Genomic DNA, 446,644 nt, shown 5'->3' on the forward strand with positions numbered 1-446,644 from the left:
CTCCTGCCACCAAAGCCAAATCGAGAGACAAAAATAGTTGCAGTAGGTTGTCAACAAACGGGCTGCAGGCATCCAGAGTGTGGGCAGCTAGATGCTGCTCAGGACACTCAGGGGAGGCTCTGTTGAGACAGGTGACCTCCGAGGTGGCTCTTAAGGGATGGGTTGGAGTTCCTTGGAGGAAAGAACAGGAGAAGGACACGCCGGGCAAACACAGCACACAAAGATGTAGATGAAGCAAGAATCTAACATATGTAAGGAGAATGGAAAGGTTTGGTGTTACAATGTCAGGGCTCTGGGGAGTGGGAGAGGGTGGTGGAGATAGGCTAACTCAAGGCCAGGAGGGGAAGGGTCTGAAGCTTCTAAAATTTGCCTACATGGGTGCTGGAGTCCATGTCAGAATCACTGATGGACTTGTTGAGACCTATCCTGATGACTTGGGCCCCATCCCTGAGTTTCTGATTCATTAGGTCTGGGGTGGGGTTGGTGGATTTGCATTTCTAGAATGTTCCGAGGGGCTGTCACTGCACGGAGGAAGATCACTGAGTCATTAGGCAGTGGGGAGTGCACAAGAGGTTCTTCAGCCTGCCTTTCAGAAGACGGCCTCGGTGTCAGCCTCGTTAACAGAGAAGCAGGAGACAGCATCCTGGAGGCAGAACTGGGTGATAGGCAGCAAATGACACAGAGGAGGCCTGCAGGGAGAAGAAGGCAGTAGGGAGAGAGAGCAAATCAGATTAGAGAAACAGTTTACAGACAGGTGCAGTCAGCATGATTTGTGACAAGCTAGGTGTACAAGGTGAAACTCAGAGGCATTGCAAAGAACATGCCCCTTCCAGATCTGGTTCTGAATCCACTCTGAGAACAACATGAAGGAACCATGAGCAATGAGTCCAAGGTGCCCATGGAACTTCAAGGTAAGGATTCCTCCAGTGCAAAAGTTGATTATTGACCTGCTTGAAACAAAAGAAAACAACAATAAAAACAAACAAAAAATAATAAATTTAAAAAACACAAACCTTGGAAAGAGCCCAGCACCTCTGAACATCTCCATGTACTAATGAGCCCAGTCTAAGTTCAGCAAAAGCCAAGGCCATCAGCTCATCAGCAAACCAGACAGTGGGGGTCACCTCTCTCAAGGGAGCCATGGCTGAGACCTCTTTTTCACAATGTCCAGCTCATCTGCTATGTAGTTTCGGAAGCTGCAAAGGCTGCTGGGAGATTGCTGAGAAGAGGGAATGAGTGAGGGAAGTCCAGGATAACTGCACTCTCAGGTAAATGTCATGACGTGGGGATAGGCCTTAGACGGCAGTTTTGCATACTGCTGTGAAAGACATTTCTGTTTCTCTCTCTCTCTCTCTCTCTCTCTCTCTCTCTCTCTCTCTCTCTCTCTCTCTCTCTCTCTCTCTCTCTCTCTGTGTGTGTGTGTGTGTGTGTGTGTGTATGTATGGGTGTTGTGGTACTCCAGATTAAATCTGGGTTTTCACAAATGCTAAGCTGCCAGGCAGATATTTCTCTACATAGGGACTCACACTCTGTATGTAGCCCAGGCTGACCTCAGACTCATGATTCTCCTAGCTCATCCTCTTGAGGGCTGAGTGCTGGGATTGCAGGCCAACCTTCAAGAAAGAGGTAACAAACCTGATCCCTCCAATGCATATGTTAATGGTATTTGAAAGTGAGTCCCTTAGAAGGTAATTAAGATGAGATAGCTGAGGTCATGAGGGCAGGTCCTCTCTGAGAGCTTTAGAAATAAAGGAAGCAGATCTGAGCTAGCATGCTTGAAGCATCCCATCATCTGATGCTCTTTGCCATGTCCTGATGCTGGCACCACATTCCTGGGATCCTTAGCCTCTAACCAGCCTCAGGAATCTTGGTAGAGCAGCAGGAAGCTGACCAAGCCAAAAGCTGACACCTACAAATCTGATCATTCCCTGGGTGAGCACTTTCCCTAACTGTGGCTGCAGGAAAGCTGCTTGGTCAACAAGGAAAAGCTTGCAGGAAGCAAATACCTTTGTGCTGCGGCACTCTCAGGCATGCCTTCCCAACCTCAGATGCTCTTCCCTTGTCCTAGGCACCACCCTTCATCTTATTCAACCATGCTCTACCTTCAGGTCTTGGGTTTTTGTTTGTTTGCTTGTGTGTGTGTGTGTGTGTGTGTGTGTATGTCTGTGCGCAAGCGCACACGCACGCGAAAGCATGCATGTGTACACGCATAGGTGTATTTATGTGTCCAAGTATACGTGGCAGCATGCAGGGAGTCATGGTGCTGGAGAGGTAGCTGAGAGTTCTACATCTGAATCTGCAGACAGCAGGAAGAGAGAGTGAGCCACTGGGCCTGGCTTGAGCTTCTGAAATCTCAAAGCCCACTCCCATTTTGACACTTCTTCCAACAAGGCCACACCAATCTAACAAAGCCACTCATCCTAATCTTTTCAAATAATACCACTTCCTATGAGCCTATGGAGGCCATTTTCATTCAAACCACCATGTCCACCTTGTTTTCGGAGACAGAGTTTCTCACTAAGAAGGACCCAAGGCTTGCCTGTTAGGTTAGACCAGAAATCTAGGGAGCCCCAGGGATCTACCTGTCTCCACCTCTCCAGCAGTGGGATTATTAGTGTGTGACACATGTGTTTATATGGGTGCTAAGAATCAAACTCGGGTCCTCGTATATGCATGGCAAGCACTTTCAGACTGAACTACCTCCCCAGCCCCCAGGGCTTAGTTAGAAAGAGAGAGAGAGAGAGAGAGAGAGAGAGAGAGAGAGAGAGAGAGAGAGAAAGCAAGCCTCCTTTTCCTTAAGGAGCCTCTAAGGGGCCTCTCTTGTCATGTCCTGGAGTTATTTATAGGCAAGCCTTTCTTCTCCCATTTTATATTCTCATAAGAACGAATTATATTTCAACTCACATAGCACAACTGAAATTATATATGTAAAACTATTTGTATAATTACTTATCCACCAAGTTGTCCCATTTGGCTCTGTGCCACTGTTTGTCATCCTGTTTGAGGCAGAACTTTATCCCAAAAGTTGTGTCTAGGCCACCAGTAAGCACTAAGTCAATGTTTGTGCAAAACAATGAATGAGTCCCTTTCATACCTGCAGTTAAGATAGGGAGGGGTCCAACCATGTCACTACTTAGACATCTATGATGAGTTAGCATTGATGATATAGAATAACAATGTTCCTTTCTAGACAAAGATATTTTTAGGTTTTCATTGTTACTTTAAAAAATATTGTACAAAATGTGGGTTTACTATATTTTGCTTGTATTTATTTGTTCTCTACTACCCAAATCCTGTCCCCTCTCCTCCCTCTCTGTCTAAAGATTTGAGGCTCCTTTCTTTCCATCTGAGTGAAATGTTGGAAATGAGACTCAAATTGGAAGAAAACAAATTTTAAGCATGGCTAAAGGAAGCATTATCCAAGGTTTGCGAATCCAAGACAAAGAACATCTAATGCCGAGCTGGTGGACATTAATCCACCCTCTGTGCACCCATTCTATGAGGTCGTATAGAAGCTCCAATGTACCTGGTCATCTTTTGGGATGCAGTTAGAAGAAAAGTGACAGACATGGGCAAATCAGAGTCCTACCTTCCTGAAGTTTACTTTAGAGTCTGTGGCAGGGGCAAGGGTTTCACTTGGGAAAGCTGGAACAGAGCTAGAACACGGGAAAGGATAGAGGATGAATGGAGAGTTTGCTGGGGTGGCACACAAGGTCAAGATGCCTCTGAGAAGTAGTTCATGCCAAGGAGTAATTCATGGTCCCAATTAAGGCATGGGATCTCTAACCAATCCAAGGCCAAACTTGGACAATAAAAGTGTAAATAGGTCCAGATTTCTGAATCACTTTTCCTTTCTTCAATTCTGTGTGAAAAGTTCTGTGTTTTATTGGGAACTTTAGACATTGATTTTTGCAAACAGAGAGCTCAACACTGCTTGCTCCACACCCACCCTGGGACTTCTACCCATCAAACCTGTTCCTCTGCAGAAGAGCATGCTGCAAATAAACCATTTTCCTGCCATAGGGCAGGTCTCCTGGTCCCCTTCCAATGTTGAAAGGCCCCAGGAGCAGGCAATAGGCAGGGTCACACCCTCTGAATTCCTATGCCTAGGGCTCCTGCTGGCAGGTCTTCATCCATAGTAGGTAGGGACCTTGGCCCCACCCAGAGCTAGGTTTCTACCTCTGACACCCTAAGATTTCCTCTAAAGCAAACACCGAGAAGGCTTTTCTTGGGGATTTTCTCGGAGCTGTCATTGAGTCATTTGTACTCGACAACTTCCAGTTTTCTTTCCTGAAAAAAAAAAAAGGGAGTATAAAAACATTTCTGATTCAGTTACGAAGGGACCTGGGAGCTAATTCAGATGGCTAGGAGAGTGCTGGAATTTCACCAAAGGTAATTTGAGCTGAGTGGGTTCTAGGACACACGGGAAAGGCCAGACTATAGCAGATCCAAAACTATTAAGTTGCCTAGACTTAGGAGAAGTTAGAAAACACAATCAGAAATCAAACAGCCCATGCGGCATGAGAACCAAGCCTTCCATCTTTTTTCCATATTGCCTGTGATAAAATATTCTGACCAAAACAACCTGAGAAGGGCTTTAGTGTAGCTCACAGTTCAAGGTCGTGGTGGGGAAGCCAAGATGGCTGAAGGTTGAAACAGCAGGTCCCATCACAGCCATAATCAGGAAACGAGGGCAGTAAAAGCATGCTCACGTCTTTGCTTTCTCAACTTTATGTAGTCTAGGACTCCTGAGGGGACAATGGTCCTGCCCGCAGTCCAGAGAGGTCTTCTCATGACAGCTAAGGCAATCAAATCATCTCACACACACTCCAGAAACCCATCTTCCTCTGAGGTGTTTCTAGATTCTGTGGATGACACTAATCATCACACTGCTGTAGGGCTGGCAGAAGAGCATCAGGAAGGGCCCAGCAGATCTATCTCACTGGGCTGCTGCTCTACCCGGGATGGGCTTTTCACTCTCGGTTCCCTTTTTGGGACCTAGATTTTTCTACATGCAGTCTTCAATCCATGGCTAGCAGATCCTAGAGACGCCAATTGTGTGGTCGGTACTGTGGAGCAGGGACCAGAGTCACGCAGGTACACATGGCACTTCTGGCACTTACCCTCATGTGACTTACTTAAAGCAACTTCTCTAATAGCCTGTCCTGTAGAATGCTGCTGCTCCTGCTCACCTCTGATGAACAACAAAAACTGTATTTTAAACAGGAGCCTAGGGCTTCTTATGGCATTGAATCCTAGGGAATTCCTGAGAACCTGGGTGGGAGTAGGGGGAGGCTCCAAGGTGGACAAGCCAGTGGGAGAGAAGAGAAGCTCTGACAACAGTAGTCACTGAGAGAGCAATGGTTTGGTATTTTAACAACTGGTCCCACTCAAATGCCATGTTTCCTTCTCTGATGTTGTCAGCATGAGACACAAACATATAAGGAAGTCTCTTCCCATGAAAGAGGGCTGAGTACAGAGGGTTTGTTGTGAAACTTGCACAATGAAGCTAGTTGGAAAAAACCAGTACCACAGAGATGGTAGCCCCAAGCCTCAGCGGCACGGCAGAACATCCTGTGGGACCATTCGCTGCCAGAGCATGAGGAAACCAGGCTGTCTGCAAGCCCCAGAGAGGAAATCCAGCTGCTGGACCCACAGCACAGTATCCTACTGGTTGCTACCTTCCCTCTTAGGAAAATGTCTTGTTCTGTTTTGTTTTCTAGTATAGCCAAAGTCAGTTGAATGCTTTGGATTTCTAAATCCAGACTAAATGCAAAATAAGTTTTCTTAGAATTGCAGCCTCTGTGATGCAAGAAGCAGAGGATCCCTGATGCCAGCAGCTTCCTGTGCAGGTGCCTCCCATCTTCTGCATTCTGTGGCCCACAGTGCTTCCAAAGAACACCAGCCCTGCTGCTTGGGGCTGCGAGTGGGGGCAAGGGCAGTAGTACAACCTCTGTATTGGTTGTAGTTTTATGTACCTGTGTGTTGCCCAGCCCTGATAAAGACTGACTGAGTTGGCTGTCACTGGACCCTTGACCTCTTCTGGCCGTCATCAGACCCCATGTTCCACCACAAGGTAACTGAGATAGGAAAGACACACTACGGAGGAGAGAGCGTGGCATCGGAGGAATCAAATCTCTCTGAGCATCCATGTCTCCCCTGCCACAACACCAGCTCTGGACATGACACTTCTGCCTTCCTCTTTGATATAGATATTGTAGCCCAACCTCCTCAGGGGGTCAGGGAGGGGTGGGGACGAACACAAGGTGATAGCCTTTTCAGTAGCTTTGTGACTTGCTTTTAGGAATAAGGACCTCTTTATTACGTTGAATTGGGTTAGGTGAAGGGAGACTTTCCTCCATAAGCAAGGAAATGGGAGAGTGTTCAGATACTGCAAAATGTGGGAGCAGACAGCGTAGAGCTCTGGGCATGCAAAGGCCTGCTGGATCTCTTTAGAGAGAATGCACATAGTCTTGAGGAAGAAGGAGGTCCTGTGCCCTATGGAAATAAGCCAAGAGACAGGCTTTTTGTTTGTTTGGTTTTGGTTTTGGTTTTTTTTTCCGAGACACCATTTCTCTGTGGCTTTGGAACCTGTCCTGGAACTAGCTCTTGTAGACTAAGTTGGCCTTGAACTCGCAGAGATCTGCCTGCCTCTTCCTCCTAAGAACTGGGATTAAAGTGCATGAGCCACCACCACCCAGCAAGTGGCTTTTCATAGATGGGACACCATGGGCCAAAGGGTCTTATCTATCTAGAAGGGTTCTCTTCAGACTGACATAGTGAACTAGCTATGTGGTAGCTCCAGTGTAGATCCCAGGATGCCCCTACACCATCTCTAGAAAATAGACAGGTTCAAGGTCACATAGAAGAACAAGACCTGAACAAGCATCAAATTCTGATGTAGGAGGGTCTTCTGTCTATATGTTACTTTCATTGGTCAAATAAAGAAACTGCCTTGGCCTTTTGATAGGCCATCCCTTAGGTGGGTGGAGTAGACAGAATAGAATGCTGGGAGAAAGAAGCAGAGTCAGGCTGACACCATGGCTCTCCTCTCCAAGACAGACATAGGTTAGACTCATCCCTGTAAGCCACAGTCACACGGTGATATACAGATCATTAGAAATGGGTTAATTAAGATGTGAGAGTTAGCCAAGAAGAGACTAGATATAATGGGTCAGGCAGCAATTTAATTAATACAGATCTCCATGTGATTATTTCGGTTGGGACAGATCAAGGGGCCCCATGATCCTCTTTAAAACAAAATCCCAGCTTCAGAGGCTGATGGAAGACTCAGGAAGTCACAGTTGTTTCTTCGCTCACCCTCTCTCAGGTCAGTACCTTTCTGACTGTCCGCTAGTCCCCTCATCCTGATGAGAGCTGACTCTGGCCCCTGCTGCTCTGGTCTCTTGCAGCTGGAAATCCAGGTGCTGGGTCCCAGTCCCAGGGTAACCATGCTGTCCACATGGTTTCCTCTTAGCCTGTCATGTTTCTGTATGAACTTTTGACATAAACCCTGCTTCATATCAACATGACTGTCAGTGACGTCATTATCCTCAGTGTGTCTTGTAGGCTCTCTCAATCCCGTGACCCACAGGCCTGATCCAAGGCAGCAATTCATCTTCTCTTCCTCACCCCATGAGCAAACAAGGATGTTACAATTCCTCAGGATGTGGGGAGACAAAAAGCTCAGGTCTTGGTCTTCAGGATCACAAGGTTTCTAGTTGCCAGCTACCTTGCGCAAGATGTTGAGGAGTGAGGCAAGGGCTTATTCTAACCAGTGCAGGCAGAACAGCTTTTGACAGGAATTAAATGAGAATATTCTAGAGAAGAATTTTCATCATGTCATCCACAGAGGTTTGCAGGGATTCCCTACCACTGTCTACAGTCAAAAATTACAAATTAGGTACCTGGGACCACAGCCTCTCTTCTAGAAATTTTCCTGTCTTTTACTGAAATCAGCACCACCAATTTTCTCCCACCTCCCCTGCCCCCATCAAGCTTCACTGGAGTCCAGTCCCACCCAGTACCTACATGGCCTTTCACAATTTACTAATCACGCCTTCATTACTCTGCAATCTTTCTTCCCTGTAGGCTCAAAAGTGATGCCAAAGTGGCTGGGGCAATGGCTCCATGGATAAAGCACTCACTGCACAAGTGTGAGGACCCGAGTTCAGATCCTCAAGACCCATGTAAAACCAGATGTGGAAGCTCACATCTGTAATCCCAGAAGCCTAAAGCGGGGTGGGAAGAGACGAGAGAATCTGCAGAACTTCACAGGGTAGTTAGCCTGGCAAATGCAATGGTGAACAACAAACTCTTCCTTGAAGAAGGTGGGGGGCCACAGCTGAGGCCAATGTTGTCCTCTGACCTTGCCCCCCCCATGCTCACATACATACCACATAATAATATTTTAAGGTGATGCCAGGATAAAAAAATAACAAATACACAGAGTTCTGGCTCTCTTTTCTTTTTCTTTTTTCTTATACAATACATCCTGACCATAGGCTCTCCTCCCTTCACTCCTCCCAGCCACTCTCCCCCACCTTCCCTCTCCCCTAGAACACTGCTCCTCCATTTCCCTTCAGAAAAAAGCAGGCATCCTGGGGATAACAACAGCATAATAAGTTACAATAAGATTAGGCATAAACCCTCATATCAAGGCTGGATGAGGCAACCTAATAGGAGGAAAAGGGTCCCAAGAGCAGGCAAAAGAGTCAGAGACAGCCCCACTCCTGCTGTTAGAAGTTCCACAAAAGCCCCAAGTTAAATAACACAACATGCATGCAGAGGACCTACTACAGACCCATGCAGGCTTGGTGGTTGTCTCTTCAGTCTCTGTGAGTCCCTATGAGCCTTGTTAAGTTTTGTGGGCTGTGTTCTCCTGATGATCCCTCTGGCTCCTGCAATCCTTCCTCCCTTCTTCCGAGGGGTTCTCTGAGCTCTGCCTAATGTTTGGGTGTGGGTCTCTGCATCGGCTCCCATCAGATGCCAGAGGAAACCTCTCTGATGACAATTAGAGCCCTGTCTGACTCTTGAACCGGGAACTTCTCCATTTGACCCATTAGAGCACAAATCTCAGGGGAAGCTATGACTTCCCCATAGTCACAAATAGTATGGTCAAGGAAACAGCCAGCCTCTTCAGAACTCAAGCCTCAGGGATCACCAGGAGGCTTTCTCCAGAAGACTGCTGAGGGGAAATTCTAGTTCCCACCAAGTCAGGGCTCCCTGGCTCCTGTCAAAGGTCTTCACACATGATGCTCTCTTTTCTGGAGCTCTGGTCCTCTCTCTTTTTTCTTGTTCCTTTACTTCTTGTGAATGTTTCTGACAATCATGTGTGTAGATGTGTATGTAAATTCATCACGTGTGTGTGTGCATTCGTATGGAAGTCAGACATTTATGTCTTCTCTGATCACTAGCTCTTATGTACGGAGCAGGGTTTCTCACATGAACCCAAAGTTCGTCAATGATACATCTAGTCTAGCTAGCTAGCTTATTCCAGGAAACCCCTATATTCAGCCTCCCAGATGATGTAATGATGGGTGACCACTGTGTCTGCTCGGCATTTATGCGGCTTCTGGAGATTCAGTCCTCACAATGTGCAATGAGCTCTTTACCTGCTGAGCCTTCTCCCCAGCCACACCCTCTGCTTTTTTTCTTGAAGGGAAATGTACAGCTTACTAGCTGACAATTATCCTACAAATCCTCTATGGAACTGCAGAAACTTACGACAATTTGCAAATATGGTGGCCATTGTTCATAAAGAATTAAAAGTTTCAAAATGATGAGAACAGAACCCTTGTCCAGGGTCTATCTAAACACAGTGCTTGGGTAATTGCCCAGGCCCCTGCCTATGACATCACCCCCACCCATGCCTGCTCTGGTGTTCAGCACACCTGACCCAAAGGCCAATGTCAGCAGTACCTAGCACACGGGAGACCCTCACACAGGAGCAGCCTAAGGAAGGGTGGAAAGTAGAGACAGGAGAATCTCCAGAAACTCGCAGGGCATCTGGCCTGGTGAACTCAATGGTAAACAATAACAAACCCTGCATGGAGAAGACGCGAAGTGACTGTTGCTACCCTACAGTGTCTTCTGACTGTCCCCCGGCTCTGGAACGGTGTCTTCTATGTCCATTGGCTCTACCTGGTCAAACTTTCTCTGATTTTGGATGTCAGGGGTGCTCATTTGTCTTTCAGCAACTTCATCTTCAACCATTTTGTTTTGGTTTCTATCCCACATAGAACCTCAGTGCACAGCGTTCACTTCAGACCCTGAATGTCCCACATAGCGAGAGCTGTTCGGGGTAGGCAGCCCTGATAGGATCTGTGTCCATGTGACTCTCTGACCAAGATAAGAGTTGGTCAACAAGATGCGACTGTGGGTGTGAATGTGGGCCCTGGAGCCCGACAGGAACCAGAACACTTTTTTCATCTGGCAGGATCCATGTAACCTGGCCTACATTAGTTCCTTTGTTACTTCCCTTCTTCCTAGTAGAGAAAAAACACTCAATGACATAGGACTGGTGCACTAAGTCGGGGTTTGCAGGTAATGTGCTGAGCAGAGCCAAGCCCTGCACAGTGGCACACTGCAGGATCCTTAAGGCATTTGTTAAGGGTTTCATCCAGGGAATCAGAGAGAATTAGTGGTGGGTGGGAAGGGCCCTGTCCCTGTCTCTGAGTCGCCTGCCATCCCCTTCCTTTGGGCTGGTTGGGAGCTTCCCCTCTGCATTGTGTGTCTTGTCACCAGTGCCCCATCACAGGGGCCTTCCTTCCAGGGAGACTTGGGGCTGCAGCTCTTTCCTGACTGAGCACAAAAATCAGCTCAAAGGCCAACTAGTGAGGATTTGCATTGTAGCCTCAACTATGTTCTCAGGCCAACACTGACCCATAAAGACCCGGGGCAAAGCTAGACCCACAGTTGCCAAAGATCAACGTCACACGGCCACATCCGAGAAACCTCCCCTGATTTTAGTCTCCTGCCTTGGATCCTATCATTCCCAGTATCTCTCCTAACTCAAGGCACAATTTGTTTGAAGCTGTGTCCCACATTTCTGGTATGTTTTTGGAATTGTGTGCCAAAGTCAGCTTTTCAAAAGACCCACATGGCGTAGAGATGAATTTCCCCAGGAATCTAAAAGAAATGGTGAAATCATAATCACCCCTATGTCTGTGCGCAATGTATCCAGTGCCTCCCCCACATTTTGAGCCCAGTTATTTACTCATTTTTTGCTACAGTTCAACATTCATTCATTCACTCACTCATTCACTCAACAGATTTCAAGTACCTCCTAGACACAAGCCATCATCTGGGGGTTCAGCACACTTCTTGCACACAGCATCCAGTCTAACAATGTCTCCTTTGCTAGATGGGCAATGAAATGTTCAGGCAGGAGTGCTATATCTGATAAGTGCTAAGGGGAGGGAGAGAGACAGAGACAGAGACAGAGACAGAGAGAGATAGAGACAGAGACAGAGAGAAGAGAGCAAAACCAGAGACAGCACAGAAGACCCAGTGCGTGGCTGCGGTGAAACGCAGGCTCTCGTTTCAAAGGAGAGAAGGAAGGGTTGGGACTAGTCTTGCTGGTAGACTGATATGTGAGCAGTGGTTTGAAAAGAAGTTGAGAAGTGAGTTGGGTGGAAATCCCAGCGAAGAACATTCTGAGCTGATTGCTCCAAGGCAAGGACATGTCTGGCATGGGTTGGAAAGTCAGTCGGATTAATTCTAATGAGCCTCTGCCTGTGACTTTGGCCTTCTGTGGGCAGACCTAATAATGCCGCTCTTGTTCCCATTTGTATTGTGTTTTTGAGAGCTGGGCTTTCTGGCCTCAGCTTTCCATTTGTTTATGCGAGGTAATAAAGACAAAATAAAATGAAACGAACAAAATAATTACCTAGATTGTTGCAGGCCAAGGGTGACCACTGAGGTCCCAAGCGTGGGCTGTGGAGGCTTTGTAAAGTCTGCACCCCTAGGCATGGAACTTTACACCCATGGCTCTTAGAAAGAAGTCCCTCTGGGCATCCGCACTCAGAACCCAAACACAAGGGCTGTGCACTGGAATGCTTATAAGGTTAGGGACAAGGGGGTGGGTGGGGTAGGTGCAGTGCTGGTGAGAATGGGAGGTGCTTGCTTCCCCCTCCCCCACAGCTAGGAAGGGATTCCCTATCTTTGAACCACACTACTGAAAGCTTGCCCTAGGCAACTGTGTGCACAGTGCAGGGCCTTAGGGATTACAGGAGGGCAGGCTGTTCTGGAAGGTGTTGGCTGCATGGCCTGTGACGCCAATAAACACTGACACCTTATTGACCAAAGTCCTCCAGGACCCTGCGTGTGCCTACCCCACCTCCCCTAACTCCCTCACCTGCCCCATCACTGCCACTTTCTAAGGCAACCGGGCTGCAGTTTCTAGAGGCCTAAGGATTGGCTGTGGGCATGTGGGTGTCGGGGCTGGCAAGCCTGGGAATTGGGGAGGGGGTGTCGGGCAAGCAAGCCAGCCCACCCTAGTCATAAATGCCGTACTCCTAAGGGCGTGCAGGAGCATTTTATTGTTTCATTGAAAGCTGAGCCCCCAATGCAGCTGTTCTGCCCATGAGTTCCAGGGGTAGGACCAGGGCCAGTGGGAAGGAGGAAAAGTCTCAGGGAAGTGGGGAGAGGGTCTGCTTGCCAAGTCCGTGAGATCTTGTTACTGGGGTTTGGGGGAAATTGGATGCGGTTCCATGGTTCAAATCTCTCTTGCCCCCACACACCAGGGCGCTGGCTCCACTCAGGGCCATGGAGACTCAGGGGTCTTTGTGTTTATTCCCACAACAGCTTGACAACCAATTTCTCAGCTAACACTGACAAAGTCTGTCTCCCACGGGAGAAAGAAAACTGTTTGAGAAACTGTTTGCGCTGGTGACAGGTGGCAGGTTGCAGCCTTCTGCAGCCAGACCCGTCCACTCCTGGCTTCTGTGGGAGACTTAGCCACCAGAAGTTCTGGAATGAGCGGCCTCAACTCTTCAAGGACCATCTTGGGGCTAGAGAGATGGCTCGGTGGCTGAGAGCACTTGCTGTGTTTGCAGAGGACCCGGACTTAATTCCCATCTCCATGTAGTTGCTCACAACCAGTTCCAGGGCATGGGAACTCCTCTCTGGCCTCTGCAGGCAACAGGCATGTATACACACATAAAACAAAATAAAATTGATAAACACATAAAGGGATCTCTTTCCTAGCCACTTGTGTAGAGTTGCTGTGCCAGTGCTCCGTCACTTGTCTTCCCTGCATCCCTCCTGTGGGACGTATTTTGTGCTCATTCATTGACGGCCTCTGATCCTGAGATCTGAGTGCCCTGAGAGGAGGGCTGCTAGCTCTGAGCACCCAGGAAAGCACCAAGCATTTAGCAAGTCTATCTTACCTTGTCTGAAGGAATAGATGGTATTGATTGATTGACCTGGATTCTGCAGTTTGTCTCTGAAGTGATGGAGAAAGCTTAGCCTGGTGAAGCAGTGGAGGTTGTGGGGGTCAGGGAGAGAAAGCACAACCTGGTGAAACAGCAGAGGTTGGGGGGCTAAGGAAAGGCAACCTCATCAATGAAGAAAAATGGTGCCGATAGTTTCCTCTAAGGCTGGCTAGTTAAGTAAGAATCCTTGATGCCAAATCCTAACAGGGTTCCCATCTGGCAGCTTGGAAACACTGGGGGTCTCCCAACACCTGCGTTTTGTGTTCCTTTGTGAACTGTATCTCTATTCTATTTAGTCCTAGAATCCTCTTTGCTGTCCTAGACTGTTGTCCCATAACTGAGTACATTAATTTTTCTCCTTGTCATCTTTGGAAAGGTGTTAGACAATTTTCTTATCTCCCAGACACCTCTGGATTCCCTTAGAACCATCTGAGATTGTGTTCCTTTCCCTCTCTGGGCTTCAGCTCTCTGTAAAGGACAGAGGTAGTCTTCCATGACAGCACTAGAGAGCCGCAAGCTGCCTGGAGAAGACGGACTGTAAACCTGGCCTTCCTTTCTTCCCCTCCAAATCCAAGTTCTTTGTACTTGTGTGTCCCTAGCACTCTCATCACAGGGTGGAGCTCCAACTCCACGCCTTCCATTAGAACTGCCTTCCTATCTGCGTTGGCCCAAAGAAAATGCTACAAGTACCAATCTGTAAGCTTTCAGCCCAGTATAAGGCCTTGCACATCCCTTCTCTTCTTCGGCACCTCTCTTTCTTCCAGAAAGGTTGACTTTGCCCGTGTATGGGTGAGAGATATGGAACCTTGCTGGCTGGCCTGTGGTCCAGCCAAGGTCATCCTAGATCACCTAAGCCAAATGAGCATCAGGTATGTGAGCAAGCCCCATTCTAGGACAGAAGAGCCACCCAGACAAGGTCAGGCTAGAACCAAGCCAAAATCAGCCTAGACCAAGAGTGCCCGGTTCTAATTAGTAGACCATGCAGCTTTCCTACAGACTTCTATATTTATCTGTGATGATTAATTACATGGTTATTTTAGGGTAGTTTGATACACAGCAGAAATGGTTAAGTGATACACCCTGGGTCTGCCACCACTGTCTTCCAACTATCCCTATTGTTTCTCCCTCTTCAGTATCCTTGCTCTTACAGTTCCTGAAGATCTACCCTTCCTGCCCCTGAACTGCCTAAGTTAATTTTTAAAAATTGTCTAACTTTCTTCTTTTGAATGGAGAGGTAGTACACTTAATGTCTGCTTGCCCCAGATTCTCTCCCTGCATATAAAGGCATACAAGCAACTTTCTACATGGCGTGATCTTGCTCTTTCAGGATATCATAAAAACTGGGTGGCAAAAAATATCAGCCTACTGGAGCCAGGCATATGTCTGAATTTGTGTTTCAAATTACAATATATATTCTGCAGATCATATAGATGAACTCACATCCCACCTCTTGGCCCTGTGGCACGAGCCACCTATGACAACACTCATGCTTGCAAGATTTTACTGAATCTGTATAGACAGCAGAAGCAGGAACCCTAAGGTGTACCAACCCTCCTCTTTGTCATCCAGGGATTGATCCTGCTTTCCTGGGAGAGAATTCCATTTCCTTCCAATAATTTAATATTTTTAAAAGCTTGTTACAAGTTAGGTAGATACTATTTCACACAATAATGACAAGATAATAAAGCATTCCCTCCTCCAAAGGACTTTCTGGCTCATAATCCCAAAAAGGCAGAAAACCACCAGAAAAAGAAGCCAGAAAAACCCTTGGATTTAGATGGTATTATTGACTAAAAGTCTGAAACTAAAGATACCTTAAGAGTTTATCGTTTTTTAAGGTTTTCTTTTAGATTTATTCTTTATGGATGCAAGTGTTTGCCTGTACCTATGCATGTGCACCGTGTGTCTCTATGTCCATGGAGGTCAGGTCCCCTGGAGTGGAGTTACGAATGGTGTGACCCAACATGAAAAGGCTGGGGACCAATCTCGGGTCTCTGCGAGAGCAGCAAGTCCCCTTAGCTACTGATCCCTGTCTCCAGCCCCAAAGTCATTCTTCAACTTGTCCTCAAATCGCTTTTCACGTGCCATTCTTACTCAACGCCAAGTTCTTGGGTTCCAGGCCTCTTAGCAACCTCATCCCCCACTGCTTTACCAACCTCGAGAAACGCTGCACCCTCTCTGCCTTGGATCTGAAATGTATCCCAGAGAGTCATGCTCAGGGCTTGATTATCAGCTTATGGCACAATTAAGAGGTGTGAGAACTCTAGGGAGTCGGCCTGAGTGTGAGAAACTGACCTCACTGGGCCATGCCCTTCAACGGGATATTGGAACCCCAGCAATTTCCTGTTCCTTTGTGTCCTTCCTGGCTGGCATGAGATGGTTAGGCCCCCTGCCCAGGGTGCCACAACTGTGCTGCCATAGCCACAAAGCAATAGGGTCAAATGGTCTGGAATTTCTGAATCAGAGACCCATAAGCCAAAGTTTTCCTCTTTACATATCATTATCTCGGGCATTTTGTTGTGTGGTAACAGAAAACCGACCGGCACACCTCCGCTCACCTAGACACTGTAATTTACACTCTAAATTGAAATCCTGTAGCTCAGCTCTTAGTGCACACAGAACCTAATTTTCCTTCATTCAAAATCCCCTCCCAGGGTAAGACCGGCACACTTCTCACCTGCCAGTTTGCAAAACAAAATCTCAACTAGCCTTTCTTCTTTTATTGGTTAAAGCTTGTTGCTGTGACCAAAATGCCCAAGCAACCAGCCTACAGGTAAAAAGTTTCTCTTTTGTTAGGTAGCTAGTCAGACGGCAGCAGGCTTGGAGGTCCCTGGAGATGGAGCCCTCTCTCCCACTTCAGCATCCTATGAATCCAGGCCTGAAACTGCAGAACTTTGGTCACCGGTCCAAAGGATGGAACGCGCATCAGATCTCTGGCCTGGGATGGAAGCGTTGCATTGGAGATTGTTCAAAAGATTGCAACTGTCTAGCCTGTGGTTTTCTGGTAAAGAGAAAAGATACACCACTGTCGTCTCCTCCCTTAAGAGTTAGCTCAAGTGAGCCTGTCATGAGAATGCCACACGGAAACTAAGAAATCGTGTGACTGCTGCTTAGAAACGAAGGTTGCCGCCGTGGTCTCTCTGGTTATCGTCCTCTTTCGCTCCAGGAGAGTATTTTCCTTTGCAATGTCCTTTTGACTGTTTTCCGCTTTCAACCACGGATGGTACCCAACCTTATTTACAATACTATCTGAATCTTTTATGGCTTCAGGGACCCAGAGGTCCCGAAGCTGCTTACATTTCTCAGCCTGCTTCACTGCATTCACAGTATGATTTTGCCTTAAATACTTTAGCTATTTCTACCATGGGGACGCTGGGATTGCTCTGCCCTGAGTAATTTATTTCTTAAAATACAACTTCTTTCCTTCAAAGTCAGCTCTGATGGAAAGATGTAACCTTCACAGACATAAGGCTGGCCTCTGCATCTGCCTCCACATCCAGATCTCCTAGCTGATCACCGTTGAGGCCTTTACCACCTTCTCTCGTGTTCTACCTTTCTTGCCCTCTGGAGCCAAAGCAGTCACCATCACCAATATGACTACTCCCTGTCCCAGAAATAAGATGGTTCCCTCTCTCTTGGCTCTGTCCATTCCTTCATACTGCTTACCGCTGCCTTAGATGATGGCATTGGTGCATGTCTTTCCCAGAGAGATGTGAACAAACGTCTATTCACCCCAGATTTCACACTGACAAATCAAAGAAGCCACTCTACCAGTGTTCAGTTTGGTCGATGAACCAGCAAGCTTCTTGGTGTTACTTACTATGGGAGCATGAATGGTTCAAAAGTTGTATTATAGTCAAGTCCCTCTTCTGCACAGGTAGAAACTTCCTGAAAGCTTCATTGATGACACTCAATCCGGCTGACCTTCCTCCTTTCAAATGGTCTAGCACTCCTCAAGACCTTGTAGAGCTAAGGGGTTGGCTGTGGGTACTGGCTAGCATCCCAGGTGAAAGTCTGGTGACTTTTACTCCTTCTTCCAGGGCATGTTAACAGCTACTATAGACATAACTATCACTGAATTGGCTGCTTCACTCTTTCCCAAGAATATAGGCCAAGGGTAATTTGTGGGTTATCAAGGCAGTCTTTGCTCCTGAATAGCAATGGTTGTGTTATACCTAGACAAACTCTCATACAAGTATATGCTTATTAACTTACTTATTGCCATTGATGTGCTGAGCGCAGAGGTCTGGGCTATCTGATATGTTACTATATCTCAGATATAACAATGCCTTGCTGGGAAGATCTGCGTAATCAAGGTTTGTGGGCCGTCTCAGTGTTCACATTAATTCTCTTATATTTAATTTTCTTGTTCTGTAAATTAACCATGAAGTATAGGTATCATCGCTTTAGGATTAAAAATACTTCAATTAAATTCCACTGCAACATTATTGACAACAAGAAAATTTGGCACTGGACAATTCCCAAATAGCTGTCACTTTCTGTGAGGATTAATATTGATTGTCCAACTGAACAAAAAAATTGAAACTATGTTGAAGACAAACCTCTGATTCCATCTGTGAAGGAATATCAACACTGGGTTAATTTTATTTTATGTGTCTGTATGAGGAAAGGGTGTTGGATCTTCTGGAACTAGAGTTACAGACAGTTGTGAACTGCCATGTGGGTGGTGGGAAATTGAACCCAGGACCTCTGGAAGAGCAGCCGGTGCTCTAACTGCTGATCCATCTCTCCAACTCCAGACTGGGTTGATGTCGGATGATCCACCCTAAAGGTAGGCCGTATCAGGCCTTAGGCTCAGGTCCTGGACTGAATAAAGAGGAGGAAGTGAGTGGAGCAAAGCTACCCACAAGGCTCTGCTTCTTGACTTCAGGTGCAGTCAGCCACCCACTCGAGCTCCTGCGGCCTTCCATGCTTCCCATGCTGTGATGGGCTGTGCCCTCAGATGGTAAACCAAAATAAACCCTTAACTGCTTTATTCAAATATTTTCATCACAGCCCTTGAAGCTGGATCTTATAGTTCCTTCCATTTTGGCTAGTGAGGAAACTGAAGCCCAGATCACATGTTGAATATTTCACCAAGAGGACTGCCTTCTCACTGGTAAATTTGTCCTAGAAATTGTGGCTAAAAAGAGACATTCTACTGTTGGTCACATGGTACCCTTGCTAACCCCGGTGCTCATGAGGTTTGGGCAGAAGGATCACAGTTTGAGGTCAACCTAGGCTTCATAGTAAGATTCTGTCTCAAAACAACAACAAGCAAAACCGCTTTGCTGGCAGATTTTCTATTACTTTCCCATGTTAGTGCTGTTCATGTGTGTATGCATGTTTTACACATATGTTGGGGGGAGAACGTGCCCTTTGTTACTGGTCCATGTGTAGCGTGAAGGCCTGAGATTGATGTCTGATACCATGCTTCATTACTGATCTACATTATTCTTTGAGACAGGGTAGACAGTCACATGGAGAGCTTTCAGACAGGGCTGGTTTGGCTAGCCAGCTCTCCCTGGTGACCCTGTCCCTGTGCCCTGTGACTGAACTTCAGGCTGGAACTCGCACCCACCCAGCACTCATGCGGGTTCCGTGGATCCCAACTCCAGTCCTCATGCTTGCAAGAAAAGCACTTTAATTAACCACTGAGCCCTCTCTCCAGCCTTACTTGATGTCTCAGCTGCTGGGACATGGGAGAACTTACCTTCTCTAGGCTCACAGCAGGGCATGGTAGAACTTGTCTCTGCCTCTGAACCTAGGCTGTGCATTTGAGTCTCTGATTTCCTAGGAGCATTTCCAGCCTGTGGAAGCCCCAATGCTGCATCTCCAGTACCTTATTGTCAAGTGCAGATAAGCAGTTGTTAATGTCTTCTTGGGCTTGTGTGCTTGAGGTCATCCAAGGGAGGTTCTATGTAGACACAGGATGACAGCTGCTTGGGAAGGAAGGGAAGGGAAGGGAAGGAAAGGGAATAAAGAAAGAGGAAGAGAGAAAGAAAAATGAAAAGGAAGGAGGGAGGGAGGGAGGGAGGGAGGGAAAGAAGGAAAGAAGGAAAGAAAGAAAGAAAGAAAGAAAGAAAGAAAGAAAGAAAGAAAGAAAGAAAGAAAGAAAGAGATTAAAGATTGATTCAGCATCAAAGCCCTGCTACAGCCCACCTGCCCAGGGTCTGGAAACTCCCAAAGGCCTTCCATTCTGTTTGCAGGGAGAGAACCAATATCAGCCTCCATCGAGGGTCAGCTGGTAGGATCCTGCAGGGGCTTTGGCTCCGCTTCTGTACAAAATAGAAAGCACAGGTGTCTGGGGCTGATGGACCCCTACACAGACTCCTTTCCTGCAGGATAGGATTCTCACCAGGGAGGTCTCACAGAAGCTAGACCTTGACACCCCACGGAAGAGGGCGTGAGCACAGGCATCCTCGTCTGCTACCTGCGTGTTCTTGGGCAGGCTCCTTCGCCTTTCTGTATTAGGACTCAGCAGGAAGCAGGGGCACAATTGAGCCAGGTTTTTAGCACCAGTGTTACTTGACTCCTGTTGAGTGGACCTTAAGTCCGATTAGACAACTGTTGGTTACCAGCGACATGGAAGTGGCACTTACGCATGTCTTGCCATGCTGGCCATCGGCATGCTTCATACGTGCAACAGCTGGGTAGGGCTGTGTTGCTGTTTCCTTCCCTCGGCAGCTTGCACAGCATTTCCTAGGGCCACAGGAAGAGGCTTTCAGGTCGGACCCAGCTCGACTCAGCCAAGGTCTGTGTCCTAAGTGTGTGATATCTTCAGCAGTAAGCACCCACCTCCAAGCCCAGAGAGACACCCAACGGCTGCCTTGATAGTTAAATCAGAGGTTTTCAACCTGTGGGTTATGACCCCTTTGGAGGTTGCCTAAAACCATCAGAAAAGAGAGACAACTACATTAGGGTTGTTAGCAGTTGCAAAATGACAGTAATGTAAAGTAGGAATGAAAATAATTTTATGCTTGGGAATCACCACAGCATGGAATTGCCTTAAAGGTCACAGCATGAGGAAGGTTGAGAACCAATGGTTCATATTATTTTAGGGATCACTTGTAACCATTCAAAATGAGATTTCTTAAACCTGGTACTGGTTTCTTTGTTGTTGCTGTTAGTCTATGGTTCATGTGTGTGTGTGTGTGTGTGAGTGTTTATATAAACATACATTAAAGATTATAGCATATTATATTACAATATATATTATAATATAGTATATAATATATGCTAATTAATTACTCAAAATCTTATGTAATTATATGCTTAAATATGTAATTTTAGATAAATATAATATGATTCCTTAAGGTTTTATCAAATGACCTTGATGTTATTTGTTCCTCATCCTTCCTTCCCTGGAGCAATGGGAAGGTCAACAAACATATTAATGTAGAAGTGGAAATTTTGACAGGGTCCAACCCTTAGACCAAAAACTACAGGCAGCTAATAAATGTTGGGAGAAGGAAAAGTAGCCCCCACCAGGGATGAGGCCCCTCATTGGTTGCTCAGTGCAGAATGGCCAGCTCTGTAACCATATACAAGCAAACAATATATATGTATATAACAATAATAATAAAATAAAAGAGACTAGTAGAAGAGAGTGGAAAGATACGGGAGGGGCTGGGGGGAGGAAAAGGAAGAAGGGGTGGTATAATTCTATTTCAATTAAAAAGTATTACAAAATAAAATTCAATGAATGAGAGAACATTGATTCCAAAAAAGTATTCTTAAATCTTTTACTGAAATTTAACCTTTACCAAGTGTTTTCAAGTTATTTTCTCCCATTGATTATAATTCAAGATTTTTACTTGAAAGAAACCAAGAAAAATTAAATTTTGAAAGCACTGTTGACTAATTGCATGCCCATTGAAATGAGGACAATAAAATCATATGCATTCAGTTTGGGCTAAAATGAAATCCTTCCACTTAAAACAGTTCTGTGAGTTTTGTTGCGCCCCCTTTCCAGACTCATGACACCTTTTCAAGAAACTTTTCTGGAAAGAAAAGCAGCCCCACAAAGACACATGCTGCCAGGCATGGGCTCTTCCGGCTTGTTCTCTAGTCTCTCCAGCTGGGGCGCTGTCCTTGCCCACCTTGGCTTGCAGAGGTGGACGGAGGAACTCAGAGGAATGTTCAGACTTAGAGGAGGTGTACAAAGGCTGACTGACAGAGCTGCCAACAGCAGCCGATGCATGCGGAAACCTCTCTCCATCACTTCCTGGCATCTACCGCTGCTCTTCGCACTCCCTAGAGCAGGTGGAGGGCATGGAGGACAGACCTGGGCGATCATGTGATCTCTAGAGGGCACTGTCACCATCGGTGCATTTACACAAACACAGATGACAGCAGCCACCGTGCAGAGTCATCACACGTGGAAATGGGTTGATGGCTGGTACAAACATGTGCATTGCGTGAACTGGTTTGACATCTCCCAGACAGCTGAAGTGGGAGGAACCTACCCCAATAGAGGCAGCAGGAGAACAAAACACTTCTGATTGGGGCTGGGGGTGAGGCCACATGGCATCACCTGGACAGGGCTGACCCTGAGAAGAAATTCTAGTCTTAGAAGGCAATTAAATCCTTGGTCTTCCCTTCTGCAGAGAGCCTGGTATAACAATGCCCATCTTGCTTGCAGAGTTTCGAGGGCTAAGAGCGATAATGCATGTGAAAATATTTCGTAAACTATGAAACATGTTAATTTTGTATTGGGGTGGGAGGGCTGGGGCTTGTTTCATCCTCCAAACAGAAAGCCACATGAAAGCTATGGGACATATTGTCTTCTTTACTATGAAATCAGATGCAGAAAATATTTTCCTTACGTTAGGGTGCCATGTGGACTGTGCTTGTTTGACAGAATATTAACCACACAGAAGTAGAGAATTAAGAGAGTCTAATACCAGCTCTGCTTCTGTTCCTTTGAGATGCTTCCCTTTCTCTCCCACTTCTCTGGGCTCAGAATACGACTGATGGTACTCAATGGGGTACTTTCAGCCTTGGGGAAGATGAAAGGAGCCAGGGCAGGCAATTCAAGAATTTTTTGTCAGTCTGAACAATCTCTGCCCCAAGAGGAACACATTCAATGGCAGAGTTCAGAAACACAAAAGAATGCAGAAGGAATGGCACATGGAATTATTTTCCAGGGCCCGTCCTCCTGGAGGCAAAATGAGCTGAAAAGATCCCATACTTGGAACCTATTGGCAAGAGCCTGGCACCAGACCCCCTGGACTGACACAGAGGAAACTAGAAATTGCATGGCCACCCACAGCTTGCCAATGAAAGATGGGGCTCCGAGTTACAATGTGACCTCAGAGCCCTTCCCTGGGACCTACAAGCACACCTGGACACAGGAATGGGTTGGCACTCTACAGAGTGACAGAGATGTAATCACAGGCAACAAGGGAAGAAGGGGTGCTCTCTCTGGGTAACTCCCATGCCCACCGAGCTTAGATCAGACAGTCCCTTTTCTCCATGGCCTCCATAAGTAATCTGGAAGGGGGCTGGACAAGAAAGTCTAACCTGGATTAAGTTTCAAAAGCATGGTCTGAGGGTGTCTGAGAAGCACGCCTTTCCGCTCCTGTTACCCTGGGCACTCAGAGGACCAGGAACACAATGCAGGATTCTGCATTTTTCCAAGCTCTTTGATGCAGCTGAAGAGCAGCCATGCCTGGACCCAAAGCCAAGGTGCTCTCTAAGGATACCTTGGAGTAAGGAGCGATTTCACAAACTGCACACCATCATGATTTTTCTGTGGTTGGAGTCTTAGGAAAGCCTAACTAAAGAAAACAAAATTACAACATTTGATTTCCTTAAGAGATGATGGATTATGATTTGGTATCCACAGAGAATTATTTTCTTTTTCTTTTTCTTTCTCTTTTGTTTGTTTGTTTTTTTATCAAGACAGGGTTTCTCTGTGTAGCCCTTGCTGTCCTGGAATTAGCTCTGTAGACCAGGTTAACCTCAAACTCACAGATTCCCAAGTACTGTGATTAAAAGCATGCGCCACAATGCCCAGTTGGAGATGTATTTTCTAAATGAAGATTTCACGGAGATATTTTCTTTCAGGGTAAATACTCGGGGTGTGTGCTATGTGGATAGTAATATCTGTGTGTGCGCGCATGCTCTCAAGGAGGCTATCAAATGCCCTTGAGCTAGAGTTACAGACATTTGTGAGAGGCCTGACACAGTTGCTGGGAACTGAGCTTGGGTCCTTTGTAAGAGTAGTGCATGCTCTTAACCACAGAGCCATCTCTCCAGTCCTGGAAATTAATTTTTAAATTTTGTCTTTTCAGCCTCTCCACCGAGTCTTGGAAAGTCTTATTATTGACATTCTGTATGACTAACATGCTGTCTTGACACTTCCCATGTTTCAGATCTCATCCACCCCACTTCACCTGAGGAAGCCTAAGCTACCTAGGGGGCAGACAGTCTGGACACTCAAAATATTATCTCCATTTTCTGGATCACCCAAGTCTTTTAATATAAGGTGTTTGAGCCCAACTCCAGGTCCATCATCCAACAAGGTGTTCCTCTGGGGTTCTGTCTTCACATAAGTCCATTGGTCAAAGAGAGACTGTATGCCTCGGATGGAAGAGAGGGTGACAAAAAGATGAGGCCCATGACAGCAGTGTGCAGACCTGGGTGGGGATTCTGGCATCTGGCAAGACCCAATGGGACATGGCAGGATGGGTTGATTCCGCAGAAGCGAGCCCTAAAGAGACTCTGGATGTCTTAAGCATGAGGCACACATTAGTTGGGCATTGTGTTGGCAACAGGGTGGGGACAGAGGCTCTAGGAATCTGGTAATGTTCCATACCAATGCCCCAGGCAATAGCTAAACATCAAGATCCAGCTGGAGTATAATGACTAGCTTACCCCATGTGAAGAGTTGAGTAGACTGAGGAGGAAGCCACTCTGAGGAGCTAGCTGCTCTGGATAGTCCTATCTTATGACAACTGCTGGCCCATGTTCATTTTTTTTTTTTTTATAGAAACACCTTCAAGTGACATGGAAGGGAAATAGCCTGAAGAGGCCCAAGGTCATGGTAGAATGATAAACCTGTTTTTTTTTTTTTCTTAATCAAGCCTATGTGATTACAAAGTCTATACTCTTTGCTAGGAAGCAATCGAAAGCTAAGAGAGGGTAGTGGTCAGAAGCCAATCCCTTCTGTGAACCCCAAGAATGGAGCTGACGGTGAGAAGAGAGGACTGCCTGGGTGTTCAGGAACTTCCACCCCTTCTGTGAGTCCAGACACAGTGGTACCTGTAGCATGAGGGGCCTGCTTGTGGGGGTTTCTGTCCCGCCCGGTCTCCCACAGCCGGCAAGCTCCAAAGAAAATCACACAGAGGACTCAATAAGATTATAAACTGATTGGCCCATTAGCTCAGGCTTCTTATTAGCTCTTATCACTTATATTAACCCATTATTCTGATCTATGTTAGCCATGTGCCTCAGTACCTTTTTCATGCTGTTTCCTTGGTGGTCTGGGGAAGAGTGTGAGGAATGGGCTGCCTCCTTCCCAGCATTCTCCTGTTCTACTTCCTGTCTGGTTTACCAGTCCATACTTCCTGCCTGGCCAATCAGTGTTTTATTAAAATACATGATAGACAGAATACAGATAATTATCCCACACCAGTACCAGACACATGGGCGACTGGTGTATTGGGGTAAAGAGTGGGTGCCAAGGCTCACTCACTCCTCTCTAGCAGGATATTCTAAACTTACAAGACTTGGTGGCTCCACTTAGGAGGGGCTTCAGAGGTAAGAAAAGTGGTGGAAAGATCTGTCTAACAAATGTCTACTGGTGAGTATGGGATAAAACCGGACTCACTGAACATAGCGGACAATGAGGACTGCTGAGAAATCAAGAACAATGTCACTGGGTTTTGATCCTCCTGCACATACTGGCTTTGTGGGAGCCTAGGCTGTTGGATGCTCACCTTACTAGACCTGGAAGGAGGTGGGAGGTCCTTGGACTTCCCACAAGACAGGGAACCCTGACTGCTCTTCGGGCTGCTGAGGGAGGGGGAGTTGACTAGGGGAGGGGGAGGAAAATGGGTGGCGATGGCGGGGAGGAGGCAGAAATCTATAATAAATAAATAAATAAAATGTCTACTGGTAAGAAAACTGAGGCCTTAAACCTTCCTCAGGCTCCACTCAACATCGGTCGACGTTAGCTGCCTTTCCTGCAAGGAAATTTCACAGTCCAGACAAGTGTGATCTGGCACAGAGCAAGGACCAGGGAGCTGCTGGAAGACAGTATTTGTGCCACCAGAATAATGATGCCAATGAGAGCAAAGGAGGAGAAGGACGTTCTTGGCAAAGAGAAGGGTGGAGGGATGGAGACAGATACTTCATGTTGAGGCAAGTAAGGTGTGTGAAGGGGATGGAGACAAGCATGAAATCTGTGGTGGAGTTAGGCTAGCTCCAGTCAGACCCCAGGCCGTCACTTGACAGGCTGGGTGACTGTGACCCCATCCATGATTTATGTATGTCTCTGTAAAAGTGAACGGAGTCATGCCAACTCCCTTTGCCACTGTTTTGAAGAGTCAGCTAGACCATATGCACGCGGCTTCTAGTGTTTGCCATGCACTATGACTCCAGAAGCAGCTGAGGTGGGGTTGGTGCTGGTGGTGCCAAGATTCCTGGAAGAGAAGGGGGAATTCTTCTTAAGGAGGCCACCTTCAACCCCAAGGGACCATAAACAATGTCACACACGAGAGGACTGTCACGCATAAAGACAGAGGTGAGTCTACAAGCACAGGAGGAAAGGCCTGACCTTGTCTGGGGCTGCCGTTCCTCCATGCTGAGTGGCCGTGATACCACTGCCTAGGCTCCTTGGACAGGCTCCAGAATGCCAGGCAGCCAGACATGAGGTCATGTATTTACCACAGGAAGCTGTGCAGCTCGGGTGGGAGAAAGGGAATCATGTAGGACCTTGGCCCCCACCAAAGTCCTCCACAGGGACTTAATCAGAGTCCCTCAGGGTGAATGTCCCGGGGCCCTGTCTCTTTGCCTTCTCCTCTATGGTCATTCTCTCCTCTTCACTGCCCTGGGTTGGGGGCCTCTCCCTAATGATACTCCTGAACTGGGTAGATGCTGGTACAGATGTGACCAACGGGTCCGACAGGAACCATGTGAGAACACAAGGCTGCTAGGCCAACCTTTCAGTGCCGCCTCCTGACACCTCAGGCAATTGCGGCTGCCTGGGAAACAGCAGGAGGTGGGATGGAGAACCTGTTCGCACCCAGACTGGCCCTCCCAGGTTGCAAACAGCAGCAGGGCCAGGGCATCGGGTGACAAAACAAAGCAAACAGAGTCCTAGCGCTGGAAGGCTTTCCAAGGCTGTGTCCAATCCAACCAAGCCTGCCCGTGTGTCCCAGTGGGAAGCTGAAGGCCAGAGACAATAGCGTGAGTAGCCAATGGATGAGGAATGCTCTTCTCTGTGTCCCCCGTGGGGACGCTGAAGGCAAGAGAGGACAGCATGAGCAGCCAGTGGGTGAGGAGTGCTCCTCCGAATGACATAAGGCTCTGGTAACACGGCCTACTAACGGGGCATGGTCTTCACAGGTGTGAACACATGGAGAGTCTAGAGACACGGCCGCTGTTGAGCAGGGCTGTAAGTGCAATCCTACCTGTCCTTATACAGAGGCAGTCGGGTGGCAGATGGAGCAGGGGCATCAAGACAGCTTCAGCTACTTAGGATGCTAGAGGTCATCCCAAGACACAAGAGATTGTCTTGGGGGTGCAGTGGGAGGAGATTTGAAGACAGAAAAGACAGCGTGGAAATGAGTAGAGAGAGAGACAAGGTTGTGGTCTTCAAAACTGGAGTTGATAAGCTGGAAATGAGTGGACCTTGAAAATGTACCAAGGAGAAGACCCTGAAAATGTACCATGGAGCGGACCGTCTCTTCCAGAGCCACCAGAAGAAGGTACCCCTCCCAGAACCTTGATTCTGACTGGCATCATGGATCTTAGGGCTGACTTCTGGACCCAGGAACTATGGGAGAATCAGTTTAAATTGTTTCTAACTAGCACAGCCATAATCTGTGGCAGCAGTCACAGGGAGTTCATGAAGGAGCATACAAGGACCAGACAGGGTCCTAGCCAGGAGCTCTTTCCACCCAGGCTGGTAAGGGAAGGGATGCTGGTGGCCAGGAAGGCAGGAACCCCGTTTCCTTTCAACACTATCTCCAGCAGCCTTTCTCATGGGAGGTGGTGAGAGCTGATACTGGGGAGCCCAGAAAAAGAGTGGAAAACTTTGTTCCTGTGACTAGCAGGGCCTCGGTCATTCATAACATCCTGCTGTTAGCCAGATCCTTAATGCAGCCTAAACGCAATTTTAGTTATTCACATTAGCGTTCTCTATTGGGTACATAGAACACTGGATATGTTCTACTCAGTATCTCCTCAAGGCCAAATGAAGTAAGTATTCAGGGACTGATTTAAGGGAAAAAGGAGGAGGAGGACGAGGAGGAGGAGGAGGAGGAGGAGGAGGAGGAGGAGGAGGAGGAGGAGGAGAAAGAAAAAACAAACAAACAGGTTTAGTTTCTCTTTCTGGCTGAGGTAGTCTCGGTTATCAGCTTTAGGAAAGAACCCCCAGGTAGATCCAGAAGATGGGAGACCCAGTCTGCTTCTGTGACCACTAGCTGGGATGCCTTATGAGGTTCTCAGCCTTGGCTGTTGTGACAGTTAATGAGAAGCTTGGGAAAGGGCTCATAACGCCACACCCAATCCACTGAGTGGGTTTTCCTAGCCAGGCACACTTGCCTCTGGACCATTTCACCAAAGGCAAAACAGCAGGGCAAATATTTACCTTGGTCCCCACTTGCGCACACACACACACACACACACAGAGAGAGAGAGAGAGAGAGAGAGAGAGAGAGAGAGAGAGAGAGAGAGAGAGAGAGACTCAAGGCATTGGGAGCTGGACAGCCTGTTCCCTTGAGACCTATCAATCTAGCCAGGGAATGAACTTACTAGAAAGCAACACATTGAAAAGTGCCAAGTGACACAGCCCAGGCTGAACGTGAAATGCGTAAGGCTCTCACAGCTAGAGCATGGAGCAGGCACCCACCAAGCTACAACATGCGCAGAGTTGGCTCTCTTGACTTCGAGGCCTTGGAGGATGGGAGTACGAGCAGTGTCTGGAGCAGTTATCCTTTGTACTCCTGAGGGAAAAGAAACAAAGGAATCTCTGAGTGGCAAGAGAAAATGGGACATGCAGGTCAGTGACACTGTGGTCCCTGTATGTTCCTGGGTCAGGCTAGCAGCAATTGGAACAGTCACACAGGTGAGAAGCCCTTAATGATCTTGGCACTAGACAGGCTGGGCGGAAGAAGGAAGGGACATGTCAAGAGAACCCGGGCTTCTGTGGAGTGCCACCCTGAAGAGCAGGCATGCTGCAGATGCACGAGCCACTGTGGAGACAGCAGCCCAGCCTCAAGCACCAAGTCTGGGCCACGAGGGAGATTCTATATTTTAGGGGCTGCAAACTATAGTCTCACAGGACACACTGGGTTCTGGCCACAAGAGCCAGGCAGGTGCCATAGGACAGGCCCTTGATTAGCAGGAAATTCTCTGGAGACTTGCCTGTTGCTCCCCAGTGACAGAAAGCCGAGTGTCCCGTGTAGAAGCCGTAACTCACAGTCCTCAGATGGTGGCCCAGTGTGCCCATACTGAAGCCCTCAGTGACTTTATTCGTCTGTCATCTAGTCTGTCCTCAATGCCCAGTCTTTTTTGCATACCTCTCACATGTGTGGTTTAAAACGCTTTAAACAGGGTTACACTCTCCAACGTACTTTAAATGCACTGGGAGTGTGCACGCGGTGACTGTGTATGCATTCGATACGTGGCATTGTGCTGTGAACTTCTACTTCTCCGTTTCTGATGGTATCTGGATGTTTTTAAAACCTGCCCACAACACAGTGTGTCTGTAAGTCTTGGTTTTAACTGGTACTGCCTGGTGCGGTGTGACCACTCTCGGGGTGCACACCTAGCCTGCATCCAACCCCTTCTTCACCTTTCCTGGTGACCAGGGATCTAGTCACAGCTACAGCGCAAGCTTTGTTGTGCTGGCCATTCCCAGATTTAGCTCCGGAATGTCCGCTCCTGTCTATTCCCACATGAAGGTTTCTATTTCTCCACCCTTCCAACATCTTCGACAATTTGGTAGAGGTGAGGTCTGGGTTGCTTTTGTAGTGGCTGACAGTGAAGGTTCAAGCCTTCCCCGTTCGCTAGTTGTGATGCTCAGTCTGGACAGGATTTAGACTCCCCACGTGTCTTAATTTCCTTTACTATTCCTATGATAAAAAAAATCCCGGCAAAAGCAACTCTAAGGGAGAAAGTGCTTATTTCCCTCAAAATTCCAGGTCCATCATTGCAGGGAAGGGAAGGCAGGAACCGGAATCAGCCAGTCACTTCAATCAAGAGCAGAAGGAGAAGGAGTACGTACGTGTGGGCCTACTGCTCAGCTTGCTTTTTACACCTTTATAGGGTGCAGGGCCCAACCCCAAGGAACGGTGCAGCTCAACTTTAATTGGGTCTCCTCACATTGATCAGTATAATCAAAACACCTGTTACCTGAGGCATGCCCACAGATCAACCTGATCTAGAGGGTCCCTCGCTGAGACTCTCAAGTGATTCTACATCCTGTCACGTTGACAATTAAAAGTAGCCATTATGTTCGATGTGGGTGGTACACCTTTAATTCCAGCACTCCTGCTAGTTCTAGACCAGCCTGACCTACATAGACCACCCAGAGTTACACTGTGAGAGCCTGTCTTTAAAGAAAACCTAACCATAATACCATGGAAACAAGTTTTCTAGATCAGGCTAAATCAGGTGGAAAGACTGCTCCCACCCTTATGATGTGAGCATCATCATCCTGCGGTTCCCACCCCATATGTGAGCATCATCATCCTGCGATTCCCACCCCATATGTAAATAACATCATTCTGCAGCTCCCACCCCATATGTGATCTGCATCATTCTGAAGCTTCCACCCTATCTGTGAGCAGCATCATTCAAAGTCCTGCACCTCAGAAAAAATGAAAAGGAGGAAAGGAAAGCACCAGTGTCGTTTCCCAAGTGTGGATGCAGTATGACCAGCTGCCTCAAGCTCCTTCCATCATGACTTCCCTACCGACATAAAGAGCTGTATCCCCAGGGGAACTGTGAGCCAAAGCAACCTTTTCTTCCTTAGGTTGCTTTTTCCAAGGGGTGAGAAAAGTAGCTACTACCAAAGCAAGCAGATAACTACATCCTCTGGCTCAGTTTTTGACTCCCTAAAATGGGGGTGTTGATTACCTGATGGGCTTGTTGTGAGGACTAAGTCAGCCAGTGGAAAGTGTGTGTGGTGTATAGTTAAGTGTTTCGTCATCGCTGGCAGTGGCAGGACCCATGGCTGCAGTCACTCCTGCTGTTGCTGTCCTGGAACGTTTACAGACTTTTCCCAGGCTTCAGGGCCATCTGTCTTTTCTCTACCATGGAGTCTATTCTTCACCATCATTCTGTTGGGTTCTCGGGTGTTGGAGCTGATTTGCAAGTGTACGCTAAACAATCTAGATGCTAATTTCTAGCACTTCTTTATTGCTGTAAGTAACTTTTCTTAACCACCTCATGACCTGTTAATGTTGACACTGGAGTCTTCGACTGAGCAAAAATTCTGATATCCAGGTGAATTATTTTATCACTCTGTGGTCAGTGCTTTTAAAATGTTAGTTAGTCAATGTTTTTTACTCCAAAATTATAAATACATTATCTATTTCTTTTGTTAGTATTTTTAAAAATTTTTCTAACATTTTTCTTTATAATTTAGTAGTTATCTGTACATACATATTTAGAAACTTAATATATAAAATAAACATAATTAGAATTTTAGCACCTGAATTGATCTCTTTGCTACCACCTGGCTTTTATTGCTACTGGGTATGTTATGGATTTGGTTGAAATGTGTCTTGCACAAAGGTCTGGGTCTTGGTGACTTCGTCCCAGACCGAGGGTGTGGAAGATGCTGTAAAATCTTTAAGTGGGAGGCTGGAGGCTTAAGAGATGGCTCAGCTCCATTTGCTGCTCTCGGAGCGAACCCTAGATCAGTTCTCAGAGTTCACATCGTGGCTCCCAGCCGTTAATAACTCCAGTTTTAGGACATTATGCACCCTCTTCGGGCCTCCAGGGATACCAGGCACGCGTGCAATGCACTTATTGGCATGCAGACAAAACATGCACATGAAAAAGAAAAAGAAAAGAGGTGGGGATACAAGAAGTACCAAGATCAGTGCCTTTGTTTTTTTTGTTTGTTTGTTTGTTTTTTGTTTTTTTTTTGTTTTTTTTTTTTATTTTCGAGACTGGGTTTCTCCGTAGTTTTTGGTTCCTGTCCTGGAACTAGCTCTTGTAGACCAGGCTGGCCTCGAACTCACAGAGATCAGTGCCTTTGGAAGGGAATACTGGTCTCTGCAGCAAGTGGCACCTTCACCCCTCTGATCCCCCCACCATGATGTCTTGTTAAGAACTGAGCTGGTGCTGGCCATAAGCCCTTGAATCACCAGAACTTAGTAGAACAAACCTTTTTTCTTCATAAGCAACTCACCCAGGTATTTTGTTATAATGACACAGACCTGGCTAATAGACTCCTTCAGTGTGAACTTTTAGAATTTTCATATCTTCTTATTGAGTAACATAACCTGTCCTAACTTTTCAAGAATATAAGAATGTGTGACTTTATTCTTTGAAGAGCATTTTGGGATGAATTTATTTTGTCCCCACCAAAAATAAAATTCTTATAGAAATATAACTTGTAACAAAGAATTTATAGATGGCGTTGGGAGCAATCAACACCTTTGAAAGAACTTTCCATTAGTGAGAAAGACACATTTCTTCATTTTAATCTTTCTTTTACATTTGATATTTAAAAAACAAATCCTAGTTTTATTGTTATTTTAATAGTGTCATATATATATACATATATATATATGGATTTTACAGAAATAATATAGTGCTGATTTATATAAAATGGTATTTTATGTTGTCCTGGCTAGATTTTTATCAACCTGACAGAGCTAGAATTACCTGGGAAGAGAAACCTCATTTAAGAAGATGTCTCCCTCAGATTTGACTTAGGTAAGTCTAGATGAATTTTTGATGTGGGAGAGTTCAGGCTATAGGAGGAGGAGGGCAGTACCTGGACAGGTGATTCTGCATGGGATAAGAAAGCAGCCTGAGCCAGCCATGGGGAGCAAGCAAGTAATATGCCTTCATCCGTGACTTCTGTTTCAGTTCCTACCTCCAAGTTCCTGCCTTCTCTTCATACCAGGCTGTAAGCTATAAGATCAATGGTCCTCAACCTTCCTATTGTGGTGACCCTTTAATACAATTCCTCGTGTTGTGGTGACCAACAATAAAATTATTTTGTTCCTACATCCTAATAGTAATTTTGCTACAATAAGAACTGTAATGTGAATGTCTGATAAGCTACCCCAGAACCTCTATGTAAGACAGAGCAGACCCTTCCTTTGATCATTGCTTTTGGTTGTGGTGCTTATCACAGCAACAGCGACCAAACTAAGACACATGTGTAAAGTTCTTTTTTTTTTTTTTTTTTGGATTTTCGAGACAGGGTTTCTTTGTAGCTTTGGAGCCTGTCCTGGAACTCCCTTTGTAGACCAGGCTGGCCTCGAACTCACAGAGATCCGCCTGCCTCTGCCTCCCGAGTGCTGGGATTAAAGGCGTGCGCCACCACCGCCCGGCTGTTCCAGTAGTTCTTACTAGTGACTACTGGCTTCTCTTCATAGATGAGTCTTCTGTCTGCCAATAATACTGTTTTTTATCGAATTTTACATAGCTATTTTACATATCTATTTTTCTTATTGCAATCATCAGTAAGTTTTACATAAATGGAGTACCCTAATCCCAAAACATGAAATTTGAAATTACCTAAAATTCGAGGTTAATTGAGTGCTAATACGACTCCATGGTTTGATGGTCCAGGGTATATCAACTATTATTTGATTACTTTCAGGCTGTGCATACAGGCTATATAAAATGTAAATTAATATTACATTTAGATCCCAAATCTGAAAGGTTCTGAAATCTTAACACTTTTAGTTCCAAGCATTTCTGATAATGGACACTCAACTCATATCGTGTTAAAAGTAGCAATGATGATGAATGTGTTTTGTGCTGAGATGCAAACAAAATATAACGAACGTCTCTCTCCTTCTTGAAAACAGTGTTTGTTGTGGTGTCTTGGTATATATTTTAGTCAAGGGTTTGTATCTCTAGTTGTCATAGTTAGCTGCAGCTGTAGACCTGGCACAAAACAGACTCCAAGTCCTAGAGTCACCTGGAAAGAAGGGAAACTCAGTTGAGGAGTTGCCTCAATTGGGCTGACAAGTGGGTATGCCTGTGCGGCCTTTTCTTAATTGCTAATTTGATGTCTGAGGACCCAGCCCACTGTGGGTGGTGCCATCCCAGGCCGGTGACCCTGGGCTGTAGAAAAAGCAAGCCCCAAGCCAGCATTCCCCATGGCTTCTGCTTCAGTGCCTTCTTCCAGCTTTGAGCTTCTGTCCCGACTTGCCATCATGTCAGCTGAAGGAAATCTTTTTCTCCAGAGTTGGTTTTGGTCATGGAGTTTATTAAAGCAACAGAAAGCAAACCAAGGCCCTGCTTTCCTGGGAAGTGTTACTACTTTAATTCCTAGCCACAAAATCTGCTGAGAGTTGTTTAACGCTTTTTTTATGTAATTCAGTGCCTCTTTGCAGCTCTCAAGAAAATCTACTCACTCTGCGATTTAAGTATTGATTTAATAATTTACCCTAGCGATTGCTAAGAACTGATTCCACTCCTGATATATTCGCGAGTAACAGCATACTTTAAAAACAGACGATCGTAGTTTTATTAACAAATAGTTTGGAGAGGTATTTCTACAAATGTCCTCAGAAGTGAAAGGACTCTCTCAGCTGTCACTGATGACTATGATCACAGTGGCCTCATTAAATAGACGATCAGTTTTTCCTTAATTTTTGACCAAGAAAAATTTAATATATGAGAAATATTTTCTGTATTGTTTCAAGTTTAATATACTTCTACTTTAATTTCTTTTAAAACTTTAGGCTCTGAGGAATATATATAAATTTGGGGAAAGATTTTTCTATTATAATTTTAAATAACCACTTATTCAGCTTTTCTTCTATCCATTTTGCTTGTACCGAATTTTTGTTAATTGTACCTGTTTTCAAATATGTATCTATAGTAGGCTATCCTATAACCATAGATCTATTGCATATCTTTAATTTTTACCATTTATCATTTCTCCTTTTGGTATTATTCTCTGCCCGAGTTTGAATGTCTTGTTGCAGACTTCTCCAGAATATAAAACAAACCCTTTAGAACACATAATCCAATAAAAAAAAAAATAGAGTACAGACCTAAACAGAAAACTCTCAACAGAGGAATCTAAAGTGGCTGAAAGACACTTAAGAAAATGTTCAACATCCTTAGTCATCAGAGAAATGCAAATCAAAACAACTCTGAGATTCCATCTTACACCGGTAAGAATGGTCAAGACCAAAAACACTGATGACAACTTATGCTGCAGAGGTTGTGGGATAAAGGGAACACTCCTGCATTGCTGGTGGGAATGCAAGATGGTACAGCCCCTTTGGATGTCAGTGTGGTGATTTCTCAGAAAATTAGAAAACAACCTTCCTCAAGACTCAGTAATACCACTTTTGGGTATATATCTAAAGGATGTTCAATTGTGCCACAAGGACATGTACTTAACTATGTTCATAGCAGCTTTGTTTGTCATAGCCAGAACCTGGAAACAATCTAAATGTCCCTCGACCAAAGAATGGATAAGGAAAATGTGGTACATTTACATAATGGAGTACTACACAGCAGAAAAAAATAAAGACATCTTGAACTTTTCAGGAAAATGGATGGAACTAGAAAACATTATTTTGAGTGAGGTAACCCAAACACAGAAAGACAATTATCACATGTACTCAGTCGTAGGTGGTTTTTAAACATAAAGCAAAGAAAGCCAGCCCACAAATCACAATCCCAGGGAACGTAGACAACAATGAGGACACTAAAAAAGACTTACATAGATATAATCTACATGGGAAGTAGAAAGTAGAAAAAGACAAGATCTCCTGAGTAAATTGGGAGCATGGGGACCTTGGGGGAGGATTGAAGAGGGAAGGGAGAGTCAGGAAGGGGAGCAGAGAAAAATGTAGAGCTCAATAAAAATCAGTTAAAAAGGGGGAAAAAAAACCTTTCACAAACCATAGTGCTTTGAATGTGTGATGTCCTCCACAGACTCAGGGATTTGAACCCTTGGTCCCCAGACAGTGGTGCTGTTGTAAGAAGCTGTATGGCTTTTAGCTGGGAGCAAAGTAGGGGCATGCCTTTAGGCTTGTAGCCAGCCCTGTGTCCTATCTTTTCTCTGCTGCCTGGTTCACTGAGGTGTGAGCAAGTAGCAGCTGCCTCACATTCCCCCTGTCATGAAATAACACACCACCATCATGGACCTACACACCATCACCTTGGAACCACACACTACCATCATGGACCCACACACCACCATCATGGACCCACACACCACCATCATGGAATCACACACCACCATCATGGACCCACACACCACCACCTTGAAACCACACACCACCATCATGGAATCACACACCACCACCATGGACCCACACACCACCATTATGGAATCACACACCACCATCATGGACCCACACACCACCACCTTGGAACCACACACCACCATCATGGACCCACACACCACCATCATGGAATCACACACCACCATCATGGACCCACACTCCACCACCATGGACCCACACATCACCACCATGGAACCGCACAACACCATCATGGAACCGCACACCACCATCATGGAACTGCACACCACCATCATGAACCCACACTCCACCACCATGGACCCACACATCACCACCATGGAACCGCACACCACCATCATGGAACCGCACACCACCATCATGGAACCGCACACCACCATCATGGAACTGCACACCACCATCATGGAACCACACCCCACCATGCCTGTTCGCCATGATGCACTGTCCCTCAGGGCAAAGGCGTCAAAGTACACCCCTCCCCACCTAAGCCTCATTGTGTCAGGGATTGTTCGCAGCAAGGACAAACACAACCAGTATGCCAGCTTTAATGTCACCAATTTTTGTACTTTCTAGTTCTCTTCTTTTACTTTTCTTTTTCCTTCTTAGTTCTTTGGATTTCATTAAGTGCAATTGCTCTTTTTCTCACTCTGTAAGTTGAAAGCTTAGCTCATTTGTTTTTGTTCTTTCTTGCTTTTTGATAGATGTATTTAAAGCAGTAAATCTCTGTAAAAGAAATGCTTTAGTTATATTTCACAAATGCTGGCCTGCAAGGCTTTCATTTTGTTCATATCTAAGTATTTCATACTTTCCCTTTAATTTCTCCTTTTACAGAGGGATTACTTCCTGGTTTTTTATTTTAGTCTCTGGCACATGGCATTTTTTTTTTTTAAATTAAATTCTCTCTTTGTTATTGACTCCTGATTTTGGAGCTTTGTGGCTAAAGAACATGTACTGTGTGGTGACGTTGATTTTTTGGAATTTAGTGAAGTTTTCCCTGTCACCCAAGTTCAGTGCTGAGTTTTGTGACTGTCTCATATGCCCCTTAAAAGAATATGCAGCCTGTATTTATTAGGTGTGAAATATGTATGCTCAGAGTTATTAATTATGTAATTCAAATATACTGTTTCAACCCTTTCCTTTCTTTCTAGTTTATTGATTGGTTTCAAAGAAGGGTGAATTAAAATTGCCAGCTACAAAAATTGATTTATCTACTTATTTCCATAATTGAGTCTTGGCTCTTTTTTGTTTTCCACATTTGTTAGATTTACTATTAGATGTGTGTGTGTGTGTGTCTGTGTGTGTGTGTGATTGATCCTCGTATTGGCTTTGTCTAATGTATAGTGTATCTCTTCCTTTTGATGAAATTTATCCTAAAATAAGTTTTATCTGATAAGTTGGCACCTTTGAAATATTCTTGTTACCTAGTTGTTTAATATTTAATTTTTAAACTTTAAACTTATATACTCAGCCTATACCAGGATATTCCTAACATAATGGAAAGGATATAAAATCAATAAAATATTTTCCCCAAACCACTAGACAGCCCAGAGGAAAAAATGTTATCTCCTTGTGTGCTCCCTCCTCCCCCATCTCAACATTACCCTCAGCCCTAGAGGGACCAGATTTTGCTGTATTATTTATTCACATTTTCTTATGTTATTCTCCTATTTGAATATTCCTAACTAACTTTTCATGCTTCCTAGATTGTATGTATCTTCATGTGACCTGAGAACTAAAGGTGTCACTAATACTATATTCTCTTCTACTGTTTTCTTTTTGTGACTAATGTGTCACCTTTCCCTCCAGAATTGGATAAGAGACATCACTTTATTTATCACCGCATCCCCAGGGCCAAGGATAGTACGTGCTCGTGATAAATCTGTTTTTGTTGCTTGGTCCCTGCCTCTTTGGTTAAGCCACTCAATATATAGGAGCTCTCCATCCTTTAGGAGTGATATAATAGAGTTACTCTTTGATTTTGAATGGTGCAGGCCACCATCTTTGTCTCTTATCTCACTGACCTGATCCGTATGCTTAAAATGAAGAAATAGCAGCTGTGGCTTCACAAGTGTTTTTAGGCCAAGTGATCAACCAGTGTGGCAGGAGAAGTAACCCAGGAGAGTATCAGCCAGGGCAGTGATGGGTCAGGGCAGGCATCAGCCAGGGCAGTGATGGGCCAGGGCAGTGATGGGCCAGGGCAGTGATGGCATCAGCCAGGGCAGTGATGGGCCAGGGCAGACATCAGCCAGGTTTGGGAGGTTAACTGTATAGCAGGCTTTCTTTTGGGACACCAACCAGGTAATCATGACATGGAGACTTATTATGAGTTATGACTACTTGGTCTTAGCATATGCTTATCCCACTAGCTCTTATATAACCTAACCTGTTTTCCTGTTTTTCTTCATCTACATTTTGTCTTAGAGCTTTTTACCTTTCTTTCATTCTGTGTGTCCTACTCCATGTCTTGCTGACTGGTGGCTGCCCAGCTGGCCGCCTGGCTGGCCCTAGCCTTCTCCCTCTCTTTTCCCTCATTCTCTTCTCCCTTCTCCTCTCCTGAGCTTAGATTCCTCCCGCTACTGATTCTCTCTGCCCACCAGCTCAGGCTCTCCTTCTTTTGCCTTGCTATTGGCCATTCAGATTTTGATTAGACCAATCAGGTGCCTGAGACAGGTAAGGTGAAGCAGCAACACACCTTCACATAATTAAACAAAGGCAGCATAAACAAATGCAACACACCTTTACATAGTTAAAGTAATATTCCTCAACACTTCTGAAGGCCTTGTCTCTCTACACAGAGGCCTATTGAATTACCAATTTCGAGCTGTGGGTACCATGCTTTGTTTGATCAAATATAGCCATGGTTTTGGAAATAAAACGGTCAATGTTTTAATTGACAGGAGATGGGAAAGATAAGGATGCACAGGAGACATACTACACTCTAGTTAGAAGTCAGAGAAGAGATGCCTCTTGTCCTGACTGCATTCTTGGGGATAATGGTTAATCTTGATTATCAGTGTGATGGGATCTGGGATTACCAGGAGACACACCACTGTGCATTTCTGTGAAAGTGTTTCCAGAAAACTTTAGCTGGGAGGGCAGACATTTGTGCAGAGTGGGCCACACCTTCCAGTTGTGTCCTCAATAGAAAGATGCCCTGGGAAACAGCACCTGCCACCTGCCTTTGCTTCTTGCTGAGTGCGTGTCTATTCCCGCCGCCACTGTCGTCCACGTCCTCTGCTGCCACCAGGCCTTTGGCTTACACAATGAATCCCAGGAACTCAAGGTGTCTTCAAGTCTTCGGCACCAGACTGGGACTGCTGAGACATCCAGTTTTGGGTGTTAACTGACTACCTCACTGTCAGCGGATTACCAACCCCTTTCTCCCGTAAACCAATTCAATAAACCATGTCTCCTGGTTCTGCTCCTCTGGAGAACTCTACTGAATTTATTGAGCTACCTGAATTCTACTTAAGATCGAAAGGAAATCATACGTTCTGGATTATAGTTCAAGGTTTAGATGTTCAAGGTGACGAATCAGTTGGAAAAGCACTTACTGAGCAAATGTGAGGACCCAAGTTCAGATCCCCAACACCAATGTAAAGAGGCAAGTTTGGCGGCAGTCACCTGTCACCTCAGCACTGGAGGATAGACACAGGCAGGACCCCAAAGTTTGCTGACCAGGCACCGATTGGTGAGTTCCACTTTATTTATGAGACACCATCTCAAAAGCTGAGACACACACACATGCACATACACATGCGTAAGAACATATGCACACGTACATATATAAAAATTCCAGATTTAGAAATAATCCATGTGCACTCAAAAAAAAAAAAAGAAAAGGATGCACCATCTTCACAGGCTTCTGTCATGCACTATCAGTTCAAACCAAGAGGCCACGTTACTCAGAGCTTGGTGTCTTGGCTAGGGTTTATATTGCTGTGAAGAGACATGATGACCACAGCAACTCTTATAAAGAGCTCATTTACAGTTTCAGAGGTTCAGTCCATTATCATCATAGTGGGGAGCATGGCAGCATGCAGGCAGACACAGTGCTGGCTACATCTTGTCTTGCAGGGAATAGGAAATTGACTGACAATCACACCGAGGAACTCTTGAGGAAAAGAGACCTTAAAGCCTGCCCCCACAGTGACACACTTCCTCCAGCAAGGTCACACCTCCTAGTACTGCCACTCCTTTTGGGAGTCATTTTCTTTCAAACCAACACACTTGGTACGGGAGATCAACTGTTACCCACGCTGTTGCTCTGGCCTGTTGTACCAGGAACCAGACCGGGCTTTGATTATGCATGATCTAGGCCAAGGCTCATTACTTCCTCTAGAACATCCCCGATGGCCTAGTAGAACAGATAAGGCCTGTTCAGTGCCTTCCGATCCCACAGGCCTCAGAGTACGCTCGCAGGAACAATGGCATCATTCCCTGTCCTCTCCCTCTCTAGTCCCTGTCCGAGCCTATAGATCCCACCTTCTCTTGAGTCCTTGAAGCCGTGTCCATGTGAGAACCACTCTGGTGGTTTGAATAGGTATGGTCCCCATATGCTCTTATGTTTGAATGCTTGGTCATAAAGAATGGCACTATTGGGGGATGTGGCCTTGATAGAGTAGATATGGTCTTGTTGAAGGAAGTGTGTCACTGTGGGGGGTGGGCTTTAAGATCGCCTGTGCTCAAGCTGTGCCCAGTGTAGCTGACAGTTTGCTTCCTGTTGCCTGCGGATCAAGATATAGAATTCTCAGTATCTTCTCCAGTATCACACCTGCCTGCATGCTGCCATGCTTCTCACCATGGTGATAATGGACTAGATCTCTGAAACTATAGTGAGCCCTAGTTAAGTACTTTCCTTTATAAGAGTTGTCACGTCATGTCTCTTCACAGCAATAAAAACTCTAAGATACTAAACAATATAACAATTATACAGTGCTTACACCATGGTAGCGTTATAGATGTCCCAGAAGCGACTTAATGCATCTGGTAGCCAATCAGATAGGAGGTAGTCAGCTTCTAGATATTTTGGACGTAGTACTGATGGTGCTTGCTGATCTGCAAATATGAGGCATAAAAAGAGAGAAGAAGGAAGAATAATGCTAAGGGTTTGGGTCTGTGCAACGGAAGAACAGAATTTCCATCACTAAAGATGAGGAGATGGTGGGCAGCCTTTCGATATAGGCCTGGCAGTGGCTGGAAGACAGGCCTTTCGGATGGAGCAGACACTAGGAGATAGATAGTAAAAGGTGTTCGAGCCCTTCCAGATGGAGCAGGCACTAGGAGATAGATAGTCAAAGGTGTTCAACCTCACTCGCAGGAAAGCAGAGTTTCTGCCTGCTATGATGGAAGCCCTGCAGCGGGAATCTGGTTTGTGATGAAATTGAAATCAAATTGGATATGCATAGGGTGCTCTATAACACTTTGGTATTCAAACCTGGAGCTTATGCTTACAAACCTTGAAGCTAGATGAGAAAGGATCAAGTTAAAAACCCAGAAGCAGAATTAAGAAAAAGCAGAGGTAAAAAAGTTAGAATTGGGAGAGTCAAGGGGCTGGAGAGATGGCTCAGTGATTAAGAGCAGAGGGCCAAGGGCCGAGGGTCAATTCCCAACACCCTGAAACTCCAGCTCCAGATAAATACGGTTTTTGTAGACACCTGTACTCAAGCATGTGCACACCACAGAGAGAGAGAGGAGAGATGGTGAAGATGAACATGGAAAAGCAAGAGAGTTACACCGGAAGCCGGATCGAGAAGCGTACCGAGTGCTGCTGACTTCTAGTGAGGATGGAGATCGGAGGACCGACTACTGGAAGGACCAACATGCTGCTCTTGATAATTGTGGTAAGATCTCTTCAGATGAATTAACGAGGACAAAGCCTAGTGCTTGAGAATCTGGGAGAACCCTAAAGAACGTTTGTCCCCAGTGCAGACAATAAAGATTTACAATTCCTCTGTGGGATTGTGCTCTGGAGAGAAACAAATAGATTATGTGATCTTTGAAAGGAATTGTTTTCTGTTTTGTTTGTAAATGTGTATGTGACTGAGAGAAAGCTTGTCTATATGCAGGAAGGAACGATTTAAGAGAGAAGAAAGTGGTGGTACAGAAATGGTGACTGCCACCCAGAAATGTGGAGTAGGACCTGAGGTCGGGAGTGGCTCAAGGGAGGTCTCCCAGGCTCAGAGAGACACTGGTGGACGATGTGTCCTCTGTGGTTCCCACCTCTCAGTGCAAGAAGTGACAAGTTAGGAAGAAGCCTTGAGGAAGAAATGATGGGGGACAGAGGAGTGAAGGAAACAGGGGCAGATGGCAGGAAAGAGGAGTGGTGAAATAGTTCCCCTATCAGTTAGAATTAGTTACTGTCTTAGTGCTGTGATGAAACACAGTGACCAAATCCACTGGAGAAGGAAAGGGTTTGTCTTACTCTCACTTCCCCATAGCAGTTCATCACGGAAGGCAGTCTAAGCAGGAGCTCAGACCTGGAGGCAGGAGCTTATGCAGAGGGATTCAGAAGCCATGGAGGGGTGCTGCTTACTGGCTTGCTCTTCCTGCTTCTAATAGAACCCAGGTAGGTCAGTCACTGCCTGCAATGGGCTGGAGCCCTCCCATATCAGTTACTAATGCTCAGAAATGCTCTACAGGCTTGCCCGCAGCCTGGTCTTTTGGAGGTATTTTCTCAATTAAGGTTCCCTCATCTCGTTTGACTCTAGCTTGTGTGAAGCTGACATAAACACTATTCAGCCCAGTTACCTAGGACATCAGGGTGTGAATGAGGGGGGATCACCCTGGGAAACACTGCAAATGGCACCACTACTGGATAGGATAGAATGGGCCAGGGCAGCCACACCTCTGGGGAGAAGTTCCAATTATTTCCTTGGGAATCTATTTCCATGGAGAAGGATGATTGATGGGTTAGGAGAACTCCCTGCATGCGTGTGAGCTACAACGCCACACCCTTTCTCCTGTCTTTAGACACAAAGCTACTCCTGGTTGCCTGGCCCTCTGAACTCCTGGAGTATACACCATTGACTCCCCTTGGCCCTTCGTGTTTGGTGACTCGTTGGGCCTCCCGCTTTCAGACAGAAGGCTGTGGTGCTTCCTCAGCTTCCAGAACTGGGTGAGGCAATTGCTTCTATAAACCTCAGTCTGCATGTCGGAAGTATCTTCTGGTCCTCCAGTTCCCTGGAGAACCATAACTCGTACAGAACTCACACGACCCCTTGGCTCAGGCTTCCCTCAGGGGAGGAACTGGGTCTTCCTGCCCCTCCTCAACAGCTCCCTCGGGGGTTCCAGTGCTGCTCCTGGGGGCCTCTGGGATTTGACTGGGTGAAAGGAAAGACTGTTTCATCCCACATGTCTTAGCTCTGTGAACTGCTCTAACAGGAAGAGCAGAAGGCCTGCTCTAAGGAACATGAAACAGGAAGAGGGCAGTGGGGAGAGGAAAGAAAGGAATGGGTAAAAAGGGGGGGATCTAGGAGTTAGTCTTGTCCATCATATAGGGGACCAGAGGCTGCTTCCTCATGGGTGGTAGTGTGATTGTAGCCATTGACAAGACAGTAGAGACAACCTTGATTTCTCCGTCAACAAAATGGAGAGCAGAAAACTTATCTTTTGGTGTTGTTTCCATATCACATAGAATCATGCATGAAAAAGCCCTTAACCCAAGAGCTCATGGCGGAAGAAACCATCTAGAGTCAAAAGAGACCAGGCGGGGGCATCTGGGTCACTCTCAGTGAGACACGCGAGGCTGGGTGTGGTGGGCTCTCCTGAACACACACCTCCTACTAGCCTTCTCCCATCTTCAGCTTTCCAAGGTTGCCCCCTCTTCCTCTTGGTTAAAGGCCTCAGATGAAGACTTGTGTGTATAGTAGAGTGTGAACAGAACCATGGCTCAGGAAAGCAGGGAAGGGGTGGGGGGGTAGTGGAAGCAATGATCCTGTGGCGGGGGAGCTACTTTTCTGGACTTGATTTTAGGCAGAGGTATCCATTAGGAATTTCCCAGTCATGCGTGTTATGACTTAGATCAGAACCCCAAGATTCATGTGTTGTAGATTTGAGCCCACTGCAGTCATGTTCAGAGGGGGGACTTTGAGGCCATCATAAGATCATGAACTCTAATACATTGTCAATGGATTAATCTTTCCGTCATAATTTTATGGGTTATTAGAAGGAGATAAGAACTTAGTGGGTAACTGAAGGGAATATGTCTTTGGAGTTGTTCTCTTGGGAGCATATCTTGGCCTTACAGCACCCCCACTTCCTGATGCCATGAGCTAAGCAGCTTTGCTCCTCCATACTGTCCCCATCACAACTCTAAAAAGAATTAGGACATGAGCTGAAGCCCCAAACTAGGATTGATATTTTCCCTCTTTAAATTGCTTATCTTAGCAGTAGAAAGCTAAGTCACAGAACATTTAAGGTAATTCAGCTTTGGCTGGTAGAACCCTGTGCTTTAGTCTTGTTTGGTATTTTTTTTCAGTATGTGTGTGTGCGCGCACACACACACAAGCACATGCACGCACAGCGTGCATGTGGAATGTAGGTGGATATGGCTGTGAATTCATGTGAGTATAGAAGCTGGAGGTCAATGTCTGTCTTCCTTGGTTGTTTTCCGCTATCATTTTAATTTTTTACTTTCATTTGTTTTATTATTGGAGATGACACAGAAAGATTCGAGTAGGTTGAGGTCAAGAAGATAACTTCCGAGAGCTGGATTCTCTTACCTCTACATGGGTTGTTGAATTTGAGCAGTCAACTTTCAACTACTAATCCATCTTGCGGTGCCCAGGGTCCTCAATGATTCAGCGAGGCTGGCTGGCCAGCAAGTCCCAGGGATTCACCTGTCTCTGCCTCCCAGGCACTAAGTTCACAGCTTCTTACTTGTATGATAACTCTGCTGAGAGAGATCGTGTCTCCCAAGGCCCAGTCTCCATTTTCACCCCCACCTTCCTCTTTCTTCCCCATGAAGGAGAATGATGCCTATCTCACACTGAGACCTTCTGTACCTGTAGAATGACTTTGGTGAGAGAATGCCTCTATGCTTAACCTTGTTCCTGCAATGGACCATGAGTTTGCCCCAAGTGCCTTCCAGCCACTCCCTTTCTACTCATCCAGACCACTTGGCATATTCCCAGGACCCCACCATTTTCGCTCTAAATCCCCAAGCTCATTTTCAGGACTGTGTAATCTTCCTTCCTGTCTTTCCTGACAGGATGGGCCTTCATGCATGTACCTCTGAGTCTCAGTGTGTGCCTGCAGTCAGAGAGACTGGTGTCTTCAGGGAGCTGCAGTGTTCTGCAGTCTTGGGTCCAGAACCCACCCATCTTGTTCCTACTCAACAATGCCATACCACCAGACCTACTTCATATTTTACAAAGAATTATGGTTCCAAAATTTGATTTTTAATTAGATACATTCTGAACTTAAATTATCTACATTTTCTTCCCTCAAATAGTCTTGATATCATTTTCACCACGTCTAAGGGTACCTGGCCGCTTTGACCAGGGCAGGATACAGTCAGGTTGTGTTAATGACAGCAGCATTTCTCTTACCTGGAACATGAGTTTCTTCTATCTCAGACTAATTCAATCCAATCCTTGGGCTCAGTAATCCATTTGCAATCTGGTTGCCAGTCTGGGACAAGGTTGACAAAGGTCCTGGTCTGGAGGTAAGGGTATTGATAAGGTGACCTCCAGAAGAATCCAGGAGCCAAAATTTTTGTCATGTGTCTGAGTCGTGTCTCTACTAGACAGAAGAGAATCTGTCACCTGTTGGTGTCTTGAGATCTCTCAGCAAGAGGGGTGGGGAGTGAGAACACATTTGTTCCTAGTGACTGAGGTCTGAGATAGATATTTCCAGGTTCTTGGCCTCTACTCAAGAAAAAGAAATAAAAGCCCACGCAGATTATAAAGCTTGTATTGAAAAGAAAAGCGATACTGTGAATCATAAAGGACACACTGCAAGTGAGCCTGAGCCACCCAAGCGAGAGTAAAAAAGTACTCAAGGGCCCCAATTACTAATTCGAGCCTTTTACTGGGTTCAGGAGAAGGAGGGGTTTGGTTGTTTGTAGGTATAGTTTTGGAGGTTCTCTGTTTTGATTGACAGGCAACCATTCTTTTACTACACATGTCCCTTCCTGTAATGTATCTAATTTTAACCATATTCATGCTCAATTGTGCTTACCCGTGAGACAGCAAATGGGGGTTCTCCCAGTTCAGATGGAATTGGTCCACTACCTTTCATACTGAATGTATTGGAAATATATTTGTAAAGAAACTGTAAGGGTTAGGCTTTTTCATTTTAAAATGATTATTTATTTTTGGTTTATGTGTATGAGCATTTTTACTGCATGAATTAATGCATGCCATGGGCAGAAGGACTAATGGAGGCAAAGGGAGGGCATCAGATGATCTAAATCTGGAATTACAAATGGTTGTGAGCTACCGTGTGCATCCTAGGAATTGAACCTGAATCTCTGGAAGACCAACCAGTGCTCTTAACCCCTGACACAGCTCCGCAGCCCAGAAACCACAAGTCTGATGACATCTCAAGGAGAGATGCAGCTTACCCTACTGCTCAGAAGGGGACTGCATTCGGCGGATGCAGGTGGCAGTCCTGTGTTCTTCACAGGCGTGAGGTACATTGTTTGCAATGGACGGTTTGTGCACAGTACTTACAATGAAGAATCTCAGGCTCCCAGGAGCATTGCTATTAGAGGAGGCGCACACCCTAAACCAAGCTGAGTTCCCAGTTTCCAAGCCATTCCTTACATTTGCCTGCTTCACGCTGGGAAGGCACAGAGAAATAAAACAAGCTCTGCCCCCGTGTTCCTGGAGGAGGCTCATTTTATAAATGTAGCAAGTATTGATGAAAATTGATTTATTGGCATTTAATATATGATGTAGTATTGCTGATTTGGAAGAAAATGGCCCCCAAATGGAGTGGCGTTACTAGGAGGTGTGGCTTTGTTGGAGTGGGTATGGCCTTGTTGGAGAAAGTGTGTCACTGTGGGGGCAGGCTTTGAGGTTTTCTATGATCAGGATACTGCCCAGTGTCTCAATCAACTTCCTGTTGCTTGGATATCGAGATGTAACCAGCAGCATGTCTGCCTGCATGCCACTATTTTCCCCACCATGATGATAATGAACTGAACCTCTGAAACTGTAGATAGACACCCTCAATCGAATGTTTTCCTTATAAGAGTTGTTGTGGTCATTGTGATGGTTTGAAAAAAATGCCCCCCAAAGGAAGTGGCACTATTAGGACATGTGGCTTTGTTGGAGGAAGTATATCACGGTGGGGGTGGACTTTGAGGTCTCTCTTGCTCGAGCTTCCTTCAGCATGACAGTCGGTCGACTTCCTGTTGCCTGTAAAATGTAGGATTCTCAACTATTCCTCCAGCACCATATCTGCCTGCATGCTGTCATGCTCCCAACAATGACGATAATGGACTGACCCTCTGAAACTATAAGCAAGCCACCCCAATTAAATGTTTTACTTCATAAGGGTTGCCGTGGTCACCTGTGGTGGTGGCACATACCTTTAATCCCAGCCCTTGGGATGCAGAGGCAGGCAGGTCTCTATGAGTTCGAGGCTAACCTGATCTACAAGATCTAGTTCCAGGACGGCTAGAGTTGTTACACAGAGTGATAGAGGAAGGTCATTGGTTAATTAATAAAGAAACTGCTTGGTCCTGATAGGTTAGAACATAGGTGGGTGGAGTAAACAGAACAGAATGCTAGGAGGAAGAGGAAGTGAGGTAAGACGCCTCAGACAAACACCATAGCTCTGCTCTCTGAGGCAGATGCGATGAAGCTCTGACCCAGGATGGATAGGCTAGAATCTTCCTGGTAAGCACACCTCGTGGTGCTACACACATTAATAGAAATGGGCCAAGAAGTGTTTAAATGAATACAGTTTGTGTGTTGTTACTTTGGGGCATAAGCTAGCCAGGTGGCTGGGAGCCATGTGGCAGGAACGCAGCCCGCAGCTCCTTCAACAGAATGGTGCCCAACGTGGACAACTCCTTCCACATAAAGCCTGAGACAGCTTGGGATGTAATTCTAGAACAAAATGACAGTGTTGTGCATGGTTTCTTGGTAGCAGTACTCTCTCGGGTCTACTCTGCTTGCTAGAGGCAAGCAAGCACTCTCATTTAAGAGAGGCTTCCTGACTCAGCTTTAGCTGCAAAGCTTGCAGCTCTCTTAAGAGGTCCTGCCACAAAACACTTAATCAGTGTTGATGAAAAGCTGAACACATGCTTTTCGGTTTTCAGCCAAAGCAGAAAAAAAGCTGAGCCATTTAAAATGCCGGTTCTGTGGACCATCCTGCCAGGGCAAACTCTGACTCTTTGAGGCAGGAGGTCAGCTACAGAGAGAGCATTTGAGCATTGTAGCTTGTTTGCTGGCAAGGACCTTGAAATGCCATAGAGTTGTGGCAATAAAAATGGCTACAGCTGGTACCTCCGCCATGAGGCTGAAAAGCTAAGGAATGGGCTTAATCTAGCTGGCAAAGCCACGGCTTTAATCCTACCCATATTGCTCAGTAATTTAAAGGCTCATGTGGTCAGAAAAAGAGAGAGATACAGTAAAGAGAGATTCAAAGACAAAGAAAACATCTAAATGGTTTACAGTGTGTTAAAAAAATATATGCAGGTTAAAGGTTAAAGTTCTTAAAAGTAAAAAAGAAAGAAAGAGAGTAGTTTGGGTGTGGTGGTACACACCTTTAATCCAAACACTTGGGAAGCAGAAGGAGATTGACCTCTGAGACTTCGAGGTGTGGCAGGACACACCTTTAATCCCAAAGCGTGGGAGGCAGAGACGGGTGGATTTCTGAGAGTTCAAGGACAGCCTGGTCTACAGAGTTATTCCAGGACAAAAATATACAGAGAACCTGTCTCAAAAAAAATAAAAGTAAAAATAAACAAAATAGAGTTAAAATAGAACCACACAAAGATGGAAAATAAACAGAGAATATTGATACTGTATGTTTTTCATGACAATGAGACATGTCTGCTCCTGGCAGCACCAATCTACTTTGAGAGGAAGATAGGCATCGAAGAGGCTCCTTATGGAGTTTGATAGCCATTTGGGCAAGAAACTGCTCTTGCCTGGACTGTTGCATAAACTGGACATAGAGAACCCACAGAGAGAGGACTGCTGAACTTGCCTAAAGGTGAGATGATCTTTCGGGGTTCCTGATTCATGAAAGAGTCTGCGAGACATTCTGCAGGACATAGCAGATAGTGACTGAACTGTCTTAAAAATTTCCTGCTTCATGGAAATGCCTCTGGATACTATGGGCCTGTAGGCCAAAGATGGATGCCCCAACCGTACAGAGGAACTTTGGGTGATTGTCCAGGCAGTAAGACGTCTCTGTCAAACTTAGAGTTTGGAAGTTGCTTATTTCTTGTTTGCTTAGGTAATATTATATCCTTCTGGAGTCTTTGATGGAGTTGAAGAGTAGATAGATAGTTATAGTTATGGTTTTCCATTGTTATGATAAAAGATAAAATAGATGTAAATATTGTAACTGCAATTCTTGCTTGATAACTGTTTTGTTATATGTAATTTTGCTATGTTAAAGTTAAAGCCTTCTTTTTTTTGTTTAAACAGAAAAAAGGGGAAATGATGGAGGAAGGTCATTGGTTAATTAATAAAGAAACTGCTTGGTCCTGATAGGTTAGAACATAGGTGGGTGGAGTAAACAGAATGCTGGGAGGAAGAGAAAGTGAGGTAAGATGCCTCAGACAAACACCATAGCTCTGCTCTCTGAGGCAGATGCGATGAAGCTCTGACCAGGATGGACATAGGCTAGAATCTTCCTGGTAAGCACACCTCGTGGTGCTACACACATTAATAGAAATGGGCCAAGCAGTGTTTAAATGAATATAGTTTGTGTGTTGTTATTTTGGGGCATAAGCTAGCCAGGTGGCCAGAAGCCGTGTGGCAGGAACACAGCCCGCAGCTCCTTCAACAACAAAGAAACTCTGTCTTGGGGGTGGGGGTTGCCATGGTCATGGTGTCTCTTCACAGCAATAAAAACTCTAAGACAGTAATCCTTGGTTTCCTTGAGTACAAAAGCAGCTTAGCCTTAATTACTCATGGAAAACATTCTGCTCTGCTCAGTCCAAATTCACTAGAAACCTAATTAAAAGCAGAGGATCTATCGTTGGAGAAGATGTGGGGACAGCTGTGATCAATGCATTCCACAGGATCCTATCAGAAGCAGTAATCAGCCCTTTCTTTAGGACAAGATAAAATTGGGAGAGGCAAAGGCGGGAAGAAAGGGAATCTGACAAGCCTTTGTCTTTTATCTTATAAAGAAACCTGTAGGGCTAGAAATCCTTTGATAAGATTGCCACTGAAAGGCCAACTTGATATTCACTCAAGATGCCTACATCTTGGCTCTTAGCTAGGTTCTACAACCAGGGCAAAGTTAGATAGCAACTCTACTTGTTTCCTTTGGACTGCACTTAGGCAGATTCCTTAGAATTTGTTTATGTTGGCTGCCTACAGTGACTTAGGAGCCCAGAGGAGAGGGCCAACCATCCAATTATTCTAAGCTACTGAAGGCAAAGAATAACTGAATTTCTGGGCAGGGCAGGAAGGTGGGAATTGCTGGCACCACCAAGATTCAGATTCAGCAGTCAGGAATTGATGATTATTTTTTTATGCCAGAGTATTTTAAAATTCGGCTCCTGGTTCCACCTGATACCTCCCAATTAATTACGGTGCTCCGAAGCCACCTGTGGCCTATCCACACCCCTCCCAATCCAACCACATGCCTTCTTTCTCTCTCTCCTTAGAAAACAAACATGAAAAATCCCCACAGAAACAAAACCCATAGAATCAGAAACCATAATATACAAACAAAAGACCAGTCAGAGAAAAAATGCCCAAACCAATCAACACTGAGACAAAAAAAAAATTTCACAAACTACCATTGGATTTACTTTGTGTTGGCATGGGACCTATCCTTAAATTAGGCTCCTTAACCAATGAAACTCCATTGGAGAAAACTAGTTTTTCTTTTGCAACAGTTTGTTGGTTGGAGAGGATGTCTTGGCTAGGGATGGGGGTTTGTTCCCAGTTCTCCTGTCAGCATTAGTTCTATCTAGCTTGAACTTGTGCAGGCCCTGCACATTTCGACACAGTCTCTGTGGGATTATATTTGGGTCAGTCCTACTGTATCTAGAAGACAGTAGCTCCTTGATGTCACCCATTCTTTCTGGATCTTACAATCATTCTGCCCCCTCTTCCACATAAACACCCTAAGTCCTGAGGGGAGGGCTTTGATGAGAACATCCTCTTTGTACTGAGCCTTCGAAAGTCTCTCACCACTCTCTGCACATTGTGCAGTTATGAGTCTCCATATTACTTCCCATATACTGCAAGCAGAAGTTCCTTTCATGATGACTGAGTGAAAACTTATCTATGGGTATAGCAGACTGCCATCAGGAATCATTTTAGTGCTATGTTCCTTTAACAGAACAATAGTCTTTAGCTTTCCCCTAGGTTGTTGGCCTATCTAGTTTTCATGTCTCAGTCACTTAAGCAGTGTCAGGCAAGAGTTCTATCCTGTGGAGTGGGCCTTAGATATAATCAGATTGGACTGGTTACTCCCACAATGTCTGTGCCACTATTACACCTGCATATCACGCAGGCAGGTCATCATTGCTGATCACAGGGCTTGTAGCTACGTAGATGTTTGCCTTTCTCCTCTGGTAGTGTGTGGAGTGCCTTCCCATACCATGAACACTAGTCAGTGGGGGAAGGTTCTAGTTAGGTACCAGCTTGACTTCCCTGTGTCTAATAAACTATGTAAGGATTTTACCATCAGTTTGTGGAGAGCATCCAATAGCTTTGTCAATAGCCTGAGTTGTTTGGGGGTGTTCATAGGGCCCCTTTGGCCAACAACACAATTAGATGTAACCCATTCCTGGCACGGACACTGGTAGTTCTACTTGTGGCATATGTATATGTGTGTGTGTGTGTGTGTGTGTGTTTAGGTATATAATGTTTGTATGTGTATGTACATATATATGCATTTTTATATGTGTGTGTTTCTACAGTTGTAGGCTTCCATATTACCCCTTAAATGGTCCTTTGTGTTAGTTGTCCCCCCATATTCTTCCCTTACCCTCTTTTTCCTCTCCCTCCCCATTTAATCCTTCCATTCCAGTCCCCTCCCTCCAGTTTCTCCCTAACTATATATTCTATTTCCTCTTATTTGACAGATCTCCATGAGTACTTTATTCCATACCTAACCTCTAGGGTTATAGAGATTATAGCATGCCTATCAAAGGCTTAAAAGCTAACTAATATCCACATATAAGAGACAGAAACTTCAGCTTTTAAATTATATGCTTTTATTTGACTTCGCTTTCCAAACTACTCTGCCCCATAAACCTTCCACCAACAAAAGCTAAAGAAATGTCTACATCATTTATTTCCAAATACAAGTTGTCTTTGGAATGAGCATTCTTCATCATGTTCTGACCCTTTGATCCTGACCTTCTTGGTAACAGAACTGAACCTCAAGATCTTCACTTGGAGATGGAAGACACTTTGTGAGAAAGTCAGGACACTTTATCTGTGTTGACAACGGTCTAAAGTTCCACTAGTATTTTCTGACTTGGTAACTTGGACAGTAATTGCTTCCATGTGGCATCCCCAGCAAGCAGTATGGTGGATTCTAGCTCTGTCACACGGCGATGCAGAAATCATTCAGAGATCAAGAGAAAACCCAGCTCTCCTCTGCAGGGATTTTCATCTTGATGATGAATCATTTCAGACCATGAGTCTATCCTCATCACAAATAAACGCTTTCCTTTGGTGGCTATTCATAAGGAGCCGTGCAAGGAGACCACAAAAACCATGAAAAACTAGTTCAGATTAATGTTCTTTCTGAAACTCATGGTCTAGTTTCTGCAACATATATATGGCCATCATTTGATATGATTTTAATAGAGGCAGGGTGATATATTTGAGAAACCATGACGTACTTCCGTACTTCCTGGACATCAAGGCAAGACATTTGTTTCAAAAGACAAAGATTGTGAACAGCCATGGGGAGCCAGGGAAGATGCTAACTCATTTGTAATCCCTGAACACTGCACTGCATTTGAGATGTTTCTCTAGCACTTACTTATCTGGAAGCCCAGGTTCAAACTAGACCTGAGCAAATGCAGTGATGTCAAGAGAATGAACCAGACAGCCTGCCCTCTGCAGAGGTCATTCCAGCCTGCAGAGACTCTTTCCTAGCAGACTCCCCATGTTCTTGGGAGGGTGCCACATACACTTGAGGATTATCAGCAACCATGGCCATCTCTATTCAGGGTGCTTACACGAGACCTACATTTTTAGTCGTTGATGATAACGCTCCTACACTGAGCTTTGTGGATGCTGTTGACAGTACCAGTCCAGCACTCTGTGGCTTATCAAGAAGAGACCCGTGCAAGAGGCAAGGGAGGCAGCCATCCTCCAGATAGAGAAGGACCGCTCATAGAAGTGGTGGACCGTGTTTCAATGGAGCAAGAGGGTCTAGGGTCCAGTTCAGCCTGACTCCAGCATGGGATGGGTTTTCATGGTTAAATGCACTGCTAGCTTCTCTCTGCCCCAATCAGGCCACAGCCCCTGCAGTCTCCCTCTCTTAAAGCTGCCTACAGAGTGCTGCTGTAGACTCAAAACCCTGCCAAAGAGCTGAATTCTCTCCCTCCACCTTGCAAGCTGTGAGACAACCTTGAATTATAACTTCATTTCACCAATGCTTTCTGCCTTCTAGTATGTACACCAAGACACTCAAACCTTCCTCCAATGCCTCTGAAACCTTCAAGAGCCAGAAACCCCTTTTGTCTGATGGTACTGATTTGTCTGTTACCCTTCAGGATCTCTCTGCGCTGTCTACAGTGCAAAGGCTTAAGTCATTTTTACTATTCCAGAACTGAAGATTCTCTCTCTTCAGGACCCCTATCCTGCTACACACAGCACCAGCCCCTGTTAATATCCTCCAGCTTCAGAGCCTCGTGATGAGATTTTAACACTCCTACTAAAGCTCACCAGAGGGGAAATTTTGTCTCAGGGTCCTTGTTGTGAACCTGTAGCGGCTTTCATTGTGTGCAGCATGCATCACCAGATCCACAAGTTTCTCCATGAAGACTTTAGAGATGTATGTGTGTGCACTTCTCTCTCTCTCTCTCTCTCTCTCTCTCTCTCTCTCTCTCTCTCTCTCCTTTCTCTGTCTGTCTGTCTCCCCAGTGAGTAGTGAAATGCTCAGACTCCAGGCTGGGGTCAGCTAAAGTATGATGTTTAGTGTACTCTTCTCTCTCTCTCTCTCTCTCCAGTGAGTAGTGAGGTACAGCAACTCCAGGCTGGGGTCAGCTAAAGTATGATGTTTAGTTCTGTAGTTTACTCAGTACAGAGAAGCTTGTTTTTTTGTTTTGTTTTGTTTTCTTTTGTTTTCCCTGCCCATGCCAGTGTTGGAATTTTCTGCTGTCACAACTTCTGCCCTTCTTCTTTGCAAGTTATTTATCTTCTTTTCTTCATACTATGATTACACTCCTGGGAACCCCTGGGAAAATCCCTGACACTAACCTGCACTAGTATGACCGTCTAGCCTGAGTGTAGGCCATGGCCTTGTGATCAGCAATCTGTTGACCATTGCTGTAGAATGGTCAACTGCTTTCTGTCGTTTTTTTTTTCACCAAGAGGGACAAAGGACTCTTTGGTAACCCTTTGTGTATGCCAATGGCTTAGAGAAGTCTTCAGAAACCTCCCTTACATAGAGTAAGACAGATGTAACACATGAGGCCTGGGGAGGGAGCTATGAATGGCCTCTTGATCAATCTCTTTTGAACTATGTGAGTGAGAAAGAGATTAATAGGAAAAGGGGCTCAACATCCAAGTTCATGTCGTGAACCATCCTGGAAAACAAATGAGGCAGGGTAAAACCCTTCACGGGAACCTGCGAAGATCAAACAAGGTGACAGCTGTTTAGTTCTTATCCCAGAAGGAAAGGCCTGTGGAGCGCTCTGTGGGTGGTGATTATCCTGTGTGCTGTTCCCTGTCACTGGAGTTCCTCAGTGGCCTCCAGCAGAGCAGACAAGGCCCAAGTATCAGTCTAAGGCAGGTAGCTTCAACCCTATAAAGGAGACTGCAATCTGAGCCCAAGGGGAAGTCCTTGTAGCTGGGGGGGAAGTAATTGGCTGGGTCTCTCCAGTCTTCTATGCAGTGATTATTGAAGCGAGGTTAGTGTCAACTGTTGTTAACTGTTGGATGTGGGTTCACATGATGTGGGAGTGATCTCTTTCTAATCTGTTGCTTTCATTGGTTAATTAATGAAGAAACTGCCTAGGCCCATTTGATAGGCCAACCCTTAGGTGGGTGGAGTAAACAGAATAGAATTCTGGGAGAAAGAAGCCGAGACAGGGAGTCGCCATGATTCTCCCACCTGACACAGATGCAAGTTAAGATCTCCCTGGTAAGCCACCTCGTGGGGCTACACAGATATTAGAAATGGGTTAGAACAATATGTAAGAGCTAGCCAATAAGAGGCTGGAACTAATGGGCCAGGCAGTGATTAAAAGAATACAGTTTCCGTGTAATTATTTCGGGGCATAAGCTAGCCATGCGGGCGGCCGGGTGCCGGGGACGCAGCCCCGCCGCTTGTATTACAACATTCACAAGTAAAATTACACTGACACCCATGCGGGTCAGCCTCAGGGACTCCCCAGGGTCTCCCAGGACTGTAAGTGCAAAGGAAAGGGCAGAGGAGCACTTTGTAAAGAGGAGAGAAAGTCTTTCAAATCTTAGGAACAAGGTGGAATGGTAGAAGTGTCCCCAGATTTGATGACACTCTCAAGACTCCTATGAAATGATTGAGCTGAAAGAAATCTTTCTATGAGCATTTCAATGAGAAATATGAAGCAAACGTTTCTGAGGTTTGCATTACCTCTGTCCTCCTCATGACGCCATTGCTCTGAGAAGGCAAAGGGCACACAGCCAAAGACATGAAGGAGAACATTTTCAAGTCTTATAAAGATGTATGAGAAGGGGTTGGATACAGTCTGTGAGGTTTGTAACATTAGCCTAAATTCTGTATTTTGTTGTGATCTCTATTGTCATGCTACATGGAAATTCACTTTTGTACCTAGTTGTATTTTATATTTTGGCTACTTTTTCTTAGGTGCCTAAAACTGTAAACTCTCCAGTTCCCATGGTACCGAGACCTGTACATCAGTGACTTCCTTTTGATACAATGTGTATAGAAAGGAGCTGTATGTACACAGCCTATGTTATGTTCCCTTTGTGTTGTGGGAGGATCTCTCTCAATTCCTAGCTTCAGAGGGCTCAGCCTACTGGCAGCTGTCCTCATGGCCTTGGGCAGTTGGGAGTATGTGGCAGAAGACAGCTATTCACATGAAGGTAGACAGGAAGCAGTGAAGACAACAGGAAGGAGTCATGGATAACAGACGCAAGTGACCCGCTTCTCTAAACAGACAGATCCCACTTCTGGAAGTTTCCAAAGCCTTCCAAAATAGTGCCACCAGTTAGGGAGCAACCACTCAGTGCACAGATATCTTCAGAAGATGCTTCATACTGGAAGCCCAGCGCTGCCTATGGACATGGAAAGACATGCAGATGGAGATGCAAGGAGAAACCAGGGGCTACCAGGGAGACAGATGAAAGGGAGAAGCCCTGCCTTGTTAAAGACAGCAGGCAATAAATTGAGGCAAGGACAGGAGAATCTGCGGAGACGGGTGGGTCTAGTGAAGCCAGGTGTCGGCAGTCAAGGAAACCAAGCATGTCAATGCGTGGCAGGAAGTGAAGAGGGTAAGCATGTAGCAGGAGTGAGGCCCTGGGGAAGGAACCGAGAGACCTATTTGAGGGGCCTTATCTGTTTCTCCACCAGCAGCCTCCCTCAGACCAAGCAAATGTGGTTCCTGATAGAAGCTGACACATACTCTCTGCAGAGCTGATGCGGGCCAAGCAGAGTCCGTCATGCTGGCAGCAATCTAGGAGCGGGTTCTGGTGGGGAATCCATGAAAAGAATGTCTCTCTCCCTTAGGGCCCAGGGCTTCACCCCTCCCTCTAATTGAGAAGACAATGTGGCTCAGAAGCCTCTGTCCTCTGTGCCTCTCCATCAAACTAACAGGAAGTGAGAGGAAGCCAGGGCCATGAAGCGGAAAGTTCCTGAACTGACAAGACCTGTCTCTTTGAATTTCCACCTGGATGTTGCCCTTGTGCTTTCTGGAGATAGCAAGGGCACAAATCATGAATAAGTCAGTTCCACCGAGTCTTCCAGCCTGCTCCTGCAAGGATTCGTCCCTGGTGGCACTGCCATTCACTGCCTTGCTGGACAAGAAGAGGTAAGAAGAGGAGGAGGTGGAAGGCCAGCCAGATGTTGTAAATAGAACTGCCTGCTGAGGCTACATCTGCTGTCCTTCCCAACCTGGCCTCCTGATGAAGGGCGGGGTCTGCTCTCTGGCGCCCTCTGCTGTAGCTGACAGATTTAGGTATTAGCGTGGGTGGGTGCGAGAGAGGAAATTGCACGCAAGGGCCATGTGGGTCATAGATGGCCAGGGTGCATGCTGAAAAGATGAGTCAAATGGGAAGATGGAAGGTAAGACTGAGTCATCAGCAATGAGCCACACCTTTCGTGTGTCCCGTGCGATAGGGAACCCAGAATCGTGCGTGTCAGAACAGAAGCAGGTGTCAGGGCTTACCCAGTCCCACCCCTTGGCTTGTTAGATGAGCAACACGTTTGGAAAACACACCGTTGGTAAAGTTGAAGAATCACTGGCAGGCAATGCAGGGCAGCAAGGAAGGGAGCCACATTCTCCTGCTTCATACAATCAAGTGTTTAGATGGGACTTAAGGGTAAGGATGGCCTGAGCCGGGGAAGAGAAAGGAGCTTCATGCTGTTCTAAGAAGGACATAGGACTGGAGTGTAGGGGTCGAGACTAGAGCCCTCAAATGTTGAAAAAGCAGATGTGCTGGGCATGAAGATTACATGCTAGAGAATCAACTTAGAACATCAGTGGTTCCCTGAAGTTTTCAAAACAGGTGAAAGGCGGCCGGGCAGTGGTGGCTCATGCCTTTAATCCCAGCACTTGGGAGGCAGAGGCAGGCGGATCTCTGTGAGTTCGAGACCAGCCTGGTCTACAAGAGCTAGTTCCAGGACAGGCTCCAGGTGAAAGGCATATTATTGGAACTTGCTGTCAACCTGGAAGAACACCCTATATATAGAGATGAAAAAAAAGAATAAGAATAAGCAGGTCTTCGTATTCCAGGCAGGTTTAATGGAAGAAACACATAGAGACACATCCCAGTGAATGTGAGAATTAATTTTAAAATCTCACATGTACCGAAGCAGTAGAAAGAAAGGACTCAAAAAGGAATATCCATCGAGCCAGCTCCAGAGGCCGTTCTTCCAAAACCCTGGAAGAAAGTGGATTAATTGCCATAGCCACGATGTTTTGAAAGAGAAGATGATGACCTGAGAAGGGCAAATGCAGCCAAGCCATCATCCCAGCATGAACGCAGTCCAGGAATGCATCCACTGAGGGAATACACCACTTACATACCTTGTGTCTTAGGTCAGGTTCCCTGGAGAGCAGCCTGATATGAAGGGCTGGGAGCCTAACAGAGAACAGACTCCAGAATGGTGGGGGAGGGGAAATGGAGGCCAACAGAACTGAGTAGAAGAAAACCCTGAGCTACAGTAAGTATCGGGGGGAACCTCAACCACCACCACCCCAGTTTAGGGAACTCTGGAGCTAGGGGAACCCTAGAGGGTGACAGTGGACAGAGACAGGATGAACCCTAGGTCTGCTGTGCCTATCTCTGAGTGTAGGTTAACCCGAAACAAGGACACAGTCTTGGCCCAGTAAACTCCCTTATACTTCCTGCAATTCTGTGAGGGCCTGAATTGTGACCATCATGAGATGGGACCTTAAGCACCAGAACTAAAGTGTTGTGGTGGTATCTTTAACTGTCCTTATGTAAATTTAACCTATAGATATACCCTGGCCTACAAGTGAATGCAGAATGAATATATACCAATATAAAAATGCTATAGTTTTCGTTCTTCAAAAAGATTGATTTACTCTTTTATGAAAGGAGTGTTTTGCCTGCCTGTATGTGTACTGTGTACATGCAGTACCCAAGGAGGTCAAAAGAAGACATCATACACCCTCAAACTAAAGTTACAAATGGCTGTGCTGGGAGCCAAACCAGGATCCTTTTCAGAAGCAACAAGTGCTCTTAATATCTGAAACATCCCTCCAGCCCCTCTTTCTTAACTCCAAAATTTGCTTGTTTATAGGTTTCAAAGACACTATAGATCAAATGTGACCCTTTGGTTTCTCCATCTGACTCTTACTTTTAGAAATGTCTTCCATAGGCCAATGGCATCTCCCACTGCAATTTAAGACCAGACCCAACCCCCCCCCACTTTGTAAACAATGACTATTACATTTATAAGGTTAGAAGGTTGTATTGGCCGGATTTACAACTGAAAGACTTCTATTTATCTCACAGAAATGCAAATTTGAATATGACAAAAATTATGGCCACTATTTTGAGACAGGAATTTAGCAAAGAGTTTCTGGATCCTTGAGAGCCTTGTTGAGAACACAAGTCCATTTCCAGAAATGGAAAAATCAGTCTGCAAGGGCTGTAAGGAGGGACAACATGGAGGCTTTGTTACTATTTATTACACTTCTTATTTTTTCCACCCTTAGGAGGTAGAGATTGGTGGATCTCTGAGAGGTCAAACCCAACCCGGTCTACATGATGAATTCCAGGCTATCTGGGGCTACTTGGTAAAACCCTGTCTAAACACACACATATATACAAAAGAAAAAAAGAGAAAGAAACAAATGTGCCTATTAAAATGATTCATCCCAATCAACCACCAGGTTGCATTTATTTCTGTTCTCCATAAGGAAAGATTTGGTGATGATTAAGTAGTAGGTACTGTTTACCACCAAGCCCTTCCTCATTATGGTCTGTACCTAGGTATGTGGCTTCTTCTTTAGTTAGTGTATGCTGAATCAAAGCTGAGTGAGAAAAGAAAGGAAAAAGAAAGCTGGTTGCAAATGATCTCTTGGAGGTAAATGCTGAGGTGGCTTAAACTGTTTTATTTCTTTGGCATTTTCTAAATCTTCTTACATGACTGGAGAGATGGCTCAGGGGTTATTAACATAGGTTTCTTTTGCAAAGTGCATTAAATTTGGTTCCCAGCACCAAATGGGATGTCTCACAATGCTTGCTGTTCCAGCTACAGGGGCTCCAGCTCCCTCTACTGGACTTCACTGGCGCTGCACTCACACATGCACATGCACATTCTCAGACACACACATACACACACAAATAAAAATAAATTGTTTAATCTTCCTTAATGAACACACACAATTTTAAAAATTAAACATTATTTCAAATCAATTCATGTGATGTCTCTAGTATAGGAACACAAATAAACTTACATAATGATATTGCTGTATCTGATAAAGGGGGTAGGATGAGTAGCATTAGCTTTTTTTTTCCCCAACATCATTTTAGAGTCTTATCCACCACGTTTTCCTCATGCAATCATGGAGGTGGAAAATGTTTCTTAAAAGCTCAGAGAAAAAATTTAATGTTTCCTCTGTTTTTAAGACCTCTGCCATCCTCTCTCCACCCAGGAGAGATCTAAAAGGTTATCTTTCTTTGGTACCCCAACAACTCCCCATTGCTATTGGTATAAAGCACAGGCATTAGGCAGTCTATCTGGTAACAATCTTGCTCCTGAGATCATTTGAGCCCAGGATGTGGGTGAATCATTAAATCTCTCATGCCCTGGTGGTGAAGCAGAGGGCAACATTCAGTCTTCCCACAGGGGGATTCTGCATAGGTTCAGATTAGCTTGCTCCTTTTGCTGCATAGACCTCCCCTGTGACTCTTTCAGATCTGATACTGAGGATGTGTGCCTGGGTCACTCCAGGCTTCTATACCCCATTGGGCAGCAGAATGCTATAAGGCTGAAGATGAAAACAAATGCCCACCTGTGGAATGAGAAAACATGGAGCCCCTCCCCACCTCTAACACTTTGCCTTACTTAACTTTCCCATCTTGCCATGGCAAATGAAAGGCCACCCTTCTGTTTGCTTATTGTGTCTTTGCTCTACTGTGACCAGAAGCTCAATGGGAGGGATTCTTTCTTTTACTGGATGGCATTTCCCAAGCGCCTTTACATTCTAAGCAGGTGCTCAGCCACAGAATGGGTGAATCAGTAGTTGCTGAGATAAAAGAGTTATGAGAATTGATGAGTTTTTCCTGCAGGGATGAAGATCTCCTTACCAGAACACACCTCTCGCAAAACATCTACTTCATCCCTCTCCAGAAGAGAAGAGGTAGCAACAAAATGTTGCTTGTAACAGAGTCCCAGTTCTTACTTCACGGGTGTCCAATACCCAGAATGCTATTTAAAAAATCACCATGGGCTGGATGGTGGTGGTGCACACCTTTAATCCCAGTGCTTGGGAGGCAGAGGCAGGTGGATCTCTGTGAGTTCGAGGCCAGCCTGGTCTACAAAGTAAGTTCCAGGACAGCCAGAGCTGTTACATAGAGAAACCCTGTCTCAAAAACACAAAAACAAAAGCAAACAAAAATAATCACCATGGTCTTCAGCCATCTGCAAAGGGTAGCCTTGTATATTGTCTACACCAGCCATCCTCTCCTGGCTTTCAGGCAGCTGCTCCTTAGGGCAGACACAGAAGGAAAAGCACCCTAAACCAAGTTAAGTGAAAAACCACCCAATAAAGATATTTTGGATTAAAAAATTATTTGATGAACTCCATGAAATGAAAACATATAATGAAACAATACATTGAGCAAAATCGTCACTACAGAAAGATAGATATGAGTGGAAGGAGAGTCTGGAAACCATTGTGATCATCAGTGTGATTATACTTTTAGAAACTGCCAACAAGTTTCTTGTCCTCATTGTCATTTTTGGACTGTCTGACTCTCAATGTGTAAAATTTACCTTTGTGCACATATAGAAAAATGTTTCCTGTAATTTAAGGCAGGGAGAATTGGACCTGAACAGGGTAGGCAGCTCATGGATAGAGTGTGCTTCAGTGTTAAGTGGGCATCTCGGTGATGGAGAAAAGACTTGACCGTTGATTTTCACGGATTCTGGAAATAGGAATACCACCACCATCAGATCCCTGGAGACCTTCTCTTGTTTCAAGCCTGGAATCTCCGTGCTATTAATCCTTCTTGAAGTGACATTTTCCTCTCATTGCCCACCCTCTCTGCAAAAGAGCTACGTCTGTTGTCAGCTGTTGTCGTGTTCCTGAGTTACTCTGCTTAGCACCCAGGCTCCAGGAGTAGTTGTGGATATTATGGAATGATGTAATTATGGTTGGCTAAAGGATTATTTATACAGGAGTGATCTGGGACATGGTTATTTAGGCTTCTAAGAGGCATTTGTGTACCCTAACCACAAAAGAAGGGGCTACATTCTGGGGCAAGAGTCAATGAGCGACATAATCCTGCATGTGTCCAGGAGGGATCTAGAAACCCAGCGAGGCCCAATTCTAGAACTGTCCATCCTTCTTCAGGGTTTGCTGAAACACCAGAGCCCTACCTCTGCTCTCCTCTGGAGCAAGGCCTTCCTTACATCTGCTAATCAGGCATTAACTAGTCAGACTGGCCTACATGGAACTGGAGACATGGATAGATGCTGTGGTATTTCAGCTAGTCTTTGGACTGTAGGAGGGGCTAAGAAACATGATTGGCAGCGATGAATGACACTTGGCCTTTCCATGCAACTCTTCATGAAAATCTCCCCAGACAGCCCTGGAGAGCTGCTACCAAGTGACTGTGTTAGCATATCAATATGTACCTCACGATAACGGATATAAAATCAAGCTCCTACTCTGCTCTTTTAACATCCCTTACCTGGTCCCGCTGCTCCTTTTTGCTGCTTAACAAAGGAAAAGCAAGGTTATCACCACCTGCTTCTTTCCATTGTTTATAGTCCTTCTGACCAGCCCCACGAATAGGCTCTGAGTGCACCCACACTTCCTGTGCCCCCACGCTTCCTGTTTTCTTTGCTCCACCTAGTATTTCTCCATTGCATTTATCTGTTATACTGCGCAACTGTTGGTTCATCCTCTGTCCCCAGACTGCAAGTTCTGTCAAACAGGAATTTTCTCTCTTTTGTGTCTGCTTTACGAGAACAAAGCTTGGCCTACAGGAGGAGGAGAAAAGGAGGGGGGGTAGCAGAAGAGAAAGGATAGAAGAGGGAGAGAGGGGAGAAGAAAAGAAACCAGGCATCCAAGACAAGAGATGAGTTTTTAAAAGACTCTTTCCAATTATTTTATTTTAAATCTGAACTTGCATAAAAGGTGGCTAGTTGCATTGTATCCCAGCATCCTTGTCACTTGGACTTCAGATGAGCCCAGAAAGGACCTGTGTTCCTTACTATCAGGTCCAGTGGCAACAGAATTCAGTCCTGTAACTTAATTTGCATTTTTTCAGCCTTGTAGTGGCCCCAGTCACAAGTATCTCCAAGAGGTTATTTTAAGATGACAATAGGAAGCGGGTGGTGATCAATTATAGGGTGCTAGGATGGATGGGGTCCTGACTATACTTCCTTCACCTAAAATGGTGGTGAAGTACAAGATGGGACCCCAGGGAATTCTGGGGTGGAGAAACCCCAGTGGGGTACCAACTACCCCAAAGGACACAGCTCAAAAGAGGACCTAAAAGAAACTTAAGCGTCCGGTTTCTGAGAAGCAGTCCCCGGTACCATTCCCTTTCCTCCTGCGCGCTTTCGTTTTCCTTTCTGTAACTCCCTCTTGGAGACACGCACAAGCCAGTTCCCAGCAGAAGAGGAGCCATTGCGCTAGCTGAACACATGGTGTGCGCATGCGTTTTGCCTTGCCTGCCTCTTCTACGGCCAGCTGCGGGCTCACACGTTGGTGTGCTGGGACCCCGAGGATGCTATGCTGCCTGGCTGACTTCGGCCGGAGGGTGTAGAGCTGGCTGCACGGCTCCTCCTGCTCCGATCGCCACCACCCTGGCTCTTCTGGGTGGGCTCATCGGCCAGCTTGACCTTCTCATGCTCCTCCTTCAGGAAGAAGTCCACCAGCAAGCTCTTTTCTTTCTTGATCTGGTCACTGATGTCCGTGGGGATATCCGGAATCATCCAGTCCACGAGGACACTCAGGAACATCACTAGGTTCTGCCAAAACAAGGAAAAGATGTGAATGGCAAGGCTTGGCTTGGTTTTATTATACATGAGGTCACAAGAGGACATGAGCTCACCGCTGTCCACCCTGGCCCCTTCAGAGCGACCACCCTGATACTGAAGACTTGGTGAGAAAGAAAGGACCCAAACAGAATACTAGGCAACTCACTGGCTGAGTGATCTTTACCAGAGAGCCTGAGTGTCCTTTGGCGTCCTAACTGATAATGGTGTCACATTAGTAAAACTATAACTTCAACCTCCCCTGGAGCGGCGGTCAGTAGTGATGAGTTAACATGTGTCAAATAATGACAATGGCAAGACATAGTAAGTGGCAGCTAGCTGGTGGGCCTTTCTTCCGGGAGACCCTGTAGCACACTGCTGCACCATCCACAGAGAGCTCTCACATTTCCTTCAAATTAACACTTCCAGGCTTGCTCTAGACTGGGGCTTCCAAGGAAGTGACCACAAAGCTCTAGACTGGAACCTCCGGGGAAGTGACCACAGAGCACAGTGGCCTCTGTAGGGCTGCTACTGTGACAGCTGCCCCCTTCATCTCCCCAGCTGTCTCTCTGTCCCCAATTACCAGGGACCTTGGGTGTTTTCACGGATATGGCTTTTACCCAACCCACCCACTGCTCATAGTCTCCTCATTCTGCTGCTACCAGGGGCTCTGCTTCCAGTCCTCTTTGGCTGACACCAGGCTTTTGCATACACTTGCATGAAGTCCCCTGCTGAGTCGCATCCCTACCATGTACAGGTCGCCTAGGAAAGCCTTTCCTGGGAGCATTGTCTCTCTGAGTGAATGACTATCAGGCTACGGTGCCTGGTATGGACCAATACAAGTCAGCATGTTCTAATTCTTGCTCATTTCTCAAGTTTGTCCTTCCCACACACTCGCCTAACACTTTCCTCAACCTGCGGTCATTTTCTGTTGTCTGCGAGCTACACACTTGTGTGTCTTCTCTTTGCCTTCCGGGAGACCAAAGCAGTAATACCCTTCACAGTCCTGGGAGCTCAAGGGAAGACTTTGAGAACAACTGCTTCCAGAGGCTCCCAGTTATTTAGAGTCCTCCTCTGCTCACTGCCAACGAGGTAAGACATGTGACATATGGGCAAGGGAGGAGATGGAGCAGGCAGAGGGGAGGGCAGCAGGGGGGTGTCTAGGCAAGTTTTCAAACATATCACCCCATCTCGACAGAGGAAGAATAGCGTCTTCTTTAGGTGAAAGACAAGCTGGTGGGCTTCTCTACATCCTGGGCTAGAGTCTGAGGGGCAGGACACCCTAGAGCCCCCCAGAGACTTGCCTTCAGGGACTACAAAAGCCAAGGGAGCCATAGAGAAAAGGATTTGGTTTTGTGCTCTGGCCTCTGCTCAAAGATCGGCAGGACCCTGAGTGGGAATTGGGGGCCCTGGAGCTCAGAGAATCTCAGCGACGCAATTGGAGCTGTGGCTATTGTCGAAGATAGGAATCACTGGCTCAAGTTTGCTATTCATTCCAGGGGTGGCTAGATGACTCTGCTGGCCCCTCCAACCAGATGTCTCCACGGTAAACAATGCTAACAAAGGAGAGACCCAAGAGCTCAGGAAGAAAGTTTCTGAACTTGAGCTCGTTCTCAGGCTGACAGAAGGGATGTGCTGTTTGTCTGTCCTGGGGCTGAGACTCTGGTTTCAATAGTTCTGCATTTTCTTTTCTTCTTCTCTGGTTTAAATGGGCAAGTGTCTCCACTCGGTAGCTTACTCTACATCTGTCCGATAACTTTACCCTGGGTTTTATTGATCTTTGGGCCAAGTCCACCCATTCAGAGCAGCTCTCCCTGGGGAATCCTCCTGTTTTCCATTCCGTGCTGCCTGCCACATGTTAAGTTCCCTGGGCCATGGAGGACAAGTGGGCCTCTGTCTCCATCACCCTCTGTGCTTAGATTCAACCGACCGTGGATCGAAAACAACAGACACCAAAATCGCACCGACCGGGACATGCACGGACTGATGCGCTCATCAGTAGTTCCTAGACAAGACAGTCTGACACCTGCTCATGTTGAGTTTGCATTGCATAAGTTATTACATCATCTAGCAATGATCTAAAGTCTATGAGAGGATAGTGGTGGGTTACATGCACATGTGATGTCATTTGTTACAAAGGACTTCAGCACCCTTAGATTTTGGTGTCCCAGAGATACCAAGAGATGACTGTATCGTAAGCCTCTGGCACTATCACAGTCTTCACCTGGGCACCCTGCAGCCTAACCATCTTGTTGTCACCTGAACAACTCACCTGGAAGATGATCACAAAGGCCAGACGTGCAGAGAGAACAGACCAGTACTGCTTGGAAAACTCATATGGGTTCGGTGCCCACGGTGGCTCTCGGTAATCCTTGAACCTGCCCAAGAAAGATAGGAGTGTTCAAAATGGGTGGAGACTGTGAGGTTGGAGAGATGGCTCAGTTGGTGAAGTCCTTGCTGCCCAGGCACGGGGGCCTGAGTTTGGTCCAACAAAGGTGGGGGTGGTGGCATGTGATTGTCATCCCAGCATTGAGGAGGCAGAGACAGGCAGATTTTTCCTGGGACTTGTCAATCAACCTAGCGTAATTGGTGAGCCCCAGGTCCCAGTAAAAAACTCTATCTCTAAAAACCAAGAGGGACGGCTCCTGAGGACCAATCTGAGGTTGACCTCTGGCATCCATATCATGTCCATAATGTGCATTCACATACCCACATGTACCTGCACACACATGCACACATACACACACACATTCACACGTGTGCCTGCACACACACACACATACACACACATTCATACATGTGCCTGCACACACACGCATACATACACACACACATACCCACATGTACCTGTACACGCACGCACACATACACACACATTCACACATGTACCTGCACGCACCCACACAACTGCATACCACATAAACATGAATGCACTAAACAGTTCAAATGAAAATATAAATTAACAGTATAGACTGAAGTCAAGGAAATACGTCTATGGGTAAACTTGCAAGATTTGAACAACAGATGAGCTCTTGGCTGTTAAGAGTTGGGAAATAGGAGATGGAGGGAAAATTCATAGCTCAACCAACAAATGTCTGTGGAATAAACGAATCCAAGTCCACGAAAGTCAACCTGGGGATGGATTTTTCCTGTTCTCTCTCCCAAGCACCTCCTAAAGCTTCCTCTGATGTCAGGATATAGTTCCCAGAGGATCCTGCAGATAATGAGAGCAGCCTAGGTCCGTGTGGCCATCATGGCTTCCCATCATTCTGATAGGGGCTCCCAGATGCCTCATTCTGTTCTATGATCAGTCTCTGGATCCCATGGAGATATAGGCACCAGTAGGTCACCCCAGGGTCCCCCTTAGCCAGCAGCTTTGAAGGTATCCTTGCTTCCAAGCTGTACCACTGAAGCCAAAGGAAAGGTGAGCCAGCCCAAGACAAAGGTTGGGTGAATTGGGGAAGGGTTATAAATAACCGCATTTAGTCAACAGTCTTTCTCATCAGTTGCCTTCTACATGTGTGATTTATCAAACACCAATACCTAACGTGAGCTTCTCCCTCCTCGGCCCACAGAGAAACTTTATGTTTTGCTTCCTGTCTCTGTCTTTTCACCCCAATTTTGCAATAAAATGTGCTACGGATATCTCATTTTCTAACCCTGGAAAAGTGACAAGGTCTGATATCAGCACTGTGACATCCACAGACCCATTTTCTTCATGGAATTCAACAAGGCTTTTCCATGAAAGTGTGAGAGCCCCTAGAGGAAGAGTTGGAATGGCATGAGGCCACCGAGCAGTGTGTGTGTGGCTGCCAAGGGAGGCAGAGTAGAGACCCTGCCCAGGGAGAGACATCATACATAAGACACACAGCATGAATGAGCACAAGAAAATACTTTTCTGCATGGTTCTCTTGTCATCCTCTCAGTATATTCATGCAGGTATCCTACATAGCATGGCAGGAACCTGATGGACTCAGAATTCAAGTCTGTGGTCAGGGATTCACCGCCAGGAAGAGATAGAGGTAAAGTGAGGATGTAAGTCTGGCTGGATCCAGGCTAGTCCCTATGATCACAGAGCACCTCAGCAGCAGGTGAAGTTGGAGGTGAAGTTCATAAAGGAAAGTTTTCTGGTTCCTTCCCTCAGCAGGAAGGAACAACGTCCGTAAGAGGTCTACAGTTTAGTACGATGGTTCCGGCTTCCAAGGAGAGGCTAGAACATTTGGGGTCGAGGGAAAGCAATGTGTAACACAAAGACAAGGCCAGAGCAATGGAGTCGGTAACAGAATGAGCCAAGCTGCACGGCAGACACAGATCTTTCCACTAGGTCTTGGCCAGGGACCAGGAGCTTCCACCTCGCTGCCCTGCTGACTCTCCCACTACCAACAGCTGATCACAGCTGTTGCGAGCTTCAGTTGACATCTGGCTGAGAAGCAACACTAACTGCAGCCCAGCAGAGCAAGGTATTCAGATCATCCCTGGCTGAGGACAGGAACAGGGAAACATTACACAGAATGTTTGCTAGTCGGGAAAGGGAGAGAGAAGGCAGAAGGGGGGAAGGGAGGAAGGGAGAGAGAGAGAGAGAGAGAGAGAGAGAGAGAGGAAGAAGGAAAGAGACAGAAAGTGTGGGGAGGGAGAATGTGAGCCAAGTGAATAAGATGTCTTGGGAATGGAGAAAAATCTTTCTAGACTTGCCTATTCTCCTGCTGTATGTAGAACAGTCTGCCCCCTTCCAGTCTTCTAGAGGAGGGTACCATCCCTGCCAGGGCTTGCCATGAGGACATCCCTCCGGCTGCACTGAAAGTCCATTTCTTTCCCTTCTTAGCTCTGGCTGGGAGGGAACAGCTGCTCCCTGAGCTTGGTATGAGAGCCACTGCATACTCCTCCCCTTCCAGTCTGAAAAGAATCCATAAATAATCGAATTCGGCTTCCAACTCTGCTACTAACTTACCACAGCTTTTGGGACCGTCACTTTGCCCCCCCACCCCCACCCCGTGCCCAAAACATGTTTTGAATCTAACAGGCACATTCATCGGATGGAGGATGTGGAGTGGTGGGGATGGCGGGGCCTGCACAGAGGTCTGTCCAGAAAGAGTGCCCTGACAACCACTCTACGCAGATAAGGAAAGGGTGGCTCTGTCATTTGGTACTGAAGCCACAGCACAGAAAACAGTGGCGGGGAACCTAACAGGCTTAACATCTGCCCACGATCCTCTTTCTAAAGTAGCTTTCTGACCTACAGTCAGGAAATGAGTGGACATAGATATTATCTAAATGAATATGACACAAAACCTAAACTTTACTGTACGCAATGAATCGATAGCTTGCTCTAGCTTACCCTAACTTACCCTCCTCCATTCCTCCATCCTTCCCATTCTGTTCTGTGCCATTCTTCCAAAGGCTGTTTGTGACCCACTGAAGTGATTTCACAATCTGCTAATGAACTGTGATTCATCATTTGAAGAGCACAGATTCCAGTAAGCTTGGGCCACTGGATACATAATTAGTTGTTTACATGCCAATGTAAGTTAGCGTTACATAATTTTTTTTTTTTTGAAATTTGATCCTAAGAAGCCAGGCTTATCAAATGTTTTCTCTAAGTAACTAGAAGACACTCGCTAAACAAAGAGACAATTAGCTTTAAGAATAGAAGTATCTTCAAAAGGCAGGTGGCTGATGGGCCTCATTGTTAGCACTGTTGAGGTAGGATCTGTGCTGTTTGTTTTGTTTCTAAAATCTAGTGCTCAGCTCCGAGGGAAGTGTGTGTTTTGGAGACACCAAGTGAAGGTTTGAATACCACTTCCAGTCCCAAAATCCTCCTTGACTGTTCCGTAAGGGCCCAGCTCTTAAAGGCTTGGTCCCCTATGCTGCTCTATTGGAAGGTGGTGGAACATTAAAGTCGCGGGGATCAACTGGAAATCTTTTGGTTAAGCGGGATATGAAAGAGATTGTAAGGCCCTTGTTCCTTCTCTTCTTCTCTCTTGCTGCCTCCACCATCAGCACCTTCCCTTTCATGGTGTTTCCTTGACACAGGCCCAAAGCAAAACTTCTGAAAAAAGTCAAGCGCCCAAACAAACTTTCTATCTTTATAAATTGCTCATCTCAGGTATTTTTTTTTATAGTGACAGAAAGATGACTAACACAGTCTTCATACAAGTTACTCCGTGTCCTGACACCCACTGTCCTCATCCACATTAGCCTAAGCCTTCTTTCCCCACGTTGCTAAGTATCAACTTAAAGAATTCTGCAACTGCCTGGTCCATCAGAGGAAACCACCCAGTGCAGGCTGAGTGTCCCTTATTTGAAACACTGGGTACTAGAGGGATTGCAGATTGCAGACTGCAGAATTTCTTCTTCCTATTTTGGAATGCTTGCTTACATTTAAAAGGCATCTTGGGGATGGGACTGGAAGCAAAACCATGCAGCTCACTGATGATTCACGCACATAGACTGAAGATAGTTTTAGGTCCTGCCCTTGAATCATGGCACTCATGTAGCAAAGTTTGTAGGGTCCACTTGCCATGTAATATTAATACAAATCATTCCACACTTCTGTGAGTTTCATATTTTGGATTTGTAGACTGGGGATACTGACCTGCAATAGCCATTATTTCTCATTTTGCTGAAGATGACTTATAACTTAAGAAACCACATACAACTTTCTCCAGTTGTCCTGGCTTCCGGAAAAGGTTTCTGAAACTCCAGCCCCAGAACCAATGACCATTAGAGGAGCTGGACACTGGCAGACACAGGTAAGGGACACACATAGGAGAGACTCTGGCTAATGGAGGAGGCCCTGAGACCCGGGAAGCATAGCTTTTTTCCTATCATCTCACATAACCTCCAACACCTGACAATCTCCCCTGGGCAGCATGGGTTTCCCAATATTCCCATGAGCAGCCACGACGCCCAGGGAACTCGCTTATCTGCTTAGCTTCCTGTATTTGTTGGCATGTCCCCCACCAAGAAAAGCAAAAATTTAACTTCAGACATATCAGCTAGAGACACTCACCCCTCCTCCATTTCTCCTTTATTCTCCTGAGGATTTAATGTTATTTTTGAGAGTTGCTTTCTAGTCTTCCAAGAAAGACAGACTTTCACTCTTGAGACGACTGGGTCATCCGAACAAGACACGTGGGATTGGAGTGTCTCTGCCACCACATGAGTCAGGTGTGTTGTGTCTCTGAACCCCAGGGTTCTATTCAGAGAAAGGAACCGAGACAATGTGTGGCAGAGGGCTGAGGACACAGAGGGGACACCTGCTCTCCCAGGCCAAGCATGGAAAACATGTGTACCAGTGTGCATGTATACTCGATATTAAAGGAGGACACAGGGAGAATTTAATAAAACAGCAGAGTAAATATGATTTCTAGATGCTTGCACAAAAAACAATGGACACAGAGGAGTCTCCTGGGAAATAAAGTTTAGGGTGGGGCTGTGAAGAGTGGCTTTTTCCTTTCATACACAGATATGTGCACACAGAATTATTTTCATAAGAAAGAAATTCATAAAATTTTCTGCAGGGCTGGAGATGGTATTCAAGGCCCCAGTGCATTCCAGGCAAGTGCTCTATTGCTGAATTATATCATATCCACAGAGGTGCATATGTTTAAAACAGTATAATCACTGGCAATACTCAGTTGACTCCAATGTGTTTTATACTGAGATTTCAAGAGCAAAATTAGAGTGTTAACTTTAACTGACTTAATGGACAGGCCTCCACATAACAAGTGAAACTGATGTTTTTTAAAAGCCAACCTTTCATTTCAGTTCTAAAATTACATTAATCCTATTCTGTGAAAAATTACATGGATGGAGTTAAAGTTGAACATTACCTGAAGAAATAAGGTTCCCATTAGCTCAAATATGTTTCATTGTTATAAAACAAGCCCATGAAATCACAATGTCGAGGTTCTGCAGTCTCAGCTATGTTGGAGAAATAGAAAAACGGGGGAGGTTGGAAGATGCCCGGGCTTGCACAGAGGTTGAGGTGGAGGCGGGACAGAACTGGAGTGGTGATGTGCAATGTTTCCAGTGTTTGTAGGGCTGTATGCATATATCACATGAACAGTTAGATTTGTTTTTGAAAAGCCCTTATTTTCACAGGCGTAGAAACTGAGGCCCTGTTGCTTTGTTTTCTCACCACCAGGACAGAAGCCACTTCAGAAAGGAAGGACCCACAGTGGCTCACAGTCCAGCGTGGTGGGAGGATGGCTGTAGGGACTTGTTCATGTCTAACCCTGTGAGTACATAGAAACCGGACAGGAAATAGGGCAGGACTATCAGCCTCACAGCTCAGTGACCTCCTTCTCCCAGAGATGCCCCACCTCTCTGGAGTTTCACAGCCTTCCAGAACAACACCAGTGGCCAGGTACCAAGCATCCAAACGCATCTGCGGGGGCACATCTCACATCTGAACTAAATAAAATGCATAGACAGAGAGGAAAGAGAGCACCCTGGCTCAGGAGTCTCCATTCTCTTTCCATCCTCACCTAGAGGGTAGTCAGGGACTGTGAGATCTGCCACAACTGTGGGTACACAGAGCTGCTGAAGAGGAGCGGGGAGCCGAAGCCACACTGAGGGAGGGGGCTGCTTACCCGCCCTCAGGAGAAACTTTTCCTGAGATGAAGTGTTAGCTCCATAATGAATCAGTTAGCGGATGCCTTTCTTGACTCCAAAGAGTGGTGTGAAAAATTTTTTTTAAAATAGCCCCACTAGAATTAAATTTCATATTAATGCTGAAACAATTATGCACGATACTTTCAGACCATCTGAGCTGCTTTAAAAATGCCTTCTGAAAGCGACTTGTGGCAGAGGAAAACAAGAAGAGGCAATTAGGAGCTGATGAGAACCGTGTCAATCCAACAGTTGGGAAAGATCAGGGAGCTGACACCTGGGAGAGCCGACCACCTCTGGTGTCACCGTCCGGCAGATGCAAGGCAGCCACAGGCTGAAGGGAACACACCTCTTCAAAGGCTTTGCGCGGGACCTTGGGAATATGGAAGTGCTTACGCCCAGCAGAGAAGCCTGGCAGGAGCCAATTGAGGGTGCCTACTTCTGCATGGTCAACACCTCCAAACAGTCCAGCTGGGGTGATGGTGCCCATGTGTGTTTTTGCCCTGGTGAACTCCCTACTTCCTCCCTGCTGAGCCAGGAACTGAGACACTATTCAGGCTCCAGGGCATGGTGACTGCTTGACCTTGTCAAATGCTCATGAAGCAAGTGGCACTCCTGACATCTTGAGATTGATTAGGGGGCAGCCCTGCTGGAGCAGGTCAATAGCTAACGTGAGAATGTCTCCAGAAATACTGGGGTGGCCTCTCAAAATTGCAAGTGGGTAGCCAAAGACGTGTCTTCATGTTTACCACAACTTTTAAGACAGCTATCCCTGATAAGCTTGGGTTGGAGACCAAGACCTCAGTTTTATGTGACCGTATTTCAGAGATTGCTGATGGTTGATAATAAGAAGGGCCATCAAGTTCCCAGGGCGATTTGCCAGAAAATCAATGTAAACTTCATTTCCTGATGCAGAAGCAATCACAAAGCCGGGCTCCAGGGCGAGAGATATGCATCTGACTTTCAACAGTGTTAATCTCACTCCAGCTACCATATTCATATTTTCCCTCCCCCCCTTCCTCCACCCCCCCCCATTTGCTCACCCGCTCTCACTCTCTCTAGCTCTCACCCATATTAGGTAGATATTTCCATCAATAATTCTTTTTTTTTTAGTTTTTATTTATTTATTTATTTTTTTTCGAGACAGGGTTTCTCTGTGGTTTTGGAGCCTGTCCTGGAACTAGCTCTTGTAGACCAGGATGGTCTCGAACTCACAGAGATCCGCCTGCCTCTGCCTCCCAAGTGCTGGGATTAAAGGCGTGCGCCACCACCGCCCGGCTCCATCAATAATTCTTAAATCTTTTTGACATACTATACTTATATCATATGCCAACCCTGTTCCCGAGACATCACTTACATCTGAATAAGGTACCTCATCTTCAATGTTCTCCAATCACCTTAACTGTACACACAGACAACACTCTGATGACTCCACACACATCACTGTGACCAAAAGACTCACTCTGGATCTGACGTCTACTTTCTCTTCACTTTCTAGCCTCTCCTCTTGGACACAGTGACCTTCGTGTTCCTCCCTCGCCACCCAGCACTCCCTTTGGCACTGCATTCTCCACCGTTGTCACCTCATCCTGTTCACTAACCAGACTGGCTCTGCCGTATGAATGTGGCATTCCCACAAAACCATTCGTAAGCCAGACAGAACATCCCACACCTGTAATCCAAGCTTTAAATTTTTTTCTCAATATGGGATAACAGTTATTACAAAAGGCTTGCCGATAAATAGCATCAGGCATCCAAACTAACCAGACACAAAATCTATGCATCTCAATGACCTTCTACACAGTACAGCTATTCTGAAGCTGTGGAGCTTCATATTTGATTTCACACTTTCACTATTAAATATATGTGTATGCACCTATCAGATACCCAAAAATGCAAGATTGTGTCTAAGTTAAAACTCAGTAAATAATTAGCTTTATATCCTATTCTATGACACAAATGTCCATGCTCTTTTGAGGGAGGGGGAGGCAAAGAGGTGATGAGTTCAAAGCCAGCCTAAGATACATAATGATTTAGCCAGCCAGAGTTACACAAGACCCAATCTTAAGCAAACAAACAGACAAATCAAAGCATAAAATAGATGATTCCTGTGGCCACTGCATCCCTCTTCTTTGTGTTTCATCTCCTTTGAATGCTTCACCCAAACACTTAACTCTGAGTGAGATGCAGGGCTGCCCCTGCAGTGACATCACTGGTAGTCACTAGTGTGGTATATTGATCACCTGTTCCCAGCTCACCTGCTTCATCTGTACTTCCTGATACCACTGTGTGGTGTTCTATACTGCAGAACCTGTATCAAGGTTTCAAACTCATTCACACAAAGATCCCACCGTCCTCACTGGCACTGAACCTGGCTGCTCCAAAGGTCATTCCGGACTGACCTTAGGGTGATCTGTTTCTCTTGGCAGAGGCATAGAGATAAAGTGCACCTCTTATATATGTTCCTACTGGTGATTCTGTCACTCACTGGCAACATGCTTCTTTTAAGTCTTTCTCTCCAACTCTCTCTCTCTCTCTCTCTCTCTCTCTCTCTCTCTCTCTCTCTCTCTCTCGTGTGTGTATATGTGAGTGTTCACAGGAGTACAGAAAGCAGTCTGTGCTGACAGTCCTTGCTTTCCCTCCATCTTCTTTGAGATAGGGTCTTTCGTTCAGCACTGTGTATACCCAGCTGGCTGGCTGACTGGTCCGTGGGGATCCCTCTGTCTGTACCTACCATCTTCCTGTAGGAGCATTGGGATTACAGGTGCACACTACTATGCTGGGTCTTGTGTGGGTTTTGGAGATCTTAATTCAGATCCTCCCACTTGCATGGCAACACCTTTACCCTCTGAGCCATCTTCTCAATCTCAGAATAATTATAAAAAAGTAATATAACACCAGGGTTTCACCTACTTGTACAGAAACTCTGAAGAGATTATTAGAGCTTCATGCATAACCACCTGGGAAAACCAGAGACTTTAAGGCAAATGCAGGAAGCTTAGCCCTGCATCTGCTGACTTGTGTCCTAACAATTCTTTGGGGTCCTGAGCCTTTGCAGGATGGATTGAATGGAAGGATGTTGACTTGATTCATCATGGCAACTGATACCAATTATGTGGAGCTTGAAAACACAGTAGCATTGACTAGAATGGAGTTGGGAGACAGAGAAAGATTAGATTTAGATTTGTTTGATGGAATTTCCTTGTTCAGAATGACACCTACCCTCAGCTTCCAGTGTGGAGACATTAAAGTCACTGGTGTTTAGAAAACATAACTGCTACCAGGCAATCGCCAGTCAGGGGGAAGAAAGACCCATAGTGCTCTATGGCAGACAGGTGCTTTTAGATCTGGAAGACACAGATGGCATTAGCCTTGGCTCTAACCACATAATAACAGCAATCTGCACTCTTGGAGAAATGTGAGCTGAGCTTTAGGTCTATAGTATTAGAAGAATTCCTAGACTTCCAAGGTCTTACCAGTTTCTTTTGATTCTTTTCTTTCCTATTTTCTTGTGTGTGTGTGTGTGTGTGTCTGTGTGTGTGTTTGTGGTAGACTGAACAATAAAACAAGATTGTTTCCACAACTACTTCCAGTTATTAAAATTATTTTGTGATCCGTACTATAGAAGGAGCGGCGGGCTGCATTCCCACCCAGCTCCCGCACGGCTAGCTTTACCCAAAATAATTACACAGAAACTGTATTCTTTCAAACACTGCTTGGTCCATTAGCTCTAGCCTCTCACTGGCCAACTCTCACATCTAGATTAACCCACCTCCAACAATCTGTGTAGCACCACGAGGTGGTGGCCCACCAGGAAGTATCCTAATCTGTGTCCATCTTGGTGAGGAGAGCTATAGTGTCTGCTTGGAGAGGAGAGGCATGGTGTCTACCTCACTCAGCTTTCCTTCTCCCAGAATTCTGTTCTGTCTACTCCACCTATCTAAGCTGCTGTCCTATCAAAGGCCAAGCAGCTTCTTTATTAATTAACCAATGAAAGCAACAGATAGACAGATGACCCACCTACATCACTGTACTTTTCAGGGCCTGTTTGTTTGGTGCAAATCTGAATCTATTGACTAACTGACTTCGTGGGCAACACTAAAGCAGACCCAGATTCTACTAGAAACATCTTGCAGCTCTGGTACAGACTCTCCACTCTAGAGAACTTGACCTTTTGAGCCACACACCCAAATCCAGCACCATGGACAGACAGTCTGGCAAAGCAGTCAGATACAACGGCCTGGGCAGTGCCTGGTGTAGGAGTCAATCCACATGAACAGGACCTCTGAGGGCTGGGCACTTTGTAGACCCAGATATAAAAACCCTGGAAACATCTATGTTTGCATAAATGAATGGATATGCCCACTCGTCTACTGGGGGCCTGGTTGCTGCTATTTTATCTTTTCTTGCTTGGCTACAGTTAGGGTTCTGAGTTGAGAATGGCCATCTGTTTAAATCAGAGGTCAGCAAGCTGTCTGGTCTGGGATAACCAAATCATCTCATCACACAATCTCAGACTGTGGATCTGAGCTTAAGCATCTCTCTTAGGAAAGTCTGGCTTTGAGTCCCAAGGGGAAGGCATGAGTCTCTGCCCACTGTTTTGACTACACTGAGATTCCAATCTTACCATACTCAGAAACAAGCAAACAGTGTTGATGGGAGGAAGAATGTAAGTTAGTGTAGTCTCTATGGAAATCAGTACAGGCTACCTCAAAAAAAAAAAAAAAAAAGAAAAGAAAGAAAGAAAGAAAAGAAAACTACCAAGCAGTCTAGTTTTGCTGCCCTTGTGTACATCTCCAAAGCAACCCAAGTGAGTACACCATAGAGATAGATGCATAGCCATACGTTTTTGAGATAGGATCTCACTATGTAGACCAGGCTGACTTTGAGAAATCCACTTGCCTCTGCTGGGATTAAAGGCAATGCTACCATGCCAGGCCTTGGATATCCATGTTTATCATTGCTCTATTCCTAATGACTAAAAAGTGGAATCTGCTTAGATGCCCATCAACTGATGAATCACTCTCTCTCTCTCTCTCTCCCTCCCTCCCTCCCCCCCTCACACACACACACACATACATACACATAAACACAGATATTCACATAAATACACACACATACACACACACATACATACACACACACATGGGCATTTGCATTCCACCATAAAGAAGACTGAAGCTGTGCCATTTATAGAAAAATGAATGGTTAGAAACAGAGATCATCAGGCCAAAGGAAGCAAATCAGTCTCAATAAGCTAAGTACCAGAGGTTTCTTCTCACACAAACAGATTCTATAATTGTTTTAAATGACATGAAACTAGAAAGGGGACTATTTGGAAGAAGGAGACCAGTGGGAGAGGAAGAAGAGACAGCTAGGGAAATAAGAGGATAAAATGGCCAAAGTACATATATATAATATTTATTTATATTAAATATCATATTAGTATATAATATTAAATATTTTATATTTAAATATAATAGTAAATATATAATATATTACATATAATATACACATTATAGAATGAAACACTGTTTTACCTAATTCATGTATGCTTTTAAGACAAAGAAAAGGAGGCCTCTGCTTTGACAGGGGCACTGGTAGCTAAAAACTTTTAAAAATAAGACACAGCTAGAGGGTGGCCTGAGCAAGCCCCTGGCAGCCCCACAGCATCTCCCCCTGGCCTCTTATTCTGGGTGTTATTCCGCATTTTCAGTAGATGAGGTGTGGTCTTTAACCAAGGCTTGACTGGGACTGCCTTGTGACCAGACAAAAGAAGGATCAAGCAAGACATCCTTCTCTGCTCCTCTGCCCTCAGCATTCCTAGAGAAATCACCAAGAGCTTTCCATATCTTAACTTCAGAGATTCCTGAAGTGGTGTCTTTCAACTACCTCTTCTCAATGCCAGCTTAGGAAATAGCCAGGAGGTAGGTGAAAACCACTGCTCGGGCTTCCGAACATCGTTGGCAATGCAATGTGACTGACATCAAACTCAGCACATACGGGGGCTGAGTGACAGAAAGGTATGGAGCTAGACAGTGGGGGTTTTAACTGAGCACATTTGGGAAGATGGTAATGGCAGCTAAAAGATGTTTCGGAGCCCCTGGAGTTGTATGGGCCAAAATGCTGGATTTGGATAACGTGAAGAATACATGAAAAGCTGGGATATCTGGCACCATCTTCAATGTGATAAGATCATGTCATATTGATCCTTTTACTGTTCTGACTGCACTGAGATTCTAATCTCACCATAGTCAGAATCCCACCATAGATCTTAGAAGATCAGCTTCTAGAACCTTCCCTGACATATCAAGAGAACCCCAGTTTCCCAGCCATGCCCAGACTCAGCCTCCCTCCTCTGTCTATCACCACTAACTCTGCAGCATACCGTGTGAAAAAAAAATCTCATCTCGCTTTTTATTAATTCTTCTGTGACTCTAGTCCACGACCAGCACGGGTCACATCTCAGTGATGCGCATCCTAGCTGCCTCCCTGTGCTCTGCAAACGCTAGTCTATCTTCCTCTCTGAAACCACGTCAGTTCCCTAAACACATGCTTTGTGTGAGTGATTCTCTGACAACTAAGAGAATGCCTTTCTATCATAGCACATTGAAGATGCTGGAGGATTTCACAGCTTCCGGCGTGTTCTTCATGCTATCCAACTTCAGCATCTTGGCTTACATGACCCTGGGAGTTCTGACATACCTCATACATTTTCCCAGTACTCTCTTCTCAAATGCCCTCCTTAGCTGAAACCCCACCATCAGGCTCCAGGCTAGAGCATCTCGCCTTTCTGACACTCAACTCCTTACAGCCCATTCAGAAAGCTATCCTTTCTACTCTAGACCTTTCTCATGTCCATGTCATCTTTGAATACCCACTGTGTACATGGGCCTACATGTAATTCCTTGTGATGATTGGCTTCGTTATTTCCTGTCTTTGACAAGTTCAAAGTTAGGTAGCACTTGATCTGCTCTGTAGCACTTATCAAAGGCACTTAATAATAATTACTGATTCAATTAAGTAAGTTCATAACAACTGGGGAATAATAGGAGATAGAGGGGAAAAAAGAATGAGCACACCCCCCCAGGTCCTCTAAGAAACTCTTTGGACCACTGCCCCGGGCCCTCCTCCCCCATGCTATTTTACCTGCAAAACTGAACCTCCTGGTCGAACTGTGAGTTTTCTGGCTGCGTTCCCTCCTTCAGCTGGCTGACGTTGAAGAAGGAGAGGGTGTGGTTCACAAAGCCGTGTAGGGTCCCATTGTGACTATAGGAGTACTGGTACACAAGGCGGGGGATAAAGTCGGAGGTAACAGCGATGACAAAAGCCTAGGGGACAGAATCACAAGCACTGAGGGCTGGTGTGAATGGCTGATGCCTGGAACACACAGGGGTCATGTGACTGAGGGACTGTCCACTTCGGAGCACACCATGAGAAGGAGCTACAAGGGCTGACATGGAGGCATCTATGGTATACCCAAGCACCTGTCCCTAAGTTCATATGACCACAGTTCTGGACACAAGAAATGACATCATCATCAGTCTGCCTCTAACTGGCTGAGCCAAAACAGAGTTAAAGGTATTCTGAGAAAATCCCTTGTAATGATGAAAGTGGCCCTGGCAGATTGGGCAAGGGAGCTGGAGGCTGTATACATCTGCCCTGAAGGACACTAAAGGACCAGGAACATGGTTCCACAGTTGCCGTCTCAATCAAATTGCCATCTCTAGACATTTTGCGGTGTCTGGTGCAATAGAAGCTGTTCCTTTATTCTTCTTTCAAAAGGGGAGAGATGGAAGGGCACAGGTCCTGCTAGATGGGTCATACACAGCCCACACAGTATCTGGGAAGTCTGAGTGCTCTACAAATGGCCAAGGGTAAGCTGAATGCAGGTGAGCGATTGCATGTTTGGATGTGGAGTTACTTTCCGCAAAGAGAACCTTAAATCTTCTTGGCAGCTGTTTATACTAAATTCTGCACCAACAATTAAAGCCCCTTCAAATCTGCTTTCGGTATTTTTTTTTTCTGAGCATGTATATGTAAGTGGGGCATACCCATATTTGAAAATTAATAACTCACTTGTGATTGTCATAACTGGGGTTTACTGAGCATTTGTCTGTCCTTCCATTATCCCGCCTCCTTTCTAGAATGAGCCTACGTGGTTGATGTGATTCCTATGCCTTGTTGTTTTGATGCGTAAGCAAGACTTAAGAGAGGCCAGGGAAGCAAAATGCCCTGTCGCTCTGATGCACAGATAGAAAGTATCGAACACGTGGCTCAGAGTAATTGCTGACCCCTTTCCGATTGCGCATGGTTTCTAGGCATGGAAACGGGTGCTTTCTACATTGAGATATTCAACCTGCAGTGGACTGAGTCTGCCTCTCGCCACGACTCTTGATAATTTATGGGCAGGTATCAAGAATCCAGGTGAGAAATGAACTATGTCTCTAGATATACACCTAGCTGGCTGTGCCTTCTTAGGGGAAACAGCAAGGGGAGGCCCTGTCTGGCTACCGCCCATCCAGGGAAAGAAAGCAAAGGAATTTCTCTGCATGTGTACAAGTCTATCAAGGCAGCTAAGAGGGTTCCAACAGGTAGGACCTCCTTTCTTCCTCATCCTAGATTAACCTACAGGCTGCCCAAGCCCACAAAGGTGATCAAGACTTTGCACTGAGGATATGGAGGAAGCATGATTAGGAATCGCAATCCAGGCAACATTCCAGGCTCTGTTTAACAAAAGGGTAGAGACAGAATGGAAATAGGCAGATATTGCAACTTCTTTCTTCATTATTCTTGGCTCCAAGGGAAGATCTGCTTTTGGCTTTTAAGGCCAAGGCATACGGTCAGATGGATAATTGCCTTTCTCTTAATGAAATGAAAAGTGAAATCTCACTGCCAGGCAACAGGCTACAAGGTCCCAGTGCGCCAGGAAGCAGGAGTCTGTCTAAAACAAAGCTCCTAATGGGAAAAGCTGGGAGGTAAGGGGATTGGTTCCTGCTTCGAATGCTGGCCTCTCTAGAAGGAACTCCCATCCAGCTAAGGCATCCTGAATGCAAGCACTTACATTGATGATGACAGAGAACTTGCCAATTCCAGAGAGAATGTCAAACCAAATTCCTGTAAGACAGAAGTGCAGGCATGGCTGGTTAGTTCTGCCCTCGGCTCAGAGACAGCAAAGCCACGGAATGGGGAGACATTCTGTAGGCAGGTTACCTGGGGAACCTTTCTGTCCTCCTCCCAGAACTGGGCTTGCACAGAAAAGCTTAGGGTGACCCTGTCTGAAAGCTTAAGGAACAACTGGGGGTAGTTAATATAACATCCCTAGACCTCCCCAGGTCCAGGGTTGGGAATAAGGCGTTAAGAAAAAAGGTCTGTGCCAGCCTTCTAAACTCTGCAGGGCAGGTGGTGGGCAGAGTCACACCAGGGGGTGGGGCACGCCAGGCCTCTAAGGGGGTGCGTACCAATATCTTTGGTCCTCACGGCATCTGGGCGTCTCAACTCTGTAACAAACTTCTTTGCATCCAGCCGCACTTCGATGACGTTGTTGAGGAGGGCAAACACTGGCGCCAGTGGGAAGGAGGCCACAAAGAGGGTGACAAAACCAAACTGGATGACTAGGAGAGATCATGCAGGAGCGCATCAGCAGGAAAGTGTGGGTGTGAAAGTCATCTCTACTCTGTGGTCCCTAGTCTGCTCTATCAGGTTCCTGCCTGCCTGCACTCTGGACTTCCTTCTCACCGCTGCAGCCAGGGTCAAAGCTCGAGATTAGGCACAGCAGGCAGAATAAAGAGATGCATGACAGGGACTCCCCCCTTCCACCACTGCAAGTTAGGGGTTGGTAAACTCTGTAAATGGCTAAAGAGGAAATATATTGAGATCCATGGTCTGGCTTGTCACAGCAACTCACTTCTGCCATTGTTCCTAGGCATGGCTGAGCTCCCAATAAAGCTTTATTTACAAAAGCAGTCTACAAAATAGGCTGAAATTGGACCTTGACCGTGAGTTGCCAGCCCTTAACATAACTTCAAAAAATACTCCCCAAAGTTGGATCCCCCCTTTTTTTGAGTCAAGAATCTTGCTATATAGACCAGGCTGTCCTTGAACTCTTGAACCTCCTGCCTCAGCAAACCTACCCCATTCCAAATACTGAGATTATTAATGTGTACCAGACCCTGCTCTAGGGTCTCCTTTTCCATAGATAGAGCCACTGCTTTTATTTGGAAAGAATTCTTTCATCACACATTTATTGAGAACTGGAAAAAAAACATCAGGCATTGTGCCAAGTATTGAGGGAGGCAAAGGCCTGGTCATGTTATAGAGGAGCCGGGTTTAGAGGGGAGGAGAGATGAGTGTATGCAGACTTGTTCAACAGGGTTTTTGCAAGTGTGTTCCAAGACAGGAGAAAAGGATATACTAGAGTCAGAGAACTGAAAGAAACAAGACCTAAAGTCCATCCACTCAGGGTGGGGACTAAAGGAAAGTCTCTGTGTGGATAACCTTAGCACCATCTAGGAAGAGGCTATGTGGCGACTAAGAGGCAGAGAGCACTCTGAGCTGTAGGAACAGTGAGCCAAGGCACTCGGCAGCCATTCTGCAGCTGCAAGGTGTCTCGCTCCACCTGGACCCTTGCCACAGCCTCCCCACTACCTTCCTCGGCTCCAGTCTCCCAGGCTTGCAGCACACAGACATTGTCATCTGACCCTGTCACCTTCCTTCTCATAAAAATTCCTGTGTGACCCCCTTTAGTTACTGAATAGAATCCAGAGTCCTTATTTTGGCACACTGGTAATGCAGTCTTTTCTAATCCGCCTCACTAACCTCAGCTCCAAAATGCCCCCATGTAACAGCCCTGCTCCTGCCTCAAGAACACACTTGTCATCCTTAGGGTTTCCATGGAGCAGACCCCTCTCCTTCCCCTGAGCACACAACCATTCTCCAGCTGGTCAATTTCTGTGGGTACTCAAGATCAGACCACTCCAGTGCCTCCTGCCCTGAACACCTGCTCCTGTGCTCGGGCCTCTGAAGCAGCCAGTGCTGGGTACTGCTGGGACTGTATACTCAGGTGGTTTTCTCTAATGTAAGGCATAGACTTTGTCTACCCTGGGAGCTTGTTACAAATTTGCTCCTGGAAGCAGCCTCGTCGTCGAATTCCCTACACTAACAGAGGCAGGTACCAATTGTTTGGCGCCTCAGTTATAACAAGTAAAATTAAGAATCATAAAACACTGGGTGGTGGTGGCGCACACCTTTAATCCCAGCACTCAGGAGGCAGAGGGAGGTGGATCTCTGTGAGTTCGAGGCCTGCCTGGTCTACAATAGCTAGTTCCAGGACAGGCCCCAAAGCTACAGAGAAACCCTGTCTCAAAAAAACAAAAACAAAACAAAACAAAAAAAATCATAAAACAATACTTACTTGATTGGCATCTCAGAAGGCACACAGAAGTACTTAGAACACATATAATGTCTGATACCTAATAATTGTTCAACAAATGTTTCAAACCAAAAAAAAAAAAAGTGCCAGGCGGTGGTGGCGCACGCCTTTAATCCCAGCACTTGGGAGGCAGAGGCAGGCGGATCTCTGTGAGTTCGAGACCAGCCTGGTCTACAAGAGCTAGTTCCAGGACAGGCTCCAAAACCACAGAGAAACCCTGTCTCAAAAAAAAAAACCAAAACCAAAACAACAACAAAAAAACAAAAAACAAAAAACAAATGTTTCATGTTGGAGCTGAGGAGAAGCTCAGTGGGTAAAGGGCTTGCTTCCCCAGGGTCCCCTCCCCAGCACCTACGTGAAATTCAGGTATATTAGTGCATGTCTATAATCCCAGGGTTGGTTAAGGGAGACAGGTGGACCTCTGGGATTTGCTGGCTACCCAGTCCGGTCTAAATGTCAACCTCCAGGTTCAAGGACAAACTGTATCTCAATAAATAAAGAGCAATAGAAGGAGATACCAAAAGCCCACCTATGCCTTTCCCACACATGCATACGCCTATGCCAAGACCTAAATGGTAAGTTATTTCTGTAAGTAAGAAGTTAGTTATGTATTATATATACTGTTATTCTTAGTGAAATACATATCAGCATGCAGAAATGATTACAATGTATACTGTATAGCTACATGTTAAACAGACACAAGCTTACAGTTTAGAGACTCTGTGAGTCTGAGGATATCCAGATCTACATGTGTTCCTAACCTGACTCAGTCCTTTGTCTATACTTCCGTCTACACGGACAGCTCAAGGGAACCGCTTTAAATTCCCTAAGGTTCTCTAAGGCTGTGATTGTGGGGCCCTTAGACAAGCTTCACCATCCCAGGATAGTCACACGAAAAATGAAAAGACAGGATCCAAACTCGTAGCTATGTGTCTGTCCATACACAGAACATAAGCCAACCCTGGGAAAGCTCCCAAAGAAAACACACAGAACTCTTCCCAGCCAAAAATGCTTCTAATTTGACAGGTTTGCAGGCTCACAGGTGTGACCACTGCCTTTGCTCACACAACCCCATCTTCTGCCTTATCCTAGATGCCCAGTGGCTTCTAGGAGACCAGCAGGTGTCATTAATGGCAAGATGTCTCTTGCATGAAGGTTGAACTCCTGGAAAGCTAGATGGTAGTGGGGGTGGGGAGGGGCACACAGATCTTCAGAAACTCACTCAGATCAGCAATGGCCACTGCAGCATCTCGGGCCTTCCTAGATGGCCTTGCAAGCCAAAGCACTTGCCACTCAGGCCTGAGGACCCCAGCGCGACCTCCAGAACCCACATAAAAAACGGGTGCGGAGGAATGTGCCTGTAGCGCCAGCATCACAGCAGCAAGCTGGGAAGCCGAGATGTGAAGGAGCTCATGGAGCAGGTGCTCCCAGGTGGCCAGTGCAGAAACAAGAGGGACTCTGCCTCTGATACAAGGTGGAAGGAGAGAGCTGACGCCCAGTCTGTTTTCTGATCCCTGCATGCAGGGGCGTGCGCGCGCACACACACACACACATGGACACGGACACGGACACATACGCACACCCCTCCACACCATCTCACACACACACGGACACACAAACATACATCATAAAAGCTTGGAAAGCATCAGTACCTGGCACATCTTTCAAAAGATGCTTCACAGAAAATTTAATTTGGGAGTCATGGAGTAGGGCTGGGATAAATGGAACAAAGGGGAGTGGACCCTGACCCTAACTCTAACCAAGGAAAGCTAAACAGGTTGGTCTTGTTTTCTAAAACCTGTAACACCCATGTCTACATTTAAATACATACATGGACTCCTTCTTATGAACCTCAGGGACAGTTAGTCAACTGTTGTCCCGAAGGGTAGCCCCGAGTGTTTGCTCTCTCACCTTGACAGACTGCCCAGACATAAGTTCTTCTCTTAACATCACTGTTTTCTGGTGCAAGTGTGGTGTGTTCAGTAGTTGCCACTCATTATTCCAATCCCATAAAATCTCTGGTCTCCCACCCTGAGTGTAAATCGGTGTGCTCAGCAGGGGGCAACCTCAGAAGAGAGGCACAGGGTAGCCTGGCCATTCTCTACATATCTTCTGATGTCTCAGGTGCTTCCAGCTTGGACCGGGCACCCTTGAACATTTCCAAGAAGTTATCTAAAGAGGTGGGAATAAACAGCGAGTCTTTATTTAATCTTGGGAAGAGAAAAAAATAAAATAAAACCATAACCCTCTAGCGTGCAGATGCCAAATCCAAGACTTGCTCCTTTCAAGGGAAAGTCTGGAGGGCTGAGTCAAATGGGATCCCTGCTGGGTTCACTTCAGATGCAAGGATGCTGGCCTTCACCAACACCAAGATTTGTTTCTAAAAACAGCCAGCCTCCCTTAGGACAAGAGCAACACCGGAAATCCTCAGTGTGGCTCCATAATAGAAGCCAGCTTGCCTGGGCCAGTGGCAGATTAACCCTGGCCAAGCCAATTAGGGAAGAATCCATAAGTTGATTTTCAAGTAAATCTTTACAAAGCCCTGCCGTATCGTGCTCCAGAAATGCCGGTTGGAAGCAGGAAGCCTGGAAACCCGTCTGGGCACAAACCCCGTGGGTTTCCTCTGCTTGCATTCCAGCAGCCAAGAACCTTCCTAAATAACCACCAGCCTTACACTGCCTGATGCTGTAGACAATTAAAATCATGAGTGATTACCTGGGCTTGGGCTAAAATAACAAGGAGGAGTGAAAGACACTAAAGGAGACAGTAGCCAGCAAGGACATTTCAGGACAGTCTACTTGGTGAAAAGAATGAACGGTGTAGCAGAGAAAGCAGAACACCCTGGGCACAGTAGATCGAGAGATAACAGTGGAACACAACTCTGATTGTCACTCATGTATTTAAGAGTCATCAATGGAAATACCCACCCTTCCACATAAAGTCCAGAGCCTTCCATTGTGTGTGTGCACACACAAGTATACATAGAAAGTCCAGAGCCTTTTATTGTGTGTGCACACACAAGCATACATAGAAAGTCCAGAGCCTTCCATTGTGTGTGCACACACAAGCATACATAGAAAGTCCAGAGCCTTCCATTGTGTGTGAACATACACACGCGTACACAGAAAATCCAGACCCTTGGCCTGGCATTCAAAGCCCATTGCAATCTGACCCAGACGTACTCATTTCTTCCTGTCTAGTCCATATGTTTTGTCCGTAGGGCTAGTTTTAGTTGGAATGCTTGAGGTCAGTTCTACCTGCTTTCCAACCATCCCAAACCATCTGCGCATTTTGGAGCCTCGCTGCATACCACCACTGTTATTCCCTCCATGTTCTGCAGAGGGAACTGTTACTCATGGTTCAGACTCAACTCAGACTCCCCCACCTCCTTCCTCACTTCCCCGCCTCCCCAGCTCACTGAACTGCTGAAGGCATCTCTAGACCCTCCCATGGAGTCCTAGACACGCCACTCCCTGGGGGTGGGCAGGCCTTGAGAACAGGTACTATACAGGTACTATATTTCTGTATTCCACCCTTTACTGCATCTGTGTGGCCCTCCATGGTGCTTGTCACTTAAACAGATATTTATATGTTATCTGTTTTACAAATGAAGTTCTCTCTCTCTCTCTCTCTCTCTCTCTCTCTCACACACACACACACACACACACACACACACACAGCAAAAAGCAAAACTATTTGAACTGAAATCACTATCCTGCATCCAAGTGAGGAGATTTACTGGGGGGGGGGGGAAGGTCTGGAACGCCACACAGCAATTCTCATTGCTTGCTGTGACAGGCACAGGACACTTCGCAGAAGGTCAGAAGAATGCCCCAACTCTAATGAATGTTATAATAATCCTTTTACGCCACTCCCCCTTCAGTTTAGTAAAAGCAGAGTCTCCCATTGAGGAGGACTGAGAGCTGGAGCCTTCAAAAAGACCCCATTGCTAGAGACACCACAAGACCGTGGCTGCAAGAGACAGGGATCAAGCTGGAACAGAGCTGGGAACCCCCATCCCCTGCAGGAAGCTTTTAGTGTGCCGGAGGATGCTTCAGGTTGACAAAGGCATCAGCGATCTTACCCAGTTCTGAACCTAACAAACTATGACACCATCCTGCCAGGTACAATGAGCCCACTTGAACAACGGTGACCAAGGGCTCTCCGAATGGATTTGATCTTGGCTCAACAAGCAGGAACCCACATCTGGTACCATAAACCCAGCTGAATTCCCACCCCTGAGGAACCCATAGGCCCCAGCAGATAACTTATGCCTGGAGTTTTGCTAAATGATGATAAGTTGCCTAAATATCAGTGTTTGTACCCACAGGCAAATGTCACTGCAGGGCACGGTCAGTGAACAGTAGTGAACACAGAGACTCATAGCTGCCCAAGATACTGAGAATGAGTGGTAGACAAGGGTTCAGTCTTAGACAAGATGTTTATACCGCCCCTTCAAGGCTCAGGGAACAGAGCAGGAGATGTCATAAAAGGAGTAAGAGCAGAACATAGTGAGAAATGCCACCTGCTAGACACGGCACAGCCCTTGGAATCATGAAGTCATAGCAGCTATGGGCACTGGGCCTGAGCTGAACTGGGGCTACCAACAGTCAGTCATGTATGAGGGAGGGACTTAGGGGAACTTTCCCCTTACTTCTGAGTGACCGCTCTTGAGCCTACTGTGCCCCAGGATATAGCTTGCCACCCTGGTCACACAGGTCCCCCTGATTAAACTCAGTGGGTCCCAAAGCAAAACGAAGGCTACACATGGGGAATATGGATGTGTGAAAGGGAGAGAAATAAAAGAGGGGGGGGGAGAACATCAGAATGCATTAGACACATAGGTGAAATTATCAATGAGCCAATTTAATTAATAAAAATTAAAACCCATTAACATTGAGGCTAAAAATAAGATTATATAAGAAAACAGACAAATGATCTATCATGGCAGATAAGTTTCCCAAGAAACGTCCAACTTCATTATGAATTAATACAGATAAGAACCACTGAAAAGATGGAAATGGTGAACAGTGAGAACCCTTGGATGACAATTGGGTGACGCCAAGCAAAGGTTCTCGGTACGGTACCAACACAGGGACTACCGGGAACTGCGCTTTCCGGTGTGAACCAAGCAAAGGCTCTCAGTTCAGGACCAACACAGGGACAACTGGGAACTGCATTTTCCAGTGTGAAAGAGGCCCTGAGGCTCCTGTACCACCAATGTCCCACTGAGGCACAGAAGTGCTCCTCTAGGGGGCTTGACTGGAAAAGGAGTGGTTCCGTTGGATCAAAGGTTCTCAACCTTCTTAATGTTGTACCTTTAATATACTTTCTCATGTTGTGACCCCATCCATAAAATTATTTTCATTGCTACTTCATAGCCATAACTTTGCTATTGTTTTTTAATATTTATTTATTAAGTATACAATATTCTGTCTGCATATATGCCTGCAGGCCAGAAGAGGGCACCAGATCTCATTACAGATGGTTATGAGCCACCATGTGGTTGCTGGGAATTATTGAACTCAGGACCTTCCGAAGAGCAGGCAATGCTCTTAACTGCTGAGCCATCTCGTCAGCCCCTAACTTTGCTATTGTTATGAATCATAATTTAACTATCTGATATGCCGTGTCCCAAGGGTTGAGGACTCCTGAGTTAGATTATAATAACTCGGAAAATCATACATGTTGTGTTTCATGCTGTTAGATGTCACAAGAGAACCCTGAAACACAGTTTCAAACACTGCGCATAAAGAATTAGTTTTCGTTGCCTCTTGCTCCGTTTCTCTAGCTTTACTCTCTACTGGAGAATTTGTCTCTCCATTTTCATCTTAAGAAAACAGAAATAAAAACTGATACCTTATGGGTCTTCCTTTTTGTGACCCAGTGGCGGGTGAGGCAGGGGAGCAAGGATACATGGTGTGTTTGTCTTCTTGCGGAGGAGACAATTTCTCCTGCTGAACAGTTTTGGAAAAGCTCACAGCACTAACTCAGTACTGTTTCATAAACCCACATTTTAGAGCTATGCCTCACCATCGCTGTGGTGGTTTGAAAGAAAATGGCCCTCAAAGGGAGTGGTGCTATTAGGGAGGTGTGGCTCTGCTGGAGTAAGTATGGCCTTGTTGGAGGATGTATGTCACCGTGGAGGAAGGCTTTGAGATCTTATATATGCTCAAGATACACCTAGTGTATCAGTTCACTTCCTGTTGCCTGCAAGATGTAGAACTCTCAGCTCCTCCTCCAGCACATGTCTACCTGCATGCCATCATGTCCCACCATGACAATAATGGACTAAACCTCTGAAACTGTGAGCCACCCCAATTAAATGTCTTTCCTCTATAAGAATTGCCATGGTCATGATGTCTCTTCACGGCAATAGAAACCCTAAGGAAAGCAATCCTCTTCTCCTAAGAGTGTCTAACAACAAACAAAAAAGAATTGGGAGCATTGCTGGACTCAGACTTGAAGGGGGCAGTGAGAAGAAGGGAGTGCAAGCTACATCCTCAGACTGGGCCTCTGATGCGGGGGGGGGGGGGAGGCATTAGCACGGGTGACAAAAATATGACTTCTCAACAGCTACCATTCACTCCCTCATTTGATCTGTCATTCATTCAACAAACATTTACAGAGCAGTCCGCTCCCTGGACTTCATGCTCACTGCTAGAAATTTAGCTGTGCTATGGTTTGAATGTGCTCCCTTCCCTGCCCAGTTCATGTGCAATTATAATAGGATCTTTGAGAAGCAATTTGACCACAAGGTCTCTGCCATTATGGATGTGTTAATATCATTCTAGAATGAGGTTCATTGTTAGGAGTGTGGTTTTATTTAAAAAGTACATTTGCCCCCTCTTGTTCTATATTCTCCTGTGCGTTCTTGACCTTCTGCCTCTCACAGTGGGCTGACACAGCAAGGAGGGTCTCATGAGTGGCTTGGACTTCCGAGACTCCATAACCATGAGTCAAATACATTTTATTGTTTATAAATTACCCAGTCTGTGACATTCTATTATAGCCACACATTTTATTATAGGATAAACAGATGGCTATCTACTTTTTAAGAGCTCCGAGGAAGCATGGAGGAAGAGGGACACATAAATACCCGTGACAGTGTCACAGAGTTGATCTGACACTGGTGGCCGCATTAATGTGCTGCTGTGGAACACTGGGCTCTGTCTTAGGGAGGGTTTCTATTGCTGCTGTGAAACTCCATGACCTAAAAGCAAGGTGGGGGGAAAAGGGTTTATTTGGCTTACACTTCCAGATCATAGTCCATCATTGAAGAAAGTCAGAACAGGAATTCAAGCAGCTGGAACCTGGAGGCTGGAGCTGTTGCAGAGGCCATGCATGAGTGCTGCTTACTGGCTTGCTACCCCTGACTTGCTCAGTCTGCTTTATTATAGAATCCAGGACCAGCAGCCCAGGGGATGGCACCACCCACCCATTGATCACTAATTGAGAAAATGCCATACAGCTGAACCTCATGGAGGCATTTCCTCAACCGAGGCTCCTTCCTCATTGATGGCTCTAACTTGTGTCAAATTAACACACAAAATCAGCCCGTACAGGCAGGATTAGCTCGCTTCCCCAGCAGGGCCCCCGGAAAGTACCACACAATTGGTAATCACTGTGTTTGGCTTGAAGACCATGCAGAAGAGATGCGGATGGTCTGCCGGATGATGCTGGGACTTAAACTCTTTTCTGCCTGAATGACTGAAATTCACAAGCTGACTCAAAAACAAAGGCAGCAAATTAAACTCAACTCCATTCTGTATGGGGTTTACACAATGGACCAGGCTCCATTCGGAAACTTCAGGAAGCCCAGACCAGAAGGGACAGGCTTATTATAGTATCAATTTAAATATTAAGAGTTTGCCACATGAAATATCAGTGCAACACCCGGATAGACCTCTAAGGTCCACTTGACTCTGAATGTCTTTATTTCTTTGTCCCTGAAGGAGATTCAGTTACCACTCCTCTCCTCGCTCCCCAGCCCTGCAACCAAACGAGAGAGAAATGAGCTGTTGAGATCAACTGATTTACTTCTGAGACCCACCTGGTGATTTCCAGTGGTTTCTGGTGAATACACACATGGAGTGATCCGTTCACTCTTATTCACTCACACGCATGTGCGCACACACACACACACGACTAGCGAGTGTGAAGGATTGATTACCCCTCTTTCCCTCTACCGCATCTATCACTATGGCAAAGCAACTGAGAGACAAAGGCCAGGAAATCAGGAGAGACCTGAACAGCGCTTCCAAAACATTACAACGAGGACCCTTGTGTGTTTTATTCCTTTTTCTCCAGAAGGCTGCGGAAAAGTCAACATAATGAAAATAAAATTAGATTTGAAAATACAATAAAGTTTATGGAAATTTTATTGAAAAGGAAATAACTGGGAAAACACAGATATGCCTACTCCGGGGACCTATAACACGGCTACGACAGGTTGACAAAGCTCCCTTCTGAGTCCCTTGGTTGGACAAGGAGAACTAGAAAAGCAGACTAGTTCCCAATGTGTCTTAAACAAAGAGGATCTTGCACCTGCTCAGTCCCTCATCACCCATTCCTCTCTCCAGTCACTCATTCCTTTCCCCAGCACTGGCCAGGCACCGTCTGTGTGGCAGACGCAGCAACAGAGGTGGTAAGGAATATAGCATCTAGGTAAGGCGCCTGTTTCTAAGTCCCAATGGGAGGAGAGAGGGCTACAGGGTGTAGACAATGTCAAGTAACGTCTGCCTCGGAAGTAAGAGGAGACAAATGGCCTGGGACTCACCCTCTTTCCCAGAAGCCCTGGAACGGGCCCTCTGAGCTGCCTGGACTGTGGTTAAGTGCCATTTAGAGAAGGGGGCAGGTACCCCAATTATCCAGTGGGATGACTCAGTTCCTATAAACAGGATGACTCCGGGGAAAGGAATTTCCCGGGGCTTTCAGCCACTGTCTTGGAGCACACACTCTGAGTTTTGTTCCACAGGCTTTGTGCCTTGTTGGGGGGGGGCAGGAAGCGAGAGGAAGAAGACCCACCCTGAATGGAATTGCATCTTCCCACCAATGTAAGCGGCTCCATCCCCACTTCCAGCACCAACTTTCCACATTTGTTCCATTTGCATGGCTCGTGGTGTCAGGAGCGTGTGGCAGAGGTTACTCATGTCACATCACAGCCGACCCAGAAGCAGAGAATGAAGTTGGAACCAGAGTTCTGGATGTAACCTTCAGCAACTCCCTCTGGTGCCTTACTTCTAAGAGCTAAGCCCGTGCTCCAAAATGTACCACAGCCTCCCAAAATAGCACCGCTAGATAGGGGCTTGATGTTCAAAACACGAGGTTGGGGGGTTACGGTCCAGATTCAAACCACAACTGCCAGGGCATCTGGTCTCAGGATGACACATCCCGATCACAGCACATCATCGTAAGGAGATTCTGCACCTCTGGGTGGGACAGGCCATCCCAACTGAGTCTGCATAGCAAGGGGACTCCATGGAAGGTGATCTCTGTGGGGCCTGAGTACCATTTGCTTTCATTCACCGTCTTTTTCCTTCAGCAGCAAACATTCATGGAGTGTCTACCATGCCTATTCTATCCCCAAGAAGCGTCTCCCACCCATGAGAGGATATTTTGGCCTTGTCTTCGGGTGAGAAAGGCTCACAGTGCTATCACTGATTTATCAAGATAAAATAACAATGAAATTTTATCAAGAATTTCATCTGGACCTTGTCACTAAGTATCATTACAGGATTAAATTTGGGGCTACAGCCCCCCCCCCCCCCCCCCCCCCCGCGCTGCCACCTTCTGCTCTATAGGTTAAGTCTAACAGCGACAAGTGTTCGGAGAACTTGGCCTGTAGCTCTTATAACAGCAGAGGAATTTCTCCTCCTTGGGTCCTTAGGGAAAGTCCATAGTTGGGCTGTGAGAGGCCTGTGGCAAAAGAGCTTTGAAGCCTCCTTCTGGGGTTGGGGACCTTGATGATTAACACTGTGGCCTGCTCCTGGGTCAGCTTTCTCCCCCTCCACTTCCCACCCAGCGTTGGGGAGGGGGAGTTACCCTTGAAGTCTTTCTTAGTAAGCTCTTCAGGAAGAGGGTTTGATATTGGAGATTCCCTTGAAAGCGTGCTGCTCCCCTCCCTCACAGGTTTTTCCAGTAATCCCTCAACTCTCAGATTTCCCTTTGTCTGGAACCAGCCCATCCCCACATCCACCGCTGCCCCCAGGAAACTCCCTCCTCCTCAGAAGAACGTCCAGCCTTCCCACTCCAGCTTCCCCTTCACCTCAGGCCCCTCCCCCAGATCTGTGTCTGCCACCCCCCCCCCCAAGGCTTCCAGCTCAATTTAGAAAAATGTAAATATAATACATCTCTCCCTGCTGCCGCCCCCCACTGATGACCTGCCCTGCCATTACAACAGACAGGCTGCGGTGGGCTCAGCACACTTCCTGTCTGCATGGGTGGTCCTGGGGAGCTCGGGAAGGAAGCTGACAGCTGAGAGCAAGGCCCAGGATCACCGTGTCAGGCACACCAGTGGGAGCGGGCAGCTTTGGCTTCAGGGCTCTCACTTTTGTTCAAAGTCCAAGACAAGTGGCCTTCTGGAATTGGGGAGGTCTAGCCAGTGGAGAAGGAAGGAAGAAAGCTCACTCCCCTCTGTCCTTCTGCTTCTCCTCCAGGCCTCATCAAAACCTCTTGTAGAGTGGTAGGAGAGAGGACTCTAGGCTCGGTTCCACCAGTGAATCGTTGGGGCGACCTTCAGTTTCTTGGGTTTGAGGTGCACCATTTAGCAGTTATACATGAAGGAAGATACCAGCAGCAGAAAGGAACCTTGTTTCAGTTTGAAACTCTTTATAGGACTTCAGACACTCCCTCACATAAGAACGAGAAGCAGCACTGGTTTCCGCTGGTGAATCCAGAAACTTCTTTTACTGTCTCTCTGCCACACATGAAGATCTTAGAAAGCAAGAGCACACTGACTTGGTTTTATCTTCTTCCCAAAATGTTAGTTATGCGCCAGTCTCTTCTGACACATGGCACCACCAGCTTTGACCAGAGATGACAGGTGGGTTGTGTTGCATCTGGGGACATGCATCCTCTGGTTTAACTCCTCTTATTGTGAAGGAAGAAAGGCCCAGAGAGATGGCAGGCCCCAGGCTCAAGGCAGAGCAAGATCCTCACCCCAGACACATAACACTTCAGGAATGCACGAAGGAAGGAGGTGGCTCGCTGGACCTTACATTGATCAGGGAAAGATGCAAGCGGCGAGTCTTTGCTTCAGGGATAAGGGTGAGGAGAAACTAGAGGGAAAAGAATGGCGGCAACTCTGTCACCAGGTAAGTGAGCCATCCGGAGGAATGGCAGGACTGATTACTCCCTAGGAAGTTGAGTTGTCTGCTCACTTTGACCTTCTAGTTGTTTCCCAGAGCTGCCATGTAGGAGTGCATGCATGGGCTCATGTTACACCTTCTCTTGTTTCCCTGCCTTACTCGGGGAAGGAGGGAATAATAGCCTGGAGTGGGGGAGGGGAGCAGGCAGAAGTGAAGGGCAGAGGGGGGCATGAAAGGAGAAAGAGAAGGAGCAGAAAAGGAGAAACAAGGATGATACATTCTTGATAATCCACTCACTGGATTATCAGCTCATAAATGCTTGAGGACTGACCTGCAGAGAGGTGCCTGCAGCCTAGAGGAGGAGACACAAACAAATACCCTCATTTACGCAGAGATTCCTTTATGGGGTTGTCTAGAAATTATCAGTACTCAGGCTGTGAGAGGCACTGGGCAATGCTCTGTTAAACAGGGAAGGCTTGTTCTTATGAAGGTTTGTGAATGTCTTACTATCGGGATCCTCTAGTTTAGGAAGCAATGTCTCTGAAATCCGGCAGGGTAAGAATTTAAACTATGAAGGGAGCGGACCCTTCATGGAGCCAGAAACATAAAACTGGCTATGCATGTATGAGTGAAAAGACTTGGAGAAATCCAGAGCAAAAGAAACATGCAAAGTTGGCCAGGGAAAGGAATAAGAGGCCAGATGGACTCTTGAACAACAGAGTAACAGGATCAAAGAACAAAAACAACTGGCAATGGCAAGCCAAGAGCGTGGAGGCTGTAGGATAAAATGCCCCAACCATAGGAGGCCAAGGCGATGCACAGTAGTGGTGGCCTCCAAAGATACTGCAGGGGGAAAGGCAACACAGACACCATAAATACAGCAGGTCAGAGATGGCAAGCATGCACAAAAGTGAGCTTTCTCAGCTGGAGGCCCAGAGGCCACAGACACTAAAGAAGGGTGAGGTAGAGAACTGAAGTCCCCAGGGAACTAGCTTAGAAACGCTTCTTCTGGCATTCCCTTGCGACTCTGCCCTGCCTCACAGGAAATCCCCAAACATGGGTGGGGTGGTAATGGGAGACAAGCCACCTGAGATGGGTCAAGCAGGTGGTTCCTATATGAGGAGGATGCTTGATGAATGGATTGAGAGAAAGGCAAGAGGAGAGAGGACAATCACCTGGCAAAGGGTTTTCCAAGCGGTACCCTGCAGAGACTACGTTTTTACAAACAACTTTTGATCCAATCTGAGCACTCCAGTGGACACATGGATGGCCCCATCTGGGCAGCACCATACATGAAGCACAGACTAATGAAGACATACTACCGGGAGTAGAACCAGGACCACATTACACATGTATTGGTGTGTGGTAAGACCATAAGAGAACATGGGTATTTTAAGTCCTATCTGAGAAAACCTATGGGATACACAGACCCAAGAAAGGTCTATAATTTTCTCACCTGGACCCCAGAGAAAAGCACACGCCTAGCATTGTGATGTCAGCAGCCCCACTGATCTATCACCTTCGAGAACTACCTCTCCCACGAGCCTTAGCTGGGTTAGGTCCCTGATAGTGATGTGGTCCACTCAACTGCCACCTACCCATTATCCCATTCTTCCATCTGAACCTGGTCCTGCCTCTGCAGCTGGATTCTACTCCATAGACTCTTAGTTGCCTGACTCATAGCCACCGAGACTTCTCCAACTTCTCCGGCTTCTTCCCTGAAGCTGGGGTTGGTTTACTATCTAGTAAATAGACTCGACATATTTCTGTCAACTATCCTACTCAGATGCAGCTATAGGCTCGGAAGCCCTGGTGTGTGAGATCAGAGAACCCTGTATTCCCCTAAGCTGGGTGACTCCTGCAGGCTCTGGTGGGCATTTCCAGAAAGCAAGAAAAACTGGTTGCTGGTGACCCTTCAAAATATCTTCTGAATTTCACTCCAAGAAAAAAAAAAAAAAAAAAAAAAAAAAAAGAGCCTGGTGGTGGTGGCGCACGCCTTTAATCCCAGCACTCGAAGGGCAGAGGCAGGTGGATCTCTGTGAGTTGGAGGCCAGCCCGTTCTACAAGAGCTAGTTCTAGGATAGCTAGGGATATTACACAGAGAAACCGTGTCTTGAAACAAACAATAAAAGTAACCTTACAACTCCTAAGGCCTCTCTCCTTTTTTAGGGCTTAACAGGCTTTAAACTTGGGACTGAGAAAAGTGAGATTTCTTTAGCCTTGTGAGCAGCGATGGTCTCAGGACTTCAACATTTGAGCTGTAGTTGGAGAAGATGGGGCGATGTCGGGGGACAGGTCATTGTACCCCTGGTTAGAAGAGAACGGTTGTCACGTGACTAGAGGAACAGGAACTGTAGGTTGTTGAAACACAACAAGAAGAGCCATGGGAGAGTCCAGGCTTAGCAAGCAGAAGCCTGGCCAGGAGGCAGCACCTACAGTGTTTAGTCAGACCTCCGAGTGAAACTCTCAGATCTGCCTTTATGCCTTTCCTGCCTAATTCACGGCTCCCTATAGCTTTTGGTAGGAAACCTCCACTAGAGAGAAATTGGACTCTTGACATTAACAACCATGGCGAATGTTGAGGGCCTACGTCAGTAAGCACCGCAGTCTAACTACTCTGTATTTCTCCTCACCTAGTTCCTAGCACAATCCCAGTGAGGCAGAGAACGGGGGGGGGGGGGGGGGGGGGGGCGGAAAATACGAGGCTGCAAAATTAACACTCAAGGAAAACTTGCAGGCAAAGAGGAGAGCTGGAAAACTCCCTCAGCTGAGACCCGCTGGAACTATCAGCCACTGGCTAAGAGGCAAAGGCACTTTAGAGTACCTGAAAGTGACCTGTGATCATTTTAACTCTAGAGTAAATTCAGCCTGGTGAAGATTTAAGATGCTAATGAGACATGTAATGCATGAAATTGCGACATGTAGAGAAGCATTTGTCACGTCGCAGAACATCACACCAAAAGAAAAGCACCCACTATGCAAATGAGCGCCAAAGCTTTTACCATGCAAATGACCCCGCCTCATCTTCCATGCTGCTGCTACCAATCCAGTGACTCACCTTTCTCTGCTCTGGCCTGCTGCCCCCCCCCCCCCCTTGGGAGCTTATCATTTTAAAAATAAATTACCTGGGCTGGAGAGATAGCTCAGAGATTGAGAGCACTGGCTGCTCTCCTGAGTTCATTCAGTTCCCAGCAACCACAAGGTGGTTCCTAACCATCTATAATGAGATCTGGTGCCCTCTTCTTGCCTGCAGGCCAGAACATGCAGGCACAACACTGTATACACACTAAGTATTAAAAAAATAATAAAAATAAAAAAATAAAAATCTCTATTTCTGCTCAATCTGTGCTCACCTCTTTGTTCCAAGACATAAGAACTCTGACACCTAAATCACCAGGAAGCAGAAGATATCACCAAACCCACCTTTTGGATGGGAAAGTTAGGCCTGGCTGGTGTTAAGCATTAAGCCCAGAGCCACATATAGAGCTAGCATGCTGCTCAGTTAAGATTAGAAGCCCCACAGCTTGACTCCAGGTCATTCCCTATGTTGCAGGCTAAGGTTTGGTGGAGTTCATTCTGCAGCCCCGTTCTTGACTGTGTATAGAATAAACCTCCTTTAAGAGTGAAGAGGATAAACGGTAATAAAAAAGGACACAACCCAGACACCATTGCTCCTGTAATTACACATTATAATGCCTCTGACAACCTTCTCAGCAAAGTGGAAGACAGAGGCTTGGCATACTTCCCAAGCAAGACATTTTAGTATCATTAAGTTGTTGATACAATCAATATCAACGCCAATCTGAAAAGACGAAGAAGCTGTCCTGGTTTCTGGCCTGATTCCTCCTGCTAGGTGTTCAATAAAAGTTGAGTGCTCCACAAAATAATTAAATGTGTTCACTTGCATTTTCCCACCCCTTCTCTAGCCTCATGACCCTTGTGGTCCATTTCTTCAAGAGAAGAGTTCAGTCACTTTAATGACCAAGCTTTTACAATCCTTCTTCTCCATCCTTATGTGAGGTGGGAACATGCCTGTCTTCAGGATTCTCCACTAACCCCAGGTCTGTCACAGAAATCACCCCATCCCCAAACTACTAACACCATTTGCTTCCCGTTGTCAACAACAGATGCTTGTGACTGTGAGGATGTTTGCATCTGCCAACCCTCTTCCTGGAGTGCGTTCTTCGCTGTTATTGCCGATAAAACCAGAGGAGAACTTACCGGTCTATCAGTCAACCATATCTAAGAATGGAAACTGTAGCGGAGACCCCTCATGCAGCTTCCACCAAGTCCACCTTTAAAAGTGAACTTCCCCTTGCCCCTTACAGTTATTACAATGAACTTAACTATGTTAACAAAAATTCCTCGATAATTAGCAAATACGCTCATTTGGTCATTCATCCATGCACTCATCTGTTTATGATATACACTGAGTGCCTGCTAAGCCAGGAAATACGGCTGGTCTCTGGGGGATGTAGAGATGAATGAGCCGTGGCCCGCCCCTCCTCACTGATCTTTGGAACCCAATAGGCTAGGTCTGCTGAAGCAGATCTGTGAATAATGACTCAGTAAGATCCCATTAGTGTGGGTACCAAACATAATGCTAAGGGAGAGAAGCACGTAGGCAACCATGCGACCCACGAGGATGGGGAACTGTCCTGGATGGCATTGCTGAGGAAGCATTGTCTAAAGCAAAGCTAGGACTCAACCTGGAACATGGGGCTCCAGAGGTTGAAAAGGAAAGTGCACAAGAGGACTGGGAATCTCAAGCTTACAGTGCTTTGATAATTCTATATCACATGACTTCAGGGTACTTCAGGAGTTTGTACATACCTCCTGTAGCTTGGTAGCTGTGTTAAAATGAACCAATGATCCGATAATGAACTATTTTTGACCAACTATCATCCTTGAGCAAATGTATCTTGATGAAGCAAGACTTCATGAGGGCACAGACAACTGTACACTGTGTTAATGTAGTGTACAGTGTGGCTTTAGGATAGGGGCCGCACTGGAAGACGAGATTCTATGACCTTCTTCTCTTGGCTCACGGTCTGTGGTACCCGACACTATTAATTTGTTACTTCCAAGTGATAGAAAGAGGCTACCAAATATCCATGCCAGTAGAAAATCAGAGTTACTCCGGCAAGGTGAGTTGAGGGCAGCTGATGTGAGTTAGAAAACACTTAACGGGAAACTCCTGCCTTCTAAGCCATACGTGCCGTGATTAGCTTTAATCTGCCTGCACTGACCCATGCTTCTGCCCCCTTAATTAAGGAAAGCAACCAGATGCTTCGCTGTTAGGCTCTTCCTCTCACCCCTTAACCTTTGCAGGAAAGCTAGCACTACCCCCCCCTTCCCCGTCAGTGTGGGGCTTTCCCTGTGTTCTTCTCTTTAAAGAAGCTTGTAGATTCCCAGCCTACATGTATGGAAACTGTTCTTAAAGTGAAGATGTCCCTCTTTCCCTTTTAGCTTGGAAGGACAAGCATTTTACTTACAGAAGAGCATAGGAGCACCAAGAGAAAAGGTCACCAACACAGGACCCTGAAACCCTGAAGGGGCAGTGAGTACGTGAGGCCGTCCTATCATTCCCTAACTCCGCCCCACAGTCCCTCCTCTGAACCTGTCACCCAGAGAAGGAAGGGGGGGGGCTCTTACTCATTTCCATGTACTCAGGGGTCAGCCCAGTGTATGGCTCCAGGCTGTAGTCCAGGTCCCACTGCTCTGGACGTTTTGAGTGGTCGAGTCCACTTTCTCCGGGTTCATTCTCATCCTTCAGCTTCCGAAAGAGCTTCTTTAGCTTCCTACAAAACAAACGCAGTTGTCACGAAATCCTAGAAGCCAGAATTATTTCAGCTGGAGAAAAGGAGGAAGAGATGAAGCAGGGGCGCTAAAGGCATCCCTGAACCAAGCACCGAGGTCTTGTATTAAGATAATAAAGAAACCACCCTCAGCACGCTGCCAGAGAAGGTTATCATGGACGTCACCCAGCTACGAAGGCTGCAGCTGACAAGAGCTCCCTGCCTGCAAGACATACTGCCGTGACAGTGGGTGTCTGCAGTAAAGATTTCGTGCAGGTAACCCACGCTGCTCTGAGGTCAGGAGTGCGGTGCCATGTCACAGAAGTCAGAATCCTGGGTGTTAGTGGGAACAGGAGTTCCACAGGCTGGGGGCAGTGATGGTCACAGCTAAAGGAACAGCGACTGCTAAAGACTGCACCCAGGAGGGGCCCGGGGAGCCCACTGACCGCCTTCTAATACCAGCACAAGAGGATAAGCTGGAGAGACGCCATATCTAAAAGAACTCCAGTGCGGCTGGGTGTGGTGAGGGCCCTGTGAGACCGTTGTGTAGACAGCTGTATTGTGCCTGGAGTCCAAAGCTTCTCTGTGCTCTAGGCAGAGTGAGGCCCGAGACTATCATGGAAAGAGTAAGAGATGGCCTGGTGGTGGCCATGACTGTGAGCAGGCACAGGGTCAGCAGAAAGGCCCAGGAGCTTCAGAACTTAAGGTCTGGGGTTGGGGTGGGGGACAAAGACCCTAAAAGCACAAGGAAAGAGCAGAAGGCAAAGACCGATCATAAGACTGTAGTGCAGGGGGCAAGGCAAGGACAGGGAGGGGCTCCAAAGTCTTATAAATGTGGATTGGTTCAGGAAAGGGGGTGGAGTGTTTGGTAAACCTACACATAGCTCCCAAGGGCAGGTCATTCCCATAAGGTTCCTCTGGATATCAGTGACCAGTAACAAAATGTATAAAGAAAGGGTCTCCAGACCCGGATTTAGAAGGAATCCTGCAAGTTGTATAGCAAACAGATGGGGCTTTGGGAACCATCGAACTGTGATTCTGATCCTACAATTCATTCTCTTGCTAAAATAATTCCTTTGATGTTACCCCCACACTATCCTTTGCATCTGATCATCTGCTGGGTCGTTTCGTTAATTTTTTTTTCATGTCTTCTTTTAATGACAAGTCTCAGGAAGGCTCTGGAAGCTTCTGGAAGCCTCTGAGTTTTTCCACAGCATGGACTTGCACCTAAACCATGTGATCTGTGGAGCCTTCTGCTTCAGGGACCTGGGCTGCAGGCAGTTCCATGGATGACTCGGGTGTTGGCCTCACTGAGGAAAAAGTCAGAACCTAGCTCTACATGGGTCAAAGGTGATGATGACACCACCACGGTGTGGCTATTTCTTTTCTGACTCCTGACTAAGTTCAAGTTTGTTCCTCAGACTTAGATTCCTAGTAAGACTTCACTGTGTTTGAGGAAGTAGCCCTCCTGGGATATCTCTGAAGAGAACTAGTGTTGTGTTATGTTTATCAGTCTGTACAGAAAAGGAGAGCTTATAGGTTCTTATAAGCTATGCCCAAGAGTATATGACAGTTCCTTGGGGACAGGATCTGGCACATTAGTCAGAATTACAATGGAGATAATGCTGCTGTGGAGGGGTTCATCTATCTATCTATCTATCTATCTATCTATCTATCTATCTATCTATCATCTATCTATCTGTCTTTCCTTTCCATCTCAAAGTATGTCCAGGAAAGGCTCCAATGTGTGAGAGATTTGGCGCTTTCTAGCGACATACCTGTGACCCCAACACCTAGAGACCAAGACAAGAGTATTATAAGTTCCAGGTCAGCCTAGGATGTTCCAATGAAACTCTGTCTCCAAGAAAAGAAGGGAGGGAGAGAGAAAGAGAGGGGACAGAGATAAAGGTGAAGAAAGGGAAAGAAAGGTAAAAGAACAAGAAAAAAAAAGAAAGAGGGGTAGAGAACCTATGTGACACATGCAGGGCCTGGGGTTCAATTCCAAAACAGCAGAGAAACTGGAATTTCTCTTTCCACACAAAAAGGAAAGAAAACACACACACACACACATTCCATCTACTTGGCTGGTTAAAGGCCCATTTGTAGTTTTGCTTTAGTGTACACTGAAGCTAAATTGATGGAGGTGGGTCATCTTTCTGTTGTTTCATTGGTTAAGTAATAAAGAAACTGCTTGGCCTCTGATAGGACAGAAAATTAGGTAGGCGGAGTAGACAGAACAGAATTCTGGGAGAAAGAAGCCGAGCCGGGCAGTGGCCATGATTCTCCCACTCCAGACAGACGCAGGTTAAGATCTTTCCTGGTAAGCCAGCTCGTGGTGCAACACAGAATATTAGAAATGGGTTAGATCAATATGTAAGAGCTAGCTAATAAGAGGCTGGAACTAATGGGCCAGGCAGTGTTCAAAAGAATACAGTTTCCGTGTAATTATTTCAGGTATAAAGTTAGCCGTGTGGGCGGCCGGGTGCCAGGAACGTAGCTCACCGCAGCTAACACAACACTACATTCAAAATGAAATTGTGCCAGGGTTGTGAGGGGCATGCTATTTCAGGGGCACAGCCCAGTAAGATCCAAAATCTGTTTTGCATAGGCACCTATTGGAAAGGAGAAACAATCTCAGGTGAGGGAAACCCAACTATTGGACACCGCAAATGAACAGCTATGTCATGCCATGTCCTGTCATGACACTCACCAAGCATGCAGCTTTCTGGGAAAGATCTGTCTGTGAGCATCACTCTAGGTAGCAATGTACGAAACCACCTGGCTTCTCCCTCACAAGTGTCTGTCCCAATCACATTTTTCGGTTTTTCTAAGATACATCTTGCCTGCCAAATTCTTATTTAACTCATATGGGGAAAGCTGGGCATAGACTGTGGAGGTGAGAACTGGTAAGTTCTGACCCAAAAGCCCTCAGGCTGAGGACAGAGGAGAAAGGTAGCATTTCTGAGCTGGGACCTGCCAGTTACATTTGTGAACTTTCTCAAAAGACACGGAAGTCCTTGACACACAGTGATAATTCAGCTATCCAGAACCCCCTAAAATGGTTCTTCCTTCTTCCGGTGTCCACATTTTCTAGACACCCAAGCATTTAATCCATGCTATTTTTATTACACAGCATATTGAAGGCAAATCTTTGTACAATATCTTTCTGAAGGTCACGCACTGAGCATGAGACACAGTCCTGATACAAACCCAGATTTGTCAGCCGTTATATTTCTGCTCCACGAAAGGAACTGAACACCACTGGGCATAATGTTTAGCTCACATGATTCCTCCCTCACTGTCAGACTCCACTATATTCTTCTTTTGACTAGCAAAGATTCCTCTTAACACCTGCTTACCTCATGTCCCCCACCTACACCCTATATAAGGACACTGCCAGGAGTTTGGATTCTGATTTGGATCTTACCAAGTATGATCTTGAGTGGTAAGTCAAAGATGTATTGATCATCAACATAGAGATTTCATCTGACCAAGTTCAAAACGTGGCCTGTAAGATGATCAAGAACGCTGGGCATGGTGGCAGAATCTCTGACCCACATTCTTGAAGTTGCCCATGTAATCATGACAGATGACCATGTGTATCTTTTAGCAGACCGGGAACTAAAATGAGAGGGCTGCAATGTAGCTCAGCAGGGTGCTGTGGGACAATTTATCCTGTCACTTGTATTATTTTTTTTTTCACTTGTATTATTTTTAATAAAATGCTGATTGGCCAGTAGCCAGGCAGGAAGTATAGGCAGGGCAACAAGAATGCTGGGAAGAGGGAAGCACAGACTCCAGTTGTGACCCAGATGCAGAGGAAGCAAGATGTGACTGCCTCACCAAATAAGGTACTGAGCCATGTGGCTAACACAGACAAGAATTTTGGGCTGATATAAGTTATAAGAATTAGTTAATAAGAAGCCTGAGCTACTGGGCCAATTAGTTTATGATTAATGTAGGCCTCTGTGTGCTTCTTTGAGACTTAATGGCTGCAGGACTAGGTGGGACAGAAACCCAGTCAACAGCGAGGTGTTGGCCTGACATACATGGAACCCTGAGTTCAGTCCTCAGTACCTCTAGCTGAAACGATGAAGCATGCTTTGAATACGTGTGGCTTACATGTGGAATATGCAGAGACCAGCTTCACTCGGCAGGAGAGAGGTTCGTGCGGCCCCAGGCTTGCGAGGCACCTACCTCACAGATGACTATAGTGACACTACATCCATCAAGAGACATAGACAGCAAGGCTGAGGGAAGGGACTGGCATGGAGCTTTGTGACTTAGTATGCAGTTGCGATTGATTAAACTGTGGCATACTTTTAAACACATATGCAAAAAGCATAAACAAGAAAGCTAAAATTTCAGCACAAGCCAGAATGTGTTTTTTTCATCTGTCAGGAAGCTGATGGACAGAGAACATGCCAGCACACTGTCACACATATGCCTGGTCTGTTGTCGCTCTTAAATTATTGAAGGCTTCTGAATCCAGAAATAATGCGCTAAGTGGTAGATAAGATGTCCAGGGATGGAAAGAAAGGCATCTCCTGCCTATAAGCTGTCTATAGTTCTATCCACAAGAGAAAAGTAAGGCCCTTGAAAGACAGGTGTCTTCTCCAGATGTTTGATTGACATGAAGACTTTGCTTGGCAGCTGTGCTGGAGAACTTGGTTGCATAGCTTCAAAGGGACCAGATGTGCCTTTAGCATCATCTGTATGTACTCTGGATGTTGGTCCACAACAAACGCTGTCTCTAAAACACTGTGTGCCTACAGAACAAAATACATCTGGTTCATTAGCTTTAATAGACTATCACTGAATAACTGTTAGAAAATAGAGAATACAGCTTCAAGACCCAAATGTATCAAGCTTGCTAGTCTTACTGATAACTGGAAGCTTGCTTAAGAGAGGTGGAGTGCAACACTCAGACATTGGTGTTTCCCCCACTTTCTCCTCTAGGAAAAGAACTTAAAAGTGCCACACAAGGTTGTCCCAGCATGTCAGCAGTAAAATGCTTGAGTGTACCTGATGAAGTATAATGGTTGTCTTAGTTAGGGCCTCTATCACTGTGATAAAATGTCAGGAGCCATGTCCCCCCAAAATTTACAGGAAGCGCCACCGTGGGGAGTTTTGCAGAGAGCTCTACTTCTCAATTGTATTGAGAATAGTCTTATTGACAAAGCCTATCCCACACCCAAATTAACTGTTAATAGAGAGCTATCTGTTAGCGGAACCGGCCTCACATTCCAAACTATCTAGAGAACTAGGTGTGTCAACTTGTGACTTCCTGACCAAGGAATCGTGACCTGACCGATTGTAACCTCTTGGCCTACGTGACGGTCATGGACCACGTGGCAAGATCCCATGCCCCAGCCCCCCAAGCTCCTCATCCAGGGGCTATATAAGCTGTAACCATGACTCTAATAAACGGAGGCTTCGACAAATATGCTTAGCCTCATTCCTCTCATCAGCCCATGTCTTTCAGGTGGTACCTCTCCATGACCCTGGAATAACTGACCAGCCAGGCGGGTTACAGACCCTAGACAGAGTAACCCATCAAGGTGGTTTACAATAAAACATCATGACCAAAAAGCAAGTCAGAGAGGAAAGGGTTTATTTGAGTCACACTTCCATAGCACTGTTCATCATCAAAGGAAGTCAGGACAGGAACTCAAATTTCACAGGAACCTTGACACAGGAGCTGATATAGAGACCATGGAGGGGTGCTACTTACTGACTTGCTCATCATGGCTTGTGCAGCCTGCTTTCTTATAGAAACCAGGACCACCATGCCAGTGATGCCATCACGTACAAGGAACTGGACTCTTTCCCATCAATCACTAATTAAGAATATGCCCTACAGGGTGGCACACAGCCCGACCTTATGGAGGCATTTTCTCAATTGAGGTTTCCTCTTCTCAGATGACTATAGTTTGTGCAATTGGCATCTACCTTCAAGTCTCAAAGGCCTTGACTGGGGAGATGTCATCTTGGAGACTTAGCTCCACCATCACTAGCACCTCTGGGTCATGAGGTGCTTGGGGTAAGAGCAGAGTGAAGGCGGTGGTGGTGCACGCCTTTAATCCCAGCACCTGGGAGGCAGAGGCAGGCGGATCTCTGTGAGTTCAAGGTCAGCCTGGTCTACAGAGCCAGTTCCAGACCTACACAGGTCTACACAAAGAAACCCTGTCTCAAGAAGAAAGAAGAAGAAGAAGAAGAGGAGGAGGAGGAGGAGGAGGAGGAGGAGGAGGAGGAGGAGGAGGAGGAGGAGGAGGAGGAAAAAGGAAGAAGAATCAACATCATAACATCATCTTGGGCGGTAAATATACAAATTCAGTTGCATAGAAAGATGAAGCAGCCCTTCTTTCTTGGAAGTTTCCTTGGAAGCAGAAAGTACATGATAAAAATCCAGCAGGGAGACAGACTCATAGGATCTTCGATTACCCTGTGAGGACTGTCTGACCACTGCAGGAACACGGTATCGTGCAAGAGAATGGTCTGTCTTGTAAGTGTTCAAGACACCTAGCCCAGCCCATTAGAGTTAGCCCTGCTTACCTCTGGCACTCCCCAGCAATGTGACGCTGGGCTCGCTAAAAATAGCCCTGAAACTGATTCCTCTTTAAAATCACAGAGGACGAGAAAGGAGGGTTGGGCTCATCTGCTAAAATGTGAGGACCAGAGTTCAATCCCCAGATTTGGCATGAAAAGGCAAGTGTGGTAGCTTCTACCAACAGCACTGGGAAAGAAGAGATAGGCAGATTCCTACCACCTGCCAGCAAGTCACCCCCTCCTATCAGGGAAGTCTGGGCCAGTTAGAGACCCTGTCTCAAAAAACAAGGTGGAGAACCTCTGAGAAACAGGTTTCCCCTGACCTCCATATACACTCATACACACGTACACTTGCACATACAAACACACACACAACATATACATACATACATACATACACACACACACACATATATACACACAAAACAAGGAAAGGAAAATCCAAGGGTCTAGAAGGGAAAGACAGAGAATATACATTTTTGGACAAGGATTTTTGCTTGTTTACTTGTTTTGTTTGGTTCCCATTTTAGTAGCTGTCTGTAAGGTTTCATGCCCATTTAAATCTTTAAAATATACGTAAAACCTCAGGGGTATTCATGCCTCCCCTCTTAAGGTCTTGAATCCCATCTTTTGTTGTCAGAGTTTCTTAAATGACTTCGTCAGACTTTCCTATTCATCCTCCCCCGAGAACTGCCCTACTTACTCAACGGGAGGACAAATACATCAAAAACTTTATACACTCTGGGGCCTGGATTATCTCAGCTCTGCCCTTCACTTCTATGTATATTTGAGTAAGTGGCCACTCACTCTGAGCTCAGACATCTGAACTTGGACTGGGAAACAAAGTGCGTTAGAAGACAGCTACTGGCTCACAGGAAGGGGAGTGAATGACCAAGCTGTATGCAAAGGGGAAAGGCTGTGCGAACTGTGCTGAAAGCCTGGCGCTTCTCCAGAAGGGACAGCGGAATGGTCATTACGTACGGGACGCCAATCTCAAAGATATTGTTCTGGATCAGCTGCTTCCCCAGCATGATGATGCTGAGCTGGATGCACAGCTCCATGAGACAGCCTCCCGGAGCACACTGCAGGAGGGAGAGCAGAGAGACAGGAGCCGTCAGACCACACGGGCGCTAGAGCAATGAGTGACACCGTGATGGGATAAGAACGGGGCTAAGCATGGGGCAACCCGCAAACTGCTGGCCAGGCATGAATGGCAGCGACTGTACTTGCCTCTTCCATGCGATAGCCGTCGAACACATAGACGTAGCTTCCAGGTCTGCCCACAAACCTGAAAGAAAAATGTGTAAGTAACATCAGAGGAAGCAAGGCCACTGGAACATTTGCCCTCTGCAGAAAATAGCTGTTTCTTAATGTCCTCTTTGAATGAACTGGCTTGGGGGTGTGTCCCAAATCACACAAGGTCAGGAGTTTACACCACTGTCTGTTATCAAATATCTGTAAGACATGGTCCTGTTCTCAGTGCAGCCAGGTTTCTGGGCATAGCAGGAGAGCAGGGCAAGGGATGAGGCTGAATGCGGTGAGGGGGTGGGATAGTGTGTGTGTGTGTGTGTGTGAGAGAGAGAGAGAGAGAGAGAGAGAGAGACAGAGAGACAGAGAGACAGAGAGAGAGAGACAGAGAGAGAGAGGAGAGAGAGAAAGAGAGAAAGAGAGAGAGGAGAGAGAGAGAGAGAGAGAGAGAGAGAGAGAGAGAGAGAGAGGAGAGAGAGTTCTTTATGCCTTTTCCGCTCTGCTGGTGTCAAGTCAAAGACTGAATTTGGATTGCAGTTCTTGGGTAAGGGCTTATGATCTGTCAGGAAACTGGGGGTGCCCCTGACCAAAGGTGTAGGTAGTTTTCCTTCAGAAAAGAAGGCATCTTGCCTTTTTACTGAAAATTTTCAAAGGAAGGGAAGCAGCCTGCCTCATTCCTCTTCTGAAGAGAATGTATTTTATTGAGGGAGGAGGAGTCTGGGAAGGTGATGGAAGTAGTGAGGCAGAAGCCAACCACAGAGCCAGGCAGGCAATCAGGAGTCTGCTTCCTTCAAATGTGAGCCGCTTGGAATTCTACTCACCCATTCAATACAGCTGAGATTGTTTTTTGTGAAGTCTTCTTGCTGTTTCTGCTAACTTAGCCCTTTTTTCCCCTTCCCTTCCCTTTCCTTCACTCCCTTCTTTCTTTTCCATGCTGGAGACTGAACCTAAGATTAGCATGTGCTAGGCAGGTACTGTACAGTTGGACTTCATGCCCAGCCCCCTAATATTTTCCCTATATCTCTTATTGTGTCATTTATCACAGACTACAGTAGTACTGTTGCCAAAACTAATTCTTCCAGTGTACCACAAATCTAAGAGTTGGGACCATTCTGTCTGCAATACCATGAGTATGCAATTTGCCTTGGCAATGAAATCTAGATAGAAATATCAGTAAAGTCTTATAGAGTTATCCAACATGTAGAAGAATGAAAATAGATCCATATCTATCACCATGCACAAAACTCAAGTCCAAATGGATCAAAGACCTCAACATAAAACCAGACACACTGAACCTCGTAGAAGTGGGAAGTACACTTGAATGCATTGGCACAGGAGACCACTTTCTAAATATAACCCTAATAACACAGACACTGAGCAACAATTAATAAGTGGGACCACCTGAAACTGAAAAGTTTCTGTAAAGCAAAGGACAGAGTCAACAGACAAAACAGAGAGGATAAAGATCTTCACTAACCCCACATTGGACAGATCTCCAAAATATACAAAGAGCTCAAGAAATTGGTCATCAAAAGAACGAATAATCCAGTAAAAAAAGGGCACAGATCTAAACAGAAAACTCTCAACAGATGAATCTAAAATAGCCAAAAGACAATAAAGAAGATGCTCAACATCCTTGGTCATCAGAGAAATGCAAATCAAAACAACTCTGAGATTTCATCTTACACCTATAAGAATGACCAAGATCAAAAACACTGATGACAGCTTATACTGGAGAAGATGTGGGGTACAGGGAACGCTCCTCCATTGCTGGTGGGAGTGCAAGCTGGTATAGCTCCTTTGGATGTCAGTATGGTAATTTCTTAGAAAATTAGGAAACAACCTTCCTCAAGACCCAGTAATACCACTTTTGGGTATATATCCAAAGGATGCTCAATTGTACCACTAGGAAATGTGCTCAACTATGTTCATAGCAACATTGTTTGTTATAGCCAGAACCTGGAAAGAACCTAAATGCCCCTTGACCAAAGAATGGGTAAAGGAGATGTGGTACAGTTACACAATGGAGTACTACACAGCAGAAAAAATAATGACATCTTGAAATTTGTGGGCAAATGAGTGGATCTAGAAAACATCACATTGAGTGAGGGTAACGTAGGCCCAGAAATCTCATCCCAGTGGCTTTTAGACATAAAACAAAGAAAAAACAACCTACAATTCACAATCCCAAAGAACCTAAACAACAAAGAAGACCCTAAGAGACACATACGTGAATCTAATCTACATGGGAAGTAGAAAAAGACAAGATCTCCTTAGTAAATTGAGAGAGTAGGGATCATGAGAGAGGGTTGAAGGGGGGGGAGGGAAGGAGGGGAGTGGGGAAAACTATATAGCTCAATAAAAATAATAAAAGTGTGAATTTTCTTTAAAAAGTATATATTTATCAATTTGGGTAGTATCTTTGCTACTATAATTTCTTTCAAGCTAAATGTCTTTGATGTCTACAAAAGAGCATTTACACATGGATAATGAACATTCTTTGTGGTACTGTATAAGCTGTGGGCTCCAAGGAAACCAACCTGACGTAGTTGCTGCAAGTCTGATAGGAAATTTCCTTGCAAGTAACCAAGCCTGACCTGCCACACACACACATACACATAAGTGTTTATTAGAAGCAAATTTACAAATCTATTGCATAATAAAGAGTTCAAACTGGTGGTGTAATAGGCGCACTTGTGACCCTAGCTCTAGGGAGTCTGAGGCCAGCAGACCACCCAGTGAAGTCAAGCCTGAGCTACGTAATGAGTTTGAGGTTAGCCTAGGCTTCACAGTAAGAGTCTGTCTCCGAAAAAGAAATCAACATCAAACAGAAAGAAGCCTTGCCCCTTGTCCTTAGTTCTTGGGGAAAAGCCCCTAAATTCTTGGAATTTCCATGGTCATGGGACATATTTATTATTCATTATGGTCTCTTGAGACTATTGTCTAAATTTAAGCTAGTGTGGAGGGGAGTGTGGAGGGGTGTGTGACTCACGCCTTTAATCTCAACAGTCAGAGGCAGAGGCAGGTGAATCACTGAGTTTGAGGCTATCTTGGTCTACAAAGCAAGTTCCAGGACAGGACAGCCAGAGCTGCTGTTACACAGAGAAACCCTGTCTTTAAAAACATTAATATATACGTGTGTGTGTGTGTGTGTGCATGTGTGTGTGTGTGTGTGTGTGTTAGTGGGATTATTCAGGATGAGGTGATTTCAGGGACCAACCATATATCTGGGACTTTGAGCCATTGGACAGCAATCTGCCCTTGGTGTGGGAAGAAGACAAGAGTCTGAGTTCAATCAAATGGCATAATCCCATGACTGAATAAAGTATGCCTAAATCAAGAGATCTTGAGTGAGCTTGGTGGCAGCACATGGATGGTGCAGGAGGGTAGTGTGTCCCCAGGACATGACTGCTCCAGGATTAGGACCCTCTGCGACATCAGCCTGTGAGTTGTTACTGTTAGCTGTTTTGGGTTACTCCTGTTTTGCTATAATAAGACTGCACATTCTTGGATTTTGTGAATTATTCTAGTGAATTATAGAATTCAAGGAGGCGGTGGGAACCCTGGAATTCTTCACCAGAGGGTCAGAACTGCAAATGTCCTGAGTGCCCAGAGCTTGTGGCTGGCATATGCAGTGAGGCAGTCAGTAAAGGAGAGTGCCCTTCACCTGTGATGCCTGTATCCATTCCAGCCAGGCAGCACCAAGCTTCACTGTGCAGCCGTGAAGCCTCTGGCTAAACATGCAGTCCTCTCTGTCTTGGTCTCCAAGGCAATGTCTCCTAGGAGTCTCCCTTCAGGGTCTTGGCTCAAATTCTTGTGAAGCTGCCATAGATATTTGAGTCTGAGGATGCTAATTCACTTCTTCGTCAACAGACAGTTGGGCAATAGTTCATCCCAGCGAAGAGGGAAGCAAGGTGAAGATGGAAGCTGACAACAGGGGACAGATCGACTCTACCTGTCCTGATCATGGAGGACCCAGTCAGTAGTAAATTGGGCAAATTGCTTTTGGTGCTCCTGTGATACTCACCTCCCCTTGAAAAAGGCCACATAGAAGATGGGGGAATAAGCATTGACAAACTTCAGCAAGAAGGCTTTGAGGATCAAGCGCTCTTCAAAAGTCTGCTCAGTTTTCGGAACCTCTGCAAGGGAAGGAGAAAGGGGATGAGACTGAGATGAGAGGGCTTTTCTTGTTCTTTAATCGTGTGTGTGTGTGTGTGTGTGTGTGTGTGTGTGTGTGTGTGTGTGTAGTACAGGTACCCTCAGAGGGCAGAAGAGGACACCGTATCCCTTGGAGTAACAGGAGGTTGTAAACCACATGCTATGGGTGCAGTTCTTTGCAAGAGCAATATGGGCTCTTAACTGAGGAGCCATTTCTGAAGCCCAAAGGTGAGAGTTTTGACCTTGAGAGGAGTCACTGTCTCCCAAGTCACAACTTTGGAGCACAATGCAGGTGATCCGCCTCTCTGGCACATGAGAGCTGGACAATCATCTGGGGGACATCTGCTGGATAGCCTGAGGTTACATGGGGTAAAAGGTGCATAAGACCTTTGTCTCACAATTTCTGCTGTCCTCCTCCTGACTTTCTAAGCAGTGAAGTCATTCTGAACCCCACAAAGAAGAATTTGAGCAGAAAGAAGTTGAGGTCCCCACCCTAAGTTGGTCCAGTGGAAATCAGCCAGCCTTTATGTATATAATCTCCATAAAATTTTACTCAAAGAAAAGCTTTGGGCCAAAAAGGGCTTAGAGTTAATTTGGATTCTGAATTGGTTTCTTTATCTCCTCCTTAATTTTTGCCAGAAAGGCATTTATCTGTTAGATCTAGGACACCTCCTCATTGTCTACTCAAGAAAGGTCACTGAAGAGGGCAAGGAGAAAAACATGGCTGAGTTTATGTCTCAAACCCATATGTCACAGCCCCAGGACATGTATCCTGTCATGTCTCAGCAAAGAAGTTGGTCAACATCTTTAGTAGAGCCCTGAGGAGATTCAGCAAAAACTCCTCTGGTGCCTTCAGAGACTGAAGACGCTGGCAGACTCTTTTGAGAAGCATGTGGCAAGTTTTGGTGGCGACTCCACAGACTGACAAATGGGTAACTTGCGAAAGAGGGCATGAAGTTGGTAATCCATGTGTGTTGTTGAATAAAATATCATGAACTAGTTAGAGTACAGAACAACCAGAAACTATTTCTTTTTTTTCTTTTTTCTTTCTTTTTTTCAGAGACAGAGTTTCTCTGTAGCTTTTGGTTCCTGTCCTGGAACTAGCTCTGTAGACAAGGCTGGTCTCGAACTCACAGAGATCCGCCTGCCTCTGCCTCCCGAGTGCTGGGATTAAAGGCGTGTGCCACCACCACCTGGCCAGAAACTATTTCTTACCATTCTGGAGGCTTGAAAGGCAAAATCAAGCTAGGCTTGGTTCCTTTTCCCGACCTCCTACTCATCTACAAGTCCTTGCATGCTTCAGTTCTCCATCTTAATCTCCTCCACAGAGTGCACCTCACTGCTGGGAGAGTTAGTCATTTCCTGGGGCCTCTTTTAATAAGTTCATTTATAAAGGCATTGCTTTATGACCTAAATCATCTCTTCTCAAATGTCCCATATCCTAAAACTGTCACCTTGGTGATTATAATTTGTACTGGATGGTCTTTTGTCAACTTGACACAAGTTAAAGTCATCTGAGAGGAAGGAACTTCAATCAGGAAAATTTCTCCATAAGATCAGGAAGAAGGCAGGATTTTCTTAATTAGTGATTGATGTGGAGGGCCCAGCACATTGTGTGTGGTGCCATCCCTGGGATGGTAATCCAGGAATCTACAAGAAAGCAGGCTGAAAAGGCCATGATAAGCAAGCCCAGTAAGCAGCACCTCCCTATGGCCTCTGCATCAGCTCCCGCCTCCAGCTTCCTGTACTCCTTGAGTTCCTGTTCTGACTTCCTTTGGTGATAATCTGTGTTGTGGAAGTCTAATAAACCCTTTCCTCCCCAACTTGCTTTTTGGTCATGGTTGTTTCATTGATGCAACAGAAACCCTAATCAAGACAGAATTTCAGTAGATGAAGTTGGAGTGTGTGTGGATTGGCCCAAATATTAGAATCATAACACATGGCCATACTCTTCAGGGTCAAGACTAGCCTTGCATCATGTAGAATTGTAAGTATAAAAGTATTCTGAGCTTAAAGCACAGTGCCAGGACCACACACAGGATGCATACAATCTGAGTATGTATGCAGGCTGCATTGGAAGAGTTGAACTGAGACCCTGCTCTCTCCTCTGGTGTGCCCTTCTCTGACCTTCTCCTCAAGCACAAGCCCTTGCATTCTTCAACACTCAGGCTAAATCTCCTCCCAGAAGTTTTTCCAGATGTCTTGAGTTGGTGCCACTTCTCCCCATGTTTTCTTATATGGACTTGAAACCTTCCCTTACTAATTATCTATATCTTTGCCCTTTAAAATTTAGCAATAATATGCCTGTCACTAATTGTCCATGATCTCCAAATGTGAAAAGATGGGAGCAGGTAGTTGGTAAGGACACATGGTAAGATGGGGTGGTGGGAAAGAAAAAGAGGGAAAATATATGAATAATTTGTCCCTACCAGGTTGATGTCTGTGGTTTGAATGAGAATAGCCCCTATAGGCTCCAGTTGGAATGTGTGGCCCCCCAGTCAGTGAAACTGTGAACGGATTAGGAGATGTGACCTAGTTGGAGGTGATACATCCCTGGGAGGGAGCTTTGAGGTCTCAAAGGCCCACATTAGGCCCAGTCTCTCTTTCTCCTGACTGCTAGCTGTGGATCAGGTTGTAAAACATCCAGTTATCACCAGGTGGTGGTGGCGCACGCCTTTAGTCCCAGCCCTCAGGAGGCAGAGGCAGGTGGGTCTCTGTGAGTTTGGAGCCAGCCTGGTCTACGAGTGAGTTCCAGGACAGCCAAGGCTAAACAGAGAAACCCTGTCTTGGAAAAAGAAACAAAAAATAAAACAAACCAACTTCCAGCTACTGCTCCAGTGCCATGCCTGTCTGCTTCCTGCCATGATTGATCATGGAATAACACTCTAAAACTGTAAGCAAGTTTCCAACTAATGCTTTGCTTTATAAATTGCTTTGGCCATGGCGTCTCCTCCAGCAATAGGATAGCAACGAAGACAATATATAGGCCATGCAGACCCTGATACCGTCTGTAGAACGGTACACAAGCAGAGGATATCTAGGGACAGAGCTATCGCAAGCCATTGGTATGAATAAGAACTACATGAAGGTTAACTGGAAGGTGGCTCGAATAGATATACATGACTCACAAGAATGTCTCTTCCATTTTACCAAGGTCTCTGTCGGGGGGATTGGGCTGCTAGGAAAACTCAGTGGGATAGAGAATAGTATTGGTCTTTTGTTGTTGTTGTTTTGTTTGCCTTTATACACCTTTTGTTGCTTAAGGCTTTGTTTAAGACATAACTGCATTTGGTATTTTATTGTTTGCTTTTTGGGACAGGATCTCACTCTTTTAGCTCAGGATGGCCTGGAACTCAAGATATAGTCTAGAATGGCTTCAAACTCATGATCCCCCACTTCAGCCACCTACATACTGAACTTTCAGGTCTGTACCACCCACCATGCCCATCTCTTTCCTTCTCTTTCAAATATTGTGGCAGCAATACTTGGACCAGTTCATACTGGATGGGCTATTATGGGGTGGGCCTAGTTGTAGGTGGTCACTGGAGGGATGCATCCCACTAGGCCCTTTCTTGTCTGTTTCTGTCATTACTAAGTTTGGAACCTCAGTACCCATGTCAAAAAGCTGAGTTTGGTGCTGTGATTCAAGAACCCTAGTACAGAGAGGTGAATCCTAGGTATTCATTGGCCAACCAGTCTAGCAAATCAGTGAGCTCCAGGATTAGTAAGAAACCTTATCTCAAAATGTAAGGTTTAATTTTATTATCTCCAAATATAAGAATAATTGGGAAGTATACGACACTCCCCCTCCATGCTGTCCCTATACCTACTTTCACAAGCACACGCACAGACTGGGAGGAGGGGAAAACCATGGATCTGCCTTCAGAGCTGGTGTGCTAAATAACAGAATCCAGGCATAGTTGATGTGGGATTCCCCTCTGTGTGCTGTCAATACCATTGGTTAATACAGAAACTGGCTTGGCCTGATAGTAGAGCTGGGTGGAGAAAACTAAACTGAATGCTGGGAGAAAGGAGGCAGAGTCAGTGAGAAGCCATGTAGCCCCGCCAGAGACAGATGCTGGATGGAACCTTGCCGGTAGGCCACAAACCTCGTGGTAAAATATAAAACAATAGAAATGGGTTAATTTAATATGTATAAGCTTGCTAGGAATTTGCTAGAGTCATTGGCCAAGCGGTGGTTTAAATAATGTAGCTTCTGTGTGATTATTTGGGGCTGAGCAGCCAGGAACAAACAAGTGGCCCCCTACTACACACAGTGGCATATATAGAAGCTGTGCATAGTGTCTGTAGTGTCTGTTTATGGCCAGTGTTCAAATAAAAAGAGACTAAGGCGAGGCACAGATATTGGAGAGGAGAGGGGAGGAGAAAAAGGAAGGAGAAGGAAAGAGAGGGGGGAAGCGGAAAGAAAGGGGGACAGAAGGGAGGGAAAAGACAAGGGGGTGGAGAAAAGGAAGAAAAACCTCCTTCACACAACAGATTTTTCTCTTAAAAAAAAAAAAAAAAAGGAAGGAACTTGAGCCCCTGGCCAGCGTGCCTGCAGCATTCAATTCAAAGGTAACTAACCCTCAATCCCTCTCTTTCAAATAGTTTTGGGGAGAAAATTAAAACAAATGTCACCTAAAAATAAGTAATAAATGAGACCCGAGGGTCTAAAATTTTGGAATGCTTATCTCGCGACTGTGTGTGGAGGAGGATTAGGATGAGGTAAGGAGGGACACGTGTCTTTAATTTCCTTTTATAATCCCCTTTGAACTGACTATGCTCAGATCTCTTGGTCCCTACAGGAATTTCCTCTATGTTCTCTGGGAAAAAAAAATAAAAAAGGAATCTGGTGTTCTCAGAGCTCTTCACTCCAGCTAGGAATTAGCAGCCCTCTTTCTCTCCACTGGCAAATCAGGGCTTGGCGATTATTTATTAGTTTGGTTTCTTTAAAGCATCCTGCACTAGGCTTTTAGGGCTGTGCACCATCATAAATAACAGGCATTTTCAATAAACAGTTCAAATCTATTTGATAGGCCACTAAATCACTTGGGTTCCCCACCTTGGGAAGCCCTGTGGCCACAGCGAGCATTTGAGTGAGCCTTCTAGCGAGGGAGGGCCTCAGGGAAGCTTCATCTAAGGGACACAATGGGGCCTGGGAAGAGCTAGGGGACAATGACAGGCACTGTGGTTGGGCGTTTGAATCTTTCAGGAGCCAGCATCGGGAGCTTCACCTGCCTGTCACAGAGATGACTGTGTGCCAGAAAATATGAAACGTGGATTCTCAGAGTTCACACAGGTAGGAACTGTGTAAGGGTCAACCACAGCTATCTCTGTGTCAGGCCACTGGGCAGAATCCACTCAACAGACTCTGGTGTGGGCTGCGTCTGGACCTTATGAGAAAACAGTCCAAATGGAAACAGTCCACAGCTATGGGGATTTAAAGGAGCATCCAGTGTTGACAGGGCCAGGAGGAAGGCTAGCCATCATCCCACCTCCTTGAGAGGGCCACTGAAGGTGGATTAGAAGCCATCTGAGGGGGCCATCTGTTCTCGATCCATGGGAGCAGAATCCCTACAGGACTTCACCTAGAACCGGAAGGGGACATTCTGACAGCATTCAAACACAACGTCCTTAACTAACCCCTCCCCCCTTATGTAAGTGTCAACCTCTGCTGCCTTGTGTCACTAAAACACTTGAGTGCTTCTGACCCAGCTGTAAACTGCCTTGGAAGATAATTAGTGAGAAAGCCCAAGTTAGTCCCAAGGGGCCAACTTAGGACTCCAGAGTCCCCAGAGCTCCCTCCTAATCATATGGAAACATCACAGTCAGCAAGAAGAGGCCTGGCGCACAATCTTGGGAAAGCTACTCCTTGTAGCGGATCTCCCCAGCAGCCCAGCCCACAGAGACATTAAGATGGCAATAAAACAAAACCAGAAAGATGCCCCTGTATGTTTTCACTGGGCCAGCCCTGGCACTGTGGGTTCAGAAGCACGGAAGGTCTTCTAAGCCTGTGTGGCTGGACCTAGAAGCTGCTCTCTGCCTCTCCCCCAGTGTGGCTGAGCTTTCCTGATAGTCTAACTAGTCTGTCTGCCCTCAGTATGTGTAGGTAGTGGGCAGGTGGAGGGACTGGCTGAATTTCCGTGCCCAACAGTGTTGCCTTGCCATGGGAAGAGAGTCACCTCCAGGGGAGTCACCATCTGGGTAATTAGGCAACCAGCAGACTGTCTAAGCAAGCTGAGAATGCCTCAACTGGTGTTCCCAGCTACACAGGGTTCAGGGAACCCTGACAACCTCTCTCCTGAGGTTCAGTGGAGGAGAAGGAAGGGCTCCTTCCAAGAGCGTAGCTCCTCACCAGTCCCACAGCATGGCGGGGCTTTTCTGTTATGTTCCTAACATGCATCTTGGAGAGGAAAGGCCACTGTCAAACCACACTGTGTGATAGAGCAGTGAGTCTCGGAGCAAGGGCTCATAGATGCTGTGTTGACACTCTCTCCTCCTCAGCCAGAATCAGGACGAAGGGCATGATTCTAAGGAAGATGCTTCTGGCAATGAAGAGGTGTGGAGGGAACACGGTGTCACTCTGCCTCCCGAGGGCTCCGATTAAAGTGTGTGCCACCACTGCTACACTGCTTCCTTTTACTTTTCATTTTGAGATACGGTGTCATTAATCTGCCCAACTTGCCCTTGAACTCATGATCTTTCCCTCTGAGCCTCCCAAGTAGCTAGGATTACTGGCTTGTGCTGCCTGGCCCGAGGGTGGGGGTGGGGCATTACTGGCTAATGGGGGAGACTTGGGCTTCAGTGGTTGAGTAGGAAAATGAAAAAGGCTGTGTTGATCAACTAGCTCAGGTTGGGAAGGCCTTCCACTTACAAAAAGTAAGCTGCAGAGTTATACATCAGGGGGGTCACAGAAGAAAAAAATGAATATAGGGAAGAGATTTGTAGGGTTAGGATTGATAGGGGGAAGGGGGTGAAAAAATCAGAGAGTGTTTCATACATATACACACATGTATGAAATCAGCAAATAACAAATTTAATTAATAATTATTCAAAAAAGAACAAAGGCACAAATGAGTCTGTCATTCTGGCTGCCATTTGTGTCTCTGCACGCACACCTAATCAAGCCAAGACCCCCAAAGTACGTGGCCCAGCTTCTGCTCTCACAAGACAAAGGCAATGACAGGAGCCCAGAAAGGCTCCCCAGACTGCGTGTCAAGTGCCTTCTTGAGCAGGAGCTGGTCACACCAAGAAGGTGAATCACAGAACAGAAAGACATTTCAAAAGAACCCAGGGGTGACGGCATCCTAAGTGCCATCTGGGTGGGGACACCCCAGCAAGGAGCTGTGACCCTAGAGCTCTCACACTTCCTCCTGCAAATGTCAGCGAGGCTGTGTGCACCAAGACAATGAAGCTGCAGAGAGCTCGCTCCAGTAGCCTCAATCATCTCAGTGCACACAGTGTGCAGTACCAGCAGCAGCTCAGCCCACATCTAATCTGCTCTTCTAGAGAGGCCAGTGAGGAAGGTTAGACCTTGGGAAGAATTTAAATGAGATTTCTAAGGATGATGCAAAATGAACTGAACCAACTTCTTAAGAAAAATAAGTTTAGTTATTCAGTGTGTGTGTGTGTGTGTGTGTGTGTGTGTGTGTGTGTGTGTGTGTGTTGTGCTGTGGGATAATGCTCTTGTACATTGTAAAGATTTGTCATTCATACTGGTTTAATAAAATGCTGATTGGCCAGTAGCCAGGCAGGGTGTATAGATGGGGTGACCAGACTAGTAGGATTCTGGGAAGAGGAAAGGCAGAGATGCATTCACTAGTCAGTCACAGAGGAAGCAAGACGAGAATGCCTCACTGAGAAAAAGTACAAAGTCATGTAGCTAAACATAGACAAGAATTATGGGTTAATTTAAGTTGTAAGAGCTAGTTAATAATAAGTCTGAGCTAATAGGCCAAACAGTTGTAATTAATATGAGCTTCTGTGTGTTTCTTTGGAACTGAGCAGCTGTGGGGACTGAGTGGGACAGAAGCCTCTGTCTACAGTGTTGTATGTGTGTGTCTGTGTCTGCAGGTGTGTGTACAGATTCCCACAGATATCGAAAGATAACATGGAAAGCCCTGGAGCTGGAGTTACAGAGGTAACGTCTGACACCTGACATGAGAGTCCAGAACCAAACTTAGGTCCACTGAAGGAAGAGCAAACAGTTTTAACTGCAGAGCCATCCCCTCCAGGCCCCTCTTTTAATTTTTAAAACTTGTGTATGTCTGTCCATGCCTGTGTATGTGTATGTCACATGTAGGTATGTGGCTACATGCACCCATGTGCATGCATGTGGAAGCCAGAGGAGGATGTCAGATGTCTTCCTCTATTGCTTTTCCCCCCATATCCCTTAAAAATTCTGCTTGAGGATTTTTATGCTTTAAGTTTGAAATGTCCCTCACAAGCCACTCTGGCTGAACACTTGGCCCTCAGCTGCTAGTGGTCTTTTGAAAGGCTGTAGAACTTTGGAATGGAAAGTATGGCTGGTGGAGGCAAGTAGGTGGGGGAGGGGATGGCCTTTGAGAATGATAGCCCCACCCCACTTCTGGTTCAGCTTGCATCTTGATTCATCAAGATATGAGAAACCTCATCATGCACACCTATCCATACCATATACCATGCCCTCCCCACCAGGATGGATAGAAGCCAGAAGTCAGAATAACAGAATAAGCCTCTTCTCCTCTAAACTGACCATCAGATATTTTTGTGACTTCAAGACGTTATGTGACTATCATAAAGTTTAGCTCTCAATATGACTAATCCTAGCCCCTTAGACACTCAAGTTGTCTCCATTTTTGTTTATACACAATTTATTCTTTGAAAGTAACTGAGCTGAGGAATAAAGTTTCAAATAAAGGTCAACAAGGTTCTTGGTCTAGTAAAAGTAATATAAATAAATAAAATGGGAAAAATTAAGGTTCCCTACACCGTTGGGGCTGTTTGGAGGTTAAATGTACATATGTTCCCTATTTGTGATGGTCCATCTGGTGACATTTAATCTTCACAATTGTTAAAAGTCATACTTAGAAGCAATTGTACTTTGGATTTCAAACTTTTCCTGGGCTAAGGATTTATAGTCAATGAGGCTATGGGCCCCTGAGAAGGGAGAAAGGAGAGAAGGGCCACCCTCCTTTTTCTTGGAGTAAGTTTCCATTTTCCCCAAAGTAGGTCATTTGCCCTCACCTGCAGGAGGCTTCTCTTTCCCCATTTCCCCAATAAGAAAATGGGGTTTGGGATCAATCTACCTCAACCAGCATTTGTTTCTGAATCTGTGCCCTGAGAGTGAGAACCCCACTGCAGCTGCTTCTGTACCCCTGCAAGAAGACAGGGGATCCCATTGGCAGCTGTTTCCATATTTGTATGCCTAATCCCAGGACCAGAAAGTGGTCACTGATGCCTTGGGACTAACAGGAAGGATGTCACTGGTAGGAACATAGAAAAACCCAGACCCTGTTAGTGCCAACAGACTCCTGGCTCCAAGGCTCCATCTCCATCCAAGGAATCCAAAGCTTGCCGATAAACTTCTCTTTCACTTTCTCTTAGTTATTTTCCAATTTTTTAATTCTTTAATTGGAGGGACAAAAGAACCATCAGGCAGCTACAATCTGAAGCTGCTGGGCAGTGGCCATGACCCGTAGCTTCCAGTCAGCCCCATAATCATGAGGAGAGCAACGGGCACAACAGGGCATGCCATGTTTGATGTCCTTAGGCTGGGTACATTAAATTCCTTTTTGACTCATGGTATTTTCAACATAGGATGAGTTTATTGAGCTACAGGCCCATCATGAATCGAGAACATCTGTTCTGCTATAATGAAATGCTTACAGCTGCAGTACAGGGTTAGCTCTGTGGCGGGTGGGTGTGCACATGTGCACCTAGACATGCCTACACATTAACTGCTTTGCCAACTCCATAAGGAAAGCCAAAGAGCCAATTGGAAAGTTTGAATGCAATGTGGGAAGCTGTTGGGTAACAACTTCCTTGAATTCAATCATTCCTTCTCAGGGAGCTCCTGAAACTTACAAGATCCACAAAGCCCTTTGTCAAGGTTATGCACACACACACACACACACACATACATCGGTGGGAAGAGAACAGAAAAGACTATCAGTGTGCTGTGCATGGAGCTCTAGGAACATAGCTCTCATGAGTCATCACTCATACTAGGATGATCTTTATGGTCCTGTAGCTGCCTTTGGGTCACTCATGCTCTTGGAAGGAATCCCTTACAAATACCTTGTAAATAGCGCCAACAAGTTTACTGGTTTATGAAACCAGACTTGGATGGAATGTTTCCTTTCGTCTGTGTGCATGCCGTATATGGTATAAGTGAATGTTTATTCGTGCTTCCTCAAGAAGTATAGGACAGAAGACAGCCATGGTGATGTATGCCTGTATACTGGGGAGGCTGAAGCAGGAGGATTGTGAGTTGGAAGCCAGCATATACTGAACAGTGAGTTCATATCCAGCCCAGGCTACATAGTGAGACCCTGTCTTAAAGAACCAAAACAAACCACAAAAGTACAGCCAGCCACCAGCACTACTAACACAAGGCTATGTGGGCCAAAATGTCCACAACGCTTACTAGTGCCTGGGATGGGGCATGGAAGGCAGCACTCAATGAGACTTGGGTCTTTTCCCCTTTTCTTTTGTCCCATCTGAGTCCCATCTAGGATCACTGGGGCAGTGACACTCAGGTGTGAGCCACAGCAACATTTGTTCCAATTTATAAGCATAATCCCTTTCTTAAGACTTGGAGGCATGGATTTGACTGGGTTATGGTGTTTCCTATGTCCATAATAAGGCTAGCCTTGCAACTTGGAGAGGTACAACGGAGACAGGTGGGGGCTTACAAAGCTCTGCACACCAGCAGTTTGCACAGGGCTTTGAAAAGAAGTAGAGGAGGAACAAAGCTGAAGTTAGAGATATCGTATAAAACCAGCGGAGGCCATCATGATCAGTGTAGAACCTGTAACCAGACCATCTCTCTGCCTTGCCTCTGATCAGCAGATTTTCCAAGCTAAGGACAGGCCACCTTCTAAGCCAAGCCAGACCTGTGACGATGCATATGTCAAGCACACGAGACATCTTTACTATGAAATGCATGGGCTCAGCAGTGCCTTTGCCTCAAAGACTCTGGGTCTTACCCCAGAGAGAAGCAAGTCTGGAGCTGGCCAGCTGGCCTTCCCTTGTCACCAAGCCCCTTGCCATGCCTAAGCCATGTGCTGTTTACATTGTGAACAAGAGACCTGATGTGCTAGCTTCATCCCCTAGGATCCAGACCCTCTTCCCATAACTGTCACCTATTGTCCCTCTAAGAGAGAATACATCGCTGAAGATTAAGACAGACCTCATTCTCCTTCTCACTGGAACCCCGCCGAGTTTGCCAAACTTGCATATGCGTGTGGTTCAATGAGCCTTGAATGGCCAAGTGAACTCTCGGACAAGGTTCCCAAGCTCCAGCCCTTTCTCAACATACTCCTAGGTTCAGCTCAGTCCTTGCTCCACCAGGGATGTGGTAGCTCCAGAGTGCACCTTTTTTTTCCACACACAAGCCGTTACCATTATTAGTACGGCAGCTGGAGAGGCCTCTACAGCTTTTATCAACCACCTCTGAGTTGATCACTTTCAAGGCATTTAACAAAATTTGTCTTCTGTCACAAATATTATGGTAAGCGTGGTCGTCAGATAGGCCCAACTGGTCTTCCATCACACGGCCTGTAGGAAATTCTCAGGAACTTGTTAGGGTTGTTTGGACCAGCTGTTTGCACCTGGCAAGCAAAGCACATAGTCACAACCTCCCCAGCTATCAGGAGATCTGGGGCAGGAAGCCAGATGGGCCACTAAAGCCAGCATAATAATGACTGGGCAAGCCCCTAAGCTTGGCACACTTGCCATTCCATTAAAGTGGCATTATCGACAGCTCTGTGTCCCCACAGGGACTAGGGGAAGCCCTGAAACCACACCTCTGCCTGTGGGTATATCTACACTGTGTGAGCATCTCAGTGTGTGTTCTTTGCCATCAAGGAAACCTGAAGTCTTTACTTCCTTATTGCGTCTGCCCATCTATATCCTTTGGTTGACTTTGTTTTCCGTATCTGTCTCAGTACTCACTGAAAGCCATTTTAGGTAAAGAGAGCTGAGACCATGGGTCCATACAAGCACACAACAGCCTCTGTTGTGGCTGGCAGTATGCTGAACCTGTAGGCGAGCCATGGAAATCTTATTTGTGAGTGATGGATGCAGGAGGGAATGCATTTCACTGACAGTGGCATCTGCAGATGGGTGCTAAGATCACCATGAGCAGGCACTGGGTGCCTCAAGACTCAAGAGTCACTGCCCTCAAGGGCCTTGCAGCCTAGACCTGTCCTCACTGAAGGGTTTTGTGTACTAATCAATAGTAGTGGTGGGGTGGGGGTTGGGTAGGGATGAGGCTGTCACTGTGATGTAACACCTGGCAGAGAAATTTGAAATGAGAGGAGGGTTTATTTTGGCTTATAGTTTCAGAGCTTTCATTGGGATCTCAGAACAGCGTCTCGCATCACGGCAGCCAGGCAGCAAAAAGAACACCCATGTTAGCTGCCTTTCCGCTTTCCCTTTTCATTCTGCCCGTGCCCCTGTCTGTAGCATAGTGTTGCTCACGCCAAGGGTGGTTCTTCCTCCCTATTGAGTTCTCTCTGGAAACGCTCTCACAGACATACCTAGCAGACTGCTTTATTATCCGTCCAGGCACTTCTTAACCCAATCAAGTGACAGACAAGATCGGCAGTTACTCAATTGAACATGCATTTTAATTGTTCCGTCGTTGAACTTATTTGAGCTAGTGAGCGGAAGTGCTGATGACCCTGCTGTTAGGGGACCCCCAACCCTCATTTTCTCCTGACAAAGTGTCCTCCATGGCCTCTATCAATCTGGGCCCTTGAGTCTTGAAGCAGAGTCCCCTCTAACTACATTAACTATGCAATGTGAACAAGAACACATAAACGTTGAACAGCTAGAATGGAAAGATGAACGTGTTGCCTCAGCATAGCTCAGTCTAATCTAACCTCATTCAGATAGAAGCAACGAGGTATGTGATCAACATATAAGGGACTTTCCCTCTGCACTTATTCCCAGTTGTAACCATGGTTTCCATGTTGCATCTCTCCATCATTCCTCCCTCGGTCCTTCCTGGCAACTGTTCCCTTCTCATTCATGCCACAGTTACAGCACAATCAGCAGGATAGGAATGGTCCTGGCCACCTGGGTCCAATGTGCACAGCCTTCAAGCCCCTCTGTATCACAATGTTTGTTTTTTATATGCCATGCAGTGTTCTTCCTTAATGTCTACTTCCCATTTGTTTCATGGCAAACACAGCGACATTAGGAATGCACAGGAGACTTATCCACCACCACATTGTCAGAATCGTGACTGGTACAAAGCACCACAGACAGATGATGGATGAACAGGTGAGGGAAAGATCAAGAGAGGGGGAAATCGCTGAGGGCTGAGTGTCCAAGCAAGGGTTTGGAAGGAAGCAAACTTTTGAGGCCAGGTATGAGTGTAGGAACTCACGGGGTGGCCTGGGGTGACCATGAGTCGAGTGGATTGTCTGCAGTAGAAGAATACAAATTGAGAAGAGGGTGGTTGAGAAGTTCAAACATTGTTCCATATGTGACCTAAGGGCAAAGGGCAGCTCCCCGAGAAGAATGAGCAGGAGCAATGCTTCCAACTCAGGCCCTGAGACAGGACAGCTAGGAAGGCACTGCCGAGCTGCAGACTAATAGAGGTGAAAGGAAAGACAAGGCCAGAGCCATGAGACGGTGAAAACAGTTCAGTACAGCCGGGCAATGACAGAGAGATCAAAGGGGCACAATGGATTGATACAACTTTGTCCCTGCTGTTCAATGGTCTAGGATAGGAGGGAGAGGAAGCCAAGTCCAGAACTCAAATCCTTTGTCTGCCTGAGATCCCAGGTCAGGGTTCTCCACTGCACAACCACCCTCTCTGAGCCTCCTGGGGACATCCAGTCTAAGATAGTCGAGAGCAACAACCAGACCAATATCCACATGATCTCCTTCTTGAGTGGAGACTCAGCACACCGTTGCATGGCAGATGGTGACGAACTTAGACCAAAACAACACAGCCAGTAGAATCTGAGTTTGAACCTTAGTAAAGTGAAAATCCACTTCCCTGTTGACCATACAGCGCTCATGAACCATTTATGGGCTAAAAGGAAGGGGTGTGTGTGTGTGTGTGTGTGTGTTTAAGAATAAGTTAAGGGTACTGCTGACTTCCATGGAACACTGGGCAGTGGCTTAACAAACAGGAAGTGACTGAGATTCCTGGGTAAGGAAGAGAGTTAGAAACAACAGGCATAGGTTCACAATATGGGAAATGTGGGTATGTATTACAATCTTATGTGTGTGTGTGTGTGTGTGTTGCTAATGATGGAATCTAGGATCTTCTGTATACTAGGCAAGTGATCTTCCACTGAGCCATACCCCCACCCCATGACCTTAAATAACAGTTTATGCCCAGCTTTGCACATGGGAAGTGCTCACTAGATACACATTAATAAGGCTTTATAAATTATTATTATGATGATATCTCTTTTGTCTTGTATAAGAAAAATAAGATATCTATAGGATCAGGAAGAAATTTCTACACCAACATTGACTTCCTATTTCTGTCATCTCTGCTTCCTGCACACACACTAATCTTTACAGGAGCAACTGCCTCCTGCCTCTATTCCATGGCATCCTAGCATCCCGCGATCCTTTCTGGGGAGGTTTGCAAAGGTAAACCTCCATCATTCTGCTTTTCAAAAACTCCACTATGGTCCTGGGTTGGGGCCAGCAGGGGACAGGTGCATTCCTTTCCACTTCTGCTGTTTCTTCCGCATGGAGGGCAGTGGTCCACTGTAAGGCCCGACCTTGGCCCCGCAATTCTCCTTCAGTTAAGAGGAGTCATTCATTTTGTGGGGCAGTCTGGTGGGAGCAAAGTGTCTGCAGTGAGGGTATTCTGTGCACCCCAAGTCCCATCCATCACAGAATTCTTCCCTGCACCGTAACTTGCCATCAAGAGAGCCAATCTGCAAGCAGTTTGCTAGTAGGGAACTTCCATGGCTCCCTTACTGAGTTACCTCCTCCGGCAGGGGAGCAGGTTTCAGTTTTAAAGCTCACATGCTGATAGTTGCCCATCTCTGCTTCGATCTTACTTCTCATCCAGCTCAGCAGTCAGGACTGAAGAGCCATGCTGTTCACCGAAGCCCATATGAAAGCAACACATTCCATTGTCTATAAAAGTAGCCGGAGTCCTCAGCCTGACATAGAAGGTCCTCTACCAAAAGATAAAGGTGGATGCCAGTCAACTCCCTAGATTCAGTTTCCCATTCCACTGTGCCCTGGGACTGCCATGGGCCTTAGTACCACCACCAAACTCGAGTTGTCTGGTCTCCTATAAATGTGTCATGCCTTTTCTCCCCTGTATATCCAGCTTGGGTCTTTCTACTCTGCTGGTATTTACACCCACCAAAATTCTTACGAGCAGTCCACATGGCCCACAAGGCTCTTCTCACTGTGCTTTTCTGATCACCCTTCCTTGGCATTTCCTCATTTTGTTTCTTTGTTGTGAGCTTCCCCTCTGTCATTCTTCCCTTGACAAATGCCTGCTGGACACCAGCTACTCTCCTATGATGTGCCCACCTCCGAGCCTCGCTGAGTGTCCTGGAGAGTGGGGTGTTTCCGCTAACGGTTCCACAGAACATGGTACAGCACATTACCAAAGACACTGAGTTAAAAACACCCTCTGATTTTTCTCAAGAAGCCCGTGGAGGAACACAAGCGATAGCACATGGTCAGATGCTCCGAGGAAACGGAGCTGTCGCTCTCATTTAGAGGGCAGGCTCCTAGGTGAGCAGGGACAACAAAGGTGGGTGCCACTGTGTGAACCTTATGGTAGAGGCTGTGAGGCAGGGAGGCACCTACAGAGGAGCCTCCAGGATCTCATGACCTCACGGGATACTGTCTGAACTGACTGTCACCCTAACCAGGCAGTGAATGGTACAGCATGCCATTAACTCAATGTCCCTGGGAGGTTAGTGAGAGGCTGGGTTGCCCAGCCCCTAGAATAAAGACGGAAACCCCCAATTCAAAGAGAAGGGGGTGAATGCGGGCCACCCAGGTTAAGCAACACGAGGAAGGGTCTCTGTGATGGCCCTCCCCCTCCTAATGAGCAGGAATGCCAGTATGTGTCTCAGGCAACAGCAGGTCCCAGCTCAAATGACACGTCTGAATGTGGAGGCCATGACATTATCCTCACTGGCTTGACGCTTGGGAAGTCTGCTAGGCCTCTTTGAAGTCTGCTTAGAGCCTGGGGAATGTGTGGGTTTGAGAGGCCAGATAAGACCCTCTCGGGTTCAAGTATCAAGATACTTTCTTCACTTTATACACGCTCCTGGGAAAGTGAGGAGGGCCAGAGTTCTATAACTTCTAACAGGAAATGTTGAATCTGCCTTGTTTCTAATATTGGGGTTAAAAATAGACCTCATAGATTCAACAAAAGGGAGAGTGATTCTGTGCCGCACAAGGCCGTCAGTACAGGCCCTTGACTTCTGACATGCACAGTACAGGAGGGATTCCTGCTAAAGGGAAGCCCTTTGGCCAGTCACCATCCTTCCTCATTCTTAGAAGTCAAATGCACAAAATCCTCTTCCACCCCCTCTATCGTTGCGGGTCCTTCCTAGCAAGCACTTGCACACACTGAGCCGAGCACATTCAAGATGACCAAAGGCAAATAGGATTTGTGACACAGTACCGATTTTGGTGAGCCACTTGGCCACAGCACCGTAGATCTCATCCAAGATGAGGATAACCACAAGGTTGATGATGACGGCTGTCGCGGTCACCGTCGCCCGGACATTGGAGCGTGTGGTCTTGCTGAGGGACAGAGCAGCCGCAGTTGTGATCCGGTACACAATGACCCCAAAGACGATGGAGAACGTCAGGGCAATCTGTGCAGAGGAGACAGGAGAAGGGGACAATTACTGAGCAGGAAAACACATCAGCAGGCAACTGTTGAACACCTACTCTTTGTTCACGCCAGCTGCTAGGAAGCCCTATTACTGGGTGGGCAACAAAGGACCTGCAGGACCTTTGCAAAGCCACTGAATTCCAATGTAGCTTTCTGAGTGGTAATGTAGCTTCAAGGCAGAGCATCTTTACTTTATCAGATCCCAACAGTCTCAAACACACACAACACAAACAGAGACGAGAATCCTGAATGCTATGGAGTGCAGAACACTTCCTCATCTCCTTCATTCTAGAACTTTCTACCCTACTGTGGAGATAAGATGAAAGTCCTATGCCACAGTAGCAGGTGCGAGATTATTGTGCGCTAAATGAAGACCGCTGCGGAGGGAACACAGCGAGGAGATCGGCTTGGACCGGGACTAGCTGCGGAGGAAGTAAACTTCAAGTAGGACCAGCCATTAAAGGAAATAGGGAGCCACTGGCAATGCTGGAGCTGAGAAGGGGTGAGTTACAGCTTGAAAGATGGAAGGAAAACGTTGAGAGCACAGAAGACGAGAAAGGGGTCATCCGAGTTGTCCTGGCACAGAATGAGGTGAATAAAGGGACCAAGTTCTCTTCCAGGCACCTGGGAATGGAAGTCACGGATTCTAATATGGTGTACAAATCTCTTGTTCCTTTGTCCCAAGGAGGTCTTTTGGATCCTGGTTCTCCAAGGTCCACATTACTTCCTCTAGAACAGAAGAACAAGGGATTCCTCTAGACCTACAGCGCCCTGATGGAGGTGGGTCTTGTATCTATCTGTTGCTTTCATTGGTTAACTAATAAAGAAACTGCCTAGGCCCATTTGATAGGCCAACCCTTAGGTGGGTGGAGTAAACAGAACAGAATGCTGGGAGAAAGAAGCCGAGTCAGTGACTCGCCATGATTCTCCCACTCCAGACTGACGCAGGTTAAGATCTTTCCTGGTAAGCCAGCTCGTGGTGCTACACAGAATATTAGAAATGGGTTAGATCAATATTTAAGAGCTAGCCAATAAGAGGCTGGAGCTAATGGGCCAAGCAGTGTTTAAAAGAATACAGTTTCCGTGTAATTATTTCGGGGCATAAGCTAGCCATGCGGGCGGCTGGGTGCCGGGGACGCAGCCCTGCCGCCCATATTACAACAGCGCCCACCCTCCCATGTCTTCTGCCCTCTGCTATCCCAGCCAAGGCAGGGCAGTGCCATGGAAATACTAGGAAGCCAGAAGCAAAAGTTCCCAATCAATGGTCGGCAAGGAGCACATAGATGGAGGCCTCTGCCAGAAACAGGCTCCCACTGGACTCGGCTTCAGTCAAGAGGAGTCATGTTTCACCCTTGCCGCCAATCAGACTTTCCAGGTACCTGTTGGTCTCTAGAACGGAAAGGATGGGGGTACTGGCTGTTTAAAATGCAGGGTGAGAAGAGAACAGGTGGAAGTTTCCCTGGGAATACAAAAGAATGCTGGAGGAGGCATTCTGGAGGGGAGGGGAGGGGAAGAGATGTGGGGAGCAGAGAGAAGAGCAAAGGGCTCAGAAGAGGTCTGAACAGTGCGTTGCAGGCGATAGGAATGACACTGTGGTGAGCTTGGAATGAGTTACAGGTGTGCCAGCATATAGACCCATGCAGACTTCTGGGGTGCCAGCATGCTGAAGTCGAGGGTGCTAGTGAGAGACTGAGCTGCCTAACCTGGTATGCTTTATCAATGTTAGCATTTGTCCTGTGCGTCATGGTGTAAGAAAGGCAGCGGGGAGGTCTTTTATGGTCAAGGAATAGTGTTGCAACGTGTGCAAGTGTGTGTGTGTGTGTGTGTGTGTGTTTGCAAGGATAACAAGGGAAATCACTCCACGGGAGGCCTCTCTTTGGATGGGGATGCAGCAGCCATAGCAGCCTGCAGGACAAGGGAGGGACAACTCTTTTAGGCAGGAAACTTAAACATGACATCACACTGCTCCAACAATGTAGACGATTCACTGACTGGACTGACTAGGATTTAAAGCCTAGGAAATGTGGTGCGAGATTCTTTTCCTTCCCCCACCTCAAGTCACTTCTACAGTGATGACCAGCGTTGGGAGTACTGATGAGGTGGCAAAAGCTGGGCATAGAGGAGCAATCTAGTGTGTGTGTGTGTGTGTGTGTGTGTGTGTGTGTGTGTGTGTGTGTGTGTGCATACGTGCGTGAATGCGTGCATGCATTTGGTTTGGTGTTGGGAGAAGCCCAGGGGAAATGCCCAGAATATCCACTGCTTTTGGGTCATTGGGGAGGGAGATGGGAAGAGATCCTCTCCTGGGCGTCTCTGAGTGTGAACGAAGGGAGTGTGATATAGTCCATGGCCCTGGAGGCTCCATCAACTGGGAGCTTGATTGACAAGCAGAACCTCAGCACAACTCCAGACCCTGACTTACGATCCATAGCCAGCGACACCGTTCTTCTCAGTTGCTCTCCCCTCCCCCAACCACAGCATCACCTCCAATGCCATCTCTAGCTTCCACCTACTCTTTGCAAACTTTTATTTCTCTGGTCTTGATTTTTCTACTCCATGGTAGAAACCAGGAACCTTCCCTCTGGGCTTTCGCAGAACATCTCTAGATTCACAGAGCTGTCAGGCTTAGGGAACATCAACCTCACCCCATGGCTGAATGTTTTCTAGACAAAGAAACAGGTGTGGAAAAAAATAAGTCCTTTTCTCTTGGTCACTGGGTTTGCATTATCCCCCATGACTCCTGGATCACAGTGGGGATGAAAGAATTGTAGCATTTGTGGCCTATCTATTTACGTGTTTACCTTCGGCTTTATGCGTAAAGAAACTTAGGTCCAAGCAGCAATAATCTGAATGTTCCCAGGACTAGAGGGTACAAGGCAGAGTTGAGGTGTTAATAGATAATGGTGACATCATCAACATCACATCCCCACTCTATATTCTCCATGTCACTGTTCAATGTGCCTCTTCACTTGGGATAATCCTTGTACCCGTCACGCCTTCTGTAAATGAGATTTCATGATGATCCATGACTGGACCCTGCCATGTGGAACCCAGTCCGCATTCCCTTCCTGACCTTTGATCCCACGTCTCTTGCCGTGAACTCCAGTGCCATCCCTACCATTCGTGGCTGCATTATTGATTTTAAAGGCATCTAATAATATTTCTGATACATAATCCTCGAAACCATTGCACTAGGACACATCATGTTTTGGGTCTGACTCCCACAGCTAGGATAAAGGAGCTTGGTCACGTGCCACATTCTACTATTCCTTAGTAGGGCCCCATACCTGCAACCTGCTTGCTAAAGATTGCTGGTTTTCAGCCATAAATGACATATCTACACTACACAGGGACACATTATGCAAGCCCTTAGTGGTTTTGCATTTTGATCCTAAAATTTTACCTTTAGGTTATAGAAAAATATGGCAAAGTGTTGTGCTGTGAATATGAAGTGTCCCTACAGGCTTGGTGTTGGAATACTTGGAAGACTGTGAAACACTTAGGAAGGAGACTTGCGGGAGAAATAAATCGCTGGAGGTGAGCTTTGAAGAGTGCTAGTCCCTCCCTACTTCCAGTGCTCCGTCTGTTTCCTGGCTGTAGATACAACGTGGCCATCATGCCTTCCCTGCTATCAGAGACTGCATCCCTTCTTAAACTGAGGGGAAACACCAGGCAAAAGCAAACAGAATTATTACCTTTGTCCTCGGTAGGTTTAATTGTCAACTTAATACAGCCTAGAGTTGTCTGAGAAGAAAGCCTTGTCTAAGGATTACCCCGACCTGTGGGTATGTCTTTGAGGGATGGTTCTGATTACTAATGAATGTAGGATGACCAAGTCCACTATGGGCGGTACCATCCCTAGGCAGGTGGTTCTGGAAAGGTATACAAAAGCTGGCTTAGCCTATGTTGAAGTGAGCAAAACAGTACCATTTCATTTCTTCACAGTTTCCTTCAAGTTCCTGTTCATGGTTTGGCCCTGACTATCATCAGCGATGAGCTGTGACCTGGAAATGTAAGCTAAATAAATCTTTTCCTGCCCCGAGTTGCTTCTGTTCGGTGATTTACCACAGCAACAGAGAGGAGTCTGAAGTAATCTTGCCCTTTAAGCTACTTTCCTATCAGACATTTGGTCAGAGACATGAGGAAAACATTTAATAGACAATGTAAGCCTGAACATAGAGTTTGAGATTATGAAAGAGCTAGGAAGGAGAGACTGCCTGGTCCCCACATTCTGGGACTCGCGTCCTGAACTGGTGTTGCGAAAATCATCATTCACATGTAACAAGGATGAACTGGGAAGCAGCTGGGCTAAGCTTCAGGTTTCAGGTCATGAGCATCTTACGGAGAGAAGCAGGGAGAGCAAGAAAACTCTGCTGATGTTTGGAGGGTTCGCTAGCAGCGAAGCTTGGAAACAGACTATGGAGGAGGAAGAACTTTCTAGAAAGCACAGAGAACTGCTCAAGGCAGCGGCAGCCTCTGCTAACCCAGTCGGACGGGGCTCGGGCTGGGGCACAGAATGTGACAGTGGCTCCAGTAAACAGACAGCTCTGTCACTGTGTCACAGCCGCCTCTGACATCCATCTGTGGTTTGTTTGCTGCTCAGTCTGAACAGCTGTCTAAAGGCTAGGTGTCAGGGAGATGGTGGCGAGAAAAATACAAACAAAGCAACTAACAGAAAGTGACTTCCCTTGGGGAGCTGATTTTGTAGTAAAGCAACAGACAGGTAAAACATTTCTCAAACTGTCAATCCTCCAACCTCAGCCCGTGGAGGAGTAGGACATACAAGCACGCACCACGTGCTCGGTAACTTTTCTCAGTTCTGCATGGCATGATTGAACCCTTTCTGGTCCACTCTTAGACACTTTTTGAATGACCACAGCAGCTTCCTACTTGACACCCCCCCACCCCCACACACACACCTGCCTTCTTTACCAGAATTTTCCCATAGCACCCAGAACTGCAGGTCAGATTGTGTGACTCCTCCTCGAACCCTTCTCTAGGGAGTTTCCCAGTAGGGTGAGCCCATTCCTAGCTCTACCCCTAGCTCCCTATGGCCTCCCTGCTGTATCTCAGCCACAACCACATCCCCTTGTTCTTGTTCACTGCCCTTCTTCTCACTGGGCATCCTATCAGGCGCCATATCCTGGAGTCCGTTTCCTCACTCTTCCTTCTGACTCCAAAATACCACCGTGGCTGGTTCTCTCTCCTATTACAGATCCTTGCTAAAATCTTAATGAGACTTCCTCCTTTGACTTATTTAATAGATACATTTGTGATTTTAAATTTTGTTTTATTGGGTACATACAGAACATTCCATTACACACACACACACACACAGAGATGTAAAAACAAACTCCAATGTATCCTGCCTGCCTCACTTCAAACACAAGATCTCTTATCCAGGTTCTTCCTTCCGTCTTAATAGGCTGCTCAGTTGGGTGGCAGTCACTTCTTTCTTTATTTTTACTATACGCTTACTTAGGAATGCATCCTTAAACCTGCCATCTTGGCCCGCCTCCTTCTGAACATTGCCTGATAACAATCAAACCATGTATATTCTTTGTCCCTTTTTTTTCCCCGCCCATGCCGCTCTGTAGCATGATTCGCTTGCTCGTTTTCATGGCTATGTGGTCCTTAACTGTGTAAATAGATCTCGGTTTATTTATCCATTCCCGAGGGGATAGGCGTATGGGCTGTTGGCAGTTTGGGGCTGTTATAAACAGTACCTCACAGACTTTTTCCCTGTGTGTACTTTGCTGCGTGTGCACACGAGGGTTTCTAGGGCACGCACCTAGGCGTGGAATTTCAGGGCTCTAGGCTTTAAGTCTCGCTTTTACTAAGTGATGCCAGAATGTTTCTAGAGGCATCTTTAAATAATTTCTCAAATGAACTCCCACCAGCATTGTACAAGTTTCTTTTGATCTAGATCTTTCCCAACACTTGCTATTGACAGACTTCTTAATGACAAGATGTCTGTTGAGTGCATATGGTGTTTCATCATGGTTTAAATTAGAATTTCCATGAATACTAATGTAGGCTGATTGGCCACTGGAGCTCCTCTTCTGTGTAGTGCCTATGGAGGTAGTTTTTTGAGTTTTTATTGAGTTATCTATGTCCCTGAGTTTGTGATTCTTTATGTACTTTGAGACCAGCTTTTGGTGAACTGCAGTTTTAAAAAAATGTAATGAACTTTGATCTGGACATAGTCCTTATTTTCACACATCTTGCTTCTCATAGAACCACCCCAGCCAAGGCCTTGCCTAGATGGGAAAATGTCCTTGAAGTGAGAGCAGCCTTAATGCAAAGATGTCTGCTCTGTTGTTTCAACACCTCCTCCAGATCTCAGCCCAGTGCTCTTACTATCCTGGCAGCCTTTGAGGGCTTTAACAAGACTACAAAATATACTTATCCAGTATCTTCCACTAAATTCCAGTTGTGTGACAAGATCCTCACCCACCACTGCTAATGGTGGATGTTGGCTTTATTATTTATCAACTTATCACCCGCACAATGTTTAAAATATCTCTATTTTCAGTCCAGACTAGCCATGAGCTCCAAATCCCCCCGTCTCAGCCTCTCATGCACCAGGGTTACAGGTGTGAACCACCACTCTGACCTTGCTTATAAACCCCTTTTTATTGTTATTTTCTTTCATTCTCTGCTTTGTCTGGGCCCCGAGAAACAGCACTAAAGTTTGCAACTGCATTCATTAAATACTTCTTCAGTGGTGAATGAACTTCCTAACAGTGATGGGCGCCCTGCGGGAGGCTCCGGAGCACTAAAGTGATTCAACTTCCTGTCACCATATCTAACATGCTGCAGCCCACTGCACTCTTAAATAACCTCTCATTCCTCGGGCTTCTTTGGCAGTGAGAGAAAAACCAAGTTAGACTGCAAAGCTTTGACCACTCCGTCCTTTGTCTGCAGAAGAAGGTCTTGAGTTTGATGTCTAAGCTAAAAACATTTATGTTTTGGACAGGGTCTCACTGTGTAGCCCAGGCTAGCCTCACATTTGAAATCCCCTTGTCTCCACCTCTGGAATGTTGGGATTATAGGAATGTGGCACCACGCCTGGCACATTTTAAATTTATGAGACTACATGTGTCCTGTCCCCATTAGTTATGATGCGAATATTAATAAAAAAAATGAGCTCAATCCGGGTCAGAATTAATTCTTGCCTGTGGTGTTTCTGCAGATTTTGAAACCCAAGTAGTTATCTTCTCTTCCACACTGCATACATAGTCCAGTCCACACATAACCGTGGGCTGCTATGCCCACAGTCTTCATTATGAAGCCAAGCATCTTGGCTGGTGCAAAAGAAACTCCCAAAAATCTACAAGGATGATGTCAGCTAAGCCTCCTAGCAATTGCGGATATGTACTCTGAACTGGCTGGCTATCTTCTGTGACCATACAAGACTTCCAGTGGAGGGAGTGGGACACCAACCCAGATATATATATAGTCTGTCCTGTCTATGGGATGTGCTGGGCTAAGGGTGGCACAGAGATTGTGGGAATGACCCAAAGGCTGGGTGGCCCAGAGACCTAAGATGGAAACAAACACGACTGGAGGAAAACATGTCAATGTAATGATGCCTAATGATAGTCTGCTATACTCGTAGATTGGTGTCCAGCCCATAGAGAGTGTTTTCATCCAGCAATTGTTGAACACAGATGCAGAGACCCACAGTCAGACATTAGACTGAGCTCAGAGAATCCTGCTGAAGAGGGAGAAAAAGGATTGTAGGAGCCAGAGGGGTCAAAGACATCATGACCTAGGCCCTCTGTATAAAAGTAGCAGTTGTGTAGCTTAGTCTTGTGGGTCTCCTAACAGTGGGAGCAGGAGCTATCTTTGACTCTTTTATAGGCTTTTGGGGCCCTATTCCTCGTACTTAGTTGTCTTGCCCAGTTTCAATACATGGGGAGGTGCTTAGTCTTACTGCAACTTGATATGCCATGTTCTGTTGATATCCACGGGAGGCCTGCCCTTTCCTGAACAGAAACAGAGGAGGAGTGGATGGGGTGGGGACAGAGTGAAGGTTGGGGGAAGGACTGAGAGGAGAGGAGTGAGGGGAAGCTGTGGTCAGAATGTAAAACTAATTAATTAGTTAAACAAGAAAGAAAGCTACACAGGGCCTCCCACTGAAGACGGTCAGACATTAGTAACCCAACAAGGTCCTTCGATGGTCTTTTCTCAGGTCATCTAGCATAAATCGCTAACCTGACTCCACCATGAATCAATCTTAGACTCTTCCCTCTGCTTTTCTCAACACTGTCAACATCATTAAGTCTCAAAACAAACAAACAAACAAAAAGCTCTCACAGTCACAGAAAAGAAAAGAAAAATAAATGCAGCCTCCACAGAGACACTGAAGACTTTGAGCCCAGCTGGCTCTCTGCTGTGGCTTCCAGACACTGCTAGCATCAGAAGAGAGTTATTCTTGACCCAAAAGGGCCATCACAATTATGCAGCCAGCTCCTTTGTATTATTCCTTCAAGTTCTTGTCCTGGCCAAGAACACATCCCACTCCAAGGACATTGCAACTTTAGTCATATATAGTCAGTAACCTCAGTATTGGAAAGCTCTTGTTCCACCATTCAGTACTGCGGTCTCACCTTGGTCAGCCCCCTCTTATTCCAAATCATAAAAAGAAAAAAAAAACAAAAAACAAAAACCATACCACATACACTCAGAACAGGATCAAAGTGCATGTAGTCCCAGCCAGGTGGTCCATCAAAGAAATTACCATGAACAAGATGGAGGCGAAGTTCATCAAGTATCCTGGGAAGCGGTCTTTCCAGGTCAGTTTATCTTCATCATCCTGAGATGAAACAGGAAAGCAGAGACAATCAGAAGGCACAAAGAACAGACATTGATTCTTTCCTATTTTACATAAATTTGCATCTCAACCATTTGTTGCTTTATGGATATTTCTGTAGTAGCTAATATCTTCTTGCTCTCAAGATCAACAGTAGCCCTCTTAATTTTGATTGATAGCACACACCTGAAGTTCCAGGCAAGAGGATCATGACTTTGATGCCAGCCTGGGATACACGGAGGGGCCCTGTCTCATAGTCCTGAAAACGTTAAGAATTGAGACAACAGTTCTGACAGCCACGAAAGGTTGCGAAGAGAGTCTGAAGTCATGCGTATGAAGTGAAGAGAAAATGGCAAAGTACATTGTGTTACCCAGCAGGGAGCTACTCATCACTGCAAGCAAGGAGTGAGAATCAAACTCAGCAAGGCAGGGCCCCAGGCTCCCTTTCCTCTCCATTTCAGGCTGGCCTCCCAGACAGACCTGATTTGGCTCTGGCAACAGTGCCATCTAGCCTCGGAAAGCTTGTACTGTAAGCTGAGCACCTTCAGGGCCTAAAGCATCTTTCCAGCATCCTTTGTGTGTTCATGGCAGTGCCAGGCACAATGAAGAGACCAAAGAAAGTCCCTCAGTCACTGTCCTGGGGGTTTCACAGCCTGGAGAAAAAGACAGCCCTCCCACTCCCAAAGGGTGAAGGATAATCCATCAGCTTGGGACTGAGGGCTTACTAGGGAGTGAGCCATGGGGACTGTAGAGAAAGAAGGGTTTGCCTTGTGTGCCTGGAACAGGTGTAAGGTTGAGCTGAGTCGATGGATGATGCTAGAAGTCAGTTCTTAGCACGTTCTCTCACAGATGATGTCAATATGATGTAAATATGCGTCATACTCAGGTTTTCATAACAGCCAGAGAATTGGTCTCAGACTCTGAGACTACATAGCTTTTCATCACACCATAAGAAGACACTAAACGCTTGGTGGTGAGCATTCTGAGGGGATAGAAGAACAAAAGCCTGCTTTCAATCAGACTGGACTAAGATTCATTCCCATTCACCCACGAGAAGTCAAACAGAAAGAGAGAGTGCGAGCCTTGTTTCCTTCCACAGCACGGGGTCCACGAGCACACTACTGTTCCTGAGCCTGAAAATATTCTTCCTTGGTAAGGAAAATGGAAGGTGGGCTAAGCACACAGCTTCAAAGAGAAAAATGAATTCATGGAGAGGTTTTGCCTGTGGCCTTCTGGGCTGTACAGCTAAGATCTTGATGGGCCCAATCCAATCATCAGACCCAGCCTAAGCATCACTGATGAAGCAGGCTCAGGGTGACGCTGAGGATACAGAGAAGAGAAAGCTCAGAGGGCCCAGAACTAGTGTAGAGACCTTCAGGACCATGGAGACAAGGAAGCCCAGATAAGTTGGACCAGAAAGATGGTTTCCACGATTTTGCACGAAAGGAGACAACTAAGGAGCATCAAGTTCGATGCTGTCAGGAGAAAAGCATTCTCTTGAGACATAAATAGTCTTGTGTTTGTTGGAAGATCACCCCTTTCATGTTTACAGTGATGGGGTTTTGTTCAGAAGGCACACATCATAGCATATACACAGTTCTCGTGTCTTCAGACACTATCCAAACACAGGAAGCTGACAGAAAAATCAAGATTACACACTGTCCTCCAAACTAGCATACTAGTAAAAAGAACAGTGAAAAAAGTCGTTTATTTGTTTTGTGTTTCAGTTTTAGAGACGGGATGTCCTTATGCAACTCAGGTTAGCCTTGAATTCATAATCCTCCTGCCTCGGTCTCCTGACTGCAGAGATCTCAGACATGCACTGCTTACCTGACATGAAGCAGGGTTATTTTGTTGTTTCTTTTTTTATCAATTATTTTTATTGTTTTTATAGTACTTTTTTTAGCGTTTTCTCTGCTCCCCTACCTTCCTCCCTATCTCCTTCTACCCTCTCTTATGACCTTCATGATCCCAAATTACTCAGGAGATCTTATCTTTTTCTCTTTTCTATTTAGAGTCATGTATGTCTCTCTTATGGTCCTCTTTCTTGTCAAGGCTCTCTGGGGTTGTGAATTATAGTCTGGTTTTTCTTTATGTCTAAAGTCCACTTATGAGTAGTACATATTATATTCATCTTTCTGGGTCTGGGTTACCTCACTCAGTATGTTTTTTTCTAGATCCATCCATTTGCCTGAAAATTTCAAGATGTCATTATTTTTACTGCTGAGTAATACTCCATTGTATAAATGTACCACATTTTCCTTATCCATTCTTTGGTCGAGAGGCATCTAGGTTGTTTCCAGGTCCCGGCTATTACGAACAACGCTGTTATGAACATAATTGAGCACATGTCCTTATGGCATGATTGAGAAACCTTTGGGCATATACCCAAAAGTGGTGTTGCTGGTCTCTGAATTAGATTGTTTCCTAATTTTCTGAGAAATTGCCATGCTGATTTCCAAAGTACAAGTTGGACATGAAGCAATTTTTAGCGGTAGGAGTTTGGCATTAACAAAGGAAGCCAACTAAATTCTTCCATTTGCTGGTCCATGCAAGATGTGAAGATTTGTTGTAAAAGGCTATTAACTTAAGTACCGTGTTCCCAAAGGACATGTCACCAGTGTGGAGCAGCAGAGAGGGGAGCAGAACTCAGACCTGAACATGTCAATTCTGAATTTGGGACTCTAAAATACTTATTATGTCAGTGATCTTAATAAATTTCCTGTAGAGTGTGTGTGTGTGTGCGCGCGCACGCCCGCGTGGGGGTGAGAGTGTTTGTGGAGACCAGGATACAGCTCCTAGTGCTGTCCATCTTTTCATTGAGATAGGGTCTCATGTAAGTTAAACTGCTCAGCCAGCAAGCCCCAGAAATCTGCCCATCTCCCTGACCCCCATCATTGGTTGTTATTGTTTTAAATATGGGTTCTGGGGTCAAACTCAGGCCCCCATACTCACAGAGCAAGCTCTTTACAGACCGAGCCATCTCAGACAACCCCACAGCAGTTTCTCCACTGTAAAATACTCAGATCCCTTACCTGTAAAACAATTCTAAACATCATGCTAAATTAGCATGCCTTTTAAATAAAGTCCATCTAGGGCGAGGGCCAACAGGACTGCAGGCATACAGGGGGAGCTCTTAGACGCCCGGCCTTTAACGATGATGCCATAGCCAGTCTACCCGCAGTGGCAGATGTGACAAAGCTTTAGAAACTGTATGGTACACACAAAGGTGAGTGCTAATCAGCTTTGATGGCACCAAAAGCAGATGATAGTGGGGCACTTAGTTAATGTCACCATTGTTCAGACGCCAGCCTAGCTGTCGTCGGCTCTTATTTTTTTGTCCCTGCTGTCTATGTTTGTGTCCCCGGACTACTGCTCCCATTTACAGATCTCAGCAAAACAAACAGGTCAATAACATTTACAGAAGCCCTTCCACGCCCTTCTGGCAAGCTGGCTACTTAGAAATGAAACTACTCTTATTTTCATTTAGTTCTTAAAGTAACAGGTGAGAATATTGTTTCAATAAACCCCTGAGAGGAAAGGGATTTTTGACAAAGTGGCAGTTGTCTCTGAGAGGATTTTTTTTATATGAAGACAGTATAATTCATCATCATTAGTACGCAATTCTGCATATTTTGATGACTCTTCAGCCATGCATCTACAATCACAACACAGATCAAAACAGAAATGATTTTTTATCACTTTCCAATGCTTCTTTCCTTTGTCTTTGATCTCTGTCCCCAACCCCCAGAACTAGCAAAGTCTGTTCAATGTTTAGTGTCCCCTCTAGTTTGGGGTCTTTCAAGATGTCACTAAGTATACTGCAGTGTGCGGTTCCTTTTGAGAGAGGGGTCTTTCAAAATGTCACTAAGTATACTGCAGTGTGCGGTTCCTTTTGAGTTTGGCGTCTTTGGCTCAGCATAGTTCATCTGAGATTTCTCCAGGCTGTGGCATAGCTCAGTAGTCTCCCCCTTTCCTGAAGCATGGTCTATAGTTCATCATATCGATGGATTTCAGTCCATTTGCCCATTCACTGCCCTGGGGGCTGTTTGGATTGTTTCTAGCTCATAATAATTAACAATGAACCCCTTCCAAAATTTATATACCCATTTGGATACAAATATAAATTTTCATGTCCCTTGGGCAAGTATCAAATTATGAACTTGCTTGGTCATATTGTGGGTCTATGTTTGTCATTATAAGAAGTCACCAAACTGATTTCTAAAGTGCCCAGTGCACCTCTACCAATAACATGTGACAGTTCCTTCCTTTCTTTAAATAAATTTCCTTTAGGATGGTTTCTTTTATTTATAAAATCTTCAAAGACAATATAGAGAAATCCTATATACCTTGTACTTAGTTTTTCATGTAAGTTCAGTACTTTTCTCTCAACTCATGAACCGATATCACATAATATTATGAACTAAAAGTTAACACTCTATTTATATTGTCTCAGTTCAAAGCCTGCCTCCTGGCCCAGAGTCACAGCCAAGGTACAGCATTCTATTTGGTCTTTCTCCCCTCTTGAACACTTTTAGACGATAAAAGCCTCTCAGACCTGGTTTGCTGCTGGTGGCTTTGTCAGATTGGAAATGTCCTGGTCAAACGCTTTGTAGAAGGACCCACAACTCTTGATTTAAGGTTTGTCTGAGGTTATGTGTTTGAGGGATAAAGACAGGAGGTCAAAGACCATTTTGTCATATCCTCTCAAGGGTATAGAGGTACCCTGTCACTGATGAGAACCTGGATTTCCTGGGGTATGTTGAATTTCTCTATGAGAAAGTTTCCTCCTGCCTCCCCCATTCTGTACTTTGTTCTTTAAAAGGAGGAACCCACCTCCATATTTGAAGGTATGGAACTGTATTTCCATCTTCAAGGGAGAAATACCTACAGGGACATATATGTTTTTAATATATATTTTTACTGTATTGGATGTCCATAAAGAATGCTTATAGGAAGATATGCTCAATATTTCTCCAAACTCTAAAAAAAATAATAAAATACAAAAGCATTAAGATGATAAATGCCAAGCCATCAGTAAGGATCATGCTCAGCTTAGAGTTGGCCTTGGGCTTCAAAGAAAGCAGGATGCTGGCCTGTAGGGATAAGTCCCACCCCTTACGGGGCGTGTTCGCCTCGGGCTAATGTTTACCTATAAATCTGGCCCAGCGCTTGCTTCTGCTTTCCTGATCAACCCATCTCTAATAATCTGTGTAGCACCAGTCTTACCGGGAAAGATTCAGCATGTCTGACCTGGCTGCTTGCTTCATCGCCTCTGCCCTGGAGAGCAGCGGCATGACATCTGAGCTCACTTCCTCTTCCTCCCAGCATTCTGTTCTGTTTACTCCACCAACCTATGTTCTAACCTATGAGGGCCAAGCAGTTTCTTTATTTTTTTAACCAATGACCTTCCTCCATCACTGGTCTCTTCCCTTTTCTTCCTTCCAGGATGCCTACAAAGGACAGAGGCCAGGCAGCAGCAACATCTGGACCCGTCTGCCTCCTCACCTGCAGGCTACGAACAAGAGCAGCTGGAATGGGAATAGAATGACTTGTTAGAATAATCATATGCTGGGCCTGTGTTCCTGCAAGTAGTGGGGACAGTATCCAAAAGAGGGGGAAGAACCTGGGAGATTGAGAAGTCCAACACCTGGATCTCATCCCTGTATCCACCTCTGGATTAGCCATGCAACTTTGGGTGCTGTTATCCTTCAATTTCTCTGAACAATATTACAGCTCCCTTTAGAATGAGGTAAGTGGGCAATTTGTCCTACTGAGCACTCAAGGAGAATACGATGGGCAGGGGCAGACCTTGGGGAATAGCAAGTTCTGTGCAGACAGACTTGTGAGTTGTATCGCTTCTTCTGTTCAGGGCAATGACTGTGCACCAGACTGCACCAAGTACCACAGTAGTGCAAGACACTAGGGATACAAAGAACTCACAGATTTTGTCCCCAAGAAACCTTGACTGTGGGGGAAACAAACGAGAAAGATGGACACAAATTACAGCATGGCATAATATATGCAGAATGCCATAGAAACAGAAAAACAGAGAACTGGGTGGTTTCTTAGTTGTTATTAAAGGGCAATGTTTTCTCAGACAAAAATGATGGAGATATTCCAGAGAAAGCATTAAACCATGTGTTCTAGTTTGTCGTCAGTTGCTACAATAAAACTCCATGACCAAAACCAACCTGGGGAGTAAAGGGTCTATTTCAGCTTACAGCCTATCGCCCAGCATAAAGGGAAGTCAGGGCAGGAACTGAAGCAGAGGCCATGGAGGAATACTGCCTTGGTTTTCTCTCTATGGCTTGCTAAGCTTGCTTTCTTATACAACCCTGGAGCACCTGTCCAAGGGTAGCACCACTCATAGTGGGCTGGGCCCTCTCACATCAATCATTAGTCAAGAAAATATCCTCACACACTTGCCTATCCACCAATGTGCTAGAGGTATTCTCTCAGTTCAGGTTCTGTGTTCTGAGAGGGCCCCGGCTTTGTGCCAGGTGGAGAAAAAAATAGCCAGCACCCCATGTTCAGAAGCCGTGACATAGTATAGCATTCACAACCACCAGCCAGGTCGAAATGATAAGAGGCAGGGTGTGTAGACAATAAGAGGAAGAGGAATGTCAACTCAAGTGCTGAAGCACAATGCATCTCTCAGGACCACATAGAGACCCAGAAGTCAGAAGAGAATGCTACTTGCCAGCAGTGGCTAGTCTGTGCCCAAAGGCTGATCTGGCAAAGACTTTACAGAGACATTAGTCTCTTGATTTCCCAGAGCAATCTGTGGCTCAATGAAAGAAGTGCTGTCCCCATGGACAGGCAGCTCTCTGGTCCTATGGTCTAGTGTAGAAGGAGCTGCGATCTTTCTGCTCATCTGTTCAGAAGGCTGTTGCTGGCTGCCTCTTCCATAATGAAGGGTTGCTTCTAAATTTTTAACTGTAAATAATGTTGAGAGGCCTTTAAAATGTAATTCTGTTCTAACACCACATGAAATTTGTTCTGGTGGTGGTCAGTATTAAAGGCAGCTCTCTGTGTGCTTGTACGTGTTGTTAGAAGAGGAGTGGAGGAGCTCTCTATTACCTTCAATCCGTTTCTCCTCTGTCTATAAAATCCTCTCATTCAAAGCACCTACCGTTCATCCATATAACCCTAACTGTGGTTAGCAGCTGGACTGCCATCTTCCCTTCCCGCCTCAATCCTGCCATATCACGAGCAACTCAGACTAAGAAACATTAAAAAAAAAAAAAGTGGTATTGCCTATAAAAGCCCTGTCACCTTTAATGTTTTTATTGTCAACCCTATTTTCTGCTGGCTGGCTTTTTGGACCAGCATTTGTATAGCCAAAACTGCTGTCCAGAACTCCACAGTTCCACTAGGCATCATGGCACACACCTTTAGTAATCTCAGCACTGGGAAGAGGAGGGAGGAGGATCAGGATACCAGGGGTCATATTCTTTGGCTGCATAGTGAGTTCAAAGCCAGTCCGAACAAGGGGGACCCTGTCTTCAAAACCACACACACACAAAATAAATAAATAAATAAATAAATAAATAAATAAATAAATAAACAAACAAATAAATAAATATAAAGATAAAAATACAACTTCAGTTCCTACTCATCTTCCATTCTGATGCTTTTATTGCCAGTCCTTGATCCACTCCTCTCTCCAAGTAATCACTTCTTTTCTTGTTTCCTGATTTATTGAATGGATCGTCGGCCGTCTCTTCAGCTACACACACAGCAGAAGTAGATAAAGGATAATGAACACCACTGGAATGGGCTGACAGCTTTGACTGTGTCCTATTGCTTCCTAGCCACACTTCTCAGTTTCCTTCTATACCATAGAGGTTATTTTCAAGCCCACTCCACCACTAGCCCGTCCCTTACACACACTGAAATCAAGGTTGCCATTTAAGAACCCACCTCCTCCCTTTGTAGCCTAAAAATCCAGCTGTCCTTCCCCTTGGCTACTGCTGTTCCTCTCCTATCTAGGAGACTCATTTTCTTTTTATGTTTCAGTGTGTGTGTGTGTGTGTGTTGCACGCAGGTGCATATATGAGTATATGTGGTGCTCACCTGTGTGTGCATGACATTGACATGGGAGGTTGATGCCAGGTATTTGTTTTTTCTCTATTGTTTTCTATCTTGTTGTTGTTGTTGTTGTTGTTGTTGTTGTTGTTCTTCTTCTTCTTCTTCTTCTTCTTCTTCTTCTTCTTCTTCTTCTTCTTCTTCTTCTTCTTCTGAGACAGACTCTCACAGAACCTTGAACTTACTGTTTACTGGCCAGCAAACCCCTGAGATGTGCTTGTCGCTTCTGCCCCATCACTGGGGTTGTAGACATTTACTTACCATGTACCCAGCTTTTACATGGTTTCTGGGGATAGGAATTCAGGTCCTCATGTCTGTACAGTGGTCACTTTACCTCCCTAGCCCTGAAGCTCACCCTCCCCATCTCCAGTGGCTTTGATCCCTATATGTTGATCTTCTGTTCTCAGACTTTCAGCACACACTTTCTGAATTATTGGCATGCCATTTCCCCACACAGTCTAACTCAGCAGGTCTAGACTAGAGTCTGAGAATCCCCCATTTCCAGTAAGTTCTTATGTAAGGCTAGTGTTGGTGATGATGCTTCTCATGTGAGTGCTGATGCTGGTACTGATGCTGCTGGCCAGGGGACCACACTTTGACGACCACTCTCTTAAACCAGCTCCTTTCTACTGGGTATCATTGTTCAATCTATGAACACCAGACATAAGAGTCCCCACTTAAATCGTTTATGATGTGATTGACCACCATCCATGTGCCTCGGACACACCCCACTTAACTGTGCCTCATACCTTAAAGCTACCATTATGACCCCCATGTTCTAGGGAAAACTGAAGAGTCTAGAAAATTACGGAATTAGTTCACAAACAAAGTCACAGCTCTGGAATACAGTGTGTCCAGGGTCTCCCCACCCAGTGCTGTCCCAGTTGTCTCCAGAGTACATCGCCACAGGAAATAAGAAGAGACCGATGCTCTCAAACCCCCGGGAAGGAGATTTAAGAGGGGACCCAGGTTGTCTTGACAGATTAAATAAGTTAAGGATTGTAAATCATTCACGAGAGTTTGCCAACAAGGACCTGACAAATGCATATATACAAAATGTAAGTTTTCAGCCCCAGGAAGAGAGAAGTTCTTCACACTTGCAGCATGAGTAAACAGAGAAGGCACTGTGTTACATCAAATATTCCTGGCACAGAAATATAAATGCCATAGGATCTCTTATATGAAACTTAAAAAAAAAATCTTATAGCACACAGAAGCAGGAGAGATGGCTCCGTGGTTAAAAGTATTTGCTGCAATTCCAGAGGACGTGGGTTCAATTCTCAGCACTCACATTAGACGACTCACAAGTACCTGTAACTGCAGCTTTAGAGGACTCAAAGCCTTTCTTCAGCCTTTACACACACACACACACACACACCCCACAAATAAATGAATAAACAAACAAATGTCTTTTAAAAAGAAACAAAGGGTACAATAGTGGCTCCCAGAGACAGAGAAGAGTGAAAGGAACTAGTCACTGGCTACCATGTTCCGGGTAGACAGGAGGAATAAATTTGGTCTTCTGTTGCACAGAGAGGTGACAAGAGATGGCAACAATGCAGAAAACACTTTTTGAAAGCTAGAAGAAAGGTTTTTAATGTTCTTACAACGAATACATAATAGGTGTTTAGGTTGTAGATATGTTGATCACCCTGATTTGATATTATACAGTGGATACATACATTAAGTTTGTACAATCATGGATCAAGCAAAAATAGTTTTAAATTGCCATTAAAGTCTTCTGCAATCTGGGTGACAAAAGCTTCCAGGACATGATGGGATTAAGAAAAAGTCTATGGAGGTAGGTGGGATATGCAGGGAGAAAGCCCCTACAGTTCATTTTCTTATGAAGCTGGAAGAAACACAGGGTTGAAACCGAGTTCAACACTAGCACTTCGCTTTTACTATTAGATAAAATTACCTCTTAGATGAAATCATGACTTTATGGATACCGGCCAATTGAGAATGCTCAGATCCTTACATCTAGGCCATCTCTCTGTTAAACTCACAAATAATTTGTCCAACTGCCTAATAGACATCATTAGCAGAATGTTCTAAGCTCTAACGCTTCTGACTTAATGACTCATCTTCCCCATGAATCTTCTTTCCTATCCTGGCTAAGCGAACTGAAACCAAGTGTCTCTAAACATAGGATGAGCCACAAAATAAAAGCACAATAAATGTCCAACTAATATGTCCGCAATCACATTAAAGGACCTCACCTTGACTCTGAAGGCAAACCTGGGTCCCTTCTGGGGAGGCGGCCAACAGGACCAAGGCCCAGACACTACTAGAATTTTCTGAGGTCTTTACTGGATGTGGATAAGATCAATAGTCCTTGTCCTTTCTTCAAGGGCATCTTGTTTGTCCTGGTTCCCTGTCTAGAGCTTCTTGTCATTTTAGAGGTGCAGTCTTCTGTCTGGAAGCAGCTCACTAAATTTCTCTAGTCAGAGATGACACCACGTGGAAGCAGAGACAGGGAGGGTTGGTACTTGGGTGGGTTTTCTGAGCAAAATGACTTGGTAATGACTTTGGTAAACCATATTAGATAAATTTTGTGACCAGTGGGAGCTGGTACCAGACAAGAAGCCCCATGGGAGAGCAGGATTGTGAGATGGATTTAAAGAGGGGGTCGGGTGGGTGACAAGGCACAAGTATCGTAGTCCAAGAAAGAGTTATGTATCAGAGGTTTGTTTCGATGTTCTCAGCAGCACTTTGAAAGTTGACCAGGTCTCTCACTTTGGGTCTTGTGCCAGAGGCTCACCTACACCACATGGCATTCTTTCATAGTTGGTTGAAGGAGAACTGAATTCCGGAGAAACATGGAGGAGACTGCATTGAAACAAGATGAACCACTGGGAAGACAGAGGCAATGTAGAGAAACCAAGGTGCTTTCCATGTGAGGGGCCTTGAGACACCATCACAGACAGGAATCTAGAAAAATACATCAGGCCCTAGGCTACGGAATGAGGCAGAATATGGGTAACAGTCTAATATTAAGTGGTCAAAGGCCTCGGGATTAAGGAGTTTTATATTGCATTCATCAATATAAATACCCTGCATGCATGGGGCACCTTGGTGTAATCTCAGGTAGAAATGAATAATTCAGACTGCCACTGATGGGGGAGAGTCTTCTGTTTTGTGTTAATTTCATTGGTTAAATAAAGAGACTGCCTTGACCCTCTGATAGGACAGAAAATTAGGTAGGCAGAGTAGACAGAACAGAATGCTGGGAAGAAGGCAGTGAAGTCAGTCGCCATGATTTTGCCACCTAACACAGATGCAGGTTAAGAATCTCCCTGGTAAGCCACCAGCTTGTGGTGCTACACAGATTATTAGAAATGGGCTAATCAAGATGTGAGAATTAGCCAATAAGAGGCTGGAATAATGGGCCAGGCAGTGTTTAAAAGAATACAGTTTCCGTGTAATTATTTCGGGGCATAAGCTAGCCAGGCGGCCGGGAGCTGGGGTGGCAGGGAAGCGGCCCGCAGCTCACACTACATGCCACCACTGTCACTTTTCCCACTCACAGGCTTCCATTTCAGATGACAGAGAAGGGATTCCAGTTGCTCTCACTGAGACAAAGAAAGTCACATACTAACGAGTTATTCTGTGAAGCCCATGGGTTCATTTCACCTCAGTTCTCCACACAGAGAGAAGCAAAGAGGAAAGCGGTAGTGAGGCTCAGAGCTGGGCCAATAAGGCCAAAAGGGGCCATAAGAAATATTTCAGAAAAAAAAATTGTTGTTGGTTGGTTTTTACTTCTTCAAGACAGGGTTCTCTGTATAGTCCTGGCTGTTCTAGAACTCACTTTGTAGACCAGGCTGGCCTCAAACTCAAAGACCCGCCTGCCTCTGCCTCCTGAGAGCTGGGATTAAAAGGCATGTGCCACCACTGTTCAGCTGATATTTGTCATCTTTATCCCCCTCTTTTCATCCTCTATTTCTCTTTCTTTGATAGAGCTGGAAATCTCATCAGCCTGGTTGGAGATACCATGGCATCCTGGGCAAACTGCAATGCAGTCCAGTCTACCGTCTTCCCTCTGGGTTTAATTCCTTGCTCATATACTCATTGACTGCAAGACTTTAGGTATATGAAAAACTTCTCTACAATTCCATTTTCTCCTTAATAAAAAGAAGTCGAAAATAGTTGTTGATAATACAGGATGCCATGAGGCTAAAATGAGAAAATGAGCTAATATGTGGGATAGGCATCTATGTGTGTCTGGACCATAGACTTCAAATCTTGTCATCTCATAACCTCCTTTTCCAATCTCCTCCCTCCTTTCATCTTCTTTACTTCCCATCTTCCTTCTCCTCTCTTCCTACCCCTTTTCCCTCTCCTGCTCTCTCTCTCCTTCTCCCTCTTCCCCCTCTTAACCTCCTTACCCCTAGGGACACGGATCTTAATAGATGATGATTTCTTGCTACTATAACAAGAAAACTCAAGTTCACTGTGGTCCTTGCTTCTTACAGCACAGATTCAGGGGTTGTCCCTCAAGTTCCAAAGCCACACAACTGTCCTATGTAATATCATTTCATCACCTGGGCTTGGTCCCCACAGTCTAAACCCAGAATGTACCTTTTAGGGGCCAGTACCGGTCTTGTCCCTTATCTTTATAGGTTACCCCCAAATTGAACCCAAGAACCTTCTAGAGGCAGAAGCTTTTATGATCCGGGTCTTGGTTTCTTTGGGGACTCTTTGGCAAAGGAACTAGAGGCAGTCACATGGCACAGCACCTAAGTCCACAGGCATGCCTAAAGCCCAGGACAAAGCACAGTGTAATTTGTGGCTAAAGTGGAAAACATTATCTGAGCTCTCACTGTTCATCTTTCCCAGAAGACACAGAAAACCACTCCCTGAGGGCGTGCTCATTTCCTCTGGCTCTCTGGAGAACTTGCTGTTCCAGTGTCTGTCTCTGAAGCCAACTGCCTGTTCCCTCTGGGGTCCAGCACTAGGCTGGGCTGATCTCTTTCCATTCCCCTAATGCCAGCAGCTCTGTCAGGTACCCTGCTTAGATTCCACTCGGGACCAACTTCTCCCCATCCACTCTCTTAAGGAGAGATATTTTTCATCAGTGGCCACGTGAGTCTCATAAGGGTCCTAATAATGTGAGGGCAAGGGACGGGAAAGTTTTCGTTCTTCTCCAGGCCTTGTCTATAAAAGAAAGTTGTCTGAAGCCATTAGTAACTGCCGCACGATACATATGAGACTTTGCTCTACAACCTTATGTAGAACAGCACACAAACACCATGGAGTTAAGACACACCTGAGGTCTGTACTGGGAGCAGCAAGGTTCAATATGGTCTCAGCTCAGGCTGCTCTCTGATCTAATCTCCTCCTGTGCAGTCCCTTTCCTTACTCTGTCCCTGTCACACTGGCCTCCTTCCTGCTCTTTGATCCGACCAGACTGATTTCCACATTGACCTTTACTGAGCCTTTTTGCCTGCTGTTCACCCTGCTAGACCCTCCAAACATCCCTCAGGGGAAGAGTTTCCCCAATCCTCTAGTCTACCCCTTGCCTTTAGTATTCTGCATCACTATCTCCATTACATCCTTATCTACAAGGCATTCCCTGTGGCTCACACCTTTGAGGTTGAATGATCCTATCATAAGGTGTCACCTAAGACCATCAGAAAACACAGATATTTATATTATGATTTATAACAGTAGCAAAATTATAATTATGAAGTAGTAACAAAATTAATTTTATGTCTGGGAGTCACAACAGCATGAGGAACTGTATTAAAGGGTTGCAGCATTAGGAAGGTTGAGAACCACTGGTCAACTATTATCTTGTTTTATCTCCTGTTTTTCTCCTAAGCCCCTGGGAAATAAGAAGTCTGCAAATACAGTGCCCTGCTGGACACAAGGGCCTGGATTATGCTGATCTGTGGAATTCCTTTACACAGATGGATAAACGAGTAACTGTCTTACTCTCTGGAAACAACCACCTTGCTCACGTCTGTACCGCTGAATGTTCATAAGTTTACAATTGAGGATTAAGCCACTGGCTGGATGGGATCTAATTTCACAACAAAACAAAAATAGCCCACAAAATCTATTTGCCACTTCTTAGACTGCACAGCAGTGCCAGTCTTGTGTAGATGTCAGAGAAGGAAAAGAAAGACATATAAGATACTCATAGTAACCATTCTTAAGAAAAATGGCCAACTAGATGTTCCCTAGACAGGTGTAAAGGGAATGGCTGTTCCTAAATAATACAGTGAAGAGGTTTATCTTGCAACGTTGCCTGGCAATGTTCTGGTGCGCCCTTGCTTTTATGCAGGTGGGAAGGAGATAGCCATCCTGCATTGCGAAGACCTTTGCAATATTGACTCTGAAGTATCTCTTGCTCTCTTGGGTCATGCCATTTGTTTCTTAGTCTAATCTCCAGCTTTGTGTGCCCTCCTTCCCCCCCTTACATCCTAGCCACAAGATGGAGAACTGATCTGCAAAACATTTGTTCATAGATTCGAAGTTCTCATGACATCTCCCTGTGATGGCTTGAATATCAAACATCTCCTCATTGGCCCATGGGATTGAACATTTGGTCCCCAGCTGGTAGCATTGATTTGGGACACTGTGGAAGTGGGGCCTAACTAGGGAAGCGGGACACTGGAAAGAGAAGAGGGTGGGCCTCACTCCTGAGCTTCCCTGATGTGAGCAAGCTACTGCTATCACAGCTATAACTGCTATTGCTGCCAGCCATGCCCTCTCTGCCATGATGGGCTATATACATTCAAACCACAAGCCAGAATGGATGTTCCCCCTCAAATTGTCTTTTTAAGACACTTTTATCTCAGCAATATAAAAATACCTAATACAGAAAATTAGTACCAAGAAATGCAGCCATTTCTGTGATAAATCTAACCACTCAGCTTATGGGATGTTGGAACTGGCTTGCAAGAGGAATATAGGAGAGTTCACAGCTGTGGACTAAAGACCCCCCCCCCCAGGATGATAGAAGCAGAGAGGAAAGAGCTATTTGGGTGAGAGTAAAAGATCGGAATGGTTACAGTAAAGGAAGACTTGATAAGGTACCAAAAAAGAACACAGACTCTATCAGCAACTTAGATAGAGACTATTTACATTAAATTCTGGCAAAGAACCTAGTTGTGTCCTGCTGATGTCCAGAAAATCTGAGTGACAGTGAATTCAAAACATTGGGATAGCCTGCAGACATTGGTGTGGCTGCTGCTTGCCTTGTTTACTGAGGTTTGTAGTAAGAATTCAAAACCAGACTAGAAGAACAGAAAGACGTAGAAATAGAGACTTTGGAAAGCAAAGGAGTACAGACATAGTTAAAGACAGATAAGGTGGGCAGGACAGACAAGGTGGGTTTAGGTAAAGTGAGTATAATTCCAGGAGAGATTAGTGCTGCAAAAGAGACTTTCTATGCTCATCCCTGGGGCAGAAGGATTGACGGTGCCTCATGGGAAAGACTCCTTCTACATCAAAGACTCCACATTGTGAAAATGGAAACTCAGCAGAAAAGGGAGTGCCTGGAGAGTATCTGAGGAGACAGAGCCTCTAGTTTCCCTGCTACGGTGGGTCTACTTAGCAAAGCTCCTATCCCAGGTTCATCTGTGAGGAGTGGAGAGGCTCCTGCTGCCACTGTCCAGAAGGACCATGCTATACCTTGATCGGAAAGCAAACTTTATAACACTCAGGTGACCCTGGATTTGCAGAGATGCAGGACACAAGAGTAAGGGAGTGGGGCTTCCAGAAAGGCTCCAGAAAAGCCACCGTGTTGGGCAATGTGCAGCAGGTTCTGTTTCCCATACGTGACTTCTAAGCAGGCTGTACATGAAGCTGTGAACGTGAAGCCTAAGTCATGAGAGACTCCAGGATATTGGAGACCAGAAGCGCGAGATCTTTCTGGAGGGAAACTGCTGGTGTTGACAGAAAAGGAGCCATAGTGGACACAGGCAACAGACCTGGCAGGGCAGAGCTACCCTAGCCTCTTAAGTCTAGAAGATGCCAGCATGAGCCCCAGATATGGGACATGGAGCTTAGTTGAGTCTTAGTTTTGCTTTGGTTCAATCCTTTCTTGTTGTCTTCCTGTTCCTTCCTTTGGAATAAGAACATTTTTACTCTACAACACTATATATTAGAAGCATTTGACTTTTATTGTTTTGCTTAATAGGGGCTCCTTATCTAAGAATTGACTGGAGTCTTCTAGAAAACTTCAGACTTCTCAACACTGTTGTAACTGTAAGACTATGAGGTTCTGTCTTATAAGATGGTCATGAATGTACAGGGTCGGAAGCACAATGCGAGGGTGTGAATATCTTCAGTAGGTGGGGCCTGGAGGAACTGGGACATTGTGAGGAAGCCTTAAGGTTCTTCTTCCAGGCCCCTCTATTTCCTGCAGCTCAGATGTGAGCAAGCTCCTTCCCCCATAGTTGGAATCCACTCCTGCTTCCATGCCCTTTTTGTTATGATGAACTTCAACTCTTCAAACTGGGAGGCAAAAATAAGTCCTTTTTCCCTTTTTTAGGTTTGGCACCACAGCAATGAGAGAGATGCCAATATATTTCCTCACTCTTGTCTTCCACTGGCTCTGGGTTTCTGTCTGAATTCATCCCCTCTAGTCCTTTCATGTCTCATGATGAGTCTCTTAAAAGGTTGCCTACACCTAACTATGCCCAGGTATGAGGCATGGTAAATGGGAAGAAAAACAACAGAGTTGATAGCCCTCAGTTGCTCAGACCTCAGAGAAGCTAGGCGACCTTTGCATAAGACTGAGGTCAGAATGGAATCCAAGGATGATATAACTGGATCCTACACAAATTAATCATCAGAATCACTTGATGTGGGTAAAAGCACAAAGATCCTGGTGGCTGCCGCAGATCTATTAACTTAAATTCTTGGGGGTGAACACGTCTAAATTTGAAAATGTTTCGCAAGCAACAGTGATGTTGGCCCACTTTGGAAAAAGTTACTTTTCAAGATTCATTCCCCCCTCCTGATACTTTTGCTCCAGGGTCTATATTCCTGTGGCCTGTCCCCATGGGAACAAATTCTCCAACAGAATCTCCCAGCATAAAAACACTTGGAGACAATCCCCTTCAGCACAAGACGTCAACACAGACTCTAGCATGTCAGCAGCAATGTTGGCCTAGTCAACTTGCCAGCTGGCTTCCGTCCCTGCCCCTTCCTTCCCTCTCCCTCTGCCCTCCAACTGATTGTAGGACTGGCACACATACTGGCTATTCTGGAGTCAAGAAGAGCATACTCACTGCACTGCCATGGTGTTGTGTAGGGTAAGGATGGGGACTGAAGGGGAGGGTGGCGCATGGCCATCAACAGCATTAGGAGGCCCTCATTGAAGCATAGTTCCCTTTAGAACAGTTGGAGAAGACATAGCGCCTAATTATAATACTTAACGTATTTAGCTGACTTGTATCCATGAATATAGGGAGTTTCTAAATTCCCCCACTATACACAAAGCACCTTAATAGGTGCCTTTAGACTTCTACCATGAGTAACACTCAGTGCCTTTGATTCAATAGCCAAGATGCTAGGTTTTGCAGAATGGAAAAAAAAAAACAGACATTTTCAACTATTGCGAATATTTATATAAAGGTTGTGCCCTTTGAAATCAGTCTCATGTGTAAATGAATAAATCATGAGCCTTGCCATCACCCATGTGTTCTTGTCAGAAGCCTAAATGAGCATTGTTCACTGTTGTGTTCACAGTGTCAGTCAGTTCCAGCCTCAACCCACAAATAGAGCCATCACTGTTATTCCAGGATGCAGTCCACAGCCATCTCAAACAGTGCTTGCTTTTAACTAGGACAGCAGAAGGAACTATTTTCAGCCACACGCAGCAATAGTTAACCACACAAGAGGCCCCGCAATTAGACTTCATCACGGTATCTGATAGCATGAACTGCCCTGCAGCACTTCTTTCAGATCCTGCTAAGCACACTTCTCCCACATTAAAAGCTAGATGTCTGAGCAAATGGAACAGGACTCCAATGTAGAAATTAGGTACAACATGGGGAAGCATATCCAAGATCTTCACCAAATCTAGGAGCACCAGCCAAGGGAGGAACCTCCTGCACAGTGCACAGTGAAATAATCCTACAGGCTAGCTCCGGTACTGCCTAGAAACACAGAGAGAGCTACTGTAACCTAAGCTGATCAGCAGCCAGCCTTGATGTTAACCCAGGTAGTAATGGATAAATGTCTCCCTCCCTCCAACATGGTCTATAGGCAAAATGTGCTTTGACAATGGTTTTTGAAGTACTTGCTGTGGACTGTGGACTTGTGGGGCTGTGGGTGGCCTTTGTACCCAAAGTTCTCTATTATGAAAGAGACAGGCTTCTCACTAGACAGTTCCAGTGCGATGGGATAGTTGCTGTGGCATTCTAGAACTAAGAAGAACTCCTAATTTTTATGTCTTCAGGAAAGATTTAGGATCATACATTGAGTGTTCTCAAGCATGTGCTGTACACTAACCCATGCTGATAGAGCCAAGTGTACCCATGACAATGACTTTGTCCTGAGAAACCAGAGGACCATGCTGGACCATGACCATTGCAATATCATCCATCCATTCATCTATCCATCCATCTGTCTATCCATCCATCCATCTATCTCTCCATCCATCAGTCTATCTGTCCATCCATCCATCCATCCATCCATCCATCCATCCATCCATCTATTCATCCATCAGTCTATCTGTCCATCCATCCATCCATCCATCCATCCATCCATCCATCCATCCATCCATCCATCTATCCATCCATGCATCCATGCCTCTATGCATTGTACTTCCTAACAGAGTAATTGCTCAGGATTCTTAACCCTGATTCCTAGTGGTAACTTTCTGCCATAGGAGCTATCAATTTCACTTTATACAGAAGGAAATTAAAACCCACAAAGATTAATTGCTTGGCTAGCAATACACTGGAAATAGCTAACAATCCCAATCTGAACAATCTCAATTAAAAAAATCTAATTCTCATTTTCCACACTGTGTCCTTCAATAAATTGGACTCTCCAAATACCAACAGACATTTCGCACACACAGTCCCTCTCTCGGATGGTTTAGAATGCTAATTCAGATTAAAGCCCCTAGGGCCCAGTGCTCTTCTCACTGCAACCCAATATTCCCAGACCTTTTTAAGGATGATATTTCTTTGCTAGAAAATTATCCATTTTCATGGCAGCTGGAGGAAAGTTTCTCTGTCACCTTTCTGGCCTAGAACAATCCAAGGTTTCTGTGCCTCAGAGAAGGATTTTTTTTAATGTGTTTTTTATTTCATAAGCCAACCAGTGACCCGTCCCTCATCCTTTAGTGAGATCCTCTGCCTCTCTCTACCTTCTCTGAATCACAGTGTGTCCCTACAATGCACACCAGACATGGGGGTCACTAGACCCCTAAGAAGCGAAGATTTGGTGTGCAAGTGTTCTTTAAGACAGAGTGTCGCTTCCTCCCTCAGGGCCCACTTCTCCTCAGGCTGTTTCCTGTTGGGGGCCTTCCATTGCTATTTGATTGAGGGGCAGGGTGTCTCCAGAGTTATTTCAGGAATGCCATCCATTTGCACCATTCTTCTGAACCATGAGATCAGTGGTCTTGATTTCCAAGCCATCTTTCACCTGCCACCTCAGAGAGGGCACCGTGCTGTCCCTGTTCCTCTGTTCTCCTTCTCTCCCACAGGGCTCTTCCTAAAGAGGCACACTTACAGAACACACACACATAGATGGGTGCCCTGTGCACAGAAGGTCTTTGCTGGTTGCACCTGGAAAATGAAACCGGTTCCTGTCTACCCACACCTTGAACCAGGGGCCACCTTCACCTGAGAGACTTTCTGCCCACAGTCTGCTCCCCATCCCGATCCTGCTACCCAGGGACCCAGCACACACACACCATCTCCTCACTCTGCAGCCATGACTCACTACATTGTTGGAGAGTGACAGCCAGGGAATCTGCCACCTCAGCTGCTCCAGGCAGGCCTCTGATCTATACTACAGGCTACAGAGCAATCTCTTCAAGTTGCCAGCTGGAGGATTTTTTTCCCAGTGATCTCAAATCATCTCAAGTATTTAATATCCCAAAAGCAGCTATTGTTGGGCCCTAAAACATGCACAGATCAGTTCTTTACTTAAGGGAAATTGTGTAGCTGAGCTGAGTTAAGCTTCTTCTTGACTTCCTCTTCTCCATCTTTAGGTCCTGTGCCGAGAGGGCAGCCAGGGGTCTCTGGGATGCCACATGAGGTTGGTCAGAATTTATGGGGGATAATGGTTTCATTTCTATTATCTTTTGATACAGAATCAGAACAGGGAAGCCTGGGACTGGGAAGAGGAAGGGGAAAATACCCCAACCAAATGAGCAGACAACCTGGAAGAATGCTACCCAAACAAGAAATACTCAAAAAATAGGACAGTCTTTCCTCCCCTCCTTCCAGACAATAAGTAGGGATGACTGGGAAGGAGAGAGGCAGAAAGGAGGAGAAATAAGACTCACATTCTGCCTTCTCCAATGGACCCCACATTACTGTTCTCTCATTCTACCCTGTCTTGAGTCTGGGAATGAAAAGAAGAGGCAGTTTCCTCCGGATGCCTTCGGAACAAGTCTCATCTCCCGTGGCCTGTGCTAAGGATGCATCGTGGATAAAGGGGTTCACTTTAGCCCTGAACTGACTTGCTTTTATGACTGGTATATGGTTTAAGGGTACCCCCAGGAGTCCCTGTGTTTAAATTTAATACTAAATATAAAGTATTTAGAATGGAGTGGGAGGAAGGATTTTACCAAGTCAGGGGCATCAGGGGCAACAGGGGCATCACAAAAGAACTCACAGAAGCCACTATTCTGCTCATGGCAGCTCACAGACTATGGACCAGTGGTTAGGGAACCTGCATGGCACCGCCCTAGGCCCTCTGCATATGTATGACAGTTGTGTCACTTGGTCTACTTGTGGGACTCCCGGCAGTAGGGGTAGGGCCTGCCTGTAACCCTTTGACTGGCTTTTGGGACCCTGTTTCTAATGCCAGGTTGCCTTGCCCAGTCTTAATACAAGGAGAGGAATTTAGTTCTACCTCAATTTGATATGCCATGCTTTCTTGGCACCCTTGAGAGGCCTGCCCCTTTCTGAACAGAGGCAGAGGAGGGGAAGATTGGGGAGGAGGGCAAACGGGAGGTAGAGGAAGGGAATTGGAGGTGGGGAAGAGGAAGCTGTGGTTGGGATGTAAAATAAATTAAAAGATTTAATTAATAAAAATTAAAATTAAAAAATTAGCATTTAGAAGATGGAAAGTCAATCCAACTGTGGTGTTTAGAAGTATAGCCTTTTGAAGGTGATAGTACTAGTTAGGTTCTGCTGCTGCGATGAAACATGAACCAAAAACAGCTTGGGGAAGAAAGAGGTTGCTGTGCCTTACAGCTTACAGCCCATCTGGAAGGGAAGTCCATCAGTGCAGGAACTCAAGGCAGGAACCTGGAGGCAGGAACTGAAACAAAGGCCATGGAAGAATGGTGCTTACTGGCTTGCTTCTCACAGCTCATTCGGCCTGCTTCTATAGAACCATGGACCACCTTCCCAGGGGTGGCACTGCCCACAATTTGCTGTACCCTCCCACATCAATCATTATTTAGAACACACTTCAAAGACTTCTCTGCAGGCCATTCTGATGTAGATATCTTCCCAGCTAAAGCTTCATCTTTATTGACGACTCTAGGATTCTTCTAACAGAATATTAAGACTCTAGAACTTCTCCTTGGCCTCGGAAGTGAGAGTTGTTCTGCATGGGCTTGGCCCCTAACTTTGAAGTTTCCTAACTCTTTGTCATTCATGGTTGGCCTAAACTTCAACAGTGTTTAATTCTGAGAAATGGATCCATAGATAATATCTATTTCACAGGCATGGCTATTTTCCTTTTTTTAAAAAAGATTTTCTTATTTTATGTATATTAATATTTTGCTTGCATATATGTACATGTACCATATGTATATCTTGTGCCCACAGAGATAAGAAGAGAGTGTCTAAACTCTTGGAATCAGGGTTATGAGTGGCTTTGAAGCACCCTGAAGGTGCTTGGAAGTATTGGAGGCAGAAGCTTGCATATATACTCAGCATTTGGTTCAGCCTGTCCATATACCTGCCTTTTTTCATTCTGATACTCCTGTGCTTCAATGCAGAAGAGACTATGAGCTCCCTGAGAGCAGCAAGCAAGCCGTCTCCACCTCCCACGTTCTGACAATCAGTGCATAAGGAGGCATAAGAGGTGTTTGAGAGAATTTGCTGCTCCTTCATAGAAGTTGTGTCCCCTGAATATATGGTTATTATAACTCTATAAAGAGCCAGTAAGCCCACATAAAACTTTACAAGTCTCCTGCGCCTCCCTCTGGAGATACTCAAAAGTAAGCTTCCATAAGGGACAACAGAAAATAGAACTAAGAACAAGTATGTGGGAGTTGAGAGACAAGGTCTGAGGGATTGCCTTCATTGCTTAGTGGCTGCATGACCTTAGATACAGTGCATCAGATAGGTCTTCTCATCTCTAAGAAATGGAGGAATACTGTCCTCTTTGCCACACATGTGCCAGAAGGTAATCGTCATAGCATTCAAAGGTGTAGATAGTAACAACACTGACTGAGTATCTCCCATGTGACAGAGGCTTTGGGGATCACTTCATTGCCACTACTTCATTCCAGGAAGTCTTCACATTTTGCTGGGAAGTCCAGTGATGAGCAAGGGGAGACGGGAGATGTAGATGAGCCAAGGCTGGCCATGAGGTGGTGGTTATTGAGGTTACACTCCAACAAGACTCTTTTTTGTGTTGTCATGTGTGTTTGACATGCTCCCAGGGAAACTTATTTACAACAATCCTCTCACCGGTGAAGAGAGGTGGAACTTCCCTGTCTTCTTTTACCCACAAAAACTTGAGACTTAGGCTATAGAAACCTACAGGGTCCACTGGAGGTTAGAGTAGCTGGTCTAGTGATGGAGGAGGGTCATCTATCTATGTGTTACTTTCATTGGTTAATAAAGAAACTGCCTTGGCCCTTTGATAGAACAGCAGCTTAGATAGGCGGAGTAGACAGGACAGAATGCTTGGAGAAAGAAGCAGATTCAGGCAGTTGCCATGATTCTTCGACCCAAGATGGATGTAGGCTAGAATTTTTCCCGGTAAGCCACCACCTCGTGGTGCTACATAGATTATTAGAAATGGGTTAATCAAGATGTGAGAATTAGCCAATAAGAGGCTAGAACTAATAGGCCAGGCAGTGTTTAAAAGAATACAGTTTCCGTGTAATTATTTTGGGTAAAGCTAGCCGGTGGCTGGGAGCCAGGCTGCAGGAAGTAGTCCACAGCTCCTTATACAGTCTAGAAGGCAACTTCCTAGTGCCATGCAGTTTCTTTGAACCTAGTTCCAGGAAGAAGACTTGTACTTGCCCACTCAGAATCTCTGTAAAGGGTCCTTCCAACATCTATACTTGTTCCAGAGGTGGTGGATCACTGAAAGAAAGTGAAGGGAAAACAGATCTCTGCCCCTTTTCTCTGTCATGGATACCATTCTCTCCATCATTCTTGAAACTTCAAGGGCCAGGGTAGCTTCCCAATTCACTGTTATCATCTATAAACTTCTGCTAATGTCCCAAAGGTCACTGGATGAACATTGCTGGAGGCATAAAAGTATCTTCAAAATGCAGAGCTGCTAAAATGATTTTTAACCTCACTAAGAAGTGGTACAAAGAGAGAAAAAGATCATCACAGTAGTCTTTGCCCTCTAAGCATGAGATGAAACCGGACTCTCTGAACATGGCAGACAATGAAGGCTGGTGAGAAGCCAAGGACAATGACACTAGGTTTCGATCCTAATACATGAACTGGCTTTGTGGGAGCCTAGCCTGTTTGGATGCTCACCTTCCTGGACCTAGATAGAAGTGGGAGGATCTTGGTCTTCCCGCAGGGCAGGGAATTTGGACTGCTCTTCAGTACCTAGAGGGAGGGGGAATGGAGTGGGGGGAGGGGGAGAGGGGGAAGGGGGCGATGTGTGGGAGGAGGAGGAGGAAAATGGGAAACGGGGAGGAGGTGGAAATTTTAACTTAAAAAGAATAAAATAAAGAAAAAAAGAGAGAGAGTCTCAACAGTGGGGAAAGGGGAGGGAAAGGAAGGGAGAGTGAGAGTTGGAGTGAGTTTGTCATTCTCCTTTGCAAGGGAAAGAACTTTGTGTGTGTACACACTTACACATGCATGTACACCGTGCATGCTATGGGAGAGCCAGAAGATGGAGCTGGTAAAGGATAGGTCTACGTTTCTCTGAGGTACACTTAAGATGAGCCCATCCACAGTGCAAAAGCCGAATGAAGACAGCGCTTTTGCAAGTTCAACTCCAAGGTGTGTATTTCGTTCACATGACCCCTTAAAGGGAAAGAGAGTTCAAGTCATACTAGCAATACGTGAGAGCCTGGAGACATTTGCCATTTTCTTTTATGATTATTTTGCTGAAACAGGTGTCTTGGAATCCCTCCACTTCCATTGATGAAAAATCACAAATGGTCTGATTTCTTCTGTGTGCTGATTTCTTCTTAAAGGCTTGAAGAGATGTGCTAATTAGTCAAAATATGCCGGCCACCTGATAAACACTGACCAGGTTCCCCACCAATCAAAGAACCTGTCACTGTTGCCTGTACCATGACATGACACATCCATGCACAACTCCATGTTAGGTGCTCCAAGTATCTCACTCTAGCTACATCCAGAAGGGACAACTCTTAAGTTTTTACCCCAGTTGCCTCCTTAAGATACTTCTTGGTTTCTAGGTCATTTAACTTTTCCAGCTGTTCCCCATAGCATCTCCAGGTCTACTACTGAGCCAAACAGACAGCCAGCAAAGCAAGAGCTGCACTCCAAACTATGCCCCTGCTACGAATCCAAGGGTATGTAAAAACATACCCTACATCCATCCTCAGGTGCTAGAAAGAGTTCAGCCTGACTGGGTGCTGTAATTGTCATCCATCCCCAAGGAATGCTGAGATGCAAGAACATTCTCAGTGAGCTTGTTGGATTCTCCTGCAGGCAGGGAATGTGTTGATGCCAATACCCCAGCTGTGAAATGTCCAGCAGTCTGTGACTTTCTGAATACACTCGATGAATAAAACAGAAGCCTTGAGTTGAAGAACTAAATTCATGAATGCTTTCTTAGGCTTGTTTTCTTTTGGGTCAAGTTTTTGTGTGTATGAGAGGAAACTTGAGATTTGTTATCTGCTTCACGAGTTGGCTCCATTTAACGTACAACATGTATGTGGAACCTGTGTGTGCATGCAGTACATACAAACCAACATCTTTGGGAGTAAGAATGTAGAGGAGAAAGATAGATACCAAATGCGTTCAAAATCTCTTCTCAGATACACCACCCACTGTGGCAAGAGCCTGGAAATGGGTAGTCTAAGAAAGTTTAGCGACTCTGTGACATCAGAAACACAATGAAAAAAGCCAACACTGATGTGTTGGAGCAGGTGAATGCCACAAGAACGTCCCTTTTCCTTGGTACAATTACGTCCGATTTTCAGAAAAATCTTTCCTACAAACTTAATTTTAAGTAGGTAACTATGGTTCAAAATATAATACACTCATTGTGAAAAGCCTTTCCTACTCTCTGTGCTCCACCTTCTCAATCCTCTCTCACACCTCTTCCTTCCACTAGGTAGACAGTTACTAGTTTCTTGGATAGGCTAAGAGAATATCTCATGAATATTCAAATGGAGTACATGTATCGGTTTTTCCCTTCCTCCTGTACACAGAAAGAGAAACACTACACATCTTGCTGAGTGAGGTAGCTGTTTTTCTTCTCATCTTTTTCCTTCACCTCCCTCTTTTTCCTCCTCCTCCTCCTCTTCCGTTTCTTCTTGTTTTTGGTGCTGGGCATTAAACCCATAGCCTCACACTCGTCAGATATTCTATCACAGAGTGGTATCCCTAACCCTTTTCTATGCTTCTTATTTTGTTACAGAGTCATTCTAAGTCCTTGAACTTACGCTAGGCAGACCCTAGACGAGTGGCTGGGATGAATGGTTGCGCCACCAGGCTCAGCTTCAGTAAGGTTTATGCTATCTCTACCCACAAGATAAAGAAATGGGGATCAGCCATCCTTGCAATGACAGGAACACAGTAAGCTCATAGCAAAGTAGAAGTGGAGTGTAGTAATATCAGCATTGTGTTTGGTTTGTTCCTGCTGCGTGGCCTCGTCTCCTGGCCACACAAGGATGCTGTGGAAAGCACAGGCAGACTTCTGGGGAAGGGCCTGTCATCTTAAGTAGTTTCCAGTCTCCCCTGGCAATCTTGCACGCTGGCTGCATGTATTTGCTTAGTAAACCTGTTCCCTCATAGATCCTGCAAAGATAAACTTGAGCCCCTTGCTCTTCAGATGACTAATGCTCCATCCTCTGCAGAAGCCTTTGCCCAGGGCTCTGCTCAAAGTAGCCACTTCATAAGATAAACATCAGCTGAGCCTGAACGATCACTAAATTTCAGTTTAATAGTACCTGGATTAAAGGACTTTCCTTCCAGAGTGACAGAAAGCTGGCACACTGCGGAGAGAGCCCAGTGGCCGCTTACTTTGGTAGCCCAAGCATTTCTTAAGCCAGTGACCACCTCTTGCTCTCCTGTCAGAGAATTAGCAGTCAGGGCCTTCTGGTGTTGGAACATCTTCCTGGAGATCTGTGGGTTCTGTTGATGGAGTCTGGCAAAGTCCATTGAGAGGGCTAAACAGGAAGACGGGGTCACATGGGGGTCAAGCGGCAGCCAAATTTGGGAAAGGAATGAGAAAGTCATCTTTTGAAGTTCACTTCTGATTCTCCCGGAACAATCCCCTCCTGCTTTCACCCTGGAGGAGTCCTTACCAATCACTCTGATTGGTACTTAGACAGAGACTCGTAAGGTACACTTATTCAAGGCATGCCTGGGTCACATGCAAATAGTGAAAACAAAGCAGACAGATAAGAAAACAAAAGCAAGGTCCCCAGATAAAGGAACTTGCTAGGAATCTGTTTGATTTTATTTATTTACATGTTTTGGAGGCAGGGTTTTACTGTGCAGCCTAGGACAACCTGGAACTCACTACGGACCCCAGGCTGACTTGCAGCTCAGGGCGATCAGCCTGCCTCAGCCTCCAGTGCTGATATTACAGGTACGAGCCGCTGCTCCTGCCCTTCTCACTTGAGATAGCAGCTGTTTCTACGCCTGCCCCACTTTGCAGCCCCTGCTCAGCTTGTGGTAGTGGCTAGGCAAGGGAAAGAAGAACTAAACAAATCTACATAGAATAGTCACTTTCTAAACAGACTGGCAAGGCCCACATCCTTTCCCGCCCTCCCCGAGGATCCCAGTTCAAGCCCCAAACAGTGAACTGGGCTTTATTCCTAATCTCTTCTGTAGGGAGCCAACACAGTCATTACCTCCACATAAACATGTCAGCTCTACCCACATGGATCCTGGGAAATCTCTCCTAGCCAGCCAGCGTTGAAGCAACTTAACAGCTTTTGGCAAGCAGCTCTGTCTCAAACCCAGAATGGTTGGCATGAGATCCCCTCCCAGGTCACACGGCCTTCTGTTGGCAGCGGGGGTCATATCTTCTGAGAAGACACAGTCCCTGAGAATGGCACAAGGGTCTGGTTTGTCAGGGAGTCTCATTTCCATTATTGGTAAACCCCTGCCCCCTAGGGAAGTTGTAAGGAACCAGTGAGATTAGCCTTACAGACAGTTTCTCAGGCTGATGGGTTGTTAGTGTTGGGTAAGTGTTTCATAGCTTGGCATCATTGTTATGGCTCTTGGAAGTTCACAGCCTGGGATGTGGGAACAGTATTTGAAAGTGGTGGGAGGGATGCTTGAGTTGTCAAAGTCTGATTTGTAGCCTTACCAGAGTGTAGGCTTAGGTTGCCCGATGTTTCTGTTGTATTTCAAATCTACGCTAGTTCCTGGCTCTCAATAAACATTGGTTCTCCCCATTTCTGCGGCCATTAATTCCTAGTAGCTCGTCATCTAAGGGTTAGGGTCTTGTGAAATTTCCCACACTCATATTCACATGCCGGCTGCTGCTGTCATTTTTAGGTCTCGTTTAGGCCTCCATGGTATAATTCCATGGGTGCGGTTCCTTGACATATATAGAAGACCCATCTCCGCGGACTCCCCGGTCCTCTAGCCAATCTTCTCTTCCACTTTCTGCCGTGCTCCCTGAGTGTTAGCTGTAGGGACTGTGTTGTAAACGTATCAATTGGGACTGGACACTCCGCAGTCAAATACATTCCTGAATTTTGACCAGTTGTGGATATCTGTAACGGATGCTCTCTACTGCAAAAAGAAACTTCTTTGAAGAGGAACAAGAGCTACACTTACCTGTCTGCATAAAGATAAGAATAATGCGTTCAGAAATACTGCTTTAGGGAAGTGGCAGTAGCAGATTCTTCTCTAGGGTCCATGGCCTCCCCAGCCATAGGCACTAAGGTAGGGTTCCAGCTCCGGGCATAGATTCTCTCCTACTAAGCAGGCTTTGAGTCCAACTAGATGGCTATTGGTTACCCCTAGGATATATGTGCCATGGTTGTACCTTTTAGGATATCTTGACATCCTGGCAATTGGTGTGGTTCATAAACATTACTGTGTGTGTTTGACAACAATAATTAAAGAATTTGAAAGGGTGCATAAGGGACATGGGAGGGTTTGGAGGGGTGGAGATGGAAAGGAAAATGATAATGTAAATATAGAACCCACATGTGAAATTCTCAATCAAACTTATATTTAAAAAAAAAAAAACCTTAGCATTCTAGCTCTCTACTTAGCCATCTATATGTGTATCTAAGAGAACTGGAAAAAAGTACACTAAAAATTAATAAAAAATGAATATTATTTGAATGCAATGTAACCAAAAAGATAGTATTCGAGACTCCATAAAGGGAACTCCAAGTCAGAGGTCATATTTTCATATATAGAGTTGGCCTTCCCAGTCTGTGGGTTCTCCAGTACAGATTAAACTAACCAAGGATCATATGTATGAATGTGCACATGTATGTGTGTATACATGGATGTATGTGGACATGTGTACCAAGGTGTGCTGTGGGACAATGGTCTTGTACCCTGTAAAGATTTGTCACTTGTATTGTTTTTAATAAAATGGTGATTGGCTAGTAGCCAGGCAGGAAGTATAGGCGGGGCAACCAGAATAGGAGAATTCTGGGAAGAGGAAAGGCTCAATCTGTAGTCATCACCCAGACACAGAGAAAGCAAGATGAGAATGCCTCACTGATAAAGGTACCAAGCCACATGGCTAACACAGACAAGAATTATGGGTTAATGTAAGATGTAAGAGTTAATAAGAAAGCCTGAGTTAATAGGCCAACCAGTTTATAATTAATGTAGGCCTCTGTGTATTTTTTTGGGACTGAACATATGTGGGAATGGGCGGGACAGAAACTTCTGTCAACAACAGTGTGGAAGTCAGAGGATAGCCTGCAAGAATCAGTTCTCTTCTTTGACCATAGGGCTCTCAGGCACAGAACTGAGGTCATCAGGCATGGTGGCAAACATATTAACCTACTGACCTGTCCAACTGGCCAAACTCTATTTTTAAAAATGCTACTATATTGAATATACTCAGCTTCTTTTCCTGTCATCATCCCCTGCATAATTTGGTATAGAAGCTATTGACTCAGCACTCCCATTATCATAAGTATTATATGCAATTTAAAGTATACAAGGAGATGTGGGTGGGTTCTATGAAGATACCATGCTAATTTACACAAGGGATATCTGCAGATTTGATATTTTTAGGAATCCTGGGTCCAGCCAGAGCTCATCAGACCCATCTCTTTCCATCATGATCCCATGGCTTGCAAAGCCTCTGATACTCAATATAGCAACTCATTAGATCTTAAACCACTGGAATTCTTAGAGTCAGCCTCAAAGCTGGCACTTTAGAGAAACGTTCTGGCTGACTGGCTTTTCTGGGGTCAGATGAATACTGGTCATCACGTTCTCCAAGTCCTGTATTTCCAAACCTTCAAGTTTGTGATATGAAAGAGAATGTAAAGTAAATGGCACTTTTTATTTGTGTGTGTGTTTGTGTGTGTGTGTGTGCACACGCACATGCATGTGTCTGTGTGTGTTGTGTACATATGCTCATGAGGCCAGTAGTATAGGCTCAGATATCATTCCTCAGATGCAATCCACCTTGTTCTTTGCTGTTGTTTCGTTATTTAGTTTTGTTTGGTTTTTGTGTTGTTTCGGGAGGGTGTTGTCTGCTTGTTTTTGTTTTGTTTATTTATTTATTTATTTTTCTTTGTTTACAGACAGAGACTCTCACTGGCCTGGAGTTCACCAAGTAAGTAAGGCTAGCCAGTCAGCCCAAGGGATATCTCCCTAGCACAAGGCCCACAAGTCTACTTCCACGCCTTTCATTTCTAACAGGTCTTGGGAATCCTTGTACAGCAAGCACTTTCCCAGCTGTGCTAGCTCCCCAAGCACCTTGATGTTTTTATTGCCACTTCTTACAGATACCCTGTTTGTGCTACAACAATAATTCTGTTCTTGCGATCAAGAGATGAGGCCCCAAGACTACACCTGTCATTACAGTACTTGCTCGAAGAACAAGCTAGTTCTGGGAATCCGTTTCCCATCATGATGACCTCCACATCCACCTAGACTGCCCACACAGCTCATTTGCAGGTCCCAATGTAAGGGCATGAGAATAAGATTATTTTTTTAATAATTTTTAATAGATTTTTTCCATACAATATATTCTGATTAAAGTCTCCTCTGCCCCTACTCCTCTCAGTTCCTCTCCACCTCCACCTCCCATCCAGATCCATACCCATCCTGCCGCTTTGTTAGAAAACATTTCTATTTGCAGTTAAATGACTCTTTGAGGTTTGGGAGATTTGTACATCTATCTTCTTAGGTCTCCTTTTCCTTTCGCTAGCACACTCATTTCTCTGCATCCTTTCCTGGACACAGGGCGCTTGAGTCAAGAGCCACATTCTCTTAGGATGATGGTACCTCTTTGTGATGCTTTACCCCCTTCACATCTGGGGCTTCTCTCTCACCAAGGGAGAAAGAGGTTGGTCCTCTCGGCTACAGGATCCAGGGAGGACAGAAGGGAAGTGGGGCTCTTAGCAAGGGTCACTAATGACCTCTGGAAGGGAAGTGACCTCTGAACTTCTAGAAACCATTGCAGGCAACATGCTTTAGAAAGGAAGAAAGACGATCCTGTGGACATATGGAGAGACAAGGAAAGCCCCGCAGGCACGGCTCTGCTAAGAGGTAAACATGCAGGGCAGTGCCTGTGCACTGGTGGGATAAACACATAAGGGCAACACTCTTGCTTTAGAAGCGCTGTGCCAAACAGTGAGGCTAAGTATGGCTCACTGTTCACAGTAATTATTGGGTGAAAAACTCAGACCACAAAATGCACAGCACATCCCACTTCATCTGCACACACAGACACACGGACACACAGACACACACAGACACACACAGACACACGGACACACGGACACACACAGACACACGGACACACACACACACAGACACACCGACACACAGACACACACAGACACACAGACACACACAGACACACACACAGACACACAGACACACACAAACAAACATAGACACAGACACACACAGAGAAGACGGACTTCTACCAGATTGTTAGCAGTGATCAAATTAGGAATGGTTGTTGGCTTTGCTCTTTTTACCCCCTAAAAGCAAAAATCTTCTTTAGCTTCTTTTTTTCTTTTTTACTCTTGTACAGGATTTTTGGGGGGGTGGGTGATGGAGGAAGGTCATTGGCTAATAAAGAAACTGTCTTGGCCCATCTGATAGGGCAGAATTTAGATAGGTGGAGTAAACAGAATAGAATGCTGGGAGGAAGAGGAAGTGAGCTCAGACTCGACAGCTCTGCTCTCTGGAGCAGACGCCATGCTCTCCTCTCCAGAGCAGACATGATGAAGCTCTGACCCAGGATGGACGTAGGCTAGAATCTTCCCGGTAAGCGCACCTTGGGGTGCTACATACATGAACAGAAATGGGCCAAGCAGTATTTAAAAGAATAGAGTTTGTGTGTCGTTATTTTGGGGCATAAGCTAGCCAGGCAACCATGAGCCGGGCTGTGGGAAGAGGCCCGCAGCCCTTACTACAGATGGCGCCCAGACATGGGGCACTGAATCTACAGAAAGCCTGAGAAAGCTTGGGAAAGAATAGAGTAAAGCGTTTTTTCTTGTTAGCAGCAATTTCTTGGGTCTGCTCTGCTTGCTAGATGCAAGCAAGTACTCTCATCTAAGAGAGGCTTCCTGACTCAGCTTCAGCTGTGAAACCTTGCAGCTCATTTAAGAGGTCCTGCCATGAAACACTTAAAACGGTGTTGGTGAAAAGCTGAAGGCATGCTTTTCGGTTTTCAGCCATAGCAGGAAAAAAATTGTGCTGTTTTAAAATGCCGGCTTTCTGGGCCATCCTGCCAGGGCAAACTCTGACTGTTTGAGGCAGGAGGGCTGACTACAGAGAGAGGACTTGAATGTTGTCTGTGGATATAGTATTGCAGCTTGTTTGCTGGCAAGGACCTTGAAACGCCACAGAGTTGTGGTGATAAACATGGCTACAGCCGGTACCTCAGCCATGAGGCTGGAAAGCTAAGGAATGCTGGATCCAGTCGTCGAAGCCACAGCTTTCATCCTACTGATATTGCTTGGTAAATTAAAGACTCATGTGGTCAGAAAAAGAGAGAGATACAGTAAAGAGAGATTCAAAGACAAAGAAAACTTTAAATGATTTACAGTGTGTTTAAAAATATATGCAGGCTGAAAGATAAAGTTCTTAAAAGTAAAATAAGGAAGAAAGAGAGTAGTTGGGTGTGGTAGTACACACCTTTAATCCCAACACTTAGGAGACAGAGGGAGATTGACCTCTGTGACTTCAAGGTGTGGTAGCACATGCCTTTAATCCCAATGCCTGGGAGGCAGAGACAGACAGATCTTTGAGAGTTCAAGGACAGCCTGGTCTAAAGAGTTATTCCAGGACAAAGATATACAGAAAATATAAAACAAAAGTAAAAATAAACAAAATAGAGTTAAAATAAAGCCGCACAAAGATGGAAAGTACACAGAAAATCTTGATACTGTATGCTATTATGCTCTCTTTGAATTGTTTGAATGCTGAGGAAAGAGCAACATCTGCTAAAAGATATTTGTTTATAAATGCTGCTGAACTAATCCAAGATAGATATTTTCAAAATACCTTGACTTCAGAATTTGGATCTAAGGATATGATACTTTGGAAAAGAGTTTCTTCTTTTGTTTTCACAGAAGATGAGACACTGTGGATTGCTTCTTTGATCACGATATGGTATGATAGACCACGTCCTCCTGAAGGGTTGCTGTGAACACCTTCAAAAAATTACTTTGCTCAACTGCCGACTGAGAGGAACCTAGCACACAGGTTATACCATGAAAGACTTGATTAACAGCGCCCCCATTCAGCAGGAAGCAGTTTGGAGAGAAATAACTGCGCCCATATTCCCAAATATTGTTTATAAATGTTCTTTTACATTTCAAGAGGGAGATGATATAGATGTGAATAATTTGCATTGATATGAATCTTGGCTTACTGATATTAATTTAAGGTCAATTTTATTATATGTATATGTATTTCTGATATTGATTAAGGTATTGTGATTGTGTAGTTCACTTAAAAATGTAATGTCTAAGGTTGTTAATGGATAATTATCAATAATAGTCAAGTTTGTAGTCATGTTAGTTAGATTTTCTAGATGTGCATGCATATATTTCAGATAGGCATTCATCATATCTTTCAAAGGCTAGAGAATATGGTATTTTAAATGTTTTAATAACTTAGGGTTTTTCATGACAATGAGACACTCTGCTCCTGGCAGCACCAATCTACTTCAAGAAGAAGATGGGCATCGAAGAGGATCCTTATGGAGTTTGATAGCCATTTGGGCAAGAAACTGCTCTTGCCTGGACTATTGTATAAACTGGACATAGAGAACCCGCAGAAAGAGTACTACTGAACTTGCGTAAAGGTGAGATGATCTTTCGGGGTTCCTGATTCATGAAGGAGTCTGCGAGACATTCTGCAGGACATAGCAGATAGTGACTGAACTGACTTTGAAATTTCCTGCTTCATGGAAATATGTGCTGGAAACCATGGGCCTTTAGGCCGAAGATGGATGCCCCAACGGTACAGAGAAACTTTGGGTGACTGTCAAGGCAGCGAGATGTCTCTGTCATTTCTAGAGTTTAGAAGTTGCTTATTTCTTGTTTGCTTAGGTAATATTATATCCTTCTGGAGTCTTTGATAGAGTTGAAGAATAGATAGATAGTTATAGTTTTCTTTAGTTATGATAAAGATAAAATAGATGTAAATATTGTAACTGTAATTCTTACTTGATAACTGTTTTGCTATATGTAATTTTGCTATGTTAGAGCCTTTCCTTTTCGTTTAAACAGAAAAAGGGGAAATGATGGAGGAAGGTCATTGGCTAATAAAGAAACTGTCTTGGCCCATCTGATAGGGCAGAATTTAGATAGGTGGAGTAAACAGAATAGAATGCTGGGAGGAAGAGGAAGTGAGCTCAGACTCGACAGCTCTGCTCTCTGGAGCAGACGCCATGCTCTCCTCTCCAGAGCAGACATGATGAAGCTCTGACCCAGGATGGACGTAGGCTAGAATCTTCCCGGTAAGCGCACCTTGGGGTGCTACATACATGAACAGAAATGGGCCAAGCAGTATTTAAAAGAATAGAGTTTGTGTGTCGTTATTTTGGGGCATAAGCTAGCCAGGCAACCATGAGCCGGGCTGTGGGAAGAGGCCCGCAGCCCCTACTACAGGTGGGAGAGAAAAACTCTGTTATTGTTAAATGTCTCTCACAAGATTTTGCAAAAGGAAACTCTAAAAGTAAAAACGGGCTTCCCTTTTAAAATATTCTGCCAAGGTAACACCTTGTCATCTACTTTTCCTAACCACTGTGACAAACTGTGTAACTATGGGACAGAAACTGGTGAAGCTGGAGGGTTATCTTGGAGCACAGTTTCAGAGGTACTGCCTGTCATGGCAGTGGCAAGGTGAGGGCCTGGCAAAGTGAGTCAGGGACCAAGGAGCCTGCTGTGGAGTCTCTCATGTGGCAGCCAGACCTGGATGCAAGGATCTCAGATGGAACTATAAACAATTATAACCGTTAAGGCCTGACCTCAGTGACTCACTTCTGCTAGTTAGGATATATGTCCCAAAGATTCCACAACCTTCCAAAACAGCGCGACCAGCTGGGGCCTAGTGTTCAAACACAGGAGCTTGTGGGGTCATTTTACATCCAAACCACAGCAGATATCAACTCAAGGAGGAAACATGAGATTCAGGCGCAAGAAAAGAGGCAGAGGCGATGGTCTCAGGGCTGAGGGAGGCTGTGGAGATACTTTGTGCTTTAATAAATAAAACTTGCCTAAAGATCAGAGTGCAGAGCTAGCCACACTAGTTAGCCATAGCGGCTAGGCAATGGTGGCACACACCTTTAATCCCAGCACTTAGGCGACAGAGGCAAAAGGATCTCCATGAGTCAAAAGCCACCCTGACTTACATGAGATTGAATCAGTCTAAAACAGAGCCAAGCAGTGGTGGCTCACACCTTTAATCCCAGCACTAGAGGGGTGGAGACAGGAAGGGATACGGCTGGGCAGAGAGAGGAATGTAAGGCCAGAGGAGACAGGAGCTCAGGATTCAGTCTGAGGTTTCATAGAGACGGCATTGAGTCTGAGGACTTGTAGAGACAGGATACCCCATTCGGTCTGAGGATTTTGTAGAGGTAAGAACTAGTGGCTGGCTGCTCTGCTTCTCTGATCCTTCAGTTTTCACCCCCGATATCTGACTCTGGGTTCTTATTATTAAGACCAATTAGAAACAGTGCTAGAGGGTGGTGCACTAAGGGGCTCCCTGGGACATTCAGAAGACCTTGGGGTGTGCTAGACAGGCCCTTGGTGTTTGCTAGCAAGGAGAAAGCAATGAAGAGGACCAACTTGAGACAAATGGAAGAGAGAAACTAAGATGCCACGAAAGATGCAAAACCAAGCCTTTGCCGCTTCAGAACGCAATGAAAACAGGACCCGGTCCCTAGAGTCTGGAGGTGGGAAAAGGTGACCCATGTGATGCTCAGAGGAAGGAAGGTCACAGCATCATTCTCCTCTTCCAGCATCTCCTTCTCCCCCTTAAATGAGACACAGCTCTGTAGAAATCAGCAGTAGTCATCTCAATTCCAAGTCCCTGGATTCAAGTGCCTGTGGGGAACTTGGCACCCTTTTCCGTGTAGTTTCTTCCTCGGAAGGACAAGGTTACCAAACTACTCGTCCTACTAATGTCCCTTTGTGGCATAGGAGCAGGAGAGGGTTCAGATACCCAACCCCAAAGTGGTGGCTATCACTTTGATTCACTCCTGATTAAAATGCCTCCGTCCCGGCTTCTCTTCAGTGGAAGTAGGGGGTCTAGGCAGATTGGTACCACCCAGTTGGTACCCTGACCAGCTCTAGCACGATCAGGCTTGGAGCCAGCTTCTGGGAATCATTCCAGCACTCTAGTTGGACAGCCCTTCCCTCCCAGCCCCTCCTCCTTTCCTTCAGTGGAAGCAGTGTTCTAGTCTCCCGTGTTCCATATGGTAGCAAAGTAGCCTTCTCCAAGGTGACCCTACCTCTCTCATATTGATGAAAGCACCTCATGAAAGGGTATAGACAGGGGGTTCTTAGCTTGTGAGAGGCCCTGGGTTCTATCTCTAGCAGAAAAAGAGAGAGGAGGCTTGAGAGAAAGAGCAGCATTTCCGAATGAGCGAAAGACTTTGAAAACAAGTTGGGCCCGACAAACAAGAGAGAAAATGGAGGTAAAGGGAAGGAATCCCACCTGAGAAGGAGTGAGAATGTAAACTGTCTGCTTCTCTCCCAGGCCATTACCCTCCACCTGACAGGCCGCTTCCTTTCTGAAGAGACCCACTCCACAGTGCTAGTTCTGAGGCCGTGGCCCCCGGATAATTGAAGCTGGCAGGTTTGACATGTCGTTTCCTGTGGTGGCCTTTAAGATGTCCTGATGATAATTGATAACGACTCCGTTTGGAATACTATCTGCATAGCTTGATCACGACAAATCCATCCTCCACCAGATGTGACAGGATCGTTTATGTATGGAATTCTGAAGGGCTGTCCAGCCAGAGTGCTGGAATGATGCCCAGAAGCTGGCTCCAAGCCTGACCATGCTAGAACTGGTCAGGGTACCAAGTGGTGGCACCAATCAGGCACTGTGTTAGGAATCCCAAAAGAAAGACTGGCACCAGAGAGAGCATGGTTTCCTGTGTAGAAGGATGTGTGAAGGTAGATACTTGGAACTGGGGTTAAGTTTTTCAAGACATTTTCAAGAACATGATACCTAGGAGGACTGAACACATTTTCCTACGTGGGGATCTTCACACTATGCAGAACGAGATGGATTTGTAATGGGTTCAGTCAATACCCTACGGAGTGCTGCTTTCCTAAATAAGAAGAGAAGGTTATCAGTAGCTCACCGCTTTCCTTGTCTTTTCTCATCAATATTTTCCTATCAATAACTTAGATCAAGAGAGAACCAGTAGCAAACTCAGATTATCCCAACTTAGAATGAGTAGGTGCAGCGATGGTTAGCAACCAGAGCATCCTGAAGATTTTTGTAGTAGCAAGACTGACTGAGGTTAGCATGAGGGTTTGAAACAGACACTGGTGAGGACATATGATCCTTTAGAAATCATGTGACCACAAAAGGACAGCCCATGCCCACAATAGTTCATGGGAACAAGTCTTAGGAGCTTACAGGACTGGAGTTCAGCAGAATCCAAGCATAGGATGGAGCCTCCCGAGTAGAGATAGCTGTAGTCATGGGCCAAACCACAAACCCAGGAGTGAATAAGGACCCCTCTTCCTCCGCATCCTCTCTAACAGTTGCTTAGTCAAAGGAAACATTTAAAAGTAAAATGATGACAGAAATAAGCAGATCAGACATGAGAGGGGGCTGTGGAGTCACCCCTGGCCTTACAGCACACACTGGAAATTTTTGAACAATTTCAGTTCTAGCATTGTTATATCACATGTCCTAATTTCTAAAATCATCATAGTCTTATGTAAGGGACTATTATGTGTATAATTACTTAAGGGGATGTGGGTGGGGTTTTGGAAGGACAGGAGAGGATGGAGAGAACAGGGCCGTGATGAGTGTGGAGGACGAAGGTGGCAAAGACGCCAGCCTGGATTTTTTCAAAGCTCAGCCTCCAAAGAACCTTTCCCCATTCTTCCAATCATCTCTCTCTAGTCCACTTCAAGTGGGTCCTTCATTTGCTAATACATGGAAGTGCCCCAGCATCCATAATTCACTATGGCAGATGTCTGCAAGAACGGGAAGGGGTGGTTGAGAAACAATAAACACCCCCCCCACACCAACACCCCACTTATACTCAAAACACAAGGGAGCCCCAAAATATGCCCTGGGCACTCTATGCCAGCTGTCCCTCCCACACCTCTACCAAGCCCTGGGGCTCTTTGACTTACAATGTGGCACCAAGTTCTGGCAGCAAGCAGCTTTGCCAGAGATGCCAGCTGCGCTTCGGTCTTTAGTAGCCTGGGCTTCCGCCAAAGGCAGGACCTCTGTTCCCCACTTGTTGAGTTGGTGGCGTGGGGTAGACAGTGTCAAGCTAGTGGCAGACCAGGGCAGGTCTTTGTCGCTGATAGTGCATCACAGTGGGGAACAGCAAATGAGTAACCAGAAGTCACTGTACTGAGCCTGAAGGCTGTGCGAAGACTGTCTCTTGGGCCCAGAAGATGCTGGTGGCCCTGGCTGAAAGAAAGCTACTCCCCATCTGCGAGCAACGCTCCATTACAGAGCAAAGCAACTCTGCCCTTGAGTCAGTCTACAAGTCCTACAACACTTGCTCAAAAACATTTCCAGGACAGCAACTCTGGCCAGGCGCTGTCCATTCTGAGCCGGTGTCCCTCTGTGACTGTGAACCATGGCATGGTACTTCCATCTGCAGGCACTTTTTGGTGCCTCCTCTGTATATGATGCACTAACTCCCATTCTGACCACGGCTTGCTAGAGAATAAGCGCATGCCGTTTACTAGCGGGCACTTTCCCCTGCGGATTCCCGGGAGCCTGATGCTGAAACAGTGTTTTCAAACACAGGTACAGAGCCAGGGCCCCTGGGTACAAATGCTGATTTACTACTTTTTAGTAAAGAGACTTGAACATATTACCTAATGATAATGTAGTGGGTTAAAGAAGATACTATAAAATAAAAAAGGTACACAGAATTAATATATTTTTAAAGGGGTTCTTTTATGCCAGAGATTCATGCCACTGGCTACTGCATGTGCCCGCCTTCCTTATCTGAGAGGAACTCTTGTCTGTGCCTGAATGGACCAGCAGGAGGAGAAGCAAAAGAAGCTCTCGATATATCTGCTAAGTTGCCCTAGAGACAAGCCTAGACCCCAGTGTAGTCAGACGTGGGCAGCTGAGCTTGTCCTCTGAACCTAGGTGAGTGGGTCAGTTCTACCAAGGGTGGGTCCTGGAGCATGGTAGAGCCCTGCCTGCCCTCTCTCCCAGAGCTCTTCACAACCATCCCCAGGGAATTCTCAAGAAGCACAAGACATGCTTCTGGTCTCATTGGCCATCAGGCAGATCTTTTGACCCTTACAACCCCACTCCCAACATCATCTTCCTTAAACCCTCTCCCTTTGGGATGCTTCCCAGGTGCTCTGAATGGAAATTTCCAGAGTTTATGGCTTTTATATGGCCACTAGATACAAAACGACTGTTTCCCTCTTTTTCAGGTATTTGTAAACACACACCACGTGCTAGATAAACAGACTAACTGGACATGGTACCTTCTTTTGAGAAGGAGAAACAGACCCATTCCCTTAAGCAGCACCATGAACTACAGTCTACCGTTCACAGGAATAAAACAAACGTACATTCAAGCAGCATGAAAGCACAGAGAAGGATATCATACTGAAGACCCAGAGACACCTTAAATGCTGTATATCCATGGTAATTGACCATGGTCAACTTGCCCCAACTTAAAATCACCTAGCAGATTGAGGAGCACCTTTGGGTAGATCTGTCTCTTTTAGAGATGATTGACTGAGAGGAATATAGCCATTCTGAATATCCCATCCCATGACCTGACGACTTGGATGGAAAGAAGCATCAAGAAGGAGCAAGAGAGCAGATCCCCAGAACCCATCTCTCTTCCTGCTTCCTGTGCTGTGAATGTCTACGCAATAACCTCCCTCTCGCTGCCACAGCTTCAAGATACTCTCACTACCCCACGGTGACAGATTGTGTTCCCTAAAGCTATGATCCAAGAAGGACTCTTCCTCCGTTAAGCTGCTCCTTGCCAGGCATTTGGTAAGGGGTCATGGCCCTTACACAAAAGCTCATCTTTCCCTCCTTTGAGCCCTCTAGGACGTTGACCTGTGGTGGCACCAAAACTGGACAGTAAGCAGCTCTCCAACTGCGTGAGGCTGGTTGTCTGACTTTCTGGCATACACAGTTTCCCTGGGGATTTAGAACACTGAAACTATAAAGAACTGTTGGCCCCTTCCTTGGGCAAGCAATGGAAATGGTTAGCATTGTTGCCTCGGCTCCAGTTGTGTCTGCTGGGTCCCACCCATATGTCTGAAATCCAGAATACTCTCGACAGTTACGGGGAAAGACACGGACTGTAGAAGAGGAAGGTCCAGGAATACAGTGTGCACGTGCCCAGCACAGATGCAGGAGGGGGTGATGAGCGCACCTCTGCTGGCAGGAGAAAGAGAAACAAAAGGAAGAACCTGAGAACTGCTTTACCCAACAGGCTTGGTTTGGGCTACTCTTCAGCTCTGAGAAATGCTTTTAAGCGACTGAGTGTAGCTAGTAAACGACTGGGCTGTCTTTTCCAATTACACTTGCAATTTCGGTTGCACATTCAGCTGCTAGCTCTCCTTTTCCGTGAATCCACAGCTCTGTGAGACTCTTCCTTGCTCAGCCCTGCATCCTGTGATGGGCTCGGAGCAGCTGCTAATAAACATAAATGAATGTCCTCCAGTCCTTTCGCCCCATCAAGCCGGGAACACCAGGAAGTGAGAGCCTAGCTTCACACTGGGAAGACCACCCTAAAGGGAGGAATTTCGAGACCTTCAGATAAACTCCGAGGAAAGCACATGTCATTTCCCTTCGTAAGACACTCTGCATCGATATTCATCAGTCTGGGCTGGACAGGTGAGGCCTTGCACGGAGGCCAGGGACATCCAGTCCCCCTTGCAGGCTGCGGACGGAGGTTGTGGCTCTATGCCAAAGGCAAGCAGCGTGCAAGGTGTTCTATGCACAGGGTCCTGTTTTACGGGAACTTGGAGTACTTTGCAAATACCCAACATCTGTGCCTTTCCACAGTAACTTTCTCTAAGGAATTGAACACACTTATAGACATGATCTCATTCATCCTTTCGTCCCCTCAGAGGCAGGGAGGGGACCAGCATGATTGCCTCCTTTGAACATATGGAGGAACAAGGCACAGAGATGGAGGAGACTTCTCTGGGGTTACACAGCAAATATCAGGTTCCTGCAAAGGAAAGCAGGAGGTCATACCAAAATCCCCTATAGGTTCCCTCTCCCGACTTTGCTTAACAGAGCAGAGAGAGTTAAAGGCACTAAGGATGGCCTAAGTCACAAGGACCAGTACATTGTCATCAAGAGTGTCTGGTAAAGTCCAAGACCACTGAAAACAGCATTAGTAGCCACTCTTTTCTTCTTTTATAAAAATACTTTATTTTGCTTCGTTTTCTTTTCTCTGTGTGTGCCTGGGTGTGAGAGCCTGCAGATAAGCAGAGATGCTTGATCCCCCATAATGGGAGTTACAGATGGTTGTGAGTGGCCCTGTGAGCTCTGAGTGTCGAACCCAGACTTGTGGAAGAACAACCAGTGTGCTTTCCTGCTCAACCATCTTTCCAGCCCCCTAATTCTCTTCTTCTTCCAGGTCCCCATTCCAACAATAAAGACCTAGGTGGGGGAGGAGAAATGTGGAGGTGGGCTTTGGGGTCTTATATAGGCTCAAGATCCTGCCCAGTGTCTTAGACCACTTCCTGTTCCATGCAAGCCAAGATATGGCATGCTCTGCTACTTCTGCAGCCCATGTCTGCCTGAAAGCCACCAATTCTTCCTGCATGCCACCATATCCCACCATGATGATAATGGACTAAACCTCTGAACTGTAAAAGAACTCCCCTATTAAATGTTTTCCTTTGTAAGATTTGCCATGCTCATAGTGTATCTTCACAGCAATAGAAACCTGACTAAGACAACTGGCTAATCTTATCTCTTCTACTCAAATTATTGGGACCATGATAAAAAGGACTTGGAAACCTCTTAAGGCAAGGCAGTGGTGTGGTTCATTCGAATTTGCCTATGAGTACAAAGTTTGCATTTGGGTGGTCCTCTGCTGTCTGAAGTTCCTCAGTCCCAGGAGCAGCATCTCTCCCTCCAGCACATCCCAGGATGGATGCTCAGCACTGTCTCCTGGATGTTTTCCTGTGCCCTGGATGACAAGTGCAGGCTGTCTCTAGCCAAAGCATCAAGCAGGTGCTCTGACCACTTCAGGTGCAAACAGAGATGAGGAGAGGAAGGCCATGATGCACTCACTGGGACAGTGACTAATGCTGTCTGCAGAACTCACTTTGAAAAGACATGCTGAGGAAAACCAATTGCAAGGTTCTTAAAGGAGCAGACAGGCTGGCAGACACTCAAATGTGACTCTGAAGAATGCTAGGGAAGGAGAGGGAGCTAACAGAGTCAAAGGCCAGGGGACCTGAGGTGGCCGTTTGTACATTAACAGAGCAGAATCTCTGGCCTGACTCGGGGAGGAACAAGAGATTGGTGAGTCAGAGATTAAAACTGCAAAAGAGCCCAGAAGATGACAAGATCAGGCGAGATGTAGCACACAGGTACAGGCTCTTCCTGGGAAGCACGAACTGGCTTCATTTCAGTGCCGTCTTGATGGAACCTGACACTAACTGTTCTAAAATGTGATCCTGGCCTCTTGGCTCCTTTTTAACTGCAACTGTGTCCTCACCCATATGAAATCTCCCATTTCTGAGCTCTTACTGCTGGCTGCTGGCTCATGCCCGTGACTTATTTCTCCTTCAAAAGTCACATCATCACTTTAAAAGCCTTTTGATGCCCACATAACAAATACTAGGTAAATTGAGATTCTCACAGAGGTGCCCATGGCAGTAAATAAGTTGAACAGATATTATGTGCCCTACTACAGCCTTCTGTCTTCCTTGTGGCTCAGCTTTTATGCGACCTGACAGGCCCAATCAGTGTGCGCAGTGAACACCCTCCTGCCTAGTAACCACTAGGTTACTATTTTACTTTATATTTTATTTTATTATTTTATATTCTCCTCCTCTCAGAGTCTTCTAATGAGTAATGTGTTTTCACAAGACAGAGCAGCTATGATCTTCCTTGTGTATTAGCATAAGACAAACTTATACAGTGGCTACCCAGCAGGGACAGAGTGAGTTTAGCTGTAACTTGTATAAGTCTCTGAACTCTTACACAAACAGGTTCTCTGCAGACCAAGCACAGTCACACACAATTCTAAGTAACACAATATTCCTAGTCTGAGGATCAATAGATTTGCAGAATTTAGTGTCTGACAAAGAATAATTTAAGGGACTGACAGAGGCAGACTGAGGGGAAAGTGACAAGTGTCTCAAAAATGATTCTGAATCCAAGATCCAAAGTCAGCATACAAATCAAGGACATTGAAATTACCTGCCTATCAGCCTCATTATTATATCATACAAGGTGCCCAGGAGCAACACGCTTAATAGAGCAATTTAATAGGACAAAATAGTAATGATGATGATGAAATAGGTGCTCTAATTCTCAGTCACTAATGACCTTAATGTGGAATAATCTTTTTGTACACTGTGACAATGTGCTTCTTGTTTTGTTTTAATAAAGAGCTAAACAGCCAAGAGCTAGGCAGAATTTCCAGGCACAGAGGATGCTGGGAAGAGGAAGGGCAGAGTCATGAGGAGATACCAGGGATGCAGAACAAGCAGCACGGATCTTACAAAGTAAAGGTCATTGAGCCATGAAAAAGAATGTAGCTTAAAAGATATGGGTTAAGTTTCAAGAACTAGTTAGAAACAAGTCTAAGCTATGGACCAAGCTTTCATAATAAATAAGAAGTCTCTGTGTAGTTATTTGGGAGCTGGAAGGCAAGACAGAAAAATCCACCTACATGACACTGGATACTTAGGAAGAAAACAAGACAGCAGAAGCTCCTGGCTCGGTTGTGTTAGAACAAGTTGCCAGCTCTGTGGCTTCCTCACAGTCTGCTTTTCAAGCTGGATCAAACTTGCCTTGTTTTATGTCTTGTCTAGTTCTAATGGAACATCAACCAGTTTACCTTGGGGCAAGAGCTGCTTAGTGAGGTTGTTCAAGGTCTCCTTGCACAGAAACCTCAAGTGTCTCTCTTTGTGGCATTCCTGGTAAGAACCCATAGGCTGGGGTGGATATGGAGTGTACCTCCTGTTTTGGATCGCTAGTTGCTCACAGACTGGGAGTGGAGGAGGGGGAAAACACTTGTTTTTATTACACTTATACCCCATCTTAGACATAAGAACAAACACGAGTGGAAATCAGGGACTTAAGGAAAATCAGAAAGTAGACCTGAGTAATTTTTCACACTCAGATCGCCAGAGAGCAAGCATTTCTTAGGTGCCTACTAAATGCTACACACAGACCTAGTCAAGGAGTCTATGGCAATGGCAAGTTTGACAGAGCATCTGTTTTATTGGAGTTGACAAATAAGGTTGACAGTCAACAAAAAAGTACGCAAAAAACAAAATAAAGCAATTAAAAAAATCATGCCATTTCAGGTCCTAATGGTACAATGATGCCGAGTGGAAAGGCAGAAACAGGAGAGGCATCATCACGGCTGAGAAACGCCTGCTTCACCAAAAGGAGAGTGAGGTACAGGTAAGCCAGGGCAGCCCTGTCTTAGTCGGATTTTCTTTTGCTGTGATAAAACACCATCACCAAAAGCAACTTGGGAAGGAAAGGGTTCACCTCACAGATTATAGTCCATCACTGGGGGAAGTCGGGTCAGGAACTTAAGCAGGATGGGAACCTGGAGGCAGGAGTTGAAGCAGAAGGAATGGGGGAAGGTTTGCTTACTGACTTGCCCCAAAACATCTGCTCGGCTTCCTTTCTTATAGCACACAGGACCACCAGCCCAAGGGTGACCCTGCCCATAGTAAAACTGGGCCCCCTTACATTAGCCTACCAAGAAGATATTCTACAGGCTTGCCCACCAGCCAAATTGGTGGGGCAGTTTCTCACCTGAATGACTCAGCTTGCGACAAGCTGGCACAAAAGCTGCCAACACAAGCACTAAGGAAGGGCCTCCCAGATGAAGGAACAGCAAGGCCAGGACTCCTGAACTGATGTCAACTGGTGTGCTCCAAAGACAGAAAAGAGTGACTGTGTCTCCATAGAGATGAACAGAAGGAAATATGCCAGGGAGAAGAAGAGGTTGCTTCTTAGGGGCTCCTCCAGGACATGATGGGAAAGCCCGTGGTGGCTTTGAAGGAGATGGGGAGAATGACACGATATGAATTATACTTCAGAAAACTCACTCAGCCTAATGTGTGGAAACTATGCTGTAAGGAACGAGGCCGCCAGAAGGCAGGCAGTCGGTTCTTACCATCACCCAGGTAAGGGGTGATGGGTGTCCCGACTAGGTCTCCCTTGCTGGGTTGAGCGAAGGGTGTTCTGATTAGGTGTGTATTTTAATAGCAGAGCCAGATTCTTCTGCTGGTGGATTAAGCTTGGAGTTTGAGGAAACAAAAAGAATTGAGATTCATCCTTAAGTTTTTGTATTTCTTATTTTTTTTTTTCCCACAAGGTATTCCAAGGATTCTGTGGTGTGCACTTAAGACAGAGACACAGTGAGACATCCAGCTGAGCACTGCATCTGGCTTGACTTCCGGAGTGTCAGCACCTGGGCTTTCCACGGTCTTTTGTGGTTGTTACCTTTTATTTGAAGTATCTGAATCTTATCTGAGTTCTTCCTGAAGGATTTGCAAAATTTAGTTACGAGTGACTGAGGATTGCTTGAACAAACAGTTTCTTCAAACAACTTCAGATAAGAGGTTTTGGTGTCTGGAAATTGACTTGCTAAAAGGTGTAAATTGTGTAACAATAACAAAGTTTTTTCCCCCAAGGCAATGGGCAGCCGTTTTAGAAGCTGATTCACCCTGCTGTTTTGATTAAACCTAAAACTCACTTAGATGTGACCCCTTTCTTTCAGGGACCCTCTCAAGACAGAACACCGCCACAGAGATTCGTAATCTAAGGGGTTTATAGTCTCTGAGGTCTTAACTGCTCAGTTGGTCAAGGTCAGGCTGGTGGTGAAGGCTGACTTCAAACACATCTAATACTCCTGACCACAGACTGTCACACATTAATAGATTCTCTTAAGCTCCTCCTCTACTGTGATGTGAGCTGCAAGAGGCCGTAGCTTGGGTGTGGGTATGTTCAGGGGCAGTTAGGTTCAGTCTCCCTGGAAAGTGCAAAGGAAAGTTTTGGTTGTAAAACTTTGAAGAGAGCCTGACTCTGGAAGCCCAGGTTGGGTGAGGAACTGTTCCTGTTATCTTGCTTGTTTTGATTTTGGTTAAATGGGAATAGTTGTAGTTTGTAGTCTTGCCCTGCCCTGGGTAACCTGGAACTGACAGTGTCAGTCAGGCTGTCCTTGACCTTGTAGCAATCTTCCGTGCTTCTGCCTCTCCAGGGCTGGGGTTACATGGCCAGCTGATCCCACCGTTTTAATGAGAAACGAGTGTTACATCTGAGAGAACATCACAGCACGTTTTCTGGAGCCAGCGATGTTGGAACCCCACCCTGAAGCTGCCACTCAGTTTGTGAGTCTTTTGTATTTCCCATCTCTGTGGCACAGTTTCCTCACTGGAGAAGCAAGGATAATCAGACTAACTTTATGCAGACAGATCTAACGGGGATGTCTATAAAAACACTCTGAACAGGGCCTGCAGTACACACTAGGGCTGCATCAGCATCTTGCTAAACATGGCTCCGGCAATTTGCTGCTGATGGCTGTGGATGATGGGGAACAGGCTTTTCTGATAAACCATGCTTCCACCCCCCCCATCCCCCCCCATTCCTCATCAGAGCAAGGAAGAGTCCTCCTTAAGTGATGCTTGAGAGTGGCCAGCACTCCAAACATCACTCCTGGCTGACAGTGGACTCGGGCTTAACACACATTAAGCCCCTTTAACTACAGCTTTGACAGCACGCAAGCTCAGGCAGGGCTCCTTGACTTTGACCATGGAAGCCCTAAGTCACTAAATTGAAAGGACCAAGACCACTGGCTGGCATTCTTTTCAAGAACACATGGACCTTCTACGAAATATAATTTCTAAATCTGACTGCAGTGGGTGTGTGGGTGCACACTTGGGAGGCAAGAAGGGGGATGGGGGTTTAAAGTCACCTGCCACTACGTAGTGAGTTCAAGGCCAGCGCAACCTGCATGAGATTCTTTCAAATCACAATCCCAGAGAACCTAGACCACAATGAGGACCCTAAGAGAGACATACATGGAGCTAATCTACATGGGAAGTAGAAAAAAGACAAGATCTCCTGAGTAAATTGGGAGCATGGGGACCATGGGAGAGGGTAGAAGGGGAAGGGAGAGGCAGGGAGAGGAGCAGAGAAAAAATGTAGAGTTCAATAAAACCAATAAAAATATGGCTACACATTTCCATTGCTTTGCTCACTGATAAGCGCACACGACCTAGGAGAATGACTGGCTTTTTTTTTATTTTATTCTTTTTTAATTAAAATTTCTGCCTCCTCCCCGTTTCCCATTTCCTTCCCCCTCCTCCCACATATTGCCCCCTCCCCCCTCCCCTCCTCCTATCCCCACTCCTCTTCTCCTCCCCCCACTCCATTCCCCCTCCCTCTCGATACTGACTGGCTTTTAAATGTTGAACTAAGTGGGGGAAAGAGGGGATGACCAAGCTAAGTGCTGGTGTAATGATTGTTCAGTTAGGACATTTGCAAGTCTTTATTAAGAAAGAAAGAAGACTGAAGAAATAAAGAGCAGAAGGGGGAAGAGGAGTATAAAATATGAAGAAAAGAAATGAATGAAATAAAATAAAATAAAAAAAACCTGTTGTGGGGCTGGAGAGATGGCTCAGCAGTTAAGAGCATTGCCTGCTCTTCCAAAGGTCCTGAGTTCAATTCCCAGCAACCACATGGTGGCTCACAACCATCTGTAATGAGGTCTGGTGCCCTCTTCTGTCCTTCAGGCATACATGCAGAAAGAATATTGTATACATAATAATAAATAAATAAATAAATAATTTAAAAAAAAAAACCTGTTGTTTTAAAGGCTTAAAAATGGATAAATATCAGAAAATCCTTATCAGGTTTTACACAAGAAAAGATGAAGCCATAAAGACAAAAAAAAATCAAACAAAAGGCAGCATTGTAGATAAGATACTTATTTGTAATTTGGAAGGACAATTCTACGAGAAATTTCATATCACTTAGCTAAAAATACACACAAAGAAAGAATTTCCTAGGAAAACATAAGTTTACAATATGGAAACAAGTTGAAAATGAAAACCTAAAGAACACAAAACCACAAAAAAAGTCAAAAAGCCACCCACAAACCCCAGCAGTTGGCTTAGATATTTTAAAATTGAGTTTTATCAAACACTAGAGAAATAATAATCCTGTCCCACTGTAATGTGTTCCAGAAAATAGGAGAGGAAGAAGGGCTCCAAATTCACTCTGGGCAGCTCGTACACCTTGGCACCAAAACCAGACACACAGTACAAGAAGGGAAAACTGCAGGCCAACTCCACTAATAGATGTAGACACAAAAAATCCTGAATAAATTATAAGTGGAGCGAATGGAGCAATACACTAAATGAAGGATGTGATAGCCCACGTCGAGTTTGTCAGGAACCCTTATGTAACTTAACTAGGTTTATTAATACAGTTCCTTTAGTGCACCGAGAGGCTAAAGGTAAAAGCTACACAATTGTGTGACTTCTGAAAGAACCGATGGGAACTGCCTCTAATCAGATAGATAATATCAACAAAGACAATGCAGCAAACCTCCAACTACAGATAGAATATTCCAAGCATTTCCTTAAAATGCGTGCACACCCTCTGTGCATGCACACAGACACACACAATGGGAGTAAAGATAAGCATATCTGTAATCTGCGTGTGCACACATACACATGTGCACACACATACATACATACATACATACATACATACACACACACACACAAAGACCCACTGTGTACTGTCTTTAAATAAAATACTCTGAGGAAATATCATTTCAGACTCTTCAGTTAGCAAAATTCTGCGAGCTGATATGGATGTGGGAAAATGGGGATTTTCAAACATTACAAGTCGGAGTAGAAGTTAGCGGAATTATTTCCAGACTTGATGATCTCCAGTGAGGATATGTGTACACTATAGGTAAGTCCTCCAGTTCCTGGGGAATATCTTACTAACAAGCTTCCACTGCATGTCTAAGAGTCATAGCTGCACTTCAGAGTAGAAGGCATGAAACCAACCCTCCTGTTGTTCTTTAGTTTCTGTTCAGGAAAAGAGGAAAAGGAAGATGACTTGTGGAATCCTGCAGTCCAGCTGAAATAAAGGCACTTGAGCTACACACATAAAAGCAAGCTACTAAACACTGTGTGCCATCTGACGGCATTTAGAGGAGGTTTGAAAACCTCATAATAGTGAGGTGTGCGAGTGGATAATACAGCACAGGACAAAAGTCACAGATATGGGAATCAGAGGTGGTAATCAGAGCAGATGAGGAAATAAAGGCTATGCACGTGCCTTAACTCTGTTTAGAATGACATTTTTAAATTATTTATTTATTAAAGATTTCTGCCTTCTCCCCGCCACCGCCTCCCATTCCCCTCCTCCTCCCCCAATTAGAATGACATTTTAAGATGATCAGCTGTAACCGTAATGCGGTATTCTTTATCAATTTCTCCCCATCTTTGTGTGTGTGTGTGTGTGCGCGTGCACGCGCGTGTGCATGTGTGCATGTATGCATGTATGCTTGCACGAGTGTGCCCACAGGTGTGATGGGATGTCAGGGGACAACCTGGTGTCAATCTTCACCTTCTACCTTTTAGCCACAGGGACCCTCTTCTTGATCACAGCTGAATGTGCTGGATTATCTGGCCTGTAAGCTTCCAGAAATTCTCCCAAGGAGAGTGCAGGCATCACAGACACCTGCACTCTACTTCTGAGTTTTGTGGGGGTTCTGGGAATCCAGACTCAAGTGGTCAGGCTTGTGCTACAAATAGCTTATCCTCTGAGCCCTCTCCTTAGCCTATGAAATGTTCTTTGTATCAAAGGTTGCATGGATGTGCAATGGCTTATTCTTCTGCTTTTTCTGTGTGCACAAAATATGTCACATCATCCAACCCACCTTCCCTTCTTGCCCTTCCACCTTGTGTGAACATCGTTCATTTAATGTCTCTGGCAATAGCCACTCATCTATGTGACAACTACTGAGTCATTTGATCTGCGGAGCGTTGTTGGGATTCATTGCAATAAAGGATTACTTATTCGGAATGTCCGGGGTCTGACCTGAAATGGATGAATGCTATTTTAGGATTTTTTTTTTTCAGTCTTTGACCACTACTCAAAAGCGAAATGATTGGCTAGATGGCAGGGAAGAGGACCTTTCCAGCATACAGTGCATTGTGGGATTGCAATTAACTATCTCAAAGCAAAAGTTCCCTGCCCCAATCTGCGATGGCTCCAGGCCCTCACAACACCTGCCCTGCAAGTTTGCCACAGCCACCAACCACAATCTGCACCCTCTCCCAACTGTGCAGCTTGTGGGACATCGCCAGCCAGTCATTCACAGCTCAGCAGGTCACAGAGTCCCCATGTGCCAGGAGAGCAACTTGTTCTTTCCGTGTTACAATGGTGCAGCTTTTAAATGGGCACGCATGAAAGGATGCTGTTTTTAGAGCAATTCTGTCACTGGAAGCTTCTGGTATTTACAGAGACCTGGAAAAAACCAACCTTTTGCTGAACTTTACGTTGCAGCCAATTCTGTCGGTGGGCAGATTTGACAGCGAAAAAAGAATCTGAAATCTGTTGTCCCTGGAATTTCTGTCACTTGGATGGAATTCTGCCCCCTTGGAAACCCCAGGATGAGCAGAGAGAGAGAGAGAGAGAGAGAGAGAGAGAGAGAGAGGAGAGAGTGCATGTTATGGGCGTGGTATTTGTGTGCATATATGTATATGTCTGTGTGTATATGTGTGTGGGTTGTAATTGTGGGGTGGTGCATATGTGTGTGTGGGGGGGTATATAAACACACATGGCACACCTCCTAATCATCTTTCCACTATGTCCAATCTCCTGTATTTACTTAGAAAACTTGTAATTTCCAAGTCAGCCAAGATTCTAATACAGAGAAAGTCAAGATGAACTTTTTAACACAAATTATTTTATAAATACATAGACTTAAAAATGCTCTTAAAATCAATCTATTTTGGGTAACTGAGGTTGGAATATCAATCATCTGTCATTTATGAGGAACTTTGTACCTTACAGTAAGAGACAATTTTGCAAACAGATTGCTCATCGTTATGGTTTTTTTTTCTGCAGTTGGAGTCTCAAAAAAGTTTAATTGAAGAGAAAAATGACATAGTTTCCTTAAGAGACTATGGTTTATGATTTGGTAACCACAGAGGACACATTTTCTAAGTGGAGATTCCATGAGACTCTTTTCTTTCTAGGACTATAATGTGGATAGTGATCTTAGTTATAATTATAAACCTAACTGGAAACAAAGAAAGTTCATGTCTTCTTCTTGCTGTAAGAAGCAAAGGAGAGAAAAAAGAAACAGAGAGAAATGGAGGAGAACAGAGAGGAAATGGAAAAAGAGAATAGACAGCAATGGCACAGGGGCCAGTCTCCGTGCCTGGACTCCCCACCAGGGACCACAGCCTGGCTCCCCCTCCTCACTTACCCAGATTACATGAGCAGGTCCAGGGCCAGATGCTCCCATCTGTAGGAGCTCACCCACCAGGGGGTACTCAATACAAGGTCACCTTGATGCCCCAATTCATGCCAGTCATATATTCTTCAGCCATGGCTAATCCTATATAAACAACTCTGGATTTTCATCAATTGTAGCTCTGCTCCTCTGCCCAACTAGATATTAATGAACGCCTCCAAAAGCCAGTGCAACTGTTGACTTTTGCCTCTTAATTCCTGGTGGCTTAGCTTTTCCAATTCAGCTCTGAGCAAACAGTCTGTGTTTAATTTATGACTATCTCTACTGCCCAGGATAGGAGGGACTCAGAATGTTCCAGCATCCCCCAGCCAGTCATTTACAGTTACAAGTTCCTAAAGATCTTTTCAGAGGACCAAGGCCAGTGAAGTTCACAAAGCCCCACAGGTGGGGAGAGGGACATGGCTTTGGCACTGAATTCATTCACAATTCTAAAGCACTACGTATTTCCTTCAATAGAACACTGGAAGGCAACAGTCTCCCACCACTCAGCAATACTTTCCCACCAGTGGGTATTCAGCCAGTCTGTTTTCTAGAGCATCATGTCCACAAGCCACACGTCTTCGGGGCTTATCTATGAAATAGTTTCAGTGTTTTTAGGCTTCACAGTCTTCCAAGTCTTTCCACCCTCTGAACAGCCAATCTCCATGAACTTTGCCTACTGGATGGACACTAGTCACCTTCCATGTATTCACTTTATCCTTAAATATATTTGATGACAGAACATCCAAATTTTGTCTGCTCCCATGTTTCAGTAACATTCTGAATACCAAGTTTATAGCTGTGGTCCAGATCTCTGGGATTTGGACCCAACTACCTAAACAACATTTCCACGCAGATGTTTTGTAATATTAGAGTTAACATGTACAAAGTGGAATTCATGATCTTCCCCAAAACTGTTGCCTTTGCAGTGTCCAAGATAAGTAAATAAAGTGACCATCTACCAGCTGTTCAAAATAGAAGACACTATCGTGGTCAGCTAAAGGACTCCCCATCATGTCCCTAAATACGCTCTTGTTCCTTCCCCGGTGCATTACCCAATAGAAACATGACCATGCAGTGCCCTTGTTTTCCAAAAACTTTCCAGTCATCTTTTTTGTTTTGTTTTGTTGTTATTGTTTGGTTTGGTTGGTTTTAGTTTTTCAAGACAGGATTTCTCTGTGTAACCTTGGCTGTTCTAGAACTCACACTGTAGACGAGACTGGCCTCGAACTCAGAGATCTACCTGCCTCTGCTTCTTGGGTGCTGTGATTAAAGGCTTGGGCCACCACCGCCAGGCAACTTTAGCTCCTATAACTTTCTAGTAATCTTAAGAAAAAACAATCAAGAAAAAGCCAGGCTACAAGCTCTGTGTGACACGGCTTTCCTCGACCCTTTGGACACCTCTGGAGCCACTCTCTCTGCTCCATACCCAACATGGCAGTACCCTATCTCTTCCTTGATATAAGCATGTTCCTCATTCAGAATGACAGTGGAGTGGCTCAGAGTGCCAATAGTGGTGACCTGGAGGTCAAACTAGCCTTGATCATCAGTGTCTGGTGACCTATTAGTGAATTTTCTTACCTATAACAAGGTGACTATGAACACAAAATATATAGATTAAAGAAAGAATATTAAGAGTTGCAAAGGAAAAAGGTCAAGTAACTTATAAAGGTAAACCGATCAGACTTACACCTGACTTCTCTATGGAAACCATGAAAGCCAGAAGATCCTGGATAGAGGTACTGCAGAAACTAAGAGACCATGGATGCAAACCCAAACTACTATACCCAGCCAAACTATCGTTCACTATCAATGGAGAAAACAAGACATTCCAGGACAAGAACAAATTTAAACAATACATTGCCACAAATCCAGCCCTACAGAAATAGAAGGAAAATCACAACCCAAGGAATCCAACATTGCCAACACTGCCTACAATAACTCAGGCATCTAGCGACCCTTCACCAGCACGACTCAAAGAAGGGAGACATACAAACTCTACTACCAAAAACAATAGGAACAACTGGAGTAAACAAACACTGGTCATTAATATCACTTAATATTAATGGTCTCAATTCACCTATAAAAAGGCACAGGCTAAGAGATTGGATACGAAAACAGGATCCAACATTCTGCTGTTTGCAAGTAACACATCTCAACCACAAAGATAGGCATCTACTTAGAGTAAAGGGTTGGGAAAAGGTTTTTCAAGCAAATGGTCCTAAGAAAAAAGCAGGTGTGGCCATACTAATTTCTAACAAAACTGACTTTAAACTAAAATCAATCAGAAGAGATCTAGATGGACACTTTATACTCATAACAGGAACAATTCATCAGGATGAAGTCTCAATCCTGAATATCTATGCCCCTAATATAAAAGCACCCACTTATGTAAAGGAAATATCACTAGAACTTAAGGCAGACATCAAACCACACACACTAGTAGTAGGAGACTTCAACACACCTCTCTCACCAATGGACAGGTCAATCAGACAGAAACCTAATAGAGAATTAAGAGAATTGTTGGAGGTAATGAAGCAAATGGACTTAACAGACATATATAGAACACTCCACCCAAATAAGAAAGAATATACCTTCTTCTTTGCAGCTCATGGAACCTTATCAAAAATTGACCATATACTCGGAAACAAAGGAAACCTCCACAGATACAAAAAAATATCAGTGTCCACCTGTGTCTTATCAGATCACCACGGATTAAAATTAGAAGGCAACAACAACGCTACCCCCAGAAAGCCGACTAACTCATGGAAACTGAAGAGTCAACTACTGAACCACACCTGGGTCAAGGAAGAAATTAAGAAAGAAATGAAAGTCTTCCTTGAATTTAATGAAAATGAAGAGACAACATACTCAAACCTATGGGACACGATGAAAGCAGTGCTAAGAGGAAAGTTCATAGCACTAAGTGCCCACTTAAAGAAAACGGAGAAAGCATGCATTGGGGACTTAACAGCACACCTGAAAGGTCTAGATAAAAAAAGAAGCAGACACGCCCAGGAGGAGTAGAAAACTGGAAATAATCAAACTGAGGGCAGAAATCAACAAAATAGAAACTCAGAAAACAGCCCAAAGAATCAATGAAACAAAAAGTTGGTTCTTGGAGAAAATCAACAAGATCGACAAACCCCTATCCAAATTAATCAAACGACAGAGAGAGAACACACAAATAAATAAGATCAGAAATGAAAAGGGGGACATAACCACAGACACAGAGGAAATTCAGAGAATCATTAGATCTTACTACAAAAGTCTGTATGCCACAAAACTGGAAAATGCAAAAGAAATGGACATTTTTTTAGACAAGTACCATATACCAAAGCTAAACCAAGACCAGGTGAACGATCTAAACAGACCTGTTAGTCGCGAAGAATTAGAAACTGTTATCAAAAATCTCCCTTCCAAAAAAAGCCCAGGACCAGATGGTTTCAATGCAGAATTCTACCAGAACTTCCAAGAAGAGCTAATACCTATACTCCTTAATGTATTTCATAATATAGAAACAGAAGAGTCATTGCCAAATTCCTTTTATGAAGCTACCATTACCCTGATACCAAAACCACACAAAGACCCAACCAAGAAAAAGAATTATAGGCCTATATCACTCATGAACATCGACGCAAAAATTCTCAATAAAATACTGGCAAACCGAATCCAAGAACACATTAGAAAAATTATCCATTATGATCAAGTAGTCTTCATCCCAGAGATGCAGGGATGGTTCAACATAGCAAATCTATCAATGTAATCCACCATATAAATAAACTGAAAGAAAACAACCATATGATCATTTCATTAGATGCTAAAAAAGCATTCGACAAAATTCAACACCCCTTTATGATAAAGGTCTTGGAGAGATTAGGGATAAAAGGATCATACCTAAATATAATAAAAGCTATCTACAGCAAGCCGACAGCCAACATTAAATTAAACGGAGAAAAACTCAAAGCCATCCCACTAAAATCAGGAACACGACAAGGATGTCCACTCTCTCCATACCTCTTCAATATAGTGCTTGAAGTTCTAGCAATAAGACAACATAAGGGGATCAAGGGGATTCGTATTGGAAAGGAAGAAGCTAAGCTTTCGTTATTTGCAGATGATATGATAGTATACATAAGCGACCCCCAAAACTCTACCAATGAACTCCTACAGCTGATAAACACCTTTAGTAATGTGGCAGGATACAAGATCAACTCCAAAAAATCAGTTGCCTTCCTATACACTAAGGATAAGGAAGCAGAGAGGGAAATCAGAGAAGCATCACCTTTCACGATAGCCACAAATAGCATAAAATATCTTGGGGTAACTTTGACCAAAGAAGTGAAAGATCTATTTGACAAGAATTTTAAGTCTTTGAAGAAAGAAATTGAAAAGGACACCAGAAAATGGAAGTATCTCCCTTGCTCTTGGATTGGGACGATCAACATAGTAAAAATGGCAATTCTACCAAAAGCAATCTATAGATTCAGTGCAATCCTCATCAAAATCCCATCAAAATTCTTCACAGATCTGGAGAAGACAATAATCAACTTTATATGGAAAAACAAAAAACCCAGGATAGTCAAAACAATCTTATACAATAAAGGATCGTCTGGAGGCATTACCATCCCTGACTTCAAACTCTATTACAGAGCTTCAGTATTGAAAACAGCTTGGTATTGGCATAAAAACAGAGAAGTCGACCAATGGAATCGAATAGAAGACCCGGACTTTAACCCACAAACCTATGATTTTCGATAAAGGAGCTAAAAGTATATAATGGAAAAAAGAGAGCATCTTCAACAAATTGTGCTGGCAAAACTGGATGTCAATCTGTAGAAGAATGAAAATAGATCCATATCTATCACCATGCACAAAACGCAAGTCCAAATGGATTAAAGACCTCAATATCAGTCTGAACACACTGAACTTGATAGAAGAGAAAGTTGGAAGTACTCTACAACACATGGGCACAGGAGACTACTTCCTACATATAACCCCAGCAGCACAGACATTAAGGGCATCATTGAATAAATGGGACCTCCTGAGACTGAGAAGCTTCTGTAAAGCAAAGGACACTGTCACTAAGACAAAAAGGGAACCCACTGACTGGGAGAAGATCTTCACCAACCCCACAACTGACAAAGGTCTGATCTCCAAAATATATAAAGAACTCAAGAAACTAGACTGTAAAAGGCTAATTATAAAATTATAATTGGGGCACTGAGATGAACAGAGAATTCTCAACAGAAGAAGTTCAAATGGCCAAAAGACACTTAAGGTCATGCTCAACTTCCTTAGTGATCAGGGAAATGCAAATCAAGACAACTTTAAGATACCATCTTACACCTGTCAGAATGGCTAAAATAAAAAACATCAATGATAGCCTTTGCTGGAGAGGTTGTGGAGAAAGGGGTACACTCATTCATTGCTGGTGGGAATGCAAACTTGTGCAACCACTTTGGAAATCAGTGTGGCGGTTTCTCAGGAAATTCGGGATCAACCTACCTCTGGACCCAGCAATACCACTCTTGGGAATATACCCAAGAGATGCCTTATCATACAACAAAAGTATATGCTCAACTATGTTCATAGCAGCATTGTCTGTAATAGCCAGAACCTGGAAACAACCTAGATGCCCTTCAATGGAAGAATGGATGAAGAAAGTATGGAATATATACATATTAGAGTACTACTCAGCAGTAAAAAACAATGACTTCTTGAATTTTGCATGCAAATGGACGGAAATAGAAAACACTATCCTGAGTGAGGTAAGCCAAACCCAAAAAGAGGAACATGGGATGTATTCACTCATAATTGGTTTCTAGCCATAAATAAAGGACATTGAACCTATAATTCGTGATCCTAGAGAAGTTAAATAAGAAGGTGAACCCAAAGAAAAACATATAGGCATCCTCCTGAATATTAACCTTCATCAGGAGATGAAAGGAAACAGAGACAGAGACCCACATTGGAGCACCAGACTGAAATCTCAAGGTCCAAATCAGGAGCAGAAGGAGAGAGAGCACGAGCAAGAAACTCAGGACCGCGAGGGGTGCACCCACACACTGAGACAATGGGGATGTTCTATCGGGAACTCACCAAGGCCAGCTGGCCTGGGTCTGAAAAAGCATGGGATAAAACCGGACTCGCTGAACATAGTGGACAATGAGGACTACTGAGAACTCAAGAACAATGGCAATAGGTTTTTGATCCTACTGCACGTACTGGCTTTGTGGGAGCCTAGGCAGTTTGGATGCTCACCTTACTAGACCGGAATGGAGGTGGGTGGTCCTTGGACTTCCCACAGGGCAGGGAACCCTGATAGCTCTTCGGGCTGATGATGAAGGGGGACTTGATTGGGGGAGGGGGAGGGATATGGGAGGGGTGGTGAGGAGGAGGCAGAAATCTTTAATAAATAAATTAATTAATTAAAAAAAACAAGGTGACTATGTTGAAGCATGCCATTTAAGTCTGATGCTGCAAAGATTAAAAATGCTTCCAATAGGGCCTGACATTCACCAAGGGGCATGCTCGCATGTCTCCGGTCTTTTTCTTATCTACCTCTACAACTTGTACTAAGCCTTCAAGTTACATTTGAACATCTTCATTAGCAATGCCTTCCTCGCCTCCTTAGCTCACTTCTCTGGCTACCAAATGGGTCACAGAATAAAATTATAATAAAATAATCATTTCCTCATTTTGCCTGTTTTTTCCCTATGGACTATAAACTTCACAAAGGCAGAAAACAATTCTGTCTTACTAATTTTGCATCCATAATTTCTCATATGGATTTGGCACATTCTAATTATGCAGCAAAGTGTCGCTTAAAGCATTTTCAAATCTTCAGTCCTGCTTTTCAAGGAATTTCCACTTAGGGACAACACTTGGAACTGACCAACTGAGTCAATGAAATTAACTGTCCAGCCATCGAAGGTTGCTGACATTTTCCCGCGAGTGACAGTATCGGCACTCGTGACTTCAGCAGGGAGTGCTTTTCCAGACTAAAAGCTGTACCCTCCAACCTCCCTGTCTGGGCACATCTCTGTCCCTGGCATTGCCTAAGTTCTGCCTTCTAAGATATGAATACAAATCAGATGTACAAATTACAGACCACACTTCTGAAAGGAGTTCTTTGACTAGTAGAGGTCGTGATGCGAACATCTTACCTCTCAACATGACTGCATTGAGCCACACTAAGAATAAAGACCTGCTAATGACTGGCCCTTCTTATATACAAGAAACCAGGGTATTGAGATTCAGCAAAGCCATATGCAAAAGGCCAAAGGTCAAACAAAAGATCTTCCCTCGAGAAGACTTCAACTGGAGGGAGAAACAGGAATCTTAGTGCTTTAAAATGTACATGGAACTCTTCCTACAAAGAATATACAGTAGCCACAGGCTGGGATAAATTGGTGTGTGAAGCAATGGCAGCCTACAGAATGGGAAAAGATCTGCACCAACCCCACATCAGACAGAGGGCTGATTTCCAAAATATACAAAGAACTCAAGATACCTGCTTATCAAAAGAACAAATAATCCAGTAAAAAATGGGATACAGACATAAACAGAGAACTCTCAACAGAGGAATCTAAAATTTCTGAAAGACACTTAAGGAAAAGTTCAACATCCTTAGTCATCAGAGAAATACAAATCAAAACAACTCTGAGATTCCATCTTACACCTGTAAGAATGACCAAGATCAAAAACACTGATGACAACTTATGTTGGAGAGGATGTGGGGTAAAGGGAAAACTTCTCCATTGCTGTTGGGAATGCAAGCTGGTACAGCTGCTTTGGGCATCAGTATGGCAATTTCTCAGAAAATTAGGAAACAACCTTCCTCAAGACCCAGCAATACCACTTTTGGGTACATACCCAAAAGATGTTCAATCATACCACAAGGATATGTGCTCAATTATGTTCATATCAGCATTGTTTGCCACAGCCAGCACCTGGAAACAACCTAAATACCACTCAACCAAAGAATGGATAAAGAAGATGTGGTACATTTACAAAATGGAGTGCTACAGAGCAGAAAAAAATAATGACATCTTGAAATTTTCAGGCAAATGAATGGAGCTAGAAAACATCAAATTGAGTGAGGTAACCCAGATCCAGAAAGACAAATATAATATATATTCACTCATAAGTGGGTTTTAGACATAGAGCAAAGGAAAACCAGCCTACGATGTAAGATCCGTAAGAGAGACATACATGAATCCAATCTTCATGGGAAGTAGAAAAAGACAAGATCTCCTGAGTAAATAGGGAGCATGGGGACCATGGGAGAGGGTAGAAGGGAAAGGGTGAGGAAGATAGGGGAGTAGAGAAAAATATATAGCTCAATAAAGACAATTAAAAAGCTATAATACACATAATTCTGTATATAAATATACATATCCAGTTTAATGAAAAGAGTTGATAATAAAAATATTGAAGTCCGATTTCACGAGTAACATGTTCAAATCTTAACCCATGAGAAAGGTCAACATAAAGTAACTGAAAAATAAAGGTTTATGCAGATATAACTAAATTCAAGATCTCAGGATGAGAGTGCCATGGATTTAGAATATGGCCTAAAACCATATAAAAGACAGAGGCATGAATAGACAGGTAGACGGGAGAAGTGCAATTAAAGACATAGGCAAAGACTGGAGTTCAGCGGCTGCCACAAACCAAGAGAACAAGCCAAAAAGCTACAGAAAACAAAACAGGATCCTTCCCAAGGACTGGCGAGGGAGTGTAGCCCTAACAAAACTTCCTTTTAGACTTGAAGCCTCCAGAATCCTCAGTGGATCTCCTCCTGTAGCCTTCACCTACAGGTTTGTATTATTTGTTACAGGAAATGGATACGAAGGCCATGCTTAAGTCTGCCCTGGAGTGCAGGATATCTGACAGAGGAGATGGTGGAAGCCTAGGACAGAAAGGGGACACCTACTCTAGGCAGAGACCACGCTGTGAAAAGTCACAGAGCTTGGCACAGAAAGATGTCCTCAGATCTGTAGGATGCTTGGACAGGTTTGACAGAAGAGGCTCCGTTTGAGGCTGGGGAGGTAGTCAAGTAAAATGGACAAACACAAGAAATCTGAAGCTAACTCCCATGATTCTGGAGAGCAAGGGAGCATGGCAATTAGATTTGCCTCCCAGACGGAGCTCTCTGAAACAGTGGAATGGCCAGATAACAGCCACTGAGCAGCGTAGGCTGAAGGTAAGGAGGGTTTGGCCCCTATGGAACAAGAGGAAGGAAGGCATACAACAAACTGTAGCAGAGAGACCGCAACAGGCCTGGCTGTCTTGGAGCTTTACCTCTTGGGTTTCTGTTATGTTTATTTATTTGTCTTACATATTTTGAACCTGAGGACACAGAAATGAGGTGAACTTCAGAGTTTTAAGTTCTGTCTGAGTGTAATAGTGTTTCTGACATCGCCTTCCAGAAGGCAGGAGGTTAAAGTAGCATTTCTGTTTGGGGACTGAAGAGAATGTCTCATTCAAAGGGGGTTTAAAGAGCTTTTTATAGGCAATGAAACAATAGAGGGCTTACTTTTCTTCCTTTTATTTTATTTCCTTTTTAAGAGATTTCTCGCTTATTGGATATTGCTTTTAAACCATCAGCATTGTGACAACACTTGACTAAATTGGCCAAGAGAGGCTTATACAGAGAGAAGATGACACAGGGTGGGCTCTGGGGAACTGGAAACTCTTAACTTCGTCACAGAACTGCGTTTCCAAGTACCCCATCAAGTGACTCAAACTGGAATCTTGGGCACCTGATAGATTTCCAACAGCCAATTCCCCCGCTAGATCCCAAACTATAAAAACTCAGACTGGACTTTGATTCCTTCCTCCACCAAAAACTGCTGGTGTGTCCGGGGGGAGGGGGAATAATGGGTGTTTCCCATCTCCGCCCTTCCCTGCTAGGCTCAGCTGGCCCCCAGATATGAATCTCATTTTTGTTGACCCGCTTTTGGTCCTCCCGCTGTCTGCCAGCTCTCCAGTTCTCCCAGAGAGAGAAGAGGAGAGACGTTATAATCAGAAGAAACTGGATCCCGTATCAGGCTCTGGCCGAGAGCCTGGGATTTGGAGTAACTTCCCAGCTTCTCCAAGGCCTGCCTCATTCTCCTAACACTGCCAGTTGGTGAAGCTTCTGGTCCACCCTTTCACTGTCCTGTAAGTAGATTACCTGCTACTTTTTCACAGCACTCCAGGTGACTGTCACTTGACAAAGACTCGCGGGACCAAGAGTTATTTTAGACAAACCCACATTGGTCCCTAGTTTCCGCTTTCATGTCGAAGTCAAGAGTTGAAGCAAAAATGGAAAGGGGGGTCTCAGCTGGATTCAGTCGCTCCGTGTTCCAAACTTGTACTAAAGAAGGATGAGTGAGGGAGACACTGGCTCCATGGCCTCTAATGGGAGCTAAGAGCGTGGAGACTTTGTAACAAGACCAAGAAATAGCAAGAACCCGGTGGAACAAACATGACGCTCGCCAGCTTTGCTTCCTGCTTGCATCTCCAGAGAGCCATATGTAGCCAGAACATCCCATTTCTAAGCTAAAGGCTAAAAAGCCTTCTGAGGCTTTAATGGGGGTACTGATTGTAACCCAAGAGCAGCAATAATTGCTGCCATGGCTTCTGTTCCTCTTTCTCCTTCCTCACTTTTGCTTTCCTTTATAATGAGATCTTACTTATTTTTAATTCCTGTTAAGAATTCAGATTTTTTAAATTTCAAAGGTATTCAGTTAAGAATCATAGTTAATAAGAACTACTCTCCTAAACATTATACATGGTCAGGGTGGAGCAGGGGCGGGGGGAGGACGCCAAGTTCATAAAGCCAATCCAATAAGTTTTTGGTTAATATTGAATTTTCAGGACTCATCAAAATGGTGTAATGGCTCACCCTAGGACCATGGGAAGTCAGAATGACCATGGGTAAAGTGTTGACTGTCAGTGAAAAATGGCACCAAGGCAAAGCATGTGGCAGCAAAGCACTTATAAAATGTTCTTCTGTGGATCAATAATAACTTCCCATAGGTCAACGTCATTTGTAGTCACTGGTTTTAAGGCTAGTAAAAGCAATCTGCAACCCCCAAATCACAAAAGCTTCATCTTTCTGGAAAGTCAGACCAACTGACCCGACTTGGCCTCTAAATTGTTTCCAGAAGTTGAAGTTATCAATAAGTATTTCTTACTTTTTTGGATGACCATCCACCAACCGGGACACATTTCCTTGAAGCTAAAACCACAGTTGACGGTTTGTCCCAAGGATTCCCCTGCCAAAACCTGGCCTCCATCCACCTGATTAAATAGCATCAGTGATCCATCCATTGCTCCAGAATTATTTTTCCGTATTAGTGGTGGGGTCAGATGTGGAAAGTCTTAGGATTTGATACAAGTGACCCACCCATTCCCAGGGTGAGATAAGTTGTTCCTTGGCCAGGACTGGAGCCCAGTGCCTATGAGAATGATTCACCTTTGGCCAAAACATATGCTCTCTCCACCACACAGACAAAGACAGAGAAGTCCTCTTGCTTCCCAAGATGGGCACCTGGGTTCACAGGACAATTCTAAGACATGAATGAAGTGGCCCCCAATAGCTCAATCTCTGGAATTGGAAAATAAGAAAAGAAGCAATTACATCAAAGCTGTCTCTACACACCAGCCGTATGTCTATGCAGTTCCTTCACCCCAATCACAAAAACATGTCCAATCAAAAACACACAGCTAAAGAGAGACCTTGACAACTCAAAGCAACACCAAACTACCTTTAAAAACTGCTACACAGTTAGAGAAAAGGACCCATGGTTTTTCACTTTTCAGAAATTCTTGTTTATATTCATTTCTGATGAGGGATATTTTACTAATGAGCATTTGTTTAATGATGGCTCTTCTTTCTTTGAAAGGATAAAGAGGCTCCCCAATGATATGTGCAGGGAAGGAAATGTATGTGTGGGAGGAGGCAGGAACGAAGGGTGGCCCTTGTCCCTTTGAACTGTCCAAAGGATGACACAAACAACCAACAAGAAGTCACAGCTGTCACAGGCTCACCAGACTGAACTGTAGGCAATGAAGTCATTTAGGCTGTGTGCTGCTCATGCGTCCCCACATTTGAGGCCATTGTGGTATTTTGTGTGACTTTCATAGTTTTAGAAAGAGGTTTTTGCTGTTGATTAAACATATTTACATTTTTTTAAAAAAAGAAAAAAGACCTTGACATTTCAGGAATCTATCATACCAATATAGCGCTCTTAAAATAGACCCCTGAAATAGAACTCAGAAAAATGCTAGTGTGCTTGCTCATCAAGTGTTCAATCATTGGATAAGTACCAAGGGCATGAATATATCTATATAATAAAATATTGTATAATTATTAAAATTATGAGACTCATAAGTGATATTTAGTAAGATTAAAATACCCTTGTGTTTTAAGACAAAATAAGTAATATAGAAAATTAAGTATATTGTATGATTTCTTTCAACAATATGTCAACATGAATTAAAATGGGGTTTATAGTAGTTTTTCTATGCCATAAAATAATCAAATATTTACTGCTTTTATATATTTTACTTCTTTTTTGCTGTTAACACAATTCTTTTTGTACCCTCATAAACAACCAATTTTGTAATCCCATGAAATTAAGGGTGGTCAAGGTTAAGGTGACTAACTCCCCAGAGCTACCATGTTCATTGCTGAGCTCTACTCTCATCCTCAAACACTGGAGATGGGTGGGTCCAAAGTGGCTTCAGTCCATCCAGGCTGGCGTTCAGGCTCTCTAGCTGTAAGCACACTCTTTGATGACTCACTATAATCCTCTGGGCTGGTCACTTCCCTTAGGATGATCCAGCTGGCAAAAAGCAGAAAGTGGTGTTGGGAGGATTAATTCATTCATGTTTATATACAAGCCCACTAAGATTCCTGGATGGGAGTCATTTCATGCTAAGGAGTGTAAATATGCATCTGAGTATATTTCCAGGGCAAACTTCCTACCACGAGCTCTCTAAACTCAATACAGATGCCCAAATGCTGGATAAAATTTATGTAAGTTGGCTGGTAGACCATACAAGATTATAATAAAAATGATTTGGATGTCAAATCACTACAGCCAACTTAGCATCACCATGTCTGGACATCCTATGGATCATGGAACTGAATCCAACAGACCAGAAGTGGCCAAACTCCAGGCCACTGATGAACAGGATTCCTTGGCCCTGGGTGAATAGTAATATTATATTCTATCACAGTCACATAAATGCTCCAAAAATGCCAGGGAAAACAATACAGGTCCACAGCTCAGCCTCCCCCAAAGAGCATCATAAAGTCATATTTCAGAAAATGAGAGACATGGCAACAGCACCAACACTCCCGTTGAGGAATTGCCCTTAGATGGTAAGGCAAAGGTCCTTTGCAGAGACCAGCACTTTCTTCAGAGTGTGCTTCAGAGAGCTTTTGTCAAAGGGAAACAGCAGACATGAGGTATACAGGGGAAAGTGCCAGAGTCTTCCACTACTCACAGGTTGGCTATTACTGTTCTTTCCCTCGTCTCCTACAAGCCAATATTCACTTGTCAAGAAAATGAAACACACGGATTCACCCAAAGGATATAAAATTGCATTTCAGGGGCTGTTTTCTAACCACATCCTGGAAATTTCAGCTGAAAGCCAAGATAAAAGAGATAAGAGAGACTCCAAAGAAGCTGGTCTGGGACATCGTCTGTCAAGAGGGTTTCATTTAAAGTTATAGGTGGAGAAGCAAAGTTAGACATCAAATGGCTTCCTTCCCTGAATCACCCTGCTCTAGTCCCTCAAATCTGAAGACTATAGAACACGTGTTAATTAGCGTAAAATCTTCTGCTAACTTCCCCCACGAAGAGACCTACTTCAGTTTCTAGAACTACACCTATACTGATGCCCTTTCTTGTATATATTTTATCTTGAACTACAGATATTTTAAACTGTTTTAAATTGCAATATCTCATAGCAGGTTGCAGCCCAGAACTATGAAACATATCTAGCTGACACTGAATGTTCAAAGAGTGTATAGGTCATGTATTCTTGGGCAGAGACGGAATTAGTCAATTACTTGACTCTAATTCCCATCAAGTACTCTAGAGAACTAGAGATTGCCATTGTATTTCTTGTGGATCTTGCGGCAATTTCCCCTCTTGTCTGTTTCAATTGAGAAACCAAAGAAGATTGGGAGAATAAATGTGGAACCCACTAAATGTATGGAAATACCAGGGATGGGACAAGGAGAACCCAAGGCTGGCATTCAGATTGTTATTTTTGATAGCATTGGTATTTTAGCTCATGGGAAATACAATATGCATAAATAGAAATAACTTCAGAGGAAAAAAAAGTACAGGTATGTTGCAGCTACCAAAACATTTTATTCTTCAAAATAGATGGACTCTCATCTCATTGAAACAGCAAAACCCAAACCTCTGATCCTTGAAGGATGGATAAGGGTAGACAGTCAAGGGACATAAATTAAATCACACATTATGGAATCCAAGGTCCTTATGCTCCAGCAAAGGGCAGAGGCAAGGGAGAGCCCATGGAATACACAGGAGACAGTAAGATAAAGAGCTCCCAATTCTATTGCTTCTCACTTCTCAAAACATATTTTGCCCAAATAGCCCAGAAACTCCCAGTATCTGCTTTGGAGACTATGAGCTCAACTCCCAATGCATATGAAGAGCAAAAGACTTGCCAACACCAAATTCTTCAGTCTGCCACTTTTTCCTTTTAATGCCTAATTTCAGAAAGTGATCTCTGAAGGTTCAGCTCCTAGACTCCCTTCCTAACTGATCTCCTTGGTCAGATTCAGTCAATGGGAGGTACTGGTGTAAGGCTCGTAGGTACCTAGGTAATAAACAGAAAAGCATCACCTGTCTCTCCATTTACTTCACACAATAGCTGTAGCTCTTCCATACCCCTTGGCCCCACTCAATGCATTACCATTTCCTGTGATTCCATCCCCCAGTGGTTATTTCTGCCATGGTTCCAGGTAACCCAGGTGGCCCTGGTCCGCTTCTAATAACATCATCTTCTCTTTCAGTCTCCGCTTTTGCTGTGACTCATCTCAGATGGTTTTGTACTGTTTCCTCATTTGCTTTAGCTATCAACTTGTCACAGCCTAAAGTCATCTGAAGGAGTTTCAACTGAAAGACTGCCCAGATCAGACTGGCCTGCGGCCATGTTAATAAGAAATAGTCGTATGTGAAGATTGGTGGTGGATGGCCTAGCCCACTGTGGGTGGCGCCATCCTTACGCAGGTGGGTCTGAGCTGTATACCAACGCAAGTCAAGCATGAATCTGTGAGCAGCTAAGTAGCATCCCTCCCTAGTTTGTGCTTCATTCCCTGCTTGAATTTCTGCCTCTACTTCCTTCTTTCTTTCCATTGACTGTGACCTAGTAGTTTAAATCAAATAACCCCTTTCCTCATGTAAATGAATTTGGTCAGAATTATCACAGCAGCAGAAGAGCGAACTACAACAGAAATTGCAATGTGGGTGTTGTCATGGGTTTGATCATGTTGTTTCGTTGAAGGATTCTGTAAGCGCTTGCTTGGAACTTTGGGCTGGAAAACCCTTTGAGTGTCCAGAGATTAATGAGCTATTGTTGTGGAAGCTTGGAAGAGAGAAATTCTAAGAAGAATGCAGATAATGGAGGCCTGGCTTGTGAAGTTTCAGAGGGAAGCAAAGACTCTAGCCAGGCCATTGATGTGATATTTTAGGCTGAGAATTTGGCTTCCGGTCAGCTGGGGCTGAAGAATCAGTTGTGATTAACAGCACTGCCAAAGTGAACCCATCTTTGCTTTACTGGAACAATGGATGCTGATCAACTGAGATTGGAGAATCAGCGGTAATTAACAAGATCTTGACATCACTGAGGCAGATTTTTGTGGGAAGTGTGTCTCAGAGTCAGCACCCAGAAGTTGTGGTCCAGAAGAACCAGACTGCATCTCAAGTTGGAAGTCAAACTTCGCAGTGTGTAAGAGTCTCCCATGTGGTACAAGTTCTGATCAAAACAGAGATAGAAGATTAAGGGTTCCTGGAAAGTGGGTGATGCTTGGCACCACGTGACAGGGTCAGTCATTAAAGTGAGAACAAGAGAGGCCACTGGTGAAGGTGCAGCCCTCAGTTGCCATGGAAACCCCAGAATGCTGGGTGTGCCATGGAATGTGTGGTAAAGCAAGTGTATGGAGCCAGCATGAGTCCAAGACAAGTTGTTTGTGCTGCAGAGGGCAGAGCTGGAAACATGGGGCTGCCTAAATCTTTCAGATTCTAGAAGATGCTCGGTGAGTCCCAGGTTCCAGACACAGAACTATAAAATGTGGGCTTACAGTACTGAATTTTGATTTTTCTTTGATCTGATTATAACTATGCCCAGGTTCTTACCTCTTAGAATAAAAAAATACATAACTTTTTTTAAAAAAAAAAAACTTGCCGGGCGGTGGTGGCGCACGCCTTTAATCCTAGCACTCGGGAGGCAGAGGCAGGCGGATCTCTGTGAGTTCGAGACCAGCCTGGTCTACAAGAGCTAGTTCCAGGACAGGCTCCAAAACCACAGAGAAACCCTGTCTCGAAAAACCAAAAAAAAAAAAAAAAACTTTACAACAGGCTACAGTTAAGAGAATTTAAATTTTAAAATACCCATTGAGCTCTTAAAGTGTTGAGGTATTTTAAAGACTATGGGAATTTTAAACTGTATTGTGTTTAATTTGTATTATGATATCAACATGTGTTCTTGAGGACAAAAAAATGAAAGGTTGTGGCTTAAAGGGATGTATTTGTATGTCAAGTTGATAAGGAGTTGGATTCTCTAGATGACTTCAGCTGTCAACCTGACATAGCCTAGAGTAACCTGATGAATGATTAAATCAGATTGGCCTGGGAGAGATTGTCTTAATTGAATATTGATAGGAGATGACCAAGCCTTCTGTGGGAAGCGTCATCCTTAGGCAGATGGGCCTGGACTGTATAAGAACCATGAGCCTATGAGTGAGGCAGTAAGCATCATTCCTTATGACTTCTGCTTCAGTTCCTGCTTGAATTCTTGTCTCGGCTTCAATCAGTGATGCACTGTGACATGAAAACACTAGCCAAATAAATCCTAAATCCTCCTCCAAGTTATACTGGTCAAGGTGACTATCACAGCAACAGAAAACAAACAAGGACACATTCTTGTTCAACTTGCCAGCCCTCTGACAACTTCTTAAATAATAACAAATAAGAATCCCAGTGGCAGAAATGGGTTACTTCATTTGAAGTTGTTGGCTAGTTAGGCGCCATAGACCTCAAACATAACAAGTTGAGTAGTGGGATGAAACTCTAGTCAATACATCGGTCTGATTATGGAACCTTTCAGTCACAGACACAGTAGATCATGGATTGAGTGAAGAATTGAAAGATTACAGAGGAATAGATGTTTAAATGTTGGGGTAGGTGAGGTTTCATACACCCCTAAACACTACAGGCTATTTCCATTGCTCATGGTTACCCTCAAGAACTTGGCCGTAAGACCCTGTTGCTGAAGATACCACATATTTGAGCCATAGGGACATAGAGAGACTAAGCTGGTACAGACATAGAAACTTCATCTCTACTGGCTGGCTTTCATAGTACACTATCAGAGGAGAAAGTAATCATCAATATTACCGAGCTGTGAACTGCAATAATAGCTGTCCTGGCAAGAGACGTCTATTGGTGAATGTTATGGGAGTAACCACTGTCTAATTGGGTTTAAACTTACTCTATAAGGCATAACCCATATCTGGCATCATTATCAGAGCTAGATAGGTCTAGCTAGGTCATAGGCTATAAGGGAGAACCCACCAGCATTCTGAGGAACCACCAGCAATCTATACCTGATGAGAGAGGCAGAGTCAGTTTATTGAAAAGTGTGGCTCCTGGTAAGTTGACCCTGCTCTGGCTCCATTGGATAGCACCACACTCAAGGGTCTATGAACAGCACAAATGAGACTTCATTCTTGGTTTTATTTTTTAGAGTATACTGAGTTGACTGGGCAGGGAGGGATTAGAAGAAGGGATGAATATGATCAAATATGTTGTATGGAGTTCTCAAAGAATTAATAAAAGTATTCTTTAAATTGACTTTCAAGTTTCTGATCTCACTAAATTTTGGTTCATGTACCTTAGGAATTGGGGACACTAATTCTTTTCTCATTAGCCCAAATTCCTGGATATTTACTCTTACAGTTTGGAATCCAATCATCAACAGCTAGATATACACTTTACTGTCTGAGGGTCTTTGGTGTCTTGAGACTTTTCTCCCTATATGTATGCTCAAGGAACTGATAATGCAGAATGTCCTCCCTCCCTTCCCCCAGTCTCTCCTCCTATCTCTCACTGTCTCAATTTCTCTATCTAGGTCTTTGTCTGTCTCCCTGCCCCCTTCTCTTCCTTCCTTTCCCCCGTCCCTTCCTTCCTCCAAAATACACACTGGGACCTTAGCCCAAACGTGGCAGTAGAAAGAGTTAAGTCCTTCTTGAAGTGATTAACTTTTAGGTCACAACCTTTGGGGATATATTAGTACTTTCATAAACAAGAGCGAAGGTGGCACTTGGTGCCCCTTTGCCCTCTGCCTTCTACCATGTGAGAAAAAGGTAACAGGATACTATATTGGAAGCAGAAAGCAGGCCTTCAAGCACCATATTTGCTAGAAGTTTGACCTTGGACCTGGCAACCTCCGTGACTGGTGAACAACAGATCCCTGTTGCTTATAGATTACCTTAAATCTAAGTAATTTCATTATCACAGTGGAAACAGACAGGGGCACTCTTCCTTGGTAGTACAGTTCTAAAGGGCATGAATTGCCAGTGAAGCCAGGTCCCAGTTGCTCATAGTGGTAGCCTTGCTTATGAGGTTCCTTTATCTGACTACCTAACCATCATTCTCCCATTGCCTTACCCACCTACTGGGGGAAGGTTTATCTTCAAGGAAACCATGCACTTAAGTCACCAAGTCAGTGTCTACACAGGAAAATTGAAAACTAAAGGGGAGACCTTTTGTATTTTTTTCCTAGTTCTTCATGAAAGTGAAAGAAATTCCCAGAAAGAACCGGAAGTCAACTCAGAGATGGTGCTGAGGAGGCTTTGAGCCACTGCTTCTTCTCAACAGCCAGAGCAAGCCTGAGCAAGCCTGAGCAAGCCTGGGCAACCTTTGTGCTGGATGGAGAGAAGGCTCCTACATCCTTCTCTATGTGGGCAATGGCTCAGAGGCTTGGTTTTGGAGTCTCTGCCTTCCTAACAGTGAAAGGACTATCCCATATGTTTTCTCTGAAAGCCTCTTTTGACCGCCAGGTCCAAGAAACCAGACTTAAAACACCTTCTGACTCCAGAAGAAACCTTTCGCCCAGCACTCTCGAGCTTTTGGCACATGGAGGAAGAGCAAACAAGAGAACTTGAAGGTCTTGTGTTTCCAGTGAATTCTGAGGGAATGAAATAATGATCTTGGCCCTAAAAGCAAAAGACAAATTTAATTTACATGCTTCAGGCCGTATATGGAAAAAGCATTTGAACTGAAACAAGGAAAGTCCAAACTGCAAGTCAATAGTGGCTAACATCACACATCCTCGTGGTATGTGCTGGCCTCTGTCACCAGTTACACTGCTCCAATGTTCCCTGTAATCGTGCAGATTTGGCTCTGTGTTTTCCAGAGAGCCATGAGGGTCTGGTCTCAAGTACCATCCTGAGTGTGCTTTGTCTCAGCAAGAGGGTATATTTATCTGCAACTTCTTTCCAACTGTTCTCCCATTTCATGAACTTCCCATCTCTTTAACTTCTCCTCATAGCCAAGGCCTTGGAGCTGTCCTTATTTGTAACTTCTTAATTTAGACACAACCCAGTAGAAATGTATACAATGAGCAGAGGAGAAGGTCTTATTTTAGGCAGAACTTCTGAGGCTGAGAATGGGCTGTCAGCTGAAGAGGGCCAGAGTCTCAGTCCTGATGGCCTGGGCCACCCGAGGAGTCGCTGCTTGGAATGATTAATTCACATGCTCCATGCAGGGAGACATTTATGGACACACGCTACACTTTTTCTGGCTCCTTCTCCATGAAACCCAAGCCACCCTAAAGAGTGTAAGTAATGTAGTGTCCTAAGGATTTGAAAGAAAGTTCATGACCAAATACCCTCAGTGCCTTCTCCTACACATACACACACACACGTACACACTCACACATGCACTTGTGCACACACACAAGTATGCATGCATGCACACACATATACATGCATGCATGTATGTGCATGCACACAGAATGGGGTAGTATTAAAGACAGCAAGAGAAAGAACTAGGACAGATCTGCTTGAAGACCTGAGAGACAGTCAGTGAGAGACCCCAGGAGCAGGTGGAAAGGAATTCAGTCACCCAGCGCCTTCCCACCTCACAGTTTGCTGCAGACTCTTGCCACCTCCAAATAAATCCCCATAGTTTTGAAATTCAGTGTTTGTATTTGTATGCTTTTCTGCTCTTGGCTGTGTGCTTTACTCTTAAATTTCCATTAAACATAGTTTAATGTGTTCTTTGCACAGCTATTCCCAAACATTCTCAGCTCACCATGCCCATAATGTCTCAGTGACTTTTATGCATTACCTCTAAGTTGAAAGAAGAGCTTAATGGTTGGATTTATTAAGTAGTTAAGAAGCAAACTACTTCGTAAGTGTTTGTCCTGACAACTTAATAGTCATTGGGTAAAATACACATAAATAGAAATAAGTACCATTTTATTTCATCTTTTACAATTGACTGATAGCATATGTGCACCTGTTGGACAGTCCTCAAGATCTCCAACCTTGAAATTAAATGGCTACAGCCCATGCTTCTTGGTCTATATGGAGCCTGTGTTGCTCTTACACTGTGACTATTGCACACATGGCATCACTAAAATACAATCACATTGAGACATATGGTACTCTCTAACATTGACGCAACTGAATACAGCTGTGTGGTATCTGTCAAGTGCTGTGCCTCCCTCAAAGATGGTTAAAGATGAGTATCACTTCTGGGAGGTCACTGTACACCACAGGGTATGTTAGAATGTATTTAGGAGCTGTGGTTTGAAGGAATCATTTATCCAATACTTTCTCACCTGTCTGTATGTATATGTGCACACAGATGTGTGCTTTATTGCCAAAGCAAATATAAATTCAATTATGAAAATGTATTTTAAAAAGTCTATAAAGGTTAAACCTAAAAGGATAATTATGGTTACGTCTATGTGAGAAATACTAAGAGAACATAAGCTCTAGGGACAATTTTGCTTTATTGTAGTTACTAAAACTTTTCTAGAGAAAAATAGAATTCTGTATTATTTATGTTACTATAAGAAATCGTTACAAAGAACAATTTCAGTTAGCTCACACCAAAACTATCTATGACATAAGGCCCATTCTGTAGTAGGGACCATGATAGGCAGGCCTCCTTCACCCCATCTCAACCACCTGTAACCTCTCCCCTGTTCCTGGAGCCTCTTCCAACCTAACCACCATATGTGTCCCTCCCAGAGCAACACAGAAAGACAGCATCACCCACTCTGAACACTTACAGCCATCTCCCACAATGAGAGCTAGCCCCCTCCAGTCTATCCATCACATGCAACCTTACCTAGAAGCACAGACCTCAATAGATGTAAGTGTATGTCACACACACACACACACACACACACACACACCTGCCTGCTTTGCCCTGGGTGCCCTCTCCAACCAATCTCTGACCAGAAGCCCTTCCTGCAGCCCCCTAACTTTAACTCACTTCAGCCAACTCAAGTTTCCCTCCATCTTTCCAGCCTGCTGTCCACCTCCAGCTTCTTTAATAGGTAGACTTAAAACACATATTAAAAGACACAGTCAATAAGATAACTCAAGAATCCCAGATCTTACAAACCAAAACAACAAAACCCCAAAGCTATATGAAAAATCGAGACAATTTGTCTCCTTCCTTACAAAAATAAACCATCAATCCTACAGTAATGATTCCTTAGTAGAACAACTTAGATAAAATTTAAGACACAGAATTCAAAAGAACAATTACAGATATGTTCTAAGAGTACAAAAAATATAAGGAGGACACAAACAAACACTCAAATGAACCAAGAGTGCATAGAAATAAACTAACACTCCCAAACCACAAGCAATCAAATAAAATCCAAGATATAAAAATAGAATTTAATAAAGAGATATAAATATTGAAGAAACCCTAAGGTAAAATGAAGATAGAAATTAAAAGTTCCATAAACAATTTCATCTATAAACTGGATCATGGAACAGAGTATCATAGTGGGACTTAAAGATAAGACAGAGGAACTGGATCATTACACCAAGGAAATGATAAATTTTTTAAAAAGATGCATGAACAGAGTATGCAAGATCTTAGAACATCATGAGAAAATTAAACACACAAATTATGAACATAGGAGAAGGATTCCTGGTCAAAGAAACAGGAAATGTTTTCAATAACATCATTAAAATAATTCCCTAAATCTTGAGAAAGAGGTGCACATATATGCATGGACAGGACCCCAAAAGAAATTCACCCAGACGTATTACAATTTAAACACTAAAGACACAGAATATAATAAAGGACAGTGAAGGCTGCCAAGAGAGAAGAGGCAAGTCTCACATAAAGGCAGGTCCACAGAATAACAGCTGGCTATGAGACAGATGTTGTTAACGCCAACATGGCCTGGACAAATGTATTCCAATCTCATGAAGATCAAAAAATGAGAGAGAAGAAAAGGAGACTAAACTATAGATACCAATAAAATTAAAAAACACTTAAGTGTGTACCTTAAATACTTATATTCCACTAACCTACTGAAACTAAATCAAGATGCAATGAATAATGTAAGTATATCTAAACTAACGATGCGACTGAAGCAGGAATAAAAATGCCTTCTAAGCAAAAAACAAAAAACAAGCAAACGAAAAGAGCTCAGAACAGGATGGATGCTTTACAGAATTCTACAAGGGAGTCACAGTTACAACACTACCCAAATTATTTCACAAAATAGGCAGGAAGAGAGGCTACTGTTGAGCCAGAGAGATGACCACAGACGGCTCGGTGACACAGAGCACTGGCAATTCTTCTAAAGCCGTGATCCTCAACCTTCCTAATGCTGAGACCCTTTAGTACAGTTCCTCAGGTTGTGATGACCCCCAACTATAACATTATTTCTGTTGCCACTTCATAACTGTAATTTTACTACTGTTATGAATCATAATGTAAATATCTGTGTTTTCCAATGATCTTAGGCTACCTTTAGGAAAGGCCGTTCAACCCACAAAGGGGTTGCAACCCGCAGGTTGAAAACTGTTCTAGAGGACCTAGTTTAGATTCCCAGTACCCACATAGTGACTCATAACCATCTGGAACTCCAGTTCCAGGGTATCTGACACCCTCTTCTGTCCTCCATCAGTACCAGGTATGGCACACAACAAAACTCACACATACATAAAACAAATAAACAAATTTATTACCCTGATACAAAATTAAGCAAAACAACAAGAAAATTACAGATGAACATAAACACAAAGTACTCAATGAAATACTTGGAAACAGAATTCAAGATCACATCCAAAAATATCATTCGCCATAGTCAAGTTAGCCCCATTTGAGGAGTACAAGGATAGTTTGACATGCATAAATCAATAAACAGAAGTCATTGTATCAAGGGACTCAAAGATAGAAATCACATAATCATCTCAATAAATAAAAGTCATGGAGAAGGCTAGGAATGGAGGGAATACGTTTCAACATAACAAAGACTATATATGGTAAACCAGTAACCAACGTCCCACTAAATGGGGAAAAGTTCCAAGCATTACCAAAGGTAAGGCACAAGACAGGGGTGTCCACTCAACTTCTGTTCAATACAAGACTTGAAGTTTTAGCTAGAGAAGTAAACAAGAGAAGTAAATAATAACTCCATAAATAGGAAAAGACTTTAAAGTATCCTTTTTTTTTTTTTGTGGATGATATGAACCTAGACATCACAGACCCTAAAGACTCTACCCCCTCAAAAAAAACCTGTTAGAACTGATAAACACTTTGAGCAAAGTAAAAAAGTAACACATAAAAAGAAGTAACCTTCTATATACCAATGGCAAGCACGCTAAAAATAACCTCATCCACAATACCACAAAACATTAAAAGTCTGGAAATAAGCCTAACCAAAGAAATGAAAGACATCTACAACAAAAGTCAAGACACCGAAGAAAGAAACTGAGGAAGGAAGAAGATAGAAAGAGCACCACAGATCAGGAGAATCAATACTGTGAAAACAGTCATCGCACCAAAAGTAACCTAAAAATCCAACACCTTCCCAAGCAAGATTCCAGAGACAAATATAAAAAACTTAAAATTTATATGGGAACTCAAAGAAACAAAGGTAGACTGCTCTGGGACAATAGTTTTTTATCCTATCACTTGCATTATTTTTAATAAAATGATGATTGGCCAGTAGCCAGGCAGGAAGTATAAGCAGGTAATCAGGCAGGAAGTAGAAGTGGGGCAACGAGAATGCTGGGAAGAGGGAAGCAGTCTGGAGTAGTGACCTAGCCGCAGAGATAGTAAGGTAGCAAGATGTGACTGTCTCATCGAAAAAGGTACCAAGCCACATGTCCTACACAGATAAGAATAATGGGTTAATGTAAGATGTAAGAATTAATTAATAAGAAACCTGCACTAACAGGGCAATCAGTTTGTAATTAATGCAGACCTCAGTGTATTTATTTGGGACTAAATGGCTGCAAGACTGGGCAGGACAGAAATCTCGGTCATCAGTAGACAAAACAATCTTGGAAACTATACTGAGGGAGGTACCAGACCTGATTTCAAGTTATATTACAGAACCACAGTAATGAAAGCAGTATCATTATGCCACCAAACAGGCACATAGGTCATTGAAAAGGAAAAGAAGTCCTAGATACAAATATAAAGAAATCCACACAGCTCCACCTTCACTTGCAAAAAACAAATAAGCAGAAAACATTTTCAACAAATGAAGCTGAGAAACCTGGATATCAACATGTAGAGAAATAGAAGTAAATCTCCACCTCTCATACTTCAGAAAACTCAACTCCAGATGGAGCAAAGAGCAAAATAAAGGACCAAGAAGCCTGACGCTGCTAGAGGAGAAAGTAGGGATTGTGCTCACACACGCAGGCATAGGTACGGATTCTGCATAAGACTCTGACTGCATGAGAAATGGGACCGGCAATCACCATATGGGGTCTCATGAAACAAAAATGCTTCTCGATAGCAGAGAGAACTGTTAATTGAGTGAAGAGGCTGCCAACAGGATGGGAGAAAATATTTGCCAGCTCTACATCTGATAGACAGTAACTGGAATATACAAGGGACTCAGAAAACTAAACTCCGAGAAAACAAACAAGCCAATTAAAAAAAAAAAAGGCTGTGGAACTGAACAGCGAGTTCTCCAAAGCAGAAATACAAATGGTTGGGAAACACTTTAAAAAGCAGTCAACATCTGAAGCCATCAGGAAAATGTAAATTAAAACTACGTTTATGATTCTGTCTTACCCAAATCAGAAGGGCCATCACCCAGCATACAAGTGATAGCACTTGCTGACATGGCTGTGGGTACGTACACTGCTGATAGGACCCCTATACACTGCCAATAGGAGCAGATGTTTGTTGTGATTGGGAGCGGCAGGCTATGTCCCCGGCACCCGGCTGCTCACACGGCTAGCTTTATACGTGAAATAATTACACGGAAACTGTATTTTTTTTAAACACTGCCTGACCCATTAGTTATAACCTCTTATTGGCTAGCTCTTACATATTTATCTAACCCATTTTTAATATTTTGTGTAGCACCACGAGCTAGCTTACCAGGAAAGATCTTAACCTGCGTCTGTCTGGAGTGGGAGAATCATGGCGACTGCCTGACTCGGCTTCTTTCTCCCAGCATTTTGTTCTGTTTACTCCGCCTACCTAATTTTCTGTCCTATTAAAGGTCAAACAGTTTCTTTATTAATTAACCAATAAAAACAACAAATAAAAAGATAACCCTCCTCCATCAGACATTGATGTATCTACCTTGGAAATCAGTATGGAAGTTCCTAAAAGAAAAAGGTAGAGATAGAACCATCTCACAACCCAGCCTTGCTGCTCCTTAGCATACACCCAAAGGAATTAGTATCCTACACAGATACTCGCCACCCATATTCACTGTGGCTCCATTCACAATAACTAGGAAATGCAATCAGCCTCGGTGTCCATCAAGTGAGGGATGGGTAATGAAAATGTGGTGCATACACACAATGGGATTATACTCAGCTAGAACTAGAAATGCAATCTGCAGGTGAATGGGTGGAACTGAATGAAATTACACCAAGCCTGTTAGCCTAGGCCCATGCAGACAAAAGCAACTTGCTCTTGCACACATGGCGATCCTAACCTTGACTCATTAGTTTCGGGTGTTTAACTTGGATTATCTGTGGAAGCCAAGAAACTAGAAAGTGGCAGTGGGGAGATTTCCTTTAAGGGAAGAGGGATATCACACAGGTAAGATTAGGATGGAGTGGAGTGCGGTTGAGGAAAAGTTCAAGCAGGAAAGGGAGTAGGGAATGGGGCGATGAATGAGGAGGGCAGGAGAGAGTCAATCTAAATAAAGAAGCTATGGAGAAGCCACTTATGGAGAAGCCACTTGGAAACCAACCCGGTTACACATGCACACACACACACACACACACAAACACACACAGACATCAAAAAGAGTTTGGAGGCAAAGACCCCATAAGGCCAGATGTGCTGACTCTAGAAGTAACGAGTCCCTAAACAAAACCTCAGTGACAGGGAAAGGATGCTTCCATATGAATCGTTGGTCAGCCCTGCCACAGAGTTTCACACAATACTACAGGCTCTCACCTTTCCACCATCACCACCAGTTGATGAGACCCTACTGCTGAACACACCACACGCTATAAAAGCAAGACACAGAGAAATCAAACCGAAGCTAAGTTGGCAACTACCCCTGGCTGCCTAGATTGCAGAGTGCCACATGGTACTCTTCAGACTGTAGGGAGGAAGAAGGCATTCAGTTTCTTGTCCAGCTGTGAACTCTCTGAACTACAATACCCACTGACCAGACAAGATGTGCCCACTGGTTCAACAGTGGCACTACTGTAGCGACACAACCAATGACTCCATACTTAGCTAAGACCTACTCCTCAAGAGGGAGCCCATGCCTGCTACTGTAAACCTGGCAACACTCTTCTGACTGGAAGAGCTTTGGGCCACCAGAGAAGGAACCTACTATGGCAGTTTATTGATTGACATAGAATCAAATCACCTTCTAAATAGCTATGTTTATACTCACAGAGAAAGACTGCTCTTAAATTGAGAGAAGTCTCTGCGGTGAACAGAGGTGAGCACAGAGACCCATGCTGCACAATTGCTGATAAAAAAAAAAGGGTAGATGAAGGCTCAGCCTTGGCCAAGACATACACTACCCACTTAAGGCTCACAAACACTGCATGAGAGAGGGCAGAAAGAATGTAAGAGCCAGAAGACAGGGAGAGGGGTTGTAAAATGCCATCTCATAAGCATGACACTGCCGTGGCAATCATAATCATGCAGAAGCTGTGCTCCCTGGCACCGGGCCTGGACAAATCAAGCCTGCCCAATAATCATCTAAGGATGGGGAAGGCAATCAGGGGGCTCTACAGCTGGACTGCTGAACTAGGGCAACTCACAGGCTCTGGGAGAAGGGCAGGCACAGCACCCGGCTGTGTAGCCATTGGGCATCCCTCTAGGCTCTGACAGTTTCAAGCCCAGGGTCACATAGGTGGCCTTACTAAACTCTGCAGGAAAACATTCAAGAGAATTACAGGGAAGAAGTGTAGCTGATGGAGGTGGGAGGGGTCCTGGGGGGTAACTAAAATACATTCTAAACATGTAGGAAATTGCCAAAGAACAAATTTGTTAATAAAAATAAAGCTTTACCTATAGCAACTTGTAAAATTGTGTTGAACTCTGAGCAGAAAGAGTCAGCCCCAGACTTCAGGGAGAGGGATATGCTTCCTGAAGGAGCCAGCCAGGAACTGTGGGGACCTCGCGGGTGAGTGCTCTCCTCACTCGCTGATCCATGACAGCATGCTCCTTTTCCAGATCCTTCCTTCCTCCTCTCGTTTCCTACTGCAAACATTCTCAAGAGGGGATGTCAGAATCACCCATTGCCTTTTCAAAATGGAAACCATCTCACCACCTACCTGGCCCATATTCCGTTCCCCTCACTATTTTACACTGAAGCGGAGAGTTTCTCTATAGTGGCTAGTCTCTGTGGCTTGCAGGGTCCCAGCCTAAGACTACACTTCCCAACCTTCTTTTTACTAGGTGGAGTCTTGTTGCTGGAACCCACCAGTTAGAGAAAGGGGTGAAAAATTCAATCCCACGTTCAGATCCTTTATTACCCTTAGGAAGACACACACATCCTGTAATCAAACGTGACTGACCACCCTCGTTTGTTTCCTTTGTTCCAACTATTTCTTGGCTGTGTGTGTGTGTGTGTGTGTGTGTGTGTGTGTGTGTGTGTGTGTGCAGCCATTTCTTTTGGCTAGAAATTCTCCATGGAGATGGTCCCAGAGGTGAGAGATGGAAGCCACACTTCTTGAGAGATGACAGAGGAGAGTCGTGGAATACTAGGTAGGAGAAAGAAGAGTCAGGGCCAAAGTCAGTTAGTTAAAAATGAATAGGAACAGAAACAGCCCTATATAAAATTGCCAAGAGACAGCCTTTTATAACAGTTGTATTGTATAAGCTCCATGTCAGCCTGGCACTGACAATACTCCCTTGTCCTCCTCACCAACTGTGAAGAATCTCAAGAGAAAGGGATAATTGCCCTAGGGTCACAAGACCTCAAAGTATATCCACTGAGCTAAAGGATAGGTCTGAGAAACACAGATACCCATCCTATCTCGAATGTTCTTCAAGTTAGGCACCCATGTACATAAGCCCATATAGATGAGAACGATGGAAGATCTCAAAGAAGATCCAGCCTGTAGAGAAGATTCCTTCTCCTCTACAGAAATCTTCTGTGTGCTGATATGTCTCTGCCCACGAGAAAACTTCTTAGTCCCCAAAAAGAGACTTAAAAACTTACTCCATTTTTGACCCTCACATTGTTATTAAGTGTTTTCAGAAGAGAGCTTAGGGGAACTTTGAGCTATAGAACATTCTAGCAATCTACCAAAAGCCTGCGTGGAAACCTGGATGCATTCCCACCTTGGCTCACAGAGAGAGACTCAGACAGGGCCCTCCACCCTGCTCCCCTGTCCCATGTTCTGACAGTCACCAGCTTCTGGGCACTGTTGTCCCAGCCTTGTCGGAAGGCTGTACACTTCTGCATAATTTATTCCACATGTTTGTTTGTCGGACCTGCCAGAGGCATCCGTCGTAAATGTTTCAAGGCCTTAAGTTTTGATGAGCTTTCTTTAGAAATAACTGTTCCCCGGGGTGGTTCATAGAATAGTAAATTAGCACCCGTCTATCCACACGCCTCCTCCTGGTCCAGGCTCCCTTGGTTTCAGTGTTCCCCATAAAACATTCATGGCTTAGAACATCACAGACAGTGCCAGGCAGGGTGCGGGGGATGAGACCTGCATCCACATTCAGTAAATATTTGGGTGACAACAAGTTCCATGAGGCAACTCCCAAGAACTAGTTAAACGGAATTTGTTTTAAAGTCCTACCCCCTGCACCTTCTTTCTCTCCATCACTTACACAAATATTCTTAACAGCCCGGTGACTTGGGGATGGTTTGAATAAGTGACTCTCCATTAATCCATTCATAATATCAGTGCTGGACATTCTTATGTTTTCCCCAAATGTTTGACTCTCTAGTTTCCAATGAACTTTCACCTCTTCACCCAAGCTAGGTCCCATGGTGTGTGGGGTCTGAGGCTAACAGAGTTTAGAATCAGACCAGTGTGCTGACTGGACTTTTCTGCCAGCTCCTTATGAGGTGCTCTCAGATCCGCTCTCTGTGACTCACCTCCTGCCTCTGCTCCCTGATGCAGGGCACTGATTTCTAAAAACGGTACGCCTCAGAATGACTTATTGACTGACCTTGGGTTATACTGAGCTAGTGGGAGGGGGAGGGTACTGGTGGAAAACTGAAGAGTGGGGTCTTGAGATATTCGAGGTATCTCCCCAGTGCTCCATCTGCTTTAGACCGTGGTGGAAAACTGAAGAGTGGGGTCTTGAGATATTCGAGGTATCTCCCCAGTGCTCCATCTGCTTTAGACCGTGGTGGAAAACTGAAGAGTGGGGTCTTGAGATATTCGAGGTATCTCCCCAGTGCTCCATCTGCTTTAGACCGTGACTCCGGAGGGGCTGCTCTCCCTACAGGGTTCCAGTTCCCATCGGTAAGTCATGACTCCAGGTTCCGATGGCATCACCGCCCTTCGTCCTTCCTGGCCTGAGTCATAGCTACTCTCCACTGCTGCTAATGTCTCCTTGCCTCAGTGGTCCCTATTTGCCTCAGCATCGCTTCTAACACCTTTGTAATAGTTCCTCATGTTGTGGTCCTTTCCACTGCTCTGTGTAGAGTGAGCTTTGCTTTGGGGATGTATTATATAATGCAAAGTGTATGGAAGAAAAGGATGCAGAGGCTAGAATTACAAAGGCTTGGATGAACTCTCAGAGGGTTGATAAGCAAAACTGAGTCCAGCTTCTTAGTCTTGCCATCTATATCTAGCATCTTGCTTCGATGTACGTAGCACTGCCATCTTATATGAGCAGAGGAAGAGATGATACTAGCAATGAGGGACTTTAGGATTGGGTATTCTAGATAAAGATTCTATCTGCTTAGGGAACAAACCCAACCAATTCTCTTATTAATAGTTCCGGACTCCATCATATTCCTAACACAGAGGATAGCTGTGTTTATCTTCTTGAGTTCCCTTTACTGTCTGCTGATCCTCTTGCTGAATGCTGAGCAAATTCTACCCACTGCTTCTACCCACTGTTCATGCTGCTTGGACCCAGGGAGCACACTGTCTCTTACCAGGTTTCCAGAGAACTATAGTCTTCCCCACCTTTTATTGAGAGAAGCACCAAGCATGACACTTTAGAGATGTGTAAAGATGTGCTAAGGGAAGACCATAGGGCTCCAAGTTAAGAGAACACTGTGGTTTTACTGCATATAGGTTATATTGAGCAAGTAACTGCCCTTACTGAATTTCAGTTTTCTCATCTCAGAATTGGGGACCAATAGGGTTTGAAACTGAAATGGAATATTACTGTAAAGTCTTGAACATATTGAACAGTCTACAAATGTTACTTACATCATCATTATTAACATTTCTTTGATGTCAAGTTCCTCAAAAGTCACTGAGAGCCCCTATAAGACTAGCCAAATTAATGTTACAAAAGTTACACAAGGGACAGTACAGTTCCTAAGGATGGGCTGATGACCAACATCGGCATGTTCTCTCAGCGAAGACCATTGCTGACTCGCAGAAGGGCAGAGGCTCTAATGCCCTTCCTCTCCATGAGACAAAGGGGGCAGAAGAGACCCCCATGAAGGGGCTGTCTGCATGATGGATATGCAGTGGCAAGTCCAGCTTCTGCCCTGCAGTGTGCTTACCTCTGTGCTTCACCATGCTGGCACTCCTCTCCAAGCATACATAGTCCCCACCTTACTACAGTGCAGAACATTCATTTCTAAGGAGTGCCATCGTGATTGATGTTCATTGTTGTTGGGTAAGTAATATATTGCTTCTTAATCAATGGCTATAGCCAACAACATAATGATGAAAGATGATTTTTTTCTTCTAAGATCAAACACAAGACAATTCTATTCTCACATTTTTATCCAACACCACGAAGACCAATGGAAAAGAACTATCTGGATATAAATTCATTCACTTAGAGTAGATTAATTTTTAGGAGAATGTAAAAATAATTCAGTGGGTAAAATACTCCTTTTACAGAGAACAGAACATCCACACTCAAGAACTTCATTTGGATTTTCTGCATCATATACAAAAATTAGCTATTTAAGTTTTCATAAACTAAATATAAGGGTTAGAACTATAAAATTCTTCATGACAATGAGCTAGGCAGTACTTTATCTATTTAATGTGGAACGCTCCATGAATTTGCATGCCATACTTTTACAGTGCCATGGTAATCTTCTCTGTACTGTTCCAACTTCAGTTTGTGTGTTTAGAAGCAAGGACTATGCAATAGTTTCTCACACATGACTCAAGACATGACAAAGGAAAAACAGAGAACTTGTGATTTAAATGGTATCATCAATAAAAAAATACATGTTTATAAGTTATATTATCTGATATGGGACTATTGTCCCAGATATACAAAAAACCTCTAATTATTTTATAATGAAAACTAATTAACATAATGTTCAAATAGGTGGAGGATTTAGCTAGACAATTTTTCTAAAGAAGACATAGAAATGACCAATAACATAGGAGCAGATGTTTGGCGCCATTATTCATTAAGGAAATGCAAGTTAAAATGTCAATGAGATAGCAATTCTATCAGTAGGATGAATAAAGTAAAAACACGTGTGGCAAGTGTTTGATGTGGAAATGGCATGACCACTTATCAGAGGTTAACATAAGACCCAGTAATCCTATTGTTAGACATACACACACACGTGCGCACACGCAGGAACACATATGAAAATACAAACCGATAGTTAAATAAAAATCAGTGAGATGCTGATATAAGCTATGGCATGCGTCCATTTTCCCAGGTGAGAAGTTAAACACCACATATGAAGTGAGCCCGTTTACATGAAACTCCAGAACAGCAGATCCCAGACTCTGAAGAAACGTTAGTTGTTTCCCATAACTTGGCAACTGGGTAGAGGAATATTTTTTTTAAAGTTTCATTCAAGTTTTGTTTTGTTTTGTGCTGTGATGTGTTGCTTTGCTTTGCAGGGCAGGGGAGTGAACCCTGGAACTTGTGATTTTAGAAAGACACTTTGCCTCTGGGCGACATCCCCAGCTGGGTGCAGGATTTCTCGGAACAATAAAACTGCTCTGAGCATAGGTTGTGCAGAGCAGCTGCAGAAATCCATGAGGGTTCTGAGAACTACTGACCTATATGGGTGAGCTTTGGGCTGTGTGTTGCTTTGGGGTATTTTGAAACTAGGTCTCATACAGTTCAGGTCGACCTCAAACTCCATGAGTACTGAAGGAAGGTGACCTTCAGCTCCTAATCCTCCTGGCTCTGCCCCCCCCCCAATGCTGCCTGTGTCACTATACCCACCTCAAACCTGGGTGATTCTTAAAGTATGAGAATTAAGTCTCAATTCTAAACGTACGTAACATGTTCAAAATTTTTTAAAGGAAAAGAAGTGATGGCTCTCTGGGGTTACACAGAACCAATGACTGGCTCCCCCACAAACAGCTGTGTGGTCTTAGAGAGTGTCCTGTGTTGATCTGAACCTCAGTAAAGGCGAGTGCTTTTATCACTCCCATAGGAGGGTAGGGATGGAAAGAAGATGGAGCCTTGGGGTAACAGTGAAGAGGTGTCCAGGTGAACCACTGGGGTGAATGCAGTGCATTCAAGCCTAGCTAGACTTGATTCTTCATTCCAGGCTGTTCCCTAGAGCAGGTGCCTTTCATGGCCAGCTCACACTCCTTAATGGCCCAAAGCCTGCTCTGCAGTGGGTACTGACCACACTTCTTCCTCCAGGAAAGAGAAGCCCCCTGTCCACCAGATCTCAATGCAGCATCATGTTCACCATCACATCTCCCATCAGCGCTCTGATTTATAGAACAGGAAGAAGCACTTGTAATATTACCAGAATCGGAAGAACACGAGAAGGACCCTGACCATCAAATGCAGGCCATGTTTATCTCATGCTGTTCACTGGGAAACCCATTTCCTCCCAGTGCCCATTAGATGATCTGAGCTTTGCATTCTCAACAGGGCAGTGGAAAGAGACGCTGAATGCTACAATATAAATATATGCATCATTCATAATGCATTCAGATGTTTCTTAATTATTCATAGTTCCCGAAAGTTATTTGACCTATCATGCACATATATTCAAGCAATATTTGTATGAGAACCACAGCCCCACAGAACAGAATTCCAGCTCATTGGAGTTCCCGTTTACAGAATTAAAATTAAATGAGTGGGGCTGGAGAGATGGCTCCATGGTGGTTAAGAGCACTTCCTGTTCTTCCAGAGGAACCAAACTTGACTCCCCATCCCCACAGCAGGCCGGTCACAGCCACCTCTACCGCCAGTTCTGGGACCACCAGACATCTCTGGGCTCTGTGGGCACCTGCACTCATACTCATACACACACGAAAATTGTAACTGAAAATAATAAAATATTATTTTAAAAAATTAAGTGAGTCACTGGTCCATAAAAGCTATGTGTGTTTTCTATAAAGTTATCCAATGTATATTGTTCTAGGCTAGAGAAAGTCAGTTGCATGGCGTTGCTGAAGCTGGCAGAACACAGAATATACACCTTGTGATGAAGGTAGCAGAGATGATAGCCTCTTTTAAGACCAGATTCACTATCTCTCAGACTAATTGACATTCTTGGACTTAGTCTAGAGGAGAAAAAACAAAAAAACCACAGACCACCCCCCCTTCTATTTAAGTCTTATTCTCTCTCTCTCTCTCTCTCTCTCTCTCTCTCTCTCTCTCTCTTTTTAAATGCTAGTATTCTGGGCTCAAAAACACCACATTCTTCTGTTTTGGTATTTGCATAAATTTGCATGTTAACATGAATGGCTGCAACTTAAAGAATGTAAAATATAATAAAATTTGAATTCATATCCAGGATGAAGAAAAGACACATTGAAAAACAACAGATTTTCACTCTTGTTTTTTTTTTTTTTTTCCTTCCAGAAATCGGATTTAGGAAAGACATAAACACACAATCTTGATTTAAATCAGGGTTGCACTCAGAGTCAGGTACTGCCAAAGAGGGCCCACATACACACGCACCATGAGCATTTACAAATAGCAACAATCCCTTCAACCCAGAGGACATCGCGTTCCTCGCGTTCCTCCTGTGGCCCACCCTGAAGAATGAACTACACAATAACTCAAGCAAATACAGCCATGCTTTTGCCTCTGTGGTCCCTAAGAACCGTTTTCAGCTTTATCCTTTGACTTCCCCAGTGCGTTCATTCTGAGGCCAGTGTGTCACAAGGTTAAAGGCCAGGGCAAAGGTTAGGACTCCTGCCATGGCTAACTTTATTGGCTGTGTGACTTCTAGCCAGTGACACAATCTTTGCATATCTTTCCTCCATGAACTCTCCTTTACACATCTTTTTACCAGCTTCGTAGGTTTATCACAAGAACAACAGAGATTACAGAGCACTTAGGACAGTGGCCATTGGGGAATGAGGATCCAGGGGGTTAGTGGCTGTGTCGGACTTGCTATGGTAACAGGTACCCAGGTAATTCTGTCCATGGGAAACAGTCTGGAGATGGGTTCTCTCTTCTCCCATTTTGTCCACACAGTTCCGCATGGACCTCCACGGATCTAATCACCATGACAACCTGTTCCCCAGGGACTCCAGCCCTAGGATGATGGCAGACATCAAGCTCCCACTCCATCCTGTCCACAGTCACCCTTTTCTACAGCCAGGGTCCAAGCACTGGGTCCCCAAATAGCACAACAACTGGCTCCAACAAAGACCAGAAAAAGCTATGAGCACAGCCTCTCACCTCGTCATCCTCAGGCGAATTCCCATCCAGTTTCTGGATCTCTGACTTGCCGCTCTCCCTTAACAGTTTCTCTCGGACTTTGGTTTCATACTCAGGCCGGGAGTGTTCCTACACCAAAGAGTCAGTAAACAGAGTTAGTAAACAGGAAGGAGAGTGACCTTGGCCTGCTGATCAGAACCGGACACCACAAGTACATCAAACCGGGTTTAGGAACGGACACTAAGGACATGGTTTGCCACGTGACACAGTTACGAGGACTCTATACCAAGAACACAGTGTTGTAGGGAGAAACGAGACACACAACACTTATTGTTACACTGAGAACCAAACCTTAGAACGTTCCTGGGGTTGACACCGGTGTTGAGAAAGGAGAGAGAAGATGTTAACCAGGCAGATAAGGAGAAGCTATGTGCTTTGTAGAGCAAACAGCAAAGAGAGGGGAATTGCTCTGACCCACCCGCTACTGTCCTCCTGCCTCAAGCTCACTTACAAGGAGCACAGTCCCTCTTGGAAAGAGTTATGCCCTACAGCTGGGAGTTTGGGGAAAACAACAATACTTCTCTCTTTCACGATTCTGCTGGCTAAAATGGTAACCAATAATCATCAAAGTCAAGGTGGTCATGGGGGATCTTAAAACTAATTGCCTGGACCCGTCTACACAGCATAGGTGAGCAACTGACTTGGGCATACAGCAGCAATGCCAATATGCAAGAGACATTATTAGGCTCTTCTGCCAATCCAAACTGGACTGTCAGTCACTAGGTATGGGAAAGAGTTCCCAACAAGTCAAGAGGAGCACGGTCAAATCACACCACTTCAGACACTGGGCTCGCTTCCAAGAGGACTTAGTCGTGGGCAATAGGCCTCTCTTGACAGGCCTTTCCACAGTGGCTAGCTCCAAGATGAATTCTTGAGGTGTGAGGATTACATGCTCTTCTTGTTCATTTTCCAAGCCTGACGCCCGAGGAGATTTCCAAATGGGAACAGCTTCTGGAGACATTCTTTTAATTCGTGGAATGGGGCATCAGATGCCTAAGCACAGATTCAGGTGGCAGTGGGTTTTGCTGTTCCAACAGCACACATTTCTTTATTACCAACCGTATACCAGAGACACTAGAGGCAACTTTCAAGACACCTGACTACCACTGCTTAAGGAAAAGAGCATGCCATGGTGTGATGTGGGAGAAATGTCTGTATTCTGTCAATCAGGTTATAAATAAACGCTGATTGGCCAGGCAGGAAATATAGGCAGGAAAACCAGACAGGAAATAGAAATAATGTAATGAAAACAGGAGAATTCTGGAAAGGAGGAAGTTGATTCCTCCCACTCCTGCCCAGACCACGGAAGCAGCAGGATGTGATCTGCCCCACTTAAAAGAGGTACTGAGCCACATGGCTAACAGATCAGAAAAATGAGTTAATCAAGATGTGAGAGTTAGCCAGTGAGAGGCTAGAGCTAACAGGCCAATCAGCTTACAACTTATAGAGATCTATGTGTGATTTTTCTCTGGGACTAAACAGCTGGGGGTACCGGGCGGGACCAAAACCCCAACAAGCAGCCCCATGCTACAATGGTGGGTGATAACATTTAAATATGTTTGCAGACCCTCCACCAACACACAATCTTCCAGGCACACTGGACCCACCCCTTCCAGGAGCCTTTCTCTAACCACAGTGATGTATCCACCAGCCAAGTTCTTCTCCAATTTCCTAGAGTTACATAGCTTACACCACACACTGTAGGCTCAGGGTAGCCACACACACATGCTGTCCTTCCTCTCTGGCTGTGCCCATGTGAGAGTCTTGTTCTCTTCTGAAGGACTGACTGTCTGTGCTGTTTTCTTTTTTGTTTCTCGTGACGACTGGCACCATGCAGAATGCACAGATATCTCTAAGTGCAGCTGAAGCGCACATCAGTTCGCCCTCTGCCATCCTCCCTTCCCCAGCGCGGCATCCCATAAGGTTCACTCCAAAAGGGTTGCAGCCAAAAAAAAGACTTCAGGGATAACATTTCCCAAGACTCTCAGTGAGCATACTGAAGGTTCTAGAAACTAGCACTCCACTAAAGACACTCCTCCAATATTCTTCGGTTCCCCATTTCCCACAGAACAACTTCTAGCTGCAATAATCGGGATCCTGCTGGAATAGCTTGGGAAATGCGGGCTGAAGTTTCCCCGCCCTGGCTGCCGACAGCCTTTCGATTTGCTTCTTCATTATTCTAGCGGAAGTTCATAATTCAAAGCTGTGGCCACACCATCTATCAAGTGCCAGCATGTGTCTTCTAAACCTTGCCCAGCCCCAGGAGCTTTTCTCCTCGTGGCTCCTGTAAAGGGTCTAAAGGAGACTCCTGGGCTCTCCCTTGATGACCAACAGTGTGATTCTAACCCATCTCTAGATTCACAATGGTTGCAACTGGGGCCCACCTCACCCAATTTCAACCTCATTTGTCCATTTAGAAGAAGCCTGGTCTTTTGAACCACAGAACCCAGTTGTCCGTTACTAAGCCGAGGCAGATCAAACAAGGATATTTCCTATTTGCAGTCAAGCCCACCTGAGGAGATTACAGACTCCCTCAAAAGCTGGGCGGATAAGCTCATGGGCAGAGCAAAATCTAGTCCACATTCAGCCCCAAGAAGATGGGCGTAAGGGTCTCTAAGCATAAACTTCATAGATGGCTGATCTGATGTCAGATTCCACGAATCCGCAATCTCTCCAGAAGCTGTTTCCTTCTGGAAGCCTCTTCAGGAGCTGGCCCAAAAGAAGGCTTCAATACAGATTCAGATGATCTGAGGTCAGTCAGGACAGAAGGACAGGACACTGGATGCAAAGGCATCCCTCAGACAGTCCACAAAGACCTGCACTGATCCTATAGGCTGACCCTAGGGATTGGTGGCTCCCTCACCTCCCGACCCTCATAAGAAAGCAAGCTCCATCTTTTGCCTATTTGTAATCAGTTTATAAGCTACCCTTGCAGCGGCCTGCTTATTCCACTCCTACAGATTGAGAACACCCCATGTAGGAGGCACTGAAGGCCAGTGGGCTGTGGCCTGTGTGCACACCAGCTCCATCCTGCCCCGAGAAGGTGCGTGTTTGCTGGAGAGGACCACGGGGGGGGGGGGGGAGCATGTTGAAAAAAATCCTTGATCCTGAGGAAAATATTCCCTTCCTCTTCCCACCCCTCAACTAACCCCATCCCTTCTGTCACTCACAGGAATGTCAGTTAAATACACCTCAATACGCAGTGACTTATATAAACCCTGGGATTCCTATGACAGTCACATACACCTTGTCTAACTGTCCTCCACTCCTTCCCAGGAGACACGGATAACAATCAGTGCCAACCCTGATCTGGCCACCAGATGGTACTGGTTCCTTTGTCCCTCCCTGGTTCCTCCAGTCATCAGACCTTCCAAGGCATCTTGCTATTACTGTTATACACCCGTAGCTTCCCAGATCAGGGTCATGATTGCTGATTCCTTCTTGGGGGTGCCTCTTATTCCCTCTTTTGTTCATTGAAATTCAGCAAAATTTCAAACTCCTTGTTTTTCTTTGTAAGATTTTGTGTTTTGGTGCAAGTAACAGGAGCCTAGCACCTGGACGTACCAAGCAAGCACTCTGCTACTGAGCTACATCTCCATTACTTAAAACCATATTTTCCCTTCACTGGCCCTCAGAGAGCTGGCCCTGGCCCTCAGAGGATAGTTGACCTCCTCCATCCTCCCCCTACACTCAGGAAAGTTGACCCTACCCCTCACCACAGGTGTACACCTCACCTGAGCAGCGCACTAGAGCTGACCCTGTGGGGCAGGGATTCTGGTGAACCTACCCTGAGGGCATTGAGACCGGGAAAGCTAATCCTGTCCCCACATCTGCCATGTGGTGGCCAGCCACTAGGAAGAACTTTTTACCTCCACCAATGTCTTAGTCAGAAGAAATTTCTCTGTAATGGTCTTCCCTCTGTTCTAAATATTTACAGACCAAGCAGCACCGTTTTGAATGCAAGCCTTTGGGGGCTCAGGGACTAAGCTCCATATTCTACACTTAAACTTGGGAAACAGTACATAATTAAGATCTGTGTTCAAAACAAAAGGGAAATTTAGGCATACTCTAATCTGAGACCAAAACAAGAATGTGTTTAAGGCAAAGCTGAGCCTGACTTCCCTTCTCTCACACTGGCCCCAACCAGCACATGTGAGGCACAGACCCAACCCCACACAGAAACCCCACAGGAACGTTTCCCTACACTACAGGCAAACCCAACCTTGCCCGGGTCCCACTCAACCTGCCCCAAAGTTCCTCACTCATGCACATCTCTGAAAATTGCGTTGATCAGAGCAGGAGACTCAGCTCCAGAACAGCAAGTGGATTCTAATCCCACTCCTTCCAGGATTCAAGAACACTGAGTCATCACCGAGGCTTTTCTGTGTGCGAGCGTGTCTGTATGCCCTCTCTAACAGAGAACCAGCTTCTTTCTGGCTCACATAGGCTGTGTGGCAGGGTGTTTCTTTTCCCTGCCTTTGGAGACATCTCAGTTTGTGGCATTAGGAATGTAAGAGGTGCCTACACCTACCTCCCAATACCCAACCACATTTCCCTTCATCCCCTTTTCTTTCCTCCCTCTCCTATTCCCTATCTATGCTTTGATATCAAGTAGGACTAATAGAATCAATATGTTCCAGCTAGAGCTCCCAAAGTCAAGCTAACTTCCACAGTTCTTTCTGTTGAGAACACTATGTCAGTCATTATCTCTAAGAAATATAGTTGCTTATATAATTTTATAGTCTTTAATGCCTATCTCCCAACTAATTTGACTCTATAGGACACAATTCATAACACACCATCTATTATTGCTGCAGAGTCAATGATAGGACTGGTTCCATATGTAGGGCTTAGCAGGGAAGATCCTAATAAGGTGGGTTCATTTACTTATATCAAATCATGAAACTCAGTAGGATAGGTACAACCTATTGGAAGCCTTTGTTATTTTAAAGTTTCCTTTTACTGTACGTGTACGGTTGTTTTGCCTGTGTGTACCTCTATGTACCACTTCCATGCTTGGCGCCCATGAAGGCCAGAAGAAAGCTTGAGATCCCCTAGAACTAGGATCACTGATGGCTGTGAGCCACCATATAGGTGGTGGGAATTCTCAGGAAGAGTAGCCAGTGCCCTTAAGTACTGAGGCATCTCCTCAGCCCTTGAAAGCCTATTTCGGGCAGGGAAAGGCTACATTGGTATACCTCTCCCATTAGAGAACTTAGCTAACTGTGTCCCGGATGGGTAGATTACATCCCGCGAGCTGCCATACCGTGCCTGCCACTGCTCAGGCCATCTGTTCAAAGGCATGTTGACTAATTATAGCATTAAAGATATGAAATAATAGCATACTACAGACATGGGGACAACTCAGGCTTGAAAACAAGACTAAATTGGAAATTTCACTCATGTTCTCTTACAGTATCCGGGCCATATAACAAGAACACAGGAACAGCCTAACAGTCACCGTAGGACAGCGAGGAGAAGGATTCCTCTCCAGCCACATTAACACGTGTGACTTGCCTTGCATGTTAGTACTCAGACGGTGGAATGGTCCCTGGACCTTCCAGATACAGTCCCTCACTGTCATCTGGTGTGGGAAGTCTTTCTGCATATGTGTTATAGGGCAGAGTAGGGCTAGGCTGGGGGGTGATGGAGGAAGGTCATTGGTTAATTAATAAAGAAACTACTTGGCCTCATAGGTTAGAACATAGGTGGGTGGAGTAAACAGAACAGAATGCTGGGAGGAAGAGGAAGTGAGCTCAGATGCAGGGCAGCTCTTCTCAGAGCCAGAAGCGATGCAGCCAGCTGCCAGGTCAGACATGCTGAATCTTTCCCGGTAAGCGCACCTAGTGGTGCTATGCAGATTATTAGAAATGGGCTAAATTAATACGTAAGAATTAACCTAGAAGAGGCTAGATATAATGGGTCAGGCAGTGTTTAAAAGAATACAGTTTGTGTGTTGTTATTTCGGGGCATAAGCCAGCCAGGCGGCCAGGAACTGGGTGGCAGGAATGCAGCCCGCAGCTCGACGTGGTATCAGCAATTTCTCGGGTCTGCTCTGCTTGCTAGAGGCAAGCAAACTCTCTCATCTAAGAGAGGCTTCCTGACTCTGCTTTAGCTGCAAAACCCTGCAGCTCTCTTAAGAGGTCCTGCCACAAAACACTTAAATGGTGTTGATAAAAGCTGACTGAATGCTTGTTTGTTTTCAGCAGTAGCAGGAAAAAAGTTGTGCTGTTTTAAAATGCTGGCTTTCTGGTCTGTCCTGCCAGGGCAAACTCTGACTCTTTCACGCAGGCAGTTCGTGTGGCTTGCAAACACACACTGCTGAAGCTTGCTTGCTGGCAGGGACCTTGAAACGCCACACAGTTGTGACGATAAAAATGGCTCCAGCAGTACCTCTGCCATAAGGCTGGTAAGCTAAGGAATGGGCTGGATCTAGCTGGCAAAGCCACGGCTTTAATCCTACCCATATTGGTCAGTAATTTAAAGACTCATGTGGTCAGAAAAAGAGAGAGAGAGATACAGTAAAGGGAGATTCAAAGACAAAGAAAACCTTTAAATGATTTACAGTGTGTTTAAAAATATATGCAGGCTAAAAGTTAAAGTTCTTAAAAGTAAAAAAAAAATTAAGAAAGAAAGTAGTTGGGTGTGGTAGTACACACCTTTAATCCCAACATTTGGGAGGCAGAATGGAGATTGACCTCTGCGACTTCAAGGTGTGGTAGCACATGCCTTTAATCCCAATGCCTGGAAGGCAGAGACAGAAGGATCTCTGAGAATTCAAGGACAGCCTGGTCGACAGAGTTATTCCAGGTCAAAGATATACAGAGAACATGTCTCAAAAAGCAAAAAGCAAAAAGTTAAAAGTAAAAATAAACAAAATAAAGGTTAAAATAAAACTGCACAAAGATGGAAAATACACAGAAAATCTTGATACTGTATGCTATTATGCTCTCTTTGAATTGTTTGAATGCTGAGAAAAGAGCAACAGATGCTAAAAGATATTTGTTTATAAATGCTGCTGAACTAATCCAAGATAGATATTTTCAAAATACCTTGACTTTAAAATTTGGATCTAAGGACATGACGCTTTGGAAAGGAGTTTCTTCTTTTGTTTTCACAGAGGATGAAACCCTGTGGATTGCTTCTATCCCAATATGGTATGATGGACCATGCCCTCCTGAAGGGTTGTTGTGAACACCTTCAAAAAATTACTTTGCTCAACTGCCAACTGAGATGAACCTAGCAGACAGGTTATCCCATAAAAGACCTGAATAACAGCACCCCTATTCAGCAGGAAGCAGTTTGGAGAGAAAAAACTGCGCCCATGTTCCCAAATATTGTTTATAAATGTTCTTTTACATTTAAAGGGGGAGATGATATAGGTATGAATAATTTGCATTGCTATAGATTTTAAGGTCAATTTTGTTATATGTATATGTATTTCTGATATTGATTAAGGTATTGTGATTGTGTAGTTCATGTAAAAATGTAATGTATATAGGTTGTTAATAGATAATCATAATAGTCAAGTTTGTAGTCATGTTAGTTAAGATTTTCTAGATGTACATAGATTTATTTTAGATAGGCATTCTTCATATCTTTCAAAGATTATAGAATATGGCATTTTAAATGTTTTAATAACTTAGGGTTTTTCATGACAATGAGACACTCTGCTCCTGGCAGCACCAATCTACTTCACGAAGAAAGAAGATGGGCATCAAAGAGGCACCTTATGGAGTTTGATAGTCATTTGGGCAAGAAACTGCTCTTGCCTGGACTGTTGCATAAACTGAACACAGAGAACCCGCAGAGAGAGAAGACTACTGAACTTGCCTAAAGGTGAGATGATCTTTTGGGGTTCCTGATTCATGAAGGAGTCTGCGGGACATTCTGCAGGACACAGCAGATAGTGACTGAACTGCCTTTGAAATTTCCTGCTTCATGGAAATGTCTCTGGATACTATGGACCTGTAGGCCAAAGATGGATGCCCCAACGGTACAGAGGAACTTTGGGTGACTGTCCAGGTAGCAAGGTGTCTCTGTGATTTCTAGAGTTTTATAAGTTGCTTACTTCTCATTACTTAGGTAATATTATATCCTTCTGGAGTCTTTGATGGAGTTGAAGAATAGATAGATAGTTATAGCTGTTTTCCTTTGTTATGATAAAAGATAAAATAGATGTAAATATTGTAACTGTGATTCTTGCTTGATAACTGTTTTGTTATATGTAATTTTGCTATGTTAAAGTGAATGCCTTTCCTTTTTGTTAAAACAGAAAAAGGGGAAATGATGGAGGAAGGTCATTGGTTAATTAATAAAGAAACTGCTTGGCCTCATAGGTTAGAACATAGGTGGGTGGAGTAAACAGAACAGAATGCTGGGAGGAAGAGGAAGTGAGCTCAGATGCAGGGCAGCTCCTCTCAGAGCCAGATGCGATGTAGCCAGCTGCCAGGTCAGACATGCTGAATCTTTCCCGGTAAGCGCACCTAGTGGTGCTATGCAGATTATTAGAAATGGGCTAAATTAATACGTGAGAATTAGCCTAGAAGAGGCTAGATATAATGGGTCAGGTAGTGTTTAAAAGAATACAGTTTGTGTGTTATTTCGAGCTATAAGCCAGCCAGGCAGCCGGGAGCTGGGTGGCAGGAACTCAGCCCGCAGCTCCTTCAAGGGGGGGGGAGGACTAAACTGAATGCTGGGAGAAAGAAGGCAGAGTCAGGAAGATGCCATGTAGCCACCAGAGGAGAAAAATGTGAGCCGCCAGCAGGACCTTGCCAATCATGATAAAATATAAAATAATAGAAATGGTTCATTTAAGATGTAAGAGCTAGCCAATAAAAAGATAGAGCTAACAGGCCAAACAATGATTTAATTAGTACAGTTTCTGTGTAGTTATTCTGAGTCTAGATCGCCAGGAACGAATGAGCAGCCTTATACAACAGTCACCCAAAGCACCCCAGTATCAGAGTTCCTATCTGATGCCCACTTTTAGCCCATGAGCAACATCCAGTGTTAGTAACCCTTATAAATTATAAGGGTTATGATTTTTTCTCAGCTTATCAGAGCCATGGCTAATGCACTAATTCTCAAAGGAGCTGAAAGGGAAGGCTTACCTTTTTTTTTTTTTACATACCTTAAACATCATCTACCCCTCCTCCCCGCCCTGAATTGGACTCTGAAAGAATCTACCCTTTTCCCTTGGCTCATTCTCTCAATTCAGTCTACTGAATCCTATCAAAGTGGCCTAATGGAGTTGTCTTTGTCAATCGTCCCAGCAGTCTTCACCCATACCTCCCATGCCTTCAGGCAATCTGGTATGTTCCAACTCTAAACCAATGACTCATTTCCCTCTGGTTTCTTGGTCTCAAGGTTACTTATGGCCTTACTTATATTCTTTGTAAATATTGTGCTATCTCTTCTTCCAAAGGAGACTACTTGGTTCTCTTCTTGTCTCCAACCTCTGTACCTTAACAACTCAAAGGAAGAATCTGAACTCCCAAAGGAAACATCTGAACCCGCCTTAATGCTGATAAACCTTGGCATAGCCAACAAACCATGAGAGCCTCAGCAGGTGACAGTGAATGACTCTCTGCTTCAGAGCGTCTATTTCTAGGATCAAAGAAAAGCAAGGGCCCAGGGCAGTGTGCAGGGGACTCACTTCTTCCTCTTCTATCCCAGTCAGGTCCCAGAAGTAGCCCAGCCGCATCTGTAGTCTCTTCCAGTTTTCCAGAAACATGGTAGCTTAAAAAGAAGGAAAACATTTAATTATTTATGAAGAGTGGATTCTGGGTAGTCTTTGGGCTTACCAGTGCAGGTGGGACACACACGTACATAATTCTAATTCAGGAAGTCTCATTATAGCATTGAGCTCTGTGCCTTACTGCCGGGAGCTACTCAAAACACTCCACATCCCTGGGTGCCTACAGATACACGGGCACCTGCCACTTACAAAGGGGAACCATTCTGAGAAACGTATCAACTGGTGAGCTTGTCATCACATTTACCTATGTGGACAGTTAAAAGATCATTGAGTAACACAGTGCTAAGTGGCCATTTTGGGTGTGTGGTTGCTTATCGATGGCCACATTATTTTTTTTTTCTTTTTCAAGATAGGGTTTCTCTGTGGTTTTGGAGCCTGTCCTGGAACTAGCTCTTGTAGAACAGGCTGGTCTTGAACTCACAGAGATCCGCCTGCCTCTGCCTCCTAAGTGTTGGGATTAAAGGCGTGTGCCACCACCGCCCGGCCCCGATGGTCACATTATTACATCGCATATGACTTGTATTAAAAGGGCACAAGAACTTTTCCTCACTTCTAGACTCTGGAGAAAAAGGACACTGAAGCCAAAAAAATGAGAAAAATTTTGGAGGATAAGGAAAATAAAACTGAAGCAGAATTATAGTTTGGATCTAAACTATCACCCAAAAGCAATGTGCTAAAGACTGGGTTGCCCCATTGATGGGCTTTGAGGAGGTGATTGGATCGTAGGGACTCAGAGCTCATCAATGAGTTAGTCCATTGATAGAGTCATGATGTTAAGATCTATTGAAAGGTGATAGAAACTTAGGAGAAGGAATCTCGTTGGAGGAAATTGATCCCTTGGGTATACTCATAGGGGCAATAGTTTATTCCCAGATCCCTTCCCCTCCTCTTTCTCCTTGAGATGACCATCTACTACCATGACATTTTGTGGGCTCAAACCTCAGAAACCACAAGGACAAACAAATGCCCTGCCCTTGAAGTTGAATGGAAGTTGAGCCCTGACTCACACAGGGCTCCGTAGTCTCTTTACTATGCCTCATCTTGCCTGTGCAGATTGTCTCTGCCTGAAGCTTAGTCATTATTCTCACTTTTGCCCTTACCCCACTTACATACATCTCACTCTTGTTTTATTAGGATAAATCTCTTGTGTTTTGAGCAAGCACTGGTCAACTTCTAATTTTCCAGAAATAACCAATCCACACTAAAACATCAGCAGTGAACAGAACCCTTTAGGCATTGTAGTCTAGATTAGTTGGATTTACTGTTTGTCATTCAAGGCCCAAAGCAACCATGGCCTTCGGCACAACACTGGAAAAAAAAAAAAAAAACCTGTGGGCATCCAAGAAGTAATGCTTGCTGCCGAAGAGGGCATTGGTGTTGGATTCTAACAATGGATTCTGGCCATGAAAATGGGATAGGCATAGGGAAAATGAATTCCCCTGACTGAATTCATGGGTCTTTAAGCTCTCAGGTCTCTCTGGCTCCTAAGACATGTGTGTTTGACGTGGACCTTTTCATCATTTGCTAACGTGCCTCACGCCTGCGTTGCTGCTCTGCTCATCTTACGCTCCCCTCCATCTACAAATGTGTAAATTATCTCCAGCTCCAGGTTCCTCTTTCATCCCATCCTGACCCCGTCCATGTCACTCTGCCTCTGTAATCTTATTTTCATCCTGGTTATGACATCTGGAAATGAAGGACACTTCCCAGAATCATCCCTCGAGTTTTGTACTGTCCATGATGCCAGCCAGGTGGCCCTCACTGCACACCATGCTGGATTTCTGGAGGCCATTTTCAGACCATAACAGGACTGAAAACTCTCTCTGAGATCCCGACTACCTGTGTTTAACTCAGGCACATCCCAGTACCGAGCAGAATCCTGTGCTAGCTGAATGTGCAGTCACTCGAAGCTGCCCTATGTTGACTTGCGCTACATCATGTGGTCGTGATGTATAGTCTTCTCCCTTGAACTTGAAGCTTTTGTTCCTGTGAGTGCATCTTACCTCCTAGACTGGCATTGCCCTGGGGACACTGTCCTGTCACCCTTCCGTGCCTGAAGGGGACAGACACAGGGCAGGACTCAGAGAGCTGATCAACTTGTCTCTCCGTGGAAAAGGGAAGGGAAGGCAGGCTGTGAGTGTGCAGAAGAGAAACCAGGGAGCAACGAGCAGAGGTGTCATGTGGGTGAGGGAAAAGGAAGGAGGAAGGGTGCCATCACACTCGGCTTACTTCCCAAGCACAATGTCGATGCTGGGGACTAAGCTCTCTGCTTTCCACAGTCTCGCCCTTCTTTGCAGGAATACTATACAGGGAGTATTATTTCACCCAGATTGTACGTGAGGACACAGCTCAAGCACCAAGACCAGAGCAACCCAGGCACCGCCTTGGCTAAGAGCATTGCCTTCAGGGAGCATTTAATAACTGTGGGCCAAGCCAGGACTCTGTTCACTGGCTTTGGGACCCACAACTGACAAGGAACAGAACCAGGATGTTTTGAAGTCTGCCGAAGCCTGAACAGAGCTTTCTCTGCCTCTGTTCGGAGCTGTGAGCCCCAACTTCACCTCTCGCTACAGACTAAGGCTATATCTGCAGGAGTCTGGGCAGATATTCTGACAGGCAGGATCTGCAGAGTCACGTCTTCACGATGCAGGCATCTTCAAACCCTCACCTGGCTGTCACCTGACCTGACTCTCTCTGTCTTTCTGCTCAGAACTGCTTCCTTCCAACCCGTTCCTGACAAGCCTGGGCCACCCGACACTGCACCACTAATCATAATAATCATGGTAATGAGAGGCATTACTGTAATTTTTAATTGTAATTTGTAGGCAATCATGCCTAGGGCTTTTGGCTGCTACACCCAAATACATAATCACATAAAACACAGCAAGGCTGCTATAAAAAAAAAAAAAAAAAGCCCTGCCCTAAACCAAGATACAGTCCCACCTATATGGACTTTCCAGGGATGGGGGCAGTAGTCAATTATTGAAACTGTTTACCAAAGCTATTGAGTGCAGACAATGGGCAGTGGTTGGGACTTGAGACTGAAACGGAGCTGAAAACCTCACCTTGCTGCCGGGAGTGGTGAATCTCGGGAAAGTTCATGGGAGACCATGGGCCCGGGTTTTAAAGGGATGGCCACTCCATGCTGGCAGGATCAACAGGATAAATGAATAGGAACTTGGTTTGTACTAAATCCAAAGTGGAGTCCATAGTCTGGGGTTCAACTTGGCTGGAGCGGACCTCAGGGTAGTTACACATGCTGTGCTTGCTGGGAGACACTGGTGCCTGTGGCTGCCCAGGCGGCAGGCTGCTGCCCTTCACTTCCTTCTGCTGACTGACAAGCCACGGGTTTCATCTCCTCCTGTGTGCTACTACTATCTTGAAGAGCTGCCCAGGTAGTGCTGGGAGTCCCCTGAGACTAAAACTAGAGCTCCCCCTGGAGGCGTCTGGTGGAGACCTGCAAGGTAGAATCTTCCCAGATAAGCTTTGTCTTGCCCAAGAAAAGATTCCCACTGGGGATGCTAGAAATCTGTGATCCTCTTCCCTGGACAACCATGAGAACTCCTCCTCCTCTTTCTCCTCTTCCTCCTTTCTCTCTGCCTTCTCATTGTCCTCCTCCTCCTTTTCTTGTCTTTTAAGAACCCATGACTCGGGGTCCTCTGTGACAGGCCCTCCAACCCATGCAGATGTGGGGATAAATCAAATGGCTCGGCAGCAGGACTGTGGTCATACTGTACATTGAACCATAGATGGGGGAGGCCCTGCACTTTCACCAGTGAGTATAAACCAGGTGGTAATAACATGAACTGAAACACGTTGACTTGGGCTTTTGTTAAATGTACCTGGTTATGTCATTCAGAATTGTTCAGTTACCATGGGGAGGGCATCCCAGTTTGTAAGAATATCGTGTGTGTGTGTGTGTGTGTGTGTGTGTGTGTGTGTGTGTGTGTGTAAGAAGAGTGTGTATGCAAGAACACTATGTGTGCATGTATAAGAATGTAAGAACACCATGGGTGTGTAAGAACACTGTGTGTGCATGCATGTGCGTGTAAGTGCATTTATGTGTGCACACGTATGTACAAGAATACGGCATGTGTAAGAACAACGTGTGTGCAAGAACATCATGTGTGTGAGAGAACAGTGCGTGTGTGCATGTGTATGTGTGTGTTCAGATGAGTACGGTGCAGAGCGGGTTAACTGTGTTGGTGCTCCAGGGAGACTGCAGGAAGGAAATAAAGGAGTCGCGTGCTTTTCCTTTCACAAATGCCTTCAGTGAGGCTATAATGAGCACCACCTTTACATGAAATAAAATCTCCACAGTCCGCATTCATGGAGCCTAAAAGTCAGGAGCCCATCTTAACACCCACTGTACCCCACCATGGCAGCACACCAACATTCTGTCTCCATGGCTTCATATGGCTAAGGAATTGTGCCTTATGGGTTGCCAGCAGGTTTTAGAACACACACATATTCAAGTTCCTTGTCAGTCATACTTGAGGCCAGTGTGGCGTCAACATTACTCTTCTAAGAGAAAACAGTGAGCCATAAAGGATATTCCTGTTTCTTTTCTCATATATCTCCAAAGGAGGAAAGGGGGTTGTGCTTCAGAGACTTCTCCGAGTATGAAGAAAATACACGGAGGTAAATCAATGGAAGGCGATGGCCTTCATGCCCTGGCCACTGCTCCTGTCTGTTGAGCAGCCGTTGTGAGGACAACCTACCCCACAGAGCCATGAAGATGGAGAAGAAGACGGTGGCGGGGTTGTCAAACAGATGGCTGGCTCGAGCAGTCCCACAGGCTGAGCTGAGGTTCCAGTAGTCACAGGACTTGTCACACAGGGGGCACATGGTAAAGGCATTCTGGTGATCACACATCTCTTTGCTGCAGAGACAGGGGTGAGTGGATTAGGGTTATGTTTACTCTTCTCGAATGGCAACAAAGAATGAATGAGCCATCTCCTGAGGTGGGTAGCTCTCTATCGTACACACATCCCAGAACGCTAACGGTCATTGCCGAAGTATGTGCACTGAATGATGCCTGAGAAGGCCTCTTCAGGATGTGCTGCATCTGTATGGTTGGTGGGAGACACGCCAGCTGTGGATAAAACACCACACTGAGTGGTGGTTTCTCAGGAAAGTCGGGATCAACCTACCCCTGGACCCAGCAATACCACTCTTGGGGATATACCCAAGAGATGCCCTATCATACAACAAAAGTATATGCTCAACTATGTTCATAGCAGCATTGTTTGTAATAGCCAGAACCTGGAAACAACCTAGATGCCCTTCAATGGAAGAATGGGTGAAGAAAGTATGGAATATATACATATTAGAGTACTACTCAGCAGTAAAAAACAATGACTTCTTGAATTTTGCATACAAATGGACGGAAATTGAAAACACTATCCTGAGTGAGGTAAGCCAGACCCAAAAAGAGGAACATGGGATGTACTCACTTATATTTGGTTTCTAGCCATAAATAAAGGACACTGAGACTATAATTCATGATCCTAGAGAAGCTAAATAAGAAGGTGAACCCAAAGAAAAACATATAGGCATCCTCCTGAATATTAACCTCCATCAGGTGATGAAAGGAGACAGAGACAGAGACCCACATTGGAGCACCGGACTGAAGTCTCACGATCCAAAGGAGGAGCAGAAGGAGAGAGAGCACGAGCAAGGAACTCAGGAACGCGAGGGGTGCACCCACACACTGAGACAATGGGGATGTTCTATCAGGAACTCACCAAGGCCAGCTGGCCGGGGTCTGAAAAAGCATGGGACAAAACCAGACTCGCTGAACATAGCGGACAATGAGGACTCATGAACAATTGCAATGGGTTTTCGATCCTATTGCACATACTGGCTTTGTGGGAGCCTAGGTTGTTTGGATGCTCACCTTACTAGACCTGGATGGAGGTGGGTGGTCCTTGGACCTCCCACAGGGCAGGGAACCCTGATTGCTCTTTGGGCTGACGAGGGAGGAAGACTTGATTGGGGGAGGGGGAGGGAAATAGGAGGCGGTGGCGGGAAAGAGGCAGAAATCTTTAAGAAATAAATTAATTAATTAATTAATTTTAAAAAAAGACACCATACTGAGGTTGGATTTCAGTCGTTCTTCAAATACAGGAAGTTTTCTTTTGCTCTACTGGGCTGCCTCACAAATGTGTGGTGGCAAATATGTGACCGGGTCCCAAGCCGAAACAAACGAGTGCATGGCAGGACCAGCACAAGCTCTACCCTCTAGAGCAGTGGTTCTGAGCCTCCTAATGTGGCGACCCTCTAATACAGTCCTTCTTGTTGTGATGATGCCCAACCATAGACTCTCATCGCTATTCCACAGCTGCGATTTTGCTACTGTTATGAATTGTCATGTAAATATCCGATAGGTGACCCCGCAAAGGGATCACAACCCTCAGGGTAAGAACCTCTCCTCTGGAAGAAGCAGGTGAGGAGGAATGCCCAGAATTGTGCAAGAAGAACTTGTGCACCATCAGCGCCTGTAAGCTATTTGTGTGACGGAGACTAAAAGCAACCCACTAAGAATATGACAACCATGAAACAGGATTAGGAAGAATAAAAAGGAAGGTAAATCCTTCCAAAGACTACATTCTCCTATACTGAGAGAAGGAAGCATGCGCCAAGTGACTCTAATGGCCTGTGTGCTAGCCCATTATAAATATATTTCTGTTTAATAGACTAATGAATACATTCACAATTCATTAAGTAATGCTGGATCCAATAAGTTAAGGCTCATATGTACACTTACCAATAAGAATCAAAGAATTACCAGCCCTGCATGACTTCCTTAATATTCCCGCATTACCAAATACTGGTAGGAAAAATGAACTCATTGCTCTTGTGTGTAGTATTCCGTTCATGGACATAGATGAATGGGCTTCAGGGAGAAAGGGCGGAGGGCTCAGGACTCTCTCACTCCTTTCTCACCCCTCAGCTGGAGCCACGATGCTAAAGAGACCCCCCAAAGCTGTGTCCACTACAGAAAGAGGAAGGAAAAGTTGTTGGATAACACAGTTTGTTAGAGGGAGGTCGCTGTCCCCTACAAGCTCCCTTAGCCTGTGAGTAAAGTGAGGGCTTGCAAGGAACCCCGGGAGTCAAGGATGCCTGGGTCAACTTCCCCTTCACAAGGCAGCTGGAGAGCAGGAGACTTACTGGGGACTGCCACTCTCTGGAAAGTCCCAGCTTCTTTTTAAAAAGTAATTTATTTCCTTTTATTTTATATATATGGGTGTTTTGCCTATGTGTATACTTGTGTGAGAGTGCCAGAAACTTGGAACTAGAATTATAGACAGTGGCGAGCTGCCATGTGGGTGCTAGGCATTGAACCCGGCTTCTCTGGAAGAGCAGTTAGTGCTCTAACCTCTGAGCCATCCCTCCAGCTCCCCGAAAAGCTTCTGTCTTTAATGGGTTAAGTCCCCGGCAGGGAAAAGCCTTCTGTGTCAGAGTGTGGAAAACCCAGGTCTCTAAGGAGAAATATGCTTTTCCCATTCGCTCGCGGCTGAGCTCTCCATTGGCAAGGGTCAATAGGCATAACTTGCTCACAGAAAAATTATTAAGTGCTGATGTCTTAGCAATATAGCTGGTGCTGGTCCCACCGTATAATCTTATGAAACCAGAAAATAAAGCTAATTTCAACCTTCTGAGTCACACAAGCCATCACTGCTCAGTTAGAAAGTGTTGCAAGTTTCAGAGAGAAAGAAAACAAGATTTACACAGAAATAATTTGTCTGTGTCAATTCAAGAGGAGAGCTCTGCTTTGCAGCCACATGGAAGAGCAGGGTCCCTCATGCTGCCCTTCATGCGTGTGCATCTGAGACTGTTACTTGTCTTGTTTTGTATACTTCCATGCCAGGGAAGTACAGCCTCACTTAATCTAATTTTAACTAAATATCAGAGATACCAGAAGGTCAGGGAAGAAAGATTCCTAAGATTATCAGCCAATGCAGAGCAAAGCACTTTAAGTACATGCCAGGCACTGTGTTAACGACTACTTTTAAAAACCCAAATGTGGGCATCTGTCAATTATCTGTACAAAACAGTAGTGTGGATTCTTCTCAAATTGCTTGAATTTGAAGTCAGAATGCTTGATACTTGTTGGGGTTTTTTGATACAAGCAATTTAAGAGAATTTTAGAGAAACTGAATCTGGAAGCGGCATTAAAGGGACTGAACATCTTGAAACAGGCTGTTGGTGGACACGTTGAAAGATGAGGAAGCCCACTCAAGATGGAAATCAGTTCGGATTTATGCACCAGCTTCATAAAAAAAATCCAGATTTCTAGTGAGAAGTAATTGTGGCTATAAATCGAGTGGTTATTTCTCCAATATATCATTTCCTTCTAGAAAAGCTAGGAAGGTTGACAAATGGCCTACCGACCAGTTGAGTGAAGACCCTAAAGCAAGGTTCCTAAGAGTGGGTGAACAAACACCATTAGGGATACAAGAGCAGCTAGCACAAGGCTGGGAGGCACAGGGAGGTGGGTTTCCAAGAAATCCACACACGTCTGAAGTAAAGAAGTAAAGCACTTCCTTTCCCAATATGGTTTAAATTAATCAGCTGCTTTTTGAATGTTTCAGTCTTCCCCACTATGTAAGTACGTAGCAAAAGAGACTGATCTCTCCGGAGCGACATTCTCTAGGTACGACCGTGGAGGAGTATTACTGCTCAAATCACTTCTCTCAAATACTGAGGAATAAAAGAAACTACCTTTCCCCATGATTATGTGCCTTTCCTGGCTTTGAAGCTGCAGTAGAGTTGTAGCAGACAGGAACACTGGGGAAACTGAATAAAAAGCCTCTAAATTTCCTAGTCCTTTGCAAGTTCCTAGGACTGTACAGCTGTAAAACCAGAGATGCTTCAGAATCGAAACATAGTGAATTCCAGCTTGATACCAGAATTAGCAATATCTGAAACAATCCTCCATATAGTGTGTTTTCTTAGCAGATGATATCAGATTAAAACTATAATCAGCAGCAAGAGAAACTTCGGAGATCATAACAACACACGGGGATTGAAAAATATACTTTTGAGAGGACCCTAAGAGAGATATACATGGATCTACATAGGAAGGACAGAAAGACAAGCTCTCTTGAATAAATTGGGAGTGTGGGGGCCACAGGAGAGGGCAGAAGAGGAAGGGAAGGGAGGGGAGCACAGATAAATATATAGATCAATAAAATCAATAAAAATTATATTGTTGAGCAATTATTACAATTATTAGGTCATTGAAATGATTATCAGAGAAAACTTAAAAAATTCCTATCAGTGAATAAAAATGAAAAACCACCCAGAAAACCAAGAATCTGAGAGACTACAGAAGCAAAACTTAAAAGGATGATTATGGCTATGCACGCCTAGGGTATAAAAACAGATAAACCTTAAGTAATTAGCATAATAATGAGTCTCAAGATCCTAAAATCAAATACCAAGGAACAAATCAAATCCCAAGTTATTGGTAGGAAATAATTGATGAAGATGGGAGCAGAAATGAGTGGAAACAGAGTAAATGAACAACAAGAAGAGTTCAGTAAAACAAAGAGCTGGTTCTTTGAGAAACTGAAGTCAACAAGCCCTATGCCAAAATAAACAAAAGGAAGTGAAGACAATCTAGACAGTCAAAATAGCAGCAGAGAGGAGGGAATTATGCCACTGAGTATCTCGCAAAGGATTATGGAACTCAGTGTAATTTTTGTCCAGTGTCCCCAGTGCTTGCGGTTCAAGGGCAGGTTCAAAGTCGTGAAGTTCAGTTGTTCTCTGCTACATAAAGAGTTTAAGACTGCCTAGACTGAGGCCTGTTTACAAAACCCAAAAATTCAACAGTGAATTTTAAAAAGTAATAACTAAAGGAAAACATATGGGGAACAAAGATAGCAACTCAGGGAGCTGGAGAAATGTCGCAGTGGTCTGAGTTCTTGCTGCCCTTCCAGAAGATCCCAGCTTAGTTCCCAGCACTCAGGTTTAGATGGGCTAAAAATCTAGCTCCAGGAGATCTGGCGCCTCCTTCTGGACTCTTTAGGCTCAAGCCTACACACACACACACACACACACACACACACACACACATGCACTGCGAGCACACGTGCACACACACAAAGGAACAAGTATTCATAACACACAAACAGAAAAATCAAATAGAACTAAACTATCATATAATCCATCTACTATGTGTGTGTGTGCACGTGTGCATTTGATCAAGAGACCAAATCTAAGAAGCCTTGGTGCAGAATAAGGAGCTGAAATAAAAACTAAAGACACAGGGAAAACAATTCAATGAAAACACATCAAATTTCCCAGATCTAAGGAAAGCAGAGGACACAAAATCACAAGATATGTAGAATCCCAGATAGACAGGAGCAAACAAGAACATACCCAGGACACATTACACTTGGAATGCTGACTGTGAATCAAATAGCAAACACTAACAACTGCAATGCAAAACTATCAATGCAAACACAAATGTCAGTCCCTCAGAATGAAGTCAGGCATCTACAAGCAAGTATGGCACAATTACTTGTATTCAGAAACAAACAAGAAGAGAGGTGTCCTGAATGCAGGACAGTTGAGAAGGAAGGGTACCAGGTGGAGAGAGGGTGGGAATAAGATGAGTGGATAGTCAAAGCATGACTTGTGTGTGTGTGTGGTGTGGGAAGTCCTGTATATGTGTTGCTTTTATTGGTTAATGAATAAAGAAGCTGTTTTGGTCAATGACTTAGCAGAATAGAGCTAGGTGGATAAAACTAAACTGAATGCTGGGATAAAGAAAGTAGAGTCAGTGAGACACCATGGAGCCGCCAGAGGAGAAAGATGTAACCTGCTAGTTGGAACCTTGCCGGTAGGCTACAAACCTCATGGTAAAATATAAAATAATAGAAATAGGTTAACCAAAGATAAAAGAGCTAGCTAGAAATATACTTATGTGCTTGGCCAAGCAGTGATTTAAATAATACAGTTTCTGTGTGATTATTTCAGGAGTCTGGGTGGTCTCTTACAAGGGGTGTGTGCAATGAAATGCATGAATTTGTACAATTAATGTGACTCCCTAATAAACCAAGAACAGGAAAAATGTTTAATCATGCTCAAGTATTGCTAAGAAAGCTTGAGGAGTATGATTTGTTCAGATTCCCTATCAGGATTTAGAGAAAATCCCTCTGTTGAGTAGGAGCAGTTATGTGTAGCTTCATGGGGCCCACAGAGCCTGGACTTCTGATGGATACACAGTTATATTCTAAGAGCAGGTCTTTGGGATTAGGGATGCGGCTAAGTGGCAGGTGCATCCACCTTGTATGACACCTGACCCTGATGACCATCACTAAAACCAAACAATGAAACAAGATCAGGCCTTGTTCAAAAACCACAGGAAATAGTTTTTCTATTATTTGCCTCTTTCTGGATTTCAAAATCTTTCCCTTGCCTCTGAAAATCAACCACCAGAGTTTCAACCAGATGTCCATGGGTCAAGCTTTCTCACTGTTGATTTACAATTTAAAATTGTGTGTGATTGCAGGATAAAAATATAAACACATAACTACACGCAAACATAGCACAGTAGGCATTTGTCCTTCCTGCCTATGAAGAACCCTAATGTTTTATTTCATTGTATACTATCTTATTGCAATGGTTAAGGTTTACTGTCAACCTGGCTGGGTTTATGATGCTTTAGAAGATACATCCATGGGCATGTCTGTGAGGATCTGTTCAGAGAGATTTAGCTGAAGAAAGAAGACCTTCCCTGAGTGTAGGCAACATTCAGTAGGTTTGGGCCCTGGGCTGATCAGAAAGAACATAAGATGATAATGTGAACACCAGTATCCATTGCTCTCTGCTTCCAGACTATGGACATAACACGATCAGCTACCTCATGTCCCTGCCACCAGATGCACAGCGCCCCCTCAAACCACAAGTGGACAACAAACCTTCCTTCAGGTTCCTTTTCCAGCCATTTTGTCCCAACAATGAGAAAAACAACTAATGCATTATCTAACTCTTCTTCATTCAAGAGCAACCTCCGGGTTGCTCTTCATAGGTGACAGAACTCAAGACACTGGCAGGTGCCATAGAACATCGCAATAATAACAATATACTCTACCTGTGTGCATATCCCACACATGTGAGTATGTGCGTGCATACATGGCACAATGCTTCTGTGTAGACACAACTTGGCAGCCTATGCATGCCTTGGTCATTTCCAACCAGAAATACAAACTCTTGTCTCTACCCTGACTTACTTAGCTTTGTTCTCCACACCAGCAGGGCTAGCTCTAGCTTGCCTTGTAAGTTCATCTCTATAGAGTGAGCGTGGCAAGACCAGCCTGCTGGTTCCTCTCACTAGGAAACACCATTTCCCCAACAAGTCCAGTCTTGCCACAATATCTCTCACTCCCACATCCAACTTCAGTGGACATTCATAGTCTCCCCCAGTGTCCTCAATTCATCTTCTTCCCAACAATGCATCATGTTGCTACAGAACTGAGTACCACTGCCATGATGTAACCCATCTCCAGCTAAGACAAACTGAGCCAAGGGAATTTTAACTCTAACACATAACACTAGAAGATGACTCAGAACATGGACTGTGTGTGTGATCGTGTAGGTTCTTGTTGTTTTAAGATTCGTGTTTTCTTTTCTTTTTTTTTTTCTTTTTTTTTGAGGTTGTTTTGGTGGTGAGTTGTTTTTCTAAACTTCGCTGTTGCTGTTGCTGGTGGGGTCTCTCTCTGTACCCTCAGATGACTTCAAATTCACAATATAACTTCAAGTCTGCCTCAAAAATCCTAGCAATCCTCCTGCCTTGGCCTCCCAAGTGATTCCAAGATTGGATGTAGTCACACAGTTGATGTATAATGTCACCAGCAATTGATAAGTACTTCTGTTCTTCATTGACCTTCCCTTTCCCGTAAGCACTAGCCTTTGTTCAGTCCTGGCTCTGCATGAGCCCTACCATGTGGTCTGTTGTGTCCTGCAGTTCTGACCTTCTGAACCAAGGCTCTTCCTTGCAGCCTCTTCTTACAGCATTCCATGGCTACAAGATATGACCACAAGGACATGTGACTTTTATGATGTTGCACATACTCTGACCTGCGTTTGATGGGAAGCCATCAGGCAAATGTTGTGAACTTAAGAGACAAAACCGTTTATCCGTCATGATTCCTTTCACCAGGTGGTATTTGCCTGCCGTACCAGGTGATGACCCCAGGGAGCAGATAGAAGAGGAATGGAAGAGGATCATGAGAACCAGCATGGCTCTGCAACCCTTCCCGAGCCCTGCAGCTCCCAGATCTGACTCTGGAGGGAAGTTACATGTGTGGGAAGGGATGTGGGATAGAGAGCGAGGACTTTGGAAAGAGGTGTGTGAAATGTGCTCACAAGTGAGGCGAAAGTCCAAACTATGACCATATGGGAACGGAGCCTTGCCTCTAAAAGAGACTTACCTGGGAATATCTTCCTCAATTGTTGCACACCCATAGAGAAACACGATCACCCCAATGACAGAAGATGGGATAAGGAATGATGTATACAACCCCAGCCAAGCAAAATACAGCCCAATTTTCTCTCCAAAATACTTCCTGGAAAACCAAGAAAGAAAAGAAAATGAAACACATATTAGAAACATTATAGACTCCCCATATTTCTTTTTGTTCTATGACTCAAAATAGATTGGCAAAAATATTCACTCTTTTTGTAAGGACTTCAAAGGGATGGAGGCTACAGGGGAAGGGACCTCTGCACAAAAGAAATCAGCAACTGATCTTTGCTGAGATGGAGTTCACTCCACTTGCCTCACAGATACACATCAGCCTTGGCCATTTGTAGGAAGCAGAAAGAACCCAGCCCTAACAGCAAACTCCAAGTATACTGCCAGTTTTAGACTCCTCACCAACATGAATAGTACATTACCATCTTAAATCCAGACTGCTCAATCCACAGAAAAGCATACTTTTTAAGAACAAACCTATTTTTAATAAATTATGTAAACTGTATATGTGGGTATGTGGACTAATGTACACAAACCAACCTATGCATTTTTAAAGAATTACTAGAAGAAATTAAATAAAATACTTGTAAAGGTTTGTTTTGGTGGGTGATTTTTATTTCTTATCTTCTGAACCACTTTATTGAGGCAGATTGATATACAGAAGACTATGAATACCTAATGTATCTGACAAGTCACCATGACATACCCCCTGCTCCAAATACCCTTCCAGTGCTCCCCTCTCGAAATTATTTTTCTCTTGTGTTGAGGCACTCAGCATAAAAGAGATCCCCTCTTTCTTTTGTGTGTGTGTGGTTTTTCAAAATAGGTTTTCTCTGTAGCTTTGGAGCCTGTCCTAGAACTAGCTTTTGTAGACCAGGCTGGCCTCGAACGCACAGAGATCTGCCTGCCTCTGCCTCCCGAGTGATGGGATTAAAGGAGTGCACCACACCACTTGGCCAAGAGCTCCCCTCTTAGCAAAACTCTATTTATGCTCCCCACTGTTATTAGCTACAGACTGGTACATAATGGGACTCAAAAGTGTACACATTCTACGTAACTAAAACTTTATACCCGTTGCTTTCCATCTTCTGTTTTCCCCTTGATGTAGGCCTGGTAACCACAGTTCCGCACTCAGATTCCACATGCCCTACAGAAGAGTAAATTCCTCAAAGAGGTGACATCACACATCATTTGTACTACTGCCTGGCTTATTTCACTTAACATAGCGTTCTCCAAGTTCATCCATAGTGTTGCAAATAGCAGAGCTTCCTCTTCTTGTTAAGCCAAATAATTTTTATTTCTTTGTTTAGTTTTTTATTTTCCCATAAATTTTACTCCTTTGTTCACTTCTAATTTCAGTTCTCTTCACCTGTGCTCCTATCTGTATTGTTGAGAATCTTTAAGATTATTATTGTTAACTATCTACTGAGCAGGCTATGGATCTCAGTTTCTTTGGGCTCAACTACTGGAACTCTATCTGATCCTTTAAGTGAGTGTCATGGATGCATGATCCTTGGAGCCTTGACATTTTTGTCTGTGAACTTGGAAAGCAGCCACTTCTAGTTCTTTCTGGTTAGCTTCATCTGGAGAAGATCTTCATCAGTCATGCTGATGGATGGATTAGCTAGTAGAGTCTGTGGGTAAGAGAGCTAGGAATGTGTTGATAAAACTAAGCCGAGTCAAGAACTTTTCCCATTCTGTAGGCTGTTGTTTAGTCTTGTTGACCATGTCCTTTGCTTTACAGAAGCTTCTCAGTTTCAGGAGGTCCCATTTACTAATTGTCTTTCTCAGTGTCTGTGCTACTGTGGTTATATTTAGGAAGTTGTTCCCTGTGACAGTGCGTTCAACTGTATTTCCCACTTTCTTTTCTATAAGGTTCAGAGTGGCTGGCTTTATGTTGAGATCTTTGATCCATTTGGACTTGAGTTTTGTGCATGGTGATAGATATAGGTCTATTTTCATTCTTCTACATGTTGATATCCAGTTATGCCAGCACCATTTGTTAAATGTGCTTTCTTTTTTCCAATTTGATATTTTTTGCTTCTTTGTAAAAAATCAGGGGTTCAAAGTTGTGTGGATTGATATCCGGGTCTTCAGTTTGGTTCCATTGGTCCTCCTGTCTGTTCTTATGTCAATACCAGGGTGTTTTCAGTACTGTAGCTCTGTAGTAGAGTTTGAAGTCAGGAATTGTGATGCTTCCAGAAGTTCCGTTATTGTACAAGATTGTTTTGGCTATGTTGGACTTTTGCTTTTCTATATGGAAGTTGAGTACCATTCTTTCAAGGTCTGTGAAGAATTTTGCTGGGCATTGCATTGAATCTGTAGATTGCTTTTGGTAAGATTACCATTTTTACTATGTTAATTCTACCTACTCAAGAGCATGGGAGATCTTTCTACTTTGTGCTGTCTTCTTCAATTTCTTTCTTCAAAGACTTAAAGTTCTTGTCATACAAGTCTTCCACTTGTTTGGTTAGAGTTACTCTGAGATATTTTATGCTATTTGTGGCTATTGTGAAGGATGATGTTTCTCTGATTTCTTTCCCAGCCCTTTTATCATCTGTGTACAGGACACACATCAGACAGAGGTCTGTCTAAAATATACAAAGAACTCAAGAAATTGGTCATCAAAAGAACAAATAATCCAATAAAAATGGAGTTTGATGGGGGAGAGTCTTCTGCTTTGTGTTAATTTCATTGGTTAATTAATAAAGAAACTGCTTGGCCTTTGATAGGACAGAAAATAAGGTAGGCAGAGTAAACAGAACAGAATGCTGGGAGAAAGAAGCCGAGTCAGGCAGTCGCCATGATTCTCCCACTCCAGACAGACGCAGGTTAAGATCTTTTCTGGTAAGCCAGCTCGTGGTGCTACACAGAATATTAGAAATGGGTTAGATCAATATGTAATAGCTAGCCAATAAGAGATTAAAACTAATGGGCCAAGCAGTGTTTAAAAGAATACAGTTTCCGTGTAATTATTTCAGGTAAAGCTAGCCGGGTGGCGGGAAGAAGTCCACCGCTCCTCACTACAGAGTGGCGCCCAACGTGGGAGTGAGTCAGGCAGTTGCCATGATTATCCCACCCTACACAGGCGCAGGTTAAGATCTTATCGGTAAGCTACCACCTTGTGGTGGTACACAGATTATTAGAAATGAGTTAAAGCAAGATGTGAGAATTAGCCAATAAGAGGCTAGAACTAATGGGCCAAGCAGTGTTTATAAGAATACAGTTTCTGTGTAATTATTTCGGGGCATAAGCTAGCTGGCAGCCAGGAGCTGGGTGGCAGGAATGCGGCCCTCAGCTCCTTCAACAGGAGTTCAGACTTAAACAGGGAACTCTCAACAGAGGAATCTAAAATGGCTGAAAGACACTTAAGGAAATGTTCAACATCCTTAGTTATCAGAGAAATATAAGTCAAAACAACTCTGAGATTCCATCTTACACCTGTAAGAATGGCCAAGATCAAAAATACTGATGACAACTTATGCTGGAGAGGTTGTGAGGTAAAGGGAACACTTCTGCATTGCTGGTGGGAATGCAAGCTGGTACAGCCCCTTTGGATGTCAGTGTGGTTATTTCTTAGAAAATTAGGAAACAACCTTCCTCAAGACCCAGTAATACCACTGTGGTGGCGCAAATGAATGCAGACAGATTATATAGATATATACAGCTTTAATAAGGAAATAGACTTACAGGACCACAGGTTCCCGCGGAGTACTGGAAAAGCGGAGCAAAAGAAAAAGGGCTGCTGGGCTCACGCCTGGCAGATTTATCTGTAAACATTAGCCCGAGGCGAACACGCCTCCAATGGGTGGGGCTATGTCCCTACATCTCCCCCTTTTGTCTAAATAAGATAGAACCAAACCAAATACAACTATATACAATAATAACAAATAATAAATATAACAAACAATATTGAGAACAAAACTTTTGCTAAACATTTTGTCTCAAGGAGTCTAAATAACATAGAGAGTAACTACAATTATATAATCTTTAACTCTGTCAAAGATCTGAGAAGGGAATAAATATTACTTAACAATCGAGAGATATCCAAAATGTGTAACAATTGACAGAGACAACTGACTACCTGGGCAATCACCCAAAGTCTCGTTTGTAATGTTGAGTCAACCAACTTTGGCTAAGGCCTAACACATCTGGCATACCATTATTAAAGGTAAGGAACTTTTTTAGGACTATCCTACCCTGTCTTGGCAAGATAAGACAATCCTGTTTTATCCACTTAGGCATATTTTGTATCTTTGTCAGAAGTTGAGGTATGGGCTTTTTTTTAACCCAAAGGCCAGTTCTGCCAAGAAGACAAGCTCCCAGTGGAGTGTCTTTGGTGCTCAACGTTCTCTCGGGAGTAGAGTGGTGTTGTCAGGAGTAATTGTGTCTCTTTGGCACAGAAATTTTAGGTTAGATTAAAGGCCATTTTTTACAGCTCTTCGAAGAGGCTGAAGATCATACTATCTATACTAAATATAATCTCTATGTAACTAAAAGACCTGATTAACTTAAAAATAAATATGACAAACATATAATTCTCAATACCTATCTAACTTTGAAGACTAAAAGAATAAACAACTGTGCAATATATGAAGACAATGATCTTCAACTGTAAACAATGTCATAGTATCAGAGGTAGAAATGTACAATGTAATATGGTAGATGTATCAATACAATATAGACAAAGTTATAAGCATACTCATACAAAAATAGAGGTAGGAACACTCACATTCAATATTCAACATATCAATATATAAGAAACAGTCACAAATACCAATCATCCCATAAAACCAGTTAATCCCCCTTCTTCTTAATGACGGAGGTGGTTCTTGTATCTTATCTGTTGCTTTCATTGGTTAACTAATAAAGAAAACTGCCTTGGCCCATTTGATTGGCCAACCCTTAGGTGGGTGGAGTAGACAGAAGAAAATTCTGGGAGAAAGAAGCCGAGTGAGTGAGTCGCCATGATTCTCCCACTCCAGACAGACGCAGGTTAAGATCTTTCCTGGTAAGCCAGCTCGTGGTATTACATAAAATATTAAAAATGGGTTAGATCAATATGTAAGAGCTAGCCAATAAGAGGCTGGAGCTAATGGGCCAGGCAATGATTAAAAAAATACAGTTTCCGTGTAATTATTTCGGGGCATAAGTAAGCCATGCAGGCAGCCGGGTGCCGGGGACGCGGCCCTGCCGCTCATATTACAACAGAGTGGCGCCCAACGTGGGGCGCCAAATGTGGTGGCGCAAATGAATGCAGACAGATTATATAGATATATACAGCTTTAATAAGGAAATAGACTTACAGGACCACAGGTTCCCGCGGAGCACTGGAAAAGCGGAGCAAAAGAAAAAGGGCTGCTGGGCTCACGCCCGGCAGATTTATCCGTAAACATTAGCCCAAGACAAACACGCCCCCAATGGGTGGGGCTATGCCCCTACATACCACTTTTGGGTATATATCCAAAGGATGCTCAATCGTGCCACAAGGACATGTGCTCAACTATGTCCATAGCAGCATTGTCATAGCCAGAACCTGGAAACAACCTAAATGCCCCTCCATTGAAGAATGGATAAGGAAAATGTGGTACATTTACACAATGGAGTACTACACAGCAGAAAAAATAACACCTTGAATTTTGCAGGCAAATGGATGGAGCTAGAAAACATCATTTTGAGTGAGGTAACCCAGATACAGAAAGACAATTATGACATGTACTGACTCATAAGTGGTTTTTAAACATAAAGCAAAAGAAAACCAGCCCACAAATCACAATCCCAGAGAACTTAGACAACAATGAGGAACCTGAGACATACATAGATCTGATCTACATGGGAAGTAGAAAAAGACAAGATCTCCTGAGTAAATTGGGAGCATGGGGATCTTGGGGGAGGACTGAAGAGGAGAAGGTAGAGGCAAGGAGGGGAGCAGAGAAAAATGTAGAGCTCAATAAAAATCAATAAAAAAAAAACCTAAGCCAAGTCATAAAAGTGGATCTGGTACCAGGCAGTGATGGCGCACACCATTAATCCCAGCACTCAGGAGACAGAGGCAGGTGGATCTCTGTGAGTTTGAGGTCAGCCCGGTCTAGAAGAGCTAGTTCCAGGAGAAGCATTGAAGCTATGATAAACCCTGTCTCAAAAACCAAAAAAGCAAATCTGCTGCCGTGGTCTATGGATGCATGCACTGCAAGAGTCTGTGGTCAGGAGGGCCTGTGTTCAGGATCCAGGAGTAGATGACATTGTTAGGTCATGGATGCATGGGTGGTTATGGGGTCTGCATGAAGATTGGACTGTCTTTGTGTCTGATGGGCAAGTAGTGCTGCTTATAGTTCTGTTAGAGAATATGGAGATTTTCTGTGAGGTTTTCCAGGGTTTGTAAAAAGATCATGACAGGCCGGGCAGTGGTGGTGCACGCCTTTAATCCCAGCACTCGGGAGGCAGAGGCAGGTGGATCTCTGTGAGTTCGAGGCCAGCCTGGTCTACAAGAGCTAGTTCCAGGACTGTAACCAAAAAACTACAGAGAAACCCTGTCTTGAAAATCAAAAAAAAAAAAAAAAAGACAGTAGAGGCATCAATAGGGCTCCTTCTGGGCATGAAGAAAATATGAGTTACTTTTGCACCTATGGGTGTAAAGGCTGAGCTGTCACTGGGTCCATAAATAGGCAAGGCAGGTTGTAGGTTCCCAGTTCAAGGCTGTTTTTAGGTCCACAGTGGGACAGATTTCTAGCAGGAACATGGGCAGGTGGTTCCATTACCAGAGGGCACAGATCTGCCTTCCCAGTGCAACCAAGTATTGCAAACTCTTGTGTAACTCTCAGAGCTTGGATAAAAGTGTTTTTTACCTGTAGATGGCTCTTAAATCTGTGTTTCTGTGGGAGCCTTTCCATTCTACCAGTCGTGATGATGTCACTTCATTTGTGTCTGTATTTTAATGTTTTGGCTTTGTTAATTAATTATTTTATAATAAAAGGTGACTTTTTTTCAAAAGAAAATTTCTGTTTGTACTTTTAAATCTTCACTTTAAACATAACCAACTATCCCAAGGCAACTTCTTTAGGATAAACATTGACCCTGAAGTTGGGATCATGGGAGAGTTGTCCCCATTACTCATCTGTTATGTGGCAGAATGGGTTGGAGAGAGATACCGCCTGCTGCCCATCAACACCTGAAGCAGGTGGGAGAGCTGGCCTGCCCCTCTTCAGCTGCAGCACTTAAGAGAGTGGCCCCTGTACCACACGTGGACAACACAGCAGAGATGGCCCTGAAGGTGCGGGTGTGGGAGATCTGACCCCCGAAGATATGAAAGCAGGAGAACTGGCACTGCCCCTTGCTCATCGCTGCAAGGGATGACCTCACAGGACAATGAAGGCGATCTCGCCCTTTTGCTGAAGACAAAGGAGAGCTAGTGGGTTGACCAACCCTGCAACTACCCAGGCCCAGAACCAGGGTTATGTGTTGACCAACCCAAGCATCCACCCCATAGGTGATCTGCTGGAGCATATGAAGGGACGGAACCTAGAGACCCAAAGAGGCAGGATCTCCACAATACAGGGCAAGAGCAGGATAACCCAGAGGAGTGCCAGTGAGGGCCCAGCATCAACAGTGTAGCAGAAGCTAGAGGCCTCACACCAGAACCTCTGTGCAATGAATACTTCCAAGTAAATATGTATGGAGCAAAGGGTTTACTATGTGACTCACTGTGTCACACTGCAGCTTCCATGACGAGACTGACTTTTTTCCTTCTCTCTCTCTCTCTCTCTCTCTCTCTCTCTCTCTCTCTCTCTCTCTCCTTTTTCTATTAAATTTTATTGTATGTTATTTGGGGAGGGGAGGTTGCAAGGGCAGAGGGTGGGTATGGAGGGACGGAGAAATGAATGGGATGGAGATGCATGCTGTGAAAGACACGAAGAATACATAAAGTGCAGAAAACAGAAGAAAAAATATTGATAGTGAATCTCTAAGAGAAAAATGTCTACAAATTCCTCACAAGCATACAGCACAGGCAAGAAACTTCCTGTCTCTACTTTGATGCAAGCTTCACAGGTGAGGGGATACCAAGAATTCTAAACCCACATTCAAAGGCTGGTTTGCAGTTACTGTTCAGACAGTTGCAGGACAACATGATTTCCACTGTCATAGGCGAAATGAAGATAATCTGGGAAATAATAACTTCTGGTGCACCCATCAAAAATCTGAAATTTAAATAAGGTGGGAGGCCTGCCCCTTTCCAAAGAGAAACAGAGGAGGAGTGGATGGGGTAGCATTGGAGCAGAGGGGACTGGGAGGAGAGGAGGAGAGGAAAACTGTGGTCGGGATGCAATGTATGGGAGAAAAACAAAGTACAAATTATCTTAAAATCTGAAGTTCCAAAGGAACAAAGAAATCTTAATTTTAAAATATGACAACACATCAGAGGAAAGCCATCAGAGCAAGGAGAAGGAATAGTTTGTTGTTATTGTTGTTGTTGTTGCTGCTGCTGCTGTTTAGTCATGGGAGACTGAGAACATGTGTAATGGCCACACAGAATATTCTGGTAATTTCAGACACAGAACAGCTTGTACACACCCAAATTTTTTTAAAGACTCCATACTGGTAGTCACTAGCAAGATGACAGGCAAGGCAGAAGACTAAATAGAATATCCTCAGATGTACACAGACAGGTGTGAAAGTCCAGCTATTCCAAAGACTAGCTCTTCTTCAAATAACAATAATAATAAACCTAGGTAGGATTTTGACCCTAGGACCCAGGCAAAGATACAAAGCTATGGGAAAGGCTGAACATAAAACCTGCTGTCTCTGGTAACATTATCAGGGATTGTCTTTATTCCAGGAGCCACAAAATCATAAATCATGAATCTGTTTCTACAAAAGTAGGCCAGATTCTCTTTCACTCAGTAATCCCAAGCAAGCATAGAGTTTGACCATGCCGAGGTTAGAGATGAGTGCCAGTGGTACCCAGGGACACCCCAGGTTTGAGGACTGGCCATGGTGAGAGGCACTCTTACCCTCTCATCACTCCTCAGCCCCACTTGAAGTTAGCATGGAATAATGTGAACCCAAGTCTTGTTGCTGCTGGGGAGAAGCCAGCATGGAGATAGATATCCCTGACACTGGCATGAAAGGCTGATGTGGGAAGGTCATTTGTCAATCTGTTGTTTCAATAGTTAATCAATAAAGAAAACTGCTTGGTCTGATAGGTCAGAAAATTAGGTAGGTGGAGTAGACAGAACAGAATGCTGGGAAGAAGGGAAGTGAGCCAGATGCCATGCCTCTCCTCTCCAAGGCAGACACAATGAAGCTCCGGCCCAAGATGGACGTATGCTAGAATCCTTCCTGGTAAGACACACAGATTATTAGAAATGGATTAGTCAAGATGTGAGAGTTAGCCAGTAAGAGGCTAGAGCTAATGGGCCAGGCAGTGTTTACAAGAGTACAGTTTCCAGGTGGCAGGAACGCAGCCCGCTGCTCCTACTACAAAAGGCCTCCTGCAAACTGAGTGTTGAAAAAGAATAATGGGGATGGAAGCACAATTCCTACCTCTAGGAATCTCAGAATGAGACTGAGACCAAGAGCAATCTCCTTCCATTTTATAATCCTCTCTAGTCTGGGATTAAAGGCGCGCACCACTCAGTATCTACAGCAAACTAGTATGGCTACTGGAATTAAAGGTATGTGTTATTGCAGCCTGGTCTGTAGGGCTGGCCAGTGTGGCTCTTTTACTCTCTGAATTTCAGGCAAGCTTTATTTATTAAAATATAAATGAAATGTCACTATAGGGACAAACTTTTAGGACTCAAGTTCTACACGGTGTCTTAGTTATATTTAGGTGTCAGTTTGGCTTGTCCTTGAGTCACCTGAGAGGAAGGCCTTGATTGAGGGATTGCCTGGATCAGGCTGACTGTAGTCATATCCGTGGGGGATTGTCCTATTTATTATTAATTCATGTAGGAGAGCCTGGACCACTTTGGGTTATCCATAGGCAAATGGTTCTGGCATTCTAGCTGAGCATGAGCCCACGAACAAACCAAAAAAACAGTGTTTTCCCTTGTTTCTGCTTCAAGTTCTTGTGTGACCTGTACACCCAAAAGTCCCTCCATGTTATTCTGTGACCCAGAAGATAAGCCAAAGAAGCCCTTCCCTCTCCACATTGCTTTTAGTTCATGTTTTAACTGCAACAGCAGAGATTAAGAACACAAAGCATGCATCATAGCAGGGAATTGCTGAAGATATCTGAAGCTTATGGAGTCTTAAAGGGACAAAAACAAACCCTTGTTAGTCTCTCACTAGTCCCTTCACTAACGGCCTGGCAAAAGAGCATCTTTGTTTGTGGGTAAAAACACTGCTTATCTTGGGTCCCATTCCTTCCCAACTGAAAGTCTGATATTCTGAAAAAAAAAAAATTATGAGATACTCAAAAACAAAAATCTTGTTTGTTGAGAAATAAGTCAATTAAAGATACCAAAATTGACCCGGATGCTACAATGAGACAATCATTACTCATGACAATTATAAATAATATACTAAAGAACAGTTTACCAGAAAATGTGGACCAAAGATAAAGAAAACAAAAGTAAAGAAAGCTACCTAACAATCAAAAGCTATAACACAAAGCCAATGAGATGGCTCAGAGGGCAGGCAATTCCAACAACCTAAGGATACTTAGAAAGCACATGGTAAAAGCAAACAAATTCCTGAAAATTGTCCTTTGATCCCCACGAACCCACCCACCTACCCCCCAAAACTGCAAATAGATAAGTAAATGAACAAATACTTTTTAAATTGTGGGGCAATATAAAAGGGCCTATCATACATTTCTCAGTAGAAATGAGACTAGATTAAATATTTGAACAGACAACTTTCTACAGCTAAGGGTTTTCAAAAGTCACGAAAGACAATAAAACACAGATCAAAGTCACAGAGTCCCAAGCAGAAGGAGCATGAGAGCAATAAGCAGCCCCCTCCCCAGGCTCAGCACAGGGAAGCTGCTGCAGACCCAGGATAGAAAGAAAAGTCTTTAAGCATACTGGATGAACAGGCACACTAAATACAGAGGGGACTCTCGGATGGGACCGCAGCCAATTCCTTAGCAGAAACTGTGAAAGTGAAAGAGAGTGACAACTTCAAAGTATGTAAAGAAAAAAAAAACCTGTTAACCTAGAATACTACACATAAAGAAAATGTCTTTCAAAAATGAAGGCAAAACCCAAATATGGCAGCAATCAAAAGCTTAATTCACTGCCAACAAAGCTGCCCTACAAAAAAATGTTGAAGGAGCTCTTTGGGCAAAATGGGTATGATCCAAGTAGAAATATGGATCGACACAAGATAGAAAGTACTAGAAATGGTAAAAAAAGAATGATAAATAAAAAGCATCTTTATTTTTAATCTCCATGAACTGTAATTCACTATCTGAAGCATGCTTTCTCAATGTGGGTGACACTGTCCCCAAGCGGAGCTAACGTTGGGTTTCTGGAATCCAGTTTAGAGTATTAATTGTTGCTATGATCATTTAACCCTCCCAAAGTAGGAGTAGTACATAAACAGACATAGAGTTTATTAATAGCATTAAGGTTTCATGGGACACGCGAGGACTGGAGACTGAAAATGGTACTAGAGAGGAAAATGAGAGAGAAAATGATGACTCAGAGCATTGTTGAAGCAATAGTAGCGACAATGGAATGTGGGATTTACAGTGTGCACATAAATAAACTATATAACAGCAAAAATATACGATTAAAGGAAAGTACTGAAGAATATTCTTACCAGGTGCTGTGTGTAAAGAGTGTGAAGGTATGGATTTGAAAGTAGAGTATAACCACATTTAAAATATTTTTGTAAGCTCTAGAGAATAATTAAAATATGTTAATGTTAGATCTAACTAATGGACCGTTATTGGAAATAAAGTGGAATGATAAATACAACAAATTAAAAATTGAAAAAAATCAGGAAGAAAGAGAAAATAAATAATAATAACATGATAGATTTAAAATGTAAAAATATTGTGAATAACCTAAATATCTCAAAAAACTAAGACTGTGAAATCAGGAAAGAAAATAAAACTCAGCTGTATGCTTTTTATCAGAAAGACAATTTAAACAGAAAGGCATATTGGGATATAAAAAAGGTCATAAGTATGAGTGCATCATGCAAATATTAATTTTAGAAAGCAAAGAAAAAAGTCAACTTCAAAACAAAGACTATTTTAAAAAGCAAAGAAAAAAGTCAACTTCAAAAATACAGGAGAAATCGACATAATGTTTATTTCACCAAAATCAAATAAACCTAAATGTCTGTGTGATTATTAAAAATGCACACAGTAAAAATATTAGAGGATAATAGACAAGTTTTTAAATAAAAATTACAGCTGCTCCTCAACTTACAATGGAGTCACACCCAAATATACACAATGCAAAACATTGTAAGCTGAAAATCCATTCAATGTACAGCCGAGTATCAGAGTTTAACAGTACGTTTCATTGTGGGATGTCCTTGTTTCCTTCATGATTGCCTGATTTGCTGGAAGTTACATTTGCTGCCACGCCCCCTCCCACATCGCAAAAGATGATACTATAGCCCTGCACACCATTAGTCAGGAAAAGATCACAGCAGAGGTTACATTGAGCTCAAGTCACTTTCACAGCACCATGAATTCAAACAAACAAACAAAAAAGCCATTAAATCAAATTATTGCAAATCAGAGGCCATATAGAGTGACACCCGTATCCCTGCTTTAGTAATTGAGATGACAAGTACCCATAAAGCCGGGGAGATATTAAAGACAGTCTAAACCAAGTCAGACTAATTTACATTTGTAGAATTTTCTAGCAAATAACCACAGATTCTCATTCTTTTCTATACTCAGTCATGAAGATAGGCCATATTCTGAACCATAAAATGAATTTAACAAATGTGGATGCTTGAATGATAGGTTTCCGCGACCACAACTAAATTAAACTGAAAACTTACAGCAGAGAGATATCTGGGGAAAATCCCCCAAAATTTGGAAATTAAACATTAGCCTTCCAAACAACTCATGGATCAAAGAAGAAATAACAAAGAAATTTGGAAAATATTTCAATTGAGTAAAAAGAAAACACAACACATCAAACTTTGCGTGGTGCCATTAAAGTCATGCTTCAAGGGTAATCTAAAACATTAGATACTTGAATTAAAAACACAGCATTGAGTTAGTAATCAGAGCCTCTCCTTCAACTAGAAAAACAAGGGCAAATTCAACCCAAAGCAAGCGGAGGAAGGAAGTGGAGATGAATCCATAAATTATAATTATAAGTTACCAACCAATCCAATTTATTTTTTTCAGTCATGGAAGTCAAACAGATGTACAAGAACTGCATCTTGTCTCTGACATGTCTGCTGGTACCTTCGGGGACACCCAGTGACACAGAACACAGGCTCTGGCATAGCAGGGCTGAGTAGCAATGTTGTTTCTGCTCTTCTCTGAGATGCAAAAGTCTCCACTAAAGACTCCACTAAGACTAAAAGTCTTAGCTTTGTTTTCTCCCATTTCAAATTTTGTTAGTATGAAAATTAGATGAGCCGGGTTCATGAGAACAGAGTAAATAAATCAACATTAACGGATACAGATTCTTGATGGAGGTGGGTCATCTTTCTATCTGTTGTTTCATTGGTTAAGTAATAAAGAAACTGCCTTGGCCCCTTTAATAGGACAGAAAATTAGGTAGGCGGAGTAGACAGAACAGAATGCTGGGAGAAAGAAGCCGAGTGAGGAGTCGCCATGATTCTCCCACTCCAGACAGACGCAGGTTAAGATTCTCCCTGGTAAGCCAGCTCGTGGGACTACACAGAATATTAGAAATGGGTTAGATCAATATGTAAGAGCTAGCCAATAAGAGGCTGGAACTAATGGGCCAGGCAGTGTTCAAAAGAATACAGTTTCCGTGTAATTATTTGGGGGCATAAGCTAGCCATGCGGGCGGCTGGGTGCCGGGGACACAGCCCTGCCGCTCATATTACAACAGATTCTATCACTGTGGATTAATGGGAAGAACTGCTCATCACTCATCGTGACTGAGAGATGGGAAAGATGCTTGCACGAAGATGTTCAGCACAGAGTGTCTATCTAGAATATCCAAAGGACTTCTACCTGTCACTAAGAAATAGACACATGACCCAACCAAAAACATGGGCAAAAGACTTGAGTGTAACCTTGAATAGAATAACCAGTTGACCAATAAATATGAGAGGCACTCCGTTTACTTAATTCCCAGAAAAATGCCAGCAGGGTAAAGTCCAGAGGACAATCTCTGTTCCCTGCCCACCGGCTTGAAGAATGACGGGCATAATCTCTGCTTTTCAGTGCTGATCTTAGAAAAAGCTGTTTAGGACACTGAAATGACAGTTTGATCTGTACGTTTTTTGCCATGCGAGCATGGTGTCTTGAGTTTAAGCCTCAAATTCACATTTAAAAATTCAAAAATTATGGTGTACACTCATAAAGCCAATGCCAGGGTTGTGGAGACAGGCAGGTCCCAGAAACTGGCTGGCTTGATGATTTGAGACCAAACAAATGACCCTGTCTCAAAATACAAGATGAGGGCACCAAAGGAATGCAGCTGAGGTTGACCCCTGGCCTCCACATGCCTGTGTTTATGTGTGCACAGGGACCCAGACACATGAACACACTAACAGAATCTGTCAGGTTCCCCTAGGCTCTCCAGAGACAGATCTTAAAGGCTGACACTTGATGCACTGAGCGCCATTGTGGGCAGGAGCCCGAGGCGACAATTCTGAGCCTTTCACTCAAGTCCACAATGGGCTCTCAGGGAAGGACTAGAGATTTTCAGCCACAGAAGAAGTCTAGCAAGCCAACAAATCCCCTACCTGGTGAGACTCAGGGATGGGACCAACACCACTCTGACTCCCAATTATAAATGTCCTTTATCCATCCTCAGTTCTTTGAGATAGTATAAGTGAATTCTGGTTCATGAGGGAGGAATGAAGGAAGGGTAACATACTTCCTTCCAGAGCCACAGAGCCACATCCAGGCCTTGGGAGGAGGGATTCATGGGTAATATGTCCTCTGTGCTTTCTGAACTTCAGAAAAGCAAGTTAAAGTCAGTGTAGGGCAGAGGTTAGACTCGCGTGTGTAAATCAGCTCAGGTTTGTTCAGCAGCCTCTAATATGAGCTCTGTTTCCTGAAAGGTCATGGTTTTCATGAATGGTTCCCAGTTGGTAGTGCAGCTTACAGGTGAAGTCTAGTTGAAAGAAGAACGTCTATGGGGGTGGGTCCTTGGGGTATATCATTTCTGGCCACCTCCTGTCTTTCTCTTTGCTTCCTAATCAGTCATGAAGAGTACAGATCTCCGCATGTTCCTACCTCTATAAAATTCTGCCCAAGCATGCAGGGCTGAGCAACCATAGGAAGAACCCTCTGAGACAGTGAGTTAAAATGAGGCCTTCCTCCCTGAAGTGGTTTTGGTCAGGTATTTTTTTCCCTAATAGTTTCTTTGAGAAGACCCTCAGTCAGCTCCAAAGGTAAGGTCAGAATGCTATCTTTCCCCTCAAAGATCTCCTGTTACGTGGTTCAAATGAGTTTCTAGTTGAAGCGGGAAGGGAACCACTCCTTTGGAGGGAAAGGGAGAGAAAGCCTGCCTCTCGGGGGCTGTGATGTGAGACTCTCCCTGTCTGAGCCTTGGAGTCCCAAGACTGTCTCATCTCTACTGCTCATAGGCAATGTGGGAATGCCTCTGGCTAGCCCAATCCCAATGATTTGGGTCCAGTGGTTCTTGAGGACCAGGGTACACATGACTCTGTATGTGGACCGTGGAGAGGACAGTCTTGTAAGCCAATGGATGTACATGTTCCCCTCTGTCACTCCTACTCAGCTACCTGGACTTAAACTTGGGTGGCACTTGAGCATCCTGTTATATTCCTAGCTCCTCTAAAGGACCTGGGGTTTTCTTTCTTTTGCTCTTTTGAAAATAAATATATGAAATCATTGGTTTCATTCTGATATCTTCATATTCACATGTATATATGTATATACATGTACACATTTTCATACATATTCTCCTCACAGCCAAACCTCATTACCCTCTCTTTCTCTACCTTCTCCTTCTCATTGTTCCCCCTTCTTCTTCCTAATAGTACTCCTTCTACTTTGTGACATATATGTATTGCACACACAGAGAGAAAGAGACAGACAGACAGAAACAGAGAGAGACAGAGACAAAGAGAGGGCAGGCAAAATCTAGGTTCTTCATGTGAGACAAAATATGGTGTTTGTCGCTCTGAGTCTGGCTTATTTTGTTCAACATAATGATCACTATTTTTGACCATATTCCTGTAAATAACATATACCACATTTTCTTTATCCATTAACTTACCAATGGACCCTTTAGTTGGTTCTGTATCTTGGCTATTATGAATAGTTTCACAATAAACATGGATGCGCAGGTATCTATGTTATATTCTGACTTAGATTCCTCTGAGTATATACCTGAGTGGTGTAACTGGATCATATAGATCTAACGTTAGTTTCTAGGGAGCATCTATATTGATTTCTATCAGAACAAATGGCCTGCCTGGCTCTCCCCTTTCCCTGTCTGTGATGGCTTTTTGCATAGAGCTGGGCGAATTCTTTCACATTCCTGCCAGGTGTGCTATTCCTTTTCCTAAGATAATTTTCTTACTTTTCCTCATATAAAAAAGAAATAAATAAAACCACCCAAAATTGTTTTCCTGACCTATAAGACCCCATTTGATTTGTAACCCTTCTTTGGCTCTGCTCTTGATGAATGGGGCTCCAGACTACTCCTTAAACATACTACATCTGTTCCCGCCTTGGGGTCTTGGCCATGGTTGTTCCCATTGCTTGATCACCCTTTCTCTCACCTCCTCTGCTTGTTCTTCACTTCCTCTGGCTAGACCAAATCACCTCAGATAGCCCTGTGCACTCATCCCACCCCAATGGTACTGAGATCTCCCCTAATGTGGCTCAATACCCTACCCTCTTTTCTCCAGTTCTGCTTCAATCCCTCTCCATTGCCAAGACGGAAGCCCCATGGAAATGGAGACCTCCTATTCTTTTTTTTTAATATTTATTTATTTATTATGTATACAACATTCTGTCTGTGTGTATGCCTGCAGGCCAGAAGAGGGCACCAGACCCCATTACAGATGGTTGTGAGTCACCATGTGGTTGCTGGGAATTGAACTCAGGACCTTTGAAAGAGCAGGCAATGCTCTTAACCTCTGAGCCATCTCTCCAGCCCCCGAGACCTCCTATTCTTTAGTGCCAAGAATTTGCCTGACAAATCACAGGAGCATAGTATCTAATGGATAGCCAACTCGTCACACACACATACACACACACACACACACACACACATGTAGGGGCAGGGAGCGAGGAGAGAAGGGAGGGCCATAAGGAGTTACCAAGTTGAACTATGTTCTGTATAAGTGAGGGCATCTTAGAGAAACTGAAGTGTGTATAAGGCAACTTAGCTAACAAAAGAAGAACCCAGTTCCAAGCCCAAAGCCACCTGACTTCAACCTGTCCTCTACCTACGACAGGAGTCATCAAGGTGACAGGGGAGATGATAAGGTGGCCTTGCACCTCCAAGATTAAATACCACTAACATCTATTTTCCATTTTAATACAAGGCTGGAATGAACACTAAGGACTGTCTGAAATGAAATTCTCCATCCGATAGTTTATAAAACTCTTTGATTTCCAAAGGAAGGTTTATATCATAAAAACAATGGTGGTATCAGTTCCAATTTCTATTTGTAAAAAGTCAATAAATACAGGAGGTCTTTGAGCATTTTCTGTTCCTGAGTTAACAGCCTGAGTTTCCAAGTGCACGTCAAGTAGTGATTAGAGACCCATGGTCATGCCCAGTCCGTGATCACTCATCGCCTGGATCATTTTACACTATTTCTTCTCAGTCTTAAATATTGCTTACTTTGTATCCAGGAAAATCTTTAAATAAAGATGGAAACATAAGGAACACTGATGGTGAGATATAGCATCTAAGTGCAGAGAGTAGAAAGAGGAAGAGCACAGCCCACACACTGGCCTGTGTGAGACACTCACACAGATGCACATGTACTGCTCCAGCTCAGACCTGAAGTGTCCCCTTGTGGATCAGGCACTGGAATTGTCATACCCAGACTGTGGTACTGCTAGGGGGCTTAACTGGTGGCCTTTGCGACACTATGGGATGGTGCGCCCTCAAATGAGACTGTGGAATCTCTGTCTCTTTTCTCTTTATAAACTGGTTGTCTCAGGGTTTGGTTATAGTAACAGAATTAGTTAATTAATACTTGAATGTAAATCAGCAAAATGATTACACTATAAAGAAAGATATCCTACCTGTGAAACACAATGCTTAAGATGAAGGGAGCTATTATGACAATAGGACATAGCTGGGCGATCAGTTATAGGGACCTAAACATTAAATTCAGTCACCAGAGAACATACCAAGAAGTCCTTGCAATCATAACCTAAACCTAATGAAAGCCACTGAGGCCAGGCACGTGCCAGGGTGTTTCTGAATGGAGACCTAGAGAAACTATTGTGTGACGCTGTGAAGTTAAAGCCCGGATTGCCTTGGAGACCCTCAGATGTTAGAGATGTCAGAGCCATGGGTACCTGCTGAGGAAAGATACTAACAAGGAGTGGAACTATCCCAAGAGAGAAGTGTGTTGCAGTCAACAAAGCTAAAAGAAGTTGGAAATATAAAGAGAGTCTTGACATCAGACATGAAGATGTAGAGTTTGAAGCTTGCCCAGCTGGCTTTTGGCCTTGCTATGGTTCAATATTTCCTCATGATGCTCCCGTCCATGCATTTTGGAATGGTAATATAAATCCTGTGCCATTATATTATGGAATCTTATGATCTGTTTTTTATTTTGATTTTATAAGGAATTATATTTAAGAGATTGTATGAATTTCAGAAGAGACTTTGAACTTCGGGCTTTTTAACTTTGTTAAGATTGTTATAGACTATGGGGAATTTTGAAGCTGTACTGAATACAGTTTTTGCATTATGATATGACTATAGGCCTTTGAGGGCCAAGGAGTGGAATGTGGTAGTTTGAAAGAGAATGGCCCCCAAAGTGAGCAACACTTTTAGGGACTGTGACCTTGTTGGAGTAGATGTGGCCTTGTTGGAGGAAGTGTGTCACTGTGAAGTCATGCCTACTAAGACACTTCACTTCCTGTTGCCTCTGGATCAAGATGTAGAATTCTCCAGCTCCATATCTGCCTGCATGCTGCCATGCTCCCAGCCGCCATGTTCCCCACCATTATGATAATGGACTGAAACTCTAAAACTGTAAGCTGCTGCTGCATTTAAATGCTTTCTTTTATGAGCATTCTGGTGGTCACAGTGTCTCTTCACAATAATAGAAGCCCTAAGATACCTTGCCTCTACCCTAGTTCAATGAACAGCACTAGAGAAGAGACAAAAAGAATGTAAGAGCCAGAGGATGGGGAAGAATTCTGTAAAATGCTGTCTCTCGGGCATACCATGTCCATTATACTTATAAATCACAGGAGCTGAGATTACCTACACAAGACCTATACCAAATCAAGTCATCCAAAATTCCAGCATAAATGAGGAAGAAGCCACAAGGCCCTTCTTATAACTGAGAAGCTTTTGGAAGTTAATAACTTCTGGGAGAAGGAGAATCATTCTTCATTGTCATGTGGCTACTGGTAGGTTGGCCCTACTCCAATACCACACCCACCGACATATGGTCAGTACTAGTTGTGCTTTGTGCTATTTTTTTTTAAGAAGAAGAGGACATTTAATTGGAATGAGAATGTGTCACTGGTATCTGGGGGAGTTAGAATGGGAGAATGGGGGGCAGGTATGATCATATTTCACTAGACACACACATGAAATTCTCAAAAAAATAAATTAAAAATAAAAAATAAAATGAATAAACTATTTTATTATTTTAAAAGTGGGACATTCTGCCTACTTTCATGGTGTAATATGATAGCAGTTTTGAATCTTTGTTTTATAGACATCATTCTCCAAGCCAAAGATGGCATACCCTGGTATTTAAAAATATATTTGTTAGAATATCTTGAGTTTTTTTTCTTATATAATTTAATGTGAGAACATAAACATCATGTGCCACATTTGTTTAAAAAGGGATACACTTGTCTTTGTGGAATGGTTTTATATAAGACTGTAAGTGAATTTTATCATGTAACATCCAAATATACAACATTTCTGCTTAAAGTCATATCTTCATGATATTCACACAGTGCCTAAGGAATTATCCTCACTTTGGAAGTGAAGTCTGTTCTCTTCCTCATCCTCCCTTCTCTGTGTCACAGAGCCTCACATCCACAGGCTACACAAGTGTCCCTCCTGACTCTTCAACCTTTAGTTTAGCTTAATCCTTAGCAGGAGTTAGACAGTGAGGCACTGACCTTCTCCAGCTTTCTAGCTGCACAGGAGCCAATGTAACAGTACCTGTAAGGGATCTCTTTCATGGCTTCAGCTTGGTTTACTCTGGATTCTGTATGCTCCCATGATGCTGCCACCTGAGAATCAGGAATGCTAACCATCCCCTCCTGTTGCTGATCTCTGGCTGGAGCAAACTTTCCATCCTTTGTTGGTATCTACTGTCCTTGGTTATACTTATGACTATGTTACTTCTACCCTGTCAGGACCATAATAATATAAAGTTCAAATCTCAAAAAAAATATTTTTTGTGAATGGAGTTGGAAATTTGATCTACTATAATTCTCTTCTTCTTCAGAATAGAGGACTGGGGCTAAGGGATATTAAAACAGTTGTCAAAAATTACCACCAATAATAAAGCAGAGCCACAAACAGAATCTTGGGACACACACACACACAATACTTGGCTCATGGTAAATAGTCAGAAATATTAGCCACTAACACCACAACACCAACATTTCAGCAGCAGCAGCAGTAAAGTAAAACTTAGAAACAGGTTTTTAAATCCAAAGTTCTTTAGCTTCATGACCCAACACTTACTTAGCCCCTGTGTGGCAGATGAAGATATCAAAGCTAAGTACAATTCTATGTAAGACAGAGCTACCATCCCTTACAGAAGGAATTAAAAAGACAACAAGGTTTATACCTCACTGAACACCCGACGAATTGCAGCTGCCTTCACACCCCTGGCTGGGTGCTTGTTCAGTAAACAACCTTCACAACAGCTTCATACTGGCCTGGTTCAAATCTCCCAGCTAAGTAGTGCCTCTGTTCAACAAAATGACCTTGTCTTAAATTGGGAGATAAGGGGTTGGGGGAGAAAGGAGGATGGAAGGGGAAGAGGAGGGGGAAAGGGGGGTGATAAGGAGAATTTGAGAGAATGTGATGTGGGATTCCCCTCTGTATGCTGTGATTACTATTAATGAATAAAGAAAAGTGGCTTGGCCTGATAGGGTAGAACAGCGCTAGGTGGAGTGAACTAAACTGAATTCTGGGAAGAAGGTAGAGTTAGGGAGAAGCCATGTAGCCCCACCAGAGACACACTGGAACCTGGCTGGTAGGCCACAAACCTCATAGTAAAATATAAAATATTGGAATTGGTTAATACTAGATGTAAGAGCTAGCTATCAATACACTTAAGTGATTGGCCAAGCAGTGATTTAAATAATACAGTTTCTGTGTGGTTATTTCAGGAGTCTGGGCCTCCAGGAAATGAACAAGTGGCCTTCCTACAAAAGGAATGGGATAGATGAGAAGAAGGAAGGACAGAGATGAGAGCAAGAGAAGCGATATCTTGACTAAAGGAGCCATTATAGGGCTAGAAAGAAACTTGGGTCTAGAAAAATTCCCAGGAAACCACAAGGATGACCCCATCCAAGACCCTAAGCAATAGAGGAGAGTGGTCAGATCGACTTGCCTTGTAGTCAGACTGATGAATATCTTAAATATCACCATAGAACCTTCAACCAGCAACTGATGGAAACAGAGGCAGAGATCCACATCAATGCACTGGACTGAGCTCCCAAAGTCCAGTTGAAGAGTGGAAGGAGGGGGGCTGGAGAGATGGCTCAGTGGTTAAGAGCATTGTCTGCTCTTCCAAAGGTCATGAGTTCAATTCCCAGCAACCACATGGTGGCTCACACCATCTGTAATGAGGTCTGCTGCCCTCTTCTGGTCTGCAGACATACACACAGATAGAATATTGTATACATAATAAATAAATAAATATTAAAAAAAAAAAGTGGAAGGAGTGAGAATATGAGCAAGGAGGTCAAGACCATGATGGGTAAACCCACTGAAACAATCTACCCGAGCTAATGGGAACTTACCAACTCCAGCAGGACTGGAAAGGAACAAGCATAGGACCAAACTAGTCCCTCTGAATGTGTTTGACAATTGGGGAAATCTGAGGGTCCACTGGCAGTGGCACCAAGATTTATCCCTACTGGCTTTTTGGGAACCTACTTTCTTTGGATGGATACCTTGATCAGCCTTGGTGTGGAAAGTCCTTCTGTATATGTGTTGATTTTATCGGTTAATGAATAAAACTCTTTTAGCCTATGATAGGGCAGCATAGAGCTAAGTTTGTGGGGGGAACTAAACTGAATGCTGGGAGAAAAAAGGTGGAGTCAGGGAGAAGCCATATAGCCCTGCCAGAGTCAGCTGCTGGACAGAACTTTACCTGGTAAACCACAGCTACATGGTGATACACAGATTAATGAAGATGGGTTTGTTTAAGATATAAGAGCAACACATTCAAACAATACTACCTTTTTTAAGTCAGAAGCAAGACATCCCTAGATATCCCCAGTGTCTTTCTTCCCAGCCTACTTATAACTTTGTTTCTGATGATGGCAGGCACTGTACATTCCTACCAGACAATTTTTTTTTCAAATTTATATCTCATCAGAAGAATCAAATGTGTAAAGTTCATAGAATCAGATTTCTGCAATGTTTTGCAGTATTGTTAATTTTGGATTATAAAAGAGCAGAAAAGAGGTTAAAATGAGCAAAAGTTCTTCAGGAGATTTCAAAATATCCAGAATGGATTGTCCGCACTGAAACATTTACAAAACTACAAGCAATATACCCAGGCTTCATATTTTAGTGTAAGATTTTTCACTTAAGTTGATTTCTGATTAAACTATTCTTTGTTTTCAAATTCTTAAAAAAAAAGATATAAGAGCAAGCTAGAAATATGCTTAAGCTATTGGTCAAACAGTATTATAAATAATATAGTTTCTGTGTGTTTATTGAGGGACCAGGTAGGCAGAAACCTTCAACAACAGATTGGTGTGCCAACGTGTGCTAGCTAAATCCACATAAAATCTGAGAGGGCTTTGAAAGGAATACTAGACACTGAAAAACAAAGTTTAACCATATTTTTTTCTGATGGGCTCTGTTGGCTGGCAGCATGTTGTGACTCCTTTAAGAGAGGTCTTCCTGATTCAGCAGTAGTAGTAAAAAAAAAACCCACACAGTTTCAAAATGGCACCTTCCTGGGCAGTGCTGCCAGTATGAACTCTGGCTCTTTCAGGAGGATGAACACTTGAATGGTACAATCTGCTTAATGGCACAACATAGACCCGCTGCATACCTGGGACTGGGGTAATGTGCATGGTTTGCAGAGGTGGTGAACATGTCTCCATCATGTTGGACTGGGCAGAGCCAAAAGGCAAAGCAGCCTTAGTCCTAGTTACCCTACTTAACAACTTAAGAGGCACTCCTAGACAGAAAAGGATTTCAGACATGCAATAGGACAGATTCAGACATAAAAGACCACTAATTGAGACACTGTGTGTTTAAAAAATTTATGTAGGTTTGGGAAAGAGAAGAAAAAAACATAAAGAGGCAGTAAATGTGATATAAAAGAGTACAGACAATCATAGATTAAAGGAGTAAAGATAATAAAATGAATATTAAATTTGTATTAAAAAAGTAATAGAGCAAGAAAAATAAGCTATGTAAAGATGGAATATACACAGAGAGTCTGGACTATGTATATTATTGTGTTTTCTTTGAATTTTTTGACTATGAGGGAGCTAAGTACAGAGAGACATTTCATTGGGCAGACTGCTAAGCTAAACCAACACATGTATGTATTTTAAAGGTATCATGACTTCAGAATTTGAGTCTAAGGATTTATTGTTTTGGAAAAGAGGTTCTTCTTTTGTTTCCACAGAGGATAAGAACCTGCAGAATTCTTCCAGAATAATGTGGTTTAATGGATCAAGACACCCAGAAAGGTTACCATAAACACCACCCCCTCCAAAAAAAAAATTACTTTGCCCAACAAAAAGCAGAAAGCAATTTGGAGAGAACTATGCCCAAATTCCCAAAATAATTGTTTATAAATGTTTGTTTACATTTAAAGGGGGATATGCTGTGAAGAGATGAATATTTTGCATTGATATTGATCTTGGTTTATTGGTGCATATTTAAGGTCTATTTTGTTATATATATATATTTCTGCTCTTGATTAAGATGTTGTGTTTGGGCCCTACTTCCCTTGGTCCCTGGCTCATTGGGGCTACCAGGAGTCCCTGTGTAGGTGCTGAGAAGCTCCATCTGGATGGGTGAATGTGTGCTATCCTGGGGCAGACTGTCCCAGTAGAGAGCACAAATGCCCGTCCCCCAGCTCCTGCTGCAGCTCTGCCTGCGCCCTACTTCCCTTGGTCCCTGGCTCATTGGGGCTACCAGGAGTCCCTGTGTAGGTGCTGAGAAGCTCCATCTGGATGGGTGAGTGTGTGCTATCCTGGGGCGGACTGTCCCAGTAGAGAGCACAAACGCCCCTCCCCCAGCTCCTGCTGCAGCTCTGCCTGCGCCCTACTTCCCTTGGTCCCTGGCTCATTGGGGCTACCAGGAGTCCCTGTGTAGGTGCTGAGAAGTTCCATCTGGACAGGTGAGTGTGTGCTATCCTGGGGCGGACTGTCCTGGTAGAGAGCACAAATGCCCCCCCCCAGCTCCTGCTGCAGGGCTTTCTTACCTACACACGCGCCCCCACCCCCACCCCCAAGCCGGCCTTGTCTGCAAGGTCCTTAGCTGTGGAACAGCTTCCTGCCCCTTCACTAAGGCTACCAACCCAGAGCAGTGAGTGCCTGACTAGAGGGCAGGCCTCAAGGTCCCCACCAGGGAACGCGGGCCCCTGCTGCTGGGGTTGCAGTGTCTGCTGCGCTCTCCTGGACCCGCTCTGCCTGCCCCCTACTTCCCTTGGTCCCTGGCTCATTGGGGCTACCAGGAGTCCCTGTGTAGGTGCTGAGAAGTTCCATCTGGACGGGTGAGTGTGTGCTGTCCTGGGGCGGACTGTCCTGGTAGAGAGCACAAACCCCCCTACACTAAGGCTACCCAACCAGAGCAGTGAGTGCCTGCCTAGCGGGCAGGCCTCAGCAACCCCCGAAAGGGAGTGCAGGCACCTCCAGCTTGTACTGCAGTGTCGCCTGTGTTCTACTCGACCCCGCCCTACCCCCTGCATTTGCCCTTCTTTCCGCAGGTCATTGGAATACCAGGTATCCCTGTTTTGGTGTTGAGGAGTTCATCTGGTAGTGAACGGTTCCTGCCCCTACACTGAGGAGATACACCCAGAGAGTTAGTCACAGCAAAGACTGGTCCAAGACACCAGGCCTCTCCTGGCTCCATTTGAAGGAAGAGATGGGCAGGCGCCAATGCAAGAATTCCCCCAACAACTTGAAAGGCAACGTGACATCACCAGAATCCAGGAATCCCGAAATAAGAAGTGTACACCCTAATCCAGAAGAATTAGAAGAATTCGACTCAAAAGTGAATTATATGAAAATAATAGAGGACCTTAAACAGGAGGTGAAAAACTGCCATAATCAATTAGAGATTACAAACAAAAAGGTAGAGGAAATGAATAAATCTCTCAAAGATACCCAAGAAAACTAAGAGAAACAAGAAAAAGTAATCAAACAGGTAAGGGAAACGGTTCAAGACTTGAAGAATGAAGTGGAAGTAATAAAGAAAACACAAACCGAGGGAAGGATGGAGATGGAAAATTTGGATAAACGAACAGGAACTACAGAGACAAGTACCACCAACAGATTACAAGAGATAGAAGAAAGAATCTCAGACACTGAAGATACCATAGAGAAAATAAACACTCTGATCAAAGAAAACAGCATAACCAACAAATTCTCAACACAAAACATTCAGGAAATCTGGGACACAATAAAAAGACCAAACCTAAGAATAATAGGGATAGAAGAAGGAGAAGAAGTACAGCTCAATGGTCCAGAAAATATATTTAATAAAATTATAGAAGAAAACTTTCCCAACCTTAAGAAAGATATTCCTTTGAAGGTCCAAGAAGCATACAGAACACCAAATCGACTGGATCAAAAAAAAAACATCTCCTCGTCATATAATAATCAAAACACAAAACATACAGAATAAAGAAAGAATATTAAGAGCTGCAAAGGAAAAAGGTCAAGTTACCTATAAAGGTAAACCTATCAGACTTACACCTGATTTCTCTATGGAAACCATGAAAGCCAGAAGGTCCTGGATAGATGTACTGCAGAAACTAAGAGACCATGGATGCAAGCCCAGACTACTACACCCAGCCAAGCTTTCGTTCACTATAAATGGAGAAAACAAAATTTTCCAGGATAAAAACAAATTTAAACAATACGTAGCCACAAATCCAGCCTTACAGAAAGTAATAGAAGGAAAATCACAAACCAAGGAGTCCAACAATGCCCACAATAACTCAGACATCTAATGACCCTTCACCAGCACAACTTGAAGAAGGGAAACACACAAACTCTACTACCAAAAGAAAGAAAGAAAGAAAGGAAAAATGACCGGAGTTAACAACCACTGGTCATTAATAACACTTAATATCAATGGACTCAACTCACCTATAAAGAGGCACAGGCTAAGAGATTGGATACGAAAACAGGATCCAACATTCTGCTGCTTACAAGAAACACACCTCAACCACAAAGACAGACATCTACTCAGAGTAAAGGGCTGGGGAAAGGTTTATCAAGCAAACGGACCTAAGAAACAAACAGGTGTGGCCATACTAATTTCTAAAAAAGTTGACTTCAAACTAAAATCAATCAAAAGAGATGGAGAGGGACATTTTTTACTCATAACAGGAACAATTCACCAGGATGAAGTCTCAATCCTGAATATATATGCCCCTAATATAAAAGCACCCATTTATGTAAAAGAAACGTTACTAAAACTCAAGGCAGTCATCAAACCACACACACTAATAGTAGGAGATTTCAACACTCCTCTCTCACCAATGGACAGGTCAATCAGACAGAAACCTAACAGAGAAATAAGAGGATTAAGGGAGGTAATGAATCAAATGGACTTAACAGACATCTATAGAACATTCCACTCAAATAAGAAAGAATATACCTTCTTCTCTGCAGCTCATGGAACCTTCTCGAAAATAGACCACATACTCGGTAACAAAGCAAACTTACACAGCTACAAAAAAATATCGGTAACCACCTGTGTCTTATCAGATCACCGTGGATTAAAGTTAGAATTCAACAACAATGCTATCCCCAGAAAGCCTATGAACTCATGGAAACTGGACAGTCAACTACTGAACCACACCTGGATCAAGGAAGAAATAAAGAAAGAAATTAAAGTCTTTCTTGAATTCAATGAAAACGAAGACTCAACATACTCAAACCTATGAGACACTATGAAAGCAGTGCTAAGAGGAAAGTTCATAGCATTAAGTGCCCACTTAAAGAAAACAGAGAAAGCACACATTGGAGACTTAATAGCCCACCTGAAAGCTTTAGAAAAAAAAGAAGCAGACTCACCTAGGAGAAGTAGAAGACTGGAAATAATCAATTTGAGGGCTGAAATCAACAAAATAGAAACACAGAAAACAATCCAAAGAATCAATGAAACAAAAAGCTGGTTCTTGGAGAAAATCAATAAGATTGATAAACCCCTATCCAAACTAATCAAATGGCGCAAATTAACAAAATCAGAAACGAAAAGGGACACATAACCACAGACACAGAGGAAATTCAGAGAATCATTAGATCTTACTACAAAAACCTGTATGCCACAAAATTGGAAAATGTAAAAGAAATGGACACTTTTTTAGATAAGTACCATATACCAAAGTTAAACCAGGACCAGGTGAACAATCTAAATAGACCTGTTAGTCACGAAGAATTAGAAGTTGTTATAAAAAGCCTCCCCACCAAAAAAAGCCCAGGTCCAGACGGCTTCAATGCAGAATTCTACCAGAACTTCCAAGAAGACCTAATACCTATACTCCTTAATGTATTTCACAATATAGAAACAGAGAAGTCATTGCCAAATTCCTTTTATGAAGCTGCAGTTACTCTGATACCAAAACCACACAAAGACACAACCAAGAAAGAGAACTACAGGCCAATCTCACTCATGAACATCGACGCAAAAATACTCAATAAAATACTGGCAAACCGTATCCAAAAACACATTAGAAAAATTATCCATTATGATCAAGTAGTCTTCATCCTAGAGATGCAGGGCTGGTTCAACATACGAAAATCTATCAATGTAATCCATCATATAAATAAACTGAAAGAAAAAAACATATGATCATTTCATTAGATGCTGAAAAAGCATTTGACAAAATTCAACATCCCTTTATGATAAAGGTCTTAGAGAGATTAGGAATACAAGGGTCGTACCTAAGTATAATAAAAGCTATTTATAGCAAGCCGTCAGCTAACATCAAATTAAATGGAGAGAAACTCAAAGCTATTCCACTAAAATCAGGAACACGACAAGGTTGTCCACTCTCTCCATACCTCTTTAATATAGTGCTTGAAATTCTAGCAATAGCAATAAGACAACATAAAGGGATCAAAGGGATTCAAATTGGAAAGGAAGAAGTTAAACTTTCATTATTTGCAGATGATATGATAGTGTACATAAGCGACCCCAAAAACTCCAGCAAAGAACTCCTTCAGCTGATAAACACCTTTAGTAGCGTTGCAGGATACAAGATCAATTCCAAAAAATCAGTTGCCTTCCTATACACAAAGGATAAGGAAGCAGAGATGGAAATCAGAGAAGCATCACCCTTCACGATAGCCACAAATAGCATAAAATATCTTGGGGTAACTCTAACCAAGGAAGTAAAGGATCTATTTGACAAGAACTTTAAGTATATGAAGAAAGAAATTGAGGAGGATACCAGAAAATGGAAGGATCTCCCTTGCTCTTGGATTGGAAGGATCAACATAGTAAAAATGGCAATTCTACCAAGGGCAATTTATAGATTCAATGCAATCCCCATTAAAATCCCATCAAAATTCTTCACAGATCTTGAGAGGACAATAATCAACTTTATATGGAGAAACAAAAAACCCAGGATAGCCAAAACATTCTTATATAATAAAGGATCATCTGGAGGCATTACCATCCCTGACCTCAAACTCTATTACAGAGCCTCAGTATTGAAAACAGCTTGGTATTGGCATAAAAACAGAGAAGTCGATCAATGGAACCGAGTAGAAGACCCTGATTTTAACCCACAAACATATGAACACCTAATTTTTGATAAAGGAGCTAAAAGTATTCAATGGAAAAAAGAGAGCATCTTCAACAAATGGTGCTGGCAGAACTGGTTGTCAACTTGTAGAAGATTGAAAATAGATCCATATCTATCACCATGCACAAAACTCAAGTCCAAATGGATTAAAGACCTCAATATTAGTCTGAACACACTGAACCTGATAGAAGAAAAAGTGGGAAGTACTCTACAACATATGGGTACAGGAGATCACTTCCTACATTTATCCCCAGCAGCACAGACATTAAGGACAACATTGAATAAATGGGACCTCCTGAAACTGAGGAGCTTATGTAAAGCAAAGGACACTGTCACTAAGACAAAAAGGCAACCCACTGACTGGGAAAAGATCTTCACCAACCCTGCAACAGACAAAGGTCTGATCTCCAAAATATATAAAGAACTCAAGAAACTAGCCTTTAAAATGCTAATTTACCCAATAAAAAAAATGGGGCACTGAACTGAACAGAGAATTCTCAACAGAAGAAATTCAAATGGCCAAAAGACACTTAAGGTCATGCTCAACCTCCTTAGCGATAAGGGAAATGCAAATTAAAACAACTTTGAGATACCATCTTACATCTGTCAGAATGGCTAAAATCAAAAACACCAATGATAGCCTTTGCTGGAGAGGTTGTGGAGAAAGGGGCACACTCATTCATTGCTGGTGGGAATGCAAACTTGTGCAACCACTTTGGAAATCAGTGTGGCGATTTCTCAGGAAATTCGGGATCAACCTACCCCAAGATCCAGTAATACCACTATTGGGAATATACCCAAGAGATGCCCCATCAAATGACAAAAGTATCTGTTCAACTATGTTCATAGCAGCATTGTTTGTAATAGCCAAAACCTGGAAACAACCTAGATGCCTTTCAATGGAGGAATGGATGAAGAAAGTGTGGAATATATACATATTAGAGTACTACTCAGCGGTAAAAAACAATGACTTCTCGAATTTTGCGTGCAAATGGATGGAAATAGAAAACACTATCCTGAGTGAGGTATCCCAGACCCAAAAAGAGGAACATGGGATGTACTCACTCATAATCGGTTTCTAGCCATAAATAAAGGACATTGAGCATATAATTTGTGATCCTAGAGAAGCTAAATAAGAAAGTGAACCCAAAGAAAATCATATAGTCATCCGCCTGGAGAGGGGAAGTAGACAAGATTGCAGGGCAAAAACTGGGAACTTGCGGGTGAGGTGGCATGGGGCAAAGGGGAAATGGGATGAGAAACATGAGAAGGGGAGGATGGGAGGAGCTCGGGGGATTGGGATGGTTGGGATATAGGAAGGGTGGATACGGGAGCAGCGAAGTATATATCCTAACTAAGGGAGCCATCTTAGGGTTGGCAAGAGACTTGACTCTAGAGGGGTTCGCAGGTGTCCAGGGAGATGTCCCCAGCTGGTACCTTGGGAGAGGGAACCTGAAATGACCCTATCCTATACTATGAATGTCTTACATATCACCTTAGAACCTTCATCTGGTGATGGATCGAGGTAGAGACAGAGACTCAATTTGGAGCAACGGTCTGAGCTCTTAAGGTCCAAATGAGGAGCAGAAGGAGGGAGAACATGAGCAAGGAAATCAGGACCACGAGGGATGCACCCACCCACTGTGACAGTGGATCTGATTTATTGGGAGCCCACCAAGGCCAGCTGGTCTGGGACTGAATAAGCATGGGTTGAAACTGGACTCTCTGAGCATGGCGGACAATGAAGGCTGATGAGAAGCCAAGGACAATGGCACTAGGTTTCGATCCTAATACATGAACTGGCTTTGTGGGAGCTTAGCCTGTTTAGATGCTCACCTTCCTGGACGTAGATAGAAGACCTTCGTCTTCCCGCAGGGCAGAGAATTTGGACTGCTCTTCAGTATCGAAAGGGAGGGGGAATGGTGTGGGGGGTGGAGAAGAGGAGTGGGGATAGGGGGAGGGGAGTGGGGGAGGGGGCAATATTTGGGAGGAGGGGAGGGAAATGGGAAACGGGGAGCAGGTGGAAATATTAATTAAAAAAGATTAAAAAAAGATGTGTTTGTGCAGCTCATTTAAAAATGTAATATATAGTTAAGAATATAGGTTAATAGATAATCATCTATAATAGTCAAGTTTATAGACAGGTTAGCAAGGTTTTTCTAGACATACAGAGATATAATTCAGATGGATAGTTACTCTTCAGACCTTTTAGAGACCTTCAGAATATGGTATTTAAAATGTTTTAAGAGCTTAAGATTTTTCATGACAATGAGACACATCTGCCCCTGGCAGCACCAATTACTTCAAGATGATGGGCACCGAAGAGGCTCCTTATGGAGTTTGTTGGCCATTTGGGCAAGAAACTGCTCTTGCCTGGACTGCTTGATGGTATACTGTGTGAGCTGGACATGTGGGACCCACAGAAAATGACTGATGAACTTGCCTAAAAGTGAGACGGTCCTTCAGGGTTCCTACTTCATGAAAGATTCTGTCAGACATTCTGCAGAACACAGAAGAAAGTGAATGACAAACTACCAATATAGGCAGAACTGTCTTTGAAATTTCCTGCTTTGTGGAAAAGTCTGCTGGATACTATGGGCCTGTAGGCTAAAGATAGATACCCCAACAGTAAAGAAGAACTTTGGGTGACTGTCTTGGCAGCAAGATGTCTCTGTCAATTCTAGAGCTTTGGAAGTTGCTTATAAAGCACTTAGACAATATTATATTCTTCTGAAGTCTATTATGGAGTTGAAGAGAAGATAGTTACAGTTATAGTTTTCCTTAGTTACGATAAAAGATAAAATAGATATAAATTTTATATATTAATTCTTGCTTGATACCTGTTTTTTATATATAATTTTACTATGTTAATGTTAAAATCTTCCTTTTTATTTAAACAGAAAAGGGAAAATGGTGTGGGAAGTCCTTCCATATATGTGTTGCTTTTATTAGTTAATGAATAAAGAAGCTGTGATAGGACAGCATAGAACTAGGTGGTGGAGGGAACTAAACACTGGGAGAAAGAAAGTAGAGCCAGGGAAAAGCCATGTAGAGACAGACACTGGACAGAACTTTACCCAGTAAGCCACAGTCAAGTGGCAATACACAGATTAATGGAGATGGGATTTTTTAGGATATAAGAGCAAGCTAGAAATATGCTTAAGTTATTGGCCAAAGAGTATTGAAAATAATATAGTTTCTGTGTGTTTATTGGGGGACTGAGCAGGCAGAAACCTCCTATAACGCCGCCTAGGTATAGTAGGGAGGGCCTTAAACTTTTCTCAAAGCAATGGGCCTTACCTTCTCTGAGGAGTAGATGAAGGGTTGGGTCGGGGGGTAAGGGAAAGGAAAGGGAGGATAGGAGGGAGTGGGAACTTGGATTGGTATGTGTAATGAAAAAAGACAGTTTGTTTTCTTTAAAATAAAAAGAAAAGAAAAAGAAAAAAAAATGACCCTGTCATCTTGAACAAAATAGCACATGAAAAAAAATGTTTTTAAAACTCTCTGGCAGAGGACTCCAACATAACTTCATGAAACCCCTCACTCTCCATTTTCCTAAGTAGAAAGCCAGTCAAGGTCAGAAGAGAATGGAGTTTGAGGTCAGCCTGGTCTACAAAGTGAGTTTCAGGTCAACAAGCACTATATAGTGAGACCCCTGTCTCAAAAATAAATAAAATTTTAAAACAAACCAGATCTCAAAGAAGCTAAATCTTTTGTTGAAGGCCGCACTTTATTTCCAGCTATCTGCATGGCTTGGTTGCTAGCCCCAGACTGTCTATTTTAAGATCCTTTGCTCCCGCTGTTCTGCCAGTGCCGAACATGTTCATTCAGTGCTCCTTTTGCCCCTCCCCACAACTGCCTGCTAGAACAACTCTAATGAAGAAGAGAAGGGGAGGGATTGGAAGGGCGGTGAAATGGATCCCATATGACAGGAACAACTTCCAAATCTCATCTTAACCCAAAAGGTCACATATGCTCACATGAGTCATGTTAAAAATCATGGAAGAACAAAAGGGAGGCACTTCCAAGTTGTTCAAGTTGTTTGTTCAAGTCATAAGATTCATTTTCCTGGGAGTCACAGATGCTTTTTCTCCAGAAGTTTTTTGGAATAGGTTTCTCCCTATAATCTGCCCGGTGATCCTATCTGTTGCCAAGATCATGTACTTCCTTTCTTGGAAGCCCCACACCTACTTTGGTAGACTTTGATAGACCTACTTTGATAGGCTTTGATGAGACAACCAGGAAACAACATCAATGAATGGAGGAACTGGGCTAACATTTTAAATGCTGCCAAAGCCAAAGCCCATCTTAAACACCCTGACTACAACTCAAGGTGCTAATGGGAGTCCATCAAAAACCTCTCTACCTCTCAACATACAGCACCCACTCAATCAGTCCATCCTCTGATCACACCTGTTGGTTAGGATAGCCGTGGGTCCAAACCTCACCTGACATGCTCCTGAATTTACTTTCTTCACATTATTTTATCATGACTTAATAACACTGAAAATTTTCACAGTGCTATGTAGTTGCCAAAATCCCTTCACAGAGCAAACATCTACAATCTACAAGCCTCTGTTTGGAAAAGACAAATGAGGGCCGTGAGTATCCAACAGGTGGCCCATGTCAAGCGGCTATGATGAGGGGCAAATGGGATTTCTCCCTTACTCTCAACCTCCCCACTGTGGGCTTTTCAAACTTAACTGTCCCCTTACTAGTTAGATGCTTCCTTCTTGTCCCCTCAGCCTGACTCCAAGTGTGTACCAATGCATCTTGTGCTCTATACACAGACATTGCAAGGGGACTCTGTCCACTCCCAGTCGCTGTTGAGGGCACACAGGAGTGAGCAGCTGCTGAGTGGGGTTGTTGTGATAAGTAGAGAAGACACCTCAACAGCATCACTGAGAGGGTGGTAGGGATACAGCCATGTGAGGGCAGCAGATTCTTCACCAGGTTTGTGGTTTTGTAGAATCTACATGTGAGTAACCTTGACTTCCAGGAGATAATGCCCAGTATGCTTTACTTAAAAGGCCAGAGAGTGAAAGCCACTTTGATCTTAGGTATAATCGGAGTCCCAAGACTTCATCTTGGCAATAGAACTTTAACATACCTGAGGCTTTAAGTCTAAATCTGCCTGCTTTCAGACCATGGCACAGTTCCCAAAGCACAGAGCAAAGCCACACCTGGCAGACCACGTCCCAAGGTGAGTGAAGAGACCCTGAATTTGCCAGCCTCCAACAACTCAATTCCAAGACTATGGGAGAAAGTCATAAAGCCTTCATTAAACCCTCCCCCAATGTTCTTTCAGAACCCCAGGGCACATAAGAGTTTTTGGGCACAAGCATGGAATAAACATGTCTTTATATAAATTGAGGGGAAAGAAAAGCAACGGACTTAACAGTAGACAAATGCAGAAACTGGCAGGAGGTTGAAGGGAAGTAAAAGAATGCTGGTCCTAAGGGGCAAAATGTGCCCATTGGTACAATGGCACCATGGTTGTGATGGGGGTAACAAAGTACTTTCTGGTTGGATTTGAGGCCAGGCTGCATGGGAACCCATGCTTGGTACCGGGGAGAAGGTCACAGCTGTAGAGGAGAACCTACTGTGTTGTTGATTTGTTAAATGGACATGTTAGTAAATCGCCTTCTAAATACTCATGTTTATACCCATAGAGCAGTGATGTTCTTGGCCTTCATCTTATAGCTGTAGGCAGAAGTTAACACAGGATGGTGGAGCTGCAGACAACTTTAGTATGCATGAAACTGTCAAAGAATCTTTAAAGTTTTTTAAAAAGGGTTTCTTTCACGCTTTTGTAGTCAAGGAACTCACAGGGCTAATTAACTGTGCTCTGAGACGTTAGTGTTCCCCAAGAGTCTTCAACACTATACTCCATAGAGAATGGAACTGTTACAGGGAACCAGCAACCAACTGTAGCTTTATGGATGCGCCAGTGACCAGTGCAGATCCAACCTCTTCTCCTTAGCCTCATTTGAGGGCACAGAGAAGATAGGGCTTGGGGGCTCAATGGTGGCAAGAATCTGGTAAAAGAGTCACCAGATCCCCTTCGCGTGGCAAGCAGCAGAGGCTGAAGGAATGAAGAGCCCACAGTCAGGTTTGGAAGTTTGGTTCCTAAAACACCTACATATTCTCTCTCTCTCTCTCTCTCTCTCTCTCTCTCTCTCTCTCTCTCTCCCTCCCTCCCTCCCTCTCTCTCTCTCTTATGTTTTCACCTACATTCTCTTTCCACAAACAGCAATTGGATTATTTTGGGACAAATGCATTACTAACGTACGAATTAGATTCCACCTCCCCATACCCATATCTCTCCTTATGTCAGAAAACGTACGAATCTCAAAAGGAAAAGGAAAAATGAAAAGAAGAACAGTCAAGGACCAGACTGGTTTTAAGCAATCCTGGAACATGATAGGAAAATCACTAGAGTTGGCCCACCAATCCAAATGGCAGCGGTGCCCCGCCCTGTCATTGATGTTCACAGCCAGGAAAGTTAACTCTAAATTAGTGGGAGCAGACATTTAGTTTGCCAGAGTGGACTGAAAAGGAATGGTCCCCAAATGTCAAGCACTTGGATGGGTGAGGTGACGCACCCTTCCCTACAATTTCAACACAATTGTGCAAGGGTGACTCCATCTCTGTCCTCAAGTTATCAAAGGGAGGGTGGTGTCCAGATGCTCTCCATCTCTGGAACAGAACAGTTTCCAGGAGACTGAGGGAAGGCAATTCAGACATCAAAAGGAATGCCCAGTTGTAATGCAGTTTTAACAAAGCAAACTAATCCTGGGCCCATAAACCAATCTGGTCACCAATATTTATTTGGTGCCTATGCATATGAGACTGGCATTAGATGTCAGAGGCTAAGCTAGATGGTCGTCAAATATTACCATCAATCTTAACAACAGTGTGGCAAGCTGGATACTGTTAACTCCATTGTGTAGATTACAATTGAGACATAGAGACATTAAAAGAGTTTCATGCACTTAGGAAATGGTGGGAGTCACGTTTAAACTCAAGTGTGTCCAATTTCATTTTTTAACATTCTCCTTGATTTCAGCCAAGTGCTAAGGGGATACTTGGTTCCTGCCCATGGCAACTAGCACATCGTTTTACATTTAATCATGGTTGAATGAACAAATAAATGAACACAAATAAATGAGGAACAAATGACCGGTTCTGCCTGCGATGTTCTTATCCCATATTTCATCAATTTAAATATGTCCTCTAGACCACATCTTAGCATATCCAGAATCAGAAGGCAATTACAGTTGGTGCCCTAGCATGATGCAAATGGCAGCATTCTCTTTATGAAATATTACACAATATCAAATAAAGTACTTGTCATGGTGCTTGTCATAGTGGATCAAGTGGAGGGAAAAAAACATTCAGAGCCCAGAGAAGTCCAAAAACAGTGAGATCAGTTTTATATTTAAAGGAGGATAGAAATGGAACATGGTTATTTTAAGTATCTTTCTCAGAGAAGTATTGAATTCTTATAGGTGGGGACCTAATCATTTTTTGTTTGGTCTGGTTTTAGTTCCCAAATTTTCAGGTCCAAATTATTTAAGGAAGAATGGTGGCATCTCCATCCAATGTGAAAATAGTAAACAGGAAAGGAAAGCCCATCTCACACCTCACCCCCAAGTATTTCTGCCCAGAGGCAGAGTTTAATTCTGTAACCTTCAGAGAATCCTCTAGACCCAGAATTTTGTCTCAATGTGACGTGTGATTACAAATCAGGTTAGTCATAAAAGGTCAATGGCTCCTTCAGTAATATTTTTTCTTGCTCCTGTCTATCTAGAATAGCTCCTTGCCCACACTTCTACATCTTAATCAGGCCTGATCCTTTCACAATGCAAGCAAACATGGCCATGTCTCAGTGGTTTAAGAGTACTGGCTACTCTTGCAGAGGACCTGGGTTTGGTTCCCAGCACCCAGAGTGGTTCACTGTAGAGGGAGACTGTTCATTCATTTCTAGGACACCCAGACCCAAATAATCACACAGAAACTATATTAGTTACACCATTGCTTGGCCAATGGTTCAGGCATATTTCTAGCTAGCTCATATATCTTAATATTAACCCATATTAATATTAATTTATGTATCACCACAAGGCTGTGGCCTATCAGTAAGGTTCCGGCATCTTTCTCCTTTGGCAGCTACATGGTGTCTCCTTGTAGACACCATGCCTACTCTCTCTATATATCTCTTTTTAGACTTCCCACCTGGCTTTACTCTGCTAAGCCATTGGCCAAAACAGCTTTATTCATTATCCAATAAAAGCAACACATATACAGAAGGATATCCCACATCAGTTCACAAATACATGTAATTCCACTTCCATGAGATCTAGTGCCCTCTTTTGGCCTCCACAGGTACCAGGCACACATATGGTTCATACACACACACACACACACACACACACACACACATACATGCAAATACTCATACATATAGAAGAAAAAATAATCTTTTTAGGCAACTTAACATCTCCCATGCACCTTCAATTTAAATTATCTAAAACATTTCACTTCCTTTGAAAATATTCCATAGTTCAAGAAATGAACACAAAGACTTTACTTAAGGTTCCCTCCTGCCTCCTTTTCTTCAAAATGCTACCCCAGAGAAGAATAATCTGAAAATAATTATGTCATGCTCAAAGCAATGGATGAAGATCTGACCTGGAGCAGGGTTTCACACACTCAGAGATGCTCATGGAAATGACTTCACAAACTTGAAGGGGAATCATTGTCTTCACTGCAGAGGACTCTTGCAGATGTCCCACAGCCCAGTGACCAGAACCAATGTTACCATAGAGGAGGCAGACCAATGCTGGCCCCCTGCTGTGATCCCTGCTGACACTGGAGGATCTGAATCCATTCACATGGGAACATCAGACAAACCCAAACCAAGAGGCCCTCCATAAAGAGACCCTTTATCCTTCACAAATGTCATTGTCACGCAAGGCAAAGAAAGGACGCCAGACTAAAGGAGAGAACAGCATGGCATGCCAGCTCAATGTTCTATGTGATCGTAAATTAAATTTGGATTAAAAAAGATAAACTTTAAGACATTATTTGAGCAATTGAAATTTCAGTGTGGCCTGTAGAAGAGTTAATATTACACCATGGTTAAGCTTATTTTGAAAATCTCACTATAACAAAATTTCTAAGCTTTAGAAACTGCTCACTGAAATATTTAGAAGTGCCCCATTCTCTCATTGCTTAAGTGATTCAGCAATAATACATCATATAATTCATATAGTATTGATATGTATGTGTTCTTATGGATTGAAATATGCCATTTCAATAATATTCATATGTATCCAGAAGAGGAAATCTGACATACTTGAGCTACTCATGAATCTGAATACTGATGCTGAGAAATTCTTTGTAGTGTTTTTGAGATAGTCCTGTAAGCTTGAAAAGGCTTCAAGACAAAGTAAAATCAAATAAGATAAACAGAAATGATTTCTCTCGTGCTACAGAAGCCGCGCTGACATGTGCTAACAGTAAGCCGTAGTGATGTTTTATTTCCAAGGTTGAAAAAGCCACCATGGAACGAAACAGCTTCTGTTAAGCACATCCAAGCTCTTAGCACACTCCGGCCTTCCTATGATCTCAGCAGAGACTCCAAGCGAACAAAGTGATAGTCGGAAATAATTCTCTGAGCACAAAACAATTAACACAACAACCACAGGGTGAAAGTTAATGGCCAAAGCCATGACTGCAGGACAATCCTGCCCTTGTAAACATACCAACCACGAAACTTAGCCAAACCCACTCTTTGCCCTCAGGAACTGCAAGTCTTAAATCATAATTAGAAAGCACGGCATGAAGTAGGCTGAGCATGTCGGGAAGGAGACTGAAAACAAAGTTAGAGTTCTCTCTGGAAACAATTCCGCATGGAAGGAAAGGAGCCTTGGTGACTGTGATGCTGGAACAGGCTGCACACGGAGGCCGACCAGCATCCCTCCCTGGAGGTCTTTAAAAGAGTACACCATCCAGGGTCATGCTAGAACATGCACAGTTGCAAGTATTTCATCACACGAACTGTGAGAGTACTATCTTACTGCACTCGAGCTATGAGCTGAAGGAGTTGATCAAGCAGACCCAGGGCAAAGGCAAGGCTGGGAAGTCTACATTAAGAGGTAGCCACTGGGAGCCTCCCTGCCCTGAGCTATCAGCAATAAAAACAGGGTTGAGTATGTAGCCAGCAAGAGAGTTTGCCTAGCGTGCATAAGGCCCCGTGTAGCATCCTTGCACCCAAACAGTAAGGAATAAAGAAATAAAGAAGAGGTTAAAGTGTAATTAAGTAATATGCAGAATGTCAGAAATGGGTTTTTATTCACGAAACAATGGCCTGTTGGCCAGCAGGATGAGTGTGAGAAGCTACAATATGGTCATACTCTCTGGACATTCTCCTGCCCTTGCTTATAAGTATCTATACAGACTCTTGCTCTTTGCTCTCAGCGACCATGTTTTAGGCTTAAGCACCAGATGGCCCTGTGTTGATGGAATCTCTGGATTCTGCTTTCCTGGCAACCAGTTTTAAGTGTGACCAAGTGTTACTCTTGGAATGGAGATGTTTGCCTGGAGTAGAACTTTTAAGCATGAGGTTGGTAGAAAATAAAAAACAACAGCTTACTAAGATGTCTTGAGCAGGCTACCCTACTTTTCTCACACGTGCTGATAAGTAGTTAGCAACGGTCACCTATTTCAGGGGTGAACAACATTCATTGTCTGCCAAAAACAGAATTACAGGCCCCTTTCTAGTTTCATAGCTTATCTCCACACTCGCACTCACATACATACACACTTACATACATACACATATATGCATACATACATACACACATATGTACTAAAAGCTATGATCTGTATATGAGATAAAACGTGCAATTCCTGTCTTTCTGAGTCTGGTTCGCCTGTCTTAACGTGTTAACCTTCATCTCCACCCATTTCTTGCAAATTTCATAATTTCACTTTTCTTTACAGCTAAATAAAATTCAGCTGTGTATGGCTAACACAATAAAATTATCCACACATCTGTTGATAGATATATAAGTGGTTCTGTTTTCTTTCTATTGTCAATGGAGCCAAAAAACACAGGCATGAAGTATCTGAAGTATCTCTGTGATAGGATATAGAGTCCTTTGTGCAGATGCCCGGGAAGAGTAGAATGAGGGCATACAGTGGATACAGGTTGAGAAACTAGAAAAGTGGGAAGAGAAGAAAAAGTGTTGAAATGATAGAATAATGACACAAAAGTGGAAAAGGGGCTACTGAGGGCGGAAAAGAAGACAGGAAGATGAGAATCAGCAACACATGCTTGTTTGAAGATGCCATAATTAATTGAATAATTATACATGATAGAATTGGTTGTTAAGTCAGGTTCAAACAAATAAGTCAGCTGTGACTCTGCATAAATATAGGGACAACTGTTGAGATGACCTAAAGGGGGGTCTTTTGGGAATAAGTTCTGGTTCTACTGTTGTCTAAAGATATAAGCAGTATGGTCCTGATTCTTTAAAGTCCATTGGACTTGCTTTATGGGCTGTCATACAGACTACCTTGGCAAAATTCTACATATACATGAAAATGGTGTATTTACTAGCTTATTATGCAAGCAAGATGACCTCAGTTTGGATAACTAGGAACCACATAAAAGCCAGGTGTTGTGGCCCATGTCTGTAACCCAAGCACCAAGTGGGTAGAGACAGGTGGGTCCTAGGGGCTTGTTGTCCTGCCAGTCTAGCCAAGACAGTAAGCCCCAGATTCAGTGGGAGACCCTATCTCAAAACAGTAAGGTGGTAAGTGATAGAGGAAGAGAGCTTAAGTCAATGTCTAGGCTATTCATGTGCACTCACAAACCGTCCACCCATCCACATATGCACACATGCGAAAGCACACATTGAGGACTGCTATGTCTTCATATTGAAACGGCTTTATGATCACTGCAAATATTGCTGTTATCACTGATACTATTCTTATAGTAAAACTAAACCAGTGAGATGTTAAAATAGCTACAATTTTGTTTTAATTAGTGTTTACATAGCATAAATGCATTTTTGCACCTTTATATTTAAGGTGCTTCTTTAACAGGTAGCATATACTAGGCAGCATTTCTATTAAATTTGACAATTTCTACCTCTTAATTTTTATATTTAAACCATTTACACTTGGTGAAATCATCATTATGGTTGAGTTTAAGTCTACTTTCTTGTATTTTGTATTTATTTATAGCCAGTGGGGAACTAAACTACCTCTTTTCTTTTTTCCTTTGGTTTTTGAGACAGGGTTTCTTTGTGTATCTCTGGATGTCCTAGAACTCACTCTGTAGACCAGGCTGGCCTTGAACTTACAGAGATCCACTTGCCTCTGCCTCCCTGAGTGTGCCACCACTGCCCAACTCTAAACTGTTTCTTGTTTGGATGGATCGATATAAAAATTAGTACATTAATAAAGATGAACCAGACTCAGAAAGATAAATTGCATGCTTTTTCTCATATATAGATCACAACTTGTATTACGCATATATGTATGTATGTATGTATGTGGCCGAGTGTATATGAGTATGGAGATAAACTATGAAACTAGAAAGGGGCCCATAAGATTTGTCTGCCTTTTGTTTAATGTCAGCCAACAAACACACACACATACACACATACACACATACACACACACACACAGAGAGATCTCTATGTATTTATGACAGAAAGTTGGTTTTTTACTAATATTTCTATTTTGGTCTGATGTGGGAGTAGGAAATTTGCATTGAAAAAGGTTTCTTGGGTGATTCTGGTCTCCTGCTAGAGTTTGAACTCACTGCTTTAACCCGAAGTTAGTAACTTTAAAGTGATATGGACAAGTAAGCTACTAGATCAGATATCAGGCTAATGGAGGTTTTAGGAACTTTCAGAAAATAGCCTGCCCCAACCAAAACTATTTATATTTCACGATTGTTTTGAACTGTTTTGAACACTTAAAAATTTATCTACCAGATATACTTTTCCCTGAGATCACTTAGTCAATCTGTTATCTTTAATCAGATAAATCGAATTTGGCACCATCTTCATAGAGTACTGACAGCTCAGGATAGCAATGCCATAGTTACCTACAGTGTGGAGCCCATGAATTACTTATGTGCATGTAAAACAAACACGTGTTTTAGCAACAGAGTGGTCATGCTTAGCTGTATTCACTGTGGCCCATCTTCCTCCCTCTCATGCAAACACTCCACTCTCTTTGGGTGTTATTAATGGAATTTATGTCTTCCACTACTGAATTTTATGAGGAATATTTTTGACTTCTGATTGTATCATATTTTCAAGGTGTCTGCTTTACTTACAGTTGAATCAGTTAAAAATCTAATAAATGTGACTGTCCATTCCCAGGTACCCAGAGGTATAATGGAGACCCCACAACACAGCCCCAGGAAGGAGTCTGGCCAACCAGAGTTGCCTTTGTTCTTCATGATCTCCTCTCCCAGAGAATAAATGAAGTACAAACAAACAAGCCCTCAGAAAGCATCCTTGCAAAACACCAGGGTGACAGAGAACTTGCAGTCTTCATGTGCCCTTCGCATGAGCATCCTTGCTTCTGACTTCCATATGTTGCTGATGATGCTGGAAATGGGGGAAGACAGTGCCACCCTCGAACAAGGCTATACGGCCACCATTCTGTTTGGCTTTTACTCAGAAGACCCATCTCTGGCATTAATTAGCTAGCTGGCCTTAGGCAACAGAGTTTTCTTTCCTGAGTCTCAATTTTCTCATTTAGACTTTCCCTCAAATAGACACCATCCTTTCCCGCTGTGTTCTTCTGCCTCCCAGAGGGGTCAACCTATGCCTCCCATGGGGTTCCAGCCTCTGCTTCCCTCAGCAAGGTCTCTCTGTGTACTGGTAATGAAAACGTTCAAAAAAAAATAGGAAGAGGAAATTTTCCTCTCAGCTAGCTCTCCTAAATTCTATCTTACCAGTTTATTACTCAGACTCTCCCACATCACTGTAGCTAATTAGTCAACCCTAATTATATGTTCTGATTTCTATGTCACGACCACCCCACTCATGCATATTCTTCCTTCTAGCCACACTCAGCTGCTTATAATCCCTGGAGTGACTGTGTTTCCCTTTCTCCTGCCTCATTTCATGCTATTCTTCCTATCTGGACTATCCAGACCTTTCTTCTGTATTCAACCTAAGACAATTCTTTATGCAAAACTCATCTCAACCATCATGCATTCCAGGCGGTCTCGATGGTGAATTCAGAAACCTTTGTCTGATACCCTCTGGGGTTCACAATGCATGCTCTATCTAGCATTCTTTAATTATTTACAGATAATTATCTTTTCCTTCGTCTTAACTGTGAGCTCATGGAGTGTTGACTGAGGTTTCTGTCCCAATGGGTCCTACAGCCGTTAAAACCCAAGGAATCACAAATATGTCTACATTAATTATAAACTGGTTGGCCCATTAGCTCAGGCTTCTTATTAACTCTTATAACTTATATTAGCCCATAATACTTGTCTGTGTTAACCAGGTGACTTGGTGCCTTTTTTGGCAAGGCAGTTACATTTTGCATCCTCTGTGTCTGGGTGACGACTGCAGACTGAAACTTCCCTCTTCCCAGAATTCTCATTGCCCTGTTTTTACTTCCTGTCTGGTTGCCCTGCCTCTACTTCCTGCCTGGCTACTGGTCAATCAGCATTTATTTAAAATACAAGTGATGGTACAGACCATCGTCCCACAGCAGTGTAGGGCCGGGCTTTGGGGATTTTTGTTTTGGTTTGTTTTGTTTTTTGCTACCACTGTCTGGGCTACCTCCTGGGGAATAATAGATGCTTGTTGAATCATTGACTAAATCAAATGCCAAGTGAAGCAATGATCCAGTCTCATGGCAGGCAGCTTCCCACTTCCTCACCAAACAGGTCCAGCCAGGCAAGCTGGAGCCCTCAGCACCATATCCTGAATGGACTCAGTCTCTTGGCCACTGCCTCAAAGGAGGAATCTAAATGTCAGGACTCTTGTGGTGGGACTCCCCAGACCATCAGCTAGACCCTCCACCCTCTCTAAAATCCTTCCCAAAGAAGCTCAAATCAAGCAGAAAGACTAGGACATCATCTCTGCTTTCTCCCTTCACCAGCTCACAACCAAGGAGCCACGTGCCCAATGTGCTATCCTTGGTCCCTGGAACCCAAGAAGTCAGGGAAGCCTCCTGGAAAGACATCAACTGGAAAAATCCATCCCTACCCAGCCCTTCACCAGGCCTCTCCCCTGCTGAGATTGTTCATTGCTTAAAGTCCATAACTCACCACTTGTTTACGTTCCTAACCCCAAGTTCAAGGGCATCTGCAATTTAATTTGAGCCATCAGTAGAGGAGGCTGGAGTTGGAAGAGCATAAACAAACTTCCAGGCTAAACTTGGCTTGGCATTTCCTGCCCACTCTCACTCTGGTCCCGCAAATACCTCCAAAACTTCCTCTGGCAGGTTCAGAGGGTAGCAACTTGAACCTAAGACAGAGAACTATCACTCGGAGTAGACAGGAAAAGTGCCTGGGATGGCTTGGTAAGGGCGCAATGAGAGAAAAGAGTTATTAGAAGAGAGAGGAGTGAGAAAGTTCAAGGAAGCTCAAAAGAGGGATGGAGGGAGACTGGAAATAAATTAGCCCGGCACTAGAGGATGTGGGAAGGGCTAAGACTTCTCTAGCTGGGGGAGGAGGAATTTATTAGACCTCTGTCAGGACTTGTGCTCTAACTGAATGGTCAACTGGGTCTCAACCATCACTCACTAAAAGCTGAAATAAACTAAACAATGGGGCAAGTGTGACTTAGCCTAAGAGTCACTATCACAGAGTCTGCTCTGTCACTACCATCCTTCTTGCCCAAAGCATCTTTACCTACATGGAATTATCCAGACTCCATCTTGCTCATGACTAGAACTCTGACGATATACTGAGTGAAAGGGACAAACGAGGAACAACAGAGAGAGCACCAGTCAGGAGACGTCAGATTACGTCAGATTAGATGTATTCCTTACCGCATGCCTCATGAGAAGCCCACCTTGCATAGCATCCATCTTCCTTGCTCAGTGATACCTCTAAACTACACTGGAGATCACTTGTGAATGTCACAGGCTGCTTACCTCAAATCACATTCATCGCTGTCTACCTACGGATGCACACCATTGGTATCATCACTGGATATAGGGATAAGAGGAGCCCTGGTTTCTACAAAGAGTCATATGCCAAAGGAACAAAGCAGAGGGACCCTTCTAGTCTGAACTCTTACTCTAATGCATGCACGTCTCACACACACACACACACACACACACACACACACACACACCACTCCTACCTAGATACTCAAAGTCATTTGGAGCAGAAGTCCCCTGGCTGGGCCTCTGAGCCTTCCCAGACAGTCAGCTGGTCTTCATACCAGGTCCCTGCCATACAGCTACCACCCACCCAAGGCCAGCTGCCTTGACATGCCGTGCAGAGTTTTCCACTCGTCCAGAGCTTAAGTGCCTCTGATATACACCACGTGTCGCCACAGAAAAACACACTCACCAACTCTGCATAACACTCCAGATGTGATCAAAACCTACAGGGATTACAGAAAACAGAGATGGGACCTGTGGGGGGTGGTCTTATAGATAAAGGTGAGCCTAATGGACAAATCCCAGAACTGAGGTCCAGTCTCCTGTGTCCTCATCCCTAGATTAACTTGGTTCCAGGTGAGGCCAGGGACTTTGTCACCTCCTTGACTCCAGGATTAAGAATCTATCTTTGCAGGACTGTCAGAAGTTAACTCTGCAAAGTTTGCTCTACATCACCGTTTCTGCCTTTGTTTCTCGGGTGATGAAAGTGGAATCTAATTTAGCTTGTCTGAAGAATCGCTCCCCATTCTATGGTAAATCTAAATAGATTCTATTGGCACTGGTGAAACACTATTTGGCGGTAACCTCAGACATAACATGACACCCCCATCTCCCTCCTGTCCCAGGAGGACTGGGGGGCATTTAAAATAGAGTCTCACTGTGTAGCCTAGGATAGCTCCAAAACGCAGCAGGCTTACAGGCATATACCACCATACATGGTAACACCTTAGCTGCCAGATTCTGTGACAAGGTGGGGGTGGGTCTGGATGGCTAACAGTTATGCTCCCAGACCCAGCATTTTAAGTTCCCATCTCTATGGCAGCATCGCCTTAAGCAATCAGAACTGTTTCATTTTGCTCTAGAGCCCCTGCATAGTCATAGCTGAATGTCACCACGTGCACACACATCCGGCCTCCCATCAGCTGTGTAGTGTGTCGTTGTGGTGTTATTTACGCATTTCATCAGCACATAAGTCCTCCCTGAAGATAGAAGGAAGCAGAGAGATAGAGCAGCCTGGTGTCACAATGCCCATGATTTAGGCTAAGGGTCTTGTCTACAATGAACTATTATCTGCATCTTCAAAGTGGGACAAGGTCCCAAGGTCATAGAGTTATCATGAAGATTCAGTTTGAGTGTACAAACAGGGGTGTAGTGAAACTGATCCCCCAGGGCTTTGGGGTACAGGTATGTTAGTGATGGTTGACAGACTTAATCAGCTCTGATGAATGGCGTTGGATCACAGCCCAGGGGGACAGTGGGCTGCTAGGAATAGCTGGCCTCAGCTGTGCTATCAGACGACTCACAAATCCTCTCTGAAGGAGACAGGACATTTAGGACAGAGATTTCCACTCCACCACTCTATCCTCTTAGATATGAAAACCATCACCCTAGTTCCTTTCCAGGGTCTCCCTCCAAAAACATCCAAATCTCTTAAAGTAAGAACCAAGTTGGCAGTATCTGGATCACCCACAGGTATGAATTTATATAACCCAAACCCATCAAAAGTGGACCTGCTTCCTTATAGCTCCAAATCCCTCAGCAAGTCCACAAGATCCTCAATGACCCGGTCCCTGTTTTCCTCTCCAGTCTGCCCTCTAATGGCTGCTCTGTTGGGACAATCAGCTTTCAGGTCTCCTCCACCTTGTACATGGTGGCGACACCAGACTAAGGAGTTCAAATCCCGTCTCTACTACTTCCAGTCTTTATTGGTGTGAATGACAAAGGCTTATGACTGCCTACTGCACCGGAAGTCTCATCTAATGTCATTAGTCCATTTTTCCTCATCTTTACTCAGCTCACCTGTGTCTCCATCACATCTTCGTTTAAATATCATTTCCTCAGGAAGATCATTTCCCACCAGACTGGACTCTTTTGTGTATGTGTGGCCTCTGAAAGTCCCTCTCCTCCTGTGAAGTGGCCCACACCACACTCACCTTTGACATTGTTCTCAGGGAGGTCAGAAGCCGCATGAGCTCATTGAGGATAGCCTTTCCTGGACGGTCCAGGTTTGCACCCATTTTCTCAGTGGGGTGGACTGGATTGGTGTTCAGTTCATATCAGCTCCTCTGAGAGTCAGGCTTAGCCACATAGTCTGCCTTAGCCAACGGGAAATTGGTGATGTGATGATGAGCACATGTCTCTGGGGACACTGCCTTTCTCCCTGCCTTTCCCTGGACCTCATGTTCTACAGGAAGAACATGCCCACATAGTCGCTGGTCTCAGCAGAGCATCATGAAGGTCTGTCAAGAACTACACAGTCTGATGCGTAGAGTGGAGGCTCACTGACTCGCACTCTGCAGAGATTTGCGAGCAAATCATAAACCAATGGCTGTTGTGAGCTTGCTGGGTCCGGGAGCTTTCATTAGGCAACTCAGAATGTGACAGCAGTCACTAGACCCCTCACTGTCTTTATGCAGAGAACTGACTTCCATGCACATGTACCCTAGATTAGAAGACAATTGTTCTAATCACTCGAGACAGGTACATGCTTATCTTGTCTGTCACATAACCCTCAGCCCACAGAACACTGCCTGACACAGACAGCTCTCAATAAAGATACTGGCTTGAACTGAACAGAACCACATGTTCTCTCAGAGCTCTGTCCCACGACACTGGGTCTTCTTCCCAGCTGGGCAGTGAGTGGTCTGAGTGTGGGGTCTAGCCTTTCTCACTTCTGTCCCATAGAGATGCTCCCAGTGTTACTCTCTAATTGCTGGATCACTAGAGATCTTGACTTACTCACTTGAGAAGCCAAGCCCTCAGAGACAGGCAACTTCATCCAACTAGGACATGGTCTCCCAGGACCAGAGTGGTGGATGGTGTATCCCCAGGACTGGAGTGGTGGACGATGTATCCCACTGAGGGTGGAGCAAACGTGGGAAGGTCAGACCCACAGGATGAGAAGGCTGCCAAAGGCAGTAGGTGGAACCTTCAGGAAGTTCAAAATCTCAAGCAAGGCAGAGAGACAGCCTTTGTCTATGGCTGATTTGTGTCTCTCTGTGGGCAGCTTAACTTCCAGGCCCAGAGTTGAAGGCTGCACTGGCTATCAGTCCAAGAGATTGCCACCATTTTGTTTGAAGTGCTAATGACCAGAAATCTTGTAGCTGTGCCCTACTATTCTCCAAACTTAAATGCTAAGCGAGCAGTGCAAATCCCAGCCCCCTCTCTCTCCTCTTCTGCTCTTTGTGACTATAGCCAGCTGACCACAGATCTGGTGGTTGAAACAGCGAAGGCAACCATTCAGAGCCTAAGGGCTTCGGGAGGCCTTTCTCCAGGCTTGGTGACTAAGACTGAGCCCCACAGCACTTTCTGATCTGTACCAGCAATGTGCCAGCAGCAGATAACCATCCCTGGCAGCCAGCCAACGGTCAACGTTTGTGAATACACTTATATAGTCTCAAGAAGTTACTAGGGGACAACAGTCTCCTAAGCAAGAAGCATGAAGTTTTTTTTCTTATATACTATTTGCCTTTGGGGGTCTGTGACTTCCAGACTCACAAAATGCTGTGGTTTTCCATTTCTAGAATGGAGGCAAGTGTCTGTGCAGAAGGCCTGGGTGTGCCGGGCTAATTAAATTTAGCTATCTTGCGGTTGTTGTTGTAACGTGTGTTCTGCCTGTGTTATTCAATGTGTTAAGATGGTTTCTGTTGATGTTGGTTACATACCCATGTGGTGTGGGTGGAGAACTTCACTCCGGGGAATATCATTAGCAGAAGCAGAGAGCTCAGGGGTTCCAGAGACTCGCAGCAAAACAGCGGCTCCTGGGATCAAACAGTTGGGCCGTGTCCATGGTAACGCATCTTGATGCCAATCCCCTCATTTCTCCCTGGGCAAGATCAGTCCCTCAGATCTACCTGAGATCCCTCCCTGACTCCCACAAACAGAATTACAGTTGCCTTCACATGGCCCAGGGGTCTTCGAGGACACTGATGCAACTCTTAGGGGGAGAAACGCCTGCGTGCCGAGGAAGACAGGCCCAAGATTCCCCAGGAGAGAGGGGAAGTGATGGAAGGAACCTGCACAGAACCTTCCCATCCTTACCTGGAAGCTAGGAGGACAGTGAACCCTGAAATCTGCCATTGACAGCTAACAACCCGACCACATAGAAGCAGTCAAAATAAAAGATGGTAAAACATGGACATGAACAATGAACAACCAAAAGCGTGGCCCCTGAGCTGGCACATCATCCTTACTGAGCTCAAAGGGTAATATATATAAAGACAACCCCTCTTGTAGCAGAGCTGGACTTTAGTCAACACGCCGTTGTAAGGAGATCACACCATGGTTTTCCCGAGGAGATTGACAGCTGAAGGAGGTAGCTGGGGACCCAGGTAGCCTAACATCATCTGGACGAGGCTCAGCAGCACTTCCCACCACGGGGTACAATGGAAAGAACAAGTCCCACAGATTTTCATCCGACTCCAGATGAGCTTTCTCTGGGGCTTTGGGAAGCCCTTACCTCAACATGTTCATTACACTTATCACAACATGGAGGCCATAAGGCCCACTGGGCAAGGCTGCTGTGGGGCACAGAGGTCACACATGTTAAGTGCATATAAAGAACCATGCAACATTCTGCTACTTCAGGGAGTATTATCATCTCTGCTCAGGGAATAGATAAGCGATAGCTTCATTTAAACAGCTCTGGAGCTATCACCACTGTATTTGTGTACTGTCTCCCCTAAAGTCCTCATGGTCACACCATGGGAGGCAGGACAGGTGCTGTGACTCCATCACAGCAGAGCAAACTGCAGCTGGGGGATGGGTTGCCCAAATGTTACGTCCGGTTGAAGGAAAACGCGAGTCCAAATGGCCCTTTTCATTCCTTCCCCACTGCTTTCAGACAGAAGGAAATTCAGGGGTGGGACCTTAAGGGTCTGAGGAGACATACAGGCCATTCTACCCATCTTCTAATTTTACAAACAGCAACCTCACTCAATCCCCTAATTTCTCTTAGAGTAGGGAGTCGTTAAGTCTGTAGCCTATAGGTGTGTCTCCAAGTCTCTGGTCTTGGTACTCTGTCTCCGTTTAACACTTGCAGCCTGGTAGATGGCCTTGGGTGTACTAGCCTAAGCTAGATATGTGACATAATAAGTCACCCAGTCAAGTGACCATGACTTGGTTTCTAAATTGTTTTCTGAGAATGTCAAGAATCACTGGTGCTTCAAAACAAAGAATTCCGGTCACCTCCAACAGTCTTTTCTCACAACCCTGAGCCCATCACCACGGAGGACTATTTGACTATTCCGAGAGTCAGAGTTCTCCTGCTGTGATAGTTTCCATATTGCTGTCTTCATATAGCCTCCCAGCTACTTTTTCTAAGTTTTCTCCCACCTTCTGTGCCTTATATTTCCCAGAAAAACCCAGAAGCTATCTATAAACCTGCAGATTTCCCTTTGAACTTGGATTCCTTGGGAGTAGGACCATACTTAGTCTCCACAGCCACTCATGATGTCTGACTGCGCACAGCATGTGTGTTGACCTTTCCTCAGCAGGAGGAGACTCTACCTCTGAAGTTCCAAGGTCCCTCCTGAGAGTAGTCATCATGTTGGAGCTCTTACTAGAGTCATTGTCATATATGAAAATGTGAAAAGCCTCAGGTGTTTGTTATTGTTCCTTATGGAGAAAAGAAAGCTCAGGTACACAAAAGCAGATAAAGAGACAGTGGCTCATTTCAAATACATAAAGATTTGACTTACATGGTAAGAATGTGTTAGCTTTCTGTCACTGTGGCAAAAGTGCTGAGAGAGTCAACTTCAAAAGAAGAAAGGTTAATTCTGGCTCATGGTTTCCAAGGTTTCGGTCCGTGATTGACTGGTTCTACCGTTCTAGGTTCTGTGTAGCACTGTACACCATTAAAGAGATGCATGGCAAAGGAAACTGTTCACCTCATAGCAGCCAGGAATCAGAGGAACGGGAAGGGACCAGGACCCCAATATCTCCTTCAAGGTCATGTCTTTTGGGAGGTAACCCATCTTCTCTTGGGGTAATGACATGACTATCCCAAGTTAGGCACTAAGATAACTCTTAATGATATTCTTTTGATATCACTACGGCTTGGGATAAACTAACTGCACTTTGCATTATGAAATGGGCATGAGCCTTTGGGAAATAGGAATAGGATACTATGATGCAGAACTACATTGTCAAAGCCTCTACGACTATTGGGAATTGGTGAGACCTGTGGGAAGATGTGTCATTCCAACTAGGAAGAAGTTAGGTCATAGGGGCAATAAAGTTTGAAGGGAACACTGGGACTCCAGGCCCTTCTGAACTGTTTCTCAGTCACCACGGGTGAACAGGCCTCCTCTGCCACATGCTCCCTCCATGATATGCACACACAAGCCCACATTAAGTCCAAGGGCACCAAGCAACCACGGAGAGGAAGTTCTGAATCTGTGAGATGACCAACTTTTTGTACTTTAAAGTTGACTCTCCCAGGTATTTCGTCACAGTGACAGAAAGCCAACTAACAGGAGGGTGTTCTTATTCTACGCCAGAAGCAGAACCAGAACCAAAAAGGGGATGTTACAGAGTACTGATTTCTCTTCACAGACTTTCTAGTGCCTAGAAAACCTCAGCAGAGAAGCAATCTTCCCAAGGCTAGGTACTCCCTGTTAGGAAGGAAAAGGAGCAGCCATCTTCACCGCCTTCACAGTGCATTTGCTAGATGCCGCTGCAACTGGAACTCTTTGTTCCTTCCTCCTAGGGCAAAACACCAAAGTGTCTGACTTGTGAGCATTGCACCACCTCTATGATGTCATGATTTGTCCAGGGATTCCAGTGCACACAAAGGCCAAGGAGGCCCAAAAATAGTCTGCCACATTCAGTCCAGATACTATCACCTAGTTCCCCCAAGAAACAAGACAAGACATGAATTCCAAGGGCAAGGAACTGGTGATTCAGAAAGTTCCTTCTCCATCTCTGCCCACGGAATTATGGGTCCAAGTGGGAAATGTAAGTAGCCTGTTGGTACCTTAGAACCCAACATCTGTACCACATGACTGGCAGGATCAGAGTTTGCTCTAAAACAGAAGCCACCATCTATGAACAGCTACTGTAAGCAAGGGACTCTACTCTGTCCTCAGAAGTCTTGGACTGCGGTTTTACACGGAAGCTGAGAACATCAGACCCCTAACTCCTGTGCCTGTGGGTCAGCCACCAGACCTGCAGCAGTGTTTCCCTCTGAAAGGGTCCAAACAGGAACCAGCTAGTGCTCCGTGGAGGAAGGAAGAGAAAGTAGCCTGCAACGGAGCCGTTTTCATGATCGAATTCAGTCAACAACCTGATCTACCAGACAGACCAGAACGTATGGTCAGGACCCTTCTCGTCTTTGGCTGTGTTACTACACCCAGCAGCTGCTCCGTTTCCTCTGCCTCCTCCTTTCTCACACCTTCAGTGGTGAGGGTCTGTTTAATTTTATCCAGAATCATCAAGCACAACGTCCTCCTAGCTGCAAGGTGTTTTCCAGTTAAATACACTCAGACCCATGCAAGGGCCATGGTGCTTGCTGCCACCCTCCCTCACTAGCTTTCTCTTCTGGAATCAGTCTTGCATTCCTCCCAACCCTGGGCTTCCTGCTAATTCACGGGGTTGAGAGAAGGACAAGAGACAGGTACACAGAATCTTAGGAGATAATGTCTATACAACAGTGTTGTGAGCTGCCCATCCCCCACCAAGAGTGATAATGGACCCAGTTTTCTGTCGGTGAGATTTTCAGCCGTAATTTCAAGCTAAACAATGTATAGACGTATAGGACAGTACAGGCTTGCAGTGAAGATACACCCTTCAACACCAGTCCTTCAGAAACCAGGGCCCACCTCTTCCAGGAAGTCTTCCCCTACTCTGCTAGGGACACTTATCTTCCCCATGCTACCCCATGCTACTAAGTATATTTGCCATTATGGTCTTGACATGCCTCACTCCATCCCATTTTGCACATCCATCTCCCTATATAATGGAAAGATTCTGAAAGCCATGGACTTTACTTTAATTGTTATCCCTTCCCGTAAGGCTGAGCCAAGACGCTCGTCCATTCCAAGTATCAGTAAATGTGTATTGCATTAAGATGAATGACCTTTCTAAAACTCAGGCAAGACTTAAGGAGAGGACAGTGGGGCTCAGGAAATAATTATCACGAATTAGCAACATTTTTCTCTGTATTTTCTCCTCCAAACCAGCTGTGGCCTTCCCGAACGTGGCCTGCCCTGTCAGGACACCTTGAAAAAGAAGGTGGCTAGTCCTGCCTCCCTCCTGAGGTTTATTATTATTATTATTATTATTATTATTATTATTATTATTATTATTATTATTATATTGTGTATGCATCGTGGAGATTGGGAGGTGTCACAATCTACATGTGGAGGTCAAGGGACAACTGTTGTAAAATTGCTTTTTTTCCTTCTACCTTTCCATGAGTTCCAGGCACTGAACTTGGGTTACCAGGCTTACATAGCAGGCCTCTTTATCTGCTGATCTGTCCTGCCAGCCTCTCTGGGAGATATTTGAATGGGTTACATTTCAGAGAGGAAAACTGAGGCACAGACATGGAGAATGAGAGATCAGATTGCATAGTCTGCTGTGGAAAGCCTCTCAGAATAGAAGACAAGGACAACAACTGAGCCTGGAAGTAGGAGGAAAGCCAATTCCTGGGAGTCAAGGCTTCTGCCAGGTCACAATGCTAGAGCTGGGGTTTGCAAATTGGGGACTATGAAGCAAGATAAGAACTATGGCTACCAAAAGTCTCTGGATAGCGTTCCCCCAAAGACATTATGTTGAGATCGCTGTGGAAACCATTCTACATCTCAGGGCTTCAATCCTGACCCTGATTTTAGCTGCAGGAAGCCTCACTCATGAGGATGTTGTCCCTGGAGGTAGGGAAGAAGAAGGGCTGTCTTCTCTGCAGACTTCAGGAGGGGACGTAGCTGCTGGGCATACTAGATGCTCTTTTCATCAGCCCCTCCATGAGCACCCCTCCCCAAAGCCAACAGGTTGAATTCTCTGAGCCTAGCACTTCCAGAACCTTCTCTTCCTCATGTTGTCAAAGCTAGGCCATCTCACACACACACACACACATACACACACACACACACACACACACTCTATGTACACATGTGCACATCTACCAATGAGACATCAGTTTCAGCAAAGTACAGTTAAGAACAGAATCTAATTCAGAAGGCATTTAAAGACTGATGCCTTGCCTGAGACATATCAAAATATCAAGATGAAGAAAACCTGCTTCTAAGCACACATCGATTCTTGTGAAAACATAAGTCTTGGCTTTGATTGGTTATTGGCTCAGACCTGTTCAAATACAATAGGCCTCAGGTCTCCCAATCACCCTAGAAAATGAAGGTTGTCTCCCTGCTAAGTCAGCACTGCTTGCCCCAGAGCAGTGAAGGCAGAAGCCACTCCTCTGTAAAGATCCTCTTACTGCTAAGGGAGCATGGGGGCCATTTGCTTCACCTTAAGCTTCACTCCTCTATATTCTTGGTCATGAACTATTTCTGCTAAGTCACAATGGCAGCTAGTTCAAAACTCCCAGAAAGATCCTCTGGGTTGGGTTGCATCCATACACCTGAGTCCCTGCCAGATCTCTGCCTAGGAAACATTCCAAAAAAATTCTTGCAAGTGTGCACATTCATGCAAGGCCTTCAGGCCCCAAGGATTCCAGGACAAATGTAGGATCCAGCAGGGAGAGCCCTGATGGACTGGGGAGACCATCCATGATTTCATAGTGCAGCATGTTGGGCACCAGTGATGGACAGTTCACAGAGAGAAAGTGAAGGGTACCCATATAAGAATGGGCATGTTGTCTTTCCTCTATGACATTCAATTCCTTTAAGGGACTCACAAGCCTCAAGACTTCAAGACCTTTGATGGTAAAAGATAACTACTTCTGAATCTTTCAACAGGCAGCACAAATACACATACAAGTGTTCTAGAATGTGCCAAGCCAGTGTATAAATTGTCATTCATCTTTCAAGCCAGGCTCCATGACTGCAGCTTCTTCATGAGGCATGAAGAGGCACCCTGCAGTAGCAAACAGCAACCACATAAAACGACTCCAGCTTGGAACCCATGATGGCTCTAGGCAGGGAATCGCTAGCTTAGTCCCTGGGTGCCCAGTGGGTCTTTGCAGATGGTAGCAGAAGAGATGAAAAACGAGAAGCAGGAGAGAGAATTCACTCTAAAGAGGTATCTTCAAGGTTAGCAAATGGGAAGCTGGGTGTGGCGGTGCATGTCTTTAGTCCCAGAAGTCAGGAGGCAGAGGCAGGTGGATCTCTGAGTTCAAGACGAGCCTGGTCTACAGAGAGAGTTTCAGGATAGCCAAGGGATATATATAGAAATCCTGTCTTAAAAAACCAAAACAGAATAAGGAGAAGAATAACAGATTAACAGGCATAATGGAAGTCCTGGGCCCTTGTGATTGTAAAGAGGCAGCATGGGCCTTTGAGAATCAGATAAACTAAGACTCATTTGAGATGATGGTATGGAGTGGAGGGTCCACTGTGGAACTCCCTAGGGGAAAGGACTGTTTCCATACGTCCCACCTTAGTTTTCTCTTTACAAGCTCTCCGAGTATCTGCCTGTGGCTCCTAGAGAGCCTGGCCTTCCTTCTCCTGGACACCTTCCCTGATGCCTGCCTGATGTGGGATTCCCCTCTGTATGTTGGGAATACCATTGGTTAATAAAGAAACTGCTTTGGACCTATAGCAGGGCAGAACAGAACTAGGTGGAGGGAAACTAAACTGAATGCTGGGAGAAAGGAGGTGGAAAAGCCATGTAGCCCCACCAGAGACAGGTGCCAGAACTTTATCCATTAAGCCACAGCCTCGTGGCAATACACAGATTAATGGAGATGCGTTAAATTAATATGTAAGAGCTAGCCAATAAGAAGCTAGAGCTAATGGGCCAAAGAGTGTTTTAAATAATATAGTTTCTGTGTGATTATTTTGGGTCTGAGCTGCCGGGCAGCCAGGAAACAAACAAGGGACCTTCTACTACACCAGCCCTTCTCTTTCCACCATGTCCCTGAGATATGATGTCACAGGTCACAGGGTAGACAATTGCCTGCCCACTCTCTCTCTCTCACACACACACACTGTACAGTGTTTATCTGACCTTCTCAGCACCTCCAGACTCAGCCTCCCCCCTGCCTCCTGCTTTCCCACCAAGGCTTCCTGTCTTGAGAACAGCCTCCAGCTCTGCTCCAGTTCCCCAGGCCCAGTCTAGACAGAGCTGAGTTCTCCAAATCTGCCAGCCCAGGAACAGGTCTCTGCCCCAAAGGTAATTCTTCTCCCTGTGCATGAGGTCGTTTTGGTAGCCAAACCTCAGTACATTTTGGAATCATTTCCCACTTAACTGGCAGACCAGTCACCTGAAGTCTCTGGGGGAAAGCCAGGGCTTTCTGGAAGAGAGAATTTTGGTTTTGACTCATATTTTTCAAAACAAATGGGTAGTTAGACAAAACAGGCGACAGAGGTGGGTGGCCTCTTGAGATGCCAAGAGAAGATCAAAGCCCACTTGAATGGAAGAAGCAGACTTGGTGTGGCCCCAGGAACAGTCTAGGTGGCCCATGCTATGAAAAGTCAGCCAAGAAGCAGAACTTCTGGGTGATGAGCCTCGGTCATAGTTCCCTCCCCACTCCTGCTCCCAGGCCTGAGCATTTTAGCTAACAATTCATCTGAAAGGAACACCTGCTCTCCCAGTTCCGTGGGAGGCCTCAGGCATGGCAGTGCAAGGAGGTGAACCTGCCCAAACTTTGACCCCATGATGCTTTCTTTTTCCTCAGGCTGGAACTCCTCCCATGGACTCAGTCCTTTTGGTGGCTGCCCTTTTCCCAAACCAGGGCAGTGGACCAGAATGCTCTTTGTGTTTGCAACCTTGATAATTAGATCATTAAAACCACCACAAGGGCACATGTGGTAGGGAGGCCATTATGTCGGCCTGTAAGCTGCAGGCTTCCATCTTTTCAAAGGATTGCACCTATCAAGTTAGCTCACATGTCCCTCAGTTCAACCTCTCAGAATCTTGAAAGCCAAGGAGGAAAAAAAAGTCTCAAAGAAACAGGAACATTTGATCCTCCAATGCCACCCCCTGATATTCTATCCCGGAAGAAGACTGATAGTATACACGAAGTCTCTAGACTCTAGAAATCTAGAATCTAGACTCTTTAACCATTTTAAGCTAGTCAGACCTACTGCATCCTAGTAAGTTCTTTAAAGGAGCTTTCATTGATGGTTTACAGAAGCTTGGGACATTTCCAAGATGCCAAATGAGAAGAAGGATTCCAGGACCCAGGCTTTCTACAAGTTAGAAAGCTGTGGATAGTCCTCGCCCATCGATTTCTCCCTTGTGGGATCTGTCAGATCTTTCCTCCCCCCAAACAGCCTTGTGGCCACTTGTGTACCATCCAAAATCTATTCCATCCTTGGAAAAGAACAAGACTATTCTCTTTTATTCCCTAAGAGAAGGCAGGGAAATTGAAAGTGTCGTGCTCACCTAATGATGGAAGTTTTAGAACAGCAACCTGCATCATCTTCCCCTTCCATCCCCCAGCATATCTCTGTACTACTTCCTCAACCACAAGACATAGAGCAAGAGGGGCAAACCACCTAGGGAGAGCAGGCCTCTCTGTATAAACAGCAGACTGCCAGGGCCCAAGAGAGTTGTCAAGGCATTGGTTAGGATTTGCATCTTAAGAAACCCCAAAAGTCCCCTCCCACACTCACCTGATGAGGTCAATGGGTTGAAATTTATAAAACACTCCATAGCGTGCCCATTCCTGATACAGCAGCTAAACAAGAAAGATAGGAAGACAGATTAGCGGTGAAGTGGTCAACAGTTCATCTTGTTTCGTTCAATGTAAAGTCAAAATGTCATCCCTAAAGCCCAGCTTCTAGAAGTCTCATGAGATGTTCACATAAGTATATCCAAAGGCAGAAGGCTACAGAAACTGCCTTCGCCTTCTCCAAATAATAGAGATCACCTACACACAGTTAGAAACACTCAGGTACCTATAAGCATCACCTTTATCCCCTGTCTGGCCTGGCCCAGCATGAGCCCTGACACTCATTGCTCACCCACTTAACAAGTATTCCCTGAATGTCTCCTGTATTTCAGGCACTGTCCAGACCCCAGATGCTACAGTAAACCCATTAAAATTACTGTTGTCATGGTGCTTGTACTTGATGTAAGCAGACAACTATAAATATATAAGATTCATAAATGCCATTAAAATAAGTCAAGATACGGATATTATAATGTGGGGTGGGGGCAAGATGCTGTTTTAGGTGGGATAGCTAGGGAATGCCCCTCTGAAGAGGAGGTAACATCTAAGCTTAGACCAGAAAGAAATGTGGAGGACACGCACTCTCCCTGTGCAGGGTCCCTGGGATGAGTATCTATGAAATAGCCTAGAACACCAGAGGAGGATACCTGACTGGGACAGAGTAAACACCGGGAGACAGACAGGGGATGACCATTGTAGAAGGTACCAGATGTGGTGCTAAAAGCTGTGGTGAAAGCTCTGGATTTTGAAGGAAAACCCCAGAAGACTTGCTGCTGAGGAGAGGAACAAGCTAACTTCGATTGCAGAAGGTTCATTCTGGCTATTATGTGGAGAAAAAAACTGAAGAGCAGGGAAACAGGGAGGCTACAGTTGGGATGGTCCAGGGGAGAGATGATGCTAGCTGGGCTAGTCCAGCAGAGGGATGATAGCTATACTCATGAGTGATGAGAGACAGGTGGTTTTGCTCATTGACTTGTGGCTGAATTAGATGGGTGGCGGTGGGTGTGAGAGCTTGGCCTGAGCACTTGAGCAGCCATGATGCATTTACTGAAATGGAGGACGGTAGAGAGAACAGGGCTATAGGGGCAGAACCAAGAGTTTACTCTAGAATTTGTTTATCTGAGATGCTTTTGGGGTGTCCTCATGGATGGTGAATAAGCAGCCAGGTATAGAAAGCTGAATGCAAAGGACAGTCCAGGCTGGACATGCAAATTTGTTAGTTATTAAAAAGAGATATGCCACAAAGTCATCATATCACCAAAGAATGAAAAGTAAGTACAGACCTAGACACTATCAGGGTTAAAGGACCAGGGGATGGTGTACAGACCCACACACTATCAGGCTTAAAGGACCAGGGGATGGTGTACAGACCCACACACTATCAGGCTTAAAGGACCAGGGATGGTGTACAGACCCACACACTATCAGGGTTAAAGGACCAGGGGATGGTGTACAGACCCACACAGTACCAGGCTTAAAGGACCAGGAGAAGGTGTACAGACCCGGACACTATCAGGGTTAAAGGACCAGGGGATGAAGAAGCAGCAGTGAAGAATCTGAAGGATCAGGCAGTGGTGAGGAAAAGGAGCTCAGTGTGTCACTAAGTGAAGAAAGTTTCCACCAGAAACCGGCACACTGGGTGGCATGCTGCTAATGGGTCAGATGAGAACGGAAAAGTAGCCACTGAAGTCTCTAACTTGGAGATCACTAATTACCTTCACCTGAGAGATTTCAAGCTAAAAGGAGGAGCCAGACTGAACGGACCGCCTATTTTGTGAGGAGATGCTACACCAAACACCTCAGGCCACCTCACCACTGGGCTGGTAGCAGCAGCTCTAGCAAAAACAAGCCACATCTCCCAACAGTTCAGGTTCTGACCCGTGGCTAATAAGTTTTACCAGTCACCTACCAGTAAATCTTCCAAAGAGGGACCTGCACTCTAAGGAGCCTTAGCCTGCGAAACACCAGCTTGGCAACAAGCCTCTTACCTCCGATCCTTTAAAGACCCGACACTAAAGCTGGAATCAAAACTAGCATTCCTACTTAAAGGCTACAGATTTTTATTGCCATAACATCTCCCAGAAACTGTAAAACACAACCAGAAACCAAATAGTCTGACGAAACAAAACACACTCACAGTTACTGTTTAAAAGTGTGTGTGTTGGGGGAAGGAGGGGTCAGACACAAAGGGGGCCGTCAGCCGTGCATGAAAGCAGAGGGAGAGGTCTCCCAAGCCCTGATACTGCCCATTCCAGGGTGGTGGCCTCAGAATTTACTCCTGCTATTGTTAATGCATTTCCTCCTCTCCCTCTAAGAGCGTTTCTACTGCCCTGAGCTCCCAAGAGCAAAGGTTGGGCTCTCAGTGCCTTGTTGCTACAGAGATGTCACTTATGTCCCCAAAGGAGGCTAGCTTGCGTCAGAAGGGAGGATGAATTGAGCTCCCTTAGGAGGATAACTGGGATGTCATGGTCCATCTCCTAGGCTCTGATCTTCAGAGCAGATTCCTACCTAAGTCATGAGTCCAGCTCAAATCAGAGCCCGAGAACATAGTTTTGCTACTTGTCCCAAAGCAAAAACTAAAACTGCTCCAAGAAGCCAGCATGACTCCAGTCAGAGACCACAGAGACAGGCCAGGTCAGAAGCTGCACTTCTGCTGGGATTCTGGTCCTGGGATCAGACACTTTCAAAGTGTCCAATTCGAGGAAGTATCTTCTATGCACAGTGTAACAGGTGGTTACACTGACAGCTAGAACCAAGAAGCTGACTGAGCACGAAATAAGGGCGCGAGTCAAGCATCACCAGAGCATCATAGCGACTACAGGTACCCTGGCTACTCACATATACTTCAGTCACCTGCATGGGAGACAAGAAAGGAGAAGATTGCGACAGACTCCCTCCCCCAAGGATGTTCATTCACATACAGAGAAGTTATCCATGATAAACTGTGGGTCCCACGGACCCCAAAGGAGACACATGCCCTTTAGTCTCAGCCCCATGAGGGAGAGTATGCTATTAGAGAAGGGCACAGAGCCTAGAACCTTCCAACGTAGCTTTTAATCTGTTTTCTCACTTTCTTTTCTACACCAGGTTCTCTCTCCACCAGCTGGTCAAACCTGCACATAAGCCAGAGGCTGAAGCTCCTTATTAACAGAGGGGACCTTCTGCCATGTTCTCAGATGGGATTCAGGCACAAGTGTCTGACCCCAAGCCTTTATGACAGAAACAGCCACCTTTAGGGACTGGCCCTTCTGAGATCAAAGCCCATAAACAGCACATTCAGTTCCCCCAACCCAAGGGGCTTCACATCGGACAGGGAGCCTCTAGGGTAACCATTTCGTAAGACTGAAAAAGAAGTCAGAGGTTACAACCTTTTGCAATGCTCCAGAATGGCAATGTATTGGGATTCGTGGTCTACCCTGAAGTTGCATGTTCCTTGGTGATCAACTAGATGCAATGCAAATGGGCAGAAAGTCACTAGCCGCAGAAACCTCAGAAACAATCATGGAACAGGATCCAGCCTGAAGGGAGGAGAGTAGGTTCCAGCAACAGAGTCTCGGTGACGTACTGGAACATCTGGGAAACTATCTGAGCCTCAACTGCTCCTCCACTCGCATGCAAGTTGAACATTCTGGCAGTTTGTTCTCAAGGAGAGGTCCCCAAACCAAAGTGCCATCCTGTATGGACACTTTCAAAGAGCAGAACATTTGCTCTTCACACCACTTCGAATGGTTCATTTTCTAACTGTCTGCTAGAGAAGAGGGCTACTTGAAAAGGCAAAAATCCCAGAAGCAAGGGTTTCCAAAACACTGGAGAAAATCATGTTCCCGCATTGCACCTAGGGTCCTTTCCTCCTCAAAGGTGGGAGCAACAGGGAAGCCAGGAAATCTTCAGAAGATGGTGGCAGCCGCTTCTCTGGGATCCTCTGGGAAAAGAGAAGTCTCTGACAAATCTGAAAAGAAGCAGCGGCTGGAAGCCAGAGAGATCTGTGCAGGCCCAGACTGCTCCCTCTTCCTGCTGCCCTGGCTTCTAGGAAGGCAGGAAACCCCTGTACTCTAGAGGCAAGAAATCTCCATTTAATTGCCCTCCAGGAAGGGGAGAGGGAGACTGCCAGGCACTACCTGGGGCTGAGTCATCTCAGCTGCAAAGCTGCAGGCCACAAGCTGGAGAAGGGAGTTCTGCACTCTCCAGGGCCTCTAGGGTCCCCTGTAGTCAGCCTGACAGGAGCTGAGCCTTAGGGAGATCACAGGAACAGGCAGGAATTACAAGGAAAGTGTGAACGAAGGAAAGCATCCTGGGCAGGGTGGCCTTCTTGGGATGCAGTTTCAAACCATCCTCAAAGACCTGCAGAGAAGCCATCCCACCCCTAACAACACCCCAGGCTGGTCTCTGTCCTCCATCTCAAAGGTGGCAAAACCTTCTTCTTAACCTGGCTAAGATCCTCCTTACAGACATATCAGAAAACAATTACATGAATTTCATAAAGTCAAGGGAATCCTTGGGTGTATGAAGAGAACCACATTTGTTCTTCCTAAGGACACAGCTTCTTAAACAGTGGGTCATGACCCCATGTGGAGCAGCCTAATTAAATGTGATGATCTAAAAAAAAAAAAAAAAAAAAAAAAAAAAAAAAAAAAAAAAAACCATGGCAAAGGTAAAAGACTCCAAACACAGCAACACAGCAGAACTCAACTGTGTAAGGAATCTGCATGCAGTGTTTCTGAAGGTGTGCACTAGTGCTGCATAGCATCGTGTCGCCTTGATTCTGAGCCACACATGTGCCCTGCACCACGCGCACCTTTGTACCATACGCCACCAACAAACACTGCCTGAAACCCTCAGCTCGTTTGAGACTACTGCACGTTATGAACTGCCGAGTTTTGCTGTACACAGGTGTTCTGCTCCTTCAGAAGCAGAACAGTTCCATTATAAAAAATTAAGACAGTATTTTCCCATCATTCACTCAATATCAAATTGGTATATTTTTGGAATGTGTCTTGTTAGAAAGTTTGGTTTTAAAATTTGCTGTCAGAGTTGCTGACTTTCATTTAAAAAAATCATGAAACTGGAATTGTGGTTTGGGATTAGGACAGAATTTCCAACAATTTTGAATACAATCTTAAACATACATCTCCCGTTTTGCACACGTATTTCCACATAATGGCATTCTCAGGACCGGCAACTATAGAGTCAGTGTGCCAATACATTCTGAAACATGTTGAGGATGGTCTATGTATCAATATTCACCCAACACTTAACTTTTTCTGTAAAAATAAGTAGAAGCATCCATCCTGTTAGCAAACAAATGTGCTTTTTGTCTTTAATAAATAGGGATTTTTTTTTCTTATGAGCCAAGCTCCATGTGCCTTGGTCTCCAGCCATCTTTGCCTGAGAAATATCTTAGTTCCTGACAGTTGACTTCTGGTAACAGACAACTAGTTTTCTAGATTTCGAACACCGAGTTTTGAGGTACGGGAAAGCAATTTTTCTCTCACATTATTTCTGAAAATGACAAAAAGCAATCTCATTAGATATGTTTTCAAATGCGTGAGGTGATCTATGCACCAGCTTCTGAGGTTCTTCTGAATTGTGCAAAGTAAAACAGAGAACTGATTAAAAACAAGCTTATGATTTATTAGGAATAAATGCTGATTCATATACCTATTTTATTTATCTATATACCCTGGTTCATGTATAAAACTTCTAAAGCAAAAGTGGGTTAAGGGTCAAGTTTCAGCTTTGCCCTAGGATACAGTTTAGGCTCCCTGTGTATCCATCACGCCTGCGGAGGAAGACACCCTTGATAGAACCTGTGCCCATATGTCTGCTGGTGGTCTGGTGGCCACAATTTTAGTCCTGAGTCCACAATAATCTACAGACATTGCAACTAATCTGTTAATCTAGCTGGGTATCAGTTTCCTACTAGGTGGACAGGAAACAAGGGTTTTATTCTCCACCAGGGCTTTGTTTATCCGTCGGCATGGCAAAATTCTCTTCTCTACCCATGACCCAGGAAGAGAAAGGTAAGGGTGATGGGGCTGGACAATAAACTAAAGTGAAAGCCTTGCCAAGGAGACCTCTTGTCTTTAGAGACACTTGTTCACCGTGTGCAGCATCATATACCACCAGCACTGGGAATTACCTAGCAAGATACAGCTCTACCTGGCGGGTCTCTTAATGACTCTCACAGCCTACTGCCAGCAGGGCTAATATATTAATATTACACAATGTTATTTCAGAAGCAAATAGACATTTATTTGGACAGACTCCAGTTTGCTTCTCTCTACTGGTGCCTATAGCAGAGGGCAGTCTGGATTTCCCTGAGTTAACTGTGTCTCCCTGGGCTCTGTGATACTCCTAGATAGGCTGAAGTCCTCACCACCCAGCAGGCAGTCTTCTGGGCAGGCAATGGATAGTAATGACCATTTAAAGGGGAGAGACGTGAAACCAGAGTGTAGGAGGACAGAAAATGGTCAGTTGAGAGAGGTGAGATGAAGGGGTGCTTCCTCCCTCTCCTTTAAATGTGATGCGGGACTTTTCAGGAAATTAAACACCGAGGCTATTAGCATCGGATAGGAAACAGATGAGGTTGAGACATCACAATACTACAGCAGATTCCCCAGGCAGGCAGAGCGGGGACATGTGTAAGCAATCACAGCAGTATTTCTGGAAAAGACCTTTTATGTTTTTAATACTTAACACTTCATAACAGGGACTAATAGGCAGGATAAAAAGAAGGCTGCTCGAAAGGCAACTCGGAACATGAGTGGTTTTCCAGACAACAGAGTTGGGGGGAGGGAATCTCTTGAGCTTCGATTCCTCATCGCCCCCTTCCCCTTCCACCCAACTTTGTCCACTAGAGCTGCTGGAGGCTGGGCAACAGGATACCAAGAGCAACTGGTAGACCTCCCTTTACCAAAGAGGCTGGAGCCATCCTTTATTTCATATGCTTGGATGACCCCATGGTCCCAGGGTACCAGCCAACAAAACAAACATCTTCACAGAGAGTTTGGCAACATATTATATGGCCAGGAGCTGCGGCCACCACCGAAGTGGTCCCTCTAAAGGACGCATCCTCCTTCTCCCAGCCTTAACCTCTGGTTCCTAGCTTCCTGTCACGTGCAGGCTGCCGGAACTTCCTTCTCCCTCAGCATTCTCCTTTGTAAACTGAGAGTGGCTTTACCCTACACGCCTGCCTATATGACAGGAAAACAACATAAAGATGACCCAACAGAATCCATAATGGACGCCCACGGATAATCATGCATTTTTGTCAGGGACACCAGAGGCAGAGGGATTCTAAGCGCCTCTTCATGGCGCAGTGTAGCCTTGGGTTCACATCTGGACACTAAGGAAGTCTGACAGTTAGCATCGCTCCACTGGAGCTCTTGTCTTTGCAGGGTGGGATGAAGATCTTGTGACAGGAAAACTGTTAAAATTAGATATGCAAACACGCACTGATGACACTTGCAGTCGGTTCCACACCCAGCCACGGTCTTGCACACCCAAGGTCCTCAGAGCAGCACCAGAGAGGCTTACCTTTCTGTCATTCATGTCATCCCCGGGACTGTCATATTCACCCTGTGGGGAGAAAGGGTACCAGATAAACCAACGAAATCATCGAAAACAGATGCCAAATGGGAAGGGGGTTTTCTTTTTTTTTTCTTTTCTTTTTTTTTTTTTTTTTTTAATTTTTAATGTCATCTCTTTCTTTTGTTTCTGTTTAAGGAAAGTCAGAAACCTTTCCTGGTCAGGAGCCAATATTAGGTTTCTTAGTCACCACCACGTAGTGTTGATTAGCACGGCTTTTCACAGAAAATGCCCTCCTCCTGTGCTTTAGAGACGAGCCTAAATTGCCACTCTTAGCCCATGCAATGGCAAGGTCTGGACCCATAAGTGGGCTAGCACACGTCACCCCATGCCATGTCAGCCTGTGTCCACAACTGGTAGGACTTAACTTTGTATGCTCCACAGCAAAAATGTCAGAACTTGGAAAGTTCCCGTCTGAGAAATCCCTGCTGCTCAGCACTCGTGTGGCTGCATTGCTTGATGGATGTTGGATGACGGTGAAGCCAAGAGGTATTTAGTTTAAGGGCTGCTTAAGTTTTTCACACGTTGTCTTGAAAAATTATTGCAACGCATATTGGGAAGAACGTTATTCCCAGCTGAGGAGTGCTTCCTGGTCATGTATTACCCAAAGCTCTGAGGTTCCTTCCATGGCCATCCACCTGCCTTTGTTAACAACCCAGCCACATACACTTTTAATCAAGCATATACAACATCTGTATTTTCACGCTTTTGTCAAAAACAAAGAGGAGGTGTCAAGGAAAGCTCAGACGAAAACCAATGCCCCTTGCCATCCATGAAAATGACTGTAAGAACAGTTTGAGATCTTTGGCAAAAACTGAACCAGGCGTTACCTTCAGCCATGAGAAGGTTCAGGATTAGCAAAGGTGTTTTAGTCTCGGGGTTCACTCCTGTCTCATTTTGCCATATATTCACCTACCCCAAGACCTGTGGCTCCAACTTTTGGGAGATTAAAATGGTATTTACAGGCAACCATAGCGCACACCTGTAATCCCAGCTCTCAGATGCTGAGTTAAGAGACCCATGAGTTTGAAACAAGCTTTGGTCACATATTGAGACCCTGTATCCAAAAGGGAGAGAAAAGAAGGAAGGGAAGAGGGAGGGAGGGAAGGAAGGAGGGAGGGAGGGAGGGAGGGAGGGAGGGAGGGAGGGAGGGAGGGAGGAGAGAGAGATGGGGAGAGAGAGAAAAGAGCAAGCAAGGCATGGGGAAGAGAGATGAAGGAGAGAGTACTTACATCATGCAGCGGGTAGGCAGCCTCGTAGATATTGTTCGCAATCAGAGAGTTAATACCTACAGAGTAGAGAAGAGAAGAACTGTACAGAAAGGCCTTCTCACCCCATCTTTCAGTGAGTATTGAACCCTCATGAGCTTCCCAGCTGTGTGTCATTGCACCCTCCTCTCTCCCTCCACTCTTCAGGGCTCTTTCTCAAGTTTTAAGATTTAGGAAACGTTGTCCATTTCCCAAATGCCAGTGACATTTTCATATTAAACATACTATCTGGGCCGTCACATTCCTCCAGTCCTCCCATACTGATTGCTCTAGCCCAGCTTCTCCACACACACGCAGCTGGCTTGGGACCCTCTATGTTCCAGATCAGCACAGATGTGCTCTGATGGATGACTTTGACCGTGACAAAGTCGATGTCAGTGTTTCCCATCTTATCTCCCAGTCGCTTCACAGGAGTGCGCTGTTATGGTGATTGGCTTGCCTGCCCAGACTGTAATAGCCCTGAGATCAGAGATCCTCTGCACAGCAGTCCTCGCGATAAGGCTTGGGGAACACTGGGAGACCCCTGACTCTTCCATGCCCCTATACTGTGCAATGTTCATGAGTGGCAAAGTCGTGAGCATCTTGTAATGCCACTGGCATTATTTGCCCTTACTCTTACTCTCTCGTGGGTGCAGAAGGCGGCTTTGTGGGATGTCATGACATCACCCCCTTGGCTGATGGAATATACACTCATGTCTTCTTGTACTCTATATATTTCTCGGCGTTAGCTCTAATACAATAAAAATCTCGTCAGTAGAAGCCATCTAAATAAAATCTCTTGAGTGCCCCCAATAACTTATTACTTCTTTTATTTTTGAGATTATAATAATAATTATATCATTTCCCCTTTGTTTCCTTCAACTCTTTCCATTTGCTTCTCCTTACTCTTCCAAATTAATGGCTTCTTCATCAATTGTTGTTACATGCAAGTTACATATATCTACATGTGTATACATATACATTCCTAAATACAACCTGCTTGGCCTGTATAATGTAACTTGAATGCGTGTTTTCAGGGCTGACCATCTGGTTCTGGATAATCAGTTGGTGTGCTCTTCCCTGGGGGAGACTACATCTCACCCCCTCATTCCTTAGTTGCCTGCAGTTCTTCATGCAGGGTTGAGGTCTTGTGGCTTTCCCCAATCCACTTTGGCATGTCTATTGCTATTGTCTTTGCTCTGCTCATGATTAGACAGTCATGTTGGTGAATCTGTATGGGTGCCTGTCTGACATTCCTAGGAGACACCATCTCACAGCAAACTCCAACAACTTTAAAGGGGCAAAGATGTGTGGAAAGAAAGAGAAAGAAAGAAAGAAAGAAAGAAAGAAAGAAAGAAAGAAAGAAAGGAAGGAAGGAAGGAAGGAAGGAAGGAAGGAAGGAAGGAAGGAAGGAAGAAAGAAAGAAAGCTACACAAAGGACTCAGTGTTTACCCCTAACAGTATTTCATGCCTCTTGCTCATAGCAAAGTCTACTGAGCGAATTCTGAGCAGATAGTTGTTGCTGTCTCTATAACTCCAATATGCTGACAGCAGAGAGTTTCTGCTCACGTAAGAACACAGTTATTTGCTTGTTTCATTCTTGGTTTTATTGAGGCTATAAAGTAGTCTGTGTGTTCTGGCTAGGATGGGCTGACCTGGGTCACCAGCTTCTGGGTAGGAGGAATTGTAACTTGCCAACTCAGAGTACTAAGATCCTGCATCCATCCTGGTCCGCATTCAGTCTCAGAGAGAAAGAAATGGGAGGATGTTTCCTGTAACCAGCAATTTCCCTTGGCCTTGCATCCACTTCCATGGCTGAACCATTGTTTGCAGAGAGGCTGTGGACAACAGTAAGACAAAATAAAGGAGTTCAGAGGAAAACCGCATGCTGCCCAGATGCTGAGTGGTCTGGGCTGTCACTGGCTCTACACCCACAGTGAGTCTGGGACACACAGATCTAGGCATCACCTCCTGTGTCCAGCCACACCCATGCATTCAGACACCAAAGAGGCTTTCAGACAGCCCTCTCTTCTTCATCAGTCCTGAATTCCTGAACTTTGCCATGATTCGCCACAGTTCTTGCATGCCACATATACCATGCCCCCAGGCCTCGCAGATGCTTGGTAGACACAGCAACCTAGGGGGATTTGAAAGCTGAGTGCGCAGCTGTGCCTTCAAGAGCTAGTGGTCCCGTTCCAATTGCAAGTGTCCTCTTTGGGATTAACGTAAAACATGAGAAACAACTTTGAGGGTCAAGAGGTGCTAAGAGAAGGAGGGCAGATGGGGGAGGGGTGCCAGGGGTGGACAAGCTACAGATTTGTTTCACTCCGTAGACTAGAGTTTCAGCCAGAGCATCAGTAATCAGTTCAAGAGCCGTAACCACTGCAATATGAAGCCACCCCACAGTAATCAAAGGGAGGAGCACTGGGCTGGGGCAGCAGGAGTGAGGGGGTATTTCAAAGCTACAAACATGCTGTCTACATGGATAGAGGCTGGAACATCACAGGGAGGTAGGGCCCCCAGCATGACTACACCCCAAGAATGACCTCATTCACACCCCACAGTTGCCATGGCAGCTGTATATGCCCCCAAAGACAGTCTCACCACTTCGTGGGGGGTGGGGAAACAGGTGTTTCACTTTCCTTGACTCTTCTGCATTCCTTAGCACCGCAGCCGGGTGTCTGACTGACAGACACTGACTAACTGACAACCTGTGCGCAGCTGGCCTATCCTCAAAAGATCTCAGTCGGCTGAGGCCTAAGCTATACACCCATTTCCGTCTCATATAAAGTTCTGCACACAGCTTCACCTACAGCAGGCTGCTCATTTCCCTTCCAGGACACAGGCTTCCTATTGTTCTGGGTCCTCCGCAACCTCTAACATGCATGGGTCAGAGGGGATCTATTGCACTTAGTTCACTGTCCTGACGCTCAGAAGGGGGTGACCGTTGGAAAGCCTCAGCCGTTGGCTGTACTTCCTTGGTATCTCTTCTAGTTATCAAGCGCCCTACCGCCCACCAACACATACGTCCTCCTCACTCCCTTGTTTGGCAAGCTATCCTGATGAGGAAACCCTAGACTCCAGTTGATTAGTCTGCCTCCTAAGACAGGAAGTCCAGGCAAATGGTCTTTCGCCTCAGAGCAAAGACCTCTGGGTTATGAAATATGAGTTAACCTGACTCAGATACAAGGCTCCCAGATGATGTAATTGAATGTTTCTCTGTCACCCGTAGCTAGGCACCTCCCACGGGACACCTCGGTGGTAGCACGTAGTGATCCCAATCAGTGCTGTTGGGGGAAGGAAGGAGGGAGGACTCATAGAAGAAGAGAGGAGGGGGTGTGAGGGGAGCCGAAAAGTAACCACACAACTACCCTACCAAAGTGGGGCCTCGCTGGCCTCCTTTTTCACCCCCAGACTTCAGAAACCAAAACTCTACCCCAAGCGAGCATGGAAATCAGTTTGAAAGGAAAAGAAAATAATCAAATGTTTTTCGAAAAGAGAAAGAATCCCTGCTTTGAAAATTTTTGATTTTTTTCCTTCCTTTTCAACAAAAAATGGGGTAATTGGTTCCATCGTGCACCATTCATGTGGCCACAGTGGCAAGGCTTTCTTCTTCAGATCCCATGGATGCTCTTCCCTTGCTGTATTAGCACAGTGGGGGCAGGGAAGAGAGGAGAGAGAGAGAGAGAGAGAGAGAGAGAGAGAGAGAGAGAGAGAGAGAGAGAGAGAGAGAGAGAGCAGGCAAAACTCTAAGCTTTTGTCTTCTGACTCACAAAATGAAGGCCATGGAAAAGCCGAAAGCACCAAGGGTATTTTCCTTCCTATCTCTCTAGTTCCTAAAGAAAGGCAAAGCCTCAATTCAAGCAAGGAGTAGAGTTTGGGGTCCCACAGAAGTTGAGCCCCAAAGTCACCAACCCTCTCTTTCCTCTCCTTCACACCTCCAGCATCTGCACACCTGTTGCTTAGAACCCTAACTCCCAAAGGAAGAGGCGCTGGCTCCTCATCACCCAACGTGGACCACACTTTCAACAACCTGGGAGACTGGCCCAGCATCCCTGCCCCTTTGCATCCCGAAGCATTGGCACTAAAGACCACGGCCAGAATAGACTCAGGCCCCTGCCACGGGTAACTGAACACGCACATCTAAAACCCAAGTCTGAGCCTTGCCTTTGGCTCGGCAGAAGTGCAGCAAGAACAAAGTGCGGGACTTTATGGTCTACCTCCCAGAGAGAGGCTCATTAAACCTACAAGTGCTGCTGGGTGGCAGGGAGCACAGCTCTGCTCCCCGCGGGCCAAACTCAAAGGAAACTTTCATCCTTTGGGACAGGTACTTAGAGGAGTGGTGCTGTCCTCCTGAAAACCCATTTGGTTTTGATTCCCTCCCCAACAGGGCCCGCTCGGCCCAGCATTCTGCTTTCATCCCTATACTCCAGCCGGACATAAATCTAAACCAGAGCCCCCAGACAGCACATTTAACAGAGACTATATTTACCCATCACCAAATTGTCTTGACGTGTGCTTAATTACTTAAATGTCTTTAATCCCAAGCCTTTTCTTCTAGCAAAATCGAAACCAGTTCAGCTGGATGAACGATAAACCAGATGTTTACAACACACACTATGGTCTGGCTCCGGTCAAAATAATTAAGACATCGTCTCCTGAGCAGGAGAGGAGATGCCCAAAGCATGCGTTCGTTTCAATGCTCTGACACCAAAGGTCCATGAAAGCGTACCTCCATCCATCTGTGATTTCTAGCCATGGAAAGGCAATAATAACTTCCATATGAAGGAGCAGGAAAGGTGCTTGTCCCGCACTGTGGTCAAGCAGGCTAGGGTTTCTCTCTACGGAGAAGCACACTTTAAAGTCGCTGCATGATGGAGAGTGCATCCAGGGCCCTGGCAGCTGACCGTGGGAAATGTGACAGTGATTAAGGAGGCATGGCGGGGCTCGACCAAGTGTGTGATTGCTCGCATGCTTCTCCCGCTAGGCAGAACCGAGCTTATAATTAGTGTTCATCTCTGAAGAGTGTGCACATTAGCCCATACTCTCGCGCTGCAGGGTGGGAGGCTGAGGAGAAGCTGAGATGTTCCCTCCCCAGGGGGCTAATGGAAGAAACCTAGGAAGTGAATGAGCAGGGGCTGGAGAGATGGCTCAGTGGCTAAGAGCTCGCACTGCTGTCTCAGAGGACCCACCCAGGTGACTTACAACTGCCTGTAACTCTGACTTGAGGAGATTCAATGCCCTCTTCTGGCCTCTGTGGACACCATGCCCTCACTTTCTCAAGGTCAGATACTCCTGTTTTGCCTTTTTTGATACTAATTCTAACCCTCTCCAACGGGGCAGAATCAAAGGGAAGGAGAAGGAACTAGTTGCAGTAGCTAGAACATTGTAGCCATTTCTGTATGTTCACGTGATAAAGACTGGAAAATAACAAAAAGTGGGCTCCCTATAGATAGGTTTGGTTACCCTTGGGTGCTTCTGAGGACCAAGAGGCAGGACATTCTGCAATGCTCTTCACACTCTGAAATGTCATTAGGTCAAGAGGCCAGGAAGAGCTCACCCTGCTACACTGTTTCCCTTCTCTTTTTCTTCAGCTGACTTTGGGGTTCCCAGCAATGACCGGGGTAGGTTGTTGACAGTGCACATCCTAACACTTTGGCCCTATAGATTTCAATGCGCCAGCCACGAGATTTGGCAGCTGGCGTTGTAACCTGGAGGACAGGTGGCTCCGATGCCAAGGAAGTGCAGCTTCTGGGCCAACATATCCTGAGGTCATGTTGCAAAGAGCTAATCTAGGAGGACAGACTTCTTCTAGTTACCCTCCCAGACTAATTGGAATCCCCCCAACTGGCATTTCCCTTTCCCCATAACTGTCCCACTCCCCTACCCCCTCTCTGAGGTTCGTAGTGTCCTGGACCCCAGTTCCTGACTGCAACCCTGACTCCTTTGCACACTTGTAGAATGGTGAGTTTCTCCTCTGATTCCTTGACTTATACGTAAAGGCCACATGGCCCCTTGGAATTACAGATTCTAGTACACATCAGAGATAGATGGGAGTTTCAGCAACACCACAGATTTCCCATTGTCTGATGGGGCAGAAACAGGCCAGGAAGGGAATGCGACTTGGTCCAAATTTCTCAACTTGTTCATTCCCGAACTGGGAGGCACCCCTATTCCATCCGTGTCAGGTACGTACCTACCATCCAGTTCCCCTTCTCTCGATACACCTCAGCCCTGCCCCCATCTGACAGGAGCAGACCGACATAGTCTATGGTTTCCTCTGCGTCCCATCCCTCAGAGGGATGAAGGACAGGGTTTAGACTCCTGGCCATCTGTCTCATCACCTGCACAAGGAGACTCTGCTGTGACCCAAGGGCTTCTATCTCCTTATAGGTCTAGAGAGGTTGATAACTCTGCCACCGTGGGTTCCAGATTGCTGTGTCATTCCTGGTACTTTGCAATTTCCTCCCTGGACTTCTGTGAATGGTGGCTGAATGCCTGCCCTGGATGGTCCTGGATGTGTCTCTCCTGCTGCCAGGCGGCCCCAGGCTTACTCGTCACCCCCTCCTCCTGAAGTCCCTCCCTGTTGTCTCATTTAAAACACCCCCCTCTCCAGTACCTTTCTTTATTTACTTTTCCATTTACATGCAGGCCCCTGGGTGGTGAGTCCATTTTGTTTATTGACTTATTTTCCTTCTCCCTTCACTAGAATGTCAACTCCCTGCAGAGAAGAATTTGTTTCTGTTTAATTTACTACTCTATTTTCCAGCTCTGGAGTCTGAAAGTAGGTACTCAAATAGTTTGCGAATTAATGCAAGGGTCATCTTCCAAGTCCTCTGGGAAATCTTTCCTGATAACGTCCACTGTCGATTGATTGACTTATAGATCGCTAGAGAAGAGCCAAGAAAGCTGCTTCTAACCCTGGCCCCAAATCCTCCACAGTGTACTAGTCAGTAACTATACTATGAAACTAGGTAACACTGTTGCACTGTTGGTAACACTGCTTCTCGTGGGGGTCTAATGGACCAAAAGAGCTAAAGACATGGAAGTGCTTTGAAAAACGTCCAGCTATTCACATAAATTTGGTTTATAATAAATGCCTTCTTGGTTCAGGGATCTCCTACCTGCTTAGCTCCCAGCACAGAACACCCAGAAGCAAGGATAACTATCTATAAACAGCTAATGCAGAGCTCATAAAACCCCACTCCCCTTGATGATGCGGGCTCTCTCCACAGCAGGATCCTGGCAGCGGCCCCTCCTTCAATTTCTCTTTACCAGAATTGTAAGGAGCTTGCTTGCCTACCTCCCAAAGGCATGGGAAAACGGCAACAGGAAAGTGTGGGGGCAGAATTGGGGGGCAGATCACAGGTCAAGAATTCAAGAAATGAGCCCAACGATCCTTTGCTAATCCACGAGGAAACACACACACACTCACACACATACTCACACTCACAATACATACTCTCACACACTCATACATATACGCTCACATTCATATACACTCACACACACTCATACATACTCCCAAACACACTCTCTCTCCTACACACACACACATTCACACTCACACATATACACTCACACACTCATACATACTCCCAAACACTCTCTCTCCTACACACACACACATACACACACACACAGAGATGCACTCTTCCTTCATCAGTGGCCTTCCAGAAGACCTTGCACACACTCTCATCTAGAGAATGCCTGCTAGAGTCTCTGCACATCACCGGCACACATCCCATTCATCCGATCATAAAAATCCCGCAGGCCCAGCATGCTTAGTACTTAGATGGGAGAACAAACAGTAAGACAGTAAGGACTTAGTGATTGGTTTGGAAAGATTTCTACCCAGAAGGATGTGACTTCTGACAGGGACAGCCACGAGACTGAGCCTGGGCCCCTTGCCCTTAGAACACAACCACAGAAACTCAAGAACCTTATGCCATGGATATTCATATTCTGGTTGTTTTTTTCTCCTAGTTTTGACATTCAATTTTAATTTGTGTTTTCTCCTGGTTCTTATTTTTTTAATTTATTATTTATATTAGTCTTGTTTTATTGTTTCCCTTGTAAGCCACTTCAGAAATGTTGTGGAACAAGGCAGAAATATAAATAAATTGCTACATGCAGCTTATAAAACAGGCTGGTGCTTTCTGAAACCAGGCATCAATTAAAATGTATTGTCTGCAAAGTGATGGTACTGAGTGGGAGGGCTGCTGAATTGCTGTTATCTTCACCGCCACTTCCGGTTTCTGACTTTGCAGTTAAGTACAATAAGAAAGAGACCAAAGCATCGTACATGGGTCACAAGTGTAACGACTGTACAGAAGGCCAGACCCAAAGCCAAGGTCCAGGTCGGGGAGGGGCATGCCTACAATGCCAAATATAGTTCTGTTTTCTCTTTTTTTTCTTCCATTTATGGGACAGCAATTCTCTGGAGAAATGTCAGTCACTTCTACCCATTTGTGCTTTTCCTTCACCTCTTCAGAAACTGGAGGGATAGGCCAGAAAATCTAAATACATCTCCTGGTTCAAAGGTCATGTTATCTCAAAGCTACACAGTGTATTCTTGGCTGTTTCTGACCCTATCATATCTTCGCTGTTTCAGATCTACCAAGGGAGAATAATATGTTGATCAAAGAGCTCCAAAGGTTTGCGTTTGTGCCAGGCAGAAGCCAAGCCACTTGAGGACAGCCTTGCAAGTCCCCCCTTGCTGAGAAGCACAGTTGGCAATCCTTCTTTAGAAAGAGAAGATGTGAGCAGCTACTGTGTGATGAACTGGCTCTCAGACTCACCCTGGCTCCACCACGGGCTCATAGCGCTTCAGAGGGAATAGGAACAGGACCAGAGCGAGGGCTGCCTGTGGTGATAAAGCTTGCCAGAAGATCAGCATGCAGAGCTAAGCCACTAGAGGCCAGACAGTGGTGGCCCACACCTTTAATCTCAGGACTCCGGGGGACAGAGGCAGACAGATCTCTGTCAGTTCAAGGCCACCCTGAGTTCCACGAAACTGACCCAGTCTAAAAGAAAAACAGGGTTCTCATAAAGGTGATCCCAGCACTTGGGATCCCACGCCTTTAATCCCAGCACTAGGGAGGTGGAGACAGGAGTGATATGGCTGGGTGGAGAGAGGAGTATAAGGCAGGAAGAGACAGGAGCTCAGTATAATCTGAAGCAGCAGTCTGCATCAGTCAGTCTGAGGGGCAGCCTGAGGAAGCAGAAGGAAGACAGGATCGCCCCTTTGATCTGAGTATTGGTAGAGGTAAGAACTCTCTAGAGTCTGGCCCACCCTGCTTCTCTGATCACTCAGCTTTCACCCCTATAACTGACTCCGGGTTTTTATTTTTAAGACTAATTAGAATTCGTGCTACGGCAGCCAAGTTCTAGATCCACTTAAAACAACTCTAACTCAACATGTGGCCCTGGACAAGCCCTCTGTGTTCCCTGTAATTGCAACTTGTAATTGCAAACTGTGATTTGTAATTGGTGATAATTCCTGGCTTGCCACTGTCTCCAGGAGCCCAGAAACGGATGCTGGGTAATTTCTGTTGGCGCTGAGAAGCCGGTCTGTAAGGTAATTGCTTCCTGCTTGGTGCCCCTGCTTCACTGTGCATGTGACAATCACAGCACCTGCTGCGTTATCTCGTGATTACCTATTTACACATCTGTCTGAGTGACTACACTAGAAGCCCCTTAAGGGTAGACAATAGGTCAAGTTCGTCTTGGCATTCCTCGGCTTCTGTGGCATCGTTTGACACATGGCAGGTACTCAAAGTAGATGCTCCTTTGAGTGTCTTAGAGGAAAGTAAAATTTTGAACAGTACTGGGCTACAACAAAATCCTAACAATGTTTGACTTTGAGACCACACGTGCATGTACACACACACACACACACACACACTAAGTCCTAAAAGGCAAAAGAAAACAGAATCAGTTGAAGCAGGCAGCTTCCTGTGACCTTACAATAATCCTGGGGATTATCCCTCCCCACAGCCCCAGCGTTGAAGGACTTCCCAGTTTATAAAGCAAACTCCTAGTTGCCTGTTTAATCTTTACGAAAACTCTGAAAGATCCAATCATGATCTCCATCCCACACAAAAGAAGCTGGGTTACAGAAAGGTTAAGTCACCGTCTGTGAACACAGTCAGGAACTCGCCAGGGATCACTATGGGACTCAAAGGCTTAGCATTTGTAAAATTAATTCATTAAATAAAGTCAACTGAGTAGACTGTGCAGGGCAGAAAGCTAGGTACATACGGGCAGAGGGCATAAGCAGTGGTTTCTACACATCTCCCGGGCTCACTGTCTGAGGATCAAAGCCATGAGTGGGGAGGATGAGTAAGAAAGATCCTGAGGTGAGTAGAAACCCCAAAGAGAGAGCATTATGGGAGAATCAATGGACCGGTGGCTTGATCTGGGAACAAATAGTGATAAAATTGGGGAGATTTTCACCTCTGCCACCATACACATCTCCGAACAATCCATTAGCATCAGACTGCCTGCTTTGGTGTGTATATTGTCTGAGATGCTGAGGCTCCTGATCCAAGGGTGCAGAAATACTCATGCTTGAAAAACATACCACAAGGCGAATAGATTCCCCCAGTGACCATGGAGAGGATACTGGGCTTAAGAAAAGCGCATTTGGACCACACAGCCCCTTGCTGTTTAGTCTTAGATTCATCATTTACACTCTCTTGGGGAGGAAGTAGTCTCTTCATCTAGAGATTGAATGAGCTAGACCCACCTAAAACCACTAAGGTACTTTTCTTCCTAAAAACAGTACATGAAAATTGGCTGTAGGTACTTAAAACTGCTCTGTGCTGGTTAGTTTTGTCAACTTGACACAAGATAGAGTCACCCCAGAAGAGGGGACGCAACTGAGGCATGGCCTCCATCAGATTAGCCTGTGGGCATGTCTGTGGGAGCATTCTCTCATTGATGTAAGAGTGCTGAGCCCACTATGAGCAGAGTCACCCCTGGGTAGGTAAGCCTCGGCTGTGTAAGAGAAGCAGCTGAATAAGCCAAGAGTGAGACACTGAGCAGTGTTCTTTCCCGGACTCTGCTTCAGTTCCTGCCCCTGGGTCCTGCCTTGACCTCCTGTCCCAGTTTCCCTCTCCCTGCCCAAGCTGGTCAGGTGTTTATCACAGCAACCAAGAGCAACTTAGGATCTAGGACAAGAGAACTGCAGTTGAATGATCTGGATAAAGTGAGAGATGCACACGGTACTAGAAAGAGGAGGGAACCTTCCACCTCCCATCATGAGCTAGAGGTCTGGGAGAGGTTTCCACAGCTGGGGAGCACCCAAGACATGCCATGGAGTAGGTGCCTACCCTCCAGAGTCCTGACTGGCTGCTCAGTCTAAGCTGAAGCAACCCTGCTTGTGGGGCATGGGTCTGCTGTGCTCCCTGTTGCCCACCAAGGAAGGCGTTGACAGGGCCGCCCCCAGCCCCTCACCGCCTCAGGGACCGCCACACTGGAGGTCTCCTTACCCATCGTGTTGTTGGCTCGAGAACAGGCTGTGCGCTTCAGGATCTCATGTACCTAAAAGGGAAGGACAGCAGGGCTGTGAACGCCTGAACCATGTGCGTCACCACCCTGTGAGGCAGGCTGGCTGGGACAGACACACACAGGCCTCATTTGGAGAGAGGGGATGAGAAGCATGTGCGGAGCTCATGGCCTACTTGTCAAACCCATTCAGGCTTGAGTATTTTGAGGAAGCAAAGAATTTAACCCCTCACACACACCCCTCATTCCTTCCCACCCTGGAAAAGAAATGAATCAATAAAAGGCTATAAATTGTCTACAGTGACAGAAGGGAAGGAAAACAGAGGCAGTCTACGACACACAGCCCCCCTGGGGGCCAGGAGGGAAGTGTCTGTGTTTGTCTCCCAGACAAACTTCTCTTCTTTTGTGTGGGGACCTCAGGGAACCCTTACAAGACCTGCTTCCTCCACCAGTCAGAGGCAGGCACATGCTAACTAGGAGAGCCCCAGAGAATGCTGGGAAAGCAGGGCATACAGTCAGACTCAGAGGGGCCTGACTCCACATCAGCAGGTCTGTCCCTCCACTAGGGCACCCTGACAGAGGCCGAAGAAACCTCTGGAAGACCATGAACTTGGCCGTGCTTGGTGCGGAAGAGCGTAACCTAGCCTAGCCTTCTTATTTGCCCAAGCTGTTCCTGAGTTCTCACCCTGCCTGGTCAAAGCTGCTTCCTTCTTCAGAAGAAGTGGGCTGGGAAGTCTGTGGGTCACCTTCTCTGTTGAGGTTCAAGTCTTACGAGCCTAAAAGCTCTAAAGAACTCTTGCACGATCAGGCTTTCTGTGGAGTCTCTCTCACATGGACGGTGCTCCTTGCTGAGAAGTTACTCTCAGAGGTGACTCAGTAGAGGCCATCTAATGGCTTCCTGATGGGTCCCAAACCTCAGCCAGGCCAAGGGAGCAGATAACTTGGCCAACCAAGAAGCAGGGGAGTGGGAAGACGGAAAACAATCACAGGGGCATGCACATGAGATATTAGTCAAAAGGCCAGGGTGATCAGGAGGAAACACAAGGCTCTCTTTTGCCCTTCTCATACTTGGGGTAGACTGAGAAAAAGGCAGAACATAGAAAAGGGAACTTCTAGAAGAAGGATGAGAGAGATGTGCTTCCCCGTCATTACTCACACTCCTGCATTCCAGCCACAGACCTAGAGGGAGTGGTAAATAAATAGCTTCCAGCAGAATGGGGCTCAAGAGCGCTTAATCCTGCTTCTAATACAGCAGTAATTCAATAGCAATAATAATTGGGAACAGCATTTATAAGGCATTGTACTATTTTACGAGCACTTTGCCATGATCAGTTCATCTCCACACCCTGTAACTCCCCCCACAGTGCGGGAGCCAAGCCATGTTGAGAATTAATTGACTCACAATAGCGTCGAAGAAAATAGGAAGTTCACACCCCTCTCCATAGGAAGGGAAAAGAAGTCATATGCCCATTTTTTAAGCCTTCCTAAAACATGGCATGAAGGGACCAGAGATATTTTCTTATGCATCTTGAAAGCAAGAGTAAAGGTCATTTGTCTGTGTGTCTTGGAAACGCTCAGTAATTTTGTCTGCTCCCTGACCCTTCTTAGCATCCAGAGCATCCAGGTGGCAGGATGGTCTCCTAACTCTCCCTTACTTACTCAGCACTGGAAACGTAAGGTCTTTCCTAAGGAGTATTATTCTGCACTTCCCACATGGTGGTATAAGTCCTGGTCCCTCTTGCCTTCCTCTACCAACTGGCTGTATGTTCTCAGGAATGGTAGAGAATAAACTGATGGGTGAATGGAGATTCCATGTGACTGGAGATGGAGCCATAGAACAGAGGCCAGACCCAGATGTTTATTAGAATTGAACATGGAACACAGACAAAATCTTTGGTGTGAAAGAAAAGAGAGGGGAGAGTAGGGAAAGGGGAGGAGAAAAGGAAGGAAGGAAGGAAGGAAGGAAGGAAGGAAGGAAGGAGGGAGGGAGGGAGGGAGGGAGGGAGGGAGGGAGGGAGGAGGAGGAGAAGGGGGGGAGGGAGGGAGGGAGGGAGGGAGAGAAAAGGAGAGAAAGAGGAAGAAAGAGAGACAGATGGAAGAAGGGAGAGAGGGAGGGAGGGAGGGAGGGAGGGAGGGAGGGAGGGAGGGAGGGAGGGAGGGAGGGAGGGAGGGAGGGAGGGAGGGAGGGAAGGCTATAGTCAAGAATATTGACTGTGTTTTATTATAGGACAAACTGGCTAATTATCATTTCTTGTGAAATAAAATCACATGAGTCCTTGCCATGGGGCTTAAAGGAGAAAAAGTTTATAAAAGGCACACTACCCCAGCAATCAGGACTACGTCTAGTCCTATTCCAGTCATAGGTAGATAGATAGGTGGATAGACAGACAGACAGAGATAGATAGACAGAGATAGAAAGCTATATATATAAATATATAGCATCTATATAAATATAGATACTAACAATCTATATGATTTTTTTCTAATGTATTGCCTATCAGAGACTCAGTTTCTTTTGCTGTAAGCCAAGGGGGCCATCTTAACTGGTCTCCAGTTCTGTGATCTCTGACAGTTTCTGATCCCGTGACTCTAAGAAAGGTCTGCATGGAGCGGTCATAAGCAGCAACACCCCTCTCAAACCTTAGCAGGTGAACTGTTTGCTCTTTCTTGTACTACTGGTATGGCCTTACAGTTGCTAGGCAACTCCAGGCAAATAATGATGAGAGATAGCAGGGAGGGAAAGGAAATGCCCTGCTAAACACATACTCAGCGTTTCCCAAAAGCCCTTATTAACCCATCACACCCTCTACTTACAATGCGACTCCGCGTAGCGTTATCAAAGAAGGTGTCCTTCTCCTGGATGTTGTACCTAGAGAATCCAAGAAAGCAAATGGTGAGCTTATGTCACTACCCTACCCTGACACAGCTGTCCCCACAGCCCAGGGCAAACTTCCTACAACACGGCAAGACATGAAAACCCTCACACACTCAGACACACAATATGGATGATTGTTTTGACCCAGAAATTCTGTAAACTCATTGTAGGAATTATTCATAATGAAAATAAATGAGCAGAAGGAAAATATTATAAAAATATCCAGTACAAAGTTATCCAACTTTAAAAACTGATATGAAAGATTGCCATGAAGGCATTGAAAAATATAACTATGAAAAGTTTGTAAATAGAAAGCCTGGAATAAAATATATTACGTCATAAGTTTTCAAAATTAAAGCGGGTGGGAAATATACCTGTTCCTGGACAAAACAGTGAAAATAAAATTTTAAAAATAAGCTTAGTTTAGGGTATAGAGATTATAATCATTTGTCTTTCAAAATTCCATTTTGTATTCTCATTGTCATTCCAACAGTAGATACCACACTCAATTATGAAAGGCCTGTGAGTTTTCATACATTGAACAACAGCAGCAGAAGCACCTGTGAATCCAGACACTTGAAAGACAGGCAGGGGGACCTGGGATTCTGGGGCAACCTGGGTTGCACGGCAAGAACCTGTCTCAGAGCAACAGACAATATTACAAAGTCCCACAACACCAATGTCCTTGCTGAGGACACAGACTATGCAACACTCTCCTTATTCTCCTGGGAGTTACCAGTCACGTGTGCCACAGTGACTGATGTCAAGGAAAGCAGGAAGCTGTGTAGCCTGTGGTTGTGCTAGGTCAAAGACAGAGACTGGCTTCTGATTGAGAAGAATAGAATTTTCCAGAAAGAAAGAAAGCTGGTTAGTAACTGGCCTTAAAGGAGAGCAGAAGTGAAACAAAGGGCGATGTGTGGGAGAGAGCTGACCAGAGGGCAGCATCCACATGAATGAAAGCCTAGGGGAAGAATGTGTGGAAGAATCTGGAGGCAGAAGCAGCAGCAGGTTCACCAGCTGTGGTCCCTGTGTGATACACTGATCTGTCAATCAAAATGTAAAATAAGGGCATAACCGTCACATTCTCGTTGGATTTGAGAGGGACTCTATGCCTGGTATTGTGACCTAGACAAGAACACATGGCAAGAAGGTCTTAGGCCCTAGGGGGAACCTGCTGCTGTCTCTTTGCAGAGTGGACATGTTGACAAACTATCTTCCAAATATTTGTTTATACTAAATACTAAAAGACTAAAGGCATTTGCAGTTTTTGGTCAGAAAAGCTGCTTCTTTCAGTAAGTGGAAGCTAATGTGGAGACTCCTAACTGGTCTAAATAAATAAATAAATGTTGAGCAGAAGCATCTGTTGACTGCTCGCCCCTACACAGGACATCTTGTCAGCCACTCCGAGGCTCAGAGAGCACTCAGAAGAGGAGGAAACAATGCAGGAACTAGAGAAGAGGTAGGAGGAATAATACCATGGACATGACATGGTCATTTACTGCACTCATGAAACACAAGATCGGGCCCCTTGGCATTCCATCATAGACGGGGAGGGACTTTGGAAGCTTCACCGTTCTCGAGGAGCCATTAGCAGTTAGTAGCTACTGAAAGAAGGGGTGTCATTTTCTTCAGGGGTGTAGCTGCTGAAAAGATTCCACGCCCTATTATATAGCTCTTGACCCATAGGTATGTAAACTCAGTGGGTCCCAAAAAGCAAGAAAGACACGGGGGTACTAACGAAATTTGCTGGGAAGAAGAAAGGGTTCAGTAGGAGTGGGAGGAAGATAAGATATGATAAAGCACAGTATATATGACCAACCATATTATACACATGCATGAAAAGGGGTGCATGCTGGTCCTTACGGTGTCACGTACATCTGCAATGACCCTGGGCTGAGGAAATCTGGTTTCCTCTTTGGAGCAGAAGGACAGTTATGAGGTCACAAAAGGGGTGTGGACTTGCTGTGAAACAGCATAGGCCTATTCAGAGAATTCTTATCAGTCATGGCGAGGTGGTGGGAGGCATTCTCTCATCAACACAGAAACACTGCTTCTAAAAGCAAGGCTCTTTCTGTCTCCTTGGGCCTCTGTGTCCCTTCTTGGCCTCATTCACTCAATCCCATCACCCCGGATTCCTCAGGTTTTCACCTGAGCTCCTAGTGCAACTTCCATTTCCCACTCTTCTACCACAGTCATCCCTTCTAGAAGTTTCCCAAGTGGCCGTTCCCATAGAGAAATTTTTATTCACACTTTCTAGGTGGGGATAGCATTTCCACAGAATCAAGGAAGACGTGAGTAGGCAATGGGGATACACAAATCCAGAACCTTCCTTTGCCTTCCCTTGGTTTCATCATACATTGTTAAAATCTAATCAGATAAGTTTGGCAGAGGGGCTTCCCCACAGGAGATGAGCATGTCCCTTCTCACAGAGCTCTGCAGTACACCAGGCTGCTCTCTGGCTCTGCATCCACTCTATCCAGTGGCCAAGAAGCAGATAGATGTCCCTGGATGCATGTCTGGGACTGTTTGGGATAACTTCACGAGGAAAGGACAGTCATGGGCATGGCAACTATTCTCCCAGGACAGCTACTTCCTTCATCTGGCCCTCAGATCCCAGAGCCATCATTTCCCAAGCCTCAAGGCTCAGGCACGGAATGGTACTGGTGGTCGGTCCTTCCCCATCCGCTCTCACACACCTGCCTGAATGACTTCCATACTCACAGGTACATTTTCTCCCTGGAGAAGGGGTAGGAGAGGTTTTTCATCCTGTTGTTGCTATGGTCAGGGACCCTGGGCTGCAGGGGAGAGCTGAGCGTCTGCAGGACAGCACTGAACTTCTTCGCGATGCTGCCTCCTGCTTTGATCTCGTACATCTACAAACAACAGATCACAGGTCTTAAAGGGATGCCCCCTGCAACATGTGGAGAAGAGCAAGGGGTATAGGTCCCTGGGGGGCATACCCTGGGCAAGGGAGAGGGCAGGAGAAATAAGCAGGGTGCTGTCGTTGTCTTTGCTTTTCAAAAGCCCTTCTGGGTCACATATGCTGTGGTGGTGACCAGTGCAAGGAAACATGCAGATTCCAAACTTTCTCTAAGAAAGTCATAACATCTTAGAGAAACCACAGGCCCACTACAAGACAATTGCCACACCTCCACTAGATAAATGCATATCGAATTTGTGTATAGAGACCCTCGAGAGGGTTCCCGCAGCACCTCCACACCAACCAGGATCCACGAGAAGTACCAGATGGTTGGACACTATTATGATCTCTTTGTGAGGAGGAGGCATGGTTCTGCCCAGTGCCATGACAGACTAAGTGGGACAAGGACACCATGTGTAGGCTTGGGACAGTCCTGGGGTGAGAGGAAAACCCAGGCCTACCCAGCACCTTGCCGCGTCTGGCAGACGGGCACTCTCACGGTGAGCAAATGTATGGTTTTGTATGGGCGAGAGACAGAATGTGTCATGTCCTGTGGACAGAGGCATATCTGAAGAGGCGAGGAGATGAGGAGATGAGGTGAGTGACTGGTTGCCCTCCAGAGCCTTGATGATGTCTGGGCCTGGGCTGCTGCCGGGACCCAGGTCTGGGTTAGTGGTTCTGATACAATTGCAGCCTCTGTTGATGTCTGACTTCTAATACTACCCAAGGCTCAGAGAAAAGGGCTCTAAAGAGTGGTCCCCCTTCGCCTTCTGCAACTCTAGAGAGAACTGGCCCTCACCAGCTGAAGGCCACTCAGGAAATAGGATCCTGCACTTCAGCTGGGCAACACGATCGAGCTGATCCTGCTTGCAGGGGCGCGGGCAAGCTGTCCCTGAGGGCACGAGAACGGGAGAACAGGTCACAGTGCTCTCGGATGGCATGTGGGGGCATGGATGAGGGAAAGATGCCCTCCTCCCCTCAGCCCCTGCCACTTGCAGTAGGTGAGGCACCTGAGCCAAACCCCACCAGCTGTAGCTCTCAGGAGGCTGACCCTGTAGACTGCGACATGAGTGAGACAGCCCTAAGGTGGGAGAGCTGTCCCTGAGGTCATAAGGGCAGGAGAACTGTCCTTGCCCCTCACCAACTGCAGCGCTCGGGAGAGTGGCCCCTGTACCCCACCTGGGCAGCACAGTAGAGCTGGCCTCCATGGTCCAGCTATGGGAGAACCAACCCTGAGGGCGGGACAGCAGGAGAACTGGCCCCACCCCTTGCTCATTGCTGCCAGGGGTGAACTAAGGCAAGCAATGCTGGAGAGCGCACCCTGGTGGTGAAGACTGGAGAGAGCTTGCTGGCTGCAACTACCCAGACCCAATTACCAGGGCTATGAGCTGGCCCACTCCAACAGCCACCCCATGTGTGATCTGCTGGAGCATGTGAAGGGGCCAGTTCTACAGACCCAAAGCTGCAGAATTTCCACAACACAGGGCAGCAACACGCTATCCAAGAAGAGTGCCAGTGAGGGCCCAGCATCAACAGTGTGGCTTCTGCCTCCAACCAGACCACTGACTTTGCAATGCACACTTGCAAGTAAAGATGTATGGACGAAAGGGTTTACTGTGTGACTCACTGTGTAACACTACAGCATCCATGACGAGATTTTTTTCCCTTTTTCTTTCTTTTCTTATTTTTTCCCTTAAATTTTATTTTATTTGGGGGGGGGTGCTGCAAGGGCAGAGGGTGGACACAAAGGGATGGAGGAATGACTAGGATCAAGAAGCATGGTGTGAAAGACACAACGAATAAATAAAAAGAAAGTTAAAAAGAATTTAAAGTCAAATAATAAGAACATAAAAATAACCTGAAAAGATTTGAAGCAAAAATTTTGTTTAAAAGGACCTCAATTTTGTTATCTTTGCCTCCTTTCATAGCTTCAATTTAATTGACAAATTTTTATAGAGACTGATGCTCCCACAAAATTACAATGAAAGCATACTTTTAATGAAGAAAACATATTTTTAAAAAAAGAATTTATGGGCGGTGGTGGTGCATGCCTTTAATCCCAGCACTCGGGAGGCAGAGGCAGGTGGATCTCTGTGAGTTCAAGGCCAGCCTGGTCTACAAGAGCTAGTTCCAGGACAGGCACCAAAGCCACAGAGAAACTTTGTCTCAAAAAACCAATAAATATATAAATAAATGAATAAATAAATAAGAATTTATGTATGGAAGACAGCAGGTTGTTGACAACAGTTGACTGTGATTCCCGCACAGCCCAACTAGATATTATTAAGGATCTAAAAGATGATTGCTGCTAACGCCATGATGGTGGGCCAGAGAGCTCAGGGATCCTGCTGGGTCTGCCTCCTCCGCACTGAGATCGCAAGTGCATGTCACCGCATCACCCTTTCTCCACGGATGCTGGGGACTGGACTCTGGTTCTTGTGCTTGCTTGATAAGCACTTTACCAACTGAGTTACCTTCGCAGCCTCCGAAGATTAAACATTCAATGAGCTCTGTCCTGAATGAAGCATAGACATACTGTCATGATGATGAGGGTCATTGATGTTGATAATTATAGTTCACATGGGGTGTGTGTGTGTGTGTGTGTGTGTGTGTGTGTGTGTGTGTGTGTGTTTTATGTTGCAGAGACCACTCACGCCTACATTACAGCTTTGGTTTTTATTTATTTATTTATTTATTTTTCTTTTATGGGTGTTTTGCCTGTATGTATGTCTGTGTACCATGTGGGTACTTGGTGACCACTGAGGCCACAAGAAGGCATCAGAATTCCTGCAACTGAAAGTTGTGAGTGTGGTACTGGAGATTGAACCATGGTCCTCAGGAAGAACAGATAGTGTCCTTAACCTCTACGCCATCTCCCCAGTGCCCATTACAGCCTTTAGACTTCAGGTTTGTGTATACAGTAACTGAAGCACAGATGTCATAATTCCAGAAGTTGTAATGTATTAACCGTGGGCACAAGTTCTACACAGGTAATTCTCCTTTCAAGATACAATATCCCTACCCGCTCCTTCCCCAAATCAGGCTGGGTTTTGTTGCCACTTGACCAACAAAATATGAGAGAAAGGACACTAGCCAGTCCCCTGCTAGAAGATCAGCAGCTTCCAACCCTAATCCTTTCATGTTCTAGAACACTCTGAGAGCACTCAGAGAGGAAAAAGAACCTAACCAGACTCCCTTTAACTTCCCTGAAAACAACAGATATGGAAACAAAGGCCCTTGAACCTCAAGCCACCGAGAGACCCCAACTGCCACCAAGGGAAGCCACACGATCCTGATCCCACCTCTGCTCAAGTCACTGACCCCAAACTCACCGTTGCCTGCTAAGTTTTGACTATCATTAAGCTACTAAAATTGGGTTAATTTTTCATGCTGACATGGATGAACAGACCAAGAACCCATATCCAGATATTCTGACTTAAAAGTCTGTTTTCTTCTCTGCCATGATAGTCACAAGTTGCTGAGTGAAAGATATATTCAAGATACTCGTGAGGCAGTCTATGACAATGGCAGCCAGGGGTGTGCCGAGGGTTTGAGGTTTCAAGAAAGGTGGCAGCACCTTCAGCTGAGGAATCTGAAGTGTGTCGCTGGGGTGTGGGATACACTTCAGCAGACCTCGGGAGGAGAGGGACTTTCTTGCTTATTTTATCATAAATAATGAGAAAAGGCTTACAATAAGACCAGGCACATGTCCTCACCTTAAATATCCCCATCACCTCCTCATAGCTCCACACCAGGGACCAAGCATTTATATTCCCACCTTTAGAAAACACTTAAGCTCCAAGCTCTAGCAAGCCCATGTAACTCCCCTTGAGCAAAACTTGCAGATTTTTACTTCTCTGTTTGCCTAGAATGTCTTTATTATCAGTTCAGACTTGACATACTAGATGTTTTATGTTTGTAGATGTGTGGGGTTCCTCAAGGTCCCTGCCTTGAACTGTCAGGGGAAGCAAGGAGATCCCAAGATCCCCTGCATTACAGGGGCAGGAGGATAAGCCTAGCAAGATCAAGGCAAGACTCCATCCACTCTCTGAGCGGATACCCAGCTCAGAGAACCACAGGGGGCCACTGGAAGGTAACCCTTGAGCCTTCAGCTGCAAAGGTGTGAAAAATGACTCCCTGTAAGGAAAAGAACCATCTGGAAGGACTGAGAATGGCACCTATTTCCACCAGCAGGATGGGAAAAGCCATAATTCTTGGGGCACTGGCCAAACACGGGTTTACGCAGTAGTAGTGGATAATGAGGCTTGCACCGAGAGTTCCTCCAGACCCACTTAACAAGTCATAAAAGGGGGAAGGAATAGTTCTGACAGTATTCCCCAAATCTAGCATAGCCATGACTTGAAACACTTAAGGAACGGAACACACATTCATGATACAAGCACTTCCAGGCTTTTCAGAAATCCTAGGCTTGATAGCTTCTGGTATCAAGGGCTGGGGATGTGCAGGGATGAGAACAATTCTAACATAAACCCTGCCCCTTACAGAAGGCTTCACAATGCATCCAGTACCTACTCCCCCGGCAGCTTCTCATCAGAGCCCACGAAGACACTGCCCACCCTACCAGGGAGGAACAGAACCTCTGCCTTATAGATGAGCAAGCCAAGGCCCAGAGGGACAAGGACTTGCCAGTCAGATATAACACTGGGCCCAAAACCCAGGTCCCTGGATGCCCTATCTCTTCCCAGATGGCCTTTGATCCTTGGCAAAGCTCCATGGTCTGCCCCAGAGGAGGAAGCAAGCTAGGTTCGAGCAAGCAAACCCAGCAGCCTAGGTTCTCATTTTACCTTTCCAGAAAGATACTCAAGGCTCTTTATTATTATTAATAATCAGCGGCGGCATCATTATTACTGTTATTCTTGGACATCAGAGAATTATGAATATCCTCAGAAATGGTGAGACACATGTTAGCCAGCTGTTCCCCATTATGCCTCCCTGGGCACACGATGCGCCTCCCTGGGTACACGTTGCGCCTTTCATGTGTTTGAAATCATAAATAATCGTTAAAGTATGTTGCTCTTATTTTTTATTTCTGGGATCAAATGTGGTTCTCATAAAAGCTTGCTTTGGCCCCACAGTCACAGTCTAAGGGGTTTTTCTCTTCTTTTCTTCCTCCTTGTCTCTCTCCATCTCCCCACCCCCCAGACAGGCACAGCAGTGTGGTCCCAGGGCTGATTTGTTTCCTCTCTACATTAAAATCACGTGCTTTCCTGAGACTCAGGGAACCAAGGTTCTACGAATGTCTGTCTTGGAAAACATACAAGTCATTGTTCCCACTTTACAGATGAGAAAACTGATGTAAGCAACACAAACTTAATACACATACACCAAGGAATGTGTGTGTTTACACACAAAAAGAAAAGAAAAATGTATAGCAAGATAAAATATAAATGCTATAACCCAGTGACCCTTAAGTCACTCCCTGCAGTGGCCTGTGAGGATCTCTCCTGTAAATGGAAGGACAGGTCAGCCAGCAAGAATCCAGGCCAGGCATAAAGTTGGGCAGTGTGCCCCACCTGACACACCATGTCACTAGAGGTAAAGCCGATTTATCTGTCCCTCTGCCTGTTTTTCTTCCGTCAGTTGTCAGAACACCGAGGTTCAGCTGTCACTCTCTCTAGCATCCTTCTCATCTCAGCAGTCAGAGAGAGTCTGAAGATGACCTCGTGCCCTCTGCTCCAATTCCCAAAAGCTGAGCCAGGCAGAGATGTGAGACAAACAAGGCGGGGCGAGGACACAGGCATGAAGTAGACAAGGCTGTGCAGCCAAAGCGAAGAGCAGGAAGCCAAGCGAAGAAGCCCAGAAGTTGCCCCTCTGTTTTCACCCCCAAGTCGTGAGGAACCAGGCCTGAGGAGTTCTAGGCTACTGAACATCTGTCCTCACTCACTGCCCGTAAGCACATTTGTCCAAGCACGCGAGTGTTAAACCGTCCCCCACCAAAATGGAAGCGGCACCAGGAGCCGCAAAGCGCAGCTGTAAACCTAGAGCTGGAAGGGAGGTCTTGGTGGGCACAACGGGAGACGGAGCAGCCCCTCGCTGATCTACCTGTGCAAACAGGTTGGGTTTCCCATCGGCGAAAATGCTGCACGAGGATTGTAGCATGCTGACAAAAATAAATGTTCTTTCTCTGTTGTCCAATTTGGTATTCGTTTATGGTTTTTATTTCTGTTGTCAGCATGTCCTCTACACATGAATGAATGTTTGCTGACTTTTAAATTTTGGGATAAAATCCAAGCTTTTTAAATTACATGGCTGACAAGGCCCCTTAAGAGCTGTGCCTCCCAGCTCTGTCTTCAATCTCATCCTCCTCCACTCACAGTCTGTGCTGGACCCACACCAACTCCCCTCAGTTCCCCACAGGCTGACTTTTTGTTGTTGGGACCTGGGAATCTCTCCCTCTCTGGAAATGTTCTCATTGGCCCTCCCAACTTGCCAACTCCTGCCCAGCCTTCGGATCTGAGCTCAAATCCTCCCCCACCGTCATCCAAATGAGTTCCTTCCCATTGGCTCTCATTGTACACCCCTCTTGTTTTCCAATGAGTGTCTCTCAGTTTACAACTAGCCATAAAATGCTGGATTCTCACCACATAAAAGTCATCAGGAGTAAAGGACAGCTGTAATCACTACCGCATTAGCAGAACATCTGGGGCATAGTGATGTTCAAAAAGTTTCATCACATGGGTGGATGATGAAGGATAGAGGATGACTAGAAGGATGGAAGATGATGAAGGATGGAGGGTGATGAAGGATAGAGGATGATGAAGGATGGTGGATGGTGAAGGATGGAGGATGACTAGAAGGATGGAGGATGATGAAGGATGGAGGGTGATGAAGGATAGAGGATGATGAAGGATGGTGGATGATGAAGGATGGAGGATGACTAGAAGGATGGAGGATGATGAAGGATGGAGGATGACTAGAAGGATGGAGGATGATGAAGGATGGAAGATGATGAAGGATGGTGGATGATGAAGGATGGAGGATGACTAGAAGGATGGAGGATGACGAAGGATGGAGAATGACTAGAAGGATGGAGGATGATGAAGGATGGAGGATGACTAGAAGGATGGAGGATGATGAAGGATGGAGGATGATGAAGGATGGAGGATGATGAAGGATGGAGGATGATGAAGGATGGAGGATGATGAAGGATGGTGGGTGATGAAGGATGGAGAATGACTAGAAGGATGGAGAATGATGAAGGATGGAGGATGATGAAGGATGGTGGGTGATGAAGGATGGAGAATGACTAGAAGGATGGAGGATGATGAAGGATGGAGGATGACTAGAAGGATGGAGGATGATGGAGGATGGAGGATGACTAGAAGGATGGAGGATGATGAAGGATGGTGGGTGATGAAGGATGGAGGATGACTAGAAGGATGGAGGATGACTTGAAGGATGGAGGATGTATCAGAGTAGAGTGAACAAGTCAAGTTGTGGTGAGAAATTAGTGTCTACACCAAGCAGGACAGAATCTACTTGGTATCCCTGGTATGGACATTGATGTCCTTGTCCCCTCTCTAACCAGAAGCCACTTCATGCCTGGGACAAGAAATCCATCTTTCAGGTTTCCCCTTGCCCCGCAGTGAGGAGATAAATGGAGCAGAGGGTCACACTGTGATTTTGCACCTGAGTCTCACTCTCAGGTTCATACCAGTAGAAGACTGGTAAATGGATAAGGATCTCCAGATAATAGGATGTTGATGATGTCCATGGTGAAAGTATGCCCATCATAGCCTATTCTAAGCTGCCAATCATGTGATTATAGCTTTTCAAACTCTCAAAAACATAACACTTGTTTTTAGGAATCAGTTTGTCACAGCAAAAGCTCATATTAGCTAGGAGTTCAATTCCTCAGCCCCAAGTGCAAGAAGTTGGTGGTCCCTCCCTTCTCTGCTTCTCCTCCTCGTCAACTCCTTTCCATATATTCATGGACACCCTGCGATGGTTGATCTTCCTTTCCACGGACAAGCTGTGATAGTTGATCTGGTTTTCACAGACATGCTGTGATTGTTAACTTTCATTTTCATGGATAAGGTGTGATGGTTGATTATTTTCACCAACATGCTGTGGTGGTTGATCACCTGACTGGACTCAGAATCACCATGGAGGCACACTGATGGGTGTCTGAGATTCTGTTTCCGGGGAGACTTAATCAAGGAAAGAAGATCCACCTTGAGTGTGGACAGAGGCTTACCAAGGCCAAGGATTCAGGAATAATAAAAAGGAGGGATCTGACCAAGCACCAGCTTTCTCTGCTCTCCATTCCCTGGTCTGCCTGGGCGTGAGAGTCCTAGTCACACACTCTTGCCCACACAAACTCTGCTAGACGGGCAAGTCCCTTAAACCACAAGCCAAAATCGCCCTTTCCACCATGCTGCTCCTTGTCAGGTGTTTGGCCACAGTGGCAAGAGAGGTGACTTTAAAGGCAGCATGGCCTCTCTGAGCCCCCTGTTCTTATGTCCCTACTGGACCTTGTGTCCTGGTCTACTCCCTCTGTGCTGACTTTATTTCTAACATCCCCATCTCTCTCCAAACTGCCCTCTTGTGGATCTGATGACCAGCCTGCCCACACTCTCCACTCTTAGCCCTGCTAGCCTCTTGGCCAGTTCCCAGCCAGACCCTATCTACCCAGTTCACACAAACATGACTTAAAGGCTTTAAAAATTTTAAAAAAAATTTACTTCAATTTTTTTTTTCATTTTGGGTGTTAAACACAGCAGAGTCTGAACTCATGTCTTAAAACGTCTTCATTTACAGCAGGGTCTCACCCTATGTTCCAGGTTGGCATGGAACTCACTATTTTGGTTTGAGCTGCCTTGGAACTCAAAACAATCCAGCTTCAGCATCCTGAATGTGAGAGTTACAGGCACAAACCACCGCACCTGGCTTATCTCTGCATTTTTAACCTCACTGTCTTCAGGTCTTGGGTCAGGCTACTCTGCTCACAGACCTGTGTCATCTGCATCATTATTACATGGCCCTATCCCATCTCAGCTTCTCCCCCAGAACCACAGCATGTAGGTACCACCGTTCTCCACCCACCTCCCTGCTGATGGTAAGCAGAGAAGCATGGCAGTCAACGAAATAAAAGTCAAAACATTCTGCCCTCTTTCTGGCTATTTAAAGAGTAATCAAAGAGCATGCACCAAAGCATGGAGATAGGAAATCTAAACCCTCTCTGTGCAGCGTGCCTATATTAAAAACAAATGCTCCAGAATGGGCTATGACAACAGGACAGCCCCACCTCCAGTCATCCCTATGTAAACAGCTACAGCTTTAGTCTCATTGATGAGACTGGAGTCTGCCTGGAGATGCTGCCTGGAGATGCGTTCCAAAGACTGGGCAGTGACTCCTTTTTTTTTTTTTTTTTTTTTTTTTTGAGATCTCACTATGTAGCCCAGACTGGCATGAAACCCGTGATTCCCTTGTCTGGCCATCTTTCTGTATTGACAAGTTTCATGTCAACTTGATGTTTCAACAAGCTAGATTCATCAGAAAAGGGGGATCCTCAACTGAGAAGATGCCTCTAGAAGATCAGACAGTATGCAGGCCTGTGGGGCATTTTCTTAATTAGTGATGGATAGGGAAGGTCCCAGTCCATTATGAGTGATGTCATTCCTGGGCTGACGGTCCTGGGTCCTATAAGAAAGCAGACTGAGCAAGCCATGAGTAGCAAGTCAGTAAGCAGCACCCCTCTATAGTCTCTGCATCAGCTTCTGCCTACGTGTTCCTGTGTTGTTTGAGTTCCTGTCCTGACTTCCTTCAATGATGGACTATGGTATGGAAGTATAAGCTAAAAAACCCTTTCCTCCCCAACTCGCTTCTGATATGGTTTCGTCACAGCAATAGAAATTCTAAAGACACCTTCTCAAGTGATGTGATTACAGATATAGCCCTCTTCATCCAGATTTCCTGACTTTGAATTTCTAAGTTTACCAATGTATCAAAATAATCCCAGTGAGTAAACAAATCACCACTCGAAGAAGGAAAGGAGTGATTTCTACAACTAAATTTCACTTGACAGGAGACAGTTCTGTGTAGTGGTGTTTCATTTGTATTTTAATAAAGTTTGCCTGAGGATCAGAAAAGTAAAACAGCCACACTGGCCAGCCTTACAGACCAGGCCACAGTGACACACACCTTTAATCCCAATAGCCACACTATCTTGCCACAGAAACCAAGCGGTAGGATGCATGCCCTTAGTCCTAGAACTAGAGAGGATTAGAGACGGCTCTCTGTCTCAGTCTCATTCTGAGGTTTCCTGAAGGCAGGATCACCATTTTTGGACTGAGGTCAAGGTAAGAACCAGTGGCTGGCTGTTTTGCTTTTCTGAAATTCTGGTTGAACCCCAATATCTGTTCCTGAGTTTTTATTATTCGTGCTTCAGTTCTGAACTGAGATACCTATTTGTAGGAGAGACTCTCCTAAGAATCTGCCTGAGAGAAGGTTCTGGGACTGAGGCTGTAACAGCCATGTGGCACAATCAATGGTTCAATCCATCTAGAGCATTACTGAGAAACTATTACCTCAATGGTGCATATTTTCAGAAAATTCATAAAAAAATGTGAGCTCCTGATCCCAGAGATTTGGGGTACAGGTGAAACCCAAGAATAACTCCCCAAAGCATCTGGAGAAAAAAATGGGCAAAGTAAACACTGAGTGTATAGTGACTAAGAAGCCAAGAAAAGAGAGATGGGTTTGGGCTGAAAAAATAAAATGGGGGTAGGACAGAGATTGGAGTCCAAAGGATGAGTTGAGTTGGTTTGTTCAAGCAGGAATAAAAAGCCATTCTAGGACATGGGACAAGTTCTTTTTGGAAGGTCTGTCCCATAGAAGAAGGGGAAGGGGAAAGCCACTCTGTGTTCTAGAAAATCTAAATTGAGGAGCTTGTATAGGGCCCACAGAGAGGAAGAAAGGAAGAGGAAGTTGGAAGAAAGCATCCTGCTGGGCAGGGGAACTCAAAGAAGGACCAGTGATGCCATCAGAGCTAGGGATCAAGCAGCTGTGGGTATAGGACAAGTAGCTGGGCTAAGTGGGACAACTCACCTCAAAGAGACAACAGAGAGGCACAAGCAGGACTCAGTAGAATGTGAGTGACCCAAAGAGAGTCTGTCATCAGGTCCCTCCACTAAGCAAAACTCTGCATAAATATATAGGTAGGTAGGAATGTAGAAAGATAGATAGATAGGTAGATAGATAAATAGATAGATAGATGATAGATAGATAGATAGATAGATAGATAGATAGATAGATAGATGATAGATAGATAGATAGATAGATAGATAGATAGATAGATAGACAGTTAGATAGACAGATAGATAGACAGATAGATGGACAGACGATTGAGTGGGTGGATGGATGATGGATGGATAGATAGATGGATGGGTAGGTAGATAGGTAGATAGATGATAGGTAGGTAGATAGATAGATAGATAGATAGATAGATAGATAGATAATAGACAGACTCACAAGTCAACATCTGCTTTATACATGGGACACAGCCTTTGAAAACAAAACAAAATTCAAGGTCTGTCTTCCTTACTTTAGAGGTGAAAGATACCAGTAATGCACTCAGAAACCTAATCCTCAACAGTGGAAGAATTATAACCCATGCCTTTCCCACCCAGGACCACAGCATCTTGGATGAAGCTCTCCTCAGGGGCTCTATACAGCACTGTTTTGGGGTGTTAGCAGGGCTTCCACAGCAAAGAACATGGAACATAATTCAGCCACTTTCCTCCCTGCAAGACTTCTATAAGCATTTAAGATATTTTTATTCTTCTCTCATACATTACTTCCTGACCACAGTTTCCCCTCCCTCCATCCCTCCCAGTTCTTCCCTAACCTTTCCTCTCCCCCAGATCCACTCTTTCTCTGTTTCTCCCCCTAAAAGAGCAGGCTTCCGAGGGATATCAACCAATACAGCTTAACAAGCTGCAAGACTAGGCACAAACCCTAAGCTGGGTAGAAGCAACACAGTAGGAGGGAAAGAGACCCAGGTGCAGGCAAAAGAGTCAGAGACACCTCCACTCCCACTACGGGGAATCCCACAAGAACAACAAAAATAACCAGATAAGATGCAACAATAAATGCTTCTTGACCATGTCAGATCACAGACATGTTTCACTGAAAACCCAAGAATATTGTTCTACACAATAAACCTTGAAAAGTGCACTTCCAGACTACACAACACAGTCTGATCCAATGGCAGCTTTCTTTTGTTAGTTTGTTCAGAGGAAATTTTGAAGTTTGTTTTTTGTTTGTTTGTTTGTTTGTTTTTTGTAAAATAAGAGAATAGTTAAATGGCTTTGGAGTCACATGGACATGGTCTTAAGTCCTTGGGTCTCTCCTCCAAGCTATGAGACCTTGGATAAGTTTATTAACCTCACTAAGACCCAGTTTCCTCACCTATAAGATGGGGCTAAAGTGAAGTTATACAGAATAATACACATAGGCTTTAACCAACTGGCCCAATGCACGGGCCAATTTTATCATTTCAGATTCAATCGGTTCAAGCATTTGTCCATGTAGTACATAACTACGTCTTGATTTGAAGGTCCTTCATCTTGATTGGTATTGTTCAAAGTGGCCTTAGAAATGTTTCTTCTCAAAGTCAAGTGCAGCATTTAGAAGAGTTGAATGGACTTTAAATTACACAAATGTCTTTATCTGGAACACCTCTTGCCAAGGCACAGGCTTTTACTTTATAGAACTGGTGGTTGTCTTTGGAAATATAAGTAAGAATGGAAAATGAATGTTAAATTAAATAAGCATCTCTTCTTGATGGTACCCACGCTGGGTCCTTTCTGTTATCCCTGTAAGAACCTCCTGACTCATCTGACAGCGACAGAATGTAGAGAAGTGGCCACAGACATGCCAAGTTCAAATAGGAAGACCCATAGACAAAGAGCTGTCCGTTCCAGACTCAAAGGCAGGTGGCAGTGAAGAAGGTTCAGACCCTGCCAAGTAGATTCTTGGTAAGCAGAGCAAAAGATACCAATGGCCCCTGTCCTGAGCCATTCATTTCCTGCTTCCTGCCAAAAGGAATGTGTTCACTTCAAAGGACTGCCATCACAGATTGCCACAAAACAAATGACTTGAAATAACTGATATTGTTCTCCTAGAGTTACGAAGGTCACAAGTCTGAAATGAAAGGGTCAGGGGCTATGTCCACCATAACGGCACCAAGAGAAGGTTTTCCATAACCCTTCCAGCTTCCTATGTCCCCAAGTGTTTCCTGGCTCTCTTGTAGCCCTAGCCCCTGAGGACCTCTGTGCCAAATCTCCTTGTGCCTTTCTCTCCTAACTTAGGGCTCACACTAGATCCAGAGTGACCTTTTCCTAAGATCTTTAGTTAATAACATCCACAGAGACCCATTTTCCAAGTGACCCATGTTCTCATAGTCCAAAGCCAGGACTTGGGCACATTTTTTCTATCCTAATATTTGTTCCATTGCAAAGACCTAACTCCAAAGGGATTTAAAATACAGGTCTTGGGATGGTTCATTTCATGTGCCAACTGGACTAGTATATGGGTGTTGACAGAGGTTTCTGTCCCACAAGGTTCCACATCTGTTTAGCCCCAAATAAACACACAGAGGCTTACATTAATTATAAACTGCTTGGCCTATTAGCTCGGGCTTCTTATTAACTCTTATAACTTACATTAGCCCATAATTCTTGTCTGTGTTAGCCACACGGCTTACTACCTTTTTCAGCAAGGCAGTCACATCTTGCTTCCTCTGTCTTGGATGATGACTGCAGGCTGAGCTTCCCTCTTCCCAGAATTCTCCTGTTTTCATTGTCCTGCCTGTACTTCTGCCTGGTCATCCCACCTATACATCCTGCCTGGCTACTGGCCAATCAGCATTTTGTTAAACAAGTACAAGAAACAAATCTTTACAGGGTAAAACAATTGTCTCACAATATATGGATATTCAGACATTTAGTCAGTATTGTGGACATAAATTTGAGGAACCCTCGGGGATGTGATGAGGATTTGATTCAGTAGATGGAATATACATAGCAGGTTGCCCTCCCTAATATGGTCTGAAGAGATCAGAAAGGGAGACCCTCCCACAAATGAAGGGGTTCCTGCTGCCTGAGTGCTTTAAGCTAGGATTTCAATCATTTTCTTCTTCAGAATTGAACTGAATGTCCATTTTTGTGGTCTTTACAATGCCAACTTTCAGGTTGGTATTTCTGCTTTATATTTTCCTGATTTTCAGGACTGAGCTCCACAATTGGCTCCAGGGTATCCAACTCACTGACTCTAGATCTTGGGAGTCCACTGCCTTCATAACTGCCTTATAGTGTACCCCCCTTCTCCTCTCTCTCCCTTTGTTTTACTAGAGAACCCCCGCTAACACTCATACCTGAATATCTGAGTAACAAGAGACTATATGTTGCCAGACAAGCATGGTTTCCAAAGCAGGACAGAGACCATGAGTTGGGAGTAGGGTTGGACACATCCTGAAGACTTTGAGAAGTCAGCTAGCCAAACCAGGGCCCTAGAGAGGCAATGACAAGTACCTAAGGACAATTCCCAAAAATCTACAAAGCTTAATGCAATCAATGCTTTCCTTCTAAGGGGTACTCAGGATAATTAAAATGTCAGGCTTCTTTGGTTTTTAATTGGGATTATGTCAGTTTAGCTTTGTTTTCTCAAACCTGTCATGAAATGTTGATGGAATTTATGTTATCTCTATTAGGGAAATGGGGAGGGATCATCCTTTAATAAATGCTCTTTTGTAAACATGAATACTTCAAAATATGGGCTCTGTTGGGGTCAATTGCATCTGACTATCTTACCTTTATCTTTGAGTCATTAGCTTATCAGAAAATTTGCATAAGTTATTTTACAGTACTGCCCTTCCCTGAGCTACATATTAACATTAAATCCTCCATTTTTATCCAAAATCAGGATAAGAAATGTCCCCATAAAGATCATCCTAGGGATAGCTACATCATCCCACATAAACCCCCATATGCAGAAGGTTCAGTGAGCATGACAGAAGAGGGGGAAGTTATTATAAGAGCCAAAGGTCAGAAAGGACTGGAGTGGAGTATAGTCTTCTGCACATGACAGAGCCACTGCAGTCATGAGCCCATGGCAGCAGCTGTGGTTGCCTGTGGTCGCTCATGGTCAAGCCAGTCAACATGGAGAGGGGCATTGATAAGGCTTCACCACAGATTGAAGAGCTGTGGGTGGCTGATGGCTTTGAAGTCAGGAAAAGTCAGTTTTCTTTTAGGATATGGCCCCCAGCAAGCTAATCTAATGCATAAGTGTATGGCAAGCACAAGCTGGACTGGATAGGTTATTTTAAAAGAGGAGGGGCACACAAAGTTGAAGAGGTGGATAGAAGGGAAGTGAATTCTGGAGAAGTCAGGACTAGGAGTGAGAGGGGTGAATCTGATTAAAATACAGTGAGGGGATCTGAATGAGAATGGCCCTCATAGGCTCATGTATTTGAAAGCTTTGTCACCAGAGTGGAACTGTTTGAAAGGATTAGAAGGATTAGGAGGTGTTGACTTGTTGGAGTAGGTGTGTCATTGGGGGTGGGCTTTGAGGTTTTAAAAGCCCATTCCTGTTGCAGGAGGTCCTTCCACTCCTCCAGCCAGTAGCCGCTGAGAGACCACGCCCCAACACATTCTAAGCTGGGGGAGGTGTGTCCACCTGACCATCTTCCTGCTATCTGTGGATTGCAAAGCTCGAAGCTGCTGTTCCAGTGTTTTCCACCATGATGATCAGAGTGAGCCCCTGAAGCTGGAAACAAGCCCCTAATTAAATGCTTGCTTTATAAGAGTTGCCTTGGCCACAGTGCTTCTTCATAGCAATAGAACAGTAGCAAAGACATACATTGTATGAAATTCTCAAAGACGTAATAAAAATATTATATTTTTTAAAAAATAAAAGATTATGCCAAGAGCTATAGAGAGGTGGTTCAGCAGTTAAGAGTGCTTGATACTCTTCTAGGGGACCTAAGCTCAGTTCCCAACATTCATGTTGGATAACTCACAAACACCTGAAACTCCAACACCAGGGGACCTGACACCCTCTTCTGGCTTCCACAGATTCACATGTGCACACATACACAAGTGCACACACATACATAATTTTAAAAGTTTTAGTGTATAAAAGTCTTTTTTAGTCAGGCAATGGTGGCACACACGTTTAATCCCAGCACTCAGGAGGCAGAGGCAGATGGATCTCTGTGAGTTTGAGGCCAGCCTGGTCTACAAGAGCTAGTTCCAGGATAGCTAGGACTGTTACACACACACACACACACACACACACACACAACCTTGTCTCAAAAAACCAAAATAAAAAGTGTTTAAAAAAATATTCTAGCCTTATATGTGAACTTGTAACTGAAACCTAATTTCTTCTATGCTGTTGAACACCTTTAAAGAAAGTTATACTTTGTAATAGAAAAGAGTTTGTCCTTCCCATGCCCACGAATCAGTTCATTCCTTCAGCTGCCAGGAGCCACACTTCCTGTTGCTCTGCCTACCAGGAAGCTCGGCATGAGATTCTGTCTGACTTGCATCTGCCACCTTTACTTTCGGTTTTTATCATCTTTATTTCTCCTGCATTTCCCTGCTCGCCCCGGACTGCGCAGGCTTTTTTATATGTCTTTTCATAAAATGAACCATTTGGATCTTCTCTTCATTAGTCTCCAACTCAGACCTCATTTTGAGAAGAAGACAACAGAAGCATGCTCGAGACAGAGCCTAGCGTAGAGCTCAGGCCTTCCCTTGTTACACCTGTCACATGGCTGCTTCCCCCTGGAATGGGCTCCCCCAGCTCGCCCTGCTGAATGGCAAGTCTAACCATCTTCCCACAAGCCTCCCCAATCAAGGCACAGCAGAACATACACATGGAACCATCATGTTGCTGCACGCTGCTCCCTAGGAAACAGTATCCCCCTCCCCAGTGCACAGTCTAACGGCCATCTGTTCTTGCCTCTCCATCCGGGCTGCTGGCTGCCTAGGTGAGTGGATGGACTGGGCCCATATCCCCCACTGCTGCAGATGCTGGCCATGAAGGGGGAGGAAAGGGAAGGAGCAGAAAAGAACAACCGAACCCAGTGCCAACTATGCAGCCTGAGATGCATGGCTGTGAAACAAGCAGCCGCCGCAGCAGCCTCAGTGACGGCAGTTACTGTGGGAGCCATGCAGCCCTGTGCCAGGCGTTTTCAGACACTTGCTGATTCCCACACCAGCTTTCCACTGCAGTGCGACTCACGTTTGCGAGGCGTGAAGATCTCTAACCTTGCTTTGCTAAAAAGGTGTGACCTGCTCAAACAATATCTGCTTACATGCAAAGGACACTTAATCTGATGTCTTTATGGGATCCTGGGGGTAGCAAATGATACCATTAACACCAGTCAATCTGCTAGCAACAGCTGACGTGCCTGATGGGTCAGGCAAAAGTGGTACTACCCATCCCAGGTATGTTTCCTCTTGGGCTGTGTTAATATGATTTTGTGGGCAAGGAACATTCCTTTTAAAAGCCCCAGCTCTCTCTCTCTCTCTCTCTCTCTCTCTCTCTCTCTCTCTCTCTCTCTCACACACACACACACACACACACACACACACACACACACACACACACCTATTCCCCAGCCTTGTCTCTGCTGGAGGCTTGGGAAATGTGAATGCCAGGGCTGAGAAAGGGAGTATTGCTCACAAGCAAGTGGAGGTGAGGAGCATAGATGTGGACCCTGATCTAGAAAGATCATCTTCGTAGTAAGCAGTAGGGCTATAGCATCTGCCCCCAAGTCACCTATCTCGAATCTCTCTAGACCTTTCAGGACCAGAGACCAACCTTCCTACTCCCTCCTGGGTGTGCCTGTGAAGTGTCCCTCACAAAATGCAGGCCCTTCTGTTGTTGTTTTTGGAAAACAAATGCTTCCTTCCAAGATTCCCCCTCCCAGTTAATATCTGTGCTCAGGACTCTGAGTCCCTGGACACATTACACTGGATCTGTGCGGGTTTGAGATCTCAACTTCATGACTTCCTCCACACCTTTCTGGTCCCTCTGGACCTTACTGGGTTATGATCCAAGCCATCGCCAACCCGGAAGATGCTCAACTGCTCCTAAACCGTGCCTCACATTCCCACCACCTACAGGCTGTGACTCTCTGCTAGTGTGGATTAGTCTCATTTTAGTCACTTTTCCAAACCCAGTTTTCAAAAGAGTAGTACTGGCCCTCCACAGACAGCCATGTCTCATCTTCCCTAATCCACAGCCCTCCCTCACTGCAGGAAGTGGGTTTAATCTACCCCCAGTCCTGGGATCAGAGTCTCTAATTAATTTTTGCAAACACATGTATCCTACCCAGCACAAGTTATAGTCTCCTCTCTGCTTATACGACCCCCTGTGAGGCCAACTACAAGGCCCCCGAATGCTATGAATATGGAGAACAGCAGGGGCCATGTGGCTGAGCACACAGAAGGATGCCAGAACCTTCCACTTGTGTGGAGTCTGGGACCCAGAACTACTGGGTTAGGGAAAGTGTTTTCTGGTCCCTGCACAGCCTGAAGGAGTGGTCACAGCCTCACTCAGACCCCCAACCCCCAACAATCCAGGCTCTGCAGATTGCCTACAATGTACTCAGCCTCCGATGGCTGCCTTCTGTTTGGGTAGGTGCATGTTTCCTGTTGCCCTGGACCATGTCTGCCACTCCCAAGGGCCTGGGCTGCTCTGTGACCTCAGGGCTCTCCAAAGACTTCATACACCAGGAGCTGCATCCATGCTGACTGAACGTCAGATCAGGAAGGAAGCTACCTGGAGTATGCCAGGAATTGAGAACACTCAGAAAAATAGTTCAAGAAATGGACTCAACAACAAACTCTTCCATTTCCACACCACCCATTAAGAGCCAGGTTCTTAAAATCACCTGCTAAGAAATTACAGTGGGTAATCATAGGCGGGGAAACAGAGGCCCTGAAGAAGAAAAAGCAAGACTCTCAAATCGCACAATAAATGAGTAGAACACCCAGCCTCCATGCCTGTTCTTGGGACTTATCTAACATAATGCCTAATGCCTTGTGCTGTCAACATGGAAAGGGAAGAAGCCCCAAGATGAATACTTATAAGAGGGCTCATCCAGCTCAGCTCATTACAAACTCAAGCCCCAACAGTGCAGCACACGATGAGTTCCAAATTGCTAATGTATTGGAGCTGCAGCTCAGGAGACAGGCTTATCACTGATGAAGAGCTACGCTACAAAGCTGTGGAAGGAAGAAGCGGAGACATGGGATAGAAAGCAAGGTGAGCAGGAGGCTGCCTGCGCATGAGGAGTCAGAGCAGGCAGCAACACAAGGGGTGCCGAGGAGTGGTTGATGACGCAAAGAACAGAGAAAGAGAGAGCAAGGTGGATGGTGGATGGAAGGCATGAGGGAGGGAGAAGGGAGCTGGGGGGAGAGCCAAGAAGCAGTGTGCTGGGGATGCAGACGATGGCATACAGTTCTCCAACACCACTAGGCTTGCCACAACAGACCCTCCTGCTACTCGGGAATGGATAGTAGAGATTTGCTCACCTTCTTCCCAAAGACCAGATAGCAGAGATGGAAATAGAGACCATGACACAGGTAGAATGGGGTGAAAACAGCACCAGCTATTCAAATGAACCAAAGAAAAGGGACAAGAACATATTGGAGAAAGCAAAAGAGAAGTGAAGGGGCTTGGGCGAGTTAGGATCCTACCAGGAAGACTAAAAGATTGGGACATGGGTTGTTTTGCTAAGAGACCAGGCATACATTGGCTGGGAAGCGTGGCATCCCAGAACAGAGATGGCACATGGATTCGTAACAATAGGATTAGAAATAAGCAAACTAAAATCAGAGGATCAAGAGCACAGCCATATGGGAAAACCATCAGTGTAAGAAAGTGGGCACGGTAGTACACAATTATAGTCCTAGTACTTAGGCAGCTGAGACAGGAGGCGTGCAAGACTGAGGCCAGCCTGGACTACACAGAAAGATTCTCAGTGCTCCAAATAAATATATAAATAAAAATAAACAAATAATAAAATAATCAAACATGTGACTCCTCCAAATTTGTGTTTTATCAAAAAAACTTATAGGTGATCCTCATCTCCACGTTTGCTTATTATTTGATTGACATTTGTTACTCCAGTTTAATAAATCATAAGAACAAAATCTACAGGTTCTATTCTTGTTTTTGGAGAATTCTTGATGGCTCAGACACATGCTAGCGTTAAATGCATGATTTTTGACACGCAGTAGACCTGTCGGCAGTGAAGATTGTGCACAGCTATTATATTGTTAGCACAGTTAACAATGTAAGTTGGTGTTCATCACTCTAAGGCTATTGTCAATACCGAGGATGAGATGGGGAGGCAGGGATGGCAGCACCAAGAGGCAGCAGATGCAGGAGTTCTGCTCCTGACTTGGAGATAGAAATGGTTGTTAGAGTGAGAAGCAGGATCTGTGCAAAGGTAAGTCACTATCTGTGAAACAACTGTATGAGGCAGAGACAGCAACATACCCATAGAGCACCACTCAGGGTTAACACAACCACCATCTACCCCAGTACGTCAGTCCCACTCCTTTCCCTAAAACGCGTGAGGAAAAAGAACGGAAAGTTTGGGAACAAATAATTCTCTTCTCTGGGGAGCTGTTTTGCTGAATTTTGTTGTACAAAGAGACACGAGGAGAGGTTGAGAACTCACTGGGGAGATTTTTAAATTGTGCATACGCTGTTCTAATTGAAAACTACCTCCCACACCATCTACGCTGTGAGGCACCCAGCCCACACAGCACCACCTCCAGGGAATGACTTTTCCACAGCACTGGTTCCTGAGCCTCATTCCATACCAACCGAGCAAACTGCCATCTCCAGGTGAGACACTGGCACCGAGCTTGTGGAAACATCGCCTACATGGTTCCCGTCTCCTCCCATGTGGAGAAACTCCTAACTTCTGGGAGAACAGAAGCCACCACTCCAGCCACAATAGTATGCCCATAGCATCTTTGGTGCTGTTTTCTCCACACACCCCGGGCTTAGTACAGCTTGTGGCCTGATCCCATTGCCAGGTTCAATACAGAGAAATGCCTGATGGCTCTAGAACTTCAGGAGCAACAGAAAAGGAGGTGCAACAGAAAAAATAAATAAAGATGAGATGTTTGGCTTTCCAGACAGCATGGCCCAGGTGGAAGTCTGACAGACAGGCAGGCAGGCAGACAGACAGAGGGACACCAGCTCTGCTCTGTCCCACCCACCTCCTGGCCACATATTTAGGATCCCTGGGGAGACAAGTTTGCCTTCGACTCCATGAAAGCCACATCCACATGGCCCAGTTCCCAAAGCATCCACATGCATCCAGCCCTCAGGAGGCCCCGAATCCAGGAGAAACAAGTGCATACTTTCTTGGTGGGGACTTTGATCTTCAAGAATTCTGCTTCCCTGGCCAGCACCTGCCATGGGGCGTGGATCCGAACAAAGACAGATCCCTGGCTTTTGCTCTGCAAGATACAAAGGGAAAAGAAATAGAAACACTTGTAAGAACACAGTGAAAATTCTCAGTTCCCAGCTCTAGAAGCCCAGAGATCTTGTTCCTTCAGTTGTGGATTTTTGTCCCTTTTAAATGTCCTTTGGAGCCAATGTCACACACCCATACCCAATGTATCTTTTCTGTTCCAGATATGCTCTGGTTCCAAAGTGTTTGTGTTCCCAAAGTATGGTCCACGGAGGCTGGTGGCTTCATGGGGGAAATAAAATAATTTTATAAACACACTTGAAAATTATACAATTATGATTTCCATAGAAACTGTACTAATGCATTAACAGTTGGTTGGTGGGCATTCAAGGCACCAATTTCTCAGTTTGTCTCCAGCCACAGGCTTTATGGCTCATTGATGAAATCTATGCTCCTCCTCTACGATTGTGCTGGATGCTTGTCTCAGATCACAAGTGACCATGCAAACCTATGAGCAAGAGACATAGACCACAATGCTTTAAATGTCCCACTCAAAATAATACCAACCCATCAACCCTATGCGTGGTCCAGTGTGAGCACAATGTGAATCTGCATCCCAGGAGAAGCAATCACACTGCCCATGGATGTCACTCAAAGTAACAGACTGCAGTGATGAACACCGGAGAAAGAGGCTAAGTCAGCCACCTACTCGGCCATGGTCACCATGTCTGAAATAAATACTTGTCAGATTGTCCCAGAGATTCACCCTCATCTCTGAATAAAAGTAAATTCTAACACATTTTGTCACCAAAGAATGAAAGAGGATGAAAACTGAGTAGTAAAACCTGGCAAAGATGCCACTATTTGTGATACCTTTAAAATAAATTTTAAAAAAAGTCACAAATACTGTGTGCAGAGAGAAAATGAACATGTTGTTTGTGAATTTCTTCATCAAATGATTATTGGAAATTACAGAGAACCTTTGTACCATGGTGGGAAGAAGCAGATGAGGCAGCAGATATACCGTCTGTATTGGGATAAAGCCATCGATTAAGACCCATGTTCTAGCCCTTCTCTCCAGAAATGCTGGGTGGGGACAGCTTCCATTCACTCCTTTCATTCACCCATACCTTAGAGGAGAGGAGGGTTTTCCTGACCAAACACACTTAGTGAGGCAAGGAACACGGGGTCACGCTGAGAAGACAGGGACTCCGTGTGCAGTCTGCATATATGCAGGTATCCTTTGAAATTCATTCCCCAGGTTCATTTACAGGAAACCATGCTCTACAGTCTTAGTTTAGGGGTAAAGATAACAGTGGAAGCCATGAACCCATAGCCTTGACGGTGCTTTACAGTGTGCCAGGGAGAACAGCAACCCTGTGCAAGGGGCTGCTTTCCTCTCTGACTATGAAGGTGTTCACACATCTCTGAAATGAAGACAGATATTTTAGAGCCCTCACAATACAAAGGAAGAATACATATTCTTACATAATGACTTCACACACACACACACACACACACACACACACACACACACCTTTAGTAATTCAGGCTTCCAGAACCTGATACTTCAGGAATGAAGGGTCCCCAGCGTTAAGGCAGAAGAATGAGGAATACGCCAGAAAGGCAGGTGTGATGATTGTCTCTACTTAATAGTCATGGAAACCAAGCAAGAAAGACTCGAGTGATTTATTTACTCAATGTTATGAAAAGAACTAAATATGATAAAAATAATTTTCAAAACCCAAAAGTGTTTGCTCTCCTTGATGGTTTTTCTCCACTCAGTGGAGAGAGAGAGAGAGACAAACATTGCTATTGACTGAAACCACCTGCCAGTCACTACACAATCAACTCAGAAGGCACATAGGGAATCTAGTGACCGCCCTCTGTTGGACACTCTGCCCCCCCTCGGCTCCCACGTGCAGCGCAGTTCTGACACAGCTATGGGAGTGTCCTTCGGTGAGAATCTCCCAGGTTTCCACTTCCTGCCTCTGGTTGGAATAGCCAGGGTGACAAGACAGTGCCATCGATCACTTGCTGCTATTTCTAACGGTAACTTGAGTTTTTGCTCAGTGAAATTCAACAATAAGAAAAGGACCCACCTGCAAGGTGGCCCTCTGTAGCCTCAGCTCTCTTTTGTGGCCCCGGGAAAAGATGTTGTCGATGAAAGGTGACAAGAGGCATCATCCCTCACGCTTAGATGAAATCAAGACATCATTAATTTTAATATCTTATGCTTTGTCTTTATTTCTGAATTGAGACAAATGTCTTTTTAACTTTATTGAGACATTGTGTCTTGGGCTCGTGCCAAATGTCCACTAAGTGGGTACAGATGTTCAAAGTTTAAGAAAGGGTTGGGGGAGCAAAGGCCAAATTCCACGGCAGTGGTGGCAGACTGTTAGCTGTCCCCAGACAGCCATTCTCATTTTCTTCATTTTTCACCGAGCAGATGGTCCTCTAGGATCAAGACTATATGTCCTTTGCAGCGAGGCGTTCCCAGAATTTGGGTAATTGCTGGCCAACATGATGAATGTGTTACGAAGCAGCTTCCAGCAACCTTCTTCAAAGACAATAGGTACCTTTGACTCTTCATCTTCTTCCCTCTCCATCTCTGTTGCCTGGATACGGCCTTATAACTCAGACCTTGGGGTCAAAGTCCAGACCAACAAAATCAAAAAAATTAAGAGAGAATCTGGGTCTAGGGCTGCTCCCTGCATCTTTATGGGAAAGACAAAATACTACCTTGTTTGGCCATTACGATTTTAGAGGCTCTGCCTATGGTAGCCCAATCTTACACCAACTGAGGCAAGACTCCTTCTCACAGGGGATGCTAATTTTCTGCAACAAGGTATTCTGCTTTTCCGTTGTCTGTAAATAGAACTTGCTTGAAAGTCAAGGCCGGGATATGGTTTTGCGGAGTGAACGGCCAGCTGTCGTGATCTTTTCATGTCACAAAATGTTACCGTCCCATAAAAAGAAGAGCACCCGGGCTGATGCAAGCTGATGCAAAGTGTACCTCATAGCATCTTCTGAAAAAAAAACCTAAAAACTATGGGCCAAGCTCTGCCTTACTAGCACAAGGATCTAAAATTGGAGGTTAACAGGCAGTAAGCTAAAACACAATAACGAAAAGATGTTTTCTGTTCTCTGGTCCCAGGTGCTATCTGTTCTGCTCTCTTTGGAGGCAGAGTAGAAGAATAGGAGGAACTTGGAGCTTCTGATTCCAACAGACAAAGATTTGAACCCAGATTTTACAGATTTTAAAGCTGTGGGAACCTGGGCCAGTAAGTTACTTAAGCAAATTAGCCTCAGTTTCTAAAAAAAAAAAAAAAGAGTTAAAAACAGTTCAAAACATTAAAAATTTGAGATAAAGTATCTTCTAGTGTGTCTTGCAGAATGTTCCAAGAACATCAGTTTCACCAGGCTCCACTCATATAGCCTGCTTCTTAGCTGGAGGGACTATATCCAGTTCTTCTTTTATATTCCTCAGGCCCTTAGCACAGCATTGCACAAAATAGTGAGTCACCAATGAGGGAAAACTGGTTTCTGTTAGATTAAAATTGTGAATCAGGAATCCTGTTTCTGTTGGGCCTTGTACTTTAAAAATTATCTACAGGGTTTTTAAGATACCCCTTAAAGGAACTCACAGACTCAAAATAGACAGTATCTGTAGAATTTGAGAGCAGGGTTCGAATAAACTACTTTCAGATCCTCACATGAAATTTAACATAAAGATAAGACATTCCCCATCTTACCCATCCCTATGAGATTTTATGCCTAAGCATTTTGTCTGGAGGGTCTCCCAAACCCAGCCAGACAGTTAGCATTAAAGTTCCTATCAAATGCACCGAAACACAGAATGCAGTTGTCAGCAGAGGAAAGAGACAGTGTAAGAAGCCCTAGGCGACGAATCTTCCCACCAAACGTTATCAGTCTCTTTGAACTTTTGTGAGTTAGCTCCCCAAATGTGTTCACAACTAAGCACAAAACAAAGAGCTGGGTTCACAAAGTAGGCAAGAAAACCCCAACTTTCCACACTGTGGGTTGTGGACCCCACACTGTGTGGCTCGACTGGATGTGGGGGTAGCTTGGCTGAGAGTGGGAGTTATTAAAAAAATGTGTGCAATAGTAAAAAGGTTCTGAATGCACAACAGCCAAAAATTAATTCAAAATCAAGCAGGTAATAAGACTGAGGTGTTTCTGGCAATATTCACCTGAGATGTACCATGAAAGTTCACCAAAGCCTTTGCTCCAAGCACACAGCATGTGCACTTTGACCATGTGTCACACCACACAGTGCCAACAAGTGCTTCTCTGAAGTCACTTCACTGAGACTGGAGACTCCTGTTTGGCTGCTGGGTTGGTTGGTTGGTTGGCTTGGTTTGGTTTGTGGGAAGAAGTGTTTTCTCTTTATATACACAATTGTCTGTTTTTACATAAACAGAATGGTTTCATCATGGAAAAACAAAGCACTTTAATATTGCACTCAGCCTATAAAGAATTAAATTAGTACATCTATAGATTGTACTGTGTTAGTATGTATAATTTTAAAAATGGCTGAGTTGAGCTTCATTTACAGACCATTCAATAAATTTTGACTTGGGATCAAGACAGAGTTTCCAGTAATTCTTAAAATGATCTTAAATTTACTTCTGTTATTTTATACCACATATTTATATGAAGTAAAGTTCTCAACATCAATGACTATAAAACCAAAATACTGAAAAATGTTGAAGATATTTTTCTGTGCCCTTCAGCATCAAATATGCACCTGAGATTTAATATTTTATATAAAATGAACAATCATATCCATCTCATTAGTATGTAAAATTGTTTTTGTCTTTAATGAATGGTAAAATTAGATAGATAGATAGATAGATAGATAGATAGATAGATAGATAGATATGATAGATAAATGATAGATAGATAGATAGATAGATAGATAGATAGATAGATAGATAGATAGATAGATCAATAGACTTTTAAAATAAATTTATGAAATACATCTATTTCATATACCTGTGTATTTGAGGTCACATATAATTTCCTGGGTAAAAAGGGGTCACTGGTGAAGAAAGTTAAAGGAGTCCTAATCTAAGGTCCCAGGCTTCCTCCTCCCCCCCTACTCTGCCACACAGCCCTATTCATTGGTGTCCAACTGTTCCACCCAACTTCCACCTCGGAGCTCCACCATCCAGCCATCTTCCAATCTCAGAAGTTTCTTCTGCTCAATCTTCTCACCTCTAAGTTATCCTCTCTCTCAGGCCCAGTCAACCCCTACATGGGGCTCAGTTTGAGCACCTCTGCCCCAGGAGCTGTTCCTGTGTCCCTGGATTACATTTGGTCTCTCACTTTGACCTCCGCCCCCTTCATAGTTTTGCACTCACCCCTGCAGTCATCACAGTGTTAAGTGCTGCCCTTTGATTTAGAACAACAGCTTCATGGAGACAAAAAAAACACACCATATTGATTGTTCTTTTCTCAAAGCCACCATTGTGCCTGGCATATAGCAAATGTTCATCAAATATTTTCTTTGGTTTCAATATCCATAAATATAGACAGTCATATTTTAGTACTGTGACTACTCTCGAAAACAGACAACCACAGCCCAGAAAGTAATTGGTGTCCTTTGTCCAACACAGTACAAATCTAATTGTTTGGGCGAGATAATTCAATTGCCCTTACATATATTTCCTGAATGTTTCTCTTATGTCAGCAAATAGTCATTCAAGCCTCCACCTGCTCTTGGGCCCTGTAAGAACCCTGGAGGGCTTTTCCATTCCTGAGAACCTCTGGTGCCCATTGCATATGTAGATCTCTGTCCCTTCTCCTAGAAGCACTGGCAAATACCTCAGTACTCATGAAACCCAACCTAAACTGAACTGAAATTGTATATATTTGGGAGCATACTGCTTCGTGAGCTAATAAGTACATTACAGCATTAAGCAGAAGAATCAGGGATAGTCTAAAAAATAGAAGAGCCTCATAATGTACAAGTTTGGGGTATGCTTACATGTCAAACATTAGATGGTCGTGGTGCTATTCAACACAGCCATGCTGCTAGCTCCTGGACCCAGGAGCCTGCTACTGAAACATAAACACAGATACATTGCAGCAGAGAGAATCCATGTGGCCACAGAACTCTGGAGTCAGAGAGACCCCCAAAGATCCTTGACAAACATTCCCTCAGGAGCAACTGAAAACATTAAGCCCCATAGGCTGAATTGGTTGGGTTTAGATACAGGTAGGTAGGAGCAGAATCAGGATAGAAGCACATGTTACCTGGCACTGGGGTCTTTCCACATTACCCATCAGCTCAGGCCACCCTGAACCCTTCCCTGCAAGATATCAGTCACCGAAGGTAGAAGAACAGGGTTTAAAACTAAGGTAGACTTATCCCCACCCGGGCCACCTCTCTCCAGCTTCCTGGCCGCTTCTGCAGACTCCTGGTGAGAGTATACAGATTGTTTATGTCTTCTTGTTGTTATCCAAAGATTGCATGTGGCTTCCCAAGACCACGTCCCCCCTCTAGAGAGACAAGAGCGAATGGGATGCAGCTCCAGCCAAACACTGGAAACTGATACTCCATGAGACTCCTTCCCCACAGTCCTGCCAAACCAGCCCAGTGCTGACCCCAGAGGCCTCTATGTACTCTGGTCCCAGGCCCTTCTGTGAGCCGAGAACATCAGCTGCAGTACATCACGACCCACGAACGGGGCTGCCAGAGGACGGGCGGGGAGAGGAACGTGGAGGCAACAAAGGGGGACAGGGTGGGTGAGGTTCTCGTAGACTCCGCTAAGATCACCAATCCAGGTGAGCTGGGATCAGCAGGGACCAAAGGTCCATGGCTCCACGGTGAAGATGAGAGAATCCCCAGGGACCAAATTTAGAAGTGGAATATAAACTGGGACAACTCACTTCTGACACTAGAGCAAGATCCACTTAAGACATGCTCCGGACCAATTGGTGGTGGTGCACACCTTTAATCCCAGCACTAGTGGAGGGGGGTGGGGGAATCTCTGTGAGTTTGAGGCCAGCGTGGTCTACAGAGCTAGTTCCAGGACTGGCTCCATAGCTACTAAGAAACCCTGTCTCAAAAGAACAAAAAAAAATTAAACAAACAAACAAAAAAGGACACACTCCGTAAGAGGTCCCCACCATCTACCTCTGTTCTTGCCATAACCAACTTCACTGTAGCTCTCATGAACTTCCAGCCTAGGAGTGAGGACCTCCCAGAGACACTGTGACTTGACATTAAGCAAGAGAAGAGTTCCATGACTAGATAAGGAAAGATGAGACCTTGCTCTCCTGTGAGTTTCTGGGTGTCAGCCAGGGGCATCTCTCCAACGCCAACGTTTTGCAGGCCTGGGTAAGGAAGGTCAATGATCGTCAAAAGCACAAGGCAGATCCAAATGCCCACCAAACCCTGCCTCAAACCCATAAAAGACCAGCAGCATGGCCTTTGTTATGTAAAAGTCTTTACCTAGTCCCCAAATTAAGTTTGAAGGCAACCAAGGAGATAACTAAGGATCTGAAATCTGAGTCACTCTAGTTATATTTCTGGACACCTAAAGGGGCAGGAACTCAGAAGTCACAGAGTCTCCACTCTGGAGGACTTATCGGTGCACTCCAGACAGGAAGCACTACTCAAAGCCCAGCAGAAGACTAAATGTTGAGGGAACCTATAGGACAGACGTCAGAGCCTCTACCATAGCAAAGGCTTCAACCCTGGGGACCAGATGACGGAGCCTCTGCCGTACCAAGAGTTGCATCTGCTTCAGAAAGCACACATCTGGAAGAATGAAGGATAGTTATCATCATGTAGAAACAGCTCATGGGAAGGCTGGGAGGGAAGGCTTATACAAGTACTAGGACCTGAGGATTGGGCCCTATCTCTGTCACTCATCGGCTACATAATTTTTGACAAGCTTCCATGGTTGAAATTAAGAGACGATGTTTGAATAATTGTAATATAAGAATGCCATGTGACTATAAGAAAGGAAGCAGTAAAGGCAGAAATGTAGAACTGTTAGTGACAGACATGTTCATTGTTTGGTGATTGTTTGCAAGGTGTGGGAATTTATCAGAACACAACCAATTTATTACATTTGATCGGTTAGCAATATATCAGTTGTAACTCAAGAGAGCTAAGAGGAAATAATACACAAAAAGATGTAAAATAATGCCATAAACTCCTTCTTTATCTTAAAGATATTTTATTAAAACATTGTATTCCTTTCTCTTAAAAAAATTTTAAACCAACAGAGATAGAGCCACCCAGATTTTGACAAAGGCAGCAAAAACATATGGTGGGGGAAAAAGATAGGCTACTCAACAAATAGTGCTGACGAAACTGGATATCCACCTACAGAAGAATGAAATTAGATTCGTATCTTTCACCTTGTACAAAAATCAATTCAAAGTAGATCAAAGAACTGAGTCTAAAATCTGAGACGGAAACTGACAGAGGAAGTAGAGGCACGTCCTTCAAGATGCTGGAGTGGGCAAGAGCTTCCTAAACTCCAACAGCACAGGGTTATTCCAAAGAATCAACACACATGAGGGGGGGGGGGTGTTACAGGCAATGGATAGTCATAGAGAAAAAGAAACTAACAGCAGAGGAAGTATTTACCCACCGAACTTCAGATAGGAGTTAGTATCCAGAATTTGCAAAGAACTGCAAAAATTCAACATGAAGGAAACAAAACTGACCATCAACAAATGATCTAATAAAATGAACAGATGGGTCTCAAGAGAAGAAGTATAAGTGGTTAATAACTACCTTAAAAAATCATCAACATCCCTGATCATCAAGAAAACACCATTTATATTATATAATCATTTAATTAGATATTTTAATTTTTCTTTTATTGAAAATAATTGTTTCTTGTAATATATTATGGCTAGATATTCATTTTAATTAATAAATCTTCAAAAGTCAATAATAATGCCACACTAGCACAGGCTCAAATAAGATTATCAATATCTAAGTATTTTATAAACTATAAAGCATATTATATAAAATTGTGCATATAATGAGACTTTTAAGATTAAACTTAAGAGCATGCCTGGTAGCCAGAGTGTAGAGTGTATGCTTGTAACCTTGAGTCACAGACACTTGCCTTTGACCTATGTGGGAATCTCATCACGAGGGAAACTACAACTAAACCCACCAAGGTTATAGCCATTCTATATTGTTCCACCCAAGTATGAGTGAAAAATAAGATGGGAAGCTTATTTGGGCAGTTTGTAAAATATTCCGTAGGAATCTGGTAGCTAGAGATAGAATTCCTATCAACAGAGAGAATCCAGAAACCTTAAGCCTGCTAGAAGAAAATACAGAGCCTCTTCCAAATCCAAGGAAAACCAGTAGCCTAAGGACTGGACTTCAGGCATACATGACCATTCCCAAGCAGAAGATTAAAAGTCATAGGCAAATCATGAGGGAAAAAAAGAGATGCCTGATGTCTTTTCTCATCTGTCAACAAAAATGTTTTTGGACAACTGACATCCAGCAAGTGGAATTAGATGTTATAGACTCCAAACAGTCAACAAAGTGGTCACCTTCTTGTCATTCCTACGAGGACTCTGGAAGCACAACCACCCAGGTGATGGAAAACACACAGATAGTAGGGGACAAAGAGCTAGACACTCAAACGACAAACAGTAATTTCTGGTTGGTCTATGCTAGTTCCGATTGATTCTCCTGCCTCATCCTATCTAATTTAATATTAGAATATTCTCAAAATGGTTCCAGATTGGACCATAAACTTCAAAGCCATCCTGCGGATCACCAGTAGGGGCCACTAAGGTAAGCACTATCAAATATTGAGTCATTGGTATACTAGTTACATTTGGGTCACTGTGCCTACTGTGGCGGGGAAGATAAGATGCAGCAGTGAGATTCATGAAGGCAGGAGCACATGGCAGAGTCTGGTTGCATCCTATAGAGGAAGCAGAGGGGAAGAGGAAGAGGGTGGGTAAGGTATAACCTTCAAATAACTGTCCTGGTGACCCCCACTCTTCTTAACACCCCTCATTCCCCTCTCAAATCTAGGATCCATATGTGAGAGAGAGCTTGCAGTTTTTCTGGCCTCCATTCCTTCGACCAATGTGGAAAATATCTCATTCAGAGAGAGAAGCATCTTCTGGTACTAAAAAGCTGGTCATATAACCCTGGAAGTATTCCTATCCCTAATTTCATACCAATCCAACCTTGATGTGATTCTTTTCTCCCTCATCATATACTTCTATAAAATCTTATTATCACCAACTCTCCCAAAGATGTGTCCCGGTCATCTCTTAGCCATGATTAAGGGATATCTTCACTATTTTCCTATGAGTCAACCATCCACAAATACTTCAATTCAGCAAGTATGTATCAAGTCATAATTGAATGCTTGGAATGGCTTTAAGAGTTCAGGGTAAACAAAAGAAATAAAAGCCATCATGTCATCATCATACACTCTTCACCTCCTTGGAAACCAGATATATGATAGTGGATGCATAGGGCAGGGGACCGGCACCAAGGTTGGAGTGAGTGTTGAAAAGGGGTGCAGGGTAACTAGGGAATGCTCAACTATCTGTTGTCTTCCCTTTCATCCACCAAGAACTGCCAGATTTTCTCTAAATATCTTCTTGTATTTCAGTGGTATTATATTTTGTTTTGTGACTTTGGGTTTTTGGTTCTAATTTTTAAGGATGCCATTTTGTTCACTGGTGGCTGATTGGCTGGCTGGCTAGCTGAATGCTGATTCTCTTTGACCGACATTTCCAGTACAACTAAATAGCACCAGATATAGGTTCGTTTAATGAAAATGAACGTGTTCAATCCTCTGGCCACAATTATTAGTGTATAAATATACTTTGTAACACAATAAAAAACCAATAATGTTTGAGAACTGGGCAAGGTTTCTGAGGAAAGTTTTCTCTTTCTGTCAGATTCCAGGGAAAGCAGTAGCAAGGCACCCGCTTCATAGAAAGAAGGCCTGGACCAGTCAAGGGCTCATTATATGGAAGATGAAGTAGGCTGCACAAAAAGGCTAGAGAGAAATTATCAGAAAGTTAGAGAATGTTTTGGGGGGACAGGTACCATTTGAGCTGTCACGTCAAGCCCTGTGAGACCTTCTATAATGTGACCAAAAATGCAAAGATGGACAGCACCTGACCATCTGTTCTCAGATTTGTCTAGACTATGATTTAATTGAATAACGCAACAAGCTTCCTGTGTGACTTGGAGCCAGGCTGTGACCTGCACCTGGTCTCAGGAGACAAGACAGGTATCATTTCCTTCTCCAGTCACTAATCCTTCATAACAACAGCCTTGTGGGCAGAAGCTGAGTAGTAGAAACATAAACATAGATAAAAACCTTCTAGAAATCTGGTGGAAGATATATTCAGTGCAAGAACCATTTCTTTAAACCAATCATTTTAATAATATTTCTGCCTGAGTCTTGGAGGGGCAAAACTCCAGCTATTCGGCTCCCCGTGGGTCCTTCAAGGAATGCCACGTTTGTTTTCCATACATGTCACAAGCACCATACCATCACTCTTAGAAATAGATGGACTTTTAATTGTCGCAACGACTGCGGATTACTAACACAGAATAACGACAGAGACACCTGCCACATATGCTTTGGTGTCCTGGGATGTAACACACACACAAAAAAGTACCCTTCCTGGAATACACGATGCTCCACTAAGACCTGATGCCCCAAGGCTAGGGAGTTCACATTGAAGACCACTGTGACATCCTGCAGATCTACCAGGCCTGGTATAACTGTAGGTGCTCACAAATGTCTCAGATATGCGTCATCAATGTGAAATTTAAATTGATTTATGAATGCGAGCCATTGAAACAGCCAACATGCAGATCTTGAATCTGATATTTCCGAACTGCTCACAGGCACTCAGGAAGAATAGGTCACTATGATAAAAAAAAAAAATTAAAAAAAAAAATCGCAGAATCATTTTGAGGGTCTAGTGACCCGGAGTGCTGTGAAAATAAACCATTAGCATAGAAAGTTCTAGATGTCAAGCAAGAACTAGGATATAGTAAAGGAAGAGACAGAGAGGCCCTACTGAAAACACCATTCTCCTCCTGCTTCCCTTTGACCACATAATTCTTCTGTATCTTAGCTTCCCTTTGGATAACAGAAAAATACTAATCCAGGCATCATGGTGGCCCTGCAGAGAGCTTGTGGAGATCTCCCGTGATACAAGGAGGGTGCTTAGCAAACTGCCTGGCACCTAACATTGCTCAACAGTATGACAGCTAAGTGAATTCGGGGGTTTGTGCAATCCAGTTTCCAGCATCCTCTCCCTTTTCCCAGAAAATTCTGGCTCCCGGGGCACTTTCCCCTTATATGAGGTGAGAGCCTAGTTTGGAACATGTCCCCTCCGAACAGCCAAAACAGGCTCTTCCACAGCCGTGACCCCGTGCACATCCACTACAGAGCCTGCCCTGCCTGGACCCACCCATCCCTCCCCTTAGCCTCCGGTCTGGAAGAGAGGGGTCATCAACCACACTAATTAAATCTGCAGATGATAACAAACTGGGCAACGCTGCAAACTGCACCAGAGAGGATGGGGAAATAAATGAGAAGGGACCTGGGGAGTTTAGAAAATATGGGACAGGAAATAACAAAATGAGATTCAATGCAGAAGAATGCAAGCCACTCCAACTGCTGGGAATAAGCAGGAGCGTGGACGGTAGAAGGGAAGCTGGGGGAGAGGCTGGGATGAGGAGGTCTGGAGTCTGGTGGAAAGCAGGTGGCAAACGAGAGACCAGGAGCCAGGGGTGAGGAAGAAGTGGAGGCTGAGGAGCACGGAGATGAGAATACGGGCAGGATGCACAGTGCATAGCTGAGCTCTGCCTAGACCCATCCAAGAGGGTCATTCAGCACTCTCCGAGGCTGTTGCCAACAGCTCCTTCCAGTCCGTGCTCTGCAGGAAGCCTTTCTGAACTCTTGGAGTGGGCACTGCCAGCCTGATCACTCACCACTCATCTATGGTAACAGCTGGGGATAAAAGCACCTGCCCATGGCTGACTTTCTGCTCTCCAACTCCAAGAACAAAGACTTAGCTCTGTCACTTACTGTGTTCCTCCTCGAACCAACCTGGCACTAAGCCCAAGGTTGGAAATAAAGGCTGAGGGCTGGAGAGATGCTCCAGCAGTTAGAGGGCCAGGTTTCAGTTCCCAGCACCCACAGCAGCTGGCTCACAAGTGCCTGTAACTCCAGTTCCCAGGGATCTGATACCCTCTTCTGTCCTCCACAGGCACCTACACATAATGGGGCAAATAAATTCCTACACAATACGAAAACAAACTTAAAAAGATAAATTTAATGTAAAAATAGAGGCTGACATAATCTGAACATTATCATAACATAACACAGAATTCTTCTCTCCAGCCCCTCATGGATCAAAAGACTATCTGACGTCTTTATCTCCAGGCCCACAATTCCACGATTCTGGTTCGATGCTTTGCACACACGTGGTATTCCTGAATTAACACATCCCCCAAATCAGTACATGTTGTCTATGTGCTCTTCATTTAGACCATAACACCACCCAGAGGCCACTTAGGGCCCAAGGTCAAAGGTCAAATAGCAGGAGCGCTGATGGAGAACTGACACGGTGCTTGCATATGTTGCATGGCAGCGAGCCTTTGAGCACACAGGTCTTCTCAGAAGCTGCGCTTGTCTCCTGGAGGCACAATCAGCCCAGGTCCCTTCAGCAGGGAGCTACTTAAGTGACTAGGGATGATTTTTTTTTTTCACTTTGGAACAAGGATGCTTTCTTGAGATCTGCAGAATGTCTGAGTTTACCTGGCTATTCTGAGACAGGGCCTTGAGTAGCAGCACTCCTAGTGCAGTGACTAGTGCCTAACCGTGAGGTCCCCGGAGTGGAGAGGCAGAAGAAACAGTGAAGGGCCAGGGCCTATCACAACTTTCTGACAATGCCAAAAACCCACTGGATTATAAACGTAATTAGAAGAATGGACTTACGATATTCAGATGTCAAGTTTATCATTGCGTACGCATAGATATGCCAAAACACCACACCATACTTCATAAAGGTGTACAGCTATTATCTGTCAATTAAACTTCGCAAGAAAAGAAATTACAACAATTTTCTTTAAAACCTATGTGACCTAAACCTCCATTTCGGAGCACAAAGAGCCTTGTCAGGAACAAGTTTCCCAAATAGTCGTCTACCCAGAAAAAGAAGAGGCCCACAGGCTTGAGAGGCAGCCTGGCACAACTCAAAACCAAGACAAAGCAAATGGCTCCAGAACTTGGCTTCCTTAGCTTTCTGCTTTTGTGACCTTGGCAGTGACTCTGAGTTCTGGTTCTTAGATGGGAAAATTATGTCCCTCACAGAACCATTGTGAAGATTCAGTATGGAGAGGAGGGGGCACCCCACCCCTAGGTGTGGCCTGCATCTTAGCTTCCTGCAGTGATAGTATAAAATTTACATTGAGGGCTTTTATTTTTTTTCAGAATTAGGTAATATGGGCTGGATAGTGCTTCATCCCACTGCAAAGGTCCTATAAATGGCTGACTGCTACCACACTGCTGACAGCCAAGCCAGATAAAGGGGAATGAAAGAGATAAGGGAAAAGGTTGAAGTGCTCCTAGGCTCCACCAGGGGCAGGCAGGATTCCTTTTGCTTGAAAATGCCTAAGGATCTCTCTCTCTCTCTCTCTCTCTCTCTCTCTCTCTCTCTCTCTCTCTCTCTCTCTTTCTCTCTCTTCCCTCACCCCTACCACCCCCACCTTGTATTCCCAGACTCCCAGAGTCTCCTCATGCTGTTGTCTATTGTAGAGCCAGCTAAGCCACTGACTCAGGGCAACTTTGAGGCTCCAATGCAGATGGTAGATGAACCTGAGGCTCTCTGAGAAAGCACCGTCCTCTTCGTATCATGTGCCCCCTGCCATCTGGGTCTTCCCCTTCCCAAGAGATCTGGCTGACACATCCACCTCCACCATACTCAGGATGCCCAGGGGAGAAGCTGCTCAAAGTTTGGGGAACTCAGGAGGAGTGCGTCCTGCTGGTCAGGGAGGGGCTTCTTGGGAGAGTCCTCCCTGGCTGCTCTTCCACCTCTCCATCAACACGTCAGGACAAATGAGGTGTTTCTGTCAATCACTAAAGACACACAGCCTTCCAGCTGTGTCCTCTGGAGCTAATGGGACTTCTTGGGAGACATTCAACACAGAAAGAAGCCCTTTGTTCAGAGGCAGTGAGCTGTTTTGAAGGAAAGGGTCTGCAGGTGGTCATAAGCCGGTGTGAGGAACTGCAGGGTTCAGTGACAGCTTCACAGCACTCCAGAGAGGCCTCCTAGACCTAATGGCACCAGTCAGAATTATAGAACAGCAACGTCACTGAGCCCCACCCAATCAAGAAGGCCTGTGGAAGCCCGTTTCTCTCCAGTATGTACGGGAAGAGGTGGACAGAGGCCCCAGTGCTCAGTGCTTTCACACACCCGTGGGTCCATAGTCTAAACAAAGTCCTTAGTACAAATGAAGATGAAGCCACAGGAGGTACCCACACACTGAGAATTTCAAGAAACTTACAGCTATGTGTGGTGGTCCACGCCTTTAACACTCGGAGGCAGAGGCAGGTGGATCTCTAATTTCGAGGACAGCCTGGTCTACAGAGAGAGTTCCAGGACAGCCAGGGCTACAGAGAAACCAGGTCTTTAAAAAAAAATAAGGAGGAAGAAGAGAAAGGAGGGGGAAGAGGAAGAAGGAGGAGGAAGAAAAGATGGGGGAGGAAGAAGAGGGGGAAAAGAAAAAGAAGAGAGGGATGAAGAAGATGAGAAGAAAAAGAGGAGGAGGAGGGGAAGGGGGAGGAAGAGGAAGAGGAAGAAGAAGAAGAAGCTGCTTACAGGTTGGAGAACCATCCAAAATTCTATGGAAAAGATTAGAAGCCAAAGGGCTGTAGAAAAAATTAAAGAAGAGATGTTGAATCAGGTCACAGGTCAGTGTGCAAAGTCTCATACTAGGTTATTTTGCCTGTAAGTGCCTAATGAACATGATTTTGTCTTTTTTTCTCTGGCAAGATGACAAAGTACTTGAACTTGGTTTGTCCTGTACACTAGCTGGCTGAACTTAGATCAACTGGTCTACCTTCCCTTTGCTCCTCTTTACTTTCACGCAGGGGGTTTGGTTAGCAGAGCTCCAAGGACTTTCCCAACTCCGAAGTTCTGCATGGCTTTCACTGAGTACACTGTACTCAGCCATCTTCCTTTGGCTTTGCATCTGCACAGCCTCTCTTGTCATATTCCCCATCCTCTGCTTGGCCTCTGGCCTCGATCTGGGCATCCATGAAGCTGCATCCCAGCTTTCTCCACGTCCCTTATCTCTCGTCCCCACTTGCCACGTCTAACTGTTTATTCTAATTATCAACTGGGCTGGATTTAGAATCATCACAGAAATGCACCCTGGGTGTATTGGTGAGGAGGTTTCTAGAAAGATTTTACAGAGCAGGGAAACTTCATCCTGACTGTGAGGGGCACTCCTCAAAGGTCACGGGTCCTACACTCAATGAAAAGTGAGCTGGGCACCACCACCCACCATTCATTCACTGACTGCAGATGCAAGGTCACCAGCTGCCTCGTCCTCCTTCTACCATGCCTTCCCTGACATGATGGGCTGTACCCTCAAGCTGTCGGCCCAAATTATTAGCCCTTCCTCCCTCAGACTGCTTTCGTCACCATGGCACTGCTGTGAGAAAAAAACAAAAAAACTAATAGACCATGCTGAAACCCATCCCCCAGCCAGAAACGTCCCATCTCCCCATACAGCTCCCCTAAACCATCTTCCTCTGAGTTCTGAATGGCAGAAAGCCCCTAAGGATTTTACATTTTCACCTGAAACTTCACACACTGAACCATTACCAAGGAAGGCAGTCTTTAGGCAACTTTTCTATAGAGCCTGGATGGTAACAGTTTCACTCTTCACAGCCACTGGTTTCTTTAAGGACTACTCAACTCCGGCATTGTCGCATTCAAAAGTATTTCTTGAACACTGTACATGCAAGTGGGTGTGGCTGAATCCCAACACAATTTTTATTTCTGATCAGTGGTGAGAGCTGGGAGGTGATTTAGTGGATAAGAGCACTTATCGGGCAAGCACAAGAAGTTGAGTTCAGACACTCAGCACCCACATAAAAATATAAGCATGGCCATGAGCCCCTGTCACTGCAGCGCTAGGACGAGGGACGTACAGAAACAGGCAGACCCCAGAGGGCTTGCTGGCCAAGCAGCCTGGCTAAAAGTGACAAACTCCAGGTTAAGTGAGAGACCCTGTCTCAAAGGAATGAGGTAAACAGTCATAAAGAAAGACACATGACATCTCCTCTGACCTCTGCATACGTGGGTGTGTGAACCCACTCACAAGTGCACACGTACTACATGCATACAATACTCTCTGGCCCACACACATACAGAGAGAGAGTTGGCTAATTCATGCATACAATACTCTCTCATGCACACACACACACACAGAGAGAGAGAGAGGTGAGGGGGTTGGCTAGATTCATTCTGCGGGGCCATAATTGTTCACACCTTATCCTAGAGCCAGACTTACCAATAGACATGGCCCAGTGGCTCTTCCCGCATTGCTGTGACTATGTGCATGTCTGTCTGCTATACTGGAATGTGAAGCTCTATGTCTTTTAACACTTGAATCTCCATGACTGTTGTGTCCCATATATAACATGCATCCAACAAATGCTTGCCCTGTTAATATCTGGTATGATAGTACATGTTTCCCACCCCATAATGTAAGGAGATCATCACTAGAACAGACTAGGAAACATCAAGAGGCCAACCAGCACTGAAGATGAAGGATGGACCAGGGATGAAATTCAACCCATACCCATACCCGCCAGAGTATGCAGGGAAGGCAGCTGCCCTGCTGACCTCACTATGGCTCTTGGAAGGAACTCCATCTGCTACATCAAAGGGCACATGGCCTGATCAAAAGTCTGGACCAGACATTCCATCTCCTGGATCTCTGCCTCCATTCCCTCCCACTCAAACAAGCCAGACTGATAGCACTCCTGGGACTGGGATCAACCTAAGAGGCAGACATCTGTGGGAGCTTTAATCTGAACCCACAATTGATGCCTAAAATCTACCACTAAAGCATCCATTCCGCCATGCAGTTCAAAAGAGCATGTAAACATCAAGCCTGTGCATTCTCCTGATGCTCCTGAGATCGAGTGGGATGAGAAATTAGGGTTAGCACAAAATCTTTGTCGTAAGGAGCATCACAGGACCATCATCAAAAGCTGATGCAACCTAGGCAGAATCTGGAACAACAGAGAAGAACCCACTTCCTTCCTCACTACACACACACACACACACACACACACACACACACACCCCAAATATCAAAGCCACTGGTGAGGAAGAAATCAAGCTCAAGTCCATATGCAATAGAAACATGGGAGAAAAGCCAGGTGTGGTGGTGCACACTTTTAATCCCAAGTGCTTCAGGAGGCAGAGCCAGGCAGATTTCTGAGTTCGAGGCTAGCCTGATCTACAGAATGAGTTCCAGGACAGCCAGGACTACACAGAGAAATCCTGCCTCAAAACAAAACCAAACAAAACAAACAAACAAAAAGAAATGAAAAAGAAAAAAGATGAAAGAAAAGAAAAGAAAAATGGAGAAGTAACTTTAGGTGTCTGACGAGAGAAGCAATAATACCTGACTTCAAATAGCATCCAGGGACAGGGTTTAGACTGGGTTCACATGGCACCTCAGGGCAGGTACAGAGACAGCTGAGAAAGAGTAAGTGTCCCCAAGGCCCACACATCAATCACAGTAATGTTCTAAAGTATGAATAGAGTCTTAAGGTATTTTTTAAGTTTGTACTAGTTCTTTGAGAACTCACACAAAGCGGTTCAATTGTAATTGCTCCCCTCCCCTAATTCTTCCCAGATCCATTCTCCTTTTCCTTTCCACCAAACTTTGTGCCTTTAAAAAAATTTCTTCAGCCCACCAAACACACCTCAAAGATATTAAAGTGCTAGTTGTATTATTACACCTGCCTTTATCAATTCTCATTTTAAAATAAATCCAAATGATTATTGTAGGGTATTGACTATGTCCCTCCAAAAGCCCTCGCCAATCAGAACCTTGGATATACTCTCACTTGGAGGAGTCTTTGTGGGTACAATCAGCTGTAGTATATGTGTGATTGCACATTCTTGGGGTAGCCCTAACCCTTAGCATTCACAGAAACACACACACAGAGAGACACACACATCAAGTCATTGAGAGAGAAGACAGCAATGTGAAAACAGGGCAAAGGTGGGAATGAGGAAACACAAGGCAAGAAATGGCAAAGTCTGCCCACAAAATCTAGGAAAGAGTCATGGATAATTCTTCCTCAGAGCTTCCAAAGCTAGAGAACCAGACTGAATAAATGAAAAGAGAGAGAGAAGGTTAAGCACAGACACTCATCACCCTCTGTATCAACTGTGCTGACTCCTTGCTCTGGATTCCTAGGCACCAGAGCTAGGAGAACAAATGTCGGTGATTTTGCAGAAGATTCAAGGTGTTGACACAGTTGGTAACTTAGACCTATTAGGCCGAGTGTTTTGTGGCAAACGGGCTCATGTGTTATTAGAAAGAATGACAAAGATGACTTCCTGGATTCAGACGCCCAGCTGAATCTTCACCCTGTATGATGCTGGGTAAGTTAGTTGGCTCTTCTATGTCTCAGTTGCCCTTTTTACAAAATAGTGAAAGTATTGACCATGCAAGGTCATTGTTCAAATCTCTCATCACTGGCTGAGCACTAAGGGTCCCTCTCAAGAAACATACCATTAACATCTCTATGAATATAAATCATTCCTGTCAGCTGTGGTGGTTAATACTGACTGTTGGTTTAATGGGAAACAAAAGTCACAGTGGAATCAAATCACTGGGCAAGTCTGGGAAAGATGATGTAGGTTAGGTTCATTGAGGCAGGAAGGCACACCCTTAATGTGGCAGTCCCATTCCATGGGCTAGAGTCCCAGACTGAGTAAATAAAACAGTGAAGTGGTTTGAGCATGGATGCTCATCTCACTCTGCATCCTGACTGTGAATGCAATGTGACCTTAAGCTCTCGCCACCATGACAGCTTCCATGATGGACTACACTCTCAAACAACAAGCAGAAATAAGCCCTTTCCCCCATAAGTTGCCTTTGTCAAGTGTTTTATCACACAACAAGAAAAGCAACAAACATGCGGTTAAAACAGACAAAGAGTTCTGACGCTGCACTTTAGTACAATGATCATCATGGTGGTGACCAATAACTGAGTCTCTCTATGAAGTCAAGAGCCGTGTACTAACCACGTTGTGTTCAATGTATTCACTCACTCTGACTGCAGTGCTGGAAGGGCAGTAATGTAACCCTCATCTGTAAAGGGTGAAACTGAGCCCAGAGAGATAGGATGATAATAATAATCACATAGTACAAAGAGATATCATCAATATTTGACACCAGGGTCTTAACACCGTCCTGTAACACTCATGCTTCCCATTGTGTAGAAACAAATTCTGTTCCCCGGTGTATTTCCAATCCTCACACCATCCCTAGGTCATAATAAGCATGGCACACACTGTTTATGAATTGATTCACTAGTCACACTAGGATCACCTTTCAAAAGTTCTCAGTAGACAAGTAGACCTGAGAGCAGTGATTGCATCTGCAGAGCACAATGAAGTGAGAGGAAGAAGCCTAAGGAGTCAACAGACTTCAGAGAAGGAAAACGCTAAAAACACAGAGCATGTCAGAGAAGAACATAGACAAGGGTATGAAGGCAGGCAAAGGGGAGCCAAAGGTGCATATCTGGTGGTAGGTCAAGGGATGGAGAAAATGCTGAAAAGAGCAAAAATATGGATCAGACACTCATTGCGAAAGTGTGGAGCAGCAAGCTTCAGGAGTGTGAACTTGCTCTTTGGTGCCCAGAGCTATTGAAATATTTCATGTAAGGGAGCGGTATGCTCAAATTTGCATCTAGAAGGTCCACTCTGGTTCAACACTGTAGGCAGAGACTGTCCTTTTGTTTCCCAACTGCTCAGACCCAAATAATCACACAGAAACTGTATTAATTACAGCATTGCTTAGTCAATAGCTTAGAAATCTTTATAGCTAGCTCTTACATCTTAAATTAACCCATTTTTATTAATCTGTATATTGTCACTAGGCTGTGGCGTACCTGTGCTGGCATGTTACTCCTTTGGCAACTACATGGTGCCTCTCTGACTCTGTCTACTCTCTCTATATATGTCTGTTCAGATTTCCCACCTGGCTCTATTCTGCTCTGCCATAGACCAAAGCAGCTTTAGTCATGACCAATAAAGCAACTCATATACAGAAGGACATCCCGCATCACAACCCTAAAATGCCCTGCAGTGTATTGCAGTAATGGAAAAGGAGATGGAGAGTGTTGGAATTAGAAGACAGCAATAGGAATAGCAAGGTGTGGACAGATGTGGGAAATGAGACTGACATGGTCTGAAAGGATAGAGAAATCTGGGGGCGGAGGGTTCCAGACGCTAATACAGACAAGGAGAGTGGCTGGGACAATGAAGACAGGGAGCCGGCACAACAAAAAGAGAGATAAAGAACTTAAAGACAGAAGCGAATTCTTGCTATTTTAGAGGAAGGTGAGTGAAAAGAAACACATGAAGGACATCCACAGAGAGAGGGAAAATTTGGGGGGAAATCAGGTCAGGCCCTAAAATCCAGAGGAAGAGAAAATAACAAAAAAGACTGAACAAGTGGTCTCCATGTCAAATAAACCAAAGACTGAGACAGTTGTGTATTTCAGGAATAGAAATATCAGAAGAAATTAAATCGTGAGGGGGAAACTACCATGGTTCCTAGAATTTAATTGGTTCTTGACAATGATGGGTAGATGGATGGATGAGCAGATAAACAGATAGATGGGTAAATGGGTGGAAATATTTCCACATTGACTACCCACTGTCTACACCCTGGATGGAATTTGTGATGGCTCTATCCAGAGCCGAAGAGAAGGACCAAGGTAACACAGAGCATCCTTTCCAGGTTTAGTTGTATAGTATTCCACACAGATCTTCAGAAACATATAAATGTTCACAAAAGAGGAAAGGAAAAAGAAAACCTAGTAACTTTCCTACCCAGAAGGTTCTTCCAAAGGTCCACCCATCTACCCCAGATTTTGGCAAAAATGTCAGGGGCAATTTTCAACACACACCATCTTTTCGAGAGAAACCTGAGCAAGCCTGCACCTCAATCAGACTTCTTCAGGGGAGGGAAGAGTGCATGTGTCTAACCCTACAGCTTCTTGCTGTCTGGCAAGGGATATGGAAAAACCCATCATCTGCATAGCTGCTGCCCCTGGAGCCAACAACCCAGCCCCAGGCCAAGTCTCTGGGAAATGCATTAGATCAAACTCAATGATCAATAATAAAATCAACAGCATTCTCCAAGCCAAAGGGGTGGGAATATAGAGGGGGTAATCCAGTCATTCCTCCTGGGCCACACAACACACTCATTCCCTGAGGTTAGTAGGCTTCCACTTTCCTAGATACAAGCCCAGTGTCAAAGGAGTGGAACTTTTATAAATCAGAAACAAGGTCAGTGTCAGAAAAGTGGCTCCTTGGGCCCCTAAACTGCTTCCTTCTTCTGCCTCTAACAGGAAAAAAATTCCAAACCCCTTGTAAGGGTTTACCAATCAAACCAGAAAATCTATCAGTCATACAGTTCAGCTGGAAGAATGTTGCTTTGCTAAACAACGCGCCTGGAACACTCTCCGTCTCCTTGTTCCAGGCTGGAGAATGAAGCTATAGAAATAAATTAACAAGTTCAATAATGTTCATCTTGGGCTGACCTACTGGCAGATAGAAACTTCCTGCCTGGACCAGAGCTGAATTAACCATTTCCGGCAATGTTTGGAGGGTAGGAGAGAATGCAGCGTGCAAACAACTTTTGAAGGAGAAATGGAAGACTTCGTGGTGCTGAGAACAAAGGAAGAACCTTTTCTTAAGGATCTTTAAGAATGGGGTGGGAACAGCCAAACCCACTAGGCTTGTGTTTTTAGTCTTTCTGAGCTCTATCAAAGTGAGCTACAGCGGTCCATGGCCCTCTCTCTTCTAGCACCTGAAAACAACAGCAAAGCACCTCTTTCAACACCAGCCACATCAGGAACACTGGGGGCCCGAAGCCCAGGCTTGAACTTTATGTCACAAACGGGGAACTTAAGTCGGGAGTGATTTTCCCAGGAACAGACTCACTTCCTCGAACCAGAGAAGCCTCTGCGATGCTCTGTCCTCTCCATTTCTTAAGAACCTTGGATCTTGGTTTAAGTACCTGTAAATCAAAACGCTGGGCCGGCATTTCCCAGAGACAGAGCAGAGGGACAGTGCCAGCTACAGGTCCTGACCCACTGGCTGGAGAGAGGACATTCGCAGCTTGGTCAGACATCAGACAGACAAGCGACTGCAGAACTAGAATCGTGTGACGAATCTTCTTTCTCAAAGCTTGGAAAGGAAGATCAAAGGTGGGTGAGGCATTAGCTGGGTGGTCTGAGACAGCGGGAGGGGGGCATCAAGGTGGGGGACACAAAGGATGCAGAGAAGACACAGAGGGTCACCCACATCCCATAACAGGGCCGGCTTTGTCTTCCTGACTCAAAGTCCACAGCACAGAAAGCAGAAACTTGGATCAAAATGCAGCCATGAGGCATAGGCTAGACCCACAGAGCCACACAATCAGGAGAGACATACTGGGCAGGATGTTAAGTTGGGAGGTAACTGGCCCTGGCATCCATCCCAGCCCCCTGGCCTGGGAGTTGCATTAGTCTGGTCTCCAAATCCCAGCATGCCTCCTGAGGGAGGGTCAGGACCACTCCCACAGGGTATTTAAGTGGGCTCCCAGAGGAGAAACATGTTGTTCCAGGTTTGCATGTGCTCCCCACTTTCCTTTCTCCCTGCCATGCACTCGGCCACCCGAGAGCACTGTATTTAATAAAATGACGGGCATTTTAATTTGGTTTTATCTGAGCTAATTGGATTTCTTTGTGCCAGCAGAGCCGCCCATTTTAGGATTTTTTTTTTTCTAACACAGGAGAGACGGTGATGAGGTAGGAGGAGAAACAGGAGACCAAAGGAAATTGCCCTGAGGACAGAGAGGGCTGCACGCTGGGCTCCACAGGAGCTCCCTTGTCACTTTGGAGTATTAGCCGCGTACCAAGTGGCCTGCTGGAAATCTCTAGTGCCATGAAACACACATTTGTGTCATCTAGAGTTCCACGGGTGGCTCCAGTTTCTCTTTCCAAGTTGGTTCCTCCCAGGATGCTGACAGCAGAACAATTAAACATCTGTACCTCAGAGGAGGACTTACACTCCACACTGTCAAAACTGAGGTCCATCCAGTAGAAAAGCCCTGGATGGACAGGAAGACCTGCTCTTCCCCTGATGTGGGAGTGATTTCTTTCTAATCTGTTGCTTTCATTGGTTAATTAATAAAGAAACTGCCTAGGCCCATTTGATAGGCCAACCCTTAGGTGGGTGGAGTACACAGAACAGCATGCTGGGAGAAAGAAGCCGAGTCAGGGAGTCGCCATGATTCTCCCACTCCAGACAGACGCAGGTTAAGATCTTTGCTCATGGTACTACACAGAATATTAGAAATGGCTTAGATCAATATGTAAGAGCTAGCCAATAAGAGGTTAAAACTAATGGGCCAGGCAGTGTTCAAAAGAATATAGTTTCCATGTAATTATTTTGGGTATAAAGCTAGCCATGCGGGCGGCTGGGTGCCAGGAACATAGCCCACCGCTCTTATTAAAACATACTCCAGAATCTTTAGACCCACAGAACCACACCTGGAGATACTGTGGCCCCTGTGTTTACTTGCACATTTACAACCATTCTGATCAAGCCACGGGGATTGCCTTGTTGTCTGTTTAATCTGAATCCCCATCCTCCCCTGTATTCTCTAGTCAATCCCTTCTGCCCTCAAGCACTTCCGCAGACTTTTTCATGGGGATGTATGTGATGGCCACTCAGCTGTCCAGGCTTCTAGATGTTCTTCAAGCTTAGAGAGGAGGTCCCGTGGTGAATGTGCAGAAGGAACCTGAAGCAGTGGACCTAGGTATTCTGGTCCCTGTTCTAATACCTTGGACCAGGGCTTGGCTGTAGTATGGTTTGGACTAGTATGCCTTCACAGCTTCTGCTTCAAAGGTGGCATTTTTGAAAGGTATTATGGACCCTTAGAACTCGGGACATAGTGAGGAGCTCCTAGGTCATTGAGGACATGCCTTTGTAGGCAGTTGTGGGATGTAGTCTCTGTCTTTCTTTTTCTCTTTGTTCTCTGGCTGGTGAAGTCAGTGATTTGCTCTGCCACAAACTCCTGCCACGTGTTCTATCTGCCATAAACCTGAAGCTAAGAGGGATCAGCTGATCATGAGCTAGATCCACTAAACTCTGGGTCAAAAATAGACTTTTTTTCTTTTTAAGTTAAGTACATTTGGTATTTAATTATAGTATTGAAACTTGACATGGCCAAACACATCGCCTTCCTGTGTCTTGGATTCTTCATGTGTAAAATGAGACTCATGGACCAGTATGGTGCCTGGGGCCCATCATCTCAGCCCTTGGAAGGCTGAGGCAGAAAGAATATTATAAGCTGAAGTCCAGCCTGGGCTATTTATCTAGGCAAGGCAGAGATAAATAGCAAAGCACCATGTCAGAAGTAAGTAAATAAATATAGTTAAGCTTGGATGAGATAACCAGTTGCATCCACCAGTTCAGCTTACTGCTCTGACACAGTAAGCAGCACTTTTATTTGTAATCAATCCTAACGGTGCCTAGCCATGACTGACTGAGCACCAAGCACCATGTGGCAAATACTTTTCTAGGTCTTTTTCCATACCACTTAATTCTAGCACCTGCTCCATTGCAGCATGTGAAAAATCTCCATTTTGCAAGTAAACCAGGGCACAGGATGGAGATGTAACCCTGTGGCGTAAGTAAGTTGGAGCTCCTTCTCTGGTGCCATGAGAAAACAAGAAATAAATGAAGAAGGGAAAGGGGGTGCACAGGGGATGGAGTAGAGAAAAGAAAGAAAGAAGCCAAGACACGGGACATTTACCATGTGTCCTAAGGTGATGTGGATAGGGAAGAGCAGGTATGGGAACCACAGGTCACCATCTGTAAACTCAACTTCATACTGGGTCGCACGGCAGCTAACAGTAAATAAAGAGAAGAGCATCTTGAACGTGGGCTCTTGGCAGTCAAGGGACAACACAATACACTAGCAATCAATGCAGGGGATCCTTCTAGCACAGCCATCTGAACCCTACAAAATTCATGAAAGTAGAGGGTGAAATTACAAGCTTCTACACAGAGCACAGGGGCAGCTCAGTTTCAATGGTGTTATCCTCACCCTATCACTTGACTGGTCTCAAATGGGAGCCACTGTGAAGGCCAAGTGCAGGCTTAAGCCTGCTCTTCGCCTCTTCCCTGCAACTTCTTCTTGCCATGACCACTGTAGACAGTCCCTGATGAAGAGCATGGTGTGGCCACAAGGAAGTCTGAAGACAATGTCAGATCACTAGAGTCCAGAGGAGCCACCCTTCCTTCCTTCCTTGCTTCCTTGCTTCCTTGCTTCCTTGCTTCCTTGCTTCCTTGCTTCCTTCCTTCCTTCCTTCCTTCCTTCCTTTTCATATAATATATTCTGAACATGATTATCCCTCCCTCACCTCCTCCCAGATCTTTCTCATCTCCTGACCCATCCAACTCCAAGTCTTCTTTCTCTTTTTCCCTAGAAAACAAATAGGGAAGAAGAAGGAGGAGGAGGAGGAGGCAAACGGACAAAGAAGCACACACACAAAGCAAAAGGAACATGTATGTATTCAGAGATACACACAGGCATGCATATATGCAAAAACCACAAAAAACACAAAATCAGAAAGCATAATAGATAAACAAAACACAAGTAAGGTAACAAATGCCCAAATCAAGCATTAAGAGACAAGACATCTCCAAAAATCTGGTTGAGTTTGTGTTGGCCATCTACCACTGGGCAGGAAACCTCCCTTAAGTATACTAAGAGTATCCAGGGAGGCTCCCTCAGAGAAGACTAACTTTTCCTTTGTGAGTAGTCATCCACTGGAGATAGCTTCTGGACTACTTTGGAAAGCCACACCTTCTACACTTTTCAGAGGTGCTGAGTCCACAATGGTAACTCAGACACCAGGGGAAAAAAAGGAATATAGCGCCCAAGCAAATGTGCCCCACCTGCTGAGGTCTGTACAGCATGCGGTGGGAGAAAACCATGGTCCTAAGGTCCTGCCCTCCAGCATAAGCCCCAGGACAGCATGCTGAGCCTTAAGAGGGTTCCAAACCTGATGGAGGTGGGTCATCTTTCTATCTGTTGTTTCATTGGTTAAGTAATAAAGAAACTGCCTTGGCCCCTTTAATAGGACAGAAAATTAGGTAGGCGGAGAAAACAGACAGAATGCTGGGAGAAAGAAGCCGAGTGAAGGAGTCGCCATGATTCTCCCACTCCAGACAGACGCAGGTTAAGATCTTTTCTGGTAAGCCAGCTCGTGTTACTACACAGAATATTAGAAATGGGATAGATCAATATGTAAGAGCTAGCCAATAAGAGGCTGGAGCTAATGGGCCAGGCAGTGATTAAAAGAATACAGATTCCGGTGTAATTATTTCGGGGCATAAGTTAGCCATGCGGGCGGCCGGGTGCCGGGGACGCAGCCCCGCCGCTCCTATTACAACACAAACCATGTGGACAGGAAACAAACCACACAAAAGTAAAAGAAAGTCAAAAGACAGAGCCACAAACTCATTCTTCCCACAGCGTGGAGAAGAAGGATGAACCCAGCCCCGAGGCAGGCTTGCCACTCAGAGTGCCCAGGGGACACTAAAGCACACATATTACTTCCCAGTTGCCAGCCACCCAATGTGGGCTGAGCAATCTGCTTCCGATTTGCTGCAGCCATCCCCAGCCTGATCCCAACAAGAAGCACCACATTCTTCTGCTGCTATTTCATCTCCGTCTGGTCCGGCCTGACCTGGCCTCATGTCAAATTAATATTCCTATTCCCCGGAAGCCAGACAAACCGTCTTTTAGTGCTGTTAACCTCTCCTGTTGCCCCCAGCTGCCTGGAAGCTTACAGAGCCAGTGACAGCCACCACCCTTTCCCCACCCTGGGGCCCGGAAGTGGAAACACTCAAGGTGGCCTGACTCACATGGAAACTCAGTAGAAAGGAGTGAGACTTTACAAGGTATCAGAGATTTTGCTTGCTTACGGGCCAGGGAGTCTAGGGTTTGCAGAAGGAGAGCCACTGGCTTTCCATTGTCATGAAGGCATGACCCAGGTTAGGTCTGCTGTTTCGGCTTCCTGACTGACATCCAAGGCTGGGCAAAGGGAAGTGCCTGAAATAATTCAAACTGAAAATGATAATAGCTGATACTGAATGAGCAATTTGCTGTATGTCAGACAGTGCACAAGAGCCTTTTAGAGTTGTATCTCTAAAGCATTCAGTTCCTCAGGGAACACAACAAGAGGACACCATTTTTTGCCCTCCGCTTTACAGATGAAGGCAGCACATGCCCAGACTGTCCCTCTAGCCCAGAGTCTGAGCCTCTAAGGACTGAGCAGCACAAACCACCGTGCCCTGAGTTCTACAGAAGACCCCTTAGCACCATGCCATCTTTCTGGCCCATGATGGGGATGACTTTGAGGACTGAACACGGCTAGAGTTAGGACCATGAAGAGAGCATAACCATGCCTCCAACTAGACTGCATCACCTGACCACATCCCTACCTACTCAAGAAATGGGACATTAGCCTGGTCAAAGACAAAGCGTGTTTCACCTTCTGTGTCTTCCTGAGCTCCGTGCCACCCTTGTTCTAGGAGAGGGGCTGATAGAAAACCACTCCAGGGGAATCAGAAACGGGTCAAGGAGAGTCTAGCAGCATCTTCAGTGACCGCATTGTTGGAAAAGAGGTCCTGGACAGTCTCTCTCGGGCCCTACCCAGCATGCAGATCTAAGCCGCCCTAACCCTCCTGACCACAGAAGAAAAGCAGACCCTCAGACAGATCCATCGTACACTCATGTGCAGGGCAGCATTATCACAACAGCCAAAACGTGGAAGAACACAAGCGTTCACAATGGACAAGTAGATAAACAAAATGTAGTGCAGACATAGTATGGGGTTGTCCAGTCTCAAACTGAAGGAAATCCAGCCATGCGCAGCAACATCAATCCATCCGGAGGGCACATGCTAAGCAAGACAACCAGTCACGGAAGGATAAACACTGGTGATTGCTCATATGACAGTCAAAATCACAGAAGCAAAGAATACAGTTGTGGTTACCAGGGGTTCGGGGTGGGGACAGACACAGGAAGAGTGGGTTTACATGTAATGCTTCAGTTCTTTGGGGGGAGTAAGATTTAGTGGTCCACTGTACAACATATGCCAATAGTTAATGCGGTGTTACACAGCAGCGTGTAAGGACAGTGGATCTCATGCTGAGTGATCTCACACCAAAGCCAAGTGTTAAAGGAGGTGTCCAGTATGTCGGCTACATCACTGATATCCTGTGTCCCCAGTCACCCAGTCATACACATTAAAGTTTTCCTTTTCTTTGTGGACCAGTTATAACCCAAATAAAGTTGTTTCTCCAAAAGTAAATTCTGCAGAAGAGAAAGCTGCCTGAGGAGAGAAATGAGGCCAGCTGGTGGGGATAGATGGTGACTAGGAAAGGGAGATGAAGAAGGACAGAGTACAATGACATAAACATATTAAAATGCCATGATGAAACCCATTCCTTTGTATGCAAACTGAGGATAAAATAAAATTTGGACCCATACTATAATATAAATGGCCTTTGAAGACATTACGCTAAGTGAAAAAGAGGGTGTACGAAGAAACAGTATCACTTCTGTGAGTTCCCTAGAGAAAGGAAAGAAAAAAGAATTCCTGTGGAAGGAAGAGTTAGTACTAAGTGGAGACAGAGTTTTAGAAGTGGTGTCTTACTTCAGTGGGGATGCTCTCATTGCCCCTCAATTATACATTTCAAGTGGCTAAGATAATCAATGCTATGTATATGTCACTATAATTTTAGTTTTTATTTCATACATTTATATTTTCGAGACAGGGTCTTGCTATGTTGCCCATGAGTGCTGAGGACACAGGTCTGTACCACCACACCTGCCTTAGGTTATAAAAGGTTTATATGGTTATAAGAGATGTTTATAATAAACACTGTGTCTCTTGAATAGAATAACAGCTAAAACTTAAGTCTTATATATTTTAAAAAAAATAAGCAGAAAGATGTCAGAAATCAGTAAAATCTACAGCGAGTAGACTGGTCTGAACTCAGTAAAATGGGTGGACAGATTTTGCTGTAAATTAAATCTTCCAGCATTGAATTATTTAAAGAAGTAACCCTGCCCGGCCTGGTAGCACCTTCAGTAAAAATGTATGATTAGAGATCACTCACAAAGAAGCCTGAGACCAACCTGAGGAGCCATGGCTTCGCCCTAGGGAGTTGATCCCCTTCCATGACCCCAAGTCAAACCAAGCCAACATTTATAATTTCTATAATCATGACAGCACGATTTCAGGGTGATGAGGAACCCAGAGAGGTCAAATCTGTAGACATAGAAAGCAGATATCTGAACCTATGCTGAGCCCAATGAATAACTTTTGATGCCACCTAAAACATGTTTGAAGAGCCAGCAGTCCATCCAAAAGTCACACTAATGTCACCATCTTCTGGACATGTGTCTCATGAAAAGCCACAGTGTCTGATTCAGGAAGTCGTGTGGTGCGTGCTCAGACTGTCCGGCAGTTCCCTCTTGCTTAGGAAATCACTCTCCCTCTGTGCCTCCTCCTACCTGCTTCTTTATTCCAAACTGCCTCAACTCTAAAATATAAATAAATATATGTGTGTGTGTGTGTGTGTGTAAAAATAAAAAAAATTTAAAAAAAAAAGTTGACCTGGTTCAGTGATATAAGAAATCACGTTTTAGAAAGAGACTTGCCCAAACACCAAGTCCACCATTTTGAGGCAAATTTAAGGCAGTGACCAAGATAGACTTTGGTCGGGACCACTCCATGGAATTTCCCAGCTGAGTGACTCTGAAACACCTGTTGCCAGAGCTTTTATGACAAAACCCAGTGTAATTTCCTATGAGTCTTTGTCGTTTTCAAGAAGGATCACTCCCCGCATCCAGGAAAGTCCCTGGTCCTTAGGCATGTGGGGTTTACAGGTTTACTTAGGGTGTAGCATTGGCTGGACAAGACCAGAACTCCAACTGTAAATCAACAGTTAGCCTGGTTCCTAGGTAGTAAGGATATAAAACTTTAAAAGTTACAGTGTTTGAGAAATAAACACTTTCTCAGAGCAAGTTAGTTATTCACTCTTTAATTCTTCCTACAGCTTGTTTTGGTAAAGCAGCAGCCAGAGGCTCTTTACCTCCTCCTGGTGGTTGGGAGGACTCATGACAGCTATACAAATAGTGTAGGTCCTTGGGGTTAAAACTTCAGAAAGCAAAGGCAACCAAGCAATGTGCTATGGACAAGCAAGTGCAGATGCACAGGTGGAAAAAAGGACTCACCAGGTCTTCTCTAGTTTATGGCCCCTGGGCTTTAAAATTCCACAGTCTTTTTTTTTCCTACCCAGACTCACATCTTGGGAATAGCAGTCATACCCAGAAGTGATAATTCCCACCAGCTTTATGTCCTTGGCAGCATGGTAATTTTCCCCTAAGGGTCTAGGGAAAGCAATGGCAAGGCCTCCTGTGGCCACAGAGCTCATTCCTCTACTGTGACTACCACTGTGAGATGCCAGCAGTCTAGGGCATTCATCCCATCACGCCCTGCCTTCTGTGCTTCCACCATTGTCAAAACGAATAGAGCAACAGGGCTCCTCTTTTGCCCAACAGTTTTTGCTTATGATTCATAATTAATACAAAGGAGACATTCAATGTGTACGGCTAAAACTTCCTCCATGTGTTACAGTAAATGAGAAAACTTAGTGTAGCAGGAAAAAGGACCATTCTAAAGAATGAAAGATTAGGCCGGGCGGCGGTGGCACTCGCCTTTAATCCCAGCACTTGGGAGGCAGAGGCAGGTGGATCTCTGTGAGTTCGAGGCCAGCCTGGTCTTTAAGAGCTAGTTCCAGGACAGGCTCTATAAACTACAGTGAAACCCTGTCTCAAAAACAAAACAAAACAAAAAAAGAATGAAAGATTAGAAACGCAACAGTAACCACAAAGAGAGTGACAGGATAGTTGAAAAGTATCGAGAAACAGAACAGCAACCAAGAAAAGAGCAGGAGAATAAGATGCTACCATCACTCCTTGGTCAGGGAGGGGAATCAAACTTGTCCAAAAGGCAAATCAGCAGGCCCTGGAGAGGAAAGACTGGCAATCTTCCCTAAAGGGAAAGCCCCCCAGTTGCCACAGCCTCAAATCCAGCTGGGGGTTTCGGTGAGATAGTGATGGCCACTGTGATTGCCCTTGCATAAAGAGTCATCAGTAGAGAAGAGGTCAGTGTTGCTACATTCCAAATCTCAGATGACTGTGATCAGACACTGTCTTGAGAGAGAATTCATTGTTCAAGGCTAAGCCTGACCACAAGAAAAAGGTTCGCTGCCGGTGAGACTGGGAGCATGATTCCCAGAGTCTGTAGCTTCTGCAGCTACATCAGCAGGGTGTTTAATGCTATAATTCGAAAACAGACACTGGTCTGTCTGCCTGTACAGACCAAAATGCAGTATTTGCTGTTCCCATTCACAAAACACTTGCGAAAGGCCCATTGGTAGAACAGCAGGCATCCCAGTATACACAAAGTAGTAAGTCCCCGAGCTGAGGAAGAACTTGCCCCCTGATGTGGGAGAGCCTTCTGTTTTGTGTTGATTTCATTGGTTAATAAAGAAACTGCCTTGGCCCTTTAAAAGGACAGAAAATTAAGAAGGCGGAGTAGACAGAACAGAATGCTGGGAAAAAGAAGCCAAGTTAGGCAGTCGCCATGATTCTTCCTCCAGACAGACACAGGTTAAGATCTTTCCTGGTAAGCCACCTCATGGTGCTACACAGATTACTAAATATGGGTTAAAGCAAGATGTGAGAATTAGCCAATAAGAGGCTACAGATAACGGGCCAGACAGTATTTAAAAGAATACAATTTGTGAGTTGTTATTTCGGGTATAAAGCTAGCCGTGCAGGAGCTGGGCGGGAATGCAGTCCGCAGCTCCCTTTTACAGCCCCCCATAGAACACAAAGTCAGGTACAACCAACAGAATCTTCTGGTACATAAAAAGGGGGAGTTCCTATGAGAACGACATCTCTGTTGGACACTTCACTCATGACTAGTCCAGGTTAAGCTCCAACATGACTGGCAGAAAGAACAGGAAACGTTACTATCAGCTGATTCTCCCCAAACCTACAAAATCCATATTTCGAAGAATCCGATAGACAGCGATCTTATACATCATCTTGTTTATGCTCCTTGATGTCTCCTTTTCAGTAGACTTTTAGTGGTACTTTGACTTTTTATTGTTTATCAAAACTTTTATATTTTATTTCTCTTTTTAAACTTATTTCATTTTATTTATGCATATTTCAACCATCATAGTTCTACATGTCTTCCATTTTCTCTCCTTTTAGAACGTTATCCCCCTTTCCTTTTTCCTTTCTCTTATTTAACATTGCTTTGCATTTTATTTTCCTGTCTTTGCCCTCTTCTTTCATTTACTTCATTCATTCAAAATTATAAATTTTACTCTAAGTGCTTTTCATCTTTATAACATATTCAATGTGATTCTGATGTTTTCTGTTCTATGATCTTGGTTGGTGCATTAATTAGCACAAATTTGTTTTCCATATTTTTCTACATCTTCTTGTAGGTTGGAGTTGTAGCTCTTACAACTTTGTCTCTTCTCTTTGGAGTAGTAGAAACTGACTCCTCAAGAATCTCTTGCTCAGCAAAATCAGGAGGGACCCAGATCACAGCACAGACATGGGAGATGTAAAAAACCAAGGCAGCACGGGGCCTCTACAGATCACAGCTCCTCAGCGACCAGCTCTAGATATTGCAGTGGTTGAAATGCTGGACAGAGAATTTGAAATCCATAAAAATGATAAATGACTTCGAGAGGAAACAAATAAGATGACGAAAATACAGAAATCAATGTGGAGAGTGGATGGGAAATATTGCCATGTAGGAAAAAAATGATGGTAGTACAGATGAGAAACATGGCAAAGAAATTGATATTGGGGGGGAAAAAATCAAAACAGAAATTTTACAAGTGGAAAAATCAAATTTATAGCAATGTAAATCATCACTGATAAATTAAACCAGACAAAATAAAGATTCAGAGATGAAAGACAAGGTAGAGAAAACAGCATTCTCAAACACTAATAAATGAAAGCAAATCAGTTAGTGGGGTGCTTGTCTAGCAAACATAAGATCCTGGGTTCAAGCCTCTTCAGAAAACTGGGTTTGGGGACCCCTGTCTACAACCCCAGCACTAAGGAAGCCAAGGAAGGCAGATCAGAAGCTGTTGGCTATCCTCAGCTCTAAGATTGCTTCTAGCTGACATGGGGGCGACGTTCTTCTTAGGGGGTCCTGTGAAAGTAAATGATGGTAAAATTCCCAAATTAACCTTTGACCTAAGAAAATTGTAACTAGTCTCAGGGCGTTCTGAGAAGGTCTGGCCAGAGCGTTGTCAAAAATGTGCACCATTCGAAATTGTGTCATGTAGTTGGTACCAAAAAACAGGTCTAATATTAGCGCTTTAAAAAAAAAAATTATGACGTCATAAAAACCAGATTGAGTTGATGTCGTGGGGCCCCATCTTCATCCTGGAAACTTCAAAGATTACTGTAGGAAAATTTGTTGCTTGTTATGGGAAATTTAAACATTAACAACAAGGACATATACTGACGTATAAAGAAAGACACAGATATGAGGAAAAGCAAAGAAAGTTTAAGACATATATCCTGGGTTCAAGCCTCTTCAGAAAACTGGGTTTGGGGACCCCTGTCTACAACCCCAGCACTAAGGAAGCCAAGGAAGGCAGATCAGAAGCTGTTGGCTATCCTCAGCTCAGAGCTGAAGGTCAGCTGAGCTATATAAGACCCTGCCTCAAAGACATTTTTAATTGAAAATCATAACCATAGATTCTAAGAACTCTGTAACATGGCAAAGAGACCAAAGCTAAGAACTGTAGGACTAAAGGAATAATGGAATAAAAACTAAAACCACAGAAAATAGATTCAATAAAGTGATAGCCCCCCAAAAAAGCCCAAATCTTAGAGGCTGTAGTGGATAGCCAAACACAAGAGGCTCTTAAGAACCCCAAATAGACACAACTAGAGAAGAGCCTCTATATATGAAACATCACAATAAAATGCCAAAAGTAACCATCCAGAGGCCAGAGAAGATCGGAGAAGAGCAAAGTCCACTGGATATGATAGAACCATGGTAGTCATAAGACTCACAGAAGCTTCAATTGCTCACACAAAATCAAGCCAATCCAACACTGCAAGGACAGGAGCTCACAATGCTATGGCTATCTGAGGAGCCTTAGATGGCTGACGGCTTCTGAAGTGGGGACAGTCAGTTTTCCTTAGCGGTATGGCTCCCAGTAGGTGGACCATGGTCCAGGGGGAGTCCAAATTCAAAATAGGTACATGGAAGGAAATAATAAAGATTAAAGCAATAATAATAATAATAATAATAAAACACTAAAAGAACAAAGACTCTGTGAAACAAAGAGCCGGTCCTTTGAAAAAGTAAACAAGATTGACAGAGAAGATTCAAATTAGTAAAGTGAGATATAAAAAGGGGGACATTATAAGAGATACTAATAAAATTTACAAGCTTACTAAGGAATACTTTGAAAGTTGGTATTCTAAAAAGCTGCAAAGTCTCAAGAAAAATGAGTCAATATCTAGATGTATATGACTCAAAAAAACTGAACCTAAAGAATGCAAAAATTCTAGTATATTAGCAAGTAAAGAGACTGCTAGAGGAATCAGGTTTTCCCAAACAATGAAGTCTAGGACTAGATGTTTCACTGCTTAGTATGACCAGATGTTTAAAAAACTAATTCCAATGTTCCTGGAACTATTTTATAAAGTGGAAGTGAAGGAATGGTTACAAATTCACTATATGAAGTCATTATTACTCTGTTATCAAAAGCAGATAACAATGCAACCAAAAATGAAGACTACTGACAGATATCTCTAACAGACTCAAAATCCACGACAGATTACTTATAAACTTAATTCAACAAATTGTTTAAAAGATCGTATACCATTATGTATGGAGAAATTAATGACTCTCATTCCAAGGATGCAAAGCCAAAGGAGCCTCTTCAAAGGACTACAGTAGCTCAGAAAATAATATCTGATGATAGCTGGAAGTGACAAACAGGATTACATGAAATGTCAAGCAATTTCAGCACATTCAAATCAATATATGTAAAAAAAGATTCAGTTCAAGAATCACATGATCATCCTAAGAGATGGAGAAAAGGCCTTTGGCAAAGCTCAGAATCCCTTCATCATAAAAGCCCTGAAGAAACTAGGAATAGAAGGAACATAACCTCAAGGTAATAGATATTATATATGACAAATCTACATCTAACTTTATACTAACTGAGGGGAAATAAAAAGCATTTCATCTAAAATTAGTAATTAGGTAAAAAAAAAAATATCCATTTTATCTGTTTTTCTTCACCCAGCACTTGAAGACTTAGCCACAGCAATAAAGAAAGAAGAGAAAATGAAAGACAACTATAAAGGAGAAGTCACATTATCCCTCTTTCATTTATGTTCATACCACTCTGAAGGTATGCAATCTTGTCACATTATTCCTATTTCCAAATGATAGAATCTTATACTTGAATTCTAAAGACTGCCCCAGAAAATTCTTAGGCCTGATTAGCACTTTCAACAATGTAACAAAATGCAATATAAATATTGAAAAATCCATAGTGTTTCTGTACGCCAATAACAAACTTACTAAAAAAGAAATAAGTGATTTTGGAAATCCATTCACAATACCTTTAAAAACAATGCCTAGCAGTAAACCAAACCAAGGAAGGGGCGGGGCTTCTCCTAAGAAACTTCAAAACACTGAGGAAAGATACTAAAGAAGATACCAGAAATACCAGAAGACAGAAGCACCCCCATATCTATATTGGAGAATCAACACCGTGAAAATGGCACATCACTGAAAGCAGTGCTTAGATTCAGTGCAATCCCTATCAAAAACTATAGTGAAATTCTTCAAAGAGATAGAAAAATACAATTTTAAAATTCATTTGTAAGCACAAAAGCCCTGAATAACCAAAGCAATCATAAGCCAAAAGCGCGAAGCTGGATGAAACACAATATCTGACTTCAAACTAAACCACAGGACCCTGACAACAAACCCAGCATGGTATTGGCACAAAGCCAACAAGAAGACCAACAGAATGGAGTGGAAGACCCAGGAATGAAGCCATACAACTCCAGCCACCTGGGATTTACAAAGAAGATTCAACACAGCTTAGAGGAAGGAGCCTCTTCGCCAAACGGTGCTGGGGAAACTGGATGGGGATAGAACCCAACTCTCCCACTCCGTGGAAGAAACAATTTGTTTATCAAACATTTCAAGCCTAGAAAATTGAGCCTGCCAGGGGAGACACCTCAGCACAAAGGGGAGGTTTGTTCAGGAAGGACTCCGGTGGTTCAGCAAATAATAGCTAGAACTGACAAGCAGGACTGTATGACATTTCAAAGCCTTTCCACATCAAAGGCAACATTTGGCAGAGTGAATAGGCAGCCTAAAGAATGGGAGAAAAGCTTGCTAACTCTATATCTGACAAGGGATTAATATCTAGACTCTATAAAAACTCAGAAAGTTAAACACCAAAGAGAAAAATCCCCCAGCCAATAAATAAACAAATGAATTGAACAGGCAATTCTCAAAAGAACAAAAAGGTTCAAGTAATGAATTAACACACACACACACACACACACACACACACACACTTGTTCAGTATCCTAATCCATCCGGGTAACACAAGTGAAACTATACAAGATTCCATCTCACCCCTGCCAGAATGGCTGTCATCAGATGATGATAAATGCTGGTGAAGAGGTGAAGGAAAAGCAGTCCTTATTGCCTGCTGGTGGGGTGCAAGCTTGCACAGCCACTACAAAATTCACTATGGAAGTTCCTCAAAAAGCCAAAAGTAAGACTATCATATGACCTATACCATCTCTGATTAGGTAGCCAAGTAAATCTAAGCCACACACATCATGGAGATACTTCTGCTCTCATGTTTATTGCTGTGCTCACAAATAGCCAAGACAGGGAACTAGCCTAGAGGCCCACCAACAGATGAGTGGATGAAGAAAATACGGCATTTGGACACAACAAAGTTTTCTTCTTTTCAGTCATAAAGAGGAATGCCATTTTGTCATCTACAGAGAAATGGGTAGAATTAGAAAAAGCTAGGTTAAAGGAAGCCAGGCTCAAAAGGACAGATGTCACGTGTTTTCTCTCATATGTAGTATCCAGAATAGAAAAATATAAACATGGAATAAGAGAGTAGAAAGGGACTATGGTGGGAAAGAGAGGCATCCGCGGGGAAAGGGAAGGGAAGCCAGGGAGGGCGATGGTGAGAGAAAAGAAAACCGGTGCAGTGTTTCCCTCATTCCCAGGTCTATGTGTCATGAAAACACAATGGGTGTTAAGCGCAGTGAAGAAAACCATCAGCAGGAGGTGAGGGTTTGGGGGTGTGTAATGGGGGTGATGTAAGAAAAACATGATGATGGGATGTCAAGTCTCACTCAGTACCTGTGGCTCCTCCCAGCACTTCCCACCCTACCCGCCTCTAAACCTCTTTCTCCCAAGACTGGGCATTCCTTCTGCCAATTTGTGGTTTCTATATAACTCAGCCATTTTGACGACATTCTCTGTTGCTCTCTTGGTCTCTCTTGGGCTCTTGACTCCTGATTCCTGTCTCCTCTCTCCTCACATGGCCCGGTTCAGTCTGCTAGCCCAGTTCACTCTAGACCCTCCAAGAAGCCCCTGGCTCTTCTCTCCCTCACATCTACAATAAACCTCTCCAACCCTGTCTTGGACTAATCATGTCCTCATTTTTCATTCAGTAGACATGTATGTAAATATCATAATGAAATTCATTATTTTACATGCTAAATTAAATAACAATAAAAATTATTTTTAAAATGTATTGCTCTTGTTATTATGGTTATAACCTGGGATTAAACACTAAAGAGTTATCAGATATCTCAATATGCTTTTATTTAAAGTATTCTTCTTTTTTTTCTTTTCAGTTTTTTGAGACAGGGTTTCTCTGTGGGACAGTCCTGGCTGTCATGGAACTCGCTCTGTAGACCAGACTGGCCTTGAACTCACAGAGATCCACCTGCTTCTACCTCCCAAGTGCTAAGATTAAAAGCCTGCACCACAACCGCCCTGCTAAAGTATTGTTCTTAAAGTAGATTTCTCTCTGAGTAAAGCCTCAGCCACAGCTCTTATTGGCCACGTCGTCTAGGGCGTGCTCACAGAATGCTTCATTGCATCTCTTCAACTGCTGAGCCTGGTGTCTCTGTCCAGGGGCTTTCATGCTCGGCTTATTAAAGAACGGGCCAATGGGCACCTGATGTTCTTGAAAGGAAGGAATTTCACTTACATCTCATCTTGGATGAAGGCGTTTCCCCTTTCTCGAAAAGAGTAAATCAATGGTGCTCGAGATGTGTTTCTGAGACAACAAACATCAGGTCTCAGGGAACTCGAAGGTTCTGAGCTCGCCGGCAAGAAAGATTTCAAAGTGACCCTATAAGCTTGTAAGTAGGCCACCACTCTGCAGCTCTGACACCCCCAACTCCCACAAAAAAAAAAAGCACACAAATGTTCCTTAAGGTTTGAACATGTAGTAGTTCACTGCCAGGTCCCAATTTAGCCGTTGCATAGAAGCTGCAGGAGATCCAAAGGGCAGAAGATTTTCCAAATGAAGCTAATATTCCAACATGTCTCATAGACTCTAGTCAAGGCCTGTAGATAGAAGCCACCTGCTGTGGTGTATACCTGTAATCCCAACATTTAGGAGACAGAGACAGGAAGAGCAGGAGTTCAGGTTATCTGCATCTCTATATGGAGTTCAAGACCATAGAGAGCTACAGGAGGCCTTGCCTCAGAGAGGGAAATAAACTTTTATATCACATAAAACCAGATCATTTTCCTGCTGACACACATAGAGGATTTAAATTGGACCTCTAACTCATGAAATAATACTGAATATGTTCAGGAAAGCATTTAGAATTGCCAAGTGTGCAGAGAACCATTAGATACCAGTGCTGAAATGGCCAAGATAATGCCGTTAACTGGCAGATGCTTTAGAGGACAAATGATCTTGACACACAGTGCAAACTGTCAGCAGAAAAACACAAGACATAAAAAATGAACCAAGAGAAAATTTCATAACTTAAAACTAAAATGACTCAAAGAATGAAATAAGTCAAAGCTGTCTTTGAGATGGTGTATCAGGAAAAAATGTTTGAAGATTAAACAGCCACAATTTTCCAAATCTTGTGAAATGCGTGATTCTGTGTGTTCTTGAGTTCCAACAAATCTCAAGCATCTTAGGTCTGGAACCGTCCACACCCAGACACATTACAATGAAATTACTGAATACTAAAGACAGAGATAAGAAATGATAAGATAATGATCAGGTTTGAGATAAGGAATGATTTCTGACAAGGAAATGATTGTTTGAATGGCTCCAAGCCTCTCATTGGAGGCTACAGAGGCCAAGGGGTGTGAAGCGTGCGAAATTGCTAAAAGAAACTTGTCTGTGATTCAAGAAGCAACTGATGAGTGCTCAGCACTAAAAACAACTTCTCTATTACCCCTCCAAGGCCCAAAGAATGTCACAAAAGAGGACAAAAAGAATTCAAGGGCGTGGGGTGGGGTGGGGAGTGCTGTGAAATGTGCATGCCCAGACAGGACACAGCCGTGGGTTTCTGAACTCACCCAAGCTGTGCTTTCCTACACAAGATTGGGCCTCCCTTCACCATTCCATCACAGAGGGATACACGAGAGCTCATGCCTCTCTGAGGTGAGAGTGACAGTGACAGTTAACAGGAGCTCAGAGTGGGAGCATCTTTTCCTTCATGGTAGAGCCGCTGGCTATTTCCCCATGCTCCAGGAGATGATACCCCACTGACCCAGCTCCATGCGGGACACCCTAATTAAACTCGGGGGCTACAAGGGAAATAAAAATAAAGACTGTGTAGAAGTAGGAAGGGGACTTGCTCGGAAGACACCAGGCAGTGGGAGCGGAAAGAGGATGAGAGGGAAATGGGGGTGAACATGAGCGCAAAACACTCGGCACATGTATGACACTGTTGAACAACAAAAAGAGGAATATTCGAGATAACAGGACCGCCAACCCCAAATTCTATATCCTGTCTTTAAAGAAAAAAAACCATTATGCCGGAGTGAAGGGAAGTACAGACTCCTGGGGTTAGCAGAAGAATGTTTACAGCTCATAGAAGGATTGCTGTTCTGAAGGACAGCTGAGGAACATCCTTCACCAAAGGGCAGTGGTGTGCCGATAGGACAGAGGTGGGGTTAAGGATGAAGACAGAAATGGGGACGATCAGAGCAAGGGGAAGCCACATCGCTCCTCTCTCGACTTCTTTACAGTTTGGGTGGTAATGGTTGACAGCAAACACCGCTTGATTTTGTTTTCAGCTTATGTAGCCACAGTGCATGAGACAGCTACAGGAAGTGACATGGTGAAGGAGGGGGTGGGATGGGCAAGTGTCTATGTGGTTCAAAATGGCTACAGATCTACTCAAAGGAGAGTATGAAAAGTGTGTCTTTTGGGATCCCTAGGGCACCCCCTAATAACACCATACTCTGGGATGGGTGGGTGCTTCTAAATGAATTCCCATTGTGTGATCAGGGTCAAGGGTCAAGGGCCAATGGACTACAAAATATAAAAATAGAATCCTGACTCCTATTTGTTACACCGTTCCCCATCTTTAAGAGACACGGTGGGAAGTGGGGCCTAGAAAGTGTGGGAAGTGATTCTGAATGCAGCGCGGGAGATTACAGGGCCTAAGTAATGGCTGAGGAAGTGGCCTGCTGAGTTCAGAGGCAGACAGTTCTTTGGTGCCCCTTCCCTTTTCCTGAATTGGTAATCAAGACTACAGAGTAGACATTTGCATTTCTTGATTCCTGAGGATTGCTAAAGCTCCTCATGAGGGGACCTTAAAGAGGACAAATGACAATTTATTGTTGCGATATTTGAATGATGCCTCTAACACTGAAATGTTATTCATGGGCTTTAACTAAACCCAATGAGACATCTATGGAATTCACATGTAAGTCTATTATATGTTGTATGTTTCTTTTGGGGAAACCAGTGATACACACATTTGGGTCATGTGCGTACAGCCATAAGAATTAAGATTTGGGTCAGGCACGGTGTCACACACTGTTAATCCAAGTCTATCTCTGGGTTCCAGGCCAGCCAAGGATAGAGTGAGACCCTGCCTCCAAAGAACAATTGTTTTAATAATAATAAAAATATACAAAGAGAAATTATTATTTGATTTTGGTCATTCTTTAAAAAGAAAAAAGGAAAGCAGAGGTTACAGCAGATAGAGAGAAAAGCTGCCTCCAGAGTGAGCGCCCTGAAGCCATGGATCAGAGCCCCCACATCAGAGACTAAGAAGGCAGGCCAGGTTAGAGATGGAGCCTTGATTTCTATAAAATGGATTCATAACTCAACAGACATTGCTACTTCACAGAAACTCTGTTAAGATAAGCCTGGCATGGACTTGGGTGACCCACAAGATGCTTGTCTCCCTTTTCTGCCTCTTCCCTGGGGACATGGGAGGTCCTTAGAGAGAAGTAGCTCTGCATCTGGGAGGAGCTTTGCAGGCCAGGATGCAGACCTTCCTGGAAGAAAAGTGTGATTGAAGCTACCCAGCCTCTTGGCTTGGCGGGGGAACTCACCATTCACAGGACAGCTAATCCCTCTCTTTACACTGTGCTCAGCTGGCCTATTCACACAGTAGGTGTGGCTCCATGGATGGGGTGTGTGCACTCTCCCAGATCATGGAGGCAGGATGGGAGGGGGTGGACAACAGAGCAACACAAGTGTGTGTGTCTGTTTCGGGCTGCAGCTGTGGATTTCCCCAGGTGAATTTTAAAACCAGTCCAAATTCATCAAGTTCTTCTGAAGACCCCTCCACACCAGCCCTGTGCATCGTGCTGAGAGGCCTCTGTGGGTAAGAAGATGGAACTGGGAAGGGACGGGGCTTCTTCGGCTGAATCAGTCCCACTGTTACTAAATATCTAGTCCCAGGTCCTCCCTGCAGCACAGACCTTGGTTTCACCATTGTTAGTTCTGAGGGCTGCAGCAGGCTGGACTATGGCACCCAGCGTTGCTTCCTAAGTCTGGTTCAGAGGAAAATTGAGGAAAATAGCCTTGAAAACCAGAACACCTTGCAGACCGGGCTGTTGGATCAGGCACCTGTTACTAAGCTCCCTATCTCCCCCGTCCCGGCCCCCTGCCATCCTTACTTGAGATTTTAACTTGCCAAGCCTTACTTAGCACCCATCTAGTGGTCAGGAGCCCAGCGGAAGCGCTTTCATGAACCCGAGCTCATTGCTGAATCTCCGTAGCCTCCATCTGCAAACTAAGATGCGGATTAAAGACTCTCCAAGGTCTCTTCCAACTCTGATTTTCTGAGTCATTGGCTTTACAGTGAAATGAAATGGGGGATGGATCTAAAATAAACTCTCGCTTTTAACAAAAACTGGGGAGGCCATCACTCAACCCCTGCGGTTGATTTGTAGCCCCTGCCCTCCTAGAAGAGGCAAACCCAATGCCTAAAGCCCTGAGTCCGGAAAGGAGGTGGCCAATACTGCACAGCCCCGCCCCTCTTTGGCACTCATTCGCTTCATCTGCTGAGTATTTCATTAGAACTGGAGAGGGTGCTCAGAAGGAGCCAAGGCCAAGGGGGCAGGAAGGAGTCTCCTTGTTCTTGCTCGCTTGCTAGAGAGAGCCAGAAAACCGGCACACAGCTGGGACAGGTCTCTGTCTAGGTCACTCCCCTGCTGGGAGCATTGGATGGCTTTTCTGAGTTCATCAGCTCAGACATGTTCCTGGGAAGACTCTTGACTTCGGAAGGGTTGGGCCTCTCAGCGGGGTCACTGGCTGTCCCCATCCTGGCCCCACATGGTGTCCTGGGAAGCCACATTTCCAGGGCTGCATCTGTGGCTGCAGAGGAGACCTGTAGATGTCAGTAAACCCAGGCAGGAAATAACATTGAGTGGATTCAACCTGGAAAAATGTGACCATTGCATCTGGGGATAAATAAGCAGAAACACAAATACTCAGGTGGGAGAGGGAATGCCTGGAACGGGTTGCAACCGGTCAGCATTTGGACAGGAGCTTGCAATGTGATCCAGTGACAGAGAAATTGCCAGGGGATTTGTGCAAGGAGGTGATACCCCAACAAGAACCAGGAAGGAACAGGGGTGGAGCCAGGCAGCTATTTCAGGGTTCCTGGGAGGCTAGCATGGAGACCAAGCTGAGATGACAGAGGAGATGCCTTCAGACTACAGAGAGCAGAGGCCATGGCAACTGTCTGAAGCCTAGCACAGAGTCAGGAGGTAAGTTGTGGCCGAAAAGACCCTGAGACTTGTGTGAACATCAGCTGTGACTGTGAAGCTCCAGCAACTGATCTTTTGGTCAACACCACAACATACTCAAACACCACAAAATACTCAAGTTCAAGTACCGGGGTCAGTATGACTTGTCCCAAGTCAGAAACAGAGCCAGAGAAAGGGCTCTGATCTATAGACAATGAGATTCACTCTTCCCCATAATCTTCCCATTGCTTCATTGCCTGGGACATGAGAGCCTCAAAAGAAAGCTCTCGAGACAAATCCTCACGTACATTAAACCCAGAGGGGCCAATCAACTGCATGCTATCTGCCTGGTGCCTGTGCCACCACATAGTTGCTCTTGAGGGATTTAGGTCAGACCTTAAGAAGAACTTCCTTCTTGAGTTTTGAGATATTGCATGAGTAAGCAAAAGAGACAGCTTAGAAGCTCTCTTCCTTTAAAGGTTCATTAGGTAAATTGTGCTTAGTGTATAAATAGGAGACATCCTCTTGATACTGGAAGTTAGAGTGGCACCCTGCTTCAAACGAAAATGAATTTCAAATCCAAGCTTTAAATGTCAAAAAGATTAGCATGAGGGTTCATGAGAATAACAAAAATCAGTAACTGTAGCAGTAATTCAGTTTAATTTTAAAATAGGTATCGCATGTGGTAAGCTAGTCTCTTAGATCAAACAACAGCACAGAGATGGAGGGCTTCTCAGAGGCCCAAGGATCCACAGCAATAGGGACATCTTCCTGGGATCATCTTATGGGACAGCTGCCCCTCCCTCCTTTCCTAAAGTTGTCTGTAACTGCCCAGTGGGTCAGTTATTCTAGGGTTGTAACCCGCCTGGCAGGTCAGTTATTCCAGGGTCCCGAAGAGGCGCTATCTGAAAAGACATGGGCAGGAAAGAGGAAGGAGGCCAAGCAAGAAAGATGTGTTGTCAAAGCCTCCGTTTATTAGCATCATGGTTGTGGCTTATATAGCCCCTGGATGAGGAATTTGGGTTGGGATGGGGGCAGGGGCATGGCCAGGGCAGGAAGGGATCTTGCAGCGATGGTCACCAGCCGACACTTGGTCACGAGTCGGTCACAAGGACACAAGTCGTCGGTCAGGAGGTCACGATTCTTCGGTCAGGAGGTCACGAGTCGACACACCTAGTTCTCTATGCAAGAGGAATCGTTCCTTTTGTGATTCCAACCACAAACAGTTCTCTAGATAGTTGGAATGTAGGGCAGGTTCCGCTAACAGATAACTCTCAAGATAGTTGGGTGTGGGGTGGGCTCTGCCAACAAACAGTTCTCAATACAGTTGGGGTGTGGGGCTCTCTGCAAACATCCCCAGGACAATGGTCCCTGCTATAATCTTTGGGAAAATGGCTCCTGACAGTTGTCCCAAGATTGGGACGCCAGGTCTGGTGCTTCATCACAAATGTCCCACAAAATAGTCCCCAGGAAGATGTCCCTATTTCTGTGGATGCTTGGGCCCCTGAGAAGTCCTCCATCTCTGTGCTGTTATTTGATCTAGAAGTCTAGCTTGCCACATGTCAGAGCCTCTCTCTGGCCCACAAGGCACCGCCAGGTCTCAGGTTGAGATCTGACTTAACACAAGGTTATCTCGGCTGCGTAGAACAATGAGAGCGCTTGAAGAAGCTTCAGATCTAAGATTAAGATGGAAGAGCAGGGAACGCCTGTGTCTCCAGAGTGCCACCTGAGGTGTGGTGATGAGCGTCGTCTCACAACACCGTTCATCTCCCCACCCAAGACAGAGCTCTCCCCCATACCAGGTACCAACTTCTTCAAAGCCACGCAACTAGGTTTCTGCAGAAAATCAAAGGAGTTGGGGACACCCTGCAATGTATCCAAAGGAGTGGAAGACACCATACAATGTCTCCGAAGGAGTATAGGACACCATACAATGTCTCTGAAGGAGTGTAGGACACCATACAATGTATCTGAAGGAGTGTGGGACACCATACAATGTATCCGAAGGAGTGTACAAACACATATCACTCACTCACTGAGTTGGAATGCAGAGTCCATCTGGCATTGGAACTGGGCCTTCCACCAGAACTTCCTCCTTCTAGTAATTTCTGCCTACCCCTACCATTCTCAGTTCCTGTTGTTATAGTGAGACAAAATGTGTGGAAAGAGGAAGGGAGAACAGAGAGAGAGACAGAGAGAGAGTCAGAGAGAGAGACAGAGAGAAGACAAGGTCGGTGCAGACACTTTGCAATTACCCATATGGGTAGAAGTGTCATGTGGATAAGCCACAGCCTGGAGTGAATTATGCTGTGCATTGGGGCCAGGAGAGCCTAGCCTAGCCATGTAATTCTGCCTGACTTAGGTTTGGATTAATGTCTGAATTAGCTTCCCTTCCCTGAGCATCCTCACAGCAGGCTGGAATGACCCAGAATGCAAGAGGTAGTGAGCAGATTAGGCCTGGTGTGATTAGCCTCCATGTGGCAGGAACAGCAGGTTTATATGGTCACCCTGTGTGGTGCAGGGCAATCCCCAGCCTTTTCCCTTCACTGAACCCTGCCATCACAGAAAGTGCTCCCTGTATAACTATGCTCGTTCTCACAGGGCCTGGGAGGCCTCTGCTCTCAAGAGGTGTTTCATCCCACAAGCCACAGAGCTGACACACATACGGCTCGGAAGTAAGCAGCTTAAGAAGGCCAGGGTGAAGGAAGGAGGGGGCAGTCCCATCTGGAGCCAGGACCATTGCAGAGGAGCCAGTACAGTGTGATTTTCAGGGCTCTGCCCTTCCTGCTGGTGCTGCTTTGATCACGGTTTTTCAGAAGGGTGGCTATAGTCAACCCGGAGAGTCATGGGCAGTCAGAACATGCTTGAAGAGAAAGAGGAACCCCTGAAGGAAAAAGCAGAGAATGCCTAGAAGTGCCTTCAGGATCCACTCTACCCCTCCTGGTGTCCAGAGGCAGAAAGAAGTGGGGCAACTAGAGACCTCCTCAGATCGGTTCTGTTCCCGTGTGCTAGCATGCCACAGTGGCCCCTCTGTGTGGCTGTACCCTCACAAGGGCTCCAGATGCTCCTGGGCCCCAACCCTCCACAGCCCAGGCACTGACTGCATCTTAGGGTCAGCCTAGCCTAGTCTTCCAGGAACCCCGACTACCTTCCACGCTTGCCTTCTGGCTCTAGATCCATCCATCCTTCTCAGGAGTAACCTGATGCAGACTGAGTCTGACTGTAAGCATGGCCCTAGGTACTTAAAGTAGATACAGAAACCTGTACTGTCCCAAGACCATCACCTCACATTTAGATTTGATAGGAAGGGAAACAGAGAGAGAGAGAAGCCAGGAACTGAACCTCCATTCTTCACTCCTGGGCCCTTCTAAACAACCAGTACTCTGATTCTGGGAGACAGGACCATCCTTCCCTATTCTACACACAGAGGGTGGGAGCAGAAGGATGCTACAACCACCGAGTTCAGGCTCGGGTCCAGATCCTGGGTGGCACAACTCATGCAAGTCACCAACTCCCTGCCACTTTGGACTAGGGAGCGTGCTGTTCAGGGATCACTAGGTCCCCACAGGTCTTCTCACCACCGCCTCTCCTGAGACAGTTACATTTCTTCAGAAGATGGGGGAAGGGCTGGAGAGAGGCCTCAGTGGTGAAGAGCACTGGTCGCTCTTCTGGAAGACCCAGATTTGATTCCCATTACAATCATGGCTGCTCACAAATATCTGTGACTCCAACCCAAGGGGACCCAAGGTCCTCTTCTGGTCTCTGAGGGCACTGCTTGTGCATGTTACACAGACACGCATGCAGGCTGAATACCCATACACACAAAACAGAAGTAAAGGTTTAAAATTACTTTTAAAAAATGAAGATGGGAAAGAAGCTTGACTCGGCTCATATGGTGGAAAAATGCACATGGATCTAAAAGGGCAAAAGTGGGCAAAGTGGCTAGTCCTATGTCAAGCTACAGCCATTGTGAAGAGGGAACCTAACTGAGGAAATACCTCCACTGGGTTGGCCTGTGCACAAGCCTGGGGTGAATTTTCTTGATTAATGCAGGAGAGCCCAGTCCATTGCAGGTGGTGCCATGCCTCGGCTGGTGGTCCTGGGTGCTATAAGAAAGCAGGCTGAAAAAACGATGAGGAGCAAGCCAGTAAGCAGCCTCCATGGCCTCTACATTAGCTCCTGTCTCTAGGTCCTGCACTGCGTGAGTTCCTGTCCTGATTTCCATCCATCATGGACTGTGATGTGAATGTGGAAGTGCCTTGCTCCCCAAGGCACAGTCAGTGTTTCATCGCACCAGCAGAAACCTTAGCACACTGGGGAAGCCAACTTGGTTCCGTCTTATTACACTTCACAATTCATGAAATATTCCCTCAGGAAGCTGTCAGTTACAGATCACAAACACGAGACAGAGCCAGTGTGGTCAAAAACTTGCACAAAGATGCCATGTCAGGGAAGCTGCATGCCAAGGAAGCAGACCCTTCACTCTCTACATCCAGATTTCATCCCAGGGTGACACGCTGCTGGGGAAGAGGACACAGGTCACCTCCTGATTTTCTAATCATTCAACAAGCAGTCCATGCTCACAGGTTATGACCCAGGCCACTCTAGACATGTCTTCCCACCTCCACAGTGCACCCTGAGAACCGTAGATGACAACACACACATTCGAATCACACACGGGTAGTGTGCACAGGGAACCAGCAGCAGGCCCACCCAAGCTCTAGGGGCCCCACAGCTTCTGCCCTGAACCCCATGTGAGTTCTTGGGTTTGCACCCAACAGAGGCGAGAACTTAATAGCACATCTGTCACATCCCTCCCCTCCTGACTGAATATTCCTAAAATGATGCAAAAAGCCATTAGGCCCTCCAAAAGCTGTGGGTTAGCTAAGCAAAAGATTCCAGGATGGAAGAGCTCTGAGATTCAGGGACATGATCTCAACCCTAAACTCCTGCAAATCCTTGGTTCCAAAATAGAAACTCAGTGTGGCAGACAGAACACCATCAACACATGGTCCAGGCCCAAGTCCTATAGGGTCTAACATAATACAGTAGAATGAATCAGATGAGGCCCCAGCCAAGCCAACAGTGCCCCAAGCTCAGTTCATATTCCGTAGACATCAAATGACCCTGGGGTTCCCTGAGAGCCCCCAAGACCTCATCGTAAGTCCCCTGAATCTTGTTAAGAGGTTCACAAACATTCTGATTTCAGCTGAGCTTCTGGGCAGTTGAAGACAGAAGACGGAGTTCTGTCCTGGTTTGATTTTTATTCTGTGACCAAAGGCAACTTGGGCAGGAAAGGATTTATTTGACTTACACTTCCACATCATAATCTGTCACAGAGGGAAGTCAGGGAAGGAGCTCAAGGCACAACGTGGAGGCAGAGACCATAGAGGGATGCTGCTCACTGGCTTGCTCCCCTTGACTTGCTCAGCTACCTTTCTCATACAAGCCAGGACTAGCTGTCCAGGGGAGGCACTGCCCACAGTGGTATGGGCCATCCCACATTAATCATTAATCAAGAAAATCCCCCCACAGACTTGCCTATGGGCCAGTATTGTAGAAGCTACCACTCAGTTGGTTCCCTCTTACTAGATGACTCCAGCTGATGTACAGTTGACACTAAACCATCAGAGGTCCCCAAAAAAGCATCTGTTCTTTTTAGTAGATGCTAATCAGCAAACAGCCCTTCCAGATACCCCTGCCTTTATTCCCACCATAACCATCACCTTGGGTCTCCTTCTACTTATCATCTGCAGACCAGGAAGGCTGGGGATACGTGGGATGAGTTATGACTTCTGTTGGTGACCTAACCACAAGCAAATGCCTTGTCTCTTTTTGAGAAAGGTCGCCACTGCACACAAACCTTCTAACCCACACACCCAAAACAAGAGCCAGTCTTCTAAACACAATGCACAGTTGGATGTTCTAGGTTAGGGAAGGTAGGACAGGAAGGGGCCTTGGAGGCCCACAGGACCCGGTTCTCTTCAGAAAACACTTTGCATAGATCAGCAAACTCCCTGAATATTTATTCCCAATATTCAAACTAGGAATAGCCTTGCAGATAGATCCATGGTGCATGCGACATCAACAAAAAAGTTGGGTGGCCAACTCCGTGACATTTTATGCACATTCTTCCACTCTTCTGCCCTCCTCTACTGTAAGGAGAGTAATGGCTCCCAATAGTTTAGCAGAAGATACATAAGAAAAAGTAAAAACTGAGAAAGTTACTGTATTGACGCAATTGCTCAGTGACTGGGAATGTGTGAAATTAGTGATATACTTACCTCTATTCTCCAGTGTTATTTCAGTTCGGAACTGTTTCTGTGATACTAGCCTCTAGTTCAAGGATTGGGGCATGCTAGGCTGACCTACATCTCAGCCCATCAATTTTTATTTCAGTACAGACTGCCTCAACCCAGGCTATGTAAAATCAGTATTGTCAGACTCATAATGTGGGAAATCATGATATACAAACTAATATTTTCCTGTCCCACATGAAGTCTCAACTCCAGAAAACCTGTAAGTTAGAAGGAGCAGAACCCAGGAGCAGACAGATGTTCCAGGATGCTACACCCTTATCGGGCCCAAACACATCGTGACACTAACCACCTGCCTCCAAAGCACAGCAGCTGCACTAGTGACCAATTCACAGATCTCCAAAACCACGCCCCCCCCAAAAGCCTTCCTGGGACCTTTCTAAGCCTTTCAGTTCCCAGGCAGAATCTGCGAGGGGCCCCAGCTGGCCTCCCTTCACACAAGGCAGGCTAGACTCCTGACAGGTGTCTAGGTTTGGAGGAAGGTATTCAAGGATTTGTCAACTTTTTTGAGACAGGGAAACCCAAGACATACCAGTGAAATACATTTCATTCTTGGACTGTTTGTAAATGGACGATAAAGACAAGAAGACTAAGTTTTTATAAAGGGGATTTTCACATGCAAATAGGAGCTGGAGATATGGTCAAAGCGCTTGCCCAATGAGCATGCTGACTTGAGTTCAGATCCTCAGCACCCATGAGAAAGCAGAATGTGACAGTCCCTACCTGAAATCCTGACACAGTTTAGGCAGAGGCAGGAGAATCCTTGGTGCTCATTGGTCATTCAGCCTAACCTGCTTGATGAGCCCCAGGTCCTAAAGAGAGATGCTGTCTCAAAAGATAAAGTGTGCACTCCCAAAGACTCACACCCAAAGCTGGCCTCCACAGGCACACGTATGCTCACACACACACACACACACATGCTTACACACCTGCAATCACAGAAACATGTGCACCCATGCACACACATTTTTAAAGTGTAAATAAATGTGTGAAATTAGTAAGATACTTACTTCTATATCCACACATTAAATAAAACCTACCACCACACCAAAAATATGCCACAACTCAAAAACCATTACATAGAGATGAAAGCAAAAATTTTAATGATTCCTACCAGGACCAAGATGTGACACACACCTATGGCCATTCCTATTAGTGACAAAGTCACAGAAACACATAGTAACATAGAGACTTGTCTATAACTTTAATTTTAGTAAAAGCTAACTTTCAGATAATGATGTGGTTAGTTTCCTCCATCTGAGTTTCTAGATTCTAACCCTGAATTCCACTTACAAAATCCACAAGGATAGAGAACTCCTCCCACATCCCGGTGGCCCCAGATGTTATCAGCTATAGCAGACCAACGGTGGCAGGATAGGACACTAAGACTGAGGTGTCCCCACCCACTCACAATCTGTCAATGGAGGTTGACCCATTCTGCTGTGCACAAAACCCACTCCAGTTAGGCTCTCTTTGGTGGTGAGTCTTTGCTGTCGTTGGCATTTAGAATCACCCTGGAGATCAGTGAGGCACATCTGGGGATGTCTATGATGGGACTTCCAGACAGGATTAACTGAGTGGGAGATACACCCTGGCTGAGGACAGCTTCGTTCCAAGGGTCTGAGGTCCAGACATAACAGAGAAAAGGAGGGGAGAAAGCCAGCCTAGTGCCAGCTTGGCCTGTTATCTGCTTCCCATCTGCCATGAGAAAATATTCTCTGAAGACTTGATTGGGGGAGGGGGAGGGAATGGGAGGTGGTGGCGGGGAAGAGGCAGAAATCTTTAATAATTAAATTAATTAATAAAAAAAAGACTGGAAAAAAATAAATAAAAATGTAATGTATTAAAAAAAAAAAAAAAGAAAAAGAAAATATTCTCTGGTACATGCTCCCAACGCCATGATGTTCTTCCCAAGCACATGAGGCCAAACAACCATGGAGTGGACCCTCAGAGATCAGGAACCAATTAATCTTCCCTCCTTTAGGGTAATTCTGTCAGGCTTTTGGACAGAGCAGCAATAAAAGTATGCAGTCTGAATGTGCACAGCCCACACCAGCATCTTGGGGTAACTGCGGGTGAATCCTTCCTGAAGGTTTAGTAAACATGGGGACACAGCTCACTCACATCTGCCTGGACCCCATCAGCTGGGTCAGAGATGGGGAAGGTGGCTTAACCAGGTGGTTTAAGGCAGGCTTAGGAATTCCCACATCACTCTCCAGAGACTAATTCCACATTTTACTGAGCTTCTGTATGGCTCTCTCGTTAAGTCTACCCCACCTTGAAAGCAGGGACTTTCAAGGCTCATTAGCCCCTGTGTCACCAAGCCCAGGACCCAGCGCTTAGATGGGGCTTCAGAAATGTCACAAATTGAGAAACAAGAGAGAGGGGTCCAAATACTGCATCTACCAGCTTCCCCCCTCAGCCACCTTTCTATCTCTGCAGTTAGAGGCACAGCACAAGCACGGGCAATGACCTTTGGGTCACAGGTGACAAACAGAAAGGGAGCTTCCTTCACAGCACATCTCCCGGAACCCAAAATACCCAGCAACGCCGCAGAAGGAACGATCAGCAGGGAAGGGACCGATTGCTGCCCATCTCTCTCTTCACCACAGAGATGGGGAAATGACTACAGGAAAGAGGAGTGATGTCGGGACGCCTGGCAGCCAGCACAGCCCGTTATCGGGGCCCCATCTGTGAACCCCAGTGCCATCAGACCTGGAGCACTAGCAGGATTCCAGCCTGACAGGATGGGAACTTGGCTTCCAGGGAAACAGGCCGAGCAGTGCAGAAGCTGGAACTCCCTGCCTTGTGTGCTTGCATACATTGTCTGCAGTCAGTTCGCTTGATTAAGACATTGACTAGTGGAATGAACTGCCAGCCACATCCTCTCCTGAGCTCCACAGTTCCTACTCTCCAATGTGACTGAAAGAAATCACCCCAAATCATCACAATTGTATTGCTCTATGATCCTATTTCTTCCCGAATAGCATGTGGTAACAGAGAACAAACAAAACACATGGCCAGAAAATTGGGTGCCCTGGGCCAGAGCCTTTCTTTCACAAGGGTAAGTGTGATCTGTGCCCTCTGGGATTATAGAATGGTTATGACAAGTTAGAGTCCAGAAGTTTCTTTCCAGCACCTTTGAGAGACCCAAAGGACCACTAGAGGTGCCTGGTGGTGAGTGAGAGGCACAGATTGGGAGACTGGAGAAAGACCTCACCCAGATCGCTCTGTCTGCTCTCCCGAGACCCATCGCTCATTCAAATTCTTGACAATATATTGTCTCCACTGCCAGGAGGGTGAAGATCCAAAGTCAGGAGAAAGGACTGGGAGTGGGGTTGCTAGGGTGGGCATCAGATGAGAAGACTGAATGCCCAGATTTACTCATTTTTTTTATCATAAGGAAAGAGACACCTGGCTTGGGTGGGGTGGGGCTTTCACCTCTGTCGTTGCTTTCCTCTGGGTTCCTACCCCAGTTCTGCCCACTGAGATCTGGTCCCACCTACCCTCTTGTGGTTCTGCTCTCAGCTGTATGGTCTCCGGGGATGGGTACCAGGCTGCCTTATTGTGTCCCTAAAGAAACCTCAAGGTAGGAAAGAGGTAAGAGAGAAAGAAGCCCAAGGCTCCAGCGTGCTGCTCTGGGGTGGGAGTGAGGAGCAAGGGAGATGCTCACACTCCTGAGAGCACAATAGTCACATGACAGGAGATGGGACTAAGCATCCCCCAACCCTGTGTCAGCACCACCTCCCACTGGCCAGGCCTGTCCTGGGAGCACGCACGCCACCCTCTCTTGAGGAGGCCAAAGACTGTGTCCTAATGGAGTCAGTCGGGCTCTGAAGACCCTGCTCCCACAGAAGCATTCCACCACCCTCGCTCCACCAGCTATCTGCTCAGTGGACGCCTGTGGCCTAATGCTACAGGAAGATTCCATGAGACACCGTCACCCTGGGAAACCAAACTGCAAGACTTTCAGGATTTGAAGTGCCAGCTTTTCCCAGGGAGGAAAAGGAGAGCAATGTCTGGAATCCTAGGAGGAGAGGTTGGCTTGGTGTGAAGAAGAAGAGGAGGAGGAGGAGGAGGAGGAGGAAGAGGAGGAAGAGGAGGAAGAGGAGGAAGAGGAGGAAGAGGAGGAGGAGGAGAGGCTTTTCCCAAAAGACTCTTCAGGAAAAACTCAAGAACGTCACTGGTTTTAAGAAAGTAAAAAGATTCCAATTCCCATGCCTTCACTCCTGTCTCCAAATGGACACACACTCCACATGTCCCTTTCCTGTCCTTTGATGCGGTACATCTACTGTCAGATGCCCAGACCCACGGTCAGGAGATGGGTAGCTGTCCTGTGGCTCAAACAGGAGCCCTCCCTGCAGGAAAGGGCTGTAGGCCCTTTTTGGTTCTCACCTGATACTAAGCAAGGGAGAAAAGTGCTTGGCGCCTTGCAGGAAATGGGGGCCTCCCCGTCAGCACATTGCCCACTCTGTGCCCGAGTCTGCCAGGAACAATTCACAGAGCTGCTGAAGATGGCATAAAATGCCCAATAGTGTCAGCATCAGGGACCAGGTCTCTGGTGCCCTAACCCTGGGAAAGTTACCCTCCTTAATCCAGGGGCATCTGAACCCCCTTCTCCTCCACTCCTGTTTCAAAGATATAACTGCACGGACTTTGACATTCGAGGCCTGAAGGATGCAGTGAGGTCTTGCCTGGAAGTGTCTGAACAACCCCCAGCCTCTGCCTGCACTGCACACCGCACATGGCTCGGGGATACCGCTCCCCAAATGCTCCTGGTGACACCATGCCTCTCTGTCTCCATTCTGTCCTGCTGACTCCGTTAGTCCAACACAGAAAGTTTGGAAGGTACAGGTGGACAGGTGGGACCTCCTAGCCCTTCCTCAGAGGTCTTTTCCAGTTCACTCCACAGCCCCACCAGACTAGAGGAACCTGCGTTCTGGTGAACACACTTGGACTGCTGCAGTCGGCCTCCCCTTTAGAAGAGATGTTCATATCTGAAGGAGCGGTCCTCAGTTACACGAGTGGGTAACAAGGATGCAAGTACCTCTGTGAGCCACAGGCATCCCTGGGGGTGGTTCTAACTTAGATGGTCATCAACCGGCCAAGCAGAAGGAAGCATACTGGCTAGCGCCTATCCCTCTGATAACATTCAGATTGCCTTTGGAGGATAAGCAGCCACAAGTCAATGCAAAACATTCACAAAACAAAACAGAAACCCGAAGCACTAGCTGAGGAGTGCACAGCAGCAACCTCCTGTCCAAAGAAAGAGACAGAAATGAATTCTACCATATTCAGAGCCTGGTGAACACAAAGCTCTTTTTCCTAGCAAAGGGCTTTAATGGGCATCTGATAGAAACCCTTTTCCATCTCGCTGCTCTGAAAGTCAGAGTGAAGTCAGAGCCTAACAGACAGCCCAGCCCAGGGGAGAGGAGGAACAACTGAGCAGGTGTTGACAATTTACCCCTGGTCTCATTGCAGTAGCCCACAGTGGGAAGCAACCTAAGTGCCCCTTGCTATGAAGTCGATGATAAGGTGAACTGAGGTGACTTCCAAGGACCCTTTAGAAATGACACATGAGATACATGTTCAGAGCATGAAGGTTCTGGACACCAGCACTGGACCAGAAAAACAAGCAAAGTGAGCTGTAAAGAGTGCATTTTAAGTGAATTTAACATTCACAGAAGTCCCAAAAAATGTCAACACCAAAAGGAACCTAAAGAGATAAGATGATGGGATACAATGTTATAGCCCAGGAGGGCAGTCCAGAATAAAGGACAGGCAGTCAGAAATAAATCTGAATAGAACATGGATCTTAGTTAATAATAACATGTCAATGTCAGTTCATCAATTGTAACTAGAGTGCCAATTAATAAGAAGGTAATAACAGGGGAAGCCAGGCGCAGGGTCGGACCATAAGAGCCCTGCACACTACTTCCAATTTCCCTACAGCTATAAAACAGTTCCAAACAATAGCCTATTTTTAAAATGGAAAAAAAAATACAAAATTGCATACAGCATTTCCCAGAACCACGATGTACTAGAATGATTGCCTATGGAGAGAGTAGGCAGCAACGACAGAGGGGAGCATTTTCAGATGACGATAACGATAATGGCGTGCCGTGAGTACTGAGCGCAGTTAACTTCTCCCGTGTGTGTGTGTGTGTGTGTGTGTGTGTGTAATCCCAACACCGATCAGGAGACTTGTCAGAGAGAGGGAATCTTACGAGAGAGTAGGCCATGATGGCGTGTGAGTGGGATGAGAGGAAGGTTCAGGGAGGCTGAGCCCTCATGGAAAAGAGTTAAATGGACCTTAAAGCTAGGATGGAGTGGGGAGGGAGAGTGTTAGTCATACAATAGAGAGAACTTTCTAGGACAAGATCCCATCCTAATCTGACATCAGTCACTCAGCTATCTCTGTGCCCTCTAGATTCTCAGCCCAGGGCCTGAGCACCGGGCAGAGAGCAGCAAGAATGGGCAGATCCATCTTTGATGAAGTAGCTGATGGCCTTGTAGATGAAATAGCTGATGGCCTTGTCAATGAAGTAGCTGATGGCCTTGACAAAGACCAGGCCAGCTACAGTGGAATTCAGATTGATGTCGAATATTATTATCCCTAGTAGCACATGGAGCACATTCGAACTATATGTATTTTTTAAAAATGTTCTACAAAGTTACTCATTGCTAATCTGAGATTTAATTTTAATGATGCATTTACTCTCTGTTATATATGGAAGTTCTGAATAATAATAGCAGCATTGTGCTGCTCGGGCTGCTTCGTTTGCTTGACTTGTTCCATCTTTTTGCCATCCCTGGGCAGGATGTACTATTCCTGTTTATAGGCAAGGAAACTGACTTTAAGGTCAAGGCAAGCTGCCTAAGGTCCTGAGTCAGCAGAAGAGGCATAGAAGCAACCATACCTTATCAACCTTCTGAGTGCCCCTTCCTGAGTGTGACCTGCCCTGTTTTTCAATCAAGTCCTCTACTCCCTGACATCAGAGACAAGTGTGGCCTACAAGTACTTACAGCTCCTTGTAAGGCCAAGACCTTGGAGACACCTGCTCAGGTGACTCCTAGCGGAAGGACCACATGAGCTTTGGGTTTCGAACAGCAAAAAAAAATCAGTCAATAGCCCAGAGTAAAGGGGCCCAAAGTGATTTAACAGGTTATAGTCTCCTCTACTGGTGAGAAGGTGATCTAGAGGAATTCTTCCTGCCAAACAAGTCTGGACAAGCCGTATAAGTCAGTACCACAGGAGCCCGAGCCAAGACACATGCAGAGAAGGGATGAACGTCTTCTGAGGACCCTTCCAGTATGAAGACAGCGTTAATGCTAAACTTAGAAATAAGATTTCAGATGCGAATGCCTTCCCAACTTTCACATGTCGCTTTTTAAAGCAGCTCGGTCCTAAATGTGATACCTTCACCAAACCCCTCCCCTCAAGGCTCAGGGACCTGTTTGGAAGAGGCAAAGCGCAGACTGTAAAAGGCTACAAGGAAACCATACTTTCCAGAGATGACAGGACTGATGCACACATGAACTTCCAGGGATGGTGGCAGCATGCACAGAACCTGCACATGTTCAAGCCAGATGCATCCCCAGTACTGAGAAGGGAAAGCGGTCCAGAATCATCCCTAACCAAGAAGCTATTTGTAACTGATGCTTGCTGCCAAAGGGAAAATCAGTTTCCTCTGATGGAGTGTCACTGGGCAGGGCAGGTACTCAGCAGTAGGTGGCCGACACAAAATAAACTCCTTGGCTTTTTGTGGACTTTCTGTTTCATTTTGTTTTGCTGTGGCATTTTTCTTTTGTTTTGATTTTTGTTTGATTACTGTAGGTAGTTGTTTTTTGGAGGGGCGCATAAAGTTGGGTGGATAGGAGCTTGTGAGAACCTGGGAAGAGTTAGGGGAGTGGAAAAACATATCAAAACATTGTATGAAAAAATAGTATAAAAATCATAATAAGCACTCATTGAGCACCTCATGTATACGAGCTATTGTGCTAGATGTTTTCATTTCTCTATCTAACAGTGGAATATGTAAAACCACAGCCACACAAGGTTACTGCTTTTAAAATAAGAAGCCTAAGTCCCCTCTGAAAGGCCAACCATTTCCACAGCTAATGCTTATGAGACACGTACTGAGAGAGATTCTATCCCAGGTTCTGGGGATGAAGCAGGAAATGAAACAAGGTCCCCACCTTCATAGAGCTGGAGGGGCACAGATATGAGAAAAACCTACCATACTGCTGTAGTAGCAGTGTTGAGCTAAATGAGATTGAGAAATGTAGAGCTGGGACCAGGGATGGAGCGTGAAAGGCATGATGGGGTTTTACTGGGGATGTCCAGGGAAGGAGGAAAGAGCGGAGACCCGAAGTGAGGGCATGCGCATGCATGGGTCTAAGCAAGAGTCCCTGGAAGAGAGGACTCCATCACAGTCAACACCCCAAGACCAGGGTGACACCAACCCACGACTAAGGGTAGGCTGATGGCTGGCCTGGAACAGACGTTTGGAGAAGAGAAGATTGGAGATAGGTGAATTTGGAAGAAATAGCAAGGCCAGGATATTTTGGAAAGATCAGAGTGCTATGGGCACATGCATGAATGAGTGGTGGGATGGGCAGCTGGGTGGGTGTGCAGATGGGCGAATGGGAGAAAATAAATGGGTAGATGGATGGATAGATAGGTGGGTGGGTGGATGGATAGGTGGGTGGGTGGGTGAATGGGTGGGTAGGGGAATGGGTGGATGGATAGGTAGGTGGGTGGGTGGGTAGGTGGATGGATATGTGGGTAGGTGGGTGGGTGGATAGGTGGGTTAGTGGATGGATAGATGGATAGATAGATAGATAGATAGATAGATAGATAGATAGATAGATAGATAGATAGATAGATAGGTGGGTGGGTGGGTGGGTGGGTGGGTGGGTGGATAGGTGGGTTAGTGGATGGATGGATAGATAGATAGATAGATAGATAGATAGATAGATAGATAGATAGATAGATAGATAGATAGATAGATAGATGGGTTAGTGGGTGGATAGGTGGGTTAGTGGGTGGATGGATGGATGGATGGATGGATGGATGGATGGATGGATAGATAGATAGATAGATAGATAGATAGATAGATAGATAGATAGATAGATAGATAGATAGATACATAGATAGATACATAGATAGATACATAGATAGATACATAGATAGATACATAGATAGATACATAGATAGATACATAGATAGATACATAGATACATAGGTGGGTGGATAGGTGGGTGAGTAGGTGGATGAATGGGTGGGTGGGTGAATAGGTGGATGGGTGGATAGATAGGTGGGTGGGTGGATGGAAAGGTGGGTGGATGGGTGAATAGGTAGGTAGGTGGATGGGTGGATGGATAGGTAGGTAGGTGGGTGGGTGGGTGGGTAGGTGGGTGGGTGGATAGATGGATGGATATGTGGGTAGGTGGGTGGGTGGATAGGTGGGTTAGTGGGTGGGTGGGTGGATGGATGGATGGATGGATGGATGGATAGATAGGTGGGTGGGTGGGTGGGTGGGTGGATATGTGGGTGGGTAGGTGGATGAATGGGTGGGTGGATGAATAGGTGGGAAGGTGGATGGGTGAGTGGGTGGGCAGATTTCCATGGGTTGCTTTAGTCTGCTTACCAGAGTTGATATACATATATGCAAACACACACACACGCACACACACTCTCTCTCACACACACAGGTTTATAAAATATATTCAGTGGTGTCCCATTCAGTCCCCTAAAGTATCTCATGAGTCCCGAGAAAGCCCACAAAGGAACTTAGATCCAAGTTCAACAGGGAAGCCAGGTCTTCATGTAAGGAAACCACTCTGGAGAAAGTCACAGACCTTTAGGGAAACATGCCCCGCCTTCAGTCTCTAACCAGACTGCCAGGTACATTGTGTGTGCATGACCAGGAGTGGTCATGGCACACCACCACATTCCCATGACAGCATGGAACCACTTGACCAAAGTTACCACAATACCCAGACTCTCCTGCAAGGTCTTGGGTAAAAGTATCTGCTTTGCACAAGAGAAAAAAAAAACAGGCTGTCTGTCAGAACAAAGCCTTCTTGAGGTAGCACTGTCCATCAGGCACCCACCCACCCCGAGACTTGTAGTCTGGCCAGCCTCACCTCCAAGTCCTTCTCCAGCTCCAGCCCAGCCGCCATCAGGTTGTGTTCAAACTCATCACGCTGCTCCCTCCTTTCCTCTTCCAAAGCATCCAGTGGCCCAAGTTCGATATCGCCAGGGCCTCCCGTATGGCGCTCCTTGCCCGTCTCCCCATTGGAGATAACAGCCAACGAATGTCCCGGGGAGCCGTGACTGTGGTGCGCTCCCCGTTTCCGGTAGTGGTACGCAAGTACATAATCAACTTTCCTCTGGTTGTCATGGAAGTGCATTCGGCTCAGACGGGCTTCCGATTGGGGTTCATTGGCATCCAGGTAGTTATTGATGACCTGAGCAGAGGGAGAAACACAGGTGAGGTCAGATGGGTAAGGAGGCTAAGAGGACATCCTGGCACTCTGGGACAGACTGGGAAGCAAGCCTCTCGGTTCCAGAGGCCTTGCCTGTCCAGTGAAAGGATCTGCAGCCTCAGCCCGCATGTCACATGCAGCCCTCCACCCACATGTGCAACCTGGTCATCGGTACCTTCACACATGCTCTGGCATCCAATGCATACACACGTACACATACACACATGGAGACAGAGAGACAGGCAGAGACGGAAACACAGAGACAGAGAGATAGATGAAGAGAGAATCAGGGAGACTGCACATACAGTAGAACACCCTTGCCTGCCCCCAATCCTGAAGCCCATGCTCATGCCTGTTCATCCGCACATACATGACACCAGCAAGCAGTCCCTGCCACTCACACCTTCCTGATTCTGCACTTCCGCACAGCCGTGAAGGCGTCCATGTGCACAGGCACACAAAGGCAAACCAACGCGCAGCCCTCCACAGGCACCACGGCACACCTACACATGTGCCGTTCCTTGCAGAGCTGCATGTGAGCCTGCAGACACTCTGCTCTCCGTAAGCACACACAGGATACTCACTGGCAGGTGTTCGGGATCCATCACAACAGGGCCAATGTCTATTCTCTCCCACCCACAGGAATTCACTAGACACTCCGCCCCTCACAAATCCACATCTTCCCCTTCTGTCTCCTCCCCAGCCACTGGCAAGGACACCCTGCCCGTGACAGAAGCAGGTGACTGACTGCTTTCTCTACCTTCCACTCTAGACTGGAGAGGTAGAGAGATGAGAGGGAAAGAGAGCGAGGCGGAGCAGGCCAGGGACCTGCCTCCCTCCCTCTGGGTGTTTCCTTGTTTATTACTGGTTTGATACCCAGCTGCCTCAGCAGCCACCTGAGAGGTCACCGGGGCAACCAGATGAAATGCCAGGCACCGGAGAGAGGCTCAGAGCCACCACAGCTGAGGAGACGAGTTTCTCAGGCCTGTGGGAACTGAGCCTGGGAGCCTGCAGCCCAACAGGTAGGAATCATCTGGCTCTCTTCTCCCTTCCAGACCCTTCGCTGAAAAGGATAGCCAGAGTTGCTGCAAAATGGGACTGGCTTGGAGAAAGGGAAGATAAGAATCTAAGGCAGTGAAAGACAGACCCCATGGCTCTGGGGAAATGACCTGGGCTTTTTGAACAGCCTCATCTAACTACATTCATTTTGGTCAGTGGGAGTAAAAGTAAATGGTAACTCCCCTACCAAACACTCAGGTAACTCCCCTACCAAAAACCCAGGGCTTTTCCCATAAGCACACACAAGTCTCACATGACAGAAGGGCCAGGTGGGAAGCTCCCTTGGGATGTCCACCTATACTCACAGAACTGTCGCGGGAACACTCTCTCCTGGAGGCCTGGCTAGAGTGTCGGCTAGCACTGGCCCTCTGACCTGCGGCCTGGGGACTTGGCACTCTGAGGTACTGTTTGGGGCCCTGGCCTCCTCTGGCCACTGTCCGTGAACTCAGCCGCCGTGGAGATCCAGGGAGCAGAGGGATGTCTGTGAGAAAGAAAGACAAGAGAGGTGCCATAAGTTCAGGTGACAGAACTCTCAAGACACGGAATCTAAGGCAGTGAGAGAAAGACCCCCTGGCTCTGGGGAAATGGCCTGGGTTTTTTGAACAGCCTTATCTAACTACATTCATTTTGGTCAATGAGAGTAAAAGTAAATGGTAACTCCCCTACCAAACACACTCACTCACACACACACACATGCACAGAAAGAGAGAGAGAGGCCACAGCTGTCATCATCTCTCATGTGTGTACTCAACATGCAACGGTGGAGCTCAAATCCGGGCATAGCGCCTGTTAGGCAAAGCCCTCCACCACTGATCCACTGTTACTCTGTCCTTTCTTTATCCCAGAGGCTATGAGGACTGACCAGCGAGTCTGCAATCTTGGGCAAGAAGAAAGCCCCAGATGAGCCAGGGTAGGTGGAGCTCTTCCCAGGGAGACGGGAGTGTAGAGTGTCTCCCAGGGCATCTGGGCCAGTAGGCACCCTGGACAGTCCTCCTGCAAGGAGGGAGCAAGGACAGAGCAACAGTGAACCTGATAAGGCAGCAGTGTACCAATGAAGCAGGGAAACATTTCAGTGGCCTTGGGAAGTTCTCACACACCCCTTATTCAAGTCAAGTTCTCAGAGACCCACAGCCCTTTTCTGGCTCCTCTCCAAAGTCTTATAGCTGGTCAGACGCACTCTGTACTCTAGTCTCAGCTCGAGGAAACCCCAGGCAGCCGATGCACCCGTGCCTGAACCTGAACCACCAGTCGTATAACTGGTCAGACACACTTCATTTCTTCTTCCTTTTTTTAATTTTTTTTTATTTTTGTTTTTTCGAGATAGGGTTTCTCTGTGTTGCCTTGGCTGCTTGGCTGTCCTGGAGCTCGCTCTGTAGACCAGGCTGGCCTCAAACTCACAGAGATCCACCTACCTCTGCCTCTCAGGTACTGGGATAAAGGCGTGTGCCACCACTGTCCAGCAGCTCATCATTTCTTAGCACTGTTGCCATGTTAGGCTTGTTTCTTCTGCTACCCCAAGGACAGATGTGGAAAGGAGACCAGAAGAACGCATGCCAGACACCCCAAACAGTGACTGGCCTCTGAGTTCACAATAAAAGGTGATAATAAACATTACTGTGCTTTTTTTCATTTTAAGCACCACATGGAGCAGCAACACCTTGTACATTCAGATTTGTCCTAAGTAGTTGCTTAAGGGATGAATAAATGACATTCTACCAGATTTTTCAAAACACAGTCAAGGCTGAGGGTATAGAGGGAGAACATATTCCCACCACCAGGTCAATCGCCAGCCCTTAGGCACCCAGCTATCTGATGATTTTTTCCAAGGAGTCTAGAACATGTGGTTATTGGCCTTGAGAAGCATGGCCTCTCAAGATGTTGCTGTGTGCAGAGAAATTTGGTTGCTGCCAGCGGGGTTGTTGTGGCCTGAATGTGAAATGTCCCTGCAGGCTTGGACATTTGAACGTTTGTTCTGAAGCTGGTGGTCCAATTTAGGAAGGTCATGGAACCTTCCAGAGGTAGAACCTTCCTGGAGGAAGTGAGTCCTTAGAAGCAAGTCCTGAGGTTTTATAGCCCAGCTTCATTCCCCTCTGCCCTGACTATCGATGTGATGTGACCAGTCAGCCTGGCATTCTTGCTGCCGTGCCTTTCCCAACACCTCCCTTTAGACTCTAAGCTAGGACAGACCTTTTCTTCCTGAAAATGTTTCTCTGTTACTTTGTCATAGCAACCAGGAAAGCAGCAAATGCGAGGCAAACATCCATGACTGATGAGTATGGATGTTGGCTCTTCACCACTGGAGACCAAAAATCATAAAAAAATCAAGTAAGGGCTCAAACCTAGGTCTCAAAGACTGAGTAACTTCTGAAAATCAGAAGAAACGATGAAGAGCCTCCCCCAGAGACAGAACATACATCCTGGTGGTCCAACATGGTCTCCCAGCTCAGGACATTAAGGGAGAGGTTCCATTCTTGGGTGCCATCTGGCCACAGTTTCCTTCCTTGATACCTTTCTTTAGACCTATATGTCAACTGGCCCAGAGCAGACCTTAGACCAGAAAGATTAACCCAGAGAAAGTCCAGATGCACAGCTTTGAAGTGATGAAGAGGAAGCTCATCTGGAACCACCTGTCCCTGGCAGCTATCTTCCAATATGCCCAAATCACAGTTGAGAAGCAATCCAAAGCTTTGGTCAAACCATGTATGGCATCTCCTAGGAAGCCTGGGGCCTCCAGAGCACCTGCCAGCCATCTTGGCTGTGTCCTCTGCTTCCTCTTAGCCAAGTTCATCACAACTGCCTGGATGTTCTGCTTTTGTGGCAATCTCCCAGCCCACATTGATTAGGATGGGGCATGCGGCTCAATGGCCGCCACTCTAGAAAGGCATAACCAGGCAGCGATGGCACAGATCAGGAGTCACAGACCTATTTGTGCCATCAGGTGAAGGCTGTGGAGGTGGGAGTGAAACCTGGCCATCAGGAAAGTAGGTGAACACACTTCTAGAGACTCCCTAAGAAGTGTAAAGATAAAAGAAGATCTGTGAGAAGTCAAGACCATCACACAGCCTGTGAAATGGCTTTGTCCACTCATCTGGAAACACTTTCTCTCTTTTCTCTTCATTCTCTTGGCTCCTAGCACACTTATCTTAAACACCAAACAGATCCATGGGCACCGATGCATTTAGGTGCCATGAGGGTAGAAGAGACAGCTCACTCATCTCTGCATCAGTTAGATAGACGTTGTCAAGGGTGAGATCTGGGGCCTCACCACACCTAACTTCCTCCTGGGTGCTATCACCCACTCCTATGAAGGTCATTACCATCTGTCTCTGACTTGTAAGTTTTACTGTCTACCCTTAGCTTCCTCTAGGCACAGTTGAGCACATTGCCCTACCTGCTTAGCACCTACACTTGAAAGGTTGAGAGCCCCTCAAAGTCAACATGCCCCAAACTAGACTGATGACCTTCTCCCAGTAAGATTCTTTTTCAAGATTACCCACCTGAATCATGCTTGGGATGTCCTGTACACTCAGAACACAGCCAGAAATCTAGAAATATCTGGAAATCCATCTGCCCTCATACCTCATATCCCATTTGACACCAAACCTGCTGCAGCTATAAGGGCATAGTGATCTAATCATATCCAGAAGACGCTGCTTCACCCAGTCCTCCAACCTCTAGCTTTTATAATTTTACCACTCTTTCTTCCATGATGGTCACTGAGCCTTGGCAGGGCAGTCTGGCATAATGTCCCATTTTATGAGGAACCACTCTGTGGATACTCATTCTCAAGGGGATAGTTCTTAAAGACTAAAAAGATCTGTAACAAGCAATGACACTGATACAGCAATAAAAGTCTCCCAATAACAAGCACCCCGGGAATGTTCCTTGCTGGATTTCATGGCATCTGCCAAGAACTAATGCATACATACTTCAAACTAATCCACAAAACAAAAAGGGAAGAAGTGCTTCCCAAGTCCTTCTTGAAGCCTGTATTTGCCTTCCGCCCTAAACCAGGTGAAGATGCAACAAAAAAACAAAACTATAGACCCACTTCTTTGATTAATATAGATGCAAAAGTCCTCAGTAAAATCCCCACAAACAGAATTCAACAACATACTTTAAAAATCATGCACCATGACCAAGACAGTTCAACATGCACAAAACAATAAATTAAATACAGCTTGTATGTAGAAGCAGGAAAAAAAACACATGAATATCTCAATAGTCACAGAACAAAAACCTGACAAATCACCCCATCATCATAAAAGTCCTGAGAAACTAACTATAGTTTATACCGTTAGTTTATAAAGTTAATTTTTATAGTTATAGTTTAATAGTTTATATAGTTATACTTTAATAGTTTATGTAGCTGTAGCTTATACATAACTGAAGAAACTAACATACCTCAACACAAGGACTCTCTCCAGCCGGCTGACAGCCATTATTATTCTGAATGACAAAAAAATAAAAATCACTTCCTCTAAAATCAGGAACAGGATAGATGTGCCCTATCTCTACAGTCTTGGTCAATATAGTACTAGAATTCCTAGCCAGAACAATAAAACCAGAGAAGGGAAAGAAGATAGTTGATCCCTGTTTGCAGATGGTCTGACCCTATACTTAGACCCTACGGTCTCCATGAAAACTTTTAAGACCCAATTTCTTTTAATTTCGGGAAGACAGCAAGGTATAAAACCAGTATACAAATATCAATAGCTAAAAAAACAGCAAATATCAATAGCTTTTATACACCAATGAAGAACCTAGAGACAGAGAAATCAGAAAAACAAACCCAGTCACCACAGCCTCAAAAAGATATTGTTATGTAAGGATAAATCTAACCATAGAGTCAAGAAAGTCAAAAACTATAAAATACTGAAGAAAGAAATAGAAGACATTAGAAGCTGGAAAGTTCTCCCAAGTTCCTGACTCAGTGGAATTAATATGTGCATAAACAACATGCTACTGAAAGCAGTCTACAAAGTCAATGAAGCCCCCATCTAAATTCAAATGACACTGCAAACTTTGCCCACCTATCCAGCTCCAAATGCCAAAAGCTATGGGCTCCCTAGGCTCCAAGCACTATGCACAAACTACCCCCGCCCCGCCCGCTGTAGTAGGGAGCTGTGGGCCTCTTCCCACAGCCCGGCTCATGGCTGCCTGGCTAGCTTATGCCCCGAAATAACAACACACAGATTGTATTCATTTAAACACTGCTTGGCCCATTTCTGTTCATGTATGTAGCACCCAAAGGAGCGCTTACCGGGAAGATTCTAGCCTACATCCATCCTGGGTCGGAGCTTCATCGCGTCTGCTGGGGAGAGGGGAGCATGGCGTCTGCTCCAGAGAGCAGAGCTGTCGAGTCTGAGCTCACTTCCTCTTCCTCCTATCATTCTGTTCTGTTTACTCCACCCACCTATGTTTTAACCTATGAGGGCCAACCAGTTTCTTTATTTTTAACCAATGACCTTCCTCCATCATTTCCCCTTTTTCTGTTTAAACAAAAAAAAAAAGGAACGCTTTAACTTTAACATAGCAAAATTACATATAACAAAACAGTTATCAAGTAAAAATTACAATATTTCCATCTATTTTATCTTTATCATAACTAAGGAAAACTATAACTATCTATCTATTCTTCAACTCCATCAAAGACTCCAGAAAGATACAATATTACCCAAGCAAACAAAAAATAAGCAACTATCAAACTCTAGAAATGACAGAGACATCTCGCTGCCTTGACAGTCACCCAAAGTTTCTCTGTACCGTTGGGGCATCCATCTTCGGCCTACAGGCCCATAGTTTCCAGCAGACATTTCCATGAAGCAGGAAATTTCAAAGGCAGTTCAGACACTATCTGCTGTGTCCTGCAGAATGTCTCGCATGAATTCATGTCTCTTTCATGAATCAGGAACCCCAAAAGATCATCTCACCTTTAGGCAAGTTCAGCAGTCCTCTCTCTGCGGGTTCTTTGTGTCCAGTTTATACAATAGTCCAGGCAAGAGCAGTTTCTTGCCCAAATAGCTATCAAACTCCATAAGGTGCCTCTTCGATGCCCGTCTTCTTTCTTCTTGAAGTAGATTGGTGCTGCCAGGAGCAGAGTATCTCATTGTCATGAAAAACCCTAAGTTATTAAAACACTTAAAATGCCATATTATCTTTGAAAGATATGAAGAATGTCTATCTAAAATATAAGCATGCACATCTAGAAAATCTAACATGACTACAAACTTGACTATTATTGATAATTATCCATTAACAACCTATATACATTACATTTTTAAGTGAACTACACAATCACAATACCTTAATCAATATCAGAAATACATATACATATAATAAAATTGACCTTAAATTAATATCAGTAAACCAAGATTCATATCAATGCAAATTATTCACATCTATATTAGCTCCCCCTTTAAATGTAAAAGAACATTTATAAACAATATATGGGAACATGGGCGCAGTTTTTTCTCTCCAAACTGCTTCCTGCTGAATGGGGGCGCTGTTAATCAGGTCTTTCATGGTATAACCTGTGTGCTAGGTTCCTCTCAGTCGGCAGTTGAGCAAAGTAATTTTTTGAAGGTGTTCACAGCAACCCTTCAGGAGGACGTGGTCTATCATACCATATTGGGATCGAAGAAGCAATCCAAAGAGTCTCATCCTCTGTGAAAACAAAAGAAGAATCTCTTTTCCAAAGTATCATATCCTTAGATCCAAATTCTGAAGTCAAGGTATTTTGAAAATATCTATCTTGGATTAGTTCAGCAGCATTTATAAACAAATATCTTTTAGCATCTGTTGCTCTTTCCTCAGCATTCAAACAATTCAAAGAGAGCATAATAGCATACAGTATCAAGATTCTCTGTGTATTTTCCATCTTTGTGCAGCTTTATTTTAACTCTATTTTGTTTATTTTTACTTTTGTTTTATATTCTCTGTATATATTTGTCCTGGAATAACTCTGTAGACCAGGCTGTCCTTGAACTCTCAGAGATCCGCCTGTCTCTGCCTCCCAGGCATTGGGATTAAAGGCGTGTGCTACCACACCTTGAAGTCACAGAGGTCAATCTCCCTCTGTCTCCTAAGTGTTGGGATTAAAGGTGTGTACTACCACACCCAACTGCTTTCTTCCTTATTTTTTTAAGAACTTTTAGCCTGCATATACTTTTAACACACTGTAAACAATTTAGAAATTTTCTTTGTCTTTGAATCTCTCTTTACTGTATATCTCTCTTTTTCTGACCACATGAGTCTTTAATTTACTGAGCAATATGGCTAAAATTAAAGCCGTGGCTTTGCCGTTTAGATTCAGCCCATTCCTTAGCTTTCCAGCCTCATGGCAGAGATACTGGCTGTAGCCATGTTTATCACCACAACTCTGTGGCATTTCAAGGTCCTTGCCAGCAAACAAGCTACAACACTCAAATGCTCTCTCTGTAACTGACCTCCTGCCTCAAAGAGTCAGAGTTTGCCCTGGCAGGATGGCCCACAAAGCCGGCATTTTAAAACAGCACAACTTTTTCCCTGCTATGGCTGAAAACCGAAAAGCATGCCTTCAGCTTTTCACCAACACCATTTTAAGTATTTCGTGGCAGGACCTCTTAAATGAGCTGCAAGGTTTCACAGCTGAAGCTGAGTCAGGAAGCCTCTCTTAGATGAGAGCACTTGCTTGCCTCTAGCAAGCAGAGCAGACCCGAGAAATTGTTGCTACCAAGAAAACATGCTTTACTCTATTCTTTCCCAAGCTTTCTCAGGCTTTCTGTGGAATCAGTTGTCCACACGTTGGGGGCCATCTGTAGTAGGGAGCTGTGGGCCTCTTCCCACAGCCCGGCTCATGGCTGCCTGTCTAGCTTATGCCCCGAAATAACAACACACAGATTGTATTCATTTAAACACTGCTTGGCCCATTTCTGTTCATGTATGTAGCACCCAAAGGAGCGCTTACCGGGAAGATTCTAGCCTACATCCATCCTGGGTCGGAGCTTCATCGCGTCTGCTGGGAAGAGGGGAGCATGGCGTCTGCTCCAGAGAGCAGAGCTGTCGAGTCTGAGCTCACTTCCTCTTCCTCCTATCATTCTGTTCTGTTTACTCCACCCACCTATGTTTTAACCTATGAGGGCCAAGCAGTTTCTTTATTTTTAACCAATGACCTTCCTCCATCAGCCCGCCTTCCCTGCTTCTGGTGCTGACAGGGAAGGGCCTTCCTCCCAGACCTCACCTGCTCAGCTCAAACTGTTCACACCTAGCCATCATCCAGTGCCATCAGGGAAGGGCTCACACTCTGACTATAATCCCAAACTTTCCCCAATCACTCGGCTCCAGGTCTTAAGTCTTCCCACCCTTCTCAGCCTCATCGAGCTTTTCTGCTCTAAGTCTCTGGCATTGCTTATAGCTCCCCCCCCCATATGCCTGCTTAACTAGCTTCCTATGGAGCTTTCCAGACTCAGTAGAAGGGGCACTGGCTGTCCGTCTATCCCCCCCCCCCCCGGGAGTCCACGCAGACTGACTTCTTACTCATCTGAGACTACCACATTTTATACTCTGGGCCCAGTCTTGGCTATTTCAGTTCAGTGACCCCAGAGAAGAGCTCTGCCCCTTCTTGTTGACGACAACACCAACCTCCAGACTTTGTAAGGTTACAGGTGCCTTAGGTAGAATGGAAGATCTGAAAAGAAAACTAAAGCCTACGGAATTCAGGCCAGGAGAGGCCCATGTCTAAATGACCAAAGAGCAGAGCCAGCTTTCAGAGCCTACTTACACAAGTCCTGAGATCCTCCTCTCAGCCCTCTCTACTTTGATAAGCCTCATTCCATTCAAATATTCCCCTTTCATCACCAGAGGGCTCCCATACCCATCCCTTCATTTAATCCTGACTAAGCTTATTGACACTAGATAGCGCAAGATGACACTCCCATATAGCATAAGTAAGAAGGTATTTTGAAAGCATTGGTGGGTTCATCGGGAGCAGGCCTTAGTCTGAAGGCACAGTCTCTAATGGGGACAGAGATGGAAGATGACACCTGAGAAACACTGGGCGGCAGGGATTCCAAATCCTTCCAATCATGTCACATACACACACAGAGCGAGAGACAAACAGACAACGCAGCACGGGTCTTCAAATTTACTGCATAGGATTACAAGTAGAACAGATATTCAAACAGCGGCAAAGGATGGGCACTCAAGAAAAGCTCAGGCGGGAGCCATGGCAATAAACAAGAACAGGAGACCAGAGACACTGCCAGGAGCAAGGCAAGGGATTCATTGTCAAGAACAGAACAGGAAGTGGGGTCAGCAGGTTCAGGATAGAGAGCAAGGTGACTCAACAAGGTCCTGGAGCCTCCCAGAGGTGACAGGAGCAGGCTTCCCTCCCTCCCAGGGGTGCTGGGCTTCCGGGCAACAGGACTTATCCTCTGAGCTTCCCCCTCAACACCATCCCCATCCCATCACTGACTATGGATGAGCGAAGCTTGAACTGCCCTGGGTTTTAAAAGACAACCTCAGCCAGATGCTGCGACACAGGCACCGAGGAGGCCAAGGCAATACGACATCCATGACTCCATGACCAGTCTGGAGAGCGCAGTAAGGTCTACGCAACCCTGAGCTAGACAACAGGGCTTTGTCTCAAAAGGGGACAGGACGTCCTTCATCACTGCATCTCAACGTCACTGCTTCGGGCAAGAACAGTCAGACCCAGGACATCAGAGGGAGACAGAGCACACTCATCCTCCAAGCCTAAGAACAGGGATCCACGTAGCAATGGCCCTAAGCATGGTGGCTCCTCTGGGGAGATGTAAAGAGACCTGGGCACTTCCACATTTGAAGGCCCTCACCCCTGGTCCAACATAGTTCATCTGAGGAGAGTTTTTCAATTTGGGGTGATGTGGAAATGTCCACACCCCATCATTCTGACTATCACTGTTGTATTTAACAAATTACCCGAGATATCAATACTTTGTTATAAAGACGTCTTTGATATAGGTGGGTTTGCCCATCTGTGTTCAATGTCAGTCAGTATTCTGAACATGTTTAGAGGCAGATAGAATAAGGCTATGGATGGATGGGGAGGGCTGGAACAAGAAGATCAGATGGAAAAGGGGAGAGAATGGGGATAAGGGAGGGAAGGCAAGGAAAGAAAGCTAAATGTCAGGGTTGTTTGAGGGGCGGTATGGAAACCTGATACAGCAGAAGCTTCCCAATATACATATGAAGATGGTCTAAATGAAATCATAAAATAATGAGGGTAGGCAAAGCCCCAACTGCCCATCTCTTGTCACCAAATGAAGCTTTTGATAACAGGGATGGGTTATATCTAATTGAATCGTTGGCCGAAGGGGTCCCATGGGAATCCCCAGACAACCCAAGCTGTTGCCAAGACTGTAGGTTGCACTCCACAAACTGACAAGCCAGGTCCCATTGCTGAAGACAACACCTCCACAACTCATTGAACATGGGGAAGTTGACCTGGTGCTGACATAGAGCCTTCACCCTACAGGAAGGTACTCTGCATGGTGTCAAAAGAGGAATGTGAACACCAAGTTGGCCACAAGCTCTTTGATTTACAATGATGTCCTGCCAAAAAAAAAAAAAAATGCCATTGCAATGGTGGGAGTAACCAACTGGTATCTGATTTGATGTGAGGCCCACTCCATGAGATGGGACCCACACCATTAAGTTTGGATGACCAAGAACCAGAGAACTAGGGTCAAATCAAATACTACTGTTCTAAAAAAGAAACCAAAACCAAAAGAGTAGCAACAAACTGTCTCCTAATGGCATTCTGCTGTGTACACAGATCAGTGCCTTGCCCAACCATCTCAGACAATCTTTCTTCCTGTAGCAGATGGGAACAAATCCAGAGACTCAGAACTAGACATTATGCAGAGAATGAGAGACTTTGGAACACTCAGCCCCAAATGGAATGTCTCTATCAAATCCCTCCCCTCAGGGCTGAAGGAACCCCAAAGAAGAGGAGGCAGAAAAAAATATAAGAGTCAGTAGGGATGGAGGACACTGAGGAAACAAGACCCTCTAACTCAATATGAGCAAAACTCCTGTGAACTGCGTGGGTCTGCACCAGGTCCTCTGCATACACATTGTGGCTTCCAGTTTAGTGTTTCTATTGGATTCCAGAGTGTGTGACCGAGTGGGTCTCTGATTCTTTTTTTTTTTTTTTTATTCAAGGTGATTTTATTGCTCGTGTATACAAGGGAATTGATGCCACTAAAGCAGAGGCTGTGGATGACTCATATTTCCAGTTGGGTGGGAGGACCGCTTGGTCTTATAGTAAGGAGCCAGCCGGTAAATTCCGCTCTCTCAGAATCAGCGGAATTTAGCATCCTTATCCTTTCTGTTCTTCTCAAGATGCTTTCAGACAGCAACTGCCTTCTTAATCAAATGGTAGAGATCCTCAGGGAGATCAGGGGCAAGGCCTTTGGACTTAAGGATTCTCAAGATTTTATTACCAATCACAAAACGGACCTGGGCCACACCGTGCCAGTCCCTCGGGATCACACCTATCTGGGAGGGAGGGAGGCCTTTCTTGGCCAGTTTGTAAATCTGTTCCTTCATGTCGTCAGACGTCAGCTTCAGCCACGTGGGGACACTAGGGCTGTAGGGCAGTGCCGACTGGGACAGGACCTTCCCGGGTCTCTGATTCTTGTAACTTCTCTTGGGCTCTTTTCCTTCTGTTTGTTTGTCTTGTTTAACTCCTTTGTGATAGTTTTGTTTTATCTTATTATATTTTATTTTGTTATATTTTACTGTTATTCCTTAAAATTCTATTTGTTTTCTGAGAGACAAGAAAGGGAATGAATCTAGATGGGAGGGGAAAGGAGGATGAGGAACTGTGAGAAGGAAAGGGATGGGAACCCATAATCAGTATTTATTACGAGAAAAAAAATCTATTTTCAATAAAAGGAAAAATACGGTAGTCTGAGTGAGATGTATTAAATACATACAGTGTTTTCCAGATGTGTTTGCTGGGATGTGACTGTCATGAGTCAGGGGACATCTCTATCCCAGAATGGACTCCTGAATGAACTTGAGGCATCAATTTACATCTGGGCCCAATTGTCTTGCTGATTACCCCACACCTTGCCCTATATGTCTTTAAGAACCTCCCACAGCTCCAATGAGACCACACTAAGCAAGTCCTGCCACACAAGAAAAGCTTTTTACAAATCTCCTCCTTAGCCCTTGGCTCAAATACAAATCAACACCCGGTTCCTGATTACAACATTGCCACAGTTAGCATCTTTGCCTGGTACCAGCATAAGTGCTAACCTTATGTACAGACCTCGCTGCCACTATCTTACCTCCCTCCGTGTTGTGATTTGAATTTAAAGGGCATTTGAACACTTGGTTTTCAGGTGGTGGCATTATTTGGAAAGATTAGAAACTTTAAGGTTTTCATCAGAGAAATGCAAATCAAAACAACTCTGAGATTCCATCTTACACCTGTAAGAATGGCCAAGAACAAAAATACTGATGACAGCTTATGCTGGAGAAGATGTGGGGCATAGATATCACTCCTCCATTGCTGATGGGAGTGCAAGCTGGTATAGCCCCTTTGGATATCAGTATGGCAATTTCTCAGAAAATTAGGAAACAACCTTCCTCAAGACCTAGCAATACCACTTTTGGGTATATATTCAAAGGATGCTCAGTTGTGACACAAGGTCAACTATGTTCATAGCAGCATTGTTTGTCATAGCCAGAACCTGGAAACAACCTAAATGCCCCTCAACCAAAAAATAGATAAGGAAAATGTGGTGCATTTACACAATGGAGTACTACACAGCAGAAAAAAAATACATCTTGAAATCTGCAGGCAAATGGATGGATCTAGAAAACATCATATTGAGTGAGGTAACCCAGAGCCAGAAAGACAAATATCATATGTATTCACCCATAAGTGGCTTTAGTCATAAAGCAAAGAAAACCAGCCTACAATTTACAATCCCAGAGAACCTAAACAACAATGTGGACCCTAAGAGAGACTTACAAGGATCTAATCTACATAGGAAGTAGAAAAATACAAGATCTCCTGAGTAAATTGGGAGCATGGGGACAATGGAAGAGGGGAGAAGGGGAAGGGAGAGGAAAGGAGAAGAGTGGAGAAAAATATACCACTCAATAAAAACAATAAAAAATGAAAAAGAGAAAGAAAGAACATAAAGTTGTATGGGTAAGGAGGTAGGAATTTCTGGGTGGAGTTGGGGGAGGAGAAAGAATATGATCAAAATTTATTGTGTAACAAATCTTCTAAATAAAAAAAAAAGTGGTTTACAAGAAAGAGTTGAGGCTTTGGCTTTATTTTTCAAAATGGGCCACTTGGGGGTGGACATTGAGAGTTAAGCCCAGCCTCACTCTAACCTAAGTGTTCTGTCTCCTCTCCTTCTCTTCCTCATTCCTTCCCATCCCTTCTCTTCTTCCCCCTTCTCCTTCTTCCTTCCCCTTCTTCCTCCTTCCTCTTCTTTCTCTCCTTTCCCTCTCCTTCCCTCCCTTCCTTCCTTCTTTTTCCTCCCTCCATCTCTCCTTCCTTCCTGTGATGACATGTAGCCAGCAGCAACTCTACACTCCAACCACCACAGAAACTCCAATGGATGGAGTCACCACCCACAATGCCTTTCCGCCATAGCGGATTGTATCCCCCAAACCACGTGCCCACCTAAGTCTTTCCTCCATTGAGTTGCTTCCTGCCAGGTACAGGGAAACAGCAATGCGAAAGGGAATTAACACATGAGCTCTCCTCCTTGGCCCACTTACATGACTCAGGCTGCCATTTGAAACACCTACACCACCTCAATCCCATCAGCTGGTTTTCTACTCTTGTGAGGAGGAAAAACAAGCTGTCTAGTCTGTTCGCATAGGGTTTTTCGTGATCCGCTCCACACCCCCCATCATGTCCTAAGCACACCTGGCTGGCTATCCCCTGGAAGGGCAAGGCTGTTACATATAATCTCCTATATCTCTGCTCTTTCATTCCAGAGCCATTTCACTTGCTGTGCATTGTGGCACTTTCGAGATTATAAAGCTGAGCAGAACACAGTCCTTGCCAACAAGCCCTGGGTTCTCACAGGGAAGGAAGATGTCCAACAAAGGAAGGCCAAGGCCCTCCACTCTGCCTAGAGGTGTCAAGAGAGACGCCAGAGAATATGACTTTTTTCCTAGGAACTGTCTCACTATGTAGCACTGGCTGTCCTAACCCACAAATCTCCTGCCTCTACCCCCGCAGTGCTGGGATGGCAAGCATGAAATTCATCTGGAGAAGAGGGACAGCATCTGCGGTGGGCAAGGGAGATGAGATTCCAAGAAGGCGGCCGTCCTTTGGTCCCGAGCAGCCATCACTGGGGCTCTGGGAGTGAGGACTGCAGCCTCTGCCTCCGCCTGCTTCTTTCCCACCCACGATGCCGGCTGCCAGCTGTGCTCACTGTGAAGTACAGACAGGACCTTTAGAGATACTAAAGTAAACATTTTAACATGTCCTGGAAGGCCTTTTATCATCTTTTATATTCTCTTCAACTTTCCCAAGGCTTTCTCTTGCTTGGCCATGCTCATGTGTATTCTTGCATTCTGTCTGTCTGTGTCTCTGTGTGTATGTGTGTGTGTGTCTGTGTGTGTGTGTCTGTGTGTGTGTGTCTGTGTGTGTGTGCGTGCGTGTGCGTGTGTTCTGAATAAAATTCCTGCAGTTCCCATGGGATAAACTGCTTTTTCTCTTCTTTAGTCTTTGGTATTGCCTTTCTTTGATCCTGAACATCTCTCTCCAACTCTATGACCATCGCCAGATCTCACTGTTGGTATTCAAGGTCATAATTTATAGTAATGCAATATGATTTTAAGCAGAGGAGCAACATAACATACTCAGAATTACATTCTAAGGACCATACTGGCTATAGTGAGCATAAAAAATGGGGAGCCTAGAAGAATGGGAGATGGGGGATGGGTAGACAGGGAGATCCTCAACACCTTACCACTACAAATGACCTTCATGAATGAGGGGACCTTTAGTTATATGGGTGAAGGTGTTACTATAATATCTCCATTGTCTTGAGACTTACCAAGCAACTGAGTATTCTCCTTCCTAACACCTCCATCAAATATAAACACTCCTGTTGTAGTTAGATATCCAGGTACCTGCTGGAACCTGTGATAAATCAACTGAGAAAGAGGAAAAGTTTCTTTTAGACCAGGGTTTGGAGGTTTCAGCCAGTGGTAGGTTGTCACTGCTGCTTTGGAGCCTATAACAAGACAACCCATATTGGTACAAGTATTTGGTGAAGGAAGCTGTTCACCTCATAGCACTCAGGAAGCCATAAAAGTTGAGGCACTGGGTTCTGATATCCTTTTCAAACACATGGCCTCAAATACCCAACCACTTTCTATTGGCCACTGCCTTCCACTCCTGCCATGTCTGAAGTTTCTCCCACATCCACGTAGGTTGACAAGTGCAGGATCAAACCTTCAGCATATAGGTCTTTGAGGAACATAGAAGATCTAAACTGTAGCAATTCCTCATTAGCCAAATCCATTCCAAACCTGAGCTCACTGGCAGGGCCAGGCACCTTGTTTATATCAACTCATCTAACCTTCGAATAACCTTATGCAGAACATGCTGTCTCTGTCATGTACTCAATGACAAAATTCATAGTTCAGAACTCAGACAGGTGGACCAAATGAAGCTTACTCATTGCTAACCCATCATTCACTCTGGCTCAGAGCATGACTGATCAGATTAAAGTGTACATGCCCTCCTTTGTCTGCCATGAGAAAACAGCCTGTCTAGAACATAATTGGTCAAAACTGTTCTATTGGCTTATTAATTAAGCCTGTTTTGCAACAAGTTCACTCTGTTTGACATGAAAGAACGTGATGATGCATCATGAACAATGAGCAAACATAACTTCCCCACCTTGTCATGGGCGCGTTCACATCCCACTTTGATTGGTTCATCTCTTCTGTGACTTCTCTCAACGTCCCTCATGCCCCTCCACCACCCACAACATCTCCCATATCTGACCCCCTTTTTCTCTTGGGTGTATCTACAACTTTCCCTAACACAGTAAAGATGAATATTCAGAACTAGATATCAAGGTTTGAGCATTAAAACTTAGGAAGGAGTTGTATTTCACTGATGACCAATGATACTGGGAATCTCTTCACAGGATGCTGGTCATGTGTGCATCTTGTTTGGAGAAATACAGATTCTTGGTTTCCTTAAAAATTAGGTTGCTATCTTTTGGTTGTCTAATTGTAAGAATTATTTACATATTCTGGAAACGGGCTCCCTATGTGGTCAATGACTTGCAAATATTTATTCCATTATATGGGTTGTCTTTCCGCTTCTTGATGGCACCCCAAGGCATGATTTGATTTTCGTGTGCAGAGTATGTGTGAGAGAAAAAGAGCAAGAGTAAAACTGAGAGTGAGAGACAGATGGGGAAGGGGGGAGAGAGCGCAGAATGAATGCATTCCATGTGGCACTCTGGAGGTCAGAGGACATCCTTGGTGTCCGTCTCACTTTCTGGTTTCTACACGGTCTCCCTTATTGTGCAGGGCTGCACATACCAAGGTAGCCACGCTGCTAGTGTGCAAGGACTCAGGTAGTCACGCTGCTAGTGTGTAAGAACTCAAGTAGCCATACTGCCAGTGTGCAAGGACTCAGGTAGCCACTCTGCTAGTGTGCAAGGACTCAGATAGCCATGCTGCTAGTGTGCAAGGACTCAGATAGCCACGCTGCTAGTGTGCAAGGACTCTCCTTTCATCTTCCCATCACGGAACACTGGGATCACAGACACTTACACTATTGGGTCCAACAGTTTTTCACATAAATTCTGGGAGTCTGAACTCAGTCATGGGACCTATAAATCAAGCACTTCCCCCACTGAGCTCCTTTACTCAAATTTTCAGTATTTTATCGACCCCCTCATTGTGAGTCTACTATGTGCCAGAAGCTCAGTATTCACGCCGTCTCTGAGGGCTTCTTCCTGTCTCTACTATGTAAACGTGATCACTCTGGGAGAATCTGGGGATGGCATTATTGGACAAGACTGAAATCAGGGCGCTTGGTATGGGTAGGTTACTACATTAATAAGTGGAATTATTTTACTATTATCCATACTGGTGGCAAATAAATGACACTATGCATATAAAGCACGAGCTGCTCAGCTAACTGAAATATTACAAACCAGTAAAAACGACGTCATGTGGAAAGTATAACAATGTTCACTTCTCGCAAAAGTGACAACCCAGGGCTGGTCACGAGGGTGGTAGGTGGCTCTTTTACAGGCAGCTTTCCTGGGGACCCCGGTGATAGAGGTTCAGCCAGCTTCTCTCTGTTTTCCCTATGACGAGGAGTCGCTGAAGGAGTATGGAGGAGCTGGCCGGGAAGGTGTCTATGAGTCAGACCTAGAAGTAGTGAGCCTCACCCTTCATGTCCCGATGCCCAGAGTTCAGACTCATGGCCACACCTAACTGCAAAGGAGACTGTGAAATGCAGAGGAGCCCCATGCTCTGGAGGAAGAGCACATGGAACATGGCCTCCAAGGAGTAGCAGCATTCTTGCAATAGGGACCTAGAAGAAAGGGCAAGTTTGGTATGGCGTGGTCACATTTACTGTGTATATTCACATTACAGATTTACACGTTTGTCTCCCAGGGGAAGGTATAAGATGCTCAAATTTCAGCACTCAGGACAAAGGAGAGTATGGTGGATCAAGAATTCCCCTCCAGGGGCTGGAGAGATGGCTCAGAGGTTAAGAGCACTGACTGCTCTTCCAGAGGTCCTGAGTTCAATTCCCAGCAATCACATGGTTGCTCATAGCCATCTATAATGAGGTCTGGTGCCCTCTTCTAGCATGCAAGCATACAGGGAAGGAATGTTGTATACATAATAAATAAAGAATTCCCCTCCAAAGGTGATACGGATAGTGGATTCTGAGACAGCAGCTGGCTGCTTGAGACTCTGTGGCTCCTTGAGACTCCACATAGAATGTCATACAGCTATGCTGCCAATATTGAAAAAGGGACTTGTTTTCCTCTTTATTACAGCAGGTAACCATGCATTCAGATCATACAGCAAGTGTATCAAGTCGTTTGGGCACAAATTGCCTGTTTTGTGACACCTAGCATCTGGATTTTTGGGGGTAGTGTAGAACCTATTCCTAGAACTATGACCAAATCTCTAATATATGTTCTAGAAGTGAAGGGGACAAACTAAAACCATGCAGTTAAAAGGGCCTAATGCTAGTTGTGGCACACACCACTTCTGTAGTCCTGGAGCCAAACGTGCTCATGGTTTGCCAGGTGTGAGGACTTTTCCTTCGTCTCTAGTGAGTGACAGGCTTCTCTTGCTCCTGAACTGTAAAACCATGTAGCACAGTACCTGTGAGAATGACGAAACTACAAAATATGAACAATGCAAATATTTCTGAGTTGGCACAGAAATTGGCACCACCTTAAATGGTTAGCAAGAATATAAAATGCTCCAAAGCATAGCCAAAGTGTTTGGAAAATACTTTGAGATTCCTTGAAAAAAGTGCAGCAGCATTGTCACGTGATCTGAGGATTCTTCTCCCTCCCAAGTGTATACTCCTTAGGGAGGAAAACTGACAGGTGCCTGAGAGGTCAAAGAAGCATCCCTCCTAGCAGTCAGACAGCAGAAACTAAACTTCAATCAGCTAACACGTGGAGTAAGACAATGTATTACAGGCCTACAAGGGGATATCACTGAGCCATAGAAAGGAATGGAGTATTGAGTCATGCCAGAAGGGAGCTGAACCTTAAAAGCATTGTGCTAAGTGAAAGAATCTCCAGACACCAAATGTCACACATCATAAAGTTCCATTTGTGGTAAATATCCAGGATAAGCAATTCTACAGGACAAAGTTAGATTACTGCTTTCCAGGAACCAGAGGGAGGGGGGAAGGTGTGTGACTGTCATGGAGCATGAAGTTTCTTTAAAATGAGGAAATGCTCTGAATTAGATTTAGAGTGGATTGTGCAACTCTGTGAACATAGTCAAACAAACCCACTGGATAGACAGGTTTTATGGTATGTAAATTATATATGAATAAAGTTGTGGCTTTTTACAAATAGAAGTCCTAGAGCTGAAAATTACAATAACTAATAAGAAAAGTGTATGAGATGACATAAGAGAAAACTGAGAAATAGAGAAAAATGGTCAGTAAAGTTTTAAAAAAAAAAAACAGATCAATGAAAGTAATCTAGAGAGCAGAGAACTCAGGTTGGAAAGCGTTTGCTCAGCCTTAAGGACGACTGGAACAGCATTCAACAGCCCAGCAAACATATGGTTAGAGTCCCAGAGGAAGAGAAAGAAAGGGACACAAAAAATGCCGCAGAACTATCGACTGAGTCACCAGTAACTTCTAGCTCTCAGGATTTCAGCAAACTCAGCTGAAAAAGCACAGCTATATGCAGCATGGCCAGACTGCAGGAAAAGTAGACACAAGCCTTCTCTAGCCCACCAGGCTAGAAAGAGGCTTCACTTGAATGAAGCTGACATAGGAACTAAGGCTAGCTTCTTGTCCAAACACTAGAGATCATTCCGGAAAGTCCTGGAGCAGGAACAACAAAAGGTCCACCCGTATTGTACAACCAAACGAAACAGCCTTTAAAACAGGGGATGACATGAAGACACGTTTCAGCAAACCATAAGCTGAAAGAGTCTGTTACTGGGAGAGTGACCACCCCCCCCCAGGAAGTACTAAGGATGGTCTTGAGGCTTAGGGGAAAGGTCAACAGCTGGAAACCAGGACGAAAGCAATCAGCTGGGTGCCATGGCACGTGCCGGGTGTGCTGGCACATGCTTGATGAATCTCTGCACTGATGGGGCTGACAGAAGACAATGCAAGTTTGACACCAGCCTGGGCTACACAGAGACTTTCAATAGTGAGACACTATCTCAAACAAGGGAAATATGCAGTTCCTGAGAGAAGTACAGTAAAAAATATTGAGCGCCACTGGTCTGAATGGCATCTTAAATGGAGTCTCCTATACGCTGTACTTCCTTTCCAATTAGAGATTTAACCAATTGATTCATTATCATAGAAACCCAATGGCTTGCAATCAGCTACTTTAAAAATGTAACAGAGAGGGGCTGGAGAGATTGTTCAGCAGTTAAGAGCACTGGCTGCTCTCCCAGAGGACCCAAGTTCAATTCCCAGCCGTTACATGGTGGATCATAACCATCTGCAACTCCAGTTTCGGGGGATCTGATGACCCACTGTGCTCCAGACTGTAGGCATGCACGTGGTACACAGATATGCATGCAGACAAAGCACCTATACACATAAATAAAATACATTTTATATGTAACAGAGAAGACTGACCCACATATGAATAAAACAGAAACATCTTCTATTTTAAATGATCAGAAGCGCCACAATAACTATCCATGGATAAATAATCTCCTTAAAACCTACTAATGAGTGTTAGGTATTTAGCTCAGCAATGGAGCTTTGCCAAACCAAGGCCCTCGGTTTGGTCCCCAGCACTGATAAATAGAATAAGATCTATTACTAAAACTATTGTTCTTTATGTTGGGCAACATCTTAGATAGTATCAATATGAATTGCCTTGAGGAAGTCTCTTGCTGTGCTCTCTATACTGGCCTGGAATTCGGGGTTCCCTTGCCTCAGCCTCCTGAGTGCTGGGATTACAGGCATGTGCCCTCACACCCAGCTTGCAACACTCATTTTAAAATTTAATGCTGGTGAGCGAGTCTCCTTTTATAGACAGTGAAAGCCACGAGACTTATTTCCTTTTCTGACCTGTCAGAAAGTTCATAAATTTTTCTCAATGACGGTAGCTATTCTTAGTCTAGCTAAGTGTATATCCCTAGCCTGCTTGGTCTTGAGCCCACGATGATCCAGGTTGGAAGCAGGGTCAGGACACAGCCTTCCCTGCAATATGGCCATGACGTTTAACTAACCCCTTGCAAAATTAATACCTCCTTCAGCAGCCCCGTTTCCAGCCACATTTCCCATTCTCAATTACTGGCATCCACACTTCCTCCAAATGACTTCCTTTAAATAGAACAAACGCAATAAGGTGAGTTGGTGGGGAAATATGTGGTCCAAGGTCAGATCCGAGTTTTAATTGTGGCTTCATCCTTCGATGACAGAGGTTGGTGAGCACGTGATCACAGGCATGGCCTTTGGCATCTCTGAACATCAGGTTTGCCTTCCGGGAAGAGGTGGAGTACTGACTCCCAGAGTGATTGTGCCCATCATCCGCTAGTGCCAAGTGCATGAAGATGCTTGATTAGGAACAGCCTTGCTTTCCCTTTGGATACCAAGAGCCTTTGGCCTGAGCTCTAGGATGCATGGCCAAACTCTTCCCACTGGCCTCCTGATCACACTGCCTTAGCCACTGGCTGCCCCAACACTTTCAGGCCATGGGGCCTATATTTCCTTTGCTTAACTATTCTGTGACTTCTTTTTATGCAAGGCCTGTTCAAGCTTGCCCCCTTCTTTAACCTGCTGGCTACAAACAGAAATTGACAGAGATAATAGCACCCATACCCCGTCTCTAGCTGTCAGATACACGGTCTCCATGTGCGCTAGAGCGCCATGCACAGGCTGGGATAGGCTTTTCTCATCCAGCAGAAAGGAGCCACTGAATAGATGGAATAATAATAATAATAATAATATAATAATAATCAGATCCTTGTAAAATAAGAAGATATGTTTCACTTGGGGCCCAAATGTCTTCTTCTTTCTACTTCTATCCCACAATGGAAGACAAAGAGAAAGGACACATAGAAACGAAAGCTGACACTAACCCATCCCCAACCCTCACACAACCTCTCCAATCAGCAGCCAACACAATGGTGTAGGATATATAGAGGCAAGCTGGAGGACAGGGCCTTCCCAAGGGATCAGGTCCCAGCATGGCAGCATGGCAAAACAATAGCAGAATCACACAGGCCCTGGCTGTCCTGCAGCTGGAACAGGGTGACAAGGTTCCTTCCTTGAGGTCTCATGTCAGATTGCAAAATTCAGACAGGTAAAAGGACCAAAGAATATCACTGTTATCTTAAAAAGCAGCTTTTCTTATCCTAACACACACTCAAACACACCACACACACACATCCTTTGCCAAAGATCTCTTACCACCTGCCACTTGCCCCTGGGCTGAGATCTGACCTAGCCCAGAGGGACCTCCTGCCCTGGGCCAGGGCCCACATAGTCCCTGGGAATGTCTGTTCACAAGGAGTCAGGGCTGTGACTGACACTCACCTTCCACTTCCTTCTCCTGTTCATGTCAAAGCTGTAGCACCTCCCCCTCCAGCTCCAGCAACAAGACACCCAGCAGATCCCACCTCGGGCAAAGCCAAGCTCCCAAACACATCTGTCTGATCATTCTGATTTGGGAGGTGCAGCCAGATAACAGCCGTGTCCCCCAAACTTCACCTCAGTCAGTTTTTCTTCCAAGAAACACCTGTGCGAATGCCATACCTGTGCTTGCTGGCACCCAGGTAAAATGCCTCATGTCAGAGTTTTTTCTGAGGATGGTTTGAAAGAAGAGACTTCCCAGAGGCCACTCTGGGATGCTGTGTCCTCATCAGACTGTCATGTCAACCTGACTTCTGATTTACTTATCCTCAGGACTGGACCACATACAAAGACTGTAGCAAGGAGAGGCAAAGAACAGGTGGAACTGGTGGCCAGCCACCGAAAGATGACTCCAATCCTCTGTCACCTGCCCCCTCCTTAATAAAATGTGTAAAGAAAAAATAAGAGTTTGAGGAATTACTTGGGCATCCTCATCCTCCCCACTACAGAGAATAGGGCTAAGCTTGTCACACTACGATTTCCAGCTTTACCTGAAGACACTCATCCCAAAACACAGATGTTAGAAATCCTTCTCCTCTACATCACCTTATGAGATGCTGAGAACTAGGGTCCTGCTGCAGGGGAAACTTACCTCGCAGCCCAGGGGCTGCCATGGTGCTGGTCCCAGAACGCCAAGCCCCAACTGGTGGCCCTTGGCCGGCGGTAGCCTCTGGACAGGCTTATGTGGCTGCTGCGGAGTTAATTCCATTGCAGCTCAGATCAGTCTGGACTTGCCTGCCCCTCCCCTGCGGCTGCCACCTCCTCTAATCCATCCCTCTCCCATGGCAGTCCCCCGTGCTCCTCCTGCTCTGAAAGCCAGTCTAACATCCAGGAAGGAGCCCAAGCTCAGGTGCAGCCGGGTGACATGCTGGGGTCATGGGCTGCGGGCCAGGGAGTAAATGCTGCTGGCGCTCCTCCACCCGGAGCCTAAACGAGAGCAACACAGTTGGCTCGCCTGTGATAATTCAGCCGGATTACCTCATGAATTGTCTGGCTGATTAGTTTCAAGTCCTGCCAGGGAAGCCTCCTTCCTGTGGCCCCAAGGGTCGCCACTCTCCAGACTACAACTCTGAGCAGTGATGGGGGATTAAACAGTACGATGGGGCCCCTTCCCATTCTGTACCCCATCACCAGCTGTCTTGACGTCAGTCGTGCAAGTAGAGAGCAGGTGTAAGTACACAAGATCACAGGGCAGAGAGGAGAGGGCATGGATTTAGGAGACTCTAGGACAGCTGGGGGCAGGGCAAACGTTATCTGTGCTACAAGAGTAGTGTCATTTCCCTAGAGTGACTTAGGGACCTGACCATGGCTTCTCTCCCTCCTCTTTCCCTTCACGATCTCCTTCCTTCACAGAACCCTCTTCCTGCTTCCAGGGGTGCTTGCCCACGCCATTTCTACCCCTAAATGAATAAAAAGACACCCATCCACCATGGCTCCATATCCATCTTTCAGTTATCCTCCCCCAGGGAGTTCTTCCATGACATTCCTCTAAAACACTTTCGGGAACTGTCCTGGTTACATTTCTACTGTGTTGTGATTAAGCACTCCAAAGCTGTTAGGGAAGAACGGGTTTATTGGGCATAAACTTCCAGGTCACAGCCCATCACTGAGGGAATTGAGGGCAGAACAAAGGCAGGAACCTGGACAAGGGAACAATGGAGGAAGGTTGCTTATGGGTTCTCTCCAAGTCACTCCAGCTCCGCAAAGGCCTGCCTACTAGGGCTGGTGTTTCCCACAGCAGGATGGGCCTCCTGATGTCATTCATCAATCCAGACAATGCCTAGCAGACATATCCACTAGCCAGCCAATCTAAGCTGAATAGTTCCTCAGTGGAGGGTCCCTCGGATGGCTCCAGGCTAGGTCAAGGTGACAGATGAAGGTAACTAAGAAAGGATTCTGTCTCATTTGATCTAAGGGTGACCATAAACAAGGGGTTCCCACTATCAAGGGCAGACTCTACCGTTGGAAAACCTGTAGGTGAAGGAACACAGATGTGCACATAGACACACTTGTGTGTTACACCCACACGTTAGTTTTTGTCAGCTAGACACACACTAGAGTCATCTGGGAAGAGGGAACCTTAATGGAGGGATTGCCCTCCACAAGGTTGCCTTTAAGAAACTCTTTGGAAGCAGGCCTCAGAGGGGTGGGCATGGGAGAGCTGGCCTCACATCACCACCTGGGCATTGTGGAAGAGCTGGCTCCAGGGGTGTGGGCATAGGTGAGCTGGTGGGCTGAGCAACTTAGCTACCACCCAGGCCCAGATTCAGACCTGTGAGCTGGCCACACCAACATCTACCCTATCTACGACCTGCTACAGCACAAGGAGGGACCAGTCCCACAGAGCCATGGCCACAGCATCTCCATGACTAAGTACAACAGCAGAATATCCTAAAGAGGGTCCAGTATCGATGGTGTAGCAGAAGTCAGGGCCCCTGGAACCAGAACAACTCTTCATAGCAGTGAACTTTGCAAGGAAAGCCATTTGGGCGAAAGGGTGTACTGGATGGCACCACACACAGTATGACGAAGATGGAGATGCGGGAAAGGTGGAGGAGAGCAATGGTACCTGTACGGCAGAACTACGACAGGGGTAAGAGAAGCCTGTGGTTGATAGAGGAGCAAGTTGCTGCCCAAAGAGGTCAGCATGATTTTTTTTTTAATTTTCATTTTTTTTATTTTCTTTTTGTAGGAAGGTTACCAGGGTGGAGTGTAGATCTGGAAGGACTGGGAAATGAGTGGGATTGGGGTGCATGATGTGAAATTCACAAGGAATCAATAAAAATACAAAAAGAAAAATCTTCAGAGCCTTATCTTGATAAACGATTGATGGGGGGGGGCCCCAGCCCACTGTGAGCAGAACCTGCCCTGGGCGGGAGGTCCTGGGTTCTATAAGAAAGCAGGCTGAGCAAGCCACGAGAGGCAAGCCAGTAAGCAGCACCCCTCCATGGCTTCTGCATCAGCTCCTGCCTCCAGGGTCCCCAGCTTGTGTTCTTGCCCTGATTTCCTTCATGATGGGCTGTGAGTTACATGCTGAACTACAAACCCTTTCTTCCCCAAGTTGCTTAGGAGACCTGTTTAATTACCTGAATAGAAAGCAAAGTAGGGCAGCCCACCCGTTCCTTTTCTTGTGTTTTCAATTGAAACATGGTTTTCTTGACCTCAGGTTTGTTGTTGTTGTTGTTTTGGGTTTTTCCCCCCCTGTGGAATAGCATGAGCGACTCATCCTTCAACCACCAAGGGCAGGTTACAAAAAAGAAAAAAAAAAAAAAAACCTGGCCACACTTGTCCTCATCCACAAACAGTGTTAATTGATCAGACAGAAAGTCAGAAGAGTGACAGTTAATCCTGTCCCTGGATCTGGTTTCCTCCAGAGACTGACCTTACAGATGGCTCAAAGTTGGGGCGGAAATGACAACCTCTGAATTATTAAGTAGTCATATAAAGCATCCATCTATCTTCCCCCTGTCTACCCCACTCAGCTTCATCGAACCCTGTAATCATCATGGCTTGTGCCCTGTGACAGAGCTTCTCATGCAGTTTGTCCCAGGCAGTGGCAGGTGACAGAAACCTAGGAATGTAGCAGCCGCTGATTCTCACGAGAGTGACGAAAGACTCTTTAAGCAGCAGGGACCGTGGTGCTCTGGCTGATTGGCCTGGGAATTCTTGTCTAGATGCAAAGGCGCTTGGGTTTTGAACCCAGACCCGCGATCCAGAGACTTTGTGATGTTTGCGAGCCATCTAACTGAACTGAGCTGTTTTCATTCTCCATACAGGGGTTAGACAAAGACGGCAGACCAGATGCCAAAACCTTTCCTGCTGTATTGTCCAGTCCTCTTGTAAGATAAATCTCCCCTATGTGAAAAAGACTTGGAATGAGCACCAGGACCCATCAGTCTCCCAGAACACAACCAGGACATACCCTCTGTCTTCCCTCCCAGCCAGAATCCCTCCCGTTCCGCCAGCACGGACATGTGTGGTTTCTCCATAAATTTTGAAGAAAGTGCACCTGCACTTGAGAGTGACAGACCATCTAGGGTCTGGAAACTAGATGTTGTTTGTTCTTAATGCTACCCTTCCACTAAGGATGTCTGGAGCAGCTAGCCTAAAGCTCACAACAGTCAACATGTCAGCCATAGATACAGGAAGTCCCCAACACTCTGCCACTGGTGTTGCTGGAGTCCCTTGTCCCTACCTGTGAGAACGGGTTTCTCATTTTTACACTCATCTCTTACACTAGAGCACTTTGAGGTCACTGGGACAATTCAAGCTTTATATTAAGCACAAGCTACTGATCCTGGCAATCGTATAAATGAGATGACCATGCCAATTTTAGGGATAAAGAAACTGAGCCTAAGCTGGGAGGTGGTGGCGCACGCCTTTAATCCCAGCACTCAGGAGGCAGAGGCAGGCGGATCTCTGTGAGTTTGAGGCCAGCCTGATCTATAAGAGCTAGTTCCAGGACAGGCTCCAAAGCTACAAAGAAACCTTGTCTCAAAAAAACAAAATAAAAAAAGGAAAAGAAACAAACAAACAAACAAAAAAGCAAACAAACTGAGTCTAGAAGCCATTAGGGGTTGTTGGAGACAGGACACTTGGGTGAGCACCACAGGTAGAGCACAGGGCTGCCCCTGAGCCTGGCACTCATTTGCTATAACTGAGCCTGTGATGGGACCTGGCTTCTGCATCTGCTGGCATCCAGTCTCTGGGTACCTCCCTTCTGCAGGACTGCTAAGGTGCTTGGGGGTTTGTCATGCCTCTCCACCATGTCATCCACCTCGACAGCAAGAGCCCAGTTGCAGGGCACACCTCTCTGTCAGGCACAGAAGCAA

At 44.9% G+C, this 446,644-nt stretch overlaps 1 protein-coding gene, 1 non-coding gene and 1 pseudogene across 3 annotated transcripts; all 3 read right to left on the reverse strand.

The window, feature by feature from the left end:
• Window positions 1–64,054: 64,054 nt before the first annotated feature.
• Ano2 (anoctamin 2) lies at window positions 64,055–419,001 on the reverse strand. Of its 2 annotated transcripts, XM_057773275.1 has the most exons (25): window positions 418,981–419,001; window positions 418,055–418,378; window positions 356,807–356,905; window positions 335,189–335,340; window positions 332,407–332,461; window positions 329,577–329,628; window positions 318,067–318,122; window positions 316,784–316,825; window positions 309,189–309,253; window positions 250,502–250,636; window positions 241,778–241,938; window positions 236,955–237,037; window positions 227,588–227,599; window positions 227,258–227,365; window positions 139,239–139,313; window positions 130,280–130,475; window positions 113,309–113,420; window positions 109,264–109,321; window positions 109,015–109,115; window positions 101,342–101,487; window positions 82,408–82,560; window positions 82,011–82,063; window positions 80,096–80,277; window positions 66,606–66,711; window positions 64,055–64,327 (listed from the first exon to the last, which is right to left on the reverse strand). In XM_057773275.1, the coding sequence occupies exons 1-25, from the start codon at window positions 418,999–419,001 to the stop codon at window positions 64,055–64,057; spliced, it is 2,820 nt and encodes a 939-aa protein (XP_057629258.1). The 2 variants fall into 2 exon arrangements, with proteins under 2 accessions (XP_057629258.1, XP_057629251.1); XM_057773268.1 differs by lacking the exon at window positions 227,588–227,599.
• Window positions 223,663–223,767, reverse strand: LOC130889626 (U6 spliceosomal RNA). Its single transcript, XR_009058616.1, has one exon. It is a non-coding gene; the product is annotated as a U6 spliceosomal RNA (small nuclear RNA).
• Window positions 419,002–430,634: 11,633 nt separating the features above from the next.
• LOC130869547 (40S ribosomal protein S13-like) lies at window positions 430,635–442,521 on the reverse strand (annotated as a pseudogene).
• Window positions 442,522–446,644: the final 4,123 nt, after the last annotated feature.

The sequence above is a fragment of the Chionomys nivalis genome, chromosome 1 (assembly GCF_950005125.1).
Source record: "Chionomys nivalis chromosome 1, mChiNiv1.1, whole genome shotgun sequence".
Classification (NCBI taxonomy): Eukaryota; Metazoa; Chordata; class Mammalia; order Rodentia; family Cricetidae; genus Chionomys; species Chionomys nivalis.

Bases quoted from the DNA above. Each gene is read 5' to 3' on its own strand.
- Ano2 (XM_057773275.1), bottom strand. From the start codon at position 419,001: ATGGATCCCGAACACCTGCCA. The intron at 418,379-418,980 runs GTGAGTATCCTG...CCCTCTGCTCAG, and splicing joins TGGATCCCGAACACCTGCCA to GTCATCAATAACTACCTGGA. The intron at 237,038-241,777 runs GTAGGTTGTCCT...CTTCTTTTTAAG, and splicing joins CATCTTCATGGCTCTGTGGG to CTACCATGTTTCTGGAAAAC.